The 576,716-nt window shown below is 39.0% G+C and overlaps 1 protein-coding gene and 1 pseudogene across 8 annotated transcripts; one reads left to right on the top strand and one right to left on the bottom strand.

Annotated features, from left to right (window-relative positions):
- Positions 1–142,483: 142,483 nt before the first annotated feature.
- On the top strand, positions 142,484–531,530 carry Grik1 (glutamate ionotropic receptor kainate type subunit 1). Of its 8 annotated transcripts, XM_052741088.1 has the most exons (18): positions 142,485–143,182; positions 377,435–377,602; positions 380,939–381,196; positions 399,602–399,783; positions 418,338–418,391; positions 421,449–421,622; positions 433,351–433,494; positions 468,216–468,323; positions 470,585–470,629; positions 476,986–477,099; positions 480,604–480,807; positions 481,575–481,798; positions 486,917–487,035; positions 491,466–491,683; positions 504,062–504,287; positions 515,605–515,855; positions 530,525–530,611; positions 531,067–531,530. In XM_052741088.1, exons 1-18 carry the CDS (start codon positions 143,065–143,067, stop codon positions 531,220–531,222), a joined length of 2,850 nt encoding a protein of 949 aa, XP_052597048.1. In that variant the 5' UTR covers positions 142,485–143,064; the 3' UTR covers positions 531,223–531,530. The 8 variants fall into 8 exon arrangements, with proteins under 8 accessions (XP_052597054.1, XP_052597056.1, XP_052597048.1 ...); XM_052741094.1 differs by lacking the exons at positions 530,525–530,611; positions 531,067–531,530 and adding an exon at positions 517,170–522,328 and having other exon boundaries at positions 142,484–143,182; XM_052741089.1 differs by lacking the exon at positions 470,585–470,629.
- LOC128111636 (histone deacetylase 1-like) lies at positions 510,124–514,102 on the bottom strand (annotated as a pseudogene).
- Positions 531,531–576,716: the final 45,186 nt, after the last annotated feature.

Raw genomic sequence — 576,716 nt, 5'->3', positions numbered from 1 at the left:
ATCTAGCAGGTTCACAAGGGATCCCTGGACTCACTCAGCAGGCAGTCACTGTGGCTCAAGCCTGTGGATTCTTCTGGTGTCAGTCTGAAGCTTCTTGAAATTGTCATCAGCCTCTTAGCCTACGATTTTCCCTACTGCTTCTTCACCTGCCATTTGTCAATTGTGGATGCTTTGTGCTAGGAAGAGAGATGGGGAATGGAGAAACTCTGCCAGTCACAAGGAGGGCTATTCGGAATCCCAGTGGAGGACATAGAAGTGTAAGAGTCCAGCAATAGTAGCACTTAAAAGTGGAACCAGCAGGTGTCAGATTCCCATGGCACATGTGATGTGGGTTCCTTGTATGATGGTGGATTCTTCAGCTATCAAGCTGCTATGCATTGCTTCCACCCAAAGGATTCAGTCTGCAAGATACATGCATGATCACTAGAAGTTGCCCACTGCATCAGACCTCACCTCAATGCTGTCCTCTACTATTTCTGCTCTAATTCAACCTGCACTACAAGGAAAGGTCATAGCGGGTGGGTAACACAGAAGACTGTCTCCTGGCAACAAAATTAAGTAAACCTGAGCAGCATGCTGGTGTTTAAACCAATCACAGTCATTTAGGCTTGTATTTTGGACCAATCAGGAACTTGCCACCATATCACAGCCTTCAGAGTTGCTGCCTCTATTGTTCAAGTAGAAATAGAACTTTGAAGCTTGTGATCAAATATCCCTTGTGGGGCTGTATCTTCAGAATTCCAGAAGTTATGGCCATCTTTTATGTCATCATATTGAAGTTTCTTTGGGATGTTCAAGATAACTAGCTGGTACAGGCATGAAGGTGGTCTAGCTGCCTGTTTGACTGACAGACTTTCTGTTCAAAGGAGGTCCTACATCACACATCCAATAGCTGATAACTAAGAAGTTAAATTCTCCCATCCCCAATGTCTTTGTCATCCAAAGAAATTTGGATATCCTTAAGAGTGCTTTCTCCATAAACTGACAAAACTATAAGTGCTGCCATCCTAACGTATTTCAATGGTGCTCAGGCATCAGTGGTTTTTCTCCCCACCTGCCTAGCCACTGCTATATGAACAAACACACACTAGCTTGATGGAATGAAAAAACTATGGGGAAGAGGCTACTCTCGGCATGTCTGGTGGCAGCTGACTGTTGGAAGACAGTTGCAACTCTCTTCAGGAGTTTCAAAGATGAAGAAGCCAGGAAAAAGTGCAAAGTAGACTTATCTTGGAGTAGACTTACATGGGTGTCTGTTCCACAAAGGCCCAACTCTTTTATGAATAGATCATTTGTTACTTTTCTTGTTGTTATAGTCAAATTCCTGAAAAGGAGAGACATCCAAATGTCACTATCTGGTGGAGCAGGGGCCAGGCTGAGAAGGGGGAAGCAGAGCTGTATTTCTTACAGCATTGCAATGGAGTTATTTCTCTCATCACACACACACACACACACACACACACACACACACGCACGCACGCACGCACGCACGCACACACACACGCACGCACACACGCACGCATGCTTTCTAGACTCTAAGATACTTAATTTAATTAAAACTTAAAAATTCCCTTTGCTGCCGGGCGGTGGTGGCGCACGCCTTTAATCCCAGCACTCGGGAGGCAGAGCCAGGCGGATCTCTGTGAGTTCGAGGCCAGCCTGGACTACGAAGTGAGTTCCAGGAAAGGCGCAAAGCTGCACAGAGAAACCCTGTCTCGAAAAAAACAAAACAAAACAAAAAAATTCCCTTTGCCATGTAAGGCAGCATATTCATGTTTTAAGAATTAAGATATGAAACATGAAATGGGGCAAAATCTGACTGCCACAGAGCAATAATAAGAAAAAATATTTTGAATACAAATTGAATACTAAGCAAGACTTAGTGCTTATCTGTAGATTAGTGAGATATGGATTGTTTTGCACTTCAGTAGAAAATAAAACAAATTATGGTAATGGTTTATTAACATAACTAATCTTAAAATAAGTGTACCTCCATAATTCTGTTGATTTTTTAAATTAAAAATTAATTGCTAAGATATGTCTATTTTAGGAGGCAGTTTGAAAGGAGGCAGTTTGAACACTTTACAAAATTTCATAGACAACAAAATTATTTTCTCTACTAATGCTTTGACTTGGGTTGACTCATGACTCAATATGCAGTGATAAAGTTGTTTTGAATATCAGCCCAAGTGAATAAATTACTTGTAGCCTTTAATAAAAGGAAAGAAGACATAAATCTGTAAGATACTTTTGGCTTCTCGTATATAAATTGGTGTGTAATATCTCCTGGAATTTTGGCATTTGAATAATGTCATTTCTATAATTAACCTGTAGTCAATCTATTCCTCCCTTTTTAGAACAAGGTTATTACATCAGCACCAGAAGAAGACACATGATCCATAAAAACCACCTATTCAGGAACCATTACTTCTTGTTTGAGGGAAATGTAGAATAGATCCTAAATTCTTAAGACCTCCTGACCGTGAATTTCTTATATCCAAGATATGATAGCAAATTCCCTATCCTCATCAGTGAGTGAGAACTAGAGGTTCAAATGATGAGACGATCAGTCAAGCTAAGGGCACATAATGTTTAATATACTTGCTTATTCTCAAATTCTAGAGTCCTAGTAGAAAGATTTGGGGACCCAAACAAAAGATACAGTGCTATGACTTGAATTTTTGTGTTCCCCCAGATTCATGTATTAATTAATATCCTAACCCCCAGGTGATGATATTAAGTGGTGGATCCTTTGAGGAAAGGTTAGGCTTGCGAGAGCAGATTTCTCATGAATATGATCAGTGGTCTTATGGAAGAGAACTGGGGAGGCTCATTTGTTCCCTTTTTATGTGAGGAATAACAAGAAAAATGCCTTCTTTCAAACAGAAGGATAGCTAGCTCTCATCTGGTAGCAAATCTGTCAGTGTCTTGACTTTGGACCTCCCGGTTTCCAGACTGTGAAAATGAGATCCCCGTTGCTTATAAGACATTTGGTCTATGGAATTTCATTACTGTATCTTGAGTAGACTAGATTATACAGTCTGCTAATGCTGATTGGTTCTCAGTTCTATTGATGTGGAAATGTTTACTCAAGCTGCCTTTCCCAAGGCATTATATGAGAGAACTACCAGTGTGAATATTGGCACAAAATGACTGAAGTTCTATAAGTTTTGAGAGATGGAACAGAACAATGAAGTTGAATGTCAGGGCTATCGCTGGCCTTAGTATCGGAAGCTGACAAAACCTACCAGGAAGGGTGATGCTGTGCAGCAGCTTGAGGGGGTGTGATTTGGTAGCACACTAGTTTCTAGATCATACTCTGTTTCTAAGTGAACACAAACAGATAATGAATATCCCTTTGGCCTCTGACCAGCCAAATCTATTTGAATACCTTATATTTAACCTGACATGATCTTTTTAACTCTGTTTGTTTATTGATGAATAAGTTATTTCAGGGTAGGTAAAATTACTTCCTTAACACAAATAAAGAACAAACATTTTGGGTCATCAGAGTACATGGTCATGGAGACTTACCCTTCCTTCTTAACTCTGTCACATTGGTGATTGTCTTATCCTGCTTTGATATTTAAGATTTTTAAGGAGAATAGAAATAGACATACTAAAACGGGAGGGGAATGGTATTCTGAGAATCATATAAACCGGGATAAATCAAATGCCTGAAATGTATCTTCTGTAGTAAATAATATGTTGCATAGATTAAGATGAACTTGCTTGGTATCTTTTTCACTATGAAATATTAAAATTGGAACCATCAGGGTACCACACAAACAGCCTCCTTCTGTCTGATAGGTAGCCACCAAGCCTTGTACTCCACAGTGCCACCAGCTGGCTCCTTCCATTTATGCAATTGTCCACAACTATTATTTGCCATAGTGCTAAATAGAAGGAAGGCAGATAAGAAGGCTATACTGCTTTCCTTTGAGAAAAGCACCGGAAGACTTAACACCCATGAGTCCCACTGTGTCAGCACAGGCAACTGGCCTGTGAGAAGTGTGAATACCAGCAGTGAGGCAGAAGCAAGTGTCAGGGAAGTCTGAGGGAGATAATGGTACCATTTAGTGAGATGAGGCATGCGTTCAAGAAAGAAAATAATAAGTTAGAGAAATTTAGAGTAGAATTATGCAGAATAAGATAAAATGCAAATAGGGATATAAGATCCTGTAAGATTGATAAAACTTTTGGATCATGACCTAGATCAATAAGTCCAAGACTTATTAATTGAACTTATTAGTTGAATAAGTTTCACATTTTAAGGGTTTTTACTATTTAACCCTACCTCTTTCTTTCCTTTTTCACTCTTGTAAGTGCTGTGTCTACTTAACATATACACACAAATAATCTGTTACGTGGGGAGTACCATTTTGTTTAATAAGGCAGAGCAAGAAAGTCACCCCTATGGTGTAGCTGATAAAGGTTAAATTCCTCAGTTATTGCGATCTAAGGAGGCAAAATATTTGTTCTTGACTTGTGAAAGGTAAGAAGATCAAACATATTCATCAGTACACAGATGGAATAAGGAACACTGGCGCATAGTCACACTTAAGAGGTACAAAATCTTCCCCCGGCCATGTGCTTCATTTGCCGGTCATGGGCAATCCCTCTTGCCTGCCAGTGTTCACTTACAGGAGGAACAAATCTCACAGACTCGGAGAAGATAACGTGGGTTATGGAAGTTGGAGGAAAGAACATGAGGACAAGATATCAGAGTTCATAGAACCTCAGGCAGGAAGGATATGAATAATTTTTGGTTTTCTTCCTTTTATTTATTTATGTTTTGCTGTTTGTTTAGTTGGTTTGTAGATGTGTTGATCAGCATTGTTAATAACAACAATGCCTATTTCAAAATTGCAAAGAAAGTAAGTGTATAAGCTATTACTCTAGGGAGTGCCATGTACTTGAAGTGATGGATATATTAACTAGACCAGTGATGGAATTATTCCACATTGTATGCGTAAATCATAATATCAGTTCTCATAGTGAAAAGTTATATAATTGCATATTGTTAACTTGTAATTTTTTTTAAAAAGGAGAGTCAGCATATGAACAATCATGCCCAAGAAAAACTTAGATGCTAGAATATTCTGGAACAGATTTCTTCTCTTTGCCCACTGAAGTAAGATACTACACCTTTCCTTGTGGAATTTGTCAAGTCTTCCTGTGACTCCTAAAATTCTAGCTGAAACTGCAGGTGCATCTTCCTGAAGGGAAGGTAATCAGACATGGAAGAGGACAATAGAAAGAGCTTGCATCCTCCACAAAGTCCCTGACACTTATCAGCCAGGGAACTGCTCCATTTCAGTACATTTCCTCATGTTCAGAAATAGATTTTTTTTCAGCAGCTAGCATATTTTGAGTCTAGATTTTGCTACATGCATCTTAAACACATTCAAATTAGGATCTACTCTTAAGTGTCTGGCTGCTTCATGCCTCATCTACACTTTTATTTAGGCACACCAGGCAAATAAAAATACATGGAAATGATGTCAATACATGTAATGACTTATTCAAAAATGGAAAGGATGAAATTTGAGAGATGGCTCAACAGTTAAGAACATGTGATGTTCTTTCAGAGGACCTATGTTTGGTTGACATTACTCATAGAAGATGGCTCACAACTGTCTATAACTCTAGCTCAAGGGGATCTAACATCTCCTCTGGCTTCAGTAAAACTTTCAGTCATTCGTGTGTGCATACACACACACACACACACACACACACACACACACACACACACACACATCATATCACATCACATCACATCACATAAAAAAAACTTAAATAAAACCCAGAAAGGTGACAACATTGACTAAGAAAGAATGCAATTATACATGGATTAAAAAGAGGCATAATATGTCTTTTATATTTTTAAATTATAAAATTTGATATAAGATAATGTGTCTTAGTTAGGGTTTCTATTGCTGTGAAGAAGCACCATGACCATGACAACTATTATAAAGGAAACTATTTAATTGGGTGGCTTATGTTCAGAGGTTCAGTCCATTATCATCCTGGTGGGACATGGCAGCATTCAGGCAGATGCGGTACTGGAGAAGAAGCTAAGAATTCTCAGTCTTTGGCCCACAGGCAACAGGAAACAATCTGAGTGCCACACTGAGTGAAGCTAGAGCAAAGGAGACCTCAAAGCCCATCTCCACAGTAACACACTTTCTCCAACAAATCCACACCTACTTCAACAAGCCCATACCTCTTAGTAGTGCTACTACCTATGAAATTATGGAGGTCAATTATATTCAAACTACTGCATTCCACTCCCTGGTCCCCATAAGCTTAAAAAAAAATATCATAATGCAAAATGCATTTAGTTCAACTTTGAAGTCCCCATAGTCTATCAGAGTCTCAACAATGTTTTAAAGTCCAAAGTTCAAAATCCCTTCTGAGATGCATGCAATCTCTTAACTGTAATTCCCTATATTTTTCAATAAAAAAATCACATTCCTTCAACATTTAATAGCACAGGATATACATTATTGTTCCAAAATGCAGGGAAGGGAGAAAAGCAAGGAAATACTGGAATAAAGCAAGACCAAAAACCAGCTGGGCAAACTCCAAACTCTGCATCTCCATATCTGAGGTCAAAACACTCTTCAGATCTACAATTCTTTTCAGCTTTGTAGACTGCAACGCACTTCTTTCTCTTGGGCTGGTTCCACTCCCTGTTAGCAGCTTTCCTCAGCAGGTATCCCATGACTCTGGCATCTCTAACAGTTTGGATTCTCCAAGGTAATCCAGGCTCCACTTTCACAGCTTCACGCAATGGTCTCTCTGGGCCTTCATTCAGGGACACACCTGACATATGTCTGGCCTCAGCCGCTTTCCTTAGTCACAAGGGAAGATCCTATAAACCTTTCTTTTATCCTTGGCTCTAAAGGTAGAACCACATGGCCAAAGCTGCCAGGTCTTGCTGCTTGCTGAAGCTGGAATAAGGCCCCTTTGTTCAATTACATCTTCACCAGCTTTCTGTTTTTCATGGTTTCCTTCACTGCCTAAGCTTGGCTGTCCTTAAACTGGATCTGTAGGCCAGGCTGACCTCAAACTCAGAGATCCACCAGTCTCTGCCTCCGGAGTGCTGGGATTAAAGGGGTGCACTACCATACCTAACTCTTAAGCTTTTCTTTAATTCCTTTTCACAAGTTTGAAACTTAGCTGGGTGGGATCTTGCCCTGAGGTCACCACTCCCTTTATTCCATTTATTAATCCATTTATCTCCTTGAACACAGGACTTAGTTCCATTCCACTTCCTGGTGCTCTCTTTCTCCTCAAAATTTACATTTTGTAATTTACCATTCTTAACTTGCCCATTTTCATTATAAATCTTTATGAGCATGAACACTAGTAACCACATGACAAAGTCTATACTAGGTTGCTTTGGGATTTTCTCTGCCAACAGAATTAATCCAAACATTTTAACTTTAAACTCAGGCAGACTTTTTTGTACAATGGCAAAAAACAGCCACATTCTTCACCAAAATGTCACAAGAATGATCTCTAGGCAACATACTAAAATCATTCTTTCCTGAAACTTCTTAAGCCAGGACCCCACAGTTCAAATCTTCCATGCTTCTACTAATATGGCCCATCAAGCAGTGCTTAAATGCTTGATGTAATTTCGTAACCCAAAATCACAAAGTCCAAATTCCTCCAAACAAAAACATGATCAGGACTATTACAACAATGCCCCAGTACCTGCTACCAACTTCTGTCTTAGTTAGGATTTCTATTGCTGTGAAGAGACACCAAGCCCACAGCAACTCTTATAAAGGAAAGTACTTAATTGGGTAGCTTACAGTTTCAGAGGTTTAGTCCATTATCATCATGGTGGGACATGGAAGCATGCAGACAGACATGGTTCTGGAAAAGGAGCTAAGACTTCTACACCTTTGATCTTCAGGCAACAGGAAGTGATCTGAGTGCCACACTGAGTGAAGCTTGAGCAAAGGGGACCTCAAAGCCCACCCCCACAGTGACACACTTCCTCCAACAAGTCTACACCTACTTCAGCAAGGCCACACATCTTAGTAGTATCACTCCCTATGAGATTATTACATTCAAACTAACGCACAATGCATATGTGTTATTTGTCATTTCTTGTACATTCTAACTAAAACAGCTGCACACACCCAATTCCAAATTCTTGCAATATATTTGTATTAATTTTAGTCTTTAAGAAAATTTTAGTGTGTAACAAATTTAGATATTTTTATTAGGGATATTTTTATAATTTTAAGCTAGAATTAGAGAGGTATAGAGAACATTAAGTTCTTTTTGAAAGTTTCGGTGCAAAGAGACACACAGATACACACAAGTGCACACATGCACATGAACACACACACACATACAACACACACACACACACAAACACACACACACACACGTACGACTGAGTTGGCATTCTGTAGATCAGGTACCTGATAGATTTCTAATGTCTGTTTAGAACTGATTCAATGTCACATAACAGCACATCAACAGGAAGATTCCCTATCCTGATGTCATAAATGAAATTGTGTGGCAGTAAACACAACTTATCACAGTTTCTCAGTTTCAATATTCATATTTATTGACATAGCTGTATGCATGTACTAGACAGAAACTAATTAATGAATGAATACATTTGTAATTATTCAGCTGTCAATATTCCACCAGCTGCACTTTTTTAAAAGAAATGTGTATCTATTTGGAAAAAACCATGTGTGCTGTTTTCCCTAGAAAGAAGTTAAACCTGATCTACTTGATTGCTCTATTACAAATTTGTGAATTAATGACAAAACAAAACAAAATAACACCTCGTGTAAAAGTATTTAGCTCTCTGAGACTGTGTTACAATCCATGTGGCCATTATTTCCCCAGTTGTGCCTTCTTATTTTGATAGGAAATTAATCAGATTATTTTCCCCAAAGAATGTCAGAAGAATGGACATGTGGTAAGACTCTTAGAGTCATTATGTAGAAGTTAAGCCCTTGAGTTCACTAATTATGGGAAAAAACATGTCAGAATCATAGAGAGAGTCATTTTTAATAGTAAATCTCAACTTACACTACAAAATTTAATCCCTCGAGATTTGTTACTTCTTGGCTGACGGGTGAAAATGGAATAATTGGGAAAGAAAAATGTGCATGATTTTCTGTCAGTTTTCTAGCCATGGATTGAAGGCCTTGCCCAATAAATGCAGCCGTTGAGGTTCAGCAGCAAGGCTTCTCATACTATGGTATAAACTCCACACAAATGAGTTGAACTAATAGCCTTCACTCCCCCGTCACTAACCAGGTACACACTTGTGTTAGCATTGTGTCTTGCCTGCTGTTTGATATAGTTGGATTATATCCACTTCCTGCTGAATTTTTGGCAAAAGTTATTTGAATAACTACCTGGACAGCTATTAAATTTTGTGTAACTTGACATCTTATAACTCTCAAGTGAGTTGTTTATTTGGAGATAATGAAAAAATATATAAAATAAAAATATTTTTATGATGAAATATAGTGTGCATTTTGTTATTAGTTTGATATTTTACTATTTGTATATATAATTTTCAGATTTAAATTGGATGAATCATATAATTAATGATTCAAAATATTCATCATCTCTCCCCCTTTACCCTTATATAAAATAGTGGTGCAGATAATTAATGGTATATCAGTTTCTATGAAATGCAATAACTCTAGTCTCATAAATTCTGTCTAATACATTCAGAATCTCTCTAAACTCAAGGTGCATGATCATTTTTATGTTCCTGTATCATTTACTTAAGCTTTGAAGTCCATGGCTTCCTTCCAAGATCCTCTTCTATGTCCTACCTTCTGCTTTGCACAATTCTGTTTACAATTCTACATTCTGTTTACAATCTGAAGTAAGAATTCAATTACTTATCTCAAGATATTTCCTTAGTTATTACAACCAGAAACACCATGTTGAGTCTTTGTATTAGTCAGGATCCTCTAAGGAACAGAACCAAGAGAACAACTATATAGTGAAGGAAAAATTACTGGATTGATTTATACAATACTATTTTGATAGTCTAACAGTGGTTTCTTCACATTGGACAAAGTGAGAACTTAGCAACTACTCAATCCATGAGACTGGATGGCTCAGCAGTCCTAATCTGGCACAAAAGACCTGGAGCATCCTGGAGAGCTACTGTGTCTCGGTCCATATTGGAAGGATAAAGAATCTTGGTTCTTATGTCAGCAAAGAATGGCAGCTACATGAATTTATCAGCAAGAGATGAAAACAAACAGGCAAAAATATTCAACCTTAAATAGGGTGTCTGCATCAAATCCCCCACTCATCTGTGTTTCCCTTTGGTTATCTAAATATCAACTGCCACTGTGAGTTTCATGGATGTTTCTTGTTGTCTACACAAAGGGTACATTCAGTATGGAAAACCAACTTATTTGTATTTATTTCCTTTTACTTTTTAGTATAGTTTTCAATGCAAATGTTGTTCTCAAGTTTAAACCTCCTTTAGTCCCTTCAAATTACATTTGCTGACAAAGCTGGCCATAAAGCCTCTGAACTTTGCTGCTTATATTCCCTTAACACTACTTATTTGCTTGTTTCTTTGTTTGGATAGTGGAAGTTAGATTCAGACATCAGATCAGAACTGGTCTCAAAAAATTTTAGCAATAGATTTTCCCCCACTCACAGAATGACTGCTGTTGGCTTCATAGACTTCTATCCTCCAAACTCCTTTCATTTTGTCAAACTCTGAATCCTAAGTTTCAAACTTTCAACATTTAGGTCTATTCAAGAGTTATGGATCATGATTTCAAAAGTGAGAAAAGAGTATGGGAGAAAACGGAGTTGTAGAGAAATGATCTTCTGTAGTATAAAATTATAGCCACAGATTTTGCTGACCAATAGAAATAATTATAGACACATATTCAGGTATTAAATTATTCATCCTACAAGCAAATCTCTCCAAATGTTTCTCTGCTTCACTATTTGACTTAATCCATTAATACATGATCCTAATAATGAAAATTCTAGTAGAGGGTTTTGGAAATCTGACCTTTTATACCACTAGATGGATTAGGCAGTATTCTCTAAAGGAGTAAGACCAACATATATATCATGAGAATGGAAATACACCAGCTCTGTCTTCACTTCCCAGCTCCAGGAGGTACATAGTGGGGAATCTCTGTAGGGACTTTTAACCTTTTGTTTATTTTTGCACAACTTCTCAGGCTTTCTTGAACTATCAGGGAAGGTATCACCATAGTGTCATGACATTGCATTGTACCTGTCTGCAAACAGTATCATAGAGACATCTGGATCTGTTAGCAGAGCAAGCAGCACCTATCCCTGCTTGATCCTTGGCCATAGAGGACAGAGAACATTTGGGAACCATGGGTAATTAATTCATAGAGGTTGCACTGAGTCTCTTGCCTGCAATAACTCTTCCCCCAAAAGCCAAGAGCTTATGATGGGAGAGGTGGTCTTCAAGCTTGATTAGATGCCAGCAAGGCTTCTTTTCACATTGAGATGAAATTCACAATTACAGCTGTGCTGATCTCTTTAGCAAGAAGCACCTCCCTTATTTAGTGATCATTTGCCTGCTCCTTGGAAAGGCTGAAGATTTTTTGAAATTCTTCCACTTATTTTCCTTTCACTCCCACTTATTATGAGAGACATCCTCAACATTCAACTGCAGTCCCCAACTGCAGCCTCATTTCCCAAGTCAAATCCACATTTTAGCAAGTGCTTGTATTAGCAGTGACCTCATACCTTAGTACCATCTTTTGTATTCATCCACTTTTTCTTCTGATTAACTAATACCACATACTGGAATGTTTTAAAGAACAGAGATTTATTGTAGCTCATAATGTTGGAAATCTTGGCCCAGGAACTTCAGCTCATGATGGCCTTTTGACTGGTAGAGTTCTAAGTATTGGAGGACATCTCACAGTAGAAACTCCTCTCTCTCTCTCTCTCTCTCTCTCTCTCTCTCTCTCTCTCTCTCTCTCTCGCTCGCTCGCTCTCGCTCTCTCGCTCTCGCTCTCTCGCTCTCTCTCTCCTTTCTCGTAGTGTGTATATGTGTGTGTGTGTGTTCCTGTCTCCCTCTCTTTCTCTTGAAAAGTCCTCAGTAATCAGACATGTGGTGTTCAATCTAATGATTGTACCTAAACCTCATCATACCCAAGAAGTCCCACACCTAAAAGCTATATTTGAATTGTTTCTGCTCCATTGATGCCTCACAATGCACATTAAATTTCAGTGTGAATTTGGGATTATATAAAGCAAAATCAATCTGTAGGAAGTATCCTACATAGAAAAATTTCCCCCCTCTGCCTATTCATAGATCATAGAATGAAACAGAGATGCCCATTAGTCCCGATTGCTATAATAGTTAGAAGTGAAGCTATGTGAAAGAGAACGTGGTCCCCTGGAATCAGAGGCCATTTGGCTGCCATTCTCAGCTACATCATCTAAACACGAGCCTCACAGAATTCACCTCGATTAATCAATACATAAAACCTGATCTCTCCATCCAGCTGAGGAAGCTGTGGCTACTTGAAACCATGATTAATAACAACCAGCATCAAATGCAAAGGAAGTACTAAGGCTGCGCACTTCAAAACATAAGCCAAAATGTTTTTATAGGAATTATGACCTTTACAAAAGCAGGTGACTGTTGGAACTTAGTGACCCATTGGTGTTTGTGATTTATTTCTGGAGAAGTACTCTGTTCCTTAGGTAATGCAACTTAAGGTTAGGGATGCCTCTCCTTGAACACAATTCCAGACCAGACAAAGAGCCGAGTAGAGACCATAAAATGACTTTTTTCCTTGTTTGTTTGTTTATTTATTTTTTAATTAAATCAGAGTTTGGGGAAAGGTTAGAACACACTATATAAAGGAGCAAAGTGTATAGAGCAGGAAAAGAATGACAGATCAGGTACCTGGATGTAGCTAGAGTTTTCCTGCCTTGCCCATAGTCAGGACAAATCTCTCTCACCTGCCAGTCCCACAGCCGCTCAGACCCATCAAGTAAACACAGAGACTTATATTACTTACAAACTGTATGGCCATGGCAGGCTTCTTGCTAACTGTCCTTACAGCTTAAATTAATCCATTTCCATTAATCTATACCTTGCCACATGGCTCATGGCTTACCGGCATCTTCACATGCTGTTTCTCATCATGGCAGCTGGCAGTGTCTCTCTGACTCAGCCTTCCACTTCCCAGCTTTATTCTCCTCCTTGTCCCGCCTATACTTCCTGCCTAGCCAATGGCCAATCAGTGTTTTATTTATTGACCAATCAGCAACACATTTGCCATACAGAATATCCCACAGCACCTGGATGTTGAGACTTTGATAGAGGTGTGTGCAAAAACTATGTCCTACTTAGGATTACTGGGGCTTTAGATGGGTTGACTTCTGTCTTAGGGTTTTATATTACTATGAAGAGGCACCATGATCATAGCAACTCTTACAAAGGAAACATTTAATTGGTTTACAGCAAACAATTAATAGCTTACAGTTCAGAGGTTCAATCCATTATCATCATGGTGGGGAGCATGGCAGCATGCAGGCAGACATGGGGCTGGAGAAGTAGCTGAGAGTCCTATATCTTGCAGGCAACAGGAAGTCAACTGAGATACTGGGTGGTTTCCTGAGCATAGGAAACCTCAAAGCCCACCCCAACAGTGAAACACTTCCTCCAACAAGACCATATCCACTCCAACAAAGCCATACTTCCTAATAGTGCCACTCCCTATGAGATTATGAGGGCCAATTACATTCAAACTACCACATTCTACTCCCTGCCCCCCATAAGCTTGTAACAATATCATAATGCAAAATGCATTTAATCTAGCTTCAAAAGTCTCCATAGACTATCTCAGTATCAACAGTGTTTTAAAGTTCAAAGTTCAAAGTCTCTTCTAAGATGCATGCAATCTCTAAACTGTAATTACCTTAAAAGTCAAAATCAAAAAAAAAAAAGATCATGTGTTTCCAACTTATAATGGCACAGGATATAATTACCATTCCAAAATGCAGGGAAGGGAGCATAGCAAGGAAATCCTGGACTAAAGCAAGACTGAAAGGCAGCTGGACAGACTCCAAAAGTTGCATCTCTATCTCTGATGTCAAAATGCTCTTCATATCTCCAGCTCCTTTCTGCTTTGTTGACTCCTACATGCTTCTTTCTCTTGGGCTGGTTCCACCATTTTTAGCAGCTCTTCTCTGCAGGTATCCCACAACTCTGGCATCTCTCACATCTTGGGTTCTGCAAGGCAATCCAGGCTTCAACACCATAGCTTCCTGCAATGGCTTATCTATAAGATCTCCATTCAGAGACACCCTGACAACATGCTTGACCTCATCAGCTTTCCTTAGTCACAGGGGAATATACCATAACATGTTTCTTTTATCCTCAACTCTAAAGCTAGAACCATGTGGCCAAAGCTGCCAAGTTCTACTGCTTACTGGGGCTGAAATGTGGCATCCTTGTCCAGTTACATCTTTACCAGCTTTCTGTCCTTCACTGTCTAAGCTTGGCTTTCCTGAAACTTGCTCTGTAGACCAGGCTGGCCTCAAACTCAGAGATCTGCCAGCCTCTGCCTTCCCAGGACTGGGATAAAAGGCGTGTCTTCACCACACTAGGCTCTAAGCTTTGCTTTAGGTATTTTCCACAAGTTGAAAACTTAACTGTGTGGGATCTTGCCCTGAGGTCACCACTTCTTTTATTCTATTTCTTAATCTGTTTATCTCCTTGAGCACAGTACTTAGCTCCATTCCACTTCCTTCTGCTCTTTTTTCCTCAAATATTTTTTTCTTGCTCAGCTTGCTCCATTTCATTATAAACCATCATTAGAGTTACCACTAATAACCACTACAGTGTCTATACTAGGCTGTTTTGAGATATCTTCTGCCAACAGAATTAATCCTAATCTCTTCACTTTGGCCTCGGGCAGACTCCTCAGGCAAGGGCAAAAAGTAGTCACTTTCTTCACCAAAATATAACAAGGCCAGTCTCTAGGCCACAGACTAATGAGCTTCTCCTCTGAAACCTCTGGATCCCCACTGTTCATCAAATAACTCTTAGCACCACTGTCTTTTATGCTCCTACTAATATGGCCCATTAAGCAGTGCTTAAAGCATTCTACTCCTTTCCAAACCCAAAGTACCAAAGTCCAAATTCCTCCAAACAAGTACATGGTCAGGCTTATTACATCAATACTCCAGTCCCTGGTACCAACTTCTGTCTCAGTTAAGGTTTTTATATTGCAGTGAAGAGACACTATGACCATGACAACTCTTATAAAAGAAACATTTAATTGGGGCGGCTTGCTTACAGTTCAGAGGTTCAGTCCATTATCATCATGGTGGGGAGCATGGCAGCATGTAAGCAGAAATGGTTCTGGAACTGAGTGCCTACATCTTGCAGTCAACAGGAAGTCAACTGAGACACTGGGTGGTTTCCTGAGCATAAGAAACATCAAAGCCCACCCCCACAGTGACACACTTCCTCCAACAGGGCCATACTCACTCCAAGAAAGCCACACCTCTTCTAGCTGTCATTCCCTATGAGATTATGGAGGCTAACTATATTCAAACTACCACAACCTCCTTGTATCAACTGAAAAAGAAATAACTGACCATTTTGCTGTTGGTTTTAAGTTCACAGTCAATTAAAGGCTGTTCTGTGTAGCCCTAAACTAAGGAAGAGTGTTTAAGATAGAAAACAGCTAACCAGATACATGACCTCATGTTCACCCTTTCTCTTTTGTCACCTTTGGACCAGAAAGGATCAGTTAAATGTATTCATTGTCATCAATTTATCCTTTAGCTTTATGACCAAGTTAGGGCCCCATACTGGTCTTCCTGTTCACTTTTAAATAAGCAGTGATAAGTAATTCGAAGATGGCTGCCTAAAGTGGTAGATTTTGAAAGTTTTAAGCTACATTTCCTTCTAATTCCTAAAGTCCCTTCCTATCCCAACAAGCTGACAGAAAAAGCCAGTATGTATTTGAATAAGAAAAAGCACATCGTCAAGTGACTGTACCGTGTGTATTATTTGCTCATAATTACAATCATTTCCATATTCACTGAGAGTACTCACTGAGTTTTGACTGTGGTCAATACTTTGTACTAAATATCAGTGCTGCTTTTCTGCTTTTGTTGTAGTTTAAGCATCACAGTTTCAATCCCATTGTCATAGGAAATTCGGTAGCAGACACCTCAATACATACAAATAGAAAAGCTAGAATCTTATTCTGTAAACTTTGAGTAAATCCCAGAATTTAGACCTGTGTGTCTTTGATTTGGCACTCTTACAGACTGCTACATCTTTCGGTCTTGCACATTTTGATGTTTGTCATTCTAGAAAAACATCTTTCTCTCAAAGTGCCATTTTGACATGGTCTTGAGTTACCACTGAAACAAGATATTGGGCTTGTCTGTGAGGTCCCTTCCGGTAAATATTAACTATGGAGGGAAGAACCACCGTGAATATAAGCAACACCATTTCCTGTGCTGAAGTTCTAGACTGAATGAAAATGACAGAGAGTATGCCAAGAGCTAGCATTCATCATTTGCTGATTCCCTGACTGGAGGTAATGTGACTAGGCTGCTCAGTCTCCTGCCACCACAAGTTTCCTATTACAATAGGCTGTACCCTTAAACTGTGAGTCAAAACAAATCCTTTTTCATTAAGTCACTTTTGTTATGTGTTTTATCACAATAATGTGTAAAGCCACAAACACAGGTGACATTTCAGGTAAATTCTTCTTGCTTAGCAAGCTAAGTCAAAAGCCCCTTCAGTAAATTCTCCTTGACTGATATTCTCCTTCAAAGTACTCACCCCAAGATCTAGGTGGTTGAGAGTACTTGATGCTTTTTCAGAGGACCCAAGTTTGGTTCCCAGCACCCACAGGGTGGCTCACAAGCATCGGTACCTCTGTAACTCCATTTCCAGGGGATCTCACAACCTCTTCTGGCTTTGATGCATACCAGGCATTCATGTGACACTCATGTATACATGCAAGCAGAATACCCATACACATAAAAAATAAATCTAATAAAAATCATACCAAAAACTAATTCATTAAATACTTTAATTTCATGTCTCTCTTCCTATTTTCTTTCTCCTAATATAACACATGCTCTGAGAAAGCAGAGCTTATGGCTGTCTTGCTGCTAATCCACAGTGCCAGCATTGGCTCTAGAAAATACTAGTTGGGCAATTAAATGATACTCAACTCTGGTGAATGAGTATGCTAGAAAACTCAAAAACTGTAATCTCACATGGATGTGCTCACGCATTTCCTTTTGCAAATCATTACACTGGTGTGGGCCTTCTTTTCTTCACAACATGAAAATAATGAGTATTACTTAATCCTGAGAGGATGTCAAGCTGAATTCCTGATGTGCAGAGTTAACCATCAGAGAATATTGCATTTCCAATAGTACAAAGCATAGGAAGTTTGTCCCGTTGGTTCTCAATGACGAGATTCCAGATAGTATCACCACTTCACTAGAGCTCTTAAAATCATCAACATGATCTAGAACAGGACCCATAAATCCTACAGGTTAAAAAGTCAAGTATCCTTTTAACCATCTTGATCATTCTTATTTCGCTAATAGCGTATACTGCTTTGTTTAGCCTTGTATCAAGCCCCCAAAATGAAATAAATAATTAAAACTTAAAGAAAAGAACAAAATTTAGTAACATGAACAACTCCTCCACTCAAAACACAAGAAAATCTCTAATAAATAGACACCAAATGAAAACGTGCTCACTAACTCTCTTAACATAGAGGAACAAAAAAAAAACTAACTGGGGCTTATGTATGTGTATGATTGTGTGTGTGTGTGTGTGTGTGTGTGTGTGTGTGTGTGTGTGTGTGTGTGTGTCTGTCTGTCTGTCTGTCTGCCTGACTGGATTTGTGTGCATATGATTATTGCGTGGACTTTTTCTGAGAAGTCATGGATAAACACCAACTCATCCCAGATGGGGCTCTAAGGACAGGTCAAAGAAAAAATTCCACGTACATGTGTAGCTTAATGAACCAGTGAGTTCCCTGAGTTTAATTACAGGAATATAAGTGAGGAATGATGTCCTTATGGAATTTGCAGTATGACAGTATTTCTCAAGCTTGGCACATATAAAAACCAATCATGGGATCTTGGTTAACATTAGATTGTAGTCTGGAAGCCCTTTGTTTGCCCCGAATTTCTATCAAACTCCCCAGTAATGCCGTCGCTGATAGTTCATAGGTCACATCTAGAATATCAGTGTATTAATGATTATCATAAGGAAAGTTGGGAGAAATAAAGTATCACATACTTTCATTGTAGTCCAAATGGAAACTAGATGTAAAGGGAAGTTAGGCAGAAAAACTTACTTGACTCCTATTTTTTGTAAAAATTTGTCCTAACTGTTGTAGAATATTATTTTAAGGTGTGTTACTTTTGTTTATGCTCTAGAATATTTGTTTAATGATGCAAAGATGTGTTTGATTAAATAAAATTCACCTGCATTCAGGAGGCTGAGTCAGCAACTAGCTGACAGGAAGTGGTAGGGAGGAGCCAGGTGGAGAAGGATTTTTAAGGAGGGTGAGGAGAAGCATTAGGGCTTTTTGGGAGGACCTGAGCAAGGAGAGGAGGTGAGCTACTTGCTATTGAGCCTCTCTAAGGAGCAGAATTCCACCTCAACCTTTGAATCTTGAATTCTTTAGAGGGACAGAGATTTAGTTAAGTTCCCTTCCTAGCTTTGAAAGAGTCAGTGCCTGAAACAGCATTCCCTCAGGCTCTTGTGGCCTAACCACTGCTGGGAGCAGCAGAGTTGCCGTTGCTGATTTGGCTAGTCATGGCTTAAAAGGCAGCAATAATTTTTTTTAAAAAAAGGACAACACTTTATGTGTAGAAATGGTTTCCCTGAATGTATGAGTGTCTAGCATGTGCATGCAGTGCTGTGTGGAGGCCAAAGGGGGCATCTAATTATCAGAAAATGGAGTGACGGAAGGTTGTGAGCTGCCAAGTAGGTACTGGAAACTGAACCCACATTTGCAAGAACACCAAGAGTTCTTAACTGCTGAGCTGTCTTTCCAGTCCCCTTGACCACTCTTTTGATAAATGGTTTTGATAATATATTATCTAATACTATTGTGGGAAAAGTAAAAATATATTCAGCTTCTACACTTGTTTTCCATTTTATTGAGAAAGTTTCTAAACTCATTTCATTTCAAGAAAGACTTGTTTGTGGATACCGTATGCAAAAGGTTATGATGAGGATTTGAGGGCTTAGTGGGATAAGTTATACATGGTCCTTGAACTCATATTTTATCAAGAGAGAAGGAACTCATAAATCAGTCTCAGCAAAAACTGTGAGAAATACTAAATTAGAAGAGAAGGTGTCATATTTTTGTGGAGAAAAGAGATTCACTCCCCCACTGGGAAAGGTAAGACCGAGGTTTTTAGCAGTGGTAGAATTTGACTTCATCTTCGAAGGAGAGGTAAAAATGACAAACTGACCTTTTAGAGAAAAGACTGAAAAGTGAGAGAAGTCTGGGTTCATCCTGCAAAGAGAGATGAAGGGTTTTCCAGTGGCGTTAGTAGAGGCACTGTCTTTAAATATGTTCACGAATTCTTTAAATATGTTTTTTTTTTAATCACAAAGAATGATGGGTTCTAGATTATCGTCATGCTTTCAATCCTGCTATGGTTAAAATGTAAATGAAGAGATGTGAGGGCTTAAGAAGTGCTTCATTTTGCTTTGTTTCAAGTCAGACAGCATTGCAGAAGTGAAGTGTTATCTAGAATCCATGATGCAGTCCCCTGATCCTCCTGGACTGTTCGGCCCTCTCATCCTGGCCATGTTCAAATCATTCACTTGCTTTGCTAATAAGAGTATTGAAATATTCCTCTTCAGTAACCTTCACCATGGCTGACATTTTTTTTTCTTTCTTTCAGAAACTCTCCTGTCCTCTCTGAATTGTTCTAGGGAATTAGGCAGTCTGTATAGAGACACATCTACTGACAAATTCTATGTAAATGTCAGCTTTCTTGCTCTTCAAAACATAGAGAGGTCAGTGTAGAGTTTAACACAGCCCCGAGTGCCTTGATTAACAATGTTACTAGTCTTTCAGCAATGATTCAGGCTAAGGTAATCATCTATGGCTGAGCTCACCATGCTTCCATCATTTTCTACACTCCTGCATGTGAGTTTGCTAGATTTCTGTAGGAGACATTAAATCTTGAAACTAGAATTAGCTAGCTTTCAAATAGATTGCTAGTGAAGTATACTAGTACGGAGCTGGAAAAATGTCTTCAATTTCATAGAAAGAAGGAAAGAAGGGAGGAGAGGAAGAGGAGAGAGAATGGAATAGGAGAAAGGAAAAGGGGGAGAGAGAAAAGGAAGAGGGAGGAGGGAGGAAATGTATGTGGGAATACAAGAAAATAGAAAAGTTGACTCAGTAATTTTTAGAACTAGCATAGATATTAAATGTACAAGAGGTTTTATTCATATATATTTAATAAAAGTGCATTTATAGTATTAAATAGTCAAACATGAGTCCACAATTTTACTAATATTCCTTTGGGCAATAAGTCTTCTATTATCCTAGATATAAACAGACAAACTTTTTCCAGAATGCCATTGCAATGAGCATGTTGAAGGATGGTTCAGATAATGTCCTTAGGTAATTAGCATTGGCATTTAATGGTCCATGTTTTAATAACAAGGTTGAATACTACTTTAAAGTCATTTCCACTCTCGTTTCCACACAACAACTTTGTGTCTGGAAAGCATTAAAAAAAAAAGAGGCTCATCAATGCAACAGTGTGATCTGCAATTGTGTTCCATGTCCTGGAAGGATGAGATCAATACTAATGATTATTCTAAATACCGTCGCTGCTAGTTACATAATCTGGGATAGATTTTTACTTCCCACATATGTTAGATAAATATTTGAACATTTGAAAAAAGTTGTTGGGGAATGATGGACAGGTTGGAAGCCATAAACTACAATATTTTTGCTGACATGATGTTTCCAGTAAAAACACATTTTACCTTTCACAGGCTTGTTTTTCTCTCAGGTTGCCTGGGCCATTTCCAGTTTCTATCTGTAGAGTCAGGTACCACTTGAAGTGATTGCACTTTATAAGGTAAGTCTGTCTCAGACAATATGTTTGTTATGTGTTCAGGCAAGGAAGAGTCTTAACCATAACTTGAGTCAAACCCGTCTTCTCCTGACCTTATGATTTGCTGCATAACTAATTTGTTCCCTGGGGAGAAACAGTGTCCTTTGAGGAAACTCTAGCCAGCTGGGTGATATAAGTGGGACCATCTGCTCAAATAAACTCCATATTACAGTTTCAAATGTTGTTGTAGCTTCTGCTTATTTCACTTATTACATAATACTTCTGCTATAGCGCCATCGATCCTGATGCTTTTCCCCTTGCTAGTTAGTGCGTTAGCTTGTCTTTCCCTCATAGAGCCTGCGGCAAAATAGAAAACAAGAAAACATAGCTGATATCAACTCTGAAATTCCAAAGCAAGAATTCTGAGTAGGAATGACCCTAGGTCAGTGTAACACGAATTGCTAAATGGTCTTTTTATAAAAAACCCTGAGCCTGATATTGGGGTGAATGCTGAAAGATCAGAGAGACTAAGGAACAAGCCACCTCTTACCTCTAGGACTCCTCAGCCTGAAAAGCCTTCCTCAGCCAAAAAAACTTAAGTTCCTGTCTCCTCACACCTTATATACCTATCTCCGCCCACCCATAACATTTCCTGTCTCAACTTTCCTAGTGCTGGGATTAAAAGCATGTGACTCCCAAGTATTTGGATTAAAGGTGTGTGCCACCACTGCCTGGCTTTGTTTCTCTCCTAGACTGAGTCAATCTCATGTAGTCCAGGGTGGCTTTGAACTCACAAAGATCCAGATGGATCTCTGTCTCCCTAGTGATAGGATTAAAGGTGTGTGCCACTACTGCCTGGCTTCTATGTTTAACCTAGTGGCTTGTTCTGTTCTTTGATCACCAGGCAAACTTATTAGGTACACAATATATCACCAAAGGTCAGAGACTTAGGTGACTCTGTATACCCTCAGGACTCAATGTCTTCTCAAGCTCTTTCTGCAATTTAAATTCTGGCATTTTCTTCATTGACAGCTTGACCATGGCCTTGTTTGTCCACATGTACAAGCAACTTCTCCAATTCATGATGTCAAGTACAGACAGTCACAAAACCTGAAGGATAGTTTGTGCTGTTTCTGTCAGTTTGTCTTTCTACAAGAAAGGGGACGTTCCCTGGGATGCCCATGGTGTGGCCTCTATGTCACAATCCACTGTACTGTGACTGAGATATCCTCAACTGGCTTAGATAAGCAGTCCATATTCTATTACATAAAAGTACTGGGCATGCCCCAAATGACTTCTGAGTAATGCAGAATTTTAATATTTGTGTTTCTTCCTTTGTCAAAGTGCAAAGGCAGTGGGAAATAAAACAGCTGGAGCCTTGGTCCCAACAAAGAGGTAACTTCAAATTGTATGAGCGTTAACCTCATCCTTTGCCACTATGAAATCATAAAACAGTGGCATAAGGATGAGCGGAGCAATGGCTCAGGAGAGAAAATGGCTTGCCATGGAAGGATGAAGGCCCCAGTTTGAATGATGAGAGCCCATGCAGAGCCAGACATGGAAGTGTGTTCCTGTAATACCAACACACCTAGGTGAAGTGGAAAGTAGAGACTGGAGAATTCTAGAGGTTTGCCAGCCAACTCCAAAGTACACACACACACACACACACACACACACACACACACACACACAGAGAGAGAGAGAGAGAGAGAGAGAGAGAGAGAGAGAGAGAGAGAGAGAGAGAGAGAGTTTATCTCAAATAAGGAGAGGACCAATACCTGATATTGTCCTCTGATCTCTACATGTACACCAGGACACACTTGTGGGCCCAGATTAACACACACACACACACACACACACATTGACACACAGATTTTTTAAAAATTATAGAAGCAAAACATTGGTGAAGCACTAAAACCTCAATTTATGGAAACTTGTGCCTCAAGTATGTATCTTTTATTTGCATAATAAAATGTAAAGAATTAATATTTCAAAATGTGACTGGGAGTGAGAAATCCTTCATCCAGTTGTCTGAGTTATGAGCTGAACCATCTACTATTCATGTGTACCATTATGTTTTTTCTTATATGTATAACCTATGGACAAATCATGGTACTTAACACTTTTTCCAAATAGAGTGGCACTTGAAACAAATGAACAAAGTATGTCTGTGACCACCAGAAAAACGACTGACACTGTTTTTGGAACCATGACAAAAAAAAAAAAAAAGCTGGAATTAAGGAAAGCTTTTTTTTTTTTTTTTTTTGCTAGAAAGACCTAGATAACTCTTCAATATTTAAAGAATTTTCTAATGAAATTGATGGAGATGTTTAAAAATGTGAGTTGTTTGGTGTTATGAGAGGAAATTAATCAGCGTTTGGAAGATCTGTATGACTCACAGAATCAATATCTTCCAAACGATCAATGTTGGTTGTCATAAATCTAAGCATGGAAGAAGAAGCTGTTGCTATTTTTGTATAGTTCAAGGTGTTTTAATTTAACTGATATTAATAGTTTCTTCATGCCACTGCTAGGAAATTCCCACCTGTTACATTTTATGTTTTATCAAAACAGAATAAATACAAGTATCTGAAGTGCTACCAGACTGTGCCTTTCTTTTATGTAAAAAAAAAAAGGAAAGAAAAGAAAGAAAATAAGAGGATTTCAAAGTGTGTTCACATTCTCCAACACAAATGAAATGTAATACATGAGACTCAGGAGCGATATTAGGACTGTAATAATCCTCTAAAGAACAGGAGACGTTTACTTGACAATGTATAATGGTGTCATTTTCATAAGTTCTGGGAGTTCGGTTTCAGTTATTAAGGAAATGACTAATTTAGCCCAGGTGAGCCTTGAAGTCCTGAACCTCCTGCATCCACCTCCCAAGTGCTGGGCCTATCAGTATATCTCACTATACCCAATTTGTTGTGCTTAGGATTTAATCAGGGCTTGGAGCATGCTAGGCAAGCACTCTGCCAACTGAGCTATATCCTCAGCTCAAAGAAGTGTCCCTTTTAAAAATAATAGTTTTTAACTTGGAAAAAAATGTATTATTCCATGAAACATGTCTTTATACTAATATGTCATATAACATAGTAACAATGCCTATATAGTAATTTTAAACAGTATTAAATGATTCTGTCCAAATTTTTATATGATAAATATCAATAGATATAATCTTCAAGCTCCTCACAAATCTTGAAAGAATAACAAGACATCTTGAGAACGTGCAGTTTTGTTCATTCTGCATGTGGAAAGAGCAGTCACTCTGTGGGCCCGTAATCTCCCAGAACAGTGTTGACCTGGTTAGACCTTGTTAGGAAGGTAGAAGACAAGGGAACAGATATTGGGAAGGTAATCAACAGTGTCTGCCAAGGCCCTGGACAATCACAGTCCTTCTTCTGTGCTGCCTGGAATGCTAATGAAATCAGTGGTTGTTAAACTGCTTTTTGGAGTTTTTCAAATTAGATCTGTTGACAGGTGGGACTCCAATGAGTTTCAGCTCCCACTGCTCTAATCAAAGGCATCTCCAAATGGCACACTTATATGTAGCCTTCTAATATTTCATTGTAAATTATTTCTAAGGAAGAAAACCATTTCAATGCCATCAATTAAACATTTCCATTGTGGGAAATCTTTATATTTGACATCTAAACTATTAGTTTAAGCTTCCTGAAGCTCAGATTTTAGTGTTACTCTCCATTTTAAACAACACATAATATAAAGTAATTTATCCTTATGATTATGGCACTGCTTCAATTCACTCTTTAATATTTTATTTAATATTTATACTTGAATAGAATGTATTTCCATCAAATCCACTCCCCATTCCTTTTGTTTCAATAAATCTCCTATGTCCTTCATCATTCTTTCTCCCAACATCATATGCACTATTTTCGTTTTTCTTTCTCACTGAGACCATTTAATGCTATCTGCACATGTACTAGTGTGGGGCCATCTATTGGAACGTGTGTAGCCTTGTAGGGCTGGCACCCCTGGAGAAAACCCATTCCCATTCCAAGCAGCTACCAATTGTTTGATGGCTAGATTTGAAAATTTTTTTTAAAAAAATCAGATCTTGTCTTTCTTCCTTTGAGAACTGTCTGCTAAACTCTATGATCCAATTTTTAATTGGGTTGTTTATTTTCTTGGTATTTTCATTTAGTTCCTTGTATTTTCTAGGAACTCTCCCTTAGATGGTTAACTGGCAAAAAAATTTTTTCCCATTCTGTAGGCTACCTTTTCACTTAAATAATATGGTGTTCTTTGATATACAGAAAGTTTTGTTTGTTTGTTTTTTAGTTTCACGAGGTAATGTTTGTCAAATGTTGGCTTTAATGTCTGAACTACTAGTATCTTCAGAAAAAAAATCCTTTCTTGAGCCTCTAAGTTCAAGTGTATCTTGTTTTCTCATCAATCAGATTCAAGGTATTAGATCTTATGTCAATATCCTTGATCAGTTTGGCGTTGAATTTAATACAGGATGAGAGATGAGAATCAAGTTTCATTCTTCTACATGAAGTTATATGGTTTGACCAGTACATTTGTTGAAGATACTGCCTTTTCTCCAATGTGTACTCTTAGCCTCTTTGACATAATCAGGCAACTGATGGAGTATGTACTTTTTCATGAGTCCTCAATTTTATCTCTTCAATAAATGTGTCTGTATTATGCTGGTACCACACTGTTTTCACTGTTATATCTCTGTAGTATAAGTAGGAATCAGGGATGGTGTTATCACTGACAATGTTTTTATTGTTCAGAATCATTTTGTAACTCCTGGAATTGTGTTTCCATATGAATCTTAAGGAGTTTTCAATTTCTGTGAAGAATCCCATGAAAATTTTGATGGGGAGTGTGTTTAATCTGTACATGGTTCTGGTAGGGTGATCCTTTTAATGACATTAATTCTACCAATCCATGAGCATGGAAGGTCTTTTCATCTGCTGATATCTTCTTTAATTTCTTTCTTCAGAGTCTTAATGTTTTTACATTAAGTCATGAGTTTCTTTTTTTTTTTTTTGATGTATTCTAATGTATTTTTGCGGCTGTTTTAGATGGTATTCTTTCACTGTTTCCTTCAGCAGCATCTTTGTAGTTCATATATAGGAAGGCTACTTATTTTGATTTGTTCATTTGTATCTTGCTACTTGGTTGAATCAGTTTTAGGAGATTTTTGGTGCAGTCTTTAGAGTCTTTCATGTACGGAATCTTGTCATCTGAAATTTGATACTTTGACTCTTCCCTCTCCTATGTCTTTTATCTCTGTCACTGTCTTGCTGCTCTAACTAGGACTTCCCAGCACTATATTCTACAGGCTGGGACAATGAACATCCTTGTCTTGTTCCTAATTTTAACAGAAATGTTTCGTGTTTTTCTCCATTTAGAAATAATGTTGTCTATCAGCTTGTTGTATGCAATTGCCTTTATCATGTTGAGATATGTTTACTATGTCCACAGATTTTCTAGGAGTTTTATCATGAGAATATTTTGGATTTTGTCAAAAAGCTTTTCTGGGTCTTAAGGGATGATCATGTGGTTTTTTTTTTCTTTGAGTTTGCTCATATCATGGATTACGTTTATTGATTTAGGTGTGTTTATCCATTTCTGAATGAATCTCTGAGATGGAGCCAAATAAGTATTTTTAAGTGACCACTTCCTCTTATTTTACAGATCACACTCTGAAACTTAAAAAAAAAAAAAAAAAAAAAAACCTGTGTCTTGGAGATGATTTTGCCTTTCTTAATCTAGCCCTTGTTCTGAAGGTTATATAACAAACAAATGATGGGGGTCAGGATGGTATGGCAGGTTGCTCTCAGGATACCTGATAACAGTATTTGATTTGAAAATATTCCTACCTTCAATGATACTGGCAAAAGAGTTAGATTACAGATCTCCAAAACAAGTCCTTCGATGTCCAAAGTTATCTCTATTCTGACTTCTCCAACTGAAATTGAGAATTCACTAGAAAGAGGTCATTCACAAACTGCTTAAATTCTTTTCAGGATGTCCTTGGGAAAGATGACTGTAACACTAGTCTACAGGACAGGTATGTATTACAGTAAACATTCAAAAAATCACCTGTGTTATACAAATTATATAGAAATATCACCTCAGGTCAAACAAGAGAAGCCATATAACACAATGATGTTCAATTGTTTACCTCAGTGTTTTCTTATTTGTAATAACATTTTATTACTTAGTTTTTCAAAATGGTAACCTGAGGGCAGTCCCCAACCTCTGGTTCAGTTCATTTCTACTGATGCATACCCATGCAACAACATACTTAAACAGTTTTACTATAATGTGAATATACTCACTGGGACTATATTCTAAATATTCAATTCTAAGAAAGCAAATTGTATTCATTCAACTTGCTAAATACAGTTGCTAAGGATGCAATATCACTTATTTTGCAAAATTGTAGCTATCCACCAGGGTAGGAAAAAATTTTTATGCTTGCACTCTACTTCTTCACACAGTTTATACTCATGGTGTCTAGAATCCAAACACCACTTACTGCAGCAAGGTATTGCACTAAGCATTTTCTACACCATAATTCGTTTGCCTCTCGTCACAGCTTAATCCAACTTATTGTTCTTATTTGCATTTTATAAATCGAGAAGCTGAGTCTGAGAAATTGTTTTCAGGTGATACAAGGTGAAGATTTAAATATAGGCACCCTGGCTCCCTGGTCTTCATTTCCCACCCTTTACCAGTACTGCTTTGAACTGAGCTAGAATGAGAAGATGATTTGGGATATTAGAAGGAAATTCTCATTTTGTATTTTGGTTGGTAGTTGCCGTCTGTATCTTCCACAAAATGAATGTTACTAAGTTTTCTCCTTTAACTTCAATGCAAGCAAATAAACAAACAACAACAACCCAAACCTTTAAAATCCATTATTGGACAGGCAGAGAGCCCATGTTACTCATTTCTATGGACCAGGACATGCTTGACTCTTACTGAGATTTGCAAAACTTTCTTAAGCAATTGCATATTAATACTCAAAAATCACTGAGCACTAAGAGTTTTTAACTTGATTTATATACAAGAGAGATCCAACATGTACTTCAAAATGTTCACGCATTCAAGTGTTCAGGAACTATGTTTGAATGTCCTACTTTGTTACTGTGGTTACTCTCTGATACATGATTTTATTATGATTCTTCAACTGGAGATCCACGGCTTATTTTGTGATGGTTAAACGTGTGCCCGTGCTTCCCACAACCCAATTATAGCATTGCTACAACCACCATTGAGAAGTGACATATCGAGGCAGAGCCAGGCAGATCTCTGTGAGTTCGAGGCCAGCCTGGTCTCCAAAGCGAGTTCCAGGAAAGGCGCAAAGCTACACAGAGAAACCCTGTCTCGGAAAAAAAAAAAAAAAAAAAAAAAAAAAAAAAAAAAAAAAAAAAAAAAAAAAAAAAAGCCAAGAGAAGTGACATATCTAAGAAAATATTTTGCTTTGTTCATTTCTTATCAAATTTGTACACATTCTTTAGAAATTGAACCACACAGTACTGAAAATAACATATAGAGACAATGTTTAGAATTTCAGTGGATACGGTGTCAGGAAGATTTCCTGCCATTCTTACTCACTGAATATCATCCCAAATGTTATAAACACAAAAGAAATTTTGCCGTTAAAGTGGCTTGGCTTGGTCAGAATTGCTATTGCTATGATGATACACTATTGCCAATGAAACTTGGGAAGGAGAAGGTGTTTTACTGGCTTACACTGCTATATCACTGTTCATCATCAAAGGAAATCAGGATAGGAACTCAAAGAGGGCAGGAACCTGGAGGCAGTAGCTGATGCAGAGGCCGTGGAGGAGTCCTCCTCAAGGCTTGATTAACCTGTTTCCTTGTAGAACCCTGCTTTCTTATAGGACTGCCTACTCAGGTAAGTCATCACTCACAATGGGCTAGGCCATCTGTCATCAATCACTAATTAAAAAATGCCATGTAGCTAGATTTTATGAAGGCACTTTCTCAGCTGAGTTTCTTTCCTTTCAGATCACTCTAGTTTGTGTCATGTTTACATAAAACCAGCCAACACAAAACCTTTGTGTCCATTTCTCCATCTTCTTTTCTGTATTACTCTGTGCAGTTGTCTTAATATTCTCTCTACTGGTTGATTAATGATAAAAAGCCAGTTGCCTGTTTGGGGAAGACGATATGAGAAGTCTATGAGAATATACCACAAAGTATACATATATTATGTAAGGTCGCATTGATCAGTCCTTAAACCTAGTTTCACATTGGAATCTCTTGAAAAATATTTAGAAATTCAAATTCATCAAGATCTATTAACTTAGATCATGTGGCATGGATACTAACCACTGTATTTCACCTAATTCTCTAGACAACTATGAAATAAATGTCTTCTCTGGTTCTTACTCCCTTTTAAAGTACATTAGCTTAGATCTTTGCAACTCAGACTTGTCCACAAATTATAGCAGCAGCAGCCACTGGAAACATATTAGAGATGCAGAATACCAGGCCAACAAGATCCATCAGAACTTATATTTTGTGAAATCTTCAGAAACTTGTATGCATATTAAAGTCTGACACTACCAGCACACATATTTTTCCTTCATTTATTTTTTTCAATCTATCCTGTGGAATTAACACATAATACATTAGACCTACTTAATTTATAAAGAATAGAAACTCAACCCCTTATATAATGAAGGCTTGGAAATCCTAAGTTCGGCGGAAGTCTAAGAGGCCAAGACCTGGTGAAGGTCTTCTTGCTACATCACTATTTAGTGGAAGATAGGAGTGCAAAAGTTTATGAAGGTGGATGAGGAAAAGGAGAAAAATGTATCTCGTCATCAAGATCTCAGACTCACAAAAACCCAAGTACTCTGATAATAAAGTACTAACCCACCTCTTCACCACTCATAAGCTCCTTGTGTCAATACTGCTATCTTGGGAATTGAGTTTCCAACACATGGACTTTAGAGACACATTCAAGCCAAAAATCTACCTCTGCCTTGCAATCCTCTTGGATCTAAGTATGTGGTCAGTAGCTTCAAAAATAAAATAAAACAAAAGGCCAAATCTTTCTAAAAGCTTTAGCTTTGTAGGTATTTTAGTTTAAATATTCATCTCTATATTAGCATTCCACTTTAAACTATTGGGCCACTCTTCAAGTGTAGAATCTCAAAATTCAGATTAGCATATACAGATTTTTCCTCTTCCGTGGTTAAAATTTTTCACTCAGTAGGAAGAGTTTATTGTGCTCCACTTGGGAATGACAGTCTAAAGTATTTTAGAAGATGTAGGTGGGGAAGATACGTTTCTGTATCTTGGTGTGGTGAAGGTAACATCAATAAACCATGCCAGAGCAACACATGGAAAGCATGTTATAAAAGAAACAGTATGAAATGCATATGTCTATAATTTCCTTTACAGTTACTACAGAATGAAATGTTACGGAGAGAATGTTGCCTTGTTCAACACGATTATTTTTAGTACATTGGTATTGATTGCATTTGAATCCACAGTGCGTGGAGACTTGCCCATATGTGTGATTGAATTTCTGTGGTTTCTCAAGACCTTCTGGAGTTGTGATGTAAGTGAGACCTGTGGTGATGTATTGTGCCCCCCAGTAAAATTTATCTGAGGATCAGAGGGAAAAGCTAGCCACTATAGTAAACATAGAAGTCAGGCAATGGTAGCACATGCCTTTAATCCTATCACATGGCAGACAGGGATCTGTCTGGATCTCTGTGAGTTTAAGGCCACACTGGGAACAGAGCCATGCATGTTGACACATGCCTTTAATCCCAGCACTAACCATAGAGGTCTGTAGGTCTGTAAAGACAGACAGGAAGTGACAGAGCTGGGCAGGAAGAGGAAGTGATGCAGCTGGGCGGAGAGCAAATGAGGGAGCAGAACGGAAAAGTATATAGGTGTGGGTAGACAGGAAGTAGGTCTCTTTGGAAGCTGCAGAGTTGGTGAGTAAGGTTAGCTGTGGCTTCTCCTATTCCGCTGATCTCTCAGGTCTCAACCCTGATATCTGGATCTGGGTTTTTTATTTAATAAGACTCACAAAAGATTTTAAGATTTGTCTTACAGAGACCTCTAAACAAATGATTGTATTTTAAAATTCTTCAAGTTGATACATCTTTCTTTTCATTAAATTTGATCATCTATATTCACTGTGATCTTTATGTTAGTGCTGACCACCAGTCTAGTGGTGCTCTCTGGTCCTATCTGCTTTCTATTGCTATAATAAAACACTGCCAAAAACACTTGGGGAGGAAAAAACTTAGTTTCACTTACAGATTGTAGTCTATCGTGCAAGGAAGCCGTGGAGGGGGATCAACAAAAGAACCTGAAGCAGAAACCGTGGAGGATCCGCTGTCTAGTGGCTTGCTTTCAGGTTCAAGTTCCTTTACCTCTCTCTGAAAGCCTAGTCCCACTTGCCCAGGGATGGCACTTCCTGTGGTGGGCAGGGCACTCCTACATCAATCGCAATCAAGGGAGTACTGCACAAAGAGTCTTAAGGCCAATCTGATGGAGATGATTCCTTGGTTGATAAGTCCCTTCTTCTCAGGTTGTGTCAAGTTAACAACCAGGATCAGCCATCACATCTCTATTCCAGGTTTGTGACAAAAAGTACATCTTCCCAGCCAGGGATTTTCAAACTATTGGAGAATGTAATTAGTTACTTAATCATGCCATAAGAGAATCTGGGCAAATCTGTAGTAATCATAAAGAGTCATGCTTGGAACATAGAAAACAAGTCTCCGCATGTATTTTGTTGGGGGAATGCCTTTAGCTACCTCTCATAAACAAAGACTCGCCCAAGTGCACATCTAAATTGAAATCCCCTCATGTTTTCCATTTTGCACACCATCTTCCTATCACTTCATAAACTGCCCTTGCTAAATTTGTCCTAGAAAATGCTTCCTGTAAACACAAACAAGTGAGAAATTAAATGAATGGACAGGGCTTGGTTGATTTTGCGTGGCTAAATTGCATTTTCCTCATCTGGAAATAGAATAGGTTGCTTCTATCCCGAATGTTGGGAGATGCTTTAGAGCGCTAAGCTTAGCACATGCAATGACATTGTTTCTTGTATTGTACATTTTTCTTCAGAGTTGCAAGCATATCACCTTGTGTTTGACATGTATCAACACGTAAATCTGAATGAGAGATAGTTGGATATGATAGTTTAATCCTCATGAAAAAGCTGTAACATGGTGGTTGTCATTTCAGATTCCAAGGTGTTCTCTAAGACTTTTGACCTCTACAAATCAAATTAACCTTATTTGCCACTAGTTATTCCCAAAGTCCTCAAATCCTCATCCCATTAATTCTGTTCTTATAGTACAACACTGACATCAAATGGCAAGTGAACCTAACCCTAGAGATTAATTTTTTTCCATCTTGAGCTATACTGGACCTTACAAGCATGAAGATAATATTAACACCCTATTGATCCTTGATTGGCATCAATATTTTCTTTCAGACAAGCTCATAGACCACTGAAGAGAGAGAAAAAAAAGATTGTGGAACTGATTTACTAAATTCCAGTTATTTCAAACACACAAATATTCGTACACAGATATTGTCTCTCCACACTCACCAGTCCACAAATCATGTGATTGGTTCTCTCTCTCTCTCTCATTACACTCAGAAATCATTAATGGGCTGAGATTGCTTCCAGGGATGAAGAGATTTGAAAACACAGTTCTGATTGGAATCTAGGTCCAGATATTTCTCAAAATATTAAGGGGTGCTTCCCGTGAATGGCCTGGAGTCATGTGTATATGAAGCAGCTGAAAATGAAATACTTGCAGACGTCATGATTGGCTCCTGTGTTTTGACAGGATTCAGAGAATTTGCCAACCCTCAGTAACAAGATAACCAGCTACTAAAGTCACCCTTTCGTTTTCACTACTGTTCCAGCTGCTGGCGGTGGTGTGTGTGTGTGTGTGTGTGTGTGTGTGTGTGTGTGTGTGTGTGTGCAGATGGGAGCTACCAGGGACTGCAAATAAGCATTTCTGGAAATGGCTTTGGGGGTTGATGTAATAAAGTGTGTGGGAAAGCCAATGTCTATTTCTTTCCATCTTATTTTTCTTACATATTGAAGAAAACACATCATTATTATTCATGAACCAAACTTATGCTATTTTTTCCCGTTTAGAATTTTGTTTAGAAAGACATTTAAGTTAACAAAACTATCAGCTCCACAGCCCCAAAGGAACAATTGAGTTTTTACAAAGATTTCCTGAAATGAAATGTCCAAAGGCAAGGTACCAAATTACAGCGATTTCTCACTCAGAGGTGGGTGTTTCCACCTTTCACTCTGTTTCTATTGAAGTGAACCCTCTCCATAGAACTAATACCTTATTATTGAGAGATGCCAAAGGCAATGATTGAAGCAGTTATCTTTGAAAGCTATTAACCAATGTCTGTGGGCTACAAAAAGGCAACACATAAAATTAAAATAAACACAAAACAATATCTAATAAACAGTTTAATATGTTTTCCCCTTCATGGTTGTCATGTTGAAAAAGATATAACATATCCTTGGCACCTGGTGCTGACATAGTTATCAAGCAGGTGTTCATTTTGGTGAGCCATTCACAACCCAGGGCCTGCCACCCATCATGGCCTTGGAAACAATGACTGAACTATGAAGAAAGTATTCTACTATGACACCCAGAATCCCTTCAGCAATGGTTTTCAAAGGGGGAATTTTTCTTAATGGTCAGTTATGATTATCTCCAAATTGGACACCTTTGCCCAAGTCAGTATTTCTAATGTTTGATATCTTAGCCTGAAAGATTCTCACGGAGTCATGATGATAAACCTAATGTCCAGGGAGACTAAATGGTTCATGTCTCATCCCTTGCCAGTCACACCATCACCACCCTGTCTTCCTCCTCAGGCCAGTCTAACCTCACAGAAAAGGAGTAAATAAATAAATAGTAAATAAATGAATATAGAACTAGATAAATGGATCACCTTTGCCAGGAGTCAGGTTTACTTGGGTACCCTGCAGGAGAAAGATGCTATGATTTCAGAGAGTAACAACAATCTTTGTTCTTTTTTCCCCCCTATGATTGCTTTCTGAACTCTAGAAAATCAAATATTTCACATCTTCTCTACCTACTATTTTGATCAACTTCTTATATGGCAGCTTACGAACTCTATAGTCTTCTTAGACATAGACCTGCTTAATTTTTTCCAGCCCTGTTTTGCCTTTTGTGGTTCCCTTTAGTTTGGAAGTAGCAAACAGGTACAGTGTAAGAGGGATCCTCAGGTCTCCCCACGATCTACAGGGCTAAATTCCACTAAATCACTGAAGTCTCCCTGAGAAGGCAAATGAAACCCTCCTCCATTTTCCCTACTTCCAGAAAATACAAATGTTCGCTAACACTAAGCACTTGATCATTACTCTATACAAATGTGTCATCGCTGTGTTAGTGGAGCACTTGACTGTCAACCTCCCTTCCAAACCAAAGTGGTCAACACGAATCTGAAAAATGGAAAAGCAGAAAATTACAGAAAGCGAGCCATTTGAGTGCCCTCTAGTGGGACTAAGTAGCACTACATCTACTGAAATAGTGGTTTTCAATATTACAAGGTAGAAGTATTGCTCAGGAAAGGAAAAATTCCAGAACAGGATAAGGAGACTAAGGAGTACCGGGGGGGGGGGGGGGGGGGGAGTATTTATTTGGGGCAATTTTTGAAAAACAACACAATCTTGGTTATATATTTAATAGGCAATTTAAAGCATAAGTTTGCTTTTTAAAGCATCCTAATTCATAATAAACACCGTAACTGCTCTTATTAGTCCTTTACTTCAAGATTTCAATGTTCCATGAGCCTTTGGCTGTTTGTTCAAAAATTAGCTTACCCTCGATTAACTTGGTTTTTTGAGACAGGGTTTCTCTGTGTAGCTTTGCGCCTGTCCTGGAACTCACTTGGTAGCCCAGGCTGGCCTCGAACTCACAGAGATCCGCCTGGCTCTGCCTCCCAAGTGCTGGGATTAAAGGCGTGCGCCACCACCGCCTGGCTACCCTCGATTAACTTGGGTCAGTAATCAATAAGCCTGGGGAGTATTCTCATTGGTAAATTGGTGGTGAGAGCCACTGGTTGTGAAATAGAAACATAATAAAGCAGTCCCTGCAATGGGACTTGCAGAGCTTACAAAAACTGTGACGTAAACAGCAACATGGACCTGCTAATAAAGGACAGGAGGAGTGTGAACTTAAAGGACAGTTAGCCATTTGTCTTGTTCCCAGGAAGATAGTGCTATTGCTGGGTATTGCAGGTAGAGGGAGGGTCGACTGTTATGACTACAAAGGGCAGCAGAAAACAAACGAGAAACCAGCGCATTTTACAGCGCTATTAGGGAAACATGTACAGCTTCCAGACAGCCCTGACCCTCAGCTAATGACGGGAGTATGTTTACACAAACTGAATACAGACGCGAGGAACTGAAGGTGAGTTAAATAAGCATTTTTTTTTTTTTTATTGATACTGAAATCACTTAAAACTGACAGACCCATTCAGGAGGAAAATAAAGAAAGCATTTTAATGAATGGCATGGCGAGATCGTCTCCATATCTACTTCATAAAAGTAACAAAATACTGGCAAAAGCTGTCAAATCATCTTTGCAACTTTTGAAGTGATACAAGTATTTTCAGCAGCTTCGTTCAAGAGAAGGTATCATGGCGCAACAGCGAACTTTGTAGGAATGTTGCTCATTCTTTTCTGCTTCCTCTGGTTTCATAGGAGAGTTGAAACCAGTTCACTCAACCCATGGTAGCTCAGACTTCCTCTTAGCTGGGCTGTGGCCAGAGGATGTCACACACTTTGGAGAGAGTCTCCCCTAAAATCAATCCTTCAGGAAATCCCCTCACCAACCTACTCAGAGATGTGTCTCTCAACTAATTCTAGATCAAATCAACTACCAAGAGTAATCACCCCAATAAAAATATGAAGAAAATGGATATGTGTGTATATGATCCCCATGAAAACAGATAAGAAAACAAATGACATGTATACTATGCTGATTTGTCCAGAAATGTTTGAAGCAACCAGACAGAATCATTGTTTTTTTTTATTTTTCATAAATATTCAAAAATTTTATCAATGGAATCACAAAATTAAAGAAAAAAGAATACCAAAAAAAATCTCTTAACACAAGAAAACAATGAGAGAAAGCATAAATTAAAACCTGATATAAAGCACACAGAATGAAACAGCTGTATGGCAGATGCTGATCTATCTATCTGTATTTATTAAATACTAATAAGCCCATTGCCCTCATCACTGAGAAAGTGTGATTCAGCTGTTCCACATAACTCTACATAAGATGAGATACAATCTGTCAATGCTGACTAGGTCAGCTCTCTATGTCCATTCCCCAGCTGTGTTATCTACATGTCCCAGGCCATTGATGGTGGGTCTTAGGTCTGTGTCTTCCCTTTACCTGGTTTTGTAAGTTCTGGTTGAGTGTTTCAAAATCTTCACACAGGACAAAATAGGATCATTATCTCACACCATGTGCAAAAAATGGTTAAAGAGAGAAGAGAAAGCTAATTAATTATAAGGTCTAGAGCTATTAAAGTCATAGAAGAAAATGTAGGCATAACTTTCTACAACCTTGAGCAGGTAATGGTTTTTGAATAGGAGGAAATCAAAAGCGACAAGTGGAAAGATTGGTAAATTCATCAAAATCAAAAGTATTGTGCTTCTAGGGATAATATCAATTAAGACACATAGCTCACAGAATTGGAAGAAAATATTGATAAATAATGCATTTTAAAGACTTATACATAGACTATATTAACTTTTAAAATTCAACAATGAAAACAGTCAAAATAAAAATGAGCGTCTTTAGTCATTACTTATTTTTGTATTCCTATATATCAAAATTGATGAGATAATGCTGGCAATTATAATTTAGTATCAACTACAAAGTATTCATTTTTTTTTCCTGTACCCTCTTTTCTGTGTTTGTAAACCCTCACCTCACAGGCTGTGGCTAAGTCTTGAACAGCTACATATCACATGATTTACCTCTGTATCTGACGACCCACTGCCTTCTGCCACACCCCTACCATTGATACCATCTCATCTTTGCTCAGACTCATAATATCTCACTAGAGATCATCTCTAGCTCCCTAAGAGGACACTGCCTTTACCCAGCTCAGACCTCAGTATGTCTTGCTCAAGCTTCTTCCTCCACTTGTCTGCCTCTCAAAACTTCAAAGCACAACTTTACTTGGTTTGTGTCATCTTGCCGCCAATGCTCCTGCTCAAATGCCTTACTGATCCAACATGACCACTCATCTTTTCAGCTAGGTTATCATCTTGCTGTGCATAGTCCTTTAAGACTTCTTGAAATGTCTACCTAACTCTCAGCTCATAAATGCCCTTTGCCTTCAAGAGTCGTCCTCAATCTTCACTGACCACATTTTGACAGCTTGCACCTAGATATTCCAAAGATGCCCTCTGTCCACACCTACAACTCTTCCATGTTTCATTCCCCACCTAAAAGATGCATGCTATGGACAGTCATACGCAGTGGCTTTTGCACTGAAATATTAAAGAAGAAATAAAGGAAGATGGGGAGACACTGAAAAAGAAAAAAAAAGACTGAAAGGGAGGAAAGATGAAAACAGGAAGAGTTTGATAAGGACAGGCTTGAAGGGGAGACAGCAAGAGAACTATTTGAAACTAATTAACATTTACAATGAGATTTTGCTCTGCTTTCTTCTTTCTTCCCAGTATTTCATTCAAGTCTATCATTGTCGTTGTCTATGGGAATAATTAGGGATGATAACCACACTTACCTGTCAGCATTTTCTTGGAGGGAGGGTGAGCCAATAAGATGGCTCATTTAGTAAGGGCACTTGCTGCCAAGCTTGAAGACTGACCTGAGTTTGATACCTGGAAACCACATAGTGGAAGGAGAAAATATTTGACTCTCTCAAGGACCTCTGACCTCCACATGTGTGCTGTGATATGAGCATAAACACACACACACACACACACACACACACACACACACACACATACACACACACGAGCACACACTAAATAAATAACCAAATAAATAATGTAATTTTTTTTAAAAAAGATGAATAAAAGGACTGAAATGTATGAATTTCACTAGAGCTCTTGGACAGGAATGGCAGCATTCTTCAGTAGAGAAGTTTCTTAGTCCTGTTAACACCCCCATGGTGTTCACATATGAGCTGTGCCAGCAGGGTTGGAGTAGGTGTTTATGCACACTAGCCTGCAGGAAAGGGGTCAGCCTATGACCCTTAGGGACCTGACTTCTCTGCAGAATCTATCATCTATCATGAAATAAGGCCTGACTTGTTTTTATTCGTCAGGGATTGTTCGTGAGCACATGGACGGGAAAGCATATAAATGACGAACCTAAGACTCTCTCATCCAAGAGAGATCCTACTTACTTTCTGACATCAGCTGAGGATATGCAGGGTCAAGATGATATGTACATAAAAAAAATGAACACTATCTCCATGAACTGTTAGAAAACTGATAATCAAACTCCTTCTGAATAGCATTAAGTTTGCTAGAAACAAAAAAAATATGAATTACTTGGAAAGCACAAGTTTGTCTCATCACAGTTTTGTACTGTAAACTGTTGAGACGGCTGTTCTAATCTGTTTTGATTTAGTTTCCCTCCTTTCTTTTCCTTCACAGGAGAATTCTCTTCTCCATCTCGGCTCAACTTCTTCAATTTTCTAAGGATCAGAGGAGGACAGAAGTGTGCATTATGAAGACCTGGCAAGCAGACAGGGAGCTCAACAAACTTTGCCTTACTTCAGAATCACATTTAGGAGTGGGCAGATATAGTCAGAAGACTCTGGGTCATGTTTTCCTGACATTCAAAGAAAAAGGAAAGGGCCCATCAGCATCAACAATTTAGTAAGTGATGCCTTTGTCCCCGCTTCCCACTCTGCATCCCCGTGTCTTATGGCTTTGATCTTGGCACTGGTTAACCAGAGATAATTACTGCCTTTTAGTGTATGTGAGAGAATGGCTAGAAGTCATTTCCATTTGCCTTTTGACCATAGGAGAGTTAATTAATGAGGGATAGGGTGACTTACACATGGAGAGGTTATTTTCGTGAAGCATTTTGAAAAGATTTAGATCTTTCAGGGCTCAAATCAAAGTAAGCAACCAGACATTAAAATGCCGAATTGAATTAAGATGTTGTTTATTAAAATTGGCTTCAGCCTGCAATTTCCTAAATCAGCTATTCTGCCTCACACCGTGGACAAATGAGCCTCATTTGTCAATTACGTCCTATTCACCAGAAGTCTTGGAAAGTCACCAAGACTTCTCTGGACATAATAGGCTTTGAATTTTGGTCATTTTAAAGTGTTATTTTTTTCCAAATGAAATAAATTGTTTTGACATCGCTCATATTTTTCCACTCTAACTACTCAGACAAATCCATCCTGCAGCCTTGGTCTGAGAATTGAATTTACTCGGATGGGCTTAGGGTGCCAGAGGGATGTTGGACAGAACAGGAACCAGCTGAAGAAACTGGAAGAGACCTCAGAGGCTGCCAAGAGTAAGTGAGGAACAATGGTGGAGTATTCATCTTGACTAGATCAATATCAGGGAGAGTTGGTCCCATACTGCCTGCCTGGGATTATTAACAAGCTCTTGCCACCCGTGTCGGGGATGAAAATTTAGGACAATGCTTCAATTTCTCATCTTCTACTAAATGGGAGGTAGGACAGTTTTCTGATTTTATCTGGAGAGAGAGAGAGAGAGAGAGAGAGCGCGAGCGAGCATGTGCGCATGTTGAGATTGAACTCAGGTCATCAGGCCTACAGGACAAGCACCTCTACCTACTGAACTACAGCTCTGGTCTAAGTATGATCATTTTGAACACTTCTGCAATGCATAATGATCAGGCAAGGGCAATCAGTACCCTTAGTGGCTCAAGCATTGATCTTTCCTGGCTTTCGAAGCCTGATTTTGAAATATTCTATATATTACTAATGGCTATACTTATCTTAATGTACTATAGAACAACTGAACTAACATTCCTCTCTGTCTTTTACCACCCACTAACAAGACTCTCCTTGCTATTTTTCACTAAAGAGATATGTGTGACTGTTGAAGCCAGCCTGGATAACCCGGCATAATTAATCTTCTCATCTGAATACCCTTAATTTAACTCATCTAGGAATTCCTTCTAACTGTATGTAATCATCATGGATTCCATGGATCCATTTGTGGATTTCCACCATGCCATGAATCAGGCTACCAGAGTTATTGAGAAAGGCAGAAGCATTTGAGCAAAAGCTCTCAGCTTAAATACTGTCCAGGCTCACTCACATTTGCCTCTGTAATCATTGTCACTGGTTTCAGGGTAGGAGAAACCACCCTCACTATGCTGGCAAAGTAAACATGTTATTTTGTAAAATAACAATGTTGAACTCTAGGAAGTCAGACATCAACAAATACAGGACAATTTCTCTATACTCTTCTTAACTGTCTAAAAGCAGGACATGAACTTCCTACTGGTACCTGATCTGGCCTACTCCGATAATCTGGTTGGTGACTACCCTAACTGCCATCATAGAGCCTTCATCCAGTAACTGATGGAAGCAGATGCAGAGATCCACAGCCAAGCATCAAGTTGAGTCCAGAAGTCCAGTTAAAGAGAGGGAAGAGGGATTTTATGAGCAAGGGGCATCAAGATCATGATGGGGAAACTTACAGATACAACTCAACCAAGCTAGTGGGAACTTTAGACCAACAGCTATGGAGCCTGCATGGGACTAGACTAGGCCCTCTGCAAAATTGAGACAGTTGTGTAGCTTTCTCTGTTTAAAGGGCCCGTGGCAGTGAGAATAAGATCCATCCCTGTGCATGAGCAGGCTTTTTGGAGCCCATTACCTATGGTGGGATACCTTGCACAGTCTTGATGTAGGGGGTGGGGCTTGGACCTGCCTCAGTTGAATGTACCAGCCTTTGCTCACTCCCCATAGGAGGCCTTACTTTTTCGGGAGAGGGATTGGGGGTTGAGCTTGGGGGGAGGGTTGGAGGAGCAGGAGGAGGGATGAGAGGGGGATCTGTGGTTGGTATGTAAAAGAATAAAACATTTCTGAATTTAAAATAAAGAAAGTGTCTACACCAGAGAAACAAGAGTAACTCTAACACCAGTGCATAGTCTATACTACAGAGAATCTGCAGAAACATCCATTGATGAAAAACATGCTATTTTGCATTAATTTCCCTCAAATATATTCTAGTCTCTTACCTAAATATATCACACTTTAGAGCTCAAAACTCTTTTCTTTGCTCCTGAAGCTAGTTTTTAAGCTCCTAAATCCAATTGTTTGAGTTTCACTTTTTCTTGTAAATTTCCCTGAACATAATATATTAATAAAATTCTGTGCTCTTATTTTGCTTGTTTAGTTTACAGGTCCTACAAACTGTCTCTACGAAGGTAAACAAGATTTTTTTTTCCTTTTCCAGCACTGATATTATGCCAGGTGTTATCTGGGACAAGTGTCACACTTGTCTGAAGAAGACTTAAACATTCAATCACTAAATCCTCAGCTATTCCAAACTCTCTGCTTCTTGAAGTGTATTTGATGCAAACAGGGTTCACAGAGACAAATCAGGTGGAAGAGTGGTCTCCAGAGACTGACAGGGAACTTTGAAAGAAGGGAATGTCGAATCCATTTGTAGCCTTCCTTGGAACAGCAACCGCACTTCAGAATTCCCATTGCAGAGAAGAAAAGGAGTGTAAACACAAAGGAGACACAATCAAAAAATGAAATAATCTGTGTTCTCTTGTGAAAGAACACATACTTCTGTCTTGTAGTCATGTCAAAACCAAATATTGAAATTTTAAGAAACCCTTACATATATTTCAGGGCAAGAAAAGGAGGCAAAATAGATTTTTTTTGTTATGTTCTGTTCAAATCACAGACTCTACTGGAGTCCATGTTCTATATCAAATAGAGATATTTTACCTTCCTCTGGCCAGTTCATCCTATATTCTAACTTGATGAACAGCAGAAAGTTAATGGGGGAAGGCTTTGTTTCCTCATGACACTACATTGGACTTGAGGGGTCATTGCTTACTTTAGACAGTCACCTGGAGCAGCAGCATCTGAAGTCTGGCAGGAATACAAATTCACTGTGTCCAGTTCCAAGATGCTGTCTTGTCCTGGCTTACTCAGGGAAATTTTAGTTTTACAACTCGTTTGTCATTTTCCACAGTCCCTTTAAATCTGGGCATGCAGAGATAGGAACCTGAGTCTCAATTTTAACATGCTCATTGATTGGGTGACTCCTGTTTATGAAGTGTGAAAGTCATTTACTCCTTCTGATGATCTACTGAGTGCACAGAGATGGAGCCCAGTGTGGACATGATAGACACCAGCTTTCTTCAAGTCAACTACTCACTTTCTGTCTCACATATTGTTCTTTGGGGAGACAAATTAAACTCTTCCACAAGGATTAGAAGAGCATGCTTTCAGACTTTGACTTCTCATTGTCTTCTTCAGCGACACACAACTGAGAGCAATCAAGGACCACCTATTATTTATAAAACATTTTATTATGCTTATGCTACACCAGGTACTGTCTTTGGTGGTCAACAAAATGATGACGAACTTGACTATATAGAATCAAGAGACAGAAATAGAAAACCTATCATCCCCATTTTGCAAGTGGAGAGATAGCAATGTGGACAGTACATTAGGTAAAAACCATGCAGCTAGTTAGTAATTGAGCCACGATTTAAACCCAGGCAGTCTCTCACCAAAGTCAGTATGATCTCAGCAAAACTATTGTGCCATCTGTGGAATCTTTGCCTTCCAATCTCACGCCTCATTTAGGTTACTGACAAGTAACTAAGTGCTTGGAGTCTGGACTTAAATCAGTAAGTCGAACATCAGAAGTCTTGACTTCCTGACCTGCTCCAATAAGTTTCCATTATTGGTCTGCAGTGAAAATGCCTCAGATGCTTATCTAGATTTTTAGTTTAGTCAATGTGATGTACTTTACAGATAAAGATCTATAATAGCCAGACATTCATTTTTGAATGAGTGATTTTCATTAAGTACATGGAGAGCCAAACTAAAAGATTAAACAGCAAATAGTAAGTAGATGACTGATAGGTAGATATATAGATAGATGGTGGATAGATGATAGATAGATAGATAGATAGACAGGCAGATAGACAGACAGGTAGATGATAGATTGAAAGAAAGAAAGAAAGAAAGAAAGAAAGAAAGAAAGAAAGAAAGAAAGAAAGAAAGAAAGAAAGAAAGAAAGAAAGAAAGATAGATAGACAGAGATGATAGATAACAAACACCATCAAATAGGACACTCAAAATTTCAATGAAAAAATCAACTGGAAAGCCCATTTAAGGCAACTAGCTAAAATTCTCCTTGCAAATAAAAGAATAGCAACAGAGAGAGATGATGTCATCAAATTGGATGCTCACTTCATCCAGCAGAGTCCACCTGACATAGTACGCTGTGCCCTGGCCAGTGGGGTCTTCAATGGGGACCTAAAGGGAGGGCCGGCGAATGAGAGGGACAAGAGACACAAAGAATGAGAGCAGGACAGGATGTCTGATCAAGCTCCAAAATTTTATTTTCCTCTTAAGGCATATATAGGAGGGGGCAAAGGGGGGTGCAAGCAGGGAGGGGACTTAAATCATGGGTTGTTCAGCCAACAGGGAATGTTGCTATGAGGATTATCTATTCTTGCCTAACTACCTAACTGCAGCACAGTCACCTGATTTCTGAGAAGAGGTTCTGGTATTTATGAGAAGAGGTTCTGGTGCTATGGAGACTTAAGCAAGGCCTAGATCTAGAAAAAGAGGAGAGAAGCCCAAATATGGCGGCCTGTGTGTCAAGGGTCGCTTAGGCTTATGGCTCCCATCAACACTGAACTTTCTCGCTGTGAATGAACTTCTCACAGCTGAAACTCTCATTGTTGAACTTTCATTTTCTCTTTCATACTGGAGGCACCCACCCACTCACTCCCATAAGAATAGCAATTCTAACTAGCGTTAGAATTAATTCACCTTTTAGCTATTTTCAAGGACAAAATGGTGTTCGTCTTGGGCTGTTTTTCTGGTTTGTTTGTTTGTTTGTTTTTCCTCTTTACACAGAGTTAGAGGGGACAGAACTTCCCCAGAAAAAGGACATTGAGGAACAGCTTGAGACAAATGTGCTAAAGTCTGAAATGGAGAGGGAGCAGCCCTGCTTCCGGAACCGGCTTCTAGGTGACCTCTAATAAAATGTGGCAATTTACTAACACAATGGTCATTAGAGTCCACTAGATTAATGCTGTACTGTAGGCAATATGGAGATCAGTAGAAAAGGGGGAGAGAGAGAGAGAGAGAGAGAGAGAGAGAGAGAGAGAGAGAGAGAGGTAGATAAATTCAATGCATAAACACATAAGCATCTTATAACCATTTCAAATGCAAGTGACTAAATTCCACTCAAGCCACTTAAGCACACCAACTGATCCACACTAAAAATTTAGAGAAGAAAATGAGAGAAAAGGGACTGTATGAATGCAAGTCTCAGAAAATATTCAGAACCTTGTTATATCTTTTCTGGCACTGATTATCTGCTGCTACAATAGGTCTTCTCCACACGTAAATGAAAGTCTTACTAATTGCCCCATTTTAGAATGTCTGAGGAAAGAAGGAACATGAATTCCATGAATGAATTATGTTTGACTCTTCTAGAGTGATGTTATCTCTTATTAATCCAACCAGTATAGCCAAAAGGACGGAGATTAGGAGGCACAACAAGGCCTGACTTGTGTCTTCTGTAACTCCACAATGAACAATCAGGAACTTGCAATGGAATAAGATGGGTGGCAAAAATCCCAATCAGCCTAACCAGTTACTTCTGCAAAGCATTCTTATATCACCCCCTATTTGAAACAGAAAAGAGGGCTGTTCTGTCTCTAAGTATATACCTATATGTATGTCTATCTTTCCATCTATTTGTGTATCAATCATTTATCTATGAACCATTCAATATATACCATTATCTTTATATCTATATGAGTGCCTATGTCTGGTCTGCATATATCTATTCTTTCTGTGTATATATTTCATAATCCATCTCCATATCTATTTATTGAGAGGGTTAATGATTGGAAAAGTGAGAATTCTTATTTTTTCCCAACTCTTAAAGCAAGGATATTCAAGGTTGATTGTTCATACTTCTCCAGATAGTGTTGGAGGCAGAAAGACGTGATGAGGAAGGAACAGGCTAAATATCTTTGTAGGAAGTGAAACAAAATCAGAAATGTGTAAATGCTTTTTAAACTGACCTTGCATTTCATTATTTGGTACATATCACATTGCAAGCCTGTTTCTAATGTTTTTCTGTATGTCTCACAGTCCAGTAAATGAAGCCAAGAGAAACAAAGGTGTGCTTTTAACTGTCAAGAGAAGTGGGGTGGGGTGGGGGTTGCTGATTAACAGGGAAAGCTCTGCCTGGAAACAGGGTCAAGGGGAGTGCTTGCCCAAGTACAGCCTCATGTTGAAGGAAAGAAAAATGTAATTGCTAAGCCTACCTTGAGAAGCATATTTAGGTAAGAAATTTGTATGAAAGAAAAAAAAAGCGGGGTGGGGATTCTCATCAAACAGGGGATCAGAACAGAGCAGGGGACAGATACAAAGAGCTGTTACTTGCCAAGTAAGCTCATGCTGGGCTGTGTTGACCCCAGTTGCCCTCTAAGGGGGGAAAGCACTTTCTATTGGTTACTTAAGAACAAAGACTTGTTCAGAAGGACTGCTGGAAGTCTGCAAGGTGTTTGCCTTAGACTTGAGCAAAAATCTTGAAAAGAAAAGCCCTTTGGAGTTAGTGTGAAGACTAAATGTGTCACAATTCAGTTAATGACACACTTTCTCTAACTCACACTAAACCAAGACACTTCACACTTTAATGAGCCTGCTCATTATCTGGAGATCTTACTGAAATGCAGGCCATCCCCCCCCCCCCCCCCCCCGCCCCAGTCCTTAATGGGGCCCGAGATTCTGCATTTTTAATGAGTTTCACAGAGACGGTGTATTGGTCCATTCCCTAGAAACACTTGAACAGCAAGGTCCTAAATGTTTTCTGAAGGTCAGTGGGTTTTGTAGCTAATTTTAGGACTGTATCTTCAACTCATAAATGTCACATCAAAATAAACATATCCCTGTCATCACAGTGATAAGATGGTATAAATTTATTTCAAACTGACATTTGATTATGACTAAAGAGGCTTTTCAGCAATTAGAACAATGGCTGTCAAGTGACTTAAGAAAAATTCAGGCTGGCCTTTGCATCAACAGAGGTGAATTCTTACAGTCCTTTACTAGGTGTGTTATTTCCTGTTGCCATGATAAAGTGATCCAACAAAACACTTGGCTCACAGTTCAAGCAGAGTCCATCAGAGCAGAAAGGCATGGAGCAGGGGCTCCAGAGCAGGAAGGCATGGAGCAGGAGCTCCAGAGTAGAGCAGGAAGGCATGGAGCAGGGGCTCCAGAGCAGGAAGGCATGGAGCAGGGGCTCCAGAGGAGGAAGGCATGGAGCAGAGGCTTAGGTAGGCTGATCACATTGGATCCACATTCAGGAGGCAGATCATGATGAATGCTTCTGCTCAGTGGATTTCTCCTGTTCACATAGTCTAAATGACTCTTACATTCACTCCATCAACCAAGGATAGCCGCCTGCAAATCTCCACAAGCTAACAGTTGATGTCTGCTTCTATCCTTTCTTCTCTAATGACTTCAGGGTATAAGTTTTAGTTACTAAAGGAAAAGCACAGAACCTTAATTAGGTTTTTTGAAATACAAGTTGTTTTTTTATGTGTGTAAAATAATTAAAATCTGAAAACTGTTCAGGAATGTCATTAGGATATGGGAGAGTTCACCAGTTTGATTATCAGCATTTTTGCTAATTAAACCAGTTTGTCCTTTCCCTAATTAACAGTAGTTTCAACCTTAAAACCAATACACTGATAATCAAAGTGTAGCATTAATAAATAACATAGGAGTAACTAAATAAACCACTTAAGACTTAAAAGGAAAAGTTTATAGGTAAAAGTACTATTAGCACTAGCATGGAATATTCTAGGGCCAAGCTTGTTTGCCATTCTGAAGACTGCAGAAATTCTAGGCTAGAGCAGTCCTAGGGATGTACATAGCTCAGGTGGCAGAGTACTTAAGTACAGGCCATGGGTGTGCACCCAGGTGTGAGAGTGGTGGAGGAGAGAGGGGAGGGGAGAGAAAGGGGGAGAAAGGGAGGGAGGAAAGGGGGCAGGAGAGAGAGACAAGGAGGAGGAGGGGAGGAGGAGTAGAGGAGGAAGATGAGGAGCACCAGCAGCAGCAGCAAAGGATGGAGACACACACAGGATCACAATGACATGTTCCAGAAGTCAACAAGAAAGTAGCTGTAGTTAAAGTAAGGGATTTGTTCACGACTAAAGTTTAAGACTTCCGGATTAGATGGTGTGAACATTTGATAGGGTGAAGTATGTAAAACGTGAGGAACAAACCCAAGACCCAGCATTTGCAGAAGGGGTCAAAATAGTTAACAAATGCTTTTTCAAGACAAGGTCTGGGATTTCCCAACATGCTTTGCTTCAGAAGAGAAAAAAAAAGAAGATAAGTGAATAAAACACAAACAAATTGGCTGTGAACCTTTGCTAGGATCATTGTTAGAATTTCCAAACATGGTATGTACTCACTCAGAAGTGGATACTAGATGCAAAGCAAAGGATAACCAGGCTACAACCTACAGCTCTAGAGAAGCTGGCTAACAAGGAGGACCCAAAGAGAGACAAATGGATTGCCCTGGGAAGGGGAAATAGATTAGATATCCATGAGTAAATTGGGGATGAGGGAGGGCAATGGGGGGTAGGGGGTGGGGGATGAGAACATAAGGGAATGCAATGGTCAAGATGGAACAAAGATGGAGTGGGAGAGCAAGAAAGAGATACCATGATAGAGGGAGACATCATGAGGATAGGGAGAAACTGGGTTCTAGCGAAGTTCCCAGGAATCCACAAGGATGACCCCAGTTTAGACAACTAGCAATAGTGGAGACAGTGCCTAAACTGACTTACCCCAGTAATCAGATTGGTGAATACTCTATCATCATAGAGCCTTTCTCCAGTAACTGATGGAAGCAGATTAAGAGATCCCCAGCCAAACACCAGGCCGAGCTCCGGAGTCTAGTCGAAGAGAGAGAAGAGGGATTCTATGAGCAAGAAGCATCAAGACCATGATAGGGAAACCTATAGAGACAACCAAACCAAACTAGTGGGAACTCATGAAATTTAGATCAACAGCTGTGGAATCTGCATGGGACTGGACTAGGCCCTCTGCATAGCAAGACAGTTGTGTAGCTTGATCTGCTTAAGGGGTCCCCTGGAGTAGGATCAGAATTCATTCCTGGTGCATGAGCAGGCCCACTTCTATGATGGGACACCTTGCACAGCCTTAAGGTAGGGGAAGGGGCTTGGACCTGCCTCTACTAAATGTACCTCCCCATGGGAGGCCTTACCTTCTTGTAGGAGGGAATAAGGGGTAGATTGGGAGGGGGAGGCTGAAGGGGAAGGAGGAGGGAAGAGGGGTATGTAAAATGAATAAGAAAATTTTCTTAATAAAAAAATACCCAGAAAAAAAAAGAATTTTCAGTTTCAGCTTCAAAGATATGGACAGATGCCAGAAGATAAGCTTCCAAGCCTCAGAAATGAAACTGTGAATTGAAGATGGATTGCACACCACCAGTATAGAATCGATGCCTGAAATGTCTGATCTCACAAGCAACAGAAAGTTGGTGATATTTTATTTGTATTAAAATGTTATTTGTATGTTAATAAATAAAGTTGCCCGGGGGTCAGAGCTATTAGCAAGCCATAGGAAAGCAGGACAGTGGTAGCGTACGCTTGTAATTCCAGCACTTAGTAGGCAGAGCTGGGTAAGTCTCTGTGTGTTCAGGGATACAGCCATTATTGGATACACATGCCTTTAATCTTAATACCAATCATGGAAAACCTGGAGGCCTATACAGACAGGCTGTGAGGAGGCGGTCATGTGGTTGGGTTTACAACCAATGAGAAGGCAGGACAGGAACTCTATATAAAGACTTTAACACAGGGGTAGCTCTGGTTCGGAGAGGTAGGACCACCGCAGGAGGAAGGGTAAGGTTTTGGCTCTTGGCTCTGACCTCTTGGCTTTCTTCTTTGCATTGGTTCTGTGTTTATTGTTTGATGGGAAGGTTGGATACATCTACAGAAAGTATTTTAACGGATGCCTTTGTGAAATAGTGTTTGTTTCCCCCTATGCTTGCACAAGAGCAGAGGGTTAAAACTATAGGTTTAACATTCTGTAGAGTAAGCCCAGCACATCTCAGCAGAGCACTGTCCTTCTTAGATGTTGCATGCCTTCAACGCAATGACTGCTTTGACCTAAGCTGTTGTTCAGATACGTGGCATACATCAATAAATGCTGAAGACCTTGCTCTGTTGGGAGTGTGTTTACTGGGGAATGGGGAGAGAGGACAATAAAAGCCAAACACTGGTCTGCCCAAAAACATCTTAATGGAAACATTATTCAGTTGAATGTAAAATCTTGTTAATACTAGAAAACATTTTTAAGATCTTATTTGAAGTAGGTCTACTTCTGGTAGGCATGGGGGCACCGTACCATCCTTTTCTTTCTTTTGAAAGTGCTTTTAGGATGTTTTTAGGAGTAAAAACTTTATGCAAAGGAATGACACTTCCAGCTGGGTCAGTGAGGCTGTCTCACCCTGTAGAATTGTAGCAAGTGGCTTTGATTTACTACCAGGTCTATGTATGATCACTCTGACTCTAAAAGCTGGCATTTAAAAATCATGCCAAATCCTAAGTGACGGTCAGACATTCAAAAGAAGTAGGCAAAGGTATGCAGTGGGGAGCAAGAGTGCAAACAGGCATACAGGCATCAGTGTTTTTTTGTTTTATTGTGGTTTTTTTTGGAAAAATAAGGTGTTTGTTCTTTTCACAATCTAATTTTTTAATAACCTATTCTCCATCACCTTCATGTCTATCTTCCTCGAAATGTGTGTGAAGAAAATTACCATCTGTTCATTTATAAAATACTCTTTCTAAGCCTAAGGAGAGTCCATGACCTACATGCTTACTTTTGCCTTAATGGGGGGACATTAGGATGTGCCATAGGAATGGCATCTTGACTTGAATGTGGCTCTGATGAAGCCTCCGGAACTTCTGTGCAAGAACTCCTGGGTATTTCTCACAGTTGTTTTCACTTTGTTGTCTTCTACTCTATCTAATTAGGACTGGTCACCATGAGACATCATCTAGTGTTATTGCTCAGGTGGGAGCTAAAAAACAGAAATGCAAAATAATTTTGAAAAGAGATGGATAGTCCCAGAAACTGGGGAGCTGAGCTGCAGGAACCTTCTCCTACATTACCCTAGCCAGACCCGGGAAAGAATCTACCACATATGCTCTCTGGTCACATGTGCTTGTCAAATCTAAAATGTAAGAAGCATTAACTATTATCTCCTAAGTCAGCTATCCTTTCTATCTACTCTAAGACTGCTCGGTCATGCGCCCCCTTGTGGCTAGTAATATTGGGACAGCAAAGGATAATTTTTGCCATTCGTCTGCAAAGTCAATTTGGTATGCATTTAGTTTATTTCTTTGATTGGCAATCACATACATTTAGTTAAATGATTACTAAGGAACCCTGAACAAGAATGGCTTCTGAGAATATGTCTACCAATCACCATGCTATTTCTTTCAGCATTTCCTTGTGAACTCCAGAGCTAGAAGTATGGTGATATTATGATTCCTCCAAACACCCACTGGAAATAGGAACGTGGGATTCAGAGGGAAATAACATTTTACAGTGTGCAGACACAGCAGGGAGTCTGAAGACTGAGGTAATTATTCCACATCAAGCAGGAAAATTGTCAAGTGTCAGATTTGTTTCTCATTGGCATCTAGTTTAGATAGAAGCTGTCACGCACCAGGGTGTGCTGTTTTGTTTGTCTGTAGAAGAACAAAACTAGAATTTTCGAGACTGTCCATTTTCTATCTCACGAATCTATAGGATCCTAGAAACAGTAAGGTATCCAAGTAAAATTGTTTTGTTGACCCTAGGTTTTGAATTGGGTTTTAGAATTTCAGATGTTTCTTAACAAAGTTGGATTGCTTCTGGGAAAGCAGCATGCAAACTGCCACTGAGACAACCAGACTGGCCACAGAAATAAGGGTTCAAGTCATCACACCCCCACCTGCACGGACTGAGTTGCTCTGGTTGTTTAATCATAAGAGCGCACACCCTTGTGAATCCCAACATGTTGTTTGCCAGTTTAAAATCACTTAACTAGCCTTCTTCTATGCTTTGATTTCATATTAATCCATTTTATCAAGAATTTCAACTAAAACTCAAATGTGTTAGGCAGCAATGTCCTAGCAGAAGCTGAAAACATTACCAGAAAAACAGAAGATGGAGACTGTGTACCCTAGTAAATTAGCCTGAAGATCAGAGAATAGAACAAGCCACTAGATTAAACATAGAAGCCAGGCAGTGGTGGCACACACCTTTAATCCTAGCACTGGGAGGCAGAAATCTGTCTGGATTTCTGTGAGTTCAAAACCACCCTAGAATACATGAGAAAGACTTAGTCTAGGAGAGAAACAGAGCCAGGCAGTGGTGGCACACACCTTTAATCCCAGTACTTGGGAGCCACATGCTTTTAACCCCAGCACTAGGAAAGTTGAGGCAGGAAATAATATGGGTGGGTGGAGAAAGGTACATAAGCAGGAGGACACAGAAACTAAAGTCTTTCTACTGTGGGATGGTCTGTATGTCAAATGTGTTGCTGATTGGTCAATAAATAAATCACTGATTGGCCATTGGCTAGGCAGGAAGTATAGGCGGGACAAGGAGGAGAATAGAGCTGGGAAGTGGAAGGCTGAGGGGAGACACTGCAGCCGCCATCAGGACAAGGAAGATGTAAAGTACCGGTAAGCCACAAGCCACGTGGCAAGGTATAGATTAATAGAAATGGATTAATTTAAGCTGTAAGAACAGTTAGCAAGAAGCCTGCCACGGCCATACAGTTTGTAACCAATATAAGTCTCTGTGTTTACTTGATTGGGCGGGTTTGAGCGGCTTGGAACTGGCGGGTGAGAAAGATTTGCCCTGACTGTGGGCCAGGCAGGAAAACTCAAGCTACAAATGGCGTCCAACGTGGTGGCAAGAGTTTCCACCTAAAACCTGAGAAAAAAGATTCTAAAACGGAGCTAAAAACAGCTTCCTAATTGTCTCTCTCAAATGAGCGGCAGCTGCTGGTTTGAGCTACTGGCGGGTTCCTAGCGTGCGCGCTCGACCTGCAGTATGGCGGGAATGAGGCCTCTGCAAGTGGCACATTAAGCTACATTGTGGATTTAGCCTTTGCTAGTACAAAACAAAAAAAGAGGTTTCTGGGCTACACGCTGCTTGGATAAAAGCATAGACCCACGATAGCTCCCAGAGCTGGCGGTAAAGTACCACGCCATGTTGGGAAGCTGAGGTGGGCGGAGCCAGCAGCCACAGCTGCTGCAGCTTAAAGCAATAGATTCACAATAAGACAGATTCAGATGTAATAGTTTAAAATGTGTGTAAAATATACGTAGGCTTGAAAGAGACAAAAAAAGGTGATATATACAGTATAGAAACAAATACATGGTTTTAAAAAATAAAGTCTTTAAAGAGACAGTAAAATTAATATAAAAAATAAGCCACATAGAGATGACTATTACACAGAGAGTCTGGATTCTGTTGTCTTTGGGATTCTTAACTACAGAGAGATATTTGATTATAAAGGAAGCTGAGTTAAACCAGTATGTATATTTTAAAGATACTTTGACTTCAAAATTTGGATGTAAGGATATATTGCTTTGGAAAAGAGTCTCTTTTGTTTCCACAGAAAGCAAGAGGCTATGGATTTGTTCCAGAGTAAGATACATCAGGTTTGACCAGCCAAGACCCCCTGAAAGGTCTCCGATGACACCATGGCCCAGATGATCCAACATCCAGAACCGTTTCAAGACAACTGGCTCAGATGATACAGCCTCACGGACTACTCCATGATCCTAAAATTTTCTTTGTTTCCCCAGAAGATACAGCGCCCCCCTCCAGCAGGAAGTAGTAAGAAAAGCTACGCCCAAATTCCCAAATATACCAAGCTGACTTTGGAGATGTGTAAAGGTTAAAACCTTCCTTTTTAAGAAAAGAAAAGGGGAAGTACTGTGGGATGGTCTGTATGTCAAATGTGTTGCTGATTGGTCAATAAATAAATCACTGATTGGCCATTGGCTAGGCAGGAAGTATAGGCGGGACAAGGAGGAGAATAGAGCTGGGAAGTGGAAGGCTGAGGGGAGACACTGCAGCCGCCATCAGGACAAGGAAGATGTAAAGTACCGGTAAGCCACAAGCCACGTGGCAAGGTATAGATTAATAGAAATGGATTAATTTAAGCTGTAAGAACAGTTAGCAAGAAGCCTGCCACGGCCATACAGTTTGTAACCAATATAAGTCTCTGTGTTTACTTGATTGGGCGGGTTTGAGCGGCTTGGAACTGGCGGGTGAGAGAGATTTGCCCTGACTGTGGGCCAGGCAGGGAAACTATAGCAACATCTTTCAGCTGAGGAAAGCTTTTCAGGCTGAGGAGTCCTAGAGGTAAGAGGTGGCTTGTTCCTTTGTTTCTCCAATCTGTCAGCATTCACCCCAATATTAGGCTCTGGATTTTTTATTGAAAGACCTTTTTAGAATTCATGTTACACACGGTAATGAAGGAAATTGGACAGTGAAAACTACAAGAAGAAATGAGGAAGATTAGAAACATTATTTCTCCAAACAGCAAGCAAATCGAGACTATGAAATTGTGAACTGAATACACTTTGATTGATGTCAGACATCAGAGTACATAGGGGCAAAATTGTTTTCACTTTTCTATTTCTAAATTTAAATTTATGTTTGTGACTGATACATAAAAACAAAAATTCTACACATTTAATGAGAATTTTGGTGTCTGTATGATGTATATGATGTTAACTCTGCACATTCATGTCTGAATTCTGATGTATTTATTCATCATTCCTTTATCATGTAAAAGTTTAAAATTTTTTCCTCTAGCCTCTAGTTAATGGATTGAACATTATTATTATTAATTATCATTATACTGCACCCACACTGCTTCACAGGAATAACACACTAAAGTGCCTTTCTTCTGTCTAACAGTAAATTGATATCTATGATCATGGATCATCCCCTTCATTTCTCTTTCCCACCTACTCTACCCAGTCACCTGATAACCACTGTTTAGTTCTCAGCTTCCATGAGATCCACTTGTTTATATCCCATGCATGAAAAAGATCATGGACTGTGTTTCTGTGCTTGGCTTATCTTATTTGACATGATGTTCTCCAGCTCCATCTACTGCTCTCATTCTGATGAATCCACTGAACTAATTAAAGATCATGTGACTTTTGACTCTGACCTGCTGCAATGAAAAAATACTTCCTTCAATACTCTTTAAAGAAATAGGTTTGCAAATCTAGATTCCAAGAGTATTACATTGAAATAATTTCACCATGACTAAAACCAATAACTACTCTCCAGTAAATAATTATGAAAATTAAAAGTAATACAGGAGATGCAAACATTTTTATCTTTTAACTGTTTGTAGCACAACGAAGGCTGCATAACTAAAAAAATTTGGATTGATATATTGAAAGCCCTGAAAAATTCTCCACAAACCTTAACAGGCTTTTTACTTGGATTCAATAAAAGAAAAATGCATCAACACAATGTGTTAAAATTGCAAGTAAAGGCTGTGTTGCTTTTAATCGTTTTAAAAATAATGATAGTTATCTCATTTTAAGTAAAAAATACATTTTTGGAAAAGTAATAACTTCAACCTTAGAGTAATGAAAATTTCATAGTTAATGTCAACTTTACTGCTGAGTTGGTTTGTTTAACAAACTGCACTCATGACAGAATCAAGATGGAATAATGTAATTCATTTGCCTAAAGGCTTGATCGAAACAGTTGGAAATCCTGACAAAATGAAGTAACACACACATAAATAATCCATACATCAAATATCACTTCATTCTAAACTCTGCAATAGAGTCTATGAGCACAGATAACTCATAATTACAATGTGGTTCTATGACAGCAGAGAGTTCAGTATATGATTGTTGACTCCTTCATGAAGACCATCCATTGGTGATAGTATTTAACAAAATAAAAGCAGAGATAGACAGTTACATATAGCCATTGGGCAGCATTTACAAATCTACGGGAAATGATCTTTAGAAAAAGGCATGGTCCCCAGGGCCAAAGCTTTGGCTACTTTTCAACTTTTCAATACTTTTCAAAGTATTTCCTTTGAGATCTCATTTGTTAAATATCTGTAATGTCTTCTTGAATTTATTATTTATTTATGTATTTATTTCTTTCATTTGAGCATGTTTTAGACTCTAAATGTAACAAGATGAGCTGCCTTCTGCAAAGCTGTTATAAACTGCAAAGCACTCTAAGCTCTGTTTTGAATAATTGAAAGAGAAGCTGGACAGAATCAAGATGCTCAAGTTGATGAGAAGGTTGATGATGCTCAAGTACATCATTTGCATTTTGAGAATGAGATTAGTATGTTTTAGTAAAAAATGAGATATTTAATGATCGTTGATTTAGACGCATATGGATATTACTCATTTTTTTTGTCTTTTAAAAGTCAACATATGTAGCTGAGGATGTACCATGTAGCTATGAAGCTATGTAGCTCTTGACTGTTGTGTGTAAGGCCTTGGGTTCAATCCCTAGCACAGCACAATAAAGAAACAAAGAAATAAGTTCACTGTTGACTAAGGCTTTAGAAAATGCAAGTAACATGAATAAAATATCTAGCAAAAGTATTAATAAGATTAATAAAATTATGTCAGTGTAATAAATAATCTGAGCAGCAATAATGACATCAAATGTGTAATTAATATAGTGAAAAGTTTTGAACAGAATGAAAAGCTCTTGAATTATTTGATAAGGCAATTAATGAGGTCTGTTGATTTGCCATGAAATATCAATGCCACTATAAAACTCTTAATTAAGCCAGCATAGTGAGTCAACTAGTCCAACTTGTCAGCTTGCACCAGAGATCCCTCACCCCTGACTCCAAAGGATTACAAGTGTGTTGCCTTTTTCTACCTGGCTTTCATGGGGGTTGGAGATTTAAATCCAGGTCCTTGTGTTTGTGTGATGAACTAGTTACCTAGCCACTGAAACATTTCATTTTAGCCACAATATTGTATTACTTTTCTTAGATGGGTACACATTTAGATCTTCTATGAATCCTGATTTGGGATCATTTCTATCACCCCTTTAGCCCTAGATTACAGGGAGGATGAAAAGTTTTGCTCATAAAGATGCTTTGCATGTCAACTAGGAAAACCACAACAAAAGAACTGCCAACATGGTGGTTTGTAAATAGCAGAAATACATTTCTAGCAGCTCTGCATCCTGACAAGAACAAGATGAAGGGTCCAGCAGTATTGAGTGAGGATTCATTCTGGTTCATAGCCATCCAGCTTCTTAGAAAAACCTCACAAGTAGAAAGGTTTTTTGTTTTATATAAAGATACGGTGGTCCTCTGTGTTCTGTTCTCAGTATCTAATCAACATTCAAAGCTCCTAATTCTGAATGACATCACCTTGAGGGTTAGAACTTGGACATATGAATGTAAGCAGGAGTGGAATCTGACACACAAACCTTCAGAACACTGCACATGGAAAGTAAGCAATAGAGAAGATAATTAGGTCAGTGCAGATGAGCTATACCTAAGTTTTCTCCTTCCACACCTACAAGCATATTTCTGGTGGCCACTTCTCCACAGTGGGTAAGGAGGGGTCACTTTTCCTTCAGCACAGAGATTGTGATCTTTCCACTTGGGGGAAACACTATTTTTAATCTACATGGTCTGTTGAATACCTCCCTCAATCACAAAGCACTTGACTTTTTTTTTTTTCTCATTGTGCGTCAGCCACAGGGGTCTCCAGTCTCTCACTTCTAGTGTATATAACTACAGTACAGGATGCAAAAATAACCTGGATGAGGTCACAAAGCAGAGACATGACTTTGAAAACCAAATCCTCATTCATTTCCTTATGGATTCATTCATCTAACTGCTGGATATATGTTAAGACCTTATCTTCTGAGGTCTCATCCATGACATCTGAAAGGTAACCAAAAATAGTGCTGCATATTCAAGTGTGGATGAAAGGAACCAATAACCTCAGAGGGCCTGGGGTTTTGCACAATGGCGCAGTATGCCTGCTGAGGTCTTTGGTTGTTTCCCTCCTCTCTCTGACCTGCTGACCTTGTTCTTCTGAAGGCCACTGTGGCCAATGACTCACAATGAAAATGTGCTGAATTATACTAATGGCAACCTCAGACAACCTTGAAATCCTGTTTTCTAACTTAATCTTTGCTTTCCTCTGCTGCATTGCTAGACATTAGTTCCATTCTCTGTCCCACTTGAATAATAGCAATACTGACATGGGCATGAGTCAAGTCACACAGGTACAGAAACTTTCATGAACCTGGGTGTTATCCCCAGTCATCATTTTCATCTAGGTTGCTATAGATTCCTGGCCTTTCCATGGCATTACTGATTTCTATCCTATCTAGAACTGTCAGAAACAATTGGGTAGCGGTTTATCTTATCCTTTATCTGAGCACTCATCACCTCTGTTCAACATTGTAGAAGTCTAGTTCATATAATAAGTCCTCATCATGTAATGTTGGAATGGCTCTGATAACTTGTTTAAAGATTCATTTTCTTTTTAATTGTGTGTATATGTGGGTATCTATGTGAAGATATGTGCATATGGACAAGAAAGCCAGAGGAGAGGGTTTGATTACCTGGAATTAGATATAAGGTAGTTGTGAGACAACTGATTTTGGTATTGGAAAGCAAACTTGGGTCCTGTGCATGACTAGTACATACTCTAAAACACTGGACTATCTCTCCAGCCTCTAGCCCTTCATTGAATTCTTACTGAGACAATGTCTTACTTAAGGCTTTCATTGCTGTAAAGAGACACCATGACCACGGCAACTCTTTTAAAGAAAACATTTAATTGGGTGGTTTGCTTATAGTTTTAGACAGTCCATTATCATCATGGTGGGGAACATGGCAATGTACGGACAGAGTGGTGCTGGAGCTGAGAGTGCTACATCTTGTGGGGAATAAGAAATCAACTGAAAGTCACACTGAGGGAAGCTTGAGCAGAAAAGATCTCAAAGCCCACTCCCATAGTGACATACTTCCTCCAAGAAGGGCACACCTCCTAGTGCCCCTCCCTTTGGGGGACATTTTCTTTCAAACCATCATAGATGCCTATTTGTAACAGAACTTCAAAGAAAATAGAAATTTATAAGTGGGAATCCAGTTTTGGCTTTTCCTACCTAAACTGATAGAAAAGTGTTAATTTCCCAGTATCACAATAAATGGGGTGCTGGCAGAGCATAGTGCACAGTAAAAAAAAAAAAAAAAAAAAAAAAAAAAAAAAAAAAAAAAACAGTACTCAAACTGTCTCCTGTAGTCATTTGGGATCAGTTGCTTTAAAAGGCTAAGCCCCTTGGAGACCATGAAGCTACTGCTAGAAAATATTTCAAGAAAAGTAAAAGGCTTAAGGACTATCAGAGTGTTGCAGGATAGTCAATTGCACTGTGAAACTAGAGACTGTGGTGATAAAATTAACTTTGGATGGGGAGAGGAGACGGTGACTAGTTGACAAGAATTAGCCATAGAGACTATGGAAGTCAGATAGAGGGATGCACAGGAAGTAGTAGGGAGGGACTTAGAGATTCTCCGACCTTTTTGGTTTGGGATGGAAAAAGATATGTTCTCTTGCTTGGTCCCTGGCCAAAAATGCTGACTTCAGGACTGTAGAGTACAAATGACAGTTAAAATATCAGTTAAAATATCAGGTATGACCACTAACCTGACAGAAAAACAACATTTGGCATCCCAGTGTGGGACACAACCACATGAACAGAGAAGCCATGCTAACTAGCCCTGCTGCAGTCCACTACCACTCTTGAGAGGCTTTGCTCCAGCCATGGACATTGCTTGCAGGAACTCCCTGCAGGGACTCTGGAGGGCAGGCTCGTGCTCAGGAATTTCAGAAAGTATCTCAAGCTTGCCACTGCTGTGGACAAATTGAGAATTCAGCAGGTTTGGTGAGACACCTGGGAAATTCTGAAGGAGAGAGTTAAATAGTATTAAAAAAAGAAAGAAGAAAAATCTTTCCCACATTAAGAATGGCAAATATCACAATGCAGGTAGTTAGAACTCTGAATAGTGCTACAATGGATGGTTTAAAAATGAAAAAAAATTAAAGAATAATCGACTTAGCTGGGATTGAAATAATGTTGATCATAATTACTATCAGTTTGGTAATTCATATTTTATCCTTAAAGAAGTGGCTTAATAACTATACCAAATATGAAAACTTGATTGATAAAATGCAAGCTTTAGAAATACTATTGATGTGGGTTTTTCTCCTTCTCACTGGTGGCTTAGTATGGGAGGGGTAGAGGGAGACAAAGTCACAACAAGTTTTTTGGGAAGCAGACTCAGGAGACCAGCATCAAGGTGCAGATCTGGTTTAGTTTGTATGTTCACTGGCATATATGCATTATCCAATCAGTTAAGGTCATGTCACATTACTATCCAATGAGTCTTAATGGCACATAACCCATGTTATGTGAGGGTGTATGGGAGGTGGGGGTAGTATGTCCAGGCAGTGTGTCTGCAGACAAAGGGCAGGAATCAGGCAATTCCCTGGGCTTTGGCACCAAATTAGAGGGTCTTCAGTTAGCAGGGATTCCATTATGAGTCATCTAGTGTTCCAGAGACTCAAGCATGCTCAAACAGCCTCAGGAGGTGTTGGTGCTTCTCACATGCCTGCCTTTAATGACACCATCTGAACAGAGACTGATACCACATATTAATAAGATATAAGCCTTAGACCTACTAATGAAAACAAGAATACTCAGACACAGACAGGAATTTAGAAAAGAATGTACCACACCACCACATGATGAATCTAAAGAGGGGCAAGCCAAGAATATTAGAAAACCAACCTTAGTTTGTCCAGTTACTACACAAGAACTACCAGCAGACATTAGGTACCCCCAAAGTTATAAAGAAGTTAAATGGAATTGTATAGAAATTTATGATTTGAGGAGATATAAGCAAGTGATTGTTTCATATGGTATGCATTTATCATACATGAAGCAGATGTTTAATTCATGGGCTACTCAGAACAGAATTATCTCCTAAGACTGGAAAGACTTAGGTATAACAATATTAGAAGCTGGTTCTCAGTTACAATGGAAAGGGGAAGCTAGGGCCATAGAACAATGAAATAGGGCTAGAGGGATTGGTATTTCCAAAGATCAGTTTCTTGGTGAAGGCCAATGTGCTGATTTGTAAAGACAGTTAAGATTTTATGATCATACCTTGGTCCTGTGTTGTTTAGCAGCTTTGAATGCTTGGGACAAGTTGAAGCATCAGGAAAGAGATCTGAGTCATTTACAAAAATTATACAAGACCCAGAAGAAGCCTTCACTTTTTTTTTTTTTTTTTGCAAAGATTGACTTCAGTTGTAAAGAGAATAGGATTAGATCAATGAATTTATAGGGATGTGACTTGTTGCAACAATGGAAAACACAAATTAACATTCCTCCAATCTCAAAAACCATAAAATTAACAATGTTTCTGAGAGAAATATTAAATGATATTATCAAGAACAGTCACAAACTTTTCAGGTTTTACAAAAGCAGATCTTTGGTCTTTCAAAGGTACCCACAGTCCTACCTTTAAAATGGTTAACTGACAAACCTGGGTGGATGTAACAATGGGCTATGAAGTCAGAAAAATTATAGGCACTGGAATGACTGGTACAGGAGCAGTTAAATAGTCAACATATTAAAAAATTAACCAGTCCTTGGAATTTTCCTGTATTTATTATTAAAAAGAAATCTGGAAAATGAGGAATGGTAACAGATCTGAGAGCTGTTAGTAAGGTGATCCATCCAGGATGTTAGTAGTCTTACAGTGTACTAATTTTTAAAATATAGCTTACTGTATGTGTTTTCAAATTTGAATCTGAAGCAGGTACTTAGGGGCTAAGTTTGTGTACCCTGTATGTACTTATTAGATTGTGGTCCCCCAATCTTTAGGAGATCATATATATATATATGACATTTAAAGTGTTTAAATTTTCTGCAGTCAACCATGACTATTCCTAGCAGTAATCATTGAGGTCTCCAAGAAGATGATGAGGCACTGAAATGATGATTCTACCTGGATGGTGGTAGCATCACTGAGACAATAAACACCATCCAAAATCAGCTTCAGGCTACAAACTTCTTAGGACAACTTCAAAGTGGTTAGCTAAGATGATCCAGCCTCATAGACTACTACTCCATCCAGGACTTCAGGTAAGCCCTGCAATTTCCCATCACATAGAAATGGGACAACAAATTATACAGCTAGCTCTCCCAGGACTTTACCATTATTCCAATTTTTTTCAGGGTCCCCTAAAGATGCCATCGCCCCCAGACAACAAGAAATAATTTTAAGAACACAATGCCCATATACTCAAGAAGTGGGGTGGGTAGTATTTGGTCATTGGGTGGGCTATGGATGTTTGTCATTGTTTAGGGTGGTTAGTTGCAAGTTGTTTTTGGTCATTGTCAGTATAGAAACTAAACAAAGGAGGTTAGATTCAGGGATCTCTCTCTGAAAAGAAAAAAATGAGGGATATAGGACTAATAGGTAGTATATAAAGGCAAACTATTGAATCTACTTTTAGACTAAAAATCAACTACTAGTCTCAAATATTTTACATTGGTATGGACTTTTGTATATTGATACAAATTTAAGGTTATTTTTTTATAATATACTGTAAGGTATTGTACCTATGCAACTCATTTAAAATTGTAATGAAGTTCTAGTCCTTGAAAGCTACTATTACAAACTGTTTAGGATAATTAAGATAACAATCAAATTTGTAGTAAGGGTTAGATATAGACAGAAATAGGCTTTGTTTAGCCTCTTGAATTTTAGATGGATAGGTGGTCTTCAAACACTTCAGAGATCTACAGAATATGGCATTTAAAATGTTTTAATAACACAAGGCTTTTCATGACAGTAAGAAACACCTGCTCCTGGATGCACCAATCTACCTCAAAAAAAAAAGGTTAATAGGCATTGAAGAACCTCTGTATGGAATTTACTTTCAATGTGGCAAAACTAGGTACTGAGTAAAAACTTCCCTTGCCTTGACTGCTGACAATATGTTGTCCAAATTGAAGAAGCAGAACACAAATAGGAAAGTCTTTTAAAATTTGTACTTTACAGAGAAGTCTGTTGTGAAGGGTCTGCTTTCCCCGTTGGCCTGTTGCCACCAGATAGAGAGAGGAAAGAGGCAGAAGGTGGACAGAAAGCTCTGTACATGGCCCATGAGCACAAATAGAGATAGCCCCCCAGGAGACAGAGTCCAGTGAATCAGCTCAACTTTATTCCAGAGTATAAGGAATATATAAGATTGGGGAGTCTAGGGACAGACCCTAATTTGAATTAAGTCTTAGTATGTGGTAATATGGTCCTGTAGCAGAGCCCCTAGCACAAGTTTTCTCAGCAGGGATCTGTGCCCAGGGTCATGCTAAAGGTGAACTGGGCATCTTTAGAGACAGCCTTTAGATAATGTCTGTTCTCCAGGCTCAGGGACATTCTCCAGATAAGGTCAGGTAGAGGCAGGAAGTTCTACTGGAGGGAGGGAGCTCTATTTTGCCAAGCTTATTAAGATAAGCTGCTAGGCCATGGGGAAGCCATGACCTCTGACCAGCCAGCAATGGCTTCCAACATCTCTTTCTGTTTTATTTTATAATGGAGAAGGTCTTTGTAAGCCTTGAGGAACCTGTCACCTGTGTCAGAAGGGTCAAGGGTCTGGTAGTGAACCATGACCTGATTGTTGGTAATTTTAGCAATGGTGGTCATATGTCACCAGGGAAAATGAATAAGGCAGGGGACAAGCATCAAAATAAAACATAGCATAATCAGAGGACTGATAAAGTATACGAGCCAAAAAATAAGGGGCTATGGAACCAGATAATTTGCTTTATGGGCTAGAATTTTGGGAGTAGGTCTTTGTGGAGTTTTTGAGGGTGTTGGCATTAGTTTTAACAACATCTGATTTGTTTACATAGAAGCAACATTTTCCCCAACACCAAACGAGTCCTCCAGTGCTCAGCAGTTATTAGGTCTAGTGTTCTGCTTTGGAGCACAACCACAGCAAAAGAGTTCATCTGTCTTTGGAGAGACTCAAGGCTCTCAGTTGTAGATATTATGGCTGATAAAATCTGTGTCTCAAGTCTCCAGCCAGATGATGTATCTGGACAATGGCAGTTGTTGTAGCCCCAGAAGATTTAAGGGAGATGACAAGTCTTATTCCTATCAGCAAAGGAAGGAACAGCTCATCTTTGGTTAGCAGCAGTGTTGCTTCTTTCTCTTCACATAGATGGACCTGTGGAGTAATCACAACAGGGGTGCAAAATCCTGCCAGGGTGGTGTCTATGCAGGAAGTTTTCTTTCCTTTATACCAAAGAAAAAGTGGAAGGGTGATGCATGTCAGCCTGGAAAGAGTGATAGTGAGACATTGGTCCTGGGGTAAAGAATAGGAGTATTGACCAGTACAGCTGTCATCAGAGGTCTATTACTGGATGTATAAAAGAAGCAGCTAGAGGCAGGAAGTTCTGCTGAACTGAGGGAGCTCCATTTTTCGAGATAAGCTTCTAGGCCATGCAGAGGCTGTGACCACTGACCAGTCAGCAATGTCTTCCAGCAGTCTGTCAGATATTCTAGGCTGAAGATCCATGCCTCAGTGTTGCAGCAGAACCTGGGTTGACTGTCCAGGCAGCCAGCTGTCATTTCTATAGTTTTGGAAGTTCCATGCTCTGTATTTCCTGTTTACTCTGGCAATATTTTTATCCTTCTAGGTTCTTTGATGGGGGTGGAAGCCTAGATAGATATATCATTTTCTTCATTATGAAATTCAGAAAAGAAACTTACAAAAGAGAGACATAATGCTTAAGTTGCTTACCTAAGAAAACGCTTTTAGTTCTAAAAAGGTATTTTAAGGTTGATAATACAGGTTATGACAGATGGTGGTTTAGGTTGAAACAAAGTTGAACTTCTCAAAGTGGTTAGATAGATAATAGAGTACCTTCTCTGGATTTACCAAATACTAATGGACAGGACATTGTAAATATAACCCTTACCAGATAATTGTTTTTATTGTACATAGTTTTACTGTGTTAGAGTTAAAACCTTTCATTTTTATTTAGACAATACTTGATAATTGTTCTTACAGTATATAGTTGTACTGTGTTAGAGTTAAAATCTTTCCTTTTTATTTAGACAAAAATGGAGAAATGCCGTAGGATATTTGATCACACTATGAAACTCCAAGACTGTGTTGATAAAATTGACCTTGCATCAGGGGCTGAAGCCAGTGACTAGTGACAAGAATTAATCATAGAGTGTATGGAGGACGTGGGAAATTGGATAGAGAGCTGCACAGGAAGTAGTAGGGGGGACTTGAAGACCCACAGGGCTTTTTGGTTTGGGACAGAAGGAGAAATGCTCTCTTGCTGGGTCTCTGGACCAAAGGGAAGGTCAGCTGGTTGCTTCTTGGCTTCTCTGATCTAGCAGGTTTTCACCCCAGTATATGAGTCCCAAGTCTTTATTGGTAAATAGAACAACTTTGATCAAAACAACATGGGAGTAGCTGGATCCTTTCAAATGAAGGCCCAATAAAGACAAAGTGATGTGCCTAGGGCTTTAGCTATTTGCATCAAAGTTTAATTATAAACTATAAAAATCTATGTTTTCTGTGAAAGAAACCCTCATATTCTGGGGCTATAGGTCAAGATTTATGAAAACAAAACTTCACAGCATCTCATGTTGAAGTTATGGCATTGACAAGAAAGTAGTAGAGGGGGAAATAGGATGGATTTGGCAGGTTAACTGGGGGCAGGTGGAGATGGGAGTGGGAAAAGGATGGTGGAGGAGGAAGGTGTGGAGGGAGAGAATGTGGGGAGAGACAACTGGAAAGCAAAGTAGTAAACCAGTGCAGTGGGAACTTTCTGGAACCTACAAGGGGGACCCCAGTGAGGTTTCCTAGTAATGGAGGATATGAAACCTGAATAGGCCATCTTCTCTAAACAGGTTAGACTCTCAGTGATGGGACAAGGTCACCAACCCAACTACAAAACCTTCAATCCATGACCTGTCCTACCATCAAGATATAACTGGGACAATGGTTTCTCAGAGGTTGTGCATGTGGCCAACCAATGATTGTTCTAACTTGAGTTCCAAGACAGAAGTGGGTGCCCATGAACCAGAAGCTGGATGGCTGAGAGACAGGATAGAACCAAACATGACTGACAAAAAAGTCAATGAAATTTTTCCTAATGATATCCTGCTATTCTCTCATTGATATACATATACATCAATGCCTAGTCCAATCATCATCAGAGAGGCTTCCCCCAACAGTTGATGGGAACAGAGGCAGAGACCCACAGCCAAATATTAGGTAGAGCTCAGGCAAATCCATAGAAGAGGGAGAGGAAGGATTGTAAGAGCCAGAGGGGTCAAGGACATCAGGAGAACACAGTCCATAGAATCAACCAAGCAAGGTGTTGTTTTATCTCTGGTACAGCAGCTTCACCTGAATCTACTGCTGTTTCAGCCAATAATTGTGGCCCCTCAGTTACTGGCTTGCTTCTCTGATAGTAGCCCAGTGGGACCTGTGCCAGATCCACTTCCTGCCCTTGCCACCAAATTTTAATTAATTCTTTATTGTTCTTTTTTAAAATAAGACTTGGGAATCAGAGGCTATGGTTAAAACCTACTAGCTCAGAGAGGCTGAGGAAAAACTACCTGACCTTCCCTATTCACCAGAATCTACAAAAGAGTGGTTCCTTCTACTCTGCCAAACCACAAAAGACTGCCACACTCCAAGTTCCTCCCCACTACTCCCTGTGCATCTCTCTATCCATTTTCCAGAGGCCCTCTGACTCTCTATGATTATTTTCTGTCAACTAGTTTCTAACTCTGCCTCCTGACCCAAGGTTGGTTTTATTTAATTAACCCAAATACAAATTCAGGGTTCACATGTTATCATATTCCCTGTAACAGCAAGGTTTATCCCTAGAGGATGAATAGAGGCTAAGGCAGCAATCATGGAGACTACGTGGGTGTGGGCTAGGCCTTCTGTATACATACTGTGTTTCTATATTTAGCTTAGGGTTTTTGTGGGACTTGTAACAGTGGGAGTGTCTGATTCTTTTGCCTGCTGATGGGACCCTTTTCCTCCTACTGGGTTGCCTCATCCAGCCTCGATAGGAAGGTTTATGCCTAGTCTTATTCTACATTATTATGTCTTGTTCAGTTGATATCACTGGGATGCCTACCCTTTTCTGAAAGGAAATGGAAGAGCAGTGGATCTGGGGAAGAGGGGAAATTGGGAATAATTGGGAGGAGGAGAGGAAGGGGAAGCTTTCATCAGGCTGTATTGTATGAGAGAAGAATAAAGAAAAAGGGGAAAAAGAGAAGAAAAACATACAATAAAAAAATAAATGACTGCCTAGGAGTCATGTAAGCAATTTCTGATGACTTTGTAGAACTTAATCCATAACTTGGTCAAGACTCTTTTACTAATAAAAACATTTTTTCTCCTCTATCTAATGAGAGTTATGCCTCTCTAATCTAGAAAATCTATATTGACCATACATGCAAGAAATCCCTAAATAGATACTTAGTCATTGCATGGTTATTTTTTTGTTACTGTGGTAAGACACCATGACCAAGGCAACTTAGAGAAAAAAGATTTTATCTGGGCTCATGGTTCCAGAGGCATGAGAGTCCATCATGGTGGGGAAGCATGGCCAAAAGCAGCAGGATGGAGCAGGATGCTGAAAGCTCAAATCTTGAACCACAAACAGGAGGTAGAGAGTTAACTGAGAATAGCATGAAGTTTTTTTTTACTCTCAAAGCCCCCAGTTGCTGTGGGATGTTCTGTATGGCAAATGTGTTGCTAATTAGTCAATAAATAAAACACTGATTGGCCGTTGGCTAGGCAGGAAGTGTAGGCGGGACAAGGAGGAGAATAAAGCTGGGAAGTGGAAGGCTGAGTCAGAGAGACACTGCCAGCCACCACGATGACAAACAGCATGTGAAGATGCCGGTAAGCCACGAGCCATGTGGCAAGGTATAGATTAATGGAAATGGATTAATTTAAGCTGTAAGAACAGTTAGCAAGAAGCCTGCCACAGCCATACAGTTTGTAACCAATACAAGTCTCTGTGTTTACTTGGTTGGGTCTGAGGGGCTGTGGGACTGGCAGGTGATAGAGATTTGTCCTGACTGTGGGCCAGGCAGGAAAACTTAAGCTACACCCAGTAGTAATTCCTCTACTAAGATCACTTTTCATAAACTTTCTCAATATATATATATATATATTTCACATATATATGTTTTTTTTCACCATGCCTTTTTAATAGATTTGCTAAGGTATACTTCCTATCTTATACAATTAGCCCAGCTCAGATACACATGACTTTTATTGTAGTCACAGAATCATGTTATCATCATCATCATCATTATCGTCATCAATTTTCAATAGTTTCTTTATCACAAAATTAAATTCTGAATCCTTAGCCATCACCCTTCTATTCCTCCATTACCACTAACCTGAACTCATTCCCACCTAAGTAAACACAAACTTACTTTGTGTCTCTGCATAGTTTCTAGTTATGGAGAACTTTTGAAAACACAATTATAAAACACATACTGATTTTGACTCGCTTCTCCAGCTTAGAATGCTGCCAAGACTCCTTGATGCTATAATATGCATCAATCTTTCATTTTTACTTTCTTGGAGCCTTTATTTTCAGGCTCTTGTTCAGCTGTCTCTTTTTTGTTTTCCTTTTATTAAAAATAGATTACTTTCATACAATATATTTTGAATATGATTCCCCTCTCCCTACTTCTAGTTCCTCCCCACCTCCCTTCCCATGCAGGTCCACATTCTTTCTGTCTCTTCTTAGAAAAGAAACAGGCATCTAAGGAATAATATAAAATAAGATAAATCAAAACAAACAGATCAGAGTATGACAAAACAACTAAACAAGAAAAGAGCTAAAGAAAGGTTTTAAGAAACACATGTAGAAGCAGATATACACACATTCATCCACAGGAATCCCATAAAAACCCCAGACTGGAAATCATAATGTATACACAAAGGACTTATAAGGTAGGCAGGAAATGCACTACTTAAAATTCTGAGACAAAGGACCTCCAAAGGTGCCATTGATTTCATTTTCTGTTGGTTATCAACTGCTAGGCATAGGACCTACCCTTAAGAGTGGTTTGTTTCCCCAATGAGACTCCTTTGGATACAATTAATTTTTGCAAGTGCCTATTAATTGGAGATAGTTTCTGGGTTAGTGTTGGGACATATGTCCACTTCTCCTTTCACCTCTAGGATCTCATCAACATCTCTAGGTGCAGACCTGTGAAAGCCCTCTGCATACTTCCTCAGTCTCTGTAATTCATATATGCTCTAGCCCTGCTGTATACAGAAGGCTTTGATTCTCTGGTGTCCTCCATGCCTTCTGGCTCTCACATTCTTACTGCCTCCTTTTCCACAGAGTTCCCTGAGCCCTGAAGGGAGGGATTTGAGGCTGAGTGTTCCAAGGTTTCTCACTCTCTGCATGTTTTCTGACTGTGAGTCCCTGTATTTGTTCTCATCTGCTGGAGGGAGGTTCTCTGATGGCGAGTAGCAAGGCATGAATCTACAAGTAGGGCTTTAGGAGTCTTTTTATTCCTGTGTTGTTCCTTTAGTAGAAGAGTAGTGTATGATGTTTCCCTATGTCCCTGGCCTATCTAGTCTCAGGTTCGTGGCCACTGAAGCAGCCCTGGGTAGGAGTTCCATCTCATGGACTGGGCCTTATCTCATATCAGATATTAGATGACTGTAGTCACAAGCTTTGTACCACTATTGCAACAGCATTTCTTGCAGGTATGCCACTCTTATAAAAATGAAGGGATTTTATCTCAGTTGTTATTTAGCTTTGACCTTTGTTAGCACGCAGAGTAGGTTTCTATATTAAAGACAACAGCCCATAGGGATGAAGGATTTATCTAGGCCAGACTTCTTTGTGTTGAAGTAATTGTGTAGGCATTGTCTTTAGCAATGAGGCTTTATTGTCAGTTTTCGGAGAACCGCCTGTATAGCCTCAGCAATAGCCTGGTGATTTGAGTGGTTCCATGAGACCCCTTTGGCTGACAAATCTGAAGAGAGATCATGTTCTGTATGGGATTTCAAAGGACACTATCTACACAATGGCCTTTTGAAATAATTAAGGGGGACACAGCATTCTTAAAAATACATAGTATTTCTACTCCACAGTCAAAGAATGGAGGAGTAGACTGCTTCCACCAAGCCTAACTGTAAATTCAATGAGAGTCATCAGGGTTGTTTCAGGGCCAAATTTTGACACTCAATAGTCAAGGATTAGACTGTCTTGACTAATGGACTAAACAAACAGTCTCAAATCGAAAGTCTCTAATATCTTTTTTTTTATATCAGTTCTAAAGATATAGGTATTAACCAAACCAAACTAGTGGGAACTCATGAAATTTAGACCAACAGCTGTGGAGCCTGCATGGGACTGGACTAGGCCCTCTGCATAGCAAGACAGTTATGTAGCTTGATCTGCTTAAGGGTCCCCCTGGCAGTAGGATCAGAATCCATCCCTGGTGCATGAGCAGGCTTTTTGGAGTCCACTACTTATGATGGGACACCTTGCACAGCCTCGAGGCAGGGAGAGGGCCTTGGACCTGCCTCTACTAAATGTATCTCCCCATGGAGGGCTTACCTTCTTGTAGGAGGGAATGGGGGGTGGGCTGGGAGAGGCATGCTAGAGGGGTGGGAGGAGGGAAGAGGGGGATCTTTGATTGGTATGAAAAATGAATAAAAATTTTTTCTTAATAAAAAAACATGTAGGTCTGAGGAGCAGAAGATTGAGTTCATTGCATTATAGCAACACAACTTCAGGAAATTGACAGTTTAGAGTTCCAGAGCTCCTTAAATACAAAAGAAATTGAGTCATTCCAAGGATGGAGCCTGTCACATTTCCGTATTTGATGCTCTGAATATTCTGCCTAGTGTTCCCACAAGGACCTGCAGACATTTAGCAGCATGATTGTGCATTGCAGAAGAAGTAACTAGACATAGTAGTTACAGAACACTGTCTCTGAGCCAATTAATTCCTGGAGATTTAAAACATCCTCACAGCCTACTGTCAGAATGATGGTATACAGAAGTGAACTGATGATGTAGTTTGGGCTTGGTGACATTTCTCTAATGATACAATGGCGTTTTCAAATCCAACCCAAAGTTATTTCTCAGTTCTAGAATGCATACTTGGAACAGACATACTCAATAATGATTTCTTTACTTGTGAAATGAAAGGTGTTATGGTTAGAAGGTCAATTTCAGGTCACTGGAAACACCTCTACACAAGGAGGCTCACTCAGTTACTGGAGAAGTGCCAATCCTAAGGTCACCATAAAGGAGGTGAAAGAACTGGAGATGTTGATTCTTATAAAATCTGTATTTACCTTTATCTGCTTCCTCCTTTACTAGGAGGAAGACTTAATTGTAGCAGAATATAATTTAATCTTATAATAAGTATTAATTGCAATGGAACACTGGCCGAGCTGTGATTGTTGATGAAACAAATAAACACATTCCTTCATCTGCTGAAGTTCTTCCTTAGTTTGGCAGGATCAAGAGTTTCTAATCTTCCAAAGTTTCTATTTTCTGTGTGCATATTTTACCTTCTACAACAAATCAAATGTTTCTCATGCTAACTCCCTCATTGAATATTATTCAAAAGAGTTGTTTATTACTATTATTTACATTACAACTCTGTAGGAATGTGAATTTGCTACACATTGAACCATGATCTGCTTTTCAGCTTCAATTTTAGTCCTAACCCTCAATGTCCATGTGTATTTTAACGTTCTGATACACTTGAAATGATCTTTTAATGACTAATGATCTATGAAAATGTACTTCATTACCAAGTCTTTATAGAAAGAAGGTATTACTGATATGACACAGTAGCTTATGTAAGTTTAGTAGTACTATCTGAATATCCTCATGCAAGTTCTGTGAACAGTGTAGGTATAACTTAAAATAAAAAAAAACCTTGTTATTTTTTTTTATATTGAGTCTTCACATCAGGAAAATGAGTTATTTATTATTATCTAAGAAAATTAATGTGTATACCATTATAGAAATGAATAACTTTGAGAATATTTAAACACTTAAATACTGAAAGAAATGCAATACTTATTAAAAACATGGCCACTGAGATGGTTTTGCTAGCAAATGTTTACTGCATAAGCCTTTCAACCTGAGTTCTATCCTTGGAAGCCATGCAAAAGTGAAAAGAGAGAAACAAAGCCACAAAGTTGCATACACACACACACACACACTCATAAATAGTGAAGATAGAAAATAACGAAATGTATTAATAAACATTAATAACAGTATGTTATTTTTGACCAGGTATACACACAAAAATATAAATAATTTAAAAGAGAATAATAAAGATTAGGTGTAACCATATCTTAGTATAATCTTAAAACATGTTATGTTAGTATTCATACCATCTAATGTTACATGCTTCAAATGATTTTTATTTTAAAAATTATTTTATTGGAACTGGAAAGACAGCTTAGCACTTAAGAGAACTGGCTGCTCTTTCAGATGACTCAGGTTCAATTTCCTGTACCCACAGCAGCTCCTGACCATCTGTAACTCCAGGTCCAGATAACCTACAACTGTCTCTTTCTGACCTCCAGAAGCATAAGAAACTCAAGTGTTGCACATACATACATACAGGCAAAACACACATATACAAAAAATTAAAATTAAAATATTTTGTAAAACTTTGGTCAAAAATCTTCAAACCCTGTGAAAATTTTCTCATGATGAAGCTTGAACTAGAAACAGAACATATATATTTCTATCTCAATATCTGCAAGAAAAAAACAAATCTCCAAAATGATACTTAAATATCAACAAAGACTGCTAAAGAATGTTTGCACTCTCTCTGAGTGCAGTGGCATATGGTGCTGGAAAATGTGGGGAGATCAGGTACTTCTTCTTTTTTTGTCCTCCCTTCCTTCTTCCCTCCTTAAGAAGTAGGGTAGAGGGCTGGAGAGATGGCTCAGAGGTTAAGAGCACCGACTGCTCTTCCAGAGGTTCTGAGTTCAATTTCCAGCACTCACATGGTGGCTCACAACCATCTGTAATGAGATCTGGCACCCTCTTCTGTGGACATAACAAATAAATAAATTAAAAAAAAGTGGGGTAGACCAGTACTCCCCCAGGGTTAGAATGTTTGTAGAGTGCCTGTCAATCAGATACCAAACACTGGGTTCAGGTGACTGGAGAGATGGTTCAACAGTTAAGAACACTAGCTCTTACAGAGAACCCAGATTCAATTCCCAGCATCTACATGATGGCTCACAGTCTTCTATAACTCCAGTTTTAGGTGATATTGCATCTGTGGGCACCAGACATGCACATGGTACACATACATACAGGCAAACCACTCATATACTTAAAATAAAAATAGTAAATAAGTAAAGATGTGTTCACTACACAGCTAAAATGAAAGAGAGAGAGAGAGAACATGTTTAAGAAAAACTGTGATACTACAAATATATTTTCTTCTCACTATCCCAACTTCAAAATCCAGATTTCTTGTCAGTCATTTATAAAGAAGATTCTTTATGGTTTATAGTTTATGAAAGCCAAGTTTTTAAACAAGTGTTCGCCAAAAATCATGGCTACTGCTTGCCAGCAATTGAAAAAAAATGCTTCTTACATCTTCCTAAAATAATAATTATAGGTATCACGTTCTTACATGAAAAAAATAAAAGATGGTACTCTGAAAAAAAATTCTATTCAAAATATTCCAAGATTTCAGATTGGCTCTTTGCTTTCTGCCTGTGGAATTTGTTTACCTAAACAGCAAGTCGTGGTGAAATGAGGACAGTTGGCAATAATGAACACTGAAAGCTGTGGGCCAAATCCATTGTGCCCGTTCCATCCATCAGGGGTTTCTCTGATTTTGATTTCCTTCTGCACCAGGAGTATGTGCTCCTCTGGAGGCACTGCCTGCTTTGAGTGGAGCCTAACTCTGCATGTGCAGGAGCCTGTGAAAGTCTCTGCAGGAGATCTTTGTTGTCCTCTTGGACTCTTGCTGGGAAAATAATCTGTTCTCCACTAAATCCAGTACCAGGGCACACTGCCATTATAGAAAACTCTTTTCATTTCTAGTTATTTCCCAGCTTTCACTGTCTGACATTATCTTTGGTAATAAAAAAATGATCAATAACAAACAAAACAACAACAAAAAGGAGTTGACAAAGAATTTGACTTTATTTTTGAATGCAACATAATTTTTTTCATTTAGTAGAGTATTGCAATATAACACTATCCTCACATGTGTTCAGACGTCACTCATGTAATTATCTGACAGTCATGCTCCAGTTGCTGGGGTCTGGAGCCTGTTTTCCTCTTATCACACATAAAAGAATTGACGCTTCCAAAATTCCCATCCAACTTCTTATTCCAGTATGGACACTTGAATCCTGCACTTCTTCACACATGTCTACTCCTCCCTTTTCATCTGGGATTGCCCATTTACACTGGATGTTATTGAGATGGTGGTCTATTTGTTTTCCATCTATCTCACAAGTACTCCAAATAAATATATAATGATATATATATATATATATATATATATATATACATATATATATTAGCCAGTCAATTTGGTACAGATATTGTCCAGATTAGTGCATCTCTAATGCTGTCTAGGATGGAAGAAGGATTGAAAGAAATCATGGTGCCATCTATAGAGGAGAGCATTACAACATTCCTGCAACTTAATGGGTAGCCACTAAGTCTTTGAAATTGCCAGCACCTGAGAATGAGAGTTGTTTGTCCAGGGGAAGAAAGGAATTCTCATGATAGAAAGAGCTGAGTAGGATGCCAGGTTTTAAAAAAAAGCAAGTAAAACTCCACTAGAATGGCATGTGACACCATGTCCCCACTGCAACTCCTTTAGCAAACACCATGTCTTTGAGGCTAAACAGATGACTCAGGAGCTTAAGGGTAATTGCTGCTGTTTCAGAGGACCCAAGTTTGGTACCCAGGACCCATGTGATGGCTCAACTCCAGTTTTAGGGTATCTTATGGCCTCTTTTCCTCTTAGGGCATCAGGCATGCACATGGTATACATACATACTACTCAGACAAATCACTCATACATGTAAATTAAAAATAAGTAAATATAAACCACATGATGTTTTTACTGGTAAGAAAATTCTAGAACTTTGCTCACTTCTAAGTACAATACTTCTCTTCCCTACCCCAGAGGTAGGCTAAACGCTCTACAGTTTCCCTTATCAGAATGTGTCACAGGTTTCACAACTTCAGAGTGTCACAAATCCCTTTTACTGATTTTTTTGGTGACTGTTTCCACTTCAAGACTGAAAACCTTATCTACTGACATCATTTGGAAGGGAAGAGAATTTACGAGCTGTATGTTGGAAGTCAGTAAACACTAGTGCCTTAAGAACTCATTCCATTTGGGATTCTCAGTATAATTTATACCATCCTAGATTATGTTGGTGTTCCAAATATTTCATTCCACAGAAGGAAAAGAGACATCTAATTTTCAAAGTTTACATTGCATTTGAAAATTGTGGATTTGGCTTTTGATATCAAACTTGAACTAATTGATTTGTGTGAACATTTGCCTTTAGTAAATTTCACTTCCAATTAATTTTAAATGATTTTTATTTTAAGAAATTCCTGGACATCAAAGAACTTTTTAGAAACAGTTCATTAAAACTCTTGAAAACCTTCTGCACAGACCATGGAGAGAATCTGTGGCTGCTTTAAAGAGAAACACTTAATGAAGTACATTTGGGGTTTAGAATGAAGTCCTAATGCCAGCGGAGTTTGGGCCCTGGCAGATGTGTTTGTGGAGGATTTGCCAACTCTGATTTAAAAGCATCTCATCCCTAAAGCCATTGGGTTTAATCTTGTCTGTTTTCAGCTCTTCCTATCAGAGCTGATCTGGGGCCTCAGGGAGGAGAAGCTGACCTTGGGACTATAATCCAATCACATGTTGTATTTGACAAGAGAGGAAAGTGCTTCGCCTATGTTGTGTAACAAATACAGTCCTTTCATTTTATTGCTTTTGAAGTTCCATTTTATAATGACCTATGAAAGAAAGGATTCCAAATAAGCAGGATAAGGCCACTGATTAATTTGTCAAATATTCCACAGTCAAATTCACAAGCCGTGGTCAAAACTTCAAGGCAAGAGATAAAATTAATGATGTTTTTCTCTCTAACCCTTTGTGTGTTGTGGCAGATTTTGATGGAATGCAGAGAAGTTCCAGAACAAAAATGAGAAAAATGGAAAGGGGAGGAGGGAGAAAAGGTGGAGTGCAAGGCAGGCTTTCCCTAACACACACTGAAGGCTTCCTTTTCCTACCGGCTCTCTTTCATTAACATGACTCCATTTTACTTACTTATTTTACACATTAAACTTGTGCTTCACTGTTAAGTAATAACAGGTAAACTATAGAAAACACAATAACATGTTTTAAACGAATTGCATAGATTCGGAGAAGCAGAAGAATTTAAACGTGTTACAAATATGTCTTACATCATCAGAAAGGAACAGCCAAGAAGGAAAAACTTAAAAGACTCTGGAGAACATGAGGACCTTCATGCTCTGTAGCTGATTGGTCCTGTTTGCTTCTTTCAGAAAAAATTAAATATTTCTAATTGTCTTTAAACCCATACATGTATTGTTGTATTGTCTCTTTGATAAAGCCACTCCACATTTCTACGTGATGTATAATGATTCTGTGTTATCTTAGATTTTGACAGAGATCAGAGGTCATTCAGGAACATCACAAGATGCTGTTAGTAGAAATCTGTGCTCAGACTATAATAATATTCCTACAGACAATTGCTTTGGAACCCAATATTCACTTCTCAGGGTAGTTGCAGTTGTAGCTGAACACAATGGAAAGTTCAATGTCATCAATATATTGTATGATCTGGTCTAGTTTACCTACAGCCATACAAATACATCACTCGTTGTTTAGCATTATATTTGTTAGGTTTGTTTAGCATTATAATCGTTAGATTCTAAGGGATTTAAATGTTACTGTTTTGTTCCTCTTACTGTGGTTCATCAAAAATTCATTATCAGACATTACTATACTGTTAAATCAAGTCAAAATATTCAATAGGTATCAGGATATGTCTGCCTGGAAAATATATTGCATGCACTTTTGTAAAATATGATTTTAAAATGTGAATCAAGCTCTAAAACTCAGTAGATGTTATATGAAGGTCAGATTTTTGTTTTGTTTTATTTAGTTTTTAATAGAAATATCTGGCAGTAGTGAGACCTCTATTCATTTTTTAAATAACTTATTTTTATTTTTAATTGTGTGTATGTTTGTGTGTGAGCCTAGGTGCCTACAGAGACACTTCATTCCCCTGGAGCTGGAGTTACATGTGGTTGTAAGATACCCGATGTCAGTGCAAGAAACTGAACTCAGGGCATCTGCAAAAACAGGCAGGCCTCTTAGCTTCCGGACAATTTTTCTAGCCGTTGAATCTGCATTTCTATAGAAAAAATGGTTAGATCTGAGAAAGGCTGATGTTTTGGTGGTGGTAACACATTCCGAAGAGCACAACACCTGCCTCCACTCAACAATGCTTATGTACTGTGTTGTACTGATGCGATCATTAATACCCACCTGAGTATTTCTGTTCTTTGGACTTACAACTACAGGGAGAAAATAACTGACAGAAAAACAGTTGACTAATGCTATACCACAGTGTATGCTAAAGTATTTAGACAATGTAAAATAAAATTGATTTCAGGAATCATAAATAACAAAAGTGAAAATATTTAATCAATATACACTAATTAGCTACCCAAGGGACAGTATGACACACGTGAAGGTCAGAGGACACCTTATGACAGTTAGCTCTTCTTCAGTCATATGAGTTCTGGGATTGAACTCAGGCCATCAGTCTCCATGACAAATGTCCCTACCCATTAAGCCATCTTACCTATCCTCATCAATTATTTTCAAACTAGTCTTGCATTTGTCTTATTACCTGGAAATATCCTAAGAGATTTAATAATAATTTGGCTCTGAGAGCAGAATTGTCTTTAGTTTAACAACAAGAAGGTAACAATAAATTTATAAAGTTTCTTTCTCTAGGTGTTTATTGTTAGCATTTAGAGTCACTAAGAACCTCAAGAGTTAGTACACACTTCGAGATGTATCAGATTTTATTTATTTGTTCTCTGAAGAATATGAAAACAGACTAGTGCATTGAGGTATTTTACGTTACACTCAGGTAAAATGAGTTCAATATGTGTTGCTTTCAGCTAATTTAATTCACTGCATTAAATGATTATGGCATTCATATTGATGGCAATCTTTAAGTGCCAGGTATGAAATATTTAATATTATTTTCTGTTAATATTTATGATTGTGCTGAGTGAAAGAACATGTGGTCAGGTAAGCCTGAATGCAATTTGCTTTGGAGATATTACCAATAATCGGGCTGATTCCTCTTCCAGGAAAAGGATCAACCTTAGGTGACAGCGTAGTTGTGTTTCAATAAAACTTAGGAAGGGAAACCAGAAGCGCCTTGAATCTTACACATTCCCTGATGTAAACTACTCAATGTGCATCTTGTGGTGCACAGTAGTGACAGATGGTCTCTTCTTGTTGTGGTTTGAGATTGATGCCCTGAGGGAGAGCTATGAGCCTTAAACGCTTGTCCTTCAGCCATGCTGCTACTATCATTCAGCATTAATGTCACCATGTCTGTACACCCCCGCCCTCCAGATCCATCCATCCTACTTTAATCTTTTAATCTTCTTTTCTAATTTGTTCCCATCTGCAATTTTCTATGATTCCAAAATAAGCCTAAGTAGACAACTTTATTCAAAAGGGACTTAGGAAATTGCTTTGGATGAAGTTTCTTAAGAGAATGAAACAAATTAAATTATTTAAGAAAATTTTTCCCTGCTGCATATTTTAAGGCATCATAAGTAATAAGAGAAAGGATATGAATATGAATAACCAATACTTAATATTTATGGAAACTATGAAAGCATGCAATGTTTTCATGTTAAATTAATTAAAATCAATGGTTCAGATGTACCCACTACATAATCTATTAATCAGTTTGAAATAGACATCTTGGAACATATGACCTTTGGAATACTCGGAAAAGTTTCCCTAAATATAACTAGGTGAGAGAAGTTAAAATAAGAATTTCTGTGGTTCCTGGAAGAAGGGGATGTAACATCCAGTGAATCATTGTTCTGGAAGTATATGGTACTGAGAAATTCATCATGTAAATGTATTTAACATAGTTTTCATGTCAAACATTCTCCTAGAGTAATTGAAGTCTCTTAGAGTTATGTATTAGGCTAGCTATAAAAGCTGAATCAAGTTTAAAATGCAATTGTGGTCTAAGCAAATCAACCACTGTGCTAAAAACCGTGTAATTCTTCAAAGTTTTCATAGTCTACTTACTTCTTAAAAGCGATCAGATCAAATACATCCTCAAAACCATGGAAGTGAGTAAATGGTAATGTGAATCTTTTTTCACGAACTTCGAAATAAGTTTGAAGTGTACTTTGGTAATGTAATGGATTCTTATTTGAATGCATTTCGTAACAAGTGGTTCTAAATTTACTGGAATTAGCTTCTGGTAATTTCAGTGAAATGAAGACAGCTTAATTTATTCTTTAAAAAGTCCATTCAACTTGGAATAAGGCTTGGTTAAAGTAAACATATTGTGTATTAAAATAATTAGCAAATGGAAAATACAAATCAATACAGAATTCTTTTTGTCTCATTATAAACATTTTCTAAAATTTGTGATGAAATTTTACAGTATATTTTAAACCTATATGGCTGTATACATTATAATGCAAAAAAAATAAAAACACACACTGACAGTTCAGCAATCAAAGACAGGATGCTGTATTTTTTTTTTAGTAGATTGTTAAAAGAAAATAAAAAAGAGGCACAATAAATATGGACATGGGATTATTTCGGTAGTGTCTTCTGGGTATATGACCAACAGTATTGGAGCTGTGTCATACATTAGTACTATGGGCAGGGGCTGGGGGTTGCTCTGTTTTGAGATGGCTGAACATTGTTTTGACAGACTCCATTTCACATTCCGACCAACAATGAATAAAGGCTCCTGTCACCTTACAGCCTAGTCAGCATTCTTGGTCATTTGTTTGCTAAATGGTGGACATCTGACTGTATTGTTTATTACTGCTCTTTTGTCAATAGCAAGGAAGTGGAATCAGTCTAAATGTCCACCAACAAATTAATGGATAATGAAGATGTGAAATCTTACGCAGACATAAAGGGAATCGGGGGGATGGAGAGGTGGTGGCTCAGTGATTGAGAGCTCTTCCTTCTCCTCCAGAGTTCTAACTCCTCTGGGTCAGTTCCCAGCACTCAAATTCCTTAGCTCATAATCTCCTATAAATCCAACTCCAGGGGATGTGACTCTCTCTTCTAGGTCCTAGAAGCACCCGAAGAAACATGAAAAAAAAATGCACATGCAAAGTTAAAATTCTTTAAAAATGAGAAGAAATAAAATTATGAAATTTATAGGAAAATGGATGAAACTGAAAAATATTATGTTATATGAGTTACTCCAGGCTCAGAAAGACAAGAACTGTCCAGTGTATCTCTTATGCAAATTCTAGTTTTTGAATATTGAATATGTGAATCCATGTGGCAGTGAATGTGGTTTAAAGTCCGGGACGCTGAAAAGAGGCCCAGGTGAGTGAAGGAGGCTTTAGAAGGAAGAGGCTGAAGAAGCAGAAAGGAAAATATACGGGGGGGGGGGGGGGGGGGGGGGGGGCGCGGGGTTGAATTGGTACAGTGAGGAGAAATCGAGGTAGAAAAACAAGGTGGCATTAAGAGGAGGAGAAACAACCAAATTGAGTCATGGATTAAAAATCCCACAATGGAATCTGTTGTTTTATAAAGATAACTTGAAAAAAATAATTTTAATGGAAAGCTTAAGCAACAAAAGCAAAATAAAGCAAACCAACATGCAGAGCAGAACATGAAGTGCAGAGGGGAAGGGTGTCCAAAGCTGAACTCGTGTACTGTCTGACCCTGCAGAATGTGCTTCCAACCTGTGCACTTGCAGATGTAGGCAATGGTGTTAAACACAGTTTTCAAAATAAATTTCTGTTTTCTAAGATACTATATTGGGGGTTGAACTTCAGATACAAAAAAAAAGCAAGCATACCACTGATTCCTTAGACCGTGGCAAATGTGATCACTGACCCACCAAATCCACTCTTTCAAGGCTTCTTTTTGATCTGAATGAAAGTGTTTATCATAAATATGGATTTGGCATATTTCATAACATACAATATTAAGATACACATTTCACAATGTGGTAGCAAGGACAACTTCGTAGAGACAAAATTTCAGTAGATTTATTATATTTTCATAAAATGTTAAAATGTGCCTGGCACTGTTTTACAGAAGAAAGTATTACTGAAATTTGAACCATCTAAATCAAGTATGAACAAAATGTGACAACAATAACTGTATTTATATACATGTACATTATATATATGTAAGATAGCATTCTGGAAATAAACATTAAAAGAGAAAAATGCATAATCTTTTAGCTAAGTTTTTAAATCCTTTGATTTCTTGTGCAGAAACTGTAATATCAATAATGATTATATCAAAATTTGTTATAAATAAAAGCCATTGAAACTTTGGGTGCTACATGCGAAATAGTAGTATCAAATTATTTTGGTACAAATAATTGATTTTATTGGTCATCACATAAACTTTTATGTCAATGGGAGAAATTAATGATGTAGTCTCTGTCCAGTGATGGGAAAGATTTGTTAGGGAGTATTACATTACATGGAATACAATGTGCAAGCAAGCATTGCATTTTACAAGTATCCAGAGATACAGGCCACTGCTTCAATAATCAGAGGGCTAACAATATAATGTATTGCTGCCTTGGAGACCAGCATCCAGCAGTGCAGGGAAATCCCTGCACTCAAAGGGAAATCCACTGAGTCAGCGCATCCTGGGACTTTTTTATACGAGGGGTAAGGGAAAAGACACTCACACATGCTCTTGATGATTTTCGCCTTTATTCTTCTCCTATATTCTCCATTCTTTATTTTCCTGGTGATTTCCTTCTCTCATTCTTTATTTTTTTGCTTGTTTGTTTGTTTTTTTCTTCGAGACAGGGTTTCTCTGTGTAGCTTTGCACCTTTCCTGGAACTCACTTGGTAGCCGAGGCTGGCCTCAAACTCACAGAGATCCACCTGGCTCGGCCTCCTGAGTGCTGGGATTAAAGGCGTGCACCATTACCTCCCAGCCCTTCTCTCATTCTTGATGTTTTCCTTCTTACTCTGTCTTTACTCTTCATCTAATTCTGTCTTTCTTCTCTCATGTTTGACAGTTTCCTTCTTCTCCTTCTAATTCTATCTTTATTCTTTCTCTTAGAGCTTGTATACCCCAGGAAAATCTTTCAGGCAATATAAAAAATAACAGTGTGGTTAAATTCTGTTTTTGTTTTTGTTTTTTGTTTTTTTTTTGGTTTTTCGAGACAGGGTTTCTCTGTGTAGCTTTGCGCCTTTCCTGGGACTCACTTGGTAGCCCAGGCTGGCCTCGAACTCACAGAGATCCGCCTGGCTCTGCCTCCCGAGTGCTGGGATTAAAGGCGTGCGCCACCACTGCCCGGCTAAATTCTGTTTTTCATGTGAGTTATTACAATGAATACAAGTAAAAAAAAAACAAACACGTTTTCCATATCCCTTACATGATTAAACATTTTACATATTACAGATGAAAAACAAATTATCCCAAAGAACCCATATACATTCATACCCAAGCAACTTGTCATAGATTCACAGAGTAAGCAAGCAAGATGTTCTGTTCTTCTCAACCAGTTCTTTTATTGGCAGGCTGCATTTTGTGGTTACAAAGAAAGGACCAAACACTTTATTATTTATCTTAGAAGGTAATCTTATACTGAATCTTAAAGGAATCACAAACCTAAACTTTTATACATGAAAAATAATCAGTCAGCTCTATTTTAAATTTTTAGGATGCATACCCATTGATTAATAGTTTCTTACATCAGCAGACTCAGGGCAAAAATGAGTACAAGGAATTAATCATCACCTTTGATCATCAACCAATCCTATCAGGGACAATATATCAGCTAGCAACAATTGGGCTGCTTTGTTCTTGTTCCCTGACCTTAAAGAGTTCTGCTTTCAATTCTGTGCCTTCTAAAACTTTAGATTGTCTTCTTGAGTTTTTCACCTCAGTGGAAATGGGGGTTGGAATGACCTGGAAGGCTAGGGGGGGAGGGAGGAGGGAGAGAAGGGGACCTGTGGTTGGTATGTAAAATGAATAGAACATTTCTTAATAAAAAAAAAGAAAAGAAAAAAAGAAACACCTTAGTATAACTTTAAGTTATCTTCAAAGCTTTTTTTCAGCTATGATGCACTCTGAAACCTGTGAACACATCTCACAACATTAAGATTAGAAGAATTTAAACTAGCTGGGCTACTGGAACTCAGTTGTTTTTCTTAATCATTAACCTAAGCCATAGTCTATACAGCTCCTCAATAGAAACTCATGTGTTCTAGCTGTGTGACACTTTCTTGTTTTATTTTTTTATCATTAAATTCTATTTAAACTAACATTATTATTATCAATTAGACAGTACAGTTTAGAAAGAAATCACCTTCATAATAATTCACAGGTAAAAATGCCCTGTAGAATGGGATGTTTCCATGAGATAAACACACTGCCTAACAGGCAGAGGGGATATTTCCACATCCATTCGCACCATGCCAGATACCAGAGAAAGTTGGCAATGGCAAACATGTAAAGGCACAGCAGAAGCAAAAGACATTCTGGAGTCTGTGGTCTCAGGACCATCCATCCATCAGAGATTTGCCTCCTGATGGGCTGATACCTGGAACAGCAGTTGCCACCTGCTGCTCCTCTGACAAGGCTACTGGCTGTAATGCAAACTGGATGACATTCTTCTGCAAGGATGATGATCTTTCATAAGCATTTTGTATGATACAATTATGAGGTGTCTAGAAGCAAGAAAGCTTACCATAATTAGCTAATGACAGGTCAGACCTGATTGGCTCTTAGAACTGATGTAAACAGAAGGCATGTGATCTTGCTGAGAAAAACAATGAAGCACAGAACAACTAGATGATGTAATTTCCTCTGTATCTTTCTCACTAGTACATCAAGATCTTGCTGAAATTTGAAGAATTTAATTACACACAATATTCATTGTACCATTGTCACACATTGTGTACTCCAGTCATGTGTGTAATATATGTGAGGAGATCATATGGATAAGATACATGTGACAGATAATATATTATAGCGTTTTATATATAATACACATATACAATTTATGTAAATTAAACCCATATATTATATCCATATAATTGTATGCGCATACAAAATTCATAAGCTTATTATATGTGAAAATAGGTGAAACCATAAAAATCAACTGCAGAGTTCCTATAATTAATACCAATTATTGTGCTAGTTTTCCAGTAGGAACGCCTCATTATATTCCTCTAAAACTGTGGTTTCTCCAAAGGGTTAGAACAGAAGATACATTTCAAATTAAAAAATGAGGACAATTCTAAAAATTATCTTAAAAGCGAATGGCTCAAGCTCAGAAAGTGTGTTGAATGGATTTTACAACCATGTAATTAAATTCACAGATCCTGGGAGCCACACTCTGCAAACAAGTCAAAGAAACAATACCTAAAACAGACAACCATTCTCTCTATCAGATTAAAGACCTCAGCCAACAGAGTGAGCTGGGATTTCCCCACAGGTGAAATGATTATGAGTGGGGATGTTTCATCTTTTCTATTTCTTACCTTCACTGAAAATCAGAAATGTTTGAAACTTAATACCTTAAATCATTCCCCTATTATCAAAAAGCCTACTGTACTCTTAACTGAAAGGCAGAAAAGGATAGATCCAATGAGTTTGACCATGCACACAAATCCTATATCTTTATTTTAGATAAATGGACAATTTTAGATTTAATCAGTAATATGTAACACAATTTATAGAAAATGAGAAACACAACTCATTGGTCATAGAACATTTCTCAAAACTGTGTAGATTTTCTTCTCTCTATTGGAAAAATGCTAACTCCTTAGCATTTTTAGGGGGTCTGTATCTCTGCAGACTGTTTCTCTGATATGCTTAGTAGTGCAAATTAGGTAATTCATGTGTGTACAATCTTAAATATCTGACTCATTCCATCACTGTTTCTAATCAGATTGAATACTGTGGCTGTATTCATTCAGAGAAGCAAAACTAGTCATTTCTCACATAGATTTATACAAGGATACGTTATAACTGATTGGCTTACTTTACTACAGGTGGTTCCAAAGCTGCTGCCTGAATGAAGGAGGCCTAGGAAAGTCAATGGCACAATCTACATACAAAAGCCTGAGGAACTAAATCTCTAAATGGGGGCCAGGACTACCAGTGTCCAAAGAGATTGAATGGATGGATTGGGCAGATGGATGCCCAAAGACAAACACTCCAACAATATCCTATCTCTGCTCTATTGGAACTCTCATTCTCTATTGGAGAATGTTGAGCACCCAAATTGGTGAGAGTCATCTTCTATATTTACTCTACTAATTCAATTAGTATCATCTTCCAGAAACACATTCACTGACATACACTTAGCTGTCTTGGTGACATATATTCAGCTATCTGGGTGTTTTAGTTATGGAGTTACTATTGCTGTGACGAAACACCATGACCAAAGGCAACTTGGGGAGGAAAGGGCTTACTTCACACATAGATCATCATCAAAAGCAGTGGTGGCAGGCACTCACATGTGGTAGGAACCTGGAAGCAGGAGCTGATACAGAGGTCATAGAGTGGTGTTGTTTTCTGGTTTGCTCTCCACGGCTTGCTCAGCCTTCTTTTTATAGAACCCAGGACTACCAGCCCAGAAGTGGACTCATCCACAATGGGCTGGGCTTTTCCCCATAAATCACTAATTAAGAAAGTGCCCTATAGGCTTGCCTATAGCCCCATATTATGGAGGCATTTTCTCAATTGAGGATCTCTCCTCTCTAATATCTCTAATTTGTGTCAAGTTGACATAAAACTAGACAGAACACTGGGCATACCTAGTCTAGTAATGCTAATGTAAAATTAATATCAAAATAATGATTCTAGAACCTGGAAATACAAGCTTTGCCATGTCCATTTTGTGTTCCATCTGTCTTAGAGTTTCTATTGCCGTGAAAAGACACCATGACCACAGCAACTCTTATAGAGGAAAACATTTGTTTGGGGTGGCTTGCTTATAGTTTCAGAGGTTCAGTCCATTATCATCATGGCAGGGAGCATGGCAGCATGCAGGCAAACATGATGCTGGCTACATCTTGATCAGAAGACGACAGGAAGTAGAATGTGACACTGAATGAAGCTTAAACAAAAGAGACCTGAAAGCCCTCCTCCACAGTGGCACACTTCCTCCAACAAGGTCATACACTCCAACAAAGCCAATAGTGCCACTCCCTTTGGGGGCCATTTTTATTCAAACCACCACAACATCTATGTTCATGTTTCCTTTTACTTTTAAAGGCAAGGTCTTGCAGTAGAGCACAGGTTATCTCGAAGTTCAACACATAGCCCAGACTAACTCTTGATATTCCTGACTCAGCCCCTTGGGTATTGAGATTACATGTTTATGCCACTCTCCCAATGATGTTTATTCAGTTTCATGAACATAAAAGGGGAATTTATGAAAATATAGTTTAACTGAATATCCAGATGTGGCTTGGCCAAATCAAGCAGACATATAACATTAAATATCATAAATTTTATGCTTTTTATATGTTGCCAAATTCAATTCACTAAAATTTTACTATAAATATCTATGTATATGTTAATTGAGAACCAATCTGGTCTATTTCACTAGTTTTTGCCTTGTTTTGGTAGTAGAGCAATGATGAATTCATAAAACAAGTCACGAATTGCTTCCTATCTGGGTGGAAATAGTATCACCATTTAAATGATTGGTAGAATTAACAAGTGAATCCAAATGTGTCTTTTCCTTGAAACTTTTAAACTATGAATTTAACTATCAAAATGTATGTAGGGTCTTTCAAGTTTTTTTGTGTTATAGGTGTGCATTGTTGTTTATGATTGTGAGAATAGCCCATAGATCAGCATAAAATCTGTAGTAATTCTAGATCTTTTTCAAGCCAACACTAAAAAAAAAAAAATTACACATTGAGGACAATATTAGGGGATGTACCTATGAGAGAAATGTGGAAAGATCCAAATAGAGCTCAGGAGTCCTTGGGCCGCTTAGAAGCCACAGTGTATTAAAATCATCTGTCATGGAACTACAGTGTTGAGAGACTCAAGCTCATGTCGAGGGTCCTTGGGAAATGAGTGTCTAGTTTCATTTCTGTTGCTGTGATAAGACACTTTGACATCAGTGAACATGGATAGGGAAAGGTTTATTAGGCTTGTACTCTCAGGTCAAAGTCCACCACTGTGGGATGTTGAGACGGGAACTCAGGGCGAGAACGTGAAGGCAGGCCTGCTTGCTGTTTCACACCATTATCTCCCACCAAGGTACTCACTTTTCAGCCAAGGGTGGCAGAAACCACGGAGGATGCCGCTTGCTGGCTGATAGGCAGGATGCTGCTTAGCTCCATTTCTTACACTGCTGAGAACCATCTGCCTAGATAGTAGTGCCTTGCCCAGTTGGTATGGACTCTTCTGCATCAACTGATAATCGAGACAATGTATGTCAGACATGCCCACAGACACATATGATTCAGGCAGTTCCTCAGTGGAGACTCCCTTCTGAGATAGTTTTGGGTTGTGTCAAGTTGATAATTAATGCTCACCAGGACAAGATGGTATCGAACTGTATATAAAGGAATCAAGCACATGATTGAATGATGACAATTCAAAGGTGGGTCCTCCAGTCCTGGGCATCCCAGTAGACACCATTTAAATGAGAGAAATGCTATCTAGCTTAGGACTTGCTGAATCTCTAGCCTGCAAAATTGTGAGCAAAATAAAATTCCCCTTTAGGGGACAACTATTTGTAGCTGAAAGAGCAGAAACAGGCACTGAAGAACCAGGCAGATTTGCATTTGAAATATGTAAACCAAGTAATTGAGTCGGAAGCTTTAGGAGAATTCTCTGAGAATGCTTGAGTCTGATGATGAGCCTGGGTTGCCTCTGATAATCATCACAGCCAGCCAATCAGTATGAAGAGCTGGAAGGCATGCATTGGAGAACAGGAACTTTTGTGTCACCACAGAACCCTTCAGAAAACAATGATTGCTTCTTGGTTTGTGATTCTGCAGGTCTCTCTACTGCCTACCTCAAACATGAAGCCAACCAGGAAGGAGCTGCTGGGAATTATTGTTCTTGAAGTAAGAGACAGCAGTATGACAAAGGTAAACTTTGACTTAAATTATCTTTTTAACTTCCATAAGACAAAAAAAAATACCCCTGTATTCAGGATGGCATTGTATGAAATCTGAAGAGATGCTTGAGTGGAAACATTTTTACAGTTTTATTTCTAAAATTTCTTAATCCATGATCATGCTGATAAGCTTTTCTCACATGCTAACTAATTGCTTAATTAATTGATTTATTTTGTGCACCTGCATGTATTTGTGTATGTGTGTGTGTGTGTGTGTGTATTTCTGTTCTGTGTATATATGTAAGTAGGCCACAGTCTGCATGTGGAGGCCAGAATTGGTTCTCTCTTTTAACCATCCTCCTGAGGATCAAACTCAGGTCATGAGGCTTGGCAGCAACTACCTTTAACCTCTGAAGTATCCCTCCAGCCTAATATGCTATTCTTTCTGCTCAATATTTAGAGTGGTAATTCCATTTGAGGACTCTATTATTTCTATTTTAAAACAAACTATAGAGGAAAAAAATGTAAAGTTTTATTACCATATTCAAACTTGGGCTCCTGGCTGGTTCCTTCACTCACTTTTCTAGAATATTTATTTGTATATTTTGAAACCTCTTAATTTATTCTTTATTGATTTATTTTTATTTTTATATTTCATCCATAGCTTGTAGTAGACTTTTTTCTTATATTGATACAGATCTTTTTTATAAATACCTTTCTTTGTGTTATCTTGTTCACTTAACAATGCAAACTTTTCCTTTGTTGAATATCCTAGATACATGTGCTTTAACATTTGTCATGCTCTTCCAAAAAATCAATTTCCTCTCCAGTGAAGTCATAGTTCTACTTCTTTATGTTGGATTCTGTTGTTAGTAGTGGACTTGCTTTGGCTTTTAGGTTCAATTTGAGACATCTTTCAGAGTTTGTTCTCTCCTCTTGAGGCTCTCCTGCCTTTCATACAGCCACAAGTTCTACACAGACATTGAGGATATGACAAAGCAACCCACGGTGGGGGGGTTTCTTCTGCCTTCCCTCCTCTGAGCCCAATGCACCCTTCATATCATGTGTCTGGGAAACAAGATGCCTCCATTTTTCTCAGCCTCCCTTCTTCTCTACAAGCTGAACTCTGGCAGTCATTTCGTCTCTGTTCTTTGTCTTGCATGAAATACTTGCAAGCAACACTAAGCACAGACTTATTCTCATTGGCTACTGTGGCCTAACACACTTAGACCTGCTCTAAGTCTATGCATATTATTTAAAACATCAGTTTATTTCTTTAAATTATCCTTGGTTACTTAGAAAAGAACACTTTTAAAATGTGAACCTTTCTTTATATATTCAGTATTATCATTTATTCTGCTTACTAATGTATGTTTTTTTTTTCAGCAAATTTTATGTGTTCAGTTACTGAAAGGAAAAACATAAGCTCAGGACCCCTAAGACCAAGTTCTCAGGCCAAGTTCTCAGCACAAAGGAGATTTATTTTTCCCAGGGGGGCATAGGCAGGGATAAGAGACAAGGAAGTAGAAGAAGGGGAAGGGAACAAGAGAAAGGAGGCAGGGGTATTTGTCCTGGAGGACAAAGGACTGCTTCTGCATAGAGAGGAGATAGACACAGCACATGGAAAATGACAGTTTACAAAGGAAAAAGGGGAAACCCGTGTTAAGATGAGGTATTTAATTCTAAATGAGCATGTTAATTAGGTAAGCCAAAGAGGGCTTTTGATTCCTGGACTTCAATGCCCTGATAGCTGGACCTTGGTAGTCAGTCTTAGGAGGAGGGATTGGTCAAATAAAGGAATAGACCTTGGAGCTAGCTCCAGGAATGCAAACTAATGGTATTTAGAAAGGCAGAGGGAATTGGGGAGAAGGGTTAGGCCTGCCAGAGTCACATGCTCAAGTGGGTTAGTGTCCCTTCACTTATTATGGAAACAACACTTCTTGATTCAATATCTACTATTAAGCAGAATGACTGGTTCCCACTGGCCATATGTTTTTGATTCGAATACCCATTTGAATTGAATACCCTCTCAGTCTATCAAGCTTTTATCTCGAAGGAATCCACGCATGGTTTCTCACATAAGCGTTTGAAACCACTGCTATACTCAGAACACATCACTGGTAACACTGGTTCCATCCTGTACGACCACCAAGTCTTCTCACTCAGAGATCACCTTGTGTTCTGATGAAAGAATTCTTTCCCTCCCACATAGCAGAATTTCTGGATTAGGTTGCAGGAACTTTCTTTTTCCAGCCTCACACCACAAAAAAGACACTACAGTGAGGAGATGGAAGCCTTGGTTTGTCTACGGCACAGAGTGTGGAGTCGTGGTGAATGGTCTAGTTTTCTAAACCAAAGAAGAGACCAAGGGAAAAATTAGTAAAGATATGTTCACTTTTGTGTTTTTCTTTCATTTTCATTATGCTTAATTAATTGGGCAATCCATTACCCTTGGGTTAATTAAAAGTCCTCCAAATTTCTGGTTATAGGTTAATTTGCAATCCTAGTCTGTAAACTGTGGTAAGCAAGTGGAATGGATGCTCAGACTCATCCTCGATTACATGGCAGGGTGCTCTGTTCACTTTAAAATGAAGAACCCTAGATATAAAGAACTGATGGGCAGGGCCTGGTACACAGCCAATCATGGGGTAGCACAGTTCTCGGAGGGCAGAGGCGTAAGGGTGCTGTCCCTGGAGAGAGCCTAGCCATTGCAAAGCTTTCCTGAGCAGTTCTGTCTGCAGTCCTGTTGCTTGGCTTCCTTGGGAAGTTCTTTCTTTTCTTCCTTAATTGAAGTTCTGGCTGTCTTAACTAGTCCCGCTGATATCTGCCTACACAGGTTTCTTTGCAGCTACTAGGAAAACCTCACATTCAAGTTAAAGAATTTCAGCGTTGTGTACTTTTTGTGTTTGGTCATTCACAGAAGAGCAGCTCAATATTTGTTACTAATTTAATCAATATATATCTCATGTTGCCATAATGAAAGCCCCAGATAGTGTTGTTAGGGTTGTTAGCATGGCTCAGGCAGCCCGCAGCAAGCTTCTTTACTTCCTCCTTCCTCTCTGACTGTCCAATTAAAGTTGAAATTTTGTATTCAATCTCTGAGTATAACTGCCTCTTTTAACATACCTTTTTTTAAAAAAAAAAATAGATATCCATTTCTTAGAAAATTGCAAAGTAAGCAATTTGCTGTATTTTCTAGAACTGACGTAAATGGAAGCTCTTCAAACACTATCTACTTTGGCAGTGCCGGGGAAAAAGGGACTCAAACACCAGATGATATTTGCCAAAGCACTCTCTTTTGTCACTTAAGACTGCAGCTCCCAGGCTGAGGGCATAGCCCAGTCAGTAACCTGCTGGCCATGCAAGCATGAGGACTGGAGTTCAATCCCCTGGTACCCACGCACAAATCTAGATGTGGTAGCACGCTCTTGTCATTCAAGAACCCAGGAGGATATGGTGGGGGGATTTCTAGGGTTCCCTGGCTAGCTGCTCTAGCTGAATCACTGAGCTCTAGGCCAGTGGAGGGCTTCTGTTTTTAAAGACAAAGCACATAAAAAATTAAAAGACAAACAAACAAAAAGCAAAGCATATCGCACCTGTGGAACAACATCCAAGCTTGGTATCTGCCTACACATAAACACACACACATATGTAAACACACACATACACACACACACACACACACACACACACACACACACACACACACACACACACGGCGCAGGGTGGATTCCGGTTATTATCTAAGTTGTTAGCTTGCATTAACAATTACCGTGTAAAGTAAGAGTCTATTTTTAATATTAATGTTGACAATGTGGTCATGAGGAACTTCAGGTGAGGCTGTAGTTAGCAGTGAACTAAAGCGATAAGAAAAGTCACAAGAAAGTGCCAGTACTTAAGGTTATTTTCTTTCTTTATACTTTTGCTATGCTTTTGGGGTGTTTTTTTGTTTTTGTTTTGTACTTTTTGTTTGTTTGTTTGTTTGGGGGTTTTTTGTTTGGGTTTTTTTTGGTGTTTTGTTTTGTTTTTGCTAAAAGTGTTTTGAGTCACCTTCAAAACATGATTACTAAAAATTAATGTACAAAGAATGTGGGGTTTTATTAACACACTGTTTTAATTGAAGCAAAAAGATGTTTGTCCTGTGAAATATTTTCATGTGCTTGAACAGAGAAGAGTGACAATATTTATTTATAATGTGATGCACATGTATGTATTAAGTTGAAATTGAGAGAAATGGTATAAAGGATAGCATAGACTCCACCAGGGAAGGAAGGAGTGTTGGAAGTAGGCACGGAAAGGAGATAGTTTTCTTTTCTATGTAATGAGAAACTTCAAGAACTAGTTGGATAGGTGAAAGACTGAGATATGAGTAAGTGAAAACGCTTTGGATTATTCTTTTTTTAAGTTCTTTTCTCAAGATTGCTAACAATGAAAGGTGGTTGATTTGTGAAAATTTAATTAGGTTAAGTGGGACTGTGCCTGAGTGTTTGGGAGAGAAAACTATTAAGTGGAGAAAAAGCCTATAAAGAGCTATAACCTTTCTGCCCCTCCCTGACCATGTCCTCCTGCCTGTCTTCACAACACTTACTGTAACTTAAACTTACAGTAACAGTGAACATTTAAACATCCTTTCGAACTTTTAAAGTTAGATGTGACTTGAAGCCTTGCTTTCCATTCAATGACTGTGATAGGAAAAAGGTCCATTTGTGGAGGCACCACTCTCCCTCCACTCACCCACCAGTCAGGGCTGGAAATTCCCCTGGCACACATCGCACACCTCCACTTGCCCCCGTACTAGTAGACTCTGAAGAATCTCTACCCACAGCCCATTACTGTAAGTGCTGCACAGACAGGAAGGAGGATGGCTGAGGAAGGGCAGCAGGGTGATGGCTCTCTGAAGGTCTTTTCTCCACTTACCCAACAGCTTTCTCTTTCAAATGCACAAAGTCCCACTTATCCTAATTGGATTTCCACACTCACCCACCTTCCATTAGTTTAGGAGTTATTATGATGAAGCCTCTCAGTGCACAAAGTGTAAAAATGCAGAAATTAGTTTCCTTTGTTCAAGTATACACTTTTCTTCTACTAGTTTTATTGATGTGTAATGATTATTAAGAGCTGAATATTTGCAAAGCTTGAACTTGGTGTGAAAGGCATGTAAACTGTAAAATAATCATTTCAATCCAGGTGAAATCAATACCTCACAAAATTACCATCTGTTTGTGTGTGTGTGTGTGTGTGTGTGTGTGTGTGTGTGTGTGTGTGTGTGTGTGTGTTGAAGCTCTAAGTTCTACCCATTTATCCCATTTCAACTTCACACCCTTATTACCTATTGTGACAGTAGCATGTGTTCTAAATTCCAATAGCTTAGTCATCTTGCATAACATAGTCCATTGTGTACTTTGCACCACAAATCTATATCACTCTTCTCCCCTATTCTAGCTGCTGGTAACAGCTCTGTCTTCTGTGAGGTTGGTCATGTTAAACTCCACATGGACTTCCTCATGAAGATGATGAAATATTAAATTTATTTGTGCCTAGCTACTATACTGTGATAGATACTGCCTTTTAAGATTGAATAATAACCCATGCACAATCATGAAATCCATGTGTGTGATTCATTTATAATTTGCTAAGAAAGAAATCCTATTCTAAGTTTTATGAGTACTGAATTTAGAAGATACAGCAATATGACTGCAGGCAGGAAGAGAAGACCTGTGCTTAAGGGAAGAGTGGAGGAGAAGATTGAAGGAGAGAGAGAAGAAGAAGGAGGAGGAAGAGGAAGAAGAAAGGGGGCATATTTTATTTAAACTGTTATATTTTGAGATCTCTCTAATCAAAATAACTTAGTTCTCATCTTCCTTTGGTTAGATATCAATACCAGCTGCTTTTATTATAGTTTATTAACACATTCACTTTTCTCATACAATAGATCCAACCACAGCCTCCCCTCCCTCCCCTCCTCACAATCCTCCTCTACCTCTCTCCCAGATCCACTCCTCCTCCATTTCCCTTCAGAAAAGAACAGGCCTCCCAGGTATATCAATTGAACATGCCATAACAAGTTGCAATAAGACTAAGCATAAAACCCTCATGTCAAGGTTGGATGAGACAACCTGGTAGGAAGAAATAGGTTCCACGAGCAGGCAAAAGAGTCATAGACACCCCCACTCCTGTTGTTAGGAGTCCCTCAAAATCCCCAAACTAAAAAACCATGGCATGTATGCAGAGGGCCTGATTCAGGCCCATGCAGGCTCCATAGTTACTGCCTAAGTCTCTGTGAGCCTTTCTGAGCCCTGCTTAGTTGATTCTGTGGGCCCTGTTCCTTTGATGTCCTCAACACCTCTGGTTTCTACAATCCTTCCTCTCCTTCTTCTGTGGTTCCCCAAACTCAGCCTAATGTTGGGCTGTGGGTCTCTGTATCTTCTCCCACCAGTTAGTGGCGAAAGCCTCTCTGATGATGATTGGGCTAGATACTGATCTATAAGTATCACAGAATATCATTAGGAATCATTTCTTTGTTTTTTTTTGTTTTTTTGTTTTTCTGTCAGTCACGTTTGGTTCTACCTTAGGTCTCTGAGCCATCCAGCTTCTGGATCCTGGCCATGTAGGCCATGTTGGGCATGGACTCCCACACGTTGATATGGGCATTAGGTGAGAACAGTCATCAGTTGACACTCGCATAGCACTGAGTCACCATGGCTGCAGTGCATCTTGCAGACAGGACAAATTGTGGGTCATGGAGTTTGTGGCCAGTGGGAGCCACGCCTGGTTGTGAAAGATGGCTGGTTCTTCTGAAGCATCATTTTGCAATAAAAATTTATTTGGGATCTGAGTGGACATTTAGCAATATCAGAAACAGTTTTGTGATCAAAGTAGACATATTGAGGCCCAAGATTCTCCTCTAAGCACCTCAGAGCGCCAAGGCAGCCCCATCCATGTGAAGTTGGGAGCTCCTGCTTTGACACTGTATGAAATTATTCTATAGTAAGGTGACTTCTCCAGGATCCCTGCCTTCTGCTACTCACTGTTAACTTCCTTCCACTTGGAATGACAGTGAGTCCCAAGTGTGAGACATGTTCCATGAGGTCTAGATATATCATACCATTCCCTGCCACAGTCTGATAAAATAATTACCTTCTTCAAACCATTTCATAAGTGTTAACAGTAGATACAATCAGTTGGGAGCTGCTCTTATCATCTAAAGAAGGCTATTGCTGAAATGGAACTAAGACACACTAAGCTGATAAAACACATTTAGTAGAAAGGAGTTCACTCATGTTTGCTCTTAACATATGCCTCTGATTACAGAGTGCTCTGCTAGTCTCCCTGTAATGACAGCACTAGGCCCCTCCACCTCCAACTTCTAAGAAATTGAAAGTTTACCAAACAGACAGGAAGCCACCAATGCTCTCACTCGGCGAACACTGGTCTTAGATCATTCCCTTAAATGTAGAACAAAGCCTGTAGTCTTGAAGAAATTAAAGTGCATATTTGTGTGTGTGTATAAAGTAGCTTTGCATTGAAGAAATTATATCACAAACTCCCCAAACTATAAAATCTGCTACCCACATAAAAGTCCTCATAATAAGTGACTGTTCTTGAATACGCATGATATCATTACTTGTTGAACAACCTTTAAATATTTTAGACTTTGTGAAGTTTTTGCAGTCATTTATAATTATTAGAGCTGCTGTTCATATTATGGAAGTAATACAGAATCATCAGATGTATAGATTCTCTTATTTATTCATATACATAATATTTAATAAAATATTTCTTTTACAAATTTCATTGGATGAATTAAATATTTTTCTCTCAAAAATGTGTGAATGCAGTTTAGTGTACTCAGTTGTATTAGTTTCTAAAGTAAAACACTTTGTTTCACCTTAACTTAATTTTCTCATTAAGTAAATATAAATAATGGCAACAAAATGCCTCCCAAAGATATTTCATAAAACATATAAATATTGCAACATTACAGTGTATTTTTGTTGATACAAGATATTAAAGGAGATTAACCTTGTGTGAGTACTGGGATAATTCAACAATGTTTCATTATACTGAAGTGCAGGAAAGAGTCTTTCACCTCCCTAGCATTGCAAAGGGCCATCTTGGCCATCAGTGTAGAGGTGACAGCTCACAGTAGCCTCCCTTTGTTAAAACACATATGTTATTTAAAAATTGTACTCATTCCATAAATTTAGCTTTAATATACAGTCCCATACTTCACAAACCAAAGGCCCACACTAAAATAAATTGCAACTAAAAATTGTTTGTGACTTCAAAGCAAGGCCTGTTGAACTCATTTCTTATACCAAATAGTTGTGCCTAAGCTTTTCTTGCAGAGAAATTCAATAGTCTCTGTACTTCCTCAGTTCACACACACACACACACACACACACACACACACACACACACACATCAAATACTATAGTTAAAATACTAAAAATGGTTATTGTGTTGTTGTTAGTGTGTTCCTTGTAAACTAGTTGGTTAACTAGGACATTTCACAATCTCTAAGTGGTGCATATTTCTTTTATTCAAGGTGGTTGAAAGACCCATCACACAGCTTCATATTTTCAGCTGTTATCCAAACAAACACAAGATACTCTTCATATAGAGGAGGTACTTCACTGTGCAGGAGACTGGGAAGTTCAAGACTAAAGTGCTAATGGGTTTGCTAGTCTGGTCAAGGCTTGTTCCAGCTTCTGTAACTGTCATTCCTTGTTGCATCATCCCAGAGAGAGAATTCCATATCCTCATAAGGCAGAGGTAAAAGGGCAAAAAAACAAATGCTGTGACGCTTCTTTGATGAGGGACTTAATACTACCCACAAGATGGAAAGATTCACTGACGATCCCATGTCTCACCATAGCAATACTAAACTCTACGTTTCAGCACCTGACTTAGGGGAGGACGAATTCAGACCCATCAATCATCTCCAGGTCTGTGTAGGGAGAAGAGAAAAAGATGTTCTCTAAATTCTCTCTCAACTGTGCTACAGATTTTTGTTTCATCTCAACACCTTTGCCAGGAGCATGAAAGAAGTGGCCATTGTTACTCATCTGTTCCAGTTTACTGTGCCAACAAGAATGGGATGGGAAAGCCAAGTTCATTGCAAGTTTCTGTAGATGCTGCTTCTTCTGAAAGAAAATTGTTTTGTTATTTACTGAAGTCAAAAGAATTACAGAACTCCACAAGGAAGATGGAATCACTTTCACTTTCAGTGGCTGAAGGGCAAAGCTTATGACTCTTGTTTAAAATTCTCTAGTATCTGATGTACATAACAATCTGTTTGCTGCAAAAGAGTTCATTCTTCACTTGATAGCCCATATGCTTATAGACCTCACTAAAAATAAGGGGCTGAACTGGGACTCAGATGGTTTCCTCACCCACTGTGCTGCTCATTAAGTATTCCAATGGGCTACCTAAAAATATAAACCCTGGCAGATAAAAATATCCCCATCCAAATGAATCTATTTACCCCAGGTTCAATGTGCAATGTGTAATGTTTAGGGGAAAAATCCCTAAAACAGGGGAAAGAAAATGAGCTTTATAATAAAAATACTGTTTTCTAAGCTAGAATTGTCACATTAATTATGCAACCAATGCTACTTTGCTTAAATTACCACAGCTTCTGCATTTGAAGAGCCTTATTAAATAGTTATGTCCCTGTATATTTAAAGGAAGAGAGTTTCATTCACTTGATTAAACTATTTTTATTGTGTAGGATTGCAGTATAATAATCTTATGTATTTGACTACCTCTCACACCTCTCATCTACTTCTTTCCCTCCCTGGAAAAAATACACAGAGAAGAAACATTATTTCAGCCACACAAACTTACCAAAGCAAATGCATTGTCCTTTCAAGATGATTTTTTTTTAAGTAGTGATATACAGAACTGGAATAAAATTGCCAGCTGCTCTCTGACAAAAGTTTCTCCTAAGCATGGTGGCCCCTGAGGATTTGTTGAAAGCAGTTCTGAATATCATTCAAATACTTCTTCCTTCCAGTATGAATTCATTTTAGTTGACAAATTGAGGCTCTCCTCATCTTCAATTCTCATCATGTAAGCAAGACTGCCAGTTCTTGAGGAAGCAGCAAGCTAACAGTGCATTCTTCTTCGGTAACTTTGAAAAAAAAATAATTAGCTGTGCACCTTAGAACAGGTTCTTGACAAGGGAGAAGCGGCTTTGGGTCTCTGTAAAGATGCTTGCCCTAATTTGCTGTTACTTGTATCAAAAACAAGGAATGTCAGAGTCTCATGAAAAACTTAGCTATCACTTGGCTTTCATGAACTTTTTTTTCCCCTAAGTTGGTGTTTGCAGCTTAGTTATTACAGTGTCACCAATGACTTTGATGAGTTTTTCAGGGTGTCATTGAGAGACATTCCTTGAACTTTGAGGCAGAAAAAAAACTAATTAAAATGGGTAAGAAGATGGCAGATCCTTCTTATTATTCCTTGGTGTAATCTAATAAAACAGACAAAGGAGTTATGTGAAATTTGATGCCTTCTACAGATAAATTAACTATAATATAACTTTGACTTCCATGTTCGGAAATATCAAAAGGAGGCTAAGGAAACTCAAAACATGCAACTTCCTTAGGCTGAGTATGTTAGAAACTCTAAGGTCACGCCAGTGATTAAATTGAGTTTAGTAACTGATGTAAAGACATTGTAAGAGGTGGTAAAAATGATTTCTGTGGATTTTTCTGCCATGTTTAAAGAAATATCCTGAGTTAATACAGCCATCGACTTGACAAGTTACTCATGAGACAAAGGCATAATTGCCTTTGAAAGAATAAAATAAAAAAAGCCATGAGTAAACTTTAGCTTTAAATTTCAGTGCAGAATGGCAGAAAATTGGGCAAAATCAGCATTACACAGAGCAAGAGTAATAATTAATATTAAGCTATGAAAGATATTAATCATTTTTTCAGCAGAGTGCCTTTTCAAGATGTTTTGAATGTTTAAAATGCCAATTTAAAACTCATTTATTTAGCATTTTTGAATGTCTGCTGTGCATGCTAACTCAGTAAGAGATGAAGAACCATATCACAACTCTCATCAGGGATTCAGGACAGAGCCTCTCGCTCTGAGGGAAAACCATGAGACAGAAAAGTTCACAAACTAGGCTATTCTAGAATCTTCTTTTGAAAGAATTATCAAATACATGTGATTTCTGAGAGACACCTAATTTCTCTGTCTTTTTGCTTACAATTGAGCTGAACTAGTACCAAGAGCACATATATCCATCTTGTAAAAACTTAACAATGGTTGATTGTTAACCACCTCTCTTGGTCTTTTTCTGTGTTTCTGTCTCTGTAGTTTCCCACAGAAGCAAGAGACCATTGACATTAAGATAATTAATTTTCACAATATGATTATATTATCAAATGCTGACAATTTAGAGAATTCCCAATTATGTATCCCATTTTTTTCAGATCCATTGCCTTTGATGATTCTGCTTCTTCAGTCACTTTTAATCTTGAACAGTCTTTTGCCTTTTTTGTTGTTATTCATGATTTTAAATGACCATTGAAGGCTACATCAGTTACATTTTTCCATTGTTTGATGGACATTGTGGTAGTTTGAAGGAGAAATGTCCCCCATAGGCTCATATATTTAAATACACAGCCCCATGCTGGCAATGTTGTTTGGGTTGGTTCATATGGTGGGGCCATGCTAGAGGAAGTATGTCACCAGGGGTGGGAAGGTGGGTTTTCAGAGTCTAAAATCTTACCCTATTTCCAGTCTGTTTTCTCTGCTTCCTGCTTGAGTTTGAAGATGTGATCTTTAAGTATCCTGTTCCAGCTGTCTGCCTCCCAGATCATTATGAATCTCCCTCTGGACCCATAAGTGACTGCTAGTCATGGTGTTTTATAACAACAATAGAAAAGCAATTAATATGCCTATTTTGAGATTGGCGATAGGCATTTTCCCCATGGGTGGTATGAATGCCCTATAGGAAGTGACAATGTTATATTCTCTTCTTACTGGCCATGGTTGCTTTGTTCAGTGGACACTACAAAGTATCTTCATAATAAGGACAAACTTTACATTTTGTAATTGGTAAGCAATCTCTCCAGACATTTTTGGAGCTAATGTAAATTATCTACTCACCAGTATTCTTGCAAGAGAGAGAGAGAGAGAGAGAGAGAGAGAGAGAGAGAGAGAGAGAATCAACCAATGATGATTTTTGCCTTTATCAAGTGCTTTGGGTTATAAAATAATGATTTTAAAAATTGAATCATCTTTTCTTCATTTATTAGCTGTTAGTCTTCTATCTACCACCATGTCTTAATACCGATGATTAAAAGATGTGCCATCCTGATCCTGGTGAGAAATGGGTTGGTTATATGGTTTATAATAACAAGTACAATAAAAGGACTGTGGATATGATGTAGTGGGTAAAAGCAATTGATATGAAAGCCCCAGGCCATGAGTTCAAATCCCCAGAATCCACATAAAAAATTAAATCATGGCTACATGTACACCTGCAACTTCCATCACAGTGGGCAAGTGAAGCCAGAAGGACTGTTCATGTTTTCTGGCCTTAACTCTATCTCACAGTTCAATTTGGGACCCTAGATCACTGGAATAAGGGCAAGCAGGACTTGTATTATCTTCCTTTGGACTCTACATGCAATCAATAGTATGTGTGTTTACAATGATATGTGACACTGTATCATGTACAAACCACACACATACAGAACACATACACGTACAAGAGAAGAATTTTTCATTGTACGTTTTCAAAAAGAAACTTGTACATTCATAAGTGTGCTTTCACGGCTATTGAGTTTGTTTTCTTATCGTTGGGGATGCGGTGATGAGTGAAACATGGCTTCTAGTCTCAGATACGCAGCTGTTACAGGGAAAGGGGAAATGCAGGCACATAACTAGTGAATGCAAATAAGAATACATAATTCTGCCAAAGGGAGAGGAAGAACTTCACAGAATGAGTAACATAGTGAGCTGGAGTTTACGAGCAAGTGGGAATTATAAGAAGAAAGAACGGTTTTGGAATCTGAAACAGTTCCTTGCAGAGATGAGGAGAAGTGGAAGATAAAAATTAAAAAAAAAAAAAAACTTGTCCATGGAAAGGGAAGGTTGTGTGACCCAAACATAAATATATAAAGTTAAATAGGCAAAAATGTAATAATAATAACTTTCTCTCGAGAAATATTTATATTTCTATGTACCACTCTACTTGGTGTTATTTGTATGAACTAATTGAGAAAACCCTTATCAGCTAGGTTTCATTACTGTTCTCCTTTTCCAGATGAGCAAAGGAGATTAAGTAAATCAGCGAGCCACGCAGTGATGGAGATGAGATCCCACCCATATGTTCTAGAAGAGTGTCCACGCTGTTATGAACACAAGAATACTCTGCTTCCCTTCAGAACAGTACGTCTTCAACTGGGCATGGTGGTTTAAACTTGTAATCTCAGCCCTGAGGGGGATGGTGGAGGAGGATCACAAGTTCAAAGCCAGCATAGGCTATAAAGGGAGACTGTACTGGAACAAAGAAGTGAGTGAGTGAGTGAGTGAGTGAGTGAGTGAGTGATCAAGCGAAAAAGAAAGGGAAAACTTAGGTTCTCTTTACTACTTGTACACCAGGCACTTTGCCTGGAGCTTTATATCTCTGTAGAGTTTAGTGACTCCTCACAACAGTGTCAAAAATAGTTAACGGCTATTTTTAAATGAGGAAATGGAGTCACAAAAATTAAGCAATAATTTCAACACCAAATACCTAGCGAAGAGAAGAGCTGTCCCTTGATGGACAGTTTATTCTTATCTCTTGACTGTAGCATTACAATACACTGGGGTTTGGGGATATCAAGCAACACAGATTAGACCAGTGTAGAAGAACCTAATTAGATTCAATTCTCAGCTGCTGAGTGAAACTAGGTATCTTCAGACCATAAAACTAAGGACTGAAAAAAATCTTTATCATTGTTAGCATCAGAGAAGGTATACCTAACATTTAATGAATGTGTGTGTGTGTGTGTGTGTGTGTGTGTGTGTGTGTGTGTGTGTGTGTGTTATATCTGGAATGAAGTAAGAATGTATGAGCCTTAACAAGAGACTTTACAAGTATATCTGAGGGTACCTTTTTTTCTCCCTTCCCATTGTCCCCTTTGTTCCTCTTTGATTACATGACAAATGATACATACATACATACATATTGAAACTTGGACTATGCTTATGACATAAATCATTCAATGTTTGCCCTCTATTATTGTCTCTTTCACCTCCTTTGCTGTCCATTCTTCTTTCTTCCTCAGATAACCCCCTTCTACCTCCATGTCTTACATAGAGATAGCTTTCTTATCACTATGAACATTATATGTATTTCCAGCTTTGGTTAGACTAGGAAACTCTAGTATGCCCAGATATGAGAACTAGGTGAAATGCACACAAGCCCATTAAACAAACTTCTTAATCCCCAAGGGCGCAAGACCAGAAGTTTATCATCTCAGATGACACTGTGTTGGTGTGCCTGACTCTAGGTTCTAATTACTCAACACACGCAGGAAATTTTGTTTCTGTCCTCTGTAATGTCCTGCATCTGCAGATGTGAATGGATTCATCAAGCAGATGTCCATTCTCTCAGAACAACTGAAATATGCAAGCCATCCTCACTCTAAAATCATAGATGTAAGAGCATTTAACAGTCTCAGAATGCCTTTAAAGGAGACGTCTATTTTGACAGACCTTAACTTTATAATCTGTCATAAGGAGCTAGAGCCAAGTGCAAGTCTGATTTTCCACATAGCCTAGCAGTAGAAATAGTACCACAAACATTAAGTAGATGATACAGTTTTCTTTGCTAATAAATAATACTGTTACTATGGAGTAGAACTCAGATAAGTTTACACCTATGCCTGGAGTCTATGTGTTTCTATTGACGACAAATCTATGCTTTTGTAACAAAACTACTACTAATTACTGAATCATTATAGGATAATTTATACTACCACAGCTAATCCCCAATCTTTATTTCTTTTCTTTATCAAAATGATTCAGCCTTTTCAATATGTGTTTGGTTTTCCAAATATACCTTAGACTCAATCTGAGTAGCTTTTAGAACATTCAGTTGATATCTTACTGGAATCATGATTCATTCAAAGAAATTGATTCTCCAATTACAGAACATAATGTAATGTCTTACTTCTTTTTCTCCTTGTAGCCTTTTGACTTTATTATTTAGATCTTGTAAATATTTCTTAATGTGGTTATTAATATTTTTATTATTGTTTTCTCATAAAAAGCAAATATAATTTCCATTGTTTTTTCTAATTTGTTGTTGCAGACTTAAAGTTACAATCAAAGCATATTTTAATAAAGAATGTGCCTTTTAACTTACATGTCATAAGAAAATAATAACACCAAGTTAATATTTAATAAGTTAATATTTGTATATTAGGAATATTTTACATGAATATTTTGCTCATTGTTGGTGTTCTTTTTTTATATTTACAATGTGTGAAATTTTTAATTTGTAATAAAAAACACTCACTTTTTTGTGTATAGTTCTGTGTTTCAAACAGTGCAGATTTATGTAACTACCACCCAAAAGAGTCAGGTCAATCTCACTGTCATTAGTAGCTGTTTATTATGTACCTTTCTAGTCACTACCTCTGTCCCTCAACCATGGCAACCATTGATTTGGTATCAGTGTTAATTATTTTCCCAGGATAGCTGGCTTCTCTTGCTAAGCACAGTGCATCTGAGACTCATCCGTGAAGTTAGGTTACTCAATAGACTTCCTTGTTACTGCCCAAGCGCGGTTCTTTGAATGGATGTAAGTAATATTCATTCATTTAACAGTTGAAAGACACGTTGAATTGCTTTTATTTTTGATACATGATAAATGTAAATAAACATATACAAACAAGTTTGTTCATGAATGGAAATAGTCACTTATATAAAAAGTAATACATTACTGTGTACATTGGTACATAAAATGTCACTTGGAGATTATGAGTCTCAATCATTTGAATCACCCTAACAGTGAACAAAGATCTGACTTTTATTCCCCCTCTGATTTTCAGTGGTTTGACCATGTATATATGATTTTGGGGTTCTTTAGGTATGTTATGTTTGGACTTGATGATTCTTGAAAATATATATATAAATGACTTTCACCAAACCTGGAAACCTTTCAGCTATCATATTTAATTTTTTTGACAATATTTCTCCTTTCCTCCATGAAAATCCAATGACATGAGACACAGAATGACTCATATTCCTCCCCAGTTTCTTAGGGCTTATCTCTATTCTATTGGTGCCCTGTGTTCAACTGTGTGTTGTTTGAGCTGATAAGTGCATCTATGTGCATGATTGCCAAATGACAGGTCTCTATGGTCTCTTGTGTTGAGTCCCTATGCTTGTCAAAATTTTGTATTTAATCAGTTCTATTTTTTCTCCATATTTTTAGAAGAAATGTAGTATTTTTCTTCCACTTTAGTTGCCTGACCTTCTGCTGCACAATTCTTCATCATCATGAAGATATCAGGGCACCATGAGGAAAGGAAAGAGAGGTAAAAAACATAGTAATATTCCCTTCCAACTCGCCAGGACCCTGTGAGTTCTTCTCTGGTTCTGCTGACCCAGAAGCACAGGCTTCAGTTTCACACTTTTAACTGTTCATGCTATCAATGTACAGGTCATAGGTAGGTGCCCTGAAAGCAGAGGTAGTGAAAAGAATGAAAACCAATTCAGATGGCGATTTCTCAGTCTCCTACAGCTTTTAGTACTGTTCTGTCTGGTGGTCAGGAAGAACCAGTTAGTGACTGATGCAGTTTCGGCTGCTTAGGACCCTTCTTGTGTTTTGTCTGGGTGTCTTAGCGCTATGAAGAGTGATGTCATGGGGACATTGTTCTGTCTTCACCAGAATCCGAAGCCTTCACACATTTTAAAATAGGAATGATGAATTTCCTATAGAAATATAATATATTTTATATTTCCACTTATCTAATGTAGTAAATTTCAAAGTTCTCAACTGGAGGTGATAGATATATTTAATCATTGTACACAATATCTATCAATCTGTCTATATTTATATCTATATATCTACATATATATATCAAAACAAATATTTTATTGTGTACCACAATTATTATAACTTGATAATAAAAGTTAATTTTAATTAAAATTGTATCATAAATATTTTTAATGTTTGAGAATTTTATGCATGCTATAATGCATTTTGATCTAATTTATTCCCCTTTCCCTCTCCTTCAAGTCATTTCCCTGTTCCCCTAATCACTTTTCTTCCCTGCCTTATGTGCTTTTTTTTGAACCCTCAGAGTGAAAAATACATCTACCAAGTGACCCAGCTATACTGCCCTTGGGCATGTAGCAAAAGGACTCCATCATATTCTGCTATAGGGATACCTGCTAATTGATACTGGTTCATGGATGTTCCATCACAGTAACCAGGTAGTGGAAACAAAGTAGATGTTCATCAACTGATTAATGAATAATGAAAATATGATACATATATAAAATGAAATATTAGTCAGCTGAAAAAGAAAAATGAAATTAACAAATTGTCATAATAATGGATGAAGGTGGGTGAGGTAGCCCAAACCCAGAAAGACAAACGTCCCATGTTCTTTCTCATATCTGGATGCTATATTTGAATATATATATATATACACATTCATATGTGTGTGTTTAACAGAGTACTCAGAGAAGCAGGAAATGAATAAGTGGACATAATGGCCAGGATTTCAAGAAGGGCATGGAACACAGGTGACATCAAGGTAAAGGGGACATAATAGAACAGAAAGGATTTAGTGAGGTTGGAAATGGAAGGGTGGAGGAGAGGAGTGAGAACATAGAGGGATAAATAACACTAAAGACCTTTGAAAAGTGAGAGGACAATGGGTGGGATTGACCAATGTATACAAAAATTGTGAAATTGTGAAACAATAAACCCTTCAAAAATAAAAAATAGCATATGTAAACCTACTATCATAGAAGCTTCATTATGTAATTATGTGTATGTATATATATATACATATTTATATAATAAAAGAGTTTAAATGAAATTACTCTAAAACAGGGGAACAATGCCTTCCCTAAACATTATAGGCTATAAAGTAAAAAAGTCTACTATCTATTTGTTGGTGAGATGGGTCCCCTAGACCCTTTCAAATATTATAGGCTATTGCCAATATCTTCCAGTACTTTATTTAAGAGCCTTTTGCTGAAGACATCACATACTTGATTTGTAAGACACGAAGAAATGAGTCTGGCACTGACCTGGAAGTTTCATCTATATTGGGTAGCTTTAGAAGGTGCTAAGTACATTACTAGGGCAGAAATAATCAACAGTCTTACCCAGCTTTAACTTTAAGCATTATAATAAAACTTTAAAAATTATTTTATATATATGGATGTTTTGCCTGAACATATATCTGTGAACCACTAAAGGCCTAGTTCCTGAGAAGGCCAGAATGTGGCATCAGAGGATCCTCTGTTACTGGATGGTTGTTAGCCATCATGTGGGTGTTAGGAATCAAACCTAGATCCTCTAGGTTAACAACCAGTGCTCTTAACTGCTGAGCCAACTATCTAGGACCTACAATAAAACATTAAAAACATATATACTAGCCGGGCGGTGGTGGCGCACGCCTTTAATCCCAGCACTCGGGAGGCAGAGCCAGGCGGATCTCTGTGAGTTCGAGGCCAGCCTGGTCTCCAAAGCGAGTTCCAGGAAAGGCGCAAAGCTACACAGAGAAACCCTGTCTCGAAAAAAAAAAAAAAAAAAACAAAAAAAAAACAAACAAACAAAAAAACATATATACTAAAACATTTAATGGTTATTCTGGAAGCATTAAGGATTACACAAAAATATGAAAATTTTATTTAGTTATCTGTTCCAGTCAGAAGTATTAGCCAGTTTGGTATTTTCAGTCTGCAGCCAAGGATAGCTATGAATACTTACAAATGCAGCCAAGAACAAAAATCACAAACCTACTTAAAACATTATGAAATTTTGTGAGTTTGTGAGTGTGTGTGTGTGTGTGTGTGTGTCACATTTGTATGGTGATGGAGAGTAAGCTTTGTAGATGGCGACTTCGGGTCATGATGTCAAAAGGTTGGCCAGACCTGACATCTCTTCCTGTTTTTCAGGGAAGTTAATAATCACATATATTTTCTAAATGTGCACTAAAGGCCATAATGGCCATTTGAATGAAGACTCATATTCTGCTTTTGAATTTGAATGTAGCACAGTACATCTTTGCCTCCCATGAGTTTGGTATTTAAAGGGCATGGCTTTCTCTTTAGCTAACAATTTAGAATGTCTTTACTAAAAACTCTTCTCCAAATATTCAATTATTAATTAATTATAATCTAGATTTTCTCAACATTTTATTAAGTCGTTAGATAGCTAAGAGTCTAATGGCCACATTAACTGCCTTCCCCTAGACCTGAAAGCCCCATTAAAGAATTAGAGTACGTGTGGAAAGGCCAAAGCTGGCAGTGGTCTCAACTACTGCAAAAACACTTTTACTTTATGTAAAGATTTCTGGTGTGTGCATTTCTTGTTTGAGTAGCATTAATTTTTCACTAAGGACAGAGTTGCAAACATTAGCCAATATTATCAACTGTCTCTCATTTAAGTCTTTACCACAACATGTCAAGTGAATCATAGTTTCACTTGTTATAGACAGAGGAAAAAAGGAAACTAATGTGTGTAGCATGAATCTTAACGAGTCTTGTTAATTATAATCAAACCTAAGGCCAGTTATTGGGGTGAATGTTGGAAGATCAGAGAAGCAGAACAAGCCACAGCTACCTCACCTCACTAGTTCCTCAGTTGATCCTGTTTCCTCAGACTGGAAGCCTCTGAGTCCTTATCCAGAATGGGTCTCAGCTGAACTGTTGCTCAAAAGCCTAAAAGCTTAACCAGCCAAATGCTTCTAGTTTCTGGTCTTCACGCCTTATATACCTTTTTGCTTTCTGCCATCACTCCCTGGGATTAAAGACTCACTTTCTGGGATTAAAGGCATGTGTCACCATGCCTGGCTGTTTCCAGTGTGGCCTTGAACTCACAGAAATCCCTCTGGAATGCTAGGATTAAAGGCATGTGCTACCACTGCCTATCCTCTATGTTTAATAATGCGGCTGTCCTGTTCTCTGACCCTAGATAAGTTTATTAGAGTGCACAATATTTCGGGGAACACAATACCACCACAAATGTGTTTTTCCTGTATACTAGTATCTCAAAGAATTATAGACAAATCTGGAGCCTAAATGGCAACGTTCTTGTCAGATCCACAGCGACATTATCACTGTACTATGTGAGATTGCCTCTACTCGCTATCTACAAAATTAACTCCACTCAGTAATCGTGCACCTACAAAATGATATACACCTACTTTAAATGGAAACTGTTTTCTGACAAACAGATAAATCATATGATCATCACCAAGATGAAGAATAATGACATTATTCCTAAATTGTCTTTTCAACATTTTATTTCCGATTGTTCCTTTACAGGGGCAAATATCAATCTTTTTTTATTATCACAATTTATTTTTGCCAACATGGAAAAACACACTATGTTTATTTTTACTTGGATACTTTTATTTACTGATTGCTTTGTTTGTTGTTGGTTTGATCATAGTCTTCAATTTTTCTCAAACTAGCGGCCATTACTTATAAATGTGTTAGCCTGTATGTAATACGTCTGCATTTGGGGCCAACTTTAGCTTAGATTTTTGTATCTTTGTCCCTGTCTTGCAAAAATTCAATGAAAAGTTTCAATGTTTTCTTTGTCTTGCCCTGCTGTAGTTCACTAGTTGTGAATCAATGTACATATATGGTTTTCTTTTTCATGAAAACTTTGTCCATTGCTAATTAAAACATAGGTTTTGATGGTTGAATACTCTATGACTTCCAGTTTTTCCAAGTTCTTGTCATACAGGATTCATTATTAAGACTATTAAAGGTTTTTTTTTAATTTCTTTTTTTAGGTATTTCTCTGTGTTTGCTTCAATGTAGCTAGTTTTCACTATGTTGTTGCAAGTACTCTGATTTTTTATTTGTTTCACACTAAATAACTCAATATGAAAAATTGGCATGAAAAGCCACTTAACCTTCAGTAAAAGCCTGTCTCCTTTAGGGTTGTTGTAACATTATTAGAAGTCTCTTCTCCACAAACTTTGGAAACTGAATTATAAGGAATTCTGAAGAAGGAAAGATATATTTAATTCATAGAAATTTCCATTGTCATAATTCTGCCATTCTAATTCTGCCAACAAATTTTGAAATTTAGTCATGAGTTTTTTGTTGCAGAGATGCTAAAAACATTATTGTTAATAGATTTAAAAAGAAAAATTCTTTAGACTAAAAAATCAGTCTCAATTATATATGATGCATAATAATTATATATATAACTATATAAAATAAGAAAATTAGAGTTTCCTTTTATAATTTTATTGACTACATGAGTTTTTACAGCCTTTGTCATATTTCCAGATAGAGCATATATGACCTAAAACTAGGAGGACCGAGAAGACTGAGGGGTCACATCCAGAAATAGGTATTCTTGTCAAATAAAACATCAGTTATTTATATAAACACAGTTTTAAATACAGTTTAGAAAGCACTTTTAAAGGCATGTATTGTATTATTATCTTTCTTTGTTTGTTTGTGTGTTTGTCTTTTCACTTATAAAGTTCAGGCTGTCCTTGAGCTTATAGTTGTCTTGCCCTCCTCTGTGTCCTGAGATCTCAAGCCTATATCCTTCTTTCTAGTACATTTTAAATGACATCATTTCATTACCATCTTACCATGCTCCCATAGCCCTCACACGTACACAAATATCCTTACACAGACAACATGGCACTAACCCCACCCTGTCTGTCAGAGCAGCTCTGGTTCTACACAGTTACAAAAGAAGTAGGCTTGGCTCTAGTCATCCACAGACTTTCCACAAGAACTTATATTTCCAGATATTTCACACAGTGTTTAATATCCTTGCTCAGACTCCTTGCTGACTGAATAATATTCTGGATAAAAATTCAACTGTTGGCAGATAACCAGCCTGTTCATTATTTAGATATAAGTTTAATCTGACTTTCTAAGAAATAACTTTCTCAAACTGCCAAACTACAGTGATTGTTCTCTACAATATCTATTTATTTTAAATTCTAATCTTTTGTATAGAATTTATTAACCAATAATTTCCTATGTGTCTATTTTAACACCAGTTTTAAGAACCCATCCTCTATAACAACACAAAATTTGAAACAATGGAAAGTAGAATCTTGATCTCTTGTTCATTTATATGCCTCTGGCATATAGAACAGAATCACATTATAGGGACAGTGTGTAAATTACAAAAGGGTTACAAGGTTTTATCAAAGGTAATATTAAAAAGCAATGGTTTCAGTCTCCTAGGTAATGTGGAAAAAGAATTTGAATAATGTCAATAATAGTTTCCTTTTATACAATTACTATTACCTCTCTATATTTTCAGCACTTGTTTTGTGAATGAACATGAAAATTATTTAAACAATTAGTTAACTATTACCCTTGGAAGTTGCTATGACAATTTTGTAGTTTGGGTAACTGCGAGGGTCATATAAAAAAAAACTGAGTGACAGATCTTAAAAATACGTGCATTTGGGGAATTAGAAAACAGCATTTGGGTGACATGGTATGAAAGAGTTAGGACCAGAGAGTACATGTTCTCACAGATCTCCATCTTAAATACATGGAATCCCATTGGAGAAAGTTAAAACATCAACTGTAAATAAAGTCTCCTTGTAGTTCATTGGTTTCTATGTAGAATGTCAAGACAAGGACCAAGACAAGGACAAGCAAGAGGAGGTTCTAGATAAGGATTAAGAAATAGAACAAGATTCTGCTTCTCAGATCTGAGCAGCAGAGTTCCCATCATTTCAAGATTGAATTAGCCAATTTCTCCCAAGTCAAGCCAGAATAACATGCAATCCTTTATAAATATTTGCCCTATACTCTAAGGATGGGTTATACATTACTACCTGCATGACTGGAGTCATTGCTTTGTGTTCTAAACTTCAAGTTCCTCCATTCTGGAGGAAAATTATATCCTCTTTATTAACCTACTGCAGGAGGGAGGGCTCATTAGAATGATCTGTGGAAAAATATCAGCCCAGAAGCCTTGGTTTAACAGTGACTATATTAGTATTTATTCCTGTGATTATTAACTCCTTTTCAAGACACAGTTACCTTATGGACTAAATAATCACCAAGTAGGGCATTTATACCTTTCTTGTCAGGAATGGGGATTTCAAAGTGTGGAGAACTAAGTACCACCTGTTGTTCCTTGTGCTATGTACTCACTGAAGATCTTAGAACGATTTTGGCAGAAACTTTCATACTTCAAGGAGAGGAGGTCCAATTTAAAATGTGGACTCACACATCTACCTTTTCAATTATCAATCTCTGTGGTAGCTGCAAAAGACTTATATTTGGATATCAAAAGGTATATAGTACTAATTAAAATAATCTGACATGAAATTGTTTCTCCACAGGTTCATATGAAGCCAAGGTCTTACTCATTGACAGATCTGTAAAGAAAATCTCTTACCCAACATTTCACTTAAACAGTTTTTGTTTAAGATCAAGTTTTCCTTGGTGTTGAATATGGAATATAAATAATCATGCTTTTCCAAAATATTGAATATTTCTTTATATTTGTCAAAAGTCTACCACTACAGTGATTGTAAGTGAGCTGTATTTCATGCAAAAAAAGTGTCATTTTACTAAAACTGTGTTTCATTAAATTCAAACCTAAAGAAAAAATTTAAAGCTATATGATAATCCTCAATATTTTCCTGCAGAGAATTTACAAAAGTGGAAGTTGTGTACTGTGACCAAAAAAGATAATCCAAACATTATGAATCTTCATTTAAAATGATAAGCAATGAATTGATTTTAAATAATTATTATTTAAGGGAAGAAAAAATAATAAATAGACCTGAATTTTTTAACATATAGAAATAATATTTCACTATGGTATAAAAGGCCAAGAGTAAACTAAATTACATTTAAAAGGTAAGGAACAATTAAAGGGAAGGGGTTAAATATAAAAGGTAATAAATCAAGACATTCCCTTTTGCTTTAATTATGTTTCCCAATTTTAATTAAGAATTCTCAATATCAAAATTTAGAAGAAACTATATTTTATGTGAATAAAATAGGACAAATTTATCTCATTTCTTAAGTTTAAAACTAATTTATCATCATTAAAAACACTACCAATTTGTCAAACTGCACTTCCCAGGCTAGCTAGTAGCTCATAATTGATTTAGTTATTGCAATCTATGGGAGTTTCCTGGAGGATATGTCAAAAATGATCTCACTAGAATTCATTAGAGAAGCCTGGAATCTCTTAGTCCCAAGGCACTGGGACAGTGTGAGAAAGGGTGGACAATACTGGAATCACCAGAACATTCTCCAAATGTGTTTTCTACAGCTGTTGATGGAAACATGAATTTTCACTATACTCAACATAGAGAAATGAGATCTTTTGACCAAGATATATTATCCTGTCCCACTTTGTAGCAAATACACACTGTACAGTGTTTCTTCAGGGTCAAGTCACAAAGAAGCCATCAGCTGGTGTCAGGGAAGGCATTCATGCAGCAACATAACAGAGTGGACAGAATGTAAATAAGGCTAAAGTCAAGGATTACAAGAGAAAAAATAAAAGCAGCAGTTCACAATACAGAAGGCTTACAGCCCTGTGCACATGGCTGCTAACACAAAAGGGGGTGTGTTGCCAGCTATACCAGCTTCACTATGACCAAGGGAAAGTGCAGAGATCTGGGGAGCATGCACTAAAGGAGGCTGCCATGCCTTAGCTTCCTTTTCTTGAAATGGACATGGTAGACTCTAAAAGGATGTTGAAAATGAAAAGAATGACTATGGAATTTCCTTCAATAATTGTAAAACACTTACAACATTGCAAAGCAAGACCCTTCAGAGACACTATTGCTTGTCAGTATACCTAATCTAGAGCAGGGTCAGCAGGGTAGTGTGAGAAATAACCTGAGCTCCTGCTCTTGACATTAAGTTAATGCTCCTTCACTGCCTTTGATTTTATTTTTACTTTCCCACACTTTCTCATTTATACTGTTTTAGTTAACTCATGCTACTGTTGTAGTGGAAGTCAGAATACTTTCTAGATTCTCAGTTTCATCATTTAAAAAAATTAAAAATGGCTATGGAATCATGCCAAAATTTTATTATGAACTAGAAAGATAAATATACAAGAAAGCAAAAGTTCAAAAAATTGTGAAACTGTCAAAGTCATCTCCAGATAGAAGACCACATTGAGGGTGTGGGGTGAGGAGCCTTATTTGTGTTGTTGTAAACATATGAATGAGTTTGACCATACTGGAATTATTAGTAGTTCTTATGGTTATTCTTTAGATTGTTATAAATATTTAATGTTTCACTAAATTTTGTCATGAATACATGTTAAGAGTTATATAATTCTGTTGCCAGTAGTGAAGTGGTTATAAATAGTAGAGAGATCTTTGAGGCCATAGATAGAATATTTCCATCTTTTGGATTGGGCAGCTTGAACAAAATTTTACAGTCATATATTTGTTGACAATAGGTATTGTAAGAAATTCATCCACAGGTGATTTTGTCATTATGCAAACATCTATAATTTATCTATGAATAATAGTCTAGATTAATCATTTGATGTAGGTATAGTCTCTTAGTGCAATCAAGGAAACAAAATAAATATTGTGTGTATGAAAGTGTTGCTTACATAATGGGGTGCAGTATTAAAGAGAACACTCCAAAATAGCATAAAAATGAAGAGCATGATGTAGTTGTGATGGCTATTTTTGGTTGCTAACTTGACTATATATGGAATTAACTAAAACCAAGTGACTGAGTATACTTGCGAAGGATTTCTTTCTTAATTGAATTATTTGACGTGGGGAGACCCACCCTAAACCCAGATCATTTGAGATGGAAAGATCTCCTATAATTCTGGTCCACATCTTCTAGTGGTAACCTGTATAAAGGACACTGAAGTAGCCATTGTCTTTCTGGCTACTTCTTTGGGATTCCAGCATATACTGAAGACCAGCTGAGACTGCCAGGCTTGTGGAGTGAACAACTACTGGATTCTTGGACATTTCATCATGAGACAATCACTGTTGGACTAGCTGAACCACAGCCTGTAAGCCACTCTAATAAAAGTCCTGCTTATATATATTCATTCTATTGGTTTCTTTTCTCTAGACTAATACAGTAGTAAATACATAAGTAGATCATATATATAAGCATGCTTGCTTGTATCACACTTAGAAAATGTAATATCTATAATTGTATTGGGATACTTTTATAAATGAGTGTAATCACAATTGATTTATTTGAACCATCTCTAACAACACACAAGTAATATTACATGGTAGCTTTATGAATTCATATTTTCCTATGACTTATGATACCAGTTATGTCATTAGAGACAAAATTTTTCAGTTCTGTTATGATGTTTTGTTTTTGTTTTGCCACACACCATTGATGAAAGTTTTTCAGTGTGACAGATGATTGTATTTCATATAGTTCTGGAGACTGGAAAGTCCAAGAACAAGGTTTAGTCAAATCCATTGATAGGTGAGAGATCTTTTACTCTGCTTTGAAGACAACCATCTTCATGCTATTGTAGCATATTTAAAAAATATGGGTAAGTGTAATTTTTTCTTTGAAATTTGCTAATTTATAGAATACCTCCTTCATAATTTAATTTCTCCACAGGCCTCAATTCTAAAGACTATCATATCAGTAATTAAGATTCCAGCATTTGAATTGCAGACAACATAATACAAATTTTGTTAGACATTCAATGTATGTTCAAGATCTATTCTCAGGAAACAGACCTGGAAAAAAAAGGTTCTTTCCATAATACATTCCATAATGTAAAATGGTAAAAAATGAATGAATGCTGCTATTCTCAAGAAGGTAGTACATTGATAACTGCTGGTACAACATGAGAAGATATTTATCTAAAGGAAAGTTTGCTTTCCTTTAAATAAACTTGGAATTCTAGTGATGAGCCTACTCCTTATGCTTTGTGAAGCTTGCTACTGTCCTGGTTTTCAAACATACTGTTACAGAAGTTACCAGTACTATTAGTTATCCATCAACTACCTAAAAACACCTAAGATAATCTACCATAAAAGGGGCTTATTTTAATGATGCTTTCAGTATTTCCAATCTCTTAATAATTGATCCACAGGGCCTATTACAAGAACAGACTGTGGCAAGGAGGCAAGAGCTTATTGTGAAGAACAGCTGTTGAGATCCTATCAAGGAAGAGAGAAAGGAGTTCAAACCAGGACTACTTTGTAGAGTATGTTCCCACAGTGATCCAAACACTTCTTCGCAAACCCAACTTTGCATAGCTTTCCACTCTTCCAGTGGCTCTGTTCTTACTACTGTCCCAACTGAGCTTTTATTTCATGAACCTGTGGGGGACAGTTAATATCTAAGCTTTAACTGGAAGATAAGGACAAATGTGGGTTTAATTTTTATTTTGTAGAATTTACAGCACAGTTAGGCATCCAATTATTTCACTTGAAGAAACCAAAATCTTTTATGAATCCCTCACTTTATAAAGGAAGCGTTCAATACTGCTTTTGTTTTGGTTTTGTTAGCATAGATCTAATTTACAAGACTATTACTGAAATGTAAGGTGGATAAATTGCTTCTTCTTTACTTTTAAAAAGGCATTGCAAAGGTGATTTACATAATTGAAATTCTATATTTATAACTACAGATGTGCCACAAAATTCAGGATAGCAGCCAGACTGTCAAAACTCTCACTAGTATCAGGAAAAAGAAGGTTTATACAAATTTTCACTGGTTCCTACACAAATAAAGCTATTTTAGGATTGGGAGAAACAGAGGAGCTTTAATTTCAAAGCCCATACAAAGAACCCAAGTTCTGTATTAAAAGAAAAGCCAAATGTAATAGCTAGAGACCAAAAAAGTTAAATAAGTTGTAGTTAGCCTTGAATATTTATAAATGCTGGATAATTTTATAGGATAACTTATTTTGAAATCAATTTGGAAGATTTCATGGCAAGCTCTTTAACTTACTGAGGATGGAATTCTATTTCTTGACCTTGTTAGTATCAGTACTTTATTTGTTTGAGTTGACTGTTCTATTTTTCTTAAAAAGACACACTATATAAGAGGTCTTGAAGTTGACAAATGAAAATGGATGATAGAACCTCCAGCTCATTCACATTGGCCACTTGCTTCTCCATGTTGTTTCTAGAACAGGAAGAAAGCACAGGTTTTCACGAAATGGACAGCAAAAGAAGGCTAAAGGAATCTGATACATTTTCCCGTCTAAATCAGTTGACATCGAGAGAGAGAGAGAGAGAGAGAGAGAGAGAGAGAGAGAGAGAGAGAGATGGGTTTTGTGTGTGTGTATGTGTATGTGTGTGTGTGTGTGTGTGTGTGTGTGTGTGTGTGTGTGTGTGTGTGTATGTTAGAGTCATTGTTGGGTGTCTTCTCTTATCCATCTCTACCACATCTTTTGATACGACATCTCACAGTGATCCTGGAGCTTACTGATTCAGTTAGAATAGCCATTAAGCTCTAGAGATCCATCTGTCTCCATCTCCTCAGTGCTGGAGTTTCATATGTACAAGGCCAAATTTGGTGGGTTTGTTTTAATATGTTTTATAGGAATCTGAATTCATGTCCTTATATTTGTATAGTGAGCACTTTACTAACTGAGCTAGTTCACTGGTTCACTAGCACCAAATAATATTCTCTCTTTCCTTTCTCCCTCTCCCTCTCTTTCTCTTTCTCTGATTTTATTTTGCATTAGAGGCAGCAATACACAATTTTATATTTTACTCTTTTAAATATGTGTAAAACACACACATAGATCTTTATACCTTCTCAACTATTATCCACTCTGTCATTTTAAACTACAGCCTTAACTTCCCCAACTCTGATTTTATTTGTACTTACACTCTCATATCAAATATAAGTATCACGTATAAAGCAACTGACTGCTCAGCACATGGTAAGTCATTAGTTCATCACACCCACCATCAGAATATTTGTGGGCAGATCCATAACATGCAAGTTGTACTTATGGATTCATCTACAGATACCACTTCACTTCTGAGATTTAAAAGCTCATCTTAAGTTACTTTCAATCAATAAGATTTTCCATTTGGTAGGAAGAGCAAAACAACTTTATGTTGTTTTCTAAAATGTTTGGTCCCAACAGTTCAACAAAGTATTTAATGAGCTGCTCCAAAATGCCTACACTGGAAGCATGCATTAATCAACTCTGCTTCCTAACCTTCTATGCCTAGTGAGAAGAATAAAGTTTCTTTGAGATAATTGCTGTGGTTCCAGAAGATAAAACACCCCTGCCTATGAGGAATGCATTCGTTAGTGTGAATACAAAGATGCCATTAACAAAGAGACTCCACAATACAGGGCCAAAAGAAGACAAAGGTTTATTTATGACTCAGATTCTGCCATAAGTTGACAGTAAAGGCCAGTGTCTGCTGTAAGTCAGGACCTTGAGTCCCCTCATAATTTAACTTTTGTAGGACACTGTCCTCACTGGGATCTCAAAGCTATGCTCCTCCCAAGTGGCAGAGGAAACAAAATGGTGGGGCATATGTTCACTTTCCTAAGACTCTGGCCAAAATTAGAACTCACTGCTGCTTTTCACATTCCACTGGTGATCATTCAGTTACATGACCAAAACTAGTTTCAAGAAGAAATAACGCAGTCCTCTGGTCAACATCTATATTTTGCATTATAACTAATTACAAGGAAGAAGGAGTTTGCAGACAAATGGATGGATCTAGAAAAAATCATCCTGAGTGAAGTAACCCAGACTCAGAAAGACAAACATGGTATGTACTCACTCATAGCAGGATACTAGACATGAAACAAGGATGAATTGTCTGCTACTCACATCACCAGGGAGGCTACCCGGAAAACAGGACCCCAAGAAAGACACAGGGATCTCCCAATGACAGAGAAATGGAATGAGATCTACATGAACAGCCTGGACATGAGTGGGGGTAATGAAAGGCGAGGGTCGAGGGAAAGAGAGCTTGGGGGAGCGGGAGATCCCAGCTGGATCAACAACAGAGAGGGAGAACAAGGAATAGGAGACCATGGTAAATGAAGACCACATGAGAACAGGAAGAAGCAAAGTGCTAGAGAGGCCCACAGAAATCCACAAAGATACCCACACAACAGACTGCCGGCAATGGTCGAGAGACAGCCCGAACTGACCTACTCTGGTGATGGGATGGCCAAACACCCTAATTGTTGTGCTAGAAACCTCATCCAACTACTGAGGGATCTGGATGCAGAGATCCATGACTAGGCCCTGGGTGGATCTCTGGGAGTCCAATCAACGAGAATGAGGAGGGTTTATATGAGCAAGAATTGTTGAGACCAAGGTTGGATAAAGCACAGGGACAAATAGCCAAATGAATGGAAACACATGAACTATGAACCAATGGCTGAGGGGTCCACACTGGATCAGGCCCTCCGAATGGGTGAGACAGTTGATTGGCTTGATCTGTTTGGGAGGCATCCAGGCAGTGGGACCAGATCTTGTGCTCATTGCATGAGTTGGCTGTTTGAAACCTGGGGCCTATGCATGGTCTCTTGGCTCGGCCTGGGAGGAGGGGACTGGACCTGCCTGGACTGAGTCTACCAGGTTGACCTCAGTCTGTGGGGAAGGCTTTGCCCTGGAGGAGATGGGAATGGGGGGGGGGGGGCGTTGGGGGGAAGGTGAGGGGGACGGGAGGGGGGAGAACAAGGGAATCCGTGACCGATACGTAGAACTGAATTGTATTGCAAAATAAATTAAAATAAATTTAAAAAAAAAAAAAAAAGGTGTCAGCAGAGAGTATTAGTCTGATACAAAGATAGGTTGTTATTATTGTAAGTAAAACTGTAATGTTATCTGTAAATAGTTCAAATCACTTACTGTTAGATATACAGCCTACAAAATTATCAATTTGCCCCTCTGAATATTTATTTGAATGAAAATTTTCATTCAATTCTTGATACATTTAGGTATCCTTTCAACACTGTCAGAGAAGAAAATTTTATTGACAAGTTTAATATTAAATTAATTTCCATTCAGATAGCTACTCAGAATACCACAACAAAGAAGTTACTTACAATTTCATAACTTTATTGAAAGGACCGAAACAGGAACTGGAAAATCCAAAGAAACATTTGCAAAGTTTTCTTAATTAGAGATTGTGTTAGTTTGAATGTAATTGGCCTTATAAGCTCAAAGGGAATGGCACTATTAGGAGGTGTGGCCTTTTTGAAGTAGTTACGGACTTGTTGAAGGAAGTGTGTCACTGTGGGGTGGGCTTTGAGATCTCTTTGGCTTAAGCTTTGCTCAGTGTCATAGTAGACGTCCTGTTACCTGCAAGAAACAGGACTCTCAGCTACTTCTCCAGTACCATGTCTGCCTGCAGGCTGCCATGTTCCCCGCCATGATGATAATAAATGGACTGAACCTCTGAACTGTAAGTAAGCCATTCCAATTAAATGTTTTCTTCATAAGAGTTACCAGGGTCATGTCTCTTCACAACAGTAGAAACCCTAAGAACATTGGGAATTACCAAAGAAAGGAGCTTCTATGAAAAAGAGTTCTCTACTTGCTTCACATGGATCACACAAAAATGTTGAGAGGAAACTAACAGTGTCAAACAAAGAGGTACAAAAATGCCAGAAACTGGTTTGGTCGAGAAATAGATGTGAAAGCTGTAGGAAAGTCTAATTCCTGGTAGTATATTCTCTACTTTCCTTCATTAGCAAATCCTTTTACTATGTCAGGAAGTTAAAACTTTCGGTGACCACATCTATTTTCTCACAGTTTCACTGTTCATGATTTTCATTTCCTCAATGCCCAGTAATTGCTAGTAAACATTAGAAATAGTTTCATCTGTTATTTTTATTTTATTTCTTTAGATGAACTTCTTCCTAAAATTGTTACATTCTATATCTACATTTTGAAAGTAAAATTAAGTTTGTATTGATTCAAAAGTTTGTTAGCGATTGTTCTTAAGTATGATTTCCATTGAAGATTTTATAATATTTGTAAGCATTCTTGGGGTTTCATGAAAATTAAGTTGGAAATGGCTACCCTGTAAAAGGGTTAGAACTGCAGTTGTGGTAAATGAATTCCTTTGATGACAGCCAGAGAAAAGCAAGTCACAGTTTGTGCATCTAGTTTCTTCCATTGTATTTGCAGAGACCTTGCAGGATATGATTCTTTGAATTTTTTTGGAATCTGAAAGTATTTTCACAGGTAGGATGAGACCATCTCAACTTTGCCATAATAGTCACATCAAGGAACTGCAGGAAGCATAATCTTTGGAGAGATTCAGTTGTGTTCTTCATAGGAAGTTTGTGAAGACGGGCTAGAAGATGGCAGTCCCCATGAAAACAAAGCTAACACTAAAATGAAAATCCTGCACATGTTTCTGGGTAACTCTTACCCCAGAAGTGATGTTTGTCAGCATGACCTCCTCAAATTTCCAAGATTTATCCATTAACCCTATGTCTTCTGATGTGGCCGGGTTTGTTCTCACTGGTCAGCACCTTCATCTCTTTGCCTAAATACTTTATTTGATGTCTTGTGCCTACTCTGGAAATGGGTACAGATATTTGGAAATATATCCTGTCTATACCCTTGGCATAGTAGTATTCACTCACAAGGTTCCCAGCAGCCAGGTAGTATCACTCCCCCCAGTGCATTCTATTCTTTTCATAGATATCCCTAGAGAGAATGAATGATTTCATCTGTACTTGCATGCCTTCTACATTTCCTTCCTAACAGTCCACTTATCTTCTGCATCCTGGAACCAAAGCACTTGTCAACCTTGGCTCAGGGAAGGTCCTATGGGAATGGAAATCAAGACCAGCTCCAGTTGTTGAGAAGGCCAGTAAACCGATGAGTACTGTTCTTTGTGGAGAACTATTCTCCTGATCTCTGAGTGATCAAAATAACTATCATAAACAATGATAAAACTACAAAGAGGACAAAGCTCTACAATAACAGAACTGTGTATTTCTACCTGCAATATGTTTTATAGGTAGGGAAACGGAGTTTCTTTCAAGGCGATGAGGCCCACAGACCTCAAAGACTCAAGTCAGTTGTACTATTTTGTTGGAGTGCTATTTCTGTCTGCTTCTGAGTCATACATTAGCATGTATGGCTACTTTTAGATAAATGTGGGGATAAAGAGTAATGTAAGGGATGAAATACTGAAGAGACATTACCCTTGACTGAATCACCACAAGACAAATGCTGTGTACTGGTTAATTTTCTGTTGTGATGATGAAGCACTATAACCATGACAACATGAGGAAGAAAGAGTTTATTTGGGCTTACAGTTCCAGAGGGATAAGAGTCCATCACCATTTGGCAGGAAGGCATGACAACAAGCAGCAGTCATGGTATAGGATCAGGAAGATAAGAGATCACATCTTCAACTTCAGTCATGATGGAGAAAGAGATGGTCATGGGGTAAATCTATGAGTACCTCAACCCCACCTCTAGTGAGGTATATTTGCCAGCAAGGCAATATCACCTCCCCAAGCAGTGCCATCAACTAGGGACCGAGTTTCCAAATATTGAGCCTATAGGAGTTATATCTAATTCAAATCACCATGTCATGATAAGAAGAGAAATTATATATAATTATATACAATATTGTATAATGCACAAGAATATGAAATTAGGAGAGCACATGTTACTAGTTAGATTCCATGGTCTGACTTCTTACTAAGTCTCTTAATGATTAGTGATTCAAGCTGTGTGTTTATGTATTCCACCTGCAAGCCATCCTTTGAAAAAGTGGGAAAATGTAAGTATCCAACTCACAGGGGTGTCATGAGGATTGAAATAGGTCACGCATATGAAGCAACTGGTTCGTATGAAGCTCAGTCAACCTCATCTCCCAAGATTATTGTTAGTAGATGGAAAGAAATAAGTTCCAGGCTTCAAGTCTTCTTCTCACGTTCTCCACCGTGAGATTAGAGCAGCAACCACATATTCAACAGTGGGAGTGAGTAATGTTTAAATCTATTTCTCAGGTATAATTTCAGTGATGAATTAAAAGTTCTATCCCTTCAAATGGCACACTGATAACTTCTTTCTATTCAAGCAACATTTATCCTGTATAAGGTATAATAGAACAAAATTAATAATATTTTTTCTTCTGGGCACAGTCTAGTGAAACTGTTTTATGTATGCTTTGTCTGCTTAATAAACTAAGGATCTTAATCTTAAATTTATGCACAATTAGTAGACTCAAAGCTAAGGTAATGCACATTTTATTGCTTAAATCTACCATGAAGGATTAAAAAAATGACCACAGTAAAACTTCTGTTCTTTAATAGAAAGTGCCAGTAATACTTGTTAGTCAAAGGGAATAAAATTTCAGATAGGAGAAAGAAATTTAAATATCTATTGTACAGCATGGCAAACATGTTCTATAATAATATATTATATATTTCAAAATTATTAACAGTTTTTGTGAATGCTTCACCATAAAAACATGTATAGATGAGGTACTAGTTGTGTTCATTAGTTGATCACAAAAATCACACCTATGTGCATACATCATACATGTATATCTCAAAATATGTTATTGTAACAAACACATCAAATTTTGATTTTTCAACTAAAATAATATTTAGAAAATTAAAAATTAAAGCAAGTAAATGCAAATGAAAGGAGATTGCACAATAAATGTTAATACAATTGTGTAAAGTGCTAGCATGTCACAAGAATATAGTAGTTATTAACATGGAAGATATTCTAGATAAATTGTTAAGTGGTAATAGCACATAACAAATATTTTGGATATTCTCCAATTAAAATTCTCCAGTAAAAATTCTGATATGGATAAACCCTAATGTTAACTATGCTACCTCTCAGAGGGCAGTCTTTGGAGCAATTTCACCTTGATTTGTATATGTTTGCAAATTTTATGTATGGCTTATATGTTCACTGTTGTTATTATGAATTTTTTATGTTTTGATGATGTCATTATGCAAGCTAACATTAATAAATGTAGAATAAATGGTACAGCTGTATCTACTCTAAATCCTAGTTCTCATTCCTGTACTTTATTAACTATTCAACATTCTTGTTTCCCTATATTCATAATAGCTTTTAAATTATTGTTTTTAAAGATTTATTTTTACTGTTATGAGAAAATGTCTTAATCTAAAGATTGCAACTTAGACAAGAAAAGTTTAGAGTGCTTCCTGGAATTTAACTTCCATTCTGTTTTAATTAGAACAGGCTCTGGAGAGATATAAAAATAAAATTATTGACTCATCTGAAATTAAAGATCCTCATTGTGTTTTCATCAAGAAATGTAGCATGACTCCCGTTAAATAATGATTTTCTCATTTTAATTACATTAAATTCTGCCTTCCTAAATTCCTGCTGTCATTCTAATTAAAGGAAAATTACTCATTTTCTGTGTAGTTGTCCTATTGGATACAGTTAAAAACTCCCTCACAAAGTTTTTCAAGAGTGTTTCACACTTTAAAGTACATGAAATATGCTCTTCAATGAAAGAGTAATGAAATTCCTTGCAGGTGGTATGTAAGATTTATTTATTTATTTATTTATTTAAGCCCTTAATTTAATAGTGAAAATTAAATATACATATTGTTAAAACAAACGCCTAATTTAAAGCAACAAAATATTAGTTTAAAATTTCTTGTGAACAGCTACAAAAATTCAAATATGCTCTCTTTAGCTTTTGATTTAGACATTATCATTGCAAATATCTATGTAGTGAGAATAATGTGTCAATATATGTGACTTTGTGGATTGGTAGAACCTATATATTAAGTTATTCACAACCTTAAAATGCTATCAACTAGATCTGGTAGTAATAGTTGTAATTTTCTTTCTTAATCATTATTGAAAGGTACAATACATTATTGCTATCTCTAACTCTACTCTTCTATTGCACATCAAAACATACCTCGCATGTTTAACTGCAACTTGGTACCCATCCACAAACACTGACCTTTCCTTCCTCCCTTTCTGCTCTCCCAAGCCTATAGTGGCCACTTTTCTACTCACTGCTTCTATAGGATCAAATACGTAGAATACAGATTCTACGTATGTGTGAGATCATGCCGTATTTTTTTTTCCGTGCTTGGCTTACTTTCTTTGACATCCTTTGGGCTTCCCCATATTATTAGAATGACAGGATGCCATAGTGTCATGGCTGAGTAGTAACCAATTTTGTACATTTGTACAAGTTTATGTGCTCTGAAGATTCATTGAACATCTTATCTGTAGAGAATATTGCTGCAATAAACAATGAAATAGAGATGACTTGTCAACACCATTGTTATCACCTTTGTATGTCTACTAATGAGATTATCATATTATCTGGTAGCTCTTACATTTTTTTCAAGCATGAGTCATAATTTATTTCACAGGATTACACTAATTTGTGTACTCGTTGAAGGTATATAACTGTTCCCTTTCCCTTCACACTCATGACAACACTAATATTCTTTTCACATATATTTTTATAATAACCATTCTTACTGGAATGAAGTAATACCTCACTGTGATTTTTCTGATTTTTAATTCTATGTTTATTAGTTTTGTTGAACACTTCCATATATGCCTGGTCCATGTTTAATGTCTTATCTAGAGAAATGTGTTATCGTCTTTTGTTCACTTATAAAATAGTTATTTGGTATATTACCATTGACTTGTTTGAGTTCATTTAATAATTAGATTATATGCCCCCTATTAGATCTTAATTTTTAAAATATATGAACATAAGATACAGTTAATTTATTGATAACTTCCTTGTGGTGGTCTGAATGAGAATGGCCCTTATAAGGCTCATCTGTTTCAATGTTTGGTCTCCAGTTGGTGGAACTGTTTTGGAAGGATCAGGAAGTATAGACTTGTTGGAAGAGGTACGTGACAAGGGATGTGCTTTGAGATTCCAAAAGCCCGTGCCATTCCCGGTTAGATCTCTCTGTATCTTATGGTTGTCATCTCCATACTGGCGCTCTCAGCTGTTGCTCCAGTGAATGTCTGCCCGCCTTCTGCCATGATGGTCACAGACTAACCCTATGAATAAGAATAAGAAATAATAAGAAACTATTTCTTCTATAAGTTGTCTAGGTGAGGTGTCTCTTCACAAAGCAAAGTAACTAAGACATTCTTCAATTTCTTCAATTTGTGTTATATAGATTTCATTGAATAAGTTTTTCACCTTCTTGACTGAATTTGTTCCTACATATTTTCATAGCTACTGTAAATAGTTTTAAAATTTATCTTTCATCTTGATTTCTACTGGGGTATAGAAGTACCTTATCGTGTATACTGATTCTGTATCTTGCCACTTTCTCAAGCTAATTATTAGCTCTAATATGTTTTAGGGATATCTTTGGTGTTTTCCAATACATAAAACCATGTGCTCAGTGAACAAAGAGAGTTTAACTTCATTGTCTCCAATTTGGATGACTTTTATTTCTTTCACAATTTTCCAGCTACTACTCCCAGTATCTGTTGAGTCTAAGTTGTGAAAGTAAGTTACAAAAACAGTCTAAAAATCATTGAAATTCATATGATAGTAGGCATCACTACTAACAGTTTTACATAACCTTATTTCAAGAGATTACAAATTATGTTCTGTCCCCTATTTATGCTCATCACTCAAGCTGGAGGCTAACATTTTGAGAATGATGGACTGGTTGTCCTGCTTGACTGTGATTGCACAGCTTAACATATTTCAAGCAATTAGCAACACATAAAAATAAGAAATAAAACAAAAATTATTCAAATCAAGGACAGGAATGGCCCTGATTTCCAGTGAACTAAATCTGGTCAAGTACAAGATACATGGCCAGAAACAGAAGTGCTTTTGTAGAAAAAGATACAGAGGTCATCACCAGTTTACAGAGACAAATATTCCATCCACTTGTGCTTTCACATACATATTTAAATATAATTTTATCATATCTCTGAAAGGCTCTGCATTAGAGAAACACAGAAGAAATCATACCATAGATAGATAGATAGATAGATAGATAGATAGATAGATAGATAGATAGATAGATAGATTAAGACTATGATGTGCTTATTAGGTAAAATTGAGATACACTGTGGCAGGAAACACTGAAACCACCAAGGACCAAGGTCCTTACTGTCTATATAAATAAAAGATGCAGAGTTTTTATTAGTTTTGGAGAATGGTAATTGGAGGAAATGGGTTTTTGCTTGTTTGTCTATATAACTACAGAAAATAAACAGACATTGTTATGGAGAACTAAGATTCAAGAGCTCTATGCAAAGGTGGTTTCAAAGAGAATTTTATTTAGGATATGCAGTGTGACTCCTTTACCCATGTCTTTTCAATGAGCGTCTCAGAACAATGAGCAATATTGTTTATCAACCTGAAGCTTAAACTTGAGGTCCTTCCTAGTTCTGATTCCAGGACATGTGATGAGGTAGGCTTGAAATAGATGCCAGATAGAAATTATGCCTCTCACTATCCCGAAACTTCTAAAAGAAAATATACCAAAGAAATGTCAAACTTCCAGCCCAAATCAAACTTTTATCACTGTTCCATGAAGCTGATGGTCCTACTGTGTCTCATGCAAGGTCACTGATGGTGAGAAGATGTCGTAGCCAGAAGCTGGAGGATTATCCTAGACATCTTCTCTTCCTTGTTCACCAACTCCAAATCAGTAAAGCTACTTCCAGATAGCTTAACTCTGTGTCTCTCCTCTGTTCACATCCAGCTTCATCTATCATCACACGGTAGGATCTACCATTAGTTTATCAAAGAGTCACATTAACCTTGTACCAGCCTAACCCAACTCTCCACTCTTTCCAATGTTTTCCATATAGCAACTGTACACAGCTTAGCAACACACAGTTGATCATAAAATAGTTTGAAGGCTCCGTGAGGTTAATGAGAAACTAGCGAATCAGAAGAAGCTGGAGAATTTGAGTAGAAAGTCAGAAAGCTAAAAATCTTTGATCTCAGAGGATCCTGTGGTCCCCAAGAAGGTCAACAAGACTTATTTTCTCAAGGAGAAGGGGAACAACAACAACAATAACAAAAACCCATCAAACAGCTTTTGATGTCTTGGTTAGGACTATTTGCCTTACTTGCTTTTTATTAGTTTAAAACTTATCATCATCGTCATCATATTTGGTTGGTTCAAGAAACATAACATCTATAAACATCATTTAAATATGAGGTGCAAATATAGGCTGTCAGTACCCATGAAGAAAGTCATCCTATATGTTCTGAAAATAATGTCAACATGGAAATAATCCCCTTGGCTTTGTTTTTCATAAATATTGAATTTATCTGTGTGAAAATGTTTGCTGCATGTGTGCAGGTGCCAAAGAACATAGAAGAAATGTCAGATACCCCCAAACTGGAATTACAGATCTTTGTAGTCATTCTGTGTGGGTACTATGAACTGAACTTTGGTCTTTGGCAAAAGCAGCAAGCACTCCTAACTGCTGAAAAATCTCTTCAGCCACTAACTATCTTTTGATTTTCTAATCATATGAGGGCATGAACAAACATAGATTTTTAATAATAACATTAAAGCAAGAGAAGGTGATATCAGACAATGTATAATGATTTCACGTACCTCAGGCTATGTTTGTTTACCATAGAGAATGAATAGGCTATGTATCCTAAGGTAAGTTCTGTGCCTGATGCCTTTGGGGAACGTGATTGTGCTTGGACTAAACCCCAAGAAGCTAGAGCTCACTCATGCTCAAACTAATGCCCCTGTATCTCCCTCCTGTGGGAGGACTCAAAGTAACACATGTAGCCAAAAGCCAACAGCTGTTTAACCACTATACAGAAGAAAAGAAAGAAAAAGCGTTTATATTTGATGATTTTAGACAGGAGAGAAACACTGCATGAGAATTCTCCCAGAAATGAAGAAATCCAGAAAATGAATCAAGGTACACAAAGGTCTATAATTTCTCAAAGAACAAGCCAGAATTTTGTAAACTTTGCTTTCAAAAATCTTTTCTCAGAGGACCTGAGTCAATGTCTTATTTTATCCAAATTGGCTTTCACTTCTGTAACTATTATTAGAGCTGTTGAGTTTTGCTTGCAAGTGTTGTAGATCCTGTGGTTCCCACGTTTTGTCAAACAACAGAATCACCTGAAAATATTTCTGTAGTTGAAATGTGCAGTGAATTCAGCTGGCTGTTTGAACACGTCTTTGCTTCTGTGGGTTTTTTGTTCTATCTTCCTGCTGTGTTTTGTCGCCCTTCTCTAATTTTGAGTGTGGTTAAAGAAAGGCAAAATAAAATCTATTTTTGAGGCAAATAGCAGCACCTATGACTAACTATACACTGAATTTGTGACTTTGGACATACTTCTCAGTACTAACTTCTATGCTGACAAAGTTGCTGCTACTGCATATAAACGTCACTTTATACCCATATGCCCTAAATTCAACACATTATTCTATATAGTATGTGAGTTTTGCTGAAGTTTTAGAAGCTGTCTTCCTTCTCCCCTTTCCCCATCTTTTTTTCCTCTCCCTCTCCCTCTCATTTTCCTCTACTTGATTGAAGAAAGCTGTAGACAATAGTATGTAAATCACAGCAATTTCCTTTTAGTGATTTTCATATTACAACTACCTGTAGCCATATGCGGAAAATGAGTATGTCTTATAAATCTAACATAAATAAGACAGGGAGAAATAGCTGAAATTATGGAGTAGAGAATCATTTGGAGATTGAAATATACAGAAATAGGGATATAAGATGCCATTCGTCTGAAAAATGCAAGCCTAAATTAGCTCTTATTTTGATTCCTATTTTGTCCAAAATAACTTATCTGCATGATTTAAATGAGCAGTTTATAACCCTAAAGTTCTAGCTCATTTTTAGAATCCTATATACATCTTCTAAACTGCCCCCCCAGGAGAGTCACAGTGCCTTGCTTAAGATGGAAGCAATACTGATGAGGAGACTAATGAACAGAACTTTAAGCTAAGCGGAAGAAAAATGGACGTGGAAAAGTAACACATTAATGCAAGAAAACAACTAACAAACAACCGCACAGTAGTCTTTAGAAGTTAGCATGAAAATGCTGACGTTTCTTCTCATACCCACTGGCAAAGACATAATCTACATTAAAAATTTCTTGGGATGAGAGTGAGGGCTTGTTGTGAAGGCTAAAGTTATGAATATAGGGTTCTACATCCCATTTCAATAATGTTGCCTTTAACACTGCAATAGCTCAAGCAATGAAGGGATCTACCCTGACAGGAGACATGGACAGAGAGGTAAGTACCATTATGGGGGAGACTCCACAGTGATAGGCAGTCAGCCTGTACACTAGGCTTCTGCCTTTTTCTTGTAATTTTTCCTGGGGAAGCATGAACAAACATTTATTCACCTAGGGTAGGGCTTCAGCAACAAACTGAAGTAACAGTTCCATCAAAGTCCAGGTTATTTAGTCAATGAGTCTATTGGGCTTACTTTCAGAGCATGGGTGAAAGGTTAGTTACAGGAGTGTTAGTGACTCAAAAGCAGATTCTCACTAAAAAGTCTACCCCAGTGCTGCTGATGACTCATAAAAGTTGCATTTCTTGAGTGTCCAGCATAATTCACAAGCAGGTCCTTGGTCAGTCCTCTTCCTGGCAATTGCTACTGCTTGGGAAATGGATTTGTAAATCTTGTGAATTTCATCTTCCCTAGGCTAGTAAATTGTGTTTGTTTCTCAAGTTTTATAAACCTCCCTTTTCTGTTTAAGAAGGAATATTTCAGTTAATAGGAAATAACTACCCAAGAGTCTCCCTCAGTATTCCAGGTAGTCCCTGTCATTACTACTCTCCAGGACATGGCACCATGTCATACACTGTTTTCTGGGTAACTGTCAGGGACTTTTTAAGCTATGTTCCACCTTTCCCATGGTAAGGGAGTCTGTGGTACTTGGGTGGATGACAAAACAGAAAGAGTTGTCTTACATGGAAAATATTAAAAAGTTGTCTTACATGGGAAGAAGAAATAGAATAAATTGGCCTCTGACTGGTTTGGGGAAAGGACAACAGAGAGTTAAAATATTATCAATGTCTACTGCTGTGAGAGGAAAACTGTTCTCATGGATTATTGCTGAACTATTCAAAAGTCAGTATTACTTCAAGATTTACAGCTGCTGTCTAGATAATTCTGCACAATACACTTATGCCAGAACAGCATTTTACAAAGGTTCATCTTTTTGAAGATTTTAAAAGGTAAACAGAGAATCAAGTTGATAAGCTGACCTGGTTTTCCTGTGTGGATTTTCAGCTCAATAATTTTATTTGTTTACCTTTCCCTAGGACAAACATACACCTCATTGGACTCTAATGTGTTTTCCTCATTATGGAGCTTTTGGAGAGCAACCCAAATTGTTGAGGAACAACACATTTTGTTTTTACCCTACTGGGATTTAGTGAGTTTTTATGATGGAGCTTACCTGTTCCCATTTTGCTGTTATGCTACAGAAAATTCAAAGGCAATGGTGCTCCTGAAACCAACCATAGCCAGACTGGACATAAATTAGTTAAGTACTACAGGTTGACCTTTCCTTGTCTGAAATTCTTGAAAGAAGTATTTCATAATTCAAAATTTTTGATTTTGGTATATTTTATAGATACATAATGAGATATGCTAGAGATGAAACTTGATTCTACACACAATGCCATTTATATTTCATGTGTACCTTATGCTTGTATTTTGAAAATACTGTGTTTTTAATGCTCACTTATGAAATAAAGTTTGTAAACATTGAACTGTCAGACTTGTGTCATGAAAGGGCTCAGTTACAGATTTTGGAGTACTTTGGATTTCAGATTTTCAGTTGATGTAGCTCAACCTATATCTTACCATATATCTCACTTCTAAAAGGGGATCTATTATCTTCTTAAAGTGAACAATCACTTATGATAAACAGAATGTCCACAGAGATTCTCATATCTGTCCCTTACCCTATTTTGACAAGGACACTTAAGAAAAGATTAATAACTCAACATTATAAATCTGCAATTCCCAGCTAACTATGAGACAACTAAAAATTACCATGATATATTCAAATGTACAAGATTATAGAATAGGGTCTATTCATAAACAGACAGTAAGACCCCAATTTGTGTAATTTTAGTTATATTGAGATGTGAGTCAAGGGAAGACTATAGAGGAATTAGGATACGAAATAAGGAAAGGAAGGGAGCAATGGACATGTAGTGCTAAGCAACATATGCCTCAAGCCATTGAAGAATGAAGGGAAAGTATAGAATATCCCTCAGGGTTTGCGTCCCAGGGCACTAACTCACTGGCAGCAAACCCAGGCCACATTTCCACACTCAAAGACACAAGAAGAAAACAGAACCCCAGCCAGAGAGTCCCAGCTGTTCCCAGGAAGTCATGCTCCTGTGTAGAGCTGACTACTGAGAACATGTGGGTGGGGCACTGAAAGCATCTGTCACAGCAATTTATAGTGGAATATATAAATACAGATATATGTGAGGCTTCTGAATAAAGGTGGAGGACTGCATACTTTCCTGCCAGAGATTCCACTGAAACTGTGATTAGTATGTGTGCAGTAAATAGAAGGAAAGGTAATCAGGGGAGGTGGGACTAGCTTGGTCAGCTGCAGGATGTTGCATCTTAAAGTTGAATACCAAAAAGCTGGAGGGAGATTATTTTCAGGATAAGACTTTCTTCCTTCCTCCTACCCTCTCGCCTCTCATTCTTCTTTTTAGGAATTGTTTCCTTGTGTATCCCAGGCTGATATGGAACACTTCATCGTCTTCTCCCACTTCCCAAGTTTAGTAGTGGTATAGGTGTATCCCACCACTAGAAACATTTTTAGTATAAGAGTTTCTTTATCATTTATTCTGCCAAGACAGGGAGGTAACCACAGAGTACACGTGACAATGAATTATTGGATCTGTTTCCTCCTTGGCTCTTTAGAGGTAACAAATGTCGTATTTCATAGTACCATTAGGACTGCAGCTTTCAATACCCCATCTTCTCAGGTTGGAAATGATAGAAAGACCAGCCTTATGATACGAAGACATGGAATTTCAACATGCAGGCAATGGACTTTTCAATAAATCCTGTCCATGCAAATCTATGCTGCCAAATCTCATGTGAGCACCCCTTGTATGATCCACGCATACTGCCACATGTCACACAGTCTAACTCTATCTGGAAAGGATTTCAGATGCTTCACATTCAAAACTTTTCTAGATTCTGCCCCACTTACCTCTTCCTTTGACTAATTTTAATCTATGCCTGTTTCCTACAATAATGTAACCTTGAGAAAGAGGATTACAATTACTGCTGAAAGTCATTGTAACAAATAGTATCTATGCTTGGTTAGGGTAGGAGTAGGACAGGAAGAAAGTTTTAAGAACCATAACCTCTGAATTATAGGTAGGAACATTGTAGGTATATGAGGATCAAAAAAAAAAAATAGGGGATTCACCCCAAGAGAAAGACATGGATATTCCTGGTGGCTGGAGAAGCAAGGTGCCAAATGACAGCTTCATTGATAGACAAGAGAACTCAGCACCAGTAGGAAAGGGGCGTGTCCATGGAGGAGGTCTAGAGATGTAGGCAGAGAGGCTGTTAGAGGCTACAGAGAGGCTAGCAGTGGATAGTATGAAATGGAACCAATGAAAGAAGTCAAAGCAAGTCACAAGAAGAGGGAACTGTGTGGAGAACAGCGCAGGGCTTAGCTGTGCATCAGGCCAGCAGAGTAGGACACACACCCTGAGTAAGAATTGAACCTAAAACCGCAGAACAGTAAGAGAAAAACTGAAAACAAAGAATACGAATGTGCCCAAGGGTGAAAATTCCCATATCCCGTGTTCAAAGTCACACGGCAATATTTCAGACTGGTAAAGCCAACAGGAACCATTTGCATACATTATTTAAAGTGCGAGAAATAACAAGATGTAGAAGCTCCAAACAAATTAACTGGAAGAGATGGAGAAGGCCAAGGAGTAAAGGAACAAGGAGATGTACTGTTGATTTGCTATATTTGTATTTAGTACTATATAACTTTTACAATTATTTGCATTCATTACTCTGATAAATAAAAATATTTTAAACTCGATGGCATTTTCTGTATGAAAGCATGAGGAAATAAATCAAACCAAGATGTAATAATTAGAAATCTTGTTTAATTTATACTATTTAAATATGAAAAAGCTTAATGTGTTTTGTTGTCAGGAGACTTAAATTGGAAACCCATAAGGAACAGTGAGCTGATTAAAAATGAGAATGTTGCACTAGTTGTGAGCTTCGGTTTTAGCTTCTTAAAGTCAATTCCTTCCTCTCTGACATAGGTTATTTAGGGGTTCTCCATACTCATTTAATCATTCCAAAACTGAAATAATTTGAGCTTATAAAATTGCTGGGAATACTAATTGTTAAAATGCTAAGTGAAAACAAACTTTAATCAAAGACTGAATGCATTATTTAAGGACACGAGGTACACCAATTCACCATTCCTCTTTGAAATGGAATTGCATTTTTCTTTTTCATTTTTTCTAGTGTGTGTGTATGTGTGTGTGTGTGTGTGTGTGTGTGTGCGCGCGTGCACACGCACACTCATGTGGTCATGCCCACGTTTTTGCATGCCCGCGCTTTTGCATGCACACGTGTGTTCCTACACAAGTGTGTGGAGGTCCAAGGACAACTTTGAGAGTTAGATCTCATCTTTCACTCTGTGAAATCAGTGTCTATCTTCTTCCGCCTGCCTCTGCACTGCATACTCCAGGCTAGATAGCCTGGGACCATCAAGCAATTCCTCTGTCTCTCTTCCTTCTCTCTTTAGGAATGGTAGGATTACTAATATATACTCCTGTACCCAGTTCTTATACAGGTACTAGGGTTAAAATTCAGATAGCCAGCTTGTGTGACAAATGATTTTATCCACTGAAAAACTTTTCCATGGCCCTCACTTTGTATTAAAGCCCCTTGATTGCTTTCAGTACACCAATTATTTTCCTGTATCATCTATTTTTATTGTAAGTTTTATTCTGGTTATTCATTTATTCTAAATGTACAACTCAATGAGATGCTCTGTCACATTTCCATACATGTATATTTTATGCAGTGACCTACCCTGCTGCCTACCTAGCTTCTTTAGCCCTCTTTGGACTGAAATTTCTTTGTCATGTCACAAAGGCTCTTCAATACTCTGAGAATTTAAATCTAATCACCCGAAAAGTCCTGTATGACTGGGAAGCAGTAGGGCTGGACTGAAGTGAGACGGAAGAGTTCCCTATTGTATGGTGAGAAAGACGGGGAAGGAATAACGGGGTGTGTAGTAGAAACTGGTGAAGGCCTCCCATGGCAGGAAATTCTTCCCCATGAAGTCCACGACTGTGATGAGTGGGTGGATGAGCAATGGCAAATTAGCACAGGTATCAATGGTTGAACTGGGGTCCTGGTTTTATGTTATATTCTGAAGAACTTTCCAAGTTCACAGGGAGGCCTGGATTCTTCTTAGATGTTTCATCTGTTGCTGCAGCATCTCCTGCTCACACTTGCCAAACAGACCTTCTCTCAGGGTGAGTATATGGTTGAGACAGTTGATGTTTCTTTCAGTCGGGAATCTTCTTCTATGGCCCCTCTGAATAATTTCTAGCTGCCATTTAAAGTGAGCTACTTCCTCAGGGTAACCTTCCTGAGCTGTTCACCCTCATCACTTCCAGCTTTCAAAATTTCTTCTCATATTTTTTCTGTCTCCTTCATGGAACTTACACTCTGACTCTTAAGTGATAACGTCAGTAAAATGGGTAGTCTTATAATAATGAATTCCTCAAGCACCATGATGATTGAACCAGTACAGTTTGTGTCTGACATATAACAAGAGTTTGGTAACTGTTAGTTCTCAATTTAAAGAAGCTAGACATGAAAGAAAGGATGCACTACCAGCTCTGTAGTGTGAGTCTGCAGAGATAATTCTTTACTTAAAGGCAAGCATGGCCATCTAGCCATTTCCCCTTTCAATACAGTACTCAATAACTTGTACAAGGTATTAAATAGTTCATTATAAAATATAATGAGTGTAGTATTAGATGATTTGCCTGACTATAGGTTAATTCAAGTGTTCTGGACACATAAATATATTTCAGACTAAGTTCTGAAGTTCAGAAGGGTAAGAGTGTTAAACTCTTTATCACCTTCCGATATCAGGACACAAGTCCATTGGAAGTTGAATGACAAATGTATTTATACTGTCTCAAAATCGATAAAAACCAAATTCTATTGTTCAAAGTCAAGACTGTGGTGACATACAGGGAATGGAGGCCCAGGTCTATATGGTACTCTGTTTCCCACCTTGGTTGGTGATTAAATGTTATGCACACTCCAGCTTGTGTGTGCAAGTCTGTCTTGAGATTTACACTTAAAATGTGTATATTTGTACATTGAAAAGTCTTAGAAATAACTATTATTATCACAGACAAAACTGACAATTACATATTTACATTGCAAACTGTTCCATAGAGCAGGATGCTCTGATCTTTTTCAACTTTTTACATTTAGTTTCCATCAGAGGAATTTTTACCTGTCCCTGAATTTGTCAAGTGTTTACCAATAAAAGTTCATAAAACATTATTTGAAATCAATTATTTGATAGATGTATTTACCATTTATTAACAAGGAGAGTAATTTTGCATCCTAATAAAGCAGATGAACTTTTTTGTTTACATAAGTATATTTTTGGGCTAAGGATGTAGCCTAAGGGTAGAGCATTTGTCTAGCATGAGAGGCCCTACATTCCTTCTTCAGAACAGCAAAGATAAATTAGTTAAACCTTGGCTGTTATTTTGCATAGAAGAACATAGAGTATCTTCATAAGTTTGAATGCTGTTTGATACTTGATTGATTTTATGAACATCAATGCTGAGAATACCACTTTTCATAAACACATAGCACAAAATAGTAGAAATATATGTAGCATCATAATTTAAAACATTTCCCAATTCATAGCCAATATTTATTAACAAATTGGGTTTTGTCAAACACAAGCCAGCAACTCAAAGAGCAGTTTTTCAAAGCAAATGTTCAAACACAATTAAAATCTAAAGATATACTAGTTTCATACTTACATGCTGAGAAATGACAATAATAAACTCTTTAAAAGTCTTTGTTTTCCATAATTAAAAGATCATATTCCTGTAAGAAGAGTTCACAGCATACAGTAGTCTTGAATCTGTCTGAGGTAGGTGTTTGGGGCAGAGTTTCTTAGCATCAGGTAACATGTTGGAATGTATAGTGTACATGATGTGTTCAGAATCAAGAGTACAGTGTAGTTGCCGAATACAATACCTGTGAGCAAGCTTTGCCAAAGACACCTCAGATTCTCATGTCTTGGATCTTTAAATTCTGGTTGTTATGTTTCCAGAAATCTTGTATTGTTATTGACAAAAATGTTTGCAGCACCATGTCCCATACACAAGCCAGAGTTTAAGAGACTGTTCAAGACGATGCACTCTATGAGAGCAAGCACAGTGTAGATCCACTTTAATTCCTAAGACGGTCTGTAAGGCAGACCAGAGATACACATAAGCTAAGACTGACTGTAGCCTTATCTTCAAAACCCTCAGAGGTTTCTCACTTGTTGGGACTGAAAATCAGTTCTCACAACAGCCCACAAGTCATCAGCTAACTCACTCAATTCATCCTGACTGTGTCTGTCCCACACACAACTATCCAGTCCCAGTGGAATATGAGTTAGTGATATGACTACATTGTAAGTAAACTCATGCCCGCTACAGATTCTTTTTCAATGACTAACCTTATATTATTTGAATATTTATTTAATTTGAACATACTCTAAACAACAGATTAATCCACATCTAATTCTAGCTCCACCGCTTAGCTGTGAATTTTCTGACAATGTGTTTGTCCTCTTGGTGCATTTGTTTTCTTCACTTTAAGACTTGTGTAATAGCAGTACTTAATTTTTAAGATTGAATAAGTAAGTTAACACATGTAAAAGCAACATAGTTGTCCATGGCATATATCACAAGCAAAATGTGATAGGAGTATTTTTGAGATTGTTTTTGAGATAAGGCCTCACTACGTAGCTATGGAACTTTGTTATGTAGACTAGGCCAACCTTGAATTCATAAATATCCACTGTCTTCTGCCCCCTGAATGCTGGTACCACAGGCATGTGTTGCCATGCCAAGCTGAATACACTCATTGTTTTAAGAAAAAGATTATTTTATTTATCAACAGGAGAGAATAGAATCCTCACAAATTGATGCCATTCATACTGACTCTTAAGGGCTAGCCTCTTCTTGGGTATGAAAGCAGAGAGTATTAGGCAAAATTATTCAGGCCATGACTGAAGCAATGAAGTCTTAACAGTATGTCTAAAACACTGGGCTGTGGTCAGTGGCTTCCAGGGAGCACTGAGACACAGAGTGCCAGGCCTCACCATTTCCAGTCTTATTTGCCAATGAGCTCCATTTATTCATGGAAGTAGCCAAGTGTCAACTTGATTAGGACTATCCATGTGGCTCCATTTCTTTACATTGCTGGGATGTTACAACAAATGCAAAGGTATGAATAAACAAGATGCGTTTTTTCTTTCAGAGATTTCAGTACAGCTGCTTCCTACCATGCTTTGAAAAGCTCAGCAGTGTGTATAAGGAAATTATAGTAAAAATTGTAAGGTATGTGTAATGATAAACATGATGTGGAAAATGAAATGTTGAGGAGAAAACTATTCTGCACAGTGTTTTGTTGAAATCTAAAGAAACACACTGAAGATTATAGTCAAGATTTCCTACGTATGGCACACTATATTCATAATCTGAAGATAACAATAAATATTAAACTCATCAATGTAGATGAATGAAATTAAAATAGAATTGTAGCTTATGACTCAGTTTGTTCAAGCACAACTATAGATATGGACTGTAGGCTACATGATTTGTGAGGCATATATTATTTATTCACCTATGTATTTGTTTGATGAGTATTAACCAGGCCCCACCTTGATGCCAGACATAGGACTGGACCCTGGAGTTCTGGGTAAACAGCAGACAAAGAGTTCAATATTTAATATAATAAATAAAATGATTAGAGAGTTGATGGTAAGCATGATGGAATTTAGCAGAATATCACATAGGACAACAGAGGAGGCAGTTTAAGTCAAATGAACAGTGTTACTAGAAGAAAGAAAACCAGGGAGGGGGACATAGAACAGTATGCAATAACAAAGCGGTTGGAAGATCATAATTACTTGTGCTAGTGTAGTGGTTCCAACAAGGTGATTTTGTACTTTAGCACCCTTTGACGCTGTCTGTAGATATTGTTGGTTGTAACTAAGGAGGAAGTACTACTGACATCTAGTGGAGAGAGTATAGGAAAGTGGTTTTATGATCTGAAATGCACAGGACAGCTTCCACAGCCACGAGTTTCTGTTCCAAAGTGTTCAGAGTTTTGAAGTTAGAAACCCCTAGGCTACTGTGATAGCAGTAAAGTTACAGAGAAGTAGATTAAAGACATGGCTTAGAGCTTAACCCAGTAACATATGAAAATCAACTGCATAGCAACGGGAAACTGCAAGGGCAAATCAAGAGTGACCTCCAAATCTCCAGTTTTGATGGCTGGATGGATGGCTGTACTCGCATTGAAATGAGCATGAGATGCTGTGTCGTTTGCAAATGGTGGCTAAAGCTGGCTGTGAGAATTGGCAGTTGATGAAGAGGATTTGAGCAGAGAAAAAGAATTGGAACCTTGGCTTAAACCATGTTTAACATCATAAAAACACATGACATCACTTCATTTTAAAAAAGAAGAAGAAGAAGAAAGATGTAGCCAAAAACATGGGGCGTTCATCCTAATGCAATGACACATTCCTAGGAAGCTCCAAAAACCACTTGATGTTTTGCAGCAAGTGCCCTGGCTAATATTGTAAGTACCTTCAAGTGCACTCACCACATTTAGAAAACATAGTTATAGCATTTAGCTCCTTAGTTTACTGTAAGATTTTTTTTTTGCACCTAGTCATCATCTAGAATTTTAGTGTTTGAAAACGGATCTGCATTTAAGTAATGTCTCCAACCTTCCCAGGAAGCACAATACTGTGTTCATATGGTGATGCTTTGTTATCAGCCACGGTGCCTGGTTCAAAGCATAAGACTGAGATTTGAAAATGGGAGAGGATGCACTCCACTGAACACTTTTGATTCTTAGGAGGACACTGTGACCACCATGACCAGTTTGGGATCAAAAATATAACTAGATTCATGGATTCACAGAATCCATTGCTTCTGAAAAGCACAGAACAAATTAGCAGCAGCTGACGACCACTCATGAGGAACTCAGCACCACAAATCTGCGTGCATGACTAGCAGAGAGAAGCATTTTAACAAGGAGATAAATTTCTGTGTTGAGCTTTACAGTATCCTACAGGCGATACTGAAAGGTAACATAAGTGAGCCATGTATTCTTTAAGACTCCTGCAGAATCCAATTTCTCTCTAACAATGAGAAGGAAAAATTTACTCATACCTTAAAGGTTACGTGCTTGAAAAGTAGTAAAATTTACTTAAATAGTGTTTGGATACAGAAAACGGTTACTATTATCATACTATTAATTGGGCCAGTTTTCTTAACTTATTTTTCAACAGACAAAAATGTCTTGGTCATCTTCCTTTGGGACTATTTATACTAAAAAAAAAATATATAATGTAGGTATGGAGTCCTTGAGCCAAAATGTAACCAGCAAAAAAGAACTCATATACTGAGTAATAAAGGTTGTGGGAAATAATTACTATATGTGTCTTAGTGTTTCAACGGTCCTTTTGTATTATTATTACTTTCTTGTTATATATAAGGATATTATAGCTTGGAGAGTGTACTAGTCAGACAGATTAGTGTGTGCTGAGTAACAAGTATGTTATAATCATACAGAATGAGAACCTAAAGTTAAGTTGTCACTGCTTTACATGTTTGCTGTCCCTGTGATTATCCAGAACAATTTTCCCACAAGAGATGACTGTGGCATCGATGTCACTTCCATCTAGATCTTTAGAAGTTTGGTTTTCTGGCTTTTTTCCAAATGGATATTAGCATACAGGAGGACCAAGTGGGAATACTCTTTCCCTGTAAGTGCAGCATAGTACTGCCACACACATTTCCTTGACTATCATTACAGGATTCTTCTTAAAAGAAAAGGTATAGTCTGTGCAAGCCAAGGTAAGAAGAAGTCTAGACATGAATAAGCACACACAAGCTGCTAGTGAGAGATTTTTTAAAAAAAGAAATTATCAAACTTGAAGGAAAAACAAAAACTAGAATATGCTAGAACCTAGACCAAAGCAGGTGCTCAGAAGCCAACTGAATTCTCAACCTTGCATTCCCAAGACTTGTCACACATCACACCCACTATTCCTTGGATTTGGATACCCAAGAAAAGATAAATGACTCAATATGCTTAATAAAAATCTCAAGATTAAAAATAAGTTGATAGCTTTTTTTTAAATTCTTGCTTTAAGAAATATTTACTAGTCGTTCATTTAAGGATCAATAAATTAACAACCCTTCACAAACTCCTAAATGAGGTCAGGTTCCTTCTTTTATTTGCACCTACAGTATGCTTTTCTGACATTGATATTTTTTAATGTTGGAGAGAGAACCCAGAGCTTTATGTCTACCAAGTAGGAACTCTACCACTGAGCTGTATCAACAGAATCCACATTTCTTTAAAGGCTATGTGCTTCCTGCTAGCAGCAACCATATTCCTGCTGTGTGTTCATGGCTTGGCACAACGTTTCACAGGAAGTAGGTCCTCAAAAGTTTCATTTCATGGGTGAATAGATGGATGAATGGATGGGTGGATGGATGAGTGGATGGATGGACAGATGGGTGGATGGATGGATGGGGGTGGATGGATGGATGGGTGGGTGGATGGATGGATGGATGGATGGATGGATGGATGGATGGATGTAGAGTATGGCTGTCTTCTGAGACAGATCATATCATTGTATGATTTGATCTGGTTTTAGAAACGATCTAAAATAAGTTGACGTTGATTTTTCTTCTCCAATTTCCATCTACTATTTTTACTTTTGCATTTCTTCTCCTTTAGCCAACACTAAGAAAGTCCCCTCTCTTCAATACAAGAAATTGAAGTTTCTGCAAATAGCTACCTATGTCCTTGATCATAGGTAAGGTGAACCCCAAATCTGTACAAATGATTTTCTTATCCGAGTGTATGTTCTATTTCCTCAACGCTGATCCACAAAAAATTGAGAACTACACACATGCAGTGTGACCTACTGGCTTCCAGCAGTGACACTACAGCCTCCCTGGAAGAGACAGTGTGTTTTTCTCATGATGGGTTCTTTGACAAACATAGTCTCTGCCACGAGGTACAAAATACCCAATATGCATTTGTGGAATAAATGAATTGTAAGATACTGCATTTATAATTTTTCACATTCTAGGCTCATATAACTATGGGTGTTTCATTTATGAATTAACTCAATTTAGATCAACTTTCCAAATCCCTACTTGGGGGAGGGGGAAGCACCTTGAGGTACTCATACAGAACCAGCAAACATTTATATGGAACATTCTCCCAGAAAGCTCAAAGGAAATTAAGCCAACAGGAGCAAATGCTGATTTCCCCAGGGAAGTGTCCTTGTCCTTCTACAGAGAAATGGTCTCTAAACCTACATTGTTAGAATAGCCTATTTCCAGTGTTCAAATGTGACAGTCAAAAGAAATTAAGAAAAGCAGCGTGCCTGAAACTGCCTAGTTCTGAGTCCTGCGCTTGTAAATGGAAGCAATTTCCAAGACATTATGTCGGGTCCAGAAGATATAGGAAGAGTCGCTATAATCTTAAAAGACTGAAGGGTACCCATTTCTCCTTCTTCCTCCTTCTTTCCCTGAATCTTCATTCTTGTTAGAGTTAAAAATAAGAACTCTGATAATTTCTTAAATCTCTCATTCGGAGGATGTGATTTCCTATCACGTGCTAGTCATCTCTGAGACCCCCGCAGAGGCGCCTGGGGATAAGGTTGTCATTCACAGAGAGCAGAACTCCCTCTGCCTAGGGACTAATGGGTTAGATTTAATCTGTCTTGGGGATACAAGACTCAATATACTTTCCAGCACCACAGCGCAAAGTTGAAGAGTGACTGCATGTGTGCGTGCATGGTGAAAATGTGTGTGTGTGTGTGTGTGTGTGTGTGTGTGTGTGTGTGTGTGTGTGTGTGTGTGTGTGTGTGTGTGTGTGTGTGTGTGTGTGTGTGTGTGTGGTGTGTCCGCAGGCGCGTGCGCATATGCACGCGGTTGTGTGAGTGTGTCTGGCTGGGTTAGTAGGGTTGGCCGGGGCGGGCAGTAAATAAAGGGTGGGGCCAAGAGGGGAGGAGGGAAGCAGGACGGAGAAAGAAGCCAAAGCAGGGCTTATATCCCAGTTAACCTGCTGGAGCTCATCCTGCTTTTTCTGAGCGCTGCACCAACTCACCCAGTTCCCTCTCTCCTTGGATGTCTTCTTCCCCCCTTTCTCTTCTTTTCTCACTGCACCCTGCATTCTCTACCCACTCCCCCACCCATCATTTCTGCATCTGACCAGAGGACGAATGAGGGAGACGTTCCAGCAAATCGAGGTAGCAACTTTCCTCAGCTGGTTTCTGAGCTCCAAGAGCGGGATCCTGCTGATTCTTGGAGGTATGCAGCCCATGGAGGAGGAGGAGGGAGAGCAGTGATGGGCTAAGGACCGGTGCATGAAGCCCCAAGCAGCTCAGTCTCACAAGCCCACTCCACGTCCCCACGCGGGTTCCCTCCATCTCGCTCTCCTGAGAGCAGAGAGTGCGCGGCGTGCAGCCTGAGAGCATCCAGGGAGGATGAGGTGGGGACCCAGCCCAAGTTGGGTGCATCTCGCGGGCGTGAGGCCACGACTGTGTCTCGGCATGAATTAAGAAGCTTGGAAGATGGAGCGCGGCACAGTCCTCATCCAGCCCGGGCTCTGGACCAGGGACACCAGCTGGACACTCCTCTATTTCCTGTGCTACATCCTCCCTCAGACCGCCCCGCAAGTGCTCAGGATCGGTGAGTGAGCCCTTGGAAGCGCTCTACGCTGTCGGATCCAGGGGTCCTTATAGCTCCCCGTGGCCGGCGAGGGCGCAGCGGGTCCGGGCAAGATAGCGCGCGCGCTGGCACTGGTGAGGGGACAGGAGCTGCGGGGTGGTGGGGATCAGTGCGCACCCAAAGCTCCACAACAAAGTGGGAGTCGCGTCACTGCTTCCCTCCTGGCAGGTGCCAGGCTTTCCCGGAATGTATGGTTGGCGGGTTTTTCAATCTGAGATCCAAGATCCTGAGCAGAGTGCGGAGATCCAGGCTCAATTGGGCTGGCTCCTACTCTAGGCATCAGATTGCACGCACCTTTGACCACCTGAATTGAGTGATTGAGGGGGTGATGTGAGATCTCTCTTTCAGATGCCTAAGTGGATATCCATCAGTCCACCAGTCCCGGTTACACTCAAGCATGTCAGAACCTTTAAGAATAGAATCACTCACCCACTAGCATCATGGGAATATAGCAAAGCCCATTAGCTCAGAGCCTCCAAGTTTTTATCTCTAAATTGGATGTTTCTGTATGGAGTCTGGGAAGTCTGGAGGTGTCCACTGGAGAGAGTCTGAGAGTGCAAGGAGCTGGAAGGATGGTCATTGAACACTGAAGTTTCCTTTCTCTTCCCAATCTTACCCACCTGCCAGCCACTCAACAGCATCTAATCCCCAAGCCAGATAACTTCCTGGGAGAGGTGAGGCTTAGATCTCCAAGGAGATTAAAAAGAGACTACTACGGGAACTACTTGGGTTTCACAAAAGAACAAACAGGTCAGCATCACTACCAGAAAGGCCCTCGTGGACTCATGTACTGCATGCAGAGCCCTCACAACCAGGATTTGGTCGGTAGAGGTCTGGGCTTTGAGCACTGACTCTCAGCTTTTCCTATCCAACTAATATGGGTTCTCTACTTCAATTTTCAAAGTGCCTTCTTAGTTCTTGTTCTTATTAGCAATGATCACAGGGAGAGCCATAGGTGAAATGTGGACAGCTGACAGATGTCTGTCAGCTTCTCCCATCTCTCACATAGCAAAGAAAAGAAGAAACCTTAGGTTTCTAAGCCGTACTCTTTCTAGGAATTGACTGAGTGTGAGGACAACTTGTGAAAGAGTTCAGAGCGAGGCTCCTGAGGAGTTCATGTCCCTCAGTGACTACACTAGTACTGATCTTCAACGAGTGAGCCCCTTAGAAAAACTCAATCTTCTGCTTGCTTATTTGCTTTTGTCACTGAGTATGATGGACTCCCCTGCCCTCTGCAAATAAGCTTACTGCTTGAAGGGTATTTTCTTTAGACACACGAAGTTTAGTTTTTAAGGAAAGGAAAAATTCCAAATACTAACTTTACATGTTTCGTCTAGACTATGGAGGAAATATGCATTTATTCTATCTTTAGACCCTATAGTGATAGATTTCCAAACATTTTTTAAAAGAATCGTGATTGATTATAACTGAAACAATCTTTGCCCAAGATATATTCAAGCCTGGACTTTGGATGCAATCGAAGATGCTTAATTTAGTAGAACAATAATGAATAGAATACAAAGTAATGAACATGTGTAATGATTTCCAGTGATTATTAACTCAATTGGTGTTTTGCTTTTGAGCTACAAATTTTGAAAATGACATCCCTGTGTTAGAAATGGCTCTGCCAAGTCCTAAACAATCACAATCAACCATTTGAAAGTTGTTTTCAAAAGTGAAAGCAACCAGCATCATTCCCTGACCTTATGATTCACACCTCGAAATAATCAAAGTTCGTTCCTTTAAATGTGAGCTAGAATGCGTGAAGCAACATCACACGTACCGATGTTTACATACAGCACACATGTTTCCCTTCTGTGACCCTGTGTGACCTGTTGTTGGCCTGGGCACTAACACTCTGTATGTAAGAACCCACACATAGCTTTTAAGTGAAAAATTCAGCACCATGGAAACGAGCTTTATGGCAGAGGAAAACCTGCCTTTTACAGTAAAACTACTTTCTTGTCAGTCAAACCCAATGTTGAATGCAAAATATCAGAGGAGCAGGGAAGTAGACAACACTCTGTGAGGAGAAATAAAATTGTGTTTGTTTTCTTCTCTTGTTCTCTTCCTAACCAACTACCAAGTGCCCACTCAACCAGCAAATAGGGACTCTGGATTTTCAACTTGCATTGTTCTTCAATAACCTGAAATATCTTGAAGTAAAGTTCAAGATAAACAATAGACACTTATAATTGCCTTTATATGGAGAAACAAATGTCGTCGATGTGTAGCTTTGTTGAGGTACCTGCTTAAACTTTAGCTACTGAGAAAATTGTAAATTTAGGGTAAAATTCACACACACACACACACACACACACACACACACACACACACTATCTTAGAAGTTACTGAAATGAATGCATGGCAGGTTCTAGCATGTATGTACTATGACTATGCGTTGGGATACCATTGTATGGTTAGTAATCTTATGTAAAACTGAAAAATCCCAAAGGGGATCCTATAGAGTGTAGTACCCTAACTATCACTATCCCATTTTCACAGCATGTTACAGAGGAGGAACATAGAGTAACTGGGAAATCTGTGCACTTAATGGAGTAATTTCAGCCTTTTTGTGTATGCCAACATACATCAGGAAGCAGTTAGCTATCATATACATTTAAGTTGACCTGTGAGGCCCACCATCATAGACATCCTCTAAAATACCCAAATTTAGTGCACTGTCATTAGTGGTGAAATACCCTGCATGTGCATACATAAAGCAGAAGTGCCATTTCTATTAGGAACAGAAAGATTTATTTACTAATACATTTAGCCCATCATTTCAACACACAGCATAAACATGACAGGAAAGCATATGATTAAGGGTGGCCAAGCTTCCTGAAACAGGACCTGGTGGAATAAGTGTAGGCTTGGACCCCAATCACCATCTCTTGCTGGGTGTGTGTCTCAGTGAGAGTTAGCCAATCTCAGCAGGCTTTTGTAATTGTATCTGAGAAATCAAATTAAAACTAATGGGAGCCTCAGAGTCCCATTAATAAAATTAATAGAAACAGAACATGAAATGGAATATGAGAGGTCCTTAAGGAGTAACTGGGTTATTGCTGTTATGTGCTTTCAACTTTTTTATTATTGACATTTTCTTTATGATCATGGATTTAAAATTTAACGTGCTCTGTTTTTCTAAAACATTTAGTACTTCTGAATCTAAACCCCACACTTGGAACTCTCGGTATTGGCATCTGATCTTCCTACTTCACACAAGGTAGTCAAATACCAGTTTTGCAGATTACAACAAAGCAATTACCTTCCAAGCACACCATGTAGTTAAATATCCCATATAAAGAAAGAAATTGGCATATGTATATGAGTATGTGGAAATCTATGGTCGGTATATAATTCTTCAGGTTCCTGTATTCCTTTTAAGAGGCCCAAATCATTTCATGTCAACTGTTTACTTTCTCTGAAGTATCGTTTTGAAAAGACCTTAACACAACTATACTCAAAGCTCCCACTTGGTTTGTATTGTCTGTGCTTTTGCTTCAGTGAAGTTCAGAATAAACACCAAATATTTTAAATTGCCCTTATTTGGAGGAGGCATTCAAATAATGGAAACAAATAAAAACACCTGTCTCTATTCTTTAATCTCTTGATTCTTTTATTGAGTTAATATTCTTCATTCAATACATATCTAACAAATTATTCTCTAGTATGATACACACATAATTGCCAGTGCAATAAATACAACTGTAAGCAAAAAGGATAGACTTAGCATCCCTTGAAGCTTACATTGTGGTAATTAAAAAAAATCTGTTATTATTTAAATTTTTTCAAACTCTTACTATTTTTCAAATATAATTTTGGATAATTTTCAGTTCATATACTGCAACTGATTTACTTTAATTCACAGACAAGAAGGATCACATTAAGGCCCACAAATGCATAGAGTGTATGCAGTTTATGTTGCCAAACCTGGAAAGGGAGGTTAGAGGTTAACGGAGAACTGATCCTGTTTTAAAAGATCTGCTTGGCTTAGACAGATTCACACTTGGAGAGGCACTGGACTTTGGGAAGCCTGTTGGCCCTCACACTAAGCTGAAATCCCCAGCTAGCCCTCAAAAGAATTGTGAAGGTCTGTGTCAACTTAAAAAACAATAGAGTTCCGCCGGGCGGTGGTGGCGCACGCCTTTAATCCCAGCATTTGGGAGGCAGAGGCAGGCGGATCTTTGTGAGTTCAAGGCCAGCCTGGTCTAGAGAGCGAGATCCAGGAAAGGCGCAAAGCTGCACAGAGAAACCCTGTCTCGAAAAAACCTAAAAAAAAAAAAAAAAAAAAAAAAAAAAAACAATAGAGTTCCTCACTGGTCATAACACTCTCCCAAAATCAACAGATCATTTGCCTTACAATTCTCTCGATATCATTTGCTTTTAAGAGGCCAGTATTGATTTTGCAAGCCTGATGTTTATACCATGTACCTCTCAACTTAAATTTCTTTTCTGTGGTCTGTGATCTCTGGTTTTCATTGAGAAAAAGTGTGGTTTGGTGACTTTGACTAAGTTATACTGCTAATTGTTAGAAATGTGGGAATGGCATTTAGTTTTAAGTATCTTGCATTAAGCTCCAGTGTACTGTGTATGGATCCGTGTGTGCTCTTACACATCTGCACATACCACGCTGTAATCAAATATAGGAGAAGTAGACTGCTCCTTGTCCTTGTTCGGAGGTGCCTGACAATGAATATGGCTTATAGTTGATGTTGTTAGCTGCAAGGAAACATGTTCCCTTTAGGAAACATTCCACAAATGTAATCAGGTTGGAAAGGAAATGTGACATCTATGCATAGAAAACATTGCTTTAGCTTGTTGCACAGCTTATGGCACGGTTATGGAGGACAGTAATGGAGACAGTGGTAGCAGACCCACAGCATTCCCCATTTTCCATCTTCTTTATTATCCATATCATAAAAAGAATATTATCCATGTCCTGAAGGTTTGTAAAAATCTATTTGCATCAGAAGACAGAGTGATGAAGAAATCCAAGTAGGAGGAGAGTCGTAGATCTGACTGTTATTTTACCACTGATCTAACACCAGAAGATCAATTACAGACATGTGGATTTGATGTGAAGGTGAATTGTGGTAATACCTGTAAAGTACATATGACGTAGAATCAATAAAGACCCTTCCACACTTTCTTTGTTATGGAGCAAGACAGGAGGTCCCTAAAGACAGGAGGTTCCTATGCTAGAATGATCTTCTTCTTTGACCTAGTGTGTGAAATTGCCTTGCTTAAGGAATCAGGAAGTGTATTTGTATAGTACAAATACATTGAAACCTTTAGGGAAAAAAAAACCATAAAATCACTTTTCTTCTGTTTAAACCTAAATCAACCCCATTTTTACTGTCAGAGTGTTCTTAATGAATCACAGGTATCAACATTCAACTAAATTCATGAATCCAGAACATGGTAAAACAAAAAACACTGACCAAAGGAATAAAAACAAAACACTAAGATTTCAGCACTTCTAAAACTTACAGGACCCAAACCCTGCTGTTTCTTGAATCTAACTCGTGTTCTGCCCTTCTTTATATGATGCATTTTTATAGACTCTAAAGGAGGTTTAGAGACTAGTGTTCATTGTGACTTATGACTGAAAATACATATTTTGATTTTTAAATTATGTATGTACTTCCTGGAGTAGGGTATGTACATAGTATTCTGGGAGTGTGGAGATCAGAAGACAACTTACATCTCTCCTGCCACCATATGGGTCCCGGGAAATCTAACTTAGGCAGTTTATTTCCTAGAAATCTGATGATTAATTGTTACTAATTTGGAGAATGGAACATCATTATAACTTACTATTTTCATTTAACAGTACAAAAGAGAATGGATTAAAGTGAATTATTTAATATACTGAACAAATTCAAGAACAGTCCATGTTAAGGCAGAACATCCATTTTATTTAATGGCTGATTAAAACTCAATCTGTACAGAGCTTATTATATACACACATGGACTCCCTAGCTCTCCCAACCGAGAAGGCTTGAAACAATGACATCCCAGTAGCTCCCTGTGAAACTAACACTCAGGACTCCTGAGAGCCAGAGATGGTTCTAGAACTAGAGATGGAAATCAATACACTACTGCTGAAATACCTCCTAGTGACAGGGGATAAGAAGGTGTTTTCCCAAGCCCCACTGATGTTGTGTGTAAAGAAGAGGAAAGCCAACCGGCTGGTCTCTGGTGTGTTTGCACTGGTGTGGGAAACTCCCTGAAGTAAGGAAATGGGGAGAAGAGTCAAGTTTCCCAAGGGAAAGAGAAAAAAGAAGGCAAATGACAGGGGTCATTGTCGCCAATGGTAAAGACTTGATGGTGTTTGCACTCAGTATGGTATGGTACAAAAGGAACCTTGACTACCTGGTCTTTCTTCCCCATGTCAATCATGATAAAAACAGCCAGAAAATTCCAGTAGAAGGTCCTCCTTCTAATAACCAGCTAATACTCTTCAGGAGTGCCAAGGTTATAGAACATAAAACACAGTCAGACTACAGAGAAGCTAAGGATAGACAGTGAGAAAATGTGTGAAGTGCCATCCGCTTAAGACCCCAGAGCAGAAAATGATGTGAGGTAAAATCTAAGCAGTTTGAATTAAAAAAAAAATAATAATAACACTTCTTTTCTTTCTTTTTTTTTTATTTTACATACCAAGCATAGTTTCTCCACCCTCCCCTCTACCTCCTCCCCCCACTCCAGCCCCCATCCACTCTTCAGAGACGGTAAGGCCTCCCCTGGGGAGTCAATGATGTCTGGCATATCAAGTTTGGGTAGGACCAAACCCCTCCCCCCTGCATAACCGCTGATCAAGATATCCCTCTATAGGGAATGGGCTCCAAATGTCACTTCTTAATAATAGCATATTGCTAGTGGCTCCTTAATTTTGACAAATATGAAGTAGTAGTTTATAATGTAAATAGCAAGAGATATTGGGTGGTGTATATGAGAATTCTGTGAGCTATTTTCTCAGTGTCTCAAAAAATTAAAACCTAGTAAGAAGTAAAATGCATTAAAAACTAAAAAAAAAAATCTCAAAACATATAAGGGCTTCTGCTATTTGCTTCCTCACAGTATGTGAAAATCTGTAAGTAAATGTACTAAGGGAAATAGAATAAATATTGTGTTCTATATAGTACACTATATAGTGAGTTTTCCAAGAATTTCACTAAAATAAAGACAACAACAGTCAATGTTAGAGAATCACTAACAAAATAAGCTTTGTATAAAACTGCTACAGACGAAAGTGTCTACATATCTTCCTTAGAATTCTGCAAATAGATTATGGAAAATCAGGCATTAACTGCTTCTACCAATTAATGTCTTGGTTTTCAACTATTATATGGTTTTTTATACTTAATTAAATGTAATTTAACTATGAATATTGATTCAGGCATTGCAACACACTCTGTTAAAGACATTTAGTGCTGATGTCCTTGAATGGAAACTTACAGCGATCTGTTTGCAAGAATTCCTTTCTTAGCAAAATAGCTTAAATATGCCTTTAAAAATCAATACTCAATTCCCAGAGCCGATAAAGCACTTCATAATTCATATTGGAAAAGGATGGTGAAAAATCAGGTCTGTTTTTTTTTTAATGAAAACTCAATTGCAACTTTTAAGGTTCATTTTTCTTACTTTTATTTTATTGTGTTGTGTGTATTATGTGCAGACATCTACATAGATGTGTGTGTGTGTGTGTGTGTGTGTGTGTGTGTGTGTGTGTGTGTGTGTGTGTGTGTGTAGGCCAGAAGCCAACTATACTGAGTATTATTACTAGGTGTCATCCACCTTGATTTTTGTTGAGTGTGCTTGGTTTTTGAGATGGTCTGTAGTTGAAGGCTGGCTATCCAGTAAGCGTCTAAAATCTAACTGTCTCTGTCTCCTCAGACTTGGAATGATAAACATGTGCTATCATGCATGGCGTGTGTGTGTGTGTGTGTGTGTGTGTGTGTGTGTGTGTGTGTGTGTGTGTGCGTGCACGTGCACGCATGTGTGTGCACTGAATTCAGGTACCCATAGTATCCAGGAAGCACTTTTCTAACGAAACTGTCTCCTGAGGCCCTTTTTTTTATTTTAAGTTTCTAAATCATTGTATTACATATTTTGTAATCTATAAACACAAGTTGCATTCTGATGACCCTGCTATGTTTAGATTGTAAAAGAAGTGACCAACGGATCAGTCAAGAGAGACATCTCTGAAGTGTAAAGGTAATATTTACCTTTTGAATCCTGGGCAATGTGTGTTCTTTTTTTCTTAGGATACATTTGAACCCCAAAGCTGTGTTTATACATGCTCACTGCACTGTTGAGTGTAGCTAGAGTTTTCCTGCCTGGCCCACAGTCAGGACAAATCTCTCTCACCTGCCAGTCCCACAACCACTCAGACCCGACCAAGTAAACACAGAGACTTATATTGCTTACAAACTGTATGGCCGTGGCAGGCTTCTTGCTAACTGTTCCTACAGCTCAAATTAATCCAGCTCTATAAATCTATACCTTGCCACGTGGCTCATGGCTTACCAGCATCTTCACATGCTATTTGTCATCGTGGTGGCTGGCAGTGTCTCTCTGACTCAGTCTTCCACTTCCCAGCTTTATTCTCCTCCTTGTCCCGCCTATACTTCCTGCCTAGCCAATGGCCAATCAGTGTTTTATTTATTGACCAATCAGCAACATATTTGCCATACAGACCATCCCACAGCAGTTGAATCCGTTTATAAATCATTGTAAATGTTCAATGGGAAAGAATGGTTAAGAAAATAATCACACCGTCTGAAACTATGAAAAAAGCCTCTAAACATAATCTTTCTAATGAAATTCATTCATTACAATAGAAAACACACTTGTAAAACATCACAGACTAGAGTATGACTTCACATTTGGTGGTATACTAATTGTTCTTTCTGAAATTATTTTTTCTATTTTTTGAGATTCTAATATAATTACATCACTTCCCCCTTCTTTTCCTCCTTCCAAACCCTCCCATATACCCCTTCTCTCTCTTCCAAACTCTTTCTTTTGTTAAATATGTGTGTGTTATGCATTTCTAAATGCATAAGTGCAACCTGTTCTGTCTGTATTATGCATATTTTGGGGACTGATCACTTGGTATTGAATAATCAGTTGGTGTGCTCTTCCCTGGGGAAGAACACTTCTTCTGCTCTTAGCGTTCCTTAGCTGCCTGTAGTTCTTTGTACTTACAGATAAGAACTTATGGTGAATGCCAACAGAAGAAATCTGTTCATTTTGTCAAGGCTGTGGATTGGGGATATTTCTTTCATTTCGATTCCTATCATTACTCTTGTCCAATTTGAACATGATTGGATAAAGCAGCCATTCTTCAGATTCCAGGTGACTGAAGCAGTCATTTGCATGCAGATAGGCATAGTGAAAAGGGCACTGTGATGAGAGTTCTGCCAGCTTTAGGGATGCCTTGTTTGCTTTGGTCATAGTATCTTTGAGTGAAATCACTCCCCCGTCCATCAATTGGAGGTGGTAGTGAACAGGTGCACCAGTGTAACAGCTTATCTCATCCAGAGTGGCATTTAGTACCTTTGGGATGAATCAAGACACTGCTGCAGGAAAACATGCAGCTATGCTATGCCTACTATTGACAGTCACTGAGCCAGTCATGTGGAACTGATATTGTTTTTCTGTCATTAAACTTAACTAGGCACAAGAGCCCAAAATTCCACTAGGTCCTATCAAGGTTCTCACTTTCAACTTAAAGTGCACATTTATACAAATGTCTTTTCTCCTTTCTCCCTATGGAGATTAAAGATCTCTAAGGAAGAAGTATACCTCCAAGCCATCCAGGAATACAACTTCTCCCATTTTCCTTCCCATTTAGATGTTGACATCTAATTTCATTGTTTCTCTTCCCACATTCCTGAGTGGACATCAGAGAGACTCACCTTAGAAACACACCCTATGCTCCATCTTTAGCCATCCTTGACTCCAACCTTCCAATGGTAATGAGAGGCAGGGAGCTAGATTCTTCTATGATCACACATTTACCCCAACCCTGAGTGTTTTGTGAAACAAAACTTCAAAATTAAATCAATGAAAAGAGTTTAAGCTGCAATCGTCTGACTTTTTAAAAAGAGAATCAAGGTGACTGGAACTATCATCTCTATCACTCATTCTCTCTCTTTCTCTCTTCTGCCTCTCTGTATATATTTACAAAAATAATAGAGATCTATGTAAGATATATACAAACATGTATATGATTATTTGCTGGACAATATTTATATTAATATGCAAATATATGAAATGCATTGCATACAACCATTATCACATATATTAATTACATGCATTATTACATTGTATAATGATTCAAAAAGTATTCCATCTTATATTATTACATGCATTGAGCTTGCTATATGATATTGCCTACTTCATTGTTATCTTTGTATTTCATAGACTTATATACAAATAATTTACACACACACACACACACACACAATTGGATTTATATTAATACCCAGTTGCATTTTTCCCTGTGCCTTAAATGTTCTACCTGGTTAAAAAATAACACATAAAACTGTAATTGAATTGAATAGCTGGGGAAGGTAAGAGAATCAGCTCCTTTACTGTGACTATTAGTAGTAGAAAGACAGAGAAAAGAAGAGTGGGAAGACCTGGGGACACAGAAATGGTTGCCAACTTGGTGCAGTTGTATCTCTTAAGTTTCCTCAGGCTGCATTTACATTTGAAATTCTTGTGGTCATGAGAATATCTCTTGGGTCACAATGAACAGAGAAGTCATGACAGTATTTAGAATCTGACTGAGTCAGACTGATGGGTTTTATTACCTCTGTGGAATGCTTGTCATAAAATACACAAGAGTAACTTGTGAGAAAATACTTTAAAGAAAAACCGTTTAATAGAAAATACAACAAAGATATTTCAGATTATCATTTATTGTCATATATATTTTTGCCCTCTTTTTGGTGTCTCAGGTATCTAGGAAAGAGAAATAAGATGTGGAATTTACTTTGAACAGCTACAGAAATTATATGCTTTTAAAAAACAAAATATTCTGTATCATATATAAACAAAAATTCACTCAAAACTTTTAAATACATGAAAAGTAAGAGTATTTAACCAAGAGTCTCCAACCATTTCAAAGCACCATTTTGTTATTTGAAACCGAGGCAGCCAACAATGAGTGAGATCCCAGCAGCCAAACTGTATTCTTAGCTACCTTCTTCTTGCAATTTTCTTAACAACTTCATTTCCTTCATACAACTTATCTGAAAAGGGGGAAAGCTTACATGTAGATAAATGAAAAATAGTTGACAAATGAAATACATAAAAGTTGCAGAATGCAAAGATCACCGTACCAATCAACATGATTTAAAAAACCAGGACAGTCCATAAAATGCGAATGTGTTGTAAAGAAAGTGGGTGTGGGAGGTGAGTGAAAGTATATTCTTGTCAGGGGTCATGATTGCAGAGGCAAATCCAGGGACATGCTGTCCCTCAGGGGAAATGCCAATAGAGCAGTCCTAAAAGAACTGTGTTGAACTATACACATCTATGTCTGTTGCTTTTCCCACGGCTGTGACAAAGCCCTTGGCAGAAGCAGCTTAGGAAAGGAAGAGGTTCTTTTGGCTCATTGTGAGGTTCAGTCTATCACAGGGGAAAGACAGGGCAGCAGGAGCTTAAGGCTCTGCTCAGCTTGCATTCACCATCAGGAGCAGAAAGGGCTAGATTGTTCTGCTCACCTGGCTTTCTCCCCTTTCTTTGTCTGGATCTCCAGCCCATTAATATTGCCACCAACAGTTAAGAGTGGATCTTCTCACTCAAGTAACCCAATATAGGAAGAAACTTCCCTACAAGCATGCCCAGACATTTATCTCCTGGATGATTCTAGACTCAATCCTCCTGAAAAATCAATGTTAGCCATTACAGTATTTACATTTCCCAAACCTTGTATTATATAGGCATTTCTGATCAACATGTCTTACAAATAATTCAAAGTAAAGAAGTATCTTCATATTCAAAAGCACACAGTAAAAAGTAGCAATCATAAATGAATGGGATGCAGGATACCAATTTAGAATGCTTGCCTTCATACCATCATTATTTACCATTAATTTTTATTTTATGTGCATAGGTATTTTGTCCATATGTGTATCTTATACCACTTTTGTGCCTGGTGTCCCTAGAGACTCACATTGGAATCACTGAAACTGGAGTGACAGATGGTTGCGAGCCACCGTGTGGGTATAAGAAATCGAACCCCGCCGGGCAGTGGTGGCGCACGCCTTTAATCCCAGCACTCGGGAGGCAGAGCCAGGCGGATCTCTGTGAGTTCGAGGCCAGCCTGGGCTACCAAGTGAGTCCCAGGAAAGGCGCAAAGCTACACAGAGAAACCCTGTCTCGAAAAACCAAAAAAAAAAAAAAAAAAAAAAAAAGAAATCGAACCCCAAACCTGGTCCTCTGGAAGAGCAGTCAATGACTGAACTGCTGAGTCATCTCCCCAGCCTCTGTTCAGAGTACTTTTATTGCTCTAACTTCATTGGGACAATCCAAACAAGTGTGTGTGTGCACAGAGAACTATGTCTAAAGAGTAACATATATCACTCCCTTCATGAAAATTTCACAACTATGATGTCAAAAAGAAAGCATGGCCTACAGTGTTAGAAATCTGGCAATCATATGCCCACCCTGTAGTTGGCATGAGAAAGGCAAGGGAGAACACCTGACTAATGTGGTCCTTATAGAAGACCAAGGCTGTTGAACAGTTCCTGGAAGGCATGTGGAAGCAAGTTTGCTACGGTGTTCCTGCAGACTGTACTGTCTTTTGTTTTATGTGAGTTCATCCTTCAAATAGACTTTAGGGTTTTCAGTAGCTTTTGACCTTTCCTTTTCCCTTCTGAGGTTGAGGATTTAATTTGTTTCTGCCCTCCTCTCCATCCTTTTTTTAATTCACTTATTCATTCTTGTATTTATAGCTATTCCTATTCCAAAATTATTTCAGAGGTTTGCAGAAGTCAGATACATAAATTGCAGTTTGGCAACATGCACTAATGATGCAAAGGCAAGTGTAAAACAAGATGAAAACAGGAGTTTCCTGAAAAAAAAAAGTAGCCAAGAAGGGACCAGAAAAATGTGTCTTTACTTTCAAGTAACTGAAGGAAGGTGGAAAAAAAACCAAGCAAAATCCCAGAGTTGAGGGGGGTTTGTTGATAGAAAAATTATGGAATTTTCAGGCTGAAAAGTATGAGGGAAATTCATTCTATAGTCAAGATAAAGGGAGGCAACAGGGCACTGCCCATAGTGACCCTGTGGTAAATCACTTACACATGGCTAACATTTGCTTCTTATGAAGTGCTAAGTGCAATTTTATGGCAAGATACTAAATGATACTTCCCAGGGTAATCATTTCTCTAAGGAGTCAGAACACTTCCTTAGAGGTTGCAGGTGTGGCACATGGGTGGTCTGTATGCCTAGCATGTGCAAGGCCTAGGATTCCCAGCATTGGAGAGGGGCACTTCTCCAAAACATCACATTATAGATTTTTATGCATCTCGGGTTTGCTCTGATAGACCATCAGGAGAGCCAGAAAACGGCAGGCCGATACACCAAACTCCCCTTCATGTCAAGAGCACCAAGTCAAAGGAAGGGGATGGTGATGGAGTGTGTATTACAAGCACGTGTGTGAACATCAGAAGGTAAAGATGAGAGTTTTCTGGGAAACCGAGAAAGCCAAATGAGATACATTGGTTAATAGATCACCTGATGTCTGCATAGATAAAATAACTGGATGCAGGGTCAACATTTCATTCAGAACGTACTTGTAAGTTCATATTTGATGCACAAATGGGTGACAGGCATTCATCTATACACAAAAACAGAGGTATAAACATTGTCAAGATTGATGAGAGCCATTATAAGAAGGAAAATAAGAGGGAAGATGGGAGCATAAAGCTCTCTGAGACATGAAATTTAAATACAGAATGTTTCAAGGAAATACAAAAGCAAATCAGGGCCTGTGTTGCCTGTTGGAGCATACTGACTACCTAGTCCTCATAGTTCACTATGATGAGATGAGGGATTTGAGCAGCTGATCTTATAGCAATCTTAAAATAAAGCTTACCACATTGTGGGTTAATTCTAACCACACACACACACACACACACACACACACACACACACACACACACACACAAAGGATGTATCCCCCCTTGGAAAGTAATTTCCTTCTTTGTATTCTCTTGTTTGCTTTGATATTGTATGTACTTGCTTTTTTATATGCCTTTGTTTATTAGAAATTAATTTGCATATTCTCCTTGGCAATTAATCTAACTCTTCTTTTATTCCCTCTGAACCTTTCAGATGCTCCTCTGTAATCCTAATCATTTCTTCCTAGAAAAGCCTCTTTTATCTAACAGGACTATTGATTTTACAGGACTGAGAGGGAATAACTTTAAATGTTGTTGGCTGGTCTGTGTCCTGAATGCCAAGTTTGTCCATGTTTCTTTATATTCATACTCTGGAGAACTACAATGTGTTTAAAATTCCAAAGCCAGCAAACAAAACCTGAAGCAGAATTTGTGAGATTCCTGTGTTGATCCTGGACCAAAAAAAAAAAAAAAAGAAAGAAAGAAAGAAAGAAAAGAAAACCACTAATTTTTATAGAATTATCTGATAGTTAGCTGAAATAGTAAGGGAATGCTAATTAAAACTCCATAATGTAGTTCATTTTCAAACCCACACCTCTATACTTGAATAGGAAAAAAAAAGCAATTTGATAACGTAAGGATCCCAGTCACATCTGTAAAATGCCTCAGCAAGCTACAAATTGAGTAAATGATAGCTCCCTTCTATTATGTTTATCTTGCAATTTTTCTCCAATTTTTATCTAGTTTCTTCCCTTGAATTCATTATCACGAATTTTAGACATAAAAATTGTGGAGAAGTAGAACTTATTCACTATAGCTGACTAGGAAATCTTAAAATTGGCATTTCTAGATGAAATGTAATAATATGAGGGGGGAGAAGACAAGAAAAGATATTCAGTGCCTTTGAAGAGGGGAATGCAATATTATAAATGAGTTAACTATCAGCATATCAGCATTTTATTTCTGAATCTATCAAGAGCATAATGCACACAGGATCAAAGAGTAGTCAAATTCTCCGTGCAAAGACTCATTCACATACATTTCAACATGCCTACATGATACAGAATCATGTATGTCAGCTTACCAAATCCTTCCAGGGTATCAAAGGGTGGTGATCCCTGGGGCTAGAGAGATGACTCAGTCAGAGTGCCTGCCACAAAGTCACAAGGACCTGAGTTTGGAGTCAAAAGCCAAGCATGCTTAAATGTGCCTGTAATCCTAGGGCCAGGAAGACAGAGACTAGAGGACTGTTGAGGCTCCCTGTCCAGCTCATCTAGACAACTGGTAATCTCTGGGTTCAGTGAGAGCCTGTGTCAAACAATAAGGTGGACATCAGACTAGATCAGGAGTGCTCAGGAGCACTCAGGGTAGTATAGCCACCAACATAATACTGCCCTCTAAATTTAAAGCCATCTACCTGTATGTTAGTGCAGTTCTCATTTCTCACCAGGCAATCATCCTTGTGCAGTAATAGATGGTGGTCAATGCAGAAACTCAAAACTGATCAGAGTGTCAGTGAGAATGCCCATTCACAAATGAGTATATTCCCCACAAGGCTCAGGCACCATTACAGAGGAGGAGAAAAAGATTATAATAACCAGAGGTTGGTGAAAACCAGAGCAAAAAGTGTCTTCTATACATGACAAGACCACTATATTCATGAACTCACAGCAGCTTTGGTTGCCTACCCAAGATCAATCTAGTTAACATTCCACCTTGTAGTGGGAAGTATTTCATTAGCTCCAACACTAAATGAGGATCTATGGACAGTTGAGGGCTTCTGAGAGAGAGAGGGTAAGTCTGTTTTCTTTAGTGGTATATCTTCTGGCAAAACCACCAAGACCAATTGGTTTGGACCCACACCAGGAATATATGAACAACAGAAATTGGAGTCAGGGGATTGTTAAATAATAAAGTAGGTTGCAACATTGAGAAGGGGTGGGGAGGGAGATACAGATATAGCTAGACAGTAACAGAAGAAGTGGGCGGAATGAATATGATCCAATACATAGTACAAATTTTTAATGAAAATGTTTTTAAAAATAAAATATCGAACAGTAAAGGAAGACACTGACATTGACCTCTGTCCCCCACTCACCCCAAGCACACACACACTAAAAAGTAATCACTCTCTGGGTAGTACAGATCTATAAAAAATTCTTGTTCTCTGTGTCACTCTAATGTTTAAGATTCTTCTAAAGTTAAAAGATGCTTCACAAGGCGGGCGGTGGTGGTGCACGCCTTTAATCCCAGCACTCGGGAGGCAGAGCCAGGCGGATCTCTGTGAGTTCGAGGCCAGCCTGGGCTACCAAGTGAGTTCCAGGAAAGGCGCAAAGCTACACAGAGAAACCCTGTCTTGAAAAACCAAAAAAAAAAAAAAAAAAAAAAGATGCTTCACAATCATCACTTCTTATGATTCACAAATTGTATCATCAAATAAATTGTGAAGAGGTTTGGAAAGAGGAATCAAATCTACCTGGGCAAGAATGCTCCTACTGAATATAATCCTTGTCTCAGGAATTGCTCTGTGAGTTTTCCACCATCCACCAACATTGTTAAATATGCAATCACCTCCCGCTGTAGAATGAAAAGCTCTATGTAGGGTAGCTGCTACATAGTGAATAACAGAACAGTGCACTGGTAAGACATGTATAAAATCAATATTATTCCACAGAATAAATTATCTTTTCTAAAATGTTGGTCCTATGTTAAAGAAAAAAGCAAACGTTTAGTGAAATTATCACTAGTGGCTTTTATTGTTTTACCTTAAAACTCAAACCTGAATTGTCTGGCATATATCATTTGCTATACATATTAATTACCATTCTTCCAAAGTAGTAGTTAATTATTTGCAGTGCATCCTTTCAACTGCTGTGTAAATGGAGGAAAGATTTCCTATAGAGAATCAAATAGGTAGAAAGTGATTTTATATCTAGGGAAGAAAAAGAGTACTTTATGAATATACTTTCCAACTTAATTGCCTGCATAGTCTATTTATTTGACTAATTTCCCACTCTGTCTTTGATTTACCTCTATTTACAGAACAGCAGTATTACTCAGAACTATTTTAGTATGCCTTCAAACAAAAAGGTAAAACTGGCTTACACACAAAATTATCACTAGCCCAGCTTTAGGTATTGAGTGTCTTGTATCTAATGGGATATGAGTGTGTTGTGAACAACAGTTATTAAATTAAAATTCCCAATGTACTTCATCTAGATTTCTTTTAGAACCTTGCCTAATTTTAATTTTCATGCTTCCAATGTACATTAATTTGCATACCCATGTTAAAGTGAGCTATGTGCTGAGAAACAAAGCCAGAATCAAAAGACTTAATTAAAAGCATAAGAAACATGAATGGAAGTTTAGATATTATAAGTCTGACCTATGCTGGCCTATTATTTATTGATTTATAAAGTCTCAATTTCTACTTAAGAACCCCCCAGGGAATGATTACAGAATCAGATATTTGCAAAACTGTAAAATAAAACCATTAAGAATGACAGCAGTTTGAATTAATCATGTTCTCAGTGGGCTGTGCCATGAAGATTAACAGGCCAACCTTTCCTTTACATTTCAAGGCAGATTAGAAAAGCTTTGCACTCATGTTTCAGTAGCACCTTATTTGTGGCATACATATATATTCAAATCTTTCCCTAAAACAGTTCTGTTCAGCCACAGGTAACATTCCTCCTCTTTGTAAGTCATTTGCAAATGTTTGGAGACATTTCTGTTCTCTTCAGTTTGGAGGAGGGAGAGCTGCTATGGCCAAGGATACTGTTAACACCCCACAAAGCATAGGGTCATGATCCCCTAGCAAAGAACTAACCTTCCCAAAATGTTCAATGGTACTGAAGTTGAACTGAAGTATGAAAATTATCAGCACACACCTAACAAACATTTGGCATGTATTCTTTGTAAACTTTATTTCAGAGAAAAAAAAAATCAGTCCTATATTTTCATATGTATAGCCAGAAGCAAGGTACTGGTAATGTTTTACCTCAACTCAGGAATGTGACTTTGACAGCACTGTCCACGGTTAGCATTGATGGTACCTCTTCAGACAACGTCACATACTACTGAGTCATTCTGCCACTCAATGAAACTACAACCCTTTTGAAATCTTTCACTTACACATCCCAGGATCTGCATATCTTCATGGAGTTTACAGTGCAAGGACTTCACATACCTATGAATGTGACTATCACAATCTACATTGGTGACTATGTCCTCAAGGAGTTTACAATTGTGAGCATTTCATATGTGTCTGGATTTGACTCACACAAATAATGAGCCTTCTGTAAAGGGTGAGTAATACCATGGATGACAGGGTTATTTTAGGCAAAGACTGACAAAGTTTCAGAAAGCCAAGGACATTCTCTTGGTGTCAAAATGACTCCATGTGATCTATAAGAGAAACACAGACTCACTAGGGAAGAAAAAAGGAGAGGTCACACAGGACATGTGTCAAATGAAGGATGGACAAGTTTATGTCTTCACAGATGATTTGGATCTTTGACCAAATAAACACCTTTTGTTTGATGGTGTCTGTGCACATCAGTGTCCAATCATTTGTCTAGTGACCCTTTCTGGATAGTAGAGAGAAACGAAGCTAGTTCTTTGATTAGATTGCCATTCTATTTAACCAATGGTGATGTTCCCCAGGGATTAAAATTTAATCCTTCTCTTTGAAGAAGTGGAGGAATGAAATAGAATGTTCTTATTATCCCGTGAGTAACTATGAACAAAGAGAGCAAGGTAGAGAATTCCTGGAGGAGAAAAATCAAAGAAAAAGATTTCTCTTTGCCTAAATCTCGGTTGATTCTTATTCTGTTGTACTTCTGGTCTTGTCTGTCTTCTTGACCCTTCCTATGATCAAAGAACACTTGAATTAAAGGTCCAAGAAGTTTTCACAACTTTGTTGGTTTTTTACCAATTAAGAAAACTGAGGCACTGGGGAATCCTCACTCAAGTCATATTTCTTGTGAAAATCAGTGTTGTCCTGTAGTGCTGACCCTGCTGAAATGCAACTGAGCCTTGTCAAACACAATATAGGTTTAGAAGAACAAAAGACATTTCAAGAATATGGCTTACGTAAGAGTCAAAAGAGAATATCCAGCAGGAAGTGTACTCCATGTTGGTAAGCAGACAGCAAGTGGTGTGTTCTTGCGAATCCACAAGTGATTTAAATAGATGATGTTGACTTTGCTCAGTGAAAAATTACAAAAAAAGAAAAGGACCAGAGCATGTTTTCAGTTTTCCCAAACTCAAGAAGATAAAACTCATCCAGACCTTCTTACATTAACACATACTTATGGAATTCTTTGAGACTTACCTCTGCTCTCATCACTGATACTCTTCTTGTAAGGAGCCTGAGTGCATCCTGTGTGTGTAGATGCTAATCTTGACATCATTGGTGCCATATTTCCTTTAACAAGAAACCCATTCTCTGAGGGATAGTTTTTGTTCCTCCTATTCGCACCCATCATCCTTTAGCCTCTTTTGGACACAGGAATTCAGTCAAGCTGGGCAGCGGTAGTGCAGCACACCTTTAATCCCAGAACGTGGGAGTCAGAGGTAGGTGGTTCTCAGTGAGTTTGAGGCCAGCCTGGTCTACAATGCAAGTTCCAGGACAGCCAGGGCTATTACACCAGAAACCCTATCTCGAAAAACAAAACAAAACAAACAAACAAACAAAAACAGGAATTGAGTCAAGAGCTTCTCTTGCCTTCTGCCTCATATTGTTTTGACTAATAAAAAAGACCATCTGTAGCTAGAGTTTTCCTGCCTGGCCCACAGTCAGGACAAATCTCTCTCACCCGCCAGTCCCAATCTGCTCAAACCCAATCAAGTAAACACAGAGACTTATATTGGTTACAAACTGTATGACCGTGGCAGGCTTCTTGCTAACTGTTCTTACAGCTTAAATTAATCCATTTCTATTAATCTATACCTTGCCACATGGCTCGTAGCTTACCGGCATCTTTACATGCTGTTTCTCATCATGGCAGCTGGCAGTGTCTCTCTCTCTCAGCCTTCCACTTCCCAGCTCTATTCTCCTCCTTGTCTCGCCTATACTTCCTGCCTGGCCACGGGCCAATCAGTGATTTATTTATTGACCAATCAGCAACACATTTGACATACAGACCATCCCACAGTACTTCCCCTTTTCTTTTCTTAAAAAGGAAGGTTTTAACCTTTACACATCTCCAAAGTCAGCTTGGTATATTTGGGAATTTGGGCGTAGCTTCTCTTACTACTTCCTGCTGGAGGGGGGCGCTGTATCTTCTGGGGAAACAAAGAAAATTTTAGGATCATGGAGTAGTCCGTGAGGCTGTATCGTCTGAGCCAGTTGCCTTGAAACCATTCTGGATGTTGGATCATCTGGACCTTGGTGTCACCTTTCAAGTGGTCTTGGCTGGTCAAACCTGATGTATCTTAATCTGGAACAAATCCATAGCCTCTGGCTTTCTGTGGGAACAAAAGCAGAGTCTCCTTTCCAAAGTAACATATCCTTATATCCAATTTTTGAAGTCAAAGTATCTTTAAAATATACATACTGGATTAACTCAACTTTCTTTATAATCAAATATCTCTCTGCAGTTAAGAATCCCAAAGACAACACAATCCAGATTCTCTGTGTAATAGTCATCTCTACGTGGCTTACTTTTTTATATTAGCTTGAGCCTATTGCTTTAAACTGTAGCCTTCTAAGCCTAAACCGGCGCTGGTGCTGCTGGCTCTGCCCACTTCAGCTTCCCAACATGGCAGTGATACGTTTTCCGCCAGCTCTGGGAGCCATCAACTCTCAGAAATAGTGGGTCTATGCTTCTATCAAAGCAGCATGTAGCCCAGAAACCTCTTTTTTTTTTTTGTACTAGCAAAGGCTAAATCCACCATGCAGATTAATGTGCCACTTGCAGAGGCCTCATTCCCACCATACTGCAGGTCGAGCACTAGGAACCCGCCAACCAGCAGCTGCCGCTCATTTGAGAGAGACAATTAGGAACTGTTTTTAGCTCCATTTTAGAATCTTTTTTCTCAGGTTTTAGGTGGAAACTCTTGCGCCACGTTGGGCGCCATTTGTAGGTAGAGTTTTCCTGCCTGGCCCACAGTCAGGGCAAATCTCTGTCACCCGCCAGTCCCACAGCCAGCCGTCAGACCCAACCAAGTAAACACAGAGACTTATATTGGTTACAAACTGTATGACCGTGGCAGGCTTCTTGCTAACTGTTCTTACAGCTTAAATTAATCCATTTTCATTAATCTATACCTTGCCACATGGCTCGTGGCTTACCGGCATCTTTACATGCTGTTTGTCATCATGGCGGCTGGCAGTGTCTCTCTGCCTCAGCCTTTCACTTCCCAGCTTTATTCTCCTCCTTGTCTCGCCTATACTTCCTGCCTGGCCACGGGCCAATCAGTGATTTATTTATTGACCAATCAGCAATACATTTGACAAACAGACCATCCCACAGTAACCATCAGACTAGAAACTAATAACAGAGTATGGTTCAGCTACTGATATCCTTTGCTCCCTCCCTGGCGATTTCTTCCTATGGCTGGGTCATGTTACTTTCCTCACTGCTTTCTCTTCTTGCTCCTTCAGCCATTGTATAGACAGTCTGGTAGTTTATAGGTCATGCCAAGTCTGCATTAGTTTCTGCTTAGCCTATCACACACTTACAAAGACCACTACACATTTCCTGAGTATGGGTGGGAGACTGTGTATATGAGAGAGAGTGTGTGTATGTGTGTGTGAGTGTGAGTGTATATGTGAGTGTGTGTGACTGAATGGGTGCATGAAAGTATTTGTGAATGAGTATGAGAATGTGTGTGAGTGTGTATGTGAGTATGTATAAGTGTGTGTGTGTGTGTGTGTGTGTGTGTGTGTGTGTGTGTGTGTGTGTGTTTACTGCAGTGTCTGGGAAGAGGACACGGCACAACTTGCTAGAGTGTATCATCTCCTTCAGTCATGTGAGTTTTGGGGATAAAATTCAGGTTGTCAGGCTTGGCTCAAGCAACCCTATCTACTGAGCCAACTCTCCAGCCCCTCCAAATACTCTTGAGTCACTTCCACTGAGTGAATCATCTGCTTCTGGGTGACTTGAAGGTTCATGGTAATTCAGCTTGAAATATACACACCTGACATTTCCTATCTACATACAATCATTCCTTCTAGGTTTTTCTTAACATACCATCTTAATAATGCAATATACACATTTGTTTTTTATTATGAATTTTTTCATTTTGCTTATTTTTCTGTTACTTACTTTCAGTGAATTTTGTGAATGCGTTTAATAAATATCCATAAAACACACTAAAAATATGCTTTGGAAGATTCAAAACGATATGAGACTTGGCTTTGCTTTCAAAGGTTTTCAACTTAAATAAAAGAAATGTGAGCATACACTGGTGAATATCAATTGATTCAAATGCTATTTATAAACATACATTTACATCTAAACTCTACATGTCACTGTGTGTGTGAGAATTTTATCAGACTGTCTGGCTTGTCTTCCTTTCTCTTTTATACACTGTGAATGGTGTGGTAACATCTATTTAACTTGAATTTGGAGACCGAGTACATATATGGAAAATGACCAGTACAGTTTTGGAGATGAAGTTAGTGTTTAATGAAAGTCACGGTCACTATTTCTGTCACCACCATTTTATTCAAACGTGGTTATTTGTGGTTTGGAAAGAAATGCACACCTCTTTATTTTATTAGCAGTTATAAGTGATCAATATTATGACTGCTTTTGAAATGAGGGAGAGAAATATGTTATAGACGTATGCACACAGCAAGTTCATGATAATCTAAGATTATGGAATGTTTTATCTTACAGCATACTGCACCATTCAAAATGTCAAAGTATATATTATAGAGACTGTAAATTATCAGAAAGTCATTAATTTTAAGGCTTCAAATACTTGAATTTCTAATGCTCACAGTGATGAAAATATGTACATAAAATAATTACTTGACTCCGTTAAATCAACTTGTAGCAATAACTTTAACAAAAAAAACCCTCTTAACATTCATAATAAAATATAAGCCAGATGATGAATGTATATCAAGAAAGATATGGATCATTTGAAATGGATGCCAACTTAATGTCAAAGGGATCTGTTGTGTTGTGGACTTTAAGTTTTTTTTGTTGTTGTTGTTGTTATTGTTATTGTTGTTTTCTGCTTTCTAGACCTAAGGGGGTTTACCACTCAAAAATGCAAATTCCATGATTTTCCAAAAATTTAAGTTAGGAAGAAAGCAGTGACATTTGGAAGTAAAACAGCTTTGAAATAGGAAGTTTAATCTTAGTTCTTTGGAAGTTCCACTGCCATGGGGCTTTAGGATAACAAACTTCAACCACAGTGAAATGTTACTGATTTAATCAGTCAAAAGACTACTGTATTGTGAGTTACTTTCATGTGATTAGATAATGTATTTTCTTCTGCCCTGTGTAGGGCAAGTCTGTTTGCTGTACAATCTCCCAGAAAGATGTTGACTTAAGTCAGACAAGGAATGTCATGCAAGGCAATAATCAACCTCACTGCTGTCTCAACAGAATATGCCACTTGTTTAAAAAATCAAAAACACAAAGTAGATGTATTTATGACAGCATCAGAGAGCAACATTAAATGCTTTGTTTCACATTCATGATTCATAAAAGCAAGAATGTATATTACAAAGTGGCTACAATTGGCATAATGTTAAGTTTATGCAGATATTTTCCACTATCAATGTGTTTCTATTTTTAATAATATTCTGTACATAAGCACTCAAGTCACATATTCCACTGACAGTTTATTTAAAGTCTTATCTACATAGTCATTATTTTAGCTTAATTTTTTCTTTTTCTTTCTGATTTTTCATTTTTGGTGATTATTTTAATTAGGTTGCATATTTCATATTTCCATGTAAAAGCATCAAAAATACTATTTTTAATATTTCTACATATGTATTTTAAATATCATCTACATATTTTTATCTGGCCCCAGCTAGTGTTTTCTCTTTAATCTTTTTTCTTTTTCCTTATCATTTAAAATACTTCTGTTGCTTTTTTATATTTTATTTTTCTAGTAATCAAAATTTTATCCTCTTGGTATTATGCATTGTGGTATTTAAATATTTTGAATAAGTGAGATTTGGATATTTATGCATACTAACCTCTGCATAGCAGCTAAAGGATGACTTTGTATTTACTATATATTTGAATTTATGTGCAAAATATGGCTTATGCTGTTCCAGAACTGATACACAATGAAAATCAAATCATCTAATATATTGAAAATGTGTCCAATACCAAAACAACTCTTTAGTGTAAACCACTGAGGAGTTAACTCCTGCAGTTTGGCAATTTTGGTCTGAGGGTTTTTCAGTGATCCGTTTAGCTGACAGCAGGCAGATACTGAACCAGACCCCGAGGGCCACTCTGATAAAAATGTCGACTCAGTTCTTATCGGCAAAGATACAGGTAGATGAGGCCAAAAACAAGACAACAAAATCACAAGTTTAAGTAGAATTAAACACATGAATGAAGCAGATTCAAACCCTGATGGGTAAATTTTGGAAGGAGAAAACTATGCTGGCTTGATGAGGTCTAGAGCCAAGGAGCTGCCAGGAAAGCATACTCTGTGGAAGATAATGTACCACTGACAAGAGCAAAGAAAGATGTTCTACATATGAAAACGGCACATGCACAGGGCCAAGGCACAGCAAACCTGAAAGAGAAGCAGAATGAAGTGGGCAGAGCGTCATGATAGCTCATGTCAACAATGGTCAGCTGACAGGCCTCTATGTTTCAGGAGGACATTGGGCACCAACTTGGACCATCTCCATGGTGGAGTGGAATCAACAGACGTAAGAGAATCTGGAAGCAGATTCTCCACTTCTATTTTTACTCTGCTCTGAAGTCAGTCCCACTGAGCATGCACCTGTGCTCTGCTGGGTCTCCTTTTCCACTCCTTTCCTAATTGTCTTTTTCCATTTACCAAGAGAGAGCACATCTGCCACACATTCTGAATCTTACCTTGGCACAGTACCCTAGGGCATAAGTCAATGTCATGTCCCTGAGGAATAATCCTGGGAAAACAACATGAAATCCATGAGACACAATCATGACAAGATGTCTGTCTGTCTGTCTCTCTCTTTGTCTTCTACCTATGTATCTATTTATCTATCATCTATTTGTCCATTGTTTATCTGTCTAATCTAGGTTTCAATATTACGGTTCTCTAGAGAAACAGAGCAAATAGGATAAGTACATATCAGAAGGGGGTTTATTATATTGACTGGGTTGCCAAATAATAGCTGCCTTCACACTGAAGAGGCTGAGAACACAATAGTAACTCACCCAACATATTGGATATCTCTGCAGCCCCAACCTGGAACTGAAGGCCTGAAGGATTACTTCCTCAGTCCATATTGAAAGCCTAAAGAAGCTGGGTGTTGCTGTCAAGATAGGATGGCATTGTAGAGGCCACAGCAGTGGAAATGGTAGAAACAGGGCAGATAGGAAGCACACTTGCTTGCCAGCTCTAAAAGCAGGTAGGCAAAAAAGTAACAAATTTCTCTCTACCAGTCTTAAGTTAGACCACTACTGGAAGGTACCATGTACTATTGGAGAGAGTCTTCCCCACTAAGGTAATCTGTCCAGACCCTTACCCATCTATCTATTTATCCATCCATCTACCTATTTAGTTACCTATAACTTATCTGTCTGTCATTTCTTTTATTCACTCATCCTTTCAAATAACAGTTTTATTTCTAAAGCAATCCCTTACGTCAGGAGGGGAGACATGCTAGGACGGTTGCATGTTCTGAATGGATTATTCCCACCCCTTGTTTTAGTTTAATAGAAATCGTCTGTGGGGGCTTTCAGATTTGACAAGGGAGACTCGTGTTGAAAACTTGTAGCATCACAAATACGTTTTCCCAAGATGAAACACTTAGTAGTCAGTTCAAATTATGTGATGAAAATATATGAAATACTGAACAATCTGAAATGCATTGGAATGTGTATGTTCTGAGATTATTTTGGCTTATAATGAAATTTTTAAGTACTGGTTTTAAATGTGTGGAGTTTTTCAAAATCATTTTTGGCATAAGTCATAAAAATTCATATAAACACTTGTCTTTACTTGCAGCAAGGTGCTAGTATTTTATACTCAGTTTACTGGAAAACTACTGAAGCAATGTAACAGTAATGTATGAGCTCTGCACCTAAAAGGAGTCAGTAAACATCTAAGGAATAGATTGTATTATTTCTCATGTTTTCTTCTAATATCAGTGTAAAAAATAGAACACAAACTACTATTTACACAATTTTAATAATGTAGAGATTGACATATCTTTGTGCTTAACACTGTGATCAAATATCAGCAAAATTAATAAGTATCAACAAGCAAATTTGATCAATATGTTAGACACATTGGATTATTAATTTTTCTTAATTTCAGTCATGGACCTTAGCATCTCATTAAATTTCAATGAGGATATATGTATTTTGATATTGGATGCTCCAAGGATACCTGCTTTTGTGGAAAATACTTGTCAAAAATCACAAAACAAGGCATCTTTTCCTAGCCTATGTTGAAATTTAGCCTTCACTTTCAAAATATTTCAGGGTACAAATGAGAGCATGCTAAATGGTGCACAAAAACAGAACATCCTCACTCTTAAACAGGTTGAGCATAATGAGAGAATATCAGATACATACTGACTTACAGGAAAACACAAACATCCATTCTGTTGTACAGAAAGAGCTGAATTGTGGTAGAAAATTCCAGTTAGTTTTGTAGAATGTGTGTATATGAACATACGATGTTATATATAAAATAGATACATATACATTGTACAGATTATACATGTATACATGCTTTATTTTATCACTACATCAATCCGTGTAATTCTAGCACACTACTTTCCTATTATTATGCCACTGCCTATTAGATATAGTTATTTTATAAGGCAGAAACCAGGAATATGGGTTTATGGATATTAAACCAGATAAAATTTAAGATCTTAATCTGCTTTGACTTCCTTAATTTGAAGGGCAAATAGGGCACATCCAAGACAGACTCACACTCACAGTGAGATGAATGACTGTTAAGAGAAATGCTTGTTGCCTTCTCTTGATGTGGTCACTGTAGCAACTTCCTTGCTCATATGTAGTAGCAAGTTTTCACATACAATCTCTCTCTCTCTCTCTCTCTCTCTCTCTCTCTCTCTCTCTCTCTCTCTCTCTCACACACACACACACACACACACACACACACACACACACACACACACACACACACTCTTATAGACATAGGTTCAGGGGATGTTAGTGTCTATTTTTATATATCATGAAGTTATTAGCAGACTTGAAAAATGTTACATGATACTTTATCTTACATAACTTTAAGCTACTATTAACTTATTTATAACCCCATCATCCAGCAGAAATATGCTTTTATTTGGATCTTACACTGACTTGTTAGTGGCAAATGAAACAAATTAAAATAAGATCTATTTCCTGCCAAGCATTGCACTGCATAGTACATTCACTCTTATTTAATTTTTTATATTTTTTGCAACACAATAGTATGGACAGTGATATCCAGAAATACTGTTTTGTTGTTGTTCTATACATCATTTTACTGCATAAGTATCAGATTCAGGCTTTCCTACTTCTATGTAATTTCCTATGTATTTCATTCACATAAATGTTTCAAAGAAGGAAAAGCAGATAACTCCTTATAAGAAAATTGCAAAGACAAACTTATGAGATATAAGAATGTCTTTGTGAACTCAGTTTGTAGCGTGTCTTGACTGAAGAGTCATTTTTAACTTTACAAATATTATTTTCATTTTAGACTATCATGGTGTGGATTTTTAATATCTCATAGGATTTTAATATTTTCTTTCTTGCTAGAAATAATAGCAGCTGCTGAGAAGTTGAAAGATTACATTTCCATTCCCCAGAAAAAAAGGGGATCAGGAATCCTGACTAACCCTCTTTCCAGCTGAATTTTGGAACTAGATGCTTTAAGTACAGCGTGCATATAGTAGTCACAGGCAACTGCAGATGATGGCATAGTAGTTCAGGTTAAGGGACTTATTTATGTGCTCATAGAGGTAAACACCACTCAGGCAGAGACCAAAGCCTACAGAGTTGGCATTTATTTTATTGCTATTGCTGTTAACTTTATACCACAAGATGTTCTAGCAATAAACACAGTGAAGGGTGGCAGTGCTGAGTCACTGAACTCAATATCTTCAGATGAAAAGCTGACTTCCTGCAGGTGGAGGAATTAATGATAGAAGCTACAGTATCTTTATAGGACAGGGGAAAGTATCCTGAAACACTGTGCCCAGTACATGGTCATCATTCAGTACATGACTGGTGAAACCGTGGGTCAATGGATTGCAGATTTAGTCATAACAAGCTGTAGCAACATACTCCTAGAGAGTTTGCGCTTATACATTTACAATTACCATAAATTTCATTTTTAAGCAAATTACCTAAGTTCAAGTAGCAACTTAAAGAGGCATATAAGGGCCCTTGTTATATACTATCAGTTCAGGACTATTTATGCTATCAAATATTTATGTACTAGACAATAATAGACTCTTCCAACAGGAAAGAAAGTGTGTGTGTGTGTGTGTGTGTGTGTGTGTGTGTGTGTGTGTGTGTGTAAGAGAGACAGACAGACAGACAAAGAGACAGAGAGACAGAACAACAGGCAGAAACAGAGATAGACAGAGACAGAGACAGACAGAGAAATCTGAGTGCAAGTGCACAATATGGAAATGTTGGCCAAACAGTTGCATACATAATTTTCTACTGCTCAAATTTTTCATTATTTAGTTATCAATCATCTTTTCACATCATTTTTGAGTGCATCACCTGTTTCCTTAACAAATAAGGAAAAAAATCAATAAATACTGCATAATCTTATTAATTATATAAATCAAAGCTTTTCAGACAAAAATGACAGAAAAACAGAGACATTGAATTATTTGGCAGATAATTAGAAGCAGTGACTTCAGTGCTCCTATGTTCAATAATACTGTTGTAACAGCACCCAGATCTCAGTAGCTTATCCCAGCACATTCAATTTCTGCACATGCAATATACTTGGTACAGACTGCGTGTTTAAGAACATAAACTGATGCAGACTGTACTTAACATGACAAGGAACGGCTGAAAAGGCTTCTTTTCTAAAGTGGCACACATTGTATTGGACAAAGTAAGTCACATGGATACATCTATGTTTCAGGGCACAGAGACACATAACACAACCCTGTGCCTACAGGGAGAAAACCTAGAATGCTTATGTAATAGGACAGTGAATATTGTGGTTGGTAACCTAGAGTTGTCACGGCAGATTAACTAGATCCCCCTTAGCAGGTGGTTCAGCCTCTTCATCCATTCCAGAATAGCTATGATGTGTTCCAGTACCTGGCAATGTCAATGTCACATCACAACATCAAAAATTTGGATACACTGATTAGATATGTATGTGCTTGCTTTTGTCTTGTGTTATTCAATGGTGGTGTCCCATGCAGAGAGGAAATGGAGAAGTAGGAAGAACAAGTTTTCTTCACATGTCTTCCTTTGGGAATTTAGACAGTATCCCCAGTATCACCAAAGGAAATGAGCTGCTGCATCCCCTTTGTCTTCCTAAGGGACATGTGACAGTAGGTTATTGCCATCTAGTGAGCAGAGACTCATGATGCTGGCCACTGTCCTATCACCTGAAGTACAGTCCCCCATCACCCAATTGCCGCACCACTGCAAAAGTCTGACTGTTTAATCCAAACAAAATTCATGATTTGATTGCCTCAAACATCAAACCAAAACAAAATTTGAGCTCTGCTAGTAAAAGAAAAAGTGGAAATATCTAATAAAGGTATAATCAGCAGTGTCTGCCTTAAATACTGTATGATTTCATCTGAACAATAGTTATCACTTCTAAGTTATTTGTGTATCAATAACTTGAAGAAAAGACAGTAATAAAGAATAAGACTGGGAAAGTGTAATTCATATTCAGATGACCGAAAGATTTAATTGTATCTGATGCTACCTTAATTGGAAGCCAGGACCATTATGCCTACACATGCACAAAGGAATTTTAGTGTCTCACACACATCTTAGCTGGCATTTTTATGATGTACGTTCTACAAATCTAATATTCCTACATTGTCATTTGGTTCTTCTGGCACAGCCAAGATCAAAGTGAATTTTAAGAAACAGTCTTAAATCATGCTTAAGTATGAAAAATGTATTTTAATTTAACTACTCTTAATGATTTTAAAAATAAGAGCTAGTGAAGGAAAACTCCGAAAGTAGGCAATGTTTGCTTTCCTACCATACACCTCCATCAAAATTGTTCTTTCTTTCAATTTCCATTAAAATATATATAAAATATAAGTGTTTATTCATTTTTGAAATTTTGTATTTTAATAAAATTTCTTTTAAAAACTACATTTATATCTGCTCATTTATAAAGAGATAAGCAGTACACAGAAAACTTAAGCCTCTATGTTCTTGTCAGTAATCATACAGTTTCTTCCAGAGGCATATGAACAAATTGCTGTATCTTGTGAAACTATTCTTTCTATTATATTAAATTTTATTTAAATTATCAGATAAAACTTAAATGCAAAATGTTTGTATTTGAATTTTAATCTATTTTTTCTTTTCATTTTCTTTATTGTTCATTGCATTAAACATACATTCTCATATAGATGTTTTTGCCCTTAACAAAGTAACAAATGGAAGGCAACATTACAATGTTTGCTTTACATATGAGTCTTGTCTTGTAAGCCTAGGAAGTCCAGAAAAAGATTATGAAGCATAATAAGAATTAGGCCTGTATTCTGAATATACACAAATATGTGTGCACAGACAATATATCCACATTATACCTTAACTAGTTTCCTTTTGTGAAATAATAATATTAAGAAATGTGAAATCTAGCCGGGCAGTGGTGGTGCACGCTTTTAATCCCAGCACTCGGGAGGCAGAGGCAGGTGGATCTCTGTGAGTTTGAGGCCAGCCTGGGCTGCCGAGTGAGTTGCAGGAAAGGCTCAAAGCTACAGAGAAACCCTGTCTCAAAAAATAAAAAAATAAAATAAAATAAAAAAAGAAAGAAAGAAATGTGAAATTTGAACTGTATTTAAAATATTAGTGAAGAATGTAATTTTTATACATATATACATTGGATAATTTTTATCAAGTTGAATCTAACTAATTGTGAAAGTGTTTATCACTTTCTTTAGGTAAAGACGTCTATAGTTCTTTCTTCCAGCTTATTGAAGATAACAGTGAATCCATGTTGTATAATTACCTGCTATGCGACAGTACACCACAACTTTTTGCTCCGTCAGTCATTGTGACCTAACACCATTCATCAAAACTGGAAAAGTATTGTAGCTAGAGTTTTCCTGCCATGTCCACAGTTAGGACAAATCTCTGTCACCCGCCAGTCCCACAGCCGCTTAGACCAAACCAAGTAAACACAGAGACTTATATTGCTTACAAACTGTATGGCTGTGGCAGGCTTCTTGCTAACTGTTCTTACAGCTTAAATTAATCCATTTCCATAAATCTATACCTTGCCACGTGTCTTGTGGCTTACCGGCATCTTCACATGCTGCTTGTCATGGCGACGGCTGGCAGTGTCTCTCTGACTCAGCCTTCCACTTCCCAGAACTCTCCTCTCTCCTTGTCCTGCCTATACTTCCTGCCTGGCCACTGGCCAATCAGTGTTTTATTTATACAGAACAATATCCACAGCAAAGTATTGTTCTTGTAACCTGTCCCGAATGCTATTGAGAGTAATTAATTTTGATTTTTGCAATAGCACAGTAGGTGGATTTTCACTCACTCAGTACACAGATGATGTCATGGGTACTCCAACTGTGAACTGACGTCATTAACCGCACAGCTAATGAGTGACAGCTGGGACTTGACATCAGTGAGTTTTCCCACATCCATGTTTTTCTAAGATTCTAAAGCAGCACAGGGGCTGTGACCTGGTGCTCAACGTTGGAAAATGTTGCTTTCACAAAGGAACCTTCCACATGTTCAGGTTTATTGATATATGCATGTCTATAGTTATATGCAATGAAGAATATGATATTTGGGCCATAGAACTGAAGGTTATTTTATAATACTTGAACAATGGCCAAGTGAATTTATATCAAATATCTTATGTTTGAAATTATTTATTTCAAATGTGTAGACCACGATCTAACACTTGATTTTCTTAAGCTAAAACTAGATTAGTGACTACCCTAGCTGTTATCATGAAACCTACATCCAGTAACTGATGGAAGCAGATGCAGTGATCCACAGCCAAGCACTGGGCTGAGCTCCTAGATTTCAGATGAAGAGAGGAAGGAGGGATCACAGGCGCAAGTGCAGAGGTCAAGATCATGATGGGGAAAACCACAGAGACAGCTGACCCAAGCTGGTGGGAGCTCAGGGACTCTGGCCTGTCAGCTGGGGAACATGCTTGGGAACGAACTAGTCCCCCTTAATGTTTGTGACAGTTATGTAGCTAGATCTGTTTGGTGAGCCCCTGGCAGTGAGACCAGGACTCATCCAAGGTTCATGAAATGGCTGTTTGGAACACATTCTCTGGGATGGGACATCTTGCTCAGCCTTAACACAGGAGGGAGGGGCTTGGTCCTGCCTCAAGTTAGCATACCAGAATTTGCTGACTCCCCAAGGGAGGCCTTAATCTCTCTGAGGAGAGGATAGGGGGTGGGATTGGGGGAGGTGGGGGCAGAAAAAGGGGAAGGAGGGGGAACTGGGATTGGTATGTAAAATGAAAAAAAACTTAAAAAATACATAAATAAAAACTCTAGTAGGAAGTCTATGCAAACCATATTCAGGGGTGATGTGTTGTTGGTATTTCTCCTTCTGTTAATGGTTTCATCATGGGCACAGCTGCAACTCGGCATACCCTGTGAGTTTATAATGTAAAATTGTGCATTTCTATGTGCTGAAGTCTTGGGTAAATCCTTTTTTCTCAACTCCTTTTCATCCTCCATAGATGTGTTTTTATTAAAAATGAAAGAGCATTTTTACACTGCTACAAACTCTCAGAATTTCAAGGATCCACTCCAAGCACACACCCTGGTGTCTGAGCTTCACCAGACCCATCTTCTAAAGATTTGATTATGTCCCAAAGGTGACATAGACTGGCAGCAGTGTCGTCAATACACAAGACACTGGGGGACTTTAAATAAAAACTACTGCAGTCTCTGTGCCCCTTTGCCTTCTTCTTCCTGAAATAGTTCCTCCGACGTGAGCAGCTATTTCATGGAATTTACAGATGATACATGCTGACCCTGCCTGTGTTTACAAGTAGCCATGGTTAGTGACATGTGCTGACGTCATGCTGTTTAGCTTTGCCACTTTCTGGATTTGTGAACATGTACAAGCAATGCAATGTCTCTGAGATTTTAAGTTTAGCTCATGTATAATACCACATTAGTAACTATAGTACATCTCACAGAAGACATTGGAGGATTCAGAGAACTGTTTATATCAAGCCGATACAGACATTGGAGGGCCTATATGTGCTCACCAATATTATTACAGTCTAGATATGTTTTCATATATCTAGTTACTAAATGATAATCGAAATAACTGTAGACCATCTAATGTTCTTCTAATACATGTATACTTTTACTGTACTGCTTCAACCCAATAAAAGCATTGTAGTAAGAAAAAAATCATGTTCCTCCATAGATGTCTTTAATAAAAATGAAACAGCAGTCTACAGCATACAGTAGATTTCTTCCTTTCAGAATAAATAGGTCTATTTAAACTTACCACAATCAGATTTTTAAAAAACTTTGCATGAAAATCAATACAGATATAATAAAATGTTTTTATAATAATTATTTGCAAAGTAATACACATCATAAACACAAAAGAGGTTAACTCACATTGAATTGAATACTTCTCCCTATTAAATTTGTAGCTCCTCTGGCTGTTTATACATCAATTTCTTACAATTCCAGTTTAATTTGCATTATTACACAGCATCACAAGGTCAAGGAAAAAGCTAGCGTAATTTTGTGTGTTGTGAGGAGGATACCAGCCATTACACATCTTTCAGGCTGGGAGAATTCTCCCTCTTCAGACCCCTCCAAATGACAGACTATCTTCACTTTAGAGGGACTGGCTTTCTTAGAACAAAGCCTGAAAGGGAATTAAAATGATGCTCCCTTTTAGTCAAAGCTAACAAGAGAATCCAAAATTGTTTCATGTCCTAGAAATTTATGGTAAGTATTAAATATCTGTCTGAGACTCTTCTTAAGCATTTAACTTGAAAATTTGCATTTTATTAAATGTTTATTCAAGTCCCAAACGTTTCTTTGGTGTCTTTACATAGGTATTCAGTCAGCTATGGATGGTACTGCTTCTTGAGCGCCTGAAAATTAAATATCTTTTTAAATACACCAAATCACACCCTGAATTTTTTGAGGGGTAAAAGTTATGCAAGGTCTGTTAGCCACAATTATTTCAATAACAGTTGCCGATTCCCCATTCCTTGGGATCTCGGCTTTATGGATCATTTGATGGGATAATGAATGCCTGTGAGCTTTTTCAGGAAGTAATTCCTTTAGCACCTTGCCAACTGTTCAGGGTTTTCAAGCTTAAAGAACCACACCACGTCCGATTTGACAAAGTAATCTGCAGTTTACTTTCTATAATTACTATTGCTTAGCTTAGGTTTCAAAAAACTAAATGAAAGCTTTTTCAGTTTGAATATGCTAAAAGGCATGGGTTTTCAGTAAGTACATGAAGTTGTCAATCTCATGAGTATAGTTTTGCCTTATAGAAAGCTGGATTTAATGGCATAATCATGTATTCACGACAATTCAGAGTTCTCACATGTTTCATTTATGTGTCCTTTACAGTAACCATCATGCAGCCTCATAGGAGAGTCAAATGATTAGATTATTTTTGTAATCATGAAGAAAATAGAATATGAGACAACCAATAAAATTCTTTTTATCTTAGAGTCATTAAATGTCTATTTTTAGAGGACCCAAACACCACTACTAAATACCATATTTAGCATTCAGAGAAAGTTGGATTTTAAAGTGGAGTTTTGTGACTTTATTTGTGTATTAAAGTAAAACAGTTCTTTGTTCAAGCTAGATCATTAAAGAAAAATATTCTCTGAAAATAGGTACAAACTGTGAGACAAACCCAGGAGGGTTTTTTGTAAATGAAACATAAATTAAGTTCTTTAAAAATAATATCTTCTTTAAAATATTCTTAGAAAAATTTTCTGTTCAAAATTAAAATTTGTGTATTTTTTCATGGAGGGAAAAAATGATCTACCAAAGTCATCAACTGGAAGAAAGTCTCTGAGCAAAAACTTTTAGGACTTTGTTGAGTAATTTGTAGGCAGAGGCCATATCTGCATTATCAAGTAGAATAGAGTGTATTGTTCACAGGGGAAGCTTAATTCCTTGTTGAGGTTTCTGCATTCACTGGAGTAACGGGGAAATGAAACTGTAGCTGTTTATTCCCACTAAATAAATGGGTAAATGGCACTAGTTAGTGACATACTTGGAATCCTCTAGGACTGGCTACCTTAGGAGCATAATAAGCATGCCAATGACCATAAGTCATAAAATACAGATGCATGGTCTGAACTGCATGCAAGTGTTCGTGTACTATTGTTTCAAAATCAGGCCTGGTTGAAGAACATGCTTTGGCGTTTTGATTGCCTCTGTAGATGGAGTAGATGGGAAAGCCCTAAAGCTATAACTGACTACTTCATTTTCTTCCCATGATAGAGCAGATTTGGCCAGGCCTGTGAAGAACACCAGTGGGAAATTGGACCAGAACCGATCCAGCTAATATGATACAGTATGAGGTAGAAAAAAACATTGTGAATGACTGAGGAGTGGGAAGAGAAAGAGGTTTTAGCAAAGATTGAAGACGGAGAAAGGCAAGTGGATATCGACAAAACAGTAATTTTAAAAATACAGGAATAATAAAAGTGTTTACCTTCATCCTATTTTATTTTAAATTAAATCATGAGAGCAAAGTGTATATACATATTCACGAGACAAAAACCATTGATATTTTTTTTCTTTTTGTTCTGTAAATGCAAACAGCAAATGTTAATGATTTTGTAACATGTAAAACTCTTAGAGCAATGTCTAGTGCACAGTAAATAGTCAATAGGCATTAAATATTATCACATTTAATTAGATTAACTGGATCATCTGCTTCCACATACTCAGTTTGTAGATGAAGATTCGGTATCTGTGAAAGAAATACTGAAAATGAACACAAGTCAGTTTTCTCCCAAGCATAAAATCTAAGCATAATTGCAGATCCATGTTAATGATTAATACATTTTACTGGTTTTAAACAGATAATTGACTTGTGCATCCCTTAACACTAAAATAAAAATATTAAATGTTACTATAGTTAACTAGATCACTTATCATCTGGAAGTTGTGTACTTGATTTGCACAGCAGGTTATGGATAAACTGGGAATCTTTACCACACTGTAAGATAAAGATGGGTCTTGCATCCAGCTTAACATTGTTCGGGCTTAATTTTATTTTCTCCATATAAAATGCATTTTGATAATTTCTTTTTAGATATAATTAATTTCAAATATTAGAAATGTTCATGATAACAGTCAAATTGCTTCAGGATGAACTCATTGAGTTCAAGTCATCCTCAACTGATTTTCTGTGCAATATGGTTAATATATAACCAGAATTTGTGGAATTTGAAAACTAAACATGTTGTATTAAATCTGTATGCTCTGTCTCCCACATCCCTCTGTCTCCATGCCGTATGCCCATCTTGTATACTAACCCCTGTCTCATCACTACTTTCATGTGGTCCTCTGCACTCCTCCTCTTCTTCAATTCTTCTCTCTAACCCTCTTGTCCTCTTTTCTGGTGTTACTGGCATTACTCACATTTAAACCCATTTGTATACATACATTTATACATTAAGACTAGGATCCTCATATTGAGAGATTCTATTATGTCTTTCTGAGTTGGAGTCACCTCATCGAATACAGGAGCAACGATTTCTAAAACTCCTTGGCAGAGGATCTAGCACTAAGGTGGGGGAACATATTTGTTATATCCTTCCATGCCAAGTGTTCAATTATTATGTAACAAATCAAACACTGTCATAAAAGCCAGGAATTGATTACATAATAAAATCCAGAAGTGCCTTCTGGTCCTTTCTCATGATGGTACACACATGAATCTTCAAACTTGAGTTAGTACATAGAGAGGAAAAGTACAAACACACTTCAACTTTAGAAAACTGGAATCTACTTTTGATCCTTAACACTTTCCTTGAAGTGAATTGAGGCTTATTATGGAAAAGTAATTTGTCTAGCAGATCAACCCCAGAATGTACTACAATTCTGTTGGTATTAGAATTGAATTAGAAGAAGAGGATATCAGAATCACCATGATGTGTACTTCACTGAAGTTCAGGAGCCTGTTTCCTTTATTTGGTTTGATATTTTCCATTTTTAATTTAACTCTGAAGAAGAAACCACACATTTTCAGAATTCTAGTAAGTTTCTTTGTAGAAATATATTAGATCATATTGTTTGATAAGTTCTAACTGCAACAAATAGATGTAACACTGAACATGTGGCAGTGAACTTCCAACCCTTTATATCACTGAACAATCCCAAGGAACCATTTTCTTCAGGATGATAAGCCACTGAAATGGAGCAACAGGCAGAAAGCACACACAATGTGCTCAAAGAGCAGATGTCTAGCGATATGTCATCCAGGAATAATTTATAAAAGATTATAAACCTAAATATAAATTTGCCATTTGCTGTCAATTCTATTTACCATCTAAGCACATCTTTTGTTTTTCTTTAGGACATATTTAAGCTACTACTGGAGACTGTAGCCTTTGTGGATAACTTTAAAATGTAAAACCAATTTTTAAAAAGGGTAAATAAAGGAATTAAATACCACCTAGTCAACAGAGGAAATAACACCTGTCAGTCTACCAAAAACCTAAATACTGCCTGTAAAATAGTAAAACAACTTCCAATTATTTATTTATTTATTGCTTAAAAACTTGATATATGAATATAATGAGTTCTAACTAAATCAATTCTCCACTCCCCTCCACCCCCTCCCATATCATCAGTACCACTTTTCACTTCCAAATTCATTTGTTCTTTTGTTGAAACCCACTGGGTCCATTTAGCACTGCCAGTGTGTGCTTGGGTGCAGGGAAAGGACTTCCAAATTCTTCAAATTAAAAAAAAAATCCTAACTTATATTACATTTTATGAAACACTGTTTTATAGATTGCACCACAGCAATAACTTGCAAAGTTGTTTCCTGATATTTAATTGGATCTGTACAGGTAATCAATACAAAATATAGAGCTTTCTCAGCTGTTCCTCATGGTCACTTGGGGATTACAGTTCATTAGAACAAAGCTCTTTTTTGCAGTGCTCTGCAATAAGTTACAACACACAAAAAAAAATGGAAATATGGAGTGAACCAAAATTATTCCCTATATAACATCTTCCCACTAGTATTCCATAATATGAATAAGTTTATTTCTTATCAAATATATAGATACACTTGTCAAACATATACATATATGTATATATACCTACCTAGTATATACTTAGTAATAATAAAATGTGAAATAGTAAAAGTACATTATATGTAAAATTATTAGTAAATTACATTAAGTATAATTTGATAAAAATTAAGTATATAAAGATGCATATATTGGTTCTCTGCAGACTGATATTAACTGCGCAACTGTGACTGATACTGAACTCATAGGTGACCTTCCCACTGCCTCCCCAGTGCTTGGATCACAAATATGTATCACTGGGCTTTGCTCACTAGTGTACTTTTGTTTTTGTTTTTGTTTTTTAATTGATTTTTTTGCAATGAGCATGGTATTTAAAAAAAAAATTCCTCCTACAGAAATCCATATACACACACCCCACCACCACCACCCCCCAAAAAAAAACAAGGAAAGAAAAAAGAAAAGAAAAAAAGAGGTATATTTCATTAAAGTTGGTTCCAAGAAGCCTTTATTCTTGATTCATCTTACTGGCCAGATGTACATTTTCTACCTCTTTGGGGACTCAGGCTCACTGGATTTAAGCCAAGAAGCTGTCACTCAGTATAACTCAGGTTCTGTGGATGGAGGCACTGAGGGTGTAATAACTGGTGATTTCATGGTTTGTTTCCACATGCTTTGTCATGATCAAGAAAAATCCAACATTTAGCTCCACTTATTTTTTTAAAATTTTTTTTACATTCCAACCACTGTTCTCTCTCTCCTTCTCCTGTCTCTCCCCCAAACTTCCTCCCACCCCACCCCCATTCACTCCTCAGGAGGGATTATAGGAGCAAGTGGGGGGTCAAGATTGTGATGGGAAAATCCTCAGAGACAGCTGATCCGAGCTAGTGGGAGCTCATAGACTCTGGACTGGGGAGCTTTGGCTCCAAACTAGGCCCTTTGAAATTGGGTGACAGTTGTGTGGCATGTCTGTTTGTGGGGCCCCTGGTAATGGGACCAGAACCTATCCCGAGTGTGTGAACTGGCTTTTTAGAGTCCATTCCCTATGGTGGGTTGCCTTACTCAGCCTTGATGGGGGGGGGGGGCTTAGTTCTAGCCCCACTTATTAAAAAAGAATCATGTTTGCATGCTGCCATGTACTCTTGACTGTGGTCCAAGTGAAAAAGGAGTATGCAGACGCTCTGGCTCTGAATTTCCAATCCATTTCACACTGCCCAGGGTGGAAGGACTCCCGTGCTGCCCTGTCCAGCCCTCACACGGGGCAGTGATTCCAGCAGCTGTTGCTCTGGTGCCACCCTTGAAAATCTCAGGTCTTCGCCTGACAGTTAACCTGGGGTGTGGCATTGTAGACACTGTGGGAGATGCACCGAGTTCTTGGCCACGCTACCCCAGGATGTGCTGCCAGTGGCAACTGTGAATGCACAGGGACAGATGTAACTGAAGAGGTGCACCAGAGGTCTTATTTCCCCGGTTCAGCTGCTCAGCAAGGTCTCTCCACAGAGGTGTCACGTGCTTCATGGGGTTCAGAAAAATCCAACCTAGTCCCTGCAAGAAAAATACACAATTCAGTCAGTGCAGCCAGTGGATGAAAAATAATCCCATATGTAAAATAATGCTAATTCCATGTTGATTATAGTGGTTCTGAGAAGTATGATCAATGAGAGCTGAACAGTCAGGGACATAGATCAATCAATCAATTTGTTCTGTAAACACTGAGGTACCCATTCATTGATCTGTGCTGGGCTGTTCTCAGCTCAGTCTACAAAAATGAATAAAGACCCGTGCCTGCTCTTACAGGTTTTATGAACACCATTTGCAATTTACTATCTATCAACTCAAAGTAATTCTGATTTCAGTTTAAAAAGAAAAGAAAAAATACATTTTTATAAGCCCAATTTGTCCTGGGATTAAGAGTGTCCACATGGTTTTTGGACCCTGGGGGAGTATATATTATCTCTATTCTTGTGTTCCTACAACCAGCAAAATACCTATAAAACGCTGCTGGGTCTGATGGTACAGGCCTGTAGTCACAGTCACTCAGGCTAATGCAATACTATGACAAGCTTGAATTTGCTGGTTAATTTTCCAGGCCCTGTCTCAATTTTTACAAAAACATGTTGGCCTGTAAGGCTATAAGACATGGGTAGAACACTTAGCTGGAGTGCATGAAGCCCTACATGCAATCCCTGTATTGCAAAAGTGATTTTAAAAATTGTTAGGAAAATGAATATGCAGAACACATGATAAACCTTTAACCAAGTATGTGTCTGGGACACAGGGTGAAGCAATTCTTCTTCAGCATGCTCTGCCAATCTTCTTTTGATCACAGTCTAGCCAGTAAAGCATGCCATTCCAGTCCACTTCATGATGGGGCAGCCATGGTACAAGAAGCACGTGGTATATGCCACCAGAATGTCCCTAAATAAAACCAATTACTGCTGGAATATGGCATGTTTTCTTGAAGTCATCATCCAGATTCTGCCCTAAGAGATTAAAAATTGGACGGGGCTTATGTGCACAGAATTCATAAGTTTATTCACAAAGTGCAAATTTACAAGAGAGAGAAAAATTAAATCAGTGTGCCTCATCACTCCAGTGGGTACCGTACCTGCCTCACCTGGCTGCTGCAAAGCTTCTGAAAGGAGGGCCTGGTGAGACTAAAAAGACTCAGGGAAAACTCTGAGAACTGGATTTACAAACTAAATGTGTCCAGTCAGACAAACCAGCCTAAACAGACAGCAGCTGCAATCACTAGGCTTGGGAAGGATTATTGTGCACAAATGTATCAAGAAATCCTTGGGTGTTGCAGGACTGCATACTTAATCAAAGCTAAACCTCACTGGATCTTAAATAAAAAGAAAAATCCAAAGTGACACAAAGCTATCATTTGCTCCAGACCTAATCACAAATTTGTAATGTCAATCCTTGTTCCTTCAGAATAATTTCAAGATATTGTGAGCAACATTGCATGTGTTTAATTGATTTGAAATGTATTTCTTACTACAATTTGTCAACTTCCTTTAAAGACCAGCTAGAAATTGCCTTACAGAGAACTCTGGTGTACAATATTGTAGTAATAATATGCCAAAACCACTAGGCTGTGTGATTAAAAGTTTTCACTACTTACCAAATGATTTTGCTCATCACTAGCTACCCTATTAACTAAAACATATGAAACCAATTTTAATACCTGTTTGTGTCCCTATCAACTTCAGCTGAATATGCATGATTTCACATGCATTTTTATATAGAACTCCATAAGAAAAACATGCCACGCATAAATCTGCCAACTTGGTTTCTGACATACAAAAAGTGCGATGGGACACAATACAATTGATTCCTTTTTCATTAAGAAGCACAGTTTTAGGGAGGAAAAATATCACATCTAGTCCAACAATCTAGCAGCTATACAATTTCTCAGGTGTTACAAATCAGTAAATTTTTTCCAGCAATATCAGGGTCTTTCTCCATGTGGACCCACTTATATTGGTTTCAGGTGGTTAAAATGCCCTCTGATTGTACATCTTTAGGAGGATTCATATGGGCACATTAGGACTGAACCAACCCTTGGCCCTTTCCCATGCCTGTTTCTGCAGGGTTAATCGCCTGCTACATCATCATTCAGCTTGTTCTGGGTGTGTTTCTCCTGCAACATGAGGAGAATGGATTATAGCTCCAGCTCCTAGACTACATCTAGAGCATAATAGTACTCTTGAATATTGGCTGGATGAATTAACCAGTGCCACTATGCTCTGCCCTTTGTGGAGCAGAGGCTTTTGTTGTGTTTGGTTCTGGAAGAATAGAGCCTAACACAAGGAGCTGCTTCTCAAAGATCTGCGGAGTAAATAGATCATGAGAAGGGTAATTAGGTCTATTGGAAAGAAAAGAATACAAAATAATCCTATCAGGATCTTTTTGGTACTCATGCAAGAACTGATGCTCAGAATACCTGTGAATGGCAGAACTATGAGAAATAATAACTGAGCCGAGAGTCAGAAGATGAGCCTTTTTAACTCAGCTTAAGGACTACTTCAAGTTACTTAACATTCCTGAGTGAGTTTCACCTATAAACTATAACTACAAACAGCTCTCTTCCTGGCTTTGCACAACTGTTCAATATCACAGTGTAAGATACAGGGCAGTTTTATTTGAAAACATGTCAAAATTAATTTTATCAGCCTTGCTTCATGTAACTTGACCCAATCACTTGTCCTCTTTATAGTTCAAAACAACTAGAGTTCAGAGGGAATTATTATGCTGTTGTTTTACTGCTAAAGAATGCACCAAAATCAGAGATAGAAACATCTTCCACTGGGTGTGTTACAGAAACTGAATTCTAATCCATAGCTCTTAAGGTGTCATACTAATTTATTTTTAAGCACCAAGCTGTGGTTTTATACACACACACACACACACACACACACACACACACACACACACACACACACACACACATATTTAAAACCTGGACTCAAATCATTTCTTCAACTTTTTTCTTATTTTGACACAAATGCAAAATGTTTTGTATCATCATTGAAGTGTATTAAATGATGCAGTGAGAAGGCACAGTAGCTAACAACAGGCAAAATGAGTCTAACTTTCAAAGGAAAATGCATGCTTGAAAGAAGGATCACTATCAAGTTTTATATTTTCTTCAGTCTCCCTTAGTCATATCATTGAATTCTCTATGATGCTTTTCAGTATTTTAAGATGATATTTCAATGCCAAGTTTACTCTGTATCAATTTACTTTCAGGAATGCTTTACTGCCAGGATCAATAGCTCTTCGAATTTGAACTTGGAGTTTGCTGTGCCTTGGTAGAACCTGCCACCAGAATAGCTAAGCTTGGTTTTGACAGATGCACTTCTTACTTTCTTAGTCATTAATAACACTTTGGAAATATCTTCACACTTGTCACAAATACTGAAACAAGGCTATGAAAACAGGTCAAAATGATATGGTCAAGACTATGTGCAGTGGACATATGCAAGTACATGTCTGTATAAAAGAAGGAACTATTTTGATCCCTGATAGTTTTAAACCCAGTTCTCATTCACTGTGAGAGAATTTGAATTTGAAAGAAGTCAAATAGGTAAAATGCTTTGACCATAAAGAAAACTTTGGTCAACCAAAGACTCAGAAACTGTGAATGCAGCACCTGATGGCCTTCTCATTAGAAATGAGTTTAGGCATAGTGGGGATGATTTGCTAAGTTCTCTCTCTGTGTCTCTCTCTATGTCTTTCTGTCTCTCTCTGTCTCTCTCTCTGTCTTTGTCTCTCTCTTTCTCTTTCTCTCTCTCTCCCTCCTTCCCTCCCTCCCTCCCTCTCTCCTTTCCTCCCTCCCTCCTGCCCTCTCTCTCTCTCTCTCTTTTTCTCCCTCTCTGGAACAAGAATGCAAGTTAGACCTCAACAACCACATCATCAATATGGAACCAAATATTTAACATGCACATCCACCATCTGGAGAGTATTTGGCATATACCAGATATTGTGCCAAGCCATATGCGTATGTAATTCATTCATTTAAAACACATTTCCATGTTACTGCTTCTATCTTGGCATTGTCCTAGGCCCAGGGATACAGCACTGAGCAAGACAGACAACACTATCCATCTTTAGGGAGCTTACTTTCCTGTTTGGTACACAGAATAAATAAGTAAAATATATGGCATATTAGATTGTAATAAATGCTAAGAAGAAAAATAAAGCAGACAAGGGAGATATGAAATATTACAGTGTGAAACTCAAATTTTACCGAAGGTACCCAGGGAAGATCTCACTGAGAAATTGAATTTTTAATTGCATTTCAAATGTCAAAACCACATCAAAAGCAATAATGTATAAGGGGAACATTTCACACATAATTCTCTTCACAGATACAGCTTTTCTTTGGACATGTTTCCTTCCAGCCTTTGTCAATATGCATACAGGTGTTCCATTCCAGACTCAGCCGTATGCTGTCTCTGCTAGAGCTATATAATGGAAAATAACTGGGGGGGGGGGGCACAGTAATGGAAAGTGAAGTAACCAGCCATGCTCACAGCTAAGGGAAGAGTATTTCATACATAGAGAGCAAGGCTTGGTTATTCTAGGGTGGAGAGAGGTCAGTGAGACTAAAACAACCAAGCAACATAAAAATAAGTATGTTCTGCTGAGGATGATGAGCAGCCAAAGAGAGCTTTAACCCCTCTTGGTATGTTCAATCCTTTAAACTTCACATTTCAGAAAAAAAAAAAAAACAGGCAAAGACAGAAATTCTGAAAATACTCATATAATTGGCAAATGTTAAATGTTAAAATCTTATCTTCCTGATTCCACATTCCAGGACACTGTGATGTGTGTATTAAAGGAAGATGTTAGAATACGATGAAACTAATGTGGTCAGTGAAGTCAAGCCAAGTGTTGAGTATTTGTTGCACTGGAAGGCTGATCAACAAACACTTTCTGAAGGGGTGCTGTGACTTCCACAAAAAGAACAATGGATATAGGAAAAGGAATATATCTCCTTTGATTTTTAAAACCATTAGAAGCCAAATCAGGGAGAGCAAGTGTAATTGGGAGTTTTCCCCAATCCTGCCGAGCCCCTCAGTCCCACAGCTGCTTACAAAATAATCACTCAGAAGCTTAATATTATTTACAAACTGTATGGTCTATGGCAGACCTCTTGCTAGCTAGCTCTTATATCTTAAATTAACCCATCTCTATTAATCTATGTTTTGCCACGTGTTCTGTGGCTTTACCTGTGTCCCCATTACATGTTGCTCTTTGGGCAGCTGGCTTGTGAATCCCCAGACTCTGCCTTTCTCTTTTCTGTCTCTCTCCCTTCCCACCTGCCTCTAAGCTGCCTTGCCATAGGCCAAAGCAGTTTATTTATTAACCAATGGGAACAACATATATTCAAAGCATACAGAAAGATATCCCCAGCACTTCCCCTTTTCTATCTAGTCAGAAAAGGTTTGACTTTAACATAGTAAAATTACATATAACAAACAGTTATCAAGCAAGAATTGCAGTTACAATATCTAGTCTATTTGTATTTGGCAAAATTAAAGAAAATATTTTATCATCTATCCTATATTTGTGAGTCTAAAATTTCATATCTAATTTATCTTTTATCATAACCAAGAAAAATTATAACTCTCTAGTTTTCAACTACATCAAAGACCGCAGAAGGATATAATGTCACCTAAGTAAACCAGAAGTTCATTGTAAGCAACTTCAAAAAATCTAGACTGACAGAGACAGCTGGCTGCCTGAACAGTCACCCAAAGTTCCTCTACAAAGTTGGGGCATCCATTTTCAGCCTATAGGCCTAGTCTCTCAGCAGTTTTCCCTGTGTCCTGTAGAACATCTGGCAGTTTCTTCTGTGAAGCAGGAACCTGAAGGACCATCTCGTCTTGCAAAGTTCAATGGCCACCTTCCTATGGGTCCTGCATGTCTGGTTTATATAACATACAGTCAGTCAATCAACACAAGGGCACAAGTTTCCCAGTGGCTAACTTTTCTCACAAAGAAAGCAAACTCCATAATGAGTTTCTTCAATGCCCATCATTTTCCTTGAAGTAATTGGTGCTGCCAGGAGCAGACATGTCTCATTGTTCAGAAAAGTCTAAGTTTTTAAAACATTTTAAATGCCACATTCTGTAGGTCTTTGAAGTGTTTGAAAATTACCTACCTAATTGAAATATATCTATATATAACTAGAAAACTTAACTAACATGACTGTAAGTTTGATTATCATGGATGACTAATTATTAATCTGTATTTCTTAATTATACATTATAATTTCAAACGAGCTGTACAAATATAATACCTTAAACAAGAGTAGAAATATACATACAGTATAACAAAATTAACTTAAACTTACAATAAACTAAAATCTATTGCAATGTAAAACATTTTAAACAAGTTGTTGCTCTTTAAAAGTAGATTCAGCCGGGCGGTGGTGGCGCACGCCTTTAATCCCAGCACTCGGGAGGCAGAGGCAGGCGGATCTCTGTGAGTTCAAGGCCAGCCTGGTCTCCAAAGCGAGTTCCAGGAACGGCGCAAAGCTACACAGAGAAACCCTGTCTCGAAAAACCAAAAAAAAAAAAAAAGTAGATTCAATAATCTACCCTTTCATCCTATCTTATTTATATCAAACAAGATGATTCAGTGAATACAAGGCTTATTTTAAAATCCTAATGACCCAAGTTTGATTCTCAGAATCCATAGTGGAAAAAGAAAACTGACTTTTGTAGCTGGAGTTTTCTCTCCGGGTCCTGCCAAGCCCTGGCAGTCTGACAGCTCACTTATAAAATAAACACACAGATGACTATATTATTTACAAACTGTATGGCCATGGCAGGCTTCTTGTTAACTGTTTTTATATCTTAAATTAACCCATTTCTATAAATCTATACCTTGCCACGTGGCTCGTGGCTTACCGGCATCTTCACATGCCTCTTGTCATGGTGGCGGCTGGCAGTGTCTCTCTGACTCAGCCTTCCACTTCCCAAAATTCTCCTCTCTCCTTGTCCTGCCTATACTTCCTGCCTTGCCACTGGCCAATCAGTGTTTTATTTATACAGAACGATATCCACAGCACTTCCCCTTTTCTTTTTTTTAAAAAAAGGAAGGTTTTAACATTCATTCACATAGTAAAATTACAGATAACACAACAATTACCAAGCAAGAATTACAGTTAAAATATCTAGTCTATTTGTAATAACTAGTTTATTTGGCAAAATTAAAGAAGATATCCTATCTATCTTATATTTGTGAGTCTAAGGTTTTTATATCTAACTTATCTTTTATCATAACTAAGGAAAATTGTAACTATCTAACTTCAACTACATCAAAGACCTCAGAAGGATATAATATTACCTGAGAAATGGGAGAATGATGCAAGCAACTTTCAGGAGTCTTGCAGGGTAGACAGAGACAGGTGACAGCCTGGACAGTCACCTCATGTTCCTTTGTAAAGTTGGGGCATCTGTCTTTAGCCCACAGGGCTAGAGTCTCTTGGTCATTTTTTTTTAGTGTCCTATAGAATATCTGGCAGTTTTCTCTGTGAAGCAGGAACCTGAAGAATAATTTTGTGAAGCAAAGTTCAGTGGTCATCTTTCTATGGGTCCTGTATGTCCAGTCGATCAAGCAGTCCAGGCAAGAACAGTTTCTTGCCCAAATGGCTATTTTTGCCAAGGCAAAGATAAACTCCATATGGAGTGTCTTCAATGCTCATCCTCCTCTCTGAAGTAAATCCAGTACTGCCAGGAGCAGACATGTCTCACTGTCTAGAAAGTCTAAATTTTTAAAAATATTTTAAATGACATATTTTGTAGGTCTTTGAAGTAATGTAAAAAAAAATGTAAAAAAAAAAAAAAAAAAGGAAGGGGGAGACTGGCTGGAGCTGCCACCAAGACAAGGAAGATGTAAGGTACCAATACGCCATGAGCCACGTGGCAAAATATAGATTAATAAAAATGGACTAAATATAAGAGTAAGAGCTAGACAATGATAGGCCTGACCTAATGGCCAAACAGTTTAAATAATGTAAGAGTCTGTGTGTTTATTTTATAAGTGGGCTGTCGGACTGCCGGGGATTGGCAGGACCCAGAGAGAAAACTCTCCAGCTACAGACTTCACAAAGTTGTCTTTTGACCTCCACACATGCTCCATGGCACACACACATATACATGATGATGATGATGATGACAATGATAATGAAATTCTGAAAAGTTGTAAAATTATGATGTCCTGGATTCAGTTCCTAGAACTGAAAAAAAAAAAATAAAATCATCACATTCAAATTGATTTAGCATAGTAAAGTTTGTTGACTAAGTTTTTGCAAAGCCTTGCATAAGGGGAGGAACAACCAGCTCCAAGTTAAAGGATGGAAATGTCAAAATTTTTAGGCGTGATTTTGGATCTGCCTGCCTCTTAGAAATCCTGCAGTTCATCCATGTGTTGTTTAAACTGACATCACAATGCATTATTTTTCACCTGTGAACTTATTCCTCCATATTGCTTTCAGCAGTTGACAATATCATCAACTGAGTTGACAAAACCAAAATCTCAAAGTCAATTAGAGGTTAGTTCTCCTGGCCTCCAACACAATTGCTACCAAACTCTGATGTTTATCCATTTTCTTAAGTATCTCTTGAACCTATTATTTTTCTGTATCCCCTTCCCACTCTTTGTCCTTCAGCAATTCACCATTGATAAGAATATATTAACTCTGGTACTAGTGTGGCAGTGCTGTCAGGAACACAGGAAAACAATATAAATACTTATATATGTATGTATTATGTACAGATATTGTTTGCAGTCTCTGTCACCTATTGATAGTTCTAGAATGCTTACCCAACAAATAAGAAGAGATACCATATTTGCTTGGGGCGTGGACATCACACAATGTTGGAAGTAGAAAACTGAATGGCTGCCTTCAAATGTCTACCCTGTGGTAGGAGAAGAAAACTCAGCTTGTCAACAGGTGATTGCAAAAGTCATATACTCAGATATGTGTGGACCCTGGAGCATTTATCAATTTTTGACAGAAGGAACTTAATCAGGTTGTCCCTCTGAGTAAAATTCTCTAGTAGTATTATATTGGCTGCAGGGTAAAGCATACAAAACTTAGCAGTGCATTTAACAGAACTCTTTTTGATCAAGTCACTACGTGCCCCACCTCTGGCTATTGCTCATGTGTGCGATCAATTACCAACCGCAACAAAAGGAGCCAACAGCCATTGGCTTTTCTCCAGCTCCAGGCATGCGCTTTCTATCCTGATGATTTATACTCTGCTCCCAACTTGCAGGACTCTCCCTGTCCTTCTTTCAGTGGTCAACTAACATTCATTCCCAATCTTACTTCAAATCACACACTCATGATGACATGTTTCTGATTGGCTGAGAACTCCCTGGGATGGAGTAAAGATGGAGGTGCCTGGTTTATCAACTGTGGTTGTCATTTATTTTCTGTCATGCCTAAAGTTGAACGCTGGAGAGAAGGTGCATGTTTTCTCTCTGCATATTCTACAACAAATGCCACACCTAGCACCTGGAAGGTACAAGCCAAAGCCAGCAAGAACAATAATAAAAACCCTACAGTTATCACTAGCATATCCAGTGCAATTTTCCTAAAGGGAAAAGGTAATGCACTTGATTGTATTCCCTCATTTCATAATATGTATGGATGGATTTACATATTCCACATCACAAAAGAATAAACTGAGTAACAAAAATATTATGGAGCTTTTCTGGGCTTTCATTACTTGTGAGTGGGGGTGGGTGTGAGAATGAAACACATGCACCATGGATACAGAGCACTGAGCATAACTGAGTTATGGAGACTTGAAAAAGAGTATGCATGTATTCTATTGTCTACCCTATTTGCCTCTATTGTACAGATGAAGAAATTGAAAGAATAAAGTGGCTTTTCTGAAGTTATTCGCACAATACATAGAAAGCCAGGATTCAAAGTTAAGATAGATCTGACACCATAGCTTGTGCTGAATGAAAAATGAATGAACAGAATCACTCTACGTCCCAAGTTCATTGTTTGATACATGAAAGAGCTTGACAGTATTAGCTTTAATTTCTCTGCAACTACAACTGTACTCACATAGTTTATTTGTAGTTTATTTTGTGTTAAAATAATTAATTTTTAAAATAACACCCACTTTTTTGTATTAAAACGATTTAGTGGCAAAACAAGTCACTTCATGTCCAAATTGATTATACCAATTGCTACTGGAAAGGCAATGTTTCAAGAAAAAAGGCAAAAGGAAGAGAAGAGGTTTTCATGCCATCATTCATTGGGATTCTGCGAAGGACGGAGAGGAGGCTGGAGCAATCGCTCCAATTTGTGGATCCTATCTCAGTCACATTTCTTTGACTTGGCACCATAAACCACCACTGGCAACCGATCTGGCTGGATAGCATTCTGCCAGCCGTGCAGACAGCCAGAAGGCCCAAGCCTGCCAATCCATCCTTCACCCAGCAGCGGTACTCATCACCGCTGTTGTTTTAATCACATCAATCGTTTCCCCAATTCTGCTTTGTATCAAATCCAAGTTCCTAATTACAGGTTTAAAATCTCTCTTCCAATTATTCCTCCCTCCATATAAATAGAAGCATGTCTTCTCACTGCCTGTTTTTGATACAATGTTAATGAACCTGCTGCTTCCAAGACTTCATATTACCTCCTTGCCTTACCCCCTGGCTTCTTAAAGGCATGGCTTTCTGCTTTCAAAGCCTTTCCAAAGTTGCTTTCTTTGGTTAGCTCTTCCAAAGCAACACCATTGAGCCTTTGTATTTCCAGTGTTTTTTTTTCCTGTATCTACTGAGAAGTAACTAATTGAGACCCACTTGCTCACATCATGTGATGGAAACTAGGTCACTCTAGGCTTCAGTGTCAAAGAGCATTTCAGCCCTACTATGACCCGTCTATAAAATGAAGATGTTAACACAGACATGATTCAGTATAAGAATTAGACACATTTTAACTCACTTGTTATTTTCACATGTATTGAGTTTATATTTGTGTGTAGATATTGTCCTAGGAATAAGATTGATGATGATCATGATCATGATGATCATGATGATGATGATGATAGTTCACAATGACAATCTCTTCATGTTTAAGTGATAGAAACATTTTGTATACTTTTCCATTTCACTATACATGCTTGTCTTAGTATTAATCATAGCTTTTAACAGTAATAGTGACTTTTTCTAACAGTTATAGATGATTAATTAGCTGAAAATTTTACTCCTGCTTTTAATATTTGCCAATCAAAAGAAATTGTGGCACCCTTCTTTACCTCTGCACATCTTCCCTCCCACACTAAGCAATCTGAATGCCTTCACTTAGGAAATATCAGACAACTATTCTAATGCTTTGACAAGCTTAATGTAAGAAAATTCTGCCAGAGTCTTGGATTTTATAACAAGAATAGATGGTCACAGGTGAGCATCACTTCAGCTACTGATAATGATGCAAATACATTTTTATCACAGAAAGACGAGGGGGTAGAATTCTCAGACAGAACCCATTTCTATCTGTAACATGCATGCATGCATTGGGCACTGTTCACAGGCTGTCATTGTGATTAGAATAGAATGAAATCCCCACATAAAAGCATTAAATACTCATCTGTCATTATACACAGAGTAAAACTGAGTCTCTTCCCCACAACAGACTCCTAAAATTAAAATACTGGGGTTGGAGAGATGGCTCAGAGGTTAAGAGCACTGGCTGCTCTTCCAGAGGTCCTGAGTTCAATTCCCAGCAACCACATTGGTGGCTCACAACCATCTATAATGTGATCTGGTGCCATCTTCTGGCATGGAGGCATACATGCAGGAAGAACACAGTATATGTAATAAAATTAAAATACTATATAAAATATTTATGTAAATTTCTTGACCACACTGAGTGATTTGATTCACATTAGCTATGCTTCACTTTGTGCAAAACTGAGTTAATTGCTTGGCATTTTCTTAATGCCGTTACACAGAAGAGACAGAGAAGAATAAAATAAGGACTATTCTTATCAGAATGATCTAAAAGTGATTGCTTAATTGCTTCTATACTGACAGAACTTATTAATGGATCAAGCAGTTCATTGAGGCATGAACTATTGACAAAATTTTGAATTAAAAGCCAAAAGAAATGTTGCATCAAGACCTTTGTATGGATCAGATTAAGGTGTTATAGTTCCCCAATATTTTTGGATAACTACTTGATATAACAGGAATTGCTAAATGGTCTTATTAACAAAAAAAAAGGAGCCAGATATGGGGTGAAAGGTGAAAGATCAGAAGTATAGAACAAGCCAGTCACAAATTCTTAATGCTAGGAAATCCTCAGCCCAAGAGAGAGCTACTTCTTGTATACTCATGCCTTATATACCTTTCTGTGCCCTGCCATCTTACTTCCTCTTTCTGCCCAGCTACATCACTTCCTCTTCCTACCCAGCTACATCACTTCCCATCTGTCTGTATAGACCTCCCTATCTCTATGGTTAACAAGTGCTGGAATTAAAGGTGTGTGCCACCACGCCTGGTTCTGTTCCAGTGTGGCCTTGAACTCACAGAGATCCAGATGAATCTCTGCCTCCCACATGCTAGGATTAAAAGCGTGTGCTACCACTGCCTGACCTCTATGTTTAATATAGAAGCTGGCTTTTTTCTTTGATTCCCCAGGCAAGCTTTATTTGTTAGAGCACAAATAAAATATCACCACAACTTGAGGCAGACAATATTGGTATAGGACAGAAAGAGACAGATCAGCTGACTTTTCTAACTTTGTTCTGGCACTTGGTTAAACAAATGAGCTCCTTCTGTTTGCAATTTTCAGGCTAGTTTTTGTAGCAGGGTTATCTTATATTGCTGTGAGTTGTTGTGCATATGAGTGAGAATGGTGTATATGAGAGAGAGCTGGGGTGGGTGGGACACAGATAGACACTTGGTGACCAGGCCAAACAAGATCAAGTCTGATTACTGTTAAAAAGCCTGGAGTTCTCATACATTTTAGAGACATTTTTTTATGTTTCGTATCATGTACTATGTTATCATATTCTTAGAAAGGAACTCAGATCTACAGTTGTCCTTAGAATTAGAGAGGAATCAAGAAACGGGGGCCTGATTTCTGCTGGTTGGGGTGGTAATTATTGGCTGGCTCCTTTATTCATTGAGAATGGATGAAGAGAATGCACAATGAACTTCAGGAAAAGTATTCTTTAAAAAAAAATGTCATAATGAAGTAAAACTCAAGAACAGGATAAAGTTTACAATGTGTCAGTTTTTAGGACCAGGTAATTTCTGCACGCAATTAAAAAGGATTGCAATTTTAAACAGCAATTCTACCTTTATGTTAGGGAGAAATACTTGCAAATCAATGTAGAACCCGGTCTTTATAGAGCACTTGGATAAATAAGAATATTCTGTGCCTTTTGCCATCTAATTGGAAAGATGAAAATATATAAAATAGTTTACTACTATAGTATTTCACTAGTAAAATATTTTAAAGTCTAATTCAGACAAGAGATATCATGTTGTGTGTTCTCAAAGGAAAGACAAATACTGAATTTAGAATGGGTACAATGACTCTAAACTGAGAGGTATGATAATTTTCTTGTATTATTATTTCAGAAACTCCTAGTAGCATTCCTAAATAACCATAGGAGTTCTAACTGGGAGATTCCTTCCTTCACCCAATGGTGATGTTAAAAGAGGGGAAGCCTGTCACAGAATTAAATTTGGGGACAGCCAGCAATTACTTAAAGGGCTATAATCAAGAAAGACCGATGGTGCAGTTACACTCAGAGGCATAGTGAATTAGGGTGTATTGAAAACTGTGTTTAAGCCCATTAATAAGTATCCCTTATTCATTTTGATGATATAATACTGAGAAAAATTCACAGACTCAGAAAATCATGTCAGGAAGACTTTGTGAGCAAAAAGCCCAGCTGTGCTGAACAGGAAGGAAGCATTTCGGTTGTCAAGTTCCCTCGGGGATGCTTGAAGGACTCCCCTACTCTTCTCTGCCTGCTTCTCTAGAGACCATAGGATTAGTCTCAGGACAATATAGCCAAAAGGAGCTTCTCTTCTGATTCTACATCCTGCCATAGGGAAGCCTGACCATTCCCCAATTTACTATGAAAATGCTGAAATGTTCCTTCCTTTGCGGTCATCAGAGAGGAACCAACAAATCCAGTGTCTGGATCTCTGTAAGGATCCCTGTTGTGTATCCAAGGTTCTTTATATTTATCTTCCCTTTCTCCAATGACTTCATTCTCTGATGATGGATTTCTGTCAATCAATTAATTAGAAATCTTAACTTTCAGGAAACTAGAAAGGAGTGAGCATGGCAAATACATCAGTGGTAATCTGTATCAACCATAATAAATTGATTTAGCAAAATACTTTTTGACTATAATGGTAGGTTGCTAAACAAAACAAAAACAACAGAAAAAAAAACCTTTCAGTACTTGGAAGGTTTGAGAAGTTAAATTTCTCGACTCTCATAGCTGAAAAGAGATAGAATTAAGAGATGTGACCTCAGAACTCAGCTTTTAGTCAATCAGCTAAATTGTATCTTTGTATGAATTCAACCTAACACAACACAATAGCAACCACTTTGATTCATTACTGCCGTAAGTGCCCTAGCAAGCCTTTTCCTGTGGAGTTTTCTAATAATCTATACAAATATTAGCATGTTACATGGAGGGTTATATCTAAACCTAGTGCCAGGAAAGCAACTAACTCTGTTGTTGGACTGCTTTTTTTGGGGGGGGCGGGTGCGTGGGTTGGTGGTTTTGTTTACTTTTTAAGGACAAAATGTATGACAGAGGCAGTGGATTTATAGTCTGCAAATATATAACGTTCATCTATCTAAAATGAAAGCGTTAACGTAGCCTTCGATGTCGTCCAATTTAGAATCAAAGTAGCTTGTCCTATTGAACCAGAGATTCTTGCTCAATACCTATAAAACTCCCATATAATTAGCATAAGTTCATACGGCTTTGGTGATAAAGTAAATGAGAAGATGGACTAAAGGAATGTTAATGAGCTATTTTAATCATGCCCTCAAAATAAATAGAGTGAAGAACCACCCTTAAACTTTCATCTGATGGTTTTCCTGCCTCCGAATGCTTCAGCACACACTGGATACACACATCTCTGACCCTGGCATTATCATTCATTTCAAAACCAACAGCTCTTTATCTTTGTTTCTAAGAATGAACATCTATGCAGAGGTTTATATTCATGAATCTAATACTGTATTTGTCTGTCAGCTTTCCCCAGAGTTCTGTTAGCCTGATGGTAAGAGAAAGCACAATAAGTCAGGGAAGAAGGGTTAAGTGATCCATTATAATTAGGGAAAAGAACACAAAGAAATCAGACATTTCAGTCCTTTGAACTCACCCTTGAGGTTCATGTAAAGCATGAGATACATGTTGAGTACCCCATTCTGTTTTGTTGCAGTAGATTACAAGGGGTGGTCTTTAAATGGAAGGTGTTTGCCAGCTCCAGCTCCCCCCACCCACCTTTGCACTGGTATATTGGCATGCACACTGTCTGTCCACCAGCATCTATGTAGGGAGGAATATGAGGCCTCCACAAGTGGCCATCATCACAGTCCTTTATACTCAAATCTACCCCACCAATGTTATCCATGGCACATATGCATCAAGGCACAGAAGCAAGCAATTAATCCCAAGAAAGAGATGAGTGAGGTGAGTCAAAAGAGACTAGGGCCCTTATATTTTTATTTCTGAATTTTAAAAAATCCATTTATATCAATTGTGATCTCTTGGGACACTAGCATTCTTCTTACTTAGATACAAGCCACATTCAATCCATATTACTTAGCAATTAACGTTTGCTTTTGAAGTCAATTTCCAGCATTCATTTGACTTTTGTATCATCTAAGAGGAAAACAGAATTTTTAGTGAACATTTTGCAGATCAGTTTGAAACCCTAAGAATAGAACATTCTAAATCTATAGGAAAAGTGTTTCATAAAAGAAAGAGATTAACACCAAATAGGTCTTGAGGGATTCATACATTGATCTCCCACTGACATTTCCTCCAAATTACCTGAGACTGCTAGATTAACAATGGTTCTAATGGGGAGGATAAAGACCAAATGGTTGAGAAGTAGCAATTTAAAGGTTTAATTCGGGTTCTTCTGTGTATACCAGTCATAAATTTAGATAATTAGCAATATTCAAACTGAAGATAGCTTTGAGTGCTCTTAATGATTTGGGTGGCTCATCCCCAACCAGTATGTCATATGTTTTAGTATAGGGTGGCACAGTGGACCATTCCACTGGACAGGGTTATTGAATAGTGAGGGGCCACTCTGTACATATTCATTGATGAACAGATGAGAATTTGGACAATGTTTTCTTGGACTACTTCCTGGGAAATGCATTTCCTGAGACAAAGTATTTATTCACTAAGATTCTAAAGCTGGAAAATAAGTACAGTGTTTAATCAAAGGCTAAATTCTCTCTCTATCCCCATTCTATATCCCATTCTAGCTCTAGTCTGAAAGAAAACCATTGAAATCTGTAGGGGCTTTTTTTTATTAGTTTCAGTGTAGGGATTTTTTTCTAATTGTTCTGTTGTTTCCTTGATATTCAGAATAATACTGATCTGAGAGTTTTTGAATTGTATCTGTTCTAATTTGTTTGCAATTAAGGGGAAGTAGATTTTGAAAAGGAACACAAATCTGATAAATGTTATACATGAATATATAGCAAGCATTTTATCCATTTAGACTCCTAGAGGATTATACTCTGATTTCTTTATGATACCTGATAATGCTAATGACCTTCTTGTGAGTCTTAGGTATCTACACATGACCTTCCTCTGGATGACAGAAAAGATTTTCATATTTTATTTTTATTTTTATTTCTACTTGGAAGGAAAATGTACACTGATTGCCTTGGTGGCAAGTCTGGAGCCTCAGAGGCCATTATTAAAAACTCCTTGCTTGTTAGCCATGACTTTCATAGTTGAAACAACCATTAGTCAATGTGCTGCTGAATAACTTAATGAAGTAGAACCAGTGCAAGTTTATACACTTTAGAATTCTTTACTTGCAAAAGGTCAGATGTGAAGCCATTATTTTTACTTGACTCCCCAGCCTTTTTCTTTTGTATTAAGTATTCTCACACTATTTTATTGAACCTTAGGAATTTATTAAGTAATTGAAATAATTACTGAATGTTAGACAACTGGAAACATTTCTAGAATATGCAAGCTTATATCTTTAACCTTCCTCTATAGTTTAAACTAGTTAAGCAATCAAGCTGTTTCTCAAATACACTGAGTATAATTTCCATGTGACATAGACATCATACAACAAGGCTCTACTAAGCAACTTAGGTATTAAAAACAGACAAGCCATGAGCCCATGAGTCCAGCACCATGTTAGAGTCAGAAAGAGATGTGACCAAGTATAAACTTGGGCCTGCACCTTGCAGACCTTGGTAATTATTAGAATAAAAAACAAACAATGTATTATTGATCACTCTTTTGAACTAAGAATAACACTTTCGAACTAAGAATAACAGTAGACATTTGTCATCTGCTGGTGTGATAAATAATATATCAACAGTTACAGATATGACAAGGTTACTTCTTATATTTTGGATTAAATGTTAACCTTTAACATTTTAAAATACCCTGATAAATATAAATTTACATCCAATAGATTAAAGTGAAAGGCAAATCGTCCCACGTCACTGAGAGCAAAGATCTTTGAAAAAGTGATACTTTGCCTGTTTCTCTAAAGCTGAATAAGACATCAATGGTCAGAAAATATTTCACATATACCAACCAACAACTGGAGGAAGAGAAAAGAAAGAGGCCGACAGGATGCCTCAGTGATTGGAAACACCTGCCATGAAAGGATGATGACCTAAATGCAATCCCCAGAGCCTAGGATGGAAGAGAGAATGGGTTTCTGAAATGCTGTTTCTGGTGTCCATCTAGCACCCATCCATGGCATGCCTGCAATCACACACACACACACACACACACACACACACACACACACACACACACACACATACACACACACACACACACACATTAATAATAATAATAATAGATAACTAAATAAATAAAATTAAAGCGAGGGAGGCCTACAAAAGATTAATTCCTTGACTGAATGGGCAAGTCATAGAGTATTTACAAAGAGAGCTTAAGGGTGTGATTACAGACATTAAGTATTGGTTTGGAGTCTTTTATATTCTTTTCCTCTCAGGAGCCAAGCCATTGGTCAGATTGTCACCGTAAGAACCCAGAATGGAAGGGGAAAAGAACAGTTTCCGTCTACCAGAAGCCTTTTCTCTCCACGCATTCCCAGTCGTGAATTTTCCCCAGGCTGGCACCATCTCCCTGATGAAAGAGGAAATGAGAATGTACAGGAAGGAAACAGACGATAAAAGATTCTGTGCTAGAGGGTTTGGGGAAATGCATAAGGATTAGCCAGACTTTTAAAGATGGAATCCAGTAAAGGGGCCTGGAAGTAATATGGTTTTCATCACAGAGCCTTGAAATTATTCAGTACACAGGAATGGGATGAATCTGAGAAGCTGAACCTCATGGCAGGTGTAGAAGGTGTGCATTTGACTGGCTGGCATCTAAGGAACTGCCATGAGCCGGGCGGTGGTGGCGCACGCCTTTAATCCCAGCACTCGGGAGGCAGAGCCAGGCGGATCTCTGTGAGTTCGAGGCCAGCCTGGTCTACAGAATGAGATCCAGAAAAGGTGCAAAGCTACACAAAGAAACCCTGTCTCAAGAAACCAAATAAATAAATAAATGAATGAATGAATGAATGAATAAATAAATAGATAAATAAATAAATAGAAAGAAAGAATTGCCATACCTAAAATAAAGTCACTTTTGAAACAGTAAAACCGCTTAAATGTCCTCTCTCTCTCTCTCTCTCTCTCTCTCTCTCCCTCTCTCTCTCTCTCTCTCTCTCTCCCTCTCTCTCCCTCTCTCTCTCTCTCTCTCTCTCTCTCTCTCTCTCTCTCTCCCTAAACAACAAATACTCTTTGTAGCTCCTTGTTTAATATTCATTGTATATTTGTTCCTAGCTGTAACAACCAAATGTCTTCATGCTGACCTCCTGTTCTTCATTTTGTGCTGAGAGTTCCCTGAAGCTCAGCACTGTGTTTCATTCATTTAAAGTAGACTCGGCCTCCTAGGATGGTGATATGATTTACAGAAGAAGCTTCAGAAGATGATTAGAAGTAAATGAATATTTACTTCTAAGACTCATGAACTTTAGACCAACAGCTGTGGACCCTCAACAGGACTGGACTAGGCCCTCTGCATAAGTGAGATGCTGTGTAGCCTGATCTGCTTTGGGGCCCCCTGGCAGTAGAATCCGGATCCATTCCTGGTGCATGAACTGCCTTATTGGTGCCCACTACCTATGGTGGGACACCTTGCACAGCCTTGATGCAGGGGCAGAGGTTGGACCTGCCTCAACTGAATGTACCAGGCTCTGCTGACTCCCCATGGGAGGAGGCAGAAGGAGGGGAGGTAGGGGTATCTGTGGTTGGTATGCAAAATAAAATTTAAAATTCTTAATTAAAAAACAGGAAAGTATGCCACTAATGAAAGAGTGTGGTTTTTTGGAATTAAATATGTACCATATTTTCAATATTTTATTGAACTGACAAGGAGTGCTTATTTGTAGTCTCCTACATTTAGGTGTAATTCCAACCACTCTAGTCAAACAATTTGTGCAGAACTTGAAAGAGAAAGGGATTCATCGTTCAATTTGACTTCCATTAACCAGGTAACTTCTAGTTGAGTTTGGGCTTCCTAATCTACTAAAGGAGGAAAGTAGTAAGAGTGTAGCCCGTTTCTTTCAAGTTTCATTTGCTTACATCATTCACCTCCACTCCCTCCCATATGTCTTCTACCCAACTCCCTCTCAAAGTCATGACCTTTATTCTACATGTATATGTACATATATATGTATATATGTATAGATATGTATATGTGTGTGTGAATAGGTGTATAGATGCAGCCATCTAAGTCCACTTAGTGTTACTTGTGTGTATATGTTTTCAGGAATGACCACTCAGTATTAGATAACCAATTAGATGGGGCTCATCCGTGGGAAAGTCTGTTTCTCCCTTTCTCTGTAGCTATTGATTATAGCTCTTCATCTAGAGGTGGCACCACATGAAATTTCCTCCGCCCATGTAAGCTGTCAACTGGTGCTGGAATCATTTGTGTCTTCTCTGGGCAGCCATATTGTTGAGATTCCCTAAGTCTAGATTCTCTGTCATAGCTAGAACACAGAATCTCACAGCAGGCTTCCTGGTCCTCTGGCTCTGGCAATCTTTCTTTTCCCTCTTCAGTGGTGTTGCCTGAGTTTGAGGTGTGGAAGTTCTGTTGTAGCTGTATCAATAGGGGCTGGACAACACCCATAACCAGCTGTTCCTTGCATTTCAACCAGTTGTAGCTTTCTGAAATGACTTCTGTCTGCTGTAAAAATAAACGTTGTTGCTGAATGGTGAGAGCTATACTTCTCTGTAGGTATAAGGGTAAATATTTAGACTGGAGCTAAAAATTGTACTAATTTAGGAAAGTGTCAATAGTGGGTTCTCCCTTAAGATCTCTGTTGACTAGGCTTAGAGTACCAGGCATGATTTCTCTCCGTTAAAAGGGCCTTAAGTCCAGTTAGATAGCTGCTTGTTACTGCTAAGATGTAAGTACCACCATTGCACCTTTGGCACTTCTATTTATTCTTTCTTCATATGTTCTGTTATACTCATACATAGCAAAGACACATGCAGTGGGTAATAGCCACTAGTATTGCTTTAAGCACACTCTTCAGCTTTAATGCGCTTCCTGCCCTGTGGATCTGCTGTCAAGACATGCCTGAGACCCAAGAGTTTGCAGCATTTTCCCGATCACCACAAATCAGCATTAAATTGGGCATTTATCATATTTGAAAAGACACACCATCTGCAGATCTCCACTATTGTGCAAAGTTGTCGCTAACAATATGCTACTTTGCAGTCTGCACATTTAACAACACATGGGGAAATCTAAACAGCAGCCAGAAATAAACGAGGGCTTTAAAATTACGGTTTTTTTTTTTTTTGATGCAGTCAGTGCTTGACCTGTAGCCAGCAAGCACATCACCTTCCATTTATGAGGATGTAGACCTAGACAAATTCTAACTGAGAAACAACTTTTAACTTCCCTTGTGAGCAGGAAGGAAGCAAGAGGATAAAGGTAATAAGATTCTCTGATCATAGGAAATTGGAATTTGCTATCTTGCTAGACCATGGTTCTTAATGTACATCTGAAGTTGGCTACATTTCCTTCGCAGAGAAATAAAATCATTCTGATTCAAATAACTTGAAATTACTTGGTAAGATTCTTCTAGTAATGGTGCAGGCAGATTTTATTTTATTTTATTTTATTTTTGCTGACAAAAATGAAAGGTAAATATTCCTTTCTTGTTCAATGATAAACTGATACAAATGTTACATTTAATGATACAGACTTGAATGGTTTTGTGTGTTTAATACCTCCTTATTTGATTACATTAGAAGGGGGTTAGAACTATGTTTAAAATACACTAAAGAGTTAGTTTGTTGGTCTGTTCCTTTATGAGGGTTCTTAGGACAGTCGTGCTCTGCAAATTCTTAGACCCACTATAACAGGAAGGTGCCTGTAGGCTTCCGCGACTCGTTGTAAGGGCCACATGTAAACTCTTCTACCCACAAAACATTGGGAGGTTAAACGTTGAGAGGCATTCAGGATGGTTTGCTTGAGGTTTTGTTCATGCCCTATTTGATTTCAAAACTTTTTGCAAAGACCTGAGGCTGCATGAAGAGGTAGTTGTTACCTCTTATCTGAAGAAATTAAGTGGGGGAAACAGCTACACTGTTAGCTTGCTTTTCATTCTGTTTCCTTTGAATGAAATAAGGCTTTAATGAGCTCCTGTTTTGCCTAGGGTGTCTCCAGATGGAAGATGGGACTATTCATTGTACTACTAGCTTAATTTGGTGGGTGTTGGGGGCAACAGCTGAAAAACCATGAATCAACACTCAAAACATCAGATGTTAAGGAAATGAATTAGAGTCTGGCATCAACTCTAAATCCATTCAATTAACAGAAAAATGGGGAAGATAATACTTTCTGAAAAGTGTACTTAGGTGCCAATCCAAACAAATGCCCAGCTCTCTGGTAGTTTTCCATGTGTACTTGGAGCATCTGAATACATTTGTCAGTAGAAAGACACAAATGCCTTCCTAGCTCCTGCCACTAGCACTTTTCCCCCAGATATTCCCTCTTTATTCTTTCATTTCCCCTTCTTTGAAGAGTTCTAATCAACTCCTGCTGTCTTTTGCTACCTTCCCAATAGATTCTTCTCAATTGCTTTATGTAGCTACGTTCCAGCAGTGGCTCTTACCTCAAAGTTGTCTTCTTCCTTTATGCTGCCTGTCTTAGTTAGGATTTCTATTGCTATGAAGAAACACCATGACCACAGCAAACCATATAAAGGAAAAAATTTAATTGGGGTGGCATGCAGTTTCAGAGGTTCAGTCCATTATCATGGTGACATATTGTAACATGAATCTTAAAAGGTCTTATTAAGAAAAACAAACTCAGAGCCAGGTATTGGGGTGAATGCTGAAAGATCAGAGAAGCAGAACAAGCCACAGCTGACCTCACCTTGCCAATATGTCAGCCGATCCTGTTTCCGCAAACTGGAAACCTCTGAGTCCTCATCCAAATGGATCTCAGCTGAACTGCTGCTAAAAGCCTAAAAGCTTAAAAAACTTCTAGTTCCTGGTCCTCATGCCTTATATAGCTTTCTGCTTCCTGCCATCACTTCCTGGGATTAAAGGTGTGTGTCTTTCCCAAGCAAGACATGAGATCTCAAGTGCTGGGATTAAGGGTATAGGTCATCATACCTGGTCGTTTCCAGTGTGGCCTTGAACTCACAGAGATCCTGATGGATCTCTGCCTCCGGAATGCTAGGATTAAAGGTGAGTGCTACCTCTGCCTAACCTCTATGTTTAATATAGTGGCTGCTCTGTTCTCTGACCCCCAGATAAGTTTATTGGGGTGCACAATATATCAACCACAAGATATGGCAGAATGCAGGCAAACATGGTGCTGGAGAAGGAAGTAAAAGTTCTACATCTTGGTCCCTAGGCAACAGGAAGGAGTCTAAGACATTAGGCATGGCTTAAGCATAGGAGACATCAAAGCCCACACTCACAGTGACACACTTCCTCCAACAAGTCCACACCTATGTCAAGGTCACACCTCCTAATAGTGCCACTCCCAATAAGCTTAAAGGGCCAATTACATTCAAACTACCACACTGCCGAATCCTGCTACTGGCATTAGGAGTTCAGGCTCCCATTCAACTCCTTTTTCCTCCTTTTTGAACCTTTTAGTCATTGTCTCACTTAGAGCTGTTCTAAGGAAGCAACATAAAGCATGTAATTTAATGCCATTACTTAAAAGGACAGAAGCTTCATTTAGGGTCACAGTTTTGAGAGCTCAGTTTACAATTGATTGCCTGGTTGTTTTGAGTCTTTGGCAAGACAGGAGTGAGCTACAAAGCAGAATACCTTAAGTTTTGCTTTGTAGCTCACTTTGTAGTCACTTTGTAGACTAAGGAAGTCAATAGAGGGAAGGAATGACCAGGGTCCTACAGTCCCCTTCAAGGACCTGACATTGATGTTCTAATGACCTCTCGCTAGGCCTCACCTCTCTACACCCTGCTACCACTGGTGCCAGTCTTGAGAAGCAGATTTTCCCATAGGGCCTTGAGGTGAATTTTAAGGTCCAATCTAAACAAAGTGGAATAGGACATACCTGCAATTCCAGCACTCTTGAGGCTGATACAGGAGGATCATACACTTGAGACCAAACTACATACAAGACCCTGATCCCACCCACACTCCCCATATACATACACACACCCCCTCAAGGCCCAACTATAGCCAATCTATTTCCTGGTTTGCAGACCCCATTTCTTCCTTTGTGCTCACATGGTAGAAAACAAGAGAACTCTCTGGGCTCCTATGGATAAGAAACCAAATCTCCTCTATGAATACGCTGTTCTCAGGACACAGTGCCTCTAAGAGACATCACCTTCTAGAAGCATCCTAATGAACTAAGATTTCAACATGGGAATTCTAATATTTTGTAAAAGCCAGCATGATGGGCAGTGGTTAGTGAATTTTAATCTAACTTTTGGTGGTTTCTATATTTTATCTGATAAAATTTGTTAAGGGATTACTCAATATGCTAGTTTTCTTATTGTGAACAATAGCAATATAATCCTCATTTTATCTATTGCTTATTCCCCAAGATTTTGAGAATTAATGAGAAAATACTTTGAAACATTTTCCCATTAATCCTCCAAAAACCCTCTGCTAAAGATTTGTAGAAATGATTAATTAAGAATTAAAATCCCTTTACAAAGAAAGCTCTCTCTCTGCCCTATTCCTTGGGTATCTTCAGTGAAATTCTAAAGATATAAAATATAAAGAAGATATAAAATATTTTACTACTGCAGGCTCCTGAGGAGAGAAAGAACACTGTTTTTGCTTCAAATGCATAAATAAATATTGATTTTTGCCGAGACATATGAAGATGAAGATATCTAAAATATAAACTTTCAGACTGTTTAACAAATTTTGATTCCAAATATAGTTGAAAGTATATACTTTAATGTATATTTTATGTTAACATTTTCTTTTTGGAATCTGTTTTATTTATATTCCTCTGCTCTGACATTCTAATTTGCAGGTTATTCTGTAGACTGTAATGTAATATGTAGAGAGGATTTTGCCTTCAGTAATTGCTGTGGGAAGCATTGTTGATGAACCACAGTAAATTTTTAGCTTTTTATTTCATATACGTGTTAAAGGAAAGAAGTTTCTTAAGCATTCCAAATTCATTTAAAAAAGTAAAACTTGCTTCCACGAGTATCTAACTCTGACTCCAAATGAAGTCTGAGGAAGATACTGGATGAAACTGTAGCATGGTCCAATAGCCCGAGGATGATGTTAGTGCAATCCCAGAAGATCACACTTCTGGGGCAATAGAAAGATGTGAATAGAAATGTGGAAGGGATATAAAATAGGCAACATAAAATGCACACATTCTGCATAGAATTTTCAAAAGAAAGAAAATGGGAATAGATTGATGAAAACTGCATTGGTAGGGGGTAGATTCTGATGCAGTCAAAGCACCTGTAGAGTAAAGATAATTGCAGCTTTCAGAATAAGGGACAATGAGACATGAATACATTGCTGTAATTCTTGGAATGTAATCTATTCCCTGTAAATACAAAAGGAAAGGCAAGTGAGATTGCTACCTTCTGCTGATTTGCTCAGTGAATGCTAGGTATTTTTCTCATACACAAACATGTTAAAATACTCTCAATTAAGCTGGGTTTAAAAAAATAGGCATCAGACTGTGAGGTAGTTATTAAAGAGAAAATGTTTGTGTTTAAAAAACTAAGCCCAAATATCTGTCTAAAGTCCATCTGTTTAGTAGTTAGCAGAAGCTAGGAAATATATCTTCCTTTGCAACTGTATTTGAAGAGGAAGGAAGGAAGGATAGAAGGAAAGAAAGGAGGGAGGGAGAGAAGGAGGGAGGGAAGGAGGGAGGAAAGAAGGAAGGGGACTCTCACATAGATGCCTAATTGTCATTGATGTCCATTGGCTAGAACCATGGCAGTTTATATTAGAGTGTCTGACCAGGACAACCCTGTATTCTCTAAAGGAGTGAGAGATCAGACAGATGTTCTAGCCTTTCCAACTGAAACTGCAGACTATCCTCAAGAGGAAAGGCAATATGAGCCTTGATTGGACATCTAACAAGCTTATTTACTACTCCCTGGTTCAGAAGTCAGAGTATGAGCTTTGCAGTTAGCCAAGTCACACATCCTAGTAGACATGTACTCCAGAGGTTGAGTTTTCTAAATTGTTTACCAAATTTACCTCATAATTTCTTCCCCAAAAGACAGCCTCAATCTGTGAAGAACTCATTATGAGATTTGAGTTATGATAGGCTTTAGATAATTGATTTCTTTTTAAAAATATATGAAGATGCAATTCCAGTTACCCTGGAGCCTGAGTTGGGAGGATTTTAATTTCAATGCCAGCTTTGGCAACCTCTTGAGAACTTTCTTCAAAATAAAAATAAAATATGACTGGGAATTCAGCTCAGGGGTAGAGGACTTCTCTGGCAAAGTCAAGAACCTGGGTTCATTCCCCAGACTACAGAGAGAGGGCAAGGGCCGGGGGAGGGGTGGAAAGGAAAGAGAAAATAAGGGGCAGAGGCTTGGAGAGAAGCTGCTGAAATACCCATTTCCAAACAGGGATTTAAAGGAAAACACTGAGGCAGCTGCAGCCCCAGAAGATTCCACTGTGCTGAGAATATCAAGCACCAGGGTCCTAGAGCAGGGGTGTTAAACCACAGAAAACAATAGTATTACATAAAGACTCAGAAAGAAGTTCATGCCGTGCCCATTTCTAGCAAAGCTGAGCTGAGTGTCTTGCCACAGGATGTGTCTCCTTTGACACGTGGAGACTGTTGGTTATTGATCCCAATACATGGCTGATTGGTGTAAGAGGATCACAGCCTCTACTTAGAAACCTGGTGGAAATGATGATATAGAGACTTCCAGCGTTTCCTTGAGGCACTTTCAAAAGCACTGACTTGTCATCAGGTCCTGAGATACCTAGGGAAGGCAGCCGCCAAAGGAGCTCAGATGAATTGATGCTGAAGTAAAACCAAATGTGGTCATCTAGAGCTGGATTCCTTTTCAAAGCTGGAAGAATATGTTGGTAAAACAAAGGGTACCTAAATGTACACTTTTCTTTTAAATGCCGAACTATTACATGTGAACTCTGACAGGAAAATAACAAAATCAATATTGGACCTATTCTTAGTAACAGCTAAATCTTACCTGAAATGCTAACATGGCAGTATTTTTTAATGCCAATGGTGAATTATGAATCCATTATAATTTATGATGCATAGGAGTGAGATGACCCATGAGTGACCAGTTGGCACATTCTGCTTTTGGCAGCTCTACCATATGTCTCATGTTGAGCCTCCAATCACTTCTATCACCCTAGCTCTGAGTCCTTTTGCCTTCTGTGGTCTGTACTCTGATCTTTCCCACTCAATCCATACCATGTCTCAAATCTGAATTCTGTTTTTAAATAGAATGAAGTCAAAATTCTTTGTTGTGATAGCCTAGGCTTTTTAAAACAGGATCCCACACTCCCCACAGACAGCAATTAATAAGATCAGTGTTTTCTGATACATATTCTTAGAAGCTCTTTCAAGCCTGTTGCTTTTTATTTAAACAAACAACAAAAAAAGTGCTTCTGACCAATGGGATAGTCAGTGTCAGAAACCAAGGCTGCTCCACATAGTATGTGACTTAATCCTTACAACTTTACATAGTTGATTTATAGACAAGGGAGCCAGATAAGGCTCTGAAAAGATGCAGCATGTATCCAAATTTGCATCCCTGGTAAGCATCAGTATGAACACTTAAACCTTGTGGTGTTTCAGACTTTGTACTATGAGCTCTAAAACCAGGAGATACTTTATTCCTTTCATACACAATCATGGGAGAACCTTCCATGTTAAAATCCTCAAGACGACAGGCAAAACTCTGGGTTGTTCACATAAACTGGCCAGTTTAGTTCACTATGTTTTGTAAAATATTTTCCAAAATACCTTTAATGTCACCTCTAAACTACTTCTCTAAGTAGTTCTTTTAAGTAAACATTCATCCATATGATCCAGAAGGCCATATACAGCTCTAACATTTTATAATTCCTTTTGTTGAGAATGTAACATTTTAATTCTCTCCTTAATAGCTTTACTTCATTTAAAAGTTTGGTTAAATTTTCTTAAATATACATTTTCAGCCTTCATTCTATATCATTGGAATGCCTTCCACTTCTACTTCATATTAATCTTATTGATGGTTTCCATACACTTTATTTTGAGACAAAATTTTGCTATGTGATCCAGGCGGATCTTGAACTTGAGATCTTCCTGCCTCAGCCTCCTAAATGCTTGGGTTATAAGCTATGAGCATGCACTACCATGGCCAGTTCCTTCATATTCTTTAAATCCATCTCTTCTCTGAAGACTTTTTGTGACTACCTATGAACACAAGAAGTTAATTCGGCATTTTGTTCTGTAGGGATTGTGAGCAGCACTTATAGTCAAAGTGATGCCATGTGTTAAGAAATGGAGTTGTGAATATGCTAATTCACGCAATAGAGTCATCCATTATAATCCATGTATCAGAACTTCATACTTCATAAAACAAATCTATGCAATTTGTATTTGCTTTAAAAAGTGGCTTTTGGTCATGGCTGCTAGCTCTCATTTGTTTCTTCATGCAGATCTTGTGTAGACACCAAAAGCTGTGTAATTCAGACTTTTGAGTCAGGGCTTTTTATGCTTCACAGCAGCAGACTATACTTTCTCAGGCCACCAACTATGGTGTCACCTGTACATCTCTTGCTAAGCTTCCCTAGAAGCCTTTTCGCGGCAGAGGCCAGAGTCCTTTCTGTCCACGATCCACTCACACAGTGAAATTTTAAGTTCAATTACCTTGTCTGGAAATGGAATGGAGATAGTACCTGACTCACTGAATTTGTGTAAAGAGGAAGGGAGTTAATACAGATGTTTCCAGTTGCTATGATAAAATCCCATGACCACATCAACTTATAAAAGAAAGAGTTTCTTAGGGTTTCCAGTTCCAGAGGGTCCGGATCCATGATGGCTAAGTGACATCATGGCAGCAGAAGCAGAAAGCTGCGGGCTCATGTCTTGAATTGCAAGCACAAGGCAAACTGGAGGTGGCTCGAGTCTTTAAATATTCAAACTCTACCTTCAGTGACACACTTCCTCTTGCAAGGCTATATACATCCTCACCCTCCCAAACAGCACCACCCACTGGGGACCAAGTGTTCAACTGCTCAAAACTATGGGGGGCATTTATCATCTAAACCACCTCAACAGATAGAGGAGCTCGGCAGGGTGCCTCACAATTCTGCACACTCTCTAAATTGTTGTCTCAGATGTTGGTGCTGCAAGTTGTTCACCGACTACCACCAGCATCTTATTAGCCGTGAAACCAAGTCACTAGAACTCAGTCCCTGCCCCCAGGGAGCTTGCAGTTATAGGTTATAAGTCAAAGGTGCACAGATGTGGTCAGTTCCATTCAGGGAAAGTGAGTGAGAGACCATAGGATGCTAACCATACTGTGGAGCTCTGAGCAGGCACTCAGGATAGAACTCTGCAGGCAAAGGAAAGAGAATTTGCCAAGTACCTGCATCTATGACGTGCCAAGTATACTTAAAGAACTGTGTGCTAGTTCTTAAGACAGAAACCTGTCCAGTGAGGAGTAGGAGGTGTGCTGGGAAACCAGATGGCCCAGATACCAAAAGCATTGCCTCAAAGGTACTTAAGGGTGATGTTATTGAAAGTTCAGCCAATGCATAATTTAAAGAGTAGATGAACAGATTTATATTGCAAGTATAACTTTGACTATGTTGTAGAGATTGAGAAAAAGCAAGAATAGGCTGAGGAAATGGTCAGGTGAAGTATGATGAGGTTGTGAACTCGAGTGACAATGCTAAGTATGGAGATACAGAGAATATTAAGGATATACACCCAGGTCCAGTTTTCCACTGGAGATTGGTGCTGTGGCCACCCTTCCTCAGAGGAATGTCTTCCTGCAGCAAGCACACCCCTGTAACTGCCTAAAGTGCTGAGAATAAGTGATAGTAGAATATTTGACCCTAAGTAGGATGTCTGTGTTACCATCTACAAGGCTCAGTTAAAAAAAAAAAATCACAGAGGAGGAGGTGGCAAAACTGTCAGAGGATAGAGAGATAGACAGCAAAAAAGATGTCCTAAGGACATAAGTGGTTGAACTCATGCATGAACTCAGTGCAGCGGTGGCTATATGCACAATACCTATACCAGTGGGCATGCCAACATTTCATAGATAAGGAAGTAGTCCATGAAATCTTGTCCATGAGGGACTGTGGGAAATTAACTGTTGTTAGGAAAGAGAGTGTCTTTTTTTTTCCAATAATACAGCCATTGATAAGTTGCCCTTGCTCCAGGAGCAATCTCCTACCCATGCTAATGCAAGACATTCTAATTCAATTCAGTGGGCCACATACTAATAGAAGACATGGAAGTAGGAGGGGGATTCTTGAGAAGAAGGATTCCAACAGGGGTGGAGGGACGTAGGAGAGATGAGTGGGATGTGAAAATAATTTAAATTCATTACACAAATGGACAAAAGTGTCAAACAAAAAAATCTAAGAAGAAGCAACATGTCTGGTTGGTTGCACAGAAATTTACTATTTTAACAATGTAAATAATGAAATTGTATTTTAGCATAAAATTATTAAATTAAGATATATTCTATTTAGTGTAAAAGAAGTTTGCTATTACTCACCTTCTATGTTGGCTACGATTCTGAAAGTAATTATAATGTTGGAAAGAAAAAGATGAAGGTGGTATAATTTTGCAATTAATATCACAGATTGGAAACCTTTTTATTGCCATTGAGCCTAATAGTTCAATTCCTCATATTCCTTTAAGAAAAGTTGTATAAAATGCAATAATACTTACCAGGATGAAAATTATCATATGAATTTCCAGCAAAGAAATAATGCATACATATCAAACATCATCTCAAGGCAGTCTAAGATTATGAAGACTTCTGACACATTTGGTAACCCATGATTGTTACTTTACATGGAATCATAAGGTAAGACACAAGATGCTCAGAAACATTTGGGTTTCATATAAACAATGAATAACTTTTAGGTAAGTTTGGCCTGATGGAAATTCATATGGATTTTGGTGTTCTATATTACAAAAATAAATTGCAAAATCTGGCAACTTGAATTTTATAAAATTTTCAAAAGTTCAGTTTATACCATTTAGAATTGTAACACACCATGTACTAAGAACAAAAAAGTAGCAGAAAAGAATACTATTTTCAGGGGGCTAGGGAGATGTGTCAGTGGCTAAGAATGCTGGCTGCTCTTCCAGAGTATCTGAGTTCAGTTCCCAACACCCATGTGATGGCTCACAATCTATAACTCCAGTTCCATGGGCTCAGATCTGACGCCCTCTTCTGGTCTCTGCAGGCACTACATGCATGTGGCACCTGCATGTGTGAAAAAAAATACTTCAAGGGAGCTCAGGACAGTTAACAAAGTTATAATAGTTGTGATGTAGTTTTATCTCTGAATTTTCAAGATTTCACTGCAATTTTCTCTTTTAAAGATGACTTGTTTCATGAGCAGAAAATAGGTGTTTGTGTATTTGTGTAGCCATGTGTAATTCCGTTTGATGTGTTACATGGGCAGCAGCCTATTTTCATTACATGTGGTGAGATTTACATAGCTTTCCAAGTTATCAGACACAAATTTTCTCAGATAAATCTCTAACTTCTGTGTAATAAAACTGTTACATGAATATTAACAGGTTTTATTAATAAAAACAAACCCGGAGCCAGGTATTGGGGTGAACGCTGAATGATCAGGGAAAAAGAACAAGCCACATCCAACCTCACCTTGCCAAGTTCTCAGCTGATCTCATTTCCTCAAACTAGAAGCCTCTGTGTCCTCATCAGAATGGATCTCAGCTGAACTGCTGCTCAAAAGCCTAAAATCTTAACAGACTCTAGTTCCTGGTCCTCACACCTTACATACCTTTCTGTTTCCTGCCATCACTTCCTGAGATTAAAGGCATGTGTCACCATGCCTGACTGTTTCCAGTGTGGCTTTGAACTCTCAGAGATCTGGATGGATCTCTGCCTCCAGAATGCTAGGATTAAAGGTGTGTGTGCTACCATTTTCTGGCCTCTATGTCTATCTAGCAGCTGCTCTGTTCTCTGACCTCAGATAAGTTTATTAAGGTGCACAATATATTGGGAGACACAATATCACCACATAAAACCAGGACAAGTAGTCCTTATTTTGATTATCCCATTACTAAGAGCTTGCCCATCCAACCCATCAGCTCTTCCTGCCATCACCATCCCTGTCCATGCTCCACACCAACTGCCAGTGCCAAATACACATTTCTTAAAGGAAAAGATCAGCAAATACAGAAGGGAGACAGGATCAGCAATATCAGGTGGAATTCCTCATTAGGCTGAGCCTGGTACATATTTGGGTCCCAGTTGTATAACTTAATGGTTTCCCAAGATTACTTACAAATACTGAGTAGAAACATATGCACCACAAAAAGAAATACAAAGCAAAAAGACATTGGTAGGGAATCTTTACTGCCCACACCCCCATGGCTACCTTTCATAAAATACTTTATATAGCCGCTAGGTTTTCCAGTTAATTTTTATTAGAAGGCAAGCAAACAAACAGCTCAACCACTGTTCTATTTAACTTCAAACTCAGCAGAACTCTGTGAGGAACTCACAACAGTGTGACCTGGGTGGGCCTCAACTGGGCTTTTGCGTGCCACACTTGCTTTTCTAGAAGCCAGGATGCTTTCTCTTTCCATCGTTGACTCTCCAACTCTCTTTGACATCCTTATGATCCAATGGTGAAGCTGTGGACCACTTTTAAGGGGGTACTTTGGGTACACACAATTAGTTCTAAGAGATTGAAAAGTCACCCCTTTTGCCAAGAGACAATGAACTAGGCATAATTCATTAAAATTTAAAGCTGAAGCTACACATTTTATTCTCAGATTCCTTGTTTGTAACTGATGATGCCATAAAATAATAAATGCAAATAAATGACTGTCCTCTGAGCCCCAGCTACTGCCAGAGGCTTACAAATGGAGAGATTTAGACATCTGGAGAGTCAAACCAAGTGCAGGACTTGAAAGGACATGTAGATATCCAAGTACATTTTGTACAAATGCTTTTTTCCTCAACTTTATACACTCCTTGAAGTTTGTGATAAGAAATGTCAGAACTGACTTTGAATACTGAGCTCATTTTATTTTCAAAATGCCATAGAGCTTATAGTCATTGCTTTTAATGACACACCATCATCTCTGATGCCTTCGTTCCTTTGTGTGCGTTCTGCCCATTGAAAGTGTCTTACTTAATATTTTACTTCCAGTTCCAGAAATGCACTATCTTTTCCACACCACCTCCATGGCTCTTTTTGAAATATGATTTCTGTTGTTAATTATAAAAATTAATCTTTAGTGTAAACATGAAAAACAAGAGCTAACAGGTAAAATTGGAAAGTAGGACATTTATCTCCTTCTGACTTCTATTCCTAATTTTCAGAGATAACAGCAGGAATAATTTCCTTTTTCAGTTAAATAATTTTCCTTTTCAGTTAAAATGCCAAAAACTGGGTTGTCCTGGAACTTATGATAAGCATGGTATGTGCAACCTTGTCAGTGCGTATCAATCTACCTCATTCTTCTAAATTACACACTGTGTACTACTGCATTCAAATACCGTAATTCTTATGCTTTGTCTAGCCAATTGTTTATTATCATATATCAACACTGTTTTCATTTTTGCAGACAATGATGAAACTTTATACAAATAGATTTGTATATTGGAAATGTAGAGAGTCTCATATTATAAATCTGTACATAGTGAGCTCATTAGGTGAAAGGTATATGTACATTTGATTTTGATAGTTACTGCCACAAACCATTTTAAAATTACATCACATCACACAATATCAAGTTACATATTTCTTCCCCCATTACAAATACTTGATCAGTTATTTTTACATTGTTGTGATAAGGTACCATGAACAAGGCAACTTATGGAAGAAAGAGTTTAATTGGGCTTACAGAGCCAGAGGGTTAGGATCTATGATGGTAGAGAAAAGGCATGACGACAGGAGACTGAAGTAGCAGCTAAGAGCTCACATCTTGAATAACAACAAGAAGAGAGCACACAGAGAATGACATGAGTCTTCTGAAACCTCAGAACCATGCCCCATAACAAGCCTCCTCCAACAAGGCCACACCTCCTGTTCCTGCCCAAACAGTTCCACTAACTAGAACCAAATATTCACACGTACAAGCTTGTGGGAACCCTTCTTATGCAGAATACCACAGATGCTCCACTGATACTAACCAAATATTTTTTCTCAAACATACCCAGTGATTTATGCAATGATAGCATCATTTATGCATTTCAAGTTTGCCATTGTTTGCAAAGTGCTCTGGAAGAAATCTTCTCCTCCATGCAGGCCCCCCTGTTACCACGATAAGACTGACAAGGCTAGTGCACATTCCTATTGGAACCCAGCTGAAAAGTACTCACAGTTTTTTGTTTTTCAAAACAAATCAGATTTAATAAAGTTTTGAGTACTTTTAGGAAATCTGGGATACCAGATGTGTACAGACTCATACAATGTGTTTTTATTTAGAGTGCTGGGAATAAGAGTCAACACTGAGCAATATTTATAATAAATTACAGTTTATGTATTTTAGCCTGAAAATGAATATGACTTTTGAGTGTTGTAATAGAACATAAACGTCTAAAGCATCATTTCACTTATCTAAAGTACATGGGGAATTGGGGTTTTGTCCTTTACTAAAATTGATTGGCACAAAGAGGGGAAAAGTTCTACAGACACAATATGGAAGATAATTGGGGGTAGACTTCCTAACCAGTGTACATTAGAAACTGTCAAAGTGGCACCAGTGACATTTTGGCTCTCTATAGTTCCTTGTTATGGGGAACTTCACATGCATTGTAGGATATTCAGTTCCTCTGCCCAATAGTTTCCAGCAGCATTCTCAATGTAACAGCACAATAATTTCAAAAGCATCTGCAAATACCATCAGATGTTCCCTGTGGGGAAAATCTCCAAAGAGTTAGCCCATCTAGACTCATGGAGCCTCAGTTCCACAGCTCCATCTGCTTAGAGCCAATAGCAGCGAGGATCAACAACATATTCTGTGGGAAGTCTACACTGAAGATAAAGAAACATACAAGAAAAAAAAACATAATATAAAAGCAATATATAAAACAGGTAAAAGTTCAAACTGTGATATTATTAATATCTCCAGAGAGATAAGATTAGATAAAGTATCCATGAGCTAATAACAGGCTTTTATTAAAAAGCAAAAGAATAAGATAGACCTCTTGGTTATTAAATTATGGTGCTTGAAATAAAACTTAATAGAGAGGCTAAAAGGCAAAACTGAGAATTTCTCTAAAGTCAAACAAAGGAGAACTAATGGAAAATTGAGTCAAATCGGTAAATCTATGGGTTTGATTTAAGAGGTCAAAACTCAGAGAAAATAGAGTTGACAAAATTATGAAAATCATAATATACAAGAAATGTCTTACGTGTAATGTTTAAGAAAACTAAATTTGATTTTTATGGCCAAGAATATTAGAAAATAGTGGAAACCTACTCTTAATTTGTTGACATAACAACAAATGGTGGTGATTTTTGCTGATTTGATTTCTATTGATTCCAGTTGTCAATCAGGTGTCAAGACAAAATAAAGATATCATCACTAGTACACATGATGCTGGACTGGGGATACCATTCAGTGAGAGACCCCTTACCCATCAGGCCCCATGTAGACTGAGTGATGTCCTCAGACCCATGCTTTTTTTTTTCTCCTAGAGACAAAGTCTCACAATATACCCAGATTTACTGTGTAGCCTAAGCTTGTCCTGAACAGACAGCAGTACTCTTGCCTCAGTGTCTCAAAAGTATTAACACATTTGGCCTTGATGTGACATTTAAACCTCCACCACATAGTCAATCAGAATTCTGAGCAATCATTTATATAAAAGGTTCCTAGATTTGATACCTATCAAAGTTATGGAGAACTCACTATATAAATATATAATTACTTAAAATCTCTGGAAGTGATTTATAAAACAACATTCAAATAATTTTATGGTTCGATATTTATAGAGTGTTTCATTGCGTGCATTATTATATGCACATACCCACATACACATAAATGTACAGGCACCGTCAATAGTGAAGGCATTAAACTCAGGAAAGTCTGAGCTTTATGGATCTTTATACAGTTGACCGTCATCATTGGAAAACTGCCAACAAACCAAATGTTAAGGTCTATGTTGTCATAAAACCCCACCTGCTACTGAGTACTTAGCATTGTGCTGGGTTGGTGGTAGCACATCAGTCTTCCATTCCAGAGCCTGGGTGGTAGGATGGTAAATATAAACAGTTTGCCTAGAGGGCATTTGATGATCTTCCTTCACAAGCCAAGGGCACATTAGGAGCATATGACTTGGAGAGGCCGCTTTTGCTTCCTGTCCTGCAGTGCTGTTTGATTTTCACAATAAAGGAAAGACTATAAGCTGCTCTTGCACAAAATAGCTGCTTTCAAACCTAGCTGCTATCATAGTGGGTGAGGAGTGGTGGGGAAGGGTGGCCGTGACACCTTCTCAGTGTTAAAAACTGACATCCCGGGGAACGTAAAGCAAGTACCTCTAGCCCCTACATTTTCACCTTCAAATTAGTTGGGTCAAGGGAGCGAATAAATTCAATTTTATTATACAAAGGTAAACAGTAAGTGTGGTAACAATATGTCAACTACTACTAGAATCTTGTATTAGAATCATCTTAGAATACCTAATATTAAAATGATTTTTCTTATAAAAAGTGATAAACAAAGTAGTTTATCTTATAAAAAGTGATAAACAGAGATTAGTTGAGAGGAACTCTAAAGGTCATATTTTCATATAAAGAGAAATAAAATTATGAGGTCAATATTAACCAGGTATACAAATCAGACACAGACAATATAAATTTTGCAAACCATGGAAGAATGTGACTCAAAGACTTTGTTGTTGTCACTTCAAAATAAAGTCTCCACACACTGCTCAAAAATTGAATTCAATAATTTGAAAAATAGTTATACAACGTGACTAAGGGGGTTTATTCTAAATATACAACATGAGTTCAGTACCTGGGAAAATCAATGTAATCCACACCACCTGTGGATAAATCCGTGAGTGTACAATCAAGTTGAAACAGAAAAACCATTTGACAAAATACAGCCTTCATTTACAACCAAATCAAGGCAGGTTGGGGAAAAATATGAATAATCATATTCTGTTGATAAGAAACACAGAAAATTTATAGCTGTAGTTGTTACTGGATGATGAAAATCTAGATGCTTTTTTTCCTAAGTTTGAGAGCAAGAAAAAGATGCTCCTTGCCGTCACAACTGTTCCACAAATGGCTGGAAGTTCTTAACACCATGACAAATCATGAATAAACGATACTGAAACAAAATAAACAGAAGATATGAAGCTCGGAAAGGTGAAAATAACACCACTTCTGTTTGCAGATGATATGATTGTCTACGTAGAAAATCCGAAGAACTGTGCATGAAAGTGATTTGCACATGTAATTTAAAATTTTCTAATCTCCATCGTGTAAGAAATGAGAAAGCAATGTAAGATGTATTATATTTTTAATTACATTTCTAAAACCTGTTACCCTTTACAATCTGTAATAATGTCAAAATTTAATATGTTCTTGTATTTGCGCTAATTGTCCAAAATTCATCTCTTCTGCTTATAAAAACTCAGTCTAGATTCTAACTGGCTTTCGTGTATGCTCATGAGCTACATGTTGCTAGTAGCTACCATATTGGAGAGTGCCAGATATAAATTGCCTTGAGACCCTTTTTTTCTCAATTCTATAATATATAAATATTTAAGATAAGCACTAATTACCTTCTTTCCTTTGAAATAACACTAATGTTTCAACTACAAACTTGGCTTTGAAACTACCAAATTAGAGAATTTGTCAAGAAACAATAGCATCCCAGAGCTGTACATGCCACCCACCCTCCTAGAATCCTGTATAACATCTTTGACCCATTCCTGTTTTTAACTTGCCTCTTGATGTTTGAGTCACTCTGGAGAGGAGCTCAGGTGAAGTCCTCACAAATCACAGATGAGACCAGAGCTGGTAGAGGAGCAGATGTGTGCCCTTTGAGCACACATCTCTTTTACTCAGTTTCTTGTAGGTAGGCAGGCATTCGTCTGCTTTACTTAGCCTGGGGCCAAATAACAGCAAGAGAGATCTAACTGCTCCCCCAGGATGGCAGTGACAGTGGCCGCTTGTAACTCTGCCCAGGCTCTGAAGCTGCAGCTGGGACATTTCCTTCAGTCAAAGGACTCAAATGGTCTCTTCTTTTCAAAGGAGCCCCTATGGGGATCCTGTAGATGCAAAGGCATCTCACTCAGATGCATTGGTCTCCTGCATCCTGGTCCTCGGGAATGTTAAAAGACTTGATTTCTTTCCTTTTTCTTTTTCTTTTTGATTCATTTTACATACCAACCACAGATTCCCCCCTCTGATCCCTCCTCCCACTCCCTCCCCCCACACCTTCCCCACCCTTCATCCTCTCCTCCAACAGGATAAGTTCTCCCATGGGGGGACAGCTAAGCCTGGTACATTCAGTTGAGGCAGGACCAAGGCCCTCCCTGCTTTATCAGGGGTGAACAAGGTGTCCACCCATAGGTAATGGGATCCAGAAACTCAGCTCATGCCCCAGGGATACATCCTGATCACACTGCCAGGATCCCCTGAGGGAACAGGATGGTTGAGCTGGGGGAGGGACAGAGTGGGAGAGCAATGAAAGAGATATCTTGATAGAGGGAGACATTATGGGGTAAGGGAGAAACCTGATGCTAGGGAAATTCCCAGGAATCCACAAAGACAACCCCAGATTAGACTACTACCAACAGTAGTGAGGGAGCCTGAACTGGCCTACCCTGGAAATCAGATTGGTGAATACCCTAACTGTCATCATAGAGCCCTCATCCAGTAATTGATGGAAGCAGATGCAGAGATCCACAACCAAGCACCAGAACGAACTCTGAGAACTCTGAGAGTCTAGTCAAAGAGAGGGAAGAGGGATTATATTAGCAAGCGGGGAGGGGGGGGGGGGTGTCAAGATCATGATGGGGAAATCTACAGAGACAACTGAACCAAGCTCAAAGGAACTCACGAACTTTAGACTGACAGCAAAGGAACCTGCATGGGACCGGACTAGACCCTCTGCATACGGAAGATTTGATTTCTTACTCTTTGTCTGTAGCATGCCTCCATGAGAGACTTCGTGAGTTCTGTTGTTTTTTTTAATTATTGATGGATGCTCCACTCTTCCTCTATGAGTGATCGGTCATATGTAATTAATAATGGCTGTTACTTATTGACAAACCTCTGTGTACCCTGATGAGTACTGGGAATGTGGTAAGTGGTTCCTGATTCATGTCTCCTAACAACCTAGGGGGTTAGGTGTTCTTATCACAAAGCTACTCAACAGTGAGCATTCCTGCCTGAACTCTGCTAGCTGGAAAGAACAGAGGCAGAATTCAAAGTCTGACCTGTCTCAGGACAGATTAGAATACATAGTGAAAAAGCACCCTGTGTCTTGGAGAAATGATTCATGGTGCTTACTGCAAGAGAATTGACAGATAGGGTGGGGCTCACACTTCATGAAGTTAAACTCACCTCCTCCAGCCCTGAGGGCAGGAGCGCCCCCTGTGTTCAAGAGTATCCCCTGTGTTCAAAAGCATTCATAGCAGCATATTCTCTAACTCCTTTCATCTATGGAGGGTGAAAAAGGACAGCAGGTCTGTCTATAATTTGAAACGCATTTCCCCAACCACTAATGATCCTCAATCCTTTTAGAATTTATTTTGTATCACCCCATTGAGAATCTTTGGAATTATTGGAACTGTAGCTAAGGATCTTTTGATCCTATAAAAGGGCATGCCAGGAAGTCGTGGGTTTGTCCCTTGGGGATGTCAGTCTTGATACTGTCAGCCTAGAGAGTATTTATAAATATCATAAGTCTCCTCAAAGAGAATGAGATTTTACACCAACAAAAGGCTAGACTACCTATCTGTGATCAAAGCCATGCATATGATCTGCTCTGCTGTGCTGTCTGTGGACCCCTCCCTGCTTCTTCCACATAGCGTGACAGTCCCAGAAACTTGTTCCTCCAAGGTCCTTCATGTAAGCAGAAAAGCAGGGCTGTAGATTTCTGGATATTCTAGAATTCATCATTTCAAGCACCATGGAGAGATGCTGGGATTTTCCTAGCAGTCAGAAGAAAGAACACCCTTTTTGGAAGTCACTTCCTATGGGAACGATGCTAACAGTACCAAGCTGATGGTATAGTAAAGAGACTCCAGGGAGATGTGGAGAGCCCTGAATGAAAGATGATAATGCAGATACGTGGCAGAGAGAAAATAAGACTACATATCATGTTCAAATGACATCATTATAAGTAATATCACCTTTTTTCCGAGAGGAAAGGGAAGAAGGGAACTTCCACTATCTGTCCCTTAAGGACATCTGCAATCTTATTGTCACCTTTACTTTTTTTTCTGAAATTGAAATTTATATATTATCTTCACACCTCACTAGGGGCTGAGGGATATTTACCAGTTTTGGATTGGGATTCTGTTGACTAACTTTCCGTACCTGTAACAAAATGCCTGAGATGATAAATTAATAAAAAGAAAAGGTGTGCTTTGACTTACAGTTTTGAAGGTTCTGATCCATGAAGTACTGATTTGGATTCTTTAGACTTGTGACTAGGCAAAACATCACTATATAAATGCATGATGGGGGGAATGTGAAAAAAACCCTCTCAGATCATGAGCCATGGAGCTAAGAATTGGAGAAAGAGGCTAGTATCTCATAAGTCCTTTTGGAGAACGACTTAATGTTTCCAGTGACCCAAAGACTTCCTACTAGGCCCCACAGCTTAAATTAGTTCTCAACCTTCCTAATGCTGTGACCCTTTAATACAGTTCCTCATGTTATGATGACTCCCAACCATAAAATTATTTTCATTGCTACTTCATAACTGTAATTTTGCTAGTTATGAATCATAATATTTTTCAAGATAGAGTCTTGCCAAAGTGGTCATGATCCACAGGTTGAGAACAGCTGTTTTAAAGACTCTATCTCCTCTCCAGAGCATCACCCTCAGGACCAGAGTTCTAATACAGAGGCCTTTGGAGGACGTTTAGGGTTGGCATCAGAGCTGGAGGCTATTCACAGCAGAGTTAAGGCTGGGTGAAATCTTGACCTAATAATGAAAATTTAATTTACAAGTGGCCATGTTAGATCTGGAGAAAATAAGTTGCAATGTATTTTTGCAAGGTTATTGCTTAGTTGTTTATTTATGAGTGAAATGTTGTTGTTTGGTTGTGAATATCTGTTACTTGCTTTAGGTCCTCAATGCAAAATTTATTTTTAAAAATAAACAAATATAGTTTATTGTTGGTGTGAAAGACTTCTGGAAACAGTCAATATCTACCAGAAAGTGTCATTAATATTTACTTGCATTTAAGTTGTTGCTATTTTTAATTCATTGTTTTCATTGTTCTTTCCAGCATAGATCTGAAACCAAATACTTATACAGATACCAAGTTTGTCAATTTTATTTTTTTATAAGAAAAATTTCTTGGTGACTTGGAACACAAATAAAGAAGTGAGTCTTGAGTTGTTGCCATGTCAAGATGGATCCCTGGGCTCAGTGATGTGATCTAATGAAGTAGAGCTCGGATTTGCAGTAAATTTTGTCTGGGAGTCTCAGCTCTGCCAGTTACCAATTTGCTCACATCTGTCACTCTACTTCATGCCACCATCTTTACTTGCCTGGACCACTACAATAGCTTCTTAAGTAATTCCCCTGCTTCAGCATCATCTTTGTCCATCATCTACACAATACTTGTATTATATTTCTGAACATGAGATTAAGATTGGTTGCATACAGCCCCTAGGGCTAAACCCCTCCAATGATTTCCAGTTTTATCTCAGATAATAGAATCTAACATCTTGTTCATGGGAAGTAATATATCATCTGATCCCCATCAAGCTGTATTACTTCATCTCATGATATTCTCCCCACTTAGTTCTCTATTGTATTAACAGACATCAAATATGCATCTCAGCTTCTGAGTCCTTAGATTCTGTTCTCAATGTTCACATGGATATCTCTTCTTTATCCCTCAATTACATGTTTGCAGATTTATTCAGGTCTTCTGCCTGTCTTCAGTTACATGTATTTATTCCACTATGTAGTCAGAAGCTTACCTGTGTCCCGGATGGCCAGTGGTCCAGATAAATCTCCCCCACTCGCATCTCCCAAGTAAGCACACAGAGGCTTATATTAATTATAACTGCTTGCCATTAGCTCAGGCTTATTACTGACTAGCTCTTACACTTCCATTAACCCATAATTCTTATCTATGTTTAGCCACGTGGCTTGGTACTTTTTCTCAGTTCTGCCTTGACATCTTGCTCCCTCTGTGTCTGGCTGGTGACTCCTGACTCTGCTCTTCCTCTTCCCAGCATTCTCCTCTTCTGCTGCTCCCCGCCTCCATACTTCCTGCCTGGCTACTGGTCAATCAGCATTTTATTAAACCAGTGTACAAGGACATTATCCCACAGCACCACTACTTCGTACTTCTCACTAAATGTGTTTTTCTACATGCCATGCCAATAAATGTACCTCAACCTACTCAGCTGTTCAAATCTAATTTTCAGGCCATTCTCTATTCTTCTTATACATCTTCCACTGATGCCTTAACCCGAAATCACACCAGAGTCTCCACTTTCCCTTCTATCATCAGTTCTCATCTGACCATCCCTCCTTTCTCTGACATCCTCCTTACTGATCTGTCTTCTCTGTGTCTTCCCCTGAGCGTTCCCTCTTCACCCTTAAACCTTTACAAACACTAATTAGAACATCCCACTTATCTTCTTTAGACTGTCCTTGTGTGCTCACAATAGAGCTATGAAATGCAAATGCTCATCCACTGCTGTGAGGCCCTCCAGGCCTGGCCTCCCTCATTGCCTGGGGCCTTGACTTACTGCTGCTGCACTCTCACTGGGCTTCCACTCCCACTCCGGTTAGCTTTCCTCCTGGAGCCCTCCTCCTTGAATTCCTTGCCATTCAGATCTCGGCTTTCAGGTCACTTCTTCAGAGGTCTTTCTCTAGGCTGGTTACCTGAAGCTTCAAGCATCACGTTTGTCTTCACTTGTGCTTACCAGCTGTTGATGTCATTCGCCATAAGACAACGATTTGTAGACAGCTGGGAGTGAGAGGTCTGGCCACTGTCTGCCCAGTTTAAGAACAGAGACTGGCCGGGCGGTGGTGGCGCACGCCTTTAATCCCAGCACTCGGGAGGCAGAGGCAGGCGGATCTCTATGAGTTCGAGGCCAGCCTGAGCTACCAAGTGAGTTCCAGGAGAGGCGCAAAGCTACACAGAGAAACCCTGTCTCAAAAAACCAAAAAAAAAAAAAAAAAAAAGAACAGAGACTGGTACACCACTGGATTCTAAAATGTTTTATTCTATGACATCACACCCAAAAACCAAATTTCAAATCTTGGAAGGGGCCACAAAGTCCAACACCGCCCGTTCCCTGTCCTTTTAAAGTGACTTTGATTTTCCAGATGATTTATTATTTTCTTAAATTCATGTCCATTCTTGAAGTGTCCTTAACTTAACTTAATGCAAATGTTTCGGGGTGAAGCATTATAAAATCAAGAATGTCTTCCTAAGAATTTTTGTTATCAGTTAATCAGCCTCTAAGCATTGACTTCCGAGACTCAGTGAGACTCAGTATATATATATAAAAGTAAATGACCAGGACAGTGGGCTTTGCTGGGAAATTATTAGTACCATAGGGACATCAGTCCTGGGATCAGTGGCCTAGGGGCTTGAGTGTAATTTAAGAGAAACAAGGCTTTTGTTTCAATTGTTTTACATAAAACTTTCCTGAAAATTACACTGAGTATAGGACTTGCAGCATAGCCACATAAGTCTCCGTTTTCCTACTTCCTTCCTGTTGCTCCCCAGACCAGCCATTATAGACACACTGAATTCCTTGTTGTCCCCTCATCATTCACTCATCACTGTACCCAGACATTAGAAGGCGTTGTCAAGCTCCTTTTCTTATGTCCTCTTCATGTGGATGTCACCATGACATCCGAACACTCTGTCACAATGCTAACCCCCCCACAGATACCCTGTTTCCACTGCAATTAGTCTTTCACAGCTCTTAATGCCAGCTCCAATCTCCACGTAATACACATGCATTCTGCATGTGTGTTTTTGTGTGTGTGTGATTTTTTTTGTCTTCCTTCTTTCTCCCACTATTATTTCATGAATGAAAAATTTTACCTGATTTTATTTACATCAATTTTCCCACTGCCTAGAAGAGTGTATATATTGTATATAATAGACATTCAATATGCATTCCTTCAGTGAACATTCACTATACACATACTCGGAGTACCCTATCCTAATAGGTCAGGGAACAAGACATTCCCACAGACCATATACACTTGACTAGGGAAACAGTACAGTTTGTTCTTTTTTTTTCCTCTTCACAAAATTTATATTGACAAGATTAATTTATAAAACAGCACCAGGGGAAGCAAACACACAATTTGCAAGACAAATCTTTAGCCCCTCCAATGGTTGGCAAGACACATCCTTAGCCCTCTCCAATGGAAGAGCATTAATCCACCAAAGGTATTTAGCCACATTAAGTGAAAATTCGAGTTGCCACAAACAGCATTGTTATGTCAGAGTCAGGAAAGCAGGCCACTAACCCTTACGTAATTAAAAGAATTATATCCAAAAACTGTAAACACCATGAAAGCTGATGATCTCGGTATGACTGCATAAATGCTAATGAGCTTCAGATATAAGCATGGAGAAGGAAGATGCATCAGGGTACAAATTCTACTCATTTTATTTCTAATGGGGAAAATTTAAGGAGTATAAAATATCTTGCCAGTGGAGGATGAATAAAAGTGGTTTATTTAAACTCTTCCAGAAGTCCACAACTCCTTTTTCATAAAAATAAAAATAAAAATAAAAATTTAGTACTTTTAAAATGACACAAAATAACATTTTAAAGTGAGGAGATACATTCATTTTATGAAAATCTTGACACGCTTAGGATATTCAATCAGCATGAGTTATGTTACTAGAGACTTTTTATTAGACGCCCTGCATGGTTTATTGATAAATATGGCATATTTATTTGACACACTTTATAAATTAAGGAAGCACTAAAGTAAATATATATCCTACTAGCAATCTTGAATCTAATGTTGAAATACGGTAATTTGACACAAGTGCTAAGATTTAAAAAAAAAAAGTTGCGAACTGACATAAGAAAATATTCTCTTACATCTCTTGAGATGGCGTAACACAGCTTTGTGTAGAACATGCATGCTCTGAGAAACACTTGGGCGTATGTGAAGCTTCCTAAACAACATGCTCACTTACGTGGCTCTTCCTTCTCCACTTGGGCTCTCAGACTACTTTTACTCAGTGCCCACAATGTGTCTAGGTTCAAGAAAATATCAGCTGCACTCTTGAGTATTCTGCATCTAGCAAAATGGAAATAGACAGAACTAAGATCCAAAATTGATGTTATTAGGGGACAAGTAAGTGTATATGGGAGTGTCTGAGTGAGGAGCATCTGAACAAAGTACGTGGACTTCAGTCTGATTTAGAGAATATGTAACATTTCTAGAGTAGAGAGTCTTCCTGGAAAGTAAACCAGAGTAAAGAAAACCTCTATGAGCAGATTTAACAGCATGATGAAGCTGTGCAGGGTGAATAAAAAGGAGAGTGGGTATTTAGGTAAGGTCATAATCTAAGGAATTGAAATGTTGAAGCACAGGTAAAAGGAAGAAAAAGAGTGACCTCAGTGATTTAAAGAAATTCTTTCCAAAGTAACAAATAGATCAAACGATGTGAAAAGAAACTTAGGTTCAGGATATGGTCTGAGTTTAGATGTTCATCATGGAAGTGGGAAACTGGGAAAAGATGTAAGAACTGTACAAAAAGATAAAGAACTGAATTTGAAAACTCATCCTCACATGTAAAGAACTGAGAGAAACAAAGGTCAAAGATGCATCTAGTCAAGGAGTCCCTTAAAAGAAATAAGAATACCATAAAACAATACAGATATAGGAAAGTGGTAAGATGCCATGTCTTGAAAAACACTGTATTGAAGTCACAGTGTTTCATCCAAATGTAGACATGGATATTAACGCTGCAACCAGAGCTTTGTTGCTCAGAAGGAAGGTCAAGACAAAAGATATTTCCTAAGGAGAAATGTACAAGTTGCTGAGAAGCCACGATGTGAGAGAAGAGACTTTGCTCTGAGCATGGGTACACTGCATATGGTTTTCTCAAAGCTCATTAAATTAGTTATTAGGCTTTGTTTTGTGGAAGACACAAATGTGTGCCAGGGACATCATAACCACACAGCTGTTCAGAGGGAGGACTGCAGCTCAGCTGAAGGCTCTGGGACTTTAGTGTTCTCATTTTAACATGTGGTTAAAGGAGGAATCAAAGGCGGCGGAGAGCAGGCAGGAGGAGGGGTCTTCCAGGGTACCAGGTTATGGGTAGGGGATGCCACTCATATTACTGGTTTCGTTGTTTTGCTTTCTCTTTGTAACAAAGCTCCCTGGTATGAGTGATGTTATTTTCACGTCCTACAGCACAATTCATAGTTATTTTTATTCACTGATCTTTTTATTGATCCTAAAGTAAGCAAAGGTTTTCATATAGACTGACAGTTAGAAGTGGCATTATTGGCATCTTGTGAATTAGCTTGTGTGTTGGTATCATAATTGAATTTTGACATGAAAATATGGTGTATTAAGATATTAGACTTTAAGGATTTGTCTCTGGCTTTCATTCATTTTAATTGTTAGTTTTTTATGTGATCTATTATTACCCTGTTATACTGATAACCTAAGGGTGTAACACATGAGTGTACATGAAGTACACATGGTAGTCGTGATTCTTCTTTTTTTTTTTTTTTTTGGTTTGTCGAGACAGGGTTTCTCTGTGTAGCTTTGCGCCTTTCCTGGGACTCACTTGGTAGCCCAGGCTGGCCTCGAACTCACAGAGATCCGCCTGGCTCTGCCTCCCGAGTGCTGGGATTAAAGGCGTGCGCCACCACCGCCCGGCGTGATTCTTCTTAATAAGGAAACTGAAGTGCCTGGAACATTGATAAGATCAAAGATCTTGGGGGTGTCCAGAAGATGAGGAGCACACTGTAGGGACCCAGACATTACTCTTTTATCAAGAGCTTCTTGGTGCTTCCGACACCTTACCCTGGTTTCTTTTGCTGTGGATGGCTGTGATGGCAGCTGTGTTTTGACTTAGAGTAGTCAGAGGAAGAATGTCCATGAAGCTTAAAGTAAAACAATTTTAAAAATCAATCTCTCTGGACGGGTGGAAAAAAAAAAGAGCTCTTACATCTATCAAATTTGTTCTTGTTGTGGGATTTAAGAAAATATACTCAGTGTCCACATGGACACCAACTGAGCTTCATGACAAAGAGAAGATTATTTTGATGATGAAGGAGATGTTGTTTAAATGTCAAATATGGAGGATTGGTATTCTCTACTGGACAACTGGACAAAGTCAACGAAGTGAAGAAACATTGAGATGACATACTTCTGAAAGTCAGTCATTGAAAGAGAACCCAAAAATACAAATGTCATCTCCAAGAGGTACTATAATTTTTATTTACTAAAATTTCTGCATAATAATTTGCATAACATTTGGGTTTTGTTGTTCTCTTATGTCACCCGAATAAGTAGTAAAAGCATCTGCAATGTCAGAGACCCATTGTTGTTGCTTCAGCAGTTCTGCCTTTCAGACACCAGAGGGCGCCAGAAGGCACGGAGACCAAAGAGAAATGCCCCTCGGCACTTTTCACCTTTGGAGAGCTTCTGCCATAAATAAACACTCGCAAAAGCCTAGGGCAGCTTTCTCGGATACTCTTTGAGAGTACAGGGTTTTAAGAACCTTCGCTGCTGTGCATTTTTTAATTTACTTTCTCTACTTAGTGGCTAAGAGGCTGAAGTCAGGGAGGTAAGTAGGGAAAAGGAGCAAAAAATCCACACAGGTGACATTTTCATTGGTTTAAGAACATTGGCGAAAAACGTAAAAGCACCATTTTTAATGGCCCTTCCTCCTTTCTGCCATCATTCCAGGCTTATCTTTCCCAAAGTGGCCCACAGAACTGTTTTTAATGCTAGAAAGAGAGAGCGGCCCATGGAACAAAGTGTCTTAACATCGCAAAGGAAGCGACACTACAACAGCGCTAAAACAGAGATTTAGCATTTATGAGCTTTTCCCATTCTGATGGATGCTTGACTGATTTTATCTCATCATCAACCTTGAAAGCTATTAGGAAGGAGATTGTCATTTACCATCTGTGATGTCCTGGCACTAACTTAATATTGCTCTGAAAGTTTAATTTGAATCAATTTAATTCAGCAAACATTTATTAGTCTCAGGAATGTTTGGTATGGTGCTAGGGGTTAGGGGATGCCAATATGAACAATACAAAGTGTTTTACTCCGAAGGACCAAAACCCATATCAAATGGCAAGACAATGCATTAGAGAGTGTATTGCAGGCTGGAACAGAATGAAAAAAAAAAAAAGGTGTAAATAAAACGTTTCATTATTTATTCACTTGCTTATCTATAAATAATTTATCACCTGCTGTATGCCAGGGACTATTATATGTGATTTTTATACACACTGGCTAACAAAACAAATTTGGGATCTTTTCTTACTTTCATAAAGTTGATTTGATCCAGTTATGATAAAGACTTTTGCCATAGGAGAAAGTTCTGAAAATCTACTCAATTTGGATTAAAAAAAAAATTGGATTCCATGAGAACTGACATTTAGGAGGGAGCAAATATAACAAGGATCAGGGAAAAAAATATTCCAGGTGTACCAGACTGCTACCGTGAAGCCCCAGGAAGAGGAAACAGCCTGGCATCCTCAAGGAACCTAAAAAAGACCAGAAAGCTGGAGTGTAGATGGTGCACAAAGGCCAGATATTTTGGAGCAATATAGTTGATTCCGAGGGGTGGATGAAAGACGAAGCCATCTGGCCACAGGAAGCCAAAAGATTTCCTAAGAGATGGTTTGCATATGTAAAGGATGAGTGAGAGCCTCACAAGCAAGCTGGTAGAAATCTGGGTTCCCCGATGAAAACAGTGTTATGAGTACACGCACAAACATGACAGATTGTGTGTGACTTGGACCCTCATAGGTGTCGGGGGGTGTGAGTGGAGGGTGGTCCAAGAGCAGCTGCTTCCTGTACCATCAGGCTTACAGTACAAGTTGGAACCCATGGCCAAAAACGTGGAGCGAGGAGTGAAGTGTATGGAGGGAGTCACACACATTATCACTGGCAGACAATGGAGTCTCAGCTCAGGAAGTCTAGTCTGGCAGCAGCATGCGTTGCTCACTGGTACAGGTAGAAGGAGAAGCTACTGTCACTAGAGATGGACATTGACAGCCAGGTCTCGGGGCATGGATATGGAAGGAGAAAGAAATAAGAAGATCATTGTCAAGGCAGTCTTTAAATATTGAAAACTGATGGTGAAGATCAATGATTTTTTTTAACAAGAAAATTTGAGTTTAATTCTAGATAACTTCACAAATATCAATGCTATTATTAATAACCAATTATTTGTGGCTACGTGGGGGTAATGTGGTTATACGGATGTATGAAGGAGAGAATATAACAGTACAACAATTTATAACTTAAACCAAATAACTGATTAGGGAGAAACACAGCAACACTGTTGAAGATGGTCGTGTGTACTCTTACCTGCACTGAGAAAGGTGGATCCAGCTAGAGTAAGCAGAGAAGACTATTAGCTGCTGCCAAGAGGCTCAAATTGAGGAGAAAGAGAGATAACCAACCGTTACAAGGAAGGCAGAGCATGAGAGAGGTCAACCCAGACATAGATGGATACAAGCAATATATGAATGTATAAAAATAAAGGACTTGCTGAGACAGGATGCACAGATGACAGAAGATGGTAAGAAGGGAGGAGAAGTTGGGAGTGAAAATGAGAAAAGAGAAGAAGGAAGAAAGGAAGCGTACGTGTTAGTCCTACTGCAGTCTACACAAAATCTACAGAAAATTATTCACTAAAGGAGAAATAAATGAGGAATATAAAGCATGAGGAAGAGAATAAAGACCCAAAAAAAATCACTACAAGGGTAGTTGACACAGCAAGGAAGGCCACTTACAGGATGCCTTGTGTTTGAAAACTGGCAATGAATCTCTGTCTCTCTCTCTCTGTCTGTCTTTCTGTCTCTCTGTCTCTCTGTCTCTCTCTGTCTCTCTGTCTCTCTGTCTCTGTCTCTCTCTGTCTCTCTCTGTCTCTCTCTCTCTCTCTCTCTCTCTCTCTCTCTCTCTCTCTCTCTCATACTATACACAAGGAGTTTTATTGTTAAGTAAACAAGGAAATAATTACAAACCCAAACCAGAAGTTACAAAGAATGTTTTCCCAGTGCTGCCAAATCTGAAGGAGAGTAAAATATCACAAGAAAAAGAGCACCTGCACATTTGTCGGAGCTCAGGGAACGGATTTCTTCTGCCGTGGTGCAACCAGTTATGGAAATCTTTACTGTGGTGCTCTGGACGTAGAAACAGGGTTGGTATGTCATGGCCAAACACAAGAGGGAACTCCTGAGTGAGTCTCACATGACTCCGGGGGCTCAACTGATGGATGAGAAAAGCAGGACTCTTCCATTCGAGTTTGAGTTACTGTGAATGAGGCCAGGATGAAGGAAAGGAAGCAGTGACCACAGAGGAAGCAACCAAGGCTGTGGCTCAGAACCCTGCTCTCTGAGACACACCTTCTGGGAGGAGAAACAAGCTGTCTCCAAGTTAACATTGTGTCGGGGACAGGTAGCTTTTCCAAGGGCAACCTAAACCGAGAACACCTCGGCCTTCTGCCTGGTGCCTTGTCTCATTATTTCATCAATAAACTCTTCATCTCTTCAGGAAAATGAGGCACATTCGAAACAACCCAACATGGAACAGGGCTGTGGATCATCCCAAGAGATAATCTCAGATGAAAAAAAGGAAGGGGAAAAAAAGTCAACATAATTACCAAAGAAATGGTTAAGTCAATATACATATCTAACATACAAATCAGAGCTGCATTACAGTAACCCGAGAATTAGCATGATTCTGGATGACTTCTGAAGCAAAACCACAGAAATACCATGTGCAGGCTTGAATGCGGAATTGGAGATGATGAAAATACTTAAACGATCATTGAACATGATGCTAGATGTGTAAGATAGAAAAGGATGCTTAAGATATCCTTTGATTAACTAGTGTTACTGAATAAAGAGATTTTTAACAAATGAAGGAGGAAAAAGGTTGAGATAAGAAGTATAATTCCTCTTCTAAAACTAAGAATAAACTGATCATTTCAAATAAGTGCCTCATATACGGAGAGCTTTTTAACATTACAATCACCATGAGCATTTTGGTGACATATTTAGTTTTAAACATATTTATTTTTTCCATGAACATGTAAGTTGGAACAACAGGAGTATGCTTGGAGTTCTACCTTTTTCCTCGACATGTCTAAGGGCAGAGAGTATTCATGGAAGCTTTGGGAACAAGACAGAAAATGTGGTGGCAGCAGACATTCTTCAACACAGAAGAACACAGAACCTTTCTGGAAAAAAAAAATCTGTTAGATAAAAAATTTCCAATATAAGAGTAGATTCATCAAAATAAAGAGCTGGTGATGGAGAAGTTATACTAGAATATTAGTTATAATCGCTGAATCTTTAAAGAAACAACAAAGATTAGTCCCTGTGCAATGTGTTTCGATGGAAGAGTATTTAACACATAAACTAACATGTCAAAATAAAGGTACACAGATTGTATGTCCTTGTGTGATGGGGTTGGGATCACAAATGTTTCGGATTTCAGATTTTAAAATATATTTTCAGGTTTACATATCCTGTGAAAGGAACTCAAGCCTAAGCATGAAATTCATTTATGTTTTGTATACACCCATAAAAACAATTGGAAGGTAATTTTATACGGTACTTTCACTGAAACTGGGTTTGGAGTGCAGTTATGCATGTCGTTTCCAGGTATAGTGACGCGAGTGTTTCAGATTTGAGGTATCCAAGATGTTCAAAGGTGACAAGCAGATGGCATGAGAGTGTATGTCAGGGCACAGAAGGCTTCTGTATGCCAAGGAGTCAAGAGATGGAATCTACACTTAAAATGTACAATTACATAATTTCAACATTCCATTCTTAAACTTAAAGAGAGGGGGTTGTCACAAGTTTATTAGGATTATTTACCTAATCCCTTTTGCTCTTGTATCTCTTCCATTAAATAGGTTTCCTAAAGAAAACCAGGAGTTTGTGCCAAGCTAAAAGCTAGCATTAAGGCAGGAGTCATGTTCTCGCTGTTATGCAGACCCCAGCTAAGGGTTTAATTTGACCTTCATGTGTTAGTGACATGGGGTTAGACAATGTCAGATACTTGGTTTGACTGATGAACAGAATGAGAATTGCAAGAATATATCCTATCCAATAGCAGTAAAAATCAGAACACTAGATACTTAAATTTTTTTTAAAAAAATCATATTTTTAGGAAATGAAGTGAAATTAAGCTGAAGTGGAGGTGGGTGAGAGATAGAATGACAGAGATCTGTATTAGAGCAAGCGTTGAATTAAGGCCTACAAACACTGCATATTTACTCCAGGGTTGCAGTGTCTCTCTAGATGGCATAATGAGAGGATGAGTGTGACTTCTGTTGTCACTTTCCTGACAGAATGTGTCACTGGCCTGAAACAGTTCTACTCCCAGTATATTCACAAAGATAAAATGAAAACTTGGACTTGACAGAACCAGCTTCCTGGGAGTCTATGGGGACTAGAGTAGTGGGAAGGGAGCAGACTTAGTCCAGAGGTAAGCACATACATTTAAATCAGCAGCAGACAGCATTGACTGACAGGAAGGGAGCCGCTCTGAATTATCGCCCTTAGTTAGTCACCCTCCCCAACTCTGACAGATGAATTAATTTGTAGGTCTATTCCCGCTAAATTAAAATCCATCTATCTTCTCCTGGGATTTTCTCTTGTGTAGGAATAGAGATTTGTCTTTCTCAGCCATCTATGGAAGCTTTCAATAGGAATCAGCACTCTACAGCAAGAATTGTTCTCTTAAATTTCGGGTCTAGGTAACTTACATCTATGTCTTTTATTTAAAAACATTGACCTTAAACAAATTTCCATACACGAGCTGAGCTGTGGCCACAATCCACAACAGTATTATAACTGTGATGCTGTGGCACATTCTTGAAACTAGCCATCTGTCCTTTGCTGTTTTCTAGGTATGAAGAGATCAGCTTTTCTGAGAAAATAACACTGACAACAGAAACCAAACACACCCTCCAATAAAACTAAGTTCTCAAAAGGTCAAGTTACAATACGAGAACTGGGTTGAACTTCTGGGAACTGATTCAAATTCCAAGCGTGTGTGCAGATATATTGAGCTGCATCAGTCATTACTTGGGGGCTTTTGGAGGCTTTGGTACCCATCATTTATCTCCAAGTCAATCTAACAAATCCTATAAACACACTAAACTAGCAACATTGAGAGTATTCAGAAGACACCAATTCATTCCTAAAATTTATTGATACTTATTGAACCCTACTACATGATGCCATTCACAAAGCCAGGCTGCTGAGAACTTAGTAAGTAAACAGGAGTTGGAATAAAGATCCATAAAACATGTACTATGGGACATACCACATACTCTTTGCTATAGAACCCTCCTTGAACTATTACTTTGAAAGCAGTCACTGAATGAAGTATTTGATCTGGGAAAATGGCACCTGGAAGCCTAAATGGGTCTCAAACTGTGAAGAAAACTGGGCAAATGTTCTCCATAGACAAGGAAAAAAATGTAAACTCCTGTTATATGGAGTGCTGAAGGATTAACACTTTCCAGCTAATGAAGTTCAAACATTGTTTCCATAAAATTATGACGTGAAAAGTGAATGGTGACTTATCCGCCAGGTTCCTGCTCTTCCCACCTGAATTTTGTCTTCTGATTGATGAGAATGCTAGGAAATCATGAACTTTCAACAAGTAAGCTGATTCTCTGATCTGGGAAAATAAAAGATAATTTAAAGTCTAAGTTTATAAGAATTTCTCCCATAGTTGGGTACTGAACACAAGAACACTGTTTTCTTCTGAGGTTAATCTTAAACTGACCACCTCTCCACAGTGGAGAAGGCTTGAAGATTGCTAGGAAGCTGTCTGCGTTTCCGATGCAGCAATCCAGAGGTTAATCCTCTCTACCATCTGCTCTATCTCTTCACGTCTACCTTCACTGCATCCTTTAGAAAAAAACAAAACCATCTTCTTGCAAAATATATCTCACTTTTCATTCTCAATACACTTCCAAATCGCCATGAAAATAAACAGATAAATGGAGGTCAACTGTAGTACATTTTTTACTATATGTCTTGTGGTCTATCAGTTCAAACCAAAACATACATATAATCATTTGGATATTCTCTTCTCAATGTTATCAGTGAACTAAATGATTCAAAACTTGATTTAACATGAGTGTTTGTAATTGGTATTATGCATTATGTATTTTTGGAAGATCATATTGGCATACTTGCTGAGGCAAAGCATATAAGAATAAGGGATCAAATAAATGTATATAGAAGCTCCTATATAATTTAACCAGAAATAAGAATTCTCATTATATGAGACAAAGTCAACAAGTCATTTAAAGACGAGTGGAGCCTGGGAGGCAGTCAGAAGTATTTTCATAGTTGAATTCTATAATTATTCTGTAATCAGGGATGAAGATGGCCATTAGGAATGAGGTAGGCCATCCAAACAACTGATGTTTATGTCTAGAAAATCTTTCCACGCCAGGCGGTGGTGGCGCACACCTTTAATCCCAGCACTTGGGAGGCAGAGCCAGGCGGATCTCTGTGAGTTCGAGGCCAGCCTGGGTTACCAAGTGAGTTCCGGGAGAGGCCCAAAGCTACACAGAGAAACCCTGTCTCAAAAAAACAAAAAAAAAGAAAAAAAAAAACCTTCTAAGAGAAAAAGATGCAAGAAATATAACAAATGTAGAAGAAATGTCAGGTTGATTGGATCTCTGAATGGAAACCAACTTATCTTTTACAATAATCAGAGCATGGAGAGGAAGGGAGAGAGAGCACATTTGTCTGGTTATAGTTACCCAAAGCCAATAAAAACTGATTGTACTTACCTTATGAATGATTTATATCCTTTTGTGGGCACTGACTGTATGTGGACCTGTTAACTTTGCCATGAACATAGACGGAATCATTTAAATTTTAGAGAACACGCAACACGAGTGAAGAGGGCTGTTCTTTTTTATTATAGCAGGATCAAAAGAATATCAGTTTAGAAGATATCAGAGTGAACTCTTCAAAACAGGAGTACACCATCCTCAGACATGTTAAATAATTATTGCATGTTCACAATTGGCACTATGGAATTTACATTGCTGTGGATATCACTCTGTATAAATAAAGTGCTGATTGGCTGGTAGCCAGGCAGGAAGTATAGGCAGGACAAAGAGAGAGGAGAATTCTGGGAAGTGGAAGGCTGAGTCAGAGAGAAACGCTGCCAGCCACCAGGATGATAAGATACCGATGAGAGATAAGGTACCGGTAAGCCACAAGCCATGTGGCAACTTATAGACTAATAAAAATGGGTTAATTTAAGATATAAGAGCTAGATAACAAGAAGCCTGCCATGGCCATACAGTTTGTAAGCAAGTCTCTGTGTGTTTACTTGGTTGGGGCTAAGCGGCTGCGGGACTGGAGGGTGAAAGAGATTTGTCCTGACCATGGGCCAGGCAGCACTGGAGAAAACTCCAGCTACATTACATTGACAACAGAAGCATATACAATCTTGATCCACATTTAGAAGTATACCATTGATTTATATGGCTCCATTTTGATGAATTCAATAAAAGTATGAACGTCGATTGACAGTGCAAAGTTATTACAACTCTCATCCTATGGTTACATGTAATTCACTGTCCAATGTGTGTTAAGTCTGTCCAGTTGCATAGTATGATGCTATACAGTTTCAAACAAATTAAATGGCAGTAGTGGCTTCCTTATCTTCTTACATTAGTAAATGGAAAGAAGAATAGCTAAATATTTTATTTATTTCTGCTCAATTGCATACTAATACCATGACATCTCAATATAAAATTTAATCACCCAGTATAATCAGACACTATCTAAGGAAAAAGTTCTTCCTATTCATTTGTTAATCCAAGCTTCTTATCAATATTTTATCTATTGGTGTGTGTGTTTTACAAAAATTGTGGCTATCAGCGTGGTTGTGTTTGGAGCTATTTTCTGCAGTGAACAATTTTGAGGCCCAGCCTTAAGGTTGTTTTGTTCTGCATTGAGAGTTATCTTGATAGCTCAAGAAAAGAATAGTAGAAAATGTCATTAAGCATTCAGACACAGCGAAGAAAATATTTGAGCCACAGCAATCACTGGATTTGTTTTGCACAAAATCATTTCCTTGATGCTTTTATCCTCTTGTCAAATCTGATCCATCTAATGAGTGATTGTTTTGCGATGATATCTCTGACAGGTTAGGTGAGGATTCCTGTAGTCAACAATGGACACCTCGTAACAAAAGGAGCTTCGGGAACTCTAGTTGAATAAATAGTGGGGTTCTAATTTATTTGCCCTTCTACTTCAAAGATTCTCAGATATGATGTACCATGGGGAGAAAAAAAAAAGACAGTCATGAAAGGCAAGGGTATTCACAGGTTACAGGCTTCTAATCATGCTTTATGGTGTATTTCTGGAACATGAAATGGGAAGGGTGAGTTTTAAAAGGATTTGTTTGACAAGAATTTTAATATTCTTAGAAATAATAGTATTTGTAAACCTCATAAAGTCAAATTTTGAGTGTAAAAGAAAAGGTTTGAAACATTCCCAAATTACAGAATCATCTCCAAATTTAAAAAAAGACAATGATTCATTCTCTTATTTCACAACCTAAAAACCCAACCCTTACCTCAGAGGAAAGTTCGTGTATCATTAAGATACCGTGAAAACTTCCTGATAATGCCAGTATCCATCTTCTTTGAGTGTCCTCTGAGTTGCCTTAATTTGAGCCCTTGGATGACATAATATAATCTACTTCCCGTCCAAATAAAAACGTGCACATGAGCAAAGCCATCACTCATCTGCCTCACACTATGTTTCCCGTTTTATCAACGTTCTTCAAAAGATGCAATGCTGAACTTCATCCTGATTGCCTTTCCTACTATAGTACTCTAAATTCTTGAAAATCTAAACTGAAGGATGTCTCCATGCAAATGAAGTCCAGAAGGACTATCAATTGCTAGTGTTCACATGCTGAACACAGACCTTTATATTTGTCTTTACAGTTCTTCATTGATGTTAGCAGGTCATACATTCAGCCCAATCCCTACACCTTACATAGGCTGGCATGAAGTTTCATCCTTGCTTTCTGTAACATCCTCCTTGATATTTTAATCCATAAATAGAATTTCACAGTCATTGTGAAATTGTATTCAGAACTAGATGAACAAGGCAGTGTACAAAAGTTTGTAAGATCTTATGCCATGTGATATCTGTTTTATAAATATTTTTAAGAACTGCATGTACATATCCTTGTAGACACAACTAGAAAAACTCCTATTGTTTAATATTGAGCCACTAATGTTTCCTTTCAAGTACATTAGCTTACCTTCTTTAAAAATTCTCATAAATATAGTCTATCTTAATCACAAATATTGAAAACCTATAGCAAATTACCTCATAAAATCTAACTATAATTAACTAAATTTGTATGATCTCTAGGTCTCTACTTGTGATAAAGGTAAGGCTAATTTTCCTGATTTCTCTCTCTTGTTTATCAGGCAGCCCATGTTAGATCTTGCTATTGTTATTTTGCATTGAATTCACTGATCATTACTTTATAATTTTATAGAGTTCTTAGTACTTTGCATAGCAAATTCATAGCTTTAGCTTGCAAAAAATCTAAGTCATTTTGCTGAAACTTGAAGATAATGTTCTGTTTACATTCAACTGTGATTTCTCTAGAACTAGCAGTTCCTCTAGTTCTAAACTCTCAGAGCAGCAGAGGAATGGGTGGAGGTGAGGGCTGCTTGTGACTTCTGACTCATCTTGGATACCAGGTCCTACCTACTTACTTCTGTTTTGACTTTTGATTTTTGCTTCTCAGTACAAACAAAAGAGATACCAGACATCTATAAAGGAATACTGTCTTTTGCAACATCCATCTTCATTTCACCTCCCATGGCCATTCTTCTGAGGATACCCTACTCTTCTCACTTTAAAACACAAAGCCCTGATATTGGACATGGTCCCTGTATCTGCAGCTTCCAGTAGGTCCAAGCTGTGACTTTCTGTTGCTCTTTGGCATGTTGCAGGCCTCTCTAACCCATATCCAACCCTAGATCTTCTTTTCTAATGATACAGAGAAGGGGCTTTTGGTGAAAACTCTTTATTTCCTTAAGATGTCCCCCCTTTTCTCCTTTAATTGAAACATTTAGAAAAAAGTGTCATCTTTTAACACCGAACAATCACTCCTCTGCAAAATCTAACAATGTGTAATTAAGTCTATTCTCTATTTGAATTCTCTTTGTCTTGTGGGGGTGTGTGTGTGTGTGTGTGTGTGTGTGTGTGTGTGTGTGTGTGTGTGTGTGTGTGTGTGTATGTGTGTAAAATGGTCTTATATAGCCCAGACTGGCCTCAAGTTTACTGTGTCACTGAAGATGACCTTGATTCTCCTGCCGGTGCCTTTCAAATATTGAGATTACAGATATGTGCCAGCATGCCCAACTTCTTTCTGAATTATTTTTTTAATGTTTGTATTTTATAATTAACTTAATTTCACATATCAGCCACGGATTCCCCCATCCTCCCTCCTCCTACCTTCCAGCCCTTCCCCCAGTCCACCCCTCCATTCCCACCTCCTCCAAGGCAAGGTCTCCCCTGGGAGTCAGCCCAGCCTGGTAGACTCAGCCGAGGCAGGTCTAGTCCTCTCCTCCCTACACCAAGGCTGAGCAAAGTGTCCCAGCATAGGCCCCAGGCTACAAAAAGCCAACCCATGAACAAGGACAGGTCCTGGCTCCACCGCCTGTGGTCCTCTGAAACAGTTCAAGCTAATCAACTGTCTCAGTTATCTAGAGGGCCTGGTCCAGTTCCATGGGGGCTCCTCAACTATTGGTTCACAGTTCATGTGTTTCCACTAGTTTGGCTATTTGTCCCTGTGCTTTTTCCAATCGTGGTCTCAGTATCTCTCGCTCATACAATCCCTCCTCTCTCTCACTGATTGGACTCCCAGAGCTCCACCTGGGGCTTGGCCGTGGATCTCTGCATCCGTTTCCATCAGACACTGGATGAGAGTTCTATCATGACAGCCAGGGTGTGTGGCCATCAGATCACCAGAGTAGGTCAGCTCAGGCACTCTCTCTACCATTGCCAGTAGTCCACAGTGGAAGTATCTTTGTGGATTTCTGGGGACCTGTCTAGCACTCTGCTTCTTCCTATTCCCCTGGGGTCTTCATTCATCAAGGTATCTCCCTCCCCATTCTCCCACTCTGCTCCTGATCCAGCTGGGACCTCCTGCTCCCCTAAGCTCTCTTTCCCCCAACCCTTGCCCTCCATTACCCCACCACCCCCAGTTTGCTCATGTAGCTTTCATCCATTTCTCTGTCATTGGGTGATCCCCGTCTTTCTTAGGGTCCTCTTTACTAGCTAACCTTCCTGGAGTTATGAGTTGCAGTCTGGTTATCCTTTGTTTTACATCTAGTATCCACTTACGAGTGAGTACATACCATATTTGTTATTTTAACTTTACTTCCTATTTAAAATATTGGAAGATTTTATTCTAGCTTGCCAAGAAAAAATATTTGCTTTGAGGAAACCTGCATAATGCCCAGCATTTTTCACACCTAGGCTTTGGAGACTGTACTGTATAGGACAAGCATATTTTCTACCAAATCCCACTATTGAAAAACAGTTTGCCTCACCACAGATCCTAAGTCTCCATGCTTTTGAATGTGATGGATTCTGCATTACTTTTATGTATGCTTCTTATTTATAGGTTCTGAAACATTTAGATTTAAATAAAAATATTTGTCTAGAAGTAAAGCTGACTTCAGAAATGAGTAGATATATACAAGACAGGCTCTTATTTTCCCAGACCTCCACATGCTGTTTGTCCCTACATGCTTCATCGCCTGGATATTTGATGTGTCTAAAAGTTATTCTTGTGACTTTAGTCAGTATGTTCATTTATTCATAGTAAGGTGTTAATACTCAGGAGTAGTTTCTTGGATACATAGATGCTCATAAGAACCAGATGTTCTTCCAAGACATCAGGAGAGAAGTCAAGAATCCAAGGTAGATCATTCATTTATTTCTTCACTGAACAAACACTGAATTGAGCATTTTTATGTGTCAAGCCTCTAGCCAGCAGAGGATGCACACTAGCCCATATCAAGAAACTCTCATTGCTGTGTGATAGATAGACAGCAGAAAATATAGTAGAGACACACACACAAAATAATTATCAAGATCAGAAGTGAATAGTTTTAAATTATAACTCTGGGGTAGCCATGCAAACACAAAACAAAAGATAGAGAAGTCCAAACCTAGAGAATAGCCTTCCAGAACAGAAACATGTGAAAAGTGTATGAAGCAGGCTTGGGATTAAAAGACTATTCCAGGGTGAGCACCCAAGCAAAGGTCCCTGTAGAATGATGCCTAGCCAGGTTGCAGATACTGCGTCAGCACAGATTGCTTGTCAAGCTTCAAGTTTGAGCTTAAATCTAACTCCATGTGAAGTTTTGAAAACATGAAAGTCTCTTGACTTTTTGTTTGTTTGTTTGTTTATTGAGACAGGGCTTCTCTGTGTGGTTTTGGTGCCTCTCCTAGATCTCGCTCTGTAGACCAGGCTGGCCTTGAACTCACAGAGATCCACCTCGCTCTGTCTCCTGAGTGCTGGGATTAAAGGTGTGCACCACCACTGCCCGGCGTCTCTTGACTTTTTGAGATCAAAACCCAAGCATCTCCTTCATCCCTTCTTTTGGACACTACCATTCATGTGAAATGCAGAATAAACAATTAAGCTTTATATCTTTGGCACCTCCCATAAAATTACTGATTTTTCAATCATAAAAACTGTGACCTGACATTAGCATAATACTAATCTAACTTGGTTTATTAGATTTGCAAGTTCTTTGTAGTGACCATTTATTATTCACCACTATACCTACACGTGTATTCATCGTTTAGCTATTTATATAGAATTTTCAAATTTTTATATTAACAACTTAAGATTTACATATATAACAGGAAAATCAGAGCACATTGAAACACCTCATGTTTAAGTTGGCCAGACAGAAACTTTATTTGTTGCATGTCTTGCTCAAATCATCATGTCGCATGAAGCCCAGTCAACTGGGTAGCAAAGAAATTCTGCTGTGTAGAGACAAACAAAATTGTCATCTACAGATAACCTGCTCGGTATGTCTGTGTCCAGGAGCCACTAACATTTCCAGAGGCTGTTCATCTAACTTAGTGCTTTTATGTGCCTATCCATTTCCTACTTGGTCCTCAAAGAATGGTATTTCCCATAACTTTGTTTTCATCATATTAAAAACGCAGAAATAATACTATTTTCTCTTAAGTTTTCCAGTGCTTCAGTTCAATTTCCTGCTGGTGGATTTCTGTTTTCTCCTTTCATTTCTAAGAAATTATACTCACTGCTTCACAAAAGGCAGAACACAGACAGCCTGAAGTGAATGCACATGATAACAGAACAGGGACCCTCAGCCTGCCAGAGTACTGAAGAATGCAGCTTGCCATTGTCATCAAGAGGAGTCAGTCTCTGGCTCCCTGTCCCTGCAAATGCCTATTACCACAAAGTGGAGTGAAAATGAGCATTCTGTGCCTGGAGGCTGAGTGTAGCTGTTGAGAACCAGTTTACCCTGAGTCAGAATTCTCTTAACTAGACTGGATTGAAATGTAGCTCTTTAAATACACAGTAAGCAAACAAGTCAAGTAAAAGGACAGGAATCAACCAACCTCACACATTGCCTTATTCTGAAATATGACTTGTTGCTATAATGGTTTGAGTGTGAAATGTATCCCTCCCCACCTCCATATCCCGGAATCCCTTGTGTGAACAATATGACCACAACTGGTGATGCCATTAGGGAAGGCTGTGAAGCCTTTAGGAGGTAAAACTTTGAGGAAGTGACTCGCTAGGGGAGAGCTCTGAAACCTTACAGCCCAGCCACACTCACTGTTAAGTCACTGTTCCCTGACCAAGGGTGAGTTGTGACCAGCTACTTCCTCCTCCTGTGCCCACCTGACCATAAGGGACTGAATGTTAAGCCAAGATAAAGTCTCCCTCCCCTCAGTTGCTTTTGTCAAGTACTTAGCCACAGCAATGAGAAAAGTAGTTAGTACCCCTGGTTCAAAGTTCATGACCCAATACTTTCATGGAGTGGATAGTAAGGCTTCCACGACGGTGAGGAGCTCTGAGATTCAAGATTATCAGCATTGGCTGATTTAATACCCCATAATGTCATCACCAAAATGATTGATCGTTTGAAGCTATGCACTGTCCTCACTCTGTCTTCTGATTGTGGGAAATAGAAGTTAAAGAAACATCTTCTTTGTTCAACTGGTTCTATAGATACCAATACATTTACATATATAGAATTAGGATTTCTGTGCATGCCATAGAGAAGTTCATGGTTCTCCAGCAGTAAAAATACACATTGTTATAACCATGGCTTTAAAAGAATAAATAATCCCAAGTTGGTGTGATACTTGACTGGGGATGTCTGAAGAATCTCTATTTTGGGGAGAATGCCAGGAATGGAAGAACATTGCTGCAAGCAGGCATGGCAGCTGCAGAATCTCTTTAGTGACTGGTGCATGGGGCACTGAGAAGACTATCAAGGGGCCATGGAAAGGACATGAATGGTAGCAAATGAAGCTATAAAAACAAAAAAAATTTGCTGAGCCACTCATTGCAAGACGCACTGTTAAACCTTATCTGCAATTGGCTCATTCTCCATTTACATAGGTTAAACAGGAACTGTTTGCCCCTAGCAAATACTGTATCAGGGAAATCAGTTGGAGCCTCATCAGCCAATATGCATATCATCTGTGTTAAACTGTGGTAATAGAATAGTATAGCACATGTTTGAAAGGAGCAGACTTCCACCAAAATTATTTACGAATTTGTAAAATGCTCCTGTAGACACAGACCTGGGAAGTTGCTACTCTTGTTGCGTTTTAACTCATCCTCTTTGACCTGAATGACTAGGCTGCCTTTGTTTATGAATGAGCTTCAAACTAGTATCCTAAGTATCTTTCCACCTGTGATGCATTGTCAGTACCTTGTGTTCGGGCATTTTTATGCTCATTAGGGTCTCCTCGATCATCTGACTCTTCCTCATACACAGTATCAGTAATCATGTTTTAGAATTTCTAACCTAATCTAAAGTTCATGAACTAAAGTGACTTCTATGCCTGGGGGTGTCAGAGTGTTCCCTTGTAAAGTCTGTATGGCTAATGCAGTTTCCTTTATAAGCAACTGTCTATCTGATTAAAGTGGAAGGAAACCAACTGGAGTAGCATGGGCCCTGTGCAATCCCTTTAAATCCAGGCTGATTTCTCATTTGCTTTGCTCACTTTTTGCCTTCTGTAAGTTTGTGTCTTCAATGGTTTGTTTCCTGTGTGAACAATTAAACAATATATACATACACACAAAAACATTCTCCCTCTCTCCTTCCCTTCCTTCCTCTCTTCCTCCCTCCCACCTCACTCACGCACACTGACACACATACACAATAACTATAACTAATTCATAACACTTTGTTTGACTCATACATTTTCGTGGTTGGAATAACTCTGTGCAGATTTTCCAATCCAGAGCTTTGCAATCATTGCCAGTGAAGTACCCAATTTTGGAACATTTGCTGTCAGATTTCACAAACTGATTCATATTTCCTTTGCCTTGTGTGAAAGTAGGTGTTTCTATTTGGGAATTACTGCCTAAGCAATGAATATTTTGACAAAAATTGGCACTTTTTGTTCCTCCTCCAGCACATCCTTTGCTTAGTTAGAAACTGGAGAACCAATTACCAGTATGGTTATCCTGAGTGTATTCTCACAAGTTTTTCCTCTCTGTCAAAATGTTTCCAGTCACTGTGATTATAAATGTTACTGGGTGTGATGTGTGAATCAATCCTATCCATGCAGACACAGCAGAATGAAAGGTATACTGATGTAGGAGTGAAGTGCGGATGAATAATTCATATCTGAGACATACAGGATCCAGCTCTATCAGGCAATGCTCCACAGCAGAGAGGGCCTCAAAGGCGTCTTCAATTCATCTACATCCGCCCTTTGTGTTTCTGCTTGGGTGGCAGAATGGATCATTTAAAATGAGTGAAATGACATTCAGTGGCACCACGTGTTAACACAGACAGAAAACTTTGGAGGTATTTGACATCATCAAACATTCATTCAACAAATGTTCCTGCTTGGAGTCTGCAGGGCGTTCAGTGATGGAGGCACCAAAGACTACAGAGGACAACAGTCTCTGCATCTGTAGAGTATACCCCATTGCTAAATGCTCATGAAATAATTACCTCGCTTTGATACATGATAAAAAAGAAAGCACTCTGGAAGGCTATAAATACACTATGCAAGTTTTAACATTCCAATATGTTCAGACCAGAGACTTGGTGAGTTCACATAAACACATGCTGAGACATTAGCATTGTGTGTCTTTTTTTTATGTCTAGGACACAGTCGTCTATGAGACTTTAACACAGCTTGTGGGATTCAGTTCAGGCCTTACATCGTTCCTGTATTAAGGTTTAATTGGAAATGAGTTAAAATCAGCCCTGTAAAAGAGAATTGATAGACTAGAAGGTGACTGACCTCTGAAATTTTGGAAGTCTTATTTATAAGCATACATTACAGCCAGAAAAGGTAGATTCATGGGTTTGTTTTGGAGTAAAAATAAAGGATCTTCAGTATGACAGGGTACAAGTTTTCATGTCGTTAAATTCTGTCTTCATCTGCAATGTTGGGCTATCCTTAGGTAATACAAGAACTTAAGAAAATAAATTACATGAAGTATTTGTAACATTCTTACCTTTTACCAAATGTCAAATAATTTCAGCATTCTTAGAAAATAATACAATTACTGTAACATTGAGTTTAACTTACTAATATTTAGACCCTGCAACGTACCGGCTCACTGACACCCAACTCCTTAAGCTTTTCAGGCATAAATGGCTTTGGACTGGAGTCAGCTTGATGCACTGGTGTTTGCTAATAAGCCATACCTCCTGGTTATTATGTTGGAGTGTATGTCCACCTCCCACATACATTTATTTCTCATGGACCAAACTTTCAAACAGTGTGACTATTTGAAAAGACCAGTGTACTGGCCTTTTCTGGTCTTCCTCATATCCAACTTAAAAAGAAATTTGTAATTTCAAATTTGAAAATAAGAATGATTATATTTGGAATCAAGTAGAATTCTTACTATAGCTAAAAAAATCTTTGGATTATTCTCACAAAGCAAAAAATATTCTTGACACATTGGCATCCATTTTATTATGATATGCAGATGTCAGGAACCTATAGTTCATGGGCAAATCTGGTTTTGTTGCTAGTTTTTACCCATAAAATTTTATTGAAACATAAAGATATCTATTTAATTTCATGTCTATAGCTACCTTAATATACAGAAGCAGAGGTTAAAGGTCTGATTAGATGGTGTTACCTACAAACCCTATGGTGTTTATTGTATGAACATCTACTGAAAATTTATCCTGTTTTCTTCTCTAGATGGGCAAGCTTCCATTATTTTTAGTATGGATTTGTGTAGGGGTGAAGGTGATTGGAATATGCTTTGTATTAATATTCCCCTGTACTGAGTTCAAATCCCAAGACAAAGTCTAGCACTTACCAGCCTGCACCCCAGCAAATTAAGTCCTTCTTCACACTATACTGTGTGATGTTGGGGTGGTGCTAGGAAAGGCAGTCCATTTACCAGGAAGGCTGAAGCTGAAATGGACTGCATTTGAGTGTCAGAGCCTTAGGGACCCACATTGGCTGGATCAGGGCCATTCCAGTCTGACTTCAAGGCTGGTAATGACTCAGATCAAAGCTGAGAGTCTCTCACCTGTGTGCATGTCTCTACTTAATGTCATGGAGGGTCAAGAGGCTGTAAGAGGTCTAGGGTAGATGTGAGCAATTGTTCTCTGTCTGATCTCCAGTCTAACCATAGCAGGCCTGCTTTGAACAGTAAGGCCCAGTTCCTTGCTAATTTTCTGCCCTATTCGCCAGACAGAGTTCTTTGGGCTGTACCTTCTACTGCCCAAAGCTCAGTTAGGGGTGACAAGAATAATCAGTTGCCTGGCTGCTACAGTTCTAGCTGTTGAGTCTACAGGCTCCAACCCAGGACAGAGTCTGTAGGCCTATGGCCATCACCAGATTTCAGGATAGTGAGCCTGGTAGAAGATTTTAAGTAGAACATGGGAGTTTGATTCTTTCTTCCTTCTCAAAGCAAAAAGCCTTTTTCCAGACTGTTTGAATCGAGAGAGTGGTGACACAGGGAAGTCCTTCTAGCTAAGGTCTACAATTTGGTTTTCTCATTATATAAAACCAAGCTCTGGAGTCTCTCACCCGACAGTATCATCTCCGTGAAGGGAGTTTGTGGCATGAGAAGCGGCTCAAATTAGGAAGTCTGCAGCGAGATGACTGTTGGGGCTCTCATACAGCTCCCTTCTTGCTCCCAGTCCCATGTGTATAAATTCACCTCTACACTTCAAATTGTATACATATAAAGTGGTAATTACAAAGCATGTTCATAGGTTTCAACCCAGCTATGTGCTAACAAGTTATGTGAGCTGGGAAATCAATTGTGTCCTTGCTTTTTGCTCTGTAAAAGGAGGACTGTAAGAATGTACTGGGAAATGGCTTTGATATAGGCATTTGCTCAGTTTCCTAGCAAGTGATTAAACTCATGGCTCAGCATTCTCCTTGTGTTCAAATCTTGGCATATTCACTTTCTAGGTAGGTGTTGTTGGAGAGAGTTTTAGGAATTATGCCTTGTCATTTGTAAAACTGGGATGAAAATGTTCATTAACCCAAGAATAAATTAATTAATGTAAATAATTCAATTAAATTTATATCCATTCAAGAATACTGGATATTAATAATGCTCCAACTCATGAATATTTATAGCATTTTGTTTTTTAGTTTTTGTATTGAAGTGTGTGTTTGTGTGTTTGGTGTGTGTGTTGATGAGTATGGGTAAGTGTGGGTGTGTTGGTGGTTTGTTTTGAGTAGGTGTGTATGGGTGTGTGTGGGGGTGTTGGTGTGTGTGTGGATGTTGGTGTGTGTGTGCATGTATGTGTTTGTGCGTGTGTGTACACACCCTGTCATACTTATGAAGGAAAGAGGACAACATCAGGTGTTAGTCCTTACCTTTCACTTTGAGACAGAATCTCTTTGTTGTTTGCGGCTGTGCTTACGAGGCTAGTTAGCCCTCACATTTCAGGAAATTCTCCAGCTCTGGAATTAAAGATATAACCTATCGAGCTGGCTTTATGTCAGTTCTGGGGATATGAACTCAGGTGCTCACATTTGTTTGACAAACTGTATCCCCAAGCCCTATTCATAGTTCTAATTTAATTATCACTAAAGGAAAAACTACAGTACATGGAATCTAGACTTTTCCAAGTAACATGGTCGCAGTAATATCATGACTTCCCCTCAGTGTCTTGACTCTTTATGGCTCTAACTCAGGCATATTGCCTGTCATATCTTCTCACTCTTCCAAGCCCATCTGCCATCTATTCTTGCTAATATATCTTTTCAGTTTTCCTTAGAAATAGAATTCTTATTAGAATGTCTCAGGAACCATCTTTTCAGGCTCCCATTCAATGCTTCATTATTAATATAGGAAAAATAGCCCATCAATTGCTACTAATGATGAGTCAAGAAAGATAAGTACTGGGGAATGGACACTGGACTTATTACAACACACATTACTGGTGGCCTTGATAAAAGCAATCACAGTGAAAGAATGAGGAAAAACTTGATTGATCAAATGTGATAACAGAAGGGAAAAATTGAAATTTGGTTAAGTGTATTTTCAAGAACCAACTGAGTAGTGTTTAGCCTCTGGTGGTGATCTGTGTGTGTGCACAGCTGGTTAATCTATGATCTTGGTTCTTCGCTATCACCTACAAAGGAAACGCACAACCCGACACACAGCATCATGTGGTCAGCACTCTGTATGGAAGTTTATAGTTGCGATAATTCTTCTAGAGACTTTCTTGAAACTCGTAGAAAAAGTTTGCTTTGCTCATACCTTCCTTAAAACTCTCATACACTTAACAATCAAATCCAAATGCCTGGAGTCCACTTCAGACTTGTCCTAAGTGTAAGCCATTATTTAACACAGTGACATGAGCTGGTTCTAGTGGGTGGCTTCCCTCCCTTTGCCATGAGGGTCTCATAAGAAAGATTAACCTTGCTTTCTCTCTTCCAAAGTTTGGTGGTGTTTTTTTTTTAACTCTGAGTTTTTATTTCAGGTTCTGTTGGCTCTTCCTTTCAAACCTCTAGCTTCAATTTTCCTGTCAGAATTTCTCTGGAGGAGGAGGAATTATGTTGACCTTATAGAAGTTAATTTTATATCCTCCATTTCAACCTGGAGGATGTTTGGCCCACAACCCACTAGCATTCATGCTGACAACCTATACATTGTTCCAGGGTTGAATGCGATTTGATTGGAAATAACCTCAACAGTGAACTCCAAATATCACGCCACAAAATAGAATAGAAAGAAGAAAATGAAAAATAATCTGTTTCTGTGTTCTTTCTTCCCTCCCCCTCTCTTATTCTCTCCCCCTCCCCCATCACTCTCTTGCTCTTTCCCCCTCCCCCTCTCACTCCTGCTCCCCTGCCCTCCCCTGCTCTTCTCACATGTATACAGACAGCCATGCTGATAGTCCAGGAGAATTTTCTTTCGTTTTTTAATTTGTCTCTACTTTAGAAATAAGCAGGCATCTTCCATAAATTCTGTGAACTTTATACTCTTATTTCTCCCCTTCATCTCAAGCTATGCATGCCTCTAAGCAGTCCGTCTTTATGCATAAATTTCACTGTGTAAGAGCTTCAAGCTCATTCAAAATGGAAGTGGTGTTTGGTGAGATGGGAAGAAGGGACGCATTTAAAACTAATAAATAATCATCACCCATACCTACTTGGAAAATAGCTTTCTTTTTGAATAATATTTCAATATATAATATCATGGAATGAGGCTGCCATTGCTAATTTAAATGTGGCTTGCCATATAAATCCTGCAAATATGTACGTACATGAGTCCTAAATTACTCTCTGGGGCCGTCTTCTTCTGCTTAAACTACCTTAAGGAGAAACCTATTTAGGTGATATTAGAGCCACTTACAGGGAAGGATAATGGCCATGGAAGAGCATCAGCCTTTCCCCTTGATAGCTTGGTCTCTAGGCCAAGAGAGTGAGTGAACATGTACTCCCAGCCCCATTTCCCATCCATAGGTCAGTTTTCTAGTAACTGGTGAAGCCCTGGAATTAAGACAAGGTCAAATTCCTCCTAACAGTGACCTAAGAAGCCCCAGAAGAGACTTGTAGACTAATCTACTATGTCACTATATCTGAATTTCAATCAGGGGAACAAATCTCCCAGAATCCTTGTGTGTACCAGTGGTATTACACTGACCTTTGAATTACAAATAGATACTGAGAAGGAACTCCCAGGAGTTGGCAATATCCATTAAATAACAATTATGAAAAGCTGTTTGCCTTTTGGAATGGCTTTTCCCATAATGAGGATATGACCAAGTTGGGAGGCTGGGGAATGGTATGACTCTGGTTGCAGCTTCTAATTCTGAATTATTCATTTGTCAGATGGAGAGAAATCCTCGAGGCTGAGCTTGGGAGAGAAAGTCAAGGAGTCACTGGGGGCCTTTCTTAAGGCCAGGGTTTATACAGAAAGGGCTACAGGGACCTTGCTAAGAATCTAGAAGGACTAGGATAAAAATCTGGCTTCTTTTCTCCAAGAGAATTTAAATCACTCAGGTAGGACTCAGTGCTGGTTTTGTTGTCTCCGTCAGGGGTGCAAATCCTGAGCAGGAGGGTTGATCCTACAAAACGTTCTTGTCGTTATTTTAGTATTTACTATTTGCTTTTGGATCTGTGTGGAAAATATTACCTTCATTGTTTTTAGCTTTTTTTTTTTTTTTTTTTTTTTTTTTTAAGAATGAGGTGACTCAGGGGGTAAAGGTGCTTGCCGCCAGCCAGGGACGTGAGTTCAGTTCCCAGAACTCATGTTACAGAAGGAAAGAACCAACTCAGCCAAGCTGTTATCTGACCTCTCCCAGGCACTGTTGTGTATGCACACCAACCCACTCCCCACACGTAATAAATACACGCTTCTAAAAAGAATGTTTAAGCTGAACTATACTGAACAGTTAGCATTTTGACATGCCTTACCCTTCAAACTAACTGATGACGGAGGGTTGTCTTTGTGTGTGTGTTTGCTTGTGTGTTCATGTTTTTGTGCTTTGCAGTCATGCTTCTTTGTATGAGTACGTGTGTGTGTGTGTGTGTGTGTGTGTGTGTGTGTGTGTGTGTGTGTATGCGCACACGCGCACGCACGCGTGCATACGTGCATTAGTGTGGAGGTCAGAGGCCAGCCATGGCTATTATTCCTAAGGCACCAGCCACCATTTTTGGTTTTTGAGAAAAGGTCTCTCACTGGCCTGGCACTCACAGAGAGGGCCAGGGTGATGAGCAGCCTGCCCCAGCTCTTGCCCTGTCTCTGCCTTCCTAGTCCTGGGATTCCAATTGTGTGCCATCATTCCTGGCTGGCTTTTCTTTCTTTCTTTCTTTCTTTCTTTCTTTCTTTCTTTCTTTCTTTCTTTCTTTCTTTCTTTCTTTCTTTCTTTCGGCTCTGAGTATTGAACTCAGGTCCTCATTCTTGCAGGGCCAACACTTTACTGACTTAGGCATTTCCCCACCTAATTTTCAGATCTTCACTAATAATTTCCTTCCTTAGAATATGATACCCCATCCAATCTAAGACGCTAGACTTTGGACACAGATGGACCTGAATTGCATCCCAACTTGGTTCCTAATAAATTATACAGTGTATTATTTAAAAGTGTTTTACTCCACTCCTCATATAGCTAATATGAATAATAATGTCTAACCCACAGGAATAGAGGACAAAATACATTTAATACTTGCCCAAGCATTGGGTGTATAGCAAGTCCTCTATAAAAATGGTTCTTTATTTGTTATTCAGCTTTCACTGAGGCAACCAACAACCCTTAAGTCCCAGTGGCTTACAAAAGCAAATATTTAATTTATTCTTCATATTTTATGATGGCTGCAGGTCCTCTGCGATTTTGCCCAGTTCTGCCTGGCTCAGTTGGGTTTCGTGTGACTTCTCTAGGCTAGTAGCTGTTCTCCAGGGCATGCTGCTCCAAAACAAAAGGCAGAAACTCAAGATGGGACAAAGGCAGAGAAGATTCAGAGTCTGCTCAACCATCCACCAGACATTGATCAAAAAATCACATTGCCGGATGATGGTGGCACATTCCTTTAATCCCAGCACTCGGGAGGCAGATCCAGGCAGATCTCTGTGAGTTTCAGGCCAGTCTGGTCTATGGAGTGAGATCCAGGACAGGCACCAAAACTACACAGAGAAATCCTGTCTCAACGCCCACCCACAAAAAAAGTCACATCATCATCAACACAGTGGTGTGTGATTACCTTATGAAATGAAATGAGTAATGGCTAAAAAAAATCCAATATTCACACTAGTAATTTTTATTACCAGTGCTAGTCACACAGTCATAGAATTTCAAAGGTATCAATTTGGGTGATGGTTGGAAATAAAAATCATTTTGCTTTAGCCCACTATTAAATGTTCATTTTCTTCCCTATAATTACTGACCAGTGACAGTTGTGCTGTAGTTTTAATTGTCCCTGAATTAATTATTCTAACAATCCAATAAAACTTATAATGAGTGAAAAGGACGTTCTCCATAAACATGCTCTTCTTACATTTCTTCTTTTCACAATAGTATTTTAGAGTTGAGAAGAAAAAAAAAAAAGCCCATAGATTTTCATTCTTCAATTATTGAGAACATTCATTCTGTGAGAAAAGTGACTCTATATGTAATTAAGTGTTATATTGCCCATCTATTCCAGTGTCCCGTCACTTCACAGTTTCCTTTGCTAATAATCACAGCTCATATCACTGAGCAAATAAAACGTAGCAGAGACTATGTTAAGGACTTTTAAGGAGTTTCCTCTCTAATTTTCAACATATATTAGTAAATTTTTACATCAAATATCTTCAATTTACAGACAGTGAAATTGAAGCCTACAGAAGAAAGGGTATTGTCCAAAGTGACTGAGAGGAAAAGACTATATAGAACATTGGAACCTACAGCCTTTGCACGGTTCAGAGACTGTACTATCTTCTGTGGGATTACAGAATTAATTCTGAGAGCAAAGGTCCATTGACTGCTTGTTTGGGGCAGGATATTATTGTCATGAGCTGACGTACTTTGTCTACCCACAAAAAAGCTTACAGGGTAGGAGTGCTCATCACTCCCACTTTACAGAGTGGGGGAGTAACTTGGTCCTGACTGCACACCTAAGTGGAGATTAGCTCGAAAAGAGGTCTTCTGGTGTCACAGTTTCAATACTCATATTCTGTATGTTATTGGTTTTTTAAAAATAATAGGAATGGGGAAATATATCCTGGAAATCCCATGCTCAGCCATCTTCCTTCAGTCAACCTATGTGTGCATTCTTCTCAGCTATTATCTCAAATTTACCTCATAGGCAGAGATGTTAAAACTGAATTCTTCTCCAACTTACATTCTCACCTCACTTTCCAAGTTTTTCCCCTTTGGACACCATAACAACCTACAACCTGAAATACACAGCTGGAATCATTATCGAGAGAGGCAGAAAAAGAGAGGCTCTTGATGTATCTCCTCAGGAGGTCCTCCAACATCTTTATCTCCTCCTGGTGAACTTTGGGCATCCTGTGATCTACGACCCTGCCAATTAGACTGTAAATGGTACAGCTGCCTCTGTGCACCCCAGCTCCCAGGAGCCTGGTAGGATATCTTGTGTCTGCTTTTGTGCTCTCCAAACACCCATCATCCCACAATCAGAGCAGGAGGAGCAGCTAAGCGACATTAAACATTCATGTAGAGTCAGTTGGTAGACACATTGGACTGCATCTGCCTGTCGGTCCTCTAGCACAAAGGAATCACAAATTGCTGCAATCAAAAATGTGGAAATAGAAACTTTTTAAAGTCAGTCCTGTAACTGCTGTGCTTAGTATGTGCTGACTAGATGGGATACTTCCTTGTTTGGATTTAGCTTTTTAATGAAAAATCAGAGCTGATCGCCAACCAGATTTGAGGAAGTCAAATCAAATAACATGAAGAAGAAATAAATAAATCTCATGTGCTGTGTTCTAGAAAGGAGTTGTTAGCTTGCTGTGCCCAGGGCATATTCCTATACAGACTCTACTGATTGTCCCATTCTTGAGACAGCAAAACTAAGGATCACATCATTTTATGTCATGCTGCCATGCTAATCTCAGTGCCATAATAATCAGCAATATTGGCTTTGAAATTTAACTTTCAATATAATGTATGTGAAGCTTCTTTCCTCAACAAAACACACAAGTGGATTGATGGCACTCTGTGAGAATAATTGCGTATTCCTAGAAATTTCTCAGTCTGTGCTTTGTCCTGGCATTTAGCTAAGAGCCTCATCTATGTAGGATGTAATTTTATTTAAATCATGATGGTACAAACATAATATTATAGTTTGAGTAATGTGTCATGTTCTCCTTCTTACGGCAAGAATTCATTCCCAGGTACTTTACTTCAAACTAGTAGCACATTACACTGATTTTTTTTAAGTCAATGCTTACAGGGCTTTAGGGATAAAATGTCAACAATTCCACAATGACTGCTTTCACCAAAGTTTGGAAGCACACCCTTTACCAGTAAAGACTTCACATGTGTATGAAAAAAGAAGGTATTCTCTCTCTCTCTCTCTCTCTCTCTCTCTCTCTCTCTCTCTCTCTCTCTCTCTCTCTCTCTCTCCCTCCCTCCCTCCCTCCCCTCCCTCCCTCCCTCCCCTCCCTCCCTCCTCTCTCTCTCTCTCTCTCTCTCTCTCTCTCTCTCTCTCTCTCTCTCTGTGTGTGTGTGTGTGTGTATAAAAAGAAAGTACTGCATGCTTTAAATAAACTGACTGCCTGGAGAAACACTGTGTCAGGTTGTCCCAGATGAGCACAGTACTGTTTTCATGGCATTTATACAAATGCACTAAAAAAGCTGGTGTGTCTTTTGTATATGAAATATTTTACATTTTATTCTCCTGTATACATTTTTTTCTTAAAATTTAAAACATCAACCGTGATGACTGTATTTCCCGTCGCAAAGAACAAAATGTTTAAAGTAGATGTCAAATATGTCAACCAAAATATTGCCTCGGGTTTCTTGCCAATGGAAACTTGAGCATGCTGGTAAGAGACAGCCCTTTAATGAGACCCAGGGGAGCTGACTGACAGCATGCCTTCCAAGGTGACCTTACCCTCTGGCATGTCTGGGATCAGAGTAGCATATTCACTCATCTGTGTATTTCTTTTTTTTTTTTTTTTTGGTTTTTCGAGACAGGGTTTCTCTGTGTAGCTTTGCGCCTTTCCTGGAACTCACTTGGTAGTCCAGGCTGGCCTCGAACTCACAGAGATCCGCCTGGCTCTGCCTCCCGAGTGCTGGGATTAAAGGCGTGCGCCACCACCGCCCGGCTATTTCTTTATCACTTCACAAGTGAGCCCTTGTTAGACACTAGACACAGGTTACTTCATATGTGAGATCCAAAAGCAATTAAGTATCCACAGAAGAGAATAGATGTCCGTGTTCTAATCCACTCACAACGGCGTTCACACCAAGCAGCTTTTGATAGATGATGCAACATGCAGTTATCACTTATTGGAAACAAATCAGATCCTGTGAAACTTAAAAGAATAAAGGTTGACATCAAGGTTGCTTTTGTAAAAGAGTAAATAAATAGAAAAGCAAGCCAAGGCCATCATTCATTTATGTTCTGATAATCTTGAAACAAGGGATAATGATGCAGTTAAAAATTTACTTGCCTGGGAATTTGACAATTAGCTTTTTAACTGTTCCATCATAGCATCTGTCTGTCTTTCTTTCATTTAGTCATTGAAGAATTGTCCTAGGTATCTACTGCTCTAGAGGCTGCAGTTTGTGGTAGTGAGAAGGATGAAAAGTCCCATACAGTTTATTTTCTGTTGGAAAATTTGAGTAATGAATAAGTGAGAGTGTATATTTCCCACTACATAATATAATCATGGAGGTAGTTGATTTGTAGGAAGTAAATCAGGTACAAGAAAAAGAATAATAAGGTTGGTTAGCTATTTAAAATGGGACAGTCCTGGGGCTGCGAAATGGTGTGGTGAGCAAAGGAGCCTTGGCCATGTCCGACCGCCTGAGTTAGATCCCGAGGACTCACACGGTGGAAAGAGAGTGCAGACTCCTTCACGTTGTCCTCTGACTTTCACATGCACAAATAGGTATTATGTTATGACTGTTAGCTTTCTGTTTTTGTGGGAATCCTAACAGTGGAAACAGGGATTTCTCTAACTCTTTTGCCTTCTTTTGAGACTCTTCCTCCTGCTGGGTTGCCTTGTTCTGCCTCTATATGAAGGCTTTTGCCTTGCCTTATTGTATCTTGTTTTGTTGTGTTTGGTTGTTGTCTCTTGGAGGCCTGCTGTTTTCTGAAGAGGAAAGGGAGGGGCATGGATCTGGGTGAGAAAAGAGGTTGAGGAGGTTTGGAGGAGTGGAAGGAGGGGAAACTGTTCAGGATGTATTCTAGGAAAGAAGAATCTGTTTTCAATAATAACAAAAAATGTAAATGTGACAGCTTTGGATAGCTTCCTGAGAGGTGATATTTCAGAGATCGGATGTACTAAGAGAGGAAGTCATGTGCATATAGAGTAAAGGAAGTTTACAGGTTGTAGGTAAGAAGGGGAGATGAGAATAATATAAACAGAAAATTCCAAAGATGATAATTTTTGTGGTAACCTGGGAAAACCAAGGCTGGCATGGTTTCAGCAAAGCTGAAGGAAGCATGCTTCCAGAGTGGGAATTTGGAAGGAAATTTAGGAGGTGAGAGCTCCTGGTTTCATGGGAGGGTTTCATTTGAGTAAGAGTGTGCAAGATTCATGTATTATGTATTACATCATAAATAATTCTAGCATGGCACATGCATTCTGAAAGAGGAGAGACGTTGGTAACTATCTTTAGTGAACTCCAATGAATGTGTTCAAAATAAAGGGAGAAACATGGCACAAAGAACCCTTGTCCTCAACCCCATTTAATGTTTGTGTAGCTAGCTGTTCTTTAAAGGTAAAGGCACTTATGGTTCAAATGAAAAAAATAAACCAATTGTCTAAATAGCATTACATTTGTACCCCATAATTGCACAATTTAATGAAAATATGATCCTTAAAAAAGCATAGATGTGATATAAATACCAACATACTCCATAGTTTGTAATGATGGACAATGTATGCATATAATTAAAAATATAGTTTATACTTTGGTTTTCTGACCATGTCTAATCTCTGAAAGCCATGGATAATTCAACTAATTTCATATCACTTCCATTTTATACAAATTTCCACCCATGAAACTAAGCCTTGAGTTCATTTCTGAAGAATTGAATTATACCAAGATTTCTCCAGAATGCCTCTAATGACACCCTCTGCTTCCACTCGGTGCCAGCAGCAGTATGACTACAAAACAATTGTGAAGTTGAATCAGATTGGCTTGTTCACTGAAGCCACATAAAAATAAATGGTTAAAATTGCCTGTCAGTCTCAAGAGAGACAAAAAGAGCCAGTTAAAGACATCTTCCCTTTTAATAAGAAATGTTATTACTTTTGGAGCATATTGTGTTCCTATTCCCAGAGTCAGCCAGCTGCCACACCACCCTTATTATCTGAGATCCCATAGCTCTGGAGTCATACCTGCAGTCCTCAAGCAGGGCGCTGAGAACAGGTGCTTGTGAGCACTTCAAGGTGGCAAGGCTGGAACCAAACATCTTGACAAAGTTATGAATCAGCCACTATCTTACCTCTTTTCTTCTCTTCTCTTCTCTTCCCTTCCCTTCCCTTTCCTTCCCTTCCCTTCCCTTTTCTTTGCTCTCTTCTTTCCTCTTCTCTCTCTGTTTCTCTCTCTCTGTCTCTCTGTCTCTCTCTGTCTCTCTGTCTCTCTCTCTCTCTCTCTCTCTCTCTCTCTCTCTCTCTCTCTCTCTCTCTCTCTCTCTCTGTCTCTCTCTCCTGTCCTGCTATAACACTAATCCTGGATTAATTTCCCAAGGTAATTAACTCATATTTTTTCTCTTCAATGTATAAGTGGAAGAAAAAAGCAAGAATTAAAAATAAGTAAAGCAGTTACGTTCTTGAGGAATGAGGTTGCTACCAATATAAGAACAATGGACTCAAAAGACATAACACAGGATCTGTTAGCTGATTGTGTTGTGATTGCTGTCTTCTCTACAGCAATTCATAATTTTTAAATACTAATATAACCACAGTGTTTTTCATCATGTTGTTTCCTTTTCCATTATCCTCACAGAAACTTAATGAAAAGGATGGTTTATAATGAGAAAAGACATTCCTTTGATAAATTATAACAAGGAAAGTTTGGGGTGAGGGACAAGAAGTTCTGAGAGAGAGAGGCAAGCCAATGGTTAAGAAGGAACAGAACATAGAATGCAACCAGTCTATTGAGATCCAGAACATTCATCAAACTTGCTGAAATTGCAGTAGCCTGGCCTTTCTATGTGTGTCATAAGTATATTGTTTCTTCATATTTTTCCTTCCAACTTCTCCACCATGTTATAGCAGCAGGAGAGTGGGGTTAAAGAAAATTATATACTGCTTTTCAGAAGGCAACAGGCCTTCGAGGGTCTGGCCAGTTCTGAAAGCTGAACACCAGAAAGACACATATTCAAAAGGAATTACAGATAAGTGGTATGTAAGGCATGCGCACAATTCCTCTAAGTACATGAAGGATGCCAAAGCACAAATGAGGAACAGTGACATTGAATGCTACTAGAATGTCAGAAAGAAATGTCTTTGCCTCTATTCATCTGCTAATATCAAAACAAGCCCTCTTCTATTAATGGGTCCTTTCTTTGAATGTCCTGTAATTGCTCAAATACATACAGCAGATCAGATTGATAGTAGCGTACTTGCACTCAGAGGCTGGCCCACAATAGCAAGCCCCATCCTTGCCACAGCCAGTCAGCAACATCAGACATCATGTGTTAGGCTTGTGAGCCAGAGGCAAGCCCACTCACGTTTTTTAGCTCCTGCCAGCCTTTGAGTCCTTTCCAACTAGTCAATGTGGGAGCTGACTGTTGGGATGCAGCCATGAGCTTTGCTCTTGTGCCTGGGAGCCAAAACCACCGGAGTTGGGGGCTGAAATGGATCCTTCTCTGTTTTGTTGTTTTTTTTTTTTTTTTCTGGGCTTCCCAAATTCTTGTCAGACATTTCAGCTCTGATTTGAAAATAAAACGTTTCCTGCTTCTTTAAGAAATTTCTGGGAACTGAAATACATGTTCCTGTGCCTTCCTTCTGTCACTCATCTTCTCAGCAGGAGAATCCAGTGAGAATGAACCCAATTCTGAGTGCCTCCAAATCCTGTATTTCTCTTATCTAAACATTTTCACGTCTACCTTATGGAACACCTCCCTGCGGCAAACCATGCCCTCAGTGAGGTAACCCCACGTTTGCCCAGTCTGTACAATGCAAACTGAGCTCCCAGGACCCATCACAGCTTGCCTCTTCACTGCTGTGATGGTGGTCCATGATCATTTTGAGAATTTAATCAAAACCATTTCCCTCCCTGACTGCAGTCTCATAAGAGGATGCGCTGTGTAACAGGAAGCATCTAAAGAACTTAGAAAATAATCGTTGCATTGTGTATATACATATATTATAGTATTATAATATTTGTATTATATTATATATTAAAATGCTTTCTTGGTTCCCATGTTTTATTATTATGCCTTTTTTGTAATTATAGATTTTGAAAACTCTTTTAAAGAGGTAATTTTAAAAGGGAATGTGTAAACTTAAAAGCTAATTTACTCTACATTTATTTTTGCGTGTGTGATCATAATCATAGGTACTAACTGTATTGGCTGATGTGACAAACCTCAGAATGCCTGTGGGTCAAATGCTGCAGCCATGTTAGCTCCACAGAGTCAAGGAAATAAATTCTAACTTCTTTGTTCTAATTCTAATTCTCCTCTGACTTTTCTACCAGTTGTGATTTTTAGGACCAAAGTTGCTTCCATTGCTGTTACTCTGTCACTCTGGTTGGCTTAGAATTGACTATATATGTAGACCAAGCTGGCTTTGAACTCACAGATATCCCCCTGTCTGTCCCCACTGAGTGGTGGGACTAAAGGTGTGCAATACCACTTACAAATGCTGTGAATGACGAGTACCCTTCCACTTTCTCATGTGTCACATACTTTTTTTATTCCCTTTTAAGAATGCGATCTTTATCAAACTGCAGAACATTTTAGAGACAACTTGTGCCAGCTCTTTGGTTAGTAACGTGAAGGAAGTGCTTCCTAAGCAAGGCAGAAATGCAGGCAGTCTGACTCTACAGAAGCATCTGCCAGAGGAGGAAGAGAATGTTTCAGATTCAGGCCTGCCTTAGCAAAGGCCGTGCTCATCTGCTCTTCTTGCTCCACCATTGCTCAAAGCACAGTTTGCTTAGAAGGAAACTAGACCCAGATTGATTTTCTGCCGCCAGGAGACAATGTGTGTACCATCCTACATCTTATTTCTTGTACTTCACAACTGTCACTAGGAAGTGACACTCTGTTGTCAGGATATTGGAACACTCCATATTTTGCTGCATCTCTATAAATACTCTTGTTATGCTAGAACCCTTATGTGGGCAGAAAGCAGGTTTGTGCAAGGCACTGCCACATGTCTTCAGAGAGCAACACAAAGTGGGCACTCAGTATACGAACTAATAGTGGATCTACGTAACAAGTTAATGGGGGACTATGGGTTTAAATAAAATAAAATACCCTTACAGAATGATTTATAAATATGTATGCACCCATTGGGATTAATATTAGAATAATACAGAATAGCCACCTCTAAGATGTGTTTGAGCAGGAGGAAGTCAGAAGTCATTTTGAGTGTGGTGGAGAATCCTGTATTTATTTTTATAAACTCACTAACTTGAATACTGACACTATATTAGAGCAGCAAGTATGGATTTGTCTACCTTTTATAGGTCCTTCTTATGAAGGTTAAATAGAAGCTTCCAAAAGACTTTGGTGGTACAAGTCTGCCATCCCAGTACTTGGAAGGTGAATAGTTAGTGTTTCAGATGATCTTTGGTTATATATGGAGACTGAGGCTAGCATTAGATACATAAAAGTCCATCTCCAAAAATAAAATACCGCAAACAAAATTACTTAAATCTTAATTACATACTTGTTTTATTATTGACTAACTGATTATTTGGTTTGGGGATGACATGGGTAGGCTATTCAATCACACCAAAAATGCACTCCTAACTTAAAACATCAGTTTCCACAGAAATTTCAACTAATATTTATATCACCTTATAGATCATATGTAAATATATTATGCAGCAGAATTATAACATTTTGTAAGCTGTAAAACATCAATGGAATTGTGATATGCTTTACAAAATAAATGTGTATGGCAAACTTAGAGACTTTTATAGCTTTCCAAGCACACTTTCATTATTTCTTTTACTTTATTACAAAGGTTTATACTATTTTGTTTCATGTCACCTGTTCCATAATGCTCTGATTCATGGTATCTTTTTTTCTTAGGTTTCAAGGAAACCCCATTATTTTGACACTCTATAGAAAGATGCTCATTTTTTTTTGTTTGTTTGTTTGTTTGTTTTTTTGTTTTTTTTTTTTTTTTTTTGGTTTTTCGAGACAGGGTTTCTCTGTGTAGCTTTGCGCCTTTTCCTGGCACTCACTTGGTAGCCCAGGCTGGCCTCGAACTCACAGAGATCCGCCTGGCTCTGCCTCCCGAGTGCTGGGATTAAAGGCGTGCGCCACCACCGCCCGGCAAGATGCTCATTTTTAATAAAATTCCAGAAAAATTTCCAAGTTTATATTTTTATTAAAAACCAGCAACTGTCATACCAATGATCCCAAGATTTCTTTGCAAACTGCAATCTGTTGACTGTGGCTATCTCCAGCACTCTCAGAAAAAAGAGGATCATTTTACAAGGGCATCATCATGGCTGATTCTTAATACCTCCTATGGAGTTGAAGGAGGAAGGTCAATCCCCTTTACAGTGCCATCTCTGATCTACATTAAAAGCAATTTTAAAAGCAAAGATACATGCTATCGTCTGCTGTCTAGACCAGAATTAATGTGGGTTTTTAAGAAAGTACTTTATTCTTACTCTGTGCATTACAGCGCTGTTTATATTACAGAAGAAGCTTAATTTTGTTTTAGGTCTTTAAATGTAAAAGTCAGGTGAGCTCCACTGCATTTGCTGTAATGCATTAACTTGCCACTTAATGGAGCTTCATTGGCTCACAGCACTGGAATCTACAGCAATTCAAATTTCAAATGTAGTTTTATGGATGTCTTTCAATGATGTGATGATTGATCTATTGACTCGTTACTATGCTATGTCTTCCATAGTGTCAGTTTCTTATTAAACCTAGTCCATCATGGTATACAGCAATGTGGCTGTAGCTGGTCTAAGTTTCAAAGCTGCAAACTGCCCTATTTGTGAATGAGACAGTAGCAGTCATCTCTAGTATTCTACCAAGGAATTTTGTGGTGGTATTTTACTTGTACTAAAATGTGATTTTAATTGTATGTTAATAAATAAAGTTGTCTGGGGGTCAGAGCTATTAGAGCCATAGCAAGTGCATGGCAGCGGTGGCGCACGCCTTTAAGGACCTGGAGGGCGGTACATTCAGGCAGTGACGAGGCAGTCACATGTTTGGGTTTACAACCAATGAGAAGGCAGAACAGCTAGACTATATAAAGACACATACAGAAAGTAGGGCCCCTTCTCGGAGAGCTCTCTTGGCTGAAGAGGATCCCTGAATCAGGAAGGGTGAGGCTCTTAACTCTGACCTCTTGGCTTTCTTCTCTGAATCGGCTCTGTGTTACTTATTTAATAAGACCATTGGTTACATCTACAGAATTTGCCTTTCGTGACTGTCTTGGGTGCCAGATGCTCCATCGCCCGTTGTGGCTGGAAAAGCTGTGATAGGGGGATGACTTATGCTAGTCTACAGTCATCATTGAGGCTCCACTCATTGCAGACCTAAGTTCACAGCGTTGTGTTTGCAAAACCCACAAAAAAAAAATCTAAAAATTTGAGAACATGAAACATGGAAGAAATAAAAGCTAGGTAAGCAATCAAATGTGCGTACTCCATTATCTAGGAGCCCTCAAGTGAAATGTCATGTTATTTAGGAAGATAAGCTCTGTAGTTAGAACCCTGCATCTGAACATCACGAAATACTCCTAGAAGCACGATTTTATTTATGTTCTATATCTCGGTACAGAGTCTATAGTCCACAAAGGATAAACAATAGTACTTCATGAGCCTGCTTTGAAAGCATAAGTTCACGATATTTGTGGAAATTTTAAAACAGTGCTATTAGAAACCAGGTCTGCACCTTTAAGCCAGACCCTACAAACTGAATCAGACCACACCTTCCTCCAACTCTTCTCTGGGACAGAGAGTTAACTTGTCAGTTCTCGATTTCTAATAGTTGGTTACTCCATGGTCCTTGTTATGTATGCTATACTGAACTAAATCATGTGGCATGAAAGTTACTGCCACCATTAAAAGGTTACAAAAATCAGACGTATCCTTTGTTTGGGAGATTGATCCAGATTGATCCTCTGGCGGGGGGGGGGGGGGGGGGGTGTCTCTCTTTCTTACTCTTTTTAAAAAAATGTTTTTAATTGAAATAGAATTATTTCACTTCCTCCCCCTTTCCTATTCCAGCCCCTCCAAACTAACTACCTTTCCTAAGAGAGAGAGAGAGAGAGAGAGAGAGAGAGAGAGAGAGAGAGTCATACTCTCAGTAAAGCTTCTCTCCAGGCATTAAATTGAAGTGTCTCCTTTCTGGGCCCCATCAGGTTTTAGATCACCATATATTGTATTGTTTATATCTGTACTTTCCTTCCCATCTCAACATCTAAACCTTGATGTCCGGTCATTCTATTAAACCTAACACCTGAGTAGAATTATGAATTAGATGTCAGCTTCCTTTCTGGACTGACTACTGCTCTTCTTGTTTGCAATTATAGCAGATACCTGGTATGCTGTAGGTACTATGTAAATCTTAGTGAATATTACATTTGGTGACCTTAATGCACCAATCACTTTCCTAGATGCCTTTACTATTTTGTACAACTAACCTGGGGTTTACACAGCAGAATGGTAGCATGAGAAAATTCAGAAATGAGACTAAAACAGTCTTACAAAAAGGAGCAGTCCAGAAGTGGAAAATGCCATTCCTCTCTGCAGATTGAGAAACACAGTCACACCGAAAGCAATTTCCCCAACCATGCACTTCCCAAGACATTAGCCTCAATAGCCTGATATTATTATTTGTGACTTTATAATTAGAGTTTGCTTTTATATTTGTTCCATTTAAATCATATTACAAAGCTTTGCATTTTGTTTTGTCTTCTTCTGAATTCAGAGTTTTTAAAAGGGGTCATAGTCCATTATCTAATTGAAGACAACTCCTTTAAATCTATGGGTTTTTTTCCTCATGAAGTATTTAGTACAAGCATTTTCAGGCTAGGTATGGGAACTAGACCTGCTCATGGAAAATGATGATAGCACATCTTAAGAGTCTTCTTTTCGAGGAGGGTGGGCTGGAAAGATGTCTCAGCAGTTAAGAACGCTTGTTGCTTTTGCAGATGACCAAAGTTCATTACCAGTATCCATATCAGATAGCTCACAACTGCCTATCACTCCAGGAGATCTGACACCCTCTTCCAGTCTCTTCAAGCACCCATGTATGTGTATGCACATGTACATACACAGAGACACACATACATCCACATGCTATAAAGATCTCCAGGAAGGCTCTCTAATGCCATCCCACACCAAAGTTGCTTTTGGGAGTCACAGAAAAATTAAACCCAGTAAAATCTCATAGCTCAAAAGAATGCATCCCCTGAATTTTGTTGACACTCTTCTGACTCCTGTCCTCGGAACATGCTGTAAGAAATTAAACATAGTGATTGTTAGATGTCCATTTGCTTATGAAATGCATATATACAATTACCAACTAGGTTTCCACTTAGAATCACATCATAATATTTAGCTTATAAAAGGTAAATAAATTAATTTTGCAACAACTTACACATTTCTGTTATGTCAAGATACCTTTTGAGCATTTCATAACATCAGTTTTTATAAATAAATGATGTTGAAGTTCTGGTCCAATTCTCACCTGGGAGACCATGACACAATTTCAGAGTGGAGCTGTGTCTATCTCACAAACACGAGCTAGTGCTATATACCTAAGTCTTATTTCTTAGTCTTATTTGTGACCACCAGATTGTCTGCTAAGGGGTGGTTATCACTCACTGGCTTCTGATCACAATTATGTACATATTTCATCCTGCCTTAGAGTGTGAATAAAACTGGAGCATTATGCCATACAATTGTGCTGTTTTTTTTTTTAAGGTCTTAACAATTCAATATGCATCCTTCATATCTATAGCACTGTTTTAGATGCATTACTGACACAGTTTCTTATACAGGGATCTTGCAGTTCATTTTCAGTCATACAAAAATGTTAAAGGAAGATCGAGGATCAAATTATATATTGTAGCTAAGAAAGTATGTATCTACTTTCTGCGGACTGCATTGGTCAGGATACATTTCTTGAAAGATATAGGACTTGAAATGGGTCTCACACGATGGACACCTAAACAGGGCCTCTTTAGAGTCTCTCTTTCTATGCGTGGTATAGACTGGGAGGGTGGAAATTACATTTCAGGCTGTGTGAATGGTCTGATCCAAATCACAAAGATGATCTTAGAGAACTATGTGCTGTATAGAGAGCATGAGATTCAGTAAATCATTCTGAAGACTGGACTGCAGAATGATGAAAGCTGGATGAAAAGATTTCACTTGATGCAATAGTTGGCTGAGCAGGCAAGCAGGGAAAGCAATTCTTTCTTTGAAAATAACTTAGTGTGTGTTTGTGTGTGTGTGTGTGTGTGTGTGTGTGTGTGTGTGTGTGTGTGTGTGTGTGTGTTAGGGGCTAAGAAGAGAAGAGAGAGGGAGAGGAGAAAAAGGAAGAAGAATAGAGGGGCAATAGTCAATGGGTAAATGCAGCAAAAACCTACAATCCTGGTGGCTAGTGAAGGCCTGTGGTAATTAAGCTTTTCGTAAAGGTAGTCACAGAAACTGATAAATAGTGAAGGTCAAAAACGTATTTTCCAAAATGCTACCAGAGGGACTTGATGACATCTAGATGCAGGAAAAGAGATTTGTTCTCACTCTGCAATTTGGGGCTGAGATACCAGAAATTTTAGATATTCTTGGCCATGTGAGGACAGCTTCTGGCTGCTGCTACAGGTCTAACATTGTTGGGAACAGTTTCCTTTCATTTTTAGTGCCACTTGGATTCTTAAATGGCTTCATCCATTTTTCCATCAGGAAAGTCATAAATGTAGAGAGGTCCCTGTCAGTCTTCAGATTTCCCTCTCAGTCCCTTCCTATGGCTCTTTGTTTCCATCATAAAGACTGACACAGTGGTGCCTCGTGGCTGCTTATCTCATAAAAGAAAAAATTAAAAGGATCAAGCTCACTTTGTAGACCCCCTCTGTAAATAAAGTTCAATATAATACAAGGATAAAATTATCACTGGTAGTAATTATGGAAGAAGAGTCATTTCCTTTGAGTAATACTTTTTGAATTAACAATCATTTTCAAAAATATTTGTGCCTCTGTGAATGAACTACTCCAAGTATCAGTTTGTGGGACAATATATCAGAACCCATATCTTCAGGGTATCTTTTTTGTAAGAAGTGCCTAATCTCAATTTTATTGCAAATGCTGCCAGTTAATACACAAGAGTAGTCAACCAAAATGACGACTCAGTTGTGAACGAATACAAGATTTTGGGGTTTTTTTGTTTAGCATATTGTTCTCTATTTCAAGCTTCAACAAATTAATGAAGTCTGAATTCAACTTGAATACTTGGTTTGAGTCCCTGATTGATAGCTTGGCTAAAAAGAATTGGCTGTGACTTTCCCCTCTTTAGACTTGTTCAGCTAAATTCAAAAGTGATGGTACCACTTAGAAGAACAAGTCCTATAGTGCATGTGTGAATGGGAGTGTAGTGAGGCAGAAATGGAAAAGTTAAAAGCATTTCAATCAGGGGAACTTTCCTGAGTTCCAAGTCCATTTCTGCCTCTAGTCGATGGTTGGTATTGAATGAGGCGTTTGACGCCTGTCTGCTTCCGTTTCTTCCCTTCGTGAAGTAAGAGAGGAAAATACAATGATTGCCACATCTGGATCTCAGTAGAGTTTATTTTCAGCAAAAGCATGGCTCTCTTCTTGTGAATTGGTTGTTGGCCTCAGAGTCATGAAATTGTAAAGTCAAAGTAATAGCTGCCCTTTGCCCACTCCCATCAGCCACTTGACCCATCTCAAGCATCTAGCACAGATTATGGAGTCTCTCCTCCCCACTGCAGAGTCTGCCTTCCCCAGGCTCTGCAATCACCCATCTCTCTCCCAAGCGTCACCAGCTTCTCTGCCTTACATTATTATGTTGATATGCAATGTCTTAGCTACCTTTCATTCACTATATTGGTGATAGCTCTCATTTCACAATACAATAGATGATTTCTGTGATTGAAGTCGTGTTTTCTGTTCCTTGTGTTACATACACCATTTGCTGCAGTGTTGGCTCTATACTAAGATTGTTTCATGAACCAAAAATGATTTGTTTTTACTCAAAAACACTTTTAAAGATTTTTTTTTGGTATCCGTTCTTTTCTGCAAATTTATGAGTGCATCATGTGCATGAAGTACTGACAGAGGCCCAAGGAGAGCATTTGATCACCATGGAACTGGAGTTACAGATAGTTGTGAGCCCCATGCAGGTGCTCAGAATCAAACCTGGGTTCTCTTTAAGAGCAGCAAGTATTCTTAAACACTAAGCCATCTCTCCAGCCCCTCTCCCCATACAAGACATTACTGAAATTTTCTTTTAGTCTATAAACTACTAGGTTTCATTGTGACATTTTTCTAATGTTGTCTTAACTCAAAAACATTTTGTAACAATGAGCCCACAAAAAAATCCAACGAAAATTCATCAAATGCAATACAGGGCATTTGATTAACTGCTGGGAAATGTTTGAGAATTATTCCTTGACTAGCACCTTGCACAACACATTCTGTGCAATATGTGAGAATACAGTAACAATGTTTTGCAATACTTGGTTCAAGTACTTCCTTTTATAAAGAATTTACATTGAAATAGAGTAAATGGAAGCCAGGCAATGGTGGCACACACCTTTAATCCCAGCACTCGGGAGGTAGAGGCAGGCAGATCTCTGTGAGTTTGAGGTTACCCTGGTCTACAGAGCTAGTTCCACGACAGCTAAGGCTGTTATACAGAAAAACCATGTCTCGAAAACAAACAAACAAACAAACAAACAAACAAACAAACAAACAAAGAAGTGGAGTAAATGGTGGATGGATGGATGGATGAATGGATGGATGGATGGATGGATGGATGGATGGAAGGAAGAGCATGCCTGTACACATGTGCTGGAGAAGGGTGGTCTTCTTTTCTGTTTGTACAATCTCTTTCTATTGTCCTCAAGAATAAACCATGAAACACTGGGAAGGAGATGAATGGTAGGGCTGAATTACTGCACACCTACATCATGCAAATGAAGAATGGATACTTTTGGCTGTGGAGGCTTGCAAGGATTATGCACTTCAATTTTGTTACCCAGGTGATTTTTGTACACCCACATAAAAAAGAATTGTTTAAGCTGTCATGCCATGGCATATGAGAGCATGGGATTTTTTTCAGCTTTTAGAACCTATGCAAATGTTTATAACACCTTGTTTTTTTTTTTTTTCAGCTATTAGAACCCATGTAACTGTCTAGGACATTAGTCTTATGTGTAAAGGGGTTCCAATAATGCACTTATGATTCAACAAATTTTGTATTTTCCTCTTAAGAAAAAGCATTTATGTCATTGTGGAACTACTAATTGTTTGATTTCTAGATGACCTCTTTATTAACATTATAAAAGGAATTTCTCTAGAATATAATTATAAATTGCAAATTCCCAGGATAAAATTCTGAAACAGGAAATACTTCAAAATTCATCTTTTTGAGCATTGGCATAATGCCACTACTAGAAAATCCCATATCTAACCTCCCTAGTAGGCCAAGGTCAAATCACAAGCAAATTAAAATATTCTAAAAAATTACCTCTGGGCTCAGCTCATGAGGTATATATAAAACATGAATTATGTCTTGATATAGACCTCAGTGCCAGGATACTTCATTATGTATATACAAATATTCTAGAGTCTGAAAAATTCTAAGCATAAAACAATTTTGGCCCTAGGCATCTTCAATATTGTCTGTTCAACTTGTATTAGTTTTGTCTAAAAAACAAAATTGTGGACTTTGGATTAATAAAATCTGGGTTCAAATTCAAGATGAGTCCTTACTCTGGAAACATAACCTAAAATCTTCCAATATTTATTAAGCAAAAAAATGTATACATAACACAAATTGCCATGTGGCAATGCATGTGTTGCATTTCAGATTGAGATATTAAAAACCTATTGTGAATTTTCAAGTTCTATTAATTATGAAAGCATGTAAGATATATTCTTAAATCCAATGCATTGATAACACTTACAAGGTATATACGCCCAAGACAGAATGGGAAAAAATGTGAACATTATGCACTGTAATTGATTTGATGAAAGACTTTGTACCTTTCTAGATTTTTTTTTACTTATTTTCTTATTAATTTCATGCATGGATATAATGTATTTAGATTATATCCAGTGCCAGCTGCCCCACTCTGATGCCTCCTGGAGCCCCTCAACCCCTCCCATCTCCATTTCTTCTTCTACTCCTCCTCAAACTGCATCTGTGAACATAAGAGTGTCATCAAATGGAGCATGAGCATCTTACTGCAGGCCATTCCAGTAAAGAACACTGACTCACCCCTCCCAATTGTCATCAACTGCCAATATTGGTGAGCCCCTTTCCTCTCTCCATGCTGCAGTGTTTTCTGCCTTGATCTGCTCCAGGCTTTGTGCCAACAACCACAGCTGATGTGAGATTTTGCATGCAATGTCTTACATATTAAAAGATAGTATTTCACATCAAGTTTCCCCAACCTCTGGACTTTACAACCTTTCTGTGCTCTCTTCTGAAATATCATCTGAACCTTGGGGGGGGAGGAAGTATAATTCAGATATCCCTCTTCTTTTCTGTGGTGTAATGAGCGTTGAGTCTCTGTATTAAACAGGGTTGGCTGCATGAAAAAGCTTCTCTGATGAAAGTTGAGCAACACACTATTAGGGGTCATTTTGATATTGTAGCCATTAGCAAAATGATAGGAGTACATTTTCTCATAGGTCCATGACCTATTGAGTCACAGGTTCCTGTCCCCCTAAACAGTGCCCTGTATAGGCTCAATTTTATGGAGTGGATTTTAAATCCAAATACAAAGTGCTTGGTTGTTCCTATAACATTCATGCCACTACTGCATCAGTGAGCATCTCTTCCCAGACAGGTCATTGCTGTAGCAAGTTCTGTAGTGGCTGAGTGTGACTGATGATTACTTTCTTCTCTACCAGTGAAAACATTTTCTATGAATTATTAATCAAATCAGGCTAACATTATTCCAGAAATGCAAGGAACAAATGAAGAGTTTTGCAATGTGCTGTGATTACCATCTTGCTTTTCCTCCTCCAATTTAACAGGACACAACCTTAAAACAACAGTTCATTTAGATTTATCATTCACATTTGTTCAAGTTACAGAATTTTGTGGGGGAAAATCCAAATATCTAAATTCTTCTTTGTCTCTAAGCTATGCAATTGTAAGGAAAAGAGTGTGTGTAAACTAATCCGAAGTATTCAGTATCATTTGCTACAGTGAAGTGAAAGGCAACTTTGGTACACTTAGCAGAGATGAGTTTCATTGCTGCTATTATTAGGTTTTTCAATGCAGTCACTAGGAAAACCTAAATTGAGAAGCTGGTAAGTCATTTCTTCTTATCCTTTTAAGAGCCTGCAGCAACAGTATCCCTGAATGTTCACAGTGAAGTTCTAATAAAGCTTATTATGAGGTTGGATCAATGCAAGACAGACAGGCAAGTATATTATCAAAGACAATAGACAGGCAGGATATTTAATAAATGCAGTCAATTACGTAGAGTTTGTATTCAGGGATCATCATGGCAAATAGATGCCATCTATCCTGTATAATGTGTTTTTAAAAGAACATTTGGGACTCATGAGTAGAAAATCAAAAGAAGATAGCTTTTAGCTCATTGGAATTAAAAAGCTCAAAAACGGAAAATGGATTTTATTGGAATCATGGAATAAAGGGCTAGATTTCATTTTTTAAAAATCAGAAGATGCAATATCTACTCAGAAAAGCCCTTAATTAAGAGGTGGTTGGACATTTTAAGAGAAAGCATTCATTAGTTGGAAAAAAGTTTAAATTTATTTCATTGTATTAAGAGACAAAGGGAGAATATTATCAATAAAAAGGAACAAACTCAGGAATAGTATGGCTTATTAGTTGGAATGCCGTAACTTTTAAACAGAATTATATTTTTCAACTGTTGAGAAAAATCACTGACCAGTTTATGTCCTTCTTTTACAAACTCAACCACAAACTGACTAGAAGTAAATTTAACTACTTAGTGAAGAAATAATTTTGTGCCATCAAGAGTTTATGACTCACTGAAAAATGAAGGTAGCTGTACATGTGCTCAACTTCCTTGAGTTCATCGTTCTCGTGTCCCTCTGTGCCGATGCTCCAGTGTCAAATTTATTATATACTCAACTGTATAGAGAAGCCAAATATCAGTGTTCATAGCAGTCTGTCACATCAGAAATTCATTTGTGCACAGGTCAAGTCCTTCATTGCAGAGTAATAAGTGGAAACGGTTTGATGAACAGTAATTGTTCTCTGTCCAGTGCTGCCTTCTTTGTGACTTCACCAGACCCTCTTTCCTTAACAAAGACACAAAGCACAGCTGAAACATTTTTCAGCCAGTCTTAAGGAACTATTATTGCCTTCTACCACCCAGCACATAGGAACACTGCGTTTCTGGGATCCTTCCCAGGTACTGGTTTTTAGGTAAGGACACCAGCAGGCAGAGGGTAGGCTAATGACTTCCTGATAAGTATAAATGTCACTTTATGTCATAGATACTTGAAATATTTATTATCATTCTAGCCTGTTATGAATGAACTAAACATTTGTGACATGTCTTTAGATGTAGCTTTGCTAACTCTGTAATAAAGCATCTGAAAACACGAAACATGCTGTGCTCAGTGAAGAGGTGTTAGACCAACTTCCAAATGCCTGCAATCATAAAATAGCTCATAAAATACCTTATTTGGCTGAATATAAAACAAATGGAGCCATAGTGTGGACTCACATCTGTAACCCCAGCACTCAGGAGGTTGGGCCAGGTGGATTGTCAGTTCCAGAAATCCTCAATTAAGGGATACTAAACAACAAAAGTAGAAAAAAATGTATTTTTCATTGATTCTTATACCATTATTTCATCCTCCCAATGATGAAAATGAACAAGGAACAACTTAAAATATGAATGCAAGGTTGATTTGTGTCCATTATCAATAGAATGACTGAAAGGCACAGTTTGTTTTCAAACGGTAATCTGATCCCCAGCTAAACTCATAATAACCAAAGGTACCTAAAATCCAAGAGCCACACGAAGTTTTGAAGATACAGTGACGCCTAAGAGACAATGGCCATTTTCTCAGGTAACTTTTTTCTATTGTATGAGGTCCACTGAGAGTCAAATATAATTCCAAGTTTCTGAAACATGCAGATGTGTAGATATGTTTGCATAAAGTTCCTTAATATGCAGAACTACAATTACAAAATCCACACAGAATTTAGTATAATTAAAATCTGAGTCCTATCCTTTAATTGAAGAAATGCATCTCAGAATTAGCAACAAAAATTGAATAAATTATATTCGTGGTAAGAGTCCCTTAATGTACAAATCTAGCCATTCCTAATCATCAGGGAGCAGGCAGATAAATTGACAACACAATGACTTTCGAGAAACTCGTATGATTCATTTATTCTCTAAATACGAGGAAATTTAGAGAAAGATTTTTCAAGCAAGAGAAGAAAAAGTTGGTATGTTCGACATCAGCAGAGATGATTCACAATATGCAAAGAATTATGCTTATAGATCTTTCAACAGAAGGATGTAAAATAGGTTTGTAGAAAATGTAGAGCTAATGCATCTGAATTTGCCCTTGAGGTGATCAGAAATTATATTGCAAAATGTGTGAAATACTGAGTTGAAGAGTATTAGAAAGTTTATCAATTGTAATTTTTGAAGAGTTTGTTGAAATTATTGGTACCTAGGAAATTATTGTAAAGGAGGATTATATTGATTCAGGTTTAAGGTAATATAATAACAAGGATAGAGAATGGTGTTGGTACATTATGTGAAGAATATGAGAAAACATGACACGAGGATCAACAGTTAACCAGAAATGTGAGTCTGGAAATGCTGGAGTACTAAGGACATCATCAGCTGTGAGGATGTTAGGAATGTAGGGTGTCAGAACATCTCCAGAAAGGGCACATTCACATTGATGTGAAGAACAGAAATCATAGGTCATCAATAAGATTCCAGAGAGCAAAACATCAGGAACTCAGGAACCTCCAAGTGTCAGAGAGATCTTCTCTTGCCCTAATACAGTCTCAGTGGTGTCTGCCAGAACTCAAAAGAGCCTTGAGTTCCACACAGTACTTTACATGATCACTCTGTCCAAAAGAGTAGATCTAGAGAAAGCCTTCTTTGACTGATTGGACAGAATCTGAAACAACATTTTGGAAATGAACTATTAGTTTCTTAGAGACATCTTTTTTTTCATGGCAGCTTCATACTCACTATGAAAATTAAATCATATAATGACCCAAAACTTAATAAGCTTGACTGCATTTCTTTACAGCTGGAAATACCCCACACCAAGAAGATCTGGTTCTTAATAAGTTTCCTCCAACTGCTCAGACGTGGTTCAACAGCTAGAACTCATGCCTGGTGGACTCACAGATTCATGAGTCACCAGGAACATTTTGCTTGTATTTCACTTGCTTTCTTTGGGTTGTGTTTCACAGTTTGATGGTAAGTGAACAGTCATACCTGGGGCCAGACCCAAAACAATTTCCTCTGAATGTTTGTGTCACATTGTGAAAATGTTCCCTGACGGTTCAAAATATGTTTCTCTGGAAATAATTTCCATAGATCTTAAATGTTAGGATTTATTTTTATTCATGTATATATGTGTGAGTGTTTGAGTGTCTGGCACATGTGTGAAGGTACCCACAGAGGTCAGAAGAATGTGTCTGTTCCCTGGAGCTTAGAGTTGCAGCCTGAGTGTTGAGAATCAAGCTCAGGTCCTTGGGAGAGCAGCAAGTACTCTTAACTCCTGAGCCACCTCTCCATGTTTTTATTTGATAACAAAATGCTCTAAACTAGTTAATTTAGCAATGATTATTTCTGTGCACTAAAAGCTGTTAAGGACACACAGGCCATTTCTTTTAATCGCTTTCAAATGTATCATTTCAGTTGAATATTACAGTCTCCCTCTAACATTAACATGAAAGGAAGGTATAATTGTTTCTGTTTTAGTTTACAAAAAAAATCTGCTCCAGGGCAAAGCCTTCCCCACAGACTGAGGTCAACCTGGTAGACTCAGTCCAGGTAGGTCTAGTCCCCTCCTCCCAGGCCGAGCCAAACAATCCTGCATAGGCCCCAGGTTTCAAACAGCCAACTCATGCAATGAGCACAAGATCTGGTCCCACTGCCTGGATGCCTCCCAAACAGATCAAGCCAATCAACTGTCTCACCCATTCGGAGGGCCTGATCCAGTGTGGACCCCTCAGCCATTGGTTCATAGTTCATGTGTTTCCATTCATTTGGCTATTTGTCCCTGTGCTTTATCCAACCTTGGTCTTTGCCCTGGAGGAGATGGGAATGGGGGGGGGGGCGTTGGGGGGAAGGTGAGGGGGACGGGAGGGGGGAGAACAAGGGAATCCGTGACCGATATGTAGAACTGAATTGTATTGCAAAATAAATTAAAATAAATAAAAAAAAAAAACAAAAAAAATCTGTTTAGAGAGATTAATCACTAATTAGGGTCATTTTGGAAGAACAACAAGGTTTTGTCATTGTTTTCCCGATGCAAACACTATCCTTAAATTACCATTAATCCTTCTCCATGTGTTGTACATTCACTTGCATTTCAAGTTTTGTGTCATTATTATGTCAAATAACTGTCAGAATTTGGACAAAGCTGTGCTAACATGCACTTTTTACTCTGCCATGAGGACAAAATTTGCAAAGAAGGTTAACAAGGTGTGTGGAATGCTTGCATTTTCAAAAACCTCACACTTTTGACAGACAAATAATGTAAATTATAAATAAAGCTTTGAAACAAGCTTGTTCAGAGAGTTGCAACTTGTTTGAATCTCTACTTAGTGTATATATTTGAAAGCAATGAATTTAAATTTATTTTGTAATCTAGATAATTTGCTGGCATTCCTGCAGTCTATCTGTCCAGTGTTGGCTACATTTTAAAGAAATGAAATCCCTGCCTGTAAGAGAAGACTGCTTTCCTTCTCCATCTCAGTTTAGTACCCTCATTAAGAAAGACCAAGAAACAGCAGAGAGATGATTGAAGGAGAAGATAGGAAACAGAGAAGGAGTGAGAGGTAGAGATACATAAAAGCAAGATGTGTGTGTGTGTGTGTGTGTGTGTGTGTGTGTGTGTGTGTGTGAGAGAGAGAGAGAGAGAGAGAGAGAGAGAGAGAGAGAGAGAGAGAGAGAGAATATGTTCTCTATTGAAGACACTTAAGAGATGGGTGTGGTGATAAACACCTATAATCCCAACAACTGCATGCCTGAGGCTTTAGGATTGTGCATCTGTGGCTAGCCTGCAATATGTAGTGAGACACTGGGTCTGAAAAGCTCAAAATCTGGCCAGAGAAAGACATACTGAATGGCCATACCCCAGTGTAGCTGAACTTTTCTCTGGTCCTGCCCAGGCCCACAGATCCCGGCAGCTGCTTATAAAATAAGCATTCAGAAGCTTATAATAATTAAAACTCCTCAGCCATTAGCTTAGGCCTACCACTGACTAGCTCTTGTACTTAAACTCAGCCCATTTCTGTTAATCCATATGTCTCCATGTTTTCCATGGCTTTATCCGTGTACTTTTACATGCTGCCCCCTTGATGGCAGGCTGGCCTCTCCTGACTCAGCCTTCCTCTCTCAGAATTCTCCTTCTCTGCTTATCTCACCTATACTTCCTGCCTGGCTACTGGCCAATCAGCATTTTATTTATCAACCAATCAGAGCAATACATTCACAGTATACAGAGCAACATCACCCATCACCCCAGAGAAGAGTTCTACTTGTGTCTGAAGCTGTTGATGATAGAATTCTAAAGGACACCATGTTCATGGCTTCTATTATAAGAGATTGCCTCTGGGAATGTCAAAATCTGGGGCTATAGAACATATTGCTATCTAGGATATGCAAAGACAATTGCCCTGTGTTCCTGTGTTCTGCCTAAATTTCATTAATTACTATGTTGTGTTGTATGCTGTATTTAAATACAATGACATGTTATATGTATTAGAATGATTCATTCTCTACTCATGTGTATGTGTGCATGCACGAGTGTGTGTGTGTGTGTGTGTGTGTGTGTGTGTGTGTGTGTGTGTGTGTGTGTGTATTTTGGGCCACTTACATAGACCATCTGTCATTTATAATGTGAATACGAAGGAGGGAGTCACACATGCTCCCATGTAATGGAGAACCATTCCCTTACAGAGTAGTAACAAACAATGCCATTAAGTGGGTTTGATTTCACTCAGTGCTATGAGATACTAGTGGAAATTATTCTGTCTACATCCTGAGCAGACTTAATAAAAATGAATAGATGTCCTTTCTTTCCCCAGCAAAGCAATTACTCTCTACACTATAAACTTAAGTTCAGGAAGTGTTGCTAATGGGTATGTTTACATTTGTAATGTCATTGCTTACCAAGACATGTCATGCATAGGGATAGGGGGCTTTGCAATTCATGGCACAACCTAGCAGTGAGCCAGCACTCTGCTGCTGGAAGCCCATGCATCATCTTGCATTGAACTAAGTGAAAGGAATGTTCTGAGCAGACGTATTTAATTCACCATAATGGACATTTTGGTTATCGTTAAATCATAAGCATCACCACCAGCTACTCAAATTATACCCATTGAGCTTTCATTTATGGAGTGCCTACTGCATCCTTAGGGAGAAACTTGCTTTTAGCTATGCTCTGAGACTTCACACATTCAGAGGGCTGTGCCTTTTAGGAAATTACTTCATGGTGGAAGGGAATGACAGCCCAGTGGTTTTAAAAAGTAAGTGTACCTTCAGGAAGTAATTTTCTCACCTTGCCCATAAGAAAAATTCAAATAATGATAGTCATGAGTAATTTTCTAACACTGAATTTACAATTCCATCATGTTTCTTGGGAATGCTCTATTTCACAGGTCAAACCGAAGGAAAAACATCTTATTCCTATAAACTCAAATGTGGCATCTACATAATCAATATAGACAGATAAGTAGATATGGTACGTAAGTCCATATATGCATCCACAATGTGGTTTCATTCCTTCCCTTATATTTATATATGTAAATGTACACTACTATAGAAAATCATTTCCAATTTGTATGTGGGTAGAATCCCAAAGCTTGTATCTAAATGACTTTCCTAAAATTTGAAATCTCTCTTTCTCTTGCAACAATATTATGTAAATCACAGTTCTATTTGTGAAGGTTATAGTCATCAAAATTAGTATAAACAAAAAAAATGTCTATCTCATTAACTGACTATCCTAAAAATAAATTACAGTCTGGAGTATTTAACCATTTTGCTTGTACGTATCACCTATTGCATTGATAAGTGCCTGAAAATGTAATATTTTAGTGTAGCATGAATAGACTTCCATGGAAGTCACACATGTATTTCACACCATAGTCTTATTCAGAAATTAATACATTTACGATATTTATACTTAGAACTTTTTGACCAATATGTTAAATTCCAATTTGTGTGTTCTTTGTACTCAAAGTAATTGTTATACTCACCTGTTTTGCCTTCCTGCCTCTCTAACTCTTCACTGGTTAATATAATCTCCAGAGTTTTGGGTTGCTTTTACTAGATTATTATAATGCATCACTAATTGCCTACCCACTGAAGACTAAGTGCCCCTTCTTTGCTAAGACTGAGGATCCTTTACATATCCTTGAGGCTCACTGCTCCCGTAGTAGCACAATTGTGTGTATTGACTGTATCAGGCTTATTAAATTACCCAAAGGATACCATTTACATTACTCCCTCTTTGTTTCCCTCTCCCTGCCTCTCACTGTGGTTACTTAACAAATAGCCTTTCAATGTTCCTGACTTAGCCTGTAAATGAACACTAGTCTTCCCATTACCTCTCCAGTTCCCCTAGAGTTACAGCGCAGTGTTATAGGAGCACTCCATTCGTACAGAGCAGATTATTTTTTCTAGCCTAGTATTAGTAAAGACCCACTCCTTTCTCTGCTTTTAGGATTATACAGAGATAAGGAAAGGTCTAATGGAGAGCAGGTTCCAGCCTCCACTTTCCCAGATAGTTCTGGCTCTCCACAATGCTGTGGATAAAACCGCATTTCTGGAAGTTCTGTGGACTCTGGTGCAGGTTCTGTCTTTGATGAGAATTCATACCACACTCTCCTTAGATTCAGCCACACTTATGTCATCTGTTACTGGATGATCCCTGTGTTTTGGCCCCGAAGGATTTGACACCTCTCCTTGTCCCTTCTGCAGTTCTACAGACTTTCTCCACTCTTCACCCAGTCTGTACCCTTTATTCATTTGTGCCTCGGCCTCTGGCTGCTTCTTTCTGTTTATGTCACATCCTCAGATCATCCAGGTTAAATCTACCAGCTTCCCAGGTGCTCCTTCCTAAGCAACTTCTCACCACACTCTACCACCGCAACCTGAACTTCTTTAAATGATGACTTATTTAGACTCTGTACCCTCTAACTAGAATGCAAATCCCCTAAAGGAAAATCCATGTGTTCACTGGAATATCCAAGATTTTGGAATCGTATTTACAAAAGAGGTACCTACAAAGCATTAGTTGAATAAACAACTTGCTGAATCACCTGAATCTCCTCATCGGGTCAATCATCAAGATCTCAGTCTTTATTTGTATCTTTTCTTAAGCCACCTCCCTGGAAGACTCTATTTTACATATGATAACAGAGGGCCCCTGTAGGGATGTCTCCTAGTCTGCTTCCTCCATCTAGCAGCCTTTGATTATCCATGAGCTTCCAAAATACTGTATTTTTGAAAATCAAACACAGGCCACAGGCAGGAACACTTCTTACAAAACAATGTTGCTATTTTATTAATGCATTTCCAAATTGTCTCCCAGTACCTCTTTTGTTTTCTCTATGCAGCTCTGCATACTTTCTCCACTCAGTGCCCAGGTGGAACCCTTTATTCACAAACTACCATCACCCATGCCCATTCTCCATTCAGAATCTCTAGCAAACAGAAAACACATCTGGCTCTAAGTAAAAAAAGGTTTTGTCCAGGGAAACCTTTGCAAGAAAGGGATATTGAAATAGTGGAATAGGAGCTACTGCAACATAGAGAAAGTTTAGATAGGAGATCTTCAAGGAACAACAACAAAAAAAAAGGCCAAAAGGGTCTTTTCTTTTATAGGAGTGATCCAGGCTGGAAAGAACCAGGTATGAGGGAGTGGGAGGAGCAGATGGTTTGATGGACAGAGGAGCAGAAGTTGTATTTCCTGGTGGGTGATTTTCAGAAAGCATTGTGGATTGACATTCTTCCTTATAATTAGAGATAAATTAAGTTCAAGATCCTGTAATGAAGAGACACTGAACTGAAGTTTAGGTGAGTCCGATTTAGACATCTTAGTCCAGTTGGTCTGTGAGAAATATTTAAGTCATTCACTTGGAAGATAATGAATGAGAATTTGGTCATGTCTGGCTTTCCCTTAGGTAAATAAGATGATCACCCACAAGAGTTAGCTAATTTATATTGGTACATGTTTTCTGTTGTCAGTATGCTATTCTGGGAACTCAAATGGTAGAGTTTCTACAGCCACTGCTCAGAAAAACAGGGCTCAGGTCAATCTGACCTTGGTCATTTCCAGTGGCTTTCCAATTCACTCACACTTGATGTGTTCTTCCTGTCCTTCTCGGTTCATACCAGGTGTATTGCTGCTCCAATACTACTGGTCTTGTTCCCTAATATCTTCAGTACCTCTCAGATCATCACAATGCCTTCTTCTTCCTCGCCTTTGAGTATCTCCCCAAGTTATCTTTTTATAAAGATTAACTTGACCAACTTATTTAGTAAAACAAGAAATTTTTTCATAGCAATTCACCCATTCAAGCTCCTAAGACATCTTGTATCATTTGTCTGTACAGTACTTATCCCAATATAATGTACTATTAATGCTTGACCGTGTTTGACCCATCACTAAGATATAAGCTCTGCTCACTCCACATACCATCCACAGATGCCCCCTCCTTCCTCGTCCCACCTCCAGCCCTATTTCTCAAGCCACCCCACATCCCCACATCCCCCAAATCGAGGTCTCCCATAGGGAGTCAGCAGAGCCCAGCACACTGAGCCTAGGCAGGTCCAAGCCCCTTTCCACTGCACCAAGGCTGTGCAAGGTGTTACACCACAGGCACCAGGTTCCAGAAACCTGCCCATAGACCAGGGACAGATCCTGATCCCCCTGCCTGGGTGCCCTCCAAACAGTTCGAGCCAAACAACTGTCTTCCGTATCCTGAGGGCCTAGTCCAGTTCCATGGGGGCTCCACAGCTACCAGTCCACAGTTCATGGGCTTCCACTAGTGTGGCCGGTCATCTCTAGAAGAATAGCCAGTGCTCTTAACTGCTAAGCCATCTCTCCAGCCCAGTGCATATATTTCAGTCAGGTACACCCAATTTTGAAAAGGCATAAAGTGGCAAGTAAGAGATAAAAAAAAAGAAAAAAAAAGATATAAGCTCTGACAGGGCACAGACCTTATCTCTTTTTAATACTAAATGTTGTCTTTAGTCCCCAAGACTATTGGATGACTCGACAAGGAAACAAATGACTAAAGGGTGAGACAAATCACCTAGTACAATGACATTGTCTTAGCTTGAAAATTTAGCATACAGATTAGTTAATAGAGACTGAGAAGTGCTTTATTATAGGAGTCCAGAGAAAATACGAACCAAAATGAGAGATAATAAGGGATGTTATAAGAAAGAGCAGCCAGGCCTTCTCTACTCAGTTCCTAGCCTTATAAGTCAGCAATGAAATGCATAAATCATTCAAATGTATAACCAGATCACTGATGAGATTATATAGATGTGTGGTGTTGTGATGTGCTACCGGATAATCTTTCTGTCCTATGGCAATGGACTCAAATTTAACAGACAAGGAAGAAGAAGTTAGCCATGCGTTGACATAAAAATGCTAAGGGTGGGGAGAATCTCTAAATATCCTGGAAATACCAAAGAAGGAAAGAGTAATTAATTATGTTGTTAGAATAAACACATGATTTGTGTTCTAAAACTGAATAGACTGAATTAATCAAATGTCATGGTGATATTTCTAATAATGATTGCACTCTGCAGATTCCATTAGTGGGCTCTACCTGCCAAGAAAAAAGTTACAGTGTATCAATTAAATAAACAGGAAATTGTCTTCCTCCTCTCTTCCCCCCAGATAGTCCATGTATCTTACTGATTTTGGTGAGACCTAGAAGCTTTGAAAAATAAGCAAGCATTTACATAAGATTAATAACTTCCTTTGCTTCCCCAAGAGCCCCAAATCACTCTATGCTGACTAACCCTGGATTTATCTAATATCTTTTTTTTATAAAAAGTTTCTTAATGATAAGAACAAATTAAAACTGGCTTAATATGTCAGAAAGGATCATGAGTTTCTAATACAAAGTCCTCTGTGTTAATAAATGCACCTGCAGTGTTCCCAAGATTAATGGGAAATGTCTTGGCAGAATTCATTTGAGCAGTGCATTTGCCTGGTTATACTTATAGATCATCTTAAAATCACCTGCTTGAGCACAGACAATGATATCATAAATATGTATTTGAAACTAAATTTAAATTTTAGGAAAGCAATATCCATTCATTAAAGAGGAAGAAACAAATGCATCACAATGAATCTCAGGTAAATGAAAAGACTGAATGTCGAGATGCAAAGAGACTCCCAGTCTCTTGTACCCCTGCTTGTGAAGCTATTATTATTCAAAGCTAAGCTACACATCAATTGTTTCTTTCTAAAGAAGCACTCTTGTCTGAGGGCTTAGTGGGTATAGATTCAATTTCTATAGACCAAGTTTCTTAAAACGGTAGACTCTCCAGAAACTTCCTGTATCAAATGAATTTTTTTGTTGTTAGGTGTTCTCGCTTAGAAATTGATGTTGAGCAGTGTCCCTCCAGTGAGCTGCCTCATTTGTTCACAAACAACAGGACCATCTTTGTCCTGTTCCAACCAATCTAGTCCCAAGGCAACCTTAATGAACTGTGGAGGTGTTCCAGAGATTTCTTCACTAATGCTTTTTTCTTTTTTCAAAACAGAACAGTGAAAGAAGCACAAGATAAGAGCTCACATTTGCTTACATGTTCTTTAAGTCCACAAATGGACAGGATATAATGGTGTATGGTGAATAATTCAAAGTAGCACTGTAGTGAGCTGAAGGGGAAACTAACAAAGACATCTACACAACTCTACCCCAGAACCTGTAAAAGCGATTTTATTTGGGAAATGCTTTTGAATATGTAAATAACTTAAATATCTTGAGGAGAGATGCATGCTGCAATACCCAAAGAGCTTAAACGATTAGTATGTTCATAAGGAACACACAAAGGAGACACCAGAAAAAAGCTAATAAAAAAATGAATGAAAAAGCATTTGACTTTGACAGCAGAGGGGGAGACTAGAGTAACTTGGCCATGAGCCCAGGCATGCTTGGAACCAGGAAGAATTGGAACAAGCAAGGGCAGCCTATCCCTAGAGCTCTCAGAGGGAGTGAAGACATGTGGAAGAATCCCACATCTCCTACTTATTGCCTCCCACATTGTGAGAGAATAAGGTGATTTTATTTAAGCTATCAAGTTACTGGTCAAATTTCACTGCAAAAAGCGATAGGAAATATTTTCTCTGGGGAAGTTACTTAGACAAAGGAGGGTACAAGAGGACTCTAACAAAAACTGGATGGGTTCTAATCTTGACTAGGAGACAGCTACATAGGGTTTTGACCTAAATGACAATCAACAAGGGATTCTCCAAAGAAAGATATTTATTGGGTTATAACTAGCCATGGGGAGATCAGGACCTATACAAAGATATATACAAAATACATTTAACTCTGGGAAGACTTAAAGAGGTTGGATGAAGGACAAGTTTTTTTTTTTTTTTTTAAAAAAAAAAAAAGAAGTACATATTTTAAAATAATGATACTTGGCCACATGATTAGAATCAGTGGTGTTATCAGTCTGAAGTTGACCAGATAGTAACAAAGGAGCTATCTTCCTGACAAGAATGTTTGTGTACGGTTCTTGTGGCTTTTATAAGCCTCTGGTTCTTGGGAGGTCTTACATGGTCATTCCTATTGCACAACTGGACATAAGAATGTTTTCTTGTTAGCCTTTTGATCTTACAGGATTCCTTGTTGTCATCATTAACTCAGGTGACTCCACTTTGATTCTAATAAGTGTCGGATTCCTTTCACGGTGGTACATAGAGCTGTCACTCAGGATGAGTGCGCTGCACTCACCTCGCCATGAGTATGATACCTCTTGACACCCGAGCATGACCAGGCACCCTATAACAAGCTTTCATGGCAGAAGGCTTGCTATAACGAAGCTGAAGAATCCCTGTCACCTAGTGACATGAGAGCCATCATAACTGCATCACTCACATTTGTGGTAAGGTTAGTGTTTGCGAACCTACTGCACTGCCTGTGGAGCACAGAGGGAGTTCATGCAATTACGCACAGTCCACGATAACCAATAATGATAAGAAACAATGAGACTGTTACACGTTTGTGTCAGTAACCCTATATATCCATCATTATTCGAGGATGTGTGGGAAAATTTTACGTAAAACAACATGATATGATAGAGTGGCATCAGCTTCCTGCGTCTCACGTTCACCACGTCTTATGATTGTTTTGTTTTCCCTCCTGCTGGATTTAAACCCCATGTTGCTTTGCTCACCACAGCCCCAGCAGCCAGTCCGCAGCACACATGAAAACCGTGCAGCCTCCAGGTTTGTGTAAGTACTTGCTGTGATCTTCAAGCAATGCAGAATCACCTAACAGCCCAGTTCTTGGAGCACACCCTATTACGAAGTGAGGCATTTCTGTATAATAACAGAAAATGAGGTAATTTTAAAATATGAAGATAAATCTTCAAAGTCCATGCTAAGTTTTTCAATAGACTATTAGCCTTTGGTAGCAGTGCTTAGGAAATTCTCTTGATAAAATGTTATGCCACCCATATTGTTTTAGAAAGTATCTTTTGAAAACTTAATCACAGATTTTAAAGGACACTGGAAAAAAAGTGATACATGCACACATATGCACGTGCTTGAGTGCACATGTGTGCACATACATGTGCAGGCCAGAGGTCAAGTTGAGGTATCTTCCCCGTCAATGTCCACCTTACTGTTTTCCAGGACAGCCTCTCTCTTTTACTTGGAACTTGCTTATTTTGGCTGTGCTGGCTGCCCAGAAAGCCTCGGGGATCTGCCTGTCTTTGTTTTCCTAGGACTGGGACTGTAATATGTGGTTTTTTTACATGTCTCCTGGGGATCGAACTCACTCCGGTCCCCACGCTTGTGTGGCAAGCATCTTCTCCACTGAGCCATCTCCCCAGCCTTGTTTTCTAGTTTTTAATTCAACACTTCTTTTGTGTTGTGGAGCTATTCCATGTGAGATGTGTAAATCTCGGGTGATGAGGAGGCATGATTTGGGATTGTGGGAAGAAATCATACTCGAGGCACAGAACTTCTTCCCTGCTGTCTTGATGTCACATCCATATAAACTTGGTACCCAATTATTTCCCCTTGCCTTCCAATATGTCATCCATGAGGCAAGTGAGACAGCATGACAAAGGCAATAATGATTCAGTTACAGAACACTGAAATACGTTATTGAGATGAATAGGAAATCTATAGGACAATTATTCTGTAATTAAAGGCAATATCTAACCATCAGAAACAAGTTTCCCACCTGAAACCATTCAACAAAGTGATGCTGAGCATACCAGGGATGTTTGCCTGAATCCCACCCCACCCCCTAGAGCTAGGCTTGTTTTCCAGGCTGCTTCAGCTTCTCCTGGTGCAGGCAGAGATTCTCTGCTGATATCTCTACATTTCAGGCAGGTTTACCTTAGTTAGCAAAGTGAAATGAAGCCTTAGGCAACCTCTGAGGTATTTTTATTATTATTATTAAGAGATTTTCTATTCATTTTACATACCAATCACAGATTCCCCTCTCCTCCTGCCTCCTACTCCCCAGCCTCCCCCCACAACCCATCCCTCATTCCCACCTCCTCCAAGGCAAGGTCTCCCCTGGGGAGTCAGCAGAGCCTGATGCATTCAGTTGAGGCAGGTCCACGCCCCTCCTCCCTGCACCAAGGCTACTAGGCACTGGTCTCCAAAAGGCATGTCCGGGCTCATGCACAAGCGACAGGTCCCGATCCCACTGCCTGGCTGGGGCCCCCAAACAGTTCAAGCTAAACAACTGTCTCCCCTATCCAGAGGGCCTAGTCCAGTACCATGGGGGCTCCTCAGCTATTGGTCTGGGGTATTTAACATCATGAATAATTCAACGAAGAGCACCTACTTTCTACTCAGAATGTAAATGTTTCCCTGAATCGTCTGTAGTCCTGCATTTTTCTGTAACTGTGTTTGTAAACATGCCAATAATGTTACCATATAATAGTGAATACACATGTAAAAGATGGACAATTTTAACTTTAAGTTCTAGGTATATAAATCTTGGAAGGTCTTCTTAAGCTCAAGACTGTGGTTGTAAAGAATGATCTGGCTAAATGTGATAATGACCAAATAGAAGTGTGGCAGGAAATTCTATCTAACACTAATTTCAAAGTAAAGAGAATCTACCTCCCATCTAATGAACTATTCACATATTCTATTTCATTGAATACCCCTAATGAAGATGCAATACCTACTTGGAGATAAGTATAATTAGCTTCATTTTACAGATGAGCAAATTTGAGGTCATAGAAGTTGGATAACTTGACCAAGAACATGAAGCTAATGAGTACCAAAGCTGAAGTTCAATTCCACTTACTGCAAAGCACTTAGTGTTTTAAGGAACAAAATTAGGTGCCAGATTCTTGCCCTTGCACCCTGCAGGTCACAACTGTATCTGTCATTAACCTTCACCAACCAGACATCTCTGCCTTGTCAGCTAGATATCTCCAGCAAAAAAAAAATGGACCATGAAGATGTTGCTTTTTATGAGATCATATCTTTGAAAAGATGTTATCATAGTAAATGAGTGGAACTTTCAGAATCCAGTTGATTTGACTCAGCCATTGAGCTGAGAAGTCATTTGAGAAAAAGAATATTAAATAAGAACATACATTGGGATACACATTGAATATTTACCACCACCAGGTTGTAGCATGAATCTTAAAAGTTCTTATTAATAAAAACAAACCCAGAGCCAGGTGTTGGGGTGCATGCTGGAAGATCAGAGAAGCAGAACAAGCCACAGCCACCTCACCTTGCCAGTTCCTCAACTGATCCTATTTCCTCAGACTGGAAGCCTCTGAGTCCTCATCCAAATGAATCTCAGCTGAACTGCTGCTAACAGCCTAAAAGCTTAACCAGCTCTAGTTCCTGGTCCTCACACCTTCTATACCTTTCCGCTTTCTGCCAAAACTTCCTGGGATTAAAAGCTCACTTCCTGAGATTAAAGGTGTGAGTCACCATGTCTGGCTGTTTCCAGTGTGGCTTTAAACTCGCAGAGATCCAGATGGATCTCTGCCTTCTAAGTGATAGGATTAAAGGTGTGTGTGCACCATTTTCTGGCCTCTATATCTAGTGGCTGTTCTGTTCTCTGACCCCAAATAAGTTTATTAGGGTGCACAATATTTTGGGGAACACAATATCACCACACCAGGTACTCCCTTAAATTGCTCTTTGCATATATCAACCTAAAGTTCTCTTTCATTCATTTATTTATTTTTATTTTTTGAAACAGGGTTTCTCTGTGTAGTTTTGGTGCCTGTTCTGGGACTCACTCTGTAGACCAGCTGGCCTTGAACTCACAGAGATCTGCCTGGCTCTGCCTCTCGAGTGCTGGGATTAAAGGCGTGTGCCACCACCACCCGGCCTAAAGTTCTCTTTTCATGGATAGTCCACAGTATTTTGTCAAAAGGGACACATTGAAATTTAAGAGTTGGCTCAATGGTTAAGGTGCTTTCTATGAAAGCATAAGGACCTGAGAGCCCCAGTTCCCACATAAAAAAGTGTGGTGGCATGTACCCAAAATCCCATGGCTACGAAGTGGAGACAGAAAGAAAGATCTCAGGAACTTGCTGGCCAGCTAGTCCAGTCTATCAGTAAGCCACAGATTCAGGGAGAGACCTTACATCAAAATATAATAATGACATTAGGAGGTAGAGAGGACACCAGATGTCAATACTTGACCTCCACATACATACACCCTGACACACAAGCACACACAAACACACATACACATAAAAAGAATGTGTCTCTTTTGACTGGGGTAATCAACACAAGCACACACCAAGAAAAGACCAATTTAAAACTTTGCTCCTTTGTGGTGTTATAATCATCTATAATCTATAATGCATGTCAAGAGCTGTCATTAAAGATCATAGGCCCCCTCACACAAACAAACACATACTTGCTGGCATCAATAATATTTTATTCATGGAAAAGAAACAATAATTTTTTTTCTCTCTGACACACCCCATCCAAACCTTGCAGAGTTAAGAAAATATAGCATTTTCTTTTTTCATAAATAATGCATTAGAATGGATGCTGTTTTGGGGATTGAAAGTCATTCTTGGCAAATTAGGAAATAAGACATTTCTGCTTGTCTTCAGAGACCTACCCTTAAGCCTAACTTGTACTGGTCTTAGCTGAGCTGTTCATCTGTGGGATTGCCACACAATCAGACCAAATAGAAAGACATATTTTCTGGAGCCATTTATCTCATATTTCAAAATGGAATGTTTTAAGGAAGAGGATTTTTAAAGTATGCTCCAAATCAGAGTGCTAGAGAGGTCCCCAGGAATCCACAAAGATGACTCCACTATAGACTACTGGCAATGGTCGAGAGGGTACCTGAGCTGAGCTACTCTGGTGATTGGATGGCTGAACACCCTAACTGTCATGATAGAACTCTCATTCAGTGACTGATGGAAGCAGATGCAGAGAGCCATGGCCAAGCCCCAGGTGGAGCTCCAGGAGTTCAATCGATGAGAGAGAGAGGAGGGATCATATGAGCAAGAGATATCGAGACCATAATTGAAAAAAGTACAGAGGTGGTATTTTATTTGTACTGAAAAGTGATTTTATTTGTATGTTAATAAATAAAGTTGCCTGGGGGTCAGAGCTAATAGCAAGCCATAACAGAGCTGGGCGGCAGTGGTGGCGCATGCCTTTAATCCCAGCACTTGGTAGGCAGAGCTAGGTAGATCTCTGTGTGTTCAAGGATACAGCCAACAGACAGTGACGAGGCAGTCATGTGGTTAGTTTTACAACCAATGAGAAGGCAGAATAGAGGACAAACAGACAGAAAGTAGCTCTCTTTCGGAGAGGTCTCTTGACTGAAGAGACTAGCTGCAGCAGGCAGGTAAGGCTCTTAGCTCTGATCTCTTCTCTTGGCTTTCTTCTTTGCATTGGTTCTGTGTTTCTTATTTAATAAGACTGTTGGTTACATCTACAAGAGACAACTAACCAAACTAGTGGAAACACATGAACTGTGAACCAATAGCTGAGGAACCCCCATGGAACTAGACTAGGCACTCTAGATAAGTGAGACAGTTGTCTAGCTTGAACTGTTTGGGGGCTCCCAGGTAGTGAGACCAGGACCTGTCCTTAGTACATGAGCTGACTTTTTGGAACCTAGTGCCTATGCTGAGACACTTGCCTTGGTACAGGGAGGAGGGGACTGGACCTGCCTCAACTGAACGCACCAGGCTCTGCTGACTCCCCAGGGGAGACCTTGCCTTGGAGGAGATGAGAATGGGGGTGGGCTTGGGGGTGGAGGTTGGGGGGTTTTAGGAGGGAGGACAGGGGAATTCATGATTGATATGTAAAACGAATAAAAAATCTCTTAATAAAAAGAAAAGAAAGCCGGGCGGTGGTGGCGCACGCCTTTAATCCCAGCACTCGGGAGGCAGAGCCAGGCGGATCTCTGTGAGTTCAAGGCCAGCCTGGTCTACCAAGTGAGTTCCAGGAAAGGCGCAAAGCTACACAGAGAAACCCTGTCTCGAAAAACCAAAAAAAAAAAAAAAAAAAAAAAAAAAAAAAAAAAAAAAAGAAAGAAAGAAAAAAGAATTGATTTATTTTTATTTTATGTGCATTGATGTTTTGCCTGTGTGTATGTCTGTGTGAAAGGTCCCCTCAAACTGGAGTTACAGACAGTTATGAGCTGCCATGTGGGTGCTAGGAGTTGAACCTGGGTCTTCTGGAAGAGCAGTCAGTGCTCTTAACCACTAAGCCATCTCTCCAGCCCCAAATCTTATTAATTTACTATCATTTCCTTTTCTTTGGAAGTCTGCTTACTTAATCATAAAAGAAATAAGGGTGTTAAAAAATAAAGACAAACCCTAGGAACACGTTCCTTAGATGAGGTTAAAGCAGAATATGCTTCTTATAAACTGAGACACAAAGTCGAGAATTTTCATCTGTGAGCCTGTTAGTGTATAACAATTCATTTGCTCCACTGCCAGGAAATGACCTGACAATATGAGGTTCAATTTTCATCACACTAGAGTGAGAGAAGAATGGAATAAAACAGTGCAATGGCCAGCAGATTCCATTCTTGATAGGGCTTACGTAGCATAAAACTTTATGGAAAGATTGCTGATCATTGGGTAGATTGGTTCTATCATAAGTTAAATAATTTCCTCTGGGGCTTAACCACGCACAGAAACGTCCCGATAAGCATTGGCCCAAGAAGGATGAGCTAGCCCTGTCCATCAAGCATCTTTAATAAGCAGGCTCCAGTATATGTACTAAACAATCTTTTTGTGTGAAGCAACAAGTCACTTCACTTCAAGGAACTTGACTTTATTTTCAGAAATATTTTCTTCAGGAATCATTTTTGAATTTTGATTTTCAATAAATGGCTTCACTCTATTCTATTCTTTGGTGCTAGGGCTGTGATGATACCTCCTTGGTTTTTCTTGTTTCCCTACTAGAACTAAGAGATTAGATACTGGAGGTTGAAGGGAGGAAACTACGGCTACACTGTTGGAAGTATAAAGCAATGTGCTTGGAGGTCTGTGCTTTGCACCCCCTGGGACCAAGAAGAGATAAAAAATTGAAGGCAGGAAGCAAAGGATCCGCTTACCAAGTTCTGTTATATATCTTATTTGTGACTTCATTTAAGCCAGACAGTACATCACTCCATGATTTACATGTGAGTAGTCCTCTTTTACTGACGAAGAATATGAATTTCAAGGTCATTGGGTAATTTTCTGACAGTCAAGTGGCTTGGATATCTTTGTTCCACATCCACCATCTAACCAGCCATCTAAACCCAAAGCAAAGTCATCTCTCATTCTTCCCACACCTAAGCACCTCACCACTCAGTCTCAGACTTCTGTGGATTGGTTTTTAAATCAATGTTTCTGCTTTACTCTGCCACTAGAAGTATTTGGAAGAGACTGAGTGTGTGGGGAAACTATCTGTGTTAGTTTTCTAAGATGAGAAATCTAAGAATCAGAGGATGTTCTCTTTCCACTTAGGGTCCTCTAGTAGGTTACCATTCACACTGTAAGATAAAGTCCAACTCCTTGATAGTGTTTATAATGTCACCCAGACCTGATTTTCCTTTGCCACTTCAAAGATACATCTGAAAACTCTTAACATCAGGTCAGACACAATGACATCTTTCAATTTTCCAAACATTCTTTCTTCTTCTGGGTATTTTCAAATGCCAAGTATTATGCCTCAAATGCTTTCTGGCGATCCGTTTTTTTTTTTTTTCATTTTTCATGCATCCTTCTGATCCTGCTTTGGGAATCCTTTGCTAAGTTGTGAAAATGTTCTTTCTTGATGAACAGCCTCAGGAGCACCTGAGAACTAGTTAATGAAGATTCTGAGGCCCATCCTACCTCCTGAGTCAGAATATCTGGAAGTTGGTGCCCAGAAGATCCTGATGCTGGGGGAAGCTGATGCTCCTTACTTGTAGCTTAACCCAGATCCACAGCAGGACCCTCTAGGGAACATGGAGAAGAGCTCAAGCTACACTCATCCCTAGAGAGTTGGGGTAGAACTGAGGAATCAGAGTATTTTACTCCTGCTGCTTTCTTCTGGTTGATGCCCCCCAACTTAACTGCGATGTACAACCAGGCTAGTTTAAATAGTCTGATGTTCTCTCTTGATAGTTAGCCTCTATCTTCTTTATTGCCTGCCATGCATGGTAGACAGGTTTATAAAGGCAGGGACTACAGTCTAAGCAGAAATCCAGAGCAGTGACTTAGAACTATAAAGCACTCAATTTAAAAATATAAGTAAAAGTGCATGTTAACTAGCTCTTTGCCTGAGGTCCCAGACCATCCAGTGCTGGTGAGGGTGATATTGATTGCCTCTATAAAGAACAACAGTTCACTGGAACAAAAAGTATGAATGATCTTATTCAGGCAACTAGCAACTTCTAAACCTCATACATTGCTGCTTTATCAACAGGAAGTCAAAGCATAAAAAACAGCTTCCCTCTGCTTAGCGAGACAGTTATGTAGCTTGATCTCCTTGAGGGGCCCCTGGCAGTAGGATCAGAATCCATCCCTGGTTCATGAGCAGGCTTTTTAGAGCCCACTACCTATGATGGGACACTTCACACAGCCTTGAGGCAGGGGGAGGGGCTTGGACCTGACTCTACTAAATATACCTCCCCATGGTAGGCCTTACCTTCTTGTAGGAGGAAATGGGGAGTGGGTTGGGTCGGAGAGGCTGGAGGGGCAGGAGGAGGAAAGAGGGGGATCTTTGATTGGTATGTGAAATGAATAAAAAAAATTCTTAGTTTAAAAAAAAGAACTAGCTTCCTCCTTGTGACTATTTATAAAATGTCATCCACCTGTTCCACACCAGGAGACAAATGCACTTCCTATCTCTCTGCTCATCTCCCTTTATTTTAATTGGGGCGTGGCACAGCTGTGTAGATTTAAATTCAAGCCCACAAATGAAATTTTGAAAATATTCTCTGTCTTGGCCACTGATTCCTACAGATCTTTTATTATAAATCTTCATAACCACCTAAGTCTATGCAGGTTACATAAACAGTGTTTTGTTGATTTAAAAAACTATGCTAATACCCACATTATACAACTAAAATATTTGATCAGAGTATATTAAGGCTTAAGGTACAGTTTCCTAGGCGGGCACGTGCTAAAGAAATCACAAAGCAATGTTGCATGCAAATAAGGTGCCACGCAGTTGAAGGGAGATTTTAACTGTTTGGAGTCTGAGAAGAGAACCTGTTAGTGACGAGGGAAAAGCCAGGCTTTCAGAGGCCTCCAAGGAGAAGACGTGAACTGAAAAGTCTCCTGTTGAAGAAAGAGAAGGGTTAAAAAAAATTACAGAAGGGGGGGGGGGGGCTCCCCATCACCATGGTAACAAGAGTAAACTAGAGCCAATGGGGAGTCAATTTCTACACAGTTAGACAGGGTTGAGCATAAGTAAGGAGACCTGTCCTTCCTGGCCTTGCTTCAGCTTCTTTTCTTTTTCTTCCTTCCTTCCTTTCTTCTTTTTTTTCTTCTGATTTGGGAAGAGATTGACAAGGAAACAAATGCCACCAGCAAAGATAGTCTCCCTTGACCTTGCCAGGAGTAGCAGAAATCAGTCTCTAATAAGCAGGTTGGCTGCTGTGGTTAACACCTTAGCTGATGGACTGAAGTAGTTCATGCCTGAAGAGATGAGCAGCACCAGGTGCCTATCACTACCATACCTCCCCTCATCCACACAGGATTTACTCCAAGGCCCCCAGTGGATGTCTGAACCAATGAATAGTAGGTTGCAGGCTGCATTTCTTCCCATATAAATTAAGAACAGCAAGAGCTTGACAGTAAAACTAATAATGAACTAGAAGTATAATGACATACGGTTTTCAATGCTATATGAATATGATACTTCTTTTTCACAACATTTCCTTATGCTTGCATTTTTTTTCATTCAAAGGAAATATTTTTTAGGTTCTTCTTGACATGTCTGAACTGACAGCATTACAATTCTTGAAGCTTATGGGTATAATTGAGTGAAATAAGAGTTTCATGAAAAAAAAATTGCAATATTGTGATAGTCAAACTGACAGCTGAAGTATCTCCTAGTAACTAATGGGAAGGTAGTATACTCAGAGAGCATAGACACATTACACAAAGAAATGACTAGCATTTTTGTAAAATAATGTCAGAGCTCATGACACTACAGGGAACCATTCATAATTTGAAATTAAAAATTCATTAATTATCCATTTCTGATATTTTCCATTGAATATTCCAGCCTAGGGTGTGTGTGTGTGTATGTGTGTGTGTGTGTGTGTGTGGTATGTGTGTGTGTGTGTATGTGTATACTAATGTGTGCCAGGGCAGACACGCGTGTAAATGTATATATACACAATAAATTGTAAAAAGTAAATGTTGAAAAATAAACTATGGATAAGACTTAAGAAAGTTTTCTGCTCAGTTCTTTATTTCTAGCTGATTGCACACAGGACAAACTGTCTTCCTTTATGACAGAACTCTGTCTGCACATGCCCCCTGAATATGTTACAAATGTGCTGAGATATTGACCCGCCTTCTTCCTTTTCCTCCTGTACTTTACAAATTTTTATCATCCTCGAGATGACCTATGGTAGAAAGAGCTTGGAACACACTTGTCTCTGATGCAGCAATACCCAGGAACCCAGGTAGGATTATCGAGCCACTGCCTGCCTTTGATGAAGGAGCTTGTTCTCTCTTTGTAGGCTGGGATGATCGAGAAGGCAGAAGGAAACATGACTCTATCTTGGCCAAAGACAAGCAGCTATATGTCAAAAAGAATTACTTGTTCAGCTCCTGCAGACGAGGAAGGAGCTTGGGAATAGCGAAGGGGGATGGTCGTTACCTAACCCAGGCAAAGATGTAAGACCAGGCTTGTCATCAAACAGTTGCCAGAGCTCACTCTGAAATATTTCCAGGGTACACTGCTGCAGGCCAAAATGAGTTGAAACCTAGAGGAGAAAAGGCTCCCTGTGCCTGGTGTATTTGTCATTCGCCGGTTCATTCACACGCAGAACATTCCAAGGTAAATATAACCCTGGAGCTGACAAAGCACCGTTCTTTGATGCTCTGTTTTAACATGACTAATGCAAATTTTCAGAAAAGGCTACAGAGAATTTGTGACCCAGACTTCCTGATAAGAAATTAAAAAAAATTTTTTAACTGTCTATACTTTCTGTGAGCTTTTTGTCAGCCTCCTCTTCCTCAACTACATCACCATTGGTTAACTGCACCTAAACTCCCAAGAGCAGCAATTTAGGTGAACAATAGAGTGAGGACAACTATCAGTAGATATCTAAATCTTGGACAAAGCTTCGATGATGAAGTGGCAAATCAATGTAAACTTTAAAATTCTGGAACATAATATTTATAGTATGCATAATTAAGAATGCCAATGTAAGCTTACAGAGGTAAAGCAAATGGCCCCCTACGGTGAGAGCCGATTCTGTCTAATTTGTTTGTGGCTCTTCTCATACTGCTAGTGATTGAATGGTTTAAGGTTCTCTTCCTTGGATTTCAGATATGCAAATTTACAAGCTGGTTTTAGCTAGTGCCCTTTTCTAATGAGGAAAATATTGTGCCAGCAATTAGGTTTTACTAAATAAAAAGAAAATTTAAATGAAAAATAATTCATTGCTTTCCTCCCGAGAAAGGACAGGAAAGATAACACTTTTCCCCCTTGGTTAGATAGAGAACCAATTCTTTCAGTTTGGAATGTTGGAACATTTCCCTACTGGTCTTTGGTTTGTGAAAATTATATGTAGAAAGTTACTGAGCCAGCTTATAGGGAAGCTGTGAGCTACATGGTAACGAAAGGGAAGCATGCCTGAGGATGTTCAACATCGTTAGGAAACAGTTAGATGCTTTCAGAAATCAGTTGCAACTAAAATCACACTTTTAATAAAATAAATGGAAAAGAACATCGACCATATCTCATATATGTGACATAAGGTCTCTTTCAAATGTGAAAACAAACTACTACATTCAACTGATCCTCTTACTTTTTTTAAATAAATTTTTTATTAAGAGATTATTTATTCACTTTACATACCAACCACAGATTCCCCTGTCCTCCCTCCTCTTGCCCCCCAGCCTTTTCCCCAACACACCCCCCATTCCCACCTCCTCCAAGGCAAGGTCTCCCATGGGGAGTCAGCAGAGCCTGGTACATTTAGTTGATGCAGCTCCAAGCCCCTCCTTCCTGCACCAAGGCTGCACAAAGTGTCCCACCATAGGCACTAGGTTCCAAAAAGCCAGCTCATGCACTAGGGACAGGTTCTGATCCCACTGCCTGGAGGCCCCCTATACAGTTCAAGCCAAAAAACTGTCTCCTCTATCCAGAGACAAACGGACATTGCAACAAACAGCCATAGTAATTAGACATTGCTACTTTGATTCAATATAGTGAGAAGACCCAGTTTGCTACTTCTACCCCATCTTCTTCTTTTTCATCAGTAAGACTAGAGATAGATATTTCAAGTCATGTGTCAAGAAAGTATCTGTTGCCAGATGGTGGTGGCACATGCCTTTGATACCAGAACTCAGGAGACAGAAGCAAGCAGATCTCTGTGAGTTTGAGGCCAGCCTGGTCTACAGAGAGAGATCCAGGACAGGCACCAAAACTACACGGAGAAGCCCTGTCTTGAAAAAAACAAAAGAGAAAGTATCTGTTACTTGTTAGGAGATGAGGAAAACAGATCACTCCAAAAGAGGAACTAGGGGTATAATGTTCATGGACTTTGGGGAACTCCCAGAGTCTTACAATAGCAGCTTCTTGGCAACTAGTACAGATGTATTACTGACATTTAAAATATTTGCAGAGCAAACCAGTGATTACTATTGGTGTCAATTCAGTATGATTTTCACTAAGGATATATTATTCATGCACCAACAATATTGAGCTTACAACAGCTTGTGGAGCCACAGGGATCAACGATTGAATTCATGGGCATCAACAACCTTTCCAATTAGCCAGATATCAATCATTACCAGTGTTGACCTGTTGTAGAAGGACAAAGCAGAGCATATATCACTAGTAAGTATGTCCAGGTAAACTACAATCGAAATAAATGATTTCTGTTTATGGTTCCTGTGAGTCACTCTGAGATATGTGGCGATAATGAGGATACTACTCTGTACCACAGCAGTGAACTAGACTTATTTGAATTACAAATTATGCATATGGTGGCATAGGTGTCCAGAAAGTGGATGCGTCTTCTCTGCTGACCAGTTGCCTGGACTCAGTGGTGAAAATGTGCATACATTTTTTTATACTTACAAATAGATATTAGCAGGCTTTGTTCTAATAAGAAATCTGTCCCAACCATCTCCTTAGCTGGTTATGAATATAAGATATGGTGATTAGCTTACTTGGCTGATTTTGAAACAAAAATTAGATTATATCAAATCAAATGTAAATATGCTTAGTCCCCTCACAGATTCTTCTGTTATCAGAAAGTTTACTCTACAATCCCTTGAAGTCATCCTGTTTTTAAGTAAGTGGATGTGCCCCTGCTTGACCAAATGCCTGTATGGCCTTTTCTGAGACAACTCGGAATGAATAGCTCTCTTCTTGGTAAATAACACAATATGAGCTTTGCTGTGGAGGCTGGGGAGGTAGTTCAGTGGATAAAGTACTTGTTGTGCAAGCATGAGGCTGTAAGTTTGAATTCTATGTAGGCTAGTTTTATATTGAAGAAGCTACAGTCATTTGGGAACTTCAATCAAGAACACGCCCCTAGCAGATTGGCCTGTGGAGAAGACTGTAGTGCATTTCTCGTTTTCTTTAATTTTTTTCATTTTACATACTAACCATAGTTCCCCCTCTTTCCCCTTCTCTCACTCCCCTTCCCCTCCTACCCCCATCCACTCTTCAGAGAGGATAAGGTCTCCCTGGGGGAGTCAACAAAGTCTAGCATACCAAGGTGAGGCTGGACCAAGCCTCTTCACCCTGCATCCAGGTTGAGCAAGTTATCTCACCATAGGGAATGTCCTCCAAAAAACCAGTTCATGCACCAGGGATAAATCCTGATCCCACTGCCAGGGGCCCCACAACAGATCAGGCCACACAACTGTCACCCACATTCAGAAGTATTTCTTAATACATGTGTAACTAGTTGCCAAGTGGCTGCTACTATAAGACTCTGGGAGTTCCCCCAATTCCATGAACATTCTACCCCCTGGTTCCTCTTCTGGACTGATCTGTTTTCCTCATCTTCTAATAAGTAATAGATGATTTCTTGACATGTGCCTTGAAATTTCCATCTCTAGTCTTACTAATGAAAAAGAAGATGTGGAAGGCACCAGCCCTTTCTGATTGGTGCCACCCCTGAGATGGTGGTCCTGGGGTATAGACAAAAGAAGGCTGAGCAACAAGCCAGTAAGTAGTACATCTTTATGGCATTTGCGTCAGCTCATGTCTTGACATCTTTAGATGATGAACTGTGGTGTGAAAGTATAAGCAAAATAAACCTATTTCCTTCCCAAGATGCTTTTGGTCAAAGTGTTTAATAACAACAGTAGAAACCCTAAGACAGTTCTCCAGCAACTGCATGGAAAGACAGGTATTTCTGGGCATACTTTGTGTCTCCAGTGCTGGTTTCTTTCACCTGTAAGAAAGGAAAGTGCACGCACACAGTCACACAGAGATGTTTAAAATATCTTAGTGGAATTATAATAATTCAGATAAAAGAAAATGCCAGCATTGCTTTTCATTTAAACACTTGACTGCTGCCATAAAAACTTCAAATGATTAGAAAATTTTGCATGATTGTGTATATAATCTTTATGGTATTACATGTAGAAGTATGTTAATAAAATATCAGAACAAATTAGATTATGAGACTATATTTAATTAAAATTTTGTAATACATCAATATTCATTAAGTTATTTTTACCCTTTGGTATATAATTCCCTCCAGATCCATCCCACTTACTAATTTAGGAAGGTTATTTAAGATAAAATAGTTCTGTTTCTGTATCATATTGGAATAAAGTGGTACTAATTATTCAGTTTAGCATCAAACACTGTTGAGGAAGTAAACGTTTGAAAAATTCCTCATGAAAGCATTTTAGGATCAAATAAATGATGAATAAATACTCATACTAGTTATTGATATTAGTTATTCTTAGTGACTCATGATGGAATAGCAAGTGCATAACCACAACCAACTTAACTTACTTGGAGTTCTAGTTTCTAAAAATCTTGTGAGTTATCGGTCATAGTGTCTTCAAATTAGATAGACGTGTCTTCGATGCTGTCCTTCTCCTCCTGTGGTCAGCTTTCTGTCTGGAGTCAGTTGTGGGTGTTTGTGTATGATTTGCATATTTACAGACGAATATTAAGGGTTGTTGTGTCTCCCAGTATCCCAAGGGATAACCAGGATCATTGTTAGAACTACAGGCACCCAGAAGGCCTTTTCACTCTTTAAAAGTTAAAATGCTGTTACAATGTCTCAGAAGAAAACAGAACTTCTGAAGAAGCAAGCCTGGACAACTATTTAGACAGGGGAGGTAGGATAGGTGTAGCTCAATGTAAAGTATTTGCCTAGCATTGTGGGCATTCTAGTAAGTGCTTTAGGAGTGGAGAGCCATGGTCGGTCACCTACATGTTCCATTTTGGAAGAATTCATGCATACTTGACCACAATTGCAAAGGGAAGTTATCCAGCCATTAAGAAGAGACAAAAGTAGAGTCTCTGTCAGGTGAAAGAGAAACAATTGTGTACTTACCTATGCACAAGAGATCTAGCCACATCAAAAATGGCGAGAAAGGACTATTGTACTGTAGAGATTTTTTTTTCTGGATCTTAAAAGATATACAGGAAATAAAACACTCTAAAAAGCAAAATTACATTCACAATCTGCAGTTGGAAGGTTTCGAAACCTTCCGACTAACCTTCCAACTACAACACTTGTTCATTCTATCTTTTATTCAACACTGTAGTGGTTTCCTAGGGTCACTGTAACAAACACCAAAACCTGTGGGTTAGTATAGAAGTGCACTGTCTTGAGATTCTGAAGGCTCAAAGGTAGAAACCAAGATACTCTTAGGAGTGAATCCCCCTCAAAAGCATGAGGAAGAATATGATCTAAGTTGCTCTCCTAGCATTCAGTATCCTCAAGTGTATCTTGATGCTGTATCTCAAATTGTCTAAATTGTCTTCCTTCTGTATGCATGGGTCTCTATTCCAAAATTTCTCCTTTTTATATTGATATTCATCATAATGGGCAGGAAAACTACAGTGATTTGAGTGAAAATGGCCCCCATAGGCTCATATATTTGAATATTTGATCTCTAGTTAGTGAAAATGCTTGGGAAGAATTAGGAGGTGTGACCTCATTGGAGAAGTGTCACTGTTACTTATTTACACAGGCCTACACCAGCCCCAGCCTCCCTCTCTTTCTGCCGCCAGTTTGTGGACAAGATGTAAGCTCACAGCTACTGCTCTAAAGTCATGCCTGCCTGTCTGAAGCCATGTGCCCGCTATGGTGATTATTCACTAATCCTCTGAAACTCAAATCAAACCCCCAATTAAATGCTTTCTTCTAAAAGTCTGCCTTGGCTGTGCTGTGTCTTCACAGCAAGATAACAGTTACTAAGATAGGAACATCCTAATGACCTCAATTTAATTTGATTACCTTTCTAGAAACCTTATATCCCCAAAGAATTCATGGTTTTGGGTTGCAAGAGTTAGAACTTCAAAATGATATTTTGAGGGTAACGTGTTCAACCACAAAAAACGCCCACTCACTGCTAGCTTCTGTGCAAGGCTTTCACAGGCGGTTAAGACACTGTCTCTACTGTGTTTAATAATACAGCAGACATAGTAATCAGAGAAACAAAAATAATTTTTAGAAAATCAAGAATAATCGGCCGGTTGATCGTGATCTCTGTGGTTGATACTGTATGGTTGAGACAGCATTTTTCAGTTAATCCCTATGACAGTTACAGGATGGCTCATTTTCACCTCTATAGCAAGACTGCATTTGACTTGATCTTGCAGAGGAGACTTACAGTTCTTCTATCCAAAGCTCTCACTTCCTACTGGGCTGTGCTGAGTGGCAGAGTAGGATTCAAATGGTAGTTTCTTGTATTCTTAGCACACAACACAAGAGTTGTTCACACCCACAGATACAATTACTGCCTACTCACTGTGGGAGCTGTCCTAGATAGACAGTTCTGAGACAGACCATTAATAAACCCGATAAAGGAAGCTATAGGTTCCTGCACCAGTTTTTGTGTAGGGGTGGGGGTGGGGCTGAGGGAGCTAACTCAAGGACTCATCCTTGACTTCCTTTTCTTCCACGCAGGTAGTTTTAGAGAAATCTCCATGATGAGGCATATCACATTCATAGATAGCTGCCTCAGTTTAATGAGAGCCATTAGAAATGGGAGCTCTTCTGGCAATACTAAGAGTCTTTGAAGAACCACAAGCTTTGATCTTGTCTATGGAACAAAATCTAAAACACAGCATTAGTGTCATCTAAAGCTATACCTGCCTTTCAAACAGGTCCTATGAAATTATGGTTTTGGCCAACTTAGGTAACACAGTACTTAGGATATCTTCCCGAAGTAGCGGTCTTCCCGCATGAGAACAATTCTCCACATTTTATATTTCTGTCATTTTTTTAATCTAGCAATGATAATTAGAACAAATAAACATTTTCTAAGGAAGGAAGTACTTGTTCTTCTTAACCTAATGTGGATATCAAAGTATTTTCCTCTTACTATCACGCAGCTTCTTTAAAGACAAACTGGAAGATGGGGAACTGAGGAACGAAGGCAACAGCAAATTCTTACTGACCCACATGGCCAGTGATTGCTGCCAGTGACTGCTGCCAGAGCTCTCTGCCAGGGTTTCTGTCTCAACAGCAGGCTTGCTTCCTTCTTTATTGTGGGTGGTGTCTTACATATTGAAGGTTGTTTAGCTGTACCCTTGGCTTCTTTGCCAAAGTAGTCCCCGATGGTGATAACCAACAATGTCTTCTGAAACTGCCATATGTTATATTTGCTATACTAGTTCCTGATAATAAACAACTACTGTTTTGTAACAATGGCAACCTCTCCAGAAAGATTTAATGTTAAGGTCTCTATCTAAGTGCAGAATGCTATGAGCACACTGAGTTTGTGAAGAACACTCCCTTTAGATAAAGCTTACAGCTGGCAAGAACAGTGGTTAAAAAAAAAGCGGAAGAGAAGTGGAGACACTATGCCCATGGCTAACATCCTGTATATGTAGATTCCCATTTGCCAGTGTTAGATTTTTGATTAGCATGTAGGGCATTAGATATCATTTTGGCATTTCTGAGCAAAGCATGTTTTAGTGATTTTTCTTTCACCTCAATCTTTCCACACATCCCTGATACTCCTTGTCCCATCTGACAACCTCCATTGTCTCCTACTTTTTCATGTCCCAGATGTCCTCTCTCTGTCATCCTAGTTTTCTTTAGTGACAGATTCTCCATCCCCAGGCAGATGGCACCATCCCCAGGTATATGGCAATAGAAGGCACAGACAAAACCTGCCTCTCTCTGAAGGGCCTTTTAGTGTTGGCTGGGAAAGCAATCTTAAATAGTCAATTTGAAGTTAAAGAGAGAGGGATTTTGGAGTTTTTAGTTGAATGATAGAGGGGAGATGGAATGTGATAGCTTAAATAAATCTGTGTTTGTGTCTTAGAGCACTGAGTATCAGAGCTTAAGCTTGTGAGACAACCTCTCAGTGTGGGAAAATAGGAAAAGAAAAACTGGTCAGAAATCACAGAGTGAAGTAAAGTTATTCCCTCTGCCAGAATGTAATCTCTACTTCCCCAATCAGGCAAAATGTACAAAATGTGCATGTATTTTAATGCAAAATAAGTGAGAAGGAAAAATTCTACAGCTTCCAGTGAAGTTCATACAAGGTAATAAAATAGCTTAGAACTAAATGGGGGTCTTTTACTTCTTGTTGACACACCAGCAGGTTCTCCCATTCTCCTAAGGTCACATGTCTGTAGAAGCAGAGGTTTTTGGAGAGAAGGGAGGACACAGAGGCCATGGTTTGCTAAAGGGGGGATATGTCAGTACTTCTTTCCCACTTGACAACTAGTGTTGTGTCTCAACCTTTAATGCTTTATATTTTAGAGCTAATCATATGTTGTTAAGAGTTTTCCTGCCTGGCCCACAGTCAGGACAAATCTCTGACACCCGCCAGTCCCAAGCCGCTTAAACCCGATCAAATAAACACAGAGACTTATATTGGTTTCAAACTGTATGGCCGTGGCAGGCTTCTTGCTAACTGTTCTTACAGCTTAAATTAATCCATTTCTATTAATCTATACCTTGCCACGTGGCTTGTGGCTTACCGGTACTTTACATCTTCCTTATCCTGATGGCGGCTGCCAGTGTCCCCCTCTCCAGCTTCCTGTTCTCTCCATTTTCCTCTCTGTTAGTCCCGCCTATACTTCCTGCCTGGCCACTGCCAATCAGTGATTTATTCATTGACCAATCAGCAACACATTTGACATACAGACCATCCCACAGCAATCATACAGTATTAAACATGTGAAATGTCATGGAACACACTTTATACATGGGAGAAAAACAATAAACTTAAAGTCCTAAGTGTTATGAATCAAAAAATAAAGTAGTTCTAAGCTCTAGTATTTGACACATTGATGATAGATATATTTTATTCTAGTTTATAATAATTTATTCTTTGTGATGAAACACAACAATGCATTCACAATATCATCAATTCTGATGCTTTTGCAAATGCTACATGTTTTCTTAAACTTGCTGAATGTGTAGAAATATAGAAACCAATAGCCTCGTAATATTATGATACAGTCGTTTACTCACAGGGATAAAGTTCAGAGCCTTCCTTGTTTTGTGAGAAACTTCCCTACTGATCTTGCTTAGGAGAATTTGGACACTGAATTTTGGATTTGAAAATCATTTCTATGGTAGTTAATTAGCTCTTTGTTGATGGTGGTCTCTTTGACTGTCATCCAGGGGAAACAGGGAAGTGAACTGACACAAAATTTTAGATGACTTTGCAGTAGGAAAATTACTATTTTATGGATGTGGGGACACTAATGCTTTCAGCTAATTTTAATTAACTCTACCTAGAGAGAGTCCGAGCAGCTGTACGTACAAAAGTGACATTGGGATACCCTGCAAAATCCTCATTCCTTTCTACCCTGGCCCAGGGACAGGTGTGAAATTTCTACCCTTCAGGGGGTAATTAAGTGCTTCCTGTGTTGCTTCTGAGATAGAAAGAGGCATTCCATGCTAGAGAGGACTTCCAACCAGTGCTTCTTTCCTCATTCTGCCAACTAATGAAAAAAACAACAAGTCCAAGCATCTCAATTCCCAAACATCCAGTGTGGTCCTCTCAGCCTAGCCTCTTTGCTGTGGGATGTCTTTCTGTATACTGTGAATATATGCTGCTCCCACTGGTTAGTAAATAAAGCTGTTTTGGCCTATGGCAGGAAAGCTTACAGCTAGGTGGAAAATCCCAGTAGAGATACAGAGAGAAGAAGGGCAGAGGGGTGGGGAGACGCCAGCTACCATCCAAGGAGCAGCAAGATGCCAGTAGACTGGTAACACCACGGCCATATGGCAACTTATAGATTAATGGAAATAGGTTAAGTTATAAGAGCTGGCTAGCAAGAATCTCGAGCCATAGGCCATCCAGTTCATAATTAATATAAGTCTCTGAGTGATTATTTTATAAACAGCTGTGGGTCACGGGTGAGAGAGACTTGTCCCAATCGCGGGCCAGTTGGGACACAGGAAAACTTCTGACTACACTTCTTTGTTCTTCTCAATTCTGGCCTGGGTGCCCAGGAGTTCGATCCCTCCATTCCTCCAAATTATGCCTCTAAATGTGCACACACATATTTAATAGAGAGGGAGGATCTAACAGAACTCTATGTCTTTCTAGGAATACTTGCTCATTTATCTGGCATGTTGATGCATACCTATCCTGTGTTCAAGAAACTTGAATGTACTCAAGACATAAGGATAAATATAATATAAAGAGTCAGGACCTTATTTTATGGGGGAACTTCTCTGAACATTGAATTTTGGATTTGAAAATAATTTCTATGGATATTAATCAGCTCTTTGTTAATGGTGGTCTCCTTGACTGGCACTCAGGAAAATAGAGTGGGCTGACTGAACTTACAGCTTCCTCAATGAGAAACTATTCCAGAGTGAAACTGAACAGCAGGCAGAAAAAAAATGAAACCAAACTGGGCATATCTCAATCACTAGATGATGCCTTCTAGTTACATAGTGATCTGACTGTCACTTGAGGCTTTGTTAAAGTTTATGGGAGGCTTGAGCTTGCCATAGCTTTAATTCCACTTTCCTTTTTTTAACCTTGGCTTGAGGCTCAGAAACCCAATAACATCATGTAAGGGTCAATCTGCACTGAGGAGCATAGTAGATTTGGGTCAGATGCAGTCATCAGACACATCTTACTCTCTGACTCTGTCTTTGGACAGTAGAAAGGGGAAGATGAAAGATTAACAGGACCATGAAGTGAGCCCTAGGAAGATGGCCATGCACCCACTCTCCAGAACTGGAGTATCACTGCACAAAGACCTCCAACACCCTGAAGACTCTATGTCTTTGGAAAAACAATATACCCCCTTAGCAGTAATAACCAGATGCTATTTGAGAGAAGGAAATTGGGTTGTTGTCAAACTAGAAAACTGAGGGAATGGAATCTAAAAGTTCCAACTGATAATACTAGGTGTTTGTGGAGCACATCCAGTTCTACCCCAAAGATGTTGGTAGGTTAATTCATCTAGAAATGAACAAATAATACAGAAAGTTGGAGCAGGCTGATTTGGTAAAAAAGAAGGCATGGTTCTGTAGTATAAAGGTGACTCTGTAGAGGTTCCAAATTTGAGTGTAGTGCAGTAATCCAGGCCTGGAGCTGCTGCTGCTGCTGCTATGAAATTCCTAATTCACAGAGTGGACTAAGTATGTAAAGGGAGACACAGACACACACTGCCCTCTTTCTCTTATATAATTAGATAAATGCAACAATGTGCCCTTGGAAAGTTATTTACCTCCAGTCCTTTCATCCTCAGGGTCCCAGTGGAGTTAGAATAGCAATTATCATTTAAATGGCTGCAATAATTGAAGAGTGGGTAGATGACTCATAAGTGACCTACTTACCTTCAAAAGTAATTCCCAACAATTTGCTGAATGAAACAGTGGATCTATTATTTCCTTAAAAGTTAATAATCAGACAGGCTAGAGAGAGGGCTCTCCCTGCTGAGTGATGGCTGTACAAGCATGAGGATATGCACATGAACTCACACACACATACACACACATACACATTCTTAATTGTTAATATAGCTCTATAATAGAATGTTTATCTAGCATGGATGAGGCCCTGAGTTCTGTCTCTAGTAATTACAAATAAATGTAAATAAATAACCATGATTTTTCTTTTAAATTAGCCTTTGAGGTAGCCTCAGAATGTTGTCAGTAGTGGCATCTCGCAAGGATGATGCGCTTTTGAATTGATCTGAAGAGCAGCCCATAGATCAGGCATTTCTTTTTTTTTTTTTTTTTTTTGGTTTTTCGAGACAGAGTTTCTCTGTGTAGTTTTGCACCTCTCCTGGAACTCACTTGGTAACCCAGGCTGGCCTCGAACTCACAGAGATCCGCCTGGCTCTGCCTCCCGAGTGCTGGGATTAAAGGCGTGCGCCACCACCGCCCGGCTAGATCAGGCATTTCTAATATGTGAACTATAGTAACCTGTCCCCTTAGACTGCATTATAGCATCATATGGAGATAGCTGAGTACAGTTTGACCACATTCCAAAATAATTATCTATGTGGGAAAAATGTTGGGCAGAAGAGTGTGGATTTATTTCATGTAATGTAAGTATTTTTAGTTCTAATTCCAATTGCAATAAATAAATAAAATTGAACTAAGAATACTTAATTGAAGATTTTCTACAATGAATTCTCTTGAAAAATTAAAAAAGTATTTTAAACTAATATTTGCCATAATCTGTAGTGTGATTTTATTTTTTATGTAACGTTTAAGATGCAGTTGTAACTGATAGAGCAAGCCTGTAATCCTTGCCACCAGGAGAGTAAGACAGGAGGATTGCAATTTTAAAGACTTCCTAGACTACAAAGTGAGTTCAAGGTCAACAGGGGCAACTGAAAGAGACTCTATCAACATAAAAACAAAAATATAAAATGTGCTTAGGCTATACCTCAGTAGTTGTATTCTTGCCTAGCAGGCCAAGAGTTCAGTCTCTGGTTGAAAACAAAAAGCAAAAACTCAGAATGAAAAAAAAAAATCAGGATTTATTGTCTTATTCAGTGTGAAGCCATTTTTATGCTTCTTCAACTGATTAATTAAACCTGTAACAAATTTATGATTTTAATAAATTGCAAGAAGATAATGATTTTTTTTTTGCTACTTTATCGACAACCATCCATAAACAAGTCTCCATGTGCTAACGGCTTCAGCTTTCAATGTGGAAAATGACTCTATCTGAAATCACTAGGTCTTGAAAAGCCTCCACAAGATGGTGTATAAACAAGATGCACCCATATCACTCTCAACGACTTTCAGATTCGGTAGCTGTTTTATAGTGGGAAGCTGTTAGAGAGAATTAAAACCTTGGAGGCATCTCAATGCAACACAGTGCCTCCCCACAGAGCCCTGACGCTCTTAAAGGCTAATGTGATTACGTGCCAGCATTAATGGTGAAGTGGGAAAGTTTCAAACACTGTCAGACTCAAATAAAACAATTCTCTCCATGTCCTCCAAGCTTCCTGTATTTAACTTGCACAAAGCACCCAGTGTTCCTTGTTTAAAAGCCTGACACTCTTGGCTTACCCTTTAAGAGACTTGCCTGAGTCAAGCTTTCTGACTGATGTGCAGCTAAGCTACCCAGGAAATAGCCACCTTTTACTCACCTGCTACCTTGCCCATCTTTGAGGGATGGGGATGGAAGTCATGGAATGAACCTAATAAACAAGCCATGAACCAAAGTATGTGGGAGATGAAAAGGCAGAAAAGGCAAAACATAAGAGATTAACAATATGGCACATGCCAAGAGCAAGAAAGCAATATATTAGGGTGTGAACCAAGCAGCCTTAGGGTGCAGAAAAAAAAATGGATTCCATCAGCAGGGCCTTAACTTTTGTCTTTAGGTCTCAGGTCCCTCACTTATAAGCAGGGGAAAAACTTCTCTGATCAAAGATAGGGACACACATTAAGCAGTAGCACTCTTTATTGCTGTCACTGCAACAAGGCTCAAACAGCTGCTTCAATTACGGAGGAGTTAGAAATGGTGCGGTGAAAATGTGAGCGTCTGATTAGAAAAAGCAGATTCCAGCATCTGCCTCTGCTTGTCTTCCAGAGAGGATAGAGTTGGAAAGCAGAGGGGAGTGAGGACAGGCAACAGCACCCGATAGTCAGCCAAGACAAGACACACCAACAGAGCTTTAAGCCTGTACCAGGACTCGGAAGATGGTTGAGTTGTTAAGGTGTTTGCTGTACAGCCATGAGGACCTGAGTTAAAACCCTCAGCATCCAAATAGAAAACTTGATACAGCAGCAGCGTGTACTTGCAATCCCAGTACTGAAGATATTGAGACAAGACAAAGATCCCTGGGGCTTTGGCTCAGTGAAAGACTGTCTCAAAAAATAAAGTAGAAAGCAATTGATGAAGACACTCAGCATCAGCTTCTGGTCTCCACATGAGTACACACACATGAACATGAGTATACACACACACACACACACACACACACACACACACACACACACACACACGAGAGAGAGAGAGAGACAGAGACAGAGAGATAGAGATGGAGACTAAAAGACAGAGACAGAAAGAGAGACAGAGACAGAGATACAGAAAGAGAGAGACAGAGAGAGACAAAGAGAGGAGATTAACCTGGGCATGTAGCTCAATAGTAGACCAATTCACGACAGGTGCTTGGTGCATGTATTAGGCACCAAGCTAGTTTGTAGCTATCAAAAGGTCTAAGATATTGCATTTATGTGAACAAATTATATAACTCCTACTTTCAGGGTCCCTCCCCAACCGATTGCCTTAATCATTTTCTCTACTCTTAGTCTTGCCTCCCTAACAGGCATATTATTTATACACTATGAGTTTGCATACACCTGTTTCAGTGACTTACCTGCCTTCCAGTGTTCTTAAGAACAGAGACATGCAAAATGGAGCTTTCATTCTTTAGCTACACTGCTGTATAAAGCCATGTACATGACATAACTATTCTATGTCACAGGGCAAGAAAGTCAAACCCTAAGGCCTCAGATTCTCCCAATAGGAATGTGAGAATGATCGCGGTGCTCACTGCTTAAGCTTATGATAAAGATTAAATGAATGTGTAGCCTAGGTTATTACTGAGAACAGAACCTGGCACAAGATCAATGAATTCTGCATCAAACGTTGATGCTGACACCCAAATTCTCCCCGTCTTAGTGACAGAAAACAACCTGCCTTGAGTCAGAGCTCCTCACCATTAGATGGAATGCATAATGTCTACTCTGCAAGCCTATGAATCCACAGAAAACACTAACAGGAAAAGACTTGAAATTATCCCAGGTGCACATTTCCATTATTTATTTTAATCTAAGGAAGTCGATGAAAACAAATATTTGTTTCCACCAACTTTCAAAGTAAAACTGAAATAGTTCCCTTCATATTTTGACTGTTAGGAAAAAGCATTTAGGACACTTATTTCCATTAGTCACAGTTCCTATAGAGCAATATAAATCAATAGATGTCATATTGATAGATAATAGTTATCCATTTATATGATCACAAATCCACATGACAGGCTATTGGGAAAGGCAGAACCTTCAATGGAAGTTTATTCTGTGGTCTATTAGAGAATTTCCCAACCCTCAAGGAAAACTTAATTCTAATCTCAAATCATTTCACCTGGTTTAATTAGACTTGGTAGCATAATACAGAATAATCTGCTTTACTGGATGTCAACTGATTATAGAGGGTAAAATTTCTATAAAATACCTCACCAGAAACACTGAGATGAATCTGTGATTCTTTGACCAAACGTTTGGAGGAAAAAAACCAATTCATGGTAGAAGGCATTCATCTTAGGTCATGATTTCAGAGGGTCTATTTCATGGTTACCTCATGTTTTTGGCCCTATTAAAAGGCAGAATAGATGGCTCTAGGGGTCAGGGGAGGAAGACGCTGTTCATGTCATGGTAGACAAGGAAGCAGAAAGAAGCAAGATACAACCAAAGATGGAATAACCCCAGGATTGTGCCTCCAGTGACTTATTTCCTCCAGTTAGACCCCAGTTCCTGAAGTTTCAAGAATATACCTGAGGCCCTAGGCTTTGACACATGAGCCTGTGAACTCATGTGTTAAAATGGTATACATTTTCTCTCAAAACTTAATATTAGGTCAGTGCTTGATTGAATGTGTTCTACAGACCTGTCAATTAGACACATCAAACAGATATAATGCTACTTGGTATGTAACATATTTTGTCTTACTCACTTCCTATAGAAATCCTACAGGTTAAGAATCATAAATAATCAACCTACAGTTTCCAAATTTGAAGTGTTGTATAGCCATGTGTGGTAATAACCAGGACTTGAATCATTGTGTGTTTTGCTCCAGAACCCATTCTACCTATACCTTCTACAGGAAATCTGTCTTCTTCTTCCATATTCTTGATCTCCTGGGATGCCAGGTTCTTATCAGTAAATGTGATATCAGGGCACCTCTCTCTAAACACACACAAAACCACACATCAGTTACTTTGGACTTTCCCATTATTTTATACATCCGTACATCCATTTCTGCTTTGTTCCACTAGAAGATAGTGATCCAAGAAAACAGGCTTCATTTGTTTAAGACAGAATTTGTCTCTGAATTTACTGGTGTTTTATCTATGCAGGAGACTTCAGGATTGTTAGGGACAAGGACAGAATCTCTAATAAGTGGAAAAATACAGACACACACACACCCCCATAAGACAGGGAACTAGATCATCTTACAGTCAGGTTGCCTAGCAACAGGACATTGAGTAGAGCCCTTGACCTTTTCACCCTGTAAACATCCTACACAAACATCCTGTTAGCTTGCCCCACCCTATGCAGATAACAGCTTCTTGCTCCCCCCACCCTCCAGGAACTATACAAACCCTCCTGGAGAAAAATAAAGTTGCACCTTGATCAAAATATTGTCTTGGTGTATTTCCTTTGTATCTCCTGTCCCTATCATTCCATCCTTAGGGTGGTTGAGAACCCGTTGAAGCCCTGCTGGCCGGGGCACAGGATATCATGCTATGAAAACCAACTTACATGTGGAGATGTCACCTACCACATTCAATTTAACACCTATGTCCTCTCAACATACAATAGTCATGGCAATGAATCACCTATTCAGCAGAGTGAACATAATTCTGTAGAAAATGTTTCTCCTCAAGAAGGATACAAATGCCTCTCTTCTTCACACAGATTTTTACACATCTAAGAAGATTTGGCTAAATGTACATATGATGTTATATTTTCATATCTATACACAAATGTTAGTCCATAAAACAACCTATTTACACATAGTATTGTCCACATAGAAACATATTACTTTTCCTTTAGATTTTTATAGCAATCCCCTAAAAAGGGTTCATATATTTGACTTGTAAATGAAGCCAAAGATACTCTTTTATTTTGTAAAGCAAAGAAGCTATTTTTAAAGATACTTTGTTTTAAAAAAAATGCTTTCCAATATACATTTTACTCTTTCTATGAAAGAGTAAGTGATATGTTTTATGTTTTTATTCCCACTTTTCTTTCTTACCCTGGAGATATTTGGTAGGTAGAAAAAAAACTCTGTGGTTTGACTTGGCCAATTTTAACACAACTGACAGTAATAAGAATCCCATGGACACCAGAGGCCTTCACCACACTGGCCTACTGTCTGCAGAGGGCCCTGTGTTGATTTCATTGCTGGCTTTCTGTCATGAGTGCTGTTTGCCTCCAAGATATTTCAGTGCATGGGCAGTTAAGATATTTTCTTGACAGGCAGCCAAACAATCCAAGTATATGATTCAATTTCCTAGGAGGGAAAAAATTCTTCCCATTTATTACTTCTATTTGTGTCATAGATATGAAGGATTTATTTGTTTTTTAATCAAAACATATTTTATAATTTATAGAGAAGAGGGTATCCATTTATTATGTCACACTAGACAATTTATTTATAAAATTGTTATTAGCTCATACATTGGGCCAATATTCCCTTTCACTAGAAGAGATGAAAAAAGAGAGCTTATAAACTCAAAACACTCTCTCTCTCTCTCCCCTCTCTCTCCTCTCTCTCTCTCTCTCTCTCTCTCTCTCTCTCTCTCTCTCTCTCTCTCTCTCTCTCTTTCTCTCTCTCCCCTCTCTCTCTCTCTCTCTCTCTCTCTCTCTCTCTCTCTCTCTCTGTCTCTCCTCTCTCTCTCTCTCTCTCTCTCTCTCTCTCTCTCTCTCTCTCTCTCTGTCTCTCCTCTCTTCCTCTCTCTCTTTCTCCGAGGAGAAAGAGCTGTTGCTTCCTGTGTGTTATCACCTGACATGAAACAAATTCTCCAAACAGGAACTAGAGCAGGCTGTCACATAAAAGCAGAACTGTTATGCCATCTCTATTCAGACTTCTCTGCTCCCACCTTCTCAAATCTTTTAAGTAGCCCCATTTCCTGGTGGTGCCCTGCAGCAGAGGCACCACACACATGCCTTTTCATGGACTTTGGTTCAGAGTATCTCTAAACTCCTCTTTTCTTGAATAGTTCATTTTGTCCTAGAAATAATAAGCTTCCTAAAGACAAAACAGATTTTTTTTCCTCTAGGTTCACAACCCATAACCAAGCGATGTGTCCAAATAGTCACTTTATGAAGATAAAGTTTCTTGCCAGGAATGGCAACTCAGACTTGTCATCCCAAGGCAGAAGCAAATGGAACATCAATCCCCAAACACCCTGGACTACAAAGTTCAAGGCCAGCATAGGCTACAATAAACAAAATATAATTTTTAAAGGTCCTTATTATCCTAAGGATTTAAATTATGGGGGCAAATGACAAAACACAAGTTAATATGACAGACACCACTTGAGTGTGTCCTGCTAGGGCACAAGCTAATGAAAGTATTCTATCGGACAGATGCTGTGGTCCAATAAAATCTCACAGAGGCACCTTTATGGAACACTGACTGTTCAAAGAAATCAAGAAGATAATAGAGTCAAAGACTACATGTGTAAGAGTACATACTGTAGTACATACTACAGAGCACCAGAGTTTGGTTTCCAAAACCTGTTAGGTGGTTCACAACAGCCTCTAACTCCATAACTCCATGTCCGGGGGATCTGATGTCCTCTTTAGTACCCCTTCACACACACACACACACACACACACACACACACACACACACACACACAAATAAAAATACATAAATCTGAAAAAAAGAGATGAATGGCACTCTAGTAATGACAAGCTTGATTTCTGCCCCCAACACACACACACACACACACACACACACACACACACACACACACACACACACACACACTCCTGCACATACACACAAGCCTGCAGCCACATACTCTAAACTTACATGAAAAAACATATCTAGGGAGGCGGTTTTAGGAAACAGTGACAGTCAGTGATCGAGTAGCAGGAAATAACATATATATATATTGGTTTCAGTTGGTGTAAATGAAAAACTCATGCACTGATACACACACACACATACACATACACACACACACACACACACACACAGAGAGAGAGAGAGAGAGAGAGAGAGAGAGAGAAAGAGAGCAGATGCTGTAGCTGAGAAAATCCAGTGTCTCCTTGAACTGTGAAGAAACCATCTCTCACAGACATTATAGATTTTTCAGAAGACTGCTAGTCCCAGGGCCTATGATCTTACCAGTACTAATATGATTTAGCGTTTTAATGCAGATTGTCTTTGCTGAGACCATGTATGCTAATAAAGTATGCAAGCAAATAAAATATTGCCCTTGTCCTGTGTATACATCTGCATTAACTTTAGTATTACAGGCAGGTGGGGAAGGCTGCCAATTCCTTGAGGAAAAAAAAAAAACTCATGAAATGGGCAATAATGATTAGATAAATGCTCATCATCGGGCCACTAAATAAATTGGTCATACTGGACCCATCTATAAAGAAAATTCAGAAGCACAAACAACCACTCAAATGCAAGGGCATTCCTTATCACTGTAGTAAATACCTGTTACACATAACTGATCATCTGGGTGACTTAGTCTGATAGGCATCAGCATGTTTGTTTTCAAAGAATAAAAGCAATGAGTTATACAACATGCAGTCAAATGTTCTCCCTGCACACAAGACTGTCACTAGAAACTGGTTGTATAATTGCATGTGTTCACTCCCAACTGATATTATTACCTGATAATAAAGTGAACATCATCACTTTTGAAGAGGAGAGGCAGTGCCAAGAAGTTAGAGATGTTCTGAAGCAAATGTCCATATGTGAATCCTTATTTCCAGATGAGAGACAGCGAGGCTAAGGAATGGGGATGCCAGGAAGACTAAGGTGATGATGATAGTGGTGAGAAGCAGCCTTCTTATTAACTAGCCTTGTTTGAGAACTGTGTGAGGTTTGGGGTTTTGTTTTTTTGCTTTCTTGGGACAGCATAGTTTGTTTTGTTCTGTTTTGTTTTTCCTGATTAGAATCTGAGAAAGAGCCTGACTTGATTTTTGCTTCTCTCTCACAAAAGACTCTCATCAGAAAGTCAAGTAGAGTTGGACTACACTGCCAGGGATCCTTTCTTTAAAGATGTCTTAGGGACCAATAACTTAGGACGAACATACTGTCACATTGTGTGTGTGTGTGTGTGTGTGTGTGTGTGTGTGTGTGTGTGTGTGTGTGTGTGTGTACCCCTTGGCCTCCAAATGCCAACAGCACTCTGAGTACTGGCTTTTTCCAATCCCAGGGACAAGAGGCAGCCTTCATCCCCACCAATGCTTGCTGTAGCCTTAGTGGACCCAGGGCTCTGTCTACCTGTGGTTAGTTTGCCCTTCTTTTGGAAAACTCTGTCCAGGGTTAGGTACTGTAAATGCAAAGGGGGTGTATCAAGGGAAGGAGAGAAGCAGAGAAGAGTATGGAGAGGAAGGTGTAAGGAAATAGATATAAAGAGAATGAAATGAGGAAGTGACGAAGGGAATAAATTATGGGGAGGGATGAGAAGAAAGGTTAGAAGAGAGAAAGAGAAGAGGAGAGGAAAAGGACAGCCAGATGGTCAACAGAGACCATTCCTGCAACCCAGTTAATTATTTCCCCCTTTATTGTATATGAAATGTCATCATCACAAAATAATTTGTGTTTATTATCAGAATTGTTAATAATCCTCTACAAGTACTATCAATATTTGTGAAATATGTAAACAAATAGAAAAATGAGTAAAGACAATAATTAACACTATGTACTCTAGGTAGTACATAGAAATTTTCACCCTTCATAAATTCTTTCAGCTTCCTTTCAGCTTTACAAATAGTTTTTATTACACAAATGAAACACAGAAAACTTGATAATTTGATTAAATTCACATATGTGACATATTTTATTGTTAGAAATGAAACATACCCTGTTGATCTATATCATCTATCATCATGCATGTTCTTATTTGAAAGCTTTTCTAGAAATGTAAATAATCACTGTGAAGCAATGCACGCTGGTTCATACTAACATGATTGAACTTTACCTGAGGATAAAGAAGGGGAATAGAAGATAAGGTAAAGACCATTTATCGCCCTGGCATTCTTATGAGGGGTAGCCTTGGCTATAAATAAGAGCACTTAGAGTCTAGAAGGAGCCCTGTTTACCACCATATTCCATGATGTTAAAGCAAACATGAGTTCATGGGCATATTTCCCAAATGAGAAAGCTAAGGTCAAGACTAATAGTCATGTTCTCTATGCAGTCAATGACAAAGTTGAGTCTCCCAAATTCCACTCTAGAAAGCCTTCCAGCACCTACTTCTATATCTAGGAATCAACTGTACACACTGAATGTAAAACAACAGAATATATTTATTAGCTACTACAAAATGGGACTTAATCAGAGAGTTCTTTTAGTCCAGAAGAAAAGGTAGAGACAATCATTTTAGTAATCACAAAACTCTGTCAGAAGCACTACTCACCTTAAAAATGTGCTCAGAAATTATTAATATCCCCTCGGCATCCTGATTGACCTGGCTTTCTGAAGCTAAGCTGTTGCAGGGGTGCCTCCCTCCACGGCTTTGATCACAGGCAATCAAAGGAGACTTGGCGTAGCTTCCAGGGAGACTTTGTTTTGTGAAAAGTCAGAGTGCTGCCATGCAGCATAACACTTTACAGAACCACCACGCATCCTTCACTCGAAATCAAATTAGTATCAGAGGCCTGTTGTTGGCTCTCGGTGGCTTGTGGCTTTAATTTTCTGATCTGCATTTTTCTTCCCTGCCCACTCCAGGTAATTATCTGAAAATCTATGTAAAGGGGGTCACCTGCTGATTGTTCTTTGCTGACTCTCACTTTCATGTCCTCAGAAAGGAAGAGAGCAGTTCTGTCTGTGAGTGGTTTCACTGTTTGGAATTATCATGTATGTTAGTGTTTTGGTGGGCTAAAAAGAACAGAATCTTTTTAGCTAGGTTGTAAATTTTCTATTGATCATGAGTGCTTCACACTACTGTACCGAGCAGTGTTTGGGGGTCATTAAATCATTGTATACAAAGTTTTGTCCATGATCACCCAAGTCCATTGTGTACCTGGCCAGATTCGTTTGGGGGGGGGGGGCGGGGAGTAAAAGGAGTCCTCATTCATTTGGTGTGTTCCCTCGGTTTGGGAAGCTATAGTTTGGACACCTATTTACGTAGCTCAAGAAAATCTCAAACTTTAAAATCTTAGAGAAATGGTAGGGGATGACAGAGGAGGCTGAGAAAGGAGGTCTCCCAGATAGCAAAGATGACAGAGTTTCATTGCTACCTCCTCCTGTGGTTCTCTCCATCACAGACGTGGACCTGCTCCTACATGTGCTATTTGGAAACTGATCCTCTGAAATCCATCTGAGGCAAGCCATGGCAAACAATCTCTCCTCTGTCTTCATAGTATAACTGAAATCAGGTAGCTGAACCCACAAATCTACAAGAATGTTAGGAAATTTTTCTATCCAGATACTAGAAATGTGCAGGGCATGTGTTTATTTTATTAATTAAGATGAGAAAAGATTAAGCATACTGAAATTTTGTTGGAGAAAGGAGTTAATCCAAAGTTTAAAGCAATAGCAATAAATAATAGAACATTTCCTATGTGGTTATTGAAGGTCATGACTGAGATCTGTATGACTTTCTGCTACTGAATCTCCCTTTCTCCTCTTCTCCCCAGGAGTGTCTAACTAAACCTTAGCCACACAGGAAGGAAGCCACATCACAGTTGAGGATTTCCTTATTGACCATGAGAAATGAACACAACAAGAATCAGGGACACTAACAGAATGTGTGTAAGGGGGTGGGGATGGGGTGGAGGTGGACATCCTCTCTGAAGGATGTCCTTACGAGTGAGAGGATGGGGCTTTTAATGGCATGGCCCATCTTGTTTCTAGACTTCTTTGCTGATTTCTTCTCCTGCCATGCAGACAATCCTTGAGAATGCACACTTCCTCGGTACCTGAATGTGTCCAGGCAGATTACAATCAAGCCCTGCCATCCTGGGAACACTTTTGTTGATTTAAGAAAACTCAGATTCATCACTTTTATTTAATATTTTTGGTCCATAGTTTAATTCTAAGGAACCATTTATTTCAATAACTATGAATTTCTTTGATGATACCTTACAGTGTCCCACAAAGAATGACAAAAACAAGATGAAATACTTTATTGTGGTGCAGAAGTGCAAATTTACTCAGTATAAATCCACAAAAAAGCATGTTCAATCTGGAATGTAGGAAATGGCTAAGTGCAAGGACGCCTTTTCTTTTTGGTTAATTTGTATGATAACACCTTAATATTAAAAAATCAAAGCATGTGTATGTGCACATTAAAGTCCACTTGCTAATACTTTGAACATGAAAAGGAACACTTTAACTGATCTTTCTGCCTGCTCATCTTTTACTAGTAACACTGGTAATTTCAGTCACATGGTGGCTCACAACTATCCACAACTCCAATTTCAGGAGACCCAGTGCTGTCTTCTGACCCCCATTGGCACCAAGCATGCATGTGCTGGTGCACACATACATGAAGGAGAAACTCCCACATAAAATGTAAGTAAATAAATAAATAAAAGCAAGAACAGGTCAGTACAAAGCTGAGAATCACCATCTATAGTCTACATATGTCCTTACAGTTATGATGAGTTTCTTGTATGCAATATATAGTTGAGTCTTGTATTTTTCTTTTTTGTTTTTAATTCATTCAGTCACTGCATGAAATTTAATCAGACAACTCACCCTCTTATGAGATAAAAATCTTAAGGTAAGGTCTTAAGCAGCCATTTTGTAATCCATTTTCTAGTTTTGTGTGGTGATTTTATCTGTCTCTTACAGTCTCCTGAGTGGGGTAGGTAATTTACTATAATAGCAGACTTTGGCCTCTTCCTCCCTGACTCTGGTTTGCCCACAGGCAGTTTTCTTTGTGTTTATCATAACACTTCCATAGATACCTTTTGGTTATAACAAGCTAGTTGAAAATGATATCAACAAATTACTATTAAAAAAAAAAAACAAGAAAAAAGAAAATAGACTCATGAAATACCAATTTTTGCATTTCGGTTTATATCTTTTATAATGCCGATCTCAGCATATTAATGCAGTTCTTTTTAATTTTTCAAATATTCTGAGGGAGTGGGTAGATTATGCAGCAATATTAGGCATATTGAATATATCTGAAGATAATCTTTCCCATGAATTTTAAATGTTCTGATTTATTTTTCAAATAACAAGCTTCTTTTCTAGCTTAAGCATTTCCTGTAGGGAAGATCTGTTGTGGATATACTGTTTCAACTTTCATTAGTCTGAGAATCTTTTATCTCTCCTTCATTTCTAAAGGATATGTTCTCTCAGTACAATATTCTGGGTAGCAGGTTTTTCTTTCTTTTCAGAACTGTGAAAATCCCATATCATTCTTTGCTAGTCTGTAAGTTTCCTGCTAAAATGTCTACTGTCAAGATGACTGACACCCCAGTGTGTTTCTTTCCTAATGCTATATTGAGACACTTTTCTTTGTCCTTCACCTTTGAAATCATGACCATATATCTTGTTTTAGGTAGTCTTGGGTGAAGTCTACCTGACTGGTGACTTTTGATCTTTTTCTACTTAGATATTTATATCCATCTTTAGATTTGTGAAATTTTCTATTGTGTGTTTGAATAAGCCTTTTTTTCTCCTTGCCATTCTCATGTCTCTCTTTAATATAATGTAACCTACATATTTTCTATTTTAGTATCTTCCCAAAGCTCCCATAAGCTTCTTTCATTCCTCTTCATTCTTCTTTTTCCCTAACAAAAGTGTGTAGTCAAATGATCTCTCTTCTTTTCTTTGTTCTGTTCCTCGACTGATACCTCTTGTTGGGTTTTTGCTTAGTGTACATTCCATCTCATGGATTTGTGTTTGATTTATTGAGATTGCTTCATTTTCTCTATTGAGCTCTCTGCTAAGGTACTGAATCACATTCTTACTTTCTAGGAGCTTACAAAGCTTTCTTAAAACAGATGTTTTAAATTCTCTATTCAAGGAGAATTTATCTATACTGGTATATATTCCAGCCACCCTGGTTCATATGGTTGATTTCCAATGTCTTATTTTGATTACAAATTGAGGTTGTTGTTTACTGAAAGTTCTTAATATTTATTGGCATGTAACATTATTTGAGTATTGAGGATAGGTTCATAATCTAGCTTTGGTTATGTCTGTCTTTATCTTTCTAGAAATTATAAGTAAACTGCTTCTTACCTCTGAATCTATGTTTGTACTATCTCATTCCACACTACATGGCACCTAAGTCCAGGGCTACATGAATCCATTATTGGAAAATTGATACTGTTGTAATACTAAAGAGTGATCCAACTCCATGTTTTACAAACCTGTAGCTGATGTAAATCTATTTCGGTATGAACTAGGATAATAATCCTATTTGTGTGATTAGAGTTGCCAAAGAACTATGATAGGCCAAGGCAACTCATCTACAACCATTTACTGATGATCAAATCCAATGCTGCCAAATTCTGGAAAGACTCACCATAAAAAAAAAAAAAAAAAAAAAAAAAAAACTAGCCTATTATGGCACATCTTAGCCACCAATACAGGAATGCTACCACAGCCTACAATACACCAAGACCAGTATATGTAGATCTAAGTCCACATTTGGCTATCTACCAGACATGACACATTCTGGCGGCAACAAAAGTCTAATATTCTCGGACCTCTTGTGTCTATGTGACACCAAAGCAATTCCAGAGACTTTGTTTATAGCCGCTGGTCTGAGGGGTCAGGGGTCAATATGATCTATCCAGAGTTAGATTTTACCAGCCAATAGTTGAGATCTCAAGGCAAAGTCCTGTCTTAGCTTTCTACCCTAACCTTAGCAAGTAGAATCTTATTCCGTAGAACACTGCTCAAGGTTTGTTTGGGAGTGATAGAGGCAGTCCTTTGGCTACAGTAGCCAGTATTGAACTGTGTTAAAGCTAAGACTAAGCTGTTTCATGATGAATCTCATGGCATAGCATCTGGAAGAGCTGACAGGGTCCCACTCCCAATTGTCAACGAGGCTAGCTAAAATCTTGGTTAGTCCCACTGATACACAGGTCTCCATTTTATATAGAGAAAGGATCAAAGGCTCCACTATCAGCTCTGTGCTGGATATATAAATTAAATCCTTGGTTTCTTCCTACAAAACAAATCTGGAACTGCATTCAACAAAGGCTTGTGCTCCTTCCTAGGTGGTTGAAGTCTTACTCTTTTCTCTCCTATTCAAGACTTGGAGAAGAATGGTGATGCCATTCCTCAGTCTAACTAATGCAGGTCCAGGGGCTCCATCTAAGGGAATTGGGAGAGGAGTCACGGGACTCCTGATTTCACTGTTACAAGCTTGATACTGGTCTTGAATCCTGAAATAAACTCCCTCTCCTTAACCCCAGCTGAAAGACATCTCTCCACACACTTGGACTTCAGGAAGGGAGTGACACAATCAATTCACTTCAAGATACCTTTTCTTCCTTTATAAAAATGAAACTGTAGTCTCTCATCTGGAGACCACAGTGCTTTTGAGGCAGTTTGGTGCATGAGTAACTGTCCAGCCTGTTGTTCTTATTTACTGGCATCTTATTCTAGCTCTCTGGAGAAGACAGACCTTATTCTTAATAAGTGATATATGAGAAAAACTGATTCACTCTTTGGAAGAATATAAACCTGAATTCTTTGCATATGTAAAATTAAACTCAAAATATGCAAGACAATGAAATAATATAATTACTAGAAGAAAAAGTGAGCAAACATCAGTATAGGTGTAAATGATGCCAACGAAACACTATTTGATCATATAAAAAAACATCTAAAGGTTATATACCAAAAGGCAAATTCTGTATAAAGTTAATCCACAAGAGAATTTTGGCTTATATATTTACTGAACCAAGCAGCAGGGCTTATCAGTCAGTGGTGGCATGTGTTCAGTCAGAGCTGGGCTCCTTTTCTCCCAGATTGCCATTAAACATGTTTTGGGTGAGTCAGTGATTACAAAATGTTGTCCTGGTCTCAGAAAATGAATGCTGCACTGGAACATCTGTTCACTGTATCTCAAAAGCAGTACTTTTCATTTTCTGAGTATTCCTATCTGGTTCTCTCTCTTACTTTCTCTCTCTGTACTTAATTCTGCACTTAATGCATTTCTAATAAAAACACAAAACTCCATACCAAAGGTATTTGTTATGAGTGTGGGAGCATTACATGATGAAAATCGTTCTTCCTTCTAATTCTTTCTTAACAACAGAAATAAATTAAACTCAATCGTATTTGCATGAATGACTCTATTTTCATTTAACGGAATCTTGTATCCAAAGATCTTGCAGAAGTAGGTAAATTCCTTGTCAGAGTTTTCCTAAACTCATTTATTTTTATTTGGGAGCATATGGTTGAGATTCTTTCTTGACAGAATATCAGGAAATTAATTTTGATGTGTTACTATAAATGAGACCACTGTGCTACATCCATGATTAAATATTCACCAACATCACTCTCTCCTTTCAAAAGGACTCTGTTTTCTTCCATTGCAAAGGCCTGCAAAGTGATACTGGGCAATTTCCTAATGATGGACTAACATAAAGAAATTACATGAGGATCCAAGAATTTGTCAAACAAAAGAACAGCAAGAAAGAATTTTCCACATTTATAAACATATAAGATCACTGTTGAGATTTTTACACTAAAACAAATATATAACTGTTAGGTTAAAATATGACAGTTTTAGCCGGGCGTGGTGGTGGCGCACGCCTTTAATCCCAGCACTCGGGAGGCAGAGCCAGGCGGATCTCTGTGAGTTCGAGGCCAGCCTGGACTACCAAGTGAGTTCCAGGAAAAGGCGCAAAGCTACACAGAAAAACCCTGTCTCGAAAAACCAAAAAAAAAAAAAAAAAAAAAAAAAAAAAATATGACAGTTTAATATTCCATGTTTCAACAATTCAACTCAAAAAGCAAGCTCTGAAACGAAGTATGAAATTAACATGTCAAGATGGCTTGTATATTCTTCAAGAAATATGTATCTTTTAGCCGTGGATCTCTGCATCCAGATCCCTCAGTCGTTGGATGGGGTTTCTAGCACAACAATTAGGGTGTTTGGCCATCCTATGACCAGACTAGGTCAGTTCGGGCTGTCTCTCGACCATTGCCAGCAGTCTATTGTGGGGGTATCTTTGTGGCCCCGGGTGGAGCTCCGGGAGTCTAATTAGCAAGAAAGAGGAGGGTTTATATGAGCAAGAATTGTTGAAACCAAGGTTGAATAAAGCACAGGGACAAATAGCCAAACGAATGGAAACACATGAACTATGAACCAATGGCTGAGGGGTCCCCAACTGGATCAGGCCCTCTGAATGGGTGAGACAGTTGATTGGCTTGATCTGTTTTGGAGGCACCCAGGCAGTGGGACTGGGTCCTGTGCTCATTGCATGAGTTGCTGTTTGAAACCTGAGGCTTATGCAGGGTCGCTTGGCTCGACCTGCCTGGACTGAGTCTACCAGGTTGATCTCAGTCCTCAGGAGAGACTTTGCCCTGGAGGAGGTGGGAATGGGCGCGGGGGGGGGGGGGGGGGGGGGGGGGGGGGGGGGGGGGGGGGCTGAGAGGAAGGGGAGAGGGGTGGGAGCGGGGAGAACAAGGGGATCTGTGGCTGATATGTAGAACCGAATTGTATTGTAAAATAAAATAAATAAATAAATAAGAAAAAAAGAAAACAGGCACAAAGCAAAAAAAAAAAGAAATATGTATCTTTTAGTAGGACATTAATTCTAATGAATATGATTTTAAATTATCTTCCTTTGTATACATTGTCCTTCCAGGTCTGTATGTATAAATGTAAATGTGTGAGGTAAGAGGACAAAGTCCCTATTGATCTTAGTTTTTGAGACAAGATTTCTTACTGAACCTGGAGTTCATTCACTCAGCAAGACTGGCTGCTGGCCAGCAAGCTCTGGGGATCCTCTAGTCTCTGCCTCCCTAGCACCAGAATTACAAGCGTATGCCACCATGCACACCTTTTACATGTTCTCTGGAGGTTTGAATTCAATTATCAAGTGTAGCAGGCACTCTACTGACTAAGCCACAGCCCAAGTCCCCTGGAAACTCTTTAGTAATTCCAAGGGAACAAATAAGAAAATCTTTTTGTATTATAATTTATGGGATAGTTTTTCCTAGTCTGATGTAAGGCTTTTGGAAGCTATTTGCATAATGACTTCACTATCACCCTCCTCACTATTACCTGCTGCTATTCATGTCTTCTGCCATGTTACAGTTTCACTCGTGCTGTTTAACTGCGAGGAAGAATAGATCGGCATCGAATAAAGCATCTGTTAACTCATCAAGGTCTGAACACCACACTAAACCAACATAAACTCTAGCCCCCACTCCATGGCCAGAGAACCTTTAACCCCTGAAGAAATGTTTTGTAAATTAAGAAAAAGGCCACAAAAAGCTCCTGAAGAGTAGTAGGAAGAGGAGTGTGTCCTCCAAGAGTGATGTGAGGGGTTGGGATTGGTGTGTGTGTGGGGGGGGGCAATTAGGAATCAGAGTATGTATAGATCTTGTGTACAGAAGAGCTTCCCATTAGAACCATGTGCAGGAAGATTTACTTCAGTCAACTAGTTTTCGGATATTCAACTTTGATCATAACATTTCTGTTTTTAATTTTTATTTTTGTCTTTCCCATCTTGCATCTTGATCCCATTCACTTCCCTGTCCCTGCATATCCACCCTCTGCCCTTGCAATCCACCCCAAAATAATATAAAATTTAAGAGGAAAGAAACCTCGTCATGGAAGCTGTAGAATGACACGGTGCGTCACACAGTAAACCCTTTTGTCCATATATTTTTACTGGCAAGTGTTCATTGTAAAGAGTCACTAGTCGGGTTCGAGACCTCTGGTTTCTGCAACACTGTTGTTGCCCTGTGTCATGGAGATCCTGCAGCTTTGAGTTTGCAGGACTGGCCCCTTCACATGCTCCTGTAAATCATAGGAGGGGTGGATGTTGGGGCAATGCTGGAGAGCTCACCGGGTGGTTAGGATGGGGGAGAGCTGGCTGGCCGATCAACCCTGCAACTATACAGGCCCAGAACTAGGGTTATGAGTTGACAATAACCTTTCCTAAAAATAAATCATCCTGAAAAAGTACTGAAGTCTGGGTATCTCCTTGTTGAAATTTCCTTCTCTCTCCTGGTGAAAGCAGAGCCAGTCCCCACATTTTCCTCTGAGTTGCCTTGGCATGAGTGAGATGCCTTTACCAGGACAGAATGACTATCACTCCTGTGATGTAATAATACATTTCTTAGCAGACCAGTGTTTTTAAATACACATCCTCCTTGCCTTACTTTATGTATTGACTTTCTAGTAAACTCACTTTAGGTTGAACTACAATAATAAAAGTTACCCCTAAACTATCTTTTTTTATTTGTTTGTTTTTTGGTATTTTGGTATTCTCTGTGTAGCTTTGCAGCCTTTCCTGGAACTCACTCTGTAGCCCAGACTGGCTTTGAACTCACGGAGATCCTCCTGCCTCTGCCTCCTGTAGTTCTGAAACTGCTCAAGCAATTAAATGAGTGCTGGGATTAAAGGCATGCGCCACCACGGCCCGGCTACCCCTGAATTATCTTATATCCTGATTTAGCAAGAGAGTGCACTGAAGCCTTGACTGCCCCCCTCATGAACACCAGACTGATGGGAAACTGCTGGCCATTGCTGCTAAGCAGCAGAATTGTGAACCTGAAAAATATATAAATTCAAAGAGCAGTTTGCATTAAATGTGTATGACTTCAGTGCTTCATAAAGCTGAAAAGTCCAGGCAAACTATTATTAGTTGAAAATGGCAGGAGAAAATAATAGGAGATAGTCGAACATATATATATATATACATATACATATACATCATATACATATACATATACATATATATATATATATATGAAATAGCCAAACCCAGTGAGTTTATTCCTCTTAAGCACAAGGCCAATCAGCATCCAGGAGGCAGAGGGTGAAAGAAAGCTTATGACTTGTTATGGTTTGCAACAAATAAAGAGAATGCTGAGGGTGACTCAAAAAGTCGTGTCTCTCTGAACAAAGGAATCGATGGAAGTTTGTTTGAGCTTGCTGTGAGTTCATTGTGGAGGGTAATTTTGTGCCAACTTCATTAAATGAACCTCCGTGGATTCCTACCAGTAAGCTGTCCTTAACTACAAGGCAGACACTTGAAGAGTCACACATCATGGACAGTCATGATCCTACCTCAAGGTGGGAGAGCATTAGAAGAGATAACCACCAACCACAGCATAGTGGGGGTTCTGTAGGGAGAGACAAACCCTCAGTTCCCACAATGCCAAGAGAGATATAGCATCATGGCCACAGGTAACTGTAATGAGTTCTTGAAGGGAGAGAGGACAAAGGGCCTTTGAGGGGGCAGGCAAGCTTCATACCTTATGATCTAGCATAACCTGGCCTGGTCTAGATGTCAGGAACACATTGATAAAAGTTATAAGATCATCTTTATTCTTTGTATGGGAGGCTGCATGTGCCACAGCTACAAGTGAGGGGGAGAAAACTGAACTGTGTAAGAACTGTGTGATCATTGCCTGTTTTATCAACTCTATCCGGGGAGAGAGGCTGCCGTTGTATGTGGCCTGACTTCTGGGAAAATGAGAAAGGCAGTTGGGGGGGGTCTGTAACCTAACATTATTTATTCTGTCATGTAGTTCTGAAATTGCTCAAGTAATTAAATGACATGGCTATCACAAAGTCCTGTCCATTTCCATCTCCCTGTTTATCTGAACAAGATTTCTGAGCTGTCGCATGTGATGGTTGTGAAGACTAAATTAAGAAAATAAGAACTCTAGTGACAGGCACATAAATCCTGTGTGAGTGATTGCTTCTGTTACTATTCCTAAGTTGTTCTTGTGGTCTTGGTGAACTCTATCCTAATAAAACATAACAGTCGTAGGCTGAGGATATGACTCAATAGGTGAAACATTTTCCACAAAAGCATGAGGGCCAGAGTTCAAGCCTCCAGAACCCATGTAAAGTAGCTGATGAACAGTATAGTCTGCCTGTAATCCCAATGCTCGAGACAGAGAATCTGAAGAATAAGCTGGCTAGCCAGACTAGCCCAAAGACCGAGCTCCCAGCTAACCAGAGACCCTTCCTCAAAATATAGGTGGAAAGTGATTAAGACATTTGATGTCAATCTCAGGCTTCCACATGTATGTACACACACACACACACACACACACACACACACACACACACACACACAATCAAATTTATGCAGACATACATACACATATGCACATACACACACGCGAAACACATAAGCATAAAAACAATTGTTTTGTTTGTAAGAAGTTTTTAACAAAATATTTTTTACCACTGAGATCTAAAGTTAATTCGTGGCACAAGTAGTTGATGCAGAAACTTGTGTTCTAATTGCCATCAACTTCTGGTCAGCTGTGAAGTCTCCTTCCTTGGCTGCCTCGGCAAAGGCCTTCAGCCTTTATTTCTAAGTAACTTACTCGGGCACATTGAAGGGGCTTGTCTTTCCATAATCAAATAAACTGGCTTTCCCAAGGAGCAGATGAGTGTTCAACAAAATCAATGTAATACAAACGACATTGTCCTAGCAGCAGAGAAACCTGGTGAGAGACAAATAGACACACTCACTCTCAAAGTCACATTATAGAACGTAAAATATGCCCCCGACTTGTGTTTCAGATGACAATTGTACTCAACAGGAATATTTTCTCAGAATATCTACTTCTTCACTGTGTGGACACTAAAATAATTTTATTCCAGGTCCCCACAACCGGAGGGAGAAAATATCTACAGGACCCCCATTGTGGGTTGGGGGTAACCTGCATTAATTGCTAACTGCGACTTTGTGTGATGGGCCTATGGAGCTCCAGAAAGGCTGGCAAAACTTTCTTTAATCCTTTGGCATAAGACTGCAAGTGAGCATACAGGAGGGGAAAGCTCACACTTAACTCAAGTGCTACTTATTTTCTATGTGGCTGTGGCTGTGGGATGAGGAAGCTCTAACTGATGTGTTAGAAACAGTTTCCTTTCCATGCCTCTTTCTGGAGCGTTCCCCTTCAATTTCATCACCCTTGCCTTGGCTCCCCCACTTTCCCAGGCTCCTCTGTCTTTCTTTTCATGCTGCCTGAGCATTTCCTTTCCAATATTTTGACTGAATGTTCAGCTCTGTTAGCAGAAACGCTGAGTGAGTGCTTTGAAGCGACGCCCAATAAAATCTAGTTTTAGACAGAGCTCTAATCCCCCCCCCCCCCCCCCGCCACCTACTGGGAAACAAACCTTCAGTTTCTTTTTGCTCCAAGAAGAAATGTTGGAGACAGAAATGCTTTGCAGGACCAAGATTTGCCAAGGCCACCAGATGAGCTACCCAAGTGAGGTCTGGCCCCAGGCCCCCTGAAAAGAACACTTCTGGGAGCGGTCCCGTTGCCTCCTGAAGTGTTCAGCTCTGCTGGATTTTCTATGCTTTGGATGAAATGCGAGTGAGTGGTGAGCAAGTTCCAAAGGTGTGAACATGTGCATCATTTTATAACAGTCATAAAACTCTTAAATCAATTATAGTGATGTCAGTGAAATATCCTTCAGGCTTCAAGAAGGCTTTCTCTGTAAATTCCCATTGGAATCCCCATTTAACACACATTTCAATGAATTTCTTTAACATACCCCCTGAGGATAATGAGGCCTGTTTTCATATAACATCTGATTTTCACAATTTTCTCCAAATGGATGACTACTACAATGTCCACAGATAAAGACCCAAAGATACAAAGGAATCGATTACAGTAATAATTCAAACTTGAATGAAACTGCCCTCTCGGTCAGGTGACCATTTTGCTTCACTATTAGACAAATGAACTGAGAGAACTTTCCTCACTGTCTCTCCAGCCTTCTACTTGGTTTGCCTATCAGTGATAAGCTAAAGCAATCCTTCAAAACGTGAGATCATTTTGGTAGTAATTTTGCCTTGCTAAAACTTAGATCATGAACTATAAATCTATAAACATCTGAGTTCACTGATTACCCTTCATTCTATGAATGAAATTGCCACCGTGAGTTTTAACCCCTTTCTACGTTCTTGGACTTAATTTTATTTCCACATCATAGTAGAGCTCAAAGAAAAGACGTGATTTCTTTTGGCATTAACATCCTTAAACCATTGTAAGTGCTTATGACCTTTGTTAAGTCCCTTTACTTTGTCTCTTTAGCATTGTGATGTGTCCATCTTCAAAGCTGCCTCCATTTACATTTATCCATAGACTCACTCTCAATGAAGTAATACAGTCTAGCTGCTTGGTCATATCTACACATCTTTACTCCTCCAATTGAATAAACAGTATTTGAACCAAACTAATGGGGGTAGGGGGGCAATGATGGAGGAAAACAAACAAGTTATGACACTTCAATGTATTGGAGACAGAAAATTATAATCTGCTGATGGGATCAGGTTGTCATCTGCCCGTATACAACCTAAGTAGGGATTGAAACTGTTTTGGCAGCTGCATTTAGTAGAACTCAGTCATTTCTAGATCATTTGGGCACTCTGAACAACCCTTATACTATATACACTAACAGAGCCCTCCCCATTGCATTTCAAAGTAAAGTGTGAAGATCCACTAATGTACTCAGTATTTGTCAATGTCTGCTGTATGTCTGATGCTTTTTTATGGCTTCTAAGTATAACAGCGAACAAAATAAACTCATTTCATGAAGTCATGTTCTTTCTAGGGAGACAAAAATTAAACAGAAGAATCTGTAATATAGCAGGTTCAGATCCATGCTACGAAGTGCCATGTGGTGTAATGTGATGGCAGGACAGTGGCCTAGAGCATCAAAGCATGTTATTACTTACTGAAGTCTCAGCGAAGGTAATAGTATGTTGGAGACTAGGCAGTTTACAGAGCTTGCTGGTCAGCTGGCTATGCATCCCAGACTGTCCAAACAATGTGTGAGGGTGCTCTGTGGTGGAGGACACAAGGATGTCGCACGTAAATCTCAGTATGTGGGAGAAACCCTGAATAACTTTGGAAAGAGAAAATGTGTAATCTAACACAGGCATCAAGGGGGTCTTCTGGGATGTAGTGTATAAAATCAACTAAAGTGGCCAACGGAAGCGGGACAGAGTGGAGATCCTACCGAGCAAGGTCAGAAGCTTGAAAGGATGAGCAAGGATGGAATTGCCTGAGGTGGCAGCTTTCACCTTCTCTCATGTAATTAAACCTCTGTGGATCAGTCCAATTACGTGTGGGAGCTCATTTGCACTGACATAAAAGTGCCAATCACCAAACTTCACGTTATTGCGAACTCACTGTGAAACAGCCACCATACAAACACTACATCCATGTGTCTATCACCATTAACAAGGGCATATGTATTTTGTTACTGGCTGTCCAGACTTAAGAAAGTGATGATGAACTCTTAATAGTTCCTATTTAACTTAAGAATTATGTGTTAGACACTGCAGCAACAGGAGATTTCAGCTTAATTTAAAAGAACTTGTGTACGAGCAAAAATAAAGCTTAACAAAAGACGACAAGTTTAATTGTAGTATTTTGGGAAAAAATTAATAGATTGAGATGCACCTCCAAATTTGTGAATTTGTAGATTCACAAATAAATTCATATAGTATGGAACAGAGTTGAAAAAGCTTGGTCAAGACTATATATATAATATTATATATATAATATTTAAATAGTCAGAATTATTATATATAATCCATTAGAAGTAATTCTCCACAAGAAATTTAAAACAAATAATTTAATATATTTCAATATGATTTATAGTTTTTTCTACCTATTCTAGTATGTATGGAATTTATGAGATTTTTTATACATATATGCATGCATTTTATGAAGCGTATTATTAAGAATTTACCATGATACTGCATGGTAGGGTGCATCTATGTTAGTATGTAGATTTTAAATATAATATACACATAATAAATATGGTAAATCATAGTTCAGAAAATCCTCAAAACGCATGATGATGTTCCATTGGTAGTACCAAACGTCCAAGAAACAGCACTGTGGAAGCACCGTTCTGTAGCTAGAGTTTTCCTGCCTGGCCCACAGTCAGGACAAATCTCTCTCACCCGCCAGTCCCACAGCCGTCAGACCCAACCAAATAAACACAGAGACTTATATTGCTTACAAACTGTATGGCCGTGGCAGGCTTCTTGCTAACTGTTCTTACAGCTTAAATTAATCCATTTCCATTAATCTATACCTTGCCATGTGGCTCGTGGCTTACCGGCATCTTCACATGCTGTTTGTCATCATGGCGGCTGGCAGTGTCTCTCTGACTCAGCCTTCCACTTCCCAGCTTTATTCTCCTCCTTGTCCCGCCTATACTTCTTGCCTGGCCACTGGCCAATCAGTGATTTATTTATTGACCAATCAGCAAAACATTTGACATACAGACCATCCCACAGCACCGTTCTTCATCAGATGTGACACTAGCAGGAGTGCCCGCCCTGCACCCTCCTCCTTCAGGCAAATTAACCTCAGGGCCCCGGGCTACTTGAATGGAAACAGGCCCACATGCTTGCCATATTTTCACATGTGTCCTGTTCAACAGGACAATCAATTCCAGATATTACCCATTAAACTTTTATAATTTGATCTTCTATAACTTGCAGTCACACAAATTGGAGCATCATCAAAGGAGTACATTATCTCATAGAAAGCCGGTGCTCTTGCTCCTTAGCAGCCTGCCACACTAGTCTTCTTCCACTTCTAACACATTCTCAGAGGATTTCCCAGTGGGAAGAGCCATGATCTCCCATTCCCTGGAGAATCTTTTCCTTATTTAAATATTCCCTTAATAGTCATGAGCGAAAGCCAATTGTACATTCTTTCAAAAGGGATGATGATTAGATGTTTGATGTTTAACAAACGAAAGCTCTTTCTCTATATATCACAGTTAATAAACCGCAAACGGGAGAATCAAATACTTACACTTGCTACTGAAACGCAAGTGAGTTGCTCATTTAGGATGCGCTACCCAGAGAGAAACAGCAGTTAACGAACCACTCTTGTGAGCTTTGGATCGAAGTTGCCATCCTCCATGTATTAGAAAGGAGAAGCAGGAATAGGAGCCACTGTGAGCAGAAAATTTGAGTAGTGGTCAGTTAATCCTAAAACCTGTGCTGCATTCAGGCCCTATTTTTGGCGAATGCTGCATGTCTTTGTACTTCACACCTCTCCCACTCCAGTATCCATTTCCTCAGAGCTTAAACTCTTCACTCATGGGAGGGAGACTTTCTTATGATGTAAAGCTTTCCATATCAAAACTGGGCCAGGCCCGGGTAAGCTGGAATGGTTAGCCACCATACTTTAGAGAAAAAGCCAAACTGCAGTTGAAGTTCCAGTGGTGGGAAAAACAAAGGCTTGGGAGCTAGAAAGGTGGTTTGGTCAGTACAATGCTGGCCTGGCAAGCCTGTCGACCTGAGTTCAGATCCTTAACACCCATGTCACACAAGTCTTAAAAGGTCTTATTAAATAAAAAAAAAACTCTGGAGCCAGGTATGGGCGTGAATTCGGAAAGATCAAAGAAACAGAACAAGCCACAGCTAACTTCACCTCGCCAACTTCTCAGCTGATTCTGTTTCTGGCTCCTAAGTTTTGTTTTTTATTAATAAGACCCTTTAAGATTCGTGTTACACAGCAACATAAAAAGCCAGGCAGGGTGGCACGCATCTATAAATCCCAGTGCTGGGGAGACAGGGCCAACTCAGTGAGCTCCAGGTTCAGTAGCAGACCCCTTCTCAAAAAATAGGGTGTAGAGCAACTGAGGGAGACACCTGACTTCCATTTCTGACCTACACACACACACACACACACACACACACACACACACACACACACACACACAATGTGCATACTCATCAATACCCAGGCATGTGTGTGCATGCAAACATACACAAAAGAAATGTAATGGCCATAAAAATGATCTGCGACTTGGGGTATTGAGATAATTGGACCAAGAGTTAAGGTCAGGCTCCCTTAATAGTGAATTCAAGGCCAGCCTGGACTACAAGTCTTATCTTAAAAACAAGAAGGAAAAGAAGGAGGAGAAGGATGAGGAGGAGGAGAGGAGGGGAAGGAGAAGGATACTGGAAGCACACAAGAATTGTGAACAGGAAAGAGGAAAAAAATAATACAAGTAAGAAATAACAACAACAAACCCTGAAAACACCAGCACTATGAGGCAGGTTGAGAAAGAGAATCTGATAAAATAAGCTAAAAGACAGTGGAAAGTAGGAAGATAGTAAGGGAAGAGATGTGAGAAGTTCATCTGAGTTCTGTCTTGCAAATGGCAGCACAGAAGAGAATCTGCACAGATGAAATCCTCTGGGGTTGGCATAATCAGCTATTCAAAATCTAAGAGACAATCCCTGAGAAATTCTCACTGAGAAAAGCTCATTTACATTGGAAAATATTCTTTAGAATACTAATACTCACAAGTACATTTTATTTTATTTTTTAAAAATCTCTGTGTCCTTCCTGGGGTATTTTTAGCTGGTACTGAGACGATGATCTCTCTGCCTGCACAGTTCCACATGCATATTTTAAAACCTGCACCTCCTGAAAGAACATAATGGATAAAAATTCGTTCAGAGTAGTAGTGAAAAATACAATGATTATCATAAGTGGCTTATTTAAGCCATAGAGAGTGGAAAAATAAATTTACATCCCAATTATGTACTTCATAGAACTGAACAGCTCCTTCATATATAGATTGGCCAACTAGGATTTAGGCAGTGTTTATAAATTACTGAGTGTACCACCATAGCTCTTGTAAATTCTGCTTCTTTGGAAAAGGAGGCCATACTTAAAGTAATAAAGCTATTGTAAAATGCAGCTATTATCACACATGTTCATTTTATTTACTTCAAAACTATACATTTTGGTATTTACCTATTTCTCTCATTTCAGTGGGTGATTAAGAACTGAAAACGCACTAGTAAAACATCCTAATTGTTTTCATAAGCATCCAAAACTGCCTAAAAACAGCCACAACTGCTCTCTAGAATTCTTAAGCTCAAAATCTCCTTTTAAACCTGTAATGAAAACTCAACCTGAAATTCTGAGAACTACTGTTCTCTGTATAGGTAATGCTTCTCCAAAACCTCTTCTCAGGCTGCTGAGATGACTGAGTGTGTAAAAGCACTTGCCGTCAATCCTGAGGACCTGAGCTCAATCTCTGAAACACACACAGCAGCAGCAGGAGAGAAGCACCTGCCACAAATGGCGTTCTGTAGTCTGTACCTCCACCTGGGCACCATGCACACAGTCACATATATACAGGCACACCTGCATGCAGGAACACGCGCACATCAAATATGCAAGTAAATCCACCAGTTACTTTTCTGTTGTGTAATTAAACACCCTGACCAAGGCAACTTACAGAAGGAAGGGTTTATTTGGGTGTGTTGTTCCAGAGGAATAAGAGTTCATCGTGGCGGGAGGCATGGCAGCAGCAGGCCCAGAGGCAGGAAAAGGAATGTGAGAGGTCACATTATAAACAAGAACAATGCATAGAAAGCTAACTGACAATGGCCTAAGGTTTGGAATTTCAAAGCCCACCTCCAGTGATATACCCTCTCTACCAAACCTGCACCAGCTAAACTGCCACCAACTGGGTACCAAATATTCAACTGCCTGAGATTATGAGGGACATTTCTCACTCAATCCACCATCATAAGATGTGAAAAATATTACCTCATTTAGTCCAGTAACAGGAAGATTAATTTAAAATAATAAAATCTGAAGCATCTCAGGTCCCTTATTATGTAAATGAGACTCGTTGAGGACTCCTACTCTACTGTTGCTTCAGAAACAGGCTTCACGTATCATACCTATGTGAGTTACTTTACTGTGGTTTTGATTTTCTGCTGCGCTATCTAGATCACAGACTATAAGCTCACACGCTAGGGCTCTTGTTTACATTGTACTTATCTGATGAGGTGCCTGAAGGTCTCCATCATGATTTGTTGCACAGTTAGTAGTGTGTACACAAACAAATGGTCGCATCCTAACTGGCTGGCTGGCTCTGTCTTTCCTTAAGTGGAAATCCCTGAGCAGCGAGCTTGGGGAGGACAGCTGAGTCAGACAACCCTCTAAGCCCCTGGTTTCTAAGGGGAACCTTTCCGTCAAGGTCTTCAACTCCTGTCTCCTCGTTTAAATTTTCCACTTTCCAAGGGTTTTAGTGTGAAAGTCTAATATCCTCCATGGGCTCATGTGTTTGTACTCTTTGTCTGCAGTTAGTGGCAGTGTTTTGGAAGGTTGTTTAACCTTTAGGAAGTGGAGTCCTGCTGGCGTAAGTTGGTCACTCTGTGTGGGCCTTAAGATTTTATAACCCATTTCACTTTCTATTATCTTGGCGCTTCCTGGCTGAGGATGCAATGCTGCCAACCACCTCCTGCTCCTGACAGCATGGTTTCCCTTCCCTGATATACTTTGTCCTTCACACTGTGAACCAAAATAAATCTGCCCTTCTTTAGGTATTGTCTTGCCAGGGATTTGGTCACAGCAAAGAGAAAAGTAGCTAGAACTCCAAGCTCCCCTGAGCTCTAAAGTATTGAGACGTGTACATACCATCATCCACCAAACTCCTGTCTTTTCCTTGGTGCTCAAGGAACATTGTACATGCTTTCCGGAGACAATAGACAGGACTTGAAGCCCAGGATTGCCAAGGATGATATTTCCATCACAGTGAGAGTCAAAGCAGTGTTGTTAGGGCTTTTATGGTTTTTCTGGGAACCCAGTCACAACTTGTCATCTAACTTTCTTGGAAAAAAAAGAACTCTGAATCCCAACCAATCAAAATCTAGATAGCGATCTGGAAAGTTAGATGTTCAACTCCTCTATCATCTAGAGTCTGCAAACACATCTCAATCATTTGGATCAAATTTTCTTGTTCTTTCCTGGCCATACACCATAAAGCTGCCAGCTGCCTGGTACTCCCCAGTCCCCTCTTCATCTCTTATCATCATCATCCTACTTAATGTCAGACGTGTACTTCGTACATTTATACCATTTGTTTTTGCCTTTCTTTGTTCCACTAGATTGTAGGTTCAAAAAGACAATAAACTCATCAGCTTCATCTACCCCTGTATCCCTAGGACCTGGAAGGGCCAAGCATATGAGAAAAGAATAAAGAAATGATTAATCTAATCTTCATGTTGTGTTCAGCATTTGTGAGTTGCTATGATGCAACTCTTTATTTCCTCCCAGGTGTTTACCTTTTACGCTTCCCATCTTTCCTTTGTCCTCATTCACTATTCCTTAAGAAGGAGCTCCATTTCACCAGCCCATGACAAACGTGAAATATTGAGTATAGATTGTTTTTATTCTACCTATCTTTGCAAACTCATCCCTTTTCACATCTGTATATCTCCAGGCCTTTTTTCCAACCCTACCATGAGTGGTCTGGTTCCTGGTTGGATACAAATCAAATGACTCCTTACCTACAACTGGGGAGTATAGTACTAACACAGACAACAGCTTCTACTCTAATCATCACAGAGCAGAGACCATTATAAAGCAATGGCCTACATGAATTACCATTATATTAAGTCACACAGTAGGGGAAAAAAGTTTTATTTCCTATGGTCTGGATCATCATTTTCAAAAGTATCAAAATGAAACAGAAACTCCCCACATTTTATATGAATCCCAGAAAGAGTTCTGATTCTGAACAGTTTTAAATTTGATCCCAAACTAAAACATAAAAGGGGAAGCAGAGCCTCTGCTTGGCATCTTATGCTACCAAATAAAACCTTGAGTGCCAATAATGGCCTATATCTTATTGAGCCTTCGGCCAAAGGAGTCCCATAGACAATCGAAATAACACAAGGCATTTCCAAGGTTATTGATTAGATCCCAAACTAGAACATAATAGGAGAAGTAACGCTCCTACTTGGTGTCTTATGCTACCAAATAAAACCTCCAGTGCCAGGAATGGCCTATATCTTATTGAGTCTTCAGCCAAAGGAGTCCCATAGACCACCTAAATAACATAAGATATTTCCAAGGCTATCTGTTATCAGATGGCAAGGCCCTATATTGCTGAAGACACTACTTATGTCATCAAACATGGAGAAATTAAGTTTGTGCCAAACTAAAAGCTTGACTCCCTACACGTAAGTATTCATGTTGCTGGATGGTACTTTGCAAAATACTGGAGGAGAAAATAATTATATTATTTCATCAATATCACTCAGCTTCAAACCCTGCAAACTACAACACAGACCTGCCTGCAGGATATGATGGTTCAATACTGGCCTAAGTGTTATTCGGAGTAATCATTCTCTGTTTGATTGGATTTAAAGCCAACTCCGTGAGATGGAATCCATACATGACCCTGATAAAGTTTGTCAAGAACCTGAGACTGTGTAGGTCATAGGCTCGAGGAGAAAACCTGCTACTATTATTTGGCCAAAGGAGCACAGCAATAAGATGACTCCTAATGACATATTGCTGTACCCATAGAACAGTGCATCACTCAACCCTCATCAAACAAGCTTCTTTTTGCAGTAGATGAGAATTCGCACAAAGACCCACCACTAGACAATGTTCAGAGAATGAGAGACTTTGGAGCACTTATCCTTAAATGAATGTCTTTATCAAAGCCCTCCCCTAAAGACTCAGGGATCTATGTGGGAAATAATGTGGAAAGATTGTAAGGTGGGGGGATATTTGGGTGGTGGTGGCATATACCTTTAATCCCAGTACTTAGGAGAGAGAGGGGTGGATCTCTGAGTTCAAGGCTAGGCTGGTCTACAGAGCTAGTTCCAGGAACTTCAGGGCTACACAGAGAAGCCCTGTCTTGATTTAAAAAAATAGTTAGAGGTGGTGGGTGATTCCAAGAAAACAGTGTCATACACATAGAGCAGGGCTGATACACATATGCACTCACAGACACTGTGGCAGCATGTACAAGACCTACACAGGTTCAAGCGCACAAAACCAGCACTGAGAAGGGGAGGGAGCACTAAGTCTCACCCTTACCAAGAAGCCATTTGCAATTAATACTTGCTTGGGAAGGGAAAATCATTTTTCTCCAATGGAGTGTCAGTGAGTATATCAACCACATTCCAAGGCAGGCTCCAGGCTCAGGATTAGTTGGCCAACATAAAAAGGACTCCATGGGATGTTTGTACACTTTCGTTTTGTTGTTTTTGTCTTGGCATTTCTTGTCTTATGGATTTTATTTGTTTGTTTTGACTACTTTTATTCTATTTTTTTTTAAGAAAGAGAAATAACATGAAGTTGGATGAATACACAGGTGTGCTGGATCTGGGAAGAGTTAGAGGAGAGGAAAATATGATCAAAATATATTGCTTCTAAAGAAATTTTTAAAAGACAGTTGACAGTCATGTTGTATGGACAGGCACATGTGCATATATATGCATGATGTTTAATGCATCTGCATATTGTAAAGAAAAGCATTAGAAAGTAAAATGGATTATAAACAATTCATGTATTATAACTATTTAATAATATTATAGATTTTAATGACATGAAAATTATCAGAATGATTATGTTTTTAAAAAATAGCTTATAAAGGGCTTGGAACATAGCTCAAGTGTACAGCATTTAATAAGCCTGCCCAACTCCCTGGACTTAATCCCAAGAAATAAACTTGAAACCAAACAAATAAATAAATGCAAAATAGTTAATTATCTGAGACTATATAAAATTTAACCATGTTTTGACAATGCGTAAAATAAAATACTCCAGAATATTCAGTAGTTAGCTCTTGTGGATCGTATTTTAAGGATTTTACATTTCCTTCTTACGTAGAACATTACTTCAATAATCATAACAGATGGCCACTTTACATTCATTTTGAAGCATGTGTGCTTTGACGTCCCCTTTTGGACAAGATATGTATGTCATGTAATATATGATCAGGCTCAATGCTCACTTGGGCTTCCTAACATCAAGTAAATTATATACCATCCATGAGACAATCAAGGTACATTGAAGAAACTATAAACATGGATCAAGGGAGCTGACAAGCAGCTAAATGTTCTGCCATCGAAACTGTGTTTATTTTCATAAAATACAATTCTTAAATGTTCATTTTCACCTGCTCACAGAAGGACTGATGAATCTCATTCTGTTGGAATTGCATTGATTTGATGATCCAAGCAGACGTTTCCTCTCTCCCCTGACAGGAGGGGATTCTTAAGCACACAAAGCACATAAGCCTTTCCTTCTAATTTCCCATTTTGACAGGAGTGAATAATAACCATCCTTTCACCATGAACCAGATCTCATTCTAGTGAGTATTAAAATCTTTTCTGGAAATGTATTAATGCTCCAGTCGTAAGATGCCAGGGGGAACATACTATAGTGTGAAGTCTGAAAAATCAGAAATCTACCCATGTTTTGCATGTAGGAGGCAGATGAGATAATCATTTATTGTGTAGAAAAGAGGTATGCTCTATTGGGCTGTTACAAAAGCTGTAATTTTATTTTGAAGTTCTCAAGTTTTGTTCTCTTGGTTTATGGTTTTTATGCTAAAATTATGGCTTTGTAATAGGTTGTGAGGCATACTTTATGCACTATCATAATTATAAGCTATTACAGTTCATTCTTTGTGTCGGGATGGTTTTATGGACATTTAAATGAAGTTTCTGACAATGAAGCTATGGCTCTAATCGCACTACATTATGACTACACCTGGTGGAACGCGGTTGCTCCATGCGTCTGTGATAAACCACTAGGAAGAGGAGGGTGGAATTTAAAACCTCAGCTGCTTGCCTCCCACTGAGCTCTAGCAAGACCCACAGATTTATCAACCCATTTGTATTTAAATAACTTCTATGCTTTTTGCCTCACTGAGCCACAAAACCATCAAAGAGACAGAAAGAAAGAAAAAAAAAAACTCACCCTGGTGATTTACTTCATTTTCTTCTTGCCAAGAAAGACACCTGAAAGTTGGAAAATATAAAACACAATGACTCATTTGTTCTTTGCCCCGGAAGAACAGCATTGGCATGCTGTGCTTACTTTTACATGTTTACATGTTACAGATGATCTGTTATCACAGGCCAAGATATGCTTTTATCAGCATTTGCCAGCCTATGCATTGCTTGATGAGACTCTGTCAGATAAGGTGAAATAAATGGTTTTTTTTTTCAGTATCCTAGGAGCAGTAGAATGTTGTTTATTTTATTTATTTCAATTTTTAATGTGAGTGAATGTGTGTGTGTGTGTGTGTGTGTGTGTGAGAGAGAGAGAGAGAGAGAGAGAGAGAGAGAGAGAGAGAGAGAGAGAGAGAGAGAGAGAGATGTGTGTGATGTGTGTGTGGATGATACAGGGAGGGTGCATAGTGTGCATGTGGAAGTTAAAGGAAAACTTTGGGAAATCAGTTTTCTTTTTCCACTACGGGTCCTCAGGATCCACCTGAGATCATCAGGTTTGGTTGTCAAGTGATTTTATACAATGAGGCATCTCTCAGTCCCCAGTAAACTATAGTTACAGGGGATAAAGTGGATAAAGTTTTAGAAGCTTTATGAAGGAATTCCACTGAAAAGAGAGAAAAAATAGGAAAATGTCAGGAATTAGTGCCAATATATTACTTTAAGTGACGTCCAAGAAAAAAAAAATGAAGAAAATCTAATAAAAAGATAAATCAAGAAGACATTACATGATGCTATTATGACAGCCCTTTCAGGCAACCTTATTATTGAGGTTTCATGGGTCCATTTTCCTTGTCATGTGTAGGGGAACTACCTAGAAGCAGGGACCCTGGACTCGGGCTCTTACAATCATTCCACATTCTCCCTCCACAATTTTCTCTGAGCCTCAGGTATAGGGGTGCTTTCAGGACATATGAGTCCAGAGTGGGTGCTCCACAGTAACTGATTCTCTGCATTTTGGCCAGTTGTGGATCTCTGTAACAGTCTCCATCCATTGCAAAATGAAGCTTCTTTGATGAAGGAAGTGGAAGAGCTACACTTATCTATAGGTATAGGATAAGTACTGGGAATCCACTGACAAAGAGTATTGGTTGATATGCCATTGTGGACAGGGTAAAATCCACATGGCCCCACACCTCAATGAAGAGCTACAGGCAGTCAACTGCTACTGAGAAGAGATGTAATTTTCTCCAGGGATAAGACAGTGCATTAGTCCAGTCTCCTAAAATGGTCAGCCCTGGACATGTGGAGAATAGGTTGTATATACATGTATGAATATACGTGCATGCATTTAATAATTGAAGAAGTCATTATGAATTTGGAAAGTACAGGAGGAGTTGGAGTGGCAGTGGTAACAGAAGTTACAGAGATTCATTGCTTGTAGCATGAATCTTAAAACTTCTTATTAATAAAATCAAACCCAGAGCCAGATATTGGGGTTAAAGCTGGAAAATAAGAGAATCAGAACAAGCCACAGCCACCTCACCTGGCCAACTTCTCAGCTGATCCCATTTCCTCAAACTGGAAACCTCTGTGTCCTTATCCAAATGGCACTCAGCTGAACTGCTGCTAAAAGCTTAACCAGGCTCTAGTTCCTGGTCTTCACACCTTATATACCTTTTTGCTTTCTGCCCTTACTTCCTGGGATTAAAGGCATGAGTCACCATGCCTGGCTATTTCCAGTGTGGCCTTGAACTCACAGAGATCCAGATGGATTTCTGCCTCCAGAAGGCTAGGATTAAAGGTGTGAGTACCACCATTTTTTAGCCTCTGTATCTAGTGGCTGTTCTGTTCTCTGACCCCAGATAAGTTTATTAGGGTGCACAATATTTTGGGGAACACAATATCACCACAATTGCTCATGTATGAAGTTCTCAAAAATATTTGTGAAAACAAAAGAAAAAGAAAATACTATGTGTTTTATAGCTTTGTATAAAGGTTAGGAGCATCATTTACTTAAGGCTCCTTTAGACCCTTGATTCAGTATGTCCGTGCACAGGAAATAGATCACATATGCCCTTGTCTCCGATTGTTCCACACCAATGGGAAATATTTATTTCATCAGTGGGAGCAAAGAATTTTAAACCATTACTGTGAAAATGCAGGGTTCTTAAAAATATAAAGTGTACTTTAAAATGAAGCCAACAGACTCACAAAACGTCTCTCCCACATTTGGTTGTGGAATCCATTTGGCTCTTCTCTTTAGGACTCCCAGTTCTTGCATATTTTGACACTTCTATAAAGCTGTTAAGGTGGTGGGGGTTGCAGGCTGTTTTCACTCAGTGCTTTAGAAGTCACTAATGAAGATGAGAATGTGGAACTGCAAACATATAAACAGCCCTCTGTGGATGAAGACATGAGGCCTGCCAGATTGATAATTACCAACGAAAATAAAATCACTGATACCTGATCTAACTCACTTCTTCTACATTCCTACAGGAAGCTCACAATATAGACTTTTTTTTTACTATAGGGAGCTAATGTGTGGCAGTCATTTACCTACAAAAATTAATACGTTTCAAAATTAGGAGCAGTCAAACACCTATTCTGACTGACTTTGTGATAAAGGGATTATTAGAATCAGTACTTGGCCATAAACATGGATTTTATACTAAGGTTATTTTCATGTTAGAGTGATCATCTACCATACATATAGTCCACTTGAATCTTAGGAAAACTAGTAAAATATGTCTCCAAAAGAGGACATTGCCTTTCAAACTAATATTTCTGGGCAGTTACTGTTGATTATGTTGTTCATGAGTAGATGAGACCTGTGAGTCAGACTGCAACCTCCTAATGGCTGCTGAAATTAGAAAGCTAATACTAAAAGAGAAATGGCAACTGCCATTGCTTAAAGATGTTTTCATTAGCTTTAAAAAATGCAAACAGTAAAAACAAAATTGGAGTTAAAAAAAGGAACAAAAATATTAGAAATAGCCTGATTCTACTCTCTATCAGCAGGAACATTGTAAAGACTCCCCCATTGCTCCAAATACCCCAATAATGAATATGCTTGCAGAATTCCAAGTAATAAGAAACTTGCACTCCCAAATAGGTTTTCTCAACTTCACTGATAAGAATAACATAGAGAGTGTATTAAAGCAAGAGAAAGGCAAATTTAGGGTCTTTTTTTTTGTGAGGTCCTATCAATCTGTTCTTATGTTTTCGCATACTTCTTTTTCCTCAAGCCTCACGATTTTTCTTGCTCTAAACTACTGATGAAATAGGTGCAGTCCAGTAGCTTCCTGCATCTTTGAAACAATAATGAAAATGTTAATAATAAAAATTTATTTTAAAAAATGTCATTACTTGAATGGTTAAAATTAAGTACTGGAGAGCATAGAAAGATTGTAAGAGACAAAATACCAGGAAGTCTGTGAATCCATCTCTCCTAGAAATGGCTGCATAAACAAGACCTGAACAATGGCAACAGTGACGGACACGTGAATGTGGAAGGGGGGAATCTCAAGGGGTTCCAGCCCTTGACACAGAACTACAGCAACTAAGGACTGCTGGGAGAAGGAGAATTTTCCTCTCCCAAGAATGACTCCCTTATTGATTCTCTAATTCAGAATGGAAAGGCTTGAAACCAGATCCACACAAACAACTATATTGGACTCAGCAGGTTTTACACACACACACACACACACACACACACACACACACACACACACACACACACACACGCTCGTGCATACATAAAATGTGCATACACGTAAAGCAATAATAATCAGAGGAAAGGAGGCTATATCAGCTTGAGAGCGGGGGTGTATGGGAGAGGTTCAAAGAAGGCTAGACAGGCGCCGGAGGGGGCAAATGGATGTAATTCTCTTTCAACTAAAAACACATTAATTTTTTTTTAAAAGACAAGAAAAAAGGAACACCTGTTTGACCACTCTATACAGACTGATCAGAAATTCAAAGACTATGGAGAAGTTGGAATATTGTAAGTGTGTGGCTTAACAAATTTCTTGGCCCCTTAGTTACAAACCTTCTTTTGTGTGTCATCTAATGCTCTTGTGAAATATTTTCAGATGCATTGACTTAACAGACCATTAGCTTCCACCAACCCCAAAGCTAAGAATGTCTGCAAATAGCATCTGATGCCTATGGTGGAGATTTCTCCACTTTTCTGTTATCCACCTCCCTAACATTTCCACCAATGTATGAGAAAACTGTCTTAAACTGTGGTTGCCTTTGTTCTGTTACTATCAAACTTCATGAAACTCTTAACCACATTGGAACACAGAATTTGAGGAAACCTGAGTTTATGTTTCTGAGACATAATCACTTATATTTGGCTCTAAAATAAGTTGTCATTTGACCCCTTGATATAGGAGTTGCATTTTTATATTAACTCCTTCACAATGATGAGAAAGAAAATCATCAGCTAATTCTTCAATTCACTTATTAGAGAATACCTTTGCATTCTCAAACTTCAAAATCAGTTAAATGAATGTATGGGGTTAATGTGTTCATACAAAAGCAAAACATCTAAATTGTGCATTTGGCTATGTAACTACTTGAAATATATATCATCAAGTAATAGATGTTATGTAAAGAAACTTCAAAATTGACACAGATATGAAGAATGCATTAAAAAATTACTCATCCTATCTCCTACCATTAGCTGTTATTAGCATTACGCTGTTATGTATTTCTAAATACCCATAATCATAGCCTTGATTCAATTTGTTTAATTCGATTCTTTTTTTTTCTTCTTTCCTCATTGAAAAATATGAAAGAAAATGGCTGGTGGGAAGTAGAGGCCATTAATACTATTCCAGTTGCCTATCTCTCTTTCATGTAATTTTCATCCAGTATATATAATGCTACTTGTGTTCAGTCATTAACTCTTTATACAATGAGTTTACAGTGTTTAAAAAAAGAACATTTAGAGATCGATCTTGTTGGCTTTTATTGTTTTTCTATAATCCATTACAACTAGGTTGTTATTTAAAAGAGCCACAGGTTGCCAGCATTCATCTTTTCTTTGACATCTTCTATTTAGATCATTCAATGTCAATGAGGACCACAGGGGATACAGCTCATCCATGAACATGCTCTGTTTTGTAGGTATGCTCATACTTACTAGGGTTGAGCACTTAAATCTAATAAAACTGAATTATTAATAGGCTTTCTAAGAAACCCAAATTTATTCTTACATTTCATGCAAAAAAAGAAAAAAGGAAGGAAGGAAGGAAGAAAGGAAGGAAGGAAGGAAGGAAGGAAGGAAGGAAGGAGGAAGGATGATGGTACCTTTAACAGATCTGTTATAGAAAAAGTCTTCTTCTAATGTCTTTGACCCATGAAGATGAAGCATACTTGACGAAGGGTCTATTTCAGGAGCACATATGCATTGTAAGGCACTGAGCTGTGGAAAGGGCTGGACTAAGGCAGATGGAATAAATACCAAGATGTAGATATTTCACTGATTTTCTAGATAGTAATGAGTAGAATTTCTATCTCATTCCAGCCCTCTACATTACAGGTTAGTAAGCCTGACACATTCTTTGGAGGCAGTATTTCGCTTCTTTACTGATAGGCTTGCTTTGCTTTATTTTGTTACTTCTTTTTTTCCTTATGCATTTCCTGCTCCTCTTGTTTCTTGTCTTTCTATTGTCAATGACTTTCTTTCTAATTAGTCATTCAACTTTTTTGTCACTTGTTATCAACCCAGTTTTCTAAGACTCGTTTTATGGAAGGAGTTCTCTTGTCCAGTGAAGGTCCACAGTGTGTATAAATAAATCTGCCATAGGCATTGCACACCAAACGGCAAGCCTCTCTAAGTCTTTCCCTACCTTTTTCATGAAGTGGCCTCTCAGGCAAATACCCATGAGGTGTTGTAATGGAGGGAAGGCTGTCTGTGCTCTGAGAGTTCTATAACCGAGTCTAAGAATCAAACCTACGGTCAGCAGACTAGCGGGAAAGGGGACGTACAATATATTACGTTCTGTGTTTTCACTGCAAAGAAGGGAAAACTTGCACCAACCAATGAGATCCAGGACCTACTAATCCTCCTTGTATGGGAGAGCACAACAAGAGAATGAAGGATTTCAGAGAGAGATGAAAGGGTTCCCCCAGAAGGGCAGGGGACAACCTATTACAGACTCTAGATGCAGTGTCTACATCCTTTCTCTCCTATAATGTGAACATCACCTTTCCTGGTGATGAGATTGAAGGTCATATTCATGGCAATGCCTTTCCTTCAGGAGGAGTTGTCAAAATTGGGTGTTTGGAGATGATGACTCCCAGCTGACTTGGTTATGTACACATGTTTATGGTAAAGGCATGTTGTTTAATAAGGATGGCAGAAATGGAGTAGGTGCATTCTATACTATGAGTTCTAGCAATACTTCTGGGATACTTGTTGGTGTGTGCTTAGAAAGCACTTAGGAATTTCTCGTGCAGATGCTCCCAAGGCGAATAAGATCTTTCCAGAGGGGAGCAGACAGGGTTCTCTGCTGAAGTAGCATTCCACAAGTAGGTGCTAATTTAAAGGTCTCCTACATGACCACTTTTCCAAGAGTTGCCAGAGAGTTTCAGTTCAGTCCCAGTCGGCTCAGCTGTACATAACGTTTGTATATTTTTCTAGCCATGTACTACAATATCAACATCAAATGAGGCAGCCCAACCTAGTGCCTGTTGGGGAAGAGCTGTACCCAGTGGGCAGAGAAATCAGCTGGGTTGGCTAGTTTCACATCAACTTGAAACAAGCTAGTATAATTGTGGAAAAGAGAACCTCAGCTGAGAAAATGCTTTCACGAGATACGCCTGTGATGCGTTTTCTTAATTTATGGTTGGTGTGGGAGATCCCAGTTCACTGTAGACAGTGTCGCCACTGGGCTGATGGTTCTGGGTAGAACAAGCCAGGAAGCATCATTCTTCCTGGCCTCCGCATCAATTCCTGCTTCCAGGTGCCTATTTGAGTTCCCTGCTTAGACTTCCTTCAACAGACTGTGACTCATGATATGTAAGCCGAATATACCTCCTCTACAAGCTGCTTTTGGTCATGGTGTTTTATCACAGCAATAGCAACCCAAGCTAAGACACCAGCATAAGCACAAAGGGTAGGAAGGGTTTTTCAAATCAGAGATAGGCAAATATGTTATAATTGCTGCTCATATCAGAAATGAGAAAATACAAGAAAAATCCCCCCAAAATTGAAAAGAATAAGAACAAAAACAAGAACGAAGGATGAGAAAAGAAAGTATGCCCACAGGACCCAAAGAGCTCAAAGTTAATTAGGTAATATTGTATGTAGAAAGTCAAGCAATAATGTGTGATATAGACTGAGACCAAGAAGCATATAGATTGTCCAAAAATGATTATTTGCCTCTAAAGATATAGCCACATTAATAGAGGAAGCTTGGGCACTGAGATAGAGATATAGCAGAGGCTTTGCTCATTAAGTGATTATCTTTGTTTAAAATGTAGAAATATGATCAAAAGCACTCTAAGTAGAAATCAGGCTGTGGAAGTTTTAATAACATCCAGAGCAGTTTGTGTTTCTTCCCTACTTAAAAGTATTTTTAAAATGAAAAGGAAGGGGGAAAAAAAGCAGGCTTTCGCAATGAGCTCCTAACCTGTATTTTCAAAATAGACTGTGATCTGTCTAAGGTATTATGCAAGTGAATCAAGATAAATAATATTTTCTCTTAATAACAGAGAGAGGTGCAAATTGCTTAAACGCCTCAAAATGAGAATTATTAAGCCAATTGGTCTTCAGGTGAAGTAACTCCCAATTGGACAGCTTAATTCAAATAGGCTACCAGGGGAAACAATGAATCTCACTGCTTAATGGGCATAATAGAACTTTTTACACAGGACAGACGCTGTGGTCACAGCAGACATGGACTTACTGAGAGCTAGCAAAGCTTAGCTTTCTGTCAGGGACTATGGCAGAACAAACATCTCCGGAACAAATCTCCTATACATTCCTCTGTGAGGCTCAGATGAAGATTTGAACCCTCGGTGTTTAAGTTCTGAAAGAACCCACTTCTAATTTTACCAAGTTATGCTTCTGACACAGAACTGTAAAAACTGAAGAAGGTAAAGGTACCAATGCTTGGCTGAAAACTGACTTTATCAATGGAAAAGTTAGAAGTTGGGGGTCATGTCCTATAGATTTGCAAAGGACAATGGAGACAATCTCTGAGGTATTACATGAAATGATGATGAGGATAAAAAGACTATGGTAAATACACTCATTATGGAGAAAAGCATCATATCTAGAACGAGTGTTTATGTAACCCTCCTACTCTAGCTACTGGACCAAGCACATGCGCTGTGTTTTTCTCTCTATTTCCACAGTCTAGACTGGATAGTGCAAAAGCAATCCAAAAAGAAAAGAAAAAAAAACCACTCACTGCAATTCTAGCACATTGTAATTTGCAGAGGAACAGGCTTCATGACATCTCCATGAGGAAACTGAAAGGGTATCATTCAGTGACCAGAGCATGACTGAGAGGCTCTATTCTGCCTGCAACAGATGCTGTTCTGATCAAGTGTGTGTCGGCTGTTTCTCTCAGAGCGCACTGGCAACTGGCCAGCGTTACATCCATCATCCAGGGGGCAGCAATAAATACATGCAATCATGCCCAGCCATTGTCAAGTGCTACAGAACACCTGCTGTCTCCCAAGCTGCATCCTGTGCATAATAAAGGTGTTGTTTAAGTAAAACGTTTTGCAAATTACAAGACCCATGCTATCTTTAAGAATCACTGTTGAAACCTGGAGATAAAGGTGAGACCCAACTCCATCCTCCCTTCCCTTGCTTGCAGTAGATGAAGCGGTGGTTCTGTTTCTTGCCATTTGGTAGCATCATGATAGATGTTCTCAGGAAACCATGCTGTGACAGCCTACTATTGCCTTAATTCTTGCCCAGGTTTTAGACAAATAAGGACAACAACAGGATTTGTTGTTGTTCGTTTTTATTTCACATCATTTGGCACTTTGAAAAGTGCCAAAGGATGAATACTAAATACAGATGTGGATTTTTTTAAACATGGAGACTGAATTTCAACCCCAATTTTATTCTTTATCAGTTGTGTGACATTGAGAACCTAACACCCCTGGCCTCAGTTTGCTCTTCTAAAAATCAGCTGTGATTGTGTCTACCTTACAGTATGGTTAACTGGAAGGTGTGTAAGATGATGCTATGCATGTGGAGAACTTGGCTTTTTGCTTTACCATTGCCTAGTGCCTGAGCCACTCCAGGATTAAGGGAAGAGAGAGGCTCATAGAATTAACTTCCAAGGCCCTCCACCTGTAAGTGAAATCTACAATACAGGAAAAGCTTGCTTAATAGAGTCACTATGGTCCAGAGCTTCCTACATCTACACAGTCAGAGGCAGTGTCAGATGACACATGGAAGTGTACGTAACATGGATCCTGACTTCATTCAGAAGTTGGATGTCTTGTGCATCATGAACTTTTGCATTAACTTGGTCTTAGAAATATAATGGGAAGGTATTATTCATCATGGGGCTGAGAGATGGCTCAGCAGGTAAGAGTGTTTGCTATGTAATCATTCAGATCTGAGTTCAACTCTCCAGCACACATGTAAAAAACTGGGTAGGATCATATGCATACATGTAACCACAGTGCTACAGGAGCAGAGGCAGGATTGATGGGGTTTGTTGCTGCCACTGCATCTCTGCGTTCAGTGAAAGATCTTCTCTCAAAGGAATAAGGAAAGGTAAGAGGCATCTGATGTTCTTCTCTGGCCTCCACAAACACACAGGGAAATATGCACACACACTCACATGGAACATACAGAACACCCACATACACATGCACACATATCCTCATACACACATGTACACACACACATGCACAAGGAAACTACTTATCTTGATTAATGATACTTTTGTCACACCCTTAAGCTATATATCCAAGTTAATGATGCTTAACTTGCCTCCTCCGAGCCCTAGCCCTGGCTTCTGAGTCCTAGGGTCTCTTCTACCCATGCTAGCACATTTACAGCTGCATAGGCTCTTTGCATCTTCCATTAGTCAGAGATGATGATAGCCCCAGGGGTCACTGATGACCCATCACAATCAACAGTGGCTAGCTTATCTTCCTGTGCTATAAAACCGAGATCACTTATGTCACTTAGTAAGAGCTAGGGTATCTGTCCACACACACACACACACACACACACACACACACACACACACACACACACACTACTGAAATGCCTTGAGTTATGAATTCATAGAACAGTCAACACCATAGAACACTTAAGAAAGAGAAAGTGGTCAGCACATTTTAGTGTTCCTGAACATGTGAGCACTTACAGGATAACAAGGTTACACATACTGTTCTTTGCTCTGGCAGAAGATCCCTAATCAGAATGAAAACAGTGAACAAGGACAGCCAAGCTCATGGTGTGGAAGGGTGACTAGCATAAACCAGTCTGAAAGATATTGACAGGTGCTATGCTGAGGCTGTACAGCAGGAGTCAAAGCTTGAAACTAAGGCAGAGGGAAATTTTAGCTGTGGTTCCAGGAATATCCCTCCTAACTTAACCAGTACATTCCAGTTTTCAAGTTTTTTTAGTGCTCTTCTAGAACATTCCATTTCTGCACTTCTTAAAAATTCAACATCTCTTCATTAACCTAGCTCTGAAAGTTTAGAAAGTGTGGAATAACACCCCAATTAAGACTAACTGCTCAAAATTTCAGTTTGAATTGGTTTCATTACACAAAATTATTAGTGCATTTCCTGTTAGTTGCTTATTATTTAAAGATGCTTACCTCATTCTATACAACAAGGTAAGTCATAAATGAATTATAGTATCAATCACCTGACAATCAACAAGAAAAAATACATAAGGTATTGCTTTCTGATGTCAAAATGGAAAATAATTTGTAATATTTCAGCAATGGGAAATTTGTAAAAACAAAATTTAAAAATAGTCACATTTAAATAAATTTAAAATCTAACTAGTTTAAGCTTAAACAGAAAATGCATTACATGGAGATCAAGGTATAGAGACAAGGCTGTGGCTATATCTATCTGGTAGTTGGGACCAAAACTCCCTTAAGTGAAGATTTGAGCCCATTTAGACATGAAAACTGCTCTACAAGGCTCTGGTCACCCCTCTGGGTCATGTGTGTTCTCTACCCTCAGCACGGTTCCTTTCTCCATTTAAGTAGTCAATGTGTTGAAAAACTGTGGACAGCTGCTGAGCTTCCAATGTAAGGTAAAGGTACCCAGCAGATAGGAGAGCCTCTTCCTGGCCCTAGTGCAAAAGTCCATCAAAGGAGTATTTAGTACATGTTGACACACTGAACTATCATCACAGCATGGCACACACACAAACACACACACACACACACACACACACACACACACACACACACCCCAATATCAGCGATGCTGTGAAAGCATGCATGGCCAATTTCCAAAAATAAGGAGGAGATCATTTCTCTGTGAGAAGATAGAATGAATTACACGAAACTGTAAAACTTTCTTGATGAAAATAGAAAGGACACAAGAAGAGGGTTTCTTTGCTTCATGCATAAATGCATGATATAAATATTTATATGCTATTCAAATGGGCAAGACAAGGATCAAGAATTAACCAAAAGAAAAAGAAAGAAGGGAGGGAGGGAGGAAGATACAGGAATACAATAGTACTTTGTGGAAAATTTCAGACTCACTAATAATCAATAAGTTGTATGCTTAAATAGTCATCATTAACAAGTTTTTGTCTAGGGGATTGATTCCTTTTTATTTACAATACTTAGAAATTTGGGAAGATGTACATTTTGATGTGTTCGTGGTAAGCATGAAAGCAAATGCAATCTTTCTTTAAAAACTGACAATACATACCATGATCTTTAACATGAGCATGACCTTTAACCCTGGGCTTCATATAAAAGAATCAAAGAAACAACAAAATACTAATCTAGGATTTTCCACAAGGATATATTTATTGAAGCATCATTTTTCTAGCTAAGAACAGGAAATTTTGCATAATTGTAATTATCTAAACATAATTTGATTTTGTGGATGGGATATCATCACAAAGATCAATATTTTATAAATATTCATTAGCTTGGAAAATATCATGAACAACAAGCAAGGCACAGCAGCACACATCTGTTGTTCTAGCACTAAGGAGCTGAAGGCAGGAGGATCAGAAACTTGAAGCCAGATTATGTTACATAGCAAGACCCTGCCTAAGAAAGAAGAGGGAAAACCACAAAAACACAATACTTCATATGCAATATGATTCTGGTACGTGAAGACAGCAAACATCGCTGTAAAAGCATAACCCAAATCTTGATATTATTAACAATATGATTGGCAAAATCCTAAATAGCTATGTTTACTTATTAAAGACTTTCTTAAAAAATTTCAAAACTAACAATAATATACTTGAAATAACTTCCTTTTAACCAAAAAAGGGAACATTTGAAAGCCTTCCGCACTCTTGCAGTTTAAAAGTTTTATTAACTTTTGAGTCAATGAAAAAATAATGTATGCATTTAAAAATACTTATAAAATAATGAAAATGTAAAATCCACATCAAATACTAGAAATATAGCCAAAAATATAAAAATTAATATTCCAACGCAGTACTTAAATAAAATTTTAACACACAGCTATATTTGTAAATTTAAACATGGAAAATGACAGAAAGTTCAGATTGGATATAAAGAGAAATCTCCAAAACCATTTTATTAATAGTTTCTACTAACATCTCAAAAAGAACAGCACTGACAACATAAAAAAACTGTATCTCAGAACTAGAGACATGGCTCAGCAGTTGAGTGCTTGCTGGCCTTACAGGGGACCCAACTCCAATTCCCAGCACCCACATGAAAGCACACACCTTCTGTAACTCCAGCTCCAGAGGTTGTGATGCCTTCTTCCAGCCTCTACTAGCATCCATCCCTACACACGTGCACATAAGCCCAAACGGAAACACACACACACACACACACACACACACACACACACACACACACACACACCAGTAAATCTTTAAATCAATTTTATCTATGATAATTATATAATATATAAATAATTTCATAAAAATATCAAAATCTTACTTAAGTAGATAAAATATATTAAATATATGAAATATTTCTTACTAAGCCAGCCTAAAATAAGTCATTGCATTCTCAAGAATACCAGTAAATGTTAAAAAAATTTATCAAAGAACAATTACAGAAACATCCAAAGCGATATCATTTTGCTGATTAGTTCTTTTACGCTTAAGGAAATTTTTATCATTATTATTTTTCCAAGACATAGAATCATTTGAAATTCATCTCATTAAAATTGGACAACTCCAATAACAAAATTGACAAGGCTAATACACACAAAAGCTTATGTGCCACGATCATTTATTGATAAAAATGCAAATACCACACAAAACATCGCTTAATCTAATTCAGCAACATACTGAATGAAACGCCCTCCGTGGTCAAATGTAATTTTCCCCAGAATTGCATAGCTGGAGTAATGTAAAGACATGCCATCGCATAAAATACCTCATTAGAAGGGAAATGGAACTCAGAAACACTTAATGAAAGTTAATGCATATTGTTTGAGGTATGAATACAAATCACATTTATTTTAATTTTCACTTCTTGTACGACGTTAAATTAGTAATATAACATCTATTTCAATCCAACTTCCGAATAGTAGGTAATGGTTTAACAGCAGAAGCATTTCAATTTAAATTACAAACAAAATAAGGAGACTTCTTCTCATTAACTTACTCTGAAAATACTAGCCAATATAATAAGCAAAGCAGAAATGATGGATGTGGGAAAATGGTTATGTTACAAAAAAGTAAATCCAGAAATTTGAAGTATTACTAAGAATTCATAAAAGAAGAGATATTTTTTACAAATACACACAAATCAATAATAATGAAAAATAAAATGTAAGTCAAACTTGCCTGTTAGGAAAACATAATTCTATAAAAAGTATTGTGATTTACTTTTAAATCTATTTTTTTACTTTCTTTTTTTATAATTTTTTCATTTTATAATTTAATTTAATTTTACATATCAGCCACAGATTCCCTTGTCCTCCCCACTCCCGCCTCCCCCGCCTTCCCCCCAGCCCACCCCCCATTCCCATCTCCTCCAGGGCAAAGACTCCCCTGGGGATTGAGTTCAACCTAGTAGATTCAGTCCAGGCAGGTCCAGTCCCCTCCTCCCAGCCTGAGCAAAGTGTCCCTGCATAAGCCCCAGGTTCCAAACAGCCAGCTCATGCACTGAGGACAAGTCCCAGTCCCACTGCCTGGATGCCTCCCAAACAGTTCAAGCTAATCAACTGTCTCACATATCTAGAGCTAAATATGAATATCTTCACACAAATATCTCAAAATCTTAGATAAATGAAATTCTTTTCAATATTTAAATTTTTATAAATATATTTGTATTTTCAACAATTTCCAATTCATGAACAGGCAAATATTTTCAAGAAATCCATTGCATAAAAGGAGCAAATGGATCCATTTAGAAAAAGCATTTACCCAGTAAATTTATAAACCAATATTAGCACAGTGCAGAGCTACATATACTTAAGCAGAATGGCAATAAAATAGAAATTATACAATGGCAATAAAACAGAAATTATACAATAATTCAATACATGAAAAAGGTTCTGTCACCCCCCAGTAGAGACTGCATACATGCATGTGTGTACATGTAATTCCTATAGCATAAGTTTGTGTAATTTTATATAGCATAAATGCTTGCATTAGCTTTCCTCTTGCCATACACTAAAAGAAATTTCAAGTTGATTAAGTAACAAAATTATAAAATAGCCTTTTAAAAACTTCCAAGAAGCCTGGGAGATGGTTCAGTGGGTAAGATGCTTGCCTGACAATCTGTGTCCAGATTCTCAGAACCCACATTATAAAAAGGCAGAAACAATAGGGGTGTCTATAATTCTCATGCTTCTACAGCAACATGGGATGTAGACAGGACAATCTCCAGATAGGAGCCTGGCTTAGGAAGCTGTGACCAAGAGACTCTGACACAGCAAGGTAAATGTGAGGGCCTACATGTGAGGCTGTCTCCTGAAATCCACACCTACACTGTTGTACAAGCATGCTTACACTCACACAGACATGAATACACATACAAAATCAGAGACACAGAGAGTTACAAACACCTTATAATATAAGCAATTTTGTAAATGAAACAGAGAATAGCTTTTTAGATTGTCGTATTCCAACATCAGGCTCCATTCTGGTGCTTGACAAATGCCCTTACCGACCTGCCTTCAAATGACCAAAGTTGTACTCTTGCTTAAACAGCTGCATGCAGGCTCTGTTGCATATGTAGCCCCTTGGAGCTCCCAGGCTGAGGGGGTGACTGTTACCCATGCACTGGACAGACATAAACAAAGGAGATCTCTAGAGACTCACTCATTGGCCGTGAAGTATTCTGCCCAGTGCCTGACAAGGTGACTTCTGTTCGCAGGTCATTGGGCAGACCTGGCAACCCAGCTCCAAGTTAGGTACATCCACCCATACATGTGGAAAGGAAAGAACCAGAAATCTTAACAACCACCACAAACAAGTCATATTTCATGGAAAGAAAATCAGTGTATAATGTTATTAATATGTAAACATTTGAACTGCCTAAAAACCTACTCTGTATTAATAAGAATTTAAAATATACTGAGAAAATATTGTTAATAAAAAAAGTCAAAGGCCTGATGTTGTTATACCTTGACTGAAACGAGGTAGAAGGCAAGGACCAAAGCCCATAAGCATTTCAATAATAAAACCAACATCGTCCCAAGACATCAAATAAGGCAAAGGACAGGAGAAAACAACTTAAACCCACAGATATGAAAATATGTAATAAAGATGTTTTTAAAAATTAAGTCCACAATATTTAAAGGAATAGGAAGTCCTTCCTGGCACAAACTGACCTACAATCATCAAGATCCTGGACAATGATGGAAGTCAACTGGGCGTTTCTCCATGGTGGGTGCAAGAAGGCACTTGCCAGCCTTGTAGAACTGTTTACACCCTATAACCTGATGATTGTATTTCAAGATCCTTTTCTTTCTGCCAGTGAAACCAGGGAGTGTACCGAATGCCAATCATAATCAGTTTTATAATAGTGAAAGACTGAAGAGTGGATCAAATAAACAATGACTTATACAAACAGTGTAATGCATACACCAATTAACTGGGTTAATCTAAGGAGAGATGCCTAGAGTGTTACGTGATGTGAAAAAGACAAAAGGTAATCGGATAGTGTTAATAGTTTATGAAATGCTAAAAACCTATGAAAATTCACTGGTATTTTGGGAATCATTGTAAATTCCCCACAGCCCAGGCCACCTCAGTGAAATATGAGCAAGGTACTAGAATGAGCCATAATCTAACTTCAAGGTGATAGAAAGGGGAAGGGACCCAAAGTTGACATTCTTCTGTTATCTAGTTTTGTAGGTTTGTGGGTCAGTGTATGTGTAAAGAATATTTGCATATTTTTTAAAAATCCAATATACCTTTTAATAAGTTATGCACATAGAACAAGTGATTAAAGGCCAGTATGAAATCAATATATCCATCATCATATGACTATATATAATTTATCTGCTTCTCAAAATAAGCATAGAGAACTCCAAGATTTACTAGGTATCTGCTTTGAAAATATTTCTTTTCCATTTCCGAGGTTGCCTTTGCAGTCTGCTGATGATTTCTTTGGCTGTGAAAAAATTTCAGTTTGATATAGTTTTGTTTTTGTTAGTTATAATGTTGGTGTCACAGGCAGGAAATCATTGCCCAGATTAAAATCCTGAAGCTCTCATCCAGTGTTTTCTTCTAGTTATTTTATAGTTTGATATGCCTTGAGTTTATTTTTATGCCTGGTAGAATATTTGCTTTTATTATGTATTGGGTGTTTTGTCCACATATAAGTCTGTGCACCATATGCATACCTGGTAATTGTGGAGGCCAGAAGAAGGCATCAGGTCCCCTGTAACTGGAGTTACAGTTGGTTGTAAGCTGCCATGTAGGTGCTGGGAATCAAACCCCAGTCCTCTGGAAGAGCAGCCAGTGCTCTTACCCATGGAGCCATCTCTGCAGAACTCTAGTAATCTGGTAGAGAATTAAGTAACAACTTTATCCTTTCCTATGTCGGTATCAGTTTTCTCAGTTCCAAATGTTGAAACACTGTCCTTTCGCAGCTGTATCTGATGCCTTTGTCAAGATTTCATTTCTGAGTCAGCGCTTTTGTTCAACATGGGCTTTATCTCAGCAGCTCACTGTTGGGATGACTAGTTCCCTTATGAGGTTTGAAATCAAGAGGCGTGAAGTCTCTAGCTTTGTTCTTTATTTATGTTGTATCCACTACTCAGGGTCATTCGCAATAATTTTAGAATTGTTCTTTGTATCTCTGCATAAAATGTAACTGAGATTTTGATAGAGATTAAATTATATTTGTAAATCCCCTTGATAATAATAAACATTAGATTAATAGAAAGTTCCATAATTCATGAACATGGTATGTATATGTATGTATATATATATACATATCTATCTGTATATATATATATATATATGTATATATATATACAGATAGATAGATAGATAGATAGATAGATAGATAGATAGATAGATAGATAGATAGATAGATAGATCACCATTTGTATTTTGTTTTAAATGTGTTCAGGAATGTTTTGTAGCTTTCCATGTGTTTCTCATCTCTTTAAGTTTACTCATAAACGTTATTTTGATGCTGTGGCAAATGTTACTGTTCTCCTTGTAAAAATTTCCCCTTGTTAAGACCTAAAAATGAAACTAGTTTTTTATATTGAAAAAGAATAAAAGAAACTCAGAAAAAAAATAAAGACAGGAAATTGTCCAAATGTTTCACAGTGGTTGTTTCATACTATATATTAGTATCTGTGTTTGATTTTCTTCTCTTCCAATCCCTCACTTATATGTGCAAATATGTTTTAAATGTGGAAGTATTTCAGGTAGTAAGAATGCCTGTACTCTCCTGTACTCTCTCCAGGCTGTCGTGTCCACTTTAGGAGTTGAGAGAGAAGTGTGTTTTTAAGGACATGGAAATGAGCAGGTAGGGAGACTTGCAGTTTTAAAGTGAAACATGAATATTTCCCCAAACTTCTGTTGGTTGTATTCAACACAGTAACCTCAACAGCATGATGTCTGGCTGTGCTGTACTGCAAATCAGTTCTTAGCATTCCTGAGCAGGCATGCTGGGCTTCTCTCACTCCATCTGGAAACCTACTACTGGAGGTTTTTCTCTTAGAAGTGACTTCCATGGAGCTTACTTGTTGTTCATGTCATTGTAAACTCTCATTTCAATACTTACAGCATTGACTTTGTTTTCCTTTTGTAGTACAGGGGACTGAACCTAGGGCCTTGCACACGTCAGGCAAGTGTTTTATCGCTAAGTGTAATCCCCAACTAATTCTGTTTAATCAGTTTGAATCTCAGAGTGGAACTTAGGTACATACTGAAATCTGCTAGACTGTAGAGCAGTGATTCTCAACCTGTGGTTCATGACCCCTTTGGGGAGGGTTGAACAACCCTTTCACAGAGGTCACCTAAGACCATAGGAAAACACAGATATTAACATTATGATCCATAACAGGAGCAAATACAATTATGAAATAGCAATGAAAATAATTTTATGGTCGGGGGTCACCACAGCAGGAGGAACTGTATTAAAGGGTTAGAGCATTAGGAAGGTTGAGAACCACTGCAAGTACCTTGATGAGCAATAATAAATACAGAGACTCAATTAAAAATATTAAAATGAGAAAGTTCTAAAACAGGCAAAGGTTTATATCTAAGGGTCTGACACTTTCTTAGATATTATGAAATATTATTGCCTCAAGGGGGCATTTTGCACAATTTTAATATCAGTGAATAAAAAATGTTATGAGATGTTTATTAGCTATTGGAGCACTTAGCAATATATAATGAATTTTTAAAAATAAAATAGAAGATTTTAAAGGAGAAAAATAAGAGAGCAGATAGCTGAGTACTTCACATTTTAAAATATTGACATTAAGCATCAGAGATATACCCTGCCTGAAATATATCTTCCAGACAAGATTGACCAAAAGACAGGTTATTTTTATCTGTTTGCTTTTTACATAGAAACAGAGATCATCTTCTTGCTTTGATTATTTTTTATACAAGCAAAAAGAAAGTAAAATTCGAAGGCATATATCTAATATGTCTTAAGAGGTAGCATTGTAATTAGAGGATTTATATTTCTGATTAAGACTCTAGCTTTTCATAAAAATGACACGAAAATACTATTTTAAAGTGCACATTATTTTGGTTCAAATGTAAGCAGATCTCTGAATCAAATTGCTTTTAAATGTGATTATCAAAATAACTGGTCATAGTTCCAGGGAAAAGTGTCCTGTGATCAAGAGACTTTTAGAAACACATTGTGTTACACAGTGTCGAATTGCTTTCTTTATTGCATGGCTTGTGGGCAACATGCATATTACTGCATAATGTGAATTTCCAAGAGGGCTGACACTAGGCAACGCTTCCCAAATATGTTTGGCCACGAAAGGCCTTTTGTGTGTCCCATGTCTATGCATTGATAAATGCTGCCCAATGGGAGCTGTGAACCTCCATTTGTTCTGGCTTCAGACTCCAGATTTCCTTTAACCACAACCCTTGCTTCTCAACAAGCTGAAATTTCCAGCTATAAAACGGCAGAAACAGAAAAACATAAACTAGAAAATTAGGATAAAACATATAATATAGCTTCCTTGGAACTCTGGGCTGTGAACTTGGCATATTCTATCCATTTAATTATTAAGCAGAAAAAAATGGAATCAAGAGACCTTTCATGTAAATACATGCCATTTAAATGAGATGTTAAAAAGCTACAAATGTAACTACTCTCAAGAGATATTAAAGCAATCCCAGACTTTTATAAGGGTAAAGGTTTTTGGCATTACTTCATTGGCAATATTCCTGGTTGCTGCCTGGAACCCGCTGTTGACTAGGACATCAGCCATCCCTGCATGAAATGAAGGTGCTGGCAGTCTGGTAAGGAGTGATCTCCCAGGAAGAATGGAGCTTTGAAAGTGCTTGGGGACCATGGGAGGTAATGGTTGGAGAGAAAAATAATCATTGCCACAAAGTCAGTAATGGGAAAAGTCAGTAGGTCTCGCTACATATCTCAACCACCACTCTACTCTCCCAGGCCTCTGTGTTGGCAGGACAGAGTGCTTCATGTGGCTCAGTGCTTAGGCACAAGATGGAACATCCAATCAATTGCACAGGCATTTGCTGGGGATGCTGGACTATGTCCATGCCATGGAATAGAGTCCCAGCAAGTTCCCATTAACACTGACCCTACCTTCAAGGAACATGTGGGCTCTGGGCTTAAGAAAGTTTTTGATTAACATTTAATACTTCTATATCTTTATGAAGTATGATCCTGATTTATATATATATATATGAGATAATGATGACATTTAAGTAATTATCCGTTGCAGTCCCACCCATCCTGCAGCCGCTCGGACAAGTAAACACACAGAGGCTTTTATTACTTACAAACTGTATGACCTAATGGCTCAGGCTTCTCACTTGCTAGCTCCTATAATTTAACCCATTTCCATTCATCTATAAGTTGCCATGTGGCCATGACTCACCGGTACTTTCACATCTTGCTTCTCCTGGTAGTGGCTGGCATCTCTTCTCTGTCTCTCCTTTCTTCTTCCTGTCTATCTGCTTGAATTTCCTGCCTCTAAGCTGCCTTGCCATAGGCCAATGCAGCTTTATTTATCAACCAATCAGAGCAACACGTATTCCCAGCATACATAAAGACATCCCACAGGACTTCCCCTTTTGTATCTAATCAAAAAGGAAGGTTTTAACTTTAACATAGTACAATTACAAATAATAAAACAGTTATCAGGCAAGAATTACAGTTACAATATGTAGTCTATTTGTATTTGGCACAATTAAAGAAAATATCCTATTGTCTATGCTATATTTGTGAGTCTAAAGCTTCATTACTAATTTATCTTTTATCATGACTAAGGAAAACTATAATTATAACTATTTAGTCTTCAACTACATCAAAGACCCCAGAAGGATATAATATTACCTAAGTAAATAGGAAATGCATTGTAAGCAAATTCCAAAATTCTGGAAATGACAGAGAGATCTCGCTGCCTGGACAGTCATCCAAAGTTCCTCTGCAGTGTTGGAGCATCCATTTTAAGCCTAAAGGCCTAGAGTTTTTAGTCACTTTTTTCTGTGTCCTGGAGAATGTCTGGCAGTTTATTCTGCAAAGCAGGAACCTTAATAACCATCTCACCTTACAAAGTCCTGTGGTCACTTTTCCATGGGTCCTGCATGTCCAGTTGATAAAACACTTTCTCAAACAGTCCAGGTAAGAACAGTTTCTTGCCCAAATGGCTAACTTTTGCCATAAGGAAAGAAAATTCCATAATGAGTTTCTTCAATGCCCATCATCCTCCTTGAAGTAATTGGGGCTGCCAGGAGCAGACATGTCTCATTGTCTAGAAAAGTCTAAGTTTTTAAAACATTTTAAATGCCACATTCTGTAGGCCTTTGAAGTATTTGAAGAGTACCTACCTAATTGAAATAGATCTATGTATACCTAAAAAATTTAACTAACATGACTATAAGTTTGATTATCATGGATGAATAATTATTAATCTGTATTTCTTAATTATACATTACAATTTCAAATGAGCTGTACAAACATAATACCTTAAACAAGAGTAGAAATATACATTCAGTATAGCAAAATTAACTTTAAATTGGTAATAAAGTAAAACCTATTGCAATTTAAAACATTTTACACAAGTTGTTGCTCTTTAAAAGTAGATTCAATAATCTACCCTTTCATCCTATCATAGCTATATCCTATCCTTTTTTCTTTAGAAAGATATTGACTATGACCAATAACAATTTGTAACCAATCTCTAAACAAAGACAAATATCCATAATCCAGTTTTTGGGAATGTGGGCATAGTTTTCTAGGCTACTTCCTGCTGATTGTGGACACTGGTAATCTTATGGGGAGACAAAGAAAATTTTAGGATTATGGTCAAGTCCTGAGAGGAGTAGTCTGTGAGGCTGAATTGTCTCAGCCAGTTGCTTTGAAGCTGTTTTGGATGTTGGATCATCTGGGCCATGGCTGTCATTGGAGACCTTTCAGGGGGTCTAGGCTGATCAAACCATATTAGCCTGGAAGCAATCCACAGGTTCTCATCTTCTGTAAAAACAAAAGCATAACCTCTTTTCCAAAGCAACATATCCTTAGACACAAACTTTGAAGTCAAGATACCTTTAATATATATATATATATATATATATATATATATATATATATATATATATATATATTGGCTTAACTTGTCAACCTTTACAATCAAATGTTTTTCTGCAGTTAAAAATCCCAAAGACAACGTAATTGAGACTCTGTGTGATTTCCATCTTTATGTTGCTTAATTTTTGTATTGCTTTTACTGTCTCTTTAAAGACTTTATTTTTTAAACCTATTTCTTTATATAACTGCATATATTCCTTTTCCTCTCTCTCTTTCAAGCCTACATACATTTTTACACATACTGTAAACCATTTAGAGTTTTATTCCACCTGAATCTTTCTTATTGTGAATCTATAATCCTTCTCTGACTAGGAGAGATGTTTAAACTGTTAAACTGTGTGGCTAGGACAAAAAAGCAGCAGCATTGGCTTCTGACTCCACCACCTCAGCTTTCCAACATGGTGGAGATAATTCACTGCCAGCAACTCTGGGAGGCAGTGGGTCTGCACCTCTATCAAAGCAGCATGTAGCCCAGAAACCTGTTTTTGCTGTTGTTGTCTGTACTAGCAAAAGCTAAATCTACCACACAGCTACAGTGGCTAGGAGACACCTCTGTGTACTGTGGTGGGAATCTGCCATGTTATGCTCAAGCCCAAATGCTGCAGAGTCTTTGTACCTTAGCATCTCTATATCTCGGCCTGCATGAGACATGAAGTAGAAAGCTGTTCTTAGCTCAACTTTAGAATTTCTTTTTAACTTCTCTTAAGTTTTAGGTGGAAAGTTGATCCAACTCGTTGGACAGCCAAATGTAGTCAGAAGTTTTCCTGTGTCCTGCCCATCCTGCAGCTGCAAGGTCAAGTAAGCACACAGAGGCTTACAAACTATATGGCCTAATGGCTCAGGCTTTTCACTAGCCAGCTCCTATAATTTAACCCATCTCTATTAATCTATAAGGTGCCATGTGACAGTGGCTTACTGGTACTTTCACATCTTGCTTCTCCTAGCAGTAGCTGGTGTCTCTTCTCTGCCTCTACTTTCTTCTTCTTGTCTATCTACTTGAATTTCCTGCCTGCCTCTAAGTTACCTTGCCATAGGCCAATGCAGCTTTATTTACCAGCCAATCAGAGCAACACATATTCACAGCATACAGAAAGACATCCCATAGCAATCTGTCTTTACAAGTACAAGCTAAATCCTTTTTCCGAACACTCTGATATTTGTTAATCATTACATCTAGCTAGATGTGCTATAGAACACCAGAAGCATTCCCTTCTACCTAGCTATAATACTGTGTCCATCACCAACCCCTCTTCATCCCCAGACCACCTACTCTCCCAAGTCTTTGGGAACCACCATTCTATTATCATTCTCTAAGATCAACATTTTAATATTCCACTGATGAAGGAGATCATGGAACATTGATATTTGTGGGCTTCACTTACCACAGTTAACAAGATATTCTCCAGGCCAGGACACATTGTCACAAATTACAGGGTTTTATACTTTTTCAATGATCTTTTAAAAATACGTTTATCTAGGGAAGTTTGGCATATGTGCCTTGATATGCATGTGGAGATTACAGGCCAACTTGCTTGCATTGGTTCTGTCCTTCAATCATATAGTTCCTGGGGGTCAAACTCAGATCACCAAGTTTGTTGGCAAGTACCTTTTACCCACTGAGCCATCTTTCTAACCCAGATTTCATTATATATATATATATATATATATATATATATATATATATACACACACAATATGTATATGTACATGATATCTGCATATTAATTAGTTGTCTTCATATTGTATATCAGTTTTCTTCATTCATTCAATCATGATCAGTCTTTATATCCCATATCCTATTGTAAATGATGCTGAAATAAATGCAAGAGTGTCCATGATTTTTTCAACATGTTGATTTCATTTGCCAGTAGTAGGATATCTGGATCCTATGATAGATTTGGATTTGGTTTGAGAAGCCTCTAGATTATTTTTTTGTTTTGTTTTGTTTTGTTTTTATTTTTTATTTTTTATTTTTTCTGGAGCTGAGGACCGAACCCAGGGCCTTGTGCTTGCTAGGCAAGCGCTCTACCACTGAGCTAAATCCCCAACCCTAGATTATTTTTGATAATGGCTATACTAAACAAATTCCTCCAAAAAATCAATACCTTTTGCAGTGTTTTTACAGAGAAAGAGTTTACTCTTGGCTGACAGAGTAGGAAAAGATTACATGTAGAAGGAGAAAAAGCATGTGCTTAGCTCTGTTGATTAAGTAACAGACTGCTGCACATGGCTTCCTTTCCTGCAGCCCATCACTTAGGACTGGCATCTTTTGAGGGAAAGAACCAAACACCCTTCATCTTGTGTCCTCTTCTAGTGCCGGCATTGCCCTACACATAGTCAATAATACTTCATAAATAAATTGAATATTGAAAGACTATAAGAATGCTTTTTACTCTGAATGATTATATTTGCTTTTAATGTGTAGCACATTTATCAAGAAAAATTGCCCAAAGCATCTGTAGAACAATTCAGAAGTCAACCCTTCCCCTTACAAGCCACCTTCTAAAGCATGACAGTTATTCCTCATAGACATGTGTTCCTCCTTCTTGAAGGGCATTTATACCAAACTTATGCAGATCTATTTGAAGCATCAAAGAAAGAATTTAAATGTGGTTGTTATCTCAGGTATGGTATGAAATGTATTCTTCCTTTTCAAAAGACACTGATATATGAGGCTACTTGTAGAAGTTTGGGTCACAGCCAGACCACTGAGGCTCCACTTGTCTTTGACCTATAACTCTGTCCTTTACTCAAGATTTTCTGAAAGATTTAAAACTCTCCTTATCCATTTTTCTTCCATTAAGTAATGGAACACCGAGTTCCTACCCAAATTCATCTACATAAGATCATTAAGACAGTTTTTGTGCCCAAAAGTAAGTCAGGGAGAGAGAAGCTGGATGTGAAAGGGAATCTTAGAAATTAAATGTGTAACCTTGAAATTAAAGGTGCAGTAAATATGAGCCTCGAGTAAATTGCTTATGATGCAATAAAGTAGAATTATGGATGCGGCAATAAAGGGAGGCAATATAATATTGTGTATTTAAGGAGCAGCCATCAGCAAAGGAATGGATCAAATTGCCATCTTGTTTTCTGTTGACAGCTTCTGGGATGGTTGTTATTCTTCATGAATGCAAAACAGGAGCCAGCATTGGAAGCTTTCCATTTCTAGATCATCATTTAATAGGTCACCCTTGCTTTCTGAGTGACCTCACAATTTGCCACAGTGGATATACAGCAGTTAGTTGGGGGTGTGTGAGGTTTATTAGAACACAAACAATAATATCCTGATCTGACCTGGTACACTCCAAATAAATAGCGAAATAAATAAAAATCACTAATATATTCTGTAATACAGTTAAGTAGTGTGCTTGCAAAATGGAATCAGAGAGGTAGAAATGGCTATTGAAAGTGCTGAATAAAATAACACTTTAGACAGAGAAATAGGATCATCAAAATCAGCTAATATTGGCAAATGTAAGTAAAGCATGGTTGGCAGCTATAAAATACAATTGACCATGAAGAACAAATTCTAGTGTTCAAAGTATAGTGAGGTAACTATATAGTTAGTAATGTATTATATATTTAAATTTCCTACAAAAGAAAGTTTTAGAATGTTTTCACCCAAAATAAATGATAAATAGTGGAAGTGGGAGACATTCTCCTTACACTAATCAGATTGGTACATATTTTACAAATGGATGTATACAAATATAGGTGTATTAAAATATTGTACTGTACCCCACAAATTTAGTTATTTTTAATCCATTCAAAGTGAAATAAAAATTAAAACTAAGTCAAGCTGTTATTGCATTAGTACTCTGTAGCTACTATAGCAAATAACTTCAGGACTACTGAAATGGGTTATCCAATAAAATGCTTGCTAAATAAAACACGAGAACCTGTGTTTAGATCCCCAGTACACATGTAAGAAGTCAGATGCGGCAGAATACATCTGTAGCCCCAGTACTGAGGAGGAGATAGGTGGATCCCTGAAGCACACTATCTAAACAACCTACCTGAATTGGTGAGGTCCATAATCTGTAAGAGATCTTGTCTCACAAACAAAATGAAACAAAAACAAAGTAGAAAGTAATTGAAGAAGATACTGATGTCCTCGACACTCATATGTGTGTGTTCAAGTACATGTGTACCTACACAGATGTACATACACCCACCCACCCCCACATATACCTTTAACTTGATTACGTACAATAACAGAAATACATTCTCTAATAGTTCTAGAGGCCAGAAATCCAAATTCATCAAACTGATAGTGTCCTGCTCTCTCCTGATGTTATCCAAGTGATTCACTCCCTGCATATTCCAACTTTTATTGACTCTAGGAATTCCTTGGTTTGTCTACACTTGCTATTAAGTGATTCTCTCCAGGACAATCACTTTATACACTACTTCCATTGTAGTGACACCCTAATCTCCACATTCAAAAACAACTTGTATAACATCAACATGAGTATAGCAAACTTTCTAGCTAACATTTCCACTTAAATACCCGAGAGGCATCACAGAAAAATCACATTCCAAGCCAAGGTCCTCTGCCCTGCTCTTTGGCAATATCAATGACTATTTAAAATCTCCAAACACAATGTCATCCTTCATTATCATCTCACATACTTTATCTGGCAACCTTGCCAGTGCTACCCTCTATTCATCAATTTCTTTTCCCACTGTCAATAACAACAATCTGAATTTAGCCACCATCATCTCTTAGCTGAACTCCTGAAGTAGCCACTTGTAGAACAGGTTCATGAGCAGATCTTCCTGTGCTTGACTCTTGCCCATTTCACCAATCTCCTCATTAATACTGAAGCCATGGTGATTCTTTTGTGATATGATACATCATTTAGCCACTCTGTTCAAAGCCTACTGCTAGCTTTCCATGTCTCTTAGAATAAAAGCCTTAGTCCTTAATCTACTCCAATCTACCTCCATCACTTCATTGAGTTCTTCTACTGGTCAAAGTCTGGATCAGTCAACTGCAACCATATCACTCTTGAAAAATGACCCAAAATAGCTCCTCTCTTTCATTACTTTGCTTCCTCTGCAGAACACTCTTTTCTCAGTGTCTTCAGTCCATGTCTCAGTTCTTTCAGATTCCTACCCAGGTGTACTTTTAGTGAAGACATACTTGGCCTCTCAGTAGACATGTCAATGCCCTTCTTCCCACCTCTGAATAACATCTAAAACAACAGCTCCTAAAGTCACATGTTTATATTCTCATTCTCCTCCTCCCTCCATCTTTCCCCCTCCCACTTTTTCTCTAGAATCTCACTATGTAGGCTTGGGCTGGCCTAAAACTCACTGTGTCAACAAAGCTGGTCTTAAACTCACAGAGAACTGTCTGGCTCTGCCTCCCAAGTGTTGGGATGACAGGAATGAACCATCATGCCTGGCTGTTGCAGATCATCTCTTTTTTACATGGGTGTATTCCCAGTGCCTCATACAACTCTGGTTTTTTACCATGCAAAGCATTTTATAAACAAATGACTAGATATAAGAATGACTTGTTGGATGAATCAGTAAATTCTGAAAAATACTCAGCAACCATAACTTATACAAAAACAGCCAAAGTTTATGTATGCATGTGTGTATGTGTGCGTGTATGTGCATATATTTATTCATATGCATGCATGTACAATGTGAATCTAATGCATTTCTAAAAGAGATATTAGGGTATATATTTACTATTATAAGTCAAGCCAAGTCAAAACAGTATTCCTTTCATAGGAACAGTACTTAAAGTCATGACTTTCATGTGGTTTTGTCATCATTACATGAAGTTAATTCCCTGGTTCAGTTTCTTAACAATTTTGGAGGGATAAAGTGAATAATTGTTACAATTCCCATCCATCATCCAGTTAAACCCCATGTGGAGGGAACCAGGATAGAAATGGTGGGCAATAGCATCATTATGTTCTTTAAGGTCCATGGCTATCTGCCTATAGCTGGGTCCTCAGTATCTACAACATCATGTTTTCCCTGCTCTTTAGAAACTGTGACTGGAAGGCAGGTCACAGAAACACCTACTGAATATCCTTGGAAGCCAAAAAGAAAATAAAGAAATAGTTGGCTCTTGAGCTAAGCTGGGAATCTTAACAATGCTTCTTCAGCCTTCTTTCCACTATAATTCTATAAGAATGACCTGTGAATTAGGAAAAGTTCTAAAACTACTTGTGAGAGTTCAAATGTTGTATGTGCCTTAAAAGATCAATTTGCTAAAGGTGTAGTTTCCAGAGTGGCATTGTTCAGGGTGTTGGGGACTTTTATGAGGTGGAACCTTATGAGAAGTCCTTAGGTCGTTGGAATAATATCCTCAAAGGGGACATTACTCTTCCCCTCTTCGCTTTCTGGTCACAAAGCAAGCAGTTTGCCCTCCAAGCACTCTTACCATGATCTATTGCTTCATCATAAACCTAAAGCTATGGAGCCAATAAATCATGGGCAAGAATCTCCCAAACGCTGAGCCAAAATACACCTTTTCTTTTTATAAATAAATTTCCTCAGGTATTTTATTATAGTGAAAGAAAGCTGACCTATGCTCACCATTGCTGAGCTGTAATTTCAGGAGGCTCATGAAATAGGACATTGATTCTCAGCCTTCCCTAAGTGCCACCATTTGCTTGCAGTGGCCGTGTTGTTAATCTAATAGTAGTGGGATTTGTCATGGTGGACAAGTCCCTTCTAAGTCCACATGAAATTACCTGGCGCAAACCAAAAGCTCTCTGTTGACCTCCCCTCAACCCCCACCCACCATGACTCCTTGTAGGCGACTTCCTCCATGTGCAGGATATTGCCATATGTGGTTCCCGTGAGTGATTGTCGTGAAAAGGTGCATCAATACCAACAGAAATGCACTGTGATGGTAGAATTCTGCCTCCTAAACTGAATTACACTGACTTTCCTGTTATTTATCTTACATTACAGTTCCAAGAAGGAAGTGCTGTTTAGATATAAGTGATTGACACTAAACTATTAACATTTTCCTTTTTAAAGTCCTTGGGGTAAAGAGACAAGATGAATGCACTAGCTTCCTAAGGCTGGACAGAACAAACAAACAAAAACAACCAATTAACCAACCGACCAACCAGACTAAGTGGTTTATTTTCTCACTGTCATATAGGCTGGAAGTATAGGATCAAGAAATGGCAGGCTTGTCTTCTCTATGGCCTGCACATTGCCATGTTGGTTGTGTTTGTCCTCATATAGATTGTCCTCTGCATGATTGTATGAAGGTATACACTGTGTGGCAGTGAATTCCAGTTTCTTTTTCCTTTTTAAAGTTTTACTTAATTCTATTTTACGAGTATGGGTATCTTGCCTGCATGTGTATCCATACACTATGTGCACACAGTGCTTGCAGAGGCCAAAACAAAGTATCAGATCCTCTGGAACTGGAGTTGCAGTTCCTTGTTGGCTGTAATGTGGGTGCTGAGAATCAAGCCAGATCCTCTGGAAGCAAGAAGTGCTCTCTGCTCCTGAACTATCTTTCCAACCACTCTAGTTTCTTTTTTCTTATAACAACAGACTAGATCATGGGATACCCTTGCTGCTTCATTTTAGCCTGATTACCTTGTAAAATATAGTCAGTCCCTAGGTGTTAGGTACTGGGGTTAAGGATTCAGTCTATTAATTCAGGTTATAATAATTACATGTACTCATGAAAAAAAAAAAGGAATTTTAATTCAAATTAACTCAAAACCGTGAACATACTTCTTATTTGTTTTATATTCTTTATTTAGTGGCTGTGTTTTGTAGCTGTGTTCAAGTGCAGGAGCATAGAGTATATGATACAATATGATATATGTATGTATATACACATACACACATACACTATATATATATATTATACCAGTATAAGTAAGTATAAGCCTTATTTGTGCCAACCTCTATTCTTCTAGACAAAGCACAGTGGGAGAAAAATCAACACAGGAAACCCACAGGTCTTCAAAAATCAAGTCTAAATACACACACTATTTTCCAAACTTATACCTATTTTGGTATTTATAAGAAATATAGTTTTACCCTTATCAATTCAAAGAGCACAAATATCTATCTGTACAGAAAGCTAGAGTCCTTTTGTTTGTTTGTTTTGTTTTGTTTTGTTTTTTAAGACAGGGTTTCTTTGTGTAGCTTTGGAGCTTGTCTTGGAACTCACTCTGTAGACCAGGCTGGCCTCGAACTCACAGAGATCCATCTGCCTCTGCCTCCCTAGTGCTGGGATTAAAAGGCATGTGCCACCACCATCACTGGCTGAGCATGATTCTTAAAAGCCCAATTTCTAGTTTTAGAAAAGGTTTTTAATCTATGTTTTGAGTGTGCAGCGTATGCCTGAATGCACAGGTGTGTATAGCTCCTGCAAGTGAGTGTAGAAGCCAGAAGTTGACACTGGGTATCTCCCTCTACCACCCTCCAACTCAATATTTAAGACAGAGTCTCTAATTGAATGTGGATATTGCCAATAGACTAGACTGGTTGGCCAGTGAGCTCCTAGGACCCCCCTGTGCTGTGGGATGTTCTGTATGCTGTGAATGTGTTGCTCTGATTGGTTGATAAATAAAACGCTGATTGGCCAGTAGCCAGGCAGGAAGTATAGGCAGGATAAACAGATAAGGAGAATTCTGAGAAGTGGAAGGCTGAGTCAGGAGACACTACCAGCCACCATGAGAAGCAAGATGTAAAGATACCTGTAAGCCATGAGCTGCGTGGCAAGGTATAGACTTATAGGAATGGGTTAATTTAAGATGTAAGTTCTAGCTAACAAGATACCTGAGCCAATAGGCCAGACAGTTTTATTTAATATAAGCCTCTGTGTGTTTATTTGGGTCTGAGCAGATGCAGGCCTGGGAGGGACTGGAAAAAACTTCAGTTACACCACTGTAGATTACAAGCATGCCACCATTCCTAGTTTTTTTATGTAAAGGCATGAGGACCTAAAGTTCAGAACCCTGCCTACCCCTACTTCTACTTTGTAACCCCGTGTTTGGTCAGTTATTCCAAGGATCCTGAGCTTTGACACTGAGTAGCAAGTGGTTTGGGGGAGGGGTTGAGAAGAAAGAGGGGGCTCTGTATTGATGATGCCCTTCGACCCTTGCTCACCTTCCTATTGTGATTAGGCAGAGGGTTTGATTCCCACTTGCATCTAGGCTGTAAGAATGGATGTGTGATCTGTAGCATTCACATCACAATAAAGACAAAAGGTAGTTCACTAAAACTACTCATGTTTTTCTTCCTCATAAGATGTAAGTGATGAAAGCAAGCATGACCAAGCATACCTCTGAGGTTTCTGTCCCCCTGGGCACCATCTGCCATGTTCAAAAAGTTACAGCCAAAAAGGGAAGCTTTTTCATCTTGACCTGTCAAAGTGTTCCCTCTTTCTACACCCACTGATCTTACCTGAGTAACTTAGAAAGTAATAAATAAACAGATAGACAGATATAGATAGATAGATAGACAGATAGATAGATAGATAGATAGGCAAATAAATAAATAAATGGATGAATGGATAGATGTCTTTTCCACTCACATCGAGGCCTAAAATACCTTACCTTACCTTTACTTTTTCTGACTTTGTCCACAGCTCATTGGTTTCTTAGGACTAGAAGTTATGGTTAGCTCAGCCCAAATGAGAGAGGTCAAAAGTCATAGAGGTACCTTGACCTTTATAGAAAGAGGGACAGTCAAGGGGGAAATGGGCTACAAGAGTAGAGAAGGAACAGAGCAATGACTGAGGAAGGAGTCTTCCTTCCTGTCAAGTTGGACCCTTGGCTTCCAGATGGATGAGGACAGAAGTTAGCCCCACAAAGACACCCCCAGAAGGATTTAAATATCTTATTAAAATGGGCTATCCTCAAGTCTCAAAAAGTAAGAGAGGAAAAAAAGAACAGAGAAGAAAAGACAGTTTGTCACAGATGAGTCTTGTAACTGAATTATTTGGTGGCAATGTGTACTATGACTTTCATTTTCATTGACTAGAACAGGAAAATATCTCCTACTTTGTCTGCTAGTTATAAAGTTTTAAGAAAACTACACAGAATAGCTACTCTGGGATGATTTTCCTCCCACAACTTAAAAATCTCAGAGAAGAATTAGGTAAAGCCAGTGTCCACATTTCACAACTTCTGTTCTTTATCTGGGAGTATATCCCCTCCCACGACCTGCCCTGCCCATTAAGTTGCTGCTCTTCTCACAGGCAGAGGTTGACTTTCCCCATAAATAGTTGCAGCCTGAGTATCTTAAGATGACTTGGCCTTGATGGGGTCAGATTCTGAGTGACATGGACTCTGTCACATGGCCCTTGCTGGGGCTGAGAGGTAGACTAGTAAACAATTGCCAATGACTACTATGGGAATTCTAATAGCAAAAGCCCTCAGTGTGGGTCACCTTGACCACAGCAATGAGCTCATCTTACATCAATCTGCCTGTGACCACTCAGTGCTTCTTGCCTGACCTCCTCACCTGTCAGTCCACCATTTACTCAGCCCACAGAGAAAATGAAAGTCCCTTCCTGATTACCCATTTGTGATTGACAGAGGGAAAACATAGCATTTTCTGATACTACTTTTGAAACAGCTGTCTCCCCTGGGTCCTTAAGTGAGAGTTAACATGACATCATCATTTATTCTTAAGTATAGTTTCATAGAGAACCATAGTAGTAATCTATACATGAATGGTTCAAGCTATTGATCTATAATTGCCAGAAACATATTTGAAAGAAGCCAAATTAGGTTACCATAGGTTTTCTCATCTCTCACAGCTAGATGCTGTAGTTGATTAAGAAATAAAGTCATAAATAAAGCTATATATGTGCTTTTTGAAAAACCTAATCTTCCAAAATAGGGCCAGTGTGATTACATTTAGTTAAAATCTGTACACTGGATTTCTCCATGTGAGAAAGCACAAAAAGAAAGTAGGCACATGGTGACTATTTGTGCATTTCATTTCAGATTGTGTGTGTGTGTGTGTGTGTGTGTGTGTGTGTGTGTGTGTGTGTGTGTGTCTGTGTGTGTATTTGCTTGAATCAACAAAGTTTAGAAATACCTAATTCTGACCCTTAATAAGGAACAATGAGAGTAGATAAATTGCAGCCTATGAACATTTCACATGTCATGGGCAGGAGTTAGGGCCTATTTTCAGAGGAAACAAAGACTTGGGTAAATCAAGGACTTAGCTAAGCAGAGGTCAGTTTGTAATGCTTCAATGGAATGTTCTGTGTCTATTGAGTTAATATCATGGGTGCACTTAAAGAATATTAAGAACATACAGCTAACCACGTCTCTATCCAATACCAGTGTTTCACTCAGTCAGAGTTGGAGTCTCAGATGAAAGCCAAGCATGATGATATTGTTTGTAGTGAGATAGATACACATGTTTAAGATGCCAGAAGCTAGGGCTTGAAAGAACATATTTCCCCAGAGTTAGAACACAAGTTTGCTTTGGGGTATATTCAAATGATTTTTCAAACAGAGAAAATAACCTTTCTTTGAATCTACCCATATGCTTTGGAGTATGTTATGATGTATAGAATATGACCCCAGACATCTGAGCCATAAAACCTAGAATAGATGTTTTCATTCTGAAAACTGTCAGAGTAGGATTATTTTGTTTGTCCCAGTCCATCCCTCCCCAATCCCAGTAGAATTAGGGTCCAGAACGTATGCTTTTTAAAACAGGTTTATTTTATCTTTAATTATGTGTACCTGTGTGGGTGGAGATGTGCATATGAATGTGTGTGGGTGAGGGTATGCACATGAGTATGGGTGAATAGGGGTGTACATATGAGTGTGTGGGTGGGGTATGCACATGAGTGTGTGAGTGTGTGCACATGAGTATGTGAGTGAGTGTATGCACATGAGTGTGTTGGGGTGAGGGTATGCACATGAGTGTGTTGGGGTGAGGGTATACCCATGAGTGTCGGTGGGTGGGGGTATGCACATGAATGTGTAGGTGTGGGTGTGCTAATAAGTGTTGTGGATAGGGTGTGTACATGAATGTGTGAGTGGGACATGCACATGAGTGTGTGAGGTTTGGGGTGTGCACATGAGTGTGTGTGGGTGAGGGTGTGTACATGAGTATGTGGGGGTGTTCACATGAGTATGTGTGGGTGGGGTGTGCACATGAGTATGTGTGGGTAGGGTGTGCACATGAGTGTGTGGGAGTGGGGTATGCACATGAGTGTGTGGGGGTGTGCACATGAGTGTAGGCTCCCAACAGTGTGTCAGATGTTCTGGAGCTTGGCTTACAGGTGATTATGAGCAGTCCAGTGTGGGTGGAAACTGAGCTTCAGTCTTCTGTAAGAGCCATATACGAGTGTTTGTAACTGCAGAGTCACCTCTCCAGCTCCTAAAAACTCTGTTTTCAATAGAAAAGTCTAAATCCCAAGACAGGATTACCTACCAGAATATAGCTTAAATTATGTTTAGGTCAAACACAACACAAATCTTGTGAAAATCAGAGAAAATTGCTTTCTACTGCATTATTATCTATGATTCTGTTGTATAAAATATTTGGAATATATTCACCATCTAAGAGGTATTATACATCCAATACTGGATTTAAAACCTTAAACATCTGTGTGCAGTTAGAACTATTGGTTTGCATGTAACACATTCTGATAACATTCAGCCTAGATTCTGTATATACTTTAGTCATCCTGTCGATTATGATTTGGGGTCTTTTGTTAACACTTTACTGTCTTAAAACAGCGATACTTCACCTGTCTAACGTTTCTCATGCATCTCTTTTGCTTCTGCAGGAGGGATTTTTGAAACTGTGGAAAATGAGCCCGTTAATGTTGAAGAATTAGCTTTCAAGTTTGCAGTCACCAGTATTAACCGAAACCGAACATTGATGCCTAACACCACATTAACCTATGACATCCAGAGAATTAATCTTTTTGATAGTTTTGAAGCCTCCCGGAGAGGTAACTATTTTTCCACTTTACAAAGCTACTTCAGGTGGTAAGTCTGCTGCACGGGTCACCTTTTCACTGCTCACCCTTTTTCGAAGTAGGCTTCTTAGTGCAAATGGGTGGTAGGAATTCCTGGTCCCCAATGTCACTGATCAATGCAATCTGGACTCACCTAATGGACGCTGCCTAGCCCTGTTTTCTGGGCCTTTCTGATTAGCTTATCCTTCAGTGCCCTCCACTCTATGATTAACTGGTTCAGCTGTGAATGGAAAATGTCAAGCTTGATCTGTTTTCCCTTCCTGGAGCTGAGATACCACCATGAAATTGTACAGTGCAGTCAAATAAAACTTTGTGGAAGGTCACATCCACCAAGCATGCAAAAGTGCCCAGAACATACGTGAGTCAAGCCTGGGATAATAAAGGACTCCTACAGACTGCTGGGTCTATCTAACATCTACTCATTTTGTTGTTGCCCGTTTTGCACTTTTCTGCAAAATCATAAAAATATGAAGATTAAATCTGTGAGAACAAATCACAATTTGATTTTCTCTTTTCTTCTGAAGAGAAGACAGATAGTCAGAAAGTAACATCATTTATAAGCAGGCTGCGAGCTTCATCATGTGGGCTGAATCTTAGGGAATGTGGGGGCTGGTTTAGACGTCCCCTGGGCACCCCCAGAACAGTTCTCTCATGATTCCATACACATGGGGCATGCATGGCCTCTGGCAAAGGCACTGCTTACTCACAAGGTTAAAGATTTTATGGAAACAAAGATTGCTGCTTATCTTGAGTCTATAAAGAATCCTTTTCCTTCCAGAACGCACGTTGCTTTTTGCAGACACGAATCATACATGATCAGCTCCATGCTTTTGGTGGTTCCCAAGTAACTGAATGATAAAGGTTAAGAGAAATGGCCTAGTTATATCAGAGAACGTGTTTGCCTGAAACAGTTTCCTAAAGACATTACAGTGCTACTTACAAACAAAATGTAAAGCTTTCTTCATCAAGTAGATGAAGATTAATACCTTAATAATGTTTCCACATATACCATAATCTTGGTGTAATAACCATGTTTTTCTTAGACTAGAAGGCTGGACATGGTGGCATATGCCTATAATCCTAGCACTAAAATGACCAAGGTGAATTTGGGGCCAGCCTAGCGTGGATTTGAGGGCCACATTGCAAAACTCTGTCTCAAAAAAAGTTTTTTTTTTTTTTAAAGAATGAAGCTAGAGATTACTTATAGGCCATAGTTGCCTATTGACTCTCACAGTCTGTATCTCTGTCTCTCTTTTCTTTGTACCTCTCTTTCTCTGTCTCTCTATCTCTCTCTGTCTCTCTCTTTTTCTGTCTCTCTTTCTTTCTCCTCTCTCATATACTTTTGAACAATACCATAGAAAGCTAAGCCAATGACATTTAACAGTGATACTTTAAGCCACAAAAAATTGATCTGAAGATCCAAACATACTTGTAAATTAAACACTCCAACAAACAGAATTCCAAAGGACTGATTTTCTGTCAAGAAATATTAGCATCCTAGAGTCACGACATATTAACAGAAGTATCAATCTATTGCCCATGCTGGATAAGACAATTTGCATACTCCCATGCTTACACTTTATCAGTCTAATGAACACACATCCAGAAGTGGGTTTGGGAGGACAGTGACAATTCACACCTTCAGCACATCACAGAAAGCTGTGCATCTTCAAAGCTGGTGCAGAAAATCAGCGCCCAGCAACCCAGTGTCAGAAGCTGTCCTTGGCATGTCAGCATCAGCTGCCCCTCAGATGGCTGCAACATGGCTGTCAAAATTTTACTCTTTCTTCTCTCTAAACCATCTCCTAGAAACTTACAGAAACATACGGTGTTCACTACTTAATTTTGTAAAACTGTATAATTATAAAATCCCTAACACAAATTCCTTTATATAGATCTTTTTATCTAATTTAGTTATTCAATTATCATCACTTGACAACTTTAAAATTTATTTTACAAAAGTATCATATGAATGATGTATGTAAACCTGTACTTAGCATCCACTTACATGTGATTACTAGACATTATTCTACATGGTGGGAGAAGATAAACCAATCTTTCTGGAAGGAAATTTGGTTAATATGTATCAAATAATTTAAAAATATCAAGTCCTTTTAGTAGTAGATGCCAAACATCACCACCTAGAATCTAGAATCAAATAGTAATTTAAGATGTAGAGAAAAAAAACATCAATACTGAAATATTACTTATCATAGTCAAAAATTAAGAGGAGTTTAAATACTTAAATGTATAAGAATGGCTTCAGTAAATGACACCATTTCCACCCAGTGGTCTGTTCTTCCCGTAGTAGAAAAACACTCTTGAAGAATTTGCACTACCTTAGGGAGAACATTGTGCATTTTCATTCAATAAAGGCTTCAGTGTATCACATGATACTTGAATAGCAGTCCCCATTTTCTGAAACATCAGTAAGCATTATCTCAAGTTGACAGACTAATGACAGAGCCTTTGGTCATCCTCGTATTATAAATATTCTAATTTCTTACAATGGATGCTTTCGTTCTTATAGCAAAAAAAAAATGTTAGAAGTAAAAATTTAAATGTGTGATTTAATTCTGTTTGGCTGATAATTGAGAGAAAAGGAGGTCTGGCCTTGAGCTGGGATCCTTAAGTTCTCATTCAACTCTGTTACTGTCCAGTGGCCATGATTAAGTCCATTGTATATGAAATGAGTGGGATAGACTCAAGAATCTTCTAAAGATCCCTTTATGCCATGCCATTCCATTATTCTGTAATTAATTAGGTATCATCGCTGCTTATATGTACTCTTTAGCAATATTTAAATAATCTGGAATTCCTATCTGAGTTTCAGATGGAATGGAGCCAAAGCATTTTATAGTTACCCACAGGAGCTTCTGAATTCTCTGACCATACTAATTTCTCCATTGTCACCCTGCCATATGACAGAACTTAATTCATACGACATTCATTTGACAAATGGTTTGCTAGTTAGCTCACAGAGTACTCATGGGATCAAGTAAAGGATTTAGCCTTCATCTGACTGAAGGTAATGAACTGAGACCAGTAACTCATTTTATTTGCAGGGAGTTGGCCTTATGATTTATTGCTGATTAGCTCTGCATTTACATTGATCAGTATCTTATTATCCAAAGTATATTGGAAGCTGGAAAGAGCAGATATCAACACAGAAATGGGAATTATAGGAGGTCTCTAATAGTTGAGTAGAGAAATCGTGGAAGGAGAACGTGAATTCATAGCACTCTCTCTCTTGTCACCCCTTCCCTGCCCTCCCTCTCCATCCCCTTTCTTGTCTTTGGATACTATCAGCTTGTGACCAGCTGGCTCTTGGTGTGGCCGCTCTCTTTGGCCCTTCCCACAGCTCTTCTGTCAGCGCTGTGCAGTCTATTTGCAACGCTCTGGAAGTTCCACACATTCAGACTCGCTGGAAACACCCTTCGGTGGACAACAGAGACTTATTTTACATCAACCTCTATCCAGATTATGCAGCTATCAGCAGGGCAGTCCTGGATCTGGTCCTCTATTACAACTGGAAAACTGTGACTGTGGTGTATGAAGACAGCACAGGTATGGGACTCACACAAGCCCTTCCTGGGCATGTTTATTCTAACAGTCATGAGATTTGTCAGGTGTTGTGTGCAGAAATACTATCTCATATAAGCTCACTGAGAAAGAAAGTCTAGAGGATTTTCGGTATGCCATGTGTTGTGAATCGGACAAATTTAGTGAATTTAAAATTTAGGATTTTAAAAATTCATCATCTTATTGGTGTACATTGTGATCTAATTACAGCACTAACTGTGGGATTTCATTAGTGCAACTCTACTGAGAGTGTAATTACAATTTCAGTGACCTAATTCAAGTGTCTAACAAAAATATTAGTTATGCATATATGTATAAAAGGTTATTACAATCAGATAACAAACAGGAATTTAGTTAGACATTATACCACTACAGCAAGCCATTTTCTGGGAAAGGGACTGTGAATCCCAGGGATGATCCCAGGAAAAACTTTGGAGCTTGGTTGTGGCTACAGGTAGTCCTGCAGTTATAGCTCATCCCATTGCCAACTTACAGCATACTCAATAAACTCTTTCAAAACAAATCAACAAGCTATACGGTTGTTCTACCTGTTTTTTTAGGATGAAGAATAGAAGATGGCATCTAATCATCAATAGATACTGTCTCTGACCCTGGCCATTTTAAGTTAGCTTTACTGGTACTTCCCCTAATGTCTTCTGCTCACATTTCAGGGTTTGTTGGAGCTCTTGTTCCCTTGTGTGTGCTATGTGCTATGTGAGTGTGTGTGTGTGTGTGTGTGTGTGTGTGTGTGTGTGTGTGTGTGTGCATGTGTGTGTATGTGCGTGTGTGTATGACAGAGAGTGTGTGTGAGAGAGAGAGAGAGCTTGATACCAGAGGTTTATACCAGTCTTCCTCAATTATTCTCCACCTTTTTTCTTGATCAGGATCTCTCACTAAGCCTAGAGCTTACTGATTCAGCTAGGCTGCCTAGCCAATGAGCCCCTCCTGTCTCTGTTCCAACCCCCTACCCATGCTGTAATTGCAAATGCACACTACCAGGACTATCTTTTTACTTGGCTGCTAGAAATCCAAACCCATGTCTCCATGCTTGCACACCAGACCCATTACCAAGTGAGATGTCTTGCAAGCCCTATCTTACCATCCCCTCCCTTTGGTTTAAAGTGAGCCAACAAATCTCCCTTGTTTACATAATACAGTCCCAAAATTAGTTCACTGTTGAGTTGCCTCCACAGCCCATATACTGCTCATATGAGCTATTATGAAAAACCCAGTATTTCTCAGGAACCCCCAAGTTCTTGCTAAGACCTCTTTCTGAGGCTAGCCCCTCTAAGTGTGCGATGTTAAGGCATCAACAAATACATCTGTGTCTTTCCACAATGTCAGAATTTATTGAGTAACAATAAATTCGTTAGCAGCAATTTGCCAGAGAATTCCCTTTTCCTTGATATTTATGGCTGAGGCAAGCATGAGTTTTTGTTGTTGTTTATTCCAATCTTGATTAGCAATATTAATTATCAAATTATATAATATGCACCACACAGTATATCTATCTCTATATGAATATAAAAGTTAAGCATGGCTGTAAAGGCTTAGGCAAAGAATTTCAAAGAGGTCTGAGAGGCCAAAGCAGAGAACCTGGTAGAAATGTTCTACAGGAGGGCCTCTCAAGGCAAAGCAATCTGAAAACAAACAACACCAAATAAATAACCTGCTTTTGCAAAATATAGTAACTTAGGACAGGACCCAGGGTGAGCTCACCATTCAATTAATGAACTCACTCATTGTTCACGATCACATTTAAAAGTCATCTTTCTCCCAAGTTTTCTAGTTCTGCCAACAGAAGGGAAGGGCTTTGGAAATTGAAACATTACACATTCTATTATCAGTGGTGTGTTTACATGTCTATGAGATGAAGCATTCCTAACAACTGAATTTCTGCCTTTGCTTTGAATGTGCTTCCTATGTGCCAGGCAAACAGAAAAGAGTTCAATAATTTCATGACAAAGAATGATACTATTGACCATCTGACCTTTTGTAAAGAATTTAGAATAGCTCTTTTCTTTGTCTGCTGGGTTTGTAATAAGACTATTGAAATTGGCAGTGAAAATTAGCAAAAGGAGGCACTTCCAAGTGTTCTGGCACTATTTCATTCTTCACTGCCCTTTTCAGCAAGCCTCAGCTCACGCTATTCCCTAGAAAATGAGTACTGTGCCTCCTCTATTCAGCATTAAACTCTGGCTCCATTTTATACTGTCAGATAAAGGTGACTATTATGACCAGAAGTACCCATTTATGTATTTTCCTATGCCTCATCTCATTTTAGAAACAAGTGGAAGCAATAGATGATTAGACATATAACTCATAAATATGATACACTAAACAGTTCCTGTTGGGAAGGAAAAGCCACTGGTGGTTGTATTTTTAGTTTCATCTTCTTGATGTGCAGGATAAAAGCATATTACCAACTCCACAAAACATATTTAAAGAGCTTTCAGGTAGAACATAATACTGCAAACACAAGTGTAGTTAGATCTTTCCATGTTGCCTGTGTTTATTAAGTAGTTTCATAACCTAATAAAATCAAGCTCTCATTCCAAAGAGCTCCACTTGGCATAATCCCTCACATCTTTGGCAAAGCAAAATCATCTAAAAGGAAAATAAGTTATAAGAACACCTGTGTTTAAGAACAAGTTCAAACAATGATATGGACATTATATACTTTAAGTATATGTAGACAAAATATAATTAGTAAGTGGAAGTTATAAAACATAATGTCCTAACCACCCTCTAACACCATGGAAGCCATTTATAAGTAACAGCCATTTTGCATAGCAAAACATCAGCACATCATTTTTGTCATTGTTGACCATAAAGCAGAATGACCTTTTTGATCCTTGTCAGGTTCATCTGAGCTCAAATGCTCAATAAATACTTGTTAAAATTAAAATCCCAAATAACTCTGTATGTTACCCATTAAGTTAGAGATGATTCATGTTAAAATGATTTCACCTACAACATTAAAAATGTAAATGAATAATCAACTGAACTGTTAAATTGGAACCTAGAGAGTAAGAGGATCAACTGAGATCAATAAAAGCAGACATTCGGTGACTCGGAGTGGGTTTAATAGTGCTTAACTCAGGGTTCTCTGCTGTAGTAATTACTAAGCCATAAAAAGGAGGAAACAGCAAACCTGAAGGAAAAGAAAGGACTTAGGTGTGCTCAGCACCTACCTCTACAACAGAACTAAGTACCCATTAAAGAGCCTTTATTGAGATTTGTTTAGTAGGAGTTTGTTAAATAGCCTGAAGCCAGCACAGATGTCGTGGGACAAAATGCCCCATTACTCCCATCGAAGTCATTGGGAACAGCAAGAGAGTCTCTAAGGACAACATTCAACTCACTCGAAACTTGCAGGCAGAATTCTGTCCTCTACAAGCTAAAGTGTAGGATGACTCGAGAGCACTCTTAGACATAGTAAAATTTTGACATGCCTAACCTCTTCCCTCCTTCATTCCCACGTGCTTATATCAGTCACCTGTCTCCAAGTCTCACATTCTGTGGTGATTTCAGATATCCTGAGAACTTGCTGGCCATTGGACCTATCTCTGCTTCATTAGACCCCCCATAGAAGCCTGGCTTCTTTCCCTTAACACACAGCAGAAAGCTGAGAAGCTGAGCACCAAATGCAGCATGAAGTCTATTCAGCACTTTCTGCTTTCTCAAGCCTAGTTCAGCAAAACAGCCTCTGCCAATTATGTAGAACACAGAACCAGCAAACATTTTACATAAAGAGCAAATAATATGGTACAGTATTGTGGTCATATGGTCTTGGACACAACTACTTTGCTGAAGTGTTCATATGTAATATGTAGATGAGTGGACATGGTATGTGACAATAAAACTTTATTTATAAAGGTATATATGCTTGACTAGACTTGACCCTGGGCCTCTGGATTTTCTTGATATAAAATATAAAGAAGGAGTAGGAAGGAGGGGGATAAAGGGAGGAAAGGAAGGGAGAAAGAACAAAAAGCAAACATTTATAAGAGCTGAGGCTTATCCACATAGATGAAGCTCTATAGCTGCTCTTTCACTCTTATTTTTTAAATAGATTGATGTTAATCTTTGCCTCATTATCTGTGCATTTTTCCAGGCACCATCTTAGTTCTCTTTACAAATTTTCTTCAGTGTAGGACAAAAGTCGGTGATACCTTTTCTTATCCACCATAAAGGTCATGACTAACAATCTTATAACAAGAAGAAATTAGGAAAATAAAGGGATAATGGATTTGTTTAACCAGATTTTCACATGATACAAGATTCTTCAGAAAAAAACACTAAAAGACTCAGGGAAACCTGGGCTTTAGTGTGTGTGTGTGTGTGTGTGTGTGTGTGTGTGTGTGTGTGTGTGTGTGTGTATTATGTATGTATGTATGTATGCAAGCATGTATGTGTAGTGCAGGAGCACTGCATATAACAGTCAAGTATTCTACCACTAAGCTATTATTCCAGTCCCTAAAGCTCTATCTACTTTTGTATTTAATTTGAGTGGAGAATTACCTGTGTAGAAATGTGAATGGCCAAAATGCATGATATAATGGTGATAGAAATTGGAAAGGCCCACTACAAAATGGACTTTCTGTAGTGAATGAGCTATGTCAGAAACAGTCATGCTTGCATTTTTACAATAAATTCAGAAGCTACATCAATTATGTTGTCTTTAATATACCAAAGATCACTGATTTTACCTGGTAGTGGCCACTGGCAATTATAGGATCTTTTGTTGCAATCTTCATCACTAACCTTAACTCTTAGAACCTATTCCCTATCATGTAAATATTATGGAATGGCACCGAAAAGGTTTAAAGGCTTTAAAGGCAGGGTTGGAAGAGGCCTCACTGAAGGCACAGGAACAGAGCTGATCAAGATGCCAAGAAGGCCATCACTGGTGATTAGATATTAGAGAACTAAGCCACAGAGCCTTAAACATCCACAGAGATGTTCTAAAAGCCAGGGCTGGGTTCAGTCAAATGCTGTCTCAAGGGGACTGTTTCAAGCAAAGGCTTGTGGTCAACTAAAGCCCTGGGCACAGAGTTGAGAGTTCACTACCTGTTGATATTGCCACACATGCCCCTTATGATCTGATGAGAAGTCAGTGGGTTCCACTGCACTGTAGGATTAAACATCTCTTCTTTCACGTGAGCTTAGTGAGGAGCCCCATGTACCACTGGCTGCTATGTTTGCTAAGCCCCCAGCTCTGACCTTTCTTAAAGGGTTTTAATAACCCAATATATCCATATGTTCCTGATTTAATTTGATAAGATCATAGATGGTGATGTTTCATTTGTGGAAATAACTTAACATTATACTGGATGGTTGGTTGTTTATTCACACAAGCAAGGTACAAGGGCATTCCACCCCAAAATTTCCACTCAAAAAGGGGCAAACTGCTATTTTATAATAATGGAATCATTTGGGGCATAGCACGGCCTGAAAATTACTGTTTTATGCACCATGGAGGAACATAGATCAGGACACAGCTTGTTCTTCCACCCAGTTCTTCTTGGCTCCCTGTGTTTTGTTCCTTTTTTTGGCATAGGTGGAAGAACTTTTTTCTGGATTGGAATTCTTCAATGAACAAAGGAAAAAGTGAGCGTCTAGGTGGTGTTTTGGAGAAGGGTTGCTGTGTCTACATTGACTTGGCAGGAGAGAGAGATAGTTGGAGGACAAGATGGTGGTAGAAGTGTATAAAGTCATTGCTCCTGAGACCTTCCAACCCTTTCTGGTTCAAGGAGCTAAGCACTTGAAGGTGTCACACTTTGTGATACCCAAAACTGTTAATGGGCATTAATGATTAAAACAGTTGCTAGTTTCCTTTAAACTGGTAACACTATACAAATGTTCCCTTTACAAGGCAATGAAAAACATGAACTTGGCAGGCCAGAGAGGGTAGGATTTCACAGTGTTCCATTACACTTTGTTAGCCAAACACCCCCACAACTGGCATAGGGCAAGCAAGCATGCGCTAGTCCACATTTCAAAGGGTAAACCAAATTCATGCCTAGGTTTCATTTTGTGAATAGCTTAAGACAACCATGTTAGAGTTTGAATTGTCCTTCCTCCCAGCTCCATTTAAATTTCCCATTAGTAAATGGGCTTAATACCCATATCCAAACAGAGCAGGTGAAGTTTCTGAAATACTGGGGAAGCCAAGCAAGGCAACAAAGAACACATGATCCTTTAGATGATTCCCATGACTGCTTCCTGTGGCTAAGCTCTAAATGGCTCCTTTTCTCAGTGTGTTTGCTACAAATTGTTTGGTTTTGTCATAAGAAGGTGAGTGTTTTCTTTAAATAATGTTTAAAATGAAGACATGTGTGAAGATATAAAAAATCCAGATAAACGATTAGAAGTAAGTTTCTGATATTCTTTGTTTCTTTGTTCTCTCTCTCTCTCTCTCTCTCTCTCTCTCTCTCTCTCTCTCACACACACACACACACACACACACACACACACACACACACACACAACATAGGCAAGGAGACAGAATGATAGAACAGACCCCTTATTATAAGCATTTACTATTAGCAAAAATGTACCAACCATGAGCAAAAATATCTCTGACCTTTTGAATCCCCCAGCCTGTTTATCTAAACAAAACACAAAAGTAAATATTCAGTATATAAATAGCAGTCAATGTTATGAAGAAAAAGAAAGTCGCTAATGATGTGTGAGGGACTGGGCAGGGTAGAAGTTTGTAAATTAATGTAAAGATATCTGGGAAGTACTCATTAGTAAACATCTAAGTAAAACTCCAAAAAGTAAAAGGACCAAGCCATGCAGGTTCCTGGAGAGAGAATTCCAAATCTCAGGTAGAAGGAACAGCTGGGGAGAAGGGAAGTCTCTGAGCTGAAATAACCCTTCAATGGCATCTTAATGATGCACCGTTGTTAAAACTTCCATACATAGGAGCTAGAGAGATGTTTGAGTGGGTAAAAGCATTTGCTGCTCAAGCCTGAAGACCTCAGGTCCAAGCACCTCATAAAAAGCCAAGAATGGCAGCACAGTGTGGAAGGAGCTGAGAAAGGTGGATAGCTTGGGTGTGCTGGCCACCACCTTGCTCCAGCTTCAGTGAGAGACCTGTCTCAAGAGAATGAGATGGAGAGTGATAAAACAAGACACCAGTCATCTTCCTCTATTTATTATGTGAGTGCATGAGCCCATGTGCCTGCACACAAAGCATTCATTAAGCGCATACAACACACACACACACACAATCTACCTACACATGAATAAAATAAAAATCTTCCATGTCTTAAAGCATTGGAACATATGAGTAAAGTGTCTTGAATCACTATTTTAAACTGCTTTAAGCACACTATCTAGTCCTTACCCTAAATAATCTTTCAGCAACAGTAGAAGGGGCTTTAACACAAGCTTTCTCTAGTTCCTAGTTTACCTTGAGCCTAGACCTTCCTCTCTAAATTCATGATTGCCCCGGCACTTGCTTAGTTGTACACATGAGGTCATGAAGAATGCTCAAATGGAGGGTATGTGAGTGAGATTTAAATGGCTGAATGTTTCAGCTGCAGAAGAAAAATGATGGGACTTGGGAGAAAGGTGGCCACTGTTGGTATCTGTGTATCTGAAGAGCAGGGCCATGCAATGAAGCTTTAACTAAACCTTTATGGAAGATCAAGGGGAGCAGCTTTGAGATAATTGAAAGCATGAACTTCCAATCAACCAACAGGATTCTTGGGAGAGAATTCCTTGTTTTCCAAAAAGTTTCTTCTCTGGCCTCAGACAGTGGGGCTCTTGTCATAGAAGGGCTTTACTATGGATTTCTACAGAGCCCTGTGTAAGACATGATTTAATTTCCAATGCTGCATAGATTGCTTCCTGTAGGACTCAAACTCATATTGCACCATACCATCTTTATTTTACCCTCCTACAGTATTATATATATGTGTGTGAGTGTGTGTGTGTATATGTGTGTGTATGTATATATGTATGTATTATATATATATATATATATATATATATATATATATATATATATATATATACACATAGATATGTGATAAACAATATGCAAGAAAGAAAAACAGCATAGTCAGAAAAAATCTGGAACCTGGACTGCTATTTTCAGTGTTTGGCATCATGTTACATTTCAAAGGTGAGGTTTGAGCAAAAGTTGAAGCAGGTGAGGAGGTGAGCCATGCGGAACCAGAGGATTCCAGGCAAAGCTAGCTGCTGATGTTGGTGAAAGTCTCTCTGGTATATTATGGAACTAGTGAGGAATCAGTGTGATTGAAGCTGAGTTAAATGGCAGTGGTGGTAGAAGAGGTCAGGAGAGAGGAATTGGTGGATCCTGTGGGGGTGCTAAGGACCCCTGGAAGAATTTGTGCTCTGTGTGAAATGGAAAGTCACTGTAGAGTGAACTGACCAAGATCAAGTCAGCTATGTATTAATGGATTATTCTGGCTGTTGTATCGATAAGGCACTCTAAGCAGGTGAAAGTGGTCAGAGCAATTTTCCAGATTGCTCCTACGGAAACCAAGACCGGAAATGGAGGTGCTAGCACTAGAGTAGGAGAGCATTAAGCACTGGAAACATTTAGAGGCTGAGCGAGCTTAACACTCTGAGTGTCTGAATGTGGCTCCCACTTGCAAGCTTTTCCAGTACGTCCCTTTCTCTTGCTTCCATTTGCATTGTAGTATGGTGTGTGTTTGAATGACAGACCCAACAGCACAGAATCTTTGAGAAAGCTGTCATCATGGATACTCCCAGCTTGCATGAATCATTTTCTCCTGCTTTGATGACTTTGTAATGCTGTCTTATGTACCCATCACTACCTTTGTGACTGTATGTCACTGACTTTGATGTATAAAACTCAGTAATCTGAGAAAATCGAGGCACTTTGAGTTATAGACATTTGCCTCAATGGACTAATGTAATAGGAAAGAAGTAAAGCCCCATAACTCTCCTAAAGTAGCAGTTTTGCTGGCATTCCAGTTGAGTCATATGTCAAGGAAAACATATTGCATTCCTTTGACATGAGACAAATGCCATATGGTAAGCTTATTTTAAAATAGTAGGTAAGAACAGGAAATCTATGTTCTGTCTTTGGAACTATTAATGCTGTGGTAAAGGCAGAGCAGTCTATAACTTCTCACACCTGTGGGTTAAAAAAAAACATAATGATAATAATATCTTGAGGCAGTGGAGGTCAGAAGACAGGAAAGTAAGGAAAAGATAATCTCTTCAACTTTAAGACGAGTCAATGGATAGAGTCGCCATCATTTGAGATGGTAAAGGGTTTGGGCGCCACTAACCTGTTGGAAGCCAGATAGATATTGACCTACTTTCCTGTCTGTTGCTGTGGTTAAATTTTCTGACCAAAAGCAGCTCAGGGAAGAAAAGGGTTTACTTTGCTCACAATTCCAGGTTACAGTTCATAACAACAGGCCAAGGCAGGAACTCAAGCAGCTGGTCACATCCATAGTCAAGAGCAGAGAGAAACAAATGCATGTACATTACCTGCCTCCTTCACTCTTACACAATTCAGGACCCAACCCATGCAATGATACTTCCCATATTTAGGCTGGGTCTCCCCATTTCTACTAATAATAAAGACAATCACCCAAAGGCATGCTACAGGGCATCCTCTTCTAGATGATTTCTCAATCGAGACTCGTTCCAAATGTTTTTAGGTTGTGGCATATTAGCATTGAAAACAAACCATCACAGATATCAAGTGTTTGGCCATGAATGTGCTAAATTTGAATTTTAGACCAACATAGACATCGAACAGAGTTGTGAATAGAGGGGTCTGGATTTAAGGAAAGTAGTCTGGACTTTGGATGCAGATGTGAATAGGAAGCATTGACACAAGGCAATGAGTACCTGGCAGATAACCTAGTCCTGGAATCATGGCACATGGCTCTTGAGAGGCGTTGTGTTGCTATTTATTCCTTTGTTTGTTAGCTTATGATTTCCTTAAGTCATTTTTGAACAGCCACATGAGATGTCTAACTGACAGTCTACAGTAGTTACTAGTCATTACATCGCACATAGGCCAAGTTTTAGAGCAAGGATAATTTATGTTATTTTATTTAAAAAATTGGTGTGGTGGTTTGAATGAGAATGGCCCCCATACACTCATATAATTGAATGTTTAGTCCTTGATGAACTACTGGGAAAGATAAGGAGGCGTGGCCTTATTGGAGGAGGTGTGTCACCGAGAGTGGGCTTTGGGGTTTCAAAATTCCATACCACACCCAGAGTCGGCCTCCTCTCTCTCTCTCTCTCTCTCTCTCTCTCTCTCTCTCTCTCTCTCTCTCTCTCTCTCTTTTGTGTGTGTGTGTGTGTGTGTGTGTGTGTGTGTGTGTGTGTGTGTGTAGGTCAGTGGTTCTAAGGTCAGTCTTGCAAGGCAAGCATTATTGCCTGCCGATCCATTTCACCTCCCTTCACGACACATATATTCTATTCCCTTCCCCACTGTCATTAAAAGCCTCTTTTCACCTTCTCACAGCTTCTCTCTGGTTTACTGCACTCCACCCATACTCACTCCCACATGAATACACCCACACAAAAACTACAACCTAGGATCTGCCTATGAGACAGAATATACAGGATTTATTTTTCTGAGTCTGGGTTATTTCACTTAATATGGTGTTTTCCCATCCTTTTCTTCTTCCTGTAAATTTCATAGTTTCATTATTCTTTGTGCCTGAATCAATTCCATTGTGTACATGTACATTCAGCAAGGATGAATTTGAAATGAGATTAACATACAAAGAAATGTCAGCAACTAAAGGAATAAATCCTAAGATAATCTATAGAGAAATACAAACACAAAAATAACAACTGGGTTCTTGAATGCCAACATGTCATGCACCCTTGGAAATCATAGTTAAATGATTTAAGGTCCCAACCATCCTGTAAACAGGTGAAATACTTGCTCTTAGGATTGTATTTAAATAATGACTTAAGTTTTATATTTTTAAATTAAATTTATTTATTTATTTTACATTCTTACTGCAATTTCCCATCCCTCCTCTTCTCTCATTCCCTCCCCCACCCTACCCTCATATACTCCTTCTCTGTTTCTGTTCAGAAAAGGGCAGGCCTCCCATAGGTATCAACAAAACATGGCATTTCAAGTCACAATAGGACTAAGCACCTCCCCTTGCATTAAGGCTGGGCAAGGTAACCCAGCATGAGGATTACATTCCCAAGAACCAGTCAAAGCACTAGGGACAGCCCTTGCTTCCACTGTTAGGAGTCCCACAAGAATACCAAGCTACACAACTGTCAGATACATGCAAAGGGCCTAAGTCAGTCCCATACAGATCCCCTGGTTGTCAGTTCAGACTCTGTGAGCTCCTATAAGCCCAGGTTAGTTGTTTGTGTGGGTTTTCTCATGGTGTCCTTGACCCCTCTGGCTTCTACAATCCTTCCTCCCTCTCTTCAGCAGGATTCTCCAAGCTGGGCCTAATATTTGGCTTTGAATTTCTGCATCTGCATCTGTTTCCATCTGTGACCAGATAAAGCCCCTCTGATGACAATTGGGGTAGTCACCAGTCTATGAGTATAGAAGAATGTCATTAGGCATCATTACATTGGCATATTTTTCTCCAATCACATTTGGTTCTATCCTAGATCTCTGGGTCATCCAGCCTCTGGGCCCTGGCACTCCAGACAATGTCAGGGGTGGGCTCACTCTCATGGCATGAGTCTCAGGCTGGACCAGTCATTTGTTGGCCACTTCCACAGTCTCTGCAACACCCTTACCAATTCACATCCCTTAGGCAGGACAGACTTCAGGCCAAAGGTTGTGTGGCTGGGTTGGTGTCCCAATCCCTCCATTGAAGTATTTCCTGGTTACAGGAGAAAGCCAGTTCAGGCTATATATCCGCCATTGCTAGGAGTCTTAGGCATATACCCAAAAGATGCTAAGTCATACCACAAGGATACTTACTAAACTATGTTCATAGCAGCTTTATTTGTAATAGCCAGAAACTAGAAATAACCTAAATGCCCCTCAACTGAATGATGGATAAAGAAAATGTGATACATTTACACGATGGAGTATTACTCAGCTGTTAAAAACAATGACATCATGAAATTTGAAGGCAGATAGATGGAACTAGAAAAAAAAATCATTCTGAGTGAGATAACCCAGACACAAAAAGACAAACATGGTAGGTACTCATTTATAAGTGGATATCATCTGTAAAATGAAGGATAACCATGCTACAATCCACAGAGAAGCTAGGTAACAAGGAAGGCCCAAGGGGGCACGAATAGATCTCCCTGGGAAGGGGAATAGAAGAGATCTCATAGGTGGACAGGGGGCAGGTGGGTATGGGGACATGAGGGATTGCATTGGGTGGTGAGTGGAGGAGGAGAGTACTGAAAGAGATGACTGAAGGAGGGGGGTTTGGTATTTCAGGATCAGGTAGAAGCCTGGTGCAAGGGAAACTCCCAGGAATCTACAAGGATGACTTGAGTGTTTTAATGTCCAGTAGATTCCCTTGCATTTACCCATAGGGTACCAGGAGAAATGAAGGAGATTCTGTAAACAGTCAGTGTCACAGAAGAGACGGTGAATCTTTCACTTTCATTGTGCACAACTTAGCCCACTGTGCTGTTAGGACGTCAGTGCTGCTCAAATCACTCTCACTGTGTGATTCCCACTGAAATAACAGAGGGATAAAGGACCTTGCTACCAGGTCCTAACAAGGCAACAATCTACAGGTTTTTTTTTTTCTTCCTCCACTTGTTTAAAATTTTCAAATATCCAACCCCAGTCCTCTGTCCAGAACTCTGCAAAATTTCAGAATTCTGCTCAGGAAACCAGTCTTTAGATGTTGTATGCAAGGGACATTGCTTTTAGCTACCATAGATATTACCCAGAATTCAGGCCCAAAATATATTGCTGGAGTTTACTGCAATATTTGTGAATCTCAAATATTTGGGTTAGGTTCCTCCACGAGTCCCTTTGTGATCAAGGGACACAATTTTTCTTTATGGATGCCTCTAACTTACCGTCACGTTGTTGTTGTAGTTTTGAAAAATCATATTCCAAAGCTTTGCACCAAGGCATGCTGCACTTCCCCGGGTAATTCGTGTCTCTCATTTCCATTTCTCAGCTCAGATTTTTCCTTCCCTCTGGAAGATTCCCAATTTATACATAGATGCCCTTAAGAATCCTATTAGATGTGGGTATATTAATATACCCACACATTTGTGAAATGCCATTTTGCATGTTTCTAAGTTCAAATGAAGAAGAAATTAACATTTAAAATGTGTGATCTGATCTTCAGGTCCCAATGGTTTATTACACTCACTTTTACAGCATCAAACCGACTCGTATGGTTTAATGAACAGGGAATTGGATTAAGACTCAAGAAAACGGAGGCACTTTCCTTTTGAACTGAGACTCATTAAATAGAATGAAAGCTGCCCGGGAGTAGATTGGACTGCGGTGTATAGGAGAGAATCTCTCACACCGAGAGGCGTTCAGCGGCAATATGAGGGGATTCCTGCATCAAGTCAGGCTTTGACCTTTAAAGTCCCTTCCAATTCCTGGTGTCTGTGACTCATTCTCAGGGCTGGTCTAGACAATTAACCTCACTGTGCCTCACTTTCCTCTCCATGAAATAGCTCCAGCACCTGTACGCTTCCAAAGAATATTCTAGCTTTAGGAGCTATTCATAAGGCAAGCAGCACACTGTGAAAGAGAGGCAGTGTAAATAGCACGGTTTGTTATTACTAAAGAAGACACAGAGCATTTTTACACACGTACTGGAAATAGAAGGAAGTTTTGCTCCTCTCCCATATGCTCTACCTCATGCCACAGCTCCTTAGTACACATGCAGATCAGCATTTTTCTGTGTCGTATTTGAATACACAGGGCAGACAGCCAAAGCGTTTCGAATCGGCCACGTAGACTTTTGAAATGTTATCTCTATATGCAGCCTAGCTCACATTCACGTGAAACAAACTGGCTTTACTCTAAAGCACTTTCATAATTTTAAGTTTCTAATTGCATGCCTAGGGGTGTGGATAAGAAGAGACACTCATGATACTGCTTCATAGCCATGAGTTTTGTCTTTGAACTTAGAGAACAGTTTTAAGAGGTGTACAATAAACTTGTACACCCATGCCTTCATCCAGATACAGCAGCCATTTTTAACTAACCAAATTCATTTTAATCTTCCCCAATTCTTTCAACATAGAAATAACTACAAATAGGGCGTGGTGGTGCAGACCCATAAACCTTGCTTGGCAGGCTGGGGCAGGAAGATAAGAAGCCCCAAGTCATCCTGGGCTATATAGTATACTATACTTTGTCTCAAAGTTTCAATGTGTAGAGATCAAAGCTCTGGGTTCAATTTTAAGCAGCATGAAAAAAAAAGTATGAGTAATAATAACTATAAGCTCCATAGAACCACTGGAAAGTAAATTGTAGATATTCTGACATTTTTGCTCACTAATACATTGTTGTGCCTACTTTAAAAACTAACTCTCATTACAGCCACACTACAATCCATCCAATGCAGGAAGCTTAGCAATGATAGAATACTGTCAAGCAACCACATTCATGGATAATTCTCTTTTCCCTAATTGCCCCAGCAGCATTCATTGTATTTCATTGTGACATCTCTTTGGTCTCCTTTGGTCCATTGATATTTACGGAGAGTCAAGATGAGATCAGAGTTTTATATAATGTCACTCACTTGGATCTGTCTGGTCCATTCCTGATCTACATTTGAATCTAAAATGCTTCTACCTTGACGGGCTAGAAAACCCACCAAATTCCTAGTTTAACATGCACCATTGGCATTGCCTGTAACAGAAATCTTGGCAGGGCTCTGTCACCTGATCAGGGCAGGCATCCAAACGAGGATGTCACAAAGCTGGGGGCTGCTCTTAAATCTGTTTCCTTTCCCTAAAGTCATTATTTGTTTAACAAATAATTTTTTAACTAGTCATTACAATGAAACATGAAATGATTGATGGATTGCTGCAAAATGCAAATATAAAGGAAAGAGTTCAGTTAATTTTCTCTCCTGTGAAGGGAGAAAGCTCTTTAAATTGTAAATTCTGCATCATTTGTTCATGAGGGCAGAAAGACTTGACTTGAGGTTACTTCACGAAGACAGATGCAAAGTCTCTGCCCTTCTCACACCTTGGGTCTGTAATCTTTCAGTCTGCAGATCTCTCCTTTCCCCCAAGCCAATTCACCTACAGACCCAGGAATGAGTTTTTTCATTTACAAGCTTAGTGATAAGTTTTTTTATAACGACAAAATTATCCCAATTAGAAACTGACCCTCTATATTGACTTACTGCTCTTCTCTTGACATGAAAATCTTTCTTTTCTGAAACTATTGTGAAAGTGGATGGTCACTGCAAGCCAAGCCAAGGTCTGATGCTGGTCCAGAATCTGCTTTTTCTGTTTGCTGACATAGAAGTCAGTTAGTTGAGCCATTTGTTCAATCAGTTGTTCCAAAACATGAAAGTCAGACAGGGTCCCTGATTCAAGAGAAAGGACCCTACTGGGGAGTCAGAAGGCAGACTTGGCTTTAAGCCCTGAACCTGCTACGTGACTGTCACCTCCAGCAAGTTACTCTAGCCTGTAGTAAGTCCAGCCAGCTTTCTATGTATGAAATCAAGTGGCAATTGGTACTCCATCCACCTGCGGATACTTTCTAGTATGAAAATCTCCTCTAAGCTTTAAAAGCCTTGCAGAGTTCAGCACAGGCTTAGGATCTAATGAGCATCCAGGAAACATGTCCTCTTGAATGTGAATGTGAAGGAATGAAGGGGGAACTGGTGCCTGTCGACTTTAAATGCCAACAGGGTCCTGGCTAGGAAGATGCACTTCAAGGCTGACATTCCATTCAGCAAAGAACAAAGGAGCAGCTCTTCGCAGCATATAAAATGTTCGTTTAAAATGTTTTCCCCATTTCATTTAAAGGCCATATTGAGCTCTCCAAGGTGGTCATGCTCATGCTAAAAAAGAAGAAAAAAAATGATAGCAGAGCATGAAGCCTGAAGAAGGAAAGAGAGGAAAATCAGTTTCTGGTTCTGTTTTTCCTTATCATCAAACCAATTTAAGCTTTAGTGTTCCCTCAGCAACAATAGCCTGTATTTGTAAGGCAGGGCAGGGACATGGAAAGATGGAGCATTAGACTCACAAATAATCTTAATCTATGGTTCCTGCTAGCTATCCCTATAGCCCCGAGTAAGTTATTTAATTGCTCTGGGCCTTGGTTCCTGTATCTGAGATAATAAACGTGGTAACTTGCTTCATAGTGCCATGATGAGGTTTAACTAATAAAAGGAATAACAAATATATAAGTGCCTGCTCCACCCCAACCTCATTCTTTTTTTAATATATTTTTATTATTAAGAAATTTGCTATTCACTTTTACATACCAACCACAAATCCCCCCCTCTTCCCTCTTCCCACCCCCAAGCCTTCCCCCCAACCCATCCCCCATTTTCACATTTCCCAAGTCAAGGTCTCCCACCTGGCATACTCAGCTGAGGCAGGTCCAAGACCCTCCCCCTGCACCAAGGCTGTGCAAGGTGTCACACTCTAGGCACTGGGCTCCAAAAATCCCGCCCATGTAACAGCTGTGGAGCCCCCACAGGACTAGTCTAGGTCCTCTGGATATGGGAGACAGTTGTTTAGCTTGAATTGTTTGGGGGCCCCTAGGCAGGGGGATGGGATCCATCCCAACCTCATTCTTAGTGTTTGGTGATTCAGAAAAAGAAACTTGGTAAGAAAAAAAAAAGGAGTGTTTCAGTTTTTGGTTCATCACTGATTTGAAAAGGAGTGAGAGCCCAGGAAGGATGTTGTTCTAATTTTGATTTTTATGAAAAGAGGAAAAGGGGTGGGTGGGAAATGTACTAACTCCTAACATGGTTCTGCAACAGTTCCTCTCATCTCCACTCAATGTAACTCTGAAAATAGTGTCATGAAAACCTGGCCACACTTCAGAATCAAACCTATCTCCTGTATTGGAGAAGCCTTTCCAATGTCAGCTGAAATAAATGGGACTATTGAGGGGAGGACAATAAAAAATAACAGAGAAAGAAGCAAATGTCTCACTTCTGGAAGGGGCTGAAATCCATGTGCCATCCTGTACCATGCATAGCACAATTTCCATACAATTTCCATCTGAACACTCATAAAGTTTAATATTCTCTGTTGATTACTTCTGGCTAACAAATCCTGAAGGCACTGCACTGCAGACTTTTTTTTTTAAAGTCAATTTTCCAATGTGATAGGAGTCCTTGAGAGAGAGAGAGAGAGAGAGAGAGAGAGAGAGAGAGGCAACATCATGCAGTCTAGCAAACACCAGTTAACATCAGGGTTATGAGATAGAGCTTTTCTATGGCTGTACACACCTTGCCTAGTAATGAACTACTATTAGGGAAAAGTGCAACTTGGGTGAATCCAGACCTGTGGTAAAGCAAATGTTTCATCAATTTAGGCTGCTGCATACACTTCGCTACAACTGCCAGCAGTTATATTTTAAATGACATTTCTGCTTCCACTATCATACTCACCCCAAATCCTATAGTACATTTTAATCAAACAAGGACTTAACCAACACAACTCTCTACCATATTAGCAAGAGAGATAATGAGCCATTTGTAAATAGTTTACTGAGTAAGCATCAAAAGATTATACAAAGCAAGCTGACTAATTAGCTGGTAAACGACATACTACAAATGAATATTTGATGATAAGTTTACATAAGTTAGCAACCCCAAGAAATCCTTGTATTCCTTGAGCTTTTAAAAGATAGCAGATATAGGGACTGGAAAGAGGGCTCAGCGCTTAAGAGCTTGCAGAGGACCAGAATTCATTTCCCAGCATTCACATCAGTCAGCTCACAACTGCCAGTAATTCCAGATCCAGGGGATCTGATGCCTGCTTCTGGCTACTAGCAGAGGTACATATATGTGCACATTAATGCACACTCAAACACATATTCACAAGAATAAATTTTTGAAAATATGTTTCTAAAAATGGTAACAGGTGCTATTTTGTTGAGTACCTCTAGAAACTTCAAGCAAGCTATTGTTTGTTGAAGTTTCATAGTCATAGACTTGATATGTTAAAGACATGTAGTGTTGGCTGAAAGGTTGAAAGGACAAGTGCATGCTCAATAAATTCAAAATGCACTTGGGGAAATTGTGCTTCCCAGCCACACCGACCCACAAATGGAAAATATCAGTGCAATCTACCAGATAAGGGGGGATGATAAATAGGAAGTCAATAGTGTAACCTTTATGTTGGTGGCCACTTGATACATTTTGGGAATGTTCTGCCTTGACTGTAAATGGCAATAAACAACACAGATCCATCTCTGGTGCATGATTGGATGTCATTTTCCAGGTCTAATTCGCCTGCAAGAGCTCATCAAAGCTCCTTCCAGATACAACATTAAAATCAAAATCCGCCAGCTGCCCTCTGGGAATAAAGATGCCAAACCTCTGCTCAAGGAGATGAAGAAAGGCAAAGAGTTTTATGTGATATTTGATTGTTCCCACGAAACGGCTGCTGAAATCCTTAAGCAGGTAAGAGGTCTTTGGAGGGGGTAAAAGACGGGAAAAATATATTTTATCTTTCTCAAAAAATGGCATTTGGTTTGAGTTTTCACTTGGTATGGCCTGGTACAGCCACCACACTATAGGGCGAGCCAAATGCTGTAATTTTCAGACCCCTTTTAAGGAACCAAAGGTATAATTAGTTCAGAGCCAGTTGTGATGTGTGTGTACTGCTCCATATGTGCTGTGTGGTAAGTGGACCCTGCCAGCAGATGGGAGGAGAGGGTAGATTCTCTAGGTGATGCAAATGTCTGTGTTCTTTACATCTTCTGAGAAGATGAAGCCACATTTAATTTGTGCAGTGGCCGACTTAACATAGCAAGACCTCTGTGGCCTAAGCTGCAGGATTCTAAGTGCAGTAGAAGAGGGGACAGAGCAATCTCAGCCCAGGAAGGTACTGCTCTTGTTATAGACAGTAAGCTGCTTTGCCTTCCTCTCCAAAGGATGTAGGTGCAAACAGGCAATTAAAACATCCTCCACAGATGAAAGATGTCAGTCATGTTCATAATAATAATCAAACAGTGATAATTGAGTTTCTCAGGGCTTTGGTCTGACACCCAAGAAAGAGAATTCAGAATCTGTAAGAAATAAAGCACTGTTTCCCAGTTCTCTCTGCTGAGTGATTTTAGTTCCAGGGACTTGTGTCAACAGCTACACACATTTGGGATTGCCTTACTTTGGGTACTAGAGTGCTATACTCAGGAGTGTAGATGTGGGCCAGAACTACGTCTAGAAAGTACATAGGTGCATCTTGAAATAGTCAAATGTTTCAAATACAATCAGTAATTTAAAAAAAATCATCAAATAATTAAATCTGGAGGAAAATCAGGGGGAAAAACACATGTATCCTTCATACTTAAGTAGATATGTCACATAAGCCAATGTCCTTATCAATATTTTAAAATAATGTGCACTATACGTTGTGCACCATGGTTAAAAACACCAGAGGTTGCTAATGGGTGGCAGTTTCCTAAGTGCACCAGCACCTCCCAATAAATGAGCACTGTGGCCCTTGAACCACTAGGATGCTGTCTTCTGATATGTCCTGGGGCTCCATGGTTCTATGGCCATACTTGGGGAGCACTCCCACATCCACTGAGTTAATAATCAGAGCAGTGATTGGACGAGAAGTACATACTCAGGAAGGCCAACCATTTATTTGTCTGTCTTATCCACTGAATGACGGCACTAAAAGAGTCGACTTAGAATTGCCGTAAGGCTTCATTTACACAGCTTAACATGGCTGATTAAAGTACACAATGGGGTGTAGAGATCAGAATCAGAAAAAAAAAATCACCCAGATTTTATGTGCAACTCTCAAAATGCAAAGAAGCAAGCCTTCCCAGGAGCCCCTGACAGCAGAGAGTGGAAACTTGCACTACATTCAAGAGCATTATGTTCTAAGGAGATGTATGTGGCATTCAATCTGACTCACACTTCTAGCTACATCTTTCCCAAAAGACAGGCCTTGGATAAACAAGAGGAGACTGTTGCGAGTCCTGACTATGGAGCTTTCCCTTCTTTACTGAGAAATGCAAGCATAAATTCCTTTCTTAGGAGAAATGTTTCTAGTGGGCTATGGATTATCTCTCTCAAGAAACAATTAAAATCTGGTGTGGTGAAGGTCTGGGGATGGGAGTGGGAAATGGGATCGGCTCTCTTTTGCTCTGGCCATTGATGCAAACACTTTTATTTCACCTCCATCTTAGAATTCCAAACTGGGTTTCCTTTTTCCAACCACTTTAGTAGTAAGATTGTCAGTAAACTTTGGTGGAAGTTACAAGAAGTTACTCAGCTGCTGTTTTTTTTTTTTTTTTAATTTATTCTTCTCTCATGTATTAAATCCTGACCACAGTTTCCCCTCCCTCTTGTCCTCCCAGCCCCTCCCCCACCCATCTTCCCTCTCTCCCAGATCTACTCCTCCCCCATTTTCCTTCAGAAAAGGGCAGACCTCCCAGAGTTGTCCACCAACCATGGCCTAACAAGATACAATAAGATATGATATATATTAAGGGTGGATGAGGTAATTCCGTAGGAGGACAGGGTTCCCAAATGCAGGCAAAAGAGTCAGAGACACCCCTCCATGCCCATTATTGGGAGTCCCACAAGAACACCAAGCTACACAACCATAAGATATATGCAGAGAATCTAGTTCAAACCCGTACAGGGTTGGGTCCATGTTTGTTGCTTCAGTTTCTGTGAGCCTCTATGAGCCATAGTTGATTGATTCTATAAGTTTTCTTGTGGTATCCTTGCCCCCTCTGGCTCCTACTATCCTTCCTCCCCCTCTTCCACAGGATTCCCCACATTTCAGGGGTGAGGTAGAAATCTAGTGCAATGGAAACTCCCGGGAATCTACGAGGGTGACGCTAGTTAAGACTCCTACTGAGGGGAATACAGAGCCTGCACCAGCCATCTCCTGTAACCAGACATGGCTTCCAGTGGAGAGTCTGAGACACCAACCCAGCTATAAAATATTCAACCTATAATTTGTCCTGCCTGCAAGATGTACTGGGGTAAAGAAGTCACAGAACTTGTGGGAGCGGCCAACCAATGACTGATTCAGCTTGAAACTCATGCCACAGAGAGAGAGCCCCCATGCCTGCACTGCCTGGAGAGCCAGGAGCCAAAAGCTGGATAGCCCAGAGACCTAGGATAGAACCAAACATATTGACCAAAAAAGTCAAAGAAATGATTCCTAATGATACTCTGCTATACTCACAGACCAGAGGCTAGCATGATCATCATCAGAGAGGCTTCATTCAGCAGAAGATGCAGAGACCCACAGCCAGACTTTTTTCTTAGATCCACTGTGTCGACTTCATACTGCCTGTATGAGCATGTGTATGGGATCATCTCCTGGAGCATGGGTAACCTCTCAGGGCACACATTCATGAAGAAAACTGCATCTTCCTTTCCCAGAGGCCATCAGTCACCAATAGCTAGGGATGCAACTTCATTTGATTCTTTATTCATACTGTGATTTTGGGCTAGCTTGATCTTGTGTAGTTTTTTTGCATGTAGCCTCAACCATGATTAGTTTATATACTGTCATGTCTGAAAAACACTGATTCACTGGAGAATTTTGCTCCTTCTGGCTCCACAAACCTTTTGTTTCCTCTTTGACAATGATCTCTGATTCTGGGGGGTAGCAAGTTTAATATCAATTTTGCTAATGACTCGCAAGTAGCTTTGAGGAAAGAACCTGTCACAAAGGTTCCACTGTGTTATGTATGCAAATGCAGTTATTTCTTTTGAATTGGCTGCAGAGGATCTAAGCTGGCCTTGTAGGGATTTGCTAGACAACTAGAGCCTATTGTATGGAATATTCAGAGTTTGCTATTCTGGTTAAAATAATACGCAAGCACTCTGTGTGATTCTCTTTAAGTGACTCTATTAGCTTTGGGCATCGACCTATAAAATGCAAGACAGGTTCCTTGCCTGTAGCTGTCTAAGGAGTTTTCTCAGGTATCTAAGGCTGATTCTGGTTAAAATTCACTTAAAAAAAAATAAGGAGGCTCATGTCCTTGATGGAGGGCCCAATAGATGATAATTATGGTGCCTGGCTTCTTACATTCCCATGGCATGCATTCTGAGGTAAGTTTGGCACACTTACTTAGGAATAGAAGACACTGGAGCTCTGCTAGGTAAAGAGAGGCCCATTCAACTGGACTTCGGGTAGAACCAGGTTGCCAAAGAGTCTCTGCAGGCAAGGCTGTGAAATCTATGAAGTCGCGTTACCATGAAGGACCCTCTCTTGCAATAGATTATCAGAAGCAGGCTGGCAAACTCTCTAAGAAAAACACATCCACTTGCTCCTAGTCTTCCTACGAGGTTGGTGTTAACTTTCCTTTGTTGTGTGTGAAAATCACTAGTGAGAACACTCTCCCAGGTCCGTCTGGCATCCCCTTAGTGTTCCCTTCATTGCCTTGCCCTCCCCTGCACCTTCATCTCATTTTCTCACTTGTTAATGCTTCTGAAGGAAAAAAGGGAATTAAATGCACCTTAAGGAAGGTATTTGACATTTATCTGAAAGTTAAAAAAATGGAGGAAAGTCTATAGTTATTATTGAGCATGCTAATCACTTGGCAAAGTGATTATTCCTATTCATATCGAACAAGTACTATATGATGAGAATCTGAAAAGTTATTTCCCCCAAATTAGTTTGAGATTCAAATGTCAAGACTTGATTAGACTAGAGAAGAGTGCAGCTTTCTCATGAACATACTGTCTTTGCCAATTTCTGTACTCACAGTTTCCCCCCAACAGCTGACAGGTCACATGGGCCAGGTCACAAGTCAAAACCACCACCCCCACCTTATTCATGTGTCACTTTCCAGCAAGCATCCTGATGCCTGAAAGCATACTGGCTTCTTCTCCTATCTGCTGTGTCCCTTCCTTACTCTAACGTCCCAAGTTCTACTCTTCTCCAATGACCATCACACGTACACACACACACCTTTTCTCATAGAGTTATTCTTTGAGGAAATGCCTAACAGGAAATGAGTTTCTATGATAAAGAGAAGGGTAGGGAGACATTATGTGCGGAACTCTCAAACTGAACCTTACTTCAGGCTGGGTTTTAAGCAACCATCTCATTTAAGGCCCATCACCCCAACAGGATTCTTCTATTCCAATTGAAAACTGATGCTCAGAGATCATAATTTTATCTTCTATGAACTGAGTGTGTTTTTAATATAAAACACTAAGTCCTGCAAGACCTGAATCTGCCTCTTTCTAGACTTCTTACAAGACCACAGCCTCCAGTGATAGCCACACCCAAGGGAGAGGGTATGGGGCCTGAATACACAGCGACCTTGATTAGATTTTTCTCTCTTTTTATTTAAATCCCCAGCACCTACTATGTTATGTCACATAGTGAGTGAATTGTGCAATGACTGAATAAAGAAATGAATCAAGAACTATATTAGAGTCTTTCAATAAGTGATCTCCAAAGTAACCTCCCTTCTACCCACCTGCAATACAGCACTCCTGTTAGGGAGATGGCTCACTAGCAGAGTGCTTAGCTAGTATGCATGGGACTCTAAGTTGAACCTTTGGCATTGGAATGGGAGTTGCTGGGGGAGGGGGAGGTACATTGTATGCCAAGAATGATATACTTCTAACTCAGCAAAGGGACATTTTGGCCCACTCATTCCTTGTGGCTTCAGTTTCCTCAAAAGTCAAGCTTCATTCTAAGTTCTGAGATCTTACAGCAGTCAGAAATAAAAATGCCGGTGAACCTGTGACTCCCCTATAGGAAAATCAGTTTGTCACTTTGACCAGGGTCAAACTCACTTTTAACTTTTGTAATGTAAGTGACCAAAGGAACCCCTTTCCAGCAGAGTGACCTGCATGCTGATGGCTTATAGATGGGAAGGAAGCCTCTATGAGGGCTCCATCCCACAGGAAAGCTTCAGTGGGGCTCTGTAGTGGGTAGCTGTTCCAGCTTTGACATGGAAGTACTATCCCCATTGAAGTTTCCAGTAACTGTCAAGCCTACGAGGCGGGGCTGAGACAGGAGCCCTTAAGACCCAAGATCCAGGTGTGCTGGCTCTCTTGGTTCCTAGATCCTGGATGCTGGATGTAGACCAAGCAGAGTTCTCCAAAGAACACCGCTGGACTGCACCTCACCTCTCCTGGACCCTGAAACCTATCCTTTACTTGTAAGTTAGCCCACAAAATAAACCTCCCTTTTAAGTATGTGGAGTTGCCTTAATACTTCCCAATAGGGCTCAGCCAACTTCCTGAGCTGGAAAACTGTCTGGGGTGCTCTTGAGCCTCTGCATCCAACTTAGGAAACCTACTCTATCATTTGCATGAGTACCTGCTTCAGGAGAGTAGTCTCTTCCCCACAAAGCTTGTGGCAGCAGAGAAAGCAGTAATTGAGAAATGAGCCATAAAGCATTCAGAATGAAAATGTTTTATAAAATTATATTGCATTTTTTCCTATCAACACGCATATACTCTTTCATTTCCCCCTTTCTTTCTGTTCACATTCAATTAGCATAAAAGCAAGGTCACGAAGAAAGTGTATGTTTTAAACGCTTAGCTTCTCTGCTAAGAAGTACGATGGCAATGCTGATTAATCAAATAATTCTCTGCATTGATTTTTGCCTTGTATGTGTTGTGCCCACAGGCTGTGATGAGGGCAAACAGAGGTGATTAGACAAGGTTCACACTGTCACTCTTTGTCTCTCAGAACTCTGAACATCACTGAGCACATCCACACAGTGCTGAGAGGTGCAAATCTGTGCCTTCTAACTGGCATCTTAGTCCATCTTTTCTAATAACAGACATGCAGGGTAGACCAGATACCTTCAGGACTACTATTGTTTAACACCTGTTATATGCAAGGCACTGTATGGAACATAAATGATGGAGCATTCATTTCATTGGTATAACATTCTCAAAATAGGGGGGAAAAAACTCTGCACAAGAAAATGGTTGCTCAGAGAGATTATGCAGTTTGGCTACCATCACACAGCCAGTAGGTGTCAGGGCGGGGCTTGAATTTATCTAAGGATTTAAACAAACTAAGGATTTAGCTTGTTTCTGTTACATTTGAGATACCACTCGATTATTACAGTTATCAAATCCAGAGTACATGTTGTGTTAGCCTCTGCTTCTTTCAGAAAGTAGTTTCATGTGATTCTTAGATAACTCAACTGTTTCTATCTTTATAGAAAGTCCATGTGTATAGGCCTGTGCCTATAGCCCCATGGCCAAGGATCGAATGTGGTAGAGACAATAGAAAAAGTCAGTCCGTATTTCAGCAGTTTTGAAAATTGAAGGTGTTAGAGATGGGACTGTACAAACAATAGCAACACAGCAGCAAACCTCTGCCTGCCCTCTGAGGGCAAAGGGAGACCCCGAAAACAAGGTCACACAAACATATCCATCCAATGCCTACAAACTGGTCTGAAACCCTGAACTCACTTTATAAACTAGTAAGAGATTGTAAGTAGAAACAGTAAGGACAATGAGTAGAAACTTGGTGACCTCGTTGGAAATGTTTGGCTCTTTCCCCGAAATAAATTAATAAATAACTTCTATGCATTTGGTACTTCCTATTAGCTAACATGTGCTATTCATTTGGCTAGAATGATTTCTTTTTTATCGGCTTAAAATATCCTCACGCTTCAAGTGAGAGAGATGGCAGAGCTCGAACTTCAGGCCAGGGCCTGATGCTCTCATTGCCTGAGTTGTTAATAGTCTTTTATATACACCCCAGGGAGAAAAATCTACTGGCTCCTCTCCAGCTTCACCACCTCACCTACAAAGAGGATTTTTGGATTCTAAGCTGGCAATGCATGTCTTCAGCTTAGAACTTCCATAGTTTCCCATGCTCAAGGATTCACTCACCAGCGTTGAGATATAAAGAGTTTGTGTGCTGCCTTATAGTTAGCAGGCCGTCTAAGAAATGGGGAATTAATTAAGCAATACATTATCTTTTAAGTTCCTCAAGTCCTTTGATGGTCTTTGAGCCAGCTAATTGATAAGTTCATTACTGTGGATAAATCCTGACGACATAATCATGATGTATCTCAATTTACACTAACTGGATGATAATTTGTAGTATATTATACAATTATTTTGGCAGTATGTTCTCATTGTAATTATGTTTCTCTCGGGCTGATATTAAAGTATATTTACAGCCCCTGAGCATATACTTAGTTTTAGTTATAAGGAGCAGTTCACAGATATGAATGTGCTATCTAAATCATACAACAATTAATTGGCCTTTATGAATAGCCAACAATTTACCAAAAATGTGCTCCAATCAGCCACGTTCATATTGTTCAGGATGCCCACTTCAAGAGTCTTCAAATCCTCCAAAAAGGATATTTAGAAGAATACTGAAATATGTTTCAACTTGAAATAGGAAGCAATAAAAATGCTATAGATGTATACTCCTCAGAAATGTGCTGATGCTTCATTCCAGCCCCATTCAAATTTGGCTTTAATAGAAGATAAAAATGTATCCTGGTGTTCAAGGTAGATCTATTTTAGAAAAAAATGCCAAAAATTATAGTTGTGTATATTGGGCCACATCCTAAGACTTGAGTAGGAACAGTGAACTTCAATCTTCTTTAGAATTGTGGAGACATGCAATCTGGAATGTGCTCTTTTCTATATAGAAAGGGGTACATAACATATACCCAATTTTTAAATGAACATCCAGGCTAAATAAGGGGAAAACCATGTTGCTGTGCAAAATACATCTGCTTCTTCAACACTCCACAAATGAAAATCTTACCAAAAGGGTCCTCCCTTAGAACTTCCTACAACTGTTCATCAAACTCTGTCATCTGGGCTACTATGATGTGACTATTTCTAATCAGCTAATACTTTTGGAATACTTTCTGTGTGTCCAACAGTATACTGTGATAAAAGAGAAATAAGATACCTTTAAAAACCCCAGCCTAATAAATAAGGTCACCAATTAGCAGAGGACCAGAAGATTTGTTATTTTCTGCCTTGATATGAGAGAGGCAATTTCACATGCCTCACATCATGCTTAAAAACACTAAATCTGACAGCGCATATAAGAGTGCTAGGCCAGTATTGATACATAAGACATTCCACCTGTTGTAGACTGTCATCGTCCATACAAAGAATGACTCCATGCTTCTTGATTCTGACTTTTGGTCTTTGCATCACCTTTTACATTATATGATGACAGTGAGTCTAAGGTCTTCACATCTGATGAAGGTTGGACCAAGTTCCGATGAAGACAGAACCAGATCTTCACATCTCGTGAGGGTCAAGTCAGGTCTTCTACCTGATGAAGGCTGAGTCAAGTCTTCATATATAATGTAGCTCAAAATGAAGGTCAAACCATGTCTTCATATCGGAGAAAGTTGAACCAAGACTTTAAATGTAATGAAGAGGCAACAAAACCTTCATATCTGATTGAAGGAAAACCAGGTCTTCATATCTAAGGAAGGTCAAGCCAGATCTTCATATCTAATGAAAGCTAAACCAAGTCTTCATACATAATGAAGTTCAACATGAAGAGCAAACCGGTCTTCATATCTGAAAAAGATCAAACCAGGTCTTCATATCCTATATCCTATGACCATGCTGGGCATTATTAAATCACCACGGAATACCTTTCAGCTTCTTCACCCTTCCTCTGCCCAACAATTTTGTCTTCCTAACTCCCCTCTTGATGACCACAAACATCTAACAATGGAAACCAGACAGCCAAACGCTCACTTGCCTCCATTTACTTTTCATATTCACCAGTTGCCAAATATGGGAGACCCAACTCTCTGACTATGTCTCAGATTCAATCCTCTTTTCTCCAGTCCTCTTGCCATCTTTGTTCTGAACTGATGTAGATGTAATTCTGAACGGTTTTCCAAATAAGAAACACAGAGCTAATTGCAGAGTTAAAAGCCCCAGAGGTCAGAGAGCAGTAGCTAAGAGCTGAGACCAAGACCGCCTTCTTACCACCCGCTGCCACTGCTGTCCTTCCCCTGAGAAAGAGACCTACTTCCTGTGTGTCTGTCTTTTTATTGACTTTCTGTTCTGCCTTCTCATTGGCTGTAAACCCAACCACATGGCCTCCTCGTCACTGTCTGTCTATACAGACCTCCAGGTCTCTATGGTTGGTATTGAGATTAAAGGCCTGTGTCTCCATGCTGGCTGTATCCTTGAACACACAGAGATCTGCCTGTCATGTGATCGGGATTAAGGGCATGTGCTACCACTGGCAGACTTCTGCTAAATGGCTTGCTATTAGCTCTGACCCCCAGGCAACTTTATTTATTAACATACAAATAAAATCACATTTCAGCACAAATAAATATCACCCCAAGCTGACATCTCTAGAACAAATCCTTCTTTTCCTCTCACCTACATGTAGCCTCAAAACACTGTTCATTAAGTAAAATGTCTGACTTTATCCTCCCATGTTTGAAACCCCAAGTTCTGCCCTCTACCTGAGTCAGCACTTTAATAAAGACATATGACTTCATGTGCCATACACATCCCTGTACACCTTGGTCTACTATATAGCAGCATCTAGCACTCAGAAATATCTATATTAATCAATTCATTATTTTATTTCAAAAAGAGAAAAGTAAACTATAAGTTTTTACAAAGAATATTTGTTTATTTATTGTGGTAGGTCAGTGGGTCATGGAAACCATGTTCACATTTGCTAAGCAAATGCTCTGCCACTGACCTAAATGACCATAACTATCCTTTCTTAATGAAAGGTGAATTCACTAAGGAGATTAAATAGCTTCTCACATATCACAAAAGGTATCCAAAACCATGCATAAGAAGGCTGGAATTAATAATTCCAATGTTGCTAGAGTTTTCCTGCCTGGCCCACAGTCAGGACAAATCTCTATCACCCGCCAGTCCCAAGCCGCTCAAACCTGATCAAGTAAACACAGACACTTATATTGGTTTCAAACTGTATGGCCGTGGCAGGCTTCTTGCTAACTGTTCTTATAGCTTAAATTAATCCATTTCTATTAATCTATACCTTGCCACGTGGCTTGTGGCTTACCGGTACTTTACATCTTCCTTGTCCTGATGGCGGCTGGCAGTGTCCCTCTCACTCAGCCTTCCACTTCCCAGCTCTATTCTCCTCCTTGTCCCGCCTATACTTCCTGCCTGGCCACGGGCCAATCAGTGATTTATTCATTGACCAATCAGCAACACATTTGACATACAGACCATCCCACAGCATTCCAACATCTAAAAAGCTGTTTTATCCCAAAGTCAATATCTATCTGAATGCCTACAAAAAGCAAACAACCCCTTTCTAGTGCCTGAATCTCCACCAAAGTCCAAAGAAGAAGATTTTACAGCAGAGTTCAGGCTTCCTCAAATGTCAATGGTCAACTTGTGGAGCTCCTGAGCTTGATAGGTACAGTAATTAAGGCTAAACTCCAACCACTGTGAGTCTTGCTTTGCTCTGACCAAACATCCGTGTTGTTCTCAGAATACTCACAAATGGATTATGGATTGTGTGAAAATACTGTGTCTTCTACTAACTATGCTTCCTATGATCAATAAATGAACTAATAAAGTGATGAGAGCCCAGAACTGCAACCACACCTGGACTTAAATAGTATAACTGTGTCTGCATTCTCAAATTCACTTTCTCTATGTATGCATGGACATGTTATAACATTTACCAAATGGGAGCGATAATCTTAAGTGCTGTATCTTAGAAATACAAGGTTAGTTAATATACATCATTGGTCTCAGCATTAGAACACATATCACCTGGAGAATATAATGATTATTCATGCCTACAATCCATCCTGGAGCAGACATAGCAGAATATTTAAAAATGCAACTTCACAAATGGTACTTTATTCTTTTTTATTATATTTTTATTATTGAAAACAATTTTTAAATTTAAATGTATTTTGATCATATTCTTCCCCTTCCTCAAGTCTTTCCAGATCACTTCACCCTCCCTACCAACCCATCTTTCTTTCTTAAAAAAAAAAAATAATAACCTCCTCAAATTCAAGAAAACAAAACACCACTCAAAAAAAATGAAAACAAAAACAAAAACAACAAAACCCACCAAATTGTAACCAAGCAAAAGCACACACACACACACACACACACACACACACACACACACACACACACTCGCTTCCATTATATGTTGCTCAGCTTCTCCTGAACGTGAGTGGTTGATAGACCCAGTGTCACTCTATCGGAGAAAATAATGACAGACATAAATGATAGTTAAGTTGCTAACCTTTACTCTAGCACCACTGGTAGCTTTTAAAGTCCCTTGGTGCTTCTGAATGTTCCAGGCTACTGAGCACATTACTAGGCTATGTATATTTTAGAGATCACCACTGAATGTCTGTGCTCTATCTCACCTTTGAAAGGTTATCTTCGGACAAATTTGAAGTGTAGTTTTTATTACCACCGTTACGGAAAGTGCTTATCAGGGAGAGATTGTGTGCCACGTATCAGGTCCACTTTTCCATCCAGATTATGCTCACTCATTTTCTTCCACTGTATCCTTTCTAGAAGATGACTGTTCCACCGGGTTCTTCTGAGCATTTCTGAATGTTATTTTTTAGGTTCACGTCATCTACCCAAAGCTCCAGCTCCTCCTCTTTGCCAGACTGCCTGTTCATCATTCCACCATAATCTTTTCCCCCTGTTCTGTTCTCAGCCAGCTGTACCCTTGAAACAGCACAATCTCATCTGTTGAGCACCCAGATGAAACAGTCGAGCTCTACTAGTAGAATCACTTTCTAAAGCCAACAGAAAGTCACCTGTTTCCACCCCATTTATTAAAATCCATTAGTGTCAGCTCCCCCTCTCCTCTGAACACAGCTCTGGGGACAGAATCTTATAGAAGCATCAAGACCTGGAGACACTACCAAACAGTGCAGTGAGTGCTTTGTGGAATGTCCTTCCTTTTCTTTGATTTATCTTGAAAGCAGGAAGAAACTGTGTTGACTTTGTTTAATGCCGTTGTCAAATGGAAGCAAAAAAAAAAAAAAGTGGCAGCGAGTACTTACCTGCTGTTAGCATTTACATGTAAAGGGAAGTGATTAAAAATATAGAGTATATCAACTTCAAATAGAAAATGTATTTTTCTTCTTGAAGAACGTAGCTGATGCTCACATACTAAAAGCTCTGAGTCCTCGTGCATTGTCATCAAGGAAAGATGAGAGGTAGTGCATTTGCTTTCCTTGTTGTTGTTTCCAGTTGTTGCTGTTCCATACACAGTACTTTAAAACAATAGAAGTCTCATGGCCATTCTGGAGGTTCAGATTTGACTGAAGGTGGAGGCAGACTGCTTTCCTCCTAGAAGTGGAGACAGAAAAATGTCGCTCCTTGTGGTTTCATCTCCTAGGGTTATCCTCATCTGTCACTTTGTGGCCTCACATCACATCATCTCTTAACGTTTGCTTCTGAATGTCACTTTCAGCCTATAGTCTTCTTGTATCTAGCGAATAAGGTTACCTTGTGTCCACACAGATAGTCCAGGGTAACTGTCTCATCTTCAGTCTCAGATCCCATAGCATTTACAGTCTCTTTTGCCATGTAGGCATGTGAATGTGTGCTCAAGTCAGAATGTGGACACCTTCAGGGAACTTCAGTCTACTTCAGAAGAAAATGGAATTTTCCTGAATCTCAGGGGCTTTGGGACTCTGTTATTCTCTCTACAATGAACTGTCCTTTAGGAATGTAAATTGATTTAATGTGGCAGAAAACACTGACAATGAGAATGTATCAAAAGATTAGCTTATACTCACTTATTACATTGATGACAGTCAGTACAACCCATGTAGACTAAGAACTATCCCATTCAAAAGAAAGCATGGATGTGACTGTGTCACAGAGAAGAAAAAAGATGCACCCTGGAGCTCAAATTTATATCTTAAAATTGTTGCTCTGCTACGTGATTCCATCCCACTGTTTCTGAAGATTTTTATGGAGAAAGAGCTTACTCCTGTCTGGAGGAAAAGTTCTTACTTCAGCTACAGTGCATGTTACACATTGGGAAGTTATTCACTTGAAATTATTGACTAGAAGCCATGTCTGATGCCTGGGACTTCATCCTTCTATTGAGAAAACCATAAACGTAGCCATATACTTTGGTTTAGTCAATATAAACTTCCAGGACATGTATTTTCAAGGGAAGAAGCAGTAATAAAAAGCCATATAAATATTACAAAACCCCTCAAAATAGCCCAGGAGAACTCTAGCCTCTATTTTAAGGTTTTGCTGTTATAGCTACTACATAATGACCATTATTTTTTATATATGGCTTTCCCTTAATGATGGATGTTGGGAATTCATGGAGGATATTTGCTGTTGCTGTCTCTGTAACATGGTACTGCTTTGGGAGAACAGAACAGAGTGAAAGTCCAGGATTCTTCAGAAACTAAGAGATGCTATTGGAATTCTTGGCTCCATCAATCTCACAAGATGACTCTGTAGCCACCACAAACCTTATATCCCTATAAACTAGATCCTAGTCATCTAAATGTCAATTACATCTTAGAAAACACATGATCTTATGAACATTGTGCTGCTCAGTGTACTTGATAGCCATCCATCAAAATCTAAAAGCTCATCTATGGACAACAGAGCTAGGCCAATGCTACTGTGTACAAGGTTCCTGATAGTTGTGAAAACCTCACAAGGCAGTTGGACCAGTGTGGTTTCACCATTGTTAATGAGTTGTAGCTGTGTCCTAAAGAATATTGGTATTAGTGGAACCATTAGAAATGTTCTTTCAGGAGCCAAATGGCATTGAGTTTTTGTTCTGCTACATGCAGATCAATTCTAGATACAAATAAAAAAAGGTAAAAATTGAAACAAAGGAGTAGCCATGTAGCCTTTCCTAGCTCAATACCACAATGCAAAGAAAGCATTAAAGAGACTCACACCATCCTTCCTCCTTTTGGGTTATGTTATGAAGGGAGAATGTACGTCCTAAGGATGCAGATCTTGCCTCTTTTGTTATTACTCTCTTTTGTGTTCTTAAAATTTATCCTCAAGTAATAGAGGATGACTTACTATCAAGAGTCATTAATGGAATTGCTGGAGACTGGAGTTGGTCAAAGGACTTCCTGTTACACTAACCCAGCCCAGCTACATTAGATTGGAACATTCCACCATTCCTTAGGGGAAAATAGGATATCCATCTTATTTCTGGATACTCAATGAAGATTATTTATTTATAGTATCATTATTCTATAAAGAATTAGAGCAGCCTAGAAAAAGACATTTGAAACAGAATGATAATGTCTATTAAAAGTAGTGGGGAATTGGAAGGGGTGAGTTGGTTTAAAAAAAAAAACAAACTAGACAAACCTGGATGATATTTGTCCATACTAGGATATATACCTGTGTTTCTGACTGGAGAGCTCATTATTTTGGCCTTAACCTTTATGAAAATCAAAACAAACTTGTTAACAGGATCACTTACATGACTCCTGGTATTTATGAAAAGAGAAAAAAGGCGCTTATTCAGAAAAAGAATACCTTCTCTAAGTGCTGATAACCAAGCAACTAATATGCTAGAGTCTGCAAGGTGGCAAATGTCCTTACCTTTTCCATCTTGTTGGCTAGAGCCAGCACATGGCATCATGTAAGCACAAGGACTTACCATCCTGTCGTGTGCCCATTGGGCCAGAAATTTAACAAGCAGAATTAATGACTTCCGAACTAGGGATCTCATCCTCCCCCTACTCCATCTTCTGCCCTGTGTAGCTCAGGCTGGATTTGAAGTTGCAAACCTATTGCCTGAGCCTCCTCAATGCTGAGAGTTCAGCCTTGTGCATCCTCACCTCACTGATTAAAAACTATTTTTTTCTATGCTAATGATATGATATCACAATTTACTTGATAATAATTATATTTGGAAACTAGTACTATTAGAAGACCATATTAGTATAAGCAATTAAGGAGAATAAAGAATATAACTGAATATGACACAATTGATCCCACATTTGTTATATAGCATTGTTTGAGATGTAATGATTTAAACAGAAGCAGAACTTGTACTTAGCAACGTTAACTTGGTGAAGTGTGCACACTGGTTTAAATTCAAACAAGACTATGTCCTAGCAATGCTAACTTAGAAAATTGAACACCACTTATCAATTCAGCAGATACACATGGCACAGAAATTCAGAGAAGACAGTTGTAGGAAGAAGTCAGTTCTGCAAAAAATTATTAGAGCCGGGCAGTAGTGGTGCATGCCTTTAATCCTAGCACTCAGGAGGCAGAGCCAGGAAGATCTCTGTGAGTTCAAGGCCAACCTGGTCTACAGAGCGAGATCTAGGACAGGCACCAAAACTACACAGAGAAACCCTATCTTGAAAAACCAAAAGATAAAATATTAGAAAGCTCTCCATGTCATGATTTTACATTTTTGTTTTTAAAACCAACATTTATCCTAAAGTGACATTTTTCTTAATCTCTTCCTGACTTTAGTCGAAATACTAACATCCAAAGAAAAAGTCATAAAGTGATGCTTATAAAGCATGCTTTCAGAAGACAGTCCTTTGCATCCCAATCAGTCTACAGGCCACTACAAAGGACAGCTGTTAAAACACACCATTCTTGGAGCTTTCTCATTTTTTTTAATCTTAAAGGTTTTCTTTCTTTTGGTTCTCGAATGGCCACAAAGTTGATAGGGTTATGATCAATAGCTCTGCATTTGTTTAATAGTTTCTAGGAAAATCAGGACAAAGTCAAAAAGATACTGGTCCAAACACCTAGCTAGAGAAGAGAACAGAGAAGTTTGTGGTACAACAAATGCAAAGGACACCTGGAAGATCCAAAGGTTCCTTCTGTAATAAAAGCAGGCCCAGCGGCTGCTACCCACTCAATTGCCACATCCCATTTCTAATACTGAATAACACATAACAAATGAATATTTACCTCCAGGAATTATAAAAAACAATAATAAAATAATGGCTTAAATGATTGTTTTTCTTTCTAAAAAGTGTTCATGTTCACAACAAGAAAACAAAACCTTCTGAGAGGCTCAAAAGGAAAATTTTGTCAAAATGAAAGCTGTAAACTCAGGTGGATTTGTATTTGTTTCAACTCCAGAAACAGTATTTTAAACTTGGTGTCCAGATTCATAGCTTAACATAAATTTTACACAGTTCCCTTTACACAATCTAATAACCAAAATGAACAATTGGATTCCTGCCTGACCCTGGCAGGCCAGTTCTTTATGCTCGAATGATAGAAGAAACCAGCTAACAAGACCTCACCATGCCTGGTTCTGAATGGTATTGATGGCCCTAAAGCAAGTCCACCTTCAAAAAACCCTGCTGTGCACCTGATCTTGTTAGCACCAGAGGAGCAACTCAGATCCCATTAGCTCATGAATCACAGCAAGAGTTTCCCGTCATTCATCTCACTTTCAGACATTCCAGTTTCACCAAACAGCCTCTGCTTCTCATGTTAGCAGAGGTGTCTCCTGAGTGTCCACACTTTGTTACTACTGTCTTTAAATGCTCTTCCTTCCTTATCCCTTTTCATGTAAAGTCATGCCAGCTCGAATATTTAAGCAGAACCTCTGACAACTTATGTCGTCTTTACCCATACTTTTAAAATCCATCTCTTTAGTCTAAGTTCTGAACGTCCTTGTTCTTCACTGCCAAGATACATGTTTCCCACGGATCAGTGATGCTCCACCCACCTTAGATACTCTTATCCAGAATGGCGTGATGAGAGGGCTCAAGGAACCCTGACTTAAAAACTTCCAGAGAGGTTATGATTTGCATTCAGAACTTGCAAGAGGTGTCAGGAAAAATGCTTCAGAAATGTAACTTGGTAATTTTTTTATTCATTCCAAACCAAGAACAATAAGTAGTATTCAAGTAGTGTTTTTTAAACCTGCAATGAGGAAGCTAATATCCTGACTTAGAAGATGTAGAAAGCCATTTGAAACATTTTCTGCTGCATTGAGCACAAAAGTGGAATCACTACTTAATAAACTACCTACGTACTACCACTGTTTAGCTACCTTCCTCTTCTCTCAACAAATACAACAGTATATGAACTCATAGCATTTCTGGAAAAATCAAGATCCTAAAGATGTAACTGAGAATCGGCTCTAAAAAACATATTTTCTCCCATCTGTGAAATCTTGGTGTGTGTGAGTGTGTGTGTGTGTGTGTGTGTGTGTGTGTGTGTGTGTGTGTGTATGTGTGTGTGTGTGTGTGTGTGTGTGTGTGTGTGTGTATGTGTGTGTGTGTGTGTGTTGTAAAAAGAGGGACAATTTGGGCAAAGCAAGAATGGAAAGGAAAGATAAAAAAGAACAGCAAGCTCAATTATATGTATATATGACAATGCCATATTTACACTATTTCGTACACTAAAATAATGGAAAATAAAGAAACATATAATAAAATCTATTTGATTAAAAATAGCTAGAAAAATACATACCTTCTAATTCTACTAAAATATACTACACAATGTTGAAAAAAGAAATAATGTGAACTGGGTCTACGTCTGATCCTCATCTCTCTGTGAATTCAGGTGTGTTGGGTAAAATGAGAACTTTGTGGTAGGTAGAATTATGAGGCACATTCAGTTATCAACCCTCATTTGAAAACATCTGAGTACTACCACTGCCGTGTCAACGTACAATGACTTCTAACCTGAGAAAAGCATTGCGGTAAGGATGAAGACTTCACAATCACATTACATTTCTAGGCTAGGGGGTTGCTTTTGGAAGTTTAAGCAACAGAAAAGACAAAACCCTGTGTCATCATGCACAACTCCAAATATAAAATTTGTTGGCCAGAAACTACTTTTAAATTTGATCAGCAGACCAATTATTTCGATGTAAGTATAATGACATAAAATAAGTTGGAGGTCAGTGGCCTCCTCACCAGCTGCGAATTGGCCTCAGGATTCTAATCTACTGGGTCTGCAGATTTCTAAGTTTTGTGCACCCAAGTGTTTGCAGACAGGCTACTAATGCTCTATTTCTTATTATAATTCTGCTTGTGAATCTACTCCTCGTATCTCTGTTGCAGATTTTGTTCATGGGCATGATGACTGAATACTATCACTACTTCTTCACAACCCTGGTGAGTGCTTCCAGTAAGAATGTATTCCACACATTATTTCACAAACAGCCCCTCCAGGGTCAAAACGCAGCTATTGTCATGGAGATTCTCTTTATTTTCCTAAGATTCCTCTAAACTGAGTGATGATGAGCATTGGGTATCTTTGTCTCTTTTTACAAAAAGATCATCAATGCATGTCCATCAGAAGGGCGATGAAATCCTATTAAACAGGAGCTATTCATAAAGAAGCACCATCTATAATTTCTACATTCATCCCGAAGAGTGTTAAAGTGTGACCTGGAATCCTTTGATGTGATAAAGTATCATTCCTGCCTGTGTCCAGGAGACAATGGAGTTAAGACAGTCAATCACCTGGAGGGTACCTGGGAAAGTTTCAACCAGTGAAGTTTTGGAGGCACCGTACACATTGAACATTCTACATCATTAAGGAAAATAATGGCCCACAGCTTAAGAAGTACAGAAGAATCACTGATAGTTAAAATTTTTGTGGAATATTGAATTAAAGACTATTTACTAACATCATTTAATATACCAAAATTATAGCTCCCCCTCAGTTGACTTCAGAAGTCAGTCAATAGACCCTGCATATCTACCAGTCTTCCCAACACCTGCAGGATGTATTCCACTTTCTTACATGAGAAGAAAATTTGTGGCCGTTTTCTTTATAATCTTTTTCATCTTTGTAATCAGCCATTTTCTTTGTAGTCTCTAAGGGTTTATCAAAGTATAACCTGCCCAGATTCTGGGTGGGGTGGTCAGTGAGTTACTGTTTTAACAAATAAAATTGACAAGCCATGCCTGAAAAGCATGGGAATCAAAGGATTTGGAACAAGGAGCATAAAGCGAACACAGCAAATGTCTTTGCAGTATCCATGTGGGTATGAAGGGTACAGAGAGCATCATGGCATGAGATTGCGGTGGGAAAGGGAGCAGTGTGGAGGGCAGGATCCTACACCCACACATGTGCCATCTTGTGCCTCTGTGTTGCTGCTAATCACATTAATTCCTATTTCAAAATAGTCGAAGGTGACCTCAGTGTCAGCTAAATGCTTTATTCTACTCACAGATATGCCCCTTCCCTATAACCATGAAAACCAGAGTACTGCAAGGCCCAGTGGCCTTGGGCCTTAGAACATTCTTTCAGCCTCATTGACACACACCCAGAAGAGCTGATTTGGGAGCCATTTCAGAAACTCATTCCTTGAACCTAGCAAGGCTGGTCCTTGATAGAAGCGATCAAAGGAGAATACCTTGAACAGTTTTCATTCTGGTCCTCTCCTCACTCTCCTGACCTCCTCATTCCACATTCATGGGGGATATAGCAAATCAGATGTGAACTTTCCACATTCTGTATTACAAAGAAATGTCAAGTTGTAGGACAGCTAAACTCTGCATATGTTTAAAATACTGATCATGTGAGATTCAGCACATCTGCTGGAATTTTCTGTGACTAAATAACTTTCCCTCGACTCATTGAATGTGCTGAAGAAGTAACTTTCCTAGCTCTCATTCTTTGTATTTACTCTGTGCCTCCCTACAATTTAATCTGCATTCTGTCCTATTGCTTTCGTATTCTAGCCAACTTTGACCATAAGCATTAAGGAAAATTTTCTGAACACTAAGTTAGTGCAAAGAAAATACAAATTTTACACACTCACTCACACACACACTAAATATATATATATGGTTGAAAAAAAGACAGTACAGGACTGGAGAGATGGCTCAGTAGTTAAGAGCACATACTGCTTTTGCAGAAGACTGGAGTATTTGTTTCCAGGCACCCACATTGGGAGGTGGAAGACTCACAACTGGCTGAAACTCCATTGCCAAGTGATCAGATGCCCTCTTCTAGATTCCACAGGCACCTTCATGCAGTTGCATATACCCACACAGAGACACAGACACTTAACTGAATTAAAAAAAAATAATAAAAGAACAAATCTATATAAAAAAGCAGTACAGCTTTCTCAGTCGGGAGTTAGCAGTGCAGAGCTGTGATCTTACAACTCTGCTGTCCACTCCAAAGTTATCTTGGGAATGGACAACAACTAGAAGACATCTTCAGAAGAGCGTGTCACACCTTCTGCAAACACACATCGTGACAGAATCTAGTGCCACTGCCTTGAATAACTGCCATCCTCACCATGGCTGAACCATGGTGGACTCCATTTCAGAATGCCTTTTTATTGCTAGACAATGTCTGCATGGACTTTTTTCTGTAAACTGTTACTTTGGGCTATTTTGTTTTTTTCTCAAATGTAGAATATTTTCAGTGGCATGGTTTTACTCTAAAACTTTTATATAAAAATAGAAATGATCATTCTGTTTTCAATATGTACCTACTGATAAATTTCTGGTTTGCATCCAGCTTCATCGGTTCTAGAAAACACTGAGGTGGGTTAGGCATATTTTCTGTTACATTGTCGAAGAGAAAATGAGCCTCCTGGAAGTTTTTACATGCGCACAACCACAGGGTCCAATATATTCTCTGAGGAGGCCCTTATTCGGAGCCCTTTTCCAGCAAATGTTCTTTATACTCTTGTTGAATGGAATAAGAGTAGTCATCGGGGAGCCACAGGATGCCACTTTTGCCTCCTAGAAGTCTTCTTTCTGCACATGCAGATTCCGCATTTCACCTCAGCAGCATGACCCAGAACAGCCTGAAGCAGCAGCTGTGCCAAGGATGGCTGAGGCTGCCATTGCCCAGTGCTTCCTTTGTGGACCTGTCACCACTGAGAACTTTTTCCTTCAGTTATAAAATAAAAGCACAGAGGCAAGGAGACTGAAAGATCTCGTCTAACTCTTCAAAGACTGTATCCTAAGAAGAGAATTCTTAACTTTCAAATATCATATCTCAGGTCCAAGACTAGATAAATTATTAGTTAAACTCCTCTTCTTCACTTATCCAAATCTAACATTCTTTCACAGACAGGATGTGATAACACTGCCATTTGTTTTTTCATCTTTTTATTGCTTCTATAATCATTTATTTTCTTTTATGTCAAGAACATCAGTGAAGTTAATTAATTTCTACTTTTGTTTTTATAACATATGCAGGACTTGTTTGCTTTAGATCTGGAACTCTACAGGTACAGTGGTGTAAATATGACTGGCTTTCGGTTGCTGAATATTGACAACCCTCATGTGTCATCCATCATTGAGAAGTGGTCCATGGAAAGGTTGCAGGCTCCACCCAGACCTGAGACTGGTCTTCTGGATGGCATGATGACAGTGAGTAGTTTTATTTCATTTTTTTAGAAAATGTTTTTATTTATTGTTTGAGAATTTCATATAGATATAGAAGGTATTTGATCAAATTTGTCCAGATTCCCTCTGCCTCATCCCAAAGTTTCAGATCTCTATGGAGAAGGGTGCAGATGTGGGCAGAAAGATTGTAAAAGACAGCCCGTAATTTTAATGAAATCTCATGATCCTGTTTTAACTGTATAGAAGGGAAGTGAAGCATCTTCTATGACTTTAATAGTGTAGGTAAGTGTTATTATAACACATACCTTGAGAGAGAATGTCACATGAGAACAAAAGAGGATCCTTAGATATCTGCAAGCTTGTGTCTGTCCATTATCAAAAGCTGCTTTCATTTTCAATTGCACTTGTCAAAAAAAATTAAGTTGCTCTCATCATTATGCAAATAAAGAGAGAGCAGGAACAAAAGAAAGGGTAAGTAAAGAGTGTTTACCCATAGGGGTGTGTCTCTGGGGGGGAGTGCAAAAGAGTGAGAAACGGCCTATTTAGAATCATTATACAGAACTAGTCTGTAGAAGCAGATATAGACAAATAGCAGATCTTCACATGGCCTGTGGGGTCATGTCCTTACCATCTCAACTTCATATGGGCACCCTTCTGCAAATGCTGACCGTGCTTAACTCCAGCCATATGTCACTCCTGACACAGAGGCCAGAAGAGTCAGAGGTAGTGGCCTGAGCAGACACGTGCAAACTGCCTCATACAGGGCTTCAAGAAAGCATCACTTGTCTCATGCTGTCAAATATATCTGCCCTTGCTTTATTTCTCTAATGAGGCTCCCTGGGTGAAGAAAATAGAAGGAAGTAACAATAATAAAAAAAAACTTGCTTCCTATGTAAGAACAGTACTACTAAGGGGAAAGATATTGGGAATGTGAGCAGGTAATAGCATTTTAAATTGGTGTAATATTTCACTCTCTGTTCCCATCATCCAGAGAAGCATTCTTGCTTTTAAGATGCAATTTACTGATAACTGAAAGGTATCATCTCACTGAAAAATGAACTTAGAACTTCCTTTTTCATTTTCTTGTGAGGAACAAGTAAAATGGAGGCAATAAATGAATGAATTAAGTGGTTCTGGATGGTTCTATGTTCAGAGTCCCTGACTGTTTTGCAAGCCTGAAATAACTCGTAAAACGCACAATGATCTGGGAGATAATGATGGAAAGTGTTTGGATACAAATGAGCCGTCTGTGATTTGAAACATTGCTTTGAATGAAAACAAGCAGAGACTACCCAGAGAAATAGTAGACTGCAGAAAAGGAAGGGGATTGTCCTTTCCCTAGTTCCAGCAAGATTTCTATCACAGGATGACCTACTTCTCCCATAAGTCCTTCCTGTGCCCAGTGTGCAGCACTAGACAGTGAGAGCTGGAAGCTATTTTCATACCAGCCATGTCATAGCTTCATGGCAAACACTGAATGTCCTTCACAAAAATGGTTTAGTAGACCAAACACAAAAGCATCAGTCTGCTCAAGTATATGGAGCCAGCAGAATAATTTGTAGATGTTGACCAAGTTGTAAACCATGGAACAAGGAAGGTAGAAGTGGGAAGTTTTCACAGATTCAGGCTGGCACAAGGTAACTCCGCTCCCTGGTGTTGTCAGTCATCTGAGCTAACGGCAGCCCAAAAGGCAGGAAGAATGGTAAAGCGAGGACCTAATTGAAATAAGATGTCATGATAAGTCCAAATTTATCCAGCCAGGAAAATGGGTTTCAGAAATGCTTGTGTTTCTATTATTATTAATAGTAAAATTAAAAGAAAAGTTATGGTTAGAGAGGTAATTGTAGCTGGAGAATTTTTCTCCAGCTCCCACCGCCAAGTCCCGCCAGTCCCAGAACCCATTTATAAAACACACACACAGACTCTTACATTATTTAAACTGCTTGGCCATTAGCTCAGGCCTATCACTGTCTAGCTCTCACTCTTATATTCAGCCCATTTCTATTAATCTTTACTTTGCCACGTGGCTCATGGCTTACCGGTACTTTACATCTCCCTTGTCTTGGCGGTGGCTCCAGCCGGTCTCCCTTTCCTTCCTCCTTCCTCAATTCTCCTCTCTCCTTGTCCTGCCTATACTTCCTGCCTGATCACTGGCCAATCAGTGCTTTATTTATATCGAGCGATATCCACAACAGAAAATGCAGTGTTAGATCCTCTGAATACGTGTATGAGGAACTGAGTTTGAATCCCCAGAACTCACACAGAGCCAGGGACAGTAGCATGTGCCTATAATCTGAACTCTCCAATAGTGAATTGGGAGGTGAAAACTAGAATTCCCAGAGACTCCTGGGCTAGCTATGCTGGAGTTCATTGTTCAGACAACAACAACAAAAAGAACAAGAAAACTGTCTCAAGGAGGGCAGAATAAACATGGGCTATTGTCTCCTTCCTCCACAAGTGTACTGTGCACACACACTGACATACACACACATCGTACTCACAAAACATTTCTGATGAAAGGAAAAGAGAGAACTTATAAACCCAGAAGAGAGTGTTTCAGTGGAATTCTGTAAAAAGCAGCTATAATAACTATGTCAGGACATGTCAATACAAGCAAACAATAAAGATAAAACAGCACCTACCAAAGTTGGGTAAAACAACTGTGTAGACATAGTTTAGTTAACTATAAAAGGCATACTTTCAACCAGTCTTTATCCAAAGAATGAGGATGGAACCCCAGTCCTTCTGTTTCACCTGAATGCAGATAATTTAAAGAGTTAGAGACGAAGTCATAGAGAGGTAAAAGGACATGTCCAAGGATGTTCAATGAATCAGAGTCAAAAAAACATGACCCCAACTCCAGGTTCAATGCTAAGAATTCTTTGCTTTTTTTTTTTTAAATCATCAATACATCTTCATTAAACTTTATTTTCATCAACAGGGTTAGATTCAATTTTTCTTTTTTTTATGTAGTATGTTTGTTTTTGGTTTTGTTTTATTTTAAAATTTTTATTCATTTTGCATACCAACCACAGTTCCCCTTCCTTCCTCTTCACCTTCTCCTCCCACCTCCTCCCCCCACATCCCCTATCCACTCCTCAGAAAGGGTAAGGCCTCCCATGGGGAGTCAGTGAAACCTAGAACATCAAGGTTGAGGTAGGATCAAGCCCCTCCCCCCGTATCAAGGCCAAACAAGGCATCCCACCATAGGGAATGGGCTCCAAAAGACCAGCTCATCCACCAGATATAGATCCTGGTCCCACTACCAAGGGCCCTACAAACAGACCAAGTCACACAACTGTCACCCACATGCAGAGGGTCTAGTTTGGTCCCATGCAGATTCCCAGCTGTCAGTCCAGAGTCCTTGAGGTCCCACTAAATCAGGCCAGATGTCTCTGTGGGTTTCCCCATCATGATCTTGACTCACCTTGCTCATGTAATCCCTCCTCCCTCTCTTCAACTGGACTTGCAGAGGTTGGCCCAGTGCTTGGCTGTGGATCTCTGCATCTGCTTCCAACAGTTACTGAATGGAGGTTCTAAGATGACAATTAGGGTAGTCACCAATCTGATTATAGGAGAAGGGCAGTTTGGCACCCTCTCCACTATTGCTAAGAGTCTTAGCTGGGTTTATCCTTGTGGATTTCTGAGAATTTCACTAGCACCAGGCTTTCTAAATACGACACCAGTAACACAGACACTGAGAGCAACAATTAAAAAAAATGACCTCCTGAAATTGAAAAGCTGCTGTAAAGCAAAGGACACAGTAAATAAGACAAAACAATAGCCTACAAAATAGGAAAACCAACCCCATATCTGACGGAGGGCTTATCTCCAAAATATATAAAGAACTCAAGAAACTAGACAACATAATACCAAATAATCCAATTAAAAAATGGGATACATTTCTAAACAGAGAATTTGCAAAAGAAGAATCTCAAATGGCCAAAAGACATTTAAGTAATTGCTTAACATCCTTAGTCACCAGGGAAATGCAAATCAAAATAACTCTGAGATACTGTCTTACAACTGTCAGAATGACTAAGATCAAAAACACCAAGGACAGCTTATGCTGGAGAGGATGTGGAGCAAGGGTGGGAGTGCAAACTTGTACAGCCACTTTAGAAATCAGTATGGTGGTTTCCCAGAAAATTGAGAAGCAATCTACCTCAAGAACTGGTGATACCATTCTTAGGCATATACCCAAAGGATGCTGAATCATACCACAAAGACTCTTGCTCAACTATATTCATAACAGCATTATTCATAATAGCCAGAACCTGGGAACAACCTAGATGCCCCTCAACCAAAGAATGGATAAAGAAAATGTGGTACATTTATATAATGGAGTATTACTCAAGTATATAAAAAAAATGACATCATGAAATTTGCAGGCAAGTGGATGGAGCTAGAAAAATAATCATCCCGAGTAAGGTAACCTAAACCCAGAAAGACAAACATGGTATGTACTCACTCATAAGCGGATATTAGATGAAAAGCAAAGAATAACCAGACTACAATCCACGGCCCCAGAGAAGCTAGGTAACAAGGAGAACCCTAAGAGAGATGCATGGATCAACCTAGGAAACGGAAATAGATGAGATCTCCTGGGTAAACTGGGGGCAGGGTGGTGATGAAGGGGAGCCAATGGGGAATGAGAACATGAGGGAACGGGATGGCCGAGTTGGGGAAGGGAGGAAGAGGGAGAGCAATGAAAGAGATATCTTGATGGAGGGAGCCATTACAGGGTTAAGGAGAATTTTCACTTTTAAATTGCCTCAATCAGAATGCTTTTTTCACCATGCCAAAGATTAAAAAAAAACTATTGGATATATGTATTAGATCTTACATGTTCATATATTCTTACATGCCAAGCACTTGTTGCCCTGACTGCCTACATCCACTACTATTAAGGCTATTCAAATACCTCTTCACTAGTAAGGCCTTCTGTGAACTGAGTTTTATTATGATAGATTACACTGTTATTATCTTCATCCTTACCAGTTTTAATTTTCTGCCTAACTCTTGCAATCTCTCATGTTATATTTTGTTTTGTTGGATTAGTGTCTTTCTCTATGAGAATATAAACATTTAGGTAGAGATACTTTCTATTTCTGTAATTTTATCCCCAGGATTAAAAAAGGCAAGGCACAGAGAAAACTTCAATAACTATGCATTTGATAAAATAATTTATGCAGAAAATAAATTTAATTAAGATTGTACCCAAACAGAAGATGTTTAAATGAAGAATATTCATATAGCCCTGAAATATTTATCTGGAAAGCCAAAGTTCTTACAAGCAAGAAGCATGCCTTATTAATAAAGATGGAGGTTATTCTCAAATAATAAATTATTTTTTTATTTTATAAACTAACACTACTAATGACATTACCAGTAAGTGCACTGGTTAGTTTTAACTATCAGCTTAGCACAACCTAGAGTCCTCTGGGAAGAGAAACTTAAAGAGAAATTATTATCTCAAGTTGGTCTGTGGCATGTATATGGGGGATTTTCATAACTGTTAATTGATGAAAGAAAACCCAGCCCATTGCGGGCAGCACCATTCTCTATGAAGAGGTACTGTGCAAAAGAAAAATAAAAAGGTAGCTGAATAAGCAAAAAAGAAGGAATAGGTCCACACATTTATTTTCTCTCTGTTCTTGCTCTGATCTTCATTTGTGGGTGTGATCCTAATTGTTGCTGCCTTGACTTCCCCAAGACAACGGGCTGTAACCCAGAATTGCAAATAAATTGCATTTTCAGGATGTTTTATCACAATAGAAAAGCAACTAGAACAATAAGTGATTATAAGTAATTCCACTGATATAATAGAATTGTGTTCTGTAAAAATCATATGTATCATCCTGGTCTTCTCCCAGATGCATTGCCTGTATCCATTACAGTCATTTTTCTTACATGTGCCACATACATTTATAGATTATAGATGTGAGCATATAGGAATTAGAAAACAGTGTAATGGGGAAAGTGTGTTTTGACCACCCATTGACTTCTCTATTTTTAAAATAATTTATTAAAGCTTTTCTTAGAATTTTGTACACTAAAACATCCCCAAATAATATCATCTTATATGTCAAGATACATCTATAACTGAAAATAGAGAAATCAGTTGTACCCAAATTCAATTTAGTTGAATCTAGATTTAAAAACAGATTTGATTAAAGAAATAAAAACCTGCCCTAAGAATTGAGTTAAGAAAAGTGCTGCTTGGCTCAGTTCAAAACAGTGAAATGCACTATTCAAAACTATCTGAAGATTTTTTGAGTATTATTTTTCAAGTGGATTGTTAATTAGCATAACTAAAGTTTAGAATGGTTTTCATAAAATCTACTTCATTTCTTTCTGCTTTTTATGTCTTTCCACAGTACTGTGAGCTCATTCAGACAATAGGGTTTTTTACTGATGGGGAGATGGAATGGCTCACATTCAGAATGACTTTTCTCTGATTGTAGACCATGATGATATGTGTTAGTTATTATTCTGTTTCTCTGATAAATCACAACAACCAAGGGCAACTTAAGGAAGAAAGAGTTTATTTGTGCTTACAATTTTAAATGGATAGTCAATAATGGTGGAGAAGGGATAGCAACAGACTGCTGGAGCAGGAAGACAAGAGAGCGATCACATCTTCAACATCAAGGAAAGTGGACAACGTCACAAGTGTGGACCAAATATTCAAATACCCCAGCCTATGGGGAACATTCAACATTCAAACACAAACATGGTGTGTGATTCGGTAATGCCAAGGAGACAGAAGCCACAGAGCCCTATCTGCCATTCTCCTTCCTGACTCATAAATGCACTCCTAGTGTGAGGCAGAATTGGGAGCATCATCCTATTCTCTTACATCTAACAGTTCTGTAATTGTGGTCCATGGGAAAGACATCTTTGGATAGCCACTTTGAGTCTTCACAGAGAATCCTATGATAAAAGACAACAGCCTACAGGATTAGTAGAAAAGGCAACATTATTTTTGACAAAGGAAACCAGAGTTTAGGTCCTGGCTATGTTTCCGGAGAACGTGGCCTCTCTACATCTATTTGCTGCTCTGTAAATCTGTATAATAACAACATAGTGTCACTCCATTAAACATTTAAATAACATACATATTCCTGTGGTATAGGAATGAATTTACTTGATAAGACTTGCTGTTTTTAGTCAATAAAAGAACAAAGGACGTTCTGGCAGGCAAAGGTGTAATCTACCCCACTGACAAAAAAATTCTTGAGAGTATAAAGAGTGTTTTATCAACTGAAGTGTTAATTAATACATCAAAAGTTTGTTTACTTGAGAAACTAGAGCAGAAGAATATTGTATTATTTATTTATGTTCTTATTTATTCATGAGACACATTCTTTATTATGCCAGTTGCCCAAGGTGAATCCTCATCTGACACTTCTTTGACCTAGTATGACCAAAGGCATTTCCAATGTGTTTACGTGCTCTGTTTATAATCCTTCTTCTTCTATTTCCTCCTGGTCTCTATCTAAAACTAGCAATTATTCACTGAGGCTCAAATTGTGGCAGCCACACTGCTCAACCTTCTGTGGACCTTCTGAGATTTCTTTCCTAACTACTGAATTTTCAGACTGCTTGTGCTGGTCTTTTCGCCACCTTCCCAAACCCATTCCCAAATCTCACTCACCAACAGGGTGTTCTACCTGCTGTGTGCTCAGTGACAGTGTAAATGAGCAACATTTCCTCCAGCATGTGGGGTTCCCCTGGTGGCAGCATTGCTTCCACAAGCTTGCATCCTCAGCAGAGTTCCCATGGACAATTTCAACAATCCCTACCTTACCTACAACTTTTTCCAAATTTAGAGAGTAATGAGAAACTTATGCCTCTTGCCCATTTGTTCTTCAAAGACCAGTTTTCTTCCAAGTATCCCAATTGGAGATACAGCATGCCAATTGTCCTTGTCTATAAGGTGATGAGGCATCTCATCGGTTTGTGTTATCAGTTACCACCATGTCCTAATGAATCATTATTTGCACAAAGAACACAGGACTCGAATAAGCTGTCATATTTATAGTAACAGCTTGTTACAGGAAAAAAATGAATAAAAAGAAAATCAGCAAAGGAGATTTTCACACAGGGCAGAGACATAACAGGCCTGGGCTTCTAGATGTTTTGTACCATTGAAGCTCCCTAGAAATTGCTTGACTTGCAGCAATGATGTGTGACTTTACCTGTGAAATGTTGCCAACCAGGAAACCCACCCAAACATACAGAGCACATAACTGACCTTAGTCCAGGCCCTTCCAGACTCAATTGATATAGCATCGCTCAGCACCTCCGTACAAAATGTGACATTTGCCACAATCACATTTTTAGCATAAATATTGCATGGCACCAGACTCCAGGAATACAAACACATCCCTTTCAAAAAATTTAGTTCAAAGCATTTTCCCACAAACATTTGGAATGTGCAGGACTTGAGCAGCCCAGACCCCCTGAATTAACCCCTTACAACCAATTGTTTTAATAACCAAAACATATATTTGCTAGGAGAATCAAGCTTTCAGTATGTTTATGCTGTGAAGAGATTTTCTTAGGGGCATTGATCAATGTTACTTTACCCAAGCTTTCAAGATATATGTAAGAGCCAGAGGTGGGGAAAGAGGAATGTGAAATAATGTCTCCTGGACATGACTGAGCTATTATTGTACTCATAAGTTCACAGTAATTGTAACTACCTGAACAATACTTGCACAAGGTCAAGCCAGTTGGTCTTCGAACATGAATGAGTTTATGAGCCTCCACCCCTATCTGAGGAACTGTTGACAGTTTATGGATACCGAGATTTGGGGAGCAGTCTGTTTTCTTCAGGAGTGTGGCCCATCATAGGTTGCCTGTGCTCTAATGTATGACCCTACATCCATGATCATATGAACAGCACTAATTGGAATCAGTATGTAATAAAAAAAAAAAGGAACAAACATTGATGTAAAAAATGAAGAAAAGTTTATGAAATTGAGATGGGGAGATGAGAAGGTCTGGATGAATCTGAAGAGGTTAATGGGGTTGGATATGACCAAAATACATTGTATATATTATGAAATTCTCAAAGAATAGATAAACTAATTTTAAATGTTTCACATTGAAGGACTTAACATACATAAAAATGATGCTTGTGGTACTGGCATGTAGTACATGGTCAATGGATTTTAGCCTTAATAAGCTACTGTGATCACTAAATAATTGGACAAGATGAAACCAGAGCATATACCACCAACTTTAAGGATCTAAATGTTGGCTTTCTCACTATCAGTTTATAGACACCATTTAATCTCTTAATTTTCTTTCCATAAAGAAGTAAAGGGATGACAAAGTTCATGGTTTCCCAAGGATTGTGAACATGGCCATTCAGACATGTAATTAGTGCTCAGTAAATGGTCACTGTTACTACTGATTTCATTTTACAAAGTAATCTGTGGTGGTATTGTGTTCCCCAAAATATTGTGCACCCTAATAAACTTATCTGGGGTCAGAGACAGAACAGCCACTAGATACAAAGGCTAGAAAATGGTGGCACTCACGCCTTTAATCCTAGCATTCCAGAGGTAGAAATCCCTCTGGATCTCTGTGAGTTCAAGGCCACACTGGAAACGGCCAGGCATGGTGACACACACCTTTAATCCCAGAAAGTGAGCCTTTAATCCCAGGGAGTGATGGAAAAAACAGAAAGATATATAAGGCGTGGAGACCAAAAACTAGAAACATTTGGCTGGTTAAGCTTTCAGGCTTTTGAGCAGCAGTTCAGCTGAGACCCATTCTAGATGAGGACTCAGAGGCTTCCAGTCTGAGGAAACAGGATCAGCTGAGGAACTGGCGAGGTGAGGTGGCTGTGGCTTGTTCTGCTTCTCTGATCTTCCAGAATTCACCCCAATACCTAGCTTCAGGCTTGATTTTACTAATAAGACTCTTTAAGATTCATGTTACAGTAATCTGCCGTTAACTCACTTTCTCCCAATTAAACCAAACAAGGATAGCAGAATGATGGGGAACATGGGTGCTAGACTGAGGCAAGCAAGGGGCTAAACTCTATCCCTGTAAGTGATTAGCAGAGTAGATCTGTACCAGCTAATTTTCACAAGACTCAGTTTTGTCATCAACAACATGGATTATATAAATCTTGAGTTAATCAAAATAATTTAAGCTTAGCAATTGCCATTGCCACTACCATCAACCTCACTTCTCTGGGTGACGTATATAAGTAAAATAATTTATGCTAAATCTTGGTACTATATAATTCTTACAAAAATGTGTTTTGTTTTAATTTATGAATCAATAGTAATGCATTCTGTAGATGTTTATTCAATTATGTTTCTGTATCATGAATTGTGCTTAGGTACTAAAGGCTGAATTTGAACAGTTTCTGCTTTTAAAAAATTCACATTGCTTTTAATGAAGTGACAAGTATTAGAAATAATTTTACATTCAGTGACAGAGACTGTACAAAATAATAAGGTTCAGAGTAAAAAGCATCTCTTGCTTCAAAAGTGATGAAATGCAAGGTGTAGCATCCATCACTGGTGTAGCATCCATCACTTATGCTCTCTTTTGATGTCCATAAAGACATAGTTAATAGCAAATAGTGGATGAATCCACTAATTGCAGAAAACCACATACAAAATTTTATGCTAGAACCTGGATTCTAGATTTGACTCTGTCAATTTTTCAGCTATATACGCATGTGCTACCATAAATCAATATTTTGCTGGGGTCAGTTTTACATATAATAAGTAGCTTTATCTGTGTGTTCTGCTTACTTTGGAGAATTACCAAGAATTTCAAATGAGCTAATATATTTGAAGTTGCAAAGAAAGCCCTCCAGTAAAATATGAGGGTATTATGAGATTTTTATCCCCAAGACCACGGGGCAGTATATTTGACAAAATGCTATGAGTATTATATAAAATTTAGCAAGTGAGAAGAATTTTATGAGGAAAAGAAAGAAAAGACAACTATTCCAACAGAGAATTAGCTACTTTGATTCTCTTTCATGGTAACTCATAGAGGCAAATGCAAGTTTGTTTTGATTCACAGGCCTATACCTCAGAGGGCCTCCCTGAGCTTGCCATTGAATTTCATTCCATGACTCCAACTCCCCTCATCAAGCCTGGCCAATGAAAGTGACCAACAAGCGGCCCTAATAATTAAATCACCTATTGGCTCTGTTAGCAAAAATTTGTTTTCTCCAAAATACAAAACAAGAAAGAAGGAAGGAAGGAAGGGAGGGAGGGAGGGAGGGAGGGAGGGAGGGAGGGAGGGAGGGAGGGAGGGAGGGAAGGAGGAAGGAAGGAAGGAAGGAAGGAAGGAAGGAAGGAAGGAAGGAAGGAAGGAAGGATGGAGGGAAGGAGGGAGGGAAGGAGGGAAGGAAGGTGCTGAGAGACAAGAACTCATATTGAAATAATGAGTATTAGTAGATTCAATCTCAAGGTAGTTGACTTCAGTGATGAGCTTGACATAGAAGACACTCCAAAAATATTCCTGGAATAAAGTCTTTTGTAGTTGATCTGAGTTTTTATTTTGCTTTGCTTTAAAGAACTCAAAACCAAATGTGGAATTCTAATTTACTCTGGGGTGTAGCTTTCTTTTGTAGAAAAGTAGCTACCAGTGACTGAACACTGTTTGGCTAAAGAACAAAAGGTCTTCAAGATCAAATAGCAATTGCCTGGGTAGAGGGAGGTAATAAAGATGGGACTGATGGCATGGTCCATGTTTTTCTCTACAGACTGAAGCAGCTCTGATGTATGATGCTGTGTACATGGTAGCCATTGCTTCCCACCGTGCCTCACAGCTGACGGTCAGCTCCCTACAGTGCCATCGACACAAGCCATGGCGCCTTGGACCCAGATTTATGAACCTGATCAAAGAGGCAAGTGTACCTTCCTTGTAGCCTATTTGCTTAGCGCCACTTATCATGTCCCTTTGATGTGCTTTTGGTGGCATAGTGATACTAATGAAGGAGCAGTCCCTGTTAACTGGTCTTCTCAGATCTCAATGTCAGAAGTTTGCCTGTAGGAACTACTCTGTGTTTTCACATATGATGCTGCAATGCTCAAGCAAGCTACTAGACCATAATACTACTAACTGTCCTTCATTTCAGCCATGTTGCAGTGACACCTGGCTCTCCACACATAAGAACTTAGGGGTATTGAATCCATAAGGGATGTTAGTGCTCACATTGTGGGTTCTTGGTCTCTGTGGTCTCCCAAGGTTTATGGTTTTTGAGGTTAAGCAAAGGACCTCTTTATATTAGAGTAAATTTTCCCTTTGTTAATGAAAGAGAAAAGCATGGTTCTATTCAAAACTTACTCATTGTCCTATAGATTGTCTAAGAGTAGAAAATATTTAGGAAGGGGCAGTTCTTTACTAATATCCAGGTTTTGAAGACTATACCTACTTTATCTGTTCTCTGGAGCAATTTAAATTCCCTTTCCAAGACCCTCTCAGGATTCTTAAAATGCTTGTGCCTTTGGGTTATCTTTGAGACCAACAGGCACATTTAGATATTTATGGACTTGGCAAATAAGAATCTCGGGAGCAGAAAATCTAAGTATGCTCAGTATCCTGTGACATGCTCTAGAATTTTCTCTGTGGGATGCAGAAGTTTATCTCCCATGAAGCGTATCTTCTTTCCTAGCCATGCTGGAGAAAGTCAGAGACAAACCACTAATTGAGAAGCACATGAGAGGACAGAATACAAATGGAGAAGGCTCGCTATATCCTGAGGAAAGCGACCAGCTGTGGGCTGGATCTCTGCTGATCTCCTCAGAAGCCATAGACCACCTCTCCTGCTGTTCAATCTGCTTCCCCTTGCAGGCTGAGTTCATAAACATAAGGGCCAGCTAGAGAAGGCTTATAAGAAATAAGACTCCAAGCACCAAGGGGAAAAAGCTTGCAGTGCTAGGAGTAAGGCATACACTTTCCGGTGCAAAGCCTGTACTTTTGAAGACTGAAGAAGAGTTCTTGCTTAAATTTTTAGCTTATCTCCCCTATCCTGTCCTCACTGGCTGCTTAGCTATAAACCTCAGCTCTGCTAATGCTTATGAGCAATATAACAAAGATTAGGTACTTAACCTTCCCGTGTCTTGAATTTTCATCTGTGAAATGGGAATAGACCGTCTACCTTCTCAGCGTTATTGTAAAGAAATTGAATGAAGTTACTACGTGTAAAGAATAGTGAAGGGGTTCAGCAGGCATCTGAAATACTGGCTTCCCTTAGCATGAGAGTGCACACTTATAATAGCCTCATTCAGTTTACCGAGGGTGGTGGCAGGAATTTAAAACTGGCAACAACAACAGAGAAATCACAAATCGGCATGAAATGAAATACCCTCTCTGACAGCTACATAAACCTGACATACTGTGGCTAATAGAAAAGTGTCACATGGCCTTCCCTTCTCCCCGCGGTGATGATAGTCATGTCCTGAATTGCCATCCTGATTGCCTTGATCTTTAACAAGAAAACATCTGGTTCCCTTTTATCTCAAACCCGTGCGAGGAGAGGCAGAAACCATAAGAAAGCCCAAGATCAAACATTCAAAGCACTCCAAGCACCTTTTTGCTTCCACTTCAGTTATGTGAGAAGGTGAAATTGCCAAGCCGCATTTAGGTATGTTTAGAGAAATAATGAGTCCGAGATAAGGGACGACATTGGCAACGAGAACACATTTGATATCTTTGTACTAGGAAGAGCAACAAAACTCCCCGCTCTCAGGATCCGTGGTTGGCAGCGAAGGAAGGCCACCAAGGGAGACTACAACAATATTTGACAGTACCGCTCCCATCTTCTCTTTGGCTCCAGAGTCACCATGACATATGTTACCTTTGGCAGGGTGCTGATCCCTGCAGGGAAGATGGTATGGTGGTAGGGTGGGGAACCAGGACTAATACCCCAAGCTGCTGGAAGACAGGCAGGGAGGGAATTCTGTGATCAACTACACATTAAACAGAAAAAAAGAAAAAGAAAAAAACTGGTGTTTCTTTGGCTGAGAACACAGACAAATTTTGCAAGTGTCGGATTTCATTATAAAACATGAAATAAAGCACTAGGTCCTAAAACTTCCCCCAGGTCCTTTCCTGTAGTCATTTTCAATTTCTAGAGGATTTCCCAAAAAAATAGACTGGGAAATAATGAGAAGGGCAAGTCAGCACACTGAATTTATGGAGTGAAAACCAACCTCATCACAGAAGGTAAAGCTCCCAGGCAGAGGTAACTGCAAGGGTAACTGCAATCCCTCACAAGAGCACAGTATTTTGAGTTAGGAGACCTCTCAGATGATTACCTTAAACTAACTGCCATTCAGTATGTGGGGCTGACAGTAAAAGGGGTGGGATTGATGACCATTTGGCACGCGATGGTGTACACTACAGAGTCCACTTCCCGGAGATTTGTTAAACAAATGTATATTAGGAGAGGATAATCTTCTACTCAACAAAACTTACTAGTCTCTTGTAGAGTAATTAGGTCCATTTGCTCTTCTGTTGCTGTGATAAACCACTGAACAAAACCAACTTAGGGTGGAAAAGTGTTATTTCAGTTGTATTTCCAGATAGCAGTCTATCACTGAACGAAATCAGTGCAGAAACTCAGAGCAGGAACCTAGAGGCAGGAACTGAAGCAGAAACCACAGAGGAGTGCAGCTCACTGGCTCACTCTTTCTGCCTCATGCTTCACTAGCTTTATTATATAACTCAGAACCACCTGCCCAGGATAGCACCACCTATAGTAGGCTGTGTCCTCCCATATCAATCAGCAATGAGGTAATTCCCCACAGACATGACCACCCACCAATCAGATCTGGGCAATCTCTCAGGTGAGACTCCCTCAGGGTGATTCTTGATTGTATCAATCTGGCAAGCAAAACTAACCAGGACAGTAATATGTGTGTGGTTCTGGGTATCAAGCAGAGGAGCTCACTCATGCTAGACAAGTGTTCTGCCAATGAGCTACATTCCCAGCCCCTGCTCCCCATAATATAAACTTGCTGTCACAAGGAAGAACCCTCTCACCAAAGCAGAAGCTGTGGTTTCTACCATCTACTAATATAAATTCTACCTGCCTAAGAAATACCAGGTTTCATCTGAAGCTATCTCATATCACAGCATAAATGCTGTACCATTAGGCAGGACTTATAGGCTCTTTAGTGACATTGTCCTCGAAGCCCCATGGCATCTCACTCATCTCTTACTGTCACTAGTCCTTATTGAGCCTGTGATGTTTCCCTGAACATGCCATATACTCATGCTCAATTTCCTGGCCTCTTGCTGAATTGCCATATTTATCAGGATCATGACTCATGTCTAATGCAAACAGTAGCTCCTACTTTCTGATCCTGACTCTTCACCTCTCTTCCAACTATGATTATACTGTTATACTTGTTTTACATGTTTTCCTTCAAGCTATGCATTTTTCCAATCTCACCTCATTGGCTTTTGCACAAAACAAGTACTCAAGTAAATTAAGTAATAGGTGAAGGATAAATGGAACTGGAGAATACATAAAACCTGCAGGCAAAATCAAGAGATGGTATACACTCAGTACATTAACACATCCATAAATATTTCAACAGAGACAAAGCATAGACCAGACATGTTCTCTAGCACTGGTGATTCTGATACCATGTGTCGCGATGGGTTGTATAAATGTCTCTACCTATTTAGCTCTGAAATAGTGAACATAAATCTGAGATTAACTTCAGATTACTATCTATGTAAACAGACATTTAGCTTAAGATTTCTCACTTTCTTCTATAACATGGGGATAAAAAAATACTCCATATATTTATGTGGACTCTACACATATTGTATAAAAAGCCTACCAAATTGTGTGTTACAAAATTGTTGCCCAATTAAGAGTAACTACCATCAAATGAAAGGTTCTGTTAAAAATGTACATCAGTAGAACAGCTGTCAGTCACCTAGTGCATTGCCCAACATATGAGAAGCACTGTTTCTGTCATTGATTTCATCATCATTATTATTGGAATCTACAATGATGTGGCAGTTGTTTGTATAAATATGGATAAAACATTGCAATGGGAAGTCGGAAGTGCCCAGGAAGCTAGGTATTTGATATATAGGCACTCAAATACGAAGAGCTAGGGATCTAGAGGACTTCCCACAATAACCACACACATGATTACTCAAGAAAGTCGAAAGACTCTAAGCAATTACCTATCAATTCAAGAGTCTCAGGGTTTTCAAGTCTCTGTAACAAAATACCATGAACTAGGTCTTATGTCAGTTGGCTGCAGAGAAAGCCTCAGAGCAGTCATTGTGGGAATAAGTATATCAAGGCTACCAGGAAGATAATTTCCAATCACAAATTCTGGAAAGAGCAGTAACAAGGTAAAGCACAAGACACCAGTGGGTTTTAAACTATTTTCAGGGTCCCAGACACTGTGTTAAAACTGATTTAAATCATTAATCCACTATCTCCATAAAATATTTAGAAATTTGAGGGTAGTCTCTGTAGTATTCTGCCCTAGGCATGCTGCAGTACCCTTCCTTACCCATTACCCTCACAGTTCCTCTCCTGGGATATTAAGATAGCCTCTAACTAGGCTCTGCATTTTGAGTTACAGTGCTTTTGTGGTGATATATATAAAACAGATGTACATAAATCCTTAATAGGTTTTCTACCATCTAGAAATACACCTGCCTGTGGCTTCCTGGGTCCACCATGCTGTTGTTCATACACTGGAGACAGATGGATTTCTCTTCCTGATTAAAATCTTCCTAATAATATCCCCTTTGTCATGTTCCCCTCAGACTGGAAAGTCTGTCTCCTGGTTGTCCCTTGGGCTAATTCTTGGTCTGAACTCATTTTCTCTAGCTAGCCTCCCCAACTTATGTTTCATGACGGTTCGTTCCCTCATTAGATCTCACAGCTCCAGCAGCTCTCAGTGTTAACCCTTAACACACGTCACTGTACAGCCTTTCCCTAGAACAAGGACAAAAACCACTGTATCTTTGTGTCCTTGGAGCACTACACCTTGAACATGCCAGTCATTTAAAAGATGTTTGCTGAGCTCAATGTGGGAAATTAAATTCTACTAAACACTTAATTTTTTTCTGAATTAATATTTCAACTTAAATTATAGAACAAGTTTCTTAATTGATCTGTTCTAAAATAGATTTATTAGATAGGAATGAAAATTATTTCCAAATGACTACATATATATATATATATATATATATATATATATATATATATATATATATATATGGTGTCACTGAGAATTGCATAAAATATGGGCAGCTTTCTGCCACTGTTTTGCTATGAACATTTTATTTTGATGGAATAAAAATTATAGTTTAAATACATAAACTTAATGTTTAAGTTTGAGTTTTTAAAGGTCAAAAAGTAAAGAATGATTTTTTTTAACCAAATCACCTGTAGATTTTTCAATATTGATTTGTGACTTGGACTTTCACTTTGTTTGCTGTTTTATATGAGAACTGGATGAAAGTTGGGCTCTTAGAAAAAATAAGAGTTTAGGAGAAGGCTGAGCAAATATAGAACTTGCCCCAATGAGTGGGGACCAAAGTGATGCTCCTCACATCCCATATAGAAGCAGGGCATGCATGACGGGCACCTGGAATCCCCGCACTTGGGAGACATATGCAGTATTCATTCACAGGGCAAGTTGGCTGGCTAGACTAACAGACTGTAAACTCTGGGTTCAGTGAGAGATCCTGCCTCAGCCAATGAAGTAGAAAGTGATCAAGGAAGATACCCAGAGTAAACTTTGAGCTTCCATACACAATGCACACACAAACACACATACCAATACACACATATCCACACAAGTGCAAACATGCCTGTACAGTACATGCACACAAAAGAAAAAATGTTAAAGTCTCCTGAGAAAGGTAAGCTCTGGCATACTTATATCTTACTATATCCACGAAGGAACACTTAGTATCTGTCACTTGATTTTGCTTATCAGGACAAGCTTCCCACAAATTATCCAAAAGCATTGGGTCTTGTGCACAAATTCTGTCAAATGTCTACTTTGGGGGAAACACTTCCATTCACATTTCTCCTTCTGCACCTACTGAAAAGTTCTGCAGTTTGATGTCTCTCTCCTCAGCATAGCCACCTCATTTGCACCATATCTGTGACAACCATTTCTCTCAGCCCTCACATTTAGAACATGTACTGTTAAAGGAAGACTATATATTTGTCAGTCTTTCTGTTAATAAGAAATCTGGACAGAGAAAAATAACTTTCATAGTTTACAGTTTTTTACTACTTATATGCATCATTTTATATATAACTGTTTTAGTTTGTGGTGTTATAACAAAATGCCTGATACTGGGAGCTTTTTAAAGAAGAGATGTGCACTTTTAATAGTTCTGCAGTCTGAGAAGTAAGTGTCATTGGTATTTGATGTATATTGAAGGTCTCTTTGGCTGCATCCTCACATGGCAGAAGAGAGGAAGAGTAAAAAGAGACTAGCTAGTCTGTCCCAGCTCCTTCACAGGAGTGACGGTCATCTACTAAAGGCCATCCTCTAACTGCTGTTCACAAGTGGACTCAGTTTCATTTGAATTTGGAAGAGACACAACCATAGCAATTACCATGGTGCCTTGATCGTTGTCCCTGAAGTGTCTGATCAATGGCCAGGCAGACAAACACCCATCAGAAATATGGACAAGTGTCAGAAGAGGGTAGAAGATTTTGCCAGGTTAATGGGAAGGGTTTATAAAGGACATGGATCATGGGTTTTATCTTAGAGTGTTGCCTAACATAACTAGAAATCTATTTGCTCTACTGAATAGACCTGCCTCTTGTTTGTTTTTGTTTTTATTTTTGTGTGTGTATGTGTGTTAATATGGGTGAACATGTCTGTAGCAGTTAACTATTGGTGCCTTCCTCAGTCACTTCCACCTTTACTTTTTGGCAGAATCTCTCACTTAACTAGAAGTTTGTAGTCTCCACTAAACCTGCTGTTAATGAGATCCAATGGTCTTACCTCCCTTCCCGAGTCCCAGCACTGAGCTTACAGATGCATGTTACCATTCCCAGTTTCTCACCTACATTTTGGGGATGTATGTCTTATGGCTGTATAACAACCACTTACCCACTCAGCCATCTCCTCTGCCTTCTTTTGCTGCCTAGAGCACCCTCAGTTTCAGGTTCACTCTATTTAAATCCCATTTTCTCACCTGTTTTTGGATTCTCTTTCCTCACAAAACAATGTAGACCTTATTGCTGATCATCCTAATTATTCTTTCATCTGTATCTTAGCTTCTTCCATAGCATTTCCATGCTAACTTACTTAAGCAAACTAGAGGGTGAGATAAATTTTAGGATGCCCACCCTGAAAGGTTGCCCTGAAAGCAACAATTTATCAATGCATTTTGGTCCTCAAAGAAAATCGATGGTGTCTAACAGCCTCTAGGTTGTTAGGGACACCTCTAGATCGTACTTGCTAGATCCACTTAGCTTTTCCATTGCTACTGACAGTTACCCAACATTGTGATCACTCCCACCAAACCCTGGCTCAATAGTCACTACACTCATTGGAAGTTTAACTCCAATTTATTTGAGAAAAATTAGTCCAGCAAGTATGAACAGCTTGGGTTTACAAAGACTTTGTAGCCAAATCTTCAGCTCATTCCCTTTTCCCATCACCAGACCCACAGGTTGAGGTCTAGTCCTTGTTCCTTAGTGTTTTCCCAGGTTCGTGCTCCTCTGATCCCCTCTACCTGAAATGCTCTTCCTACTGCTCCCTCTTCTGGGGACATTGAACTAAACTTTATTCAGTTTATTTCAGTAATCACATTTTCCAGAAAGTGTTTCAAATAACAACAACAACACACACACACACACACACACACACACACACACACACACACACACACACACACACACACACTTATCCTTTGCACCATTCTCCAAAAGTACTGTATAAACATTTTTATTATTGATTCTTTGAGAATTTCATACAATATATTTTGGTCATATTCACACCCCTCCCCCAACTCCTCCAGATCAACCCTTCCTTCACTACACATCCAACTTTATTTTTAAAGCCCACCAAGTCCATTGTATGCTGCCCATATATTCTTGGTGTGTGAGCAACCATGGTTGACCTACCAAGGGCCAAATTCTTAAAGAAAACTGACTCTCTCTTTCCCAAAAGCTATTAATTGACAATAACTCCATGGCTTGGGTAGAACTTTGTGTCTAACTGCCCTCTCCATGCTGGGAGTTTTGTGACTTGAATTTGTGTATGTCTTGCACATGCTGTCACAACCACTGTGAGTTTATATGTGTAACTGCCCTCTTGGATCTGGAGAATATTGCTTCTTTGTAATATTCCACTACCTCTGGCTCTGGTTGTTAAACTCTTTTCACCCTCTTCCACAATGTTGCATAAACCCTTACCACCCAATTTATAACATTTTACTATGGAAATGTCTCTATGTGTCCTACACACTGAGTTTCTTGGAAATAGAACTTGTCATGTTCACGGCTGCAGCAATGGCTCCATGGCTAAGAGCATTTGTTCTGCAAGCATGGGGACCTGTTCTACCTTTGTTTCTGTTGCTATAAGGAATGAAACACCCAGACAAAGAACAGCATAAGAGAGGAAAGACTTTATTTGGCTTACTGATTTAGGTTACACTCTGTTATTGGGGGACTGGACGGCTATATAGTTCAAAAAGCTACATGGGACCCAAGTTCAAATCTTCAGCACCCACATAAAAAATTGGACATGCCTAGGCATGTATGTAACCCCAGCGCTGGGGGAGGGGTCAGAAACAGGTGGATCTGGGTAGCTTGATGGCAAACCAGCCTAACCAAAGTGGTAAGCTTCTAGCTTAGTGAGAAACCCCACCTCAAAGTAGTAGGACAGAAATGGCTGGAGGATGATACCTTCCATTCTACTCTGGCCTTTTTATGGGTGTGTATAGGAACTTTCACCCTCTACACCTACACATACAACAACCTTGCCATATTCATTTTCCTTACCCAACACAGGCTCTCTTTCTAAATACAGTAGGTGTGAAATGATGACTAAATAAGTGAATGTTTCTTTAAATAGGACCAAACTAACTAGAGTGAAATATGAATTCAACCCCACATGGGAGCCATCTGTTCATCTTCCTATATAAATAACATATTGATTAGCTATAATAATAAGTTTCTGAACTGCAAAGGCAATTATTTGATTAATATGATCCAAGTAATTTTCACATTTCAAGAGAGAATAATCTGATTTCTAGGTTTTATTGATCACATCATGCAGATAATTAGACAAGTACCCTATTCCTGTGTCCACTTTGAGCATATGAATGTCTCAGATTTGTGAGCCCACTCATTTAACGAATTTGCCTGTATAAGAGCAGATTTATTCTATTTCAGAAGAGAAGCCACTGTGTGACCCAGAGCCAGAAAACTAGGTTATGCCAAAGAAAGTCCAGGTGCATATTCTAAGATAAACCCTTGAAAAAAATAAAAATGAGTTTCCCCAGAGTGCATGGAAAAGATATAGTTAAAGTCAGCAGGTTTAGAATTGGAAATCAAATATTGGCAAGGAAAGTTGTTATATTTTTAAATTATGCAGTGAACTGTGCAGGCTGTTATTGCAAGATAATGAGTTATAAACAACATGCATAATAGTTAAAATAATTATACATTGAACAGATGGGAATACAGTAACTGCGTCATCTCAGTTCCTGAAATAGCTGACACTCCGGCAAGCTGAGTGGTCCAAAGGTCCCATTCATCATTCCCTCCTTGGACTGATAGTTATTTCCACTTCCATTGTTGTGGACACTTCAGATTTGTTTTCAGATGTGTGTTTTCTAGAACTGACATCAAATTGTTGGTGACTGGACACAGATTACATTGCTTAGAAGAAAATGACTTATGGATATTTGTCAGTGTGTGGTACTCTGGGGACCTGGGGAAGGCACTAATTGCACAGTGGGTCCATCAGGGCTGTGTTTCTACAATGGATGCAGACTAGGCCTCCTGTAATTAAAATCAACTTGAATTAGACACAATGTGTTACACATGTTAAAGCTTCCATTCAGAAGTCAGGGCCAATTGTAGACAAATTCTTGAAATCTACAAAATACCATCTCTGGTTTCTTTTCACTGTTTCATATTCCCGATGGGTGCCTTGGGCTTGGAATCTTTTCATAATTCTATATTAAATGTTAGTAAAGTAAAACTTTTTAACTGAATGAATGATTATTTTAATGATTGAGTCAATAATTGGTGACAGGTATCACTGACTTCATTCACAGGCTAATAGGGAATTTCTAAACTTGGAAAGAATTCAGAAATCCAAGGAAAAAACTTCCTTAGAGTTGGACTGAGATATAGGTCTGATTTAGAGTTGAGTCTGGCTGTCTCTCCACCATCACCTTCACAGACAACTTTGCTGTCTCAGCTCACATGGCTTTCCTCTTGGACCTGTAGGCTGTAGAGTGTGTCTGTCCACTTCTCTGAGGGGCAGGAAATGGACCCAAGGAATGAGCAGAGTAGAGGGGTCCAAGATCCCCCATCTTCCCTTACATCCATGGGGACCAGTAGATCCTGATGCTAAGTATCTTTGGTGTGTCCATAATCGAGAAATCCTCCTCACTTAATGGCTTACCTAAAGGCTGGTGATAAATGGGATTAACTTTCCAGGTGCCAAAGCTGACTTTTCTGAGAGAGCCAGGTACAGCTTAGGAGCCTGAATCTGGTGCCCAAACTCAGCACTGGATAAAAGTACACACAGCTTGTGAGTTACTGAGGAACCAAGTCTGAGAACACTAAGAAACTTAACGAGGAAATAATAATTATTGGACAATAGTAAGTAGAAGTGGACAATGTTTTGGTGTCAAGTGCCTTTCCTAGAGCCACAGTAAAACCAAACAATGAGGAGATGGCATCAAATACAGCTCTGTGATGTTTCATGACATAAGGTCATGGTAAAGCAGTAATGTTGTGGGATTTTTGTTTGTTTGTTTACTTGTTTGCTTGTTTCTGGGGGCTATCAGCAAGAATCTGTTCTAGCCCTCTTCCTTTGCTGCTTGTATACTGTATATGGAATGTTTCCTCAGAGGCCCATGTGTTAAAGGTTAGTTGTGCTGCACGTGTGTGTGTGTGTGTGTGTGTGTTTTCTTCAAATTCCCCTTTTTAATAAGGCACTAGTAATAATGGTGATAGCTATATTCTGATATATTAGGAGCTAGGTCTTCAATATTTGTCATTAAGGAGGACACAGTTTGGGCACAGCAATGACTTCATATACATGTGCTCACATTGTCTTTACAGAAACCCCATATGTCTTGCCTCTATTTCATAGGTGGAAACAGAGGGTTACTGCAGTTGAATAGCTGGCATAATGTTTCAAGCTACCTGAAAATCCAATGCTTTTAATCTCTTTCTTCAACTGCCTGTCTAATCTCCAATTCTAAAATTAAAATGGAGAAATAGAGCTTTAACCTCTGCCCAGCAGTTTTCAATTAGTATGGCCCCCCAAAAAACATTTGGCTATATTCCCTTATTTATGTACATGCTTTAATTATTAAAAAATTCTAATAATCATATGGTATTTAAAATATTATGCAAATGTCCCAAGTCCCCATGTCAGCCTGTGATCCAGAGTTTTCCTCTTCCCACAGAATCATAAAAATCAAGGGTTTTATTGAATCAGAGTCCCTCTAGTCTGTGAGTGTTCATACCTCTTTGATGAAAAATATGGCTGGTCCTACTGTATATATTCTATCATTCTCATTGGCACTTACAGAACAAAGAATGTAAAAGCTTTAGATGGAAAATACAGTAACTCATGACTTTTCCGAAGTTGTTATTCAGCAACTTACCTCTCCAACAGAGTGACTTTTTACTCCCTGATTGACTTCACAGAGTGATAGAGAGTTACAGTTTAATGGAAATATGACAGATTCTCTAGGTCTCAAATATTGTAGCTAGATCAAGTAACAGACATTACAGGATAGCTTGACACAGTCCTATAAACAGATGAGAGCAGTTTCTGGTGCTCATGCTTGGGGTGTATGTTCTTTGGATATTATTCTGCTAAGCTGGGTCACCTTCTCAAAAGGACACTCTCTTTGAAGTTAGAGGATACGAGTCTGAAAGAATGGTTTGATATCTACTAGCTTTAGGATCCTCATACTTTTATCATACGGGACAAGGCAGATGACCCCTACTTCAGATAGTTGTGAGAATGAAGGGAAATAGGTTCTGTTAAAAGGTCTAGCACATGAGATGTGGGCTTGAGAAATACTTCCCAAAGATAAGCTACATAGAACATGTTTATATGCTGCTTAGATGGTTGATTCATTGGAGAAGGACAAGAAGATAATGAAGGACAACACGTAGAAAAGAGAAATTTGGGGAGCAATACCTTTTAGCTGGTGGAAAGTTGGGATCCTGGAATACTCAAGGGTATAAGTTCACAGTTCAGTCTTGCTATCAGGCAAAGAAAAGCATAGTTGCTGGCAATGTGGTCGTAGACTGGCGGAACAAACTTGATGTTGCTGCCCCTGTGAGATAGAAAGCCAGGGTTTTGTAACAGGAAGTAAGAGTGAGAATGGATGTCAATCACGTCCACCTGTATTAGCTGGTTTGAAATGTCAATCGTAAATATCACAGACCATGTGACTTGAACAACAGAAACTTATTTTCTCACAGATCTAAAGTCCATAAATCCAGGACTAGGGGGTCAGCACAGTTGGTTCTCATATACCCAACTCTGGTTTGAGTTGGGTGCTTCTTGCTATGTTCTCATATGTCTTTGTCTCTGCCTGTGAATGTGTGGCTGGTGTTTCCTCTCTGTTGTAAAGATCCCAGTCATGTTGAATTAAGAGGCTACTTCTAGGATCTCAATTCATCTTTACTACCGTTTTGAAGGCCCCATTCAAAATATTATTCCTTTTATGGAGAGGGCTTCAACGTGTAGATTTTGAGGGAATATAATTCAACCTGTATTATTATCCATACTCAGACACACTTTTCCAGAGTAGAATTATTGAATGCAAGAATGTGTATTTTAAGAATGTCATTAACCAAGAAGGCCTTGAGACATTCATTCTACAGCCCAAATGGAGTATACATTATAGAATAGAATATTTGGCAAGAACTGTACTCCAAAGACAAATGAGATATCCTCGCTACAAGGGTAGCTTATTCCAAATCAACACAAACAGAAAATAAACAGGTGCCTTACCCTGGACTACACTTCAGCCTAGCGGTACAAGCCACATAGAATAGGGTGGTCACTAGGGCAATCGTGCTTTTCTACCTGAGTTACTTCAATATCCCCTCAAAGGACTGGAAGTCTGAAGAATAAGTTTGAAATTGGCAAGCAGCAAGATGAAGAAGGGTCTGCATATTTGGAAATTAGTTGGTGCCCAAATTGCAATTATAGTGAGTTGGTGGACAGCAATAAAGACCAAGTTGTTAAGGACCTTTCATGTGCTTCTGAGGATACAGAGCAATTCTGTAGGCCAGAGAGGCTCACAGTTAATCATGCCTCAAAATTGTAAAATCTCTAAGAACCTATTACCTCTTACCTTCTGCCCCCTGAGACACAGCATTCTTGAGCCTATTTGGAAAAGATTACACTTTAAGTATCAAAAGGAAGATAACTTTGTTGGCAAGAATCCTTTCTCTGTCCAACTCAGCACTTACCAACAGTGTGAGGAATGTCAATGCGTTAAATTGTGTCAGTATTCACAAAGGAAGTTATATAAGAACATACACATAAAAAACAATATATCCAAGAAAATATAGAAAAGGCCTTTGATCCCCAAGTAGCCATCATCTTGGGATGAGGAACAGGAAGTGTTGGGGAAAGCCGAACAGAGGAGGTGCCTCATAGCAGCCAGGGTTTTAGTTGTTTCATTAGAGGTATTACAAACCAGTCATTTGAACTTTAAGCTAATTAGAACTTGAAAGTACTATTTGAATACCGACTTCCTTTACATACTGTATAATAGAGCACTCAGAGAGACAGATGAAAGCATCTACTGTTGGCTTTTATGTAAATAAATGATCCAAAAGTTGGCCTTGAAATTGGTTTTGAGCTAACCTTTTGGACATAAGTGTTAAAGATTTTGCATTCATTCCTTCCTTTTATTGATTCTGTGGTAAAAGAAAACAAAAGTTCTTTAGCTGTCGTAACCCAATAATTACTATCACAGTAAAAGCCAGCCTTATAAAAAAGCCCCTGGTTTTACTTCCTTCCAAATATTCTATCCCTCTTAAAAAATAAATATTCTGAACCAATACCCAACAAGACTGTACTAGCATTATGTAAGTAGACAAATGATCTGTATTTAAAATAACAGTGATGATTTGTGATCTAAAAATGACCTAGTCACAGGATAACAGTGCTTGTGTTCAAAATTCTTCTGACAAGGAATTGAGAAATATTTTTCCAAATCAGTATAAATTTTTATTTATTAAGAAATTTTATTATTCATTTTCTTCCCTCATCCTACCCCTCCAGCCTTCCTCCACCCACCCACCCACCATTCCCTCCTCCAACAAGGTAAGGCCTCCCATAGGGAGTCAGCAGAGCCTGGTACATTCAGTTGAGGCAAGTCCAAGCCCCTGCCCATACCTCAAGGCTGTACAAGGTGACCCACCATAGGTAGTGGGCTCCAAAAAGCCAGCTCATGTGCCAGGGATGGATCCTGATCCTACTGCCTTAAGCAGATCAAGCTACACAACTGTCTCACCCATGCAGAGGGCCTAGTCCAGTCCCATGGAGGCTCCACAGGTATTGGTCTAAATTTCATGAGTTCCCACGAGTTTGGTTTTGTTGTCTCTATAGGTTTCCCCATCATGATCTTGATGCCCCTTGCTCATAGAATTCTTCTTCTCTCTTTTTGACTGGACTCCTGGAGCTCTGCCTGGTGTTTGACTGTGGAACTCTGCATCTGCTTCCATCAGTTCCTGGAGAAAGGCTCTATGATGACAGTTAGGGTATAGATTATTAGTGTACTCATCATCACATGTTTTAAAAGAACTCCAACAAACTCTGGAGATGTGTAAGTGTGGTGAACTATTGACCTAATTTTGAACCTAGATTAAGTTTGCACAATTCAAAAAAGTTGCAAGTTTCCTTTTCACCTGGCTGTTATTAGAATTGGTGTCAGAGCATCATTAGGCAAACATACCACAGCTAACCAGAGAGAAACATTAGCCACGCAGTTCTCACGCTTTACCAGCATGACTTAGCAACTTCCTTAGTCACTGTTACATTGTTGTGAAGAAACACTATGACCAAGACAGCTCTTATAAAAGAAAGCATTTAATGGGGGGAGAGGCTTGCTTAACAATTCCAGAAGTTTAGTCCATCCCCATCATGGTGCAGAGCAGAGCAGCAAGCATGGCACTTATGGTGCTAGAGAAGTAGTTGAGAGCTACATTCTGATCCACAGGCAGAGATAGCGAGAGACTGGGTCTGGCATAGGCTTTTGAAACCTCAAAGTCCCAACCCCAACACCAGTGACATACTTGCTCCAACAAGACCACACCTCCTAATCCTTCTAATCCTTTCAAATAATGAATACAATTATAGGAGCCTATGGGAACCATTCTTATTCAAATCAACACACCAAAAAAAATGTCAAAAAGAGTGAACAGGTAAAAATTTCTCTGTGGATATTGAGTTTATCATTAGATAATTATTCTGCATAGTTTAGCTTAAAGAAATTTACACTTGAGACAAAGAACATAAAATTTGACTCTCACATAGGATTGACCTTGCCAACTAAGTTATAAAGTACTTTCTGGTCGTTTTCACTTTAATAATTTCAGGTTTGAATTTTTAAGTGAATTATAACTTATGAAAAACTCAAGCTCAGCAATTTTCATTTTGACTCTTGATAATGCCATTGGTGAAATAAGGGCACTTTAAAAAATCATTCTGGCTGGAATTCTATATTCAGTAATAGAAGATAAAAAACAGGGAAGGGGAGGAAGGAAAAGATGAGTAAAATACAAACAAATATAAACAACAAAGCCTTCAGAAGGAAAACCAAAGGTCATCTTCCATTCTCTATTAAAAAAATGGCGCTCTCTTGATCTAAGGCTTGGTTTCCCAACAAAAAAGTAAACAAATAAAAATGAAGAGAAAAAAGTGCTTACCCGGCAGTGCTGTGTCACAGCGCATATCTGACATCTCCGTATTCAGAAGGCTGAGGCAGAGCTAAATGAATACCAGTCTGAGCTACATAGCAATTTGAAGGCCATCCTGGTCAATAGAAATATTGCCTCAATTAAAAACAAAAACAACTAAAACAAAACAAAATGACTTATTTTGTGGGCTCTGTATCATAACTACATAGGATTATTCATAACTCAGTCAGCCATCAATGTTAGGTTCCATCTCCTACTCTTTATGAATGAATCTTATGGAAAGTTTTCTTGCTGTGAAGATCTTGTAATTATTAGCAATAACGGCTAAGTAAGTAGCAACCAGGCAGTCTTCAGTAAGATTTCCCAAATGTTTGTGCATTTATCGTAAGATATAGTACGTGTCTTAGTATTTCTACTGCTGTGAAGAGACACCATGACCACAGCAACTCTTAAAAAGGAAAACATTTAATTGAGGGTGGCTTATAGTTTCAGAGGTTTAATGCATTATTGGCATGGTGGGAATCATGGTGGCATGTAGGCAGACACAGTGCTGGAGAAGGAGCTACCAGTTCTACATCTTGATCCACTGGCCTGGCTTGAGCATCTGAAACCGGAAAGCCTGACCCCTGGTGACACACATTCTCCAACAAAGCCACACCTCCTGATAGTGTCAATTTCTATTAGCCTATGGGGCCATTTTCATTCAAACTACCACATCCCACTCCCTGGCCCCCATAAGCTTGTAAAAATATCATAATGCAAAATACATTTAGTCCAAGTTCAAAAGTCCCCACAGTCTATAATAATCTCAACATTGTTTAAAAGTCCAAAATTCAAATTCTATTCTGAGACTCATACAATCTCTTGACTGTAATCCCCTCTAAAATCAAAATGAAAAACCAGATCACATACTTCCAACATTCAATGGCACAAAATATACATTACCATTCCAAAAGGGAGGAAAGGGAACATAATGAGAAAATACTGGACCAAAGCAAGACTAAAAACCAGCTGGGCAAACTCTAAACCCTATATCTCCATGTCTGATGTGAAAGCATTCTTCAGATCTCCAACTTCTTTCAGCCTTGCTGACTGCAAGACATTTCTCTCTTGTGGCCTGTTTCCACTCCCTGTTATCAGCTCTCCTTGACAGTATCCCACAGCTCTGGCATTTCCAACATTTTGAGGTCTCCAAGGCAATCTAGACTTCATGCAATGGTCTCTCTAGGTCTCTGTTCAGGGATACCCTTAACACATGCCTGGCCTCAGTAGCTTTCCTTAGTTGTGGAGGGAGATTCTGTAACCCATTTCTTCTATCCTTGACCATAAAGCCAAAATCACATGGCTAAATCTGCCAAGTTCAACTACTTGCTGGAGCTAGAACATAGCCTCTGTTCAATTACATCTTCACCAGCTTTCTGGTTTGTTTTTTTTGTTTTTGTTTTTTTTTTTTTTTTTTTTTTTTGATGGTTTTATTCACTTTCTAAGCTTGGCTGTCCTGAAACTTAATTTGTTGACCAGGTTGGCCTCAAATTTAGAGATCTGACAGTCTCTGCCTTCTGAGTGCTGTGATTAAAAGCATGTACCACAAAGTCTGGACCTAAACTTTTAATTCCTTTTTACAAGTTGGAAGCTTAACTGGGTGGGATCTCTTCCTTTATTCCATTAAACATCAGGCTTTTCTTTAGTTTGTTTGTCTCCTTGAACACATGACTTAGCTCCATTCTACTTTCTGGTGCTTCCTTTACCCTCAAACTATACATTTTGTATTTTTCCTTTCTCAGCTTACACCTTTTCATTATGAAACTTCTTTAGAGTTAACGTTAACTAATAACCACACAACAGAGTCAATACTAGCCTATTTTGAAATTTCTTCTGCCAACACAACTAATCCAAAACTCTTCACTTTAGCCTCAGGCAAACTTTTCAGACAAGGGCAAAAGCAGCCACATTCTTTGCCAAAATACCACAAGAATTATCTCTTGGCTGCATGTTAATATTCTTCTCTGCAGTCTCTTGAGTTAGGCCCCCACAATTCATATTATCCTCAACACCACTGTCTTCCATGTTCCTACCAGTATGGCTCATTAAGCTTCACTTAAAGCCTTCCATTGCTTTCCTAACCTAAAGTCCCAAAGTCCACATTCCCCCAAATAAAAACATGCTCTGGCATATCACAGCAATACTCTGTCTTTGTTAGGGTTTCTATTACTGTGAAGAGACACCATGATCACAGCAACTCTTAAAAATGAAAACATTTCATTGAGGCTGGCTTACAGTTTCAGAGGTTTAGTGCATTATTGTCATGGTAGGAAGCATGGAGGCATACAGGCAGACATGGTGCTAGAGAAGGAGCTGAGAATTCTACATCTTGATCCACTGGAAGCAGGAAGAAACTGAGTCACTGGCCTGGCTTGAGCATCTGAGACCTCAAAACCCAACCCATAGTGATATACCTCTTCCAACACAGCCACACCTACTCCAACAAGACCACACATCCCAATAGTGCCAGTCTTTATGAGCCTATGGGGCCATTTTCATTCACACTGTCACAGTGGGGTTCAGTGGGGTTCAGAAGTACAGCATTAAAGATGGGATCCTGCTCAGGTGACCAACCACAGAAGCAGTCTCTGAAGAAACCAACAATGGAGTGTGAGAAGCTGAATGCAGTAGAGGAAGACCCTAGGACAATCCAGTCTCATTGTTGTCACAAGACACCTTCAGAACATAGATTTTCATCCAACTGTACACTGTCCCCTGGGGGCTAGTGCCTGATAGTGTTACTCATTTGCCACAGCTACTGAGAGCTGGGAACACAATTTCCCAGGCACTTCAGTGCTTGACAGACTCCTGAAGGCCAAAGCTAGTCAACATTCCCTGTAGCTGGGGCTCAGTACAACCTACTGGAAAGGGGAAACTGAGTGAAGCAATAGTTATGGCCACCACAAGAGGAAGGAAAAATACTGACTTCAATCACATGGATTTTATTTTGAAGAATACACTCCAATGTATAGTGTTTCCTACTTAACAGGACCAGTTCAATAATAATCGTTTTCTAAAACAAATGCAAGAATTTTAGCATTCACTTTTGGGAAGGTTTATTATAAGATTTGTTGAGCAGGAAATACTCACAGGACACATAGCTTTAAATTTGACTTACACATTTCACTGGCCCCTGTGTCAGGAATTCAATAAGCCTGTAATCTTGTCCATCACTAGAACACTGAGAACCAATAAAACATGAAGAGAATGTTGCAGCTATATGAGTGTGGGATGATAATGCTTCATAGATTAAAAAATGAGGATACCTAAACCTCAGATTACATGGCGGGGAGGAAGGGCCATTCAGTTTCATCGGGTTTAGAGTGGCAGTTCTCCCAATTTTTCTGGAGACTGGAGCTATCTCTAAAATGTGGGGGCTTCTCTTTTAAAATTCAGATAGTTCTGAGGAAAGTTGGGACTAGAAGATTCCCTTATGCGGGATTCGTAGCAAACTTGTTCACTGTTCCTATGAACCAAACAACTGGTAAGTTTGGCTCTTTGGTTTTATATTATGTAAATAAACAGCCCTCCCTCCACAGTTTCAACTGAGAAATCAACCAAGAGTAATAGGGGAAAGCCAATGACTAGATGCTCTTTGTAACATCTCCTTCCTCATGTCCAACACTTGAACATGTGTTTTATTTTACTTTTCCTGACTTCTGTCAAGACAAGTGCCTGGTAGTTAGGAGGAAGATACTGAAGACTTTTATCAGTTTCTAAGTATCATCCCCATTTTTCTCTCAGCAAGTATCCAAGTACACCTTCCTCTCAGTTCAGAAGTGATTTTTAATTTATGTGGTTCTTTTCCTTTCTAGAGACTAGGAGGCTAGAATTTTGTCTACTCTCAATTTGAAAGCTTTGTGGCATTCCACTTCTCAAAAGTTTAAGTAAGAAGGCACTTGGTCATCTAAATGAATTTACAATTAGATTTAATCAATGTACCCTAAAGCTTATACTTATACGGTGCCAAGAAGGAATACTGAGGATGTTAAATGATTTGCTAGAGCAATGGGCAGAGTGGAGATATATATATATATATATATATATATATATATATATATATATATATATATATATATATATCTTTAATGTCATTTAAGAAATTTAAGCTTAGACTAGGGAAGGAGGGAAAATATGCTGGTTTATCTTATCCTTAGAGCTTTCCCTCAGAATATTTCCTAATCTCTGCCCCAGGATAATGTCTGTAGTAAGCCCTCTGTTTCATGGATTTTTTTTCTGGAAAAAGATAAACTGCTGTCATCCCAAGCTTGGCATCATGCTCAAGTGAGATTTAAGTTCAGCGGAGGCCAGACTATCCCCCAGCTGGATGAAGTCAGGTGGTGATTTCCCTGGAAGCAAGTCCAACAAAGTGCTCACCCTCAGAGGGTAGAGCACGTCCTCTATTTTAATGGAGTTAAAAGGGGGCATGATGGAAACAAGCCATTTCTTTCAACAAATTGCTTGATTGAGTTCCAATTACAATTTTATTCTTCCTTGTAATGTTTTTACGTGTGATGTCCCTGGTGCCATTAAAACTGCTACAAACCTTGCATGAAATCACCTAGTAATTTGTTACAAGGAAAAATCCTCACAGAACGGAAGTGCCTGTTATGTCCCAGGTAACATCCAGCATTCCAAACCTACAAAGCTGATGCTTGCTTTTATCTGCAGGACACCAGTACTGTGAGGGTGTTTGTCAACATCCAAGCTAGTCCACATGTAAATGTGTATACCCTGAATTAAATAACAAAAATTCTTAGTATTGCTGGCTTTATATATACATGACTTTAGAAGGAACTTTAAAGATGGTGCTGTGTCTTGACAGAAAATCCCAGTGGAAGTATCTGAGGGACGAAGAGAAACAGGAATATATTTGGTCATTTTATGATGTCTAGATATGACTAATAGCACCCATCCTTGAAATGTCTTGTAAGGTAACTTTAAATTCCTGTACAACAGATGCCAACAATGAAACTCAGTTGGTTGGATGAACTTTTCCAGCTGCTAAGGGGCAAATAGAACACAAATCTGGACTGGAAAGAATGAAAAATCCATTCTTCTTCTACCCTACCATCCAACCGCCACTAAAGAAATCACCATTGATTCTGTGTGACTGAGCAGACCCAGCACGTGGTACAGCAAGAACACCAAGTACAAGTTTTATAAAGCACTAATGACTTGTCCTTAGTGAAGCAGTCAGTTAAATGAGAGAGGCAGACAGGCAATCAATCCCATACAGAGGCAGGCAGACATCAATATAAATCAGTGTAGTGATGACAATTCTGGAAGAATACCTTCCCTGTCTTTGAGGTTCAGGTAGGGCTTCTTGGAGGAAGGAACATCAGAAATGAAATCTGGAGGACAGGGATTATCGAGGTGACACTTACTGTAAGCCTTCCAGGCGGAAAACGTGATAAATGAACTAAGAGGTTAATGAGCATATGTGGAGAGGAGCCAAATGTCCCTGTATAATGAAAAGAAAATGCAAATGAGCATGAAACAATAAATAATAAACAGGCTTTGAATAAATGTAATCTAATCAATTGAGCTGCTGCAAACTGTCAAATTGAGCTGTGCAATACCAGCCCAGAATGCTCCTTTACAGAAAGCTCCTTGGCCTGAAAAGTGTTAAAGATGCAGAGGAAAATATCTGAATCTAATGCCATCCCCAAGATTTTGTCAATGCATAATTTTTAATACTAAGCAAAAAATTGACGTCAGATATAAAATGATCCGTTATCCTCTATGCTCAGTGAATTTATCATTAAGTGGAGCTTAGCACCCTGTCTTATGTAATCAAACAAGCACCTTGTCCCACATGTCTGTCTATGAGAATGTGCAAAGCCATTGGAGCAGGTAACTGTGAGATGAGTGGTGGCTGGGCATAAGTCTTGTCAAGTCAGAATTGAGAACATCAGTATACATGTCTTTCAAGAACATTCTTTATTAATCTCTTGATAGAATAGCTCTTACTATGTTGCACTTCACAAGTTATTCAGATTTGGAATTAGTTGCTCAAACTTTGGGAGAGACAATAACCTAAAGGATATTGATGCTGCTTGAAAATGTGAAATAATACAGTGATTGTCCCATCTCTGTTATTGAAGGAGGTAGCATAACTGTGAAGTGCCCATTCTGTTTGCTTTGTTCTTGATTCTTAGCAATGCTGCTAGGCCTCCTCACATGACACTTTCCCTCTTAGAAAGGTGGTTTATATATTTTTAATGTTGTGGGAATAGCATTATTAAAAATTAAATCACATGTATACTTTTATTAATAATCTTTGAAAGAAAGTGCTTAATAGAGATCTGAAACACTCAACTTTTAGAGATTTTTCTTGGTTTAAAAGTTTTACTTAAGGATGACTGCTAATAAATCTTTCTTCACACTTGTCCTAGTTGGCATTCTATTGGTTGGTTTAAAAATATCATGACCAAAAGCAACTTGGAGAGGAAAGGGTTTGTTTCCATTTGCACTTTCCAGCCCATTATCAGGGGAAGCCAAGACAGGAACTCAAGTAAGGCAGGAACCTGAAGGCAGAAACTAAAGCAGAACCACAGAGGAATGCTCTTCGGGACTAACTCAGTTTGCTTTCTTATACATCCCAGGACCACATGCCCAGGGGTAGTACAGCCCATAGTGGGCTGGGCCCTCATACATCAATCATCAATGAAGAAAATACTCCCACAGACTTTAACACAGCTCAATATGATAAGGCAATTCCCCAGTTGAGATTCCCTCTCCTCCAATATGTGTTGATTTGTGTCAAGTTGACAAAAAACAACCAGCACAACACCAAAGGGAAGGAAATGATGCTAATCTAGAGCTAAATGAAGACAGGCTCATCCTATCTAATGAGGACAATTCAATTGAGCTGTAATGGTATCAAAACAATTGACTTTTACTAGCCCAGCTTAATTATTCCACAGTAGACAGAAATGTATGTTACTTCCACTAAAAGTAATTTTGAAAGCAGCATCTTTGCAGTATATATGGCACCAGGCAAAGACTTTTTTCTTTCCTATGATTAGTGAATATTGTTTTAAAACATCATTAAGTCAAATAACCATAGTCTAATTAAGTCTTTTGTAGTTTTGAGTGGTTTCATGAAATGTCACAGGATTTATTTCACGTTTTTCTTCACTTGACTGAACGTTCTTCAGAAGCTGGGTGAATTTCAACCCTAGAATTCTTATCCTGGGGAAATGAATGCTGAAAAGTGTTTGGGTTGAGATAGTCTTGTTTAATGTGGTGTTAGAAAAAGCAAAACTGAAGGGCTCGCTCAGCAGTTTCTGCCAAAGCATCATGCTATTGCTTTAGGCAAACTCCATTCCCTTCATTATGCTCCAATGGGCACAGCTCCAAAAAATGGGCAGTTAAGAAGTTGCAGAGACTGGGCAGCAGTTGGGTTCAAACCATTAGAGCATGTCAAAAGATGACAAAGGACCCTAAGAGAGGATAGAAAAAAAATAATGTTTCAACAAAGTAAGTTTATTTGCCTAGTGGGCAAGAGAATGCTATATCTCTGGAGGAATGAGCTTGGCATGTCTGATGAATGATGAGAAATTTGATCCAGTTTTAAATGAGTCTTTGCATGTTTTGTTTACTTGATTTTTTGTAGAACTGGATGTCCTTCTTTGTCCATTTTTTATTTAGATTTTTTAGGTGTAAGATAAGCTTTTTGAGAGATTCAGGAGGGGTTCCAATGACATTTGGATCTGGGCTTAAGCATCACATGTTTATCTGACTATCTTCCTGGAATTTCAGTAACTCTCAAACCAGAAAGGAGAACAGAATAGGAAACTCCCAGATATAGCCCTAGTCAACATCTTCATGTTAGAGAAAACATGGAAGCCCGGAGGAGATGACAGGGTTACAGTAATTATTCCTAAGCTATAAAAGTTTTGATAAGGAAATCCCAAGGTACAGAGGCTCAAGGTTGAGCAAAGAAAGTGCTGTCATACTGCGATTGAAGTAAAATCAGAAAGGTCTCTGATATGAGAAGGTTTAACAGTGAAAGGCTCATGTCATTTCAAACTAATTTATTGTTGAAGTCTGTCACTTCTGCATCTTGTGAAGTTGTAGTAGTACATGAGTTTTTGAAATAGCTTGTTCAGAAATGCAGTTCATTAGCATGCAGTAGGCACAGACTATACACCTAACAACGTTATGTTCAAAGGGAATGGTTAGCCCCAAAGGGAAATGGTTAATATAAGCTACTTCAGCATTAAGAAAGCATAGCTTAGAGGGAAATACACACAATTAGTTTTAACAAGGGGCTGCAATGAGGGGTAGTATAGGCTATAAACAAAACACAATTAAAACCTTTAGAATAAGGGGTGAGGGGGTAGCTCAGTGGTTAAAGCACTTGCCAGGCAAGTGTGATGCCCAAAGATGGAGTCTTAGCACCCATATCAATGCTCAGAAGGCATGATGACCTAGCTTTAGTTTGTCTTCATTTCAGGAAGGTAGAAACTGGGGATCCCTGAGCAAGTTGGCTAGCGAGACTAGCCTTTTCAGCAAGCTCTGAATTTGATTAACATCTGCCTCATTGAGCAAAGGAGAAGAATGGTCGAGGAGGATTCCCAACATCAATGTCAGGTTTCCACGTTTATAATCACACACACACACACACACACACACACACACACACACACACACACACACACTCTGACACAAGTGTGGCCACACACGTGCAAACATACACACATGACAATGGAGGAAGAAAAAATCTAGAATAAAAAAAAAACACTAGACATGCTAAATGAAGTTATTCAGACAGCATCCAATCAGAGGTGTCATTTGAATTGATCCTGATTGATTCTTTTGTTAATTCAGCATTCTATCAATAAGTAAGACTTCTAAAAACATGTTGGAAGAAGGAATTTCACGTAGACAGAGTAGAAGGAACAAAGGTATAAATTATGAGTGTGCACAGAGTCTGAGGATGAATCTACAACATTTGAACACAAAGTTCATGGGTAGTGGCTATTGGGAGGTGTAAGCTCCTCCACTGCAAGCCACATGCAGGGATCTTTGAACCAGGAGCACAGCCACCTTCAGACCCATACCAACATATAAGCTTTGGACTTCAGTGGGCATGCCATTGAGTCTAAACTATCACCAGACTAGTGCTCCACTGAGAGAACACTAGGATTGGAGTAGGAAGAAATTAGTTCCTTATGTAAGTAAATGTCTCCTTGGACAGCAACATAGCTGTCCAAGAAGAACAGTAAAAACAGTAGTGAACACAAGAATAATTATAGCTCTGAGAACTGTGAGACACATCCACTTCTTGAGGGCCAACAGACTCTCAGAGAAGACTCCATAAATCTCCTTTGCTTACAATTCAACAGAATAATTTATCTCAGAGTGGTCTGTATTACTTTCCATAATATCTTGGATTATAGGGATAATGAGATTCAATGAGCACATGCCCAATACTATGATCACAATGCTGCCAGTGAAAGTATAAAAAATATCAAACCCTGTTAAGCCCCAGTGGAAATTTTAATGTCTAATTTCTAAATATAACACAGATCATACCAACTGTAGCTGACTTTCTCAGTTCCATAACACCATTATCAATGCTACTATTTACTTCTCAACTGTACATTCTCTATAATTAAATGATAGATAGATAGATAGGTAGATAGATAGATAGATAGATAGATAGATAGATAGATAGATAGATGATAGATAGAGAGATAGGTGATAGATAGATAGATAGATGATAGATAGATAGATAGATAGATAGATGATAGATAGATAGATAGATAGATAGATAGATAGATAGATAGATGATAGATAGATAGAGAAAACAAGAAAGGGAGGGGGACATTAATCATCAAAATGTTCCATGCTTAATATCTGATTAATAACTCTTTGTTGTCATAGTTCTACAAAGACAGCCAAAGAATATCAGGTCTGTGGAGTTGCCAAGCTTCACGTCATATTTCAGTGATCCTCAATGTGTGCTGTGAGAACCATCTTCATTAAACTGAACTAAAACACTTGTAAAGAAGCTCCAGATCCTTGGATTCCACCTCAAACAAGTGCATATGACATGCTCATTTAAAGATGGGAGTCCCTCTGTTAACATAATTGATGGTCTGGAAGGGCCCTCTGCATTTTGCTAATGAGCAGCATGAAAAAGTCTTGGAGATGGAACAAAGTTCACTGTGAGCTTCTGTATGAGTAATCAGACATCAGCAAGGAGCAAACAAGCAAAGAGAAAATAAGCAAACTGGTTTTCTATTCAGCTTCCAAGACAATAATCCTTTGTTAAGATTTTGAAGCATTACATATTTTTATCTTTATAATATCTAGGTGAAGATAGTACTCATTTTTACAAATGAAGATCGAAGCAATTTGCCCAGAGCCACTAGCTAATCAAAATAAGGGTCAAAATTTGAACTCACATCGTTTGATACCAAAGTCAAATTCCCCCCCAAAAAATAAACGCTGTTGTTACATTGAAAAATACCTTGTTTATAATGCCAAGTTTATGACAAAGCTTTGTTTGTGAGCAATATGTGACAATTAATTAGCTGTCTTCTAGTGGCTTTGTTGTTGTTGATTTTTAATTTCTCGATGCAGTGTGGTTGGAATTGTCAGAATTGAAGCCAATAGAAGTTTATCTATTTATTGGGTTACAAAATCCTCCTGCTTTTACCTGAAATTTTCCTAATTTTCCCTTTAGCTTTTTTAAATTATTCTGTCATATCATGGATCCAGTGTGCCTTGCAAAAGTCAAGGCAATATTGACATCTCAGAATAAAAGAAAAGAAGCTATTTTGAACTTGTCAAAATAAAGGCAGGGGAGGGAAGACTGTGTGGGGGATATACAGAAGACATTTGAATGGGAATAGGCTTGTGTGACAAGAAAGAACTTTAAAATGTGCTTTGCAGCCTTACAATTAAAATTTTAAGTCAGCAAAAGCCACCAGTGTTTATGGTAAAAAGTCTCTCAACTGAACACACACGATTCAAAAACCCAAAATCCCAGAGAGCAAGTCTGTCATGAGCCCCATTTTACCCAGTGGTTGGTGAACAGAAGGGGTTATGATGGCACTGAGAGGCAGTCTGGCAGCAAATCAGAAGCACTTCAACCACGAGGGCATGCAAGTCCAAGAGTTCAGAACTTCTTTTCAAGAATTTCCCTTTTCAGTGGCCGTTGGAATCCTGTACTGAATTCCAGGTTTCCTGACTCAAGACCCAAAGGGAAAGGGCCGCCCTAGAGTGCTTCCCTTTGATTCTCTTCCTGCAGAAAACTCCATCCAGCTTTGCAGCCTTGACTTTGAGGACAGGCTGCTCTGTGCTAGACAAAGCAAAGAAGTGGGATCCTAGAAGCCAGAATGTAAGTTTTCTTTTCCCTCTGAGTGATTCCTTGAGAGATAAGATGAGTCTATGTGGGCAACTCAGATAGGAAACAAGCCACTGAGCCAGTGAAATTCAGGATTGTAGTGATGATTTACAAACATCCTTTTATTTCTTCTTTTGTTTGGGGTTGGAGTATACGCTCTCCTCATGATATATGCAAAGTCCAAAGTCACAGTATAAAGGGAGGAAAGGAGCCTTGTCCTGTGGTTTTCTCATGACCTCACCTTGGGGAGGCAGTGTGACAGGGAAATTACAAGGCCGTCTGTCTCTGGATCCTCAAGGGATTGGTACTGACTGTAGGATTTGTCCCCTTGAAGAACCTGGGATGACATGAGGTACCACCTCAGCTACTATAAAGGTCGCATGAGATAGCACATGTACATTCCTTCACATCTTCCAAAGTTATCAGTATGATTCTCAGGCAAATCCAAAGTGAAGAGACAACCCAAATCTTCTTAGTGATGGGAGCACCCAGACACTAAAGCTGGCTCACCGGGGAGCAATGGTAACAGCATCTCCACCAAAAGAGGTCTGAAATGATCCTGTGGAGCTGGAGTAAAAAACATGTTCTTGCACTACAGGGCAACCTTTAAAAGTCATGAAATTACTTGCATTTCTGTTGGACAAAAAAAAATTTATTAGCTAACATGTAATTTCATAGTCTGGATCCTCAACAACATAAAATAATACAACAACAAAAGTAGAAGCCTCTAGAATTAAATCGTTCATACACAGGGCTGTTAGTGATCCCATGGGGCACTGGGAGAACACAGAGTCATCCTTTTGTTTTATTTTCAAGATTTAGGTAATTCACTAGTCTGTGGTTACATCATAAATAATGGCAGAAGACTATTCATATTGCAGAAAGTCTCTTGTCACTCAATTTGGACTTGATTAATTTACATGAGGGCCAAGAAGGTGTTAATTAACTACATAGGCTACTAGAGTCTAGGTGGCAAAGTCAGAGCCACTGCCTCAAGCAGATACTGAGTTCACAAAATAATGTCTATGAGAAATTTCCAAGTTAGCATTTGGCTTTACATTCAGGTCTCTCTTCTCCAGAAATGATTTTTGTTATTTTTACTGACTCTTTTATTACAAGGAGTTTAAAGGTCCTGTTGATGTTTAAATACATTATCACAAACTCTTTGGTGTAATGTAACTCAAGATTATCCTTATACATATTTATTTATCTGTGTGTATGTGAGTGTGTATGAGTGGCATGTGTGTGAGTGTGTGTATGTGTGAGTGTATTGTGAGTGTGTGTGAGAGTGAGTGTGATGTGTGTGAGTGTCTGCATGAGTGAGTGTGCTGTGAGTGTGTGTATGTGCGTTTCTAAAGGCACTCACTTGCCCCAGAGTGCATGTGGAGGCCACAGGACACAAGACTTTAGTTGTTCTCTCCTTTTAGCATGTTTTCCCCCAGGCTTTGAACTCAAGTGTTGGGCTTGGTTGTAAGTGCCTTACCCACCAAACCATCTCAGAGCTACACAACTTAATTCTCTTATGATTCTGGCAGTCAGGAATCTGACACATGTCTCATGGAGCCAAAGTCGAGGGTTGGAAGCGTGATTTCTTCTGGGGGCTATAAAGAAAATTAAATTCCTTCACCTTTCCCTGCTTTGGGAGACATTCTCTAAGCCCCATCTTGTAGAGATTTGCCTCTGACTTCAAAGCCAATGATGTAGCATCTTCCAAATCTCTCTCTGACTTCTGTAAGTGTTATCACTTCATCTTGTATTGGCCGAGCCCCTCCTGGGCCCTTCTTATACATATCTTTGTGGTTATACGGGGCAGAGTCAGAAAATCCAGGTGAACTTTCCATGTTAACATTCTTACCTTGGTCATATCATAACTCTTTGACATAATCTAGCATACAGGATTAACACATGGGTGTTGGAAGAGGGACAATATTATTCATTCAATCATACAAGTATATTACAACAGTTCAAGAACTGTATCAGTATAGTATCCCTATGCATTTCTATACAGTTTGGTGAGTTTAGGTTTCTTCAAGGTTCTGAACATCTGAGAGATTTCCTGGCTTGCCAGAAAAATACTTTCCTTACCACTGATAAGCCTGGAATCCTGCAAACCATAGAGCAAATGAGAGAACAGATCCTTGAAGTGGTTTTCTAGACCTTAGTTCCCTATTTGAACACTTGGTCCTTGACAATAGGTTTGCTGTCTTTGATTGAATGAGATTTGTTCTCAAATATCACAGTAGTGATACATCACCAAAGTTTCCCCATATATGGCCCAATAGTAGACCATGTATGTATATATGCTTATATAATATGATAACATCTGTCAAAATGATGTTACCTTAAGTATCAAAGCTGGACTGTACCAATAAGCACCCAGCTTAACAGGAGGTCAGAGCATCTGGCCCCATCTTTCCCTGAGTCGCTGAGATTCACATTCATTGTCAAAAGCAGTTTCCATACTGCATTCTCAAACAAGAAAGAGAATAAAGTTGAAACCACTGGATGGTGGAATGGAGTGGGAATGGAATCCTGTTAGAATAGATTACAAGGAAGGTAAGTCACTAATTTTTATGTATTCTCATTAAGAGCAGAAAGATACTCTAAGATCAATCATCATTTTTGAAAGGGGATAAATTCAAATTTCATATTTTAGAATATTTGTGAGAAAATACCACAAAAAACCCTTAAATTGTTCATCTTATTAATAAAACTGTAAATACTATACAAGTTTTGCTAAAATTCAGTACATTTCTTAGCATCTACTTAGGTTTGTGTACAGGTATTCAACTTTAAGGTCCCAATACTCCATTCCCTCAAATTCCGTGTCCTACCCATACTCATGCTCTTTCATTACCTGCGTTTGTTCATGATCTGGAATGTAGTCTATCTTTTCACCCTTGAAAGTTCAGCTCATTCATCATCTTACATACATGAGTGTACACAACACAACTCCCTTGATGCACACAAGCCTTTAATGACTTCCTGAAAGTAAGAAAAAATAAGCATGTGAAATAACATGACCCAAGGCAGCATCTTATTTTATAACAAAAAAATAAATAAATAAATAAATGTACATCAGCTGCGTGAGGCTGCATGTGCACATGAAAATAAACTTGTCAGCATATTTTACTGAATGATTATCCAGATAGCCAACAATGATCCACAAATAAACGTTATTTAATCATATCTCAAGGTCTGCTGATCAATCAGAAACATGAAAATTAAGTTTAAAAGGATCTGTCACAGAGTAGAATTAGTATTGATATAAAATTCTGTCCTAATTCTAACTCAGTAGATTGCATAAGTAAGTTCATGTCTTTGTTTTTGGTATTGTGTGGCAATGCTAGCCAATCTAATCAGTGAACCGGTGTAAGAAATGTATGACAATCAAACTTTCCTGTCCATGAGAAAAAATAAAAAATTATTGTATTTGAACTATGTAATTCACACCAAAAGAATTAAAGGAAAGGCATACAATACTTTATTAGCTAATTTTTAAGAAACAATTCCATGCTATCAAAATGATTCTAAGGTAACAATTTATGTGATACTTTTAAATGTATTTTACTAATACTCTTGAGAATGCCATATACACATATAATGTATTTTGATCATAGTCATCTGTATATTCTCCCCATACTTCCTCCTAAATCTAGTCCCTCTCCCCTCCAAATTTTATGACATTTTTAAAGAAATTAACCCACCAAGCCCAGCTGGTGCTTACCATACACCCATGAGTGTGGGGCTATCCATTTTAGCATGGATGACCAACCAGCAGTGGTACCCTTGATGAAAACAGACTCTTCCTCCTCCTCCCATGGCTAGCCATCAGCTGTAATAGCTCCTCAGCTAAGGGTTGGGCTTCATGAACCCTTCTCCTTTCTATGCCAGAATATTGACTGGCTTCATCTTGGACAGGTCTTGGCATGCAACCAGAGCTGCTGTGGGATTATAAATATATCAGTCCTGTCGTGTGCAGAAAACATTATTTCACAACACCACATCCCTGGCCAAACTCCAGCTCTTAAAATCTTTCTGCTCTCTCTTCCAAAATGTTTCCTGAGCTTCGAGAGGAGAAGATATGATACTAGTGTCCCAATTATGACTGAGCAATCCACCATCACTTACTCTCTGTACTTGAACCACTTAGGAGGTTCTACGTTAACTACCATCTGCTGCACAAAGAATTCCCTGATGAGGTCTGAGAGATGCACTAAATATGGATACAGAGATCTGAATTTAGAGGAAAGTTGATACTATGTCCATTTAGCAAAATAATAGTAGATTTACCTCTGGGGCCTATGAACTTCCCAGACATAAGTTCTTGGCCAGATATATAATACTAAGCAAGCATTTCCTCCTGTGGAGAAGGCATCAAATCTAATCAGGAAGCTATTAGATACCCTCATAAGATATTATGGGTAAGGATATTTGAGTGGCTTCATAGGACAGTCTCTAGCAGAGTACATAATTTTACGTCAGTTGCATGTGAACCAGCAGGATGGCAGAGAACTAGCTGCTTCAGAAGCTTCCAGGAAGGCAAAGGTTACTAATGTCCTATGGAGTAGTGAAGTGATAACTTTTGTACACAACTGATTTATTACATAGAGCACCTACAAATTAACATGCAACTATGGACACTATATAATAGTAAACTAAAAAATATCATTTCTCCTCAGCATTAATTCAAATCATATCAATTTTTTGGCTTAGTTTCAAATTCCAGTGAAGTTTTAGTAATGCATACAATAGTCATGTAGAAATGACTTCTTACCAGGCCTGGTGATACCATCAATGAGGGGTTTGAGACAGAGGATGTATTTTCTTTCTTTAATTTAATGATGGAAGTTCACCTTTGGGATCTCCATGAGCCTTCTATTTCAAATCCTCAGAAAAATAATTGCTTCTAACATTCAAAGGAAAAAAATGTTGGAAACTACTGTTCTTAATAGTCCATGTTCCCTACAAGAAGACACTCTACTCTCAACTAAGTATCTGTCTTTCTATGGGAGACAAGATATTCACCATAGCAAATGAAAATGGTGTGTCAGGGGAAATTTTAAGGAAGGGTTTAGTATCCTTTACATATTTAAATTACCTTTAGAAAAAATGAGTAAAGAAGTCATTTTAATAAGTTGGTATTTATAATTGTCTACTCTAAGAACCTAGAATTGGGTGTTAGACATTTACATACCAAACACATATATACATGTATATATTACATATATATTTATAACAACTAATAATTTCTTGAGAAAAGACATACAATAAGTCATAATGGCTAATGAAACATTTTTCGTTCTTCTCTGAGTTCCTGATTCTTATTATTTTTGTCCATTAGATGGAATGCCCAAAGGAAAATAAAGCAATCACATTATTTGACTTAGTTGGTATTAAGTGGTAATTGTCTAAAGATCTCTAACAGGGTAGATATTAAAGCTATCTCCTAAAATAGGGACAATTATATAAGTATTGTTTTCAGTTAAGTATACTGTAATTGTGCCCTCAGCAATGCATCTACATAAGGCAAGCAAATTATGATTATGAAGAATATAATTGTATGTCATTATCTAAATTGTACATGGTTCAGCCCTGATTCAGAATGTGGGTTCCTTATGGGTCTTATTTATGGCATACAAAAATTATATGTTCACCTTGATCAATAGTTAAATTGGTGATTAATAAATGCTTAGCAGCAATTAGTCCAAAAGTCCAAATACAAATACAACTTATCTAGGGATAGGAGGCAGGTAGCCGTGTGTAATGTTGGCAACGCTGACTTTGAAGGTCAAGAGATACAGCTCGGTAAAAGCCCAGGCAGGGAGTCTTTGTTGATATCTAAGGCAGGGAAGGAGCCATTGTCAGAACATGAAAAGGGAACTTTTCTGCCACTTGGATGTGCAGGGGGGAAAGCAAGAAGTGGAAATTACTCAGCCGCGGTGATTGGAACAAGAATAAAGCTAATGCAACAGAATCCAAACAAAGCAACACAATAGGCAACTCTATAGAAATAAAATTGGATTTCTAAACTGGGTTTTAAGACCATGCTACAAGCTATATGCTACAGCAAGAGGTAAATGCTACCGGTTCTTTACATTTTCAGAGAGTCCCGTAAATTCTGCACAATGGGCTAAATTGATTCACAACATGACCTCCATAACAGAAAAGCCGCCTCCAGGAAAAAGCTTTCCCAAAACTGTGTAGAACTTAATGAAAATAACTACCTTCTTCCAAACAGATCTGGAGGTGGGGTAAGACTGCTCATTGTCTACAGTGAACTTAATCCCAACCCTTAACACAGTAGAGATTTCAACTGAACCAACGCTTTAGATAAATTGTCCTTGGATGCTAGGCATTGGAAGTAACTTCAACACCACAGCTAATTTTGTAGCTTTTATTTCCACAAAGCCAGCCTTTGGCTTAAAAATAAAAAAGTGGTGACTGCAGCACAAAAATAAAAATTGATATGTTATGGGGTAGGGGACTATGATGCCAGGCAGTGCCCAGGTACACACAAAAGTTAGTCTCCCTTACATGTGTCATTGGTTGTTTCTATGGGCTATAGTAGCCATAAGAAACTAAAATACCAAAATACAAAGAGATATAAATTATGAATACTCCAAACATCCAATAATGTCAATGATGTATCATGTGTCCATATCTTTTTCACAGAGGAGGAAAGAGGTAGGAGGCACTTCCCTTTGGCAGTAGCTTGAAGGGGGTTCAAATTGACCTTGGAAAACAGAATGCTATGACTTCTTGGACTCTTTTATTCCATGAACAGATGATTTTAGAGTGACTCTTTTCTTCCTCTCCATTTAGATTGCCACTATTACAAGACTGACTGTGTTTAAATGTTAGGGCTGATACAATAAATGAGAACTAATAAAACAGTGAAGTGCTCCACTTTCAAGTCAGTGAACCAAAGCAATGGTTAGAATCACGATGCAGCCGAGTAACTGGATACTGGGATGAATCTGAGGCATTGCACTGTTGATGGGCCTGCGATTATGATAACTGTTAAGTAATAACACTGTACTCTAACTGTCCTCAGGCTCGATGGGATGGCTTGACTGGGCGTATCACCTTTAATAAGACCGATGGCTTGAGAAAGGATTTTGACCTGGACATTATCAGTCTCAAAGAGGAAGGAACTGAAAAGGTAACTTCCTTGATGATGAATAAAGTCACCAATAGACTCACGAAAGGGCACTGTTCATGTGTTTTACCTAAATGGCACAGACAAGTGGGAGAATGATAAAATGACTTTCTTAGCATACTCCTTAGCATCCCGCATTCTAGATCATTCTCTCACATTGGAAGGTAGGCATGGATGGGATAGATTCTCAAATTACATGTGGAACTAATAGCATTAACTAATGTTCATCAATGCTTGGTCTATAAAGCAAATATGTATTGCTGCCTACATAACCTTGTGCACTGGCATTCTTAGGCCAGTTTCTCAAAGATTTTACAAAGTTGGGTTTAGACTTGGAACTGTGGAAATTGCATCTAGTTTATCTATGGTAAAGCATCCAAGGGTTACTCAGAAATTAATTTTAGCTGAACTCTATTTTGAGATTGGTGACAGAGGGATGGAATAAAATAGTATAGAAAAGGCTTACTGGAGCAAATTAACATTGCATCCTTAGTTTAGGACAAATGCTAAAAAAAAATTAATTTTAATGCTGGATTCTCACTTTAGGATCATTTTAGTTGGCAGCCTCAATTTCAAAGTTTGGACTTTTATTTTAGTTATTATTTAGACTAACACAAAGGTAAACTGTTAAGTAATAAGGATAAAAGAATTTAGCTGCTCGATATATTTTCTGAATTCAATTTAATTTCTATGTCCACAAGTTGCAATCAGCATTTATAGTTTGAGGATTTGCCTTCAGAGCCCTAAAGAACAACAGATTTTGAAAGCCCAAAGCAGTCACCTGGACATCGGAACTCCATAAACCAGTTCATTTTCAGATGGTGGTGACTAACACACAAAGCCTGGTACTCAGTATAAAAGGGCCCTTTGAAACAGCTTATTGCTTGTTTGATTTCAAATAGTTGAGCTTATTTTTAAAGCAAGGTAAGGTTTTCATGTCTGTTTCATTGTTTTCATTTACTGGGACACAATTCTCCCTTGGCGTATTCTAACTCCCTTCTCCCCTCACATCCCAGCCCCACGCACCATTAATTGAAACAAGGATTAATTAGTCTGGATGTTGTAGAAGGCTATCACGGGTGTTGATATGTTTGAGAAAAACAATCAGCTCACAACTTTGAGAGTACGTGCGTGTGGGGTTCCCATTTCAAAAATCCTGCTTACTCCCCTCGCCCCAGTTCGGTCTTTTTCTCTCTCTCTCTCTCTCTCTCTCTCTCTCTCTCTCTCTCTCTCTCTCTCTCTCTTTCTCTCACGGGTTTGATCATCTTTACCCTGCTGTGTTCCTCTGCTGGTTTAACAGAGAACTAAGCATCCACCTGCCCTCCATAATTGCATATTTGGGCCAGAAGGAACAGAAAAGAACGTTCATTGTAACCTAAAAGCTTGTGGTTATTTAAAAGAATATATGTTTCCTCTAGGCCCATTCCATTCTGCCTTTTTTTCCTTTTGGGGAGAAGTAATGCAGTTAAGGAAATATTTTTCTTGGCTCAGACAGGTGATAAGAGAGATGGAACTATTGTGATGTCTCCACAGTTATTTATATACACAGCAATATTATGCACATTCTACTGGTGTTTTTCTATTAAAAGCAAAAGCAAATTAGATGAAAGTATTTTCTATTTGTTTCTTATCTATTCAATGTTTGCAATAACTTTTTTCTTCAGGTGACTTGGGCTCAGTTCCTGAGATTGCTGGTTGAGCCTTGAAGGCAATGGGGGAAGCTAACACATGTCCCTCGAGAGCCAAGGGAAGACATGCCCACACTTTCCATGCCAGCTTCTCTGGGCTCACAGGCGAACCATTACCAAAAGTCCATCCATCACTTGCACCCAGCTTTCTACTGTCTGCAAACTCATAATCAAAGGATACATCATTCAACATATTTATCCATGTCGTTTAGAAAGCGTGTGTGTGTGTGTGTGTGTGTGTGTGTGTGTGTGTGTACTGAATGAATGGCTGATTTTTATCATGAATTCCTTCAACAACTCTCTTAAAGCATGATGAATATCCTTTAACCCTGCAGCATACCTGTAAACATTCAAAGGTGCTTTAATTACTTTCTATTGTGTGAAAGGAGCACGAAACTTCTGTGGTACCCAGCCTCCATTTTCCTTTCCTTGTTGTACCTATTGTTGGTCTTTATATGAATTAAAATGCAAAATTCCAAACAACAGGTGAGGAGTGCAATGCACTCTATGTACTTCATGGGTTCCATGCTGCATTTTAATTAAGTGTGTTTTTATTTTTCCCTCTGAAAAACCAAGGCTGCTGGTGAAGTGTCTAAGCACTTGTATAAAGTGTGGAAGAAGGTTTGTACCCTGATAACAACAACAGGACACTTGGGGATGGGGTGGCTGCACCCTGCCAGTCTTACAAAACCAGCAGCTTACCAGCTGCAGACTAGGGGTGAGACTCCACAGAAGTGGGACGCAGAGTGTGTTCACTCTCAGCATTATCAGGAATTGCAAGTAGACATGTGGTGGGTTAATGAGTGATGGGTGGGTAAATATTCCCCCTAGGTTAGTTTTTCTACTGGGAGCAGGTAACAGGAATGAACATACACAGGGGCCCATTTATAGATCTTCTCAAACCACGGAATATTTCCCCCAAGGGGAATGAAAACAATAGATTTGATCCATCAGACTAGTCAGACAGGCAAGGGCACTTCCTTCAATGTCACCACCGGGAAATATGGGCCATTTTCAGAAACTCCCCTTCCTTATGAGCTCTTTGTTTTGCCAGAGCATAGGCTTGAAATTTATTTTAGAACTAGTTTCCAGAGGACAAATCATCAGAAAACTTTTGAAGGGAAATGAGATTATCTTGGGAATTTTAGCACCCACTATTTCATAGTTTATTGTACAAGATCATGTTGCCAGTGACTGTGCATAGATTTACATAAGCAGATGTTAGACCCAGAAAGACTCTCCTGGAGAAAATGTCTCCATTCTTTCTCCTCGCTCCCACCTCTCTCTTTTTTCCCTCTCTTACTCTGTCTAAAACCAGTTGCTAAAATTTCTCTTGATTGATGGATGGACTTTAAATGGCTTCAGGTTGTTCAGCTTGAGCAGTTTGTCAGTCTCACTTCCACCTTTCAAATGATTGGCTGAGTCACAGAAAGTGTAAACATCTTCTACAAGTAGCCAAAAATCTCATCATCCCCTTGGTAGAACTCAGTAGATGATCTCAGAAATGTCCTTTTAAATATTAAAAATCATGGGCTTAATAAATTGCTTTATCAATGAACCAAGTTGCAAAATGCCCATCAGAGGTGAACTAGGTTCCTCACTGGGAGTAAATGGATGTATCTACCTACCACTCTGAAAGCAGCTTATTGCTTAAGACTCCTGGCACTTTATGCAATGCTGAATTAATTTAAACTAAATACTCTATGGGATAGAGTCTAGTCTCTGAAATTAAACTCAAGGGAGAGGGACAGTCCTAGAGGCACCACTACACTGTACCAGGTGCATCCACATCTTAAGGATGTTGTAACAACTTCACCTTGCTAGTCCATGACTTCCTTCCTCATCTTCTCTTCTAACCCTTCATTGCTCACATTATCAGCTGAATGGGGGTCATGGTTCATCTACTATTCTCAGTAATGGCACTCCAGCCCAGGGACTCAGTCAAACCCGACAAACAAGTTGCACTTCCCTAAGCAGATTCTGTCTTTAAGAGAAGAGTTTGCTCTGGCATAGCCATAGCCCAGAACTTTCCTCAGCATCAGGACTTTATCTAAAATACCAGATAGCTCACCTGAAATTCTTCACAAGTGAGGGTGAGAGTAAACTTTGCAAGACACCCCCACACTAAGGAGCCTCAAGGTACAGAAAACATAAACACTTTTAATTTTGTTTCCCATACATGCCTGGTTATTTCATTCAGCCAGTTCAGTTCCTGTGACTCCAGGTTTGGAAAACAGATCCTAATGACTCGCTCTTAAATACCCTGTTTCATCACTTTTGAAAAGTTGGCTCGATACTCCCTGGACATTCATTCACACATACATCTCAGATACCAAATGGCTGCTTCCCCATGCCAATTTAAACAATGAGAGAAGGCAGAGCAGACAATTTGAGTGTTTCTCCTCTACATGTAAGAGCTCCCCATCCAAGGCTTCTCAGCAGTGAATTACTGCTGTCGGCGTTTGCTTCACAGTCTGGAAATTGAAGTTCTGCCTTGTAGAGGCACTCCTCCCTGGTCGCAGAGCACAGTCGAAAGGCCAGCATCTGGGCATCTGGTTAAATGCACAGCTCTGTCCAGCATGCATGCATCAGCGCATCACAGAGTCCCAGCTCGTCGGAGACACTGGCTTGCTGACAGCCTGCCCATTTATTTCAATTAAGAAGCAAAGCCAGTACAACAGCCTGCCCTTTCCTTGATTCTCATACTGGATTTGTTCTTATGGAATGGTTCTTCTGCAGTACAGCTGGCAGGAGAATCATCTCCTTTTCCTCATTTTACACAGGAAGATCTGTGCTCTCGGGACTTTGAGAGGGAGTCAATGGCAGGATTCTAGCAATGGTCTCTTAGCACTTCACTTACCACTCTGCCTCTGCTGGGAAAAGGAAGAAGAGCCAGAGGCAAAGTGGGAGAGGATATTTACCTAAAGTTTTAGGTTTTATTTTAGAAAAGAATATTACAGCAGCATCCAATAATGCCATTTTTAAAGATGAAAAAAATATCATTTAAACACACCCTTAACATTAATGAGAATAAGAGTTAAAATGCACTCTGACTTTAAAAGTGGCTCAAGTCACAAGCATGTTCTCTAATACTTACTTAAAAACTGAATTCTATTCTCCTCAGTGCCTATATCAATGTTTAATTGAAATTGTACCAAGGGGCCCACCTTACACATACACACTTCTCATGCAATAAAACCTAAAGTATAGCTTTGGATAAGAAAGAATGGATAACTTGTTTACCTTGATGTGTGAGTTCCAAAACCCAACATTCTGCCTCAAAATCATTGGAGGAGGGAAGGTTAAAAAGAGTATGTCCAATTTCCCAAGATAATGACTCACAAAGGGAAACAGACACTCTCCCATTAACTGATTATATACCACAAGAAGCCCTGAAAGTACTGAGTGGTTCCCAAAGGTGGAGGTTCATATCCCATCGGACTCCTAATGTCCTCTCTGTAGACAGTTGCTACACCCAGTGCTCTACTCACCCCCATCAGTCTCTACATTTGTCCAACAAATTAACCCTGATTAGTGTGGAGGAGAGAGATTGAAATAGTTTATATTAATGTGTGAATGCGTTATAGTTCCTAGAATTGCCTCAAAGAATTTGTATCCCTAAAAAGACACCTGCCAAGCTAATGTTGCTCCAGAAGTTAATCAAAGCAGAGAAAGCAGAGGCAGAACCTAGCATGTTCGCATAGGTAATTTGTTTAACTGTGGAAAAAAAATAGAGAAAAGCTCTTGTGAACTAGAGAGATGCCTCAGTAATTCAAAGCATTTACTACTCTTCCAGAGGGCTGGAGTTCTGTTCGCAGCATGAACATCAAAATGCTCACAACTGCCTGTAACTCCAACTTGAGGGAATTTGACTCCCTCTTCCAGTCCCAGACACTGGGCATACATTCATAGAGACATACATACACACAAACAAAAATAAATCTTTAAAAAGAACTTTAAAAGCATTTTCTTCTCCATTTTTGCTGGTGATTAGAATTGAGGCACAGAAGGCCCAATCTACTGCCCCAGGTCACATACCGGGTAGACTGCAAAGTCAAGATCTAAACAAAAGTCTCTCTGCACAGCCCACGCGCTGTCTACTGAGCTGAGTGTCTTCCTGCAGAAAGAGGCCTGTTCCCATACCGAGGGAAGATGTTTAGGTGTCAAGCGCAGATCTCCCCTATCAGTGTGAACTCGTCCAAATGCTAGAGTCATAGATGCCTGACTTTCATAGCTCATTTCCTTTCACGTTTCCTAAAGGAAAAAAAAAAAAAAAAAAAACACCAGCCATTGCAAACTATTTCACAAGGTGAGCTTGAAGAAATTGCTGTGGAAGTCATTTACATGACTTGTGTGATTAATTGAGCAGCTCTTAACGTATGCAAGTACTTCCACATCTACCATCTCATCTGCTCTTCTCACCATCCCTGTAACACAGAGAGCAGGAACCCAGAAAGATCAGCACCCTATTTAAGGTCACACAGCCACTCCCTGGCTATTTCCACCTGACTTTCAAACACGTTCCTTGTCCTGAGGCTGACAGTAAGTGTGCACAGGACTGGGCCAAATAGCTCAACTTTCTAGCTCTTTCCTGGGTCATCTCAGCTGCGAAATAAACCAATGCATGGGTAGAGTATCCCTTTACCAGAACTGCTTGAGAAGAGAAAAGTCTAGATTTTATTTTTAATTTTTGAGATATTTTCATGGGCAAGGAAGATCTCTTGGGATAGGACTCAAGCCTAAACTAGAAATTTGGTGATATTCCATATACTGTTTGAAGAACTGGAAATTTAGATTTCATCTTGTATTCATTCTTTGAGTTAACACAGAGGACAATGGGTTTCATTGTATTTTCATACATGTGTACAAGTGTACTCTGGTCTCATCTCCCATTGTCTTATGCTCCCACTGGCTCCTTGCTTCTCCCTAGATCATCCCTGCTTCCATGTCATGTATGTGCAACGTTTCATACATACCTACGCAGACAGCTAGAAGACAGTCTTTATTATTATTTTTATTTATTCGTCTCTCATACAATACATCCCAACAGAAGCTTCCCCTTCCTCCACTTTCCTCCTCCCAGTTTCTCCCTCCTCTCTCTCATATCCACCCACCACACATCTCCTCCCTGCCCCTGGCCCCACAGAAAAAAAAAAGCAGGCCTCCCAGGGACATCAACAGAATATGGCACAAGTTACAATCAGACTAAGCACAAACCCTCACACCAATGCTGGACCAAAACAATCCGGTAAGAGGAAAAGGGTCCCAAGAGTAGTCAAAGAGTCAGAGAGGCCCCCACTCCCACTGTTAGGGATCCCACAAGAACACCAGTCTAACAACCATAACATATACGCAAAGAACTTAGCCCAGACCCATTCAGGCTCAGCAATTTCTGCTTCAGTCTCTGTGAGCTCCCATAAGCCCTGCTTAGTTGATTCTGTGGGCCATGTTCTCTGGGTATCCTTCACCCCTCTGGCTCCCCCTACTTTTCCTCCCCCTCTTCTTGGGGGGTTTAGTTTTTTAGCACCTCTTTTTTGACTCTGACACATTTCCTAAGGTCAGGTGATGCTGGAGAATGTTGAATTTGGGCATCAGGAATGATCAACATGTATCTTATAGGTCCTAACACATTAGCAGTGACCAGGCCACTGGAGAAATAAGAGGACATCATTTTGTAAGGGTCATTGAGCCAATAATCACCACTGGGTCTCTGATAGAAAAAATAAAAGTCAATGAAAAATAAAATTTCCCTACTGGAAGAGTTCATGGTCAAATGGACACAAAACAGAGATAAGCAAGTAGTAATGATGAAAGACATGAGGTGTTCAGACGGCGGTGTGCACTGGGTCCTGTTGGGAAGCATAAGAGGGACCCCTCTCAGCACTGGCTTCTCAGTAAGCATGAGTCCCGAATTTTGTCAACCTCTCATCTATGTAATTTCTCCCATCTGTCTTTCCTTTTCCAATTCCAGATCCCTCCACCACCCACCCTGCCCTTTCCATCCCCGTAATCACCCATTTTCAAGGAACTGCTATTAACAGTGTAGTGGCATGATGTTTGATGTCAGCAGAATGTAACAAGAGTGTTTGTTTGCTACTATGTGCTACGTTGTCCAATGCCTACAGCTGTGCTGGACATGGAAGTAGGTGCTCAACAAATGCACTACATTGGGAAAATCTGATATAGTCATTTATACTAATTGTTTTAATTTAAAAAACCAGTAATGAGCTTAATAATTAAAAGCAAAAATTCCAAGCCATTGTGGTGACACACAGCTTTAATCCCAACACTTGGGAGGCAGAGACAAGCAGATCTCTGAGTTTAAAGCTAGCATGGTCTACAAAGGGAAATCTTTGTCTCAAAGAGAAACTCTGTCTCAAATAACAAAACAATTGGTTAATTAATTGAAAGTAAAATAAAGTTCATGAGTTCCCACTAGTTTGGTTTGGTTACCTCTGTAGGCTTCCCAGTCCCTGGTGCATGAGAGGACCTTTTGGAGCCCACTACCCGTGACGGGACACTTTGCACAGCCTTGATGCAGGGGGAGGGGCTTGGACCTGCCTCTACTAGACATATCAGGCTCTGCTCACTCCCCATGGGAGGCCATAACTTGTTGGAGGAGGGAATGGGGGGTGGGTTGTGGGGGAAGGCTGGAGGGGCTGGAGGAGAGAAGAGAGGGGGATCTGTGGTTGATATGTAAAATGAATAAAAAAATTCCTTAATAAAAAATAATAATAAATAAAATAAAATAAAAATGTCTCCTGCACCTGCCTTAAATAGCCCCAATTTTTCTGATTCTGTCTACACCTTCATCCTTCTATTGTGCCACTCTCCTGTAGCAAGTAGCCTCCACTGTGATGCCCTGGTGCCCCCGGGTGTAAGCTTTGGTTTCCATTCCTGGTGTAGTGGGACCACTGTTTTAACATAAGTGCTGTTGTGGGCAACTGGCAGCCTCTGATACCCTGTGTTCTGTGCAGATTGGGATTTGGAACTCCAACAGTGGGCTGAACATGACAGACGGCAACAGAGACAGGTCCAACAATATCACGGATTCGCTGGCCAACCGAACACTCATTGTAACCACTATTCTGGTAAGCTGTGAAGCCCTGGCCTTTTATCTACACTCCCACACTAGACCTGAAAGGCTCCTTCCACTGTCTTTTTTCAGGCTGGCAGTTCTGTCTGCATGAGTCTATTTTTCAGACTGGGAAACTAAAAGCATACATTTGTACATGCTTAAAGGAGTGAAATATAAGCTCTCAAAACCTCTCTACAGACTTTCATCTTACCAGAATCCCAGGTCTATTCTTCCCTCTCTCCACCCCACCCAGAGGCTCTTTCTTATTCTTTGCCTGCTGAATTGCTGGATGGTTTCAAGCAAGAGGAGACTCTAGCAACAGACTTGGGAAGTGGCACGGAAGCGGCCGGGGGTGGGGGTGGGAGTGGGGGTGGCTGGGGGAAAGGGCGACAGAGAGATTGCTTTCTGTGACCTCCCTATGCTGTCAATCAATTTTTCCCCGTGTCTTTCCATAGCATATTTCCTGCTCTGTCAATTCCCCTGCACCCAGGTTCCAGCTTCTCTGGACTCTGGCAACATACCCACCCTTCTCTGCCCTGCTTTTCCCTAGTTTCCTGGTATAATAGGTCCCTGAATAACACACTGCATTTCCATTCTTACTCCCCGCTCCAATGGCTCCTCTCCACAGGCTCTTATCTCTGGAAATAACCCTTGTGTTAACTGATTTCCAAAAGACATGTGTCCCATCGCCATTCTGGTCTTATGGCCAGCTAGCCACTGTACACAAGCCCCCCAATTTCTCTCTCTTTCCTTTCCCAAGGGATCTAGGTAGTCACAGTGCACTCTGAACTCTGCATTTAAAGGCGTGCTTTGCTTTATTTCATTCAGTCCTTGGTATTAGAGCTATTTTTCTTTGAAGTTGCCTTGTGAGACATGATTATCAAAAGTATATCTGTTATTTTCTTGTTTTGTTTTGTGCTTTCTTCTGGCCATTACTTTTGCTGCAACCACCTTATGGAAATAAGGTTTGGAGGGGGGCTGTTTTGTTTCATTTTGTTTTGACAAGGTTCAGTGTGTAGAATTGGCTGTCCTGGAACTCCCCTATGGGCAACAATTCTCTATTGCATTTGCATGATCCAACTGTCAATTTACTTGATGAGAAACCTAAACATACAGGGCATCTCATCAGCAGAGTGATTATTATAATTGTATAAAACAAAATAAACCTTTATTTACTCAAGTGAGAATTAGCAAGTTTACAGATGCATGGTAGGAAAATGGCCATTACTCATAAGATAAGGGATTTATCATATAATCATCTAAGAAATGCATTATCATATTTGAGGTTCAAGGTGATTTCAAATAAGACTATAGGACTGATGAAATAAGAAACCCTGGAAATAGCCAGCTACTGCTCCCTGGGGGACCAGCCCCCAGCAGCACAGGGTTGAAAGGGAATCCACAGAGCCGATGCATACTAAGACTTTTCTATCTGAGGTGGTAAAGGGAAAAGACACTCACACACTCTCTTGATGGTCTCCTTCAGACCTTTTCTTTATTCTTCTTTTATATTGTCTATTCTTTATTTTCCTTGTTATTTCCTTCTCTCATTCTTGTAGTTTTCCTTCTAATTCTATCTTTATTCTTTCTTATTCTCTCATTCTTGATGATTTATCTTTGTCAATCTTTGTTTTTGATCTTTTCCTTCTAATTCCTTCTTACTCTCTCATTCTTGATGGTTTCCTTCTAACTCATTTTAACTCTAGCTTTATTCTTTCCCTTACAGCTTATATACACCAGCAAAATTTTTCAGGCAATATAAAAATTACAAAGTGGATACATTCTGTTTTTCACATGAATGATTAGGATGAATACAAGCAAAAAACAGCATGTTTTCCATATCCCTTACATGATTAAACATTTTACACATTACAGGTGAAAAACAAATTATCCCAAGAATCCATATACATTCATACCCAAGCAACTTGTTATAGTTTAACAGAGTGTAAGCAAGCAAGATATTATTTTACTGGCAGGCTGCGTTTTGTGGTTACAAAGAAAGGACCAATCACTTTATTACTTGTCTTGAAAGGTAATCTTGTAAGGAATCACAAATCTAAACTTTCATATATCAAAAATAATCAGTCAGCTCTACTTTAAATCTTTAGGGTACATACCTTTCCTTAATAATTTCTTTAAATCAGGAGACTGAGGGCAAAAATGGACACAAGGAATTAATCATCACCTTTGATCATCAACCAATCCTAGCCAAAAAAAAAAAAAAAAAAAGCTGCCTTGTTCTTGTTCCTTGACCTTAAAGAGCTCCTCACTCAACTATGTGCCTTTCTAAAACTTTAGATTATTTTCTTGGGTTTTTCACCTCAAAGCTATTTAACAAAAACATCTCAGTCTAACTTTAAGTTATTTTCAAAACTTTGTTTCAGCTGTTTTGATGCACTTCAAAACCTGTGAACATTAAGGCTAAAGCACTCTAAGTTACCTGGGCTACCAGGACTCAATTGTTTTTCTTAATCATTAACCTAAGATACATTCTATATGACACTTCAATAGAAACTCATGCATCGAGTTGTGTGACACTTCCTTCTTTATATTTTTTAATCATTAAAACTCTATTTAAACTAACATTAATTATTATCAATTAGACAGTACAGTGTAGGAAGAAATTATTTTCATAATAGTCCACAGGTAAAAACACCCAGTAGAATGGAAAGTTTGCATGATATACACACTACATTACAGGCACTGGGGATCTCCCCATACCCATTCACACTATGCCAGATACCAGAGAAAGATGGTAGCAGCAAATATGTAAGGGCACAGCAGAAGCAAAAGACATTCTGGGGTCTGGGGTCTTGGGGCCTTGCCTATCTGAGATTCATCCATCAGGGATTTTCCTCCTAGTGGGCTGGTACCCCAAACTTCAATTGCCATCTGCTGCTCTTCTGACACGGCCACCAGCAGCCAACCAGTATATAGAGAAAGTAAGACTGAATTTGGAATGAAGCTAAGATTAAAAATTAGAATATTTGGTATACACAATGTTTGAAAAATGAAAGGATCATATTTGCTGGGTTTCATTTTTCCTTTATAAGTAGACACTCTTAAGTAAAAGCCTAAGGAAAGTGGAGTCCTGAAAAGGAAGCCTGGATGTGGTCATGTGGAGGAGGCACGTGGGACCCTAGTGTCCTCTGAGACTTTCCATCTTCTCAGATTCAAAATTTGAAGATAACTGTGTCTCTGTCACACCATACACTACATACACATACACATACACACACACACACACACACACACACACACACACACACACACACACAAAATACAGCAATGCAAGAAAAGGCTCCTATCTAAGGAGGTAGGAAAGAAATGAAAAATACATATGAAGGCTTCTATAACTGTGGTAGACAAGAATAGCAGAAATAGGAATGCAAGCAACTGACTTTAATATTTTCCACTCTTAAAAGCCAACTTCAAATGTTATATATCTTCAGGCTACTGATGGACTACTTTCCTTTTCATGATAACGGAGCTTTCATACCTGGTTTGTTTCACTCAGGAAGAGCCCTATGTGATGTACAGGAAATCCGATAAGCCCCTATACGGCAACGACAGATTTGAAGGATATTGCCTGGATCTGCTGAAAGAATTGTCAAATATCCTGGGTTTCCTTTATGATGTCAAACTAGTTCCTGATGGCAAATATGGGGCCCAAAATGACAAAGGAGAGTGGAATGGGATGGTCAAAGAACTCATCGACCACGTAAGCAAAAACACTCCTGATTGTCTGAAAAATGCCCTAAGTGAGGAAGAGGAGAAAAAAGCAATTGATTCAAAACAATAATAATGTTTTTACCAAAGCCTTGAAGAATGACTTTGGTGTTCCATGTTTTTAGCCACATACAAACAAAAATTTAAAAAGGAGAATAATACAACCAAGACATAAAGTTTCCTCAGTTTGGAAGGATGAGTGGAAATAAAAGTTGAAGATTAAAGTGTATACATTCACCCTTTATGCGAAAGAATAAGCTTGGGAGGTTTCCAATTCAATCAAGAATTCTAGGACTTGGGACTCAGGACTCAGAAAAATCTCATCTTGTCAATTTATATTATGATCAAGTTGTTCATTTCTTCCTTTTCTAACATGTCCTTGATAAAGACATCATCCTGCAATTTTAGTTTAAGTATGATAATCTCTCTCTCTCTCTCTCTCTCTCTCTCTCTCTCTCTCTCTCTCTCTCTCTCACACACACACACACACACACACACACACACACACACACACACACACACACACACACACCCCTCTACCACTCTCTGGGTGTGTGTGTGTGCACCTTACCCCGATATCCACCCCTCCATACTTTCTGTTTTGTCATTGATAATAAACACTGTAATGGAACCAAAGTCCGCTCCTTATATGAAAAGCATTTGTAGTTGAGATTAGGAAGTAGGAATACTCAGGGAAAGTCGAGTCATTTGCAGAGAAGAGAGGCAACACAGCTGACAGTTTTGAACTTGTTTTTACAGAGAGCTGACCTCGCAGTGGCCCCTCTCACCATCACCTATGTCAGGGAGAAGGTCATAGACTTCTCCAAGCCCTTCATGACCCTGGGCATTAGCATCCTTTACCGGAAGCCCAATGGAACCAACCCGGGTGTTTTCTCTTTCCTCAACCCCCTGTCTCCAGACATTTGGATGTATGTGCTGCTGGCCTGTTTGGGAGTCAGTTGTGTGCTCTTCGTGATCGCAAGGTAAGCTTGAGAATACTGAATTCATGACAATGATCTGTCAGTCACAGACTTCAGAAGTTCATGGTTTAAAGTGCAATTTTATTTTTGTTCTTTGCTGCATTTTCTCAAGGTTTCCATGAAAAACTATTGTGTGCATTGAAAGCTAATTATCCATAAGGATACATTTTTAAAGAAACAAGAAAGTCCTTAATATTAATTTGACTCTTTCTGTATTTCAATTCATATAAAATGACTATTTATCCCATTTTCTGAGGAATACAGAGCAAAAATGCAATGGATCATCTGGGATAGCTGAAATATTACTAAAATAATAATAAAATGATTTTAAGATATTTGGTTCCTTGAATAATTGAATAAGCCAAACAGAAAAACCAGTTAGCTAGGAATCACCATAGCAAATAAAAAACACAGAAAGATTGAAACATTGAAAGATGCTGAAACCTGTAAGGATCAAGAAAAACACTTTGAAAATTTGTGAGATTGCTCTTTAAAATCGTTGGAAGGTTAATAAGAAAATCATAGAAGTAACACTGAAAAGACATGAGATCATGGAGGATTGATTGATTGACTGATTATTGATTGATTGATTCTGTACTGGGGATGAACTATAGAGCCTTATGCATGCTTAGCAAGCCCTATACCACTTAGCTACATCCTCAAGCCATTATAAAAATTTTATTATACTTGGCAAGTTTTCAATTTAAGTTTTATCTTTCAAGATTAAATTCTGCCTCTATATCTAACCATTACACTTTACACAATTCTTCCGAAGTTTTTTATCCTTCTCAGTAGACCATATATCAAAATGCCTTTGATACTGAATTGGAAACCGCTATTTTATTTATCTGTTCTTTTTAAACATTTGATAGTCATAGATAAACTGTTTTAAAAATTACCTTTTAATGTCATGTCCTTGTTTTCAATCTTTTTCACCTTTCAACAAAAATTGGTAAAAAAAATTTTCCCTAATCAATTTTTGTCTTCTCTCCAGGAATTTATAAGAGAAATATATCTTCATAGTAGCTCCTTGTCATTGTTCACTGTCCAGTTTTGATTAATGCCTGGTAACTTTCCCCCCAGCATAATTACAAAGAAAGCTTGGGAAAATAACCCAAGCAGGAAATGTACAGAAGATCCATGAGACAGACAGAGTCAAACCAAACAAGTGACCTCTCTATGGATATGGGGGGCTGAAGTCTAGGAGTTCTCAACACTCCTAGAAACGTGTAAAACGTGCCATTGCCAAATATCAAATTTTGTTTTTTGAAATAGTAGTCAAAATTCTCTTTCCATACACACACACACACACACACACACACACACACACACACACACACACACGGATTATCAATTTCAAAATGTCAGTCATATCAAGGTCAAGACACTATGCTCAAGAAAATTTAAAGAAAATATTACTTGAAAATAATTTTTAATCAGCTATTGACCTTTGGAGATTTGTCACAGTAACTAGGGGAAGTGAATATTGCCCTGGGATAGCCGTCTAGTAATGAAGTACCCTCTTACAAGGAACATACCACATTGTACTAGATTGTTACATTTTACATTTCTCTACTTGGATCTACACCTAATTAAGCAATAAAAGGGACAGAGGACAATAAAAATGTGAGTTTTCATATCTTGCATCTATGGTTTCTTCAAACATTAATGCTCAGTAAATAGAGCAATCAAGGTAATGTTAATGGAAAAGCACATGACTTACTATAGCGAAGTTGGCCAAAGCTGACAAGAAAACAGTGTGTCAGCATAACCCAGAAGCCCTGAGAAGCACACAGGCTGAGGGGACTCCTTTATACTGCATCCCAACTGAATTCAGTAACATAGAACTGGAAACCAGTTAATCTAATAATAACCCTTTGCTCTAGAGAATCTTTAGAATTTATATTGTGAAATATATCCTTTCATGTTTTTTTAAAGTGAAAAAATAAAGTCAAATCTGGCATTTAAGCTAACACCCTCACTAAATAGATCCCTAAAATCATTCATTGGACTGAACTGAATTTATAAAGTTAAAAAGCATTAATGGAAGAAGCTAAAGAAAACCTAATAAAATGCCAGTTAGGCATGGCTGCTAACAAACTTGTATGTTAGTGTTTTGGTTTGGTGGTTGACTTTCTAAAAATATTTAACCGCAAAGAATTAGGTTCATGATGAACGTAGGACTGAAATGAGCCAAACTTCTAAACATGGACTTACAGTTGTCTTACTAAAATGGAACTCTTAAAGTTGGCATTTAGCAAAAAGTAAAAATAGGAAGAAGAATGTTCCCTTGAAAGCAGATTCTAAAGTTACAGTACAAACTCCGTGGTTGTATAACAAGTTCAAACAGACCTTTCTTCGTTGAAACACATGGATCCTTTTATCTTCAAAGCGACCAATGTCTATCGACAACAAGAAATAGAAAGTCCCCTCAATTAGGAAACTTCACATCAAGGATGACTTCACAACTTTTCACTTAGTGTAAACTTCATGCATCTAAACCTTAACCCAAAGTAAACATTCCCATGTATAAATCCACTAGATTCACTATGCTGCGTTTTGTTATATTTGTTTTGTTTTGAAACAAGGAAGCTCTTTCTTTGCAACCCAGGCTGTTCTTGAACTTCCTATGGAGACAGACTGGTCTCACATCGGAAGCAATCCTCTTGTCTCAGTCTCCCAAATGCTGGAATTATAGGCAACACCCCCATGCCCATGAAACACTATTATATATGCAAGTTGCAACATAGATTCTAAACACACTTGTCCATGTGTCATGTTACTGACTTTCAGTGCCAACTTACTGAGTGTTCATTGAGTATGGGACAGTGTTTTCAGATGGCCATTCTTTCCGACTATGGATTGGACTTCCCTGTATACTTCCCGGTGCTGACATGCTGTCCAGTGGCTTTAGGATTCTACACCTATACAACCAGTGTGTCTTTCTACACTGCAAAACGCCAGTGTCTTACAGCACAGCCTCCCCAGTTCACGTGCTTCCCAAGTCACTCAGAATCCTGGAGACAAAGAACTCGCAACTTCCTGAAGAGCTGAGGAGTGTGCTGATGTTTAGATAGTTGCCCTCTGCTCCACAGAAAGTCCAGTTAACTGCTCACAAGTGTTAAAGTATTCTAACATTTATTTATTTATTTACACAGGGAAAAAGTTAAAAAGCAGCATTCCAAGGACACATGCTCACAGATCAGAGTATATTTAGTGGGTAAACAACAGAATATTGGTGGTGGGGGGAAGGGGTGGTTGCCAGGTTTTATGGTCTATTTGAAAAGCCTATATGCTTGAACGCATAATCTTCCTAATTTATTGCAATTAATATTTTTAAATTATTGTACAAGGGACAATGATATTGTTTAAGTAACAGCATCTTTAGTCTGCATGCTGTTTCAATTATTAGGTTCATTAATATCGGTATTCGTTCTTTCAGCTCAGCAAACTACTATGGTTATACGAGTGTATAAATTCAAAACTTAATTATACTGTTGCAACAGTAATTAAAATGTATTGGCATGCACTGTCAATTAAAGCTATGTTCATAAGCTTACAGGAACGTGCATGATGTACCCTGCAGCTTGGGAGAAGCCACAGGAAAGAGCTGGATGATATTGTGGTGCAATAAATGACCAGGCTGCTATCCTAACACCCCTAAGACTCCGTGAGAAGACACAGCACACTTTACAGAAGATGTCCAGGGCTTTAGAGAACACTTTTCATTAAGAGAACCTATCTTCCCAGTTCTTTGTTCAGGATTCACAGCATGTCCTGCTTTTCACTGTAGATAATATATTCACCTTCAGCCCAGTTCTCCCTGATGCAGCTGGGACCTGCTATTGTTTGCTGCTGAAGCCTTATGGCTTGGAGAGCATCCTTGTGTTCTCATTGGCGCTACGGTATTTTAACATTACTCTAACAATCCTTTTTGCCTTAAAAGGACCCAGCGGCAAATGGCAAAGCTTCCAGCGCTATGAATTATTGCATTTTAAATTATTACAGATTACTTTGCAGAATATCTGGCAATGTCTTTAAAAAAAAGAAAAGAAAAGAAAGCACACCTTGCTAGGGTTCCCTAAAAGACCCCTAGAGCAAGCCCCTCCTCTGGATTACATAGGTCAGAAAGATTCTCAGAGACTAAAATCGTCATCAGTTCCCCAGATCATTATTTTAAATGTTGCTCCTAGACATCTGGATTTCCCCATTTTATAAAGAGGCAAACTGAAGCCGAAGGAGTCAAGTCAAATCCTTTGTGTAGATTTCTTGGGTGATTCATTGCATTTCCAGGAACTTAGGAGCCATGGTCTCTTGCAGGCAGAGTGATAATAGTGCCACAGAAAACACTTCACACCTAACCAGAGTTGGTGATTCCATGACTGTGGGGCATAATTCAGAAAAGAATTCAATTAAAAATAAATCAAGAGGAAAACATGAGCTTCTAATTCTCCACTCTGAGCCTTGAAGTTAATGTTAATATACTAACTGTATATACCTGGGCTATGATCCTTTCAAATTTAAACTTTGTCTTTTCATTGAAGAATTGAGGTTTGTATTTCTATATAGTATCTTTGAAATAAGTGATATACTCCCAAATCCAGCCCTTTTCTTTTCTGTTCATGTTTTTTTTTCTTCATTCTGCATCATTTGTGAAATGTTAGACTCTGTATAGTGTAAGTCCATGGAACCATAAATGTCCCTGGAGGGCACATGGCCCTCACAGCATCTAGCCACGTAACAGCTCAACTGTGTAATCATTTTCTATTCCATGCCACTCTTGTTGCTCCTTGCTAGAGTCAAAACTTGGGATGTGGGAGCTTTTCTTTATAGTTATCCAGTTGCTCAGTAAAATGGAAATGAACGAAAACTCAGAATTCAAGAGACAGGTCTGAGGAATGCAATTCTAGTCACCAGCGGGTCTGACTCTGGAGCAGGAAGCTGGTGAGCATTTGCCCAGAGACTTTCACATGTATTTCAATAGAGCTGGAGATGTCTGCCCACGGTCTTCACTCCTGTGGCTTCTGCTCAGCTGCTGGGTTTTCTACGTCGCTCAGCAGGCTTTACTCTGCTCCGTGTGTCTACCTGATATTTACAAACTGTTTCTGTTGATTACCGCAGGTTTACACCCTACGAGTGGTATAACCCCCACCCATGCAACCCCGACTCCGATGTGGTGGAAAACAATTTCACTTTGCTAAATAGTTTCTGGTTTGGAGTTGGAGCTCTCATGCAGCAAGGTACACCGGTTGCCCATGTTGTCACTTGCATCCCACAGTCTGCTGACAAGCTTTCAAGCTGGTAAACTCCACCATGAAACTAGATGGTAGGATGAAACACTCAGAGATATAAAACAACAGCAATAGACAAAGATTGCAATAGGGTCTAAGTGGAACTTCCTTTCTGTGTATCTGAAAAGAGCACCTCTTTCAAAAAGGGGACATACATTTCCCTGCAAGTAGTGAAGAATAAGGAACCTGTGTTAGTTATTTCCTCATTGGTGTAATCAAATAACTGACTAGAAGCAATATAAGGGATAAAGGGTTTGTATTGACTTATAATTAAGGGTATATTCCATCCGGTGTGGGAAGCATGGCAGCGGGAGCTTGGGGCAACTGTCACATTGTTTCTGCCGTCTGGAAACAAAGAACAATGACTGCTGTGCCCTGCTCATTTTGCCCATCTGTATTAATTTTTCCTTTTTATTAAGTTGACATCCCCAGCCTAGCAAGGTGCTTCTTACATTCATGGTCTTCCCACCTCAGCCAAACCTCTCTGGAAACATCTTCATAGACATGTCAAGAGATGTATCTCCTAAGTGACTCTAAACCTTGTCAAGTTAACAGTGATGGTTATCCATCACAAAACCTTAGGCTTCTTTTTTTAAGTAAATGCATTTCCACAGATAGACTTGCCCATCTTTTCCTTCTTGACCATAAATTCACAAGCCAAAGTATAAATGGAATGGAGTTTAAACCCTTAGAAGTTTGAATTCACTTGGATTCTTCCAATTGCTAACAGGACCTAGAACTTCCACTTAATTACCACTCTGAGAAACTCTACAGAGATTCACCGTAGCCATCCAATAACTTTTTACAATCTCCTTCAACTGGTAACCATAGCAACAGTAAACTGTAGAGGTTGGAGAAATAAAACTGAAACCGAAGAAATGTAATATATTTTATCTTTCTCTATGATTTCGGAGGTTTTTGGTTTTTGTTATGCAAGAAGGAGAAGTTGTTTTAACCTTTGGAAGCAATCCAACTAGTTTGTGGATTTTCTTCAGTTTGATTTCAGACGTATGGTCTATCAAATATTTCCAAGATTAAATGCATTAATTTAAGAAAATCATAAGTCACAGATGCTGTTGTATTTGGACTCTCTTTCCACTTAACAATAAGCTACAAAATAAATTGGTGAAAGAAAACCCAACTGGGATATACATTAAACATGTGTGTGATTTGAAAGTCAACTTGAGGTTTTTCATTAGGAGGTTGTTATCATATCATTTGAAATGTTTACATTCTGTGAATCCAACAGAGACAGAGAGAGAGACAGAGAGACAGAGAGAGAGACAGAGAGACAGAGGAGAGAGGGAAAAACAGAGAATATAAATGTGCATGTTGGTCATTGATATGAAAATACCATATAATTTAAGAAATGGACACTTCTATTTTTGTAGTCATGCATAGTTTATGTGGGGACTGTTAAATGGATGTAGACACAACCAGATTTAGTAGAAATCACTGGTATGAATTTAGAGCATCAATCCTGCAAGACACCCCCATTAGAAGTTGTGTCTTGCTTAACCAGTGCATTTAATTATTTAGGGTAATTATCATGTGAGCAATTATTCTGAGAATGAAGGAGGCCTCCTCCCATCCCTACAACTTGCCTTTTCCAGGAATAGAACAAAAAACAAATACACACAGGACTCACAGGCCACTCTGCAGACCTTTGCAGGTATATGCCTATTGTCATGTACATGTATCCATTTTTAAAACCTCGCTCACATATTTTCCCCATTTGGAGTTTACCAGCATCCACAGCAAACTGTGGGATGCAGTGTCTGTTAGTTACCACTACCTTGGATACATGACAGTCAGCCCCAGCCAGACTCTGCTTGTCTTCAAGAAGTTGACAAACATTCCTCAGAGCCAATGAGCATTTCCAAGTGTAGTGTTAGTGACTGTTCGTACATCTGCCCTTGATACACAGCGTTGGACCAGGTAGCTACTCATCATCATACTCTTCCCTGTGTTCAGAAGCCTGTCATTGTATTAAATTGGAAACCACTTTGTTTCGTTTCTTTTTTAATGTGATGATCAGACTTTCTCTTTTCTACAGAGCCTGAGCAAAGTCTGGATCAGGATTGGCTGTCATGTCTGCCATAAAAGGCACTAAAGAGACTTCAGCAAGTATTGTCTCATCCTGAGTATTTTCCAGTGGTGTTTTACTCTATACTATTACTGTTCTCATGGCTTCATCCTTTAGGGTACTGAACATGCACAAATCATCTCTTCTTGAGGGAGGCCATTTTGAAATACATCAGCTAACATTAAGAATTAAGAAATTCACAAAATGATATGAATTTTTTAAAACAATGCAAAGGAACATTGAGAAATTTCATGAATATATCTAATGAAAATTTAAAATGCAACTCCATTAGATTGCTACATTTTGCCCTAAATTCCTGAGAATTTCTTCTAAAATTAAAAATATTCATTTTAAAGTTAAAAAACAAAAATTTATATTTGCATGTCAAATCATTATTCATCTATAGATGACTTTCTACTTCCATGCAAAACACAATGATGCATAGATACAGATAAGTTGCAAGCCATCTTTTCATAAATACTACAAAATAACATAAGGATAAACTGATAGCGGAAAATTTGCACCTATGAGCCAAGAAAAACTGTATCTTTAATGTGATATTTTTCTCCTGTGGCTATTTTTTAAGATAAATGGTATTTTAATGGCATCTAACTAAAGATCTAAAATAATATCGCATTGCCACAAGGCTGCTAAATCAATTAAGTACAAAGATACAAGGCAATCTTGGGCTTTAAGCATACAAACCCATAGGCATACAAATCCTTTTAAACCACAAGATGAAAAAACAACAGCAACAGATTATTCTGCTAAATCCTTGGAGGCAATTTAATGGAAATGGTTACAAATTTGTGTAACGTTACACACCGAAATTCAAACAAACAAAAGAAGAGAATGAAAACTACAGTCAAACCATTTATCTCATCAGAGGGATCCAAGCACCACAGACACACTAAGAGCATTAAAGTAATATTTGTGTATTCAAAGCCCGGATACTCTGCCAGCCTGCACCTCCTCATCCCAGCTTTGAGCTGGTTTCGATTTCATGAGCAATGCCGTGTGTCTGCTTGTAGATTAAACCTGAGTATAAACTCATCCATTTGTAGACTAGTAAACTCCAATTTTTATTTCCATCTCACACCATTAATACCTACACGATATCAAGATACCGAGTTAGTGTAGAGAAAGAATTTTCCAAACCCTACTTCCAACCCACTGTACTCAAACATTTTGAGTCTCTGGGATTTTCAATGAGAGCTGGCCCCTGCCTGTTTTAACTGAACACATAAATTCTGGCATGATTTCAGGTTCATAGAAGTAATTCTAAGCATATCACCAGGAATAGGTTTCTGGCAAATGGACTAACTGAAATGCATTCATGAATCAGTTCAACTGAAGTGAACTCAATCGTACTTCTGGTCCCTTCCAACTTGACTACTTGGGATGTAGATGCCTACAGCTCCAAGTTGAGCTGGACTCCTCTCAGGATGTTTGACCAATAGAACCAATAGAGAGAGGAGGATTTTCTTAGTAAACACATATTAAGTATCTCCATGTTACCTTCGAAAGGCAACAAGTGACCTGAATGGTAGCTAAAATGAGTATTCCTACCAGGCACAACATCTCTCCACCTGGGAAAACAGCCAATTTTTTACAAATTCTTTATTTAAGGGCAAAAATGTACACTTTGAAGAACAGAACATGTCCTGTTTCAGCCAAACAAGACTGTAAATTATAGAAAAAATATATTGTATGTTTCCTTAAGAGTAATATGAAACAAAATGGTACCCACCCATAAAAAAAAAAGTGTGTCTGAGCTTCATTTCACATTATCTGAAAATTACCAATCTTTTTTGGTTAAGTTGCATGTTATAACTGCATCTGTAACCTTTTGAAAGTTCCTCACATGTTTTAACCTTAAATAAAAATAAGTTACCATCTTAGAGCTTTTCATCATTATAGAAAAACCTAAAATTTCTTATTTTCCTCTAAATAATGCATTAGGCAGTAATAAGGTCAAAAACCTTAGAATTAGCTCTTTACTTTTAAGCAACTAAATACATTTTAGTCTATCTCAGGGCTAAAAGCATCGTAAGACCATCAACTCTGACTACTTGTATTGTAAGCAGAAGTAATAATTAATAATAATAAGTAATAAGTAAGACTTAAAGAAAGGATAACTTGGATTTTTTACCAATTCTGGAAAACACATTCATTTCATCGTCACATAAGATAGTCTTTGAAGAGTTCCTCCCCCTTAGAATAATGACCAGGATGAGTCTCCTTTTGCTTGTTGACTTGATATAACACCCTAACTCTGATGATGCTGTCACAGGATCAGAGCTGATGCCCAAAGCTCTATCGACCAGAATAGTTGGAGGAATATGGTGGTTTTTCACCCTAATCATCATTTCATCCTACACTGCCAACCTGGCTGCCTTCTTGACAGTAGAGAGGATGGAATCTCCCATCGATTCCGCAGATGATCTGGCCAAACAAACCAAGATAGAATATGGAGCAGTCAGAGATGGTTCAACAATGACCTTCTTCAAGGTAAGCACCTGGCAAAGCCTTCTTAATGCTTGTCTCATACAGAGATGGTGGTGGAGAAATAAGAAAACCTCTTCAACTAGAGAAAAGATATTGGGCAATGTTTACAATGAAATGAATTATTAATGTCATAATCCCATTATGAGGAACTATATCCTTACCATAAAGACCTCCTTCTTCAGTCTCTCCTTCAATCCATGCTTTTTGTCTGTCTATTTACTTATTTCATGTTTGTTTTCTAAAGCAGAGTTTCATGTAGCCCAGAGTGACCTCAAACTCAGTATGTAGCTGAGTACAGCTTTGAACACATGATCCTCCTGCTTTTATCTCTCAAATGTTAGAATTATAAACACAGGCCACCACACTCAGCCTGATTGCCAATATAATACATTCAAATCTACAGATTAGTGTTCCCTTGGCCTTATTTTTTCACATGTATTTATTTATTGTACATGTGACTATATACACACACCACGGCACACATGTGGCAGTCAGAGGATAACTTTTACGAGTTGGTTTCCTCAGGCCTCTGGTCTCAGAGACTGAACTCAAGTCATCAGTCTCGGCAGCAAATGTCCTTACCCAGACCGCCTCACTGCCCCTTCTATGGCTTTTATATTTGAATATGATACTTCCTGGATACAATCTAACGATGCTTCTACAAAATGAAGATTTAAATAACACTAATTTATTTTCTGTTTGAGACTATAAGATAGAAGCATATGACCAAAAAAAAAAAAAGTTGATATTGGAACTAAGTTGTAGAATAATAAAACCAAAAACATCCCAGGGACCTAGGCAGGTCTACAGCTCTCCAGGAGTCATAAATGTTTTATGAGCATCAAAGGAGAATGATGTTAAACTGGGTTGAATTTTATGATCAAGTCCATTTCACTGTCCAGGTCTTTTTAATTAGTGAAAACAATAATGAAACTGATTTCTGCCTTGCTTATGAAGTAAGCCTTGGTATTTTTATTATCAAATTTCAGGTATTATACCTCCCATAAAATCAATTCTAATAGGCCCAGTAGGTTTAGTAATCATGAGGTGTGGCCCCTGACTTTATGAATGAAGAAGACAGGAGTTCGGGGAACTGAACCCCTTGCATAGTCATGTGCCTGGTCCTTTCCAGCAGAGGGGCTGCAGCCTTCTGTTGGGAAACACTGATAAACACAGAAATGCAAGGATCCCATCTCACCACAGTTAGAATGGATGCCACCAAAAAAAAAAAAAAAAAAAAGAAAGATGATATAAATGCTGACAAAGGTGTGGGAAAAGAGGGAATCTTATTCACTCCTGGTGAGAGTGTAACATCATATAGCCATTCTGGAAATCAACACATAGGGATCTCAAAAAATGAAATATAGAATTACCATATGCCCCCACTGTACCACTCCTGAGCACATACCCAAAAGTCTCCATCTCCTACTACAGACGAACCTGCACATCCACACTCATGATAGCTCTATTCACAATAGCAAGGAAACGGACCAGCCTGGCTATCCATCAACAGATGAATGGATTGTAAAATGTGGTGTACGCATGCAACAGAATTTCATTTAGCTATAAAGAAAAATGGAACCATGATATTTATGAGAAAAAAATAATGAATAGAGCCGGGAAGGAAGAAAACAGATTTTGAATGACAACAATGGAATATTGCCTGTCCTATGTGTCCCTAGCTCAGAATGTCTATATGTGTATGTAAGTTGTGGGGTCTGTGAAACTAGGAAGGAGACAGGAGAGTAAAGAGGTTTAAGGAAGTGGAGAAGGACACTAAGACGTAAGTGACATGAAATCAAGAGGAGTCGGGGAGGGAAGGGGTAGAAGGTGGTCAGGGAAATGGGGAGGGAAGGGGGTAGAAGGTGGTCAGGGAAATGGGGAGGGAAGGGGTAGAAGGTGGTCAGGGAAATGGGGAGGGAAGGGGTAGAAGGTGGTCAGGGAAATGGGGAGGGAAGGGGTAGAAGGTGGTCAGGGAAATGGGGAGGGAAGGGGTAGAAGGGGGTCAGGGAAATGGGGAGGGAAGGGGTAGAAGGTGGTCAGGGAAATGGGGAGGGAAGGGGTAGAAGGGGGTCAGGGAAATGGGGAGGGAAGGGGTAGAAGGTGGTCAGGGAAATGGGGAGGGAAGGGGTAGAAGGTGGTCAGGGAAATGGGGAGGGGAGGGGTAGAAGGGGGTCAGGGAAATGGGGAGGGGAGGGGTAGAAGGGGGTCAGGGAAATGGGGAGGGAAGGGGTAGAAGGGGGTCAGGGAAATGGGGAGGGGAGGGGTAGAAGGGGGTCAGGGAGATGGGGAGGGAAGGGGTAGAAGGTGGTCAGGGAGATGGGGAGGGGAGGGGTAGAAGGTGGTCAGGGAGATGGGGAGGGAAGGGGTAGAAGGTGGTCAGGGAGATGGGGAGGGGAGGGGTAGAAGGTGGTCAGGGAAATGGGGAGGGAAGGGGTAGAAGGTGGTCAGGGAGATGGGGAGGGGAGGGGTAGAAGGTGGTCAGGGAAATGGGGAGGGAAGGGGTAGAAGGTGGTCAGGGAGATGGGGAGGGGAGGGGTAGAAGGTGGTCAGGGAGATGGGGAGGGGAGGGGTAGAAGGGGGGTCAGGGAGATGGGGAGGGGAGGGGTAGAAGGTGGTCAGGGAAATGGGGAAGGAAGGGGTAGAAGGTGGTCAGGGAGAAGGGAGAGAAGAGGATAAAAGAACCAACAAAACTTCTGTTTGATTTCAGGAGGAAAGTTATACTTTTCCTGCTAACTAATTTTATTTTTAAAGAAATAACAAAAATAAAGGTTGGTGGTGTAAGGCAATGGGCTTATGAGTAAACAGAAAACATTTGTAACCAGAAGAAACTCTAAAAGCCCCTCTGCAAAGTTCACACTGGGATTCTTACAGATGAAGTCGTCAGCCCGGGGCTGGGTGGACGTGTAAGATATCCTAACTCAGAAACAGAAATTGCCGAAGGAAGACAAAGCAGGCACTGCACTGTCGGACGGTGTCCGTTCACTACCTAAGTGAAGAATTTCAGCAATGATTGCAGTAAGAACAGAAACTGATGTGGTGCAAGCATACCTAGAGGTTTATTAAACAGCAGACTAATGTTTAAAAAAAAGTAGTATACAGTTTTCTTATATGCTAAGAAAGACATTTTTAAAACTTTTTTTATATTAAGGATAAAGTGATTAATTTAGTAGGTATATACATCACAGAAATCATGTCTCCCTTGGAGAGTCAAATCTTGAGTAATGATTATAAATGCATACAAGACTTCCCAAGTTTCTGAAAAGTTTGGTAGTTTCTGCAAATCAGTACTGAAGAGGCACAAGTTCACCAAAGCTAACTTTCATTGTGGTTCTTGTCATAAACAAGGGAAGTCATGGTCAGGCACGTGAGACAGAAGAAAACGTACCAAAGTGAAGCATGTGTATCTGAAAAACCATTCCAAACTATTTATGTTGCTCGACATTATCATGGAATCTTGAAGCAGGGAAATGGGTGACTCTGCCATCCCATCTCACCACAATCAAAATGGTTGTCACCCACAAAGAAAACTGAAGACAGTAAGTGAGCAGAGGTGATCCCAAGGACTTTCAGAGGCACCCTTCCAACAGTGGAGGAGGGTTACTCTGAATTGTAGACCTGACCTAACTTTTCCAAAATTATGTCAAACCTCAAAGAAGTCTAGGAGGTTTCTTCCTCAAGAGTGGAGACCTAGTCTTCTGTTTTACTATTACATCACCATAATCCAGTCTAGTAACTGGTTCATAGCAAGTACTCAGAAAATACATCCAAGGTACAAACTAGTGACTGGTATACAGTAAGTACTTAGAAAAAATGTTCATGGTAAATGAGTAAGCGTGTAAACAAACGAGAGACAGAGACAACACACACACACACACACACACACACACACACACACACACACACACACACACACACAGGATAGGCAGCTAGAAACACAGAGGAAGAGTCCCTGTTTGCCAAGTCCTTCACTTTACACATCAGCCTGTGGCCCAGGGACTCTGTTCATCAAGAAGGAATTTATTTGCAAAAAGAAAACAAGGACTGAATCTGATTTTGCTTTCCCCCTTGAGGGAAGCAAGCTGTCAGAAAACTTCAGAGGGTGAACATTCAAGAATTCATAATCTAGATTGTTCTACAAGGGAAAGAAATATTCCAGCCTTTTTGCTGTCCAGATAGTTTCATCCAGAGAGTTCAGTCACTGAGTGACAGTAGTTACAAGTACAAGGAATCAATCCCATCAATGTCACCCTTGCTGTGCCCCCAGGCCTCCCTTCCTCCCTGCCTTTACCTCTTAAGTGAAAGCAAGAACCTCTTCTGAGTGGGAGGATTTGGTTTAACCTAGCACATTCTAGCTGGTGGTTGGAGCAGAAAGAAAGAGACCACTCAGTCACAAAAAAGACATATTCACATTGCATCGCAGTATAATGAATGTCTTTTTCAGAGAACAGAACAGTCTTCTGCAGCACTCCAGTGGTAACAACTGGTCCCTTTATTTCCATGGTGGGTTCAAATCATTCCAGCACTAGAGAATGGGCAGTCGTAGGGGCCACAGTTATTAACAAAGTCTACAATCAAACAAAATGCACTAATCCCTCACATTTGCTCTCTAGCCTATAAGCAAGTGTTTGGTATTTTACTTTATTTATTTACTTATTTATTTTTATTGAGAGAGTGTGTGTGTGTGTGTGTGTGTGTGTGTGTGTGTGTGTGTGTGTGTGTGTACATACATAGGTACATGCATGCTATGGAGAATGTGGAGGTCAGAGGACAAGCTACAGCAGTTGGTTCTCTCCTTTTACCATGAGGGTCCCAGGGATCAAAGTCGGATTGTCAGGGTTGGTGACAAATACCTTTACCCTCTGAGCCATCTCACTAACCTGGAATGATTCTACTTCCACAATAGCAATTAAAATTAAAAACAACTTCTAGCAATTTGATAACTAGAGCTTCCCACACAGTGTTGCTGCCAAGCACTATTCTCAAAGGATGTTTTTACTAAAGTGCTGTCTCCAAAGTGTGGCAGAAAATTGCTTGCAAAAAATTTAAATAAAAACCCACTGACATTTTCTTCTAGACTTTGTTGTTCTTACAAACAGCGTGATACCTTACATTCCAAAAGACTTGTATTCAATTCTCAATCTTTTCAATCAACACAATTTATGCTTTTAAAATAGCCCAAGTGAGTTTCTCTTTTCCATTATTTGGATTCAGGTAAAGTGTGGAATAGCTGTATTTTTAAAGATGTATGTTTTTAGTGTTTGTGAGTGCATGTGTGTGTGCCCATATGGGGTGTGTGTGTGTGTGTGTACATGAGTGCAAATGCCCAGAGAAGCAAAAAGAGGATATAGGATCCTCTGGAACTAGAGTTACTGGCAGTTGTGAGATGTTCAATGTTGGTGCTGAGAACTGAACTTGGGTTCTCTGGATGAGCAATCAGTGTTCTAACTTCAGTGTTATCTTTGCAGCCCCCTAGCTGACATTTTTGAAAGCAAAAAAACTGGGTCAGTATATGTCTCAGATGAGGAAGGCTTCTCTTTCATTGAGTCATTTCTATGTAGAAACACATTGGTCATCTAAGACTATTCATTTTGCGGGGGGATTGAAACACAGCTTACATTTCACAAAGTTTCAGAAATCTTTAAACACACATCCTGAAATTCTAGCTGACATTGCCCATAAGGAAAATAACAGCTGTACTTTTTTGGCCAAGGTCAGGGAACTGATGATACTTATTGTACACTGTACTTTCACAAGTTCATGTGCACTCCAAGTCTTAAAGTTTTGATCACCATGGATCATATAATAGTCTATTTGATCAAGGTGTGACATTCATCACAAGGACAATTAGCAAGCCATGGTTAGGGAAAGGCCAAGTACTTCACCAGCGGTCCTGGTACTGTTGAGTTTGTTTAGGAACTTAGATATCAGAGGACTACTGTGTTCTGCTTATGAAGACTTTATTTATAACAGAAATTTATAAGTCAGAAAATTCATAATTCAATAATTCAATAGAATTCAACAGAAATTACCAATGAACTATTTTATTAGAATTTGGGATGAAGCTGGTTAATAACCCAGAATTAACTATCATGATGCTATCCCTGTGTTCTACTAGTGGATGGCTTGTTCCCCTTAATTACCGAAATGCTCTGAACAGATAAGGCTCTCATTGCTTTTCTGACTTCCTGGGGCCATGATCAACATCACAGGGGGCAGAATCAAAGAACCATCAGTACACACATTATGGTCTGTGCACACAGCTTGGCTGTAACTTCCCTAGGACACCCTTGATCTGTTTCTGCACTTTCTACCAAAGATAACTGATAGCCACAACATCCAATTACAACCTTTCCTTCCAGAAATGGTGTATTAAGACATTACTGTGTTCTATCTCTCATAGAAACCAGAAGCAATACATATACACAAAGCTGTTTTTTCTCCTTATTGCAACTCTATTAAATGCCTTATTAAATAAAGGAATGGACTTAACTCCATGGTGTCACCATGACAATGTAGAAAGTCACATTTTTCCCCCAAAATAATCTTTATTCAAAGGTCTAAGAGACAGGTGAGGCTTAAAACAATTATTTACCAATGCCTTTTGCAAACCACCACCACAGGGGAATATTGTTTTCAATATATATGTCACACATAAGGAATACCATAGGTCATTTCAGGAAATTTGACTAGCATCAAATGCTAGGACATAAATTAAAACCTCCAGCATCTGGAGCCATACAGCCTGGACTCAGATCTTGACTCTGGCTAGTTAGCTGTGTAGATCTTGACAAGTTATTTCAACTCTTCACACCTTAACGTCCCTGCCTGCAAACTGAAGCTAGCATCTAAATCATGAGACTATTTTCAAGGTTATGTGAACTAATGAAGCTAATACGCTTACACAATTCCTTAGCAAACGGTAAGCAATTTAGTAGCTATCGCCATTATCATCAATTTTTAGTCCCAAAAGCCATTCTCTGTTTCACTCTCTGTAGACTTAAATTTTCTCTGCTCTGGTCTTGGTTCGGCCTTTTGCTCAATAATTTCTAGAATATGTGCCTTCCCTTAAATCCTAAGCCAGTGCCATGACCCCCAAATCTGAAAGACACCCAATGGCCTTGCCAGAAAGAAACTCCATTGGAAGCCTTTCCTGAGCACATGCATTGCATTTGCAGAACTGTATCTCACATGGTTGGTGAGCAGCAGGGGTTATCCTTAGAATTCAGCAAGGCAATTCAGTTTAACTCAGCTCAATATTTTTCCAGTGTCTCCAAAATGTCAGCACCAAGGCTCACATGGTAGAAGATAGGAATGGGGGAAAGTTTAAGCCTTCTGCAAAGCCTGGAGATGTGAATTACAACAGATATACATGTCACATACAACCTGCTAAATACCTACAGCTTACATTGCACAGACAGGAAATGGAGTGAACAGAAGAACTCCCATGGGCCAAATTGGCTATGAAATGGTCATGTAAGAAGTACTTCTCAGTAGAGTCTTGCCTTGTAACAAATCACTGTCTTCCCCGACTCAAGTCAGGGGATTACAAAGATTAGATCTAGAGTCTGTCTAAAATGACTTGGATAAAATGGGTTTAAAAAAATCATCACAGACTTGCCATTTCTGGCTTTCATGGTCTGGGGACTTTGGACCAGCTGTGGGAATTAGGAGCTGTAACCATTATAATCTCTTTGCAGCAAGCAGTCAGTGCCATCAGCAAAGCAAAGACTATTTCAAGGAAATCCCTGAGCCCAGCACCTGTGGGACTGATGCTATTGCAGGGAGACAAAACCACCAGGAAACAGAAACTGAGAGAAATCCCTCACCCTTTTCCACACAGAAAGACATTCTTCCTATAAGATCTTCTTGTTTGAAAATGCAAGTTCCTTTACTATCAGTGTCAAAAGATACAAATGAATTCACTTGGAAAGAAATGTCTACGAGTTCTATTTAACCTAACCTTTTAAAAAATCTGGCATATTGCTTCTAATATACCAGTCTTTAACTGTAGACAGGAGATAAACGTGAGACATATTTGAGCAAAGATGTTTAAGTCTCACTGGGAGAATTCCCTGAAGGGAACCAGTGAAATTGTAAAGCTTCAGAGAATCTTCAAATGCCATAACTTTTTATTGATTCATGGTAAGGGTGTGATCCAACACGATGATCATACCTGGACAGGCAGAGTCCCCACTGCATCACAGATGATGTCTTCTAACAGTCTTCCTTCAAATGATTATTGTTAAATTAAATCATGTTTCAACATGGTGTGAAACATTATCATTTAATGTAATTTCATTAAATTAAGTGAAATAGTTGTCTTTCAGACAGGTATTCTCCTCTGTATGTCGGCTTCATAAGCTTTGATTCTGAATTCTTAATATCTTTTGTTGATATTTAAGGGTATTTTTTAAGATTAGTATTTCTCAATAGTCTGCTGGAAAGACAGCACAGAATTATTTTGATCATTGATTTGTTCTGTGTGACACATAGAACATTTATAAGGTCACTTTTGACACAATGCCAAAGAGAAAATTTCAATGACTTACTCCTAATGTGTATGTGTATAGAATTATGAAAATAAGCAAAATGAAGCATGTGTAAACATGTGTGAACATAAGGCCTTCAAATACTCTGTCCCAAAGCAGGATCTCACAGATATTGAGTCTAATGAATAATGAGATCATATATTTTCCCCATAGGTGCCCTATAGCTTGGTTGGAGAAATACTGTGATAAGCAATACTTATCTCAATAGAAATGAAACATCAGAAAGATATTTCTATAAAATGGAGGTTCTATTGATCTTAAAAGCATACTATACTGCAGAGCTCTCCCCATCTCACATCCTGTCAGAAAAACCCAGCAGTCAAAAACAGAACTATAGAGAAAACAAAATATCCACACTATCTTCCAGATTCCAACTGCTGCACATCTTGAGACACTGAATTTTTGTTTAAATTTATAGAATCTGTTGAAAGTCATTAAATACTCTCCATCTACGGTATGCTAAGTGCAAGAGCCGCAACATCCCTCCTACATCAGAGTCCTGCTTACAAACACTTACGTGATTTCTTTAGAATGTGAGTTAGGTCTGCTGAAATATTCACCTGGCTATGAGTTTAAGGGATTTTTGTATTCAAATAAAATAATTCATTCCTTTGATTAAGAACCTAGACTCTGGAACAGGAGTACTGAAATGACACCCTAACTTTATTACTTTTCAGTGTGATATTGTATTTCTATACCTGTAGAGCAGAAATCCTAATGGAGTGCATGCAACATGCTCAAAGAAGGGCATGTGATACAGTAAACACTGTCTGTGCTCATTGTTATCAATATGCTCAACAGTTTTTAACTGCCTATGTACACATTGAAAGTCACCGCCTAGTGAGTACTCAGCCTGTATGCATTATATGGAGCAAAGCAAGAAATAAGTAATCATCAGCATTGTTGAAGTGATTCTGCCTTCTAACCGATACCCGACAAGAAATGCTTATTATCTGTCACCCATGTTTATCAGCATAAAAACAGATATATAATCAGGCTAAACCATCCCAGTGAATTTATCTAAGCCTGTGTCCTCTCAGGATATGGGAGTTCTAATTGGCTTTTGGCATATTCAGTGAAATGAGAGGTAATCACTGTCCCCGGTACTTTAATATTCTGTGTAATATCCAGAGTGATTTAGGAGGCTAACTTGGACTTGGAAGAGTAAGAATACCCAGGCTTCTCATTCAAACACTTCATTTGGTCTTTTAACATTTACAATAATTTTTTTAGCAAAGCATATTCATAGTTTTAAGAAGTATTAAGATTTTCAGATTGAAAACTAATAAAATTGTCCATTAAAAAGTATACACCAAATTTACTCTGAAATTACTATTTTAGGGTCTGACAAAAACAAATAAACCTTTCTGAGTATAGCACTATGGTGGATAGAACTTGGAGCTAAGCAGGAAAGAGCCCTCGGTTTAGTAGTGGCTCATCTACCTGCCAACTGTAGCCACCATGTAGCACTTCTCCCAGGCCTGTTATACAAAGGGCCTGATCTTGGGGGCAGAGCTTCAGACTTGGAGAATCCTTAAGCGAAACTTCCCAGGAAATTTCTCTTGGTAGATATCCAATGATGGAAAATCTACCATCTCCAAGTGACTGTTTGACTTGAAGGTCTCCTCATGCTGCCCATTTACTATGGATAAAATGGCAATTTATTTTTTTGTTTCCTACTTCTACAGAGATAAATTCCAATTTTCTGACTAAGGCATTTTAGTTTAATAAAATTTAAAATAATGAAAAAAATAAATGCTCTGTGAAATTTTCACATGGATGCTGACTGATATCTATGCTGTACCACCATAAAACTAACTAGCCAAAAGGCCTATGGAGGACACCAGTCCTTTAATAAATGCTATGTTTTCTTATGTAGATCAATTAAGATTAAAGTCATTGTCAAAACAATTTTGGCAGTGTAGACATCATCCCTACCCAAGTCAGCATGGAGCAGGGAAAGGATACTGAATGAGAGGTTGGGGTTCCTGGGGTGTAGAATTAGTTCTGATATTAACTTTCACTGTCACTGTCTAAAGTCTCCAAGCAGTCTGTACCGCAAGTTCCTCATCTATAAAAGTGATAGTTTGAGTGCATCTATCTCTAAAGTCTCAGATAACTTTAAATTGTCATACTTCAAAGAAAATGATTTCCCCCTAAGGTAGTTTCCTGATGAAGGAATAATTTTCCCAGCCGTACATTTGCTCCAAAAAAAAAAAAAAAAAAAAAAAAAAAAAAAGACAGAGTGACCTCCCTGCTTCAACATAAGTAGCTCTTCTCTTCACTAAAAATTGAGAAGTATCAGACTCTATAAGGCTGAAACCACGCAACAAATGAAGCATCAGCCCCGGCACCCAGCACACACCTTGGTTGTGGAGACATGAGCTCCAATTTTCAGATCTCCTGGGAGTGAGGAACAAGTCTTAGGGGCTTTATCATGACAGAATGGGTCCTATAAAACATCACCATGTACAAGGTATGTGTATTGAATTGTTATCTGTCTCATAAGATCTTTCTCTTGGGGCTCTTCCGATGCCTAACAATCCAATCTAAAGCCATCTGTCTCCCCTTTCCCCAACTCATGAGGCCTATTTTGTTAACCCAAGTCTTAAACAGGCTTAGGAGCCGAGTGAATTCCCAGAACATTTGAGCATGCACAGGCTACTAGAGCTGACTCCAGAGCTGCTTCATACAGTGTCTCCAGCCCCTAGCCCTGTCTTAGGCTTTTCTGCACTCCTAGGATGACAGGCCCTGCCCTTGCCAAGGAGTCTACATGTGTCAGAACCAGTTTTAGCTTGAAAACATCAGTAATTCCCATGATGACATTGATCTTTGAAATAAATGGAAGGGTGTACTGATGCAAATGAAGACAAATTCAGGGGAAAAAACTTGAAACATTATGGAAATTACAGAGTAAAAATGTAAAATGCCTAATCATAGATCACTATTCAAAAGAATGGAAATTCATATCTAAGCAATATGGAAATGCAGGCAGTATGTTTTAACAAAGAAAAGAAGATAATGAGGTAATGGTATCTATGTATAGATGCATATATAATATATCATATATATGGTCTATTATTGATTCTACCAAAAAGCTGAATAAAAGATATGAAAATCATAGAATACTTTAAAATGAAATATGCAGACCTTCTTATCTAAAATATGATTGCAATAAGAAATTATATACATAAAAAGTAGGGAGTTCCTTCTGATTTGAATATTAACTAAAAAAGAACATTAACATCCCTTATTTTGTAGAAAATTTAGTCACAGATGTACTCCTTTCACAAGCAAAGGGGAGAATGCAAGTGACATATCCCAGGCTATCCCTAGCAAAGCAGTGCTGGCCAGGCACCGGAGCTTCCATATCTGGAAATAACAAAGCAACCACTGAAGTCCAGTGGTTGAAGGGAAGCAGAGTAAATGAGTAGAGCTCTGGAAGGAGAGAGCCTCAGCTTTGCCCAAGTGGATTGTGTAGTACTGTTGTCAAATATCAATAGTTCATTAGACAAGCACTATTGTTGATATTCATGTTTTTTCTTCCCTAACCAAAATCAAAAAGAGGACCTTGAGCCATGACTTCCATCTGACAAGGTCTCCTCTTCTTCCATAGTGATCTAAGTGTCTCCAAGTTCTCTTCTTTAGTGAATTGTGCTCTTCTCAGCTACCTGTAAGACTGAAGTCCCAATATCATCACTCCGGTTCCTCGCCTACAGAAAAAGTCTCCCCTTTATTATTTGACCCATGAGGGTGGTGAATGGCTTCAGGTCATATTTTTTTTCAGCACTCTTCTGCTGGTGGGTGTGCTTTTCTTTTCTCTCTACAGAAATCAAAGATATCCACCTATGAGAAGATGTGGGCTTTTATGAGCAGTAGACAACAGAGTGCACTGGTTAAAAACAATGATGAGGGGATCCAAAGGGTGCTCACCACCGACTATGCCCTGCTGATGGAGTCCACCAGCATTGAGTATGTGACACAGAGAAACTGCAACCTCACTCAGATTGGGGGCCTCATAGACTCCAAAGGTTATGGAGTGGGAACGCCTATAGGTAGGTAAGAGGGGCAAGGCATTACCCAAGGACAAGTTGAGTGATGTTGATTACAAGTATTCAACATGTTGAGAGGCGTGTTATGTCTACAGCAGACTAAAGAGGAAATGTCTGTAAAAAATAAGGCATGGTTTAAATTGAGTAATCTTAGACACTTAATCTAATAAATTTTCAACTACTATTTTTTTATGTCTTTCCACAGTAACTGTTTAAGACTTGTGTGATTTTACTTTTACCACCAATATTTTAAAGAACATATTTTCCTAATTAATCTTCATACATTATTTTCTTGAGTAGCTGTACTACCTAGTTTTTATGCCTTAAGTTATGCTAGAATATAAGGAAATGAATTCTCCATACAGATGAAAATTTCAGGTATAGAAGGCTGTGGTTCCATCTCAATAAATGATAAGACAATGCCATATCTGTCAGAAGTAAGGGCAGAAATTAAATTTTAAACTTTTCTCAGACAATAAACTAGAGTCAAAAAATAACTCCCTAAAACCTCCAGACATTTCTCTTGCTTCAGTTCAATAGCACTGTGCTTCCTCAGGACCCTATTGCCTACAAAGACCACACACCCATATACTTTCCTCTTCTATGAGAGTAACAGGAATAAACAGAAAGGGTGCCTATGTTCAGGGGACAATTACTCATCCTTTCTACAAAGAAACCCTTGTCCTGTTGCCTCACTCTATAGAAAACTGTATTTAAGGGGTTCTGCCATAAAGGTGCCCTGTTCCTCTCCAGTGAGGTTTGGTATTCCAAAGGAGAGACATAAGGCCTTCTAGACCTGTGGGCTAATGCAGTAGGAAGAAAGTGTAGTGGCAGCTGAGCTAGATAAATAAGAGCCAAAGATAAACTTGACTTATTGTCCGTATTTGTATTTTGTTGCCACGTTTGACAGGGATTATGCAGTGTGACCATCAATGTCAGGCAGGGATCATAAACTTCAATGTTTACAGAAGCCAAGCAGAGATCATGAGTCAAGACGGTTTACTTTGCTGGGGAACGCTCTCAACGCCAGACTGTTAGAGACCATGACTTGTCTAAAGGAGGTCTTTCCCATCAGTCATCTGTAGATCTCTAGGACTTTAAGAAGAAGAATGGCCAAGTGCTTCATTTTCCCAAAAAAAAAAAAGTCATAATTCAGATAAAATAAATTTCCTAATGTTAATAATTTGACAGCTAATTAATTTTATTTTAAAAAACTGTGTCCAACCCATAATCAACAACATTTACCATGCTAATATTAATTAACCAAATAAAGAGCTTCAGTTGCACAAACAGTTTGGCCCCCCACTACTTACTGGTTAGAAATACCAATATTTCCCATGAGAAACTAATCTTATTATCACTGTTGCCCTCTAAAGGTTCAGAACAATTAATCACACTAGGGAGTCTGGGACTGCCCTTTCTTGGCCCTCCAGTGGCTCTTTTGTAAGAATAGTTTACTGGATATACTGGAGTATACTCAGAATAGGTCACCTAAGTGTGCTTCAAGAGAACACTGGTCTGGATGGTACAGGAGCATAGGGTAATGGACTGCTGGGGGTCTCCCTTTAGGGCATACACTTTTACAGTTGGGCCGAGCTTCTCGTGTATGGTTGTCTGCACTTAATTTGCTCTCTTCAAAGGATGATTGCCCAGTGTGCAGTTCTGGGAAGTTAGTGTGAGCCACTGTGTATCTAGTCTCCAGCTGCGCTATCTCCCCCATTCAACTATAAACAATAATACTTACTAGTTAAAGGGTCTGGTCATGGGGGGTGGGCTGGGGGAAGGTGAGGGGGGCGGTAGGGGGGAGAACAAGGGACTCCGTGGCTGATATGTAGAACTGAATTGTATTGCAAAATAAAAATAAAAAAATTTTAAAAAAAAGAAGGGTCTGGTCATGGGGTGCAGGGCGGCAGCTCTGGAGAGAAAGGTTACAGCATTCCATGAACAATCTGGGACTCACAGACCATGCTTGTAATAGCATGCGTGTAATAGCAGACAGCCTCCATTTTCCAGTCTCTTTTTTTTAGTTTTTAAAAACTTAATAAGAATGTAAATTAAATCATTCTCTCTCCCTTTCCTACCTCTTCCATGCCTGCCTCCCCCGAAATCTACCACTTCCTCTTCTTTACCCTTTGCTGTTACATATACATATGAGTAAACATATAACTATAGCCTGTTGAGTACTTTCAGGGTTACCTGCACGTATGTTTCTAGGGATGATCACTTCTGGATTACAAACTCGAGCTCATCCCTGGGGAAAACTAACTCTCTGAGCAGCTGTTAATTGCTTTCAGCTCCTAGTCTAGGGTGAAATCCATGAGATTCCCTCATGTCCATTGGAGTGTCACACCGGTGTTGGAATTGTTCAGATCTTGTTCAGGCAGCCATCTTGAGATTTCCAAAGGGTAGCTTTCCTATCATAGATAGATGGCACAAACTTACAGGAGAAATTTTGGTCCTCTGGTTCTTACAATCCTTGCTCCCCCTCTTCCACATGTTCCCTGAGACTTATGTGCAGGAGTTGTGTTGTAGATGTATCAGTTATGATTGGGCACATACCATGGTCATTTGAGTCATTTCTTCTCTGCATTTTGATTCGCTATGGCTAATGGCCTTCACTCCACATTCTTCACAGAAAGAGCAACCAATCCAACCTTGGTAGATTCATTAGATGCCTCTTCTTATAGCTGCTTTGAGCTGAGGGGGAAGAGGTGGTCTGGCTTATCAACTGTTATTCTGGCTGAAGTTTCACGAGATGCCACAAAAACACTAACAAAACCTACTTAGGAGTGGTTTGGATAGAAGGTTCTTGTTGCCTGGTCCAAAAAGCTTAATGGAAGGAGACCTTTGGCTGGCAGGGCCTTAAAATCTTGTAGAAGCATCAGCAACAGGTGGAACTGGTCAACTCCAGAAGACACAAACTTGACAGGCAGGTTAAAATTCAGGGACTAAATGGAAAAAGTAAGCATATGGCTCCAAGTGGTTCCAGAAAGAGACACAGCTGAGATACCCTGACCTGCCGCAGTCTAGCCCTCCTTGGGATGCTTTCTCCTGAACATCACTATCCTGCTGGGTAAAACTTAGACTTTGTTGTACTTGTCTGCATTTGTTACATGAAAACAGCCTCTACCTTTAGCACATATGATACAGGTTCTATCTTAAACAATCTGAAATATAGGGCTCTGCAGTTTTAAGGCACAACTGATGCAAGTAAAAATAACTATTTCAATATTATTTAAATTTGGGGCTTATTTAGCTATCTGACTAGTGAGGTTTGTGAATAGTCTTCAAGAAGTGTCTTGGTATCATTTCTGTTGCTGTGATAGTAAAACAGCACTGACAATTAGCAACTTAGGGGAGAGGAAGTTTTATTCCAGTTACAATTGTAGTCAGAAGATTTCCTGTGTCCCGGCCTGCTGGCAGTCAGGATAAATCTCTCCTTCTTGCATCCCCCATGTAAACACACACAGGCTTATACTAATTATAACTGCATGGCCATGACTCAAGCCTTTTGCTAGCTAGCTCTTATATCTTAAATTAGTCCATAACTATTAATCTATGTATAGCCACATGTTCCGTGGCCTTACCTGCATCCCATTACATGTTGCTCCTTGTGCAGCTTGCTGGTGTCTCCCTCCACCTTCTTCCTGTCTCTTTCTCTTTGAATTTCCTGCCCGCCTCTAAGCTGCCTTGCCATAAGGTAAACATCTTTATCAACCATTTGGAGCAACACAAATTTACAGCATACAGAAAGACATTCCCCATCATACAATTCCATGCTACCATCCACTCTAGCAGGGCAATCACAGCAACAATAGCTAGAAGCACCTGGTCACATCCACATTCAAAAACAGAGAAATGAATGCAGACATGTTTACTTGCTTGTGTTCAGCTGAGTTTCTCCACTGTTAAAATAGCTAAAGGTCCCCTGCTTAGGGATGGTGTTGCCTACAGTGGTCTGGGTGTTCCCATATTACCAACCTAATAAAGACCACCCTCCTCACAGACATGCCCACAAGCCAACCTAGTGTAGGCAATCCATCATTGTGCATGTCTTCCTAGGTGATTCTAGGCAAGAATTAATTCTTAATTCTAGGTTGAGAATTAAGCTAAACCCTGAACAAAACAAAACCAAAACCTGAGCAATAGGCCTGTCACACACACAAGTTTTATGCCTTTGAGAAGGTAGCAGAATGTCAAAATCTTGTTGTGTTATGAGACAGAGAACTGGGGGTTGTAGACATCCCCATGAGGCAGGAGAAAATCAGGATAGAAGATAGTTTAGAGGTGATCAGTTGGAATACAGCTGCCTAGTAATGTTCTGGGTGTCCTCTTTAACTGGGTAAAGCTGGTTACCCGTATGACTTTTGGCTTTTGTAAAATACCTTTGTGGTTTGCAGAAAGACCACATCTCCAGAAGAAACTCTCAGGATGAGGGTCCTTGTGGTACTACTAAAATTGGCTTATGATTATTTTCCTCTTTAGTTATACTTTCCCACCGGGTGTTTAGTCCACGTGGGTGGTAACAAATTAACTTCTATTTGTTTAACAAATCTAAACCTCTGTGGTCAGTTCAGCTTCCTTATGAGGTGCTCTTAGGGATATAGGAAGAGTGTGTTGGCTCCTCTAGTCTTTCTCTGCTAGTAGTATTACATAACAGGATGGGTCAAGGTCTTGCTGGCCATGCTACTTCCCTAGGAAGCACTGAAGACTTTCCTGCTATGACTTTTCTCTTCCAAGCACACACAGCGGCTAGACTTCAACCTGTGAGGTGCCCATGGCCTCTCTGATCAAGAGAACGGGTGACTTGCCAAAGTTTAGGACCCTCTTAGACATGTTGACACAAAATATTGACTGTTCTATCATCCTTGCGAAGATTAGTATTTTTGTCACTGTGACACAAGCTAGAACTGTCTTGGGAAATGGAACTTCAACTAAGAAAATGTCTTCATCAGCCTGTCCTGTAAGTTAAAGTCTGTACGGCATTTTCTTGAGTCATTATTGGTGTAGGAGGGCCTAAGCAATTGTGAGTGGTCCTGAGTGGCACAAGAGAGCAGGCTGAGCAAGCCATGGGGAACTAGCCAGTAAGCCCAGTTCTTTGAGTCTCCACTTCATTTCCTGCTTCTAGGTACCTATCTTGAGTTCCTGCCCCAACTACCATCAGGGATGGACTATAAGCTGCGTGATGAAATAAACCATTTTCCCCCAAGTTGGTTTTGATCATGATGTTTGTCACAGCAATGGAAACTTAACTAGGACAGCCCTTTAGATTGGACATCCAAGTTAAACACCCAGAAGGTGATCTTCACCAAGTTTGAAGAAAGAATACTCATTCAAAGCTTAGCTGTTACAACACTTAAATTATGACTTTATTATGAGTCAGTTTCTTTTTTTGTTAGAGGTATAGAAATGTGCTGTTTTATTACAAAGTCTCACAAAATGAAAATATCTCAAAAAGGAAGCTGGGCTAGCACCTCCACCTGCAGAGTTGGGGGGAAGACAGGCAACGGGAGTTTTTCCACTTACCTGAGTCCAGTGGGAAGGTATATCAATCTAAAATTGGCTGATATTACATAAGGGGCCCCAGAAGAGCCAGTCACCCCTTCTAGAAGGCTTCATAAGGGCATCTTAACAGAGCTCCTAAAGCAGGCACTTGGCAGTTCAGAATTTTGTCTTCTGGTTGTTTTCTTTCCACTCAGACCCTACGTGGTTCAAAACTAAGACCTGAGCAGGATGGATAAGGTATCTTTGGGAAGAATTCCCCCAGCACTCCTGCCCTGGGCTCCGGTCCCTGTGAACATTATGTTTAATATATTTTATATAAATACACAGAGGAATAGAAGATATAAAATCTGAGAGACTGAGGAGAAGTGAGGAACATGGAGAGGCCACAGTTGCAGATCTTGCTCAGGCTAATTTGACCTCTTCTTTGACCCCTTTGGCTTATGGCTTCTCCTCCTTGGTTTTCTCTCCTTCTGTGACTTCTCTTTTCTCTTCTGGATCTTTTTCTTTTTCATCCTCTGTTTTGACTCTTTTGGCTTTTTTAAAATTAGAAGAGTTCCTATGACCACCTTCTCCCTCCTCATCTGAATCGGAGAATTCTTCCTCACAGGCAATTTGTTTGTCAGAGGAGCAGATAGAAATGCATTTGTCAGGGTCTTCTTCATCCTCATCACCACTCTCCTCTGGGATGGCATCCTCAGGTATTGCCTGCATTTGGACACCAGGCGCATAGGGCAGCATTCTCAAGTTTTCAAAGAGCCACTGCTTGATCTTTTCCAGATATTCATTAGTGTTCTGGTTAGTCATATTAGAAGGGCTGATGTGAAGCTTGAAGTTCGGTCCAAAGTATTCAAAGTAGTCATTGTATGGTAGCTCATTAGGGATCTCTGTGTCCAGGGCCATGACTGTTTCATAAGTCCAACACGGAGCAACATTACGGATGGTATATCCACCTCCTCCCAGCATTAGCATAGGCAAGTTGAAACTCTTAACAAACTCCACACACTTGGCATGCCCTTTGATGGTCAGATTGAAGCAACCTAACCAATCTCCAGATAGAGAATCTGAGCCACACTGTAAGACCACTGCACTAAGCTGGAACATCTCCATTACTTTGGACATGACTGGCTTGAAAATGGCTTCATAGGACTCATCATCAATCCTATCTCAGAGGGGGTAGTTAACAGCATAGTACTTGCCTTTGCCAGCCCCAATATCCCATGGGTCCCCAGTTCCTGGGGAAGTACTCTATTTATGAAAGGACACAGTCATGACCTGGTCCATGGTATAGAAGGCCTCTTCCACACCATCGCCATGGTGAATATCAATGTCAATATATATCACCCTCTGGTGATACTTTAGCATTTCCAGGATGGCCAAGACGATATCATTGACGTAACAGAAACCAGATGCTTCAGACTTCTTTGTATGATGCAGACCGCCAGCCCAGTTCACAGCGATGTCCGTCTGCTGTTTATTTAGTTTCATAACACTTGCCACAAAGCCACCAGTAGACAGCTGACAGAACTCCAACAAGCCATCAAACACTGGATAGTCCTCACCAACATTGAATCTCTGCATCTGCTTGCTGTACTCAGACATGTTATCTGGGCGAATGGAACTCAAGAACTTAATGTAGTCATCACTGTGGTACTTGGTCATCTCCTCAACATTAGCTTTGTGAAAATGATAGATTTCCATTTTTTAGTAGAGACCATAGTTGAGCAGCAAGTTGTGAGTCATGCGGATTCAGTGAGGCTTCATCAGGTGGCCTTGTCCATAATAGTAGTTTCCAACATCACCATCGTAGTAATAACAGACTTTCCTCTTGGTGCCCTGAGTCTGTGCTATCTTGCTCAAGAGTCAGTTTCTTAAGTAGTGAAAAATTTAGCAGAAAATAAATAATTATCTTGATAGAATATAAAGAATATTTAAGTCGATTTTCTTAAATATTATAAGTAAGAGATCAGTAACAATATTTTAATGAAAATTCAGGAAGCAATATTTGAAATGAAAAAATGTAAACATTATTTCATCATCATCATCATAATAATAATAATATAAAAAACCAGTGTATTATCAGTCTTGAAAACATGTTCAAAATTTCTTGTCAATTTTAAAATGACTAATTTCTTCTTTTAAATCTAATGTACTTAGCTAAACTTTAAGTTTACATATGTGTTTACTAATTTTTAGACTAGTTTGAATTAAACTCTTTTGGAGGAACTTGTCATGTAACATGTACTAAAGGTGGCACACAGTAACATACACAGCATAAATATCACATCACAAACACAAGATGAAAGCTGGACCCATAGACAAGATGACAGACAAACAATTAAAATAAATAAGCAATTAGGAACACACTTTCAAGAATCTCAAAGTTGTGTGACACAGAAACAAGGAGGAAAAAAATTGTATCCCAAAGACACAGAGCTTAACCAATGAGAGCATCCCAGTGATGCAAAAGATCAAAAGTGAAGCTTTTGATCAGACTTAAAGAAGTCAGCTAGTTAGTGTCATGGGGAAAGGAGCAGGCAGAGAGCTAAAACTGGGTGCCCATCTAATTCCAATGACATTTCCTGATGGAAATACCAGTGTTCCTGGTAGTTCTCCAAGTGGGAATCTCTTACACCATTTATTTATTCAACATGTTTTCAGGGGGCTTATGAAGATTGTTAGACAATAACTAAATGGACATAATGGATCTTCGGGGCCTTCAAAATGATAGCCTAGCACAGCTTGGCCATCTCATTTTAGATAATATGCATGAAAAAAAGATGAGCAAATGCTCTTTATGTTTCCCCACAGCTGGTTTAGTAATGAAACATAAGTCAGGAAAAAAATACCAGTAAAGGATGCCTTTGCCTTAATCTTTGCAGAATTGGGACCCCAGGATTGATTGTATGTGCTGTGTCTTCTTTCTTAATTCAGCCATCTTTAAACTAGATTCTTACATGGATCTTTCTCATCCCATCTTCTATCTTACAACCCCTACCCTATCCTTTCAGCACCCCTCTTTGACACCAAATTTTCTGTGTGGTAGAAATGGCAGAAAAAGAGAATGTGTATCACTCTGAGAGCAGCTGCATGTGAACATGAGAATTTTGAAAGATATTCCTTTCAAAGAATATTTAGAGGTTGAGGATTCAGCTCAGTGGTAGAGTGCTTGCCCAGCAAGTGCAAGGCCCTGGGTTTGATCCTTAACTCTGAAAATAAAATTTAAAAAAGAATGGAATACTTGCATTCTAAACTTTCTGACAGTGTGGTGGTGGTGTGAGGCAGGAATTGTGGGAGCTGACCCTTCCTGCAACTCTGCTGAGTGAATACGGCACTTTGTGGATTGCTGTCTGCCCTCCTGTGAGTGGCTGACTCTGTGATGAGTCTGTCTCCATTTGCATATAATGATATCTATTACACGGAGAGACCTAAACAGATTCATTCAGGCTCTCTCTTGCCAACTTTACCTGTAGCAAATGCTAGTGTTAAAGAGCCTCCATCTCCCCTTCCTAGATGAAAAGAAATATACTCCAGAAATTTTTCATAGTGGTGATAAACCTGTCATGCTTTTAAAGCAAAAACAATGAGGGAATAATTGGAACAGATGGTGGGCTTCAGAGTGAACTCATCCATGGGGAATACAGCTGCTGGAAACATTTGAGAGATGTTTCTTTTATGATGAATTTATTCTTGAAGGAAGATCAGTTGCTATTCAGGAAGATCCATGTGTACACATACATTTTTTTTTCCAAATGATTTGCAAGAAGTTAGTTCTGATGTCAACTAGGCCACTTAAGCAGTAACAAAGATCGAAGCTAAAAAGATATGGAGATGTGAAAAGGTCCCCGCCATGACTAGTCTTGCCCTGAGTCCCCAGAGGCTTTGAAGTCTCTCCCATAATAGAAGATTGGCAAAGTTGGCTCAGTCACAAGCTAAAATTGAAAACTGCTGCCTAGAGACTCTCAGGACAGAAGCTCTAGAAATGTGCCTCCTGAGGGATTTAAAATAAAACTTCAAGAGAATGAGGGCAGTTAAGATTTAAACAGGTTACTGGAAGCCTGGAAATTACCTTCCTTAGAGACCAACATTAAGCAGAGATTGGATCTCCATCTGTCTGTCATGTGTTAGATCTTGTGTAGCCTGAAGGCAGGAAGAGAGTGGCAGCATTTATTGCGTACCCACTGCGTAGATCACTATGACTACCGTGCAGCCATGGCCAGGAGTATTGTGCTCATGCTCATCAAAGCACTTCCATGTACCTTAAAGCGAAGTACTCCAGGTTCTCTCATTTGCTTGTGCACTCTAAGGATATTCATGCTGCTAATTTTGCCTCTACCCGTTGTTCTGAGAAAGTTTAGGCAAATACCTGATATCTCTTATTTGGTTTTCAAAATCCATTTTCTCACCCCAAAATCCATACTCTGAATTGACAAGCTATAATCTCCCTCTAAAGCATTGCAGTCCTCTTTTAAAGTAGATTTTGAGTGTTGACAATTATTTTTTTTTAAATCTATGAGGAAATAAATGACAAATGACAAAATATTGAGCCTGAGCTTATTGAACTTAAGCTGTGACATAAGACATAAGTCATCTGTGGGGATGGGAGAGCAGCCAGGAGCACTTTCACAGAAATAGTGCTGAGATGTAAGAAATGAGGAACACTGACTTGGATTCTTGGTTCTTAATCATAACTTCAGATTTTAAGTTTATTTAAATCTATTTAACAAACAGCCTTGACTTTATTATTCTTAAGATTTTTCCTTGTTTTTAAGATACCTGACTTTTTAAATTATCTCTGCCAGCAATGGCTTTAAATTTTGTAAGCAAAGGGAGCTTCCTACTACCAAGGAGAAAAAAATACTATCAAAAATGTTGCCATCCAAGGAAATAAACCAGTAAAGAAATTTTGTTTTATCTCTTTTGCACTGATTAACACAGGAGTTATGAATTAAAATACTATGTCCAAATGTATACACTTTGGCACTTTCCAACCCTTCATAATTAAAGTTTCAATGGAATTACCAAAAGACAGACCACAAATATTACCAAATTCTTGACATAGAATATTATAGCATCTCAGAATTATTCAGAATATATTTTATCCTAATTGGTATGGATGAACCACTGTAAACACCATCTGAATTTTTTAATGTCTTCCACGGTTAACATTCCTTGAGTGCCATAGCTCAGTCTGGTCAAAAGGAAGGATCTGCTCCATGCAGTGACCCTAGAGCCCAAATTTCTTCTACTTTGTGGCTCCTCCATCACTGGTGACTTGAAAACGTTTCCTTACTGCAGTGTATTTGGGGAAAGAGAGCAAGCAGAGCATGCTGGGAAGATTTATGACACAAGACTAGAAATGTCATCCATCACTTTAGCTCCCCTTAGCCAGAAATGTGGCCATAGCTGAGCTCTAATGAAGACAGAGAAATAGAAGGAAGAATGGCCAAACTCAGCCGCAATTAAGAGGGCACCAAGAGGCCAGAAAAGGTAGAATCGAAACAACAAATCCCTTGAGATATGAAAAGATTTGGTGAAGAACTCAGCAGAAGCAGAAATGTCATAGAATTCCTATTTAATGTTTCTTTATTTAGAATCAGGAATACCCTGGGGCCAGAGTGAACCTCAACATATCACCTCTCCCTCTTCTAACTAGTTAGAGCCATCAAGATATAAGATCAGAAATTCCCAACTTTGGCTGACAGATTTGTGCATCAAGGTTTCTCAACTCTGGAGCATCTATCACTAGGATAGTGTAATGTCTTGATATTTCCTTATCCCTTTGGTGACCACCATCCAAATCACCCCCAATTTTCAGGCTCTCCTTACCGGGATAAAATCACAATTGCCATTCTTCAACTGCAAGAGGAAGGGAAGCTCCACATGATGAAAGAGAAGTGGTGGCGGGGGAATGGCTGCCCTGAGGAAGACAGCAAAGAAGCCAGCGCCCTGGGAGTGGAGAACATTGGGGGCATCTTCATTGTTCTGGCTGCAGGACTTGTCCTTTCTGTGTTTGTAGCCATTGGAGAATTTATATACAAATCACGGAAGAACAATGATATTGAGCAGGTGAGTCATCTCTTCCTAAGACTGGGTAGTTTTGCCTTTGAACGTGCTGTCTTAAATTTGAGGATTTTAAGGATACTTTCCCTTTTGGTAACAGCCTATTGAATTAGATGCCCAGAAGAGCCATTTCTGAGTTAGAGCAAAGAGCACTGAATCCCTGCCAGGTGCTGCTGGCACTGCAGCTCTATCATTTATTAATGAGAAGAAGGAAAAGTCTTGCGCACTAAATCTAATTAGCACAATTTGGAATGACGGTGCAGAAATTCAAAACTCCGTTAATTTCTCCAACAGTTATTTGCTCTTAAGATGGAAACTATAGAAAGAGCAAGAGGGGCATAATTCCAAAATTACAGAAGACACTTGTGAGAAATATTACCAGCCCTTCAGTATACATTCTGAGCACATGTACTCTTGTAAAATAATTTCTATAAAAAACCTAAGCAATATTTTTAAATTGGGCATTTACTTAGATCAAGATATAATGTGTGAGATGATAATTCATACAATTTTCCTATAAATATGAAAAACAACACAAAATGACAATAAAATATATTTCAGATGTTATTTTTCAAAATTGCATCTAGGATGATGGGCAATTTCAATAGTCAAGCCATTTTTAACCTATTTTATTTGTAAAGGCATTCACACCTGGAACTTAGATGCTTTGGGGGAAAAAAACTCACAAATGACTGTGATTTAAGATAATTCCTTACTAAAATAAATAAAATAGAGAGCCCCAGGGCATTGTAGTATATTAATCCGCTAGGTTAATTTAAAGATACCATTAGAATCTCAAAGCTAAGAGCTATTAGCAAAACAGCCAGTTTAATGTTCTACTACCAATATTATGAAACCCTTAATAATTTTCAAGATAGGGTTTCACATGTTCATTTTGCACAGAGTCTTGGAAATTGTATGGCTGGTTTTAATTAGTAACCGGATACCAGAACTACTTCTTTATGTGCAAACTATTATTTTGGGTGCCCAGGACTGGGCATGATTCATTATAACCTTCTTTCTTTATGGAAACCCTCCCCAGAATTAAAAAGCAATTGTGAGAATATGGAGCACACCTTTCCTGGACCTCATTCTAGAAAACTGTCTTGAGAATAGACTGATCTGCTTTAACTTTCAATTTGCTCTTGAAGTGTCTTGTTTTATGCTACTAATTTGAAAAATAAAAGCTTGTATATATTATGCTTTAATGTGCTGCTTCATAACTGCTGGCTTCATTTTATTTAATTTTTCATTTAAACATTCATTCTTGCTTTTTATTTATTCACTTTCTTTATTTTTTCCATTTCTTTTGCATGCAAGGCTTTTTGTTTCTTTTATGGACTACAGTGTAAACAAACCCATCCGACCAACTCCACTTCCGGGACTACTTTATCTACAGACGTAGAATGTGGCAAATTATTACGAGAGGAAAAAGGGATTCGGACACAGTCCTCAGTCCATACTGTATAATTGAGTTTTTCAAAAGGTGTTGCCAGTAGCATTGTTTGTAATGAGTGTTGTTTGTGATAGCATCTACTAGGTAGAAGTAGCTGTCATGACCTTTCCCTTTATATTAACAAAATGTATATATACCACTCCAGGCACTCCACTCGGGCCTCTGGAACAAATGTGCACTATGTACTGATGCAGGATTTTAGGGGAATATAGACTCCAAGATGCATATATACACAGGAAACTATTCTGTCCAAAACTGTTATCTCTGTGCTTTCTTTATTAATTAAAAATAAATGACCCTTTCTTCATAAACAAAAATTGAGACACAACAGGGCAAAGCATGGGAAAATGCTAGTTCTGTACACTTCTTTTCATCTTTTCAAACCTTCTCCCCTCCTTCCCTCTGTCTCATGTGTTCTCTAGACATATATATTCCAAATTTCCTTTAGCCATGTGTTCTCAATAAGTATACAAGTAACTCCATAACACTGTTCATTTTTAATTAAATTAGTCCCAAGCTTTCAAATGCATTATTTACCCAAAATCTCATGTCCTGGCCCTTAAAAATTCAGAAACCATCTCTGAAAGAATAGTGGTTGAACTTGAATGTAAAGGGGGATTACGGATTACCTAATATGAGCCTCTCTCAGGGATGGGAGGCACAGTGAAAAATGATTTCTGAATAGAAACTCAACAACATCAGGCTTTCAAACAGCAGTTAGCAGTCATTTGTAGGTGCAGAACTGTTAAGAACCTGATTTGCTTTCAAGCTATATATGTATATATTTCCTTGAAGAGCCAAGCAGAGTCCTAAACTATGAACTAATTCATGGCATCTTCTGTTTGCTGCTCACCCAAACTCAGTCTTTGCAACGATAAACATCTTCTCACACATTATTGAATTCCCTTCCCACTCACCCAAGATAGAGTAGCTCTTCTTGAAGCCATCTTCTCTGAGCCTTGCCAAATTCACATTCATTTCCCTGGACCCATCACCATTATTAATACATTCCAAGTGTGCTGTCAAGAAGGGCAAGGTGGAGAAAATAAATACCAGAGAGAATTTCCATATGCATTAGTTACAGATCTCTGCAGATTTATTTTCTACCTGCATTCAAAGTGCTGGGAATAATCCCTGCACTAGCTCAGCTTGGTGACATAGAAGCCAATGGCATGCTTAATTTGGTGTGACAGGGAATGTCTGCTGTTTGCGCTGAGTTCTTTCCCCCTTTGCAGGGAGTAGGGGAGATGAACAGCCCTTTCATCTCCTCTCAATATGGAATCAGTTGGTCTTTGTTCTCCACCAAGAGATTATCTCTTGTCATATCAAGTGATCCCCAGGAATATGTTCCAGAGAAGGCGTTGTTTGGCATCTGGGCAGTCACGTTGCATGACCTCGCTTAGCTTTAAATGGGTTCCAGGATTTTAGTCACAATTCTTTCTAACCAACCTTATACTTCCTCAGTAAAGCATGAGCAAAAAATTTGACTCCTGCAATGATTGTTTCTCAGCCTTGTTCTTTAAATAAATGAGCTCTTATGAAAATATCTACTATTTATTTACTGTTATTAAAGTAGAAAAAGTCTACTATGTGTCACTGATCGAACTTATATTTTCAGAATCAAGAGAATTAAATATCAGGCGTGATAAAGGCTCCATGATTCTTAGTTTCATGACATTGATTCAGCATACACAATCTACAAACTACTTAAGTTTATTTCCTAAGAACTATTTAAATATACTAAAGTGGCTACAAAAATTTTTGAGTCCTTGATGATATGGAAAAGTCAGACTGGCAATAACCAGCAAAACTCACTTTTCCGCACAGGCTATCCTTTAAAAGTTTGATTCAGAGGTGAATAAAGAAGTAATTTCTTTCAAAAGTTAACCTTAGGAGAGTTTGGAATATAGCTTGATTGACATAATGCTTGTCTAGCATGCATGAAGCCCTGTGTGGTATTTCCCAGTCCCAATTATGCATAAAACCATGTGTGGTGGCACAAATCTGTAGTCTCAGCACTCAAGAAATGGAGGCAGGATGATTCGAAATTCAAGATCATCCTTTACTACATACTGAGTTCAAGGGAATGCCTAGACTACATGAGACCCAGTCTCAATAAATGAATAAATAAATGGTATTTTGGTATTGTTTTAGATTGTATACTATCTAATTCTAATATTTACACAGTATTTTATGTTTTTAAAATGCTTGCCCATACAACATTACATTTAAACCTTTCAGCAATTTTAATCCAGCTTTATTATCAGAAATAACAGCTATTAGAGTCCTGAACCTTGAGTTATGACATTAAAATTAAAAGAGAATTTTATAAAAAAGCCAAACTTGAATTCAAGCACAGCTTTGTGTAGAATCACTGTAGATGACATACTAAGCATCTCCTAGCTTCAGTTTTCTAGTATCTACCACCAGGAAATCATTTCTAGAATACAAGGTTGCTCTGAAGCATTTTTCAAAATAGGTGCCACTGGAAAGTGCTTCCTCAATGAAGTTTTCATGATTAAATAACTCAAGGGAACCACACTCTACATTCTCTTACCTGAAGGGATTTTAGTATATTTAATATGTTGTCATGGATGGAGAATTTCCAACCTATTCAGTATCTCTCAAGCTCTTAGGTCATAGTGCTCTTTCTATAAAGCACCTGGCAAGACCAGTATCATCCACATGACTCTCTAGGGAACACAGGTATGGTAATATCAATGATATGTGATATTACCACAATATCACTGATGTCAATCCCTATGATGATGTGGAAGACACTTTACAGTGTGTGGTTTATAAACCATTTGACAATTACTCATCATTTGGAGTCAAGTTTCAACTTCTCTAAGCTTCAATTTCCTTATTTATAGAATAAAAATGATGATTTACTATATATACCATGAGAATTAAATGAAGTCATATCATGGCATAAAAAATAAAACCACTTATAAAATCTTGATAATAAATACTGGTCAACAAATATTGCATTCTATAGAAAAATTAAATCTCTCTCTGGTCACATGAACAGTAAGAAAATAAATTTAGCACCTTAAAACAAACCCAGATTTAGAAAACAGGATTATGAATGTAGACATACAACTCTATCCAGTTTTCCCTGCATACATGTTAAAAAATGAATGGCAAATTCACTATACTCAAGAGAAGGGCCTGAATAGGTAAGATATGAGGATGTATACAGTAGGAGCTCTGAGTCCTCTTTCCAGACATTCTATTTTAATTAGTCTGAAGTTAGGCCAAGGCAATTATAATGATTTGAGGTGCTCAATTGGTTCTAATAGTCAAGAAGAATTAAGATTCAGTAATCTAAGCACTAGCTAATGGATGTAATTGGACCCAATAAATGGTTGCTTTTTTTTTTAATGAATTGACTCAGACTAAAAATAGAGCCACCAACTCTAAAAGAGAGAGAGAGAGAGAGAGAGAGAGAGATTATATATTTAGCATCTGATATTCAATGGTCTCTTTATATTGATACTCAAAGAAGAAATTGCGTATCTTTTAAGACAGAAACTTCATGATATTCAACTGATAATCTCTACATGTTTTTCTGGTAAAACATAGAGCTATCCCCATTCAAAATTACCAAGTAAGTAGTTTGTTGCTGCTTTGAGCCTTTGTAGGTTTTTCCACACGACTCTTCTTTTATCCATCCTTCAGATAACCAGTTCCTGTTGCTATGGAAATAACTGCAAAGACCACATTGACCTCCACAGGGTCCATTGCATTTTAAGTGAAATTTAGAACAAAAGCCATCAGACTGTATTGACATCATTAGTTCAGAGAATTTAGTGTCAATCACAATCATCTGGGGGAGTGAATTGCAGTTCCTACCCTCGAGCTCCATATGTTCACTTTGGTGGACACAGCCAGGAATCTGCATGCTTCGTAAAGCCTGGGAAAGAATATTTAAGATTAGTTAAGAATTTCTATTTACAATTATTAGAGCATTCTGGGAATAGTTTCCATTAAAGTTAGCTTGGATGGATCAATTTTCTCCAAAATTATGCCATACACATGAGTTTTGAACCATCTTGAATGCTAGGGATTTTTTTTAATCATTTTTCTTACATGAATTATTTTGCGATAATCCTGGGTATAGTTGCTTTACTTTAAAAGACCTGGCGCACATGGGTTTTTATAAAAACTACCTTGAACATAACAGTTTTGTCAAGTTAGATGGTAATCATGAATTGTTATAAAACAGTAGCAGGTTGTGGGTTTTATTTTTAAAATGTGATTAAAGTCAGGTAGAAAGGTATTGAAAGATTGAACGAAGGCATTAACAATAATAACAATGTTATGCTAATTAGTTTCTTCATAAGTCTGTCAGTTACCTAATCCAAAGAGGAAAAAAAATATACAGCTTCATATTATACTTTTCTGTTATAGACTAAAATTATAAATTGAATTTTAACATTTTTTAGCAGAACTACATAAGAAATATGAAAATCCCTGGATTTTTATGATTATAAACTTATGCAAGGAAAATCATTTCCAAAAGGCCTCACTATATTTGACAAGCATTGTATTTATGAGCTATAATGCAATACCACAATAAATTTCAATTAATTTCCAAGCACATGGTGTTTACCCTACAAGGTCTGTTTACTAGTAAGCCTGAATAACATGTAAAAGCAAGAGGAAGGGATGCATTCTTTCCGTACTGCTTTCTGTCCATGCAGTTGTTGCAAATAGCACCACTAATTAACCCCTTGCAGAGAGTAAAGAGTCTCTGCTGGCTGCTGACATTGTAGCTCACCTGTAGGAACCATCTTATAGTGCTTCTCACATCTGCAGAATTTTATGTCCAGATTACAGGAACTAAAGCCATTACAACTTTTAAAATTCCTTCCATAGAAACTGGTAATACGGCCAGGCAGTGGTGGCACAAGCCTTTAATCCCAGCACTTGGGAGTCAGAGGCAGGCCTAGTCTACAAATAGAGTTCCGGGATAGCCAGGACTGTTACACAGAGAAACTCTGTCTCAAAAAACCGAAAAAAAAAAAAAGAAAGAGAGAGAGAGAGAGAGAGAGAGAGAGAGAGAGAGGGAGGGAGGAAGGGAGGGAGGGAGGGAGGGAGAAAGAGAGAGAGAGAGAGAGAGAGAGAGAGAGAGAGAGAGAGAGAGAGAGAGAGAGAGAGAGAGAGAGAGAGAGAAAAGAAAGAAAGAAAGAAAGAAAGAAAGAAAGAAAGAAAGAAAGAAAGAAAGAAAGAAAGAAAGAAAGAAAGAAAGAAAGAAAGAAGAGAAAAGAAACTGGTAATATGGAGAAAAAGATCCTTTCTTAAAATTTCAAAGAATTTCTATTTACAATTATTAGAGCATTCTGGGAATAGCAAGTCAATACCGCAGTTGCACAACTGCATGTATTAACACCTTGCCAAACCTGAACTTCATTAATGAAAGGGCAAATTCAATGAATGGTAAGCAGGATTGCATTGCCCTGCCAGTACTTGAAAGAAAGGCCGCCTGTGGATAGAGAAAATAATCCAATCAACCAACACAGCATCAAGGGGTGAGGGGATGCCCACATAGTCAATCATATGCAAATTGTTCTAAACAGTGATTATTGCAGAAGTGGGATCATTCTAAACTGGGATGAAACTACAGATTAAATCAACACACACACACACACACACACAGAGCAACAAGGAGACATGCACATAAAATGTTCTTGGAAACGTAGAATTGATTGCGCACAAATTGGGAAAGGAGAAATAAACAGGACTGGATACATGGTAAGACCCAAGTCTGAAAGCAGAAGCTGTCTGAGAATGCTGGGAAAGACAGTCGAAGGGGGTAGAATGCATGTGCTTCCCATTATCTTACCCTCCCCATACTTGCTTTATCAAGTTAGAGAGGAGTCAAACTTTCGCCATTTGAGTACCAAGTTGACTTTTCAAATTTGTGACACAGCAGAGCTCTTGGAAGACATGGCTTTTAACTTCAGGATCCAGATGTTTCATTTAATAAATCAACTGTCCCAATTCAAATAGTTTTTAAGGAGCAGGAATTCAAACCCAGAGACTGGAGGAATATAAACAATGCTGTTTCCTAGCTTATTTTGCTTTCCGTACCCAATTTTCACCACTAGGGAAAAGAGAGCACTAATGGGAAACTCCAAATGCTTAAATTTCTACTTGAATTTATTTTTTTATTTTATTTAAACTTTTTTTTTCTATTTTACATACCAACCACAGCCTCCCCTCCCTCTCCTCCTCTCTACTTGAATTTCTAAAGACCATTCCAGAGTTCACTCCCAAATCAGGACAGTACAAAAAAAAAAATGGCCATCTCAAAAGAGGTCTAAGGGAATGGTGAAAAGAAATACCTTCATCAGCTTAACTAGGGATAGCCCAGGAAGTAGTGAGATTTATAGAGAAATCTTCCGTCTGCGTCTAGAATGGCAGGAAAACAGTATGTAGGTAATGAGCCTATGGAGACCTTCAAAAAGTCTTTCTCACACCAAAACAATACAAAAAAAAAATGCATTCTCTCAGAAAAACAAAAGGCTAGTGGAAGGGATTAGAGAATCATAGTGGGTGGTTAACTTGGAGTTAAGTGAAAAGACACATAACACACGGACCCTTGAGAGACCATTGAAACCATGGGCATCTCAGGTGAATTAGCAGAGATGGATTGATGTCCATGAACTGACAGATGGCACACCAGTGAGTGCCTCCCACGCCCCGGGACTCCTAACTGCAGATGGCCTTCAGAAAGAAAAGTTGGAGGGCGGGGCAGGGGGATAAAAAGAGAGGCCTTGAGTTAGCAGATCCTTTAACCAAAAGAAAGCCTTTCCAGCCAAAAGTGGGTCTCCTAGATCTGACAAGTACCAATAGTGAGTATAGCTGAGTTCTGTTTTGTGGGAGTTTTTTGTTTTTGTTTCTGTTTTTAATGGAATCATATTTTTAAAAAAAACACAGCTTTTTAACAAGTTAGTTTATATCTTAAGAAAATGCATATCCACTACAGTGGATGTGAGCTGGTGCTTCAAAATTGAAGACACCATGAATAAGCATTGTGAGCAATTAAAACTCTACTTCTAGGTCCATGGTAGCGCCAGCCATTCTGTTGAGGAGGAAAAGGCTTTGGGAAATTTATTTGTATGGCCCTACCTCATCTTTGAAAAGCTTAAAGAAAAACAGTAAAAAACAAAACAAGTCCTCCTCATGAGACAATCACTACAAGATTATCATCTCATTCAGCGCTAGAAGCCAGGGAGAAGCGAGAGGAATGAGGAAGCAGCTATACTGGCATCTGACACTGATTCCACATCCCCACCACTTTCAAGTAAAGAGAGTTGCTGACGCGTGTATACTAGGTCTGCATGAAACTCATTCCCACTGCAAAAAATTTCTTTGCTTCTAGTTACGGGGCTGAAGTAGGTCATTCTGTGTCCTTCTCTCTATACTTGTCAGTAGCTTTTGTGTCCTTTCTGGGGCAAGGGAAGTTCTGTTTGCCCCAAAGTGCCCTTTAGAGGCCATGGATATTTGACTCAAGCATGGTGGGGAGTGAAAGGTAAGGGCTCCTTCCCTATTACTCCCAAAACCTAGGACCAGCTTCTCTCATCCCTTGGTTAACTATAATCCTTGGAAAGCAGACACCAGACAACTGTGCCTTCATGAACCATTCTCTGTGCTACCTGTGTGCTGTGTCCTTAAAGCTTGAAACTGGACCTCTACTGTCAAACTTCCACAATTCAGAACTTTCGGTTTTTTTTCCACATTCTTACAAACACACAGCTATTATAATGAATAGGTTCAAAGACTAGAGTATCTTCTAATAGTTCCACAAGGTGTATTTAAGAATGTAATGATCCAAATTCTCTCTGTGTACACCTAGCATCCCCAACTCCAGGACAATGCTTACAAAACTCTCATTACAACTTTAAAAGTGGGAAAAATATGATTGAGATTCATGGGTAAGGAACATATGAATTAATATCAAAATTCTGCATTGCCTCAGAGTTGCCCCCTCAAGTTCTCAAGGGTTCCCATGAAATCACCCCAGTGTTAAAAACAGAGTGAAGTTACTTGCCCCCCACCTACCTGGTTTTTGCATTTCATAGCCCTGGTAGGTAACCTACATGCATAGTTTCTTTAAAACTTCAAATTCCACTTGGGTTAAGAATGCTGTTCCGCAATGTATCTACTACTATGGTAAAATAAGTTTTTAATGCCAACTTTTAAATAAAGATAAACCAGAAAGAAGGTCATTGTGCTTCTCAGGTTGTTGGGCAGACCCGTATGCACTACAGATTCATGTTTACAGTTTGATAGCCTGGACAGGAAAACTGAAAATTTGGGGAATTGAATTTCTGCAGATGGATTACCTTAAATCTAGGATCTGAGAAGATGATGATCCTGGTTCCAGTACTGAAAAGGGTTGGGGGTATGCAAAAGGAGAAAAGGGTGGTGAAATGTAAGGCTATGGGAGTAAGAAGAACACACTGGTTAAGTGTACATGCCACAGGGAAAAAAGACAAGAGCTGTGAAATAATTACCTATGAGGGGCCTGTTCAAAGCATCATCAAAGTTACAGAGAAATCATCCAGACAAAGATGATCTCTGGGTTCAGAGACAGAGTAAGGTCGAAGCCAAACTATGAAATGGTTTTTCAGTGCTTATATTTCCTCTACCCCAGCATTTTCAGTATGAATGAGAATCAGCTCCCTCACTAGCTCTCAGAGACAAGTCAATATATTACCACGGTTCTGGAAACTTATAATATGATCAACATTCAGCCTCTCTGATGCAAGGGCAGGTGCATGAAAGGTAACCCATGGGCTCTGAACAAACTCAGAAAAAGAATGATGTCAAGGAAAACGGTACTCAAATTGTTATGGAACACAAGAACTTTACATAAGACAGTAGATGCATAACTACTCCAAAAATAGCTCTCATATGCCTTCCTTTACTACATGGGGCAGGGATAGCTCAAATTTGTTCTCTGCTCTCAGATCAGTGGTCATCTAACTAAATGAAGCCTTGGTACAAGTAGTCTCCCAATCCTCCCGAAGCCTCATGGTAGGACACATGTACTTGGTGTTCTTCTGTTCCAGTTCTTTTAAAGGTTTTCTGTCTTTAAGCCCATATCATATTAAACATTCTAAGTTTGTTGGACAGTAGACTTCAAGATAAAAAAACATGCTAAGATAGTGAAGTCTTAAATTTTCTCATTTTAAAAGAAAACCCATTGAGACTTTGACTCCATGGACCAAGGCAGGAATTTGACCACACTCTGACAAAGCTACCACTATTAACAATAATCCCATTGCGACTTAGAAATGTATTGCTTTCATATCTCAAATTTTACTGATAATGGTATTTCCAAAGAAATTTTAAATCACAGTTTGCTGTTAAATTATAGGAAGCCTACAAATACAGTGAATGATTTTACATTTATAAAATGACAATATTACTAGCATCTTTCTTATCAATGTTTAATATGAAAATTTATTAACAATGTCAATGTCACAGAGCACTTCATGTACTTGAATTAATGGTAAAAACTATACCAACATAAGAAGTTAATATATTACTGACTAGATGTCTTAGATTACTGGCCACAGCTCCTTTTAAAAGTTGTTGGGGAAAAATTATAAAATTATGATCATCAAAATTGTTTCCCTAATTATTTGCCTAAATGTACAAATGAACCAAACATCTAAATGTGTAGATGCTAAGTTTACAAGAATCAAGCTGATATTAACAGTATATGTCAATTGATAACCAATACGAATTCCATTCAAGAAAGTCCACACCTTTAATCCCAGCACCCGAGAAGGACAGGCAGGTGGATCTCTGTGAGTTCGAGATTTGCCTGGTCTACAAAGAGAGTTCCAGGACAGCCAGGGCTGTTACTCAGAGAAACCCTGTATCAGAAACCTCTCCCTTCCCCCCACCAAAAAAAAAGAAACAACAAACAAAGCAAAAACCTAGTTCCTAAAATACTGTAGACTCACATCACATTCTAATTCTGACTTTCCTTGGCACACTGGGGTGAACATCTCTTCTGGACTATTTTTTGTTTGGGTTTCCCTGACATAGTTTGATGAGCAAAACAACATGAACATCTGAAAAATGATTTGTGTCTTCTTCCAGTACTGGGTACTGAACCTCGAGCTTCATGCTAGTGCACTGCCAATGAGGTACAGCCAGAGCACTAACTCCCACCCCTCCCAGAAAAGATTCACACTAAGATGATTAGAGGTATAGAGAGAGATTGTATATTTGCATTCAGGCTCGCACTAGCACCATGAAATCAAACATCTGGGGCTAATCTAAAGGAGGCACCATGAAGTCAGCTACTATAAAAAGAAATTCTCCAAAAGGGAAAGTAAGAGAAATTAGAATGCAGGAAAGAGAAGGAAAGGGGATCTGGGAGATATGCTTGAAGCAGGAGAAGCAAGAAAGAGGAACGCACTTGGGAAATCAAATCCCCAGGCATGTCATTCTCCCTTTAAAAACCAGGAGTGCTGCAGCTTAAGATGAACTGTTTGGGTCTCAGCTAGAATAATTTGTTGCTCAGTTTCTTTTCCTCTAAAAGAGAAGTCTCACACACACACACACACACACACACACACACACACACACACACACACGCGCCTCACTTTATCTTTGAACACCGATGAGATTGCCATTTTTACTAACAGCACAAATGACGACACAATTTTGTTACATGCTCATTTACAAATAGATTTTCCTACATCATTCCCACCATAGAAATCTGTCCTAGTGTGGTCTTAAATGGCAATCAACTGTACTCGGCCTTTCTGCCTATCTTATGTCTAAGCATATATTCTTCCTTCAACACAGTTTCCACAGTGCTACACATATAAGCACCAAGACATGTTATGAATTAGAAAGGAATAGTGATAATAGATACTGAAATTTTCTGGTTTAAATATGCACAGGATCTATTGTAACTAAAACACAGTCTAAACAACTGAAAGGAATTGTTGCGTGGAAGGACACACAATGGCTTGACTCAAGGAAGCATCCACATTTTCCTTGTGTCCTTCTCTCCAAAACATGAATTAGTCAGTGACTGCCAGAGCTGACATATCTTCACTGCAGTGATACAATGGTATTGTAAGAAACCTATTTACAATGTGACAGGGATTACATTATTCTCTCTCTCTCTCTCTCTCTCTCTCTCTCTCTCTCTCTCTCTCTCTCTCTCTCTCACACACACACACACACACACACACACACTCACACTCACACTCACACTCACACACACACACTCACACCAGCTCACTGAATTTTCATCATATCTCTAGGAAAGACTCCACTGTAGTGCCATTTTATAAACAAGGAAATTGAGTAAAAGAGAAAATATCTTGCCAGTATAACTAGGTTTCAACTCCAGCATTCTGATGCTAGTGGCGAGTTACAAACTATAAGTCATGGCCACGTAGAGCTATGTTAAAAATGTGAGCACCACGCACCAGCAATCAACAAGCCTAGAGCCAGGACTATGGCAGCATCTCCACCTCACAGTGCAGTAGAAGACAACTCCTCGGATTCTCTGACTTCAATCACACTGCCGCTAGAGAAAGGTAGTTAGCTGAATGCTTAATACTTTCTGTCAAAAGCATCATCTAGAAATTTAAACCATCATTTTAAAAAATAATGTTTCCATGGCACTATTAACAGGGGGAAGTTCCTAAAATCCCAAACCCAGAAACAGAAATATAGAAGCTAGAGCAGACTCGGAGATTAAACAAGGCTGAGAATCTAATGAATACGAGTCCTTCCCATACTGCCTTGACATGCCACTCTGGGTTGAGCAATGACCTTCACTGGTTCATTTCTTGTGGATGAGAAGGCCTATCATTTATTTGTACTTGGGCCGAAGGGGACCTTAAAGGTCATCTTTCCTTGCGGCTACATCAAAAATTTGGAAACAGAAAGGTCAGCCCCAATATCTTGCCATTTTCTTTTTGACAGTCAGAGACAAAGTGAGAGTCAAAAACTTTGTGACCGAAGACAAAGAGACCAATATCACTTATAAAACGACGTTTGCTCAATCTCAGACTGAAATCAGGGAGAGAGCACTTAGGGTTGATCAGAAGACAGATTGTTGTATTTTAAGGCAGTCTAAAATTTGGAAGAGGATGGTCTTTTAAAGAAAACCATAAATGAAAGTTGGGATAAAAATCTATTACCACCTCTCTACAAAAAATAGGGAAGGGAGCGTTCGATTAACACTTTCTTCGCTGTTTTTCTCATGGAAGCTACATTTTTTAGTTCATTTTTACTGTTTGAACTCAAAATGGCATGAATAGTTAAATTTAAAACCATGAGAGTTAAATAAAACCAAGACTATGATTTTTGTCAGCTGTTTTCATGAGGAAAAGTTCACAAAACTCTTATAGTGATTTAAAAAATCTAAACATAGGTGATTTCCAGTGAAATCCCTTGGAGTTAGCAGTCCTTATAAATGGGGTTAGACAGTACTAATCCCATTTTGTTTTGACTTAGTATCCCCAATAATAATTTGTGATCATCTACTTAATGAGTGAAATAAGGTTCTTATACAACAATGTTTATAAAATCTTTGACACTCCTTTTCCTTCCTCTTATCCCTCCATTTAAAAGATCATCCTGGAATCAGAAATGCAGGTCTTTGGAAATGATTCATTCTCCTAACAGGCACTTGCACCCAGTGAATAGCAACTGTCCCATTTCCCCTCACCAGCCCCTGGCCATGCTGTGACCGCTCTACCTTGTGTTTCTGCACGTTGGACAATTTCAGATATTTCATCTAAGTGGATCCTGCAGGTTTTGTCCTCCTGGGCAGCCTTATCTCACTGGAGAACATTTTCATAGTAACCTCATCAAAAAGTAAAGCTGCAGATTCCCGAAGGCAGAAATGTGTCCACGGAGTTTATCCTGGATAGAAGAAAAGACAGCCAATTATGTTGTGTTGGCTGTTGATACAGTGTGCATGCAAATAGACATAGTGTATTGTGATGGAGATATGTATCTATATATATTTTTTCTGCATATGCATAGCATTGTTCTGCCACTCTTCCATCTTCTTTTGTGTAGTACCATTATTTTTGCTATGCAGTTCAACGCCATCATTTTCCATTTCCACCCCAGCTGCATCATTGCTACCGCCAGAATCTGGTTCTTTTTGGAGAAAATATACAATTTAAAATTGTTTTTTTTTCTTTTTTTTTATCAGAAAGGAAAGTCATCAAGACTTAGATTTTATTTTAGGAACAAAGTAAGGTTTCATGGGAGCAAAAAAGAAAGCCTTGGTGTAGAGAAGGTTTGTTCATTTTCTATAGCATTACTGAAGTGTTGTATGCCTTGATAACCCTATCAATGTTTGGATCATCTCAGTGGGGGAAATGCCTTAATTTAACTCTGTTTTGCTGTCTCAGCAAAGGTAAGTTGTCAATTTGAGAGCCTTGAGTTTTTTTGGTGTTTTGTTTTATTTTGTTTTGTTTTGTTTTATTTTATTTTCTGAACTGGAAAGTCTATAGCAGTGTGTTTGTGAATAAAGTATAGTCTGCTGAGCTAACTTCCTGCCTCAGTTTCCTTAAATATAACAGACAGATGGCCAGTGGGTGGAGGAGGAGGTGATGGGAGTTGGCCATTAGTTATGGGCCTGCCTTAAAAACGGTAACTTATGTCCATCAAACGGTAGGCAAGAAATACAATTCAAGTCAGGTTGGTCATGGGTCCCAGGACACTGACACTCCCCTATTTTGTGCTCTCTAGTGTCTCTCTTTCAATGCCATCATGGAAGAGCTGGGAATCTCACTCAAGAATCAGAAAAAATTAAAGAAAAAGTCAAGAACTAAGGGCAAATCTTCCTTCACAAGTATCCTTACTTGTCATCAGAGACGAACTCAGAGAAAAGAGACTGTGGCATGATCTGAGAACATACCTGTAGGTACCGTCCAAGAAGAAGGTCATGCCCACTATGCATATGTGGAAGAAGGATTTCTGAGGAGTAAGAGACATGTGTCCACATATCTTTATCCATAACTCCAGTCATGGATACAGGTAGAAGAAATGCACAATTTTTAAAGCTCACATAGGTATTATTCAGAAGTGAAACTGATTCTTTTCAGATGAATTTGTATGCACACTTATTTTGCATTTTTCTCTTTTCCCCCAATATATTGCTATGTGTGCTTTCTAAATAATAATAAACAAGTGGATTTTGTTTTTCATAACAAGTTTGAGCCTCCGTTTGTCCCCATTTCCTCCCCTCATTCCCAGTGCTGAGCATTAAGTATCACTAGCTATAGAATTTGCTGCTCTGAGGAATCTGTTAAGAAACAGTCACTTGGGGCCAAGTTTCAAAATAATTGCTTTCAGTTTGTAGAAGGTACCTGCTTACTACAGAAAGGGCAGCCATTCATCTTTGTGTTCCTAAAATCTAATTTTCTACATGGTTTAAATACTATTTGAACATTCCGAAGTATATTATAAAAGAATGTTTTTTCAAAAGGAAAAGTACATTTAGAAACTAAATGTTCACCACACTCTAAGGCATCATGCTGATATCATGTGAGGGAAAATAGATATGTTTTTTGTCCTCATACAAACAAAAGGAAAATGTCTATTGCTGGGAGCAGGATCAGAATGGTGATGTCAGAAGCTGGACAGTCATGCAGAGGCAGCTCTCTGGGCCTGGCACAGTAAAGGCTGCCTGTAGGGAAAGACCAAGGTTAGAACAACACAGGCATCATCAAGGGACATGGGAGTATAAGACAGAGGCCACGAGGATCCCAGGCTGAAGGAGCACCATGTTCAAAGGCACTGACATAAGAAACAACTTGGTTGTAATGGTAGGTGGGAAAGGAGTTCAGTACATTTAAAATGTAAGATGTGATGAGCCCAACAATCGGCCACCACTCCAGCTGAGGAGAAACAGAAAGAAGGAAGCCTGGAAGAAAGAGAAAATGAGCTCACACCAGAACGTTCCTCCGTGATCCAAAGGGACATCTGAACCAGAGTCGAGCAGAATGATGATATTTTAGAAAGGAAAATGTAGCTTATTCACTTCACTAAAAACTACCTCTGAATTACAGAGTTTTGCAGTTTCAATGATTTTGTTTCAGATTTAGTCTTTTTTTGAGAATATTTATCTTTTTACATCTTGTTACAGTAATTTGGAAGGATATGTATAAAATTCTAATATTTAAAATATATTGAATGCCAGCCTTGCTTTAGAAATACTCAACTCCCTATTCATTAGTCTTCTGGTTTCGTTTTTGTTGCTGTGTGAAAACACTATGACCACACCAAAAGGGACTTAGGGAGAGAAAGAGCTTACTTGGTTTGCACTTCCAGACCTATTATTGAGGGAATTCAGGGAAGAAACGCAAGCAAGATTTTGGAGAAGAAACCATGGAGGGATGCTGTTTGCTGGCTTTCTTGCAGATCCATGCTTAGCCAGGGAATGGTGTCACCCACAGTAGGCTGCACCCTCTTACATCAATTAACAAGACAATCCCCTCAGACATGCTCACAGAGCAATCTGATCTGGGAAACAATCCCTCCGTTGAAACTACTTCTTACGTGACTATATGTTGTGTCAAGTTGACAGTTGAAGCTAAGTCAGACAGCCTTTTCCCTTTTAATTTTGTAACTGAATTTTTCTTTCAAACCATATAAAGTTTGCTATGTGAAATTCTGTTAAAAATATACTAAAGTAGGTAAAATTGCCGAAGGGGATTATTTAAACAGCACACAATCACCTGATGTTTTCATCCATAAAAAAACATTTGGTTCCTAGTCACGAGTTCGGTTCTGTGTAAGCCTGTGTCTCTCCTTTCCAATGAAGAATGGAGTAAGCTAATGAGTTCATAAGCCAGAAAAAAAATTACAGAGAATCTGGAACCCGGTCCAGAAAAATTCCTGAGAACAATCATTAATCTCGGAGATTTTCATCCGATTCACTGAAGAGCAGTGACTCATACAGAGTTATGTACAAATCAATGGCAAAGTTAATTAAAAGCTAGGTCTAACATTTCTTCCTTCAGCAATTTCTTTATACTAAAAGAATTAGACTGCTCAGGTGAGAGATTCGGGAAGAGAGAGAAAGGTCAGGACTGAAGGGATGGTGATGTTCACAGTGAAGATTTATTTTCCATTCACGTTTCACACCTGGCCCTGTGGCTGAAGAAAAGGTAATGTGACAACTTGCTTCCCCTGGGGGCTGAACATACACCTGGGTCTCCGACTTCTCACTCTAAAAGAGAGCAAAAGTAAAGAGGGCCAGTTAAAGAAAACTAAATAAAGGCAAAGTTGATTTGACCCGCATTTTATTTTCCACCTCAGCAGATTTAGCTCTAATTTAGCTCTTTGTCTTACTAAAATGGATATAAGATTGTTGTTATCATGAAGGTTCTGCAGCTCCTTCAAGTGACAAATAATGAATGGAGCAGCAGTGTCCATTCAGGGAAAGATTCACCCGGCAGCTACCCATGCAGGTGATTCCTAAAAGACACATCAACTCTACCAGTTTCAAAACATAGGCTGCGTCAGGTTCTCCCCCAAGATGATCGTAACCAAGTTGGACCATCGGCTAAAAGAGGCAGAAGTTATTGTGTACTTGCTCCAATTCATTAATAGTTTATTCTTCTAGCCTAGAGCAATGGGAGGAAGGCAGACATTAACTAGTTCATGATATCCAAAGCAAGGAATATCAAAGCTGTGGAGAGCTAAAGCAAGCCTTTCCACCAAGAAAGAAAGGGTACTGGAGAGTCTGTGGAAGGGGCTCCCTCCAGTGATGAAGAGGGAATTAATAGACAGAACTGGGCTTCAAAAGCAGACTTAATCCTCGGGGTTTTTGCTGTGTAAGAAAATCATTCACATTGCAGTTTTTAAAGTTCTCTGTGAAGGAAAGGACAAACCAAAAAAAAATCCACCAGAAGGAAGGCAGACATCCTACACTTACAGGTAGTAGCAAAGCCCCCTAAGTCTCAGGCAAGAAATGAGGAAACCATCCCAACAGGCAAACTTCTAGAACTCCAAAACCATACAGGCTGACTTTGCAAAGTATTGCCGCCAAGGGTCATGATAGTATACAGCAGGTGACAACTGGTGTTTGACAAGCTGACCCACCAGATGTATAACTCCCTGATGGGGAGCCCCACCTGGTAAAGCCATGGGGTCACTGGCTGTGGAAACTGGTTGTTTTCTGTCTGTAACTTTCTTGGGTGCCGCCATTATATCTCCCTATAAGAACAGCTGTGGAGTACTTTCCACAGCCCTCTGGTAATGTGTTTTATATTCTTGTGGCCTGCAGCAGCAAAGACCTTAGAACTAGTCCAAAACAGACTAGCTGCCCCTACAGAATATACACAAAGACTAATTCCCAGGTGTTGTTTATTACTAAATCAAGGCCAGGCTGTTTACTTCAAGACATAGTCCTTGCAGTAGCTCCCTTTCTGCACCTACCCTGACTGCTCAAAGTTCAGCCAGTTGTTTAATGTCTGGGACCCTCCATCAACTTAGAGCTATGTGCATGGGTCAGTGTGACATTACTAGCCTAAGAGAACCTATGTGACTTATCTTGTGTTTTGAGAATGGGTAGGACCCTGAAAATGTAACTTATGGTTGTCCAGAGTTTGTCTGGGAAGAGCAGGAGCGGTGGCAGTGTGGAGAGAGATGGCTGTGTAGAGCTATGTGAGAGCTGCTGCAGAAGGTGAGGGAAGTGTGTGTGTGTGTGTGTGTGTGTGTGTGTGTGTGTGTGTGTGTGTGTGTGTGGTGTGTGTACAATGTGAATGGTGCATGTGTGTGTGTGTGTGTGTGTGTGTGTGTGTGTGTGTGTGTGTGTGTGTAGAGCTACGTAAGAGCTGCTGCACAATGTGAATGGTGCATGTGTGTGTATGTGCTGAGTGAGACACAAAAAAGGAAGAAGAAGAAGACGAAGACAAAGACAAAGAAGGAGGAGGAGGAGGAAGAGGAAGAGGAAGAGGGATGAGAGAAGTGTGAGTGAATGAGTGAGTGAGTGAGTGAAAGAATGAATGAGTAAAAAGTGAGTGAATAATGTAGAAGCATGTGTGTGTCAGTAAGTATGAGAAAGGGAGAGCTGTGTGAAAGAGCTGCTGCTACGTAGAGGAGCTGTGCCTAGGAACTGTGTAAAGTGCTGTACGGTGAGAGAGCTGTGTAAATGAGATGTTTAGCTGTGGCCGTGTGGAGATTTGCAACTGTGTGGAGACAAGGAAGATGAAGCGGTACAGAAAAGAGATGTAGAAGAGAAATCTATGTAAAAGATAGATGTGTAAACATCTGAAAACAGCCGTAACTGTGTATAGAGATGTATGACTGTATGTACATAAAGGAAGACATGTAGCTGTATGTATAGAATGTAGCAATGTGCATATGTAGCTGTGTGGAGACAGAAAGAATCAGAGATCATTCTTAAAATTAAGTAAAAGAGAAAGTTAACATCAGAAAGCATGTGTGTTTCCTTATTTCACCAGTCATAGATAGATTAAAACTTGTTCTTAATTACCCTCCGATTAAAAAGTTTTCTACGCCTTGCTACTCTGAGGCATTCCTTTTATTACCTGAGCTGATCATGGGAGCTGGTCACATGTAGGCTGACTTTGCAAAGTATTGCTCTCCTGCCATGCCACAGGTGAACTCAAGGACCTTGCTTTTAAGGTTTAACTTCATAATGTCCAGGAAGAGAAATGTGTTCAAGCTACACAACCATCTTGCTATACAGAGGGCCTAGTCCAGTTCCATGCAGGCTCCACAGCTGTTGATCTAAATTTCATGAGTTCCCACTAGTTTAGTTTGGTTGTCTCTGTACATTTCCCCCATCATGATCTTGATGCCATTGCTCATAGAATCCCTCTTCTCTCTCTTCGACTGGACTCTTGGAGCTCGGCCTGGTATTTGGCTGTGGATCTCTGCATTTGCTCCCATCAGTTACTGGAGAAAGTCTCGGCCCCCTAGCAGTACGATCAGAATCCATCCCTGGTGCATGAGCAGGCTTTTTGGAGCCCACTACCTATGATGGGACACCTCGAACAGCCTTGAGGCAGGGGAAGGGGCTTGGACCTGCCTCTATTAAATGTACCTCCCCATGGGAGACCTTATCTGCTTGCAGGAGGCAATGGGGGGGGGGGGGGTTGGGGCAGGGAGGCTGGAGAGGCATGAGGAGAAAAGAGGGGCATCTTTGATTGGTATGTAAAATGAATTTTAAAAATTTTCCTAATTAAAGAAAGAAAGAGAAATATGTTCATTCCTCAAGATCCTCCTCAATTAGTGGTGATTTTGAAAAAAAAAAAAATGTGTGAGCAGATAGTATCTAATGTGTTGATTTGTGTGGTGGTTTTAATGAGAATGCCCCCCCATAGGCTCATATATTCAAATGTTTGATTCCCAGTTGGTGGACTATTTAGGGAGGATTAAGTAGTGTGGCCTTGTTAGAGGAGGTGTGTCATTAGGAGTGGGCTTTGAGATTTCAAAAGCCCATGCCAGGCCCATTCTCTCCCTCCAACTTGTTCATGTAAGCTTTCCAGCACCATGTCTGCCTGCCTGTCTACAGCCATGCTCCCCACCATGATGATCATGAACTCACCCTCTGAAACTGTAAGCAAGCCCCCAATTACATGTTCTTTTTTAAGTTGTCTTGGTCATGGTATCTCTTCACAGCAATAAGCTAGTTTGTTTGCAATCACATTATTTCTTTTCATGCCCTCCTTATTACCTACCACTTTTTCAATGGCCAGGTGTCCAGACATTCTAATTATTCCTAAACAGTTCTACACTCAGCTAGCCACATAGTTAAGGACAGCCTTTCCATCACAACAATACTCAAATAATAAACCACAGGATATATTTCATACTGATCATCCTAGGTCCTCTTTGTGGCAACTACCGTGTTGAAATAATGAAGTTCAAACCTGGACTGTTGATTAATAAGAAGACATGCGAACTAGACCAGCTGTTCTTCCTGGATTTACACTCGGACTCTGAAAGGGAGCATCAGGGATGAAGAAAAATCATCAAAAGCTGGGGTCAGAAGGATTGTGAGGGCCAATGATACAAGCCAGTGAGATTTTTAGTATCTCACCTCCCAATGTACCCCTCAATGAGGAAGCAGAAAACAAATCAGTAAAGAACATCAGATGGAGGATTACAGGGAACTCAGAGAGCTTCTAGGTCCCCTTCTGCAAGGTGTATCTTGGTCCAGTATGCAAAGCATTGCACACATCTCAGTGTCTGGAACATGTGACCACAGCTTTACAGGGAAACTGTCAAGTTCCAAGACCTAGCTCAGATCCCTCTGAGACCTAGCACCAGTACATTGCTGCCCTTGCATCATTACTCAGGCAGGAACCCCAAGCTCAGCATTCCTTGTTATATCCACATGGACGCCAAAGAGCCTTTGGTCCTACCTCGCTCCCAACAGACAAGGAATGCCTGCAATCCAGGATGAGCCAGTCAAGAAGCAACATCAAAGTAACTTTGACTTTTCATTTGGACATTAAAAAAATTATACATAATATATAGCATGTGCATATGCGTGTGTGTGTGTGTGTGTGTGTGTGTGTGTGTGTGTGTGTGTGTGTGTGTGTGTCCTATTGCCCTAGAGCCTTTGGGCACTGCTCTCAGTAACCTATGAAAGGCATATCATCAGATAATGTTGACTATAATTTTAGTTAGCATTCATTTAATGACTCTACAATAAACACAACACTGATCATATACTATTCATAGAAATCCTAAGTAAATATTATTCTTTATCATTACAAACATGATCAAAGAGGTAAGACAGATTGCCTAATGTCATTAATCTATAAACTGGTAAACAATAGAATGCAGTCCTGCCCACACCATCACCACAACCATATCCTGTTCACACCTAACTCCTAGAGATCAAGTGTCATCCACAAAGTTCAAGTTTGTTCCCAGCTTGCACAATCTCATGTGCCTGCTCAGCCTCAACACATGAAGCTAGGACATCAAGTTATACTCTCCATCACAGAAAAATAAACCATTAATATAAGAAAGGAAGCTAAGTATCTTATAAACCCAGAGTGCTTATTGAGAAGAACAATGGTTCTAGCTTCAGTCTTTCAGAGTCTAGATCCTGGACATTCAAAAAATACAATCTTAGCTTTTCACTTAAGTCCAAATTCAATTTTTAAAGAATTATTCATGGGGTAATTAGTCCTTACCCACCATCTCTTAATAGAATAGACAGACACACAGACAGACTGATGGATAGATGATTGATAGATAGATAGATAGATAGATAGATAGATAGATAGATAGATAACTATTGATGTTACCTGGAAGCCACATTTAAGTATATCCATACATTCTCAAGACATTTAAACAGTAAAAGGTCATTTCTATGCTTTAATATTTAATAAAATGCATTTTCCATCAAGTGTCCTGCAAACTACTTCTATTAGTGCTCTCAACATATTTTTAAAACATTTTCATCCCTAAGGCAAGCCATTCAAGTCATACTTAACACATATAGATGGTATGATCTCAGGCACCGCCCCCTTTATGGCTATCTCATGTAACAAATGAGATGCTGAGTAAATTCCTCCTTTACATGTGGATCTGAATATCTTTCAACTTTCAGCCACTTAAAGTTTTTCATCCACTTTCATACAGTGGGTAATAAACATCAGATAATGAATGAAACTCTTCTGTGTGTCACATGGTATCCTTTTTGAGAAAGTTGAAATCACATATATCACATTTCCAAGGTGAAGTTTTACTGAGGCACTTAATTTTTTTATAGAGCGTAATTATGGAAGCTGTTGAGTTTTGCCTGTATTTGCATCCCCATCTGCCAGTGATAAACACACACAGGTAAATTCCCCAGTAGGGACCTGGATACATACAGCAATTCATGGAAAAGAAAAGACACAGGAATTAAAGATTTTCAAGCAACCAATCTCAGAAAGAGTAATGAATGTGTTAACAACAACTTCCACACTATGGTCTATCAAAACTTCGAGAATATCTCTGAAGAAAGCAGATTTTCCTTATCTTCATGATGAATTCTATACTCAAAGCAACAAATTAAAATTAGACCATTTTTAATAAAGTCATCCCAAGATTTAAAAGTAATTTTGGTGACATTAAGCATAATAAACCAAATTGCAGTGATGAAAGAAACATTTTCATTAAAGCTTTAACAAATCACTCTCAAAATTCCAATGCAGAGATGGAATAGAGTCTATATTGTCTCCAGGGAACCGAAGTAACAGATGACAGCTAGAATTCTCAGCTCATCATAACAAATATATAATTAGTTTTGACCTTTTCACAACATCCCAACAAATATAGCTGTTCATAAGCATGCATGGTGCAAATGAAATTAATTGCAAGGGTATCTTTCACTGAAATGTTTAATGATCTCATCACACAGATTTCCTGGATGATTTCTTTCTGACTTCCTCCTAAAAATAACACCATCAGAGGCCTTGAACCAGGTTAATTTCAGCAAACCAGAACCAACCAACATCTGCAACTATATCTAGCTTGTGTGGGTGCTTTCTCATTTTTATGACTCTCTGTGCATCTGTGTGTGTGTGTATGTGTGTGTGTGTGTGTGTGTGTGTGTGTGTGTGTGTGTGTGTGTGTGTGTGTGAGAGAGAGAGAGAGAGAGAGAGAGAGAGAGTCTGTCTGTCTCTGTCCGTGTGTGTCTCTGTCTCTCTCTCTCTCCCTCCCTCTCTCTCTTCCTCCTTTATCTTTCTTTCCCTCCCTTACTACATCCCTCTGCCCCAACTCATCAAATCTGAACTTGATTTAAAGACTTAGGGTCACCATGTGGGATGGCATATACCTATAATTGGAGAGCTGAAGCAGGAGGATTGAAAGATGGTGGTCAGTCTAGCAAAACTTTGTATCAAAAGTAGTAACAAAAGCCGGGCGGTGGTGGCGCACGCCTTTAATCCCAGCACTCGGGAGGCAGAGGCAGGCGGATCTCTGTGAGTTCGAGGCCAGCCTGGGCTACCAAGTGAGTTCCAGGAAAGGCGCAAAGCTACACAGAGAAACCCTGTCTCGAAAAACCAAAAAAAAAAAAAAAAAAAAAAAAAAAAAAAAAAAGTAGTAACAAAGTCAAATGCCAACGGTTATGTGAAACTTTTCTTGGTTCATTCATCTTTCTGTCTCCTTTTAAATGGTGGAATCTTAAAGGTATTTGGCTCATGGCAATAACTTGTGTATTTCCTTTCATATTTAAGTCAGCCTCTCATGCACTCCTCCCATTGATGAAGTCCCATAGTATAGAGTTAAATATCCAAATGAATCCAACCCAGGTTCCTGAATTATCCTCCCAAATACAGAACTTTTTATTGTGAAACTCTCTTGAACAGAACATGCATTCATGGTTTCTTCCCTCTCTACCCTCTGTGTTTTCTAAATCATATTTTCCCCATTAGACAAAAGACTTTTCTAAGTTCCAAGAAACTCACAAAGCATACCAGATCTTTTTTTTCACAATGTACATTTTGTAACTCCTTTTTTAAAATTTTTGAGAATGCCATACATGAATATTATATTTACATCATTTTATTACTCTTTTTCCCTCCTCTCTCTCTGTTCCCACATCAGTTATCTCCTTTCAAAGTTATAATTTCTTCCATTATTATTATTGTTGTATATATACAACCTACAGAGTTATAAGCTATTTGAAGCCAGATTCCAGGTCCACAGAGATTCTTTCTTGGTAGAAGAGTTGATATTTGCCTTAGAAATATGAATAGTCATTGATTTTAAAAAAATGGTATAAGTCTAACTTAGACCCTAAGATTATAAAAACGTGTTAGTATAGTAACATCACAACACACCTACAAGATGCATTCTTCAAAAAGTTAAAGGTAATCAATTAAAAGGGAAATAAATTACGACAGAAGAGAAGGGGGAAAGAAAGGATAAGTGAAAATGGAAGGCAAGAGGTTGGAAGCTTGCAGAAAAGGCTCATGGAGTCAGCTGAAGAGCAGCAATCTTCATAATTATAAGAATAGTGGGATTCTGTTAGAGCCAAAGGTGACTTATCCATACACAGCAAGAAAAGAATTTGATGTAATCCAAAGGAGGCCAGCTGTAACCCCATAGAACAGTCTTGATAACAGTGGTATAAATTCTGACATCAATTATCAATGAATACCAGCACTATCTTTTGAAAGGATTTTAAGGGTTCCAATTTGTCTGGGATGGTTTAGATATTGTCTTTCTTTAAAGTACAAGGATGAGCTATGAGATCTACCAAACACCCAGCCAGCTTTATTGCTCTATGTTATATCAAAAGCCATTTAAAAACCTATCAAATATGATTGTTCCCTTTACCACTGAATTAGCACCACAGTTAAAAGCAGAGAATAAGGAAGCTTCAGCCAACTTTTCAAATGTCACAAAACACATAGCCTGGTTCACTGTTCAGGCTTCTCATCACTGCAGTCGCTGCCCTTTCCAACCTTTCAGTCTATGAAAGCTGTGATCTGCCTAAGACACAACACCAAAGACAGGGCAGATGATGACTTCATTGGAAGCTGGACCTTTTCTATATGGGCGAGGGGGAAATGCACTCCTCATTGCTATCATGAATCATAAACTGGAAATCCCAAACAAATCCACTTGAGAGAAAGGGAAGCCTTCAGGTAAGATTGAACTGACATGTCACTCATCTGTTGAGTACTTGTGGGGGAAACTGCCTGGGATTATCCCATGTCCACCTTAATGAAGAGGTAGAAGACTACATAAGGAATGTCTTGGGACTTGTCACTCTTCCACACAGGGATCAAGAAGACTGTGATAGGGACAGTCAATGACTTAATCAGCAGAAACAGCTGGAGTTCATCAGGAGTGCATTTTTCCAGCATTCTGTGATGTTAGTCTTACTTAGATCTCTCAAAATATCTGTTATTACCTCTCATCACAGCATCAAAGGAAGCCATATTAGCATATTATACCTCATGTTTGTTGCAGAGACAAAATATGGCTCTAAGACAAAAAGCCTTTTGCCACTATTCAACTATGCCCTAAAATCAATTCACATTGTATTGGTCTTGCTCTTAAAAATTATTTTATGTAGCTATGACTCATGAAAATGAGATAACTTTGCTGAGTCAATGATAAATGAATGGATCATTTCTTGTTTTACGATAACTACAATATTGGAGAGTTATGAGAACAGGTGGCATCGATTTACCATCAAAATAACATTGAAACGCTTCTCCTACAGTATGAGTCAGTGTCAACTTTACAGGTGGCCATTTTAAACAGTTTAAGAGCTCACTGATGAGCTCACTTTGGTGGTTCCCAGCAGCTGGTTTTTGAGATTATAGCATTTCTCCCTTCCCTTTCCTCTCTCCAAACCCTCTCATACACCCCTCCCCACTTTCCTTAAAATTCATGGCTTTCTCTCCCACTAATTGTTATTGAATGCACGTATGCATATGTATGTACATAAATACCTATAAATATAACCTGTTCCATCTGCGTGTTTCTTGTATGTATGTTTTCAGGGCTGACTGTCTGGCTCTGTGATTTTTTTTTAAGAAAAAAAATTTTTATTCATTTTACATACCAAAGATCCTCCTCTTTCCTTCTCCCACACCCCCTAGCCTCCTCCTCCCAACCCACCCCCCATTCCCTTCTACAAGAAGGTAAGGCTTCCCATGGGGAAATACATTTAGTAGAGGCAGGTCCAAACCCCTACCACTACCCCAAGGTTGTGCAAGGTGTCCCATCATAGAAGTGGTCTCCAAAAGTCCTGCTCATGCACCAAGGATAGACTCTGATCCTACTGCCAGGGGCCTCTGTGATTTTTTAGAGGCACCAGACAGCACTTATTTTGGAAGCTGGCTAGGCTACCACAGATAAGATTTTGCCTTTACTCCTCTGAGTGAACATCTCTCTTTCTGGTTGGATAGATCTCTCCAGTTTTCCTTTAGAAAGCCAAAGATAATTCTTTAGTGTAGATTTTATTATCTTGTGTGTTCATTGTTCAACTCCAAGTAGATCATAAAATCTCCTAACCTAAGTGTCATGGCAGAATCTCAGTGGCACAGACGAATGCAGTAGGAGAGGGGTATGTGGAGGATTAGTCCTTGAGCAGTGAGTGGGGTCAGGGAGGGGAACCAGGGAATCTAGACTTGGAGACGGGGAAGACACAGTTACCAGGATCTTCAGTCTCCTGCAAAAGGAGGCCTTCTAAGGAGCTCAGCCCCAGGAGGGGAAACACATTCACTGTAAACATGAGGTTCAGATAAGAGAAATGTAACAGGACCACAGATTTTACTTCTGCCCAACTCTCTGATCTCTGCACATGCCTAACACAGACTCCAACCAACCAGAACTGTATTTGGCCACTGTGCAGTGATCATCACTCTGAAGGTCACTCTCCTAGAACACATTAGAAAAAGAAAAGAGATGTGGAGGTAAAGACAGATTGTCTTACATCATATCTAACAATGTTTTTCTTCGATATTAGAATCTGTGCAGGTAAATATATAATAAGTGTCATTCAAAACTAGAAAATCATGAAAACAAAAGTCTACTATGTCATCTGAAATCTACTCTAGCTCCTGTGGAGTTCTTGATGTTGTAAGTTGCTTCTATGGAATAAAAAATAGAGTGACATAAGGTCAGTGTAGGAAGTCTAGAATTCATGAGAAAGGAACTGTCTTCAAGTTCAGGACTTGGGGCTAGATAAACCCAAGGTGGAGTCTGTTTGTGAGCCTTAGTTGTGTCTCTCTTGGAGCTTCAGTTTTCTAACATCAGTAATGAGACTATCAATAGTACAAATGCCATGTCTGACACAAAGTCATATATTTAGTGGTAGTAGTCATGCTGTTATGATTTTTAAGTCTGAGGTTAAGAGGCAGAGAATGAAACTCCACTAGAAAGTCCTCAGTTGGTTTCAAAACAAGTCCTAGAAAAATACCATGGTGCCCATGAGATTCTCCTGTGTGGCTCACTTTGGCTGAAGTCTTCTGTGGCCAAGGATCTACACACCCCTAGAATCAGAATGCAATGTCCCCTCCTCCAAGCTCTCAGGAGGAGTCCTCATGTTCGTTCACTGTCATCTTTAAATCATAATACTCATGTCTGAGACTGACCAAAGCCAAATAATCTGTAACCAGACTATTTAGCAGGTTTATTAGCCATGGTCTTAACATGAAATAGGTGTTACACCCAAGAAATTAGAGAAAGGATTTACTGAAAAGAGTGTTCACAGAGGTGAGGCGAACCTGGGTAAAAGCCAAAAAGCTGGCATTGTCCTCCATCCTCTGTGGTGATATTGTGTTCCCCCAAGATATTGTGCACCCTAATAAACATATCTGGGGTCAGAGAACAGAACAGCCACTAGATATAGAGGCCAGAAAATGGTGGCACACACACCTTTAATACTGTCACTTGGGTGGCAGAGATCCGTCTGGATATCTGTGAGTTTAAAGCCACACTGGAGACAGGCAGGCATGGTAACACACGCCTTTAATCCCAGGAAGTGATGGCAGGAAGCAGAAAGGTATACAAGGTGTGAGGATGAGGAACTAGAGCTGGTTAAGCTTTTTGGCTTTTAGCAGCAGTTCAGCTGAGATCCATTTGTAGCTAAAGTTTTCCTGCCTGGCCCACAGACAGGACAAATCTCTCTCACCTGCCAGTCCCACAGCCACTCAGACCCAACCAAGTAAACACAATATTGCTTACAAACTGTATGGCTGTGGCAGGCTTCTTGCTAACTGTTCTCAGAGTTTAAATTAATCTATTTCTATAAATCTATACCTTGCCACGTGGCTCGTGGCTTACCGGTATCTTCACATGCTGTTTGTCATTGTGGTGGCTGGCAGTGTCTCTGACTCAGCCTTCCACTTCCCAGCTTTATTCTCCTCCTTGTCCCGCCTATACGTCTTGCCTGGCCACTGGCCAAACAGTGATTTATTTATTGACCAATCAGAGCAACTCATTTGACATACAGACCATCCCACAGCATCCATTCAGATGAGGACACAGAAGCTTCCAGTCTGAGGAAACAGGATCAGCTGAGGAATTGGCAAGGTGAGGTGGCTGTGGCTTGTTCTGCTTCTCTGATCTTCCAGCGTTCACCTCAATACCTGGCTTCAGGTTTGTTTTATTAATAAGACCTTTTAAGATTCATGCTACAATCCTCCAAAAGGAGCATCAGGAAAGAAAAATATCACCAAAACAAAGAGATGGCTTGGATCATAGGAAAGAAAATACCAGCTGGGAACTGTGGCTGCAGGTAAAGGAACACATCCTCTGCTATCATCTTTGTGAGCAGGGAAGGGGACATACTGTGGAATGCTATTCAACTTGGCCTCCCATTGGGCACACCCATCTAGAGGGCTAAGATCTTGAGTCCTGGAGGAGTGGTATAGGAAAAGAAGCCACTTCCTTTTAGTAGACAAACAGAACAAGGAAGTACATAGCCCACATCTAGAAATATTACGGAGAAACAGAGAACGTTCCATGGAATCAAATTAAAACTAGGAACCTTGCCACACAAAGATTTAAAAAAAAAAAAAAAGATGTAAGGCATATTCAACTCCAAGAATTACAAGGCAGGCAGATCTCTCTGAGTTCAAGGCCAGCCTGGTTTACACAGTGAGTTCCAAGCCAGCCAAAACTACAAAGTGGGATCCTGTCATTAAAAAAAAAAAAAAAATTAAAAAAAATACAGAAATGGAGAGAGAAGGGGGAGGAGACAGAGAGGCAGAGGGATGGTGTCTTAATAGAACTGATTGAGCTGTTGTGTCAAAGAGCAGAATAGACTTCAAAATGTTTCACCTTGCCGGGCGGTGGTGGCGCACGCCTTTAATCCCAGCACTCGGGAGGCAGAGCCAGGTGGATCTCTGTGAGTTCGAGGCCAGCCTGGTCTCCAAAACAAGTTCCAGGAAAGGCGCAAAGCTACACAGAGAAACCCTGTCTCGAAAAAAAAAAATGTTTCACCTCTTTAGTAGATATTTCAAAGCATTCTGATAAGCTAGGCTTCATGTTTCTTGTGTCCTCCATTAAAGCACTTGAGATACATGTAAACTGAAGTTGATTCCAAACCTAACTTCAGAAAAGGCTCATTGCTAGCACCTATGGTTTTAATGAAACATCAGCAAACAGTGTTTTCCTGGTAGTGTTCTTGCATAGGACCTGGCTTCACTTCCCAGCACCCACATGGAGTGCCCACTGATGCACCCAGTACTCCACAGATCAGGATGATAATCAATGCTAATCATCACATATGTGAAACATGTTAATTATAATGGCAGAAAGAAGATGCTAGTGGGTATAGGATGAGAAGAAATAAACTTGTGACTGAAGAAATAAAGAATAAATTTCGAAAGTGGCATGCTTTGGTCAACAGTGCAGTGTAACATAAAGTGAGAGCTATGATCAATTGTCTACCCATAAATACATAGAATTGAACATCCTAAAATGAATAGGAGAGACTAGAGACAACTACAGTAGATGTTGATAGCATCTGGTTCTTCATTTTAATTTATCTGACAAATGGATATCTCAAAAACATGACATATTTATCATTACACTGTAATTGATCCTTCTAAAATGCTGCTCAACTCCCAGAAACTAGGTCAACCTATAATATGTCACATCAGGTCCTAGCAGAAGTTCACTCAGAAGTTAAGGAGGGCCAAGAATCAAAAATCAGAAATGAGATCTCTTCTGCTACCTGAAAACATTTCTCTAAAACAATGCTAAGCAGTCCAGAACTGTACTCTGAAATGGGTTGTTACAGCCAAATTCCAGATTGCTGAAAGGAACCAGTGGGCCTTTTCCAAGGACCTAAGTCCCTTTGTCTTGGAAATGTGAACAGGTGTCAGGGGTCAGTGTATATACACTAAAGAAGAAAACAAGTCAAACTATAGTGGCCACATGTGCATACACATTCGCATACACCTAGCATTAAACTATCCGAAAGTGCTCAATTAAAGAGAATTACCACCCCCTTTAAAGCTGCAATCATAGCCATTATGTATCATCTGGCTTAAATCAGTTCCCTGGGAGATGTCCTGATTAAGCGGATTTCCCAATTAAACCTTTCCCAGTTGAGTGGAGCATACCATTCTGATTAGATTCCTAATTTATATGGGAAGCTTTATATTTTATAGAAAGAGAAAAGAGGAGTTGAGGAAATTGTCAGTCTATGAAATGTCTCCCTGTGCATTTATCTCTCTAACAACAAACCTCTCCCCATCACTGACAAACACAGATACTTACTTGCCAAAGCAGTTCTAGGCCTCTAATAGATCATATGAATTGTTCCTTCTGGAGTTCAAGCTATTCTTCGAGAACTGTCCAATAGGTCGATCCCTTGACAGACAAAACCAAAGAGGAACATTTCAGAAAAGAATGGCAAGAGGGCTCCGAATGAGGCACAGGGGACGGTACCATTCTAGTTTGCTCTCTGTTACTGTAACAAACACTGTGACCGAAAGCAACTTGGAGTGAAAAGGGTTTATCTCATCGTACAGGTTACAAACTGTCACCAAGGGAAACCAATAAAAGAGCCCAAAGCAAAAACCATGAAGGAACACTGCTTACTGGCTTACTTCCAGAATCCCTCACATTCAGCAATATTTCTTATATAGCTCCAGGATGGTGCTACCCAGAGTGGACCGGACCCTCCTATTTCATTAGCAAATAGAGGCTCTATTCCATGCACAACCTGCCAGTTTCACCCTCTGCAGCTGCTTCACGCTGAAAGGAAGTCCCCCTGTCCCAGCTACCATCCAAAGCACCTGTAGTGGATGCTGTAGTATGTTACTTGCATGTCTCTTTCAAGACTGAATGATTTACTTCCACAGCTGGTGGGAGCAGTGATGGCCTCAGCTCTCAGGGGTTCTTTAAGAGTGGCTTTACCTGGTAGATTCAGTCCAGGCAGGTCCAGTCCCCTCCTCCTAGGCTAAGCAAAGTGTTCCTACATAGGCCCCAGGTTCCACACCGCCAGCTCATGCACTAAGGACAGGTCCTGGTCCCACTGCCTGGGTGCCTCCCAAACAGTTCAAGCTGATCAACTGTCTCACTTATCCAGAGGGCATGATCCAGTTGGGGACTCCTCAGTTATTGGTTCATAGTTCATGTGTTTCCACTAGTTTGGCTATTTGTCCCTGTGCTTTTTCTAATCACGGTCTCAACATCTCTTGCTCATACAATCCCTCCTCTCTCTCAACGATTGGATTCCTGGAGCTCCACCTGGGACCTGGTGGAGGGTGGGCTGAGAGGAGGTCGGGGAGGGGGGGAGGAGGGAGGACAGGGGAATCCGTGTCTGATATGTAAAATTAAATCAAATTATAAAATTTAAAAAAGAGCAGCTTTAAGTGAAGAAATCCTGTCTTCATCCAATAAACAAACTGCGTATGAAAGATCAGCTTTGTCATCCCAACTAAGGCTACCACTGAAAAGCTATCTGAGCTTCACAGCTCCCACTGTGCTACAGCTAGTTTCTCTACTTGTGTTCTGTATTGTCCAGAGAATCATCTATGAGAGTCACATATTTGTTTTGAGTGAGTTTATGAAGTATATTGTAAGCAAAAGTAAAAGGATAGATAGATAGATAGATAGATAGATAGATAGATAGATAGATAGATAGATAGATAGATAGATAGATAGAGGAGAGCACATCACAAAACATCAGATCTGGTAATCAAAATATATAGCATAAATTGACTGAGGAAACCCCCATTGAAATAGTCAATTAAAGGTTCCAAGAGAAAAGGTCCAGAGAAAAGCAAAATGTTCCCTCAGGTGAGGCTTCCAAGTGAAGGAACAAATAGCAACAGATAGAAATGACATCAGCAAGTTGAGTGCTCATAACATCCATCCAAAACCAACTTGGGAAGCTAAGGCATCAGCTGGAGTTCCTAACTGAGCTTTCTCTCCCTGGATGAGTTTCCTAGAGCTGAGCCTTCTCTCCTCATTCCAACTGCAGGCATCTTTAGAGCACAGGATGAGCAATAGTAACAACTACTGGAAATAGTTCACCTTCTGGCTCTCCTCCAGGACATGTTCTTACTCTTAGGCTGATTGGCTATTCTCTTTCTCTGTCTCAGAGTTGGGGTGATGTTCCAGCAATAGACAAGGGACCTTCAAGGACACTTTGAGACAAGCATATGTTGTGGGATATTTGATCACACTGTCAACCCCAAGATGGTGGTGTTAGCTGGAGGAACCTAAGCACACACCTTTAATCTGAGAGCTTTCTGCTTATTGTAAACAGGATAAAATACAAACAACCCATAGGTGAAGAGGCAGAGCGAACAGCCAGTAACCACAGACAGTGAGGGGAAGCCAAGAGGTCAGCGAGAGAGACGCACAGGAAGTAGAAGAGGGGGAGATCCAGTTGGAGGAGTTTCTCACTGAGATGGATTAAGGAAAAGTCTCTTTCTGGGATGACAGTGGAGGAGGAAAGTCAGCTGACTGCTTTCTCTTCCTCTCTGAGACAGCAGGTTTTCACCTGGCATCTGTCTCCGGAGTCTTTATTGGTAAAATAGAATGATAGAGACTGAGACAAAGAACAACAAACATACTTGGGTCTGAAATGTGAAAGTCAACCACACTTCCAGAGCCATCTTGGACATAACACTTAACAATTTAACCATATGATGTACCTTACACCTTGTTCAACTCTCTTTCCTTCCCCTACATAGCTAATCCCAAGAATGCTCCCCGATAAACTGCAAACTGGTCCTTATAGTCACTTTCCTAGGAAACCTGAACTGCAACAGAAGCCAATTAATCAGCAGGTAGTTTTGACATCTTTTCTGCACGCCTTGCCCCACACAAGCCTCTTACTTTTGGACATCAACAGAAAGACTCAGACATCAGTGTCTACGTCTCCAAACTCCCACCAAGAACTAACTAGCCAATGTCAGTCTGTTCAATGTTATTTTGAAGCAGACCCATAGGCTTCTACAGGTGAAACATGAGGATTGGTGTGGGCGGGGCACTTATCAGAGGTTTAAGCTCCGCCTCCACCACCAGATGTCTCAACTGTCTACAGATGCTCTTAGACTGAACACCAGGAAAGAAAGCTTAAGTTTCTGTATACTAATGGTACCCAATCTCGTTGATTGGAAATGAGTAGTGAGGGAGAAGACAAAGGAAGCAAGAACGGAAGGAGTGCCAGTTTGGTAGGACGCTGGTCAAAGACAAAATTTTATTAGCACAAGTATAAGAGCTCCACCATACAACATGACTATGGTCAACAGCAATCTGTTGTATCTGGAAAAAGACTAAGAATATGGCCTCCCCTTGTTTCCACCACAAAGCACAGTCAGTGTGATGTAGTGCAGGTGCTAATTGGATCAATTAAGCTATTCTAGTGCAGTGCATTCACATTTTAAAACATGACATTACATACCATATATAATTTTTACTTGTCCATTCTGCTTGTGCACTGTAGGTATACCTCAGTTGGCATGGAGTATTTGCTTGAATGCAAAGGGCCCTGGGTTAGAGTCCCAATACCACAGGAAGGAAACATGACAGTGAATGTCTGCAATCCTGGACTCAGGAAGTAGAGGCAGAAGATGAGAAGTTCTAGGTCATCCTCAGCTACATAGAGTACTCAAGGCTAGCCTGGGCTATTGATCTGTCTCCTCAAAAATATATATTCAGTACTTGTCACTCATTTATCTTCACCTCAATCTTTAGAAATTCAACTAAAGAAAACTCGGGGTACAGTCTGTTTGTTCAAAATGCACTCACCTCTTCAGTCCACCATGGCACTCTCAGAATCCTCACTCATATCCTTAACATTCAGTCCCCAGGTTCAGGATCCCAGAATCCTAGACAGATGCACATGTAAGACTACTGAGGGTTATGTGTCCTTGGGAACGGTACTCTGACTACTATTTCTCCAAATGGGAACAACTGTGAACTGCAGAAACAAATTCTCAAATTCCTCACTCTATACTCAATATATTTAACACTAGTACAAATATAGGACAGAGATCCCAATATATACAGTCAGAAGATGAAAATGTCCTGTGCACAGCAGACAGTGGCCCACAGCTGTTCTGACATCCAGATGGTACCACTGTCAATCTCTAGGTTAGAATGCAGTCTTTCTGTACTGTGCCAATCCTTCCCTGCCCCTTACTCTTGGTTCTTCAAGTTGACTGCTCTTTCCTTTCCCATAAGAAATCATTGCTCATCCAACTGAGAAGTCGCCTTGATGTGCTTAGGAAAAAGACAATTCTTTTCCTTTTGAACTATTTAGAGGCTGAGGATATGTTTCACTTGCCTTCTGTAATCCTGGGTCCTGGGTTTGATACCTCTGTTTTGTAACAACCAGAAAGCAGTAAAGGAAAACATGTGCTGATATTTTGAACTATTCCTCTCCTTTTTAATCCGAGATGACAGTGTTCCTATTAGTAAAAGCTCCCTTTGAAAACTCTGTCTCTTATGATCTTATTGGCATTCATACTGTGAGATAAAAGTCGCTAGACACATATCTTCCCTCAGATTAGGACGTCTCCATCCTAGGTCACCAATGAGACCATAGTGAGACAATAAGATTCTTCAAAGTTTTTTTTTTTTTTTACTAGAGAAGAACAAATAGGGCAGCCTTAAAATCTTCAGAAGCCTTTTGCTGGCATAAAAGATTTTCTGTTGTACAGACTTACAAAGAATTTAAAGACTCAGTCTGCAAATAATTGTTGGTCCAAGTTGTATCTCAATTTTAGAATCCTTTGCCCTAGTAAAGACAGACAGTTTTATTTTCTTTTTCTTGCTTTTTAATTAATTTACTTTTATTTTGAAAATAGATAATTCTCTTGTACAATACCTCCTGACCACAGTTTCCCCTCCCTAAACTCTTCCCAGCTTCCACACACACACCTTCTTCTCCCGCAGATCCACTCCCCCTCCTTTTCCTCTTCAGAAAGAGCAGACCTCCAAGAGATGACAGCAAAATAGAGCAAAACATGACACAAGAAGACAAGGCAAAAGCCCTCATACTGAGGCTGGACAAGGCAACCCAATAGGAGAGAAAGAGTCTCAAGCGCAGGCCAAAGAGTCAGAGACATACCTGCTCCCACTGTTAGGAGTCCCACAAAAACACCAAGCTAACAGCCATTTTATATATATATATTATATATATAAAATATATATATATATATATATAAAAAATGGACCTGGTGCAGACTAATACACTGTGCTTGCCACTTTAGTCTCTTTGAACCCAGGTGAGCCCTGATTAGTTGATTTGGTGGGCCCTGTTCTCTTGGTGTCCTCCATACCCTCTGACTCCTACAGTCTTTCCTCCCCTTCTTCCAAAGGGTTCCCAGGTCTCCAAGGGGAAGGACCCAATGGAGACCTCCAATTTAGACTAACTGTGCATAATATTTGGCTGTGGGTCCTCTGCGCCTGCTATCATCTGGTATCAGAGGAAGCCTGTCTGCTAATGACTGGACAAAGTGCCAATCTATGAGTACAACAGAGTATCATTAGGAGTCCGTCCGTCCTTCCTTCCTTCCTTCCTTCATTTATTTATTTATTTATTTTTCTTTTTTTTTTCTTTTTTAGCTAGTTGTGTGGTTCTATCCTAGGTGTCTGGAATATCCAGTCTCTGTGCCTAGCCATCCAGGCAGTGTAGAGCATGGGCTTCCTCTTGTGGCATGGGCCTCAAGTTAAACCAAGCATTCATTGATCACTCCCACAAGTTCTGCTCCACCATTGCTGCAGCACATTTTACAGGTAGGTCAAGGGTTTTGTGGCTGGCTTTGTGTCCAGGTTTCTCTTTCCATAGCCTGCAGGGTATCTTCTTTCACCAAAGAGATTAGAACAGAGGGGTGAAGGCTCCACGCAGGCACCAGCTTGACCTCTCTACTTTCAGTGAGCTGTAAGGATGTTGTCCTCAGCAACGGGACCCCATAGAGCAACCTTCTGTCCTAGCATCAGCCTGGATTGTTTATGGATCTCCACAAGAACCTCTCCTTCAACAACTCAACCGAATTGCAATCCTGTCTCACCACTGGAAGTCCTGCCTGGCTACAAAAGATGGCCAGTTGAGACTCCAGTCATTCTCCATTGCTAGGATTCCTCACTAGGGTCACCCTCATAGATTCTAGGAAGTTTCCACCGTACTAGATTTCCACACTGTCACCCAAATGACACACAATTCCAGCTGTCTCTCCCTGAAATCTCCCCCTCCATACACCCCAAAATACCTAATCCCTCCTGCTCCAGTCCCCACCTGCCCCAAGCCCACCAGCAAAATCTATTCCACTTTCCCTTCCCAGGGAGTTCCATGTTTCCCCCCTAGAGCCCTCCTCTTAGCTAATCTCTCTGGGTCTGTAGATTGTAACTTGATTATCATTTACTTGACAGCTAATATCTACCTATAAGTGAATACATACCATATTTGTCTTTCTGGGTCTGGGTTACCTCACTCAGGATGATTTTTTTCTATTTGTATCCATTTGCCTGCAAATTCCATGATGTCATTTTTTAACAGCTGAGTAATACTCCATTGTGTAAATGCACCACATTTTCTTTATTCATTCTTCAGTTGAGGGACATCTAAGTTGTTTCCATTTTCTAGCTATTGTGAATAAAGCCTCAATGAGCAGAGTTGAGCAAGTGTCCTTGTGGTCAGATGGAGCTTCCTTTGGATATATGCCCAAGAATGGTGCAGCTGGGTCTTAAGGTAGATCAATTTCAAATTTTCTGAGGAACCACCATACTGATTTCTGTGATCACTATGTACAAGTTTGCACCCTCACCAGCAATGAAGGAGTGTTCCTCTTGCTCTACATCCTTGCCAGCATGAGCTGTCACTTGTGTTATTGATCTTAGCTATTCTGATAGGTATAAGATGGAATCTTAAAGTAGGTTTGATTTGCATTTCCCTGATGACTAAGGATGCTGAGCATTTCTTTAAATGTTTCTCAAACATTTGAGATTTCTCTATTGATAATTCTGTTTAGATCTGTAACCCACTTTAATTGGATTATTACTATTATTAATTGGCTTTTATATCTAATTTCTTGAGTTCTTTATATATTTTGGATATTAGACCTCTACCAGATGTGGGATTGGCAAAATCTTTTCCCATTTTGTAAGCTGCCTTTTTGTCTCATTGATGGTGTCCTCTGTCTTTCAGACACTTTTCAGTTTCATGGGGTACCATTTATTAATTGTTGATCTTAGTGCCTGTGCTATCAGTGTTCTGTTAGGAGAAACAGTTTTATTTTCAAATAAGAAAGTCCTGTCAGTATTACTAGATCTCTAAAATTTGAAAAATTGAACATGTACACTTGTGACTCATTTCTTTTTATCCTGATGACTAGCCAAAAGTTGACAGTTTCAATACCCTACCTAGAAATCTAGTAATTCAAATCTGTGAGCTTACTAGAGTCTCTAAGCAAATATTTTTGCAAACTTCACTGCACATAAGTCCTCCAACATCCAACAACTTTTTCTGGGAGTCCTTTGTGTCATCACCAAACATGCCCTCAAGGGCTATCTAGCTTCTGCTAATCATGTCTTCAGAGATAAGACTATACCTTTCCATTCCTAGTCTATTAACCTGTTCTGGGAATCTATTGCAGAATGATGAATTATGCCTAAGCAGTGGCCCAAAAAGACAATCATTTATTTTGCTCACAAATCTGGGGATGGCTGGAATCAGCTACATAGCTGTTGCTCAGAATCCCTCATGTACTTGAAATTAAACAGTGGCTGAGACTGGGCTCATCTTGGAGGTCTCTTCATCTACAGGTCTGGAACCAGTAATAAGTAAGACTCAAACCAAATCAGGAACTTTGCAATTTGTCAGAGAAAGAAGGTTAGATACAAATCCCTCTCCCTCTATCCTTTCTCTTCTCCTTTCTAGTTTTGTTTATTGATGCCCAAAGTCATCCAGAGGTTCAGTTCTCACAGAAGTCAGGCAAGATATGACACCCATGGTCATTATATGTACAGAAATTAAATCAACAACTGTAGCTGTGTCCCACCCAGTCCACAGCCACTCAGACCCAAGTAAACACACAGAGGCTTATATTAATTAAAACTGCTAGGCCATTAGCTCAGGCATACCACTGACTAAATCTTACATTTAAACTCAGCCCATTTCTGTTAATCTATATGTTACAACGTGTTCCATGGCTTTACCTGTGTGCCATTACATGCTGCTCCCTGGACAGCAGGCTGGCAACTCCTGACTCAGCCTTCCTCTTCCCAGAATCTCCTTGTCTGCTTAGCCCACCTATACTTCCTGCCTGGCTACTGGCCAATCAGCATTTTATTTATCAACCAATCAGAGCAACACATTCATAGTATACTGTGCGACATCACCCATCAAACAATGGAAAATGTATTCAGACAAGACCCCAGGAGGTACCAAGTAAATGTTTCTACTTGACCTTTCTCAGTGGTGTCACACAGATAGTGTTTAATTCTGTTAGCAACATTTTGCAATATGCAGCAAGTATTGCCAACAAAGAACAATCACCCAAACCCTGAAATCCAACATTTCTACTGAGAGTCAGTCACATGAACACTGTAGACCACTCATACACCTGACCTTAACTCTCCAATCCCTCCAAAGGTTGGCTGGTACCATAGTTCAAAGTCTTGGTTAAAAATCACATTGATACATTAACTATCTGACACAGCTCAGGGCTTTGAGCAAAGGAAGACATACTTAGCAAGAAGTGTATTTTAAGAATTCAGAGGTCCCTGCCTGGAGCTAAAGATAATACAAGCTTTTCTTTGGAAGACACAGATTTTTAGCAGCTTAGATCCAATGTCTAGACACATTATCTAAGAGTAGACAGACTCCCAACACTGTGGTCAAAGACTCACTTAATGATTCCCACCATGGAAAACCCTGCACAGTACTGTTTGACCAAGGCTTGGAAGTCATTCAGCACAACACTGTTCCCACTTATTCATTAATCAAATGTAAATTCTGCTCATAGTTAGAATTGGGAAACCATTTCACAATAAGGGGGATGTATAAACATTCATAGAAAGATTTAAAGTCATCATAGATGATGGCCAACATCTAGGAAGTTCTTTCTGTCTCTCATAACTTGGAATAAGGACTTTTTCTTTTCATCCTTGCTTCTCTCTAGAGAGAAAACAATTTCCGGTCAAAAGAAATAAACAGAGTTTTTCTTTCAAGGTAAAAACTCAAAGTTGAGGCTCAAACATGGAAATTTCCATTGGCCTGAGGAGAAGTTTTGAGTGACTTAGCATTGTCATCTGCTGTGGGTGAAGCATTTGGTGTGCTCTCCAAAAGGGCCTGGGAGATCCCTGTCACTAGAATTGCCTGAAGGAACAGCAATTGTTCTTAAAACTTTGATTCCATTTTCTTCCTTTTTTCCTACTTGTCCTCCTACTTCAAACCTCTATATAGAATTCTGTATGAATATCTTTCTCAAATCTTCTTAAGGAAATAAAAATATATCTATGCAGCAAACCTGATAGATGTTTTTGAAACAAAAATGTATTTCTACATAGACTAAAGGGGACAAGCAACTTGAGACTTTTACTTTGCACCCTTAAACATCAGTGACATTGCTATTTTCTCCCACAAGGAGTTGATTTTTGGATATATTTTACTTAGTATTTTCCCTTTAGTTTCTTACCTTAAATTTAGAATGTTAGGTATTAGATCATTTTGGTTAGAATGACCCCCAAACCAGAGAGAGATATTCATGGACTCAAAGAGAACGCTCATAATTGAAATTACCCAGCTCATAATTGCAATTACCCAAGCACCAATACTACTGCTAGCATGGTACCAAGGTAGACTTCCAACCTCCCCTGAAAGTCAAGTTTCTGCTGATGGTCTGTGACTCAAGAATAAAAAATTCTCAAAGATTTTAATCTAAATTGTGCAAAGAAACACTCTTCCCTTTTAAGACCATCTCCAGATAGGAGGCCTAATTGGAAGAAAAGACAGTCTGGGAATGCTATACAACGCATAAAGCAAGATACAGGGAACTGGATGCTCATCCATCATCAGGATGGCATCCTAGGTCTCATTTTGTTCTAGCCATGTGTTCCTTTGTTTGTTCTTGTTTAAGACAAAGTCTCTCCTTGGCCTGGAATATCCCAAGTAGGCCAGGTTTGTTGTCCCACAATGCACAACCTGTCTCCATCTCACCAGCACTAGAATTGCAAACAACTTCCTACATACTCAAGTGTGTGTGTGTGTGTGTCTGTGTGTGTGTGTCTGTGTGTGTGTCTGTGTCTCTGTGTGTGTGTCTCTGTGTCTCGGTGTGTGTCTGTGTGTGTGTCTGTGTGTGTGTGTGTGTGTCTGTGTCTGTGTCTGTGTCTGTGTGTGTGTTTAATGTGGCATTTCTAAGTGCAGCTACCTAATAAGAAAGCCCAAGTTAACCCAGCCTGAGATCTTATTGCATACCAGGTCAGCATCATGGAGTAACTCATATGTGGCTGTTCCAGCTAGGAGACTCCTTCTAGAAGGTTACATCATACTCTTGTGTTTCCAAGGCAATGTGTGCACAGCATGTAAACTGAGACTATAGTAACTGGAGAGATTCTTGTATTGGGTTATTTTTTTAAGCTCCCAGAGAAAGCAGCATTATCAGCAGGCTTAGAAACCCTATAGATGGTTCAAACACAAAACGATTCTGAAGTTTAATTTAAATTTCACCCTCCTGGCTATTTGTGTTTGGGTTTCACTTCACTAGAAAAAATAAAGTAGCTTGGATGGTTGTGGACGTGTGGCTAGGCCTTTTAATTTCCCGGCCTTCATGCACTACTGCTCGCACGGCAGGAGTGACTCCCCTTGACACAGAAGCCAAGTTGCTCAATTGTTCATTGACATCTTTGGCCTAACATCAACACAGTATTTTGTGCACACATCCCACTGCCACAATCATCCAAACCAAGTGCTGATGACATCTGGGTCTCTCAAAGCTCTAGCAACCGCTCTCACATCCTATTAACCTTCCTCCATAACAATGGAATAGACAGAGATTCTTTAGAGATGGGGCCCCCGCCTTAAACATAATGGAAGTACTGCTAGAGAAATTCTAAATCCTCCCATGATTCTGAATAAATTCTTTGTTTTGCTGATATTAGAGGTCATCAATCTAGAAAAAAAAATTCTTTAAATAAAAAAAAAGTTGTTTTAAATATTCTGAGGTCTCATTTCCTCTTCAGTGAACTGGGGCTGTTTTTTCAAGAGGAGGCCCTTTGGGAGTTACACTTTGCAATCTGAAGGCAAAGGTGCCATTAATTTACCTGTGCATGACTCAGCCTGGGGTGCTCACCTTTGCCTGGTCACTGCCAGGGTTTCACTCATACTCTGTTTTGTCTCCAGGCCATGATGTTTTGTTTTGCTTTATTTTCAGATTAGCAGAGTATAGAGTCAACATGATAGATGAGTGAGGAAAGACCTATTCCCCAAAAGCAGGATCTTCCATTGCAGACACTCTAACTGCTCCTTCTTATTCATTGAATCAGAAGTATGTGGTATGTGAGAGCACAATAGATCATACTATATGTCTATTTTTAAGTGTATTTCATTTCAATATGTAATTTTAGATAGCTGTTAATATGTGAACACATGAAGCTCTGAGGACCTCTGTGAGAAGATGCTGGAGGACCAATAATAAGCAAAGAATTTACATTCTGTTGGGGGAAAAAGAGAGGAAGAAATATACATGTAATTGAAGTATGAGAAAATAAAAGGATAAAGATAACAGAGGGTTCAGGCCAAGACTAATATTTTAGATCTAACCAAAGACTTCAAGGCAGAAGGATAAAACTGTTAGCCTGTCAATTACCATTCATTGCCCACACCTGTGTCTGACCTAACATTCCTTTTAACTATCGAGTAATCTTCTCAAATGTATTAACTTAATAGACCAGTAGCCACCAAGCTACATTAGCATCTATTCTCAGCAATTTCTTTTAGAATTATTCAAAGATGTTAGGATAAATTAGATGAGCTTTTGGGTAGGATACTGTATATATAACTAGACCTCCAAATAGGATAACATTGTGCCATCTCACCTCATTCCTCAAGACATCATCCCTGAATAAGCTATGAAATGTGACCTCAGCAGGTAAGGGCCCAGAAGACGCAGCCCACCTGTCCATACATTTTCAACATACTAAAATTGGTTGATGCATTCTATGTGTTAACATTCACAAATAATTAAAAACGTCAAAAATATTTCATTACATGTGCAAAATATATATATAAATGAGAAGTTCTTTGTCCATAAAGTTTTATTAGTGTATAGTTAATTTCTTTACGTATTATTTAACTATGTGATATAACAGCAGACACACATTGCAACAGAGATTGTGTGGCCTGCGAAGCCTGAAAGACCATCTCTCCCTCTACACACTGCACCTTGTCTTAAGTGGTATATCCCAGAAAAGGGGGAGGGAGGTGTGAAGGAAAGGTAATCCTCACTATCTATATCAAGGCCAAACAGCAAATACAACCATCTTTTCCAGAAACCAACATGGTCTTTTGTTTGTTTGAGAATGTTGTGCACACATACAAAGGACTTTGACCAAATCCACTCTCCATTCCCTCAGTTCAAATTCTTCCCTCATCATCCCTACCACTGTTCTCTCCCAACTTCATGTGTTCTCGATATTCTTATTTTGGTTTTGATTTTGGTTTTGGTCTTGGTGGTGGTGGTGGTGGTGGTGGTGGTAGTCATCACTGTTGCTTTTAACCCACTCAGCACCGCCATTATGTGTTTAGGTATGGAGAACACATAGCTTCTTGGGGGCCTTCATATCTGAAAATAAGTGCCTCTCTCCCAGCTACCATTATCTGTTGCCAATAGCTCCTCAGCTAGACATAGGGATTTGTGATCATGTCCCTTCCCCATGCTAGAATTTTTGACTGTCTTGATCTTGCACAAGTCTTGTGCATGTTTTACAACCAGTGTGAGCTCATATGTGCACCTGTCCTTGGAAACAGTTTCACTGTACACTTTCACACCTTCTGGCTCTTATAATCTTTCTTCCCACTCTTCCATAATGATCCCTGAGCCTTTGGAGGAGGAGAGATGTTGTAGATGTCCCATTTAAGGCTAAGCACTCTGAAGTCTCTTATTCTCGCAATTGACCAGTTGTGAGTGTGTATGTTAATCACCTACTATAAGAAGAAGCTTCTCTGTTGAGGGTTGAGAGATGAACCAGTCTAGGGGTGTAGTAACAAGTCATTACAAGTTGGTCTAGTCCTATGTTGGTTTAGCACAAGGATAGTAGGCTGTCCTCACTGAGGACCATAGGTTGTTGTCCCCAACAGTGGTACTAATCATGAGTTCCCTCTTGTGGAACGGACCAATCAGATAGTGGTTGGTTATTCCTGTAATGTACATGCCATTATCACACCAGTGGGCATATCATGTCAAGAAAGTTATTATTGTGCCTTGCAGGGTTCACATCTGGTAAGTCTGCTCCTAAATAATACAATCCAATATGGAAACAGTTCATGGAGTTTTTATAGTTACAAATCAAAAGAAAGTCATAAATCAAGGCACTTTTCAAGTGCTGGTGGGAATATCACAGAAGTGTGTTACAGAAATGTAGAGAAATCCCCACTGTAAGTCTCAGATCTTAACTGATGACATTCTTTGCTTTGGGGTTTGTAGGAGCTAGTGGTCTATTAACACATTCAAAAGGGTTTTACTCAATAGTCACAAGGATGTTAGATCAGACACAGAAGTGGGCAATGAATGGTTACGGAAAGAACTAAAGATAATCCAATATAATTTGGCTCTATTTCTACAACATTCCAATTCTCCACAATCACAAACGTTTAATCAGTCAATCCACCTCAAAAAAAACTGTCCCATATGGATGGCTGTTGTCCTTGGAACTTCAGTCAAAAAGAATCAGATATGTATGTTTCCAAACACTGAGCTTTATTCTGCCTTATCTTTCAAGCAGGGCTCTATATGAAGGACAAGGATAACAGTTACGACCCCTCTCCCCTACTTTGTCCCTGATTACGACCACAGTACTAGGCAGGCCCATAAAGAAAGTAGAAAGTTATGCTCCTTACTGTCCCCTCCTCCTCTCCTAATAAGACATCAGTAGTCTCCACCAACAGGGCACAGAAGCTGATCTACATCAGTGTAACCAACCTGCACTATCCAGCTGATGAGAAGCTGACCAATTGTCCTCAAGAACATCTAAGTCACAGTCACCACAGCCTGCACTATACACACAAAAAAGAGATTTTATCAATACATTTAAGGGACATATATTGAGATGGGAGTATTATTCTGGGTTATCTGGGTAACTATCCTAATATAATCTAGCTTGTTCCTGCCAAAGAAATGCGGAGGGAGAGGTGATGACCACAGAAGACCATGTGACCATGAAGGCTTTGATACTGAAATGAGTCCAAAGCCAAGGAACGTATTGGATACAGGTCCTAGATGCTAGAAAAACAGGAAAAGAGAACTCTCTCAAAAGTTCCAGAGTGAATATCACCCTGTCAACACCTGGATTCTAGCCCAAGGAAACCGCCTTGAGATTTATGATTTCCATAACTGTAAGAGTAAATATGAGTCATTTTTAAGCCCCAAGTTTGTGACAATTTGTAACAGCAGCATTCAAAACAAATACATATTCTTTCTAGGCCTAGGTGTTTTCAGATATGAAAAAAAAAATGTAGCTTACAGTAGGAGCTGCAAAGGTGGATTTGAGAGTGCTAGAATTAAAAACAAAAACAAAGCAAACAAACAAAAACAAAACAAACAAGCAAAACAAAGCAGCAAGACCAGGGAATCCAAAGTGAAGGTATAAAATGTAAACAGATGCTCAAGCCCGGTGACCAAAGGAAGTAAACAGGAACACAGACTGCTTTAAAATCACCATCATACAAAAAGCCCTGGCAAACAAAATACCAAGTTTTTAAATAAAGAAGAGTCAGTGTTACTGGCTTTCCTTCTGCCTCGGGCTCTAACGTAGCTCAGTGTGGTACTTTTCATGATCCCTTCTATCTTTACTTACAACTCAAGCAGTTTGTTCATCCCGCTGGTTTTTGTACTGATTTTTCCTGTTTAAAAAAAAATTACATTAAAATAGTATTTACCTTGAAGACTGAGGTTTGGGTACCACTTTCATGTTGTGCCTGAGGCAAGTCCTTGATTCCCCTCAGTGGGGCCCACATGAAGGACTCTCACAGGGAGGGCCACACATACCATGTCAGCACAACTCTTACTACTGTCTCCTCCTCTCAAGACCTCCACCTCAGACGGTCAGCCTCCCAGACAGACGGCAGAGACGAACAAGGGGCTGGGCGTTTGTACCGTTGTTTACCTCCATTTTATACATAATGGAAATGGCGGCAGGGAGGAGAGGACTTGAGAGGTGAAGACATTCACAGCTGCCAAATGATAACCTGAAGCTGGTTTTCACTGTGTCTGCAAACCCTTCCCACCGGCCCGTTTGCCCGGTTCCTACAAGAATTCTTCTTTGTTCTTTTCTTCAGTCAGCCCCTTGCCCAAGGATCTGGCTCTTTTCATTCCTGTGGGGCTGCACTGAGGACTTTTATTGTTCACCAAAGCTCTGCATCTTCCCAAGGATAAAGCAGCTTGCTTTCAGCCCAGTAACTCTTCCCACTTACTCAACTCATTGCCCCAGGCTCCGCCTTGCCAGACTAATAACTGGAAGACTCTACAAAACCTGGGCTCCATAAGCCGCATTTCTTTTAGTGTGGCCCCACTTTCCACCTTCCTTAGGTGCGTCCGATCAATGTTTGTTTGATGGACTGTTTCATTTCCTCCCATTTCCAGAAACCATATCTTTAGATTTAACATAAGCTCAGACACTTTGGCTCCCTCATAATGAAAAATAACTAGAAATTCCCACCATTCCCCATGCTGGTTCCACATCCTGCAAACACTTGGCCTTAGTGTCAGAAGCATTGCTCATCTTGAATACAAATCACTTCTAGCACAGCACTTCTGAGACTGCTCATAGACTTCTCACTTGTCCCACTTGGCACACGTCACTCCTTCCCCATTGGCCACAGTCGGCTGTAGCTGTGATTCAAAGGTCTCATTCTAAGGCTAGAGCAATGGTGTTGTCACATTGAATATTTCTATGATAGGAAGAAGTGCCTTCTATGAAGTCATAATGTTGACCTGTAGGAGAATGATCAGACTCGAGACCAAGGAAACTGTTCCTATCATACTGTCCACTGCAACTGTCCAGAGCCCCAGAGATGATGCTTTCTATATATTGCCCCTTTCTAATATCTTAAAGCAAATAATAGAGTCAATTAAAAAAAAACTTACGTATGCGTTCTCTTACTTCCAACAGAAGATAGGCTGACTCTCAGCTACCATTTTTCAAGCCTTATTCTGATGAGATGGCAAAGGTATAATCTCAGCATGTCTTTTGTCCTCAATGCCCCATACCTACAGATGTTTCTTTGTTGTATGCATGACTTCCTTGTGCTGAAGTATTAGTATGACAAGTGCACAGGAGATGTCTCCGTCTCTAGTAGCCAATCCACTCAATAACTTTGTGTTGTGGGGGAAGCAATGCATGTCCACATTGTGAGAGCATGTGCTTATTCAAGAACATGAGCATGAGGAGACCAGAGGGCAACATCAGCTCTCTCGATGGGATCTGGAGCTCACAGCTTAGGCTAGGCTAGATGGCCAGTGTACCCCAAGGGTCCACCTTTCTCTACCTCTGTAGCACTGGGATCCCAATTGCTTGCCACCCCACCTGGCTTTTTAGGTGAGATTTTAGAATTAAACTAAGGTCCTCATGCTTGCATGACAAATGTTTACCCACTGAACCATCTTCCCAGTCCCTAAAGGGCTTTCTTGGTGGCATCCATGCCTGGTCACACTTGTCTTGCTTCAGTGGCTCAAACTATCCATTACTGTCATCACTGACTGGAAGGAAGGAGATCTGTGATGGTGTCTATGGTTCATTTATCTCTCTGCAAATCCCATCATCCTTTCTCTGGGAGCATCTGAGTCCCACGTGCATCTTTCTCTGATCCCGCAAACTGAAGTGGGATTCTACGTATTTTTCACAACTCTTTCCCAAAAGCATTGTTCCAAGCACTGTCACCATCACTCATCCTCTGGTTTCTCACTTTTCCCCAAATGGTAAAGGGAGCACCTATCTTTTTTTTTCCTGTCAGCAGCCATAGACAAGGACTTCATCCAGCTCTCATTTCAAGGCACCACGGTCTTTCATGATACATGTAGCAGAGTGGACAGATGGCTGCGATTCTCCCTCCCTTCCCAGGAGCATCTTTCTTGTGATACATCTTATTGGCTCCTCCTATCAGAATAGAAGCTGCCTCTCCACTCCTTAAATTCAGAATGCCATTGTGTCTTTCTCTGGCCAATGAAAAGGGAAGCTGTGACAGCTCTGGAACAGACCTAAGGAGGCCGGTGATTGACAGGTGGGAGGATGCCCACTGCTAAGGTGGGAAGAAGTCAAAGCCAGGATGCACAATGATGGAGACTCAAGGACATCCTCATCATCCCCCACCTACCAGCCAGTCCTTAGACATGGACAGAGGTCATGCAACCCTGTGTAAGTTGACTGCCTACCCAGAATCTCTCCCAGCCACAGTCATCCTAGGTTGATTCATATCAGCACGGTTCAAGCAACAATAAATGGTGTTTGTGTTAGCTGTGAAATTCTGGAGAAGTCTGTCATGCGGCAAAGGCTAACTGAAAGCATTTTCTCATAACATTTTCTTCGCCTCAAATCCTCTGCATTTCCCTAAGGTTTAGACTTTTGAAACACTTGCTGTTCTTCTCTCCCCTTAGGCAATACACCCAGGTCCAAGGATATGATTGAATTACAGGCAGTAGGGGGAAAAGGAAATAAGAGGAGAAAAATAAACAAACAAAACTGGTATTTTGTCCCTAAATATTTTCCTAAATGCACTCTTTCTGCCAGGGACTTAGGCCCACAGAAAGCTTGTCAATTTCAAGTCATCACAGTTTACTTCTGGAACACATACTTTTTAATTCCCTTGTCTCCCATGTATATATGCTCTTACAACCTGGTTACAGCCCCAGCTCCAAATTTAGAAAGGTGTTCCCTCCCAGATATTTGCAAGGAATATTGATTCTGGCTGATATAATCTAACAGGTCCTTATAGGTTGATACTGCCAGAAAGTAAGATCAATTTCCCAAGGTGACTCATAACATCCCCCTCCAAACATACACACACACACACACACACACACACACACACACACACACACACACACACAAAACTTGCTAATGTGTGTATATATGTGCATATATATATATACTTATGCATATGCATATACTGTACACATATATACAGACATATACCTATACTTACAGCATATGCATATGTATATACATTTGAACACATATACACAATTATAAACGTATACTAAACATTTACACATATATACACACAAACCACACGTGACCCAGAATGTGCATTTCCTTATCAATGCCTGTTCACTCTGGTGGTGGGCCATTACAGGGTGAAGCTTTACATGTTGAGCTGAAAACCACTACTTCCCCAGTATAAATCTCTAGGCTTAGAGACAGTTCCTCTTAATGTTCCTGAAAGACACAAAATGATTCAGAAACACAGCCTCGGGGACTCTCAGGGCATTGCCTCCTTAAGGAAAATACTTGATCTCAGCCCTGCCATTCAGTCACTCACTGAGCATGCTTTCTTCATTGCTATTTCATTTTTAGCCCTGCCTCCCCACCCACCCACTGCCCTTCCCCCACAGAAAGTAAACAAATAAGTTTATTGGGGGAAAACAACTATTACAAGCCTCCTTCATAATACAGATCATAAAAAATACCCATTTATAGGATCAAACAGCAGAATCTCAAGGCAACAAGTCCAAATGTGAGCATTTTCTCCAAGATTCACATGTAACAAATAGTTCTCTGTTTAAAGAGATATGTGTCCCATCTACAGATTTCCTTGGAGAAGGCATTCAACTCCATGAGTTGTATATTTTTACCTCCATGAACTAAAATTGCTAGCAATATCCACCCTAAAAGAGTAGTTATCTGTCTAAAGAATTGGGAAGACTCCCTTCTTCTTTGGCTACACCACTATGGTGTATACAATTTCTAACTCATTAACAATAAAACAAAATCATTTCTACCTAGATTACTGAAGGGTTATTCTGTCTTTGTGCTACGTATTAGTTATATTACTCTCTTGTTCTATAAATCTATGTCACATGTACAATATTGTCAGCATGGATCTGCTCCTGAAGGAGACAACCCTACCCTAAAGTAGCTGTGTGAAGCTGAGAAGTGTCCACTGAAGTCACATGAAGGTGCTATGGGACATTCACAGGACAGGAACATTACAGCATTATAGTCCTTTCTCCACTAAATAAGATTGTCTTTTCCCTTTGCAAATGAGGGCAAGAGTATAACCAGTCTATGAAAGTTTCCCATCTTCTGGTCTCTTCAGAAAATACCTCCTACTTTTCCCCTATTCCCAATCCTCAATAAGTGTTGGTGAGCCATGGCCCCTGCTATGACAAATTGCTACTTGAAAAAAAAAGTTATTTTCAATTTTAGACAGTCTTCACAAAGGAAGAGGGCACCCTTCCATGCTAGCTGCCTCGTCTTCAGGAACACTGTGCCCATTTAGGAGAAAAAGAACCAGCTGGTGTCCTGAAGAAAATGCTCTCTGGTGATGCTAACTGTTGGACTGCAAAGCAAAAAATAAAAATCTATATAAATAGACACAGTAAATGGCTGACAAATAAAGCCTAAATGCGAGATACGTCAAGGGCTTGGGAAACTCCCAAGCCTCCCCTTTTCAGCATGCTGGAAAGACTATTATGAACATTAAGTCTAATTTTACTTTTACCATTCGCTTAATAAAATGGCTGCATTGTGTAACTTACCCCTTATTTTTCTCCTTTGAAGACATTAAGTCAAGGGAATTTCTACTTCACCCCTCACGTAAAAAGCTATTTATCCCTGGTTTTGAATATGATTTACATGTGTAGTATCTCTATGTTACTAAATTCAACTCTAGGTTAAACAAGTAAAAATGGTGATAAGAGACAAATGAACTGGTATTAGACAGGAAAGGGGTAGGAGAGTCTCTCAAGCTGAGCCCTCAAACGGAGTGTGGATTTAATGCAGCAGAGGTGTTCAGGAGGCTTCTTACTACAAATGACAAGTTAGACAGAACATACTCCTGTCCTGTGCTAATGGCCTCTGCTCAGGAAAGCAAATTCAAGGGGAAAAAAGCAAGAAAAACTTCAAACTGAGAGCCAGGCTTACTTGTGAATAAAGAACCAAAGAGCTTACATTCATATTGGAAATATTGATGTTGAGGTGAAATACAAAGAGAAAAATTAGTTGTGTAGAGAACATAGGATGCCCCGTAATGTTATCCTGGACACTCTGAGTATCTCAAGCCACCTGCCAGGGCTGTTTGTCACAAACACAGTTAGTACTGGTTTTGTATTAGATGGCACCAAAGTAATCCAAGTAGTTCTGTGGCTTAACATGCTGCTAATTTCTTACTGTTCTTTCCCAAGTTAAATTTGATCTCTCTTTGTCCCGCCTATACTTCCTGCCTGGCTACTGGCCAATCAGCTCTTTATTTATTAACCAATCAGAGCAACACATTCAAAGAGAGGGGAGAATTCTGGGAACAGGAAGGCTGAGTCAGGAGATACTGCCAGCCAGACACAGAGGAAGCAAGATGTGAAGGCAGAACTGGGAAAAGGTACCAAGCCACGTGGCTAAACATAAATAAGAATTATGGGTTAATTTAAGATGTAAGGTCTAGCTAGCAAGAAGCCTGAGCCATTAGGCCATACAGTTTTAATTAAAAAAAAAATTTTGATCTCAAGCCACCTTCCTACATATATTGTTTAGCCTAAAGGCTCTTCTGTTTATAGTGGACAGTAACCTAACTTGATGTGTATACACAGTGTACTCCACTTTTGTAAAAAAGAGAAAAAAGAAAAAGCTAAGCCAACTCTAATTGCAAGCACCAACTGTTTATGTTGACAGGACAGACACAACTTCAAGCAATGCGGTTGATCCTCCCTTATTTCCTATTTTTGTATGTCACTTCTTTTCCTCCATCTGTGAGCATAACTGGCTCGTGTTGGTCAATGGAGCTTTCCAAATCATTATAGGTGCAGATTCTAACTGGATTCTAGAACAACAATTAAGCCCACAAAGTTTTTTCATAGTATTTCATTGTATTTTTTTGACTTTTAGCAAAGGGTTCCCATCATAGTCTAAAGTATCTCCTGATACGTGATAGTCCAAGACTATTCCAACCCTGTGACAGCAACTCCAAGACAGTATTGGCAGCTTGGGCAGGCAACCTTTTATCAGGTTACACAAAAAATGGTTAGAATCTGAGTTAATACTACTGTATCTTCTCTCCTTTTTTCTCCATTTAGTAAATTTACTTCTGGTCAGTAATATAACAAGAGCCAAAATACAATACCAGGCCAGCTGTTTAGCCTGAAAAATCTCAGATCTAAAACACTCCTTTCTCGTGATACCTTGGTATGGACATTTTTATTCCTTCTTCTAACTTGACTGTGTTGTTTTTTGACAGCTGAAAGAATTTCTGATTACAAATGATGGAAAAACTCAAAATGGGCTGCCAAATTCATTCATTTTTTTCTTCACACCATAAATATTTTAAGCTACATATTTGTGCCTATAATTGTGTTTGGGCCTAGAAACACAAAGTTAAGGAATACAGCCTTGCCCTGGATAATGCCAAGTGCAGGAGACACCCTGTACATAAGCTATTGTGACAGCAACCCACGCACTGGAGATAAGTTTTCTTGGCATCACTTTTGGAGTCTGCAAAAGATTCCAGAGGCGGCTGAAGGATGATGGGTCTATACAAACCTCCCAAGCTACCGTGACCCTTCTGCTCTGTTCTACCCTCCACTCTTCCTGTTGAATCACGTTCAGTCTCCTGCCTTCTAGAGTAGAACTGGGGAATGTGGTGGCCCAGAGTTACCCAGAAACACCCTGTCCACTGCCTACTGCTCCCTACAGGGCTCCCAGGCATCATTTAGTCCCAAGAACTTTTCCTTTGACCTATAAATGCCTCTTCATCTTCCACCATTTAAAAAGCAATTGCTAAACACAACCAACTTGCTTGGGAGTAAAGCAGAGAATGCATCTGTGGGAACCTCACATGGCTTGAAGAACTAGCCATGGGTGCATGGCCACTGACTCACCTCTTTTCCTTCTGTATAAACAGGGGTCATTGACAAGCAACCAAGCCAATTTCTCAAGTCTCCAGGGGGAAACATTTTTCTGAACCTCACCAACAACCTCTCTTAGGACCCACTGACCTTTTGTTCATGTCTCCTATAAAGTGACAGCGGGGTAAAAATAAAAGAATGCTGTGCTGGTGTTTTCTATTTTTTTTCAACTGAATGAGCCAGTGACTTCTTTGTCTTTTTCCTGCTTGGAATAAAAAGGAGTAAGGAATAAAACCAGAAGCCTAAGTGTCACAGCTCACAGCAGGGATGGAGGAATGAATCCTTCAGAAGAGAGGACGCTGAAGACACAAAATTGGGACAGAGCACAGTACCCAAGTCAGGACTGAGTATCTGTAGTGGATGTTTAATGCCTACTGCAGAAGGTTTTCCCACAGGCACTGCCCTTTCCTCGTGGCCTTGAGAAGAACCCTGCAGTGGTAAAGCTTGCTAGTGAGCCATAAACTCCTGGCACTTCCTCTTCTTGACTAGCTGCCCAAGGTGCACTGTACCCTGAAGTATTTCCTTCTCATCTCTCTCACCAATTCATAAGCACATTGGCTTGCAGGAATCTGTGCCTCTGTTAGCTGTTAGACCATGCACTGTTATTATTTCTAAAAAAAAAAAAAAAAAAAAAAAAAAAAAAAAAAGCTTTCCATTTTCCTTTTCCATTACTGTGTTTTCCCCTAATCATCCCCTCAGATTCTCCTACCTGCCAAAGCCTTTCAGAGCCCCTGACACTATGACCATCTCTCAACAACAGTTCTGGAGGTTGCTTTCTAAACAAGGCAATTGCTAGCTTCAAGCTCACAAGTGAGCAGCATTCATACACGTTTCTCCATACATTCTGGAGACAGATCTTTACATTTTCTGAGAACTTTAATAGTAGACCTTCCTAGGCTCCTGAAGTATGGGAGAAGATTTGTTAATGTACATAACAAAATGATAATAGTTCTTAGTTCCCATCAGCTTAATGGCAGCATCAATAGACACACTCCAAAATCTCTTGACTATTTTTTGGCATTTCATACGTAACTGAGATGAAGTCTGCTCTTGGACTTCTCCTTCAGCCTTGCATGCACTCTGCTGACTACCTGTGTGGATAAAGGTATCTCAAGAATGGATTGAACCATTGGCTTCTTACCTGCTGAGAGAACAGAGGTCTTAGGTCTATTCTGCTTCAAACCCTGTTAACACATGTCTTACCTAGTAACCATTCTAAGGTTCCATATTGCTGAAATGATCCTAAGATGACAGTTTACATCACCCCAAAGCTGTTCTGCTTGTGCTCACATTCACACACACACACACACACAGGCCCTGTTCTAATATGATAAACACTATGATCAAAAGAAACTTGGGGAAAGAAAGGGCTGATTTGGCTTGTACTTCCAGGTCTCAATCCATCACTGAGGGAAGTCAGGGCAGGAACTCAAGCAAAAACGGGAGCAGAAACCGTGGATGAACACTGCTTACTGGCTTGCTCACTGGTTGCTTCATGCATATCTATCTTTCTTATTTATCTCAGACCATCTGCCTAGGGTTAGTGCTGCCCACAGAGGGCTAGGCCCTCCTGTAACAATTAGTAATCAAAGCAGTGCCCACAGACATGCCCAGAGGCCAATCTGAGCCAAGCAATTCTTCAACTAAGGTTCTCTTTTCCCAGGTGACTCTTGGTTGTGTCAGTTGAAGATAAAAATCAACCAGGATAAACCTTAAGATTCTTAGTTAACATACTCTGGTCTTTTTACAATAGACAATTGGCTCTGTCAGAAACTAGAACAGGAATGAGACCCACATGCTACTCATTCCTTGTATATTCCTATATTCTTCATTTTCCAAGTATTTTTGCCATTACAATGGAATTAATGGTATGGTGGTTAGCATAATTATCAGCTTGCTACAACCTAGATTTACCTCAGAAGAGAGTCTTGATGAAGGTTTATTTAGATCAGGTATATCTATTGGTATGCCTATGAGAAAGTTTCTTAACTGTGGGTGTCACCTTCCCTGAGTTTGAACCCTTGACTGTACACAGAGAAAGCTGGCTGAGCACTAAGCATGGGTCCGTGGATTCCCTTTCTGTTATTGATTGTGAAGTTAGGTGACTCGCTGCTTGTGGTCTCCACTTCTCTGTGATAAGGGACAGTAACCCAAAACTGTGATCCAAACTAAACCTGTTCTCCTCAAAGTTGTTTTTTTGTCTCGCTATTTTATCACAGCAACAGAAATGAACCTACAACAAGTGGTGTCCTATAAAAAGATGCATCCCAAGTTGTAACCTTTACAACTGTGCTGGGACCTTTTTTGGAAATAACTCCTCTGCAGCTCTCTGAAAAATCTAATTGCGTTTAGGATCTTAGAATGAAAACATCTTGGAGTTAGAATGGATTCTAAACTCAGTGAGTGTTGTTATTTTTAGGAGAAAGGGAAGGGAATCGCTTTGGATATGAGAGGGAGAAGAAAGCATCGTGAAAGTGATGGTAAGTACTAGAGCGATGATGCCACAGGCAAGAAACACCGAAAGCCCTCAGAAACTGGGGGACAAGAAAGAGTCTTCCCTGGTGTCCTTACGGGCTTATGGTCTTGAAGAGACCATAGTTTAGGATTCCTGGTCCCCAGAACCATGAGAAAGCATTTCTGTCATCCTAAACCATCAAATCTGTGTTAACTTTTGGCAGTTCTGGGAAACCAATGATGCCCCATCCTAATCCAGAATCCATGCCTCTTATTCCATTGATTCCACTTAACAAAAATTGAGACAAATAGGTTCCAGAAAAACAGGCATTACCTGACTCCATAATGGAATGGGTCCTAACTGAACGTGAATCAGGAAACAGATAATATCTACTTAAAACCAATTTGCTGGCATTTATTGAGCTCAAAAACTGTATTTCCTGGGTTTCTTTCTGCTAAATTTATATACAATTGACTTTTTCTCTGCCCCACATATTATAGCCCAGCTCATTCTGCCTGCATGTCAACAAGCAAAAGAATCCATCACAATGAAGAATTCTAAGATCTGCATTCCTGGTTTATGTCTCAGTGTCTTCCCACACTGCTTTGCTTGGTATCCAAGTGACACCAAGCCTCTTGTCCTCAGATTCTTCTTTCAAGCAAAAATATATTGGAATTCTTCCCATCGTGAAAACTCCAAACAACTTTCTCTCCTTTTTCCATATTCTTCCTCCAATCCTGAACCTTTGCCCTGTACTTATAAGACAATCTTTCTAAAACTGAAGTATACTTTCAAAGTTATGGTTAAAAAGCATAAATTTGGCTTTTGGTGGACCTACATAAAGTCCAAGCTCCATCATTTAATATGTTTCTTATTTACTCATTAGGTGAGGTCACAGGTATGTGGTGGTATTGTGTTCCCCAAAATATTGTGCACCCTAAAAAACTTATCTGGGGTCAGAGACAGAACAGCCACTAGATACAAAGGCTAGAAAATGGTGGCACTCACACCTTTAATCTTAGCTTTCAAGAGGTAGAAATCTTTCTGGATCTCTGTGAGTTCAAGGCCACATTGGAAACAGCCAGGCATGGTGACACAGGCCTTTAATCCCAAGAAGTGAATCAGGAAACAGAGCCTTTAATCCCAGGGAGTGATGGCAGATAGCAAAAAGGTATATAAGGCGTGAAGACCAGGAACTAGCAGCATTTGGCTGATTAAACTTTCAGGCTTTTGAGAAGCAATTCATCTGAGATTCAGAGGCTTCCAGTCTCAGGAAACAAGACCAGCTGAGGAACTGGCGAGGTGAGGTAGCTGTGGCTTATTCTGCTTCTCTGATCTTCCAGCATTCAACCCAAACCTGGCTCAGGTTTGACTTTATTAATAAGAACTTTTAAGATTCGTGCTGTATAGGTACAGTACAAGAACACACTAAAATGAGCTGGCAGGTCTAAATGTGGACTGGAGAGGGTGAAAGAGGACAAGGCATGAAGCCCAGAAAAGGGATGCTGAGAGAATCCTCTAGATTTAAAGAAAACATGTGACTGAGCAACGTTGGATGTAGGCTTTGTCTTGGCTTCTATAAAGTTCTCATATCTCAGCCCAACTACTCAGAACCCCAGAAGCTGACAACACCAGAAAATTAGTAGGTCTCAGATATGGCCTACTTCCAAGATCTAGGAAGCAGAGTGCACAGTCTCCAAGGGCAAGGCAGATACTCAGCATTTATTTGAGAGACCAACAACCCAAACCAAAATGGCTGATTCAGAGCACTCTGTAACAACAGAACAATGGCTCCATAGAGCATTACCACCTCGGCATTTTCTGGGTGGTAGTGAGTAGATAAACAAGGGGTCTCTGAGAATCCTCCTTGTACACATAGAGCCATCACACTGCTCTAACTGGGTGTCCTATAGGAAATTAGTGTCTCCTACTGTCTACCAAAAGCATTTCTAGGGTCTCTAAAATGGACAGGGACAGACAGTTACCTTGAATCAGTCTGAAAAGAACCCTTTGAGTTTCCTAGGTGAATGTATGGCAGGCTACATTAGAATAAACTTCCCCAAAAACTGACAGGGGAGACCTCAAACTAAACTTGCTGTTTGAAAAACACAGTCTTTTACAGTAATTGAACTTTAAAACGTAACAGTGTTGTTACGAAGATGTGAAACTTCGCATACATTCCCAGTACTTCCCCACAGGGGTAGGAAAGAGGGACTGATCCTGATGACACGCTATAAGGTAAGTCACCTGGGAGTGTTTCAAAGTTTACCTAACATTAGGAATGCTCACCTCTGAAGCAAAATGAGATTCAGTTGCAGGGGTGGGGGTGGGGGGGGTGGGAGGGTGGGGTGGGGGTGCTGGGGTAACATGATCTCAGAAACTAAAGTAAGACAATCATTATCCCAATTCAAAACCATTTATATGCAAACTATGTACTTCTGCTTTGGCTGCAAACCCTGACTGGCCCCTCAGGTGCACAAAAAAATTTTAATTAAAATTTCAATACCAGCTTTCACAGGTAAGGGATTTCTTGAACAGCCAAATAACAAGTGACTGTGACTGTTGACTGTTACTGAGTACCAGGTTTCCTGGTCCAGGTCCCTGCTCCCCATTTTCAACAGGCACACACAACTTCACACAGATTCCACAGGTGTCCCTGGATCTTCATTTTTGACTACACCAGCCCTAAACTGGGCATTTTGCAGCAGAAAGGGGGAAGACTTTTTGTCTCATTAGTATATATTCGTGTGTGTGTGTGTGTGTGTGTGTGTGTGTGTGTGTGTGTGTGTGTGTGTGTGGTGTGTGAAGGGTGCTATATGGAGGTCAAAGGTCAGTGTGGATTGTCTTCCTCTTCCTTCACTCTCCACCTTGTTGTTGAAACTAAGTCTCTCACTGGATCTGGATCTTAACAATTTGATTCTGATAGTCTTTGTGGCCAGCAGGTCCTCAGAATCCTTCTTCCTCCATCCATCACGTCCTGGTGCTGGGATTACAGGGCAGACTGTTAGTCTTGCTTTTTCCATGGGCTTGGGGTATGCACATCAGACACTTTAGCTACTGATCAATCTCCCTGGCCCTTTGTCTTCTTATCACAATCCTTTATGAATGGATTTTTGAAGATATCTTTTAATCTGTTCATCAAATTGTATGAATCATATGCTATTTTTTCTTTTAAATATGTTTTTGTTAGTTTGTTTAGTTTGGTTTCTCAAGACCGTGTTTCTCTATGTAATAGCCTTGGCTGTCCTGGAACTCACTTTGCGGACCAGACTGGCCTTAAATTCACAGAGATCCACCTTCCCCTGCCTCCAGAGTGCTGGAATTAAAGGCATGCACCACCACCATCTAGCTCAATATGTTTTTAAATAGCTCAGGATTGATGACGAATGACACCAGGATTTGACTGTACTACAACAGCCCGACTGTCAGAAATGACCACATGTCAGCTGAAAGCAAAATTGCAAAGTCACAACCAGAAAATAGCTTTTATAGTCAGTATCCAAATCTAATGCCCACCATTTGGTGCCTTCTGCTAAAGCTCCTGAAAGGCAACTTATGCACCATCAATCTGCATTTGGAGACCTTCCACCAGCAGCCACATTTATGTGCTGCTGAGCATTTCATTGGATTTACAAGAGCTAAGTGGAGAGTTTCCAATGTAATGGGAAAGCCTAATGAAGTAAAATATCAATGAAAACAAGGACAATCTCCAAAAGGAGAATAAACAAGAACTTTTTTTTGTAGCTGCTCAATCTCCTGGAATGTCTGTCCCTTCCAGACCTCTCTCCTCCCTTTTCATTCATCAACCCTGAGCTAAACATTGCCAGACACATTGCTCTGGCAATGAAACATTCCAGATTTCCTCTGCACTTCAGGGAACTGGAAATCTATTTGGAGAAGGAGGACTAGCATAGGATACAGTTCTCAAAACCTACCAGAGCCTATAGTTAAGTAATAGCTCTCATGGATTTAAAGTGCCTTAAAATATCATCAAAAGGAAGTTCAATGGAAACTTCTGGAATAACCGATACCAGCTTCAAGGAGTGGGGGATGTAAGATGAGCCTCCCAAGGAGAGATCCCTTGACAGAGGGCAAACAGTAACTCTCACATAAAGGGAACAGTACAAAGGAAGACAGACAGTGGTTCTCAGATTATACTACAGTGGGGAGGAGAAAGGGAAGAGAGAAAAGACAGAAGTGGGAAGGGGGGGACAACAAGGAGAATTGGAGAGGGGAACAGAAAGGGACTGGGAGAAAAGGACACAGAAAGAAAGAGAAAAAGAGGAGAGAGATGGAGAGAATGGGGGAAGAGAAAGTGGGAGAGAAAGAGGAGGGAGAGGGGATAACAAAGGAGAGAAAGGAAGAGAGAAACAGAAAAATGAAGAGAGAGATTGAGCTTTACTTACCTTGAACCTGCAATGAGGGATTCTAATTTGGATCTTCAGAAGCCTTCCAAACATCTAAGCTTAAAACAATTGTGGGGTGTTTACCCACCACCCCCACAGTTCCCCAGAGTTTTCTTGAGTGCAAGCAGCAGGAAATATTAGATAGAAGGATTTATTGCGAAGACTATCGCGGAGATAAACAAATAGAAAATAAAGGATAGCCTCGAGAGGGCCTGGAACCTATTCCAACGGCCCCGACTGTCTCTGCCCCAGGGTTTTTATAGAGACGCCAAGGGATGGAGCAAAAGACCTCCTCCCCCA

Source organism: Peromyscus californicus, unplaced genomic scaffold (assembly GCF_007827085.1).
Source record: "Peromyscus californicus insignis strain IS unplaced genomic scaffold, ASM782708v3 Scaffold_16__1_contigs__length_79575227, whole genome shotgun sequence".
Classification (NCBI taxonomy): domain Eukaryota; kingdom Metazoa; phylum Chordata; class Mammalia; order Rodentia; family Cricetidae; genus Peromyscus; species Peromyscus californicus.
This window is presented reverse-complemented; position numbering and strand designations above follow the sequence as displayed.

Coding starts and splice junctions, on each gene's coding strand:
- Grik1 (XM_052741088.1), top strand. CDS start 143,065: ATGGAGCGCGGCACAGTCCTCATCCAGCCCGGGCTCTGGACCAGGGAC. Junction 418,392..421,448: donor ACTACTTCTTCACAACCCTG/GTGAGTGCTTCC, acceptor TAACATATGCAG/GACTTGTTTGCTTTAGATCT. Junction 433,495..468,215: donor TTATGAACCTGATCAAAGAG/GCAAGTGTACCT, acceptor AACTGTCCTCAG/GCTCGATGGGATGGCTTGAC.